This window comes from Semicossyphus pulcher, unplaced genomic scaffold (assembly GCF_022749685.1).
Source record: "Semicossyphus pulcher isolate SPU_LCO1_2020_fin unplaced genomic scaffold, fSemPul1.0.p SCAF_8, whole genome shotgun sequence".
Classification (NCBI taxonomy): Eukaryota; Metazoa; Chordata; class Actinopteri; order Labriformes; family Labridae; genus Semicossyphus; species Semicossyphus pulcher.
The window spans coordinates 16,524,517-17,092,038 of NW_027211759.1; the positions used below are offsets into that span (position 1 = coordinate 16,524,517).

The 567,522-nt window shown below is 42.7% G+C and overlaps 35 protein-coding genes across 48 annotated transcripts in view; 16 read left to right on the forward strand and 19 right to left on the reverse strand.

Moving 5' to 3' along the window:
- Positions 1-916: 916 nt before the first annotated feature.
- ttc23 (tetratricopeptide repeat domain 23) lies at positions 917-11,535 on the forward strand. Its single transcript, XM_069686785.1, has 11 exons — positions 917-1,157; positions 1,514-1,679; positions 2,113-2,236; positions 2,433-2,580; positions 2,678-2,803; positions 7,830-8,001; positions 8,164-8,269; positions 8,589-8,716; positions 8,986-9,135; positions 10,815-10,897; positions 11,079-11,535. Exons 1-11 carry the CDS (start codon positions 1,051-1,053, stop codon positions 11,191-11,193), a joined length of 1,425 nt encoding a protein of 474 aa, XP_069542886.1. The 5' UTR covers positions 917-1,050; the 3' UTR covers positions 11,194-11,535.
- synm (synemin, intermediate filament protein) lies at positions 11,393-19,771 on the reverse strand. The gene is made up of 4 exons (XM_069686784.1): positions 18,892-19,771; positions 17,740-17,864; positions 16,145-16,224; positions 11,393-15,612 (listed from the first exon to the last, which is right to left on the reverse strand). The coding sequence occupies exons 1-4, from the start codon at positions 19,687-19,689 to the stop codon at positions 13,574-13,576; spliced, it is 3,042 nt and encodes a 1,013-aa protein (XP_069542885.1). The 5' UTR covers positions 19,690-19,771; the 3' UTR covers positions 11,393-13,573.
- A 702-nt stretch (positions 19,772-20,473) lies between these two features.
- On the forward strand, positions 20,474-21,856 carry pgpep1l (pyroglutamyl-peptidase I like). Its single transcript, XM_069686072.1, has 5 exons — positions 20,474-20,504; positions 20,589-20,641; positions 20,726-20,842; positions 21,364-21,590; positions 21,661-21,856. The coding sequence occupies exons 1-5, from the start codon at positions 20,474-20,476 to the stop codon at positions 21,854-21,856; spliced, it is 624 nt and encodes a 207-aa protein (XP_069542173.1).
- Positions 21,857-26,846: 4,990 nt separating this feature from the next.
- igf1ra (insulin-like growth factor 1a receptor) lies at positions 26,847-95,950 on the reverse strand. Its single transcript, XM_069685771.1, has 22 exons — positions 95,860-95,950; positions 86,777-87,337; positions 46,558-46,858; positions 45,545-45,681; positions 44,961-45,105; positions 44,133-44,341; positions 43,920-44,046; positions 42,005-42,240; positions 41,741-41,908; positions 41,356-41,563; positions 38,264-38,550; positions 38,013-38,164; positions 37,573-37,732; positions 37,385-37,487; positions 37,077-37,147; positions 36,718-36,947; positions 34,887-34,991; positions 34,478-34,637; positions 34,099-34,228; positions 31,669-31,803; positions 28,152-28,396; positions 26,847-28,019 (listed from the first exon to the last, which is right to left on the reverse strand). Exons 1-22 carry the CDS (start codon positions 95,939-95,941, stop codon positions 27,871-27,873), a joined length of 4,101 nt encoding a protein of 1,366 aa, XP_069541872.1. The 5' UTR covers positions 95,942-95,950; the 3' UTR covers positions 26,847-27,870.
- A 4,679-nt stretch (positions 95,951-100,629) lies between these two features.
- On the reverse strand, positions 100,630-109,093 carry LOC138612883 (high affinity choline transporter 1-like). The gene is made up of 9 exons (XM_069686391.1): positions 109,008-109,093; positions 106,741-106,930; positions 106,526-106,639; positions 103,742-103,897; positions 103,460-103,608; positions 103,141-103,290; positions 102,510-102,663; positions 101,955-102,172; positions 100,630-101,845 (listed from the first exon to the last, which is right to left on the reverse strand). Exons 2-9 carry the CDS (start codon positions 106,922-106,924, stop codon positions 101,330-101,332), a joined length of 1,641 nt encoding a protein of 546 aa, XP_069542492.1. The 5' UTR covers positions 106,925-106,930; positions 109,008-109,093; the 3' UTR covers positions 100,630-101,329.
- Positions 109,094-111,096: 2,003 nt separating this feature from the next.
- cfap161 (cilia and flagella associated protein 161) lies at positions 111,097-114,758 on the reverse strand. Its single transcript, XM_069686095.1, has 8 exons — positions 114,687-114,758; positions 113,473-113,562; positions 113,147-113,364; positions 112,996-113,077; positions 112,434-112,469; positions 112,115-112,237; positions 111,844-111,917; positions 111,097-111,283 (listed from the first exon to the last, which is right to left on the reverse strand). The coding sequence occupies exons 1-8, from the start codon at positions 114,756-114,758 to the stop codon at positions 111,097-111,099; spliced, it is 882 nt and encodes a 293-aa protein (XP_069542196.1).
- A 655-nt stretch (positions 114,759-115,413) lies between these two features.
- On the reverse strand, positions 115,414-118,708 carry cers3b (ceramide synthase 3b). The gene is made up of 10 exons (XM_069686652.1): positions 118,536-118,708; positions 118,258-118,375; positions 117,666-117,784; positions 117,509-117,566; positions 117,242-117,292; positions 117,040-117,132; positions 116,752-116,880; positions 115,899-116,005; positions 115,663-115,816; positions 115,414-115,533 (listed from the first exon to the last, which is right to left on the reverse strand). The coding sequence occupies exons 1-10, from the start codon at positions 118,706-118,708 to the stop codon at positions 115,414-115,416; spliced, it is 1,122 nt and encodes a 373-aa protein (XP_069542753.1).
- Positions 118,709-121,308: 2,600 nt separating this feature from the next.
- On the reverse strand, positions 121,309-139,431 carry ano2a (anoctamin 2a). Its single transcript, XM_069685917.1, has 28 exons — positions 139,405-139,431; positions 135,795-135,964; positions 135,281-135,580; positions 133,725-133,820; positions 133,356-133,528; positions 133,218-133,272; positions 133,069-133,120; positions 132,905-132,960; positions 132,085-132,132; positions 131,657-131,721; positions 130,969-131,103; positions 130,722-130,882; positions 130,419-130,501; positions 130,050-130,061; positions 129,097-129,171; positions 128,947-129,000; positions 128,255-128,329; positions 127,962-128,163; positions 127,283-127,394; positions 127,132-127,189; positions 126,938-127,038; positions 126,674-126,831; positions 126,428-126,580; positions 126,154-126,206; positions 124,354-124,520; positions 124,008-124,113; positions 122,105-122,684; positions 121,309-122,013 (listed from the first exon to the last, which is right to left on the reverse strand). The coding sequence occupies exons 2-28, from the start codon at positions 135,921-135,923 to the stop codon at positions 121,346-121,348; spliced, it is 3,927 nt and encodes a 1,308-aa protein (XP_069542018.1). The 5' UTR covers positions 135,924-135,964; positions 139,405-139,431; the 3' UTR covers positions 121,309-121,345.
- A 610-nt stretch (positions 139,432-140,041) lies between these two features.
- vwf (von Willebrand factor) lies at positions 140,042-162,162 on the reverse strand. The gene is made up of 53 exons (XM_069685732.1): positions 162,028-162,162; positions 161,869-161,920; positions 161,609-161,752; positions 161,225-161,327; positions 160,904-161,112; positions 160,532-160,653; positions 159,055-159,274; positions 158,843-158,965; positions 158,627-158,738; positions 158,506-158,552; positions 158,273-158,409; positions 158,036-158,174; positions 157,621-157,721; positions 157,344-157,539; positions 157,045-157,260; positions 156,530-156,776; positions 156,323-156,417; positions 155,931-156,082; positions 155,729-155,832; positions 155,503-155,641; positions 155,220-155,354; positions 153,838-153,984; positions 153,609-153,749; positions 152,796-152,894; positions 152,566-152,722; positions 152,109-152,276; positions 151,864-151,999; positions 151,470-151,779; positions 150,205-151,363; positions 150,024-150,128; positions 148,727-148,873; positions 148,508-148,651; positions 148,239-148,403; positions 148,037-148,083; positions 147,769-147,946; positions 147,359-147,600; positions 147,081-147,270; positions 146,633-146,974; positions 146,307-146,542; positions 146,026-146,128; positions 145,839-145,910; positions 145,351-145,455; positions 145,010-145,215; positions 144,569-144,718; positions 144,365-144,481; positions 143,706-143,886; positions 143,442-143,482; positions 143,230-143,346; positions 142,819-142,917; positions 140,878-141,006; positions 140,744-140,783; positions 140,559-140,656; positions 140,042-140,374 (listed from the first exon to the last, which is right to left on the reverse strand). Exons 1-53 carry the CDS (start codon positions 162,031-162,033, stop codon positions 140,189-140,191), a joined length of 8,556 nt encoding a protein of 2,851 aa, XP_069541833.1. The 5' UTR covers positions 162,034-162,162; the 3' UTR covers positions 140,042-140,188.
- A 2,185-nt stretch (positions 162,163-164,347) lies between these two features.
- cd9a (CD9 molecule a) lies at positions 164,348-170,742 on the forward strand. 2 transcript variants are annotated; one of them, XM_069686117.1, is made up of 8 exons: positions 164,348-164,523; positions 167,090-167,192; positions 167,298-167,395; positions 167,736-167,810; positions 168,040-168,141; positions 169,178-169,267; positions 169,639-169,722; positions 169,829-170,742. In XM_069686117.1, the coding sequence occupies exons 1-8, from the start codon at positions 164,455-164,457 to the stop codon at positions 169,892-169,894; spliced, it is 687 nt and encodes a 228-aa protein (XP_069542218.1). In that variant the 5' UTR covers positions 164,348-164,454; the 3' UTR covers positions 169,895-170,742. The 2 variants fall into 2 exon arrangements, with proteins under 2 accessions (XP_069542218.1, XP_069542219.1); XM_069686118.1 differs by lacking the exon at positions 164,348-164,523 and adding an exon at positions 166,010-166,163.
- A 904-nt stretch (positions 170,743-171,646) lies between these two features.
- On the reverse strand, positions 171,647-174,027 carry bbs10 (Bardet-Biedl syndrome 10). Its single transcript, XM_069687083.1, has 3 exons — positions 173,837-174,027; positions 172,775-173,746; positions 171,647-172,626 (listed from the first exon to the last, which is right to left on the reverse strand). Exons 1-3 carry the CDS (start codon positions 174,025-174,027, stop codon positions 171,819-171,821), a joined length of 1,971 nt encoding a protein of 656 aa, XP_069543184.1. The 3' UTR covers positions 171,647-171,818.
- Positions 174,028-179,590: 5,563 nt separating this feature from the next.
- Positions 179,591-182,720, forward strand: syt1b (synaptotagmin Ib). The gene is made up of 8 exons (XM_069686150.1): positions 179,591-179,732; positions 180,273-180,460; positions 180,875-180,988; positions 181,130-181,297; positions 181,380-181,547; positions 181,891-182,008; positions 182,245-182,378; positions 182,514-182,720. The coding sequence occupies exons 1-8, from the start codon at positions 179,591-179,593 to the stop codon at positions 182,718-182,720; spliced, it is 1,239 nt and encodes a 412-aa protein (XP_069542251.1).
- A 2,734-nt stretch (positions 182,721-185,454) lies between these two features.
- On the forward strand, positions 185,455-209,502 carry otogl (otogelin-like). The gene is made up of 58 exons (XM_069686379.1): positions 185,455-185,527; positions 185,781-185,823; positions 186,139-186,184; positions 186,433-186,511; positions 186,626-186,718; positions 187,935-188,089; positions 188,349-188,470; positions 188,599-188,804; positions 189,324-189,448; positions 190,203-190,309; positions 190,429-190,535; positions 190,630-190,755; positions 190,833-190,941; positions 191,020-191,066; positions 191,150-191,295; positions 191,387-191,513; positions 191,715-191,892; positions 191,971-192,095; positions 193,346-193,555; positions 193,728-193,896; positions 194,038-194,112; positions 194,325-194,367; positions 194,574-194,740; positions 195,082-195,189; positions 195,331-195,469; positions 196,183-196,317; positions 196,450-196,596; positions 196,672-196,791; positions 197,004-197,120; positions 199,049-199,205; positions 199,400-199,426; positions 199,545-199,724; positions 199,807-200,085; positions 200,182-200,299; positions 200,391-200,470; positions 200,584-201,431; positions 201,574-201,751; positions 201,858-202,000; positions 202,764-202,787; positions 202,912-203,004; positions 203,096-203,285; positions 203,552-203,769; positions 203,917-204,058; positions 204,145-204,330; positions 204,476-204,688; positions 204,866-204,970; positions 205,583-205,690; positions 205,818-205,919; positions 205,997-206,101; positions 206,270-206,310; positions 206,418-206,481; positions 206,602-206,780; positions 206,890-206,994; positions 207,073-207,192; positions 207,341-207,386; positions 208,140-208,211; positions 208,912-208,991; positions 209,082-209,502. Exons 1-58 carry the CDS (start codon positions 185,455-185,457, stop codon positions 209,280-209,282), a joined length of 7,848 nt encoding a protein of 2,615 aa, XP_069542480.1. The 3' UTR covers positions 209,283-209,502.
- A 619-nt stretch (positions 209,503-210,121) lies between these two features.
- On the forward strand, positions 210,122-250,643 carry ptprq (protein tyrosine phosphatase receptor type Q). The gene is made up of 65 exons (XM_069686096.1): positions 210,122-210,151; positions 210,402-210,481; positions 210,964-211,027; positions 211,179-211,304; positions 211,393-211,537; positions 211,639-211,923; positions 212,007-212,224; positions 213,391-213,571; positions 213,751-214,125; positions 214,210-214,521; positions 214,719-215,000; positions 215,130-215,429; positions 216,503-216,633; positions 216,888-217,017; positions 217,087-217,240; positions 217,355-217,461; positions 218,033-218,130; positions 218,578-218,746; positions 218,863-219,123; positions 219,234-219,394; positions 221,590-221,701; positions 222,321-222,429; positions 223,752-223,866; positions 225,482-225,551; positions 225,633-225,832; positions 225,985-226,213; positions 226,305-226,433; positions 226,539-226,685; positions 226,834-226,997; positions 227,421-227,943; positions 228,075-228,236; positions 228,338-228,517; positions 228,609-228,716; positions 229,105-229,386; positions 230,160-230,441; positions 230,868-230,988; positions 231,091-231,195; positions 231,359-231,506; positions 232,793-232,964; positions 234,221-234,541; positions 234,619-234,894; positions 236,028-236,179; positions 236,446-236,587; positions 237,749-238,024; positions 238,129-238,500; positions 238,710-238,819; positions 238,994-239,180; positions 239,262-239,500; positions 239,691-239,760; positions 240,090-240,248; positions 240,455-240,746; positions 240,830-240,903; positions 241,011-241,110; positions 241,273-241,401; positions 243,022-243,066; positions 243,709-243,735; positions 243,888-243,969; positions 245,056-245,146; positions 245,256-245,332; positions 245,587-245,721; positions 245,857-245,982; positions 247,165-247,310; positions 247,474-247,609; positions 250,086-250,209; positions 250,291-250,643. Exons 1-65 carry the CDS (start codon positions 210,122-210,124, stop codon positions 250,326-250,328), a joined length of 10,893 nt encoding a protein of 3,630 aa, XP_069542197.1. The 3' UTR covers positions 250,329-250,643.
- Positions 250,644-251,610: 967 nt separating this feature from the next.
- On the reverse strand, positions 251,611-284,898 carry iqsec3b (IQ motif and Sec7 domain ArfGEF 3b). The gene is made up of 15 exons (XM_069685679.1): positions 284,152-284,898; positions 278,310-278,384; positions 271,056-271,173; positions 269,711-270,112; positions 268,782-269,509; positions 267,905-268,066; positions 265,517-265,639; positions 259,360-259,526; positions 257,473-257,612; positions 257,192-257,323; positions 256,939-257,038; positions 255,897-256,055; positions 255,718-255,801; positions 254,954-255,000; positions 251,611-253,958 (listed from the first exon to the last, which is right to left on the reverse strand). Exons 1-15 carry the CDS (start codon positions 284,676-284,678, stop codon positions 253,539-253,541), a joined length of 3,384 nt encoding a protein of 1,127 aa, XP_069541780.1. The 5' UTR covers positions 284,679-284,898; the 3' UTR covers positions 251,611-253,538.
- Positions 284,899-285,856: 958 nt separating this feature from the next.
- wash1 (WAS protein family homolog 1) lies at positions 285,857-292,827 on the forward strand. The gene is made up of 10 exons (XM_069685683.1): positions 285,857-286,530; positions 287,672-287,783; positions 287,888-288,034; positions 290,468-290,604; positions 290,713-290,848; positions 291,064-291,259; positions 291,340-291,507; positions 291,639-291,797; positions 292,293-292,361; positions 292,444-292,827. Exons 1-10 carry the CDS (start codon positions 286,382-286,384, stop codon positions 292,584-292,586), a joined length of 1,416 nt encoding a protein of 471 aa, XP_069541784.1. The 5' UTR covers positions 285,857-286,381; the 3' UTR covers positions 292,587-292,827.
- A 1-nt stretch (position 292,828) lies between these two features.
- On the reverse strand, positions 292,829-301,277 carry ddx11 (DEAD/H (Asp-Glu-Ala-Asp/His) box helicase 11). Of its 2 annotated transcripts, none has more exons than XM_069685682.1 (27): positions 301,197-301,277; positions 300,891-301,106; positions 300,707-300,793; positions 300,483-300,619; positions 300,315-300,372; positions 300,089-300,196; positions 298,950-299,037; positions 298,624-298,826; positions 298,453-298,527; positions 298,145-298,222; positions 298,009-298,055; positions 297,839-297,918; positions 297,478-297,519; positions 297,321-297,388; positions 297,200-297,238; positions 296,951-297,089; positions 296,486-296,608; positions 296,292-296,404; positions 296,145-296,217; positions 294,803-294,906; positions 294,537-294,686; positions 294,384-294,452; positions 294,169-294,269; positions 293,989-294,073; positions 293,785-293,860; positions 293,536-293,690; positions 292,829-293,460 (listed from the first exon to the last, which is right to left on the reverse strand). In XM_069685682.1, exons 1-27 carry the CDS (start codon positions 301,260-301,262, stop codon positions 293,428-293,430), a joined length of 2,613 nt encoding a protein of 870 aa, XP_069541783.1. In that variant the 5' UTR covers positions 301,263-301,277; the 3' UTR covers positions 292,829-293,427. The 2 variants fall into 2 exon arrangements, with proteins under 2 accessions (XP_069541783.1, XP_069541781.1); XM_069685680.1 differs by having other exon boundaries at positions 296,486-296,620.
- Positions 301,278-302,244: 967 nt separating this feature from the next.
- On the forward strand, positions 302,245-308,863 carry fkbp4 (FKBP prolyl isomerase 4). Its single transcript, XM_069686741.1, has 11 exons — positions 302,245-302,636; positions 303,192-303,336; positions 303,423-303,565; positions 303,654-303,774; positions 305,697-305,853; positions 306,054-306,144; positions 306,269-306,352; positions 306,456-306,641; positions 306,783-306,926; positions 307,406-307,501; positions 307,613-308,863. Exons 1-11 carry the CDS (start codon positions 302,538-302,540, stop codon positions 307,712-307,714), a joined length of 1,368 nt encoding a protein of 455 aa, XP_069542842.1. The 5' UTR covers positions 302,245-302,537; the 3' UTR covers positions 307,715-308,863.
- Positions 308,864-310,305: 1,442 nt separating this feature from the next.
- b4galnt3b (beta-1,4-N-acetyl-galactosaminyl transferase 3b) lies at positions 310,306-330,907 on the forward strand. Of its 2 annotated transcripts, XM_069686710.1 has the most exons (21): positions 310,642-310,742; positions 314,346-314,401; positions 314,502-314,585; positions 316,648-316,681; positions 317,158-317,253; positions 318,611-318,701; positions 318,810-318,910; positions 319,025-319,092; positions 320,666-320,744; positions 320,874-320,940; positions 321,151-321,285; positions 321,417-321,526; positions 323,157-323,257; positions 323,568-323,626; positions 323,728-324,856; positions 325,239-325,498; positions 326,814-326,967; positions 327,052-327,124; positions 327,227-327,380; positions 327,746-327,872; positions 329,198-330,907. In XM_069686710.1, exons 1-21 carry the CDS (start codon positions 310,704-310,706, stop codon positions 329,307-329,309), a joined length of 3,129 nt encoding a protein of 1,042 aa, XP_069542811.1. In that variant the 5' UTR covers positions 310,642-310,703; the 3' UTR covers positions 329,310-330,907. The 2 variants fall into 2 exon arrangements, with proteins under 2 accessions (XP_069542810.1, XP_069542811.1); XM_069686709.1 differs by lacking the exon at positions 316,648-316,681 and having other exon boundaries at positions 310,306-310,742.
- Positions 330,908-333,285: 2,378 nt separating this feature from the next.
- On the reverse strand, positions 333,286-335,021 carry tnni1c (troponin I, skeletal, slow c). Its single transcript, XM_069686098.1, has 7 exons — positions 335,010-335,021; positions 334,850-334,888; positions 334,189-334,230; positions 333,927-334,058; positions 333,727-333,816; positions 333,449-333,631; positions 333,286-333,372 (listed from the first exon to the last, which is right to left on the reverse strand). The coding sequence occupies exons 1-7, from the start codon at positions 335,019-335,021 to the stop codon at positions 333,286-333,288; spliced, it is 585 nt and encodes a 194-aa protein (XP_069542199.1).
- Positions 335,022-338,091: 3,070 nt separating this feature from the next.
- On the forward strand, positions 338,092-363,450 carry c2cd5 (C2 calcium dependent domain containing 5). 5 transcript variants are annotated; one of them, XM_069687209.1, is made up of 30 exons: positions 338,092-338,385; positions 338,856-338,967; positions 339,073-339,159; positions 339,287-339,458; positions 339,553-339,648; positions 339,732-339,887; positions 339,990-340,227; positions 343,332-343,492; positions 346,146-346,234; positions 346,638-346,673; positions 349,441-349,549; positions 353,302-353,416; positions 353,551-353,649; positions 353,759-353,870; positions 353,990-354,069; positions 354,318-354,504; positions 354,596-354,760; positions 355,280-355,324; positions 355,816-355,956; positions 356,038-356,101; positions 356,225-356,286; positions 356,399-356,497; positions 356,645-356,734; positions 357,930-358,008; positions 358,777-358,869; positions 359,308-359,340; positions 359,642-359,773; positions 360,954-361,147; positions 361,243-361,389; positions 361,553-363,450. In XM_069687209.1, the coding sequence occupies exons 2-30, from the start codon at positions 338,878-338,880 to the stop codon at positions 361,676-361,678; spliced, it is 3,297 nt and encodes a 1,098-aa protein (XP_069543310.1). In that variant the 5' UTR covers positions 338,092-338,385; positions 338,856-338,877; the 3' UTR covers positions 361,679-363,450. The 5 variants fall into 5 exon arrangements, with proteins under 5 accessions (XP_069543310.1, XP_069543314.1, XP_069543312.1 ...); XM_069687213.1 differs by lacking the exon at positions 346,638-346,673; XM_069687211.1 differs by lacking the exon at positions 346,638-346,673 and having other exon boundaries at positions 359,642-359,743.
- Positions 363,451-363,748: 298 nt separating this feature from the next.
- lmf2a (lipase maturation factor 2a) lies at positions 363,749-371,016 on the forward strand. The gene is made up of 14 exons (XM_069686401.1): positions 363,749-364,185; positions 364,957-365,210; positions 365,298-365,326; positions 365,607-365,800; positions 365,964-366,142; positions 366,453-366,591; positions 367,275-367,403; positions 367,502-367,607; positions 367,729-367,825; positions 368,059-368,241; positions 368,331-368,499; positions 369,481-369,592; positions 369,697-369,805; positions 369,924-371,016. The coding sequence occupies exons 1-14, from the start codon at positions 364,092-364,094 to the stop codon at positions 370,350-370,352; spliced, it is 2,223 nt and encodes a 740-aa protein (XP_069542502.1). The 5' UTR covers positions 363,749-364,091; the 3' UTR covers positions 370,353-371,016.
- Positions 371,017-371,266: 250 nt separating this feature from the next.
- On the reverse strand, positions 371,267-374,671 carry miox (myo-inositol oxygenase). Its single transcript, XM_069687096.1, has 10 exons — positions 374,654-374,671; positions 374,462-374,542; positions 373,810-373,890; positions 373,037-373,199; positions 372,887-372,954; positions 372,688-372,797; positions 372,074-372,141; positions 371,737-371,786; positions 371,457-371,569; positions 371,267-371,375 (listed from the first exon to the last, which is right to left on the reverse strand). Exons 1-10 carry the CDS (start codon positions 374,669-374,671, stop codon positions 371,267-371,269), a joined length of 861 nt encoding a protein of 286 aa, XP_069543197.1.
- A 17,799-nt stretch (positions 374,672-392,470) lies between these two features.
- LOC138613098 (MOB kinase activator 2) lies at positions 392,471-397,627 on the reverse strand. The gene is made up of 5 exons (XM_069686681.1): positions 397,270-397,627; positions 395,595-395,734; positions 395,400-395,496; positions 393,857-393,981; positions 392,471-393,765 (listed from the first exon to the last, which is right to left on the reverse strand). The coding sequence occupies exons 1-5, from the start codon at positions 397,350-397,352 to the stop codon at positions 393,521-393,523; spliced, it is 690 nt and encodes a 229-aa protein (XP_069542782.1). The 5' UTR covers positions 397,353-397,627; the 3' UTR covers positions 392,471-393,520.
- Positions 397,628-398,244: 617 nt separating this feature from the next.
- ppp6r2b (protein phosphatase 6, regulatory subunit 2b) lies at positions 398,245-413,570 on the reverse strand. 2 transcript variants are annotated; one of them, XM_069685731.1, is made up of 25 exons: positions 413,268-413,570; positions 411,795-411,935; positions 411,539-411,694; positions 411,342-411,440; positions 410,875-411,061; positions 409,783-409,920; positions 409,625-409,690; positions 409,372-409,484; positions 409,164-409,277; positions 408,839-408,959; positions 408,307-408,468; positions 407,984-408,214; positions 407,824-407,888; positions 407,631-407,746; positions 407,427-407,512; positions 407,252-407,329; positions 407,064-407,161; positions 406,923-406,980; positions 406,665-406,786; positions 406,353-406,528; positions 406,098-406,254; positions 405,616-405,695; positions 404,901-405,096; positions 403,659-403,805; positions 398,245-402,062 (listed from the first exon to the last, which is right to left on the reverse strand). In XM_069685731.1, exons 3-25 carry the CDS (start codon positions 411,664-411,666, stop codon positions 402,029-402,031), a joined length of 2,772 nt encoding a protein of 923 aa, XP_069541832.1. In that variant the 5' UTR covers positions 411,667-411,694; positions 411,795-411,935; positions 413,268-413,570; the 3' UTR covers positions 398,245-402,028. The 2 variants fall into 2 exon arrangements, with proteins under 2 accessions (XP_069541832.1, XP_069541831.1); XM_069685730.1 differs by having other exon boundaries at positions 413,127-413,570.
- Positions 413,571-414,972: 1,402 nt separating this feature from the next.
- dnaja2b (DnaJ heat shock protein family (Hsp40) member A2b) lies at positions 414,973-420,470 on the forward strand. Its single transcript, XM_069686883.1, has 9 exons — positions 414,973-415,086; positions 416,612-416,671; positions 417,064-417,290; positions 417,385-417,465; positions 417,603-417,736; positions 417,850-418,046; positions 418,211-418,355; positions 418,567-418,694; positions 418,791-420,470. Exons 1-9 carry the CDS (start codon positions 415,009-415,011, stop codon positions 418,977-418,979), a joined length of 1,239 nt encoding a protein of 412 aa, XP_069542984.1. The 5' UTR covers positions 414,973-415,008; the 3' UTR covers positions 418,980-420,470.
- A 23,497-nt stretch (positions 420,471-443,967) lies between these two features.
- On the reverse strand, positions 443,968-466,024 carry kcp (kielin cysteine rich BMP regulator). The gene is made up of 46 exons (XM_069686563.1): positions 465,922-466,024; positions 464,676-465,208; positions 464,492-464,564; positions 463,897-464,177; positions 463,643-463,811; positions 456,503-456,579; positions 456,317-456,401; positions 455,694-455,776; positions 455,523-455,616; positions 455,371-455,450; positions 455,208-455,293; positions 455,010-455,100; positions 454,261-454,360; positions 454,062-454,147; positions 453,866-453,959; positions 453,646-453,795; positions 453,454-453,560; positions 453,278-453,371; positions 452,995-453,168; positions 452,836-452,918; positions 452,640-452,733; positions 452,053-452,235; positions 451,793-451,963; positions 451,527-451,700; positions 451,357-451,439; positions 451,183-451,273; positions 451,026-451,108; positions 450,771-450,944; positions 450,335-450,514; positions 449,972-450,236; positions 449,783-449,865; positions 449,606-449,699; positions 449,364-449,537; positions 449,152-449,234; positions 448,883-449,003; positions 448,702-448,784; positions 448,377-448,476; positions 448,182-448,270; positions 447,875-447,977; positions 447,631-447,773; positions 447,315-447,487; positions 446,042-446,153; positions 445,856-445,957; positions 445,603-445,767; positions 445,215-445,515; positions 443,968-444,598 (listed from the first exon to the last, which is right to left on the reverse strand). The coding sequence occupies exons 1-46, from the start codon at positions 466,022-466,024 to the stop codon at positions 444,378-444,380; spliced, it is 6,288 nt and encodes a 2,095-aa protein (XP_069542664.1). The 3' UTR covers positions 443,968-444,377.
- Positions 466,025-470,292: 4,268 nt separating this feature from the next.
- On the forward strand, positions 470,293-476,261 carry LOC138613529 (uncharacterized). The gene is made up of 15 exons (XM_069687223.1): positions 470,293-470,383; positions 470,473-470,687; positions 471,818-471,874; positions 471,963-472,055; positions 472,157-472,243; positions 472,332-472,451; positions 472,561-472,734; positions 472,900-472,990; positions 473,080-473,186; positions 473,285-473,485; positions 473,592-473,723; positions 474,155-474,233; positions 474,328-474,518; positions 474,611-474,631; positions 475,132-476,261. The coding sequence occupies exons 1-15, from the start codon at positions 470,293-470,295 to the stop codon at positions 476,164-476,166; spliced, it is 2,694 nt and encodes an 897-aa protein (XP_069543324.1). The 3' UTR covers positions 476,167-476,261.
- Positions 476,262-479,443: 3,182 nt separating this feature from the next.
- On the reverse strand, positions 479,444-483,766 carry calub (calumenin b). Its single transcript, XM_069686142.1, has 7 exons — positions 483,720-483,766; positions 482,502-482,746; positions 482,050-482,243; positions 481,786-481,952; positions 481,624-481,684; positions 481,257-481,456; positions 479,444-480,745 (listed from the first exon to the last, which is right to left on the reverse strand). Exons 2-7 carry the CDS (start codon positions 482,720-482,722, stop codon positions 480,641-480,643), a joined length of 948 nt encoding a protein of 315 aa, XP_069542243.1. The 5' UTR covers positions 482,723-482,746; positions 483,720-483,766; the 3' UTR covers positions 479,444-480,640.
- Positions 483,767-484,038: 272 nt separating this feature from the next.
- gtf3c6 (general transcription factor IIIC, polypeptide 6, alpha) lies at positions 484,039-486,440 on the reverse strand. 2 transcript variants are annotated; one of them, XM_069686792.1, is made up of 6 exons: positions 486,296-486,440; positions 485,832-485,912; positions 485,645-485,708; positions 485,222-485,266; positions 485,010-485,117; positions 484,039-484,845 (listed from the first exon to the last, which is right to left on the reverse strand). In XM_069686792.1, exons 1-6 carry the CDS (start codon positions 486,359-486,361, stop codon positions 484,736-484,738), a joined length of 474 nt encoding a protein of 157 aa, XP_069542893.1. In that variant the 5' UTR covers positions 486,362-486,440; the 3' UTR covers positions 484,039-484,735. The 2 variants fall into 2 exon arrangements, with proteins under 2 accessions (XP_069542893.1, XP_069542894.1); XM_069686793.1 differs by lacking the exon at positions 485,222-485,266.
- Positions 486,441-494,522: 8,082 nt separating this feature from the next.
- On the forward strand, positions 494,523-508,950 carry LOC138612880 (zinc finger homeobox protein 3-like). The gene is made up of 10 exons (XM_069686386.1): positions 494,523-496,194; positions 496,288-496,826; positions 496,944-497,157; positions 497,766-497,861; positions 497,991-498,130; positions 498,294-498,404; positions 499,910-500,063; positions 500,226-505,036; positions 505,159-505,818; positions 505,958-508,950. The coding sequence occupies exons 1-10, from the start codon at positions 494,523-494,525 to the stop codon at positions 506,072-506,074; spliced, it is 8,514 nt and encodes a 2,837-aa protein (XP_069542487.1). The 3' UTR covers positions 506,075-508,950.
- Positions 508,951-520,294: 11,344 nt separating this feature from the next.
- Positions 520,295-523,097, forward strand: LOC138613399 (deoxyribodipyrimidine photo-lyase). Its single transcript, XM_069687065.1, has 7 exons — positions 520,295-520,412; positions 520,538-520,710; positions 520,809-520,893; positions 520,993-521,225; positions 521,365-521,559; positions 521,660-521,885; positions 522,035-523,097. Exons 1-7 carry the CDS (start codon positions 520,349-520,351, stop codon positions 522,577-522,579), a joined length of 1,521 nt encoding a protein of 506 aa, XP_069543166.1. The 5' UTR covers positions 520,295-520,348; the 3' UTR covers positions 522,580-523,097.
- Positions 523,098-523,165: 68 nt separating this feature from the next.
- LOC138613128 (glycine cleavage system H protein, mitochondrial-like) lies at positions 523,166-526,234 on the reverse strand. The gene is made up of 5 exons (XM_069686726.1): positions 526,084-526,234; positions 525,780-525,862; positions 525,588-525,651; positions 524,752-524,883; positions 523,166-523,731 (listed from the first exon to the last, which is right to left on the reverse strand). Exons 1-5 carry the CDS (start codon positions 526,232-526,234, stop codon positions 523,634-523,636), a joined length of 528 nt encoding a protein of 175 aa, XP_069542827.1. The 3' UTR covers positions 523,166-523,633.
- Positions 526,235-527,767: 1,533 nt separating this feature from the next.
- On the reverse strand, positions 527,768-546,188 carry fam107b (family with sequence similarity 107 member B). Of its 5 annotated transcripts, none has more exons than XM_069687116.1 (4): positions 546,018-546,188; positions 532,072-532,243; positions 529,352-529,508; positions 527,768-529,200 (listed from the first exon to the last, which is right to left on the reverse strand). In XM_069687116.1, exons 2-4 carry the CDS (start codon positions 532,197-532,199, stop codon positions 529,081-529,083), a joined length of 405 nt encoding a protein of 134 aa, XP_069543217.1. In that variant the 5' UTR covers positions 532,200-532,243; positions 546,018-546,188; the 3' UTR covers positions 527,768-529,080. The 5 variants fall into 5 exon arrangements, with proteins under 5 accessions (XP_069543217.1, XP_069543213.1, XP_069543216.1 ...); XM_069687112.1 differs by lacking the exon at positions 546,018-546,188 and adding an exon at positions 533,293-533,478 and having other exon boundaries at positions 527,768-529,197; XM_069687115.1 differs by lacking the exon at positions 546,018-546,188 and adding an exon at positions 533,293-533,473 and having other exon boundaries at positions 532,072-532,210.
- Positions 546,189-562,392: 16,204 nt separating this feature from the next.
- Positions 562,393-567,522, forward strand: part of elapor2a (endosome-lysosome associated apoptosis and autophagy regulator family member 2a) — a 13,104-nt gene continuing 7,974 nt past the window's right edge. The window contains exons 1-4 of the mRNA XM_069686770.1: positions 562,393-562,647; positions 564,600-564,720; positions 566,194-566,383; positions 566,465-566,612. Of these exons, the coding sequence (XP_069542871.1) occupies positions 562,549-562,647; positions 564,600-564,720; positions 566,194-566,383; positions 566,465-566,612 (558 nt within the window). The 5' untranslated portion in view covers positions 562,393-562,548. The remainder of the gene's footprint in view (positions 562,648-564,599; positions 564,721-566,193; positions 566,384-566,464; positions 566,613-567,522) is intronic.

Sequence of the window (567,522 nt, forward strand, 5' to 3'; positions counted from 1 at the left end):
TTACATCCCGGACCACAGGTCCCCGGTCCAGATTAAAAACCACGATACTTAGACTTGTCAAATCTGGACTAGATTAACAAGGAGACCCTAGAGATTCATTAAACACAGTTTCCGATTTGTGAAACCTTTGTTCTATTTGCGAAAACTGAAAAAGGGTGATTTCACAGTTTTTTCCCATCCAGACCAGGTCCAGATCAAAATTTAGGATTGTATCAGATAATGACCATTTCTATTTATTCTCATTTCATCTTCCCCCTATTTGTTAGGTTTTTCAGTGCATTTAGTAGTTTGAAAATGACTGAACCACTCTATCTATAGCTGTTATGTCGCTTTTAAGGTGGGCCGGGAAATTCCAATCAGAAGCTGTGAATCGGAAGCCAAATTCAGCCTCGTCGTTTGAAAAAGGGGATCATGCACGACTTACCACTTCAGGAATACAACTTAAAGTTCAAGTTGGCATCATCTCCTGTGCGCCTGTGAACGTGTTTTTCTGTGTTCAACTTACCTGTACACCTGTAGCCACTAACGATGACAACATTGACACGGGAAGACCAATTTGGGGACAGGAGACATATTGCAGAATCACGCCCTGCTATTGTCAGTAACTGTTTAAGCTAGATTTGTGGTGCGTTCATGAACAATATATATTCGTTTTAATAAACAGCTAAAGGGGATTTCCCTTTATAAAAAAACATTCAATAAATTGTTTTAAAAATCTGAACTAAAATACATTTTCTTCCGTATTTTTGACAATGCTTGTCATAAATATTGACAACATTGTCAAAATCCATGATAGACATCTGAGCTAGGTTATTTAACAGCAGCGTAGTTCTTGAATGCAACCTGCTGGCGCTTCCTGCACTGTGTGCTAGTCCTATCCCAATAACGACAGCCATAAAAGAGCCTGTCGTAAAGAGTCTAGTTCAAGTAGTTTCAAGAGTTGAATCCGAGGCACCATACCGATAAAAGTAAGAACGTATTTTAGGCTATTTTTAGTCCAAGCGTTAAATTCTCCACATGAAACATTGAACCGAGCAGCAGCATTTGTTCATGCTAGCTACTGTAGCACGCGCAGTGTTACCACGGAAACAAGCTCGTAAGGAACGCAAACTGCAGATGGCTCGGTTAATGTTGCATTCACAGACGGATAAAAACAGGTAAATCCCATACCTGTCCCAAAGAATTCTTGCCCAAAAAATGGCTGATAGTGCATTGACAAAAACTCGACGCTATTCCTCCGAGTCTCAGGCTGAGTGAGTAATTTCTTCTTACTAACATGTGAAAAGTTAACACAGGATCAGTCAAAGTAAATGTGGATGTTACCATGATTTGGGCTGTTGAACAGAAGACAAGTCCTAAATACTACTAACTGTAGGTTATCACCTCCCGTATTTACTGTGTCCTAACTAATCTTTGTATCTATAAAGTGTACTTTAATGGTTGCAAACACTGGTTCCTTAAATGCAGCATATGTACTTTTTTTATACGTGTTTACATATCTTTTTTTTGACAGCACTGAAAACACCATCAGGAACGGTGATGCATCTCCTCACTGTGACTCAGATATGTTAAGTGCCTCACAAACAGGATATGCCAAAAGAGAGTTTATTATGATGCCACCTGAAGAAAAGCTGAGACACTTTGACAGACGGGCTCAGGCCCATGAAGACAACCAAGAGGTGGGTGAAGTATAGATCAGTGAAAAAATCATACTGCATCCATTGTTTGTATTTTGCAGTTAGTTGTGCTCAGAAAGTAAGCTTTCACAACATGTCCTGCAGACTTTACCGTTGCTAACAGGGCTGATGTCTCTTCCTGAATATCCTGTAAGAACCCCCCTACATTTGCAACTAATAATTATCACTGACTACATTAACATGCATCAGTACATTAGTCATATCCCTATATACAAGATCTTAACGAGATCCGTGTTTCTGATTATCTGTGTGCATATGTATCTTCAATGCTTAACATCTTGGTCACTAATTTGTCTATCAGCATGATCAGAAAGGTGTTTAACATCAGAGTATCCCAGGTAGCATTCATAGAACTTGGTGTACACAGTGGGTTATGATGAGCTGTGAAACCGTGTCAATTTCTTTACCTCCTCAGTTCGATGCTTGCATCCAGGACCTGGTGCGCTGTGTGGCTCTGACGAGGCTGGTGTACGGGGAGGGACATCTGAAAATAGCCCAGGCCCATGTCAGACTGGCTAAAGCGTATTTCCAACTCAAAGGTAATTTTTAAGATAATACAGTGAGTAAATTTTAAATCTGATGATGAAATGAAGACGTGAGAAAGATACACAAACCATTTTGTCTCTGAGGGATAAACCTATAATTAAAATGTACTTTTTATAGTATTTTAAGTGAGATTTGGTGTAGCTTTAGATTCATTAAATGTAATCTAAACAATGGCTCTTCATCCCTCAGGCTGGGGACTGCAGGCCCAGGAGCACTCCGCCTTGGCCAGAGAGCTGCTCCCTTTTTGCTCTTCCATCTCCTCCTGCAAAGGTGAAAAGCTTGAAGTTCTTCTGAGCGTACACCTCACACAGGGAGGCGCTTCCCTGCTTGCAGCCAAATATCCTTCCCATGACTATCTTTTATAATAACAAAAGGGATTGAACAGAAATGTCAACCAGAATAACAAAATGAAAAAATCCTTGACTCCTGTAAACTCTTGAGGAGGCAGAATCCTCTTTCCTGGAGGGGGAACAAGTTCTTGAGGAGCTTCATCAACTTGGAGGCATCAGCCAGGAGGAGAAGATGAAGACTGAGCTGGAAATTTCCTGTGGTCTATCCAGGTTCAGTAGTGAAAACAATGTTTTTATTTCTTTTAGAAAAGTAGCAGATATGTGGTCAAAATAGAAAAGTGGTAAGTAAACGATAGGTTAGAGGCTTTAATGCAGAACTGTCCGGAAATACTAGCAGCTGCTGCTTGGTTGTTAGCATTGCTGGCTGGCAATCAGATGATTTGTTCTATTTATTTCCTGTGACTCTTCTAGTCTCATGTTCACACTGAGCCAAACATCTTGGCACTTTTTCAGATCGCAAAGTAGCAGGTCAGGCTGTGCCAGGGGGTATTTAGAGCGTAGCCTTAATGGTTTTACATTTCAGTAGCTGTTATCATAATAACAACATAATATTTGTTTTTCTCTCCCAATTTGAAATACAGTACCTAAACTTCATATTTGTCCACAAGATGGCGACAGACTACTGCAAATTTACCCTCTGTATAGTTTTAAAGTGGAGGGTTTTTGCTCGCTTGGTAATGCTAGCTAAAAACATTATTTCTTCATTTGCTCAATGACTTAACAAATCCTGATTTCCCCTTCTGCTGTCCAGTCCACTCAGCAGGCAGCGTGGGTGTGTTGTTATGATACTTTCAGGCCTGCATGTCCACTCATACAGTCACTGCTAAGGCAGGGGCACAGATCTGGGAGAAACATGTCTCCTCTTTTTAAAAAGCCTTTCCTTCTTTTCTTCAGATGCTTTTTCATTGTTTCCATCCTGTTTTGACTCCCTACTTAATTATTAATTAATTCTCAGCCACTTTGTTTTCTACACACTACGAGTAGCTTTTTAATGTTTTTGATTTGTGTCTACCATTGTACAGTATGCATTTGTAACCTGATGGTGATATTGACACCAGAGGTCCCCGGGGCAGTTTTGAATGCTGAGGAAAAGATTAGAGACTTTGAGAATCATGGTGGAAACACCAAACTCAGACATCAAGTGTTGGAGAGTCTGATGTTTGTATAGTCTGTAAAAGGAGTGTGTGTGTGGCCCGGCAGCTTTAAAGCTCCTGTGAGGAACTTTCAGTTTGTGTTGATTTTGGCGCCCCCTGTGGACAAAGCCATACTTCTTTTCTCTCTGCTGATTTTGTCCTGTACATGCTTAATTAGGGATTTTAAAAATAACTCTCATCCTGCTTTCTTTAACAGTCATATGTATCACTCACTTTAAACCCTGCAAAATGTAAACAAAGGCAGGGTGCAGTTAATCGCTTCCTATGACACCTACCCCCCACCAGCGGTTTCAGGCTTTAAAAATAACTATAAAGATATAATCAATCTTGTCGCTGATGGTCTGGTTTGCTTTTGTAGCTCTTATGGAGGCATTAATTTCAGTCTATTTCATAACCAACGAAAAACTCCTCACAGGAGCTGTAAATATAGCAGCCAGTTAAAGGTTAGATCACTGTGGGTGAAATTAGAACCAGAACCAGGAAATAAAGTTTAGTTTTACCTGGGCTACCACTGAGGGATTTAAGATCTTTTTCTTTGGCGTTTACCTTTTTTGAATAGGACAGTGGATAGAGTCGGAAATGTGGTAAGAGAGAGTGGGCATGACATGCAGCGCAGGGCCGAGGGTCGCAGTTGAATCCGGGGCTGCTGCATCGAGGACTGAGATTACTGAGCTAAACCGCCGCCCTACCATCACTATGGGATTTATGTTAATTTAGATCCTAATGACACTTTTATGTGAAAGGAAAGGCTGGATTTGTGTGTCTGCATTTTGACTCAATAGTTATTGATTTCAATTAAAATGTTGACATTGTCTTCATGTGGGTGTAATTTCCTCATAAGTGCCTGCATTATCTCAGCCATAAACTTTGTGGCATTGCAGAACCATTAAAACTCATTACAGGCCTGTCTCCATCAAAACATCTGACAGCCTCACAGTGGCTGTCAGGATCGGCAGCCTTATGCACCAGCTGTGTGTACAAAACTTAGCCTAGTTACATAGTAAATTATTAAGTTAATTAAGTTGTGATTTATGCACAATAAAAGTTGCACCATGGAGATACGTCACAACATAACTAGTTATACTGAGCAGTGCCTCACTCTATCATTATTATATTAATTGCCTAATTTTTCAACATAATAAACCAATTAAGACCATGTTTATTTATATAATATTTCAATATAGATCTGTAGCTTACCACTACGTGTTACCATGCTAAGTGGCTCATCGTAACCAGAATGCTAATGTATGCTAACCTTGACAGTGGAACCATATCTTAGATACTTGATTGGCCACTTGCCTTAATGATGAGATCATGTCCAAACTGGTCGGCTTATATTGTATTTATTGTGGTGCAACCCTTTTTAGTAGCTGAATTAGTTACACACAAGCTATTAGTTACTCGGCCTCTAACTAACTTAACTCAAATTGAATGTACACACAGCTGGTGCAACACAGTGCGGCTATATAAAGGTGAACAACATGTTCAGTCTTAAGTATGGAAGCAAAGACTGTAATAGAGTGAAAGTGTTTCGACATCTTAAAGGCAACTTAGGTAGGACCCCGTGTTTTGAGAACCCTGTTGCTAGGTAACGAGCAGCAATACTCTGTCAGCATTTACAGCGAACAAACCATATCAGCAGCAGAGGTGATCCACACTCAGAGGAATTTGTAAATGATTCCATCTTGGTCTGTTTCAAAGAGTCAGAGTTTGTTGACATGATGTGTGTAATTGAAAAAATGTGCAGAGTCTGGCTGGTGTGTAAGCTTACTAAATCTCTTTTGTTAGGTGGTGACTAAGAATTTGGCATGCGTCTAAAGCTCTGTCAGTCAACACTGTTGTGATGAGGGGGAATGTTCCCACCAAAGCCTGGAACAATAAAGTAAGCTCAGCGCCCTTATAGATCCTGGTCCAAATATTCTGCTGGGTTTTAGATTCACCGTCAAGGTGTGCAGCTATGATCAGCCAGGTGGGGAATTTAATGCAAGAAAGGGTTTTTGTTGGGTTTCAATTAGTTTTATGTGTGTGTGAGCTCATATTCTCTGCCTTGGCTACGGCTGCTAAGATAACTTATTTCTTCACTTTATAATTGCTGTTATAAATCTACAATTTAGTGGAAGGTTATTTTTCCCCTCATACTTAACTTAATTATCATCATGCATCTTATTTGTTTGAATTTCCTCTCTGGGAACTATTGGACCCAAGTGTGACAACAGAGTTGTTGGCTCTGTTGCCCTGTCCTTATTCACAAACATAGTGTTAATGCACAGCATCGCTAAAGCACACCAAAATACCAGTGGTCTATCGTGCATGAGATCGAGAGTCTGCTTGTTTTCCTTCCAAAAAGGTAGCTCTTATTCCAAATGGAATATTGTGTCTGATTAGTTGGATGAAATACAAGCAGCAACCCAAGACTGAGAAGGTTTGTATTCACGTCTACCTGAGGCACACAGTAAAGAGCCTCATCAGTCAGAGTGCCATCACTGTGTACATTTGCCGGAGCGAGCCGTTGTGTTTTCATCCCTGTTTCTACTTTAGTTTGGCCTTTCTGTGAGTCAAAGTCCAGAGCAAACCTACGTCAGCCATGTTCTGGAAACGTTTACAAAAGAGCGCTGTGTGGCTTGCTTGGCAACACATCTACAAATCCTTAATTATATAAAACCCCAGCCTTGCGGACTATTAGTAGATTGCAGTGGTTTGAGGCATATTACCCTTCTGGGCAGGAAGTGCGTAAGGATGTGGAGTGAATGAGAGGATAGAGGGGTATTGTCTCTGTGTGTCCATGCAGCAGGCTGGCAGGAGTCAGGCCAGGCAGGAATGTAACCCTGCTTCAATCATCCCTGCTGCCCTAAAAGGACCTGAAGTGCCTGCCCTATGAAAACTAATGGGTGGGGCAGTTACTCCTTCTATCCATCACGTTAGGATATTCATGGGAAAACTTAGCCATCATAATGTTTTTGTAACCTCAGCTGTGAATACCCTGATTCAAGTGGTCCAGGGATGTGAGCATGGCCTGATACTGTCAAGCTTACACGTCTGGTTCCCACACAGACAGCCCCCTGCCAGATCATATGCTCCATGCTCTCTATGCACGTTGAATACAACCCTAGATCAAATGTTCGGCTTGTACGGTGTGGATGTGGGAGGACTGGTTTGTGACGAGGGTTTTCCTGTGGTTCTGTGAGGCAGCGTTGTAGCTAGACACTGTACAGTATTGAGTGCTGTGTGCTTTGAGAAAGGCCGCCCCTTTAACTGGAGAGCGGAATTAAATTTAGAGTCCATTAGATGGTTTGAAGCTGTTAGCTTAGCAGCCTGATGGATCCAGTGTCCTTGAATGGGTTAATGCAGCTCATCCTCTCTCCCTCCACTCTGCCTCTATCGCTGTGTAAAAGCTCCGACATCTCCATAGTACAGTGCGACTGTTTTATTCTGAAGCTTAAGAACTGGGTAGCAACAGCACATGTACACATGGCTGAGAGATTGTTGTAGATGTCAAACTCTTAGCTGCTTTTGTCTCACTTAGATCTTCAGCCTCACTTTGGTGGTTTTCACTGAGACTGCAGGAGCGCATCCCCTCATTCGGACACCTTCGAGTCGGTGTTTAAACACTGCACGAGTTATTTGTCCCAGTCTGAGAGGCTGCAGTTAAAGTCAGGGGTTTAGAAGCAGCTTAACTTTCAGTCCCAGAGGAGACAGTAAAAAGACCCGTGAGAGCATGCAACCAAAAACACTTAAAGGGCAATATGCAAGCTTTTCCTATTATAGTCAGCATCGCAACAGGCTTCTGCGCCGGCCATAAGCCAAAAGCTTTTTACCCCTCTGCTTGGTCTGCGTTTGGCTGGGGTCCAAGCTGATGTTAAACAGGCTCATTGTAATTAAGTAGCAGGCTTATAGGTTCATACTGTACAGCATTAATACTTCAATAAGCAGAGCAAATGTTTTCAAACTGAGGGATGCAGACAAACTTCTTAGGGGGGCCTACTTTAATCATTTCTGTCTTATAAACTGAACTGGTTTGCTATCTGTATGTTTGTGTTTCCATATCTGACAGTGTTTATTTATTTGTCCTTCCTCCTCTATAGGGTCTATAAGAGACAGAACAGGCCAGAGCAGGCCTTAAACCAGTGTGAGAAGTCTCTGCAGTTGCTGAAGGACTGTGGCAAGCCAGAGAAGATGTGCTCCGTCTATAGGGACATGGCCGCCATCGAACAGGACAAAGGTCACTTGGACCGAGCTATAGAGCATCTCTCCAAGGCAAGAGGCATCACACATCAAAACACTACTCTCAAGCACAACATATATAAACATACGAGGCCTTTTTTGAAACGGTGCCAAGCTTCGTTGTTGGGTTATGTTCCCACACCTCTTATTTGGTGATATGTGATCTGTCTTATTTCACGTGGGGGTTTCTGCTAGGCTCATGCCGTCGTTATGAGTCACAGCCCCGAGGAGCTAGAGGGGGCTCAGATCTCCCACAGCCTGGCCCTCACCCTTTCTGCTGCGGCCGAGCCCCGTCACAATGGTGAGTTTATTCGCAGAAACAGGCTGGGCTTCAGCAGCGTGCACAAGGGGTTAATTAGGATTTGAATCACCCATTGTCCTCCTATATGTGGAAATCTTTAAGATGGTGTGTGATGGAAACAAGACCAGATAATAGCCTCATTGAAGACACCCAAGTACATGTCATCCTGATTCCTCCATGTCAGCTATCTCATGGCACATGTTTGCTCCATAGTAACTAAGTATGTATACAGAACATCTGGAAACTAAGACAGGATTCCTGTTATTGCTATAATTTAAATGAACATGCATTATTTGTGTGTTTCCCTGTCCTGGTGCAGACGCAGCTGGTCCCTACTTTGAGCAGAGTCTAAGTGCTTACAAAAACTCTGCAGGTCCACAGGATCCAGCATTTCTTGCTGCCCAGGATGATTTCTGTCATTTCCTCCTCTTCAGTGGCCAGCAAGAGGTTAGACACACACACGCACACACACATCCACATCTGCACAAAAAGTGAGACGATGCCATCACTGTGATTTCCCTCAGGCTGAAGACTTCTTATATATTTTCTTGTGCAATTTTGAAACCCGCAGCAGATTACATAATCCACATGTTTTGTTCAGACAGCATAAGCATGGAAAACATCCTCATAGGGCTCATTTATTCCACCTGCTGAACAGGGTGTGGCGCTCCCCACAGTCGGAAACAGATGGTTTACCTTTTTTTCAACCGTTGCAGAGATGTGTGGAGATACAGAGGGCTTCTCTCTCTACAAAGAGATCCACCTTCGGGGACCTGAGTGCAGAGGTGGCGGACACCCTTCAGCTGATTGGAAGTGTGGAGATGACGGAGGGCAGAATGAAGCAGGCCCACAGGACCATGTCAAAGGTAATCTAAAGTTACAGATCACCTCTAATGTTTATCTTTGTAACAACCTTAAAAGCATATTAGAAATGCTGGCTGAAGTAGGCTGTCGTCCAACATGACATTGAACCTGCCAAAGTATTTGTAGGGCTTTAATAAAAGGCCAGCAGTCGGTGGGTGTGTCCAGCTGCACCAGTGAGGGGCTTGTTCAAAAGATACACACAAAGAGCGCCCGTCATTTTGAGATGAGCTATTTCCACCATCCTCCCTAAAGCTCAGCGCTATCAGAGTCGCATGCTAATCTTGGATGGGAGCAGTGTGCAAAGGCGCCATCCCTGGTGTAAGATATCACACAGAGTGACTTTGTGTTTCCTCAGTCTGGATGGAGCCCGACAGATGGGCAACACAACTCTGGAGCAAGAATGACAGTTTGCTAACTGCTGTCAATTAAAGGGACACTGACCCTAATTAGTGTGGCATGCCATTATGTCCTCTGCAACAAAAGTGACATTCCCGTGTCTTTCAGCACACATGCTTTGAATTAACAGCAGCATCTTACTTAATCTAATACCGCTCCTCCTCTGTAGCTGTTTTCACTTTATTCTTACATAATGTGTTTTTTCACGTACACTATGAGTGCACATGTTTGCTGTATGACATCAGCTCTGCCCCTCAAACATACTAAAATACACCAGCAAATGGGGGTTTCTTCATACTAGTATTGACATGACTGTAAAGGAGCCCAGTTGCTATGTTGGTTTGTTTTGGCATGTATGTGTCAAAGGGGGTCCAAGTCCCCCCTCTGACACTGACAGGGTACATCAGGGCTCACTCTCTCAGCACCGCGTCTAACCGGTAACCTTTCGGAAGTTCCCTGACATAGAACAGAGATATCTCAGGACATTATTCTTCCTGTCATCATGACACCATCTTCTCCCTGATTGTGTAACTTTTGTTTTTCCAAAGATAACCTGCTTCATAGAGTAGATACAGTACATAAGATGTACTAAAATAACAAAGAGAACAATGGCACACACACACAGACATTCACTTGACATTCCCCCTTCCTCTGCAGTGCTGCAGAAAAAAAGGACTTCCATTACATCAACCTTAGCAACGGTGAAAACATCCAAGAGGCCAGATGGATCTGCTCCAGATTACTGAATGTTTTACTTTCCCTGATGACGAGGGGAACTTTTTCCTCCTTTTTTTCCAACTTTTACAAAGTTCTCCTCACATCTTGTTATGATGATTGCCGAAAGGACGCAGGCTTTTATCATGTCTGTTGTAATACATGTGGTTGTAGTTAAAAGTTCCGACTTTTCTGTTTTTGTTTTATTTAAAAAGGCAATATTTCCTGACGTCACAGAGCCAAGCAGTCTCTGCTCTCTCCTCTCATTTGATTGGGCCAAACTAAATGTAGAGTGGAAACTGACTCAGGCTGCGTCTTAAATCTTTTGACTTAACTACCCCAGATTCCCGGGTTGTTGCTTTGGAGTCGACCAGCAGATCCCCCTTGTTGACCTGACACTCCGAGTGGTCAGCACAGGTGTTATATAAACCTTGGAGTGCAACAGTGGTTATTTCGGGATGTTTAGTGCTTTCACATGTTGCTAGGAAGTGTTTTTCATCTCCGAGTATGAGTTGCACCTATCATCTTCCACTGACCACTCTCTGCTGTCTTTATTTTTGTTTTATTATAGTGCCTGGAGATCCAGAGTTTGTTGCACGGTCCTCAGCACAGGAAGACAAAAGCTACACAAAAAGCTGTGGACATGCTGGCCCGGTAAAGCTGCATAAACTATACTTGCCACTAATTAAATGTTACTTAATTTTATTGTAAGACATTTGACGCTCCTGGAGGTAAACTGCCAATGAACTATAGAATAGTATCATTAAGGTCAGAGGAAAGAATGAGCTGAAGGGTCAAACATGTTTCATTAATGCAACCATGTACTGTTTTACAGGGCACCCGAGGTAGCTGAGAGACATCGGAGGCGAGGTAGAGGGAAAACAAAACCTCAAACAGTTTCAGTTGTACCGTCAAGTGGAGATGATGGAAACTCAATGTCAGATTCTTGAAATGTCCTTTTATGATATGAAGATTGACGAAATGATGATTTAAGAAACATGTCTATCTGTTAGATATTCATGCAGCTACCACTGATGAAAAATACTTACACTTGCACTAATCACGTCCACAGGCAATATATGAGTTTGTGTCATTTTGTGCTTTAGATGAAATTGGTTAGCTTTAAAGAAATACTCACACTCAAAAAACTTTCCCACAATGCATTTTAATTGTGTAAGGATATCAATCAGTGTTCAAATATGGCCGGGTAATTTTGTAATCAAAGCAATCATGTCAATAGAAATGATGGATTATCCGTGATGAAAAACACTTATGGACTCATTAAACATTCTTTATACATCAAAAATGTTTCTATATGCTGATGTTGGTTGTTTTTAAAGTTATGAAATGGCACATGGCATCCAGATTACATGGTGTACATATACATAAGGTAACCTAAGAAAGATTCCTTAATATGCTACAATTTAAGTGCACAGATTTATAAGTGTTTATGTTTAAATTACTGCAGTTTTAAGAGGTCTTGTATTGAAATTAGGGATGCACGATATTAGATTTTTTGCCAATATCCGATATGCCTAAACTAATTTAGCTGATTACCGATACCGATATTTTTTTCCTGCACACCTAATTGCAGAGATCATCAACTCTCTTCTGTATTGGAATTAGCGAACAGTATAATGGTGATACTCTTATCACATTTGTTACAACGGTCGGGGTGACGGGTCTTGAGATGGTTAATCAAGTTTGTAGTGTTGAAAGACTTTGCATTGGCTCCTCCTTGCATCACTGCAGCCCTTTATTTTATCGGTTAATTATATCGGCGTGTTGGCCGATATCCGATAGTTCATTTTTAAGCTGATATCGGCCAATACCGATAACGTCCCGATAATATCATTCATCCCTAATTGAAATATGCTGAATCTGGATTTCTTGGATTTAACATTTTCATAACAGCATGCCTTTCACTCCAAGCATTGTAATTCTGCACATGTCTAACAGAATAGTGCCCAAAAAGCTAATTCATAAAGACATTGCTCCATAGTTACAAAGTGTAAGTTTTGCAGCCACTTAGAGAAAACGTGCAAAAATAAAATGTAACCAGACTCTAATGGTAGTGGACTATTTCCTCCTCTGCAACTAATGCACGACACGACAAACCCTAGTGAACAGTAAATGCCACTAAGCTGATAACCCAAAAATATGAACAAACTCTTATGTTAGAACAAAGGTGAATCCTTCAAGCCAACGCTGCGATAGAAAAAAACAAGCGTCTACGAGCAAATGGTGTTCAGACAACACACACTGTACATCAAGAATTTACTATTTACTTTTCAAATTGACATCTCTATTTTTGGAGTTTTAATGATTCAGCATTCTGAAGTAGCAGCTGCCTAAACACATGTTCACATCAAAATGTTCACTGTTGGGAAACGTACGGAACTGACACACACTATTTAACGATACACATTTTACAAACATGCTTTCCATTGTTTACACTGATCGTGTAACCTGGCTTTGGTTATTTTAAAAGAAATTATTTTCTCTTAATAATTAAGTGTGTATGTGCAATTAAGTTTTAATGATACTATTACTTGTAACAAGTGCCTCATTAACTTGCGTTCCCTTAATTTCAGCATTCAAAACTTGCTAAATCCCCTATAACAAACAACCTTCTTCTTCTCCAACCCCTCTATACTGTCCTCAGCTACAAGCTTATCTATATTCTCCACACATCACGAGCTAGTGCTTAAAAAAAACAGTGTTCCAGGATGCAGTACTATAACTATTTCATTTGGCAGCAGTGGCCAAGTCAAAATAAACAATGAAGCTGCAATCTGCAAACAGCAGCACAGCACCTCATAACTCTAAACTGTCTGGCATGGCTGTAAACTGCAGAATGTTTAAGCTGCACAGCGCAGGTTAGTACAAAAATAGAGAAATCTAGATAGAAAAAAACCCTCTTTGAAGATAAACTGCAGGCTATAAAAGGTTAACACATACCAGCGCAGCACTCCAGCAGTATTGACCAAAATAAAGTACAATATTCATATGTTAGAGTTGCTACCTAAACTAGCCTATATTAGCATTCTCAGTATTTTGAATAGCAGTGCTGCCACATTTAATACCATAAAATGTTTTGAGTAATTTTAGCTGAATAACTGTATTTTGCTTCAATCATGAGGCTGTTAGGTACACAAAGAGCACACCAAATTCAATGAGATACATGATGTTTTACTGCAAAAGCCACAGCATTATGTTAGTGTCTGCCAACAGCGTTTACATCATGTGTTAGTGTACTGCTGTATCTCAACAACCTGTGTATATGCATTTTGACAAATTACATTGGCAAGTTCTGACTACATTTCTTTCCTAATCATCTGTAGGACTTTCAAGGTAAAGAGTTGCAACTCTTTTCTCTTGAGAAATATTAACTGGGGTCTCCAAGATTTGCCCTTCCTCCGAGGTCCCCTCAACTTGTCTGCCTTGTACATCCATCTGGAAGGTGAAGGACTTGTCTGACGGCCCGAGCTTAATATGTTTCTCAGCGATTTGAGAAGAAGACTCCCCTTCAATGCCTTCAAAGTCTTCCGTAAATCTGACATCCTCTTCTGTTGAGACTTTGAAGCTGTATCCTTCTCCTGCCCCGCCTTGGAGGACTTTCTCAAGCCCTAGGTTAGACGATCGGAGAGTTTCCAAGATCTGCTCTTCAGATAGATCGTCTCCTGCCTCCAGCAGCCCAGAGTCTTCAAGGGTTTGAGAGACGTTCAGCTCTGCGACTATAGTCATGGTGCCATTGTCACTTGACTGCTGCACTTTCTTGATAGCCACATTCTGTGGACTTTCACTGCTGACTTTTGTGAGGAAGGCCAACTCCTCCCTCAGTGGACCTGACACTGAGCTTTGTATCTTCTCTAGGGCTCCCTTCAGCTGCTCTTTGGGCTCCAAAGAGTCCTCTCTCAGGAACTCAAGCATTGACTCCTGGACTATCGGAGAGACGCGAACCTCCTCTTCGATGATGCACTCTGGGAAACCCTCTTTGACAAACAAGTCACCTGACATCAACTTGTGTTTGTCACTTTGCTCTACAGTCACTCTTTTCATGGGAAGACCTTCATCTTGATAGTACCTCTCATCTGAAAGGTCATCTACCATACCGTAGTGGCCGTATGAGGTAATGCCCACTTCCTCCTCAGGTTCAGAAAGATTTTCATCCGGTGTGGAGACAAAGTACTCGTGAGGCTCTCGGTCGTGGGAGAAATATTCACTCTCTTTAGAAACCTCGTGAACTTGTACAGATCCACCCTTCCGATGATCTGTTTCTGTTGTTGAGGTTTTCATGGCATCACCATCACTTCTCTGAAACTGAGCCTCATGAGGGACATTCTCTAGCTCCTCAATTTGGAAATACGTCGAGGAGGGCTCATAAAAAGTAGATCTGGACTTCTGTTCAACCTCAAACTCTTCATCACTGAGAGCCTCCACTGGTTCCTCAATGATTTCCACATTGACTGACTTATTTTGCAGGTCCTCACTTCCTTGCAGGCCACTTAGCAGGTTCTTGATCATGCTCGCTGTAGCTGTGTCCTTGATGTCCTCCAGTGACACCTTCTTAACTCCTTGGCTCAGTAGTTCGTCCAAGGCTGAATCCTCTGAAATATCCAGCTCTTCTTCCACTTTGGACTCTAGCACTATCTGTGTCTTAGTCGTGCCATCCTCCTGCTCAGTTGTCTCCACATGATACTTTACCTTCGAGTCTCCCGAAGAGAAAACCTTGGATTCCAAACCTGCTGGTTTCATCACTTTCTCTATAATCTCCTCCACAGTCACAGAGTCAAACATCTTTTTCTCACTTGGTCCTAGGGTAGACTCTTTCTTCCCCTTATCTTTGAACTCACCGCCATAAACATATTCTTTCTCTTTTTCGTCAGACACTTGCTTCTGGCTTTCTGCCTCTGTTTTCTTGCTGAACATTGGTGGAGAGACAACTCTCGTTGATCTGGTCTCAGTAGTAGAAGACTTGACTGGACTGACTTGGTTCTCTACCTCAAAGACCTGTTTGATCTTCACTGTTTTATCCTCTGCTCTTGTTTTCTGCACATTTTGGCTCAGTTGGTTCTCACGCTGGCCCGTTTGCTTATCTTTGGCAGCATCGGCCGTGCTGGAAGTAGGGGCAGAAGCGGAAGCCCGAGCTTTGTTAAATGAGATCATGTCCCTTCTGGATGCAGGACTCTGATGCCGATCTCTGCCTGCAACTGAAATAGGAATGACCCTAGAGGGACTTCTGGATCCGGAGGGAATAATAGGGGATCTTCTCAGGTTTGACGTAGGCGGCGAGTACCTGGTATGTTGTCTGGTGGTAGTTAAGGTGGAAGCTCTTTGAGTGTAAGGCTGGGGAGGCACCTTGATATCTAAGGCGGAGAATTAATTAGAATAAGTGATTAGACAGATACTTACAGAAAAATGCCCTATTTGCTTTCTTGAAGGTAGATAAAAGGTTGATATCGCTCTCATAGGTTTAGCATAGCTTTACAAGAGTTTTAAAAAACTAGGAACAAGAAGCACCTCCAAACCTCACCAACTAACAAAGAGTATCTCGTTTGATGAAATAGTATAAAATCTGTACATTTTTAAAAGTTGTGGCGTTAGAGGAGGTTCTGTGCGGGACTATTCCTCAGCTCTAAGCAGTGACTTTTTGGAGTATTGTCATCACTGTGAGGTTGATGGGCAAACAGAGAAGACACCCAGGAAGTCACTGCTTTCAGCCAAAAGAATGTCCAACACAGTCCCAGCAAATCTGCTAATGTTAGGTTAGACACCATAATCAATCTTCTCATCTTGGCAAATGATCATATTTGCAAAATTGTCAAACTATTTCTAAATTAATCTAACAATGTACACTTGCAATTAACATGTAACAACAAATATTTTAAAGTAACATACCTATCACTCTTTCTCTTTGATGTTGAGTCATCCTCCTACGAGGATCTGGGAGACCCAGTCTCTCACCTTCCAGGAGAGCCCTGAACAAAGGAATAAGACAGAAAACATTTAATGGTGAAAGGTAAATGGTCACTGCAAAACACACGTCTTCCTCCTCTTTCTACACTGCACATTATTCCCATATATTGAAAAAAGTTTAAAAAAAATAATTACCTCACAAGACGGTGAACATCATTCAGCTCTGCCATCTCAGCCCTCTAAACGCAAACTAAACGCAACAGGCTTACGAGACGGTACGAGCCCAGGACCAGACCATATAAGGTGGTAATAATCAAAAACACAACAAGCCACTGTCATGTAATAATTTAGCTTTAATAATTAGCATAAACAGCTCACCTTTCCTTGGTCATGCTTCAACAAGTATACAACAAACCGAAGTGTCTCACGGGGAACAACCTCTCCAGAGACTGCCTTCCTAAAGACTGACCTAAAAATAACGGCTACAATGCGGGGCTGTCCACACTTCCCTTTCAATCCCAAAGCAAAAGCTGACTCGTGATACACACAAACACACATGCCACTGCCAATTCTGGGAGCAAACATTCAGCCTATTCTAAAAATTCAAAACAAACCAGATGTACTAGAGGACAATATGCCTTATAGAGACACAGAGTAGACAGTCTTGGCACAGTAGAGATAAACTTCTGGTATCCCTCAACGACTTCTACAACTACAACACTTGATGACCATATACTGTATATATCATGGCATATGAGGTAGGAGGTTAAGATGTTACGACAATAACGAACATAAAAAACCTTCTGGATATTATACCTCCAAACAGGAACAAGCAGTGTGTTTATAAATGCTTTAAAAATAACTTAAGTAAAAATAGTCTAAGTATGTGACCTTGTGTGAATCTGGCTAAGTTAGGAGCATGAGGACTACAAATACCACGCTGTTACAGGATGTGACATGCCAGATATAATTTGTCTCGCTTCATAAACACTTAAAATAGACCACAAGGGAAGTTTTAAAGCCTATTAATTATGCATGAGCAACATGTGAGCTAGTAGTTTTCAGTTAATTTATGATAGTGGTCATAGAGTGCTTGTTGCTAAGACCAGCAGGAAGTAAGCAGCGGATTTCTTTTCATTTGTTTCAGGAAATCACTCATTAAGCTAAGAGTAACTTCACTCAGTGGGGGGGCTGGTTTAACCACTAATCATTTGGATTATAAGAAAAGAGAGCTGAATTTCGCATGTGCTCATACTTCAAAGTATTTTTTATCACCATCACTTCTTATTTAAGCTCGAGTTTGGAGTTAAAAAGCTCATAATTCTTGAACCATTATATCAGCTTTACAGGAAAGGTACTAAAGCTGTTTTTTTCTAGCACAAACCCCGCTTTTAAACACAGTAGGAAAAAAATTTGCTCGCTGAATTTGAATTTAGCTGTTTTAGTTTAGGGGTCCTTAAATCGTGTTTGGCTCACTGCCACGCTGTTATGGTTTACAGGGACACTTAAACCGAACCATCAGGGATTTTATTAGTAAATATCCTTTTGAACAACTGACTAAATACAAAGCTCATCACCTGTAGGCAGACACCTCCATGCCCAGATCCATCTTAACCTGCAGAAGGTGCTGATGCTCTTGCATCTTCTCTGTGATGGTGTTGGCCATCATGTTCCTCTCGTGCTCCAGCTGCTCAATTATCATCTGGAGGAAAAAACAATATATTTTCACTTTGCACATACATTTTTCATGCCCGTGGTCTGTCCATTGGGTACAAAAGATTTATTATATTAATTTTACATTACTTTGTTTTGAGTATCTTATTTTGTTGACTTTAAATGCTGGAAGATGTCAACAATGGCTGAACACTTCCTGATCAAGTCTGATCCCACCATTAGACTGCATTAATCATTTGAACCACTTAACCGCACTGCCTGCCTCTGTAATTTGTACCTTTTCCAATTACACTTACATCCCTTAACAGATGTCAAACTCAATTGTAAAACTGTACAATTAAACTGTAAGAAATGTTTGTTACAATGATGAAGGCGTCCCCGCAGCATATGAACACTGTAGTCATCTGTTAGTCACCAACCTGCTTAGGGCTCCATCTTTAGGAGGCTAATAGGGATTTGTCAGTCTGACAGCTAATTGGTTTAAGTGGCTGGAGTAATCTAGCAGCTATAAAGTCCCGGGGAGGGCAAATGTGGTTTAGCCTTTCTAACTAATCAATCCTTTTATAGTGGGGTCAAATGTTGCACGCAAGATCCAATTCTTTGACAGTTCAGGGTGCACAAACGTGTCAGACACCACTTAATGTTGGAAATGTCATTATATATAAGGGTGGGGGAGAGAGACGTTGATTTCAGAGCCAGCATTTACTGCATGTGTGCAATGACATCATGGTTTGTCCTGCTACAAATTTAAACCCATATCTTGATAATTATCTAGACATTTTCTAGGCTTTGTAATTTGTTTGATCAAATGTTGCTGGCACTGACAGCTGCGGCTGCATCAGCTCCTTTAAGGACTGTGGGTGTGGCTGGTACAAGAGGGAGTAGCCTCTCCCCTCTCTAATGGCTCAATGTGATACAGCAGATTATTCTGTCTGCATTATGAATTATGTATTTTGGGAGTTTTTAAAATATAAATAAATGCCATAACAGCATCCCTTTAAATATAAATCTGGGCTTTCCTTTTTCTACTGTGTCACAATGGATTTTTTTCTCACCTGATATTCACTGAAGTCAACCCGGAATTTTTCCTGCATGTTCATCAGTTGCTCCTCGAGACGTATTTGAACCTGACCCTGCTTTTCCGCCTCTCTGTGTAATTTATCCAACTCTGACACATACTGCATCTTCTCCCTCTGCATGTCACTCAGCCTCGCCTGGTCCGCTTTAATCGACTGCTCCATCTCCTCCACCTTCTCCTGGTACATCTCAAAGGTCTCCATCCATCCCTCGGACAGACTTCTTGCATACTCTTGCACCTCCTCCATGGAAGCCGCCGGAGGCCCGTGGTAAGTTTGCGTGATGATGGGCACCACCCTGGACTCCACCTGACGCTGCAGATGGACCATTTTTTGCCTGTGCGCGTCCTCTAAGCGTTCATACTCGGTCTCTAGTTGTAGTAAACGCTGCTGGAGTTCACTGTTGGTCTTGTGAGCCAGGTGAAGCTCCTTCCCGCGGCCTTTAAGCTCTCCACTGATGTCCCTGCACACCTCGGTCTGCTCGCTGCACAGGGACTGGACCATCTGCAACTCCCGCCATAGCTTCTCCTTCTCCATCTCCGCCTGGGACTTTTCAAACGACAGCTGCCCCACCATTCTCCTCAGCTCCCGCATCTCATCCTTGTACTTCGGCTCCCTTTCCACCGTCCTTACTTGTCGGAGTTTGTTAATTTCAGAAATAAGATGCGCATTTTCGTGCTCTAGTTGCTTCGTCCTGGAAAGATACTGGACAAGTCTGCTGTTGAGCTCCTGCAGCTGGTGTTTCTCGCTGTCAAAAGTTCTCTTGGAAGGCAACATTGTGGCATCTAATAAAAAGTGAGTTTAAAAAATATCCTATCTGTATATTAAATCGGGAGACTGTTTGTCCCGCTGCTATTTGCGTCTGTGAGTACGACTGTGATGTAATTTGCGATCAGTGCCCTTTGACAAGTGCAGGAGGAGGAGGAGGAGGAGGGCGTGTCCTGCCTCACAGGGTTGTCCCAAGCGCGTCCGCTTCCCTGGCAGATGTTGTGTTGCATTTGAGGGCTGCCTGAAATATAAACGCTCTGATCTCCCAGTAATAACCTAATAAAAGCTGTGAGATTGAGCCCTAAAAAACTAAATCTAAATGCCCAAATGTGCAGTAAATATAATTAAAAGGTGTGGGGAAATAACAATAAAAAAATATACAAACTATGTACTAAAGTACAATAAAATGCCCGTAACAGGTAGCCTATGACTGACTTTCCACAGGAAAAATTGCACATCTGATATTGTAGCTGTGTTTACTTCTGACAAGAAATTATTGTAGACTGGTTTAGCCTTATCTTTAAGCATCAAAATCCATGAAGTAAAAATTAAGTAAATGGTAAAAACGAAAGAAAGAAACTTGTATCTTGTTTTACACCTGTGAGAAATCAGAACTTACCAGAGGTAAGTAAATGCACCACTTGCACAAGAGCCTTTCCTTATTTATTTGCCGGAAAGTAGCTCCCTCAGGCGGACAATATGTGAGCTGCAGGTCCTTAAATAAGCAGTTTTGTTTTTCTTGAAATGAAGTGCGCAATAAACTCCTTACTGGCCGTGTAAACTCTGCTGCGTCATGAGTGGAGGCGAGGTTGTGGTCGTCACAGGTAGAGTAATAGTTATTTGCTTATAAATATGCTAACTTTAAAAATACGTCTATTTTGAAGCGCGATGTTGAATCTGTTGTAAAGGTTTTGGACCTTTCAGACAGTTCTTAGTGAACCCTAGCTGGAAGGCGGCACAGGTAATGTTTGAGAAACTACCGTTTTGTGTAAAATTGCCTTTGAGAGCCATAAAGACTAAATATGTCTCAAATGTCATGCTTTAGGGGGTGAAGTCTGTCGGACTGGGAGAGCAGACGGATGTTTACGTCAAGGAGGTACCAGTGAGTTATGTTAAGACTCAGCAAATCATTGCTGAGATTTGGCAAACTCTCAAACCAAAGGTAAAATAATAATTTCAAATTAAGAGTGGGGGTATAGTCTTCTTTTTTAAAATACTGAAGAAATGAGTACGTCTCTCTGTGTTAGAAAATCTGAGGAACATTAAAGGGAACCAAAATAAAGTGTCCAACTACTTATTATTTGGATGCTTCAAAAACATTTAATGTCGTTGAACTGCTCTTTTATATTGAATTAAACTCCATAACATATATCAAAATGTGGTTTCAAAGACACTAACAGGAATGAAATATTGAATCCTATATCTATTAGTTTATTTATTAACTTGAAATGGGGCTTTCTGTTTTATATGTTGTCCATAAACCATAAAAATCAATCTTTCCTTTGTGTTTATTTGTTGAGAATAAACTACAAACAATATGACCTTCATGTCCTCGTCATTGGCTACAGCCATGGACGAGATACAAAGTGTTGAAATAAAACAAATACACATAAATACACACTGATAACTGTATGATAAGCTGAATATTTCACTTTACCCTCTGTGTGTTTGTGTTTGTTTCAGTTTGCCGTCCATCTGGGCGTAGCCAGAGGTTCCAGTGTCGTCATTCTGGAGCAAACAGGGAAGAACTGTGGATACAGAGACAAAGATGTGTGCGGCTTCTGTCCCAAAAGTCACTGCTGTGTGGAAGGAGGAGCAGAGAAACTGGACTCAATCATTAACATGAGGGCTGTCTCCAAAGAGTTTAGACGAGCAGGGATGGATGTCATTTATTCGAGAGATGCCGGCAGGTAGGTATGTGTTGCTGTGATTTGTTGACAGACACTAAAGAGTATGAGATAGTGCTCTCTGTTCTTTCAGGTACCTGTGTGATTTTGCATATTACTGCTCGCTGTATCATGGTCAGAGGAAAGCAGCCCTGATCCACGTGCCCTCCACTGGCAGCCTGAGCTCAGCTGACAGACTGGTACCCCTTCTGCAGACCCTCATGCAGGCCATGCTCGCCCAGCTGGAGGGCCATTCAGACACAGCACGACCAGCAGTCACAGTGAGGTAGATCTTCTTATAAAGATATTTCAACACCACACAAACACTACATAATCATCATAGTTCTCATTCATTTATTTATTCAAAATTTCAGAAAAAAAAAGAAAATACAAGAAATTCTCAGATACACATTTTGGAGATGGCATGTCAAAAATACACCATCTCAGCTAATAGGTGTGAAAAACTTTGAGGCCTCAGATACAGAGCTTGAAAAAAGACAGAGTCTAGTGAAGGTTTTTTTTTTCTTTTGATTATTTCTGTCCCCAATCAGGTAACGAACACAGATAGATTTTGTGAAAGAATTATCATAAAATAATAGAAGTAGTAGAGCAAGGCCCCCTCAGAAGGTATAGGAATGCAAATCATAAAAACAGAGGCGTGACAATGATAAACCTCAAACTTATTATTGCAGTTTGAATGCACTGACGCATCCTCCATGAACCTGAGGTCTGCATAAAGAACATTCTGAAGAATTGAAACGATAAAGATGAATAAGATGAGTGTTTTTTTTTAAGCTGTAGTACTTTTTATTTTGAAATCTGGTAATGCAAGAAAACGTAGCAACTAGTGTGAAGCTGTAAACTTTAGCCTATGACCTAATCATGATGGTTACTCTTTACCATGACTACCCGTAATCTACGCAACATCCCTGTCCTTTATATGTCCACGTGTTTGTTTAAATGCTGCAGTTATGACAGGCTTTGTGATCTAATAAAAACTACTTATTCACCTCACTACAGCTCAATGTAATGCCTAATGCCAGAACTGAATCTGAACTGTATCATTAATGTTTGTATTTTACCATAACATACATCCAAACAGGAAACAGAACAACAAATGCACAGATATGTAAAGTAACTACACAAGCTGATGCTTGCCAGTGGTGATTTGTGTACCGGTGTGATGTTTAGCAGCAATCAGACTGTTTTTCAACCTACAGATTGTTCACTCTTTGACTCTTATTCTCTTAAATCATGCACAGATAAAACGCCATACATTGAGCACCCAGATTTCACATTAAAAGCCTATTCATGATCCTATTTTTTATTGCTTTTGGGTTTTAATTTCAACACAAATTCACTTTAAGCTTCCAACCCAGAACCCTTAGACAGTTAAGGACTTTTATGAGAAGCTTTGAGATGTAAAAGCTCTTTTTTTTTCACTTTTGTTCTCAACGTTTTATTTAAGATGACAATATAAGGTCCACTGAGGTGACTGTTTGAGAGCAGCATTAGTTTTAAGTAGAAACAGGCCAGAGAAGGTATGTTGAGTTGACTTCCACATGAGCCTGAAAATGGCCACTAAGAGATTCACCCTGATGACAGTGGAGCTAGAACGCAATGAAGACAAATGATTAAAGAACACTAGATGAATGATTGAAGCTGCTGCTATCTCTATCGTGTCGAACGTACATAAATGTCCTTGTTACATTCACAGTACCCATCTATATACATGATAAATGTAGGTTTCGCGTGTGTGAATGGCATCTGGATGTTTGGAATAAACCGAAGTAGTGAAATGTGTCGTTGTGCCGTAACCGTGCAGCGCTACAGGCTGCAGGGTGAACGGCAGATACATTTTATTTTCCGGGTGGTCGATAAAACATTTTCCCTTTTTTAAATATTCCACATGATAACTGTTTAGACTTCTATATAGATGCATTTGAGCTGAAAATATGAAAGTTTCTGTCTTGAGGATTTGTGGTTGTGACAATGGGGTTGGAGTGAGGGGAGATGGCATATCTGATGTGGATGTTGTCCGATTATTCGCCTGCTCTCATCCTTATGAAGTCAAATTAAAGTGTGGGTTGATTTTTTCATACTTTCTTTCATAAATATCCAACAGATGTAAACTTATCCTGCAGATACCACACTGTAAAGAGGCTGCTGTTATGTTGTTTGTTATGCTGAAACTTGAAGGGCTGAACTGACAACACCACACAGATACTCCACCTCGTGTCCTGGTCTGCTTTGTGAGGTTTCTTTAGCTCCCTGTGGGTTTTTATCCAGATGATGAGGTTGCTATACAAACTAATGAGAGAGTGAGATGTACTTGTTTTCAATACGCATACATATATTTAAAAAAGAGTGAGGTAGATATAGACTTGAATGAAAAATAAAAGAAAAGGTTTTTTTTAAAGTCCCCCAGTCATGACACCAAAGGAAATACATACAAAAAAATCCAACTTTATACTGAATCATGGGGCATTTATACAGTGATTTAAACTGATATCACAAAAGGAAAATAAAAAAATAAATAAATAACACTCCTACAGAAAAAAAAAACTTTTAAAGAGAGGAGAAGAAATAAAATAATCACCAGGCAACATTTCCAAAAGATGAGGAGAAATCCTTCAAAACACTTTGACCGTTCAGCCTCCGTTTTAAGACCTTTTCCATTCATGACATTGAAATGTGTTCCCTTCCCTGGACTTTAACCCATCCTTTATTTGGTTTTCAGAAGCAGTGATTATGAAGACAAACGATAAGACCTGTTCTCGCTTTGAAGACGTAACACAGCAGAAGGGGCGATGGATTGCGCTTGAGAATTAAAAAAAAACATACGGTAGGGGAAGATCTGATTTGAACGGTTGGGAGATGGTTGGCATATTTAAGGCAAACAAGGAAACCCAATTAGCCCTGTTGAGTCAAGAAGAGGCAGGAAATGGATGGGTTAAAAGACCAGATCTGGTGTAAAGTAAGTATCTCGTATACTGGAACTAATCCTGACTTCAAAAGGAGGCACCGGGAGGGGAAACAGTATGTTTAGAGGCCAGCGGGAAGAGATAGGGCACTACTGATCAGGGGGAGGAAAAGGGGTACAAGCTGAGACAAGTAGAGGACAATCATGAGAATGTGTGGAGAAAGCAAAGCCTTTACTTTGACCTGAGATTGAGACGCACCTAGAGGGCAATGCTAGGCGCAGTGCTAGACAACAAGTACAAAAAGGGTGCAGAAAGTACACACTCACACGTCGAGCTAAGGTGTCCATTCCAAATAATAATATTAATAATAACAATAATAATAATAATATAGACATCCACAAAACAAATACAGGAGGAAAGATTTCATAAAAATAAAAGGCAATGAGCAAAATATAGTGTTACAGAAAACCTTTTGGGGTAACAGAAAAAGAAATTGTCTTATATCTAAATCATCTTATTTTTTGTAGTTTTATTTTTTATTTTAAACAGAGTTTGAAGATATAAGAAATGGACTGTAGTGGAGACCATAAAATACCAAACCTGAAGGATTTCTTTATATATAACATCCAAAAGAGAAAAAGAATAAAATAGCAGCTTTGTTCTGTACAGACATAGAGGCAAACATTTTGAACCGTAAAAAGGTTTTTAAAAAAGTGACAAAACCAATGATGTGTATAAAAACGATCCTGCAGTCTAAAATACAACTGTAAGACCTTTATATGTGTTTGAAATGCAGAGAAACTAACGACTACTCCGGAAGAGACCTGCTGTGGTTTGAAAGTCGTCTCTAGGCTACTAAAATCTGATCCAACACCTTCTCGTTTTTTCCGTCTCAGGTCTTTAGACTCTTTGTTTGTGTTCGGTGACATTTCATGTGAACGGCAGCATCAGAGCCGCTTTAAATGCACACTGAAAACATGTCGGATAAGGTTTGGAGAAATGAAAGTGGAGGCAGAGTCGTATCCCTTGATGGTGAATGTAAGTGATTTTGTTTATATTGTGTTCAAAACAAAACATCAAAGCTTTGTTTATATTGTTAATATATTGTTGTTTATGGTGTTGTTTTAAACAAAGGCAGACCGAGGCTGTGATTCAGAGTTGACCCTTAGATGTACAAAAGATGGAAGGGTTAAAAGTTTACGTTATGCTGAGCTCTGCAACAACCAAACTTGTTTATATGAAGATATAAATTAGACATTATTTTCAGTAACAATTCATCCGCCAATTATTTTCTGATGTCTTCTCAAACATACAGTATTGAAATTAGTATCAAATAAGACAAATAAGCAGCCTGTGAGGAACTTTCAGTTTGTGTTGATTTTGGTGACCCCTGTGGACAAAGCGCTACGTCTTCTCTCTTTGCTGATCTTGTCCTGTACATGTCTAACAAGACTTTTAAAATTCAAACGCATTACTCGCTGTGAATCTTTGCAGTGGAAAATATAGAAAAAAAGACTGATTTGGCAGCGCGAAGTTAATCACCCCACCGGCAGCGGTTACAGGCATTAAAAATATAAAGATAGAATTAATTCCTGTCGCTTATGGTCTGGTTTGCTTTTGCAGGTCATATAGAGGCATCAGTATTAATTTCAGTCTGTTTCATAAACTAGGGATGCACGATATTATCGGCACGTTATCGGTATCGGCCGATATTTGCTTAAAACTGAACTATCGGATATCGGCCAACACGCCGATATCCGCCGATATAACTAACCAATAAAATAATGGGCTGCTGCATACTTGATTAAATGCCCGACCTCAGCGCAATGTCCCCGGCGCGAAGAAGACCTGCGCGGCGCAGCGTGATGACGTCACGTGTGTCTACCTGCAGCATGAGAGAGTTAGAAGCCAAAATGTCCGTGGTGTGGAAGTTTTTCAAAGTGTCCGAAATAGAGAGCAAAACTGCTGTTTGCAATGACTGCTCAGCTTCAGTGATGCGAGGAGGAGCCAAGGCAAAGTCTTTCAACACTACAAACTTGATTAACCATCTCAAGACCCGTCACCCCGACCGTTGTAACAAATGTGATAAGAGTATCACCATTATACTGTACGCTGATTCCAATACAGAAGAGAGTTGATGATCTCTGCAATTAGGTGTGCGGGGAAAAAATATCGGTATTGGTAATCGGCTAAATGAGTTGTAAAATATCGGCATATCGGATATCGGCAAAAAATCCAATATCATGCATCCCTATCTTAAACAGATAAAAACTCCTCACAGGAGCTTTAAGTCAGGACCTAAATTAATCTTTAACTTAAAGAAGTAAACCTGGTAGATTTGTATGTCTAAGAATGTTGTCATCTTTTATTTTATTATCATGTATTTAAGAACCTGGTTGTTCAAGTTATGTTAAAATGAATTGATACTTTGTTCATTTATTCCACTCTTTATGCAAACGCTGCATATTCAGGGAAAACATTGTCTGTTGAGACGGGGTGCTTTCACACCTGCGCTGTATTCTGTCCCGTTACAAACCCACCGCACACACAGCTGCTCCAGGAGCCGTTAGTACTGAAGATAAGCATGTAGCCTAAAAGCCACCTGCCCTTTGTGGTATTATTCTACAGGCACACGTAACTCAACTCTGAACCACAGCCGTAAACAAGAAGGGCGACCTGTTTGAAGTTGGAGTAAAAAGCTGGATTTGGCAACAGTTTGGCAGAAACACATCAGGCCCTCCTCTTCAGTTTGACCTGCTGCTGACGGGATCTACACCCATAGAAATATCAACAGGGAAATGAAAACATTTTTCTCAGTCCAAACGCTCTACTTGAGGCATCCTCACATGACACGAGCCGGTCTGCTCCTGCCAACAAAGTCATTCTGATGGAAAGTCATTTAGAAATGGAACTATACCATATTATAGAGAGAATCATTGTTTGTATAAATACACACTCAGATATCCACGACATCCTCTCTGAAATCATGAGGAAAAAAGTGCTCTTCTGTTGGATTTGCTGGCGGATATGCTAAAAAAAATGATTTTTCTTTAAGTTCATGTCTGAATCTGTAGGTGGGGAAACATGCCTGTGTTGTTTTCCTTCTTGAAGGACTTATGTAACAAAGACTGGAGTACAGGCTGCACAGGAAGGAGTTCCCCAGTGTCGAGTCTGAGCCACCAAACTCCAAACGCGTTAGCAGATTTCTGTGCTATCTTTCAGTTCATGTTTCACCTTAAAGGAGTGGAGAGACAATCTACTGGCACACAGTAGAAGAAAGTCATTGCTTACCTCACCCATCCCTCATTATGAGATGGAGGAGAGGTTTGTGTTACCCTGTGTAAAAGGAGGAGGGGGGGGGGGGGGGGGATGGTCTGATATCAGCAGGCCGACGACTGGGGCAGTGGTAACGCACGTTCGTTCTTTCTGCCCCCGTTCATGTGTGCATAGGGTTGTATCTCGTCAAAGTTGGGCCGCAGCACCACCACAGGCCCATTGGCCGAAACATGTCCTGAGTGCTTGTCCAAGGCTTGGCCTGGAGACGCCAAGCCTGAGGCGACCGGGCCCGGGGAGGAGGGAGACACAGCTCCCAGTAATGGAGTACTCGGGCCTTGCATGGGGGATAACTGCTGGGTATTAGGAGGCGGCGTGCCTCCCGTACACCCCGATAATGGAGCGGCAGCAGAAGAGGGCTGCCTGGTGGATGCAGGGTCCAGTGGAATGTTCTCCATGTTTTCTACCTCCATGTCCAGCTCCTCGGTGTCCGGCGGCTTGTTCTCCTCGCTGTAGAAGAAGCTCATTTCCCTGAAGGGAGGATCCAGTTCATCTTTGATGCTGCTGATGATCTCGAGGAAGGACGGACGCATCTTAGGGTTGTACTGCCAGCACATCCTCATCAGCTCAAACCTGCAAGAAATACAGGTAAGATTAAAGCGTTAGCAACAAAGAGAGGATTCTGCAGTTTCTTTACTAGAAAAAACGTAATCATTGAAGATACCAGCTTATTTTGATTATCTAAGACTACTGATGCCTCTTTTAAGTCTCGTGAGGTCTGAATGAAAAAAAGGATTTTGCCCCCATAACAGTGTAAAACGTCTGAACCGGAGGAGTGATTAAAGCAGCTTAAAACTTTTCCAGTGTGATGTATAGGTTTGGATCGTTTTTTAAATAAAAGGTTAAAAAAAAAAAGAGTATTGTGTTAAAACAGATTTGTAAATATATTTTGGAGAAGAAAGACTTCTTATTTCTCTCCAGCAGGTGGCAGCAGACACTAAAGTGAAAGCCCGTGTCAATACTCTGGCAGTAGAGCTCAGATCACTATATTGAGCCTGGAAAAACACATAATTATAGTACTTTCAAGAAGAGAAATATACTACTACTTTCTAGATTACTACAAGATAGTATCTTATGTTGTTATTCTGGGCCTTTCAGAATCTTAAACAGACGCAAAAAGTCATAAAAGCTGAGCCTGTTGAAGTCAAATTATGTTTAATTTTGTTTTTAAATATCTCAACGTAGGTGGATTGAATGCAATGTACACACCTTAAGTCTAAGCTTATATGCACTAAAAGTGAAATCACCTACATACCTGACTTCAGCTTAAAGATTTAAATCATGTGCATGAGGGAAAGTAGACATTTGGATGTGTTTTATTATTTGTTACATGCATAGTGAGATCCGTGGTGTTGCATGTACTCAGCAGCACAGTAAATCACACCTAAGGTTACTGTGCCAGGCCAGCAGCCGAGCTTTGGGAATGTCAAAACAACATCATAAAAGGGAGAAATATTACACTTTTGTGTGGTGCTACACCACACACCACAGCTTCAATTATACACAAACAAGCTAAGAATACTCTGCACGGCCCGCTGACATAAACACCTCACTCATCTCTCCTTCACTCCTGCTGTTCCCTCTTATGTTTTCTCTCTCTCCGTGGTCTACAGCAGCACTGCAGCTGGGTGCCAGCCTCTCTCCTTATGGGTAGAGCTTTCTTAGGCACGCGGCTAGCTTGGTACTCTGAAGCAGCAGGGGGGGGCCGCTCTGGCTTGTTTATCAATGTCTTAAAGTTGGCGTTCAGATGTCCAAACCCAGGAGCAAAGACCTCCCGCGAAAAGTCGCGCAGCGCTCGGAGCTGCAGGGTAACCCGTGTGCTGAAAACTGTCCCCTCACCATCTGTTGCTGCTCACCAGGCTTGTTGATGCAAATTTAGAAAAAAAACACTGCAGTAAATCCTGACTTCCTGTCAGCATCCTACTAATCATGGCACACACAGGCACATGCTATTGCTATTAAGTCAAATTGACTTATATTTGACCTGTCAGCTGTGAGATTGGCAACATGTAAGAGCTCACATTGATACAAGAGCTCCTTATGCGCCGAAAAACAAGGCATGAAAAGAGCTCCTCAAGGTCAAAAAACAACTTTGACTTTTAATGCCAAGTTTCTTTTTTCTTTCCAGTATGTTTTTGCTTTTTTGGGTCACTTGTGTTTGTTTCTCTGTTAAAGAACATTTAACTCAATTAAAAAACGCTGTATAAAGTTTCACTTAATTTGCTTTAACTTGAAAGCGACCTTTAGACCAAGACGGCACTGTTCGGCCATGTTTCTTTTAAGCTAGATATCTTTGCCCAGGCGTACTTCTGCATTGTCCTGTGAATGCGAATTTGTCCCCTGCACGGTCTTCGAGCTGCCTTCGAGCATACCGAGAGCCACTTGTTTTATCAATATATACCGAGTGGTCCAAGCAAATACCTGGTGTGACAGTTGATCAAGTGGTGCTTTCAAAATAAAATGTGGAGGTTGTCTGGCTTTTATAAAAAGAAGAAGAAAACACTGCACTTCCAGCCAAATTGTCACCAGACAAAGACGTGGGACCTTGAAACAGTCGGATAAAAATATGAAACAGACAAATACAAGTCTCCAAACATCTATGCTAAGTGTGTAATCAACCTGAACAGGAACCTCTTGCTGCAGAACTTCACAAAAAGCAGCATCCTTGGCCCGCTGGAACCTTGATGCTGTAAGTAATACTGCACATTCCACTGTAAATCGTGATCTTTAAAATGATCGCAGAGAGTCTGCTTTTGATTTCTGCCCAACCCCGCAAGAGAGAATGCACTTTTTGTGGAGAGGAAACTCGAGACAGAAACATGGGAAATCCAATCAGTGACCCACAGCTACCTGACCATGGGAAAGACGGAACAAGGAGGAGACGTTCAAAGCTCTCCAAATATGACTCATCCCTCTGCCTGTTATCCAGACCTTCCTCTTCTTCTATCTCTCTGTTCGCTCTTTGTATGGACTTCTGGCTTCACTTCACTTCAGCACTCTTCTGGAAATCTCCATTAAGTCACAGCGGCGGAGGGGACCGGTGGTGAAACCTTGACTTCCCCATGTGTCGAGCAGGAGAATAACCCACCAACCCCACCACCACCTCTGTAACACAATCCACACACTCCTGTAATCAGGACAAAACAGTCAGGCTGCCATAGAAACCCGAGGTTTGTGTCTGCACAACACTGGGCCCTCTTTTTTTGCTGCTCGCACTCTCTTTCTAAGGTGAGGTCAGCCGTGGAGAGTGGGAGGGGAGAGAGAGCAGAATGCCTTCTTATTGAGGTCAGAGAGGGAGAGAGGAGAAATGCATATATGTTGCAGTGCACACTGACAAGCAGGCTGTGCTGTGTTTTCTCTCCTCTAACAGCCAAAATGATTCATTAATGAATTATAAATGAATTCTTCCTCCGTCTCTCCCACTCCCTCTGCTGACAGACTGACACCGTCTCCCCCGTCATGCCCAGACGGAATGAGGGGCATCTTTCACACACGGCCCGTGGCATCCCTTCTATGGGCCGAGGCTGACGGGTGACGGGGCTTCTCCCTGCCAGCTGACGACCGGGGCAATGTCGTCAACGCACCACATTTAACCTGTGACGTTAATGTCAGGCCTCATCTTGGCTCTACCTTAGCACACACATCACATGATATCCTACACACTTCAAACCACGGCTCAGAATAGACGCCAGGCATCATTTTAATGGGACAGAAGACGTATGAGGCGGTGCAAGCAGAGGATAAAACAATACATACTTTAAGGGTGTTGTAACGTAAACCTTGACGGCCTATTAAAAAGAGTGAAATGTGAAGCGGTTATAGATCACAGACACAAGCAGACTTACAGCATGTCAGGGCAGTTGTCAGGTTTGTCCAAGAGTCCTCCCTCCATGACAAAGCGCAGCACTTGTTCGTTGGACATGCCCTGGTAAGGCTGTTCTGCTAAGGTGGCGATCTCCCACAGCACCACACCAAATGACCTGAAAAACAAGACAACAATTTTATAAAACAGTCAGTTTTTTGCCTTTTATTGATGCTAATTCTGCTGCTTACATGTAGTGCAACAAAAGGTAAAAGTTCAGGGCTGCTGTAGAAAAGTTAAGCAAGCACAGAATTTTTTTTTCTTATATTTTAAGAACCAAATCTGTGTACTTGATTTTGCCTTTCCTACAATGGGTCTTTAACAACACAGCATGTAGTTGAGGATCAAGAAATCTTGACTGTAAAGAAGCAGAACAATCACACATGCACATTTATTTGTACAAACTTGTCAAGGACGCAAGACCTTTATCTGGTAAAAATGTATTCAATTATTTATTGAATGGTACCTGCTGAAAAAAATCTTTGTTAAAATGAGTACAAAGTGGACAACAGTCTGCAGAAGAGTTGCAACTTGGAGTGGAGAATTTGAAGCCTAAATGGTATTTGCAGTTATTTCAATTGCAAAAAAAGCATGCAGAATACATCTGATGAAGCATCATAAAACAGTGGTATAGCCCTTTAAAGCTGCACTAAGCAATATTTCTATACAATAACGTGGGGTTCAATAAATATGAGTATTGAGAGACTCTGCAGGACTGATATTTTTAAGGCGATATTATGTCAGAATGGTGTTTAAAGCTTGCTTTGCTTGAGCTTCTTTTGGATTTACGCCACTTACTGGCCAAAAAAACTGTTTAAAGAGGGGGTATTATGCTGTTTCACATTTTAAGACATATGTATAATGTTACAATGTTGGATGTCCAGACCAAACGTGGGTGAAGTTTCAATTCTGTAGATAAAAGTTTGTTGAAGTAATCCCCAGGCTTCTCAGCTCAGTCTGCAGGCTGCTGTGAACGCCAGGTTTCAGACTGTTTTTTTCCTCAGCAGGCTTCAGAGAGCCGGCCAATCAGAAGTAAGCGGGCTTGTAGGGGCGGGGTTTCTCAATAAAGGGACAGAGCTGACTGAGGCGTTTCAGGCAGAGGCTGTATGAGGGCCTGCACAGAGCACCAGTTTTTTTAACTGTAAATCATGCTAAGCTACTCCACAGTTGAAATATGAAGCTCGATATTAGCATAATACCCCCCCTTTAGAACTGCATCACATAATCTACAGTTTAGGTTCCCTGTTTACAAAAATTCATTGCTCATTTACTGAGCAGAGGACGCTGTGGAATGATGGGAGAGAGTCAGCAGATACTTCTGATGTCATCTTTATCATGATAAAGGTCAGACCTGGTATTGGTATGGCCTTAGTATTAAGAATAAAGTAAGTTGTGTATCAGTGAACCAGTCAGTGATCACATTGTTAAAGCAGGAGAAGCCTCAGTATAAAGTATTTACAGCAAATTCCCCTTGGTTTAACCTCAAGCTACCCAGTACTGAGATCACTATCAAACTATTCATGAGAAAACCTGTTAACTTGACAAACAACAACCACAGCATTTGTTCACTCCTGCTAGTCATATTTTCACCACCGGCATGAGTTCTGAGAGTAAACTCGACCGTCTCTAAAACAGCCGAATAACAACACTGAGTCTAACTGGCTGAAACAGAGAGAACCACGTTCAGACAGCTTTTTTTGATCAACAAAATAAAAAAGTCACCAACTTGTGGATTCCTCAGGAGACCAGAAAGGGCTCGTCTTACTCATAAGCTCATCTGTGCGACATCAAAGAGGAAGATATAGTACGCAAATGTGGAGGTGGGTTTGTGCTGGAACTGCAACCTATCATTAGAGAACATCTGGAGCAGTTTAAGCCCACTCTTAGGGACTGACCCGTGGGACATTTTGAGTTGGGAAACAAAAAGTTGCAAGGCAGCTAGTAAACACTTGTGTTTCTCGACAACAATATCGCTCGAGATAGAAAAATGTGGCAGAACTGTAAGCTGAGATTTCACCGCAAGCTGGCATAAAAAAGGTGTCGGTAAAAAAAAAAAAGAAAAGATTCATCTTGTTTTATTCTCTCCTGTCACCGAGAGAGGAATTTCCAGAAAGCCAGCTGGAGACCAAAAAGATTTTGATGGTTTTGGAGGCTTTTATAGCACACAGACAGAGGATAGAGGGCAGGAAATGCATGTTCACACTGTTAAGTAAAGAATGTAGCTAAGAATAAAGGCAGAGAAGAGATCTGTATGTTTTTATAGGTTTGACTCCACAGCATGAACTGCTTTAGCGTATCCACACGCACAAACACACGCAATATGTAGACATTTCTGGAATAGTTTCCATGCCCCCTGGATTAGGGCAGGTTTATACATGTATAATGCAGGCCTGTGAGTGATGTGCTCTCATACCAGACATCAGACATTGTAGTGAACACGCCATCTTTCAGCGACTCCGGAGACATCCAGCGAACGGGCAGCAGGCCCTTCCCTCCTTTTCGGTAGTAATCCGTCTCATAAATATCTCTCGTCATGCCAAAATCTGAGGAGGAAAAAAATGAAATCAGAGTTGGGGGAAGCCACTGAAAATCACTCATTCTGTGTGGGAGAGGAAGCTCCTGAGAGCTCATCCATCCCCTCTCCACCTCCTCCCTCCCTCCGTCCATCTACATTAAGGCTCCGCTGCCTCAGGCACTCACTGAAATCCAAACACTTATTTTCAAGGCTGGCGGAGTGGGTTCAGCATTGAGCAACCACTGGAGGCTGATGGCAGCGTATTAACTTGACTTACCTCCAATCTTCACAGTGAAGTCCTCCGCTACCATGCAGTTCCTGGCAGCCAGATCTCTGTGGACAAATTTGTTGGCATTTAGGTACGACATGCCGTCGGCAATTTCCCCTGCCATCTGGATCATCTTTTTGAGCGGGGGTAAGACCTGGCTGGTGGCGTTCTGGGAGAGGGTGAAGCACACACAAAAAAAGTTAAGCTCTGCAGTCAGTCTTCTTTTTCTGCTCTCCAGGACAGTAGTTACAGATCAGCGTTACAAAGTGAGGGAAGGATGCTTTGTATTTAAACGTGCACAGAGAAAGACGCACACATACTGCTCTCTTACAGTATAGGTGATGTCCTTTCTATCATGTGTGTGTGTGTGTGTGTGTGTGTGTGTGTGTGTGTGTGTGTGTGAGGAAAAGCTGCTTACTTCTTTGCGCAGAGAGCGCAGGTGGCTCTTGAGATCTCCACGGGTCATGAGCTCCATAATCACCAAGGTTGGCTGTCCCTGAGAGACCACGCCCAGCAGCCGCACCTGCACCAATCACAACACAGCAGAGCTGCATCACAAATCCAAACTACACATTAAATTTAAGCTAAATTTGGCTATGTAGTGTGTTCTTAAAGAGGGGGTACTATGCTGTTTCACATTTTAACACATCTATAATGTTACAATGTTGGATGTCCAGACTAAACGTGGGTGAGGTTTCAAGTCTGTAGGTAAAAGTATGTTGGAGTGATCCCATGGCTTCTTAAGTCAGTCTGCAGGCTGCTGTGAACACAGGTTTCAGACCGTTTTTTCTACATGCTGCACTTTTTGACATCACAATCAGGCCAATCAGAAGAAAGTGGGCTTGTAGGGGCGGGGTTTCAGAGCTGACTGAGTCGGTTCAGGCAGAGGCTGAAAAATGTTTTTTAACTGTAACTTAAAACCCTTCCCCACCTAAATTTAGTATGTTGACGCGTGAAGACCCGCTTATAAATGCCGATTGTCTCCATTCCCATTGCCAGTGAAGTACTCTGTTCTGCTGTCTCACCATCTGACCTCACAAACGCACCCGAAACAGGGTTAGTAAACAGTGAAGATCATTAATATATCTATTACTCATTCAGTCTCATCAAACTCGGAGCAGACAAATTAGGAACAATGTTCGAGCGCTGCTCGGACGGAGACGGGCGGAATTTGTAGCTGAGATGACGAGGAGTCGCAGAAGTTACTGGCGGAGATTAGCATCGCCCTGGAAATGGGGCGGAGATTAGTGTGTCGACACAGGTTTTGTGTTCCCATCAATGCCGATAGGAGCCGAGGCGATAATTATCCAGGTCTACCGCAGAGTCACTTGACCTGGGTCTGAATGCCGATTGTAACCTTTCCCACTAAACAAAAAAGCCGGGTGTTAGTGGGTTTTTTGACCAGTGGGAAAGAGCCTTTATGCTACTTACGGTACTCAGAGGTATCACAGAGTGAAATATGAAGCTTGAAATTAGCATAATACCCCCCCTTTAAGAAATCAGAAAGCAGTCAGAAAGCATACTAACAAATAGAATGATTTTTGAGTATGCTGTCAATGGACTCGATCTCCCACAATTCAATTTACAAAAGGGAGAGTAGGAGCTGCTCACAGTTAAAAATGTTAATTAAAGAAGTTCAAAGCGGCTGTCCAAAGTCGTGGTGGATGTAATGCTTGATTTCCTGTTAGAATTAATGATTGTTTTATAACTCCAAAAATAACAAACTACAAAGATCAGCATGGTGGGTTGTCTCGTCTTCCTCCCTCTGAAGCACTCTAATGTTCATTTCTCACGTCTTATACTTATATTAAAAAAATGGTTCCTTTTAAACTTCCTTTGAAGATTGTTAAAAAAAAATCAATTCCTATTAAATAATTCAAATTGACTTTAATAATTAAGTGTTTGGCTTTCTAGCAGACAGACTTGTTAAAAAGGTTGTAACAGCAGCTTTCCAAAAGGGAAAATCTCTAACACATCCGTTTAACGTAGCTAATGAGGCTGCGATCACGCTGATGAGAGAATGTACACAATCTGCGGGAGGCTGAGCCCTGCCTCGGGCTGCAGCTGCCTCGGCGAAGACAACCACAGAGAAGCCGGCACACGTGACCTCCCGACACCTTCTCCTCTACACGTATGCAGATTAACTAGGAAATCATGATAATCACAGGAGTGCTGTCTCGTTTTATCTTCAATCATCTCTGTTTACTCTCACTCAGGTGCCTGATGGTGACGCGTGTAGGCCCTCTTACCACGTGGTGACAGTTGAACTCCTTCATGACCGAGGCTTCGTTCAAGAACTCGATGCGCTCTCTCATGCTCGCAGACTCGTTGACCGTCTTGATGGCCACCCGTGTCTCCGGTTCGTCCTTCACCACTCCCTTAGCGATGCCTTCGTACACCATGCCGAAGGAGCCCTGACCCAGCTCCTTGTGCATCGTGATCTTCTCCCTGGCCACCTCCCACTCATCCGGCACGTACACTGGCAGGTAAAAACACAAAAAGCAGGTCAACAAAACGTACACATCTTAATTTAATTGTTTTGTTGTCTTGGATAGAAGTACAATGACAATATAGTTAAATATATAGTTAAGATCTTCAATATGCTTACTCTCCGCAGCACTGAAGTACTCCGGGTTGACAGACGCATAAAGGACTCCGTTCCCCAATCTGTCGCTGTTCCTGTTGACACAAACACCGCAGCGTTAGTCAGCAGACAGCTCTGATTGTGTATGGCGTGTGTAATTCTCTAAAGGAAGTCTCCTTTTTTACAACAGGGGAATGTTAATGAAAACAACACCTATTAACTCTAATTAACATTACACCAGCCATTAAGTTTCATGAGCACAGCGATGCAGAACAACATCATCTGGAGACTTTGTCTGGCAATGTGGAAAGCATGTTCATGAAGGTACTCGCCTCTTTTTGTTCACGAAGAAGAGAATGGTGGTGAGGCTGGCGATGAAAAGCGTCACTATGATGGGGATTATGATGACCAGGTAGAACGTGACGCCATCGTCTCCTGTAGGAACAAAAAGCGGAAAACAGTCAAATAAAAGTGTCGTTTCCTATCTTCTTTAAAGAAGTCGAGACGAATGTTGCCTCACGTTTTGGCGGAGGCACGTAGAAGAACACGCTCTCCGTCCAGGAGCCGTTCCCTGCCAGCGAAGTCGCGCGCACTCGAGCAGAGTAATTCCCCGAGCCCAGGTTGGTCAGCCGAGCTCCTCTGTGCTCGCGGTAATGCTGCCGCGACACACACTCGTGTTTCTCCGGCTGAAGGGAAACAAACATATTGATTACCATGTGGAAGCCAGCAAATAGTCAAGGGCAACAGTCAGGGTCAGGGTCGGGCCGTAAACCTTCGCTGCAGAATGATTTATGTGCAGAGTGTGATACTTCTGGCCTTTTCAATAATGGAGAAGTACAATTTAACTTTGTTTTGGAAAGTAACGCATCAGCACACATTATTCCAAGCAGCACTCGTGTATTTTTAAGTGTTTTGATAGGTCCTAAAACATGCCTGAGGGGACCTTTAATTACACGCAGCCTGGCTCACCTCGCTCCCCAGACGGAACTTGATCTCATACATCAGGATGACTCCGTTTGGCATGACGGGCTCCGGCCAGTGCAGCACCACGCAACCCTCCACCTTGTCGCTCCTCTCGTGGATCACCTTTCCGGGGATGTCATCTGCTCGGACTGGGAAACACAAACACACACATAACAACAGGAATGCAAACGAGTGGGAGAAAGTGCCACATTTTAAATAATAAATAGCACTTAGGTCGATTTTCTGACCTGCAGGTTTGGTCCTGGAGAAGACGAAGGCTCCGGCGCTGCAGCGGCCCACCTCCTCGTTGCAGGCATGGAGGTCAATATGGTAGACAGTAAAAGGTCGCAGGTTGGGGATCTCTATATGCTCTGATGTGCTCTTGTCCTCTGAGAAGGGGTACTCCCTGATCGGAGGAATTCCATCTGTGGTATTATCCCCCGGGCCGAAGCTGCTGTTCCCCCTCCCGCCGAGCTCGTTCAACAGTGTTGTGTTAGCCACGCCAAAAACATCTCTACGTTTGCGATCCGGAGGTCTGAAATACAGAGGGACAAGCGATGCAACAGATGTAAGAGAGTTGGATGAAGTATGGCGAGGGATGTCATGAAGATAAAAGACAAAAAAGATCCCGGAAATTCTACTGTAACAAATAATGGTAGGTTTATAACTCCCAAAAGCATTTTACACAAAAATCAAGCATCCTCTGAAGCGGGTGGAGTGAGTGTGTGCTTTGTATGTTTGTGTGTGTTTGTGACATGTGTCCAGATGCTGCGTACTGCTCCCTGTGGAGCTGTTGGGAAGGATGAGGTCAGACAGATCATTGCAAAGTGCACAGACAGAGAGAGAGAGAGAGAGAAAAAGCCAGACAGACATTTTTCCACCACAAGAAAAAAAAACTTCCTGTCCGACGAATCTTAATCAACAATATAAAAGTCTACAAGGGAAAAAAAGCTGAAATATAGGCCAGCGAGAAAACATTTGACACCAAGATTCTGATCCAAATTGTTCAACCATATTGACAAATTTTCAGCAGCCAAACTGGGGGCATTGCTGTGAATGGACATGAAGTCTCGCAGTGCGGACGGAGCCGTCTGGAGCAGCAGAGGTGCAGCGGATGCGACAGAACAGGGCATCTCGCCTCCAGTTACCTTACGAAAACCTGCAGCGGGTTGATCGGCAGAGCCAGGCGGACAAAGAGAAGAGTCCTGGCTCTGATTGAGATGGAAAAAGAGAGCTTGTATTTACAGCAGGTGACAGCACAGTATATGGAGCCTTTACAGAGATGTTGCAAGGTGATAGATGTCCAGGCGTTGTTAGGAAATGAGGATGAGGTGGTTTTGGTTTTATGAAACAGCTCGGGCATAACTCAACAAAACAATAATGTCCATCAAAAGTCCAAAACCCAAAGATACCGAATCAACTATCAGACTAGACTCAATTCAGTCGACTAAAACTTGAGAATTTTTGCTGTTTCTGCTTAAATCAATAATATTATGACAAGAAAGCAGCTTTTTAAGCTAGTGCATCTTTTGTGTCGGAGCAGACATACACCCACGGACACAGACAGACCCGTGGGAGAGTCCAGTCGCACTCACTTGTCAACATTCCTCTCTGACAGTTATAACCGCTGCTGTACAATCCTGTTACTCCTGATAATACATGAAAATATCCAAACTGACAGCAGAGTAACGAGTAAATCTTGTCCTATCATGTATATTTAAAGCAATAAAACAAGAAGAAGACAGACAGATGGATGGACCGCACTCCGAGTCCAAGCGAGAGAAATCTGGAGGGATCTCATTTCTGCGTGTGCAACCAGAGTCTCCTCAGCTGACTGAAGCATGACCTTATAACTAGTGAGTTACTACAGTTAGTGTCCTGACCTCACCCGCTAAAAAAAGATCCACCTTTACGCAATGAGGAAAGAGAGAACAACACAATAGTGAAGGATCTCTGGATCGCACAGAGGAGGAGGGAGGGAGTCCACATCAATTCATGGTGAGTTTAAACATCAGGTGATTACGGTGAATAATGCTCCTGAGAGCTGATGACAGGTTTTGGATCGTACCAAGCGGTCTCCTAAACAGACGCTGGCAGCCGACCTCCTCTTCCTCCACTAAATCAGTCTGCCTGCCTTCCTTACTTTCTGTTTGTCTTCGAGCACTGATGGGGCTCTTCCCTCATTCATTTAAATTCCAGATGGATTCACTGTACATTTCCTGGCAGCTGTCTCAGAAAAAAGAAAAAAAAAGTCCCGGACAAAGAAAGCGTGCGAGGAGGAGGAGGAGGAGAGCGGAGTGCCGAGTGGAGGGGGGACAGAATGGAAAACATTTCCTCTTCTTTCTGTTTCTGTTTTCACCCGCCCTCTTTCCTCTCACCCCGGGTCTAAACCCTGAACTTTTGAAAAAACCTCCCCGTTTTTCGAGGCCTTTCCCTGGAGTGGTTTGTAATAATGCTGGCTCTGTTACAGCGGAGAGTCTGTGCATACACAGGCTGAACCCTCCGCTGCAGGCCCGGGACCTGCCACCCGCCTGTTTCCTTGACAGCTATACTATAACAAATCAACACAGACTGAGAGAGCAGCAGGAGGGGCAGATATGTGTTCAATTACAATTGAAAGCTATGTTTTATTGTTCTTCCTCCAAAGGCATATTGATCCAATTCCACAAGAGCATTGCAAATAAAAGGAGGCTGTTTGAATGCAGCTACAAGTACATAAAAGGTCTCCTTACTCAGCCGTGATGGATGTAGGGGATGCATAGGTTGTGTGTGTCTGTCTTGATGAGAATAAAGGAGAAGAACAGACTCTTTGAAACAGTGAAACATCCTCAGCCACGAGCTAAGTTAAATGATAACACAACACAGATGTCAGTCTCTATTGTGCGGAACAAAGGCCTGAGCAGCGACGAGTGTGCAGCCAAACTAGGCCCTTCAGACTCCTTAATCACATCTCTCTCCTGGGTTTGTTTGTGTTGTGCCTAAATTGCTGCCTGCTAGGTCCTAACACCCCCCCCTCCCCTCCCTGTCCCAGCGTTGCCAAGGCAACAGAAAGCCACAAGCGCGCTAAGAAGGCTTTGGATCCGACTCAGCGTGTCTCCTCATCTGCGCCGCTTGACTAAAAAGGCCGGCTCAGCCCCCGCCCGGTCCATCTACGCCCCCATGGCAGGACCCTGTCAGCTCCAAAGAGGAGCCATTACACCCGGGCCGCCACCTCGTTCCTCATTTTGACCCGTCAAGGCAAACAAGCTCAGCCCAGAGTGAAAGAGGGCACCAAGCAGGAGCTGTAAACGGTTTAAGGAGATCATTGCGAACCTCCATGTTGGTGGGTTGTTTGCTTTACCTGGGTAGAAAGATGGCATTGTGGAGGAAGTTCTCGAACACTTTAAAGAAGACGCGGTCGTCTTTCTCGCGGTCCTTCTCCTCAGGCGTCTTCTGGCAAACGCAGCAGGGACCCTTCTCTGCCCCTGCCAGGTCGGACTTGGTGGGCTTGGTGTTGTCTTCCATGTCCGCGAGCCCCGTGGCAGAGACTCGGATCGGAACCTTCAGCTCTGTTTGAGGAGAAACAAGAGTGATTAGGGATGACCAGAGCTGCTGCTTATGATACGTTTCCTGCACAGAGTTGTGTAAAAGAAAGGTTTAGCATTTTAGTTTATACACTTTCCACTTGCCAGAGCGTAAGAGACCTCATTGGTATGTTAGCTCAAAAAACATAAAGGTATTCAGACCTTTGGAGCAGTAGTTGTGTTGGTAGAGCTCCCTGTCTTCTGGCTGACGCTGCCAGCGGATCAGGTAGTAGGTTAGATTGCCGTTTGGAAAAGCTGGAGGCGACCACTTCACCACCAGCTTGGTTGAGGAGTTGGCAAATGCACGGGGCTCTTTGGGCATAGACGGCACTGCAAGAGGTTTAAAAAAAAAAAACAGATGACGTAAAAGACAGCATGAGAAATAACTGCAGCACTTCATGATAAGAGACTGATGCTCAGACTTACATGATGGGCGTGTGCGGATGTAGACTATGTCGCTCTTTGCCCCTGTGATGTGTTTGTCCTCCACCTGCAGGGTGATGGCCTTCACAAATACAGCATACTGGGTCCAGGGCTTGAGGTGCTGCAGACTGACTTTGGGGTCAGTGTTTTTATCCTGAGGGAGATCCACATCCACCATGTGCCAGCTGTTGGAGCCGCAGCCATCCTGGCCGTCAAACTCGGTGATGTTCTGGAAAGGGCTGTCGAAGACAAGAAATGATGTTCATTAACACAAATTAACTCAGGATTCAAACACGTTCTAGTTCCCATTTGCAGATATGATTCATCCTAAAAGTCTCCCGTTGCTTTTGTATATTTCATGCCTGTATTTACAAATGTGTATTTCACACGACTGCCAACTTTTCCCGAATCATAACACACAACTTTTGATTGATTTACTTCCTCCAAGGCAGCCGTTTGTTCACTTTGAAGCCGTTCATTAAGAAAATCTGACAGGTAATCAAAGCCAGACCTGGAACAATAAGCAGACATGGATGTTGTGACTCTGACGTCACCTCTGTTGTTTGTTTTGCTTAGAGGAATTGTTCCACTGGTCATCGGAAATCAGAATGCCTTGAAGGCAGGAAATCAATCCAAGAGCTCAAACCAACAAGTGCAGACAGTTAGTATTGATTAGAATAAAATATACAAAGCCAGATTTAAATGATCATCTAGGATTTTATTCCATTAAATAGCTTTGATTTTGCGAGCAGCCCTGTGTTTGAAACATTAAGGTCAGACTTTCAAGGAACATTTGCAAAGAGAAGTTGTGCTGTAGAGCAGAGGTGGAAGTAACGAATTACAAGCACTCACGTTACTGTCATTGAGTCGCTTTTTCATCTACTTGTTCTTTTTTCAAAGTCAGTCATTTTACTTTTACTTAAGCATGCTTTAAATAACTAAATACATTCGTACATCCATCCGTTACTGAGTAAAATATTCATCTACGGATATTATGAGCTAGAAAGAAAAACTGACTTGGACCAGACGCCAATCAAATGCATCGCCTCAAAACAGGCCAATCAGATTAAAGTGTCATGCATCGCGTCAAAGCAGCGGTTGATTTTCACTGAGTCCGAAGTGAAGAAGGAGAGCTGGGCTGCAACTACCCGGGCCCGAATAACATGAGTGAACCATGAATGGGCCAGAAGATAGTTCGGAGGAAACGTCACCTTTGACACAGACTGAAGGAAGCTTTTTGTTAAACCACAAACAGCCGTTAGATCGCTCTCTTCAAAGCCACCAGACTGCATTGACAAAAACAGTAATTTTACCTCTCAGAACACGGGACTTGCTGGTCTACGGCTGCGTCGTTACAAATCGTAAAACACGTTAGTTCGGAACTGAACTAACCCTTTAAAACACCACACAATAACATGAACAAGCTAACCGATCGAGGCAGCGGTAGACCATCAGCAACTCCTGTGTTCTGCGAGGTAAAATGAGGTATGAATTGATGTTTTTGTCAATGGAGTCTGGTGGGGATGAAGAGAGCGATATAACTGCTGTTTCTGGTTAAACAAAGGATCTTTCTCTTTGACAAAAGGTCCATCTGTCGTTATTTTGACACCAAAACATGTAAACATAGGGCCCAGGTTTAAAAAAAACAGTTTCATTTTATTTTATTTATATGTGTGTGAATGGTAACCTTGGCAACATTAATTTATTATAAAAATCAGCGGGGTGGGAAAGTAACTGAGTAACTTACTTTAAGTACTTTCTAAGTGAGCTACTTTTTACTTTTACTTGAGTACAATTTCAGTCAAATAACAGAACTTCTACTTAGTAGAATATTTCAGTACTTTTTACACCTCTGTTTGGACTTAATTTTATTGCCCTATAATATAGAGCATAACAGGTTTGTCCTCCGAATACTCACGACTCTTTGAAGTAGACGATGAAGCTGATGAGGTCTCCGTAGTCCGGCGGCCGGTAGCGCTCCCACGTCATCCTGATCGTATGGCTCGATGTGATGTTAGACTTGAATTTTAAGACATGACTTTCACCTGTTGAGACAGAGCAGGACCATCGATGAGACGCAGAGTTAAAACGATACATCACGGCAGAACAAAGTTAAGGCAAATACACTCACAGCTGGCTCTTTCCCCGTTGTTCCTGAAATCCCCTTCCTCTGGCTTCACAGTGATGCCCGTCTTATCCCACATGGTGTGGATCTCAGACATGCAGAGTTTGGGGTTCAGACGGAAGAAGAGACGTCCGTTGAGGATAGTCAGGTTGTGCTGGTTCCAGTCCCACAGATACTGCAGGTGCTGGTTGTCGATGGCGGAGAATGCATACATGCTGATGATAGAAGAGGAGGTTACAAACGTCTCATATAGAGGAAGAAAAACTTGTGAGACAGAAGTTTGACAGGAATGTGGTTTTAAAAGTGTGCCACCTGGTGGCAGCGGTAAGCACTAACACAGGTGGACATCTCACGAGCTCAGGTTGGTGCCTGTCTGACAATGAGCTGAGTTTGTACAGAGGAAGACGTGAAACACAAACAGAGCCGTGCTCGCACTCTGAGCTCGTGCAGTCCAAGTAACACAGCAGAACACCTCCAGAGGGAAGCGCATGCCTGCCATCCTTTGCATTCCTCTGAGTGAAACTTAACCCTGGGAGAAACGGCAACAAGGAGGGCGACAGGATTTCCCATGACCCCTTTGGCCATTCCCAAAAAAACCTTTCCCTCTTATCTAAGACTGCTGCTGATATCACGGCGAAGGCGAGGCTGATGGACCTGTTGTCGATCTCTACACACTGTTATATTTAGATCTATGCATTTACATTAACTCACAGATCCACTATCTAAGGCTGTAACTGAGGTTTGCTCATGTCCTCTAACTCCCTCAGCCACCACACACACACACACACATATGCACACATTAGCTGTCAGACAGACAGTGCAGACGAGCCGTACTTGTCGATGAGTTCCTGCCCATTGATGTTACGCAGGCTCTTGAGGAAGGACAGCGAGCCAAGTGCGTGGGAGTGTCGGATCTTCACATAGCCCGTCACTGTCTGGATCAATCCCATGAAGCTCTCCAGCTCAGACGCTATGTTATCTGGGGACAGGAGATAAACACACACACAGGAACACACAACAGCATATTAAAAGCACATTTAGAAATCCACAGGGACGGCCACTTGTACTGTAACACCCCGGCTGTCTCCTAATGCAAATAATCCAATGAGCAGTACATTGTGGGCGATTTATCATATGTGGAGATGTCCTGTCATCCGAGCAAATAAACAGCACTATAACATAATGTGATAATTGGGTTAGAGTGCAGGAAGCAGATGTAATGTTGATTTAGAGGCCCTCGCAGGAGCTTACACAATCAGGCTCTTCACTTTATCTGTTTTCATCAGTCAGGTGCAACACAGCGTTGCAAAGTTTGTTTAGTCTGCTTGCATTGTGTGGACTGTATTTATTGTGCTCTACTTATTTAAACTGGAGATTTTACAGTGTGTACACAGAGATTCAGCGAAGGCTGCACTCACTTCCACGGCGGATGTTGATGTCCAGGTTGCCCTCGATGACGGTGCACTCCTTGAGAAGCTGAGCCGCGTCCACGGAGTCGATGACGAAGGACGTGCAGGGCTTGTCGCACGGGCCGTTGCAGGCGCTGCATAGCATTCTGTGCGCAGCGAAACAATAGGGAAGAGGTTCATGAGAAGAAAGAGATTTAGCATAAAGAACCCGACGTGAACTTTTCAACCTCCCTCTGAATTCATCCGTCCACTCCCATCCCTACCTCCCAAGCATTCCAAAGGATTCAAGCAAATAAATTAACTGAAAGATACAAGGTCACCGCTCAAACTGAGAGTTTAATCTTTTATGGGGCCTCGGCTGAACTCTCTTTCGTGAGAGAGTGACTCACTGTATTGACCTCAGAGACAAAACAGCAGCGGTGAGGCCAAAAAACATACAGCAGCTGAGACACGAAAGCGGAAAGTTTGGGAATCACGGAGAGAAAACAGGGAGGAAAGTTGCAGACAAAAGAAGTCTTGTTAACAGGAGATGTCAGGTGGACCTTTGAGCTGAATCTCTTAAGAATTAATGTGTTAAATCGACTGGTGGTGAGAGATTCACACTCTCTTCACAGTCTGGGGAGGCTTCACTTGAATCTTTATTAGTGCAACATGCTTTTAACCTTCAGCACTTGAGCTTTGAGATCCTCTCTAAGAAAGGAACCTGTGAAGGGCCCGGTCAGGTGAAGTTCAGCTCAAGGATGCTTCATGCAAACTAATTAATTAAGCAGAAATACACAGTGAAAATGAATATCTCAGAATACTGAAGAGAATTAACTCATCTATTCACAGAAACATCTGAACGGACTTAATAGTAAGACCTCTGGCTCTCTCTATGAAACAGAAGCGGTTATGATGAGCCGCACGTTCAAACACAGAACATTAAACAAGTTAAGCCTTGAAGAATCGCAGATATAACGTCACCCTGCGTTGCACTTTCACACCATCAGGACCTGAACCAGAAGCGAGAGCTACGTCTTTACCGATTAGTCTCGTTGCGCGTGAAGCCGGGCGGGCAGTCGGGCATACACTCTCCCCCGTGGATGACGAAGTTGTTGTCGCTGGTCAGGTGCACCTGGGAGCACACGTCCATGGTGATGCACTGCCAGCCCTCGAACTTGTATGTGTCCGTGGGACAGTCGGGGACGCAGCGGCCCCCGTGGTGGTAGTGGAGGCAGGCGGAGCAGGCCATGTCGTTGTTGGGTTCGGTGCAGCTGCCGAGGCACTGGCTGTGGCAGCACTCTCCGAGGTCTGTGCAGGCGAGCTTGCAGTGATCGGGGCAAACTGAAGGAGACAGACACAAAGACAGGAGAGAGGTCAGAACAGATTGAAGACATCAAATTATCTTACTTCATTATTACTCCTTTATCAAGAAAGATAAGACACATTGCATCTCAAACTGAACTCTCACTCCCTCTTAAACTAAAAGCTCTAAAGAGGAGAGACACTACTGTACATCCTTCCAAGCTGTGAGAAAAAAAAGCCACAGTAAAAATGATGGCGTGGGGTGTTTCAAATTAAGCTTGAGCAACATGAATAATAGAAGCTCCTCACTGTTTACCGAGCATCACTGAGAAACCAAAACCCATAACAATGTGTTATCAATAAGCTCCGTAGCTCAGGGCCGATAAATAGTGCGTTTGACAGATTGTGCACCCCGACAGTCTGTCAGATTTATTTAACCGAGCTAAGAAAGGGGACATTAATGCATCAAGCGCAGAGAAATAATAAGTCTTTCCAAAAAAGTTACACAGAAGTATTTTTTAAAGAAATAAGACTCATTTGTTCGGTGCCTTCAGGTTCTTCTGATCAGCTTTACAATGTAATCAACAGAGACACAAGCGGCGAATGGAAAGTGTCTGTTTTTAATGCTCCAAAGCTGTTTTTCACTGTAGCCTATTTATAGAGAAGCACTCTGGAAAAAGCAGATGTAAAGTGAGGAAAGCAGATGATTCCCACTGTTAACTAATGTGGAGACACTGCAGGCACGGCTGTCCTACTTTTAAATGAGTCCACTCCATAGAAAAAGCACCTGGTGTGTGTGTGTGTGCGTGTGTGTGTGGACCTGTGTGAATGATTGTTAAAGGGCCGGTGACAATGATTTTTGCTCCCTGCTTGAGGATAAAGAGCTGCACTAGGAAACACCGAGTCAAGGGTTCGAGTTTCTTCTGGGAAATGTGAAACAGATAAGAAATCTATCAGAGTTTGTTGAGAGAAATCTGCCTTTCCGTGTTTATGAGAAATTGCTCAGGCAGGAAAAACCCTCCTCAACCCCCTCACCCTTGTGTTGTTTGTGTATTAGGGCCTTAAGTGTTTTCTATTTATTGTTATGCTCTTTGTTGCTGCAAAACAAATTCCCCCACAGGGGCAATAAAGCTGAACTGAACTACGCTGAACGGAGCTGAAATAAGAGGCACAGCACTCCTGGTTCCTTAGCAACCGCCTCCTGGTGCAAAGCCAGAGCTGGAAGGAAATGCGCACACACACACACACACACAATCACACATGCTCAGACAAAAGTACACATTTCAGCACTCTCTTTCATGTGTGTGATTACAATCTGCAAGAATGTGACACTAATTTTACTTCATTGTCCTCATCCATCCATCCTAATGAGACTCACTCTAATAGGAGCACACATGATGAAGAATGCATGTGTGTGTGTGACATGTGTGCAAACGCATGTTGGTATGTGAACGTGTCTGCGTGCCAGAGAGAGAGAGGAAAAAGGAGCTCGGCTTGTTTTTGGTTTTTTTTGCTTTTAAATTAAAGGCGGGTGCCGGAGCATCGCTCGGTTTTGTGAATCAGTCAGGAAGAGAATGAAGCCGGCTGCTGAGCTAATCTCTGCATGAATATTTCATGTTGCCTTTACAAAACATCTGTGTAGGGTAGGAACGTGACGGTGCACTACAGCAGTGCTGCAGAGCAAACACACACACACTCCCACGGTGCCAGCTCCAGTTCGGCTTCACAGGGGGAAGGGGAGCGATGATCGTTCCCGCTCCTGACAGTTTCTCAAGTACTCGCCATGCTGTCTCACATTCAGTCACATCTAATCGTACAGAAGAGGTGAAACAGTGTGCTTGGAAACTTCCTGCAGGATTCTGTAACAATAAGAAAATGTCATTCAGTCGACTTGATACAATATCTTTATTGTTTAATTCACTGCAGGAATTCCGAATAATCGCCTCCTGATAAGACAGACCTGGACCAGTTTGTGCATGGCGTGAGAGTATTTAGCTATCTGGCCTTTCCTGCGCTAAGTATAGATCCAAACTACGTACATGTTCTGCCACACAAGGAGCCGACCCGCTCCGTACTACCTCATGAACAGTTTAACTAATCTGGATCGCCTCCAAGGAAAATGGCCAAGTCCTTTTTTTTGCCAACACGCGCGGGTCCTCACATGACAGCTGTGGTTTGATTGGAAATATGATGCAGGCTTTAGTGTGTTTAAAGAAGGCCAACCGGTGTTGCACATATGCAGAGTGAGGTGGGAGGAGAAAAAAAAACAACAAGAGAGGCTACATTTTCTTGGAATCCTACCAAAAGGGGGCAGCCAAAGCAAACTCTAATGAGCCGTATTGGAGGAGGTCCCGTCCTTCCTTCTGCATCATTTTAACAGATTCCTCAATGGAGAGAAATTCCAAACATGCATGCCGTCCTGCAGAAGACAGACGAGGGAGGGAGAGGGGGGCCGCTGCCTTAAATCCATATAAGTCGACCCGGTTTCACTGTGTGACCAAACAACCCGTGGTATCAAGGATACAATCCACTATTTATAGATGCTCCTAATGCAGCCCTATTTCCACGCTGCTGCTCTCTACACATAGCTATGCAGGGCATTGTGGGTTTCCACTACTTCAAAGGAAAGGGACTACCTAACAAGGGGCTCCTCTTCACATAAGACGTCATCATCCTCGTAGCCGCCTGAGTGGATGTTTAATACGAGCAGGAATAAACTAGGGGCATCAGCAGGTTGGTATTTGACCCCATTTCAGCACTCACTGTATTACATAAGCTATGCGCTGCAAAGAAGAAGCTGCAGGAACAAGAACTTTGACAATAAGGCTGCAGAGTCGAAGAAGTCAAACAGCCGGGAGAGGGGGGGTGGGGAGCGTGGTGATGATGATGTTTCTCTCATACAGTAGTTACACAACTCCAGAGCAAACACAGTCGGGTCAGACAGCGTCGCAAACCACCGGCCTGCCTCCGCCGCTCGCCAGAGACCTGGGACACGTGTGAGGGATATTTCACCAATAGTACGTAAATGACACAACAGCAGCTGAGGTGGCGGCGGTGGTGGTGGTGGTGGTGTTTCCCTGCAACCGCCATGAAATGCAGCCGCAGGGAAAGGAAGAGGCATCGCTAATAGGCCCGGAGACAGAGAAGTGCTGTGTGTTTGTTTTTTTGCTCTTAAAGGTATCCGTCAGTCGCTGGACTATGCAAAGAATCTGCAGAATGTTTTCGGCTGCAGAGGATACAAGGGGGGGGGGGGGGATGTTAATTACTTGTTACGTGCAGCAACAACACAATAACAACTTCGGGAATTGCTGCAGAAACTCGAGAGCAGGAGGCTATTTAAGCTACAAACATGATCCTGGAGGTGTAATGTGAAATAAATAACATGCAAGAAAATACGTGAGCATGCGGCAGAGTAAAAGAGAGGGCAAGCTTTAAATGTATTCCTCCGTCAGGCTGGCCTTGCCTTCTTAAAGCAGCATGCAAGGGGGGTTCAGGGTCATGTGACCCAGAGCCCTTCAACCATGCGTTGCCCCTCCCCTTTCCCCCACAGTCTGCATCGACAAAAAAAGCAGCTTCAATCTGAGTGATGGCTAGATTTCAGCACTGTCTGCCTGGCGATGGGTGTGTGTGTGTGTGTGTGTGTGTGTGTGTGTAGGTAGGAGGATCGGTCAGAGAGTTCAAAGTTAGATTATTGAAAAAAAAAGTGCCTTATTGAATAAAAAAACGCCGGTGCACAAGAGGAAGAGGATTGCGGTGCAGCATTCTGCTCATCTGAATGCGAGTCATGTCCCGTTTGCTGGAGAGCACGCTGTGTTAGTCGACTACTACACTGTTTACATTAGGAGGCTGGTGACACGTTTACTGCCAGCAGCCCACTGCCTCCTTTGAAGAGGAAGAAGAAGAAGAAGAAGCATGGTGTGAAAATACAAAGAGTTTGGTTAACTGATAGATTTCTCCCACAGCCAATCTTAAGCGCGAGGCAGAGAAACGATGGAGTGAAAGATGAAATGTTTCACTCTTCATGACATATCAAAGCGCGGTATGTTTTTCCCTGTGTCACTGAAGATAAGTAGGAAGCGTGACAGACAGTTGGGAAATCATTCATTATTCACAGTGGGGCTCGAGGGGAGGAGCCGAGGGGAGGAGGGTGTCGGGAAAGAGGAGGGTGGGGGTTAAACTGGGAGCAACGTGCTCGACCAATGGCAGGTGGGCAGGGGAGGTTCTAATCCCGATGACTGACATGTTATTGAGTCTGGAGCAGAGATGGTAAACAAGTCCTCTCTTGAGCAGGCGTGGGGAGGGAGGGAGGGGGAGTCGGTAACCATAGCGATTAAGCACGGCTTTTCCACTGATTCGGAGGAACCATAAGTTACGGGAGAACCTGAACAGACGTCGCTTACTCAACAACAAGCCTTAGTCACTTTGCTCCTGTAAATACTGCTGACCCTGAAGTGGGAGATAAACAACATGACTGGGCTGTGTGGAAGCAAAGGGGGGAATCAAAGTGAAGGATTCTGCAGGAGATGATACATCTCAATTGTTATATTAAAGACATATTAGTTACATACATAAAGTATAAATCAGTTTAATAATAATCAAATAAAAATGAAAAAAATAAAAATACATATGCATGTTCAGAAAACTAGGGCGTGATGAATACAATGCGACGAGCCAAGTCAATATAAAATAGTGCATGATCCAACATGATGTGCTCATGATGACTGCATGATGCGAGGGTGACTGTTAGCTGCACCGTTAAGTGTCAATCACAGCGCCCGTCCGTGCTCCACAGTATAAACGGGGCCGCAGCTCCATTAGGACGTGATTAAATTTATCTCTACATCACCTCCATTTACTGAAGCATTCACTCTCCTGCACACCACAGTAATCCAGTTCACTGTGGGGAGGTGAATACTCCCACTCTGTGAGGACTGGGAACCAGTGAGCTCAGGTTACCAGAGCTGAGAGCAGGAGGAGACAGTGAGGAGGCTGAAGAGGAGTAAAGGAGCAGACAGTGGTGGTAGAAGAGGAGTACAGTAGTAGACAGTGAGGAAGCAGAAAAGGAGAGCGGGAGCAGACAGTAGGAGAAGAACAGGTATAAAAGGCGCAGACAGTGGTAGTCGAACAGGAGTACAGGAGCAGACAGTAGGAGAAGAACAGGAGACCAGGAGCAGACAGTAGGAGAAGAACAGGAGACCAGGAGCAGACAGTAGGAAAAGAACAGGAGACCAGGAGCAGACAGTAGGAGAAGAACAGGAGTGCAGGAGCAGACAGTAGGAGAAGAACAGGAGACCAGGAGCAGACAGTAGGAAAAGAACAGGAGACCAGGAGCAGACAGTAGGAGAAGAACAGGAGACCAGGAGCAGACAGTAGGAGAAGAACAGGAGTGCAGGAGCAGACAGTAGGAGCAGAACAGGAGTAAAAGGAGCAGACAGTAGGAGAAGAACAGGAGACCAGGAGCAGACAGAAGGAGAAGAACAGGAGTACAGGAGCAGACAGTAGGAGAAGAACAGGAGTAAAAGGAGCAGACAGTAGGAGCAGAACAGGAGTAAAAGGCGCAGACAGTGGTAGTCGAACAGGAGTACAGGAGCAGACAGTAGTAGAAGAACAGGAGTACAGGAGCAGACAGTAGGAGAAGAACAGGAGACCAGGAGCAGACAGTAGGAGAAGAACAGGAGTACAGGAGCAGACAGTAGGAGAAGAACAGGAGACCAGGAGCAGACAGTAGGAGAAGAACAGGAGACCAGGAGCAGACAGTAGGAGAAGAACCAGAGTAAAAGGAGCAGACAGTAGGAGAAGAACAGGAGACCAGGAGCAGACAGTAGGAGAAGAACCAGAGTAAAAGGAGCAGACAGTAGGAGAAGAACAGGAGACCAGGAGCAGACAGTAGGAGAAGAACAGGAGTACAGGAGCAGACAGTAGGAGAAGAACCAGAGTAAAAGGAGCAGACAGTAGGAGAAGAACCAGAGTAAAAGGAGCAGACAGTAGGAGAAGAACAGGAGACCAGGAGCAGACAGTAGGAGAAGAACAGGAGTACAGGAGCAGACAGTAGGAGAAGAACCAGAGTAAAAGGAGCAGACAGTAGGAGAAGAACAGGAGTACAGGAGCAGACAGTAGGAGAAGAACCAGAGTAAAAGGAGCAGACAGTAGGAGAAGAACAGGAGACCAGGAGCAGACAGAAGGAGAAGAACAGGAGTACAGGAGCAGACAGTAGGAGAAGAACCAGAGTAAAAGGAGCAGACAGTAGGAGAAGAACAGGAGTACAGGAGCAGACAGTAGGAGAAGAACCAGAGTAAAAGGAGCAGACAGTAGGAGAAGAACAGGAGACCAGGAGCAGACAGTAGGAGAAGAACAGGAGTACAGGAGCAGACAGTAGGAGAAGAACCAGAGTAAAAGGAGCAGACAGTAGTAGAAGAACAGGAGTACAGGAGCAGACAGTAGGAGAAGAACAGGAGTACAGGAGCAGACAGTAGGAGAAGAACCAGAGTAAAAGGAGCAGACAGTAGGAGAAGAACAGGAGACCAGGAGCAGACAGTAGGAGAAGAACAGGAGTACAGGAGCAGACAGTAGGAGAAGAACCAGAGTAAAAGGAGCAGACAGTAGGAGAAGAACAGGAGTACAGGAGCAGACAGTAGGAGAAGAACAGGAGTACAGGAGCAGACAGTAGGAGAAGAACAGGAGTACAGGAGCAGACAGTAGGAGAAGAACAGGAGTACAGGAGCAGACAGTAGGAGAAGTACAGGAGTACAGGAGCAGACGGCCTATCAGGGGCTGCTGCAGCCTTGGATCTCGGGCCGACCCCCCCAGCTCCCCGAGCTCCATCAGGCCACATCCTCATCCGGCAACCCGATCCTCCCTGGGAGCCCCCAGTGGATCACTCCAGACACTTGTTTAAACCACATCAGCGCAGACGGCCAGAGAGAGGATGCTTCCTCCTCTCACAGCCAAAGTCAAACCGCATCACAGATTCCAGCCCGTCTCGCTGCTGAGAGTCTCAGGAGCCGTGATGGACCGATCTAATCTAAAGTGGTGTTTTTCACATTTTCAGCTGTGCATGTTCTGCTGATCAGAGGGCTTTTTTCAGAGGAGGGGGGGGACACTGCACAGAGTCATGATGTGATTTTCTCATGCAGACAGCTGGCTCAGGAGAGCTCGGCTAAATCTCTGTTCAGTCCTGCTCACAAAGGTGTGTGTGAGCCCCGCTCCTCCCCGTCCCACTGTTCCTGGGTCTCTTCCACTCCCATGCCCACTAAAGACCAGCAATGTGTTTTTCACACAACTATGTGCTGGTCTGTGTGTTCAGGCATGCGTGGCATTTCCCCTCACTCGCATTCAGTCACAACAACACACACACACACACACACTGACACACACAAACAGCCCTTCCTTCTACCCTCAGGCTCAGACCCATCCTGCAGCTGCTGCTGTTTCTGTTGTTGCTTTGTTGTTGATTGCACTCCCTAACAGGACACAGGTATGCAGCACCGTCACATGTGAGAACACTTTGTTTTTATCACGGAGGAGGAAGAGGACGGTCTGAAAGCTATTAAAGAGCATTAAACTGTGGAAAAAGTGAGTAAGAAGATCCACTTTTTCTGGTATTTTCCCAAAACATAAAATGAAAATTAGAATCTACTTTAACATTATTTTGTATTATTTTGATTTTGATTCATTGAAGGTAGTTATTAAATATTAGCCGTCATATGCCTGGTAAACAGAGGTCGTAATACAGCATGACAGGCAGGGATACACTGACATTAACCATGCTGCAGAGGTACTACACACAAATCCTATTGATAAATCCTAGTGATGCTTGAATCTATTCATGCAAAGCTGAAAAGATGTATTGATTGGATGATTGACAGGAAAATAATTGTCTACTTTTCTACTATATTATTTCATAATCTATATTTAGAGGTGTAAATATCTTTATGCTCTGGACTGTTGTTTCTGACTGTAAAGCAGCTTTCCCACTGGTCAAAAAACATCCGGCTTTTTTGCTTAATTGGAAAGGCATTCAGACCCGGGTCAAGTGACTCTGCAGTAGACCTGGATAATTCTCGCCTCGGCTCCGATCTGCATTGGTGGGAACACAAAACCCTTGTTGACACGCTATTGTTCGCCCACTTTCCGGTGCGATGCATTGCTCGGTCGGTAACTTCTGCCACACCTTGTTATCTCATCTACAAATTCCGCCCGTCTCCGTCCGAGCAGCGCTCGGACATCATTCCAAATTTGTTGCCGCCGAGTTTGATAAACAGACTGAATGAGTAATAGATACAATAAAGTCCTAACCAACATAACATCTTCATCGTTTACTAACCCTGTCTCCGGCGCAGCAGAAAAGAGACCTACAGGAGTATACTTCACTGGCATTTATTAGTGGGTATTCCCGGGTCTGGAAAACCCGCGTCAATATAGGAGCGAAAGGGGTATGTCAGGTACTTTTAATCATTTTCTAACACTGTTTTTCTGCAAAACAATGAGTTGAAAATAATCTGCAGATTCATAAATGACAAAAACATATTTTATAAAACTAAAGGGCATTCATAGAGCAAGATGCAAATCTGCAAGCACAACCACTATATGTTATTATTGGATCAAATCCAGATGAGCTGAAAATCGACTTACAACTTCAATGAAAAACAAGTCAGAAGATTTTCTGTGAACCGGTAAGCTATTAGACAAACAGCATCAAGAACCTCCAGAGCTGAGGTAAAAATATAGAAAGACAAAAGTGTTAAAAACTCCCTTTAAAAAAAAGCCCTACTTCACAGGGAATCCAAATGTTCATGTGTAGAACTGACCAGCAGGGTCAGACATGAACCTCTGAGTCCCTGTAGGCCGGACTTCTGGTGAGCCCAGAGTCCCAGAGTCCCTGATCATCCCTCCACTGTCAGTTTTGTACTACAAAGACGGGTCTTTGCGACTGTCTTCCTCATTAAATCCGGCAGCTCTCCAACTCACTCTGAGGACTCACTCAGCGCTGCTGTCATGACTTGGATGGTGTTTAAATAAATGGGCAGTAAGCAATAAAACAGATTTATGGCTCAGAATCATTAGAGCGTTACTTTGAACGATGCGTCTAAATCTTATTTCATCATTCACATGCCTGGTCTGAGACTCTTATTTTGAAATGTGCATCCCCTGCTGCATTTGTGATGCTTTTGTGGGTCATTTTAAGAAACAAAATCAGTGCGACAGTCAGGGGTAAAAATCAAAACGCCGATACTTAAATGTTCATTGACATTCACAGAAATCACCGCGTCAGTCGCAGGCACAGCAGGTGACAGGCTGCATTGCTAAGAACGATGCTAAGATAGGCATTAGTATGGGAAAGGCGACTTGTGGGAGACTCGGGCATGCTTTTTTCACAGATTCTGAGGTGTTTCCTCTCACTAAAAGTGGCTCTAAAAATACCTGACTTCCCAGATCTGCTTCATTAAATGCAGTGTGTTTCCTGGCAGTGCAGCGCTGCGCTGTGCTGGCTGAGGGTTAGTGAGAGCATGTCAAGCCCCTCACATCCCCGCAGCCTCCTACACACTGCGCTCTAATCCCTGTTGGGAGTGTAGAGGAGACACCCATGAAGACAGTCACTAAAGACTCATGCTTAGTTCCCTTAGTATAAATTAAATATTGTACTGATCACACAAACGCTTTTCTATGCTGGAGAGAAACACCACCAGCTGATCGCACCTTACAGCTTGATGCGGCTCAGGTGCTTGGCTGTGTATTGTACCTGTAAAATGTGACCCTGTGCTGTGCTTGATGTAACATTTTACTCTATACCCAAACTTGGTCCAGCCTGTCATCATCAGAGCATCAGAATAGTAGTGCTTCTGAATGCCAGGGCCTATTTCTGTAGATGACCATCTGCAGCTTTGCGGCACACGGTGCCCAGACTTTGTCCTGGCACGCCGTCCGGCATACATTCTCCCTCCTGGCACGGCGTCTGCATTCAAACTGACACATCTTCATTTCAAATTGACTTCAAGGAGGCCGTAATCCTGATTAAGCATAGCAACATTTGCCTTAAGCTGGGGATAAGTTTGCGATCATTGCGGGGGTTCGTACCAGGTTAGAACGGAGTGCTCTGCAAACACTGCAAAGGCCATTAGTCGATTACTGAGCTGATCAGCCAGTGGACTGTAAATCCTACACTTTATGTTTGTGCATACATGGGGGCGGCTATTTAAGGACAGTGTAACCAAACTTAAAATGACATACATTGCAGTCTCTGTATGCGAGTCTGACTGCAGCTTCCTTGTCTTACAGATGACAGTGGCTGTTTTCTGGCACGCGCGCACACACTGCGGTGAAATGTTTCTCCACTGCATCCCCCTCTTCTCTCTCTGGGATATTTACGCCTCAGTGTCTGCCACCTCAGTGGAGCCCGACGTTCTGTACAGTCTTATTAGCCACTTCAAATATGACATCTGGATTTAGGGTTTCCTTTTTCCTCCACTTAATTTCATTTTCACAGTGAGTTTCTTCAGGGTACACACAGTATCCTTTTTGTGAGGCCTCGCTCGTTCTTTAAAAAGGACAAGCTGTGGGTTCAGCAGGGACAGTCGTGCCCAGAGTTAACATCTGTTACGACGGGACACTGAGTCTTTTCTCCCCAGACTTTAGGCTTGTCCTTTCAAGTGTAATAGTCTAATAAGATACCATGTCCCCAGATGGTATCACAGTAAAACAATATTGTATTGATGTAGTGTTTATCGCATACACAGCTTCATTTCACATGAAACAGACCAAAAAGCAAAGGAGTTTGCTTCCCCTTAAAAACGCACAAACCTGGTACTTATTTCCCTGTTTCCTATCTGCTCAGGGAGTTAAAAGCTTACAGCTTCAGGTGCTTCATGGGCAGCTGAACAACACAGAAGAATAAAGGCACTTACTGCCGACTTTGTGCCATGTTTGCGCACTGATAAGGCCAAAGAGGAGCAGTCGTGGAGGCAGCATGCTTCAGAGATGTCTGAATCCTAAAAGTAGGGGCTCCATTACCTTAAACATCTCCTTTAATCCAAGCTGATGATGCTCACAATCAAACACTCACAGTGTGAGTAACCATGTAAATGTAAAGGCGCCAATTACAGTAAAAACAGTGAACTCATAAAAGCATGCCCTCATTAGTAATTGGGTAACAACAGCCCCAAATATGGCCGTCTCACAAAGCCTGCACAGAGGAGTGTAAAAACGTCACTGTTTACAAGTCTCAAATTGGTGGTTACGTCACTTTCAGTAAGTTTCACTCGCAGGCTCAGCACAGACACAGCTCCTCAGTTTCCACCTAAGTTTGGGTGTTAATCAGATTTTACCATGACGCAAGTCTCCCGTTCACTTCTGGCCTCAAACACAGGCGGTACAGTCATGATAGAGGGAAAGCATTGAAGTGGCAGTACCCTATCTAATCTAAACAGGCTGTGCTCAGATTAGGGAGAGGGGCACATCAGCTGCAAGAGCATGGAGACTGGGAGTACAGGACCTGGCTATTTGGGCCCCAAACATGCACATAGGTCAAAGGTCAAAGGTCAGAGGTGAATGCCAGACTATGGATAAAGCCCTCCCTGGCCTTACTGTACCAACAGCAGAAGAGGGCAGGCGATGTGGACGCAGCCGGACAAGCTCAACGGTCCCCGGCCCACACTTCCTATTGGCTGCCAGTGACATCATGCTCCTATCCCCATTTTTCACCTCCTCTTTTCAGGGTGGGCGGAGAGTTCGTTTCTTCCTCCTCCTCCTTCTCTCTTCTCTCTCTCTCTCCATCACACACACTCACACACAGTCAGCTTCATTTGCCCCTTTTAGGGACCTCAGCAGCTTACATGGCCACTCTTGCTCAGGAAGAGAGAAGAGAGAGAGAGAGAGAGAGAGAGAGAGAGAAGGAAGGAGCAGGAAAACAAAAGAAGAACGAAAGAACAGCCATGCGCTCGCACACACACTCGCACACACACACACACACACTGCACATATGCCATAATTTTTTAGAGCTCATGGACGCATTTCTTTATCAACACAAGCCAAATGAGGAGTTTTGATTTGTGCATCATGCTTCATAATATTTTATTGTGAAAGACTCGGCTTGACATTTTCACTACCCGACAGCGCACTAAATAACCAGCTGGGCTGCACTGTGATATGTCTCCAGCTATGAAGTAAAAGCGGGAAAGACACTCAGAAAAGGGCGAACATTGGGAAATAATTGCCTAATATATAAAAGCTGTGCTGGAAGAAAAAGAGAAATCAGAACATCTTTTAATCCAGTGTATTTAAACAGACATGTGGCTGTTTGTGGAGGTCTTAATCGATCCTTGTGCCGGACAGGTGCTCCACGTCCAATAAAGATGGTGGTGACAAGAGTGTGTGTAAGTTAGCCGGTCATCTGCTTCTTACTCTGCCACAGTCAGTGTTGACGTAGTGTTCAGTCCAGGATCACATCCCTCCATGTGAGATTAGCTCTTAGGCGGATTAAGGAGGAGTCAGCACACGTAAGAGAGGTGAAATGTCATCATAGCCCTGCGGGCAGAAGGGGCTGCAGAGGGGTGTAGAGAAGGGGGATGTAGAGGGATCTTCTCTACTCTCCACAAATTAAACCACCTACAGCCAACTGCCTCCCAGCTAGCTCGCCCGACGATGAAGATCATCCAGAAAGTTGCAGCCTCGTCATCTAAACTCCTCTGGTGTGAACATACAGTAACTGGGAGCACTCAAAGGATGACACAGAGGGCAAAGGGGACAGATGCCAGCAGAGAGGCAGGGAAATGGGCACAGAGAACAAGCCTGCCTCCAACCACAGGAAGTGCTAAGCCCCCACCGTGTCAAACACAAGACTTGGAGAAATGATTGAAACAAAATACCCACGCTTTCTACCCCCAAACAAACAATGGCCTTCATTGTGAAGTGCTGTGGCACACTCACAGTCAGGGGGGGAAATAAAGACACAGTTTGAAAACAGTGGGCCACAAGCCCCCTCCTCTCTTTCTCTGCTCTCAAGGCCACAGACAACTTTCTCCTTCAGTTGGGGGGGGCACGCAACACTGCCGCCCACTTTGGAGCCCCCTGCCCAGAAAAATATGCCTTTGTCTTCCTGTCGTTAGAGACCTCACACAACTCAACGGACCGGGCTGCAGCAGTGTAAGAGCACCAACAGGGGGCCTGAGGCACGCTGCACTGCAGACATGCTACACACATGCTCTGAGAATGTAAACACACGTGTGGGGAGCCTTTTTTTTCTCCATGTTATGACCCAAAATCTGTGATACCTCATGAATGGTTGATGAATAATGAATGGGAGTAATGTCACAGCAAAACATAGATTACAATAGAGGATATTCTGAGAGCAGAGCTGTCTTCTGCATGTTTTTCGCCCGTGTTGCACCAAAAAACAGATGCACTTTGTGCCACAAAATGCAACATATATTTTTTTTCTGATAATATCTCAGACTTATTTTCCTTCTTTCAGCTCAGTTGCATTCAGCCTGAAGGTTTCCATAAGTTTCACGCCGGTTTAAAGCGCTCCCTCTGTTCCTATGACATGCGTGCAGGAAGGGAACCTGCAGAAAGAGGACACTGCTCCAACTGCATGCACAGGAGGAGCAGATTCTATATTTACTCGAGGACCGCTGTAACCCTGCTGTTCACAGATGCAGTAATTTGTTGCAGTTATTTCATAAATGTCTTGTTAACTATTATTGGTCTGAAAGCCGCCAAATTGCACATCATAAACTGTAACAAATGGAGGGCCGGAGGCTATATTTACTGTTCCACGGTAGCACGTCTGCGGCTCTGGAACTGGTTCAGAAAAAAAATCCCCTATGCCGGGTAATAGAGGATACTTGTGATTCTAGTATTTACCTGCACAAAAAAGCCATGCAGAGTATGAAACAAAGACCCCTTTGTAGCATGTACATCCTTAATACGTTATAATCTTAACTAAATGTTACATATTGCCGGAGCCAGGGTGCGCTCCGAGTTACACATTATCTCGTCCCTACGTTTGAACAATGAGACAAGTGGCCGGAGCGAGGATGGAGGAGGATCCACACCTGCTAGATGAGTGATTTCCTCCAGAATGCACTTAGACAAACATGAATGTGCACACACTCGCATACTTGTGCGAACAGCCGGTGCCGTGGCCGGCTGGCTGCAGACAGCCAGGGGACGGATATCTGGCTGAGAGAGGGAACGGGAGCACGCTGCTCAATCAATGAGCCATCAATCACACGCACACACACACACATACACGGCGAGACAGAGCAAACACAGGAAACAGGAGACCATATCCTTTAGCTACCACTCAAAAGAAAGCCATCAAAGTGCTGGCTCTGGCTCCAGGCCTTTTTCCAGGGCCAAATTCCCAAGCAATGCTTTGTCTTGTGGTGGTTTGATTAGAGCTACTATTAGTCTGCCCTGACCCCTCTCACAGGAGCTGTGTGTTTCAGTGTGTGTGTGTCCTGTAAAGTCTGCCACACCACAACAGCTATCTGCCTTCCTAACTAGCCCTCTGCTGCAGGGCCTCACCGTACTCTGTCCAGCTCTCAGACAGCAAGGGGCTGCAACAAGGCAGGTAAGGAGGAGGTGGCAATCATGTACAAACACACTTGTTGTCTATTTGGTACCTGAAGGAAGAATGGAGAGGGCGAGAAAATGAGCGAAATACAAGGAATTACTAAGGAATTATCTGTTGATTATTTGGTATTACCTTATTTTACGGGCCCAAATTTTTAATTTGTGCAATGTTGCAATTAATAAGTAGAACCAGGTGTCTTTTAGTCAGAGCGACGGAGTTCAACTGGAAAACGTTTCAAAATAAAAGTAATTCTCATGTAATAAGATCTCTCAGGGCAAACTTACAATTCAACATCTGAAGAACAAAGTGATGAGAAAAAAAAGGACTGACTTAAATAATTGAAGTTGTTGATGATTCTCTTTTAGACAAATAGGTAACCGATTGTTTCAGTCACCGGTGGGAACATCAGCCGTCTAGATCTAAGTAAAGCAACACCATCGCCTCCCGGCCCCATCGTGCCTGCAGGAGCACATTCCTGCTACACGTAGGTAACCCAGGCACACCTGAAGCATGTTATTGCTCCATTGCTCCACAAAACAGGAGTTCACCGAGTTGCCCTGAGCAAGTGATCTCACCCAGCCCTTACACTGTGTTCCCAATGCGTCTTGGCCTCTGAGCATGTGCAACGCATCGTCTCTTTAGGCCGAGCTGCTACCTCTCTGCAGGGAGAGAGGCAGGAAGAGGCAGCCGGCGTCGCGGACAGTATCAGTACAATAATGTACACAGTGAGGAGTAAACAACACCAGAGGACGTCCTTGTGTCCCTGAGCTGCGGTGACAGCGTGTCCTCCTGTCTGCACTGTCACTCTGTGTCAGCTCTCGTTACCTACAGCGCTACATGACCGTCGCTGAATGACTGAGTGACTGACTGGCTAATGGCACCTGCTACCTACTGCTGCATGGACGGGATTACCATGGCTGCACTATCCCTGACCCCGCTCACGGAGGTCGACTGGCTCTTATAAATATTAGCCGTTGATTATTTATTGACATTACATAAGAAACCAATTCAAGGCTTGTCTCTTGATGTGGAGACATAAGGGGATATGCTTTTCACAGCAACAAAACACAGCACGCATAGGATCAAACCTTCAACCTCTCTCTCTGGAAATTCTTGTTTCTGACAAAGGTCCTGCCGGCTCATTCATCAACAACCATAACTTATTAGGATAGCACGACAACGCGAGGGGAAACACAAATGAAAGGGTGGAGCAGGCTTCCAAGACACAAGAAACCCCCCCCTCTCTTTGGTCCCATCATGCATCAAACGCAACTGCATGCCCCCAACTCCCCCCAGAAACCCGAGGATGGCCGAGCCAGCATTGTGTCGGCGGTTTTAAGGGTAGGCCAAAGTTGGGAGCGAGGGATCAATACGTCTTGGAAAACTCGAAGCCTGATGTCTTGAGCATCGATGTGATATACGGCTTCAGAGGAGACGAGCACTCTCTGTGACCTCAAAGACAACGCAAAGTAGGGATGTCACAGAGTTCACTCGAACAAGCTTGGATGTAGTTTAGAAATAACAATGAAGGAGAAACTACAGATAGAAAGAAGGTGTCTCAAACTGTTTTGGAAACTTGGATATTCCAGTTAAGAGGAGAAAAGTGTTGTTTACTTGGAGGCTTCAATGAAATAACAGTGCTAACAACTATCGCACAATTGTCTGGAGAGCTTCCGGGACTCCACTTTAAAATAAAAGTGGGTAGATTTCACGTTGTGACTGGGACAACAGGGGGGCATAAAAATGATGTTTACAGACAACACACACCTCACAGTTAAACAAATGCAACACAAAAAGCAGGAAGCCTCTCTTCACTGGAGCTGCTGAAGACTTCGTAAAGTGTCGAGATGTTCCTGCTACTCCTCATCCTCAGGACTGATCCGCTGTGGCTGCTAAGCGAGCAGCCTCGGGCGGAAGCACAGCCCCAAATTGGGCCTTTGTTGCAGACTGCACAGTGTCTCAACAGAGGCATGAACAAAACACAAACACACAAAGCCTGTGAAGAGGCAGGAGTGTATGTGTGTGGGCCTACCCCAGGCTCCTCCTCAGCCTCACACACACACACATACACACACACACGTAACCAACTCCACCACAAGCGCCTCGGAGCCGCGTCTCACCCACCCACACACATACACAACACACAACCTGACCCGCCTCCCCTCTCCGCTCTCTCCCTCCTTCCTTATTCCTCTCCGTCTCTCGCTCCCTCCTTCCCACCCTCATTCATAAAATGGCCGCTTCACAACTCCAGCTGCTGGCACGGAATTTAAGGATGAGGGGGTCAGGGGCAGCAACGGGCCAGGAGGGGCTTGTTTGTTCTATTTTCCCCCCTCCCTTACATCTCCTCATGTCTGTCTAACCGATTCACCAGCGTTTAGATTCATCCGCCTTATTCTCCTCCTCGCATATGCCAGCCTTCCTCATCACTGTCCCCTTCCTCCTCTTCCTCCTCCTCCTCCTCCTCCTCCTCCTCCCCCTCCCCTCCAAAACAAACCTGATACCCTCATGGCCTGGGAGGGAAACTGAAGCTATGCGTCTGGCAGGAGAAGGCAGGCGCAGAGCAGAGCGGGGGCAGGAGCAAAGCGCTGGTGGCTCCTCCTCAGAGGCCAGCGAGAGGGGAACGGGGACATTCTCAAGTTCCATCCCTGGAACACATCCTCCATGTTTCTGCAGTTTTACCACATCACACGCACACACATGCAGGCTATCCAGGCATGCGTTCAAAGCAACAGGATTGCTATAACGCTTGCTTTTTTTTCTCCCCCTCTGCTCTTTGTAGTCCAGAAATAGGAGGAGACTTTTTTGTCTTTTTATACCCAAACATTTTGCAAGGTGGTATTTGTGCAGGAGGACGGAGGATCTATGTTAGAGGAGCGACACAATGAGGCAGAGCAAATAGATTGTGTCCCTGAGCAGCTCATTCCAGCCTGCCACAGAGTTTTATAAACTGATCAATCAGACGGTGTCTGCACACCAGGCTTCGGCTCAGGAGAGAAAACAAAGACTACAGTGCCAGAACCATTTAGACAACACCACGGGGTGCAATAATAAGTGTCACTGTGTGTGTCTTTGTGCATGTGGAGGAGGTGTGTGCGTCCAGTCCGAGGTGAATGAGTGCATGAGCGCTAATGCATCTGTTCGCCCCACACTACGCCGCTCTGCAGCGTCTTCTGCTGTAAGCACACAAATTAAAACTCACTCAAGCAAGAGCCTTCATGCCACCCCCACCCCCCCCACCACCAAACACACACACATCCATCCATCCCTCCTCCCCTCCCTTTCTACTACTCCCCTCTACCCTCCTGCTGCTGCAGCCACAAGCAGACGAGGGGACAAGGAAGGAAGGAATGATGGAGGGGCCGCAGCGAAGCCGAACAGACCCACCTCTTGCTGGAATGAGTTTTAATTTGTGAGGGTGGGGCGGGCCTGGGCTTCTGTGGTAGGACATGCACATGTGCCACACAAAAGGGGCATGTGTTTCGTCAACGGCATGCACACATACATACAAACAGATACGGCGGACACAGTGACAAGGGTCAGTAGTGGGATAGTGGGACTCTTCCACGCATACAGCTCCTTAAAAATGGTGCCTTGATTCTACATCACACATCTTAAAGACGACTTCACTAGAGGTTATATAATCTGTTCTCGTAAATGGTCTGTTACTATGCATCTCACAAAAGCAGCACATGTAGTTGTTCAGCTACAACCAGGATATTGCATTTCCCCTCCTCAGCCCACAGGCTTCATCCCACGCAGGCCACCTTCAGCCCACCCACCCACCACCCACCCACCACCCACCCTCTGCCTGCCTGTGCTTCAATCCTGGCCCCACTCCACTCAAACTTTCCACAGATTGGCACAGAGTGGTGTGGACGTGCGTTGAGCAGTCAGCATACGTGCGTCAGTCACACCGCAGTGCAGGGATCGGAGGATCGGAGGTGGAGTTGAGGGACAGAGAGGGGACGGGGTACGTGCAACATCATACGACTTATCTGAGCTGGCAGCGTAAGAGAGAGGGACAGCAGCAGCAAATGAACGAAGCAGCATCAAGCCTGCTGCATAGTGTGGTTACGGCTGCATGGCTATTTATATGTGTCCCTGCTTCAGAGGAGGAAGCCGCTCCTATTGGATCCAGATGTGAGAGGAAGGACAGAGTGAAAGGTGGCAGCCTGGACCCAGCGGAGGTTCTGCCGCTGCAGGAGACTTTAGTCCACTTTGACAAGGACAAAGACAAGATGACACTCGCCTTTGAAGTGGAACAAGAGCATAAATATTGGTCTTGGTAAAGAGAGAAATGCTGATTTAAGCAATTTTCTTTCTTTAGATGTTAAAAAGAAGAAACCACATTCACACACAATGGCACACTATCTAAAAATAAAAGACCTGTGGTGGCTGAATGTGGAACTATCTTCAGACATGAATATTTCATCTGACCCGGGTCAAGCTGCGTGGGCGAGTCACGGGATGAAGTGGTTAAGGTAGACGGCATTCTTCTGACAAGCTGAGGTCGCAGCCCCATCAGAGGCTTCAAAGATTAAATCACGCAGCTCTCAGCCAGCCAACTAACATAACTTAACACTGCTCCTCTCCTCCCCCTGCCTGACCGTGGTACTTGAATGACAATGAGTGCTTGTGAGACAGGGCTAAATGTGTTGTGACCCCTGATGATGGATTGCCAGTAGCCGGCCCTCAGTGGGCTCCGCGCCCATAGATCCACCAGAGGATCCAATGACACATCATCAATCCCCGGGCTGAGCTCCCGCAGATGTTGAGGTGGAGACCAGGCGAGGGACGATAGGGAGGCCCTTGATATTTTCCTCAAAGTTCGAATGACGGAGAAACTTCAGTTTACAGACCCTCGCCTCGTCTCCCTACGACCGCTTGTTGTCCCTCTGTTTAAGTAAGGCTCTTACAGCCATTGGACATGACGCAGCAGACAATAGAGGCAGTGGACAGCTGCTAATCTAGTCACATCTGGCTCTCTCACCCCTCACTTATGCCTCCTCTTCCACAGTGAATGGATACAGAGCGGGAAGAGTATTCTCAGAAATGACATACTGATCCCTTGATCCGCTGTTGCATCAGATATGTCTGGCATTAGATAGTTGATGCAAGCACAGACGCAGACGCACACACACGCACACACACACAAGTGCTGTTTGCGGTTGTGGGACATGAGGTCTGAACAGAAGCCATTGTGGACTGCACTAGCAGGCAGCCGCATTGCCTGACTGGGGCCCGTCGCCCCTCTGATATGGCTTGAGTCTGAACACCGACGTCAGCCCACAGGCAGCCGGCGTGACGTCAGCACATGTGTGCTTTGACCAGGCGCCTGAACGCGTCGGTTTCGCACAGAGGGGAGGAGGAGGAGGAGGAGAGGACAGGAGGGAGGGACTGAAATTTAGATCAGCTTTGATTAGAGCAAGCAAAATAAAACAGCAGTATTTCACAGCGAGCATCCCTGTCAGCGTAATGGTATAATTATGTGTCTGCTCTCAAATAACTCTGAGGCATTCCTGGTGGCCACAGTAGGACCAGTGTTCAAATAAAATAGCACTGTCTGGTTGACCAGTGGCTGCTGGCTCGCATTTAAAGAGAAGTGATACAGATGGCAAAGGAGGCAGCAATAAGAGTAAATCATGTCAGGGTCAGGGGAGCATCAGCGACATGTCAGATTGGATAAACAGGTTACTTTGAATTACATTTATCTCAAGTCAATAGTCTCCTCTGTTCTTGTGCTTTTCATATAATACCATGTTTTCTGTTCAGGGTAACAAAGAATTACATTAGCTAATAAATGACATCCTGATGCCGAGGTAACCGACTTGTCTGTTTGGCTGCACTAAAAGTGCTAAGAGGAATTCCTCAAAAGGTCATAAATAAGGTTTCCCCGGTGAATTGAATCTCACAAACAGACAGAAACAGACTCCAGAGCACTTTCGCTTGATCCCTGTGTCGCCACTCGCTGGTACCCGCTCTGCTGGCTTCACGCGCCCAGGCCACCCGCCACGAGGGAAGCGGGTGAACGGTCCGGCATTCCACAGGCCTACGTGCTACACGACACAACCGCACAGCACTCACACAGAGGGGAAGGGCGATGGGGCCCCTACCCTCACAGCACACCCCGTCACTCTCAATCACAACAAAACACACACACACAGACCTGGAAACACTTCGGCACAGGGCAGAACATGACTTTTTTTCTGGTTTCTTTGGAGGATCTGTGGCCCTAAAGCATCCCACAAAGGTTTCAGAGCCTCATAGGGACCAATGAACATGAAGCCTCACAGGTTGTCCCAGCCGTCAAAATAGTTTTTGAACTTGGGGTTGTTGACCAATGACGAGTAAAGAGGGCCTAATGGGCTTAAGTCATAGTCCAGACTGCACACTGCTCTCCTAAGCCTGTTTGACCAGCTGTCTGTCTGCCTAAAGACAGACTACAGCACACCTCTCGCACAATCAACCGCACACTGGAGGGAGGGAGCACCAAACGCACTCCAACCTCCGGTCACCCCTCCCATCTGCTGCACCAACCGCCAAATTCAAATCACAATAACAGCAAAAGAAATCAGTTTGGCTTCCAGAAAAACCCCAGAGGAATCAAAACACAGACATTTACCCTCATCACACATCAACACATCACAGTGTTATTGTGACTGGTATTTTTGGTTTAGTGTCTTGTAGTTACCTAAATAAATGACTGCACATTCGCTTTAACTGATGCACTTGCATGCACTGAACTTGCAATGAGAACTATGTTCATTTATTGTAAATCACTGGTGGCCCACCTGCAGGCCACTGAGATAAGAGTATACGTATAACTACACTGCAGTACTGAGGTGTGACAGACAGGAGCTATCAGTGGGTGTGAGTGCATCTTGCAGTGTGAAGAGGTCTGAGTGAGTTTTCCCTCCACACTCTTGTCATTTGAGGTTGGCATAGAGCAGGTTAACTCGGAGCCCACCCTCATCAGTGCACTATCTCCCCCCCTGCTCTCCCTCTCCTCCCCCGGCCTACATTTCCTCTGGTGTTAACCAGATAGCGCTGCGAGATGAATGACTACATTAATTGTCTTTGATAGCTCAGGGATCTGCCTTGTTCACGGGAGGGAACAGTGTGTGCCGGACGGGGTCATTTTGTCCGACTGTGCAGGTGTTTGTGCCCGTGTGTACATGTGCTCCTGTGCACGTTTACGGAAACAACTCCAAACTGCTAAGTTTGGACCGCGCGTGATGGGCGATTCGTCCCTACGCTCCCACTGTCTCCTGCTCTAAATGAAGCTCATAATGGAACATGGCAGCGGGCTCTTAACCCCACTTTGTCAGATATACACATGGCTGCCTCTGGTCTTGTGCTTTTCCCTCCCTGCAGAGGTGAGCCCCCTGTTAAGCAACCACAACTCTACCTCAGGCTCTCAGATTGCTGCAGCTGTCAGGGAAGACCCAAAGGACTCTGGCTTGTTTCCTCAGCTCACTGAAGAGACACCTAGATCTGTCTTTCTCTCGCTCTCTGTCATACACACCCGTCTCCCCCTCTGTCTTTTTCTCTGGGTGGAAGTAGTCAAACTATGAGACACAAACACACAGGAGGAGAGCATGCAAAGAACACCTGTGCCAAAGCATCCACAGGTGTCCGACGTAAGATACAAAGTCTTGCCCACACATCTGGGAGATCTTAGGATTCTCTGCCGTGCTAAAACATCACCATCAAGACTGTGTGGGAGAGCTACGCAAGCAGGGTCCGCCTGCATGTGTTGTTGTGCAGCACTGCTGTATCATTATGGCACCTTTCTCCAGAGGGTACCTCTAATCCAATTACAGATTTAAACAAGGGAAATGGTTCCAAGGCATCCATCCCACTTATCCCCGGATCACAAGGAGAACAGAACAGCTTCTCGTCAACCCTGCAGGGACTTCAAAGGGTTCAACAGTCCAAACATTTGTAGAAATTTGTGGAATTTAACATTCACTTAATTGCGCCTGACCTGCAAGAAGACCTGAATTCCACCCGGCCCATTAATCAAATCCTGCGATGAAAAAGACACCTGAACCAAGAGTGTCAGGCATGCAAGATATACGGAAATCTACATCTTTAAACTCTTATTTACACCCAGGGAAATTGTGGTAAGGCGGGCAACCTCGCAGTGATTACAAGAGACAGTAAGTAGCCTTGCAGTAGACTGTAGTGGCATGACATCCAAAGATCGTATATCTGGGGGGTTAGGGAAGATTGCTGGCGACCAAGCCAAGAGCAACAACACCAATACAGCTGGACCATTCCCACTGCACGACAACATATAGAAACCATTAACACTCCATATATCTCTGAGCCCGCACACACTATGCCTTACTTGCTGATCAAATTTGCAATCCAAACTTGAGACAAAGCAATGTCCCCCGTGAATATGAGTAAAAGACAGTGTGCCCACACATGATGGGCTGTACCTAACCTGACCTTTGAAGATACAGCTCCATAATACGACCTGAGCAGAGAAAAATAATAGAAGTGTCGTCCACGGCTAATCACTGTTAAGAAGTATAAGAAGGAGTGGAATTTTCTAAAAATACCCAGATTTGTTGGGGTCTTAAAGGCTAAACACTGCATTCTGGAGAAGCTGAGCTGAGTGCAAGTGACGTTTCAGCGGATCGGTTACCGTCATGCATTCTTTATTTGAGCTGTTTCCCTCTTGATTGCTCCTAAGTAACCTCACAAACGCATGCAGAGGAATATTTGGTTGAAGTGGAAACAGGTTTCCAAATGAAGACTTGAAGAAACTCTGTTTTACCTTGGACGCTCTTGCTGGTGTGGTGCTTGGTGCTTAATGCCAAACCTCCACTTTTACAAACCCTCACAAAGCTCTGGTGTCTTTAAGGAAAACTCAACATGATAGCCTTTAAGGACTTATCCCTATTTTCCCCTTGATGGTATACTAGAGAGAAAAGGTCCAAGGAAAAAGTAGTGAGTCACTCAGTACGCTGGCCTACATTGTTTCACCGTACTGATCCCGTAAACGCAACTTACGAGAACAGCTAGACAGTCGAGCTAACACACTATTCTGAAAGAACTGTGAGGTAAGGGATTGAGAAGTTAGAGGACAAGGGTTATGTCTTCTGTCCGTCTGTGACATTACATAAAGGCACCAGGGTTATCCTTTTGTACCAGTGGGAATGAACTGTACTAACATCAAAGACAGTACTCTTTATGTAATCCCTATCCAGACCAAGGCATTTTAACCTGGGTAAGCAGGCCAACAGTGCCCACAGGCTGAGATCTTCCAGCTCAGCAGATGTCAGGGGTAAAGATCAACAGGAGGATGAGGAGCAAGAAGACGCCAGAGGAAGAAAGCATAAAGGAAGGGAGCTGGGTGAGAAAACGGGGAGAGGAGTTTGTGGTGATGGAGTGACGACAGCATAGAGTTGTTCCAGAGTTTATCAGACAAAGCAAGCGATGAGGAAACAATGGGCATTCTTCCAGTTCTCCCTGTGGGGGTCAGACAGTGAAAGGAACAACCCCCCACATGCTGTGCCCTACAAAAGCACTTAAAGCAAAGCAATGTCTGTAACTAAGGCGTATACCGGGCACTATGAACAACAGACAATTTCATGAGGCAGACATGACATCACCAAGGAAATAATACCAACACTGTGACAATATGTAAGACACAGTTAGCCTGACTCAATACCAATTGTCTCCTTTAACAGAATTTGTGCATTGACTGCCCTCTTTGGCGTCCATTATTCCTCATTGTGGTCATATCTCCTGTCCTTATCTTGGTCGTAGACAGAGGAATCTTCAGTATGCAACAAGAATGCCAGTAGGGAGCACGGCCACAAGACTGAACTTAAGTTACCCTGGCTGAGGGGTAAAATGTTACAGAATCGAAAAATACATATATTTGTCGAAGCTCCAGCGATATGTTGCTTCGTTGAAAACAAGCAGTTGAGTTTCCTTATTCAAGATTTGCTTGAGGTTGATTCTGTAAAGGACTAAGAGGTCTAAAGTAACCGGAGATACCTTGGTAGGTCAAAGGTTTGCAGCCACTTGTAACCAGTCTAGACTCTGAATATTCCTCTGGGCAAAGAGAAATCAGCCCAATGAAATCAAGGGAAAGGCTTTTCTTTCCAATAACATCCACACTCTCTTGTTTATTCTTTATCGCGACATTTTCTTCGATGGGTTTAATGGAGTGGCACACTCTTAGAAAACTCAATTAACAGATTTATGGTCCTTCAGCCTGTGGTTACAGGCACACATTACGGCTAGGGATGAGAAAGAAGACCTGTTAACAGCGAGTAAAGGCTGCCTAGATGAGCAATGAAAAGCAGTAGATCCAATATCACAAGGGCCATGCACCTATTACCTCAAGGGGATCAATTCAGAAGTGATAGCAGCAGTGATCACAGATACTTAGATCAGATAAACGCTTTTTTGCCAATATTCAAACACTTACTTTGTGTTATCTGAATTCAAAAATGAGGAGCTATAGTGTTAATCTGAGTCGCCCCACGTGAGATGCTGAGTGTCCGACATTAACAGCAAGAGCAATGAGTGTAGAATCGCCTAATAGAGTCTGTGATTTAACTGACTTGGATAAAGACTCCAAACTAAACTAACAGACCATAAATGGCCGTTTGAAAGAGGCCATTGGCACAAAAAGGCTAATTCATTTCTGCTGAGTAGCGCGGCTCAGTTAGAACAATGACACTGAGCACTGATGAGGGTCTGAGGCCACACTTGAACTAACTTATGATCCTGGCAGTTCATTAAAGCCGTGGGGGCATGTGGATGGAGCGATGAGGATGGCTAAAAATCTGTGGAGAAACTTGAAACAATACAGCACACGTATTTCTCTCGACTGAGATCAGAGATCCACCGCTCCATGTGAAGAGATTACAACACCGGCTTGGGCTTTGTAATTCCAATCTGAAAGCCTTTTACTCTCCGAGGATGCCCACGACAGACCTACGATGGGGAAGGATGCCAAGCAATTAACAGGAAAACTCACTGGTTCAACAGTCACGGTCTGGAAGCGTTTTAATAAGCTGGAAACTATTTCCAAAATGGTTGACGGTTCCGATGCCGACCAGAGACAAAGGCCTGCATTGTAGAGGCAGAGCGTGTATTTTTCTTTGCTGATCAAGTTTACTGCCAAGAAGTCAGGGAACAGGCGACAGACCCAAGAGCAGTCCCCGTTGTTTCTTTAGGCCCGACCTCCCCCCACCCCCTACTCCACCTCCTAACACACAAACACAGCCTTCTCCACCACAAAGACACACATGCGAGACCTCCTCCATCGAGCTATGTCAGAAAAACTGCCACGCCATCCCCGCAGTGGCTTGTGGCCAATATCTTGAATCAATTTGCAGAATGATAACCCTAATTTGGGCCGTTCAGAGGGTAAGAGTTTACATGAGAAACTTGAAGTCAGTCAGTCCACCAGAGATTCCTGGAATGGGTGTGTCAGCGAGTTGACAGAGAGAATGAAAGGAGAGCGAAAGAAATAATGTCACAGACAAACACACTTCCCAGCACAATGCCTCTGCTGCAATTACAGACACACGACAGAGACAGAGCTGCTTTTCATTGGCGTCTCCATGTGTCACCCTCACACAACAGCCCTATTCCACAATCCAGTCAGTCAAACACAAACATACACACAAAACACAACCCACACACACACACAAAAACAAAAACAGCCAACTGAAGGACGGATTTTCAGACGGTTCCGTTTTTTTAAGGGAAGCTTTGCCATTTTTCCTGGTCACAGATCAGAACTGTTGGGGTATTACTGGGACCACAGAGGTGACGGACTTGTTTGATCTTAAATTTGTCTTGTATGGATGTCAGAGTGGATGTGACCTCACTGCTGGGTAGGGATGTGAGAGCCTCCACCTTTTCTCTTTATGTCTCAATCCTTTTTCACTCTTGACTTTTTCCCTCTCCTTCTCTTCCTCCAGTAGCCGGCCTCTCTGGCAGCACATGACCCGCCCAGCTCACACTCACTCCATAAATCAGGAGCCGTGTCTCCGTCATTGCACTTAAAAAGAGGCCGCCGCGCTGCCTTTCTTTGCTTTGCCCCGAGAGGCGCTTCCTCCCACTGCACCCGAGCCAAGAGTTTAAGCACATGCTTGTATGCAGCATTTTCTGACACCCGCAGGCACAAAGTGACACGCCGAATGCAGAGGTGTCTGTCTCCATGGCAGCACCAAAGAGCATGTTGGGCAGAGCGCTAAGAAATCGTACCCTCCCTTTAATATTTACATATACTCCAATCCAATGTGGTTTGAACGGGAACCAATGCTGTAGTAGGAGATCATTCCTTGATTGTAATTAACATTTGCACAGATGACAGCCTCCAAAAAATCCCTACTAGAATAGAACAAATTCCAAGGACTTAAAAAGAGTTATTAAACCTTGAAATCAAGAAGCAGTCACTAGAAATGATCTCAAAAGCATCTCTGGTGGTCTGAAATATTTCCTTTACTTAGGCCATCTTGCTTGTGTAATTACGCCAGCCACTTCAAGCTTTCACCCAATTAAAACACCGGCCAGTGTACCACAAGGTGTAAAAACTTCAAGAGCATTCCAGGTTTGTGATTCTGTCTTGCACCTCGGCCCCTCACCAGGCCGAGGGGGGGGAAGGAGGGTTTGTTTTTATGACCAGGAGGCCTCCAGAAGCACAGAATGCTAATAATACCATGGCTGCAGAGGGTTTAGGCCGGAGTCCAGCATATCTAGCTGTTCCTCTTTGTGCCAGTCATGCCACTGGTGCCAACCCAGTGGCTCACAATCCACACAGTCCGTAGACCCAGGACGCTCCTCGAGCACACGTAGAAGAGTACGGCTTCTGACATCACATGAATCTGCCACACAGAGTTCAGATTTTCGCCCATAATCCATAATGATCCAAAGAAGTGCTCCCATTGAACCCTCCGCTCTCATCGCAGCAGCTTCAAGATGAGTTATGGATTCTCCAGTGCTAATACCGCAATTCACAGACCTTTCCACACCTCAGTGATAAAATGAAGTCTGTCTCACGCTCTCTCCTCTCCCTTCTCTCTCTCTCTGTCTGTTGCTCCCGTGTACGCACAAAGTCGCAGTGTGTCTGTTGATAGAGTCAACCTGGCTGTATGCGCCAATTGAGAGTAAATTTGGCGTGATGTTACAGACGAAATGGTGGAGTTGAAATCAAAAAGAGACATTTAGCTTCAGTCTCTCGAGTATATATGTTATAGGTCATTTTAGATTGATTTTAAGGTCTACTTTTTACCTGCTCCCAGTGTGACTGTGGGTTAATGCATGGAAACAACTTGAGGTGCAAAACATTATATACAGTTTTCCTTCTGACACATGCTTCTAGAGGTTTTACATAAAAATATATTTTTTGGTGTTATGCAAATTGTGTTTATGTCCACACATGCAAGCACATTGGGCCTGTGTGTGGTTGAAACTCATCATAGTTTACAGGGATGTTCCTTGTCTCTTGTTGGAGCAAAGAAAGTGATTGAAGAGGAAAATATTGAATGAACATGTGCTCAACAAAGCAAAGAAAAATGGGTTGAAGTGGGGGTTTTGTTTCATGTTTAATCTAATGATAAACATTTGTTACAATTGCCCATTTGTATGGCACAGCGCAGATGGTCTTTGGGCTTGGACCACTGGCTTGCTGGAGAGCTAATCACACGTTCTCTAATAGCTCTGATGTAAACAAAATTAGCCCCTCATTTGAAATATGTCATGAAGCAGAAGAAAGGGGAAAAAAAGATAGCATACACGCATGAATGTGAGCCTGAGGAAACTGTATTCTGCTGTCCGGATGGATGACTCGTACATACTAACATAGTTCACATCCTTATACAAAAGCTACTTTGTGTCTGAGCACGCTACCAGCATGCAGACACATACGTACAGCACATAGAGAACATGCCGTACACATGCTTAGAGGCTGTGACACGCAACTCTTCTGCTACGCTCCCCCGGCCCCTGCAGCCATTTTCAGGATGACACACATCTGGAGTTGGGTTTTTAATGTATATCAATGTAAACACATACGCTGAGTTTATCGAGTTATTCTCAGGCCTTTATAAGTTTTCCGTGCCATCGTTGTGAAAACTGGCCTTTTGTGTTTGAGCTCTCAAACTGAGTTATGACCTTCAATCCGATTTGGATAAATCTTATAAACACAGAAATGTTAAAAGCATGTCTGGAATGAAAATGTTTCAAAACAAGCTTTCAGACTCAGATTCCACTATTGTATAATCATTAAACAGGAAGTTAAATTGGAGCATTGAATAGGAGACAAAGAAGAAAATAGAACAGTACACACTGTAAAGTAAATATAACTGGTGTGTTATTTTTGTATGTAAAAATACGTGTTTATCTTGTGTTTTCATGCCCAGAAAGAACAATACTCTATTGTAAATATATTCGACCATGCATCCTTTTTACCCTACCACACTATGGGAACAGTCCCAGACCTTGAAAACTGATATTTTCTACATGTTTTCCATACTGTAGCTATGAGCGTAAACAGCAGATAAACAAAAAAGTTTCCGGTCCCTCAATTACCGACTAAAAAAACAACCAAAAAAAGGCTAAGCAGCCCGATAATCCAGGGGTTTTCCTACACCGGAGCATCGGTGTCATTACCCCACGCACAGGCAGAGGAAATAAAGAAAAGGGTTGGAACATAATACCATATATTATGCAGGAAGGTAGGTGGAATGCAAAAACAAGCTTTTTTACAAGCAAGTACATGCCTGGTCTGGAAAATTGCTAACAACACTACATATAGGATGGATCAGAGTCTCTCTGCTGGGAAGGGCTGAGACACGGACCACAACACAGCAAACACACAAGCTCGGACTCCTGTGTTTTTCAAAGGATCATGGTGGGATGATTGAGGATTTTGACTTACTCAGGTCACGGCATTTTCAAGCCACATCACGGTTAAACAAGGAGGTGTAGCGGAACAAAAGCTGGAGTAAGCCGAGTACTGTAGCGTGGGCCCTGCTAGGACAGGCTACGCTGACTAAATGAGTGTGAGTAATAAAATATGAATGGGAATGGGCGGTGTTTACATGGGAGCTGTGGGCTAGTGTCTGTCATGTTTATCAGACAGCAACACAGAGAGAGAGAGAGGGAGAGACGCAAACTCAAGTGCAAACAAGCCCCGCAAGCCTTGTCCCTGTAATTGATGCACTAATGGAGGTGGGTGGTGGGTGGGTGGGGGTTGCGGCGTAGGACGGAGCTGAAGGGGGACGAGTCCAGACTGGGACATCAAAGGCCTGCTGGACGCTTATCAACAAATGTGCTCTCATCAGACACAAGAGGACGGAGCAGATGAAAAGAGCGCTAATGCAACTCCTCCTCCACCCCCGTCAAGCCTGCGTTCTGCTCCATCAGCAGCAGACCTGAGGAGCCGGGCTGCCATACTGAGGATGCACAGTATCGAAAACACACACACACACACACACACACACACACAGCGGGGGTCAATGAGTTCTTTAAGTCAGAAGGCACGCTCATCATTGAACAGCAGAAACCTAACAATATAACGACCATGCAGTAATTCAATTTGATCATATATTATGCTGAGTTGGAACTTATTATTATAATATATTATTTGATATTATGTCATATTATAGTTTTTAAAAATTCTAGTGTCTAAATTAGTGATTCAAAAAAAATAAAATAGCAGGTGAGAAGTTGCTTGGCAAAAACATCAAAAGAAAACACTCCACTTTGAGGATTTTTCTGGCTGATGAAGACCGAGCAATGTGGGTGAGAATGCCACAAAAGCAAATAGTTTTACATTATTTTAAAATTTAACTTTTAGACCAACCCGTCCTAAATGTGTAATGGATGAAATGATAGCAAAGTTTACTTGAATAAAGATTTGAGCGCTTTTTACACTGCGGTTCCGCCTCAGAGCTGTAACGACGTCATGCCACGTTTGCAATTTTCCATTGGACCACGCAACGCCGAGGTAAAGCCGCCTCACTGTTTGTTTTTGAATAGGGTTCCAGCGTTGCGGAAGAAAAACGTGCGCAAGGTGTGAACAAACAGCGCTTGCTTCAAATACACACACACAGAGCTGTTACGCCCTGCTGGCTCCACCATTTACACTGTTACGCCTCTGTTACGATCTCTGATGCCGGCTCAGAGGTGGATCGACTTTGCCCCACCGTTCCACCTCTGTGTGTTTTACACAGAAGACGAAACATAACAGAGGCGTAATAATCCCGCCTTAAACAGGCAGTGTAAAAGGCGCTACGTTATATCAACACGAAAACTCCTTGTAGTATACTTGAAAGTGCAAATGAAGCTAGTAAGGGACCCAAGTCAGGTCATAACTTCATGCTTTAAAAACATATTTTCCAATTCACCACTAGTGGTATTTAGCCAGGCAGATAGCGATGGTTCAAAGTGTCTAGACTGTGACGTATTCCTCTGATGTGTTGCCTCTACTCCAGTAACATGAAGGTGAATAGAGGGGAATTTTGTTTGTGTTGCTCACAGCATTAGAACATAAATCTTACAACTCTATAAAACACATCAAAACAAATCCTAATCAACATCCTGATAGTGATTCAACCACATGGCCCAGCCCTATCCTAAATCTCTGATGATCTAACCATGGCTCAGCACTGTGATGTCACTGTTTTCCTGTGGAGTTGCAGGAAAACAGTGACAAAATTGTCCTGTCACCTTACTCTACCCTCACTGCCACCATGGAGTCACAATAATCTTAAATGTCCTGTGAGCCTAAAGCCAATTTAGCGAGGATGAATGAGGATAGTGGCAGCTCCCAGGTGACGCGGCCTTTCCCTCCATGCAAGCAGCAGGCGGAGATAGAGCTGCAGTGGAAGAGCTCCAGAGACCTCTATATTTATCTGACACAGTAACAAGCCTCTGTCTGACTGCTGCATGCTGCAGTACAGCTGCTTTCTCCTCCACCGGACTCTGCTATGCTGTGGCGAGTGACAGGGGAACCAGGGATGACCTAGCAACATGTCATCACTTTGTATCCGCGTCTACGGGAAGAAGAAATACACACGGTTCTGTCACCGTACGGCTCGTCGGCCAACACACGCCGCTGTATTTCTTGTTGTATTTCAACGTTGAGAGCCATATTTCATCCTGGGCCACCCTGATGCTGACAAAGCACCAACTGGTGATTGCTGTGTTGGAGTGGCCCATTGAGGCGGCCGGCCAAGGAGCTGCCGGTCTGCCAAAGAGAGCCATGCCAGGAGGGCTGGAGAAGGCAGAGGAGCCCCAGCCACCTGTGCCCATTAGGCTGTGTGCTGACAACTGCACTGGGCCCTGGAGATCCCACCCAAACAAGCCGAGGAGAGAGGGGAGGAAGAGGAGGCTCCAGAGAGGGTCAAGGTCATTTTTCAAGCATTGACAGAAGGCAGACTAATGACATCAGACGAGCCAGGCTGCTTTATGGGTTGTTGACACTGAAAGTTATGCTGGGGAAGATTTGTAAAGAGGCGACATGATCAAAAGTTTGTTTGGAGCTTATATAACGTCAATCCTCGCGCTGGCTTACGGTGAAGAAAGAGTAGGAGGGGAAGTGCATGGTTGTTGCAGGCACTTTATTTAGCTGTGTAATTCATGAGATTTCCTTTTGTGATTTTATGATGTCCTTTCATCTCCTCATTGTGCACATGCTCCAAAAGAAGAACAGACGGCAAAACACCACTGGCACGCTGAGGCCTGCTTGATATCTCTTTTATGGATAGTCTACACAGACACACACACACACACACAACACACCCAGTAAGAGTGACTCATCCTGAGCTAAGCAGCTGCAGGATACAATAACTGTTCTTTAGTTCATGCACAATAACTTTTCTTTATTTGATTTAATAAGCGTCTCTATTCAGCCTATTTAGCAGCAAAGCCACTTGATTTCTAAGCTTTACAACGAGACACATCCCACACGGACACACACAGACTTGCCCTCAGGAAATGGCTCTGTTTTCAAAGACAGACACATTTCAGCCATGTGAGGAGGGAAAGGTAAAGGCCGTAGATCAGATCCCTGAACCCAGCCCTCACACACACACACACACACACACACACACACAACAGGGGAAGAAAATAGAGGAGCAGTGTTTCTATGACCTCAGTGAACCTCACTAACTATTCTGGCAAAGGGGGATACACTCCTCTCTCTCCTGCGGTCTGCCCGTGTACATCCTCACCTCCGCAGGAGAGATTTGTCAGCAGGAGTTTTCTTTTTTTTTTTCCACTGTGGAATTAACCCGTGCTCTCAGAGCTTACTCGAAGGCATGGCACATTATCTCCTAGGAAGCACTGCCAAGCCAGCCCTAGCAGCGAGTAAATGACTGGTCTGGCCTACAGGTATGATGGGATAGTGCCGTGGCAGGCAGGCAGGCAGGGAGACAGACAGAGGCACGGCTCAGGCGCCAAGGGCAAGCACAGGCAGCAGGCGTGGGCACTCGTCTCTCTCACCTCTCTGAGAGGCGTCACTAAGAGGCGGAGACAGCCCCTCATCCTTCCTGCCATTTAGAGCGGGACAGAGTGGGGAACCTACCACAGAGCTGAGGGGGGCCCCATGGCTCTGCGAGAGGAAGTTGTAGTATTCACGCAGATTTATGAATGAGTGGTGAGAGCTAAAGGATGAGTCACAGCTTCCGAGCTGCACAGCCAGAAGGCAGCATGCAGCAGCCTATCAGCAGAGGAGCTGGGCGGCTCAAATAAGCATCAAGCAGGCTGGAAACGCACTACACACGCTGGGCTGACACTTACACAAGCACACATACATTCACAAACACACACGTAGATAAACACAGCGGGGACAGCCACACTGGGCACAGGATGAGGAAAATTTGTCAACGAAGAGGGATGGCACGTGAGAGAGGCGAGAGAGTGCATGTGTGTTTGCATAAGTACATGTGTGTTTGGATGTGTGTTCAAGTGTGTCAGTGAGTCTCTTTGGAGCCTGCTAGCATGACACACAAGTCCTATTTTGGTCAATCAAGTCCGTGAGAGGAAACCTTGGAAAAGAGGCCGATCCGTCAGCGCTTTGAGAAGAGTCCTTTGTGGTCCACAGAGGACAGGAGTCGGATAAACTCGAGCGCCTGCCATCATCGGACAATAAGCCCCGCTGTTCATACATGGACAATAACACACTGTACAGCCATGTCATCATGGATGAACTTTGCTTACTCCCAATCAAACAGCAATTATACCGAGAAAGACGCTGCTGTTGACGTTAAAAGTTACCAATTGCCGTCGACACGTGTCTGTGGCTTTCACCACACTCTGCTCAAGCATTGGGGAAAATATTAGATGTTACAATTTTTGCGTTTGGGAGGAACTCAAAACAAATTAAAGCGTGAGGCGAAAAAGAATTCCTTTCTGACCAATCACACTCGCCACTCGTGCTCCAGGCCTCTTACAAGTCCAAAGGCAACTAATAAAACCAATTGAGCAGAAAAACTATTTGTAACCAAACAGAGTTTTTCCCTCTCTGCTTTAAGAGGGCTCAGGTTCTGGGTACTCAGAGAGTAAGTCTCTGTTTGGGGTGAATGTGTTAACATTGGCTGCTAACGGTTCCCAAGAATGACAGTTACGAATGTGACCTAGATGGGAGAAAATGTGGTAAAAACCAGGAGAGGGAAGGAGATATAGATAGAAGGTGAATGAGGCACACATGCACAGTTTATGTATTTTCTGTTTGAATAACAGAAAAGTATTATTAATACAAGATTACACATTTGAAAGAAAGATGAAGAGAAAAACTTACAATTCTAAGTTACACATTTGCTTTTATGATTAACTTGTAGATTAAAACGGTGTGATTTTTAGCTTAAAAACACTTCAATCTCTAACTTTGATGAGTACTTCTGAAAACACTGTGTGTTAATAGTTTTATAATTTTGGAAATACACTAATTCACGGTCTTGCCCAGATTTATTATCCAAATTGACTTGTACTATCATGTTTGTCTGCTATATATTAGGCTACAGCCACCAGCGAGTTAGCGTAGCTTCGCCTAGCATAACAACTGGAAGCAAGGACGCACAGCTAGCCTAGCTCTGTCAAAACGTATCAAAATCTGCCTGCTATAACCTCTCAAGCTGACAAACAGAAAATATATATTTGGTTAATTGTTACAACAACTGAAATGAGAAACATGTCTTACTATTTCTTTTTTAAAAAGCTAGTATTGTTTGCTAATTTAGCTAACATAATCGTTACAACCGGTTGCTAATACAGCTAGCAGAAACCATATTAGCAGTTTAGTTTCTACTTATAGTACAGTTATTTACAGATGTACTAGCTGACTTTAACCTTGATAAAAATGCGTAATAAATATTGTAGCATATCAGATATTGACTAAAAGGTAAGTACTTAATATTCAAAGAGATTTTCCCACTGCGGTACAAACCACAGCGTAAGGAGCAGCAGTAAAGGAATGAGAAGAGAAGATGCCGTGTCCACTCACTCACACACGCACAGAAAATGCTATTTACAGCCGGTTGTTTCTTCTCTTGCCCTTGGACCGCTGTTTTAAAAGACATAAGAGTCTGAGAACAAAAAGGGAACTGCTGTGAAGGGAGCTCTGTCTGCTTTCTCTGATGTATTTATCTGAACGGCACTAAGGAGTAGTTACCCTGTTAATCAATACTCCCTCAGACCTCACACACACAGGGTGTCAGCAGGGCCAGAGTTAACTGAACAGGACGACTGTGTCGCACATCTTGTATGTAAGGAGTTCGCCGTCTACAGTATTGTGTTAAAAAAGCCAGGCAGTTACCAATCACAGGCCCACTTTCTGCTCTCCCAGGACACTGTGGTGACCCAGTGAACGGAAAGAAAATCTAAGCACAGTAGTGGAGAACATGATGGATCAGATTATTCCATTTTTAGTCCGGTGGTTGTGGGAATGAATGAGTCTGATCGACCACAGTGCCATCTCTAACACTGGCACGATGCCTAAGCTTTGTACAAAATGGAGCGAAGCGCGGGCGAGTAGCTCATGCCAGGTGGAAACATCGGATGCATGGGCACTGAGTCATGGCGCTCAGCGTGCCCCCAGGAAAGCACCGGACTATCAAGAGTGGAATCTGAGCCCTTTCCTGCTTCCTGTCCCTACGACCGCAGGACTTTGATAAGCTTCGGAACAGCCATTAAATATTTAAAGGCTTCCTCGAATCGCTTGTAGGATGTTGGTTAAACAGAAGCAACCTCAAAACACAAAATAGACCTCATCTACTTGAATATCATCAACACAGTGAGTGTAGCTACTTCTCACTGCTAACAAATAGCCTCTGTATGACCCTGCACATACAGCCTGAGCTGTGTATATCCCCCTCTTTATCCCCTCACAACTGCAGTGACTAAGCCGGCAGGAATTTCTACCTTATACACTTAAAGGGGCAGACTCATTCCTCCCAACTTAACCTACTGTACATGCCTCACAACTAAAAGTTGCAATAAATATGGGCTTGTGGCTCGGTGCCACAGGCAGTGAAGTGAAGAAAGCATCGAGAGACATATTGTTGGTTTTGGGATTTGTTAACAATAAGAACAAAATGTAGTATTGTGAGCCTTATCCTTTAAGCTCTACCAAAAGATATCACATTGTAAAAGAGGAATAAAAAACACCAGGAGATGTAGAAATCTGCAAACAGTTGCAGCATTAGATTCTGTCTGGCCGTCTGAACCCGCTTACCCTACAGTAACAGCAGCCTCCAAAAGAAACTGTTTTCCCCTGCTGTGAAGTAGGCTCAGGTCAAAGCACTTAGACCAGAGATATCAAGTGGGTCTCTGGCAAGGACGGAGTAAACATGTTATCAAATGCAAAAGTCTCCCGGGCCGGTGGAGAGCTCTCCCAACTGCCAGGGGCTCCAAAATGCTTTAGTTTCTTCTGGGTTCAGTACAAGGACACACAGAGCACAGACTGTCTGTGGCATAACAGGACAGCAGGTCCCCTTACGCCACATTTCATCTTACACCACTGTGGCTCGGACCCTAATATGCAAGCTGACACCGCGACACTTTTAAATAACTCCACCTCAGTTTTGCTTTCTCATAAAAGGTATTTTCAGTATGCGAGTGTTTAAACATACACGGGCAGTCTGATTGAGCTTCTGACATTTCTCTATCGATATATAAAGACAACATTCAGGACATGATGTTCTTTAAAATCAGACAGCGCGAGGAGCTAAGTGTTGAGAAACTAGAGCAGAGTGTCAGCGAGGCTGCTCGTACTGCAAGTTAATATTCTATCACATAAAGGAGACATGTGAGCTATGCGAGGACTAGAGAGTGTGAGAGTGTGTGCCTCCCTGTGGAGCTATGAAGACTAACCTGCCCTGAGAGTGGGCATGGACGCAGCAGCATGCTTGCCTGCTCGTCCGCCTCATTTTAAAAGCCTCTTGTCTATCTGGCTTTGGCTCGGCTCCAGGGGCAGAAGGCAGGCCTGTCTGCAGCAAACACAGAGACCTGAGGAGGGCTATTTGAAACAAGCCAGACACTTTTAAGTCACAAGATCCCACCTAAAACTCAAAGCAAACAGCGTGCCGTGTCAAAGGATCCAAGGCCTTGGCTAAACAGGCCGTTTGGCTGTGACCACTGCAGTGATGAGAGAATGTCTCCGACAAGTAAACAGAGCAGAGATATCTGACAGCCGGAGCTGTTAACAGCCCCTGATAAGCCCTGCAGAAAAGAGAGAGGTGAAAATAGAGGAGGAAACACCAGCGGACCGACTGACAAGGACAATCAGAGATGAGATCCAGGCTGAGGCGAAGCCAAGTGGAGAAAACTAGTGAGGAAGAAACGGACAGAGAGCGTGCAAGAAGAGGGGAAAACAGGGGCAGGGAGGAGAGGGAGGATTTACGAGGAGGAGGGAGGAAAACAAGGGGAGTGACGGGAAATTTTCAACCCTCCGAGCCTGCCGTTGAGCTTGTATACTTGACATTTGTCTGACATTTCCCCTGAGTGCCCCTCCTCCTGCGTGCGGCTCCTCAGTCAGGGCCTCTATACGCATCGCTGCCTGCCACTAAAAAGCATCCAGAACCTCTGCTCCAATCTGCACCACCCTGCACAGTCACTCCCACTCACTTCAAGTACAACATTAACCTGGCTTAGTCTGCCCTGCATTGTTTTTACCTTCCCCAAACTGCTGTGGGAAACAGTATCTGCTAGGTGGGCAAACATGTGGAAAGAGGAGTTTTGTTGTTCCTCAATGAAACACTAAAAGGCCCAGAGGCTAAAGTGGTGTGCAGGGCAGACAGCTCTCCCTCCTCATGTAGTGTAATTAAAGAGGAGACCGGGCCGTATTGACTAGAAAACCGCTGAATGCCCTTGAAGGAACATCTGTACTGGAGAAAAACAAGGCAATTATGCAGAGGGGAGGAGGGAGGAGGGATGAATCTTAAACAGGAAGGAGAGAAAGGTAGAAACATCAAGCCTTTAAAAAAACAAAGGCAGGGTGAGAAACGTTACCTGCTTGAAGCAAGGAATGTTAACACACCTCAATCAGTAACTTTTTTTTCCCAGGTTCCCTGAAGCTTTTGGACCTCAAGGTTTTTTTCTGTTTTATTTATAAAGAAATTCCCATAGAAACACAGCCAACTGTATATGGATCAATCAATCAATAACAACATGCGGGGAGCCCCAGCAGGTCCCAGCATCCGAGAATAAACACAGGCACAACAATAAACACCATAGCTCTCCTATAGAGACAGTCATGGTCACCAGGGAAAATACCCCGAGCTCCATTTCCACTATTTGTTCTGAGGGTCCCCGGGGTGAAGGAGGGTGGTGTTTGAGACTCCCAACTGACCCTGGGAGCTGTACACAGGTCTTCAATAGAAAAGCTCCGGAGGAACATTTTCCCACCGTTATTTCACACAGATGAGAGGGCAGAGAAAAAGGGCATGGAGCAGGAAGTCTGCGTTAAAGTTAAAGATTGACCAAGGAAAAACGTTTATCCATTTGTATTTACTCCATCGAGTTATGCTACATTAACACAAGAGGACAGTCTCTCTAAAAGAAGCTGTGTGTTAATAGTCAATGCGAATAAAAAGCAGCTGCAGCCTTGAAATAACCGTCTGAACAGCACATAAACATCTATAAAAGCAAAGAAGCAAAAAGAAGCAAGGCCAAAACTCTTATATCTTGTTATCATCGTATAAAGGCACAGACTCAATGATATCACGGCCCCCATAATGTACTTGAATACCTTTAAAGATATGTTAATTGAGCTGGAGAATTTCTGTATTTTAAAAGCCTGATATGAATTTTTGTGACTCCCCTTTCAACTGCTGAGATAGGGGACTGTGTGTTATTTTTAAGTGCAGTCTGTGAAGGAATGTGAACTTTTGATACAAATATCAATGGCCCTTTTGTATGTTAGGAATAATGTACGAAAATATTCACAACCCTGCCCTCTGCACTCTTGGAGAAAAGTTGCAAATAAAGCATGGATGGGCTTGAGAGTACAAGGAGCTTTTCTATCTGCAAAATAGCTGCATTAAAAGCAATAATAGCTGAAAAATAGTTGGATTTTTACTTCAGAAAGCAACAGAACAATTCTGACAACAGCCATAAAGGCTGCAGGAGTGTGTCTTGAACCTCCTTGAAGAGTAGTTTTGAAGAGGAATCAGACAGCTGATCTGGTTGTCCCAGTTTCTGATCAAAAAGCACAAGTTGTCCCTCACTCTTAAATGGGAGAAAAAAAAGTCGGGTGACAATATGAGCTGTTACACTCACCTTAAGAGTGGTGCGAATGATTGAGAAACTCTGAACGCGGGAGAAAAATACACCATGACTTATTTAATTGAAACCTGCAGATCAAGAGAAATTGATATATGCTTACAAATGATGTGACCCTCAAATGAACTGCTTTAAAAATCCATGACCCTTCCACGGGGCTGAAGTTAAGCAAGGACGACCCTCCCCCAGATTCTTCAATAAACCCCTTTTAATAATTTGAAAAAAATAGTCCCTAAGGCAAATATTTAACCGACATGGTCCAGACAGGTAGACTAGCTCATTTCTTGGAAGAGCTACTCTAACCTCAACTCAGTATGCCCCTCTAATACCTGGTGCTCTATATTGCAGCCATCCTTCACTCCACAAATAGCCTGATCTGAAGACAAGGTCTCTGTAATGAACAGAGAGGAAATGTTTGCACTGGCCCGTGGACAATCCTGCAGCCTGACGGAAATGAAGGAAAAACACTGCATAGATTCATGGGATTTGTTCGCCGGTGGAAAAATGCAGTATGTTTATGCGAGTGGAAACCACCTACCTAGATCAAAGCTAAGCACTTTTATCGCAAAATATCACACAAACACTGCCGCCATTTTAAAACATTGAATTTAGGTTACCTTTCTGGCACTGGGTGGAGGTCCAGCAGCGGTAGTCGTAGTTGTCTTTAAACGACGTCCTCTTACAAAGAGGGTTATCCTCCATGATACCCGGGCACACATTGTCGCACTCCTTTGCCTTCTTATTCTCATTGATAACGTTGTTGAACTCATCCATAATCAGAGACCAGTCCACAGAGTCCAGGTAGCACAGCTCAGGGTTCTTCTCAATCCGCATGGCCCCGCGGGTGATGTTCCTCAGGTTGTACAGGCCGATGTCCTTCAGGCTCGTCATCTCGTAGATCACCAGGGCGTAGTTGTAGAAGAGATTTCGCCCGCGGATGACACTCAGGTTGGGGAAGAGCATGCTGAGGCTGTCCAGGCCTGAGACGCGAAACAGCAGAAGGTAGTCGGTGATGACGGTCAGCTTCGGGAAGCTGAGGGAGCGGAAGGCTTCCTGGTGGATGTTGTTGGTTTTGTCGTTGATGAGGAGGATCTGCAGGTAGCCCTCCACCACCGTGCAGTTCTCCAGCCGCTTGAACTCGCTGATGTCATTTCGGATGTCGATACTTGGACCACAGACTGAAAGACACACAAAGACACATAAGGATGCATCAAAAACTCATGTACAGAAGTGTTACAGATTCTCCTTTCTAACAGACAGGAAAGTAACAGGAAGTGGTTGGTAGGGAATACAGCAGAGCTACATATAGATTAGAATGAAGATTACTTTTGCCAAAAGATTTTAATTAAAATAATCCTCTTGAAGCATATAATCCTGTTAGTCAAGATGTTAAGGCTGCTACTTTGCAGGCTACATGTGATTCATACAGTTACATACAGAGCTCCTAGAAGAAGTGTGTTCCAGCACGGCTCTACATAAAAGACGTTCATGTTTGTTCTGGGTGTCGTCTCAAACAGACTTTATTTTACTTTAGTCATTCAGGTCAGCTGAGCAGTAAACATTTTAATATAGGTGACTGAGGTGACGGGGGAAACTGTACAAAAACTGCATCTTCTTTTAAATATTGTGTCTGTCACCTCAGATAACCCCGACGTTTGAATAAGAAATTCCACTGTGCTCGGAAAACAACACTTGGACCCACACGCACACTCATACACACACGTGCACACACACACAAACATTAACAGCAAAGATACCATTTATTATTGATGATAATCAACTCTCCTTCTAATCGTGCCTATCAATTACTACACCAGGGAATTCTCTAATGCAGCTGTTACATAAACTTTTATGTCTGACGTCTCCCTCGATCAACACCACCCTTCACGTACCAAATGTGTTTATATCGATTGAATTTAAACTGTATGTTATTTCATACTGTTAATTATATACTAAGTGAATACTTTTATCAAACTTTGATGTTAAGTCTGTTTGGTCATTTAGCCAGAACTTTAAGCTAACTATTTCAGCCATAAAACCTTTACTAGTAACTTTTTTAACATTTAACCAGTATGTTCAGCTAGCAGTTCCAGCCCTTAAGTTATCCACTAAGTTTTTGAACCATTAATTTTAGCTATTTAAACCATTTATCCATTACGTTTAGCTTTTTCACAATCCATTACCTTTAGCGTTAGCTTCTCACCTGTTCTCACTGTCCCTATGTTATTTTTAGACACAGTTTTAACTATTTATTCAATGCTTTAAGCTATTTATTTCAACCAGTTAGCTATCTGCTTACATTATGAACTATTCATCCATTACTTTAGTTAGTTATTGTAACCATTTAGCCTTCTGACTACATTAAGCTTTTTCACAAGCTATTATCTTTAGCGTTAGCTAGGCTACTTCATTCAACTCTTCCAACCTAACATTTAGACACATATCTAACTATTTATTCAATGCTTTAAGCTATCTATTTCAACCAGTTAGCTATCTACTTACACTTTGAACCGTTTATCCTTTACTTTAAGCTATTCCGACCATTTAGGCTAACCTACTTTTAGCATTTTTACCATTAATCGTCTTTTGCGTTTGCTAAGTAATTAAATTGTTTGACCTGTGTCACATTAAAACTTTCATCCAATGATTTTAGATAAATACTCAAATCACTTGTTAGTTTCAGCCAATTTAAGCTGACTTCGTCTGAGCCAACTTGGCTAACTAGGCACTTTTACTGCTTTTACTGTTTTCGTAGTTGAGGTGCTCTAACTGCAAACGTAGACCACCTCCTGGGCTACTTCTCTTTGGGAATCAGTGCTCTAATATAACCGCCTGAAAAGTCCTTCTGTACATTTAAACCCCTAAACTCGTGTTACGTATATTTTTAACAATAAATTATTTATAATAAGATATAATTGTAAAACACAGCAGCTGACAGGTTGCATATTATTGAGCTGTCTAAAAGCAGGTCAGCACAGGAAATGCCTTGACATATGAGCTCCTTGGTTAAACCTGTTAAGTTCTTACAGAGGCTTAAGATTCAGTCGCAGAGAGCGACACTGTCCCTGCGCCTGTCCAACGATACAAACGGGCATGTTTTCAATCAGAGCCTTTGATCCTTGTCAAAACACTAACCATGGCTCAGGGATAAAAGCAAAGAGCTAAATCGTTTTTAGTCCCAAAATAAACTACGGACGACCAGAATGTGTTTCTAAAATGGGAAAATTATTGTAGAAATCATTCAGAAATTACTCTCTTTGGCGTATAATCAATCAGACAATGTTTATGTGCTCTCAAAATGTCACTGCGAGTGAATTAACTCCACTTCAGTAGAGACAAAAAAGGCCATGTTTGATGTTCTTTGTTGAAACCATTCGGCCAAAAATAGAAGCCGCATTGTTTATGGGGATGAATGGGCTATATTTGCTCCTGTCAGGGTGTTTCACTCCTCCAAATTTAGAACGGAAACGATTACTCCAGTAGAAAATAGTATTTGCTTTCTCCAATCAACACCAATGCCCCTGGGCTCCACTTGTGAGCCATCGAGCTGCATGTCTTCTTTGTTTCATTGAGAATTTTCTTCCAGCTTCTCCAGCAGCCGGAGAGGGAGGGAGGAGGGGTGGAGCCACTCAAATACAAAGACTAATTTGTTTGTTAGTAAAGAGAAACTCTAGGCCCCACTTCCTGATGAGGGCATTAATAAAAACGGGGGCGTCTGGCCAGAGAATGAAAAGGGGGGAGCAAAGAGAGATACTGTGTCGAGGGAGAGATAAGGTTTCTGCCAAGCGTAGCTATCGGAGGCTCGTACTGGTGTAAAACCAAGACAGACATACCCCACTAAATGCTCACAATGTATTCCTGGGAATTGTAAATGTCAGTCAGATATTCCTGCCTGTTTCCTCATTAATTGGAATTGATTTACGCTCAGAAAAATTCAAAGAATAGAGAGAAAGGAGTGGCGAATAAAAGAAAAACCCCTCTTTGTGACTCCCTTGTTCTTCTCATTAGGCATGTTAAGTACCAGGAATTCCAATCATTTCCTTGGAAAGGGATTGAGTAGGATGTTGCCTCAAACTAAGCCTCCAGGCTTCTCTCATTCTTTCAGGCAATCCATTTGTTGTGAAGACAACAGCGCTCGAATAAGATTTAGATAGCAAACCCCTGTATTCATTGTTACGTAAACAGGAAGGACAAAAATTAAAGCGCTGACAATAATGACCTGAGAGTGATGTGGATGTTTAAGCGCCTGTGTCCACCACACAGGGGGGATAAGCCTGCATACATGTGTGTGCCTCTCCCCCTCTGCCGCGCTCTCTTCACACTGCTGAGTAAACACACATATCTCCGCGGCGTAATGGGATCCATCGGCTCATGTTTATGATTGATAAACCTTGCCCTGGCCCTGCGTGGAAATGTCATCACACAAACACATAGACACCTGCGCAGGCACACAAACACGACCCTGTGTGCAAGTCTGGCAAATTAAGCCGAGGCTAATGGTCGCCGTTTGTCTCAATCAAACATAAACTCTGATTTAAATTAGGTAAACATGGCCTATTTGTAGATTAACTTCAGTTAAGTTTTGGTTGATGATTTAACACACATTCTCCTTCACTCCTTCATTGTGAGAAGATAAAAAAGACATCAAAATATCCCAATGAGGCCTTCAAATGTTCAGTATTTATACCAAAGAAATGTAACATTTTTAGCACTAAATCTGTGTTAGCTACGATAGCTTAATGTGTTATAGTCTTATTTTGTAGCATTAAGAGACCTCCAACATTTTCTGTGGATTGATCTTTATTTTATCGAACAAATATGCCTGGTTACAGTCATGTTTTGGGGCTTGATCATTTTAATTTGTATTATTATATGTAGAATAAAGGCATCAAACGTTTCATAAAATAATAATACATTTGATAAAACAGTTTTGTTTATATGCAATCAAAAATGTGTTATTATTCATGTGAGATTTAAATAAGATGCTTTCAATCAACAAATATTATACAGTAAATAAATCACCTTCCAAAACTAAGACAAGTAACTGCAGATAGAACTGATTCATTTAACTTTAAATTTTCCACTAAAATCCTGTCTGATTTGAAGCAGCGAGGGAGCTGGTCACCGCGCGGTCATATCCCCTCACACCTGCCACATCAACTGGCCCTAATCCCCGGCATACTGGAAGTCATCTGACCAGCGGTCTGGTGGGCCACTTCCCCTCAGTGGACCTTACTTCAAACGGCGTGGCTCAGATATCAGCAAAACCCCAAACAGTAACACTACCCTGCCCATCATAACAACTCCCACACAAAATAAAAAAGACTCCCCCTCACCCAAAATGAGGGGAAGGAGCAGGGGGGATGACATGCACACTATACAAGCTGAGACACATTTAAAAGTAGAGTTTAATTAGAGTTAAATATGGTTTGGAGACGCTTGATTTTGGTCGTCTTTAACGTCTAAAAAATGTGGTTTGTAATTGGCCCTGACTGGAAATGTACCATCATTTATCACTTCCTTAATAAACTGGTCCAAAACTCATTATCTGAATCATTCAAGTGAAGTCCAACATGTAAACAGTGAATTTAGGTTTTGTGGGTCAATTTAAACCACGATTTCTTTTCCACTCTTGAATATAACTGTGTTTTACCAAGCTCTGCTATGTCCTGCTAGTTTGTTCTCTTGTAACTTATTATGTAATTTTTGCGTATACATTTATTCTGTTTTAATTGTACACTTGATGCACTGAAAATGATGGCATGTCTTCAGTGAATCCTTGCGACTGAAAGAAAGGTTGATTTACTTTTATAAAGAGTTAATCTCTGAAATGATGTGTGGAAGCCAAACAGGAAACCAAATCAAATAAGAGAAGGAAGACAAAGAGTCATTAAAAGTGTTCTTCCCCTCTTTTATTCCTACAGTGTAGCATAATACTCCTTTTTGGTGTCACCCCAAACACATTTTCCTCATTATGAGAAGCAGCTTCACTCCAAGGCCTGTGTGGCATATGTGTATATGAATGACATTGATAAAAAAAAGTTAAGAGAATAATTAAGCACAAATTCAGTTGTTTTTGTGCACCAACTGAAATTCTGCATTCGTCTGAAGCTGTAAACACTGCTGCCTTTTATGTGCACATACAACCTGCAGCTCTGCAGCCTTTAGAGATTCAGTCTTCATTAGAATAATCACAAATAACCGTGAGATGAATGTACAATAAACATGGAACAATGAGAACTTTTGTAGCTACAATCTGGAAACATCTTTAAGAATCATTTGGTTGATGAATTTTCCACTCTGGACAGATCCACACTCACTCCTTGATGAGCAACTTTTTACTAATATGGCGAACGCCGACCATTAGAAGAGCTCACATTTAAAATCATCTCACAAATTGTACGATACTCCACGGGCCATTAAACCGGCAGCCCGTGATGATGTATGTGCGGTTGGCCAGAGCCTGCATTTGAGCAAATCCAATGACGGGCCACTTGAAATAAAGTGTTTAATTAAGCATTGTAAACCTCAGCTGGCAGCCTGCAGGAGCTGCAGGACAGCATTCGACTACACTCTCACACAAACTAGCCCAGTGACACACTTTCACATCCTCACAGAGGGGCACGCCACTGACTCAGGCTGTCACGCTGAGTCCTGCTGCAGCGCGCACACACACACAGAGCTGCACAATAAATTCAAATGCACACACAAACACACTTACTACACTTTCTCGCTGGGGGTGAGACAAGGCATTCCTGCATCCAGCCGAGGCAGGAGTAGCGGGGGAAGGGAAGGCATGGTGGAGGGAGAGGGGGTGTGCGTTTGTAGACATTGTAGCCCCAGTCACAAGATAGGAGTGGGGCACCTTGGAGTAGAGTGACAGCAGTCATATCTAAGCCTCTTGCCCCATCATGACAAAGAGATCTGCACTGCGACTTGCCAGACCTCAAAGGGTAAAGGTAGGAGGAGGCCTGCCTGTCAAACACAATGCTCGTTGACGTTTGATTATTTAAGCCGCCATTCAAGCTTTCTGGAGCAACACGTCCCTTCATAAATAACTGAGCGGGAACACTGGTGTGGCCTCATGGAACGGGACAGAGGGTGCCTGTACTCACACAACCCCTGAGCCAATGTTACTGGTGACAAATCTATTTTTATCTCTAATAGTTGTGATGCCAAGTGATGAAGAAAAGTGCATCAGGCTATACAGGAGAGCTCTCGTCTATGTGAGCTGCGAAAGCCAATAAAACAAGTCCACAAACTCCCGACTCTTCCAATCAACAAAACCAAGTCTGTTTCTCCTGCAAGTGTATTTTTGCACGTTCTATTTCCAAACACCGAGTCTGTATCTCCCTCTTGCTCTCTGTAACTTTTAGAGACTTGTGTGCACCATACTTGGACGCCATGGCGTGGAAAGTTTACTGTGGTGAGACTTGAAAGAGAGAGTAATTACATTTTATTGGTGAGGACGGATTATCAAAAGTTTTCAACCCCTAATGGAGCTCTTAGATATCTGTGATTTTCCACTAAGTGGAGATAGAAGCTGGAAATTCTGACCCTCTCGACAGGCCAGTGAAGTAAACATTATCTCTTGAGTGATAAACTGATGAGACCCATCCCTGTCTTGTTTTTCAGCATCATTGTCTCTGAACTCATTGTTCTGATGTATCATACACCACAGAGCGTCAAGATCTAAGAAACAGCAGCTTGTCTCCCAGCACCCTGCTGCGTTCATGGGTGTCACACTCGCTCAGGAGGGTGCAAAGAAACGCACCCCCTGCTTGGCTGTGGTCGACAACAGGACTGAAAACTATGTTTTTTTCTTCTATTTTAATGCTAATAGAGGTCAGTGTGTGCGTCTCCTTCCCATGTCAAGTTGTGTCCACCTTCATGCATAATACCCTCTCGGACAGGCAAATAAGATTGAACAGAAGGGACGTAACACCCTACGCATACACAAACACAAACAAATCATGCTGTGCCACCCATGTTACGCAGACACACAATCACAACCTCTGTTCTGAAGATGGAAAGATGCAACTGGAGAGGCCAGCCAGACCAGCAGGTAAATGTCTCATAAATGACTCTGACTTATCGTGCAGAATTAATAAAACAAATACACAACCAGAGGAACAAAAAATGTTTTCTGGTAACATAAACCACATTTTTGTCCCGGCTTCAACTAGGAAACGTGAAATAACTTATCACATGATATTTTTATGATGTGTGCTTAATGTAAAATATATTTGTTTAAAGCAAACAAAGTAGTATAGAAGTTCACAGACAGGCCAAGTCATTTTATAATCCAGTTAGCGTGGGCCAAAAGATATTTTCAGATTGATGAGGTATCGTCTTTTAAAGACTCCTCTGACAAGCCTCATACAGCACATCACCACCACAGAAATTAATGGCTGTACATGCTGACCAATAAAAAAAGAAGCACCCCTCATTGACCCTCATTAATTTTTAGTTGTTCTATTTAAGCGGTGGCAAAACGCAGCCTTGATTCTCGCTGCCATATTTAGTGTATTAAGTTTACTTAAGATTTGATGAGGAAACTTAAACATGTGCTTTCATTTATAAGCCAATTTTAAATCTAAAATCACTCAACAAATCACTGAAGCGAACACATAAAGCACCACACAATTAGTGGACACTTCAGACTTTCGACATTAAAAGACAGAAAGTACTACAAAAATGTCATAAGACATTACTAAAATAAGCCTAGTTTTTGGTTGCAGGAGCATACAAACACTCAAAGAAAAGGCTTTAAGAGAATATAAAACTTACACAATTAAAATTAATGATTAACTACACATCTGTGTCTTTTTCAATATTTTATTTTAACATATTTTTTTGGAAGTGTTTAAATGTTTCTTATACAAATAAAAGATATAGCAATACGTTAAGACTGGACTGAAAGCAGCTGTAATTCAGGTGTGTTTAAGGCTAGCATTAAGTAAAACTATGTCAGTATATTTTTTGATTAAAAAAGGGTCTGAAGATACAATAAACAGCCTGTTTTTTTTTCTTTCATGGTGGTTTCTGTGTATGGTTGAACGACATATTTTATATTTACTGTTGATTGTTGATTTTGTGACTGTATGCCCTTTAAAGAAGCAGTGCTCGGTCTGATTTGAGTTGTTCGTGCGCAGCGACGCCTCACCACGAAATGCAAAATGGCCACATGGTCGTAGTAACCTTCAGCTCTGGTCCCTGGATCCATCCTCTGCTTTCTGCGTTTCTAACGTGAACATTAAGGCGACATGTGCCGGGTGTATGTCCCTGTTACCATACAAACTAAAGCACCTCATCACATGAGGTGATTATTGCGCAGAATAAAGCACATTTGCGTAATTGTGTTCAGCCAGTGACGGGCAGCTGTAGCTACCACATGGTCTTCAGCTAATATAGAAGTAAAAGGCACACGTCGGTGATATATGCTGGCTAGGTTTTTCCTCAGTAAGTCCTGGTGTACTATGAAATCCCATGATTGTTTTTTAATTAAGAAATATATTTCATACAATTTCACACATGAATCATCCCACAAGTTAAAAAAAAGACTGCTTTACAAGAGGTTAAACTGGGTTACAGAGAGCACACTATGTACTGAGTAAGGCCTTTCCATATTTAACCAGTATACTTACCAATATATTTAACCTTACACCTACATTATATAAAAAACATAAATAATACTTACTCTCTCCATGTGTGGACCAGATGCAGATGATGGAGACAGACAGCATCAGACCCCAAAACAAGGTCGGTGTGTCAGATCTCATGTTCCTTAACATTATTCGCCTCCCAAAAAAAAAACACCTTAAAGGCAGGGACGAAAGTGTACACACCAGCTCCTAAAAAACACAACCTTATTAGGGGGCTGAAAGAGGAAAACAAATGTGTCTGTAGCCCAGAAAGGCTACTCTGTGGTAGCCTGCAAATGCGTGGTTGCACTGTGTACGATTATGTTCTCCAGAAAAAAATAGGTCTAATTAAATGTGTAGAAACTGTTAGAACAGGGGGATTCCTTTGACGAAAAAAATGCTAAAACAGTCTGCTATTTTTGCCAATCACAGGACACTTTGACGTCGGCTGGTATGGCACACAAGCCAGTGATTTTACTGGATAAATGATGGTAATCCCCATCTTCAGTCTCCATCTCTGGAAAACAGCAGTGCGCGTACAGTGCGAGTAGGCCCGGTATTTACAATAAAAAATATAATGGCTAAATGTTATTATTAGTGGCTTGTATCAGCATTATAAATTAACGCCAGTGTCGCTCGCGTGAATGCCTGTGTATGAGGGGAGGAGTGGGGTAGAAAACACGTCCAGATCCACAGGGGTGGTGGCTGGGAGGCTGAAAATGAATGAAAAACACTTTTTTGCTTATGCCATCCAGCCAGCACAGGCTCTCGATCCCCAGCGGCGAGAAGTCGATTTTTAAACCGATTTTCCAGCTCCTCGGCTCGGACTTATCTGTGCCGTCAGTCGGGATTTGCAGCTGAAAGAAAACACCAGACTTGTGCCACGCAGGAGAATGGGTCTCCAGCTCTCTCCAGCTAGACGACCTCGGCTGGGGTGGGAGGGAGAATAAACCCAAGGAGTTGTCCTTTTTACGAGTGTTTCTTGTTTTGCCTTTATCCTCATAAAAAAGAGAGAGAACAAAAACTCCCGTGGCGTGTATATCCAGAGGCTGAAATCCAAGCGGTTCGCCCTCGGTGGAAGCAGCAGGCTGTGGGTCTCCGCTCCTCCGTGGAATCTCTGCTGTAAACAAGAGTCGGCTTCTCTCACTCAGAAACACATAGTGCTACGGATAAGGTGGCCGGGAGCAGGGCGGAAAAACCGGAGTGGATTCAAGCCCGGGGATTCACAAATCCCACAACACCCCAAACCCAAAGACGCTCAGAGTTGAGTGATAATTGAACCGCGCACATCAGCTGGCTATCTCTTGGTGGTCATAATATAGGGCAATATCGCCTCAAGTTAGGACACTTTCATCTGTTCTTAATTATGCTAGTAAAACATTGATGGTTTCCATATTTGGACAGGGAATGTTAGTAACAGTTAGTACAACAAGTTATTTGATTGGACAAGAGGCATTCCATAAGACTCGATATAGAGTGTAACAGCACTGGGACTTTTAACTATCATGTATCACTCCGCCTCAGGCTATCACTAATTAAAGTTACAGCAATAATGTTCAAGTGGGTAGGCCTACCTGGAAATCTCACATGCCACATGAGCAACAGTCAACAGAATCTTATTAAATGGAAACAGATAAATGTGCAAGATACAAAGTAGCTTCTTCAAAATAACATGTAGACAAACACAAAGTGCAGAGAATGTTTGGGTTATTTGGCACCAGTCAAGGTCTTAACAAGTTGCAGGACTAGTTGTGTTGGCAGAATTAATGATTAGAAAAACAAAAAATAACAATCTGTTGTTGCTAATTACTGTTTAGTTGCCACGTGTTAAAAGCGATATCACACTGTAGGACGTGCTGTTGTACTGAATATTAGCACCTTTTTGATTATCTGCTGATATTCAGCACAACAGCACTCTCCTCTCGTGTAATGTAGCTTAAATATTACATATCAAGAATTGTGTATACTTTAAAAGGTTGCTCATGTATTCAAAATACAGTTTTAATATCATGAATATTTTTGTTTGTATAATGTGTTGCAAATTATTAATAGATTTCTGCTTCTGATCAAAATACTCATCCACCAGTCACTACATGGCAGCTACTTTGCACTGTTTTTCCATCTATGCATATCAACATGTAACATATTATTATAGTATAATATCATACTTTGGTACATAAATGTCTGTATTTTTATTACCTCATCCATACCGTGCAATTATTTCTGTGCAATTACTTCTCATGTGCAACTGTTATTTATTCTGCAACATGTCACTTTACTTATCATCAACCTTATCACCATGATACACATTGTGTATGTTTTTGACTTTGTGCAATTTTTTGGTACGAAAACGTAACCATCCACAATAAGTGAAAGTTGTACATAGTGTATATTTATTATTAATATTTTTGTATTTTATTGTCTTTTTGTCTTGCCTTTTTTATCCATCACTTGTGAGCTGTTGTAACAAGTAAATCTCCCCCAATGGGAGATCAATAAAGTCTATCTTATCTTATCTTATGTTTATTAGTATTCAAACAGAGGAATACAGTTTGTTTCCTGTGCCCCTTTGCATGTAAGTGTTGGGGTTCAGTAGCGCCCTCTAGCCAATTCATCAGCACCTGCTCTTACAAAATGTCCAAACTTTAAAAACTGGGAGGTTTGCTCTCTCTATCTCAGTCTAATATGTGGAGATATTACATTGTTACTTGCAGAAGTCAAGTAAGTCTGGATGCATTGTAACTTTTGTGGTTGCATCAACTGTATTCACACCGTACTGTGAGGGATTCATTTAATCCAAGGCTGTCCACTGTTGACTGAATAACTGTCTACTGTAGATTAAGGATTATTACAATGTTTACAAAGTATGTGAGAGTTTGAGTTGACTTGTTTTCACATACAGTGTTATTCATCATCTTTTCTAAGAAGCCTCTCTGTTTATCCACTTTTTGATTTGGATACAAATGTTTAAAGTCTCATTTACAAGACATAAAAATGCCCAAAAAAGGCTGCGGTGGAATAGAGGTGTTTTATATGACAATATTTCATGTTCATGTGAGACTTACTGTAGATAACATTGTCCATACTTAAAGTAAGGAGGCAGCACAAGGGGTAGAGAATCCTTTGAACAATTGAAAATTATAATAGCACGCCATTTTTTTCTTTATAGTTGCAGAGAGTGTTGTAATAATGATGTTAGAATGATGTTTACTTCTGCTGGTTCTCAGAGGAAAAGCACAGCCTCAGTGTGGTTTGGACAAACTTTAAAGGTAAACCATGGCTTCAAAATCATAGTTAGTAAATTAAACTTTTATTTCATATTCTTGAAAGTTACATTTGTTCCTGAGGCAACATTGATGTTTCACACATGATTTCTGAATAATGCATTCAGCGTTTAATTACTTTTCAAAATAGTATAGTGTTCTTGTTACAAATTATAAGATCTGTTTTGACATAAAATAAACAGGATTTTTTTCTGTAAACTTTGGAACAACACAGTGTTAAATAGAATATATTTGGGCTCATTAGTCAGTCTCCAAATAGATGTGTAACATTATTCAGTTAATATCCTGTTTATAAGTAGAAAAGTATGTGTTAAAATCTAACCGTAAATAACTTTTAATTACTGCAGTATTAAGGAAAAAAATCAATTACACCGAAGACGAGTTTATCAAAGCTGTGTTGTTTTATTCCAAAGAGAAATAACTCCTTTTATCAATATAGAAGAAAGTCGTCCTTCTAATGATTTTATTTTTACTTTTTGGGGGATTATTGGTCTTCTTACCTCTGGTGTGAACAGGACTTCTTTCAAACCTTCTATACCATCATGTCTATTTTGTGCACCGGAGCTGCACCATAGGTTACTCTGCACACCAGCGTCACAGGCATGCGGTAAAACCTGACATGGAGCCTCGCGCAGGAAAGGAAGGCCAGCTCTGCCTTCGTCGTTCATTCATCCCGTACACGCAGCAGTGGCACCACAACACAGCGCGCGGTGGGCGTCGCTGTTCATTGTGAAGGCCGTTTGATCCCGATACGGGTTTATTGTGACACTCAGAGATCACCGGGAGAACGGGTGCGTTTCTAAAGCGGAGTAGACTTACAGTCGATCATTAATAATGTGTTTGTCGGACTACTAAATTGTCACATTACTCTTAAAACATTGGACATTTATTATGTTAAATTTCCCACAATGCTTATCGTAAAATGTTTTTCTAGAGTAATTCAGGGGTATCAAAGGGGTACTAAGATTATGAGATTATAAAAAGAAATGTGAGTTTTATCTGACGTTTCCTAATGATTTATACAAATGTAGGGACTTTCTAACCCAATTGTATAAAAACTGTGAAAATTGTGATGACGGCAGCAGCTTGTGGAATGTGCACGTGAGCTATTTATGTGGTGAAAGAAAAAAATATCTCTTGGGTTAGATAATGCATTAACTGGCTAAGGTTTTTAGTTTTTAGTACTTCAAACTGCCTGCACCATCTCTTGGGATTCAGTGTGGTTGAGGCTGTTATGGTGCTTTTAAGTGTGTAGGTGTCGCCCTCTGCTGCTACAAAAGTGTCATTGCAGGCAGAATTGACCACATGTCAAATAGTACTGAAACATAACGTCCAATATCTTAAGGCAGCAAAAGCAAATACTTTAGGTGTTGCAAACATATCCTGTTTATGTCTTTTAAAGGTAAAATTGGAAAAGTTGTGGCGCTCTACTATTTGTGCTGAGTTTAGGTGCCATTGTTTCTGTCTTTGGCACACAAATACTATTTATTTAAAAGAAAAGGATTTTATCAGATGCAAAGAGACAACGCAGACTTTGTTTCATTTTTTATGAACACTTGCAATCACAAAACATCTAAAAAATAGTAATTATAATAACTCTATATCTTGATGGTCCTTCAACAATGTTCCCTTTTAAACATAAAATAATGGTAAACACTTCATCCAACAGCTTTTTGTTTCTGAGGAATACTCCGCCTCAGCGTCTCAGGTATTGCATTGCTCTGTCCCCTCAGTGCTTAATATATGCAGAGAGGCAAAGGTGCTTCTTAAGAGAGTACAACAATGGCTAATGATTACACAATTAAATAACATCAAGTGGGTTGAGCTTAAGGTACTGAAAAGGTTCGAGTGGATAACACTAGATAAATAAACAATGATAATGTTTTTGTTACCTGTGATTCAGGATTAAGGAGATTGGTTCATTTTGAAAAGGATCAGGACCGTTTGGAAAAATTTAATTCTGACATTAGGATCAGAATCATGAGGTCTTTAATGTGGCCATAATCCTGTTCTGTTAGAAAGAGAGACACACTCAGAGTCTCTACTGCCTCCCTGAATCACTCTTAACATACTGCTGGTCAGAGTTTGGTGCATATAAAGCATATAATTCAGTATTAAACGTGTGGAGGATACAGTACATGTAAGAGTGTGCGTAAATAGTCTGTGCAGAGAAGAAGGTTGGTAAAATTTGCATAAAAAGGAGTTTGTGTATACTTTGGCTGATTTTGTCCTAAAGTTAAGCCTAGAGTTTTGTATTAAGAATAATGTTCTTTTCCTCCAGAGGCACGGGTACCTCGTTCCCCTCTGCCTCTTTTTTCTCGTCAAACACCCCCAGTATATCCCAGGACCGAGGAATTAGCTGGTGACAGAAGGCTAGCCCCATCAGCCAGGACACTGAAACAATACATATCACAGAGGAAACCATGGCCAGAGTCCTGTAGGGGAAATACTGTGTGATAACTCCGTCCTCCTCCCTCCAGCCGGGGTACAGGAGGAGAGGAGGGATCCCAAGCACTGGCTCCCCGCTCAGCCCGCGCAGCAGCAGTCCTATTATGTAGCCACAGATAGCCCCGTAGCTATTAGAGCAGCTGAAGTGCAGCACGCAGACGAGCTGCGGGAGGACCACGCAGTAGAGGAGGTCTCCGCTCAGCAACCACAGAGAGAACACGCTGTCATCACCGAAGGCCAGGCCCGTTCCCGCCAGGCCCACCAGCAGCACGCTAATACGGATCACCCGCTGCAGCTCCCGCTCCGACGCCTGCGGGAAGAGAGAGGACGAGGGCAATGAAAAACGTAGTTACTTTGATTAATGCTGAACTAAACGCACACACTCACACACACACACACTCACACACACACACACACACCTGCTTCCTCAATGTCGTCTTGTATATGTTTTGCGTAAACATGGATGCTGAGGACAGCAGCACAGAGTCCATGGAGGACATAACTGCTGCAGCCACAGAACCAATGCCTAACACTGACAACCAGGTGGGTGTGAGGTTTTGCAGAGCCAGCGGCAAGATCTTCCCTGCCTCCCCTCGTTCAAAAGGAGGGGGTAGACCATACGCTGTCTGGTTCCAGTCTTAGAGGAAAGGAGAGAAAGAGAGAGGAGGAGGTAGAGAGATAGAGAAAGAGACAGACAGGGTCGAGAGGAAAACAAATAATGGGAGGGGAAGAAGCTTTTAAGATTATGGTGATGGCATTAAAATAAATAAATAAATAAATCAAGCATTGGGGAGAAGGAGGCTAGATGTTTGAAAACTGGCAAATGTCCCACCAAATCTGTGCGATATGCTTACCATAACCAGTTCGCACACATACAAATGCAACCATTGCTATAACTGTGAGAACATGTTGGCTAATTGATAATATTAAAGTGTACGGCATGTGCACAGCTGAGTGTTTGCATTCAGTTGTACCTGCAGAGGCAGCCACCGCTCCAATGACAACCGAGGGGATTCCCATTATAAAAACGGTCCCAGCAGCAGCAAAACAGGTGACCTGGGCCTGAGCAGAGGACGCTGCAGAGAGGATCCTCTGGTACAGAGCTTGATAAGCCAGTCCCCCCAGAGCCTGCAAGAGACACATCGATGCACAAAAACACAAGCTTTGTAAATGAGCAACATGGCTATTTATGCAGTTAAACCTAAAAGACAACAGTGAAGTGTACAGCGGGTTCACTATAAAGCGAGATTAATGTTTAAGCAAGCGAAACTTGTTAAACTGTAACAGTACATTAGTAATGCCACAGAACGAAGCCGTGCAGTAACGTATGCATCACACCATGGGAACGTGCATGATGTTTGTGATTGCAGGCTTTAGTTAAATGCAGATGCCACATGAGTGCCTGGAAAACTCTGATTTTCTGAGACATTTTGCTAAAAATTGGTGCAGAAATTTTCATGGCTATAAACCTACAATAATGAATCACTGGTTTTCCAGTCTGCATAACAGCCCTATTTACATGAGTTTAACATTCACCATAGCCAAGATGTGATTCTTCTATCAGTTAACTACAATGCAAACACAGCGAAAAAATACAAATCTTACCAATAGCAGCATTTCATCCGCCCATTTCCCGGCATCTGCCAGCTCCAACTCTCCCACCCAGGAGTTTGCACTGGTCTGGTTGAGCTGGACCTGGCCTAATGAGATGTCACCAACTGCAGGACTTAGAAGTAAAAAAGGAATACAGAGCCACTGAAACAGAGACAAAAAAACTGCTGTTAGGACAAAAACTGAGAGGTGATCATGAATGTATTTATTGATCTTATTCAGGTCTCATTGTTTCTGTTGCCTTCCTCCATCCTCCTCTCTTTTTTGCACTCCCTCTGTATGCCACTTCATATATGCGTCCCATGTTTCTCACCAGGCTGACAAAGATGAAAGAAAGCTGGATGATATCCGTGTACGCAACCGAGTACAGCCCCCCTAAAAATGTGTAGATGATGGAGACGGCTGCCGAGATAATGATGGAGAGGGCAGATGACAGGCCGAGAATTATGCTCATCGTTCCTCCTGGCAATGACAGAAAACATTAAGTCAGACATGGTGATGGTGTCATGCGATGGATGATGTAAGAATTTGTCTGTTTCGATTTGTTTTATGTGAAAGTTGGTTCACGAAGACTAAGGCGCAGCACGTTACTCACCCAGAGCAGCGAGGATGCAGGCCACCCACAAAATATCACTGACCAAAGCAGGAAGCAGAAGTGTTGCGGTGAACATGTTGCCATAGCGATGCTGAAACGGGTCCAACATGGTGACGTAGCGCTTCGACCTCATTGGTTTTGCAAAAAATAATCCTCCTTTGGAAAAAAAAAAGGGAAAATTAGTTGGGAATCCTTCAATGAAAGTAAAGATATTTATTAAAAATACAGATAAAATAATTAGCCAATTAGTCGCCCAGAGGAAACATCAACAGCTTTGATAATCCATGAAAGTCCAAATGAATACTGTCCAATATAATGTTGTGTATTCAAATATGCTTTGCTTATTAGGTGTGGGCTGAAATGACGTCAAATCTCTTCTCTTCACACAGTGGTTCAGTTGTTGCTGTCACCTCACAGCAGAGAGGTCGTGGGTCTGGATGGAAAATGCCTGTGAACAAAACCTCCATTTGCTTCTGTGAGGTTCCTCCCACCATCCACGAAGATGCAGGCTGGATGAAGCGGAAATGCTTTAAATCGTCTGTAAGTGTGGACATGTACGTGTGAATGTCTGTAGGTAATCTGAAAGATGGGAATAATAATAATCTGTCCATTTTGAGCAGATCAGTAGCTCTAAGCAAAATGTATGCCCTACATCTGCGTCTGTGAGTCATTAGTCAGGCTAATGACTAATAGATTGGCAGATCCTGCTGCTAATGCTATGATGACTGTGCGACTGCGAAAACTCGCACAGTCATCGGAGCATTCTCCTCTTTTACATGGCGAACAATGACAATAAAACCTTGAGGGAAATTCATTCAGTAGGAACACTTCCTCACAGTACATGCTGATAATTCATTAGCCGTGCTGGTGTTCTTTCTTGGGCAAGGAAATGTGTTGATTTCCACATAAAAAAAAACTATATCAAAATATATGAGTTCATATTTGGCAGAAATCTACTTCAGCAGTTAAGTATTTTTACCAAAGATGGTCTAAAACAAAGATGATACATTCTAAGCTACATCAATGGCATGAAATGTACCCCCTCTGAGCAGTTAAATAATAATATTTGTATTCTTACATACATTTCAGTTTTAACATTTAATTCCCTGTTTCACATATTAGTCCCTTAATATTACTGTTCATCCGGTTGCAGAGAATTGTTGGCAGCACTCGCCGTTTAGTTAATCTTGCCTTGTTTTGTCTGTCTGAAAAATGCCATTTTGCATATTTTTTAGGAAGACATGCGGCCTGTTAAAAAATGGGTCCAATATTTACTTTGGTTACAAGGAAGCTAAAATAAATAGCTCATAATCTGTAAATCATTGAAGTAAATACAATCAGGACCTTCCACTGGTCTCTCAAAGGGCAGGCATTTAGTTATATACCACTTGACACAAATACCGGATATGACTGTAAGGGGCGAAGTCACAAAAGGATTAGGCAGCTTTTGCGACCGCTAAATCTGCCTGATGGAACAACAATGAACCATCTAATTCCCAAAGCACCCACAGAGAATGAAATATACCCTGCCCTGACCCAACTGTAAGAAACAGCGTGTCAGTGCTCCTGTGCTCTTTGTGTGTATTCACATCAGGTCATATTCATACATTTTGAATGGCAACTATCTATGCAAGTGAGCCTCATTACAAAGAAAAGATTCAATTTAGTTTGAACGAAATGATTTATGTCTTCACAGAGTTGGTGGGAACTAAAGCGCGCAAATTATCAGGGAGCTCAACCCCCGGCACATAGGGGCACTCTTCTCCAGATGTGTGGAGACGGTCTGGAACCGTTACACAAGACGGGGATTTTATCTGGATGAGCTCCTCTTGCGTTCTCACTCCAGGGAGGAAGCACAATAAAACTGGTATCACATCGGTTGAGCCTGCGCTTCACAATAACTGGAAAAATAGCTTTCCCCTCCCCTCCCAGCTCCTCGTCTCTCTTGGGCTGGATTTGAACTCAGTCAGCATGAGAGCTCGGCTCTCGTAGCAGAAAGTGGAGCTGGTCACAGCTCCTCTCCACAATCGGATGCATAACTGGGGCAAATCACACTCAGCAGCAAATCTTTATGGGCATGTTTGCACTGGAATATCATTAGCACAATATCCTGTGTGTATTGGACCTGGAGACGGGGCAGATAGCGGTGGGAAGTGATCCGCATTTCGGAATATCAGCGGGGACAATCAATCCTTTGTGAATTCAACCCTCAGTTCACCATCTCCTTTCTGCCTCTGTCTTTACCCTGCCTGTTGTCCAATGCATGCTGGGATAGATGTAACCCACAAATACACTAAACAAAGACAAGGAGGTAAAATGGTGAATCTCTCTGCTGTGCACAGTTGCGGTATTACCCTTAACACACATTTTTCAGTTTCATTTCAGCGTGTGACCTTGAGCTAGTCAATGCAGCCAGCCAGTGTGGGCACCTTATCATCTCTGTGCAAATCACATGCATATGTAGCAATCCAGGCTTTCTACATTGTTACTGAATGACTTTTTGTGCATTCTTAACTTAACTATTGTTAAAATGTATCCGCATAACGAGTGACGCACACACAGAGAGCACACACGTGAAGAATCACATCCTGACTCCAGCTTGAGTGTGTGAGGTTGAAAATACAACCCCAGGGTGCTACTACACAGCCAACACAAGGAAAAAAAAACACTGTGTAAATATTTTCGTAGTGCTATAATAATCTTGTTCAGGTTTGAAAAATAACCATCATCCCGTCCTCTGCTGTGTGTTATTATACAACAGCTTCATTTGTTGCAGTTACTTACCCAGAAGAAAATTGATAAGATACGCAGGAGGCCCCATAGCCCAGATGAGACCTTGAGAAGGAGAATAAACAGCCTCGGCGGTTCCCATAATGTAGCCTCCACCAACCCATGTTGCTGAAAGGCAAGCACAGAAAACAATCAACTACTGCAGCAAGATATCTAGGGGAAAGAGGCGATGAATGAAATGACACATGGGAACAAAAAGATAGTTCTACCTGTCATGGTGAAAACCCCGACCAGGACATTGATGTTGCGGCCACCCACAATGGTAACCTCGCTCTTGCTGCCGGCACATGTCTTCTCCACTTTCTTGGACTTTCGGGATGCCCAGATCCCGATTACCAAGATGACGATATAAAAAACCACCACAGCCACCAGTCCAGGGACATTCACTGCCATGATTGTCTAGTTACAAAACACAAAGTCAATCCATTACACTACAATAAAAACAACTGTGCAGTTACACATACAAAAAAAGAAGTTGTTATTATTAGTTAAGCTGCAGTCAAATATTTGAGGTTGTGCTACAATCCCCAGTGAGAGTACTTTTTGTCTTTCACCACCTCCAGGAAGCACCACCCAGAAAAAGTGAAAAGCCCTTTTCATCCGTCTACGTTTACCTTGACAGGCTGTGAATAGGGGATGCAAAGTTCTGCCTCACTCTTCCAGTACACAGGGATGCTCCACATAGATAGAGCACATGTAGCGAAGGTCAAGCTACTACCGAGAACCCTGATGACATCTAGTCCTTTGTGTTCTTTCAGGGAATTGCAACCTTGGAGGTATCTAGGTTCTTCAGTTTCGAAATATATTTCTTGCGGCTTTTTCCACTATTATCTGCTTCAGTATTTTTCCACTAGGACACAGTGTTTCTCAACTAGGACGTTTTTCCCCACGCAGAGCAGAGTTTGAAATTCGATGTTTATGTTGGGGGAAAAAAGGCTCTTTCTAAACAGTGTATTTAAAATTACAGGTCATTTACTAGTTAGTTTGTTGTCAGTTTCCTGGAAAGGGCCATGTAATATAAAGCGAATTGAACATAATTAAGTTTAGAGATGGGTATTTTAGTCTGAGTTTACCAGTTGTTTATTCTCAGAAGAGATTTCCTCTGAGAAACTACTCCTACTAAATAAACTTGCAGAAAACATAGTGGAGCAGTTAACTATGGAAAATTGTTGGTTGTTGTAACTCTAGTTAACCTGCTGAGCTCTCTCACTCACGACAAGGACGTGTAGTTAGTCAGTAATATATTCCATGCTTGGTGGCTTGTTTATGATTTGGCATGTGTTCAATGCAATCTCCCTTTGTCCTTGTCATCAGAGTCATGTCAGCTTGACACTGACCATTAACTGTAATCAGGTGTCTAGATTGTAGGTAGATTGATTGGAAGTTGATTGTATTTGTTAGTCTATAAGTGAATTATGATTTCATTTGAGAGAGTGTCTAAACACCAGCATAGTTTGTCATCGTAACATGTGCTTGAAATGAATATTAGATTAATTTTAAAGATCTTCTGTAGGAGCAAAATCAATACCTAGCTCTTTGAGTTATTATCACTATGTAACATCATGGTGCACTTACCACCAGCTAGTTTTATGTATAAATATCATACTATTATTCAGGCTCTTTGCCTAACTAACTGCTAATTTACACATTTTACAGATGCAATAGGCCTACTTTGTAAGCACTAGCAGCATCTCATTTCCGAAGGTGGTGCAGGTGGAGCTGTTTCACTGCTTGAGGTGCTTTCATCTACAACAATACACACATTTTATCACTGAACACTTAATTAGAATGAAACATGTATCGTTTTCCCCCTCAATGTACAGACGTAGTATAAGCTATAATAAGGACGCACATTTTCTTCTGTCGGAAAACGATGTATTTCACGGTTAGGGTCCTCTATATAGCCACCATATTAACGTTTTAATGCCTTCAAAGTCAACCTTCAACGACCCCAAACCCCAAGAGAGTCTTTACAGATGATTTCTCTATCAATAGGATGGATCAGTGAGAACATACGGAATTCATACCATGTCTATTTCTGGTTTTATCTCGCTTTCACTAACAAATAACGTTCCCATTTTAACATGACATTAGCGATTTTTAGAAAGGCCAGGCGCCAAAAATGCGATTAATTGTTCAAGGTAAGACTTCTTACACGGACTTGTATCTATGCTGTTACATACACGTGATTGAATATTGGTTATATTATAATAAACAGGTTCAGATATGAGCGCTCGTTCTCTGTCGGGCTGAAATTAGACCGCAGCTGCATGTCCAGATTCTGCTAGCTTATCGTTTACACCAAATGTTATAAACCGCAGTAAAAATAAGAAAATGCGTAATAATTACACAACCGCGGTAATTTAATATTGTGAATCCTCAGTCTTTCAAATATAAAATGGCTATGGTGCTTCTTTGGCCATAAAACACGAAACACAAAATGGTATATTTTCATCCTATATGATAGCTAACGTACCTTTCAGTAGAGCCGGTGTCCTGTCCGCGCATCTGCTGCCTCCTAAGGTTCTGTATTGTTAAAGCCTCGGCTGCTCAATTCTTCTCTATTGTTGTCTCCCTCTGAAACGTGACACCTGGGGGGGTCGCGTTCAACGCCGTCAAAACGAACAAAAGCGTTTTAAATATAAATGCCGGCGTGTTGAATTTCCAGCTTCAACCGGATAAGAGATGCTACGACGTCTCCGCTAAGTCATATTCGAATCAGTAAGTCGAAAGTGTGCAGGGCTGCAAATGATTCAGACGCGTTTGTGAAACGTTGCGCACAATTGGAATGAAACAGCTGGGGCGAAAGAGTTGCAAACCGATATAGTTACAACGTTTTGTCTTGAACGCAGCCTGGGCCAGAGGCCCCAATAAATCCCAGCGTTATCTCTGATAAAGGACATACACCTGTAACAGGACACACGTGGTTCTCGTTTGAACGTGAAAATGCAGTATCATGTCTAGTCAAAAAGCTCTTCTGTGACATGTTTTACACTGTGTGTTAATTAAGGTGCAGAAACACGATGCTCGAAAGGTGACACTGCCACAGTCCCCAGCGTTGTGCAACCACTCGGAGACCTTTTCCACGATAAAGTGAATAAGGTTTAGTCAACTGCAAAACAGACAGGGACTAACAGTATTTAAACGACATCTTTGATATATTTATATATCATAATAACAACAACATATATAGTAATATTACAGATTAATCACACATTTAGCTACATTTACAAACAATACGCATATAAATCATTTGGACGTTAAAGAACAATGGTTACTGTTAAAACACTGGTCATAGAGGCCAAACATTCATACAGTAAACCAGACTATGGAGATTTACTTTCTTTTTAAATGTATTTTATTTATTTATTGGATTGGTCATAAACACTATCTTAAAACACATCAGTGGGACCCGAAGCAGGAAGCATAAACATGTCTCCTGGTGATGATGTAGTGTGACTGAAGAAGAGTCACACAGTCAGTGTAGTGATTCAGTAATGTCATTTTCACAGCACAATCTATCTACATGTTTGCTAACATTATATACATTATAAGTTAGTGGACATACTAGGCCAATTAAGGCTGTAGCAGCAAAAGGGGTGCATGTTTGTTGTTTATGAATCCTACTACTATTTAATGAGGGGGGTTACATCATTTTTTTCTTCTAAAGAAAAGTTACATAGTCTCACTTTGAACAGTCATTTTGTGATACCACTACTCTAAGGAATCTTGTCTAATGAATCCCACTTCCAACTGCACCACAAAATTAGACAGTGATTCTCCTCCTGGTATACATATGAAAGAAGATGGAGAATAACGTTTTTCAGTGTCATTCAACTAGAAAATATCGGGTCCACACCTGTCAATAAAAGTGTACAGTACAAGTGAAACCTTGATTCCTGAGCACACTTTAACAATCACGATCCATAGCCATTATCTACCCTCCAAGAGACACTTTAAACAAGACCACGCTCCCTGTCATTTTACATAAATGATCATGTATGGTTTAAGTTGAAATATCATTTATGACTCCAACTCTTTCCTTATTGGAAGACGATAAAAGCATTGACCTTTGAAGTGTTTACCCTTTCACGGTTTTGAGTACACTAAAAAGATTAAAGGACTACACTAAACCAGCAGGTAAGAACTGTTTAAATGCCCTTTTCTTGAGGCCATACCTAATCTCTTTTGCTCATCATCTCATTTCAAATATCTTTCAAACTCCAAATGCATGGGAAATGTGTCTGGTCAATCTACAGCCTAACATCACTTTTGGTTTCTTATGCTATTGCTTCACTAGAATAATGAGTCCCCTCCTTTGTTTGAAGAAACATATCAAATGCTTCTTTCTACAGAACCTCCTGGTGGTTTCCTGGCTAATGTGTGTATCATGTAACCTTTACAGCGGGGTTGGAGTCCGGCATGGAATCTCTTTGCAGTAAAGGAAAAAAAGAAATCAGTGACCGAAACAGAAAGAAAAAGCGATTTAATTAAAAAGTGAAGGGGATGTTAATGATGTGGCGTCTGTCCTTTTTGTTAAAGCATGTGAGTGGGTTGTGTTAGATTCATATGCCAGGGTTTGCCTGTGAGAGCTCCTCGTTCTTAGCCGCTGACTGTGGGTGGTTGAGAAGTAAAAGTCCATTACCCGCAGGGTCATGGGTGCACAGTATCCAGTGGTTGCTGTCCTTCTCCGCTTTGTGAGAGTCCAAGAAGGTGTGCGCTGTTACCTCATACTCTTTGCCAAACATGGTCCTGCAAAGAGACAACTGTTACGACAGCGGGCACGCAGGTTTTGTAACGTGACTTTTAGCTGCCATATTAGAGGGCCTAATCTTTTGAACACTGTGAAGGGCAGACTGCAACTTAATATGCAACTGGACCATTTTAACAGAAGTGAATCATGATGGGTTTCTGCCATGTTTTGAAAAGATCCAACAGATTGATTGTGTGGATTAACAAATCTGATTCTTCCGAAGCTTCAACACATACTTTTCTTGTGGATAATTGGAAGTAGACATTTTTTTTTCTGTCAAACAGAGAGGTTTTATATGTAACAGGGACCTAACTCTGAAAAAGGCTTTTCCCTATTACTCACAGCAAGCTGACTTTCATACCTTCACTGACCTTCATTTCTTTCCATTATGTCTCTCTTTATGTATATCATATATTTCGCTGTAACTGCTCCGAATTTTTCAATGGACTTTCAATTTTTAATTAGGCAGCAACACAAATCAAAAGCATTTATACTACGTTTAACATGATTATATTCCCCTAAGGTTGGAGTTATGTTTAGAAGGAAAATGGAAAAATACCAGAGGACTTGATCACCCAGAGCAGCAAGAGCCTGGTTTGTCTTGCAGTGTTTGATCAGCACCTTCACATTAGCCTGTGAAAAAAAAAAAATATATATATATATATATATATATATATAATTGCATGAAAAAGTTCAATGAAATGGAGGTGAAGGAAAGCAAACTACACATAAAGCATTCTGCATTCTGTGTTCAGTTTAAGATGGAACAGAAAATGCTGATGTTGCAGCATGTGGAATAATTAACCATAATAGATACAGTAATGACTTACAGGGGCAGGCTGACCCTCATATTCGAGCCTCTCCTGGGGGTCAAAGTGCACTATCTTCCAACTTGAGAGAAAGGAGCAGCCTTCATCCAAGTTTACTTCTTGTAGGCGAGAGTTCTTTGCACACTTTAAATGAAGTCACAGTAATATGAGACTGACAAAAGAAATTTGAGTGAAACATGGCTGCATTCTCATTTAAATTAAGCTTGAGAGCTTTCTACTTTTCGGCTATGGAAGACATCTCATTACAGTGGGAGGTTGTTAGGTATAATGTATTCTCCTTGATGGTCTTAATAAATAATTCATGTTAAACTTGATCTACCTTTTGAAAAGTTTGCAGGTCACTCGTCAAGTAAAGCTGAGGACAGAAAGGAACAGAAAGCACATGAACGCACAATGCAAAGTGAACAGTTGCTAAGTCAATGCGAAATACTATCACAAAAAAGGACATATCTGTTCACTAAACCAAACGATTAAACCATTAACACTTTATGATATCCGCTATCTCGGCCATGATGAATTGATTGGTAAAAAGTCTCCTGTTGTTATTGAGTATTGAAGGTATATTCCAATATTAGCATTGCACATTCATAAAGTTTGGGGACTCTGGGAGACAGATGGTTAAAATCAAAGATGTCCTGACTTTGACTCCATATCAATAGACCCCCTTCTTTCACACTCCACTCTCCTTTGAAGTCATCCAGCCCAACTGATACTGACTCATCATCTGGGTTATTTTCTTAGACTTTAAAAACACTCCCTTCAGAGACACAGCAGATGTTATACAACTATTTTTACAGGCTGTGTGCCCCTTTAACTTAGCAGTCAGTCGTTGTGTAAAATGCTTAATACGTGCGTGTTCCTGTGTGTGTTGGTTCACTTACACCTCTGGCGAAACCACATGTTGTTTTCAGGGCAAAACTTTGCTCATAAAGCAGAGTCGATCCTTCAGGACTGCCATCTACACTGTAAACACACAGGAAGTGTTATAAGTATGCATCCCACATACATGTTGATGTGTAAGTGTGTGTGTACCTTGTAATGATGAAGGCAGTGCGTGTGCAGGCCTGAATGCACCTTCCTGCACTGACTCCACACGGGGCTTGAATGCCGGGTGAAGGAACCTTGGCCACACTGTTAATGTCTGCGTTGATGCTTACTGCACTGCACTCCCTGTTTTCTCCTCCAGCGTTCACCAACATCACAACATCCCCAAAGTGCAATCGGCTGTCCCTTGTCACAGTGAGATCCACCTACACACAGGAGCAAACACCATCATCATTATCATTACCATCCCTATGATTATCATGATATTATTGTTGTTGTTAATGGTGTTCTTTATTAGCTTCTGCTGATTTTACCGGTCGCAACATGTTCTGTTTGAGGAAGTCTACTTTCTGGAAGACGAGTTCACCTCGTTCTTTTTCCTCCAGATACTCTTTTGTCTCATCCTGGAAAAAAAAATAGCATAACCAATGTGTTTTTTCAATATGTCCCCACAACTGCTTGTTATACACTTTCAGTAAAAATATTACACTATGATAGCAGCCCTTCTTTCTAGCTGTACACCCATTATGTTGACACGTCATTAAAAATGGAAAAATGTGATTCATATTCTCTCTGCCGTATTGATCTTTGTTACAGGATGGCCCCTACAGTGCATTTATGTCCTTTTATTACTGTTTATGGCATGTGTCACTCAACATTTTGCATCATATGTGGGTCACTTCAATCTCATGCTGTGAAGACAACTAACCAACTGTACCAACCTCATTCTGTAAAAAGTCTATGACTCTCATACCATAACTTTATTATGTATTAAAATAGAGACTCTGGGGTTTGTCCGACTGAATTACAGGGAAATGTGTGTTAAATTATGCACATAACATCTAGGAAGGTGCAGCAATGAAAAACATGGAGGTTTTAATATTTCACTCAGGGTTAAATTATATATCTTCAATGAAGAGCTGGAACAATGCAAAAAGTAATGTAAATTATATTGCCAGACAACATTATATGAGATTATATTTCAGCTAATCAAAACCAAAGAGATTAACAATATGATAGTGTCATCACTAGGTCAATATTCCCTACTAATACTCTATTTCTCTAAACTCCTTATACTAGCAGCATGGTGAATTCTGCAATTTGACCTCTTCTTAGTAGGCTGCCACCATGAGAAAACATATTACTTTAATGTTAAATAACTGAAAAATAACCAAGAATGGCCTGTATCTAACCTGTCTTTATAACAGGGAGACTATTTTCATAATTAACATAACACTTTGTTTACTTCCTTAGCATTACTCGGCCTGCTCTTCTTACAAAAGTTAGGTAAACTGAGATGGTTAGCCTCATAATCAATCATCCAAATTGGTTTCCAGTCAAATGGCTGTAAGCATGTCAGCAAACAATTTCATTTGTAAATTAAATTAAATTTGTGTTGACGCCTTATAAAGAGCAGGCTAATAATGTTATTGACTTTGGCTAAGTTAACGCTAGTTGTCAGGTCTCCCATAACGGGCGCCGTTAAACTAGCTAGCTTAAAGTTATGAGCTTTATTTTGAGAACCAACCTCTTTCAAACGCAGGTCCTCGTACCAGTTTCCCGTTTTCACATGTCCACGATAAGCCTTCACATGAGACATTTTGACAATAATGCTGAAATATATTTATGTAGTAATAACGTGAAGGAAAGAAATTAAGCTAATCGTGTTGGATCTGTTAGCGTAGGCATAGTTAGTGTTTGGTTTCCGTGGTAACAAACTAACAAACTGTAGTCTTATCTTCTGTCAGTTCTCGCCGACTGTCGCGAGAGGGCATGCTTCTACAATCCCTGATTTCCAAAGTGTTGAAGCAAGCGACATTTTTTTTATTTCACATCAGCAGGACGAACTCATGAAAAAGAACCTGACAAAAATACCGTTTTAAAAACATAAACAGACAAACAGTAAGTCACAGTCTTAAAACATTCACTTCCGTGTAGTGCTTTCGTTTTGCATCAAACAAACACATGGAAGCACATGTGGTGCTTAAAACTCATCACTGTCATTGTTATTCTCCACAATTTACAAAAATACTTCTACTATTTTTTTAATTAAAAGAAGATTACGACAATAAGTTGTTTAATTCAGAAACCATGCGGCTTGAAATCAGTTTATGTATAATCCTTCAGACTCCCCTTTGAAGAACTGCTCAAGTGTATTTACTACTTTTTTGTATGCAATTAGTTTATAATAACATCAAACCATGTTGAATCTGTCCACGTGTGTCCATTTTCCTTTTTATTTGTCTCTGTCTGTGTCAGTGGCCAGTGGCCCGGCCTCTGGCTCCAGGGCCATTTTTGTGACTCAATTTGTGATTTGTCTCCTTGGGTGAGTCACTGTCATCCTCTTCTTCATCACTCCTGTCGTCGCCTTCCAGCTGCAGGATGGAGGCGAGCCACATAGAGGAGAGGTAGGAAATCAGGGTGAGCCAAAGAAAAGCAAAATGTGAGTTGTAGAATTTACATTGTTTTCCAATACATGAATTAAATAAAACACAGAAACACACCTTGCTGAAGAGACACTTGTAAAGCATGCGTGATATTAAAACAGCCCAGTAGAAGTGAAGTATTTGTAGAACACACAGCATCACATTGAAGAAGTAGTAGCCAAAGAAGGGAGGAAACAGTAACACTGGGAACACCCATGTACAGTGGATTAACCTGTAGAAGACAAGCACGCATAATATTTAAACAGAGATCCTCATCCTGCATCATGCTGCATCTTTTAGTTTCACACACTTACCAGAATGGAAAAATGACAAGTCTTGTCAACATAAAGAGAAATGTGAACACCACAAACATGGCGTTAGCAGTCTTGTGCCACTTTGCGTAGTTTATTACTTTGGCACCCTGTGAGATAAAAACAGGGAAAGAATTAGATTCACATCTTTGGTCTACAGAAATAGTTCACGTCAAGTCACTGCAGGCAATGAATATCTATACATTTAACAGCTATTTAACAACTCTGCAGCTGATGCCATAGCAAAACAGGGTTTAATCTTAGCCAAAACTGCATTTTATGTGTTAATTCAACTTTATGTTAAATGGTCCCCTATGGCATTGATTCTATGATGCAGTCTCAAAGTAATGCAATATTAATAGTGCGATTGCCCTGATATTTTGCGTAAATCTGGGAAGGTTTTCTGTATTTCAGAAGCTAGCATGAAAAACATGTCACAAATATGAGGCAAGGCAACAACCTTCATAATACTTCCAACTTCAAACTCTAATCAGTGATCAGCTAGCAGCAGAAGGAGACGATTATATATATTTTTTCTTTTTTTGTCATCAAGGCTGTTTAAGTCTGCAGCGATTTTAACAATAGATCAGACATCTTGAGTGCAGGTTGAAGCCTTGGCATCAGATACCGAGACGACTACTGAGCCACATTTTTACCCTTAGTGTCATGCTTTTCTTTCAGGATAAAAAAAGACCGCTTTGGAGTCTTGAACAACTTTTCAAGATAGTGAACAACTGTTTCTTTCAGACAGTCTGATGCTGTCGAGCTGTGACGAGGCAAAATCACACTTTTGTCTTTAAAAACCACACCAGGCTACAGCATGACAATAGATGTCACAGATAAAAACAGCTCTGACCTCTAGCAGTATGTCAGCGGAGTCGTGAACTGCCATCACCAGGGTTCCAACACGGATGTAGTTTGAAATCCAGGAGAAAGTCAGAAGTGTCAGTGTGGCTATATGATGAATCACCTGCTCTTTGAAGTCCTACGCACACACACGCGACAGGTAAACGTGCATATGACATCCCCAGTTTTATGCATTGAAATAACATAAAAGGCAAATATAGGTTTTGTTTTACTATTGATATATTGTGGATAATAAATTAATACTAAAGTGCATTACAGATGAACATTGTACGCTCACCTTCCGTTTCACATCAAACGTCAGGCTGAGGAGCAGAGACAGGTAAAAGCCCATTTCCAGGAGGTAATACCAGTACTGAGAAGTCAGCATGGACTGCATGGACACATAACACACTCCTATAGATATTCATCACACCACATACTGTACTATAGTAGACGCTATAATATTAGAAACTGTAAAAAAAACCAAAAAAAAACCGTACCTGTTTAGGGAAGCCGGCCCAAACCTCCTTCAGATTATAAAGCCAAGGTTTCTACAGCCAACAAAAACAAAGAGGGAGTGTGAGAAAAACCCTGAAGCACATACTGTACACAGTGAAATCAGAGCAGTACATCCACAGGGGGAGACAGAGGAAGAGGAAGACAAAATAAAGAGAGAGAGAAGTATCCCACAGCTGCAAGGCAAACACAGTCAAAATGCCCAAAACAAAAGACTTTTATAGAAACAGTTTTGTTATAAAAGTACTCACATCATAGAGAGCAAAGACTCCGTAGACAAAAGCAAAGAAATAAAACACACATCTCCAACTGTTGACGGACAAGAAAAATTATGTCACATATTTAAACGTACACACTCTGTAATGTGCTCTCACGTCATGATATAATCACATGCACAAGCGCACACACCTGGCTTCACCGAACCTCTTGCGGAGCCCTGGGCGTTCCTGGTTCCTCCTCCTCCTGAACCAGACGTGAACTCTCCCCTCAGGCCAACTGGTCTTCTTACACAGAGCGCTCACATCCGCCTGAGACGTAAGGGAAACAATCCAATTATTACACTCTGTCCAAACTCTCTAAATTATCGTAGCAATAAGTCTAATCTCTGATGTGTAATCTCATTGATGTGGAAAAAATATCTAGAACTACTTTCAGCATCAAACACGAAGATTACAATCTGAGTTGACGGAATGTAACTGTTGTGTCCGTAAATATTAACGCTTGCTTATCTTCCTAACTTAATTCATAAAAGGCCTAACAATCTAAATTCAGTCGTGTTTTTATTCGTAAACCTATGATCAGTTTCAAATTTCTACTGCTTAAACTTTATAACACAAAAAATCCCCCGAGAGAAGTCTTCTGAGATCTATTTTTTTTACTTTTGCTGTTTTAAAAATGCTGTGCATGAATGCTACATACCATATTTCAACTTATTATTGAGACGACCTTATACAAACAACAAACCACCTTTGTTTTCACTGAAATGCCCCTTTAAACGTACCTGTGAGGGAACCCGTGCTTTGCTGCAGAAGAAACTTTCAAGTATGGGGTTTTGCTCTGCTCTGAGTCGGACCCTGTCCCTGATTCCCCAAATATTCGCCAGCGGTGTGGCCACGAACCTGCAGCAGCACACAAGCAACGTCAGTGTTTCATATTGTATAACTAAACATGACAGGAGTACCCAATTCATTGCTTCACTCAGATTGTGCAACATAATCCTTGTATTCTGAAAGCAGACGTTGCTAAGCTGGTTGACACACACACGCTGCATATTCTCACCTCTCAAACAGGTATCTGACGAGGAGCAGGCAGAGGGCGCAGGGCACCACAGCGTAAAGATGAGAGCCTTTGGCGTAGACACGACCTTCATTGTCCTCCAGATCGGACCAGGAGAGGTTTCCTGGCAGCCACAGACGCTCCCACCACAGCCAGTCGCTGACTGTCTGCAACATGCTGCTGGAGACACAGGGTACACTTACAACAAGAAACAGTACATGTTATGACCCATGATGCAAATAATAAAGTTTATAGTGAGGTTTTAAAACAGCATTATCTTTTACAACATTTGATAAGCGACTAATCTTACGTAAAGAACCTTAGAGCAGCAGTGAAAGTTGATACTTTTGAGTTTAAAATTCTTTCACTGCTGTTATGCCATCCAACTTACGTATGTCATATTATTAGATATTAGAACTAAAGATATGTTTAATATAAAATATTTGTTGTGTTTTATTTCCAATTATAGCATTAAAACAGAGAACACTGTAAACAGACTGGCATAGATCTGCAGCCAAAAATTGCACCACTTATTTTGTCTTAAATCATGGCTCATTTTAAGTTGTGATTTGCTGCTACCTCCTGCTGGTCTCTTGTCAGTACAACTCAGTGTGCATGCAGTTATGAAGGAAGTAAGTAATTTGGAGATGGAGAACAACAATAGATACCAAAGGGCATGCAAGATAAAGAAGGGTGAGGAGCAAGATTACAGAGAAGTAAAGTCCTTCCTCTTGTGGACTCTGCCCACAACAGCGTGCAGATAAAAGCATTTTACGTCACTACTTAGAAAACTGCTTAAAAATGTGCCCTCAAAGCTGTGTAAACAAACTGATATAGATGCTTAATCTGATGAATATTAGTGTGCCCCTTAAAGTTGAAAAGCCAGCATGGGAAGAGGCGCTTACATACCTGCAGGCAGTGTCCTCTTGACAAGTTCCAACAGAAGAGAGAAGAGCTGAGGCAGAGAGAGAGACAGAGTGTGACAAATGTCCAACGAAACCAAAATGTAGACTTTAAAAATCTCCAGTTTCAATGCCAAAAAAATGGTCGCATATTAAGTCCTTGGCATATGTCAGTTACAAAACACTTTCATTACTGTACACACACACATTTAAACACACACTCACCTTCAGTTTGAATCGAACTGTGTGTTTTCCAGGGACCTGTCTGTTACTAATACACCTCATGTACTGCACTTATCCACATCAGATAACAGCCCTGTTAGATCCTCTGTGCTCGCGCTCTCTGATACTGTAGAGCCATTCTTCAAAGACAGCGTATAAAGTTTGAATAAAAAAAGAAAGCAAATATTGACTCATGAGCTAATGCTTTCCCTAATGTACCTCATTTGTGTGTGAGGCGACAGGCTTCAGTGAGCGTGTTGGTTTTAGAGCGCGTGTGGTCGCTCACCTGGTTAGAGAGAATGGGATCCTTCCCTCCCACTCCGTCTGCTCCTGTGATCACACCCTGTTAGTCGCAGCAGGTCCTTTAAGGAAAGGTTAAGCTCACCACTGGATGGCACTTACATGCTGCTGGAGCATTTTTGTATTTGCGGTTGTAAATGGTAAACAGCAGCAGAAATCAGAGTGTGCGATTGTTTGCATTTACCCTCACCTGCAAGCATTCCCTTGGAATGCTGGGAAGCCCCCACAAAGGCCCCATTCACTGGAGGGGCAGGGGGGGGAGCAGGGGGAGGAGCCTGGGCAGGTTATGGACGGAGGAGAAAAGGGAACTGTTGCACACAGGAGAGAGAGTGAGACATCACTCTGCGTTAATAGCTGCTTCGGTTAATAACAAACACCAACCGAAATCAAGTGACCTTGCTAGCAGTTCACGTTCAATGACAAAATATAGGCTGTTAATTACAGTGAAATGTTACTTTCTTACACCTTTGTCAAGTTTAGATGGATACAAAAGTAAAGTGAAACATCACTAAGCATCCATATTAAACGGGACACTGAATTATCTCATGGTGTTTCTTTTTACACCAGTAGGGGGCAGCAGAGACAACACAATACCTGAATGTTGATGCTGTCACTCTTAATGAGGATTTGCTGGAGACATGTTATGAATGCTGTGTTGTTGTTGTTGTTGTTGTTGGTCTTATGTTTACAACTGTGTTTGGCTTTCCGCCGGAAAGACGCATGTATAATATGTGATTAGCACCTTTTCTGTCACAGATCAAAGCCGCTGTGAGGTAAAAACACCCGGATCAATCTGTAATCTTAAGAATTAATAAATAAAAGCATTAACAGATATCAAAAATATGTCCTTCTTTTATTATCATTTTACATTTTTATATATCAAAACCTCTACAAGCATTTCTGTGGATACTAGCTGTGCTGTACATACTTTCTTTTTTCCCCTGGTCTACAAGGCAGCACTGCTACACGTGTGGGACTAGAAAAAAAATAACAAAGGAGCAGCGGCTAAAGAGCTGTGTCTGCGGGCAATAACAAACCAAGAACAGCAACCCAAAAAAAAAAAGAAGAGTTCAAGTTCCAGTTATGTTTTTTCTTTCGGGCATGGCAGGGAGAGTTTCAGAGCAGTCTGTCTCTGGATTGTTCGGCTCTCCTTTAGTCTCATTCTGCCATAAACCAACAAGTGTTATAAACAACTCGACGATTAAGAGGATGAAAAGGACGTTCGCTTGATCTGGATGGTCTCTCCTCAGACCCCAGGTATTATGTAAGCAGATAGGCAGGACAGATGGAGGGGTGAGGCTCCAGGCACAGACAGGAGAGGCTAATCTGGATAGTCCTCCCCCTCCCTCTGCCACCCGCTGCCCCTTTCCCCTTGCCTTTCAGCTCTCTTCATAACGCTGTGTTGCGCTTCAGTTCACTAGGGGAAGGGGGGATGCGGTCTCCCAGCTTTGTAAAGCTGGTGGAATGGCTAGGCTTTGTGGTGGGCTCCTCTGGACCGGGGGCTCTTTGTCGTGGAGGCAGGGTGGAGCACCGGCCTTTGCCCCTGGAGCGAGGCTGTTGAGGCGGAGGGCCTTTCAGCGCAAATAGTTCACTGGGCGCTTTGGGCTGCTGGGCAGGGGGGGACTGCAGGGGGTGTGAGGATGAAGGTGACACCGGTGTGTGTGGGGGAGAGAATGGGTTGGACGAGGCAGATAATGACGAGCCAAGAGGAACAAGAGGAGTAAGAGAGGCCGTCTGCTGGAACCTTGTGAGGCTGGTGGAGTGGCTGGGCCGGGGCAGGCTGTAACAAGCTTCAGCCCCTCTGTGGCGGGAAGGCAGGGTGGAGCAGCGGGACTTCGCCCTTGAGCCTGGCTCTCTGGGAGGAGGAGGAGCAATTAGTGAGAAGAGCTTGGTGTCGACACTCGATGTTGTAAGTTCTGCCCCGGAGCCCTTCAGACTCTGGGATGAGCCTCTGGTAGATGATGGGTGTGATGGAGGCTCCTGGTCTGTCTGGATTTCCTGTTTGGAGCCTGAGCGGGGGAGCTCTGCTGTGGCTGGGCTCGATGAGGGCTCGTCATCTATGCGACAAGAAACAGACAAAATAATCACAAGAGAGAAAACATGCAGTGCAAATTAAGATAATAAGATAGTTAAGTTTTCTCCTCTCACCTAACAGGCCCAGCTCGCTCATGAGGGAGTCCAGATCGACAGTGAAATTCTCAATTTCTGCCTCCGCTTCAGCCTCCGTTTCCTCTTCCTTTCTTTCCTCTTCTTCCTTTTTTTCTTCTCCCTCCTCTTGCTTCTTATCTTCCTTTCCATCTTCTTCATTTACTTCTCCATCTTCCTCCTTTTGCTCACCCTCTACCTCAACAACCTCCTCCTCTCTTTCACCCCCCAGCTCTTCCTTTTCTTCTCCATTTTCTTCAGCTTCTTCGACTGTCCTCCCGACCTCTGGATCACTGTCACTGCTCCTTGTGGGTACATCCAGAATGATCTCAACCTCTTCTTTCTCCTCCTCCACTTGCTGCTCCTCTTCTTCCTCGGGCGGTGCCTCCACCACAATGTCTATGTGTGTGGGGAAGCAGGGGACGGAGCGTCTCGGAGAGTGTAATTTGGCACGTGCTTCTTGGTCTTGATTCAGCAGGAACTCCATCAGCATCGTGTTCTCTTTCTTCAGCTGCTCCCGCAGAGACCGCGGGACGTCTGGGATCATCCAGGCGACCAACATGCTGAGGAACATGGCGAAGTTCTGCAGGGAAGAAGACAAGGGAATGTTTTTTTCTGCGATTTATAAAGAGTTTGCTTTGAGTTAAAGCTACAATAGGCAACATTGTTTCAAAAGAATTTGGTTAATATATTTCTCTATTAAATTGAAATGATGTTGTTTGCTGATCTGTGACTGTAAGCGCCAACCCCTTTGTATTTAGTTTGTTAAAAAATGTGTCCAGTCTGAATCAAACAACCAATCAGAATTAGCTTTCCATGTAACCAGCCAATCACGCGACATCCGGCTTCCACGTGACTTGTGTCAGCAGCGCTCACACAGAGGTTGCGTCAGTCAGGAGCTATGGCAACGTGCGGTTAATTTTCCTGTACCTCCTTTGCCGGCAAACGGCATGTGCTGCTAAAGAAGCAAAAAGAAGGAAGACCTTGGAGGAGAAAAAAGCAACAAACAGAGCCCTATATAAAAAGAGGGATCAGACGAGTGTAAGGGGCTGAAGATTGAAGTGATGCAGAGGTGGCCGGGTTCCTTCTTGACAGGTTACAATAACAGCTAATTTTAGTAGTATTTGAACATTTTGCCAGCAATAAAGTGCACTTTTTGAAATAAACAGCATCTCTCCTCTCTCTCTCATGGCCTCGGTGCTGCAGGTAGACGCATCGCTCACAGCTGTACAGCACACACCAGTTGCAAAACGTTTTTACCATTAGAACGTTCATGTTGCTTACTGCCACTTTAGCGTTGCTTTAATTACAGTGTTTGTTTCATTATCAACATATCCATTTCTAGCAGCTGAATGGACTTGACAATCCTCCGTGTGACTGATTCACTTCAGTTTTATGGACTCACTTTGTCAATGCCACTTTTAAAGTCACGGTTTCCGTCAGCATATCTGCTTAAAGTAACACTGGGTTTCGGACTTTTAGTGCCATTATAATCCCTGACCTTATTACATAAAAAATAATCCCAATATGTTCCACAGAGTGAGGTATACAGATTTTAAATTTTGGGATAAAGAAAGCGCCGCCGTCAGATCGAGGATGTGTCAGAAGATAATCTTCGCTGACACCTCTCAGATTCAGTAACAGGAGAGGAGAAGGTGACATCAGTGCATCCCTACTTATCTAAAATGATAAATTAATGTACCGGAAATAAAGACAAAGGTGAAGAATGAGTGAAACATTTTGAAAATGCCACTGGTTTTCCTTGTAGAGCCATAAAACTGTGCACACCTGCCTTTAAAGACAGCCTCATATGTAAATGTGTGTTGATGGATTAGAAAAATAAGAATTGCACATTTAATTCAACTATTTACACATTAACATAACATTAAAAATATTATTTTTATACCTGGAAGAATATAACAAAAGCCAGTTTTGCAGCCAGCATGGACCAGTACTGTTTAGAGTAGCTGTAAGGGTCTGGGTCCCACGGCGGGTCTCTGTAGTCCTTATATCTGCAATACACAGACACTAAGAGTATTAGCGGGGGAGGGAGTTTGCACACATGAATGAACATCGCTATAGCACGGTCATTCTTGGAAAGATTAGTAAAATCCCTGCTATAAATGACGCATTTTACAGTTTCTGAAAACTCCAGACAAGTTTTGCATTCAGGTACATTAAGAGTTAAGCTGCAGGGATCAAGGATTTAAAGGAAAATCCAGGTATGTCAAGGTTAAGAGAGTCACTCTGACCTGCACATGGAGATGGTAGCGGAGGGCGCGGTGCCCGGTGGGAAGTTGCTGACATTAAAGTAGGACAGTGAGTGCTCTGTGTAGCCGTCCATGGTGCCGTTGACACTGTACATGTACTGGTAAACTATTCGGGGGACAAACTCTGACGTGAAGGAGATGACAAATGCCTGAGAAGACAAATGAGAGGTGGAAATTATAACACTGCACAATTTAAAAATACATCATCAGGTACCAGGTACTATTGGAAGTTACTGTGTTAAACTCCACAATCTAAAACTTGATACTTGATACAATGATCCATCTATTACAGCTACATTGATCTTAACAATATTTAACCATTTCAACGCATTATTCATCCTCCTGAAACTTTGTAATTGACTTTTGACACATGTAGGAGTTATTTCTTTTACCCCTGAGGAAAAACATTATCGTGCTGAATCTTGCTTAGCTCTTCAGAGATGTAACACAGACTGATTTGGGACAATTTATTTATCAATGTATTTGTTATTCTTAATGATAGCTCACTGTAATTTTAAAGATTGCCCTTTTTACCCATACAACATTGCAAAAAATGGCGCATCCTGTCTCAAAAAGATGCAGAGAAACTAGCAATAGCATTTGTTACTTCTAGGCTCCGCTGTTAAGCCTCTAAAGACTCTACACTAATGTGTACTTACAAGAAACTAGAAAAAGAGATGATACTTCTTCCATATTTGTTTCTCTGCCCTGCCCTGGAAAATCCTTCTTCTTGATGGTCAAACCCCATCATATCTGAAAGAGCTCTTAGCTCCCTATTAGCCATTTAGACCCTCTAAAACTAGCATGGGCAGCAGAGGCTTGCCTTGGACCAGGCCCTAGTAATGCTGCTACAGGCTTAGACTGCCGGGGGAGTTGATACATTAGCCTTCTGTCTCCTCTCTCTCTCAATCTGCATGCATTCAAGTCCCATTGTTTGTGTCATTACATTTTATCTTCCTGGAGTTTTGTACTTTCTCATCTTGCAAATTCTTATGCACCTTTGTTTAAAGCGCCTGCTGTAGACCTGCTTTGACTCCCATTCACATTCATATTATTATTAGTTATTGCTACCATTAGTCATATTTCTAATATTCTATTATTGTCCGTATTGCTTACTCTTATCTGTATTATTATCAAACTTGTAGTTTTACTGATACTATCATATTACCGTTGTTGTTACTGTCTGCCTACCTTAGTTAGTCTCTATCCCGCTCTCTCACAATACAATTGGCCAAGACGAGTTCTGCTCAAGGTTTTCTACCTGATAATCTTTTTAAGCCCTGACGCTGTCCCCAAGTGCTTGTTTATAGTGGATTAAGTTGGGTCTCTGCAACTAACATAATAAAGAGTAAGACCTGCACTTTAGGCAGACAACACTGTAGCCAGAGTCAACGAGGAAGACTCAAAAGGTTCCCTGTGAGATTCTTGACTGCTAGCAGCACTACACAGCAATGTTTGAACAAATAGTCCCCATTTTTGGTGCCATCCTGCCACCGGTTTTGTGCTCATCCACATAGAGTTTGTTAATGTAAGGCGTAAAGAAACAGAAACGAACCAACAAATAGAAGAAGACTGCAAGCTAGCAAACACAAATGTGAAATAATTCATACAAATTATGAAACACTAAAGAGTTTAAAGGTGAGGAAATGCATTCAACAAGTTTGTTTAAGCTCAGTAATACACACAATGTGCTTTTGACAAGGAAATTCACTAATAAATTCTCTGCCAGAGGTCAAAGGTTATGAGCACAGTAGACAGACACATTAGCTCACACACACTTACATTGGTAATGACAGAGAACTTGCTGATTCCACAGAGAATGTTGTACCAAATCCCTGGAGAGAGCATGCGCATGAAAAGAGACAAAGGAGGTGTTTGTGCAGAAGGTGTGCAGGTTTGTGGAAAGGAAAGTGACGGGCAGACAAACGTAGAGACAAACATGGAGGGGCAGAGAGAAGGAAAGGAAAAGACAGTAATTAAAAGTTTCAAGATAGATTATTTCACATTCACGCATACTCATACAGACTGAGCGGGTATTCTCATGTGTGAACTGTACCTATGTCTTTACACCTCACAGCGTCAGGCCGTCGGATCTCTGTGACAAACTTTGCAGCGTCAAGACGAATCTCGATGACGTTGTTGAGCAGGGCGAACGCTGGAGCCAGGGGGAAGGAGGCGACGAACAGAGACACGAACCCATACTGGATTACTGTGAGTATGAAAACACAAGTGGTTAAAAGATGAAAATGTGTGATTTCAATATTAAGTGACTTAGTGAAGCAACAGACTTAAAGAGACTCACTCATTTCCATGTACTCTGGAGTGACGCCTTCATAGGGTTCAAGGATGAAATCTTTGTCAAACTGTTGCTTCGGTCTCTTCTCTTCTTCCGAGTCCTCGTCTGCTTCTCTTTGCTTTCCTTTTTCCTCCTGGATTGTTCTGTACATCTTCTTCAGCTTACTGCAAAAAAAACAGAGGATAGCGTCAGAGTAAACAAAAATGTTTTGTAAGAAATGTTTGCTCTTAAGGTTATCATAAATTAATAAGAAAATATAAATGTGCTTACGGTATGAGAACCTCAAACACATTGTTTTGGATGAGCTGCTTTCCGAGCATGATCATGCTGAGCTGGATGCACAACTCGATGAGGCAGCCTGGTGGAGCACACTGTGAAAAAAAAAAATCTCATGAATCAGATTCACATTTACTATTAACGCAAACACATAAACAACAACAACAAATGTGTGTATCTTAATCTACCTCCTCCATGCGATAGTCTCCAAAGACGTAAACATAATCGCCAGGCCGCCCAGCAAACCTGCAGGACGAGAGGATCAAGCCACATGAGCAGGAACAAAGACACACAAGGGAGAGAAGGGAGTGTAGTAATAGTTTACAAAAAGACACACACCTGCCCTTGAAGAAGGCCACATAGAAAATAGGGGCAAAGGCGTTCATGGATTTGAGAAAGAAAGACTTGAAGATCAGCTTCTCTTCAAACTCCTCCTTTGTCTTCGGAAGTTCTGTTGGAAAGGAGACGCAACGATCGTAAACACATCATGTAATCAGTTAATGACTGACTGTTATTCAAACTCATGCTGCCTTCTGTATCAGTAACATGACCTTTTATGATGACATCATCTGTGTTGTATAGCTTCACAGTATATTTCTTCTTCCTGTTTTATCTTGAAGCCTTATTTTTGTTTCGTTAAGATATTGCTGCAGAGTTTTTCTTTAAAAGAGAATCTAAACAGAATAACACTGGTTTTAAGATTGCTTTCTTCATGAATACTGAAATAGAGATATCTTTTATAATCTGTCTTGCAAACCCCTCTGTGTCTAAAGTATAATGCAATAGTAAAATAATGGATTTTATATATTTTAGCGCCCTTTGCATATTTGTCAAAACATCGTTTATTTAGGTTGGAGAAGTGTAAAAACTTTAAGCTACAGTCTCCCAACCATTAAAAAATATACTGATCAAACTGACACCATTTTTCAAATTCAACCAGGCACAAAACGTTGCTTAACTAACATTGCAATTCATCCGTCTTTGATGCTTTACTTTGTAACAGCAATGACTACAATACCCAGTTCAGTCAGCCACGCAGCGATCGCTCCGTAGACCTCCTCCAGAACCAAAACCACCAGCATGTTCAGGATGATGCCTGTGGTGGTGACGGTCATCCTCACGCTGGCCTTGGCTTCGTGATCGGGGTTCATGGACCACACGGTTAACATGCAGATGCGATAAACTGCCACGCCAAACACCGCCGAGAAGGTTACAAAGACCTAAAGCACACAGACAGTTAGAAGACAAAACTCTGGTGCAGAAGAATAGTTGTTTTCTTTGATAATTTAAACAAAGAAAGAATTGCATTACCAGTAGCAGTAAGGTGGACACATTGATGAGGTAACCTGACAGGTGATCCTCAATATCCAGGGACTCTGGCTCTCGCTGGCAAGACAAATATGCACATTACTTGGGTGCACAGACAAAAAAAAACCCCACACACATTGTTGTGATTTAATGCATGCACAGTATATGATGTGTAGTAATGCTGAGCACATGTTTCGCACACACATTGTGTTTACTGTCTGGCAGGTGTATGTGTGCCACCTGAAAGGACAGCAAACCCCTCCCCTTCTTCCTCTCTCCTCCCATTTCTCTCTCCATCCGTAATCTGGGCTAATCTCAGGCAGGTAAGCAGCTTTGGACTCAACCACCCACTGTAGGTGAGGGGGGGTTTCCTCTTTGTGCACCAACATAAACTCATGCAGACAGACGTTTTTGTATACGGTACAAATATTTGATCATTTTTTCATTTGATTCTTTGGCAGAAATTGTTACTGAAACTTGGCAATAAAAACTGAAGAATTGTGAGTCTGGAATAACTTGCTCGAGATGAATAAAACTTAAAGAGGCTGTAATATTTGTTTGTACATCAACAGTTGTTTCCACTCACTATGTGTAGTGCGAGGGAGGTCCGTCTTAGCATTTGTCAATAAACAAGTTTTAATCCCCCACCCGCCCCTCCGCATAACGTCCAATCAAACAGAGCAGAGCAGTGATACCTGGCAGGCCAGCATCTGGTCGGTTTCTCCATCTAGCCCACTCGCTTGAGTCAACTGCAACAGAATGAAAACACAGAGCGACAAAAGTTTGTTCAACTGTAGGTATGTGAGCTTTTTGTGCTACACGTCATAAAAATGTGACCTTCTTACCTTCTTCTTCGATCGTGCTTTCATCTTAGCTTTTTTCTCCTGAAGAGCTTCTTCATATTCAGGCCTCATCTCCTCCTGAAGCACACACACACACACTTGTTAAAACCCCAATAAAGGTAAGGAACACATCTACCAACACAAAAATGTTTATATTAAACTACTTGTATCATAAATATTCACAGGTTTACGGCTACAGAAACCCCTGCACCAAATCGATCGTTAGTTACAAATTCACGCAGCTCATCTATAATTGCTTGAGAGTTTTGTTGGCTGTTGCGTATTAATTAAGAGCTCTGTCCAAACATATAAAAATTGTACTGCTAAAATAGGGTCCTTTCAAGGACAGTTTAGAATATGCTTCAAGTAAATGTATAACAATATGTGGGGTGAATTTGTGGAACAGTTAGAACATCGATCTCTGTTTAAGCAATTGCACAAAAAAACCTTTTTAATGGGTACAGAGAAAAGGAAAGACTGTGGTAGCTTGTTAAATGTGTTATTTTATGTAGGTATTTTTTGTTTCTACTATTGACACTGGGTGTATATTTGTTGAAAAGTAGATAAGGGGTAGGAAAAAGCTTAAACCGCATCCTACTCCTTTACTGTTTGCTTTGTGTTGAATATAGCAGTCGATGTTGTTGTTTAGGTTTACTGTTGATATTTTCTATTGATTGTCTTGTTTAGTTATTTAACTATTTTTAGTTTATCAACATGTTCAAAATAAAGATGTCAGTCAATAAATCACAGCTTGCATAAAATGCAATAAGCTGTGATCATTTCTAATATTTATTTATTTACCTATTTTGGTCAGCATTAATAGTATTGAATCTTTTTTTTCTTATTATCTGATTTTACACTGCTTATAAGTTTACAAATAAATGGCAATGTTATAAAAGAATACAGCTTCTTAAACCAGATGTGGGTCCATTCAAAGGATATAGAGACTTGCTCACCTGGACTCGCTCCTTCAGGCAGACAGAGATAGAGAGAGAGAGTTGTTTTAGAGAGTGTTTACGTTGCGACCCTGCTGCATCATCTTATCCAGCAAGCCCAGTGCTCTAAGAAAACACCAATCCCATTACGGCCCCTTATGGGCGGCCATCTATATATGTTGTGTGTGTGTTAGGTGGGAGGGACGGTCAGAGACAAACAATAATCTGCAAGAAAACCTTGACCTGTAGCTGTCGTCATGGTTTACAGGGGCTACATGAGGTTAACACTCCCAGCCTAACTGACGTGGCACTTTAACAAACAGCTTTTTTTAAATAAATAGAAAAAACAGTGTTTCAAAGCGATGATATTCTTGAATATTATTTTTGTACCTCCTCATCCTCCAAGCTCGTCAGATCCCAGGTATGTTTCAGACACATCTGTCGTCTCTTCCAGTGCTCAAGGAAACAGGCGGCTACAAGAAGTAATATGTTTCAATCATTAGCATTAAACATGTAAAAAAAAACAGACCAAACCCAGAATAATAATAATAATGATCAACAGTCAGTAAAGACAGACTTTATGTCCACGTTCAGGTTTAGTAAATAAAGATGTCAGTCAGTGTTCAGAGGCTGTTCTATAGAAACAAACCATTTGAAATGTTATCAGGAAAATGAATGAGATTATATAGTTACCCCAAAGTGACATGAAAATGGCAAAGAGGACAGTGGCTCCGTTGTCGAACAGGTATGATGCTCGGGCCAGAGAGCACACGGTACTCAGGTGCCAGTAGTCACACACTCCATCACACAGCGGACACATGGTGATGTTCAGGTTGTCATTACATGTCTCCTGGCTGAAAGATACACAACCCGGAGAATGATATAAACACATTTAATTTGAAAATAGAGGCAAAAGTTTGAAGAGTGTGCGCCCGCCTACCTTGGCACATTGGTGTCCACAGTGAATATGCCGTACAGGAAGACGATGATGCCCAGTACAGAGGGAGGGATGAGCAGCTGAGTGTAAACACCCAGCCAGGCAAAGTACAACCCGATCTGCTCTCCAAAGTACTTCCTGTGAAAATAGAGGCCATAAATCAACTAGATGCCTGGGTTTTGCGATGTGTTTACCCAAATAGTAAACAGTATCCTCTGAGATTCAGCTTATATCATCCTTTTGAAGTCTGGAGAAACAACATGTCAAATAATTTCTTTTATTGGTCCATGATCGTGTCTCCCAAAAGTAGCTTCCCTTCTTTGAAATATGCCGTACGAATTCATAATTGATTAAGCACCGACTTCAACTTACACGTTACACTTTTATACAGGAAATATCTAATAGGCAAGCCACTTTAATGCTCGCCTGAATATATATCCACTCAATTTTAGACACCCTATATGCTTTCATCTTTAAAACACTCAACTGAAGTATCTACACGGTAAGTAAAATTATTAACACATAAGAATTTATGATCTTAATGAAAAGTAGTTCCCTTAGAGATAGAGGTAGATTTGCTAAGCGCTCTTGTGAACCTTTGAAATAATAATGTCGCTATCAGGACAAACTTTACATATTTAACCCCACTCGTACTTCTCTACCAACAGTACAACCATCAGTCAGTCAGTACCTGATAAGGTCCACAGGCTGGTATTTATGCATGACTCCATAGTTAGCCCATTCTTCATGAAGCAGCTGAAGGACAGCCAACACAAGAGTAACAGTGACTTAGTAATGGTAATCATATTATAATTAGATAGATGCTGCATAACAATGTTAGAATTTCTTCCATGCAACGTTTTATTACAAGAAAATACAGCTTTGGACAACTAATATACTGTAGCAACAAGGCCAGTTTACACTTACACCACATAATATAAAATATAGATAAAATCTCATGTCAAAGCGCTAATATTCATATCTGTTTAATCCTACTGAGCAGTTCAGGCTCACACTTTTAATAGTGTTTAGATGTTCCCAGGTGAGGAAAAATTAATGATGCTATCTCTAGTGACTTTTACAAGAACATCAGAACTCATCAGAGGCCACTCAACCCACCTGTCTGTCATTTCTCTGATCTTTTCTTCCTCTTCTTGTGAACGACCCCTAAAGAAAAAAAAGTTACCAGCTTATTATAAGGGATACATTGCCTTATACCCCTTTCCCGCTGAAGTTAACGCGAGTGACGCAGGTATTTCAGACCCGGGAAGACCCACTTATAAATGTCTCTTTTCCCATTGTCAGTGGAGTATCCTCCTGTTTGTCTCTTTTCTGCTGCGTCACCATCTGACGTCACGCACACACCCGAAACATGGTTAGTAAGCAGTGAAGATGTCACGGTGGTTTGGTCTTTATTGTATCTATTACTCCTTCAGTCTGTTTATCAAACTCGGCGGCGACAAATTTGGAACGATATACGAGCGCTGCTCGGACGGAGACGGGTAGAATTTCTAGCTGAGATGACGAGGAGTCGCAGAAGTTACTGACGGAGCATAGCATCGCGCTGGAAAGGGGGCGGAGATTAGCGTGTTGACACAGGTTTTGTGTTCCCATCAATGTATATCGGAGCCGAGGCGATTAATACCCAGGTCTACTGCAGAGTAACTTGACCCGGGTCTAAACGCCGATTGTAACCTTTCCCACTAAGCTAAAAAGTTAGTGTTAGCGGGTGTTAGCAGGTTTTTTGACCAGTGGGAAAGTGGTACAAATAAATGGACTAATCTGTCCAATATTATACATTAAAGTTCCTTTATGTACAGTAAAAGAAACCTAAGAAATGCTTTTTGACATGAAACACATACAGTGTGAAAAAAGTATTTCCAAATGTTGAGCATTTATACCTTCAAATTCTTCAAATTGTCCAAAAAGTTATACTCACATCATGAAGAGGGAAGGCAGATTCGTAGACACCCTGAGCCAACAATGAGTTGATGCCTTACGACACAAAGAGGAAGAGTGACACAGTGTGATGGACATGTTTAGCCTATGGATGCATGTGAACGAAATATGAAAAAGTAAGAATAAAACTAAGTAAGGCCTCACCTGTGGTTTGGCAGGTTTGTCTGCAGGTGATGCGTGAAATAATCTCAGCCACCTGGAGTCAAACATAACAAAGTCCAATTGTTAAGTGAGCTCAGATTAAAACTCTTCCTCATAACAGAAAATGGGAGGATATTTGTTTCTGGACTCACTATTCTGCTGCGTGTTGCATTGTCAAACAGGGTTTCTGTTGACTTGATGTCATAGCTGCAGGAGAGGACAAGGAAGCGGTCACACACCTGATGTTTTCTGATAAATGTGTGTGTGTGTTTGAGAGTCGGGGTACTTACAGGTGGAGCTTGTCTCTGATAAAAGGGTGTTTAAGGGTTTTGAAGTTGGTGCGTGTTTGTGAGTCTCTTTGGGTGTCAAAGTCAGGGACGTCTGGTTGAAACGGCGTGTTGACTTTAGTCACGATGGAATCCCACATCCCAGCAATGCCCATCGGCTTCCGCAACTCACACTTCTGCTCAAGGAAAATAAGGAACTATGTTACATTTACAACACAACATATCTGTCCTATTAATGTTTCAGCTTCTAATCAACTTCCTAGTCTTCGATGGGATTATGATGTGCACCCTATAATTTTTCTGCAAGCAATGTCACATAAAACCACTGTACTAAAGATCAGGGTGTGTAGATGACGGTGCAAAGCTGCTGACCTTTTTCACAGGAACTTTGATCTTCTGCAGCTCGGCTTCTCGACTGAGAATTTGCCATGGGATGTGCAGCCGAAGAAACCGTATGCTGTTTAACCTCTGCACATAAACACACAGATACGAATGAAACATAAAACACACTACCACTATACGCGGCATAACTACACAACCACTGTGAGGGTCGGAGAACAACTGGAAAAATATGTTGCGGGTATTACCGGCGGCCTGAATGGATAGATTATCTGTCAATCTGTCTTCGTCACTCTCTTTGTCTTTGCGTTTAATTGCTCCTGTTACTTGTCCCGAGGCCACCAGATGAGCCTTCTCTAAACCTGTAAGCATGCTTCTTTGTGTTATAATGAGGCTTTTTTGTACGGGATCCCATTATTTCAAGCCTTGAACCTCCCAATCCCCCGGAGTATAGGACACGAGGGCAGATAATTATGACCCGTTGGGAGAGGTGCATGAACGCCACAATAATGTAGGCAATTATCAATTTGGATCATGGGAAAAGTGGCGAGCTATTACCTGGCCTCTGGAGCCCTGAATTACAACATGGTTATGCAATTACTGTAACCACATCAGTTCAGGGCGGATACATCTGTACGTGTCCGGATAACACCTGCTGCACCTCTAATGTTGTGTGATAGCAGCCATTAAGCAGCAATTTCCTAGTTGCAGCATTAAAATCTACAGACTCCGTAGAGCCATTGGACTCTGCATCAGTGTCACGTCACTCTGTCTCTGATCAGAAATCAAAAACTTAAGCCGAAACAAAAATCACAATCACCACCACAAAGATGCAACATATTTAACCACAAGAGGAAGAGTATTTCCACATATTGTAACAAACTGGTGTAAGCTCTTATTTTGTAGCCTTAACATGCCGACGATACAGAACACAGTGACAACATTAAGCGCCATCTTTTTACCCATTCAATGAAAATCGCTTCCCCTCAGATACATTTATGTGCCAGCACGCACACTTCCGAGCAGTGGATCACTCTCTAATAAGGCCCTATAATCTGGCTTTTGGCATCACACTTACGGTCACAGGCTTAATCCTCCGCCAAAACACACAACGCAACAAAATCCCACGTCACCGCATAGACACAGACACACACACCAACATGCATTCGCACAAAAATATAAAGACAACCCAAGCAGATGAAATATTATTGCACACACTGTACAGTACATCATAAAATGCTGCACTTGTTTTTGCTTATATTGTTTGTTTGTCTGTAGTTTTATGTGACAGCCTCTATAAAGTGATGTTAAACATTGTTATTGTTGTGCCCACTATGTTTGTATCAAACAATTATTGACCGCTGATGTTAATAAGTTCTCTCTTTAATTAAAGGGAAGCCATGTTCTCCGGCTTCAGGAGACAGGCTAAGTCTTATCCTTAACCTGTTTGGCAGCCGTCCAATCACAGGCTTTGTGGTCACATCACCTAAGGACGCCATCTGACCCATAATTATCTATTGGAGTGTACACGAGATGAAAAAAATAATCACGTTGAAAGCACTGGTTAAAGCAGACACACACACACACACCTCTTTGTCACGCTCGATCTGCAGTCCAGCTTCCAGGAGACCCGCTTCAAACTCCTCCCTCATTAGAGCCTTCTCCTCCTCCGACAGCTTTGGCTCCTCCACCTCTCCTGTAGGTGCACCTACCTCCCCAGGGTCTAGATCCCATCGGCCGGGTATCGGTATTGGTATACTCCCATTGGATGCTATGGAAAGGCGTGACCTAGATGCTCGCCTTTTTTTGTATTTGTAACAAAGGACGTAGTCCACTTTTCTCTTGCCATCTGCAAAATAAAGCCCCGGGCCTAGATCGATGCCAGACTCCTACAAAAAACACACACAGGTCATTATAATAGATCAGGGTCAAGGGTTACACATCGGAAATTTAGGGAGTACTTCAGTGTAAGAGCATGTTAATTAGGCAAACTTGTGTGTGTCTGCACAGGGAGGGGACACCTAGGATAAAAAGGAGCTTACATATTGCTTCAGGACATTGAAACTACTGGATGTGTGTGTTTGCATTCAGAAGTGACCGTACCGGAAGAGGGGGGTCGTCGTTGCCCGGGAAGTTGATGGTGCCTCCATTAGAGGCATCAAGCCCGAGCCCAGACAGAGATCGGGCCAACGAAACCAGCTTTGCCGAGTGAATGGACGACGTCTCACTCATCTCTGTGGTCACAGGCAGATGATCTTTTCCGTTTCATCCCTCTGTTGGTGCAAGAAAATTAGCATTCAGAAGTTAAGGTGAGGATGGCACAATTACTCCCAGTTGGATTATAATATAGATCTTCAAATAACGATGTGTAATGTTATGTTTTTGTAAATTAAAATACATGTATTAAATACTCTGTATTTGTGGGATTTCTATGTAAATGTTTCAATTTGTTCAACCCCTGGAAACCCGTCAGAATCACCTTGCACAGGGGTCACGACCCCAAGCTTGGGAAGTTTTTTAACATAATATAAACATTCACATTACCATACATACACCAGGTTTTTAAAGTATAAAAGCAAAAGGAGCTGACTATGCCCGCCAAAGATATAAAGTACATTGCAGATCAATTTTAGGTGGATTGCACTTTCAAATATCGTGTTTGAAAATCACACAGTAGCTGTTTTAGACTGACGGATCAACTGTAAGCCAAAGTTAAGCTGTCTCATCTGTTTTTTACCCAAATGAAGCTGTAGGCACAGATTAAGCTCCGGATGCAATCCAAGCGGCACAGTTTACAATCTGCTGGGGTAATTTTGTCACTGGGCGATAAAGAGGAAAGTGTTACGAGTTGTTGAATCTCACACCACTCAAACCACAAGTGCATCCTCAGGCTTGAATCCACAGACATTAAATATGCAACAATTTATGCCTGTGTACGTGCAGGAAATGATTGATGTGAAAATAAATCGATGCTACAGAATGAAAGCTAATCTCCCTGACATTTGCACTTCAGTTTCTCAAAGAAAGCAGAAATAACAATAGCAAACAAAACTGCTGGCAGTATGCGTTTTTATTTTGTAAAGTTAAAAGTAATGAGTCAGGTCTGTGCACTGCTTTTGAGTTTAGCCCCAACAGATGACAACTAAACTTGTACATGGAGAAAAGTATCATCATATAGCCCCCATATCCCGCACCGAATTTGCCGCCTTACAAATGCTGCTAAAAATAAACAGAGACACATCTTTCTCATGTTTATCCATGGCTCTGAGATTACCATTGTTTTAGACCTCACACTTTACAGCTGAGAGATGTAGAAGACAACCATACAGTCAAATCTGACTGATGTTATGTTATTCTTTGACATTTATATTGCCATGTTTGCACATTTCAAACTGAAAAGCTCCTGTACTTCCCTCTGTTAGAAGGTGATTAAATCAAGAAAACATTAATCTATACAGTGGTGTCAATCTTAGAAATGAAGCAGGTTTGAGGCCTTTAACTATATGCAGTTGTTATGTTATTACCTCTACGTATAGGAGGCGTACAGACCGCTCCATCGTTATGTGTCATTGGCGGTGAAAGACAGGCTAAAGCACGGCACCGTTTTAAACAACAGCAGCTTGAGACACAAAGGAAAGCCATGAGACATGTAAACACACCCCAACAGCCAACCAAGCGGCGTGCACGCGGCACATATAGACGACTTCGAGAGTCAATCTCCTTACATATACGCGCTCACACCCGCTGTAATCCCACTTTACCATGTGTTGACAAACTTGGAGCCAAGGCGGAAATGGAGAATATGTCTCTTAGAGTTCAGTGGGTCAGGAAAGGTTATTCAAATGATTTGGATTAATTAGATCAGCGGGGGCCGAACTAATTGCCTTGAGATCCTCTGAAGACAAAGTGATGGCTGTACTTTTGCTTTAACGTCACTTCTTGTAGACTTAAAGTGGATATAAGTTGTGAGCGGTGCAGCCTAAGATTATTGCCTCATCAGACAGCTTGATTGGAGAGATTTCCCAGAGCATAACGAGGTTATCTTAAGGTTTAACCTGGGTCAGACATGATTGATAGATGATACAAGTGTTTTATATAAGCACTGTATACTGTAAGTGCTAATATGGTTGTTTTTGGAGAAACAGAGAGAGCTCTGAGGTTGCTCCATGTGTGTCACATTAGTCATGAAACCTTTTCTGATATTGAATGTGTATACTGCTCTTGCTGATCACTATGCATGCCCCCTTTGAAGGCACTTTAATGAGGCATCTTCTAAGATGTGATGATGATCAAGATGTTATTTTCTAATCACTCTCCTTACAGGAGTAGAACAAAATACAACAATGTATGTTAACAGAGAAACTAAAGACTCTTCTTGGTCATTGGGTTCAGTTCTAATTGTTGGATACTGTCTGTCTACTTTGTAGCATGTGACAGTTGTGTGTTTCTGATGTTTGTATAATGTCTTTATGTTGCTCCTTTGGTCAGCTCTCATGTGAAAAAGATTTATCTCGACCAGAAACCAACATTTCAGCTATTTTCTTTTACTTTTAGTTGAAACATTTTTCACATCAAAAGGAGAAAATGTTTTAGAATAAAAGCACAAAAGCTCTGTTAATGACAGAATCTGCAAGGTCATAATACAAAAGGAAAGGCAACATTGGATACTTTTAGCAGATTATGGCAAGACTCAGATATGGTAAGTTTATGCTGCGAAAACGTCTTTGCACATGGTAGTTTATGTGCTATAAATATGGAAGAATGTGACAAAGTCAAAATACAAGTCTATGAAATCATAGAGCATGTTTTACTGTATTTTCTTGCTATGTTACGTAAGGTTTTTATAGATTCCTTAAGTTCTTATCACTCCTTTTTTGTATTTATTTTACATCCAATTTCATTTTGGCATCCTTCCTTCCTGATCACTATGAAGGCAGGCACAAGAGGAGTGCGCAAATGCGTCCAGTGCGCGTCTCAGCGCGGGGCTTAAAGGCCTGTAAGCTTGCTGACAGCTCAGCAGCAGAGGCAGGAGGGTCAGCTGCACCCTCACACCAACATTAACGGGCCAGAGGGCAGCATGGGAGCGGTCTAATGCCGTCTCTCCTGGAATACAGCAGATTACACATCGCTAATTTTAACAGCTGCTCGCTCCTTTTCTAATGCCATAACAGGAAACATACAACCTAAAAACGAAGGCAGTCGTTTGAAATTCTGGGATGAATCAAATAGCCTTGGAAACTTTCACTTAAACCAGTCCACCTGTCTGCAGGCATTCATTTAAATAAAGCTAATTCAAAAACGATTTATAGCACACTCTTCATCAAACTAACTGATTATCATTTTGACTAATTAATCCCCTGGTAGTTGTCACGATCTGCTTATTACACGATATGCGTTTAATTACACGCTCGTGGGCGCAACAGTTGTGTGCACCCAGATGGTCTAGGAAAAACAGCCCTCAGTATCCTGGCACGCACCATTACAGCAGCTGGGGAGGTTTCAATAATTAAAAAACTGGTTCAGGACAAGCTTTGTTCGAGGAGTACTGTACATACAAGCAGCTAGAGTTCAACCAAGTTAGTGAAAAAGTGCAGATAGACGCAGACAAAGCCGACAGGAAGGGATATAAATGAGACTGTGAGTGATTAAGGTCAAGGTCGCGCCTTTTTTTCTTACACTTCAGGTGGAGGAAAAGTGAAAAAAGTGGACTTACCAGAGCTCGTGGCAGATCCGTTAGTCGCTGCGGAGATGGGTGACAAGACGCGCGAGGTGCACAGCCTGGCAGAGGGGCTGAGATGGTGGACAATCCGCGCGCGTTCCCGGAACCCCTGGCTTAACACGCGCGCGCACAGAGCGGCTAATTCCCTGACTGTTTCATACGGGAAAGACGGTGGGTTGCATATTGCCAATGCAAGAGGTGTGTGTGTTTGTAAGTAGGGAGCGGAGATAGAGCTTACAGGTGACGAGCCTTGAAAGTAACTCTCGCCAGCCCTCTGCAGGCATGAATCTCAGAGTGATGAATTAGTGCAAAAATATAATCTCATTATCTCAAATGTTGCGGCAAACAACACTTTTTTATTATTATTAGGCTAATAATACGACAATATAATGTACATGCAATACCCTGCATTTAAGATGTCACTAAAATATGAGTGCGTGTTTTTTGCTAAATGAAATTAAAGCATCAAAAGTAAAAGAAAATTTAAATACCTCATGTGAGTGCTATATAATTTCGTATTATATATAACTATATTATTATTACTGATACATAAATATGTAAACGTCAATTTCTACAAACTCATACATCTCAGTGGAAAAATTCAGATTTAATAAAACACAGACAACAAAAGTAGTGCTTACAGGAGCTGACAGGTATGTTTTATTTTTATTTGTGCTATTATTGTTTAGATGGGTACATATTTTACTTGTATACACACATACACATACTTTCTCAATGTATAAACTCTCTCTCTCTCTCTCTCTCATTCTCTCTCTCTTTAGGTGCAGTGTTTGGACAGACAGTCGCATGCTGTGACAGACAGGACAGTGTGGTGGCTTCGAGTGCCGTTGGCACACAGTATTGGAACACTGAGAGGCTCGGTCTCCACGGCAGCACAACAGACACACTCCTGCTCCACAGCAGATCTCTCCAGGGAGTACATGGACTTACTGCGACATTTGCCCTGACAGACAGACAGACAGACAGACAGACAGATGGAAGCACCACAGGGGAGACACAAAGGTGGGACGGTGAGGGACAGGGCTGTGATTTCATTGAAGTTTGTAGGCTAAATCTAGGTGGAGGTAAGTATTAATCATCCTTAAAAATGTGTGTGTGTGTGTGTGTGTGTGTGTGCAGTCTCCTACCTCACAGTAGTGCAACTCTATTTGATGCTCTGATTGGCAATCATCCACTTTGACGAATTTAAGCATTCCCACAGTGCTCCGACACGCTGGCTCCGTACCTTCACACATGCACACACACGAAAATCAGAGAGGCCACATTTTTCAAAATAGTCAACCATTCGTACAGAGGACACATCTCTACTTACACATCTCACAGCAGGTTGTTCCAATCTGGCTGACTTTACCCTGAAAACAAATGTGACAAAAAGGTTTAGAAAAAGTGCAGATAAAGAGATGTAGGCGTAGGAATACCGTGACATAGATGGAGCAGTAGTCGTACCCCGGCATCCAGGCAAGCTTGGCGGTCAAAAGGAGGACAAGTGGTCACTCTGGTCTGCAGAACGAGCCCTCCTTTACTGTCTACACCACAGGTATACTGGTAGCAACCGTCCTGGCTAGTGGTGTTCACCTTAAGGGAAAGAGGCATTTACAGTATTAATTTCCATACCTGCTGGTTAAAGAAATAGTTCCTTCTCAATTTTTAAATGTACTAAATTAAATGAATTAAGTAAACAAACTTTATTAGGTCATGTCTTACTTTGTTGGTGACAGTGCGAATAGTAGTCAAGAATATGCATTGTATACAGTATAGTATAACATAATATAGTATGGTATAGTTTAGTACTGTGCACTATAGTATAGCACATAGTACAGCTTAGCATAGTACATTTGTATATTAAATTATTGTATCGTGTAGTATAGTTAAGTTGAGAATAGTATAGTGCACTATAGTACACTAGCATAGTAATATTGTATAGTATAGTTCATTGTTCTATAGTATAGTACAATCAAGCAAAGTATAATAATTGAGTATAATATAGTGAAGGACAGTACTGTACATAGCATTTTATAGTAAAGAGTCATATATAGTTTATTATATTATCGTACTACATATGATAGCATAGTTAAAGGTGTAATCGCAAAGTTTTTTAATGTAAATAAATGTCTGTTAAGTCACTATCTATCACTGAATTATGTAACACAATGGTGATTGAGCCTATGGCCCACTGATGAAAGCCTTTGCATTTGCAGTATATACTATAATTACAAACTGGGTGTCTGTGGCCACATTTGCGGAAAAAATCACAAGCGGCGCCCAGTTAGTGATATGTTTTCCATCACCCAGCAGTGGTTGGTCTGCCAGAGAGGGTAGGCGGAGCTAAGAGGCTGCTTTTCCGGTCTCTGCAAGTGTTGCGAGTAAACAGTAATCTACTATGGCTGAACACACAAAGAAAAGATGGATGACGACAGATACAACTTCAAAAATAAGTGAAAATCCAAAGAGAAAGAAACAAATTCGACGCTCAGATGAAGTCAAACAGTCTGAAAAGGAAAGCGACGCTCAGCGAGTTACAACCGTAACAAAGGGAGCCAACCGTGGACGTCTGGTTATCTTGGACGTATACGCCTACAATTCCCTTTTATCGCCATAAGGTGCCACCAAATAGAACGAAACTGAAAAGTTGAGATTATATCTTTAAGTATTCAATAATATGTATGGTATGGTGTGGTTTAGCATTGTATCTCATAGTAAAAATACTTTTATATGTATACCACAGTTAAAAACAGAGTATACACATTGCCTTGATAGACAAAGCAAAAGCAGGATACTAAGAAGGCAATATAAGAGCAGAAACTCAAATAAGGCCAAACCAAGTATTATCCTCGTATAGTATAGTATACTAAATGCATTATAGACAAGTAATACCATTTAGCACAGTGAAATATAACATTGTATAGTATTGTATAATGTAGAGTACAGTAAAGTTTATTATGGTATAGTAAAGTATAGTAGAATACAGTTTATAATAACATATAATAGCATTGTATGGCTACATATATTATAAAATGGTATAGTATAGTACATTGCACTAAAGTAAACGTGATATTGTGTAGCATAGTATAGTTTATCAAAGTGTTGTATAGCATAGAATAGCAGTAGAACTGTATATTGTTTACTGAGTAACAGTTGCATGAAGCATTGTCTTGTATAGTTTAGTTTTGGTATGTTTGGTAGAGTATAGCATACATTTGCAAATCATTGCAAATAACACTATTTTATTTTATTATAGTATAGCATAAGTTAAAATTTAACTTTATCGTTTTTATGATTATTTCTTGCAACAGTAAATTGAGTATGCATGCTTTGTGTGTGTGTGTGTGTGTGACACAGGGTTCGAGGTTCCCGGGCAAGGCATCATCTTGACTGCAAAGCACCTACCTGCAGGCTGAACAGTTCTCCCTCTGGCTTTTGAATGAAGCAGGCCGTGGCAACACATCGACCACAGCAAGCATCTTCCACTTCCTCCATAGTGTATCCCTGAAAACATTGTGGTTAGTCAGAATGTGTTGGCTCATACAGGAAGAGATCAGGAGGGCGCTGCTGTAAATGCAAAGACATTTATTTGCCTGTGATTAATAATTCACTACCTATCTCTGTGAATACAGCACATCACAGTAAACGATGCGGCCACAATTTAATGATCGGCAGAGAGGAATTGTAGTCAGTGTATTAGAGAGTCTCCCATGAAAATAATGGATGTTTGCATTAATTGGTTAGTCATTTTGATGATAATGATGACAAATGATAATCAATGGTGGTAATGGAAAAATATAAAGGGACGATGGTTACCATGGGGCATGTTGAACAGCTGATTCTCCTGCAGGACAGTTTGTATTTCCTCACAGCACCGTCCTCCACTGTACACTCACAGTGTGTACACACATCCACCATCATCCTCTCCCCGGCCTGTGCAAACACACACACAGATGAAGACGGAGCACTGAAGGCGCAGTTCAAGTGTTCTAATATGAAAGAAGATTGTGCTTTTCTGCATGACTTACTCCAATCACAGTGTGGTTGAGGACGCACGCATCCATCGGAGCTGCAGGGGGACAACACAAGTTATTTCATTACCATTCAGTAAACAGTATATTAACCCCCAAGCTGTGTAAGGTCAGGTCAGGATAACTGGCTGTTGCTCAATATGATAGAGCCATCTGCTGGACAGACACTGCAACTGCAACTTGGAATATATACAGTGAGTGTAAAATATACTGAATATAAAGGGAAAGTTAGTCTTTGTTTTTTCATGTGCGTGCGTTTACCGCAGTGGCAGCGGGGGCAGCAATCCTGGATGTCACAGCGTAACTCTGTTCCCAGCGGGCAGGATGGAGTGTCCATAACAAGGCAGCTGACATTTTTTTCAGAGATGAACACCTCGTCTTTCACTTTCAAGCACTGATTTAACACACATTTCTTATTTGGAGACTGCCAAACCTCTCCCACCTGCACACAGACACAGAGATGAGATGATAATACAGTAAGAGAGAGGTAATAGGAACAACTGCATCCACAGAACACCCTTCATCCATTATCTTCTACTTATCCGGGGCCGGGTCCCGGTGGCAACAGGCTCAGCAAGGTGACCCAGACGTCCCTCTCCCCAGCAACGTTTTTCAGTTGCTTGCTCCTAGGGGATTCCGAGGCGTTCCCAGGCCAGACAGGATATATAATCCCTCCAATGAGCTCTGGGTCTGCCCCGGGGTTTCCTCCCAGTTGGACGTGCCCGGAAAACCTCCAAAGGGAGGCGCCCAGGAGGCATCCTAACCAGATGCCACCTCAACTGGCTACAGTCCACAGAACACATACAGTATATACAGTTTGCCCTGCTTTTGTGCAAACATGCTTGCTACCAATACAATATAGAAACTATGATTTTGTGGCCTACATCATTCAGTAATGCATGATTTCTCTACACTCATACTTGTCTGAATTTTTCCCCAGTCATTGTGTCTCCTCGCATCACTCCCTCCGACTCCACACAGCTGGTTGATGTGCACTTCCCACAGCATTCACCTTTTGACAGAGTATATGTAGAGCCCTGAAACATGAAAATACACAGTAGATTTTAGGCTACAGAAGCATTATGCTAATGTGTATATTTGGTGTTAGTATGCATGTGTCTTACCCGAGGGCAGGTTCGATCACATACAGGCGGAATACACTGAGCAATGTGCAGTGATGTCTCTTTGTCCTTGAGCTGGGTGCAACTGCACTTCTCGCACCCTTCCTGCCATTCACTCCCCACCGGGTGAACCACGCCACCGACAACACACACCTGGAGAACAACACAAAAAGGAGAGTTTAAGGAAGATTTTGATAACTCCTATATCTGTACATTGATTGATTGATACTTTCCAAGGCCACAAATAAAACCTTATAACTTCTAAATCATCTGTTTCATGTCTGTGAATGTACATGAAGAATTTTATAACTTTTTCATATACATGAAAAAGAGCGTTCACTCAACAATTTGTTGTATAAGCTTCTTCGGCTCTATAAATAATATTTGCAACATAAAGAGTGACTGAACAAAATGGAAGCTGTTGCATTGAAAACACATTCTCACCTCGCCTGGCAGGCAGCTGGTTTCCGTGCAGCCGCAGTCGTTTGTAGAGGAGGATGTGATGAAGCCAGCCGGGCAGGTGTGGGTGGAGTTCTTGCAGTTGCACGCACATTCAAACACATCACAACACTTTGTCTTTTTCACCGACTGAAGGCGGTGAGCGGGACAAGCAGGGGGAGCCTGAAGAACACACTCTTCCTTTTTGCAGACTGAAAGGAAAAAAGAGATGAAGAGAAACATGTAGAAAGAGATCGCATGGGTGTAAGCTCTGTTTCATGTCTGTGTGTGTGTGTGGGTGTGTGTGTCAGAGCTGGAACATCACAGGGAATGTGTAAATGTCGTACCACACTCGTGTATAGGCTGACATTCCCCAGGGTTTTTCAGGACCAAAGTTTGACCATCCTCACAGCGGGGAACTTCAGGCAGGTCACAACTCACCAGATCACACACTGAAAAGCCACAGAGGGAGACAGTCTGTTGATGTTGGGGTGAGATATTCACTCTGTGATGCAAGTGCCGGATGAAAAGAAAGCACTGAAAAAATTTAATGGAGGTTTTTCTTTTAATTAACTTATTCTTATTCATAGTCTATAGCAATGTATAAATACTGAGTTTAATTTTGTTGCATTTGGGCGGATGTCTGAGCACATAAATCTCGTGCTCGGCACCAACCTTCAAATATCTCTTCTATGTTTAATTCAGACCTAGTTCCATACACACAATGCTTATATTAACCACCAACAGATCTCTTCTTCCCCTTCTTGTTTCACGAGGCTGCTGTAATATTGAAAGAACAGCAGTCTTAAAATGCCACATAGTTGTTTATACCTACCACACTCATACTGTGGGCAGCACTTAGACTCTCTCTTCTCCTTCAGGATCTCACAGGGTCCACACACCGGAGCTAAACACACACACACACACACACACACAAATAGATAATTCATTATTAAAGTTTGACATCTAACCGCACAATGCAATGCTTCGAATTAACACTATCAGAAGCGGGGAGGGCTTGCCTTTGACGTCATTGCACGGCCGGGCGGTGCAGTTGATGCGCTGTTGGTCTAAACACATGCAGATCAAACATGGGTTCTCATCTGGCACCCAGCTCTGCATATACTGTGAAAACAAATCAAACATGTTCACGTTAATTGCAGTTTTTGGTTATGTTAGGAATAAACACTAGAGGGCGATCGCAGCACATTTTGTCCCCTTTAGCATGTCAATTAGCATAGTTTTTGTAATTAATAAGTTGATTTAGATTTGGATATTTCTCCTGGCCTTTAATGTGTCTCACCGCATACTTGCGTCCATGGTCAACACACTCCCTGCATGCCTCTGGTGATATGCACTGTCCGTGATGCAAAACAGTCCCTCCAGTGCAGAAACAGCCCTCAGTAGGTGTGTCCATACAGGATGACTCGTTACCCCTGGCAACCGACCAGTCGCCTGGCAACGTCTGTAAGCTACCACAGTCATCCACACATCCTGTCCGACATGCATCATACTCCATGGAGCCGGGGCACTGTAACGCTGTACCACAGAGATCAGGAGTTCAGGCTAAAAGTGCTAAAAGCTGCTACTGTCAATTAAAACATATACACACATCAAAAATGGACTTACGGCAGAGGTGGGGGCTCCTCCAGTCCACACACACACCTCTCTGTCTACAGAGGCGTGCGTAGGCAGAAATGAGCTCGCACACGTCTGACTCCTCACACGCCTGCTCCTCACACTTGGCGAGGAACACCTGGACAGGAATGTGCGCGTGGCACGGTTCAAACACTTCGGATCGTAGGGCCTGACATCCCATGGGTGCTCCAGACACACACACTGCCCTCCGCTTCGGCAGACACACGCCACCATCTGCAGCCACGGTCCAGTCCGAAATGAAGGCCTGCTGGTCAGTGGTTGAGTTGCCATTACGGAAAGACAGGACGTTGAAGTTTGCTTCCTCACAGGCACCTGGAAGAGAGACACAGGGGGGGAACAGAGGTTAGAGGAGACAAAAGAAGCAAACATGACTGGCTTATTTCCCAGTTTTGAATAAGAGGGTCTGTATGTGTGTTACCGCAGAGGCCAGCAGTGTGGCTGTCAGTGGTGGAGCTCAGTAGTGTGATGGTAAACTCATTGCTCTGAGGGGTGAAAGTCAGAACGTATCCATGGTCTGATTTAAGCTGCAGCATCACTCCTCCATAACGCACCAGCTCTAGGCCGGCGTGCCGCCACGGCAGTGCCAGTTCTTCCAGATCAATCACTGCCTGCTCAAACAAACACACACACATTAGGAAATAACTCTTTGTACCTAATGTATAACGAACAATCTTAGCATCAGTGCAGGTAACAAACCGTCATATCATCCTTCAGTAGCAGTTTATACGGCCCGTGGATCACCTCCATGGCTTTCATGCAGACCTGATTGTAATTCTCTGAGCTCTGACACGGTCCACTGTGGAGTTTGACCTCTGACCCTTCATTGATTCCTTTTCTGACTGTGAGAAGAGTGTAGGAACACAGACCCTCCCCATCCAGCCTTAGCGCCAAGCCGTCAAACCTCACTACATGATTGGTGGAGCTGCCCATACACATGCCTGTCAACACACACACAAGCATCCAGAGTGATCCATTAACAGTCAGTATAAATAACCTGGAGAGCAAGCCTCACTGTTCAAGTGAGAAACGGTGTGCACTCAGTATAGACATGTTAAAATGTGATGCTAGGAGCCTCAGGAGATACTTGATCCTTCTGATGTACATACATGGGCATTCCCAGTGGCAGCCGCAGGTCTCCTGCACTCTGACAGGTGGCATGTTGTTTCTGCAGGCTGGCGGCTCCAGTCTGTCACAGCTGACTTTGTGGTTCTGTACTGTCACGGCCCCACTGGGGTGACACAGTAGAGAGTGGCAGCCGTCCTCCAGCAGCCATGAGTCACCCGGCTGAATCACATCAACAAAGACATACACAACTCGTTAGAAGTCTTTCTATAACGCTGTAACATGTCTTCAGCCTCAGCAGACATTACTCACCTTTCTCTCATTTCCATTATCATCAACACACAGTCCCGGTGGCCCAGCTGGGAACCAAAGCAAATAAACAATAATATTAATATCATTTAATATAACCTCTTTAAATGTCTTGTATGATTGTTTACTACTTTACCAGCTTTTTTATTATTATTATAGTTTTTACATGTGAAAATCTAAACTGTATGTGTGAGTCAGTAAGCACCTCTGCAGATTCTCTCAGTGTAACTTTTATCCAAAGTCAGCAACATCCGGAGCTGAGCCATGCTGTTCAAATGCAGAGTGTTGTCTTCATTGCCGTGGCGACCAAGCACGCTAAGCTCACTCCTGTCATAGCCTGGTCCAACCCCGATGGGGAACACTGACACACCTGAGGGACGAGACTCTTGTTAGTGCAACTACGCCAGATCTGTTATAAACAAAGATGGAATGGAAGCAACTTAATGTATACCATATCAGTGATGATCTAATTACCTGCTGCCAGGGCCTCATTAGCTCCTTCTTGAATGTCATCAGCTGATTTGTCAGTCACCAGCATCACCACTGCCTTGGCTACACCAACTCGTCCACCGCTGACTGGCGAGATTGCTGTCTGCACAGCGAATTTGAGCGCAGAGCCTGCAGACAGACAGAGCAGTGAGCGTGCGCGTCTGCTTTAATGTTTACACACTCATTAGTTTATGTATCCACTACCTAGCGCGGGGGCTGCAGCAGGGGTCCTGTTTGGTATGCTCCCCACCCGCTTCAGGAGCTGGGATTGGCGCTGTTCATTCTTCCAGGTTAACTCTGCCGTGTTAGTGTCTCCGTACTGAACCACACTCACCTGAGTGCCATTCAGCCCTGCACACAGACACAAGGAGTTAAATCATGTTTGAAATGCAGGTGAGGAAGAGCAACAATCTTGCAGTATTATAAATCACTGTGTAATTTTTTCAAAGAGCAGCTCAAGTCATGTTTTAAGATGTATAAAATGCTCTGCTTGAAATAATTAATTGTGTCTGATATGTTTTTTTACTGCAAAATCCTCCCAAGGCATCTCCTCCTTCTCCCTCTGCATAGTCCCCGCCCACTATGTACTACGTACTGCCGAAAACAAAACACGTCTCTGCCATCGTTTAGTGGCAACTTGTTGAATCTTAGCTAGCTTGAAATGTAGTAATTAGTAGTAGCAACGTTAACGTTAGCAGTCAAGAGTGAGTTTGCAAAAACTACGATGACGGTTACAGCTGGCTAGCCCATCACCGAAGTGGTTGCCATAGGTTGCACATAATGATATGCATAGCGTCACCCCGTCCATTGACGGGATTGGCTCCTGAGGTTTGTGACGTCTCAAACCTGCCAATCTGAAAACGTGTTGTTCAGCCTGTCCTTGGAACACTGCAGTTTAAAAGCAGACAGGCCCAGCCATGGAGATGACTGCTTATGTTGTCCTTGATATGTCTTGTAGCACATGAAGAACACCACATGGAGATGTTTACAAGGTTAAAGACTTGATTCTCACTGGAGGGGGTCTTTAAAAATTCTAATAATATTCTCAAGTGCACACTTTTGCCCCTGCTGAAATGTCTCCTCTACATTCTTTTCGTCACTTATTTCTTATTGTGTAAATTAATGAGTTACTGGGTGAAATAATGGCCGACCTCACAGCACTGTACAATTATCCAAAAGTATGTTAAACTAGTATTTGACCCTAAGTGCTTTATAGTACATACCTCCAGTCCAAGTTCATTACCTCAAAATGTATTATTAAAAAAACAAATTCTAGTAGCAAAAATTATATATATTATATATATATATAATATAAATATATTATAAATATGAATATATAAAGTAGCCTTTTTTTCTATGGCCTATCTGCCCGTACATTTTCATGATAATCTATGTCAAAAGTTTGAAATATAACTGTAACAAATTGGAAACAGGCAGATGAATAATACTACACATCTGTGATACAGAGTGCACATTACATAAGGAGCTGGGTCACACTTACCTATATCAGCATTGTTGACAAAAGCTTTGACAAACGTCTTCATGTCCTGTAACTGCTTTCCAGCCTTCAACAGGAACAACACGTCCACGGGCTTCTTACACGGCACTGTGCAAAGACAGACTCACAAATTAATACAGGCTAAGGACTTTTTGATGTTAATGTAATGAGTGTGTTTCTGTACCTGAGGGCGGCAGGCTGGAGAGTGTTGGACGGACCAGAGGGGGCAGTGTAGGAGAGCGGGGTGTGAGCGTGGTGTGTGTGATGTTGACTACACGCTGGACCAGAGTCGTCAGACGGCTGTAGTCATCAACCATCAGAGGGCGTTGAGGGGAGCTGAATGGAAGCAAGTCAACCTCACGTACTTTTGTTCCTACACCGATGGGATACACATGTGTGTTGGTGCTCGTAGAAGGCGGGCGTGTCACTGTGTCAGTCGGGGGGTTTTCTGTCACAAGGAAGACCAGCTGAGGGGGAGTGGGGCCGCCTAAAGGCTGGACAGTAGTAATTTCTTGTAATGTTGTAGTGACAGCTGTGCCTGTGTTCGTCTTGCTTCCACCTCTCCACCGTATCTCCCGCAGTCGCTTCAGCAGCAGGGTCCTTTGCCTCCTCAGCTCCCATCGTCTGATCTCCACAGTGACCGTCACCGAGTACTGGATCACAGTGATGCGTATTGACTCCTCCTCCTCCGCCAGCCGTGAAATAACTTCCTCCAGGAAGACGAGCGACTTGTTGAAGTTGCTCTCGCCGACTGAATCGGACCCCTCCAGGATGAATGTAACGACTTTGCCTGGAGTTGGGGAAGATGTGGTGATGGGAGACAGGCCAGAGGGTGAGGTGGGTGAAGGGGTGTTGGGGGGTTGCCGCGTGGGGTTCGGCTCCAGACGGGGAGCGGACGTTGTAGTGGTCGTGCCCTGAGTAGGTTTTGCAGGAGTGGTCTTTGGCGCTGGAGGAGCCACCACCTCAGGCTCCATCCCCAATGTGCAGAGGTAATCGCTCACATCTAACAGACGATCAGGCAGCTCAGCTGTGCTGCTGAGCACATAGGCCCGGTTTTCAGGGTTGGCATTGGTAATGTCATTAATCTGCATAATGTTTACCCCAGGACTCAGTGCCACTGTCAGGGTGGTGATGGCCCCCTTGCGGATCATCCTGACAATAGAGCGGACATGGCGAGGGTTTGCACTGGCGGTCAGGATGATGGCAACGCGGCCGGCATGCTCACGCTTGTTCTTGTCATAGATGTTGTACGCAAGATACTTGACAGCCTCATCCAGGAAGGCTGCATCTCCTCCGGTGTAATGCAGCTCACGCACAGTCTTCTTAAACAGCCACTTCTGAACCTAAATAAGGGAGAAAAACAAGACGATTATGAAATGACATTAAGTGCCCATGAGTCAGCAAAGCAGCTTCACAGATTGCTTAATGCAGAAATGCATCTTTACTTACCTGCAGGTCATACGTTTTGACTCCAGAGTGGTAAAGCAGCACTGTGGCTCGAGTGTGAGCTGAGCCCATGCGGAATCGTTCAATCACTCCCAGTATGAACTCTTTGGTGGCCTTAAATTCATCCTCGCTCAGGGCTTCTGAACCGTCCAGCAGGAATGCCAAATCCATGGCGCGGTCACACGTGCCCTCCGGCATCAAGGTAGTGAAGGGCAGGGTCGTGAAGGTTTCATAGGCAGCCGTTGTTGTGGGCGTGGTGGACACGGTGAGGGAGGTACAAACCTCACAGCTCAGGGTGTTGTTGTCACAGTGGCTTCAGAAAAGAAAAATAAAACAGCCACATTACAGTCTTGAATCCAGAATATTCAGATTTGTTGCTTATTTGTTGCAGCGTTACCATATCTTGCAGTGGTCGGGGTCGTCGTGGTTCAGGATGACCTTGTTGCCGTGGGAGATTCTCTGGCCCTCGTGGATACACACCTGACACTTAGAGGGATCAACACAACGCATGGCCACCTCATCCAGGAGTTGCCCTGTTCAAAATAAGGCTGAAGTAAAACTCAAACCAACTTTTTATGTGTTTGTACAAGACAAATATTTTGCATTTGTAAATGTTTTATGTGAAGTGAGTGTTTTTGGCACCTGGGGGACAGTAGGCGTGACAACCTTCCACACACGTGAGCGAACAGTGGAGGGGATCTGGGTGCTGGCAAGTGATGGGACAGGCAGGAGCACAAGTGTTATACCTCCACTGGCACAACTCCTCCCCTACACCTGGACTCCTGGGGTTCAGCTCCTCACAGCTTACAGCTAAGAAAATAAGTCAAATTAAAGGTAATTTTGTTTGGCATAGGTGTTTTTCTTTAGGATAACTATGAGCTGTGACCGCAGCAGATCACAATTCATATCAGTGAGAGTTGAAACAAAGTCCTAATCTTAAAAGAGAGCAGAGCTACACAAGTTTTAACAGTAGATGTAACAGAACAGCTGCCATGTAGGAGAACAACAGCAGTGAAATCAAAAGTAATCACTTTCTTTATCTGTACTTTATTTTGCCAGAATGAAAAAGATGATATTGATAAAAGTTCTTCCCACTCACGGCAAAGATCATTGGACCTCCAGCTGATGGACACACCGCTCTCTGAACAGACCTGAGCGTAAGCCGCGATGACGTCACAGAAGCACGCACAGTCGCCCACTGACGGACAAGAGCATGCTGCCTCCACACACATCTCTACGTATGGCTCTGCATTCACCTGAAGGCACACAGGAGATTAACAATACATACGGTGTCATGGCATATATGTGTGTGTCTGTAACTGCACTCACCTGGCTGTTGCATTCTCTAAACAGAGGGCCAGTGATCACACGACACGACTGCTCCACTGTCACCAACTTGATAATGTTGTCGCTGCAAGGAGCCTTTATCTAAAGACACAAGAACACACACAGACATATTTAGAGTTCATCTCTTTGTCATGTTTTTAGAACATACATTGGAAAATGTGAATACTTTAAGAACCAGTGGTTGTTCTGAAGGTTTGAAATCGACCACAAAATCTAAATCATGCCTTGGAAAATACTTTGCACAGACTTGCCTGAGGTGGATAATCCATCACAGTAAACATGTAGGCCATGGTCCTGGGTTGTTCAGATTTGGCTGGCAGATCTGGACCATGTTTGCTCATTGTATATAGTCAAATCTAAGCCAGTCATATGAACACAGCTGGACCTAAATGGTCTCATAAAGGGCCAGACAAGGTCTGCACTGGCACTGGCTCCAGACCTCAGTCAGCTACATATCAACCACCTTCCCCATGCTGGGCCCTGACTTTACCACGTTAACAGACTGTTTTCGACAACGAACAATGGATCTTACATTTAAGCCTGCAGGACTTCATTCTATAATTGTAAAACTACAGCATAAACAGGTAACCGGACAAAAAACTAAAACTGTTATTTATTATTCAAACACATTTAAAACTTCCAATTGCAATCTCTTAGTTAGAAAGCAGTTTTAATGAGAACTGTTTACAGTGAGGACTGCTGATTATTCATCCGACAAGGACATTTTGTCTGCAAATCTCACAGTTTAATTTATTAGACGAAAAAAAACAAACAAGTAAATAAATATTGAATAACCTGTGTTACATCTGCACAGCTGGGAATAACCTTCCAGGAGTCCCCAAAGTGTGAGGAGTCCACCTCCAGCTGGTTGTTGCTGCTCGTCAGGTCGTTGTTGACGTTCCCATCAAAGTTGCCGCACAGGCCGCACACACGGCCCTGCACACATCAATGACATGTTTAAAAAAATGTTTACTGTAAATAAAAAAATCCACGGATCAGAAGAGGTGTTGTAAGACATCTGTACCCTGTATGCGGCCGAGATGTGAACCAGGAGGCGCGTCCCCTTGTCCCAGCTCAGGGAAATGTGTTTCCCCAGCAGCAGGGTGTAAAACTGACCGGATCGCACGATCTCCACCTGGGAGCCCTGCAGCACCGGCCTCTTCATCTTCACCTGTGAGAGAGACAGAAGGCAACAATGGATGTATATGAGATACTCACATCAAGGTCAGTCTGAAAAGTTTGTTTCTGAGTAGAGCAGAATATCTTCTTCTTCTTGTTTTATGGAGGTTGGCATCCAGCTTATTTTGTGCATTACTGCCAGCACAATATCAATTAAGATTGGGAACAGACCTTCATTTGTTTTTGTTTTTTTAAAGATTATTTTTTTGGCTTTTGCCTTTATTCATAGCTTAAGAGAGACAGGAAATGTGGGGAGGAAAGAGTGTGAGTTAACATGCACCAAATGATCGGCAGACCGGGAGTCAAACCTGCGATCAGTGCGTCGACTGTGGCCTGTACATGGGGCGCCTGCTCTACCAACTGAGCTAGACCAGCACCCCGGACCTTCAGTTTTTACTGATAAAGTTTACTGCTTTACATATGTGCTGTATTTTACTGTTTTCCCCAGCATTAAATTGATAAACCATATTTAACACGTCGCCATTTTAAAGATAGATATGCAAACATGTTCTCATATCTAGACATAAAAGATAGAAATACATGAATTATGAACATTTCATTAAAATAGTAACTGTAACTGTTCTGGCTTGTAGTTGTTATATTTCAGCCTTTTAGTCGTTAGTGTTTTATGATGTTTTTACATCTGTGCATATTTACGAATCTTATTTATTGTACGATTGGCTGCCAGTTTTGGCTTGTTATGTTTGTTTTATGTGCAGACTAGTTGCACTGAGCCGTGTTTTTGCACTCGTGCCAAAGGCAAATTTCCCCTCCGGGACAATAAAGTATATCTAACATAAACTACAGTGTAGAGCATTTTCGTGACTAAGAATTTAAGTAACAGTCAAAGATTTGGTCTCACAATTACGTTCAATACATCACAATGAGCTTTTGAAACAGGCAGGTTTATTGGCCTCCCTGAAGGGAAAAGACGTTTTGCTTTGTGATTTAGTTAAGATTGATTGTTTTCATTGTTTATTGTGTGATCGTTTTGAGGCTCAAACTTTTAACAAATGTTCTTTATTTCTGATGATTCCATCTGGTTTGTAAAAAGAAAGCCTTCTCCTAACCTCGTTACAGCTCTTTTATGTCAAGCTTGGGAAAAGAAACAAAGTTCTTCTTATGTGGTGTGTGTGAGTGTGTGAGTGTGTGGTGTGTGTGAGTGTGGTGTGTGTGTGTGTGTGTGTGTGTGTGTGTGTGTGTGTGTGTGTTTTTCAGGGAGTTTACCTCTCCTTCTTGCATAACAATCAACCCTCCCTGGTAGTAGACTGTGACAGCTTTTGCACAGCGATGTCCCACAATACCACAGGCCTCATTTTCCACAAGCACTCTGAATGAACCTTCCTCTCCGTTACACATATCCTTCACAGAACAGGACAATGAAAGTAAAAGACGACAGATGGAGGGAAAAGCAAGAGAGACGAAATAACATGAATGCAGTTTTCAGTTTTTACACCAGTGTAATGTTAAATCAACACCCAAGCTCTTTTTGGATCTCGTTGTCTCTCACCTGGACCAGGACATACTGGCAGAGGCCAGGGAAAGAATATTTGAGGCCATCAAAACTGATGTAATGCCCCTCCCCCACCGTGCTGCACACGCCGTCGCACACCTTCTCTGTGCAGCGCCACTTCCTGTTCTCACATACGCTGTAAACAAACCCAAAAAAAGCCAGTTAAGAAAGCACAGCGCAGCTATTCCTCTCATAAGCATGCCTGCACAAACTATCACTATACCAGGTGTTGCAGTCCATAGAGATGGTCTGTCCTATTGCATATGGCTTGTTGTTACGGTAACAGGGACACTGTTCCGGTGCAATGCAGTCTCTGCGGTGACGCACCTGAAATCAATATGCTGATCAATCATCTTGTTCCACTTAAGATTGATGGTGCCTTATTAACAAAGCACATACACACACAGAAAGATACAGGAGCATACCGTGCCGGGTGGACAGATGCAGCCAGGGATGCAGGTGAGGCTGATACAGGGCAGATCCAGATTCTGGCAGGTTCTGGCACACTCCAGGCCTTTTTCTCCTGCATCACACTTTGCTTTGACCAGTGGAGGAGGGCACTGGGCTGAGCGGCGCTCTGCATACACAAGAAAATAACACCAATATGTACCTTAATCAAAAGATTCTAACTCATAACGTTGAATTCACTGCCAATTTAATCTAACAGGACTTTTTCGGGATTCTGTTCTGACCCAGTTAATCTCAGCAAACCAGGGCAGCACAGTCTCATGCTGCATACAAATGCACAACATCAAAGATACCATACTTTAAGATGCAAAATACACAGACATAAACAGAGCTCCTGCGCAACACAAACCTCTGGATGGAGCCAGGTTGTCATCATAGAAGAGATCAGACAGTAGAGTGCTCATTTCAGGGGAGCTACAGCGCATGGAGCCATTCTCACAGAAGCTGCAGCCACAAGCACAAAAAAAACACACAAAAAGTGCATCTATGAAACACATTATACCGCATATTAAAGTCATTTAATTATTATAGTGTCTAAATATGCACAGTCACTAACCAGATGCTGTTGTGATCCGCGTAGACATCATTAGGCTGGTACAGCTGTCCGTCATGCAAGCAGGTGCACAAGTCAGCGGTCACACACTCTCCTGAGTCGCTCAGGTACTTTCCAGCGGGACAGAAACAGCCCTCCTCGCACACCCTCTCCCCCTCACAGCCTGCCTCGGCACCGGACAGAGCACGGCAAGTGCGGTCACACACACTCCCACAGGCTTCGTACATCTGGCCTCCAGTGCACTCCAGCTCTGACAAAATGATATCAGGAGAGGGTTAGGGATCCATTTTCAGTTTGCTTTCTCTGCTTTTATCCGTAAAAAGTATGCACCCAACCTGTAATTATGAAATACTAATACAATTTTTTTTCCACCTTCTTAAATTGTGGCTCACCAAGACTATTATTGACTTCTGTATTTGCTCTCATGTGCTGTTTCCTGTCTAAAAACGTATTGAAATGTTTACTAGTGCATGTGCATAGAAATGATCAGCCATGAATTGATTCAGCGTGAGAGTTACCGCAGAGCGAGGGAGACCTCCAGTTCAGCAGCACTCCTCTGGCGGTGCAGGCGGCTGCATACGCAGACAGAGCAGAACAGAGGCACGACTCTTCGTCCAAACAAGCACAAACGTCAAAGCGGCAGAACCGCTGGAACGGAGCCGGGTTCACCAGGAAGTGGCACGCACTGAACACGTCTGCCATCATCACCGAACATGCCTCTTCTGCAAAACGCACTAGAAGGTGAAGGAGGATTAGAGGTCCACTTTTTTTGTCATTTTTGTGCTGATGTGTAGGTGTGGTAAAGTGGTGTGTATACCTCTTTTGGGGTTAATGGCACATGGATCCCTCTCTTGTTTGTGGCTGGATTCGCAGTCTCCGTTTATCCTCCATGACTGGCCGAAAGCCTGAGGTCCCGCCTCCACCAGACCAGATCCAGACAAGAAGTCATCACCTTGGTTTCCATTGTAGTTTCCACAGAGACCACAAGTCCGCCCCGCCCATCGTGGTCCCAGCTGCGGAGGAGGAAAGAAGTCAGTGCAGTCACTTTGCTAATCTTTTCACAGATGTACCAGAATCCGTTAAAAATGTGCTACTTTTAAAAGCACACGGCCACGCCCATCCCAGTCCAGGCGGAGGTCATCTCCAAACTTCACACGGACAGAGGCTTGAACAGATCTCTGGATATGCAGTTGGCCTGGACAGAATCAAACACAAGGAGCTGACTAGCTGAAATCAATACAAAAAATAATAGTCCTTCCAGGTATCGACATTATTTTGCTGATTATAACGATCACAAAAGTGACCAAGAAAGATATCTATTTTAGGACATGAAATTGAATGGATGTTTTTAGGATGCTAACAGCTTTATTGTTGTAGTTTTGCCCTAGGTAGAAGTAATATATATTGAGGCCTTACTGTTTGTATAACACCATCTACAGTAGAACTTGCTTATGGGGACTATAAAATGTAAATCTTCAGCATTATTCTGCTGCTCTATAAGTGGCGTACCATGATGCATTGGAGTCTGGATATCCATGCTGTTGACAGACACAATTCCTCCGTGCTTCAGCTTCACTGTCATGTTTTCCAGAGGGGGCAGGCTGAGCGTCACTGAGCGTGTGCACACAGCATCCTGATCATCTGCGCACTAAAGCACAACAACAACAACCGAGATACTGTAGATGACAAGCAGTGAGTGGCAGGAGAAATATAAAAAACATCTGTTAAGTTAAAAAAAAAAAGTACCTGTACGTTCTCGATAATGACAGAAAACTGGCTGTCTGTGCAGTCTTCTGCGAGCAGATACTGACAGTGACCGGTGAAGGTGAAAAACTTGTTGTCAAAAGTCTTGAAGTGAGACTGGCCCACCACCAAGCACTCGCCTACAGGCAAAAAGCAAAGACAGATCATCAGTAAATGGCAACCCAGGACTTCATGGTCTTAAATGTGCATTGACTACCACTGTGCATCTCTCTCACCAGGGCAGCCTTCGTTGGTGCATTCCCAGGAGCCGTGACGGCACACGCTGCAGGAAAGAGACACAATTTAGTTAAGATGTGTGTATTAATACGTGTCTCTTCATGCATATCGCTCTCTTACCAGGTGTTGCAGTCCTGAGAGATACTGGATCCTGGAGGGAAATGTCGCCCCATGTGCACACAGGAGCACTGAGATACCTCCACACAGCGATTACCGTCCAAAACCTTACCAACTGGGACACAAGTGCACACCATGATTTTAACACTACTAGTAAGAGAGTGAAAGAGAGAGAGAGAGAGAGGGCGAGAGAGAGAGGGAGATATGTGGAGTGGTTACCAGGGCATGTACAGCCATCCACACACTCTTCCTTGCAGACCTCCTGGATGTTGAGACTATGGCAGGTTGTGGAGCAGGACTTGGTGCATTCACTGTACTGCATCCCAATAGGACATTTGGGGACTGAACACACAAACATATATCTTGTTAAAAACAATGTTACTGTTAACTTCATCGATTGCAACTACCTTCCTACATACTGACAAACTTACAGCACTGGCCCTCCGCCTGCCAGCCATGAAGAAGTAGCCCGTGCGCTTGGCATGTGCGGGCGTACTCCAACAGGATTGGACAGTAGCAGTCTTCAGTGTCCCTCTGGGCGCAGTGACACGCCTCCTCCTGACACAGCAACAGGAACGCCTCAGGAGAGACCAAGTGGGCACAGTGCAGAAACACACTGGACGTCTGCAACACGCTGCAGCTTGACAAAATCTGCACAGACACACACACATGCAGAATTAAGTTCAAGTGAGCGATGTGGCTAAATAAAGGTTAATCCCACTATTTTAGGCAAAAGAAAACATGTGTTACATTGTTGTGGATAGTGAAGTTAACTTTTATTAGCTACAGGTTTTTGTAACTGGCAAAAAGAAATAGAAATTTTTAACAAGAGCCCATTTTACGTGACTGATAACGATGTACTAACATGTCTTTTCATTTTATGTAAATTAGGCATAACATGTTCTAAAAATGAGATTTGGTGGGCAGGTTTTAAGAAGGAAAAATATGTTCCTGTAGCAATAAAAGCAACTTGTTTCATCATGAAGGAAACAGGATTTTCATGATTGATGACCATAAAACAAATCTGCCAAACGGAGAGGGATAAAAGTCTAAAGTAACAGTTGAAAAGATAAAACAAATGCTCAGTTACACGCTGAAAGAGCACCCATGTCCTTGGCAGTTGAAAAAGAAACATATCAGGCGTGCAGTTAGCGAAAAAAAAGATGCTGATGACATCCGGTGGTTTCACACTAACGTGTAGTTTTTAGTGTTTTTCACACGTAGGTGTTCATGTGGTACAAAATGTTCCGGCTAAAACTGGCTGATTTCTTATGATCAGCCCACCCACAACGCCTGCAGTGTAGGCTACACATGTACCAAGATAAAACGAAACAAGTTTGGAAAACAATTTCAATTAGTAAATCAAAATTAGAAGACACAAGAAACGCATATTTAGAGATTTGGGGGGGCACTGAATGCCTCAGACAGCTGAAAGGAGGTCAGTTAAACTGCTGTTGATAGTTGGTCGTACTCTATCTTTTAGAATTTCTTTAAGCAAAATCTTGATTTTTTAAGGAAAAATATATTATATTTGGCACAATTTTAGCAACTCTATTACTTTTACATATTACTGCAAGTCCACCGCCTACGTTTGACTAAATCTTTATCCTCGTTGAAGCTTAAAAAATGAAATTATGATACATGAGAAGGAATGAAATGCGTAATGCTGTGAGAAAACAGAGATGCTTGGTTTCTAAGTGTTAGTGAACTGCAGTTCAAGGTTTGCAGTTTCTTTGTGCGGGAAAATAATTGGCTGCTTTTTTTTAAGAAAAGGTTTTAAGAGAATTTTTTGTACAATTTCAGATATTTAAAAAAAATTATAACTGTAATGACATCCTTAAAAAAGTCATGTACGTATGCATGCCCAAAGAGTGAACATACACTGGATATGTGTGTATTATATCTCACCGCTGATGTCCCTTTTGTGCTGTTACAGGATTGGCTGGGATTCGACACACGTCGACATGACTGACCGGCCCCCTTCACAGCCCAGGAATTTGCAAAATCATAACTGTCCTCAGTTTGGAATCCTGAAAACACAGAAAGGTACACAAAAAAAGGTTGAAAGATTTTTCCTTAATCTCATCCTACCACCCCTGTTTCTTTTGCTTTCTTAAACCTTGTTATCTTTTCCTGCACCGAGTTGCTACTCTTCCTGTTGCTGAGTGCTGGTGACTCAAACCATTTCCTAAATTCCAGTAAGTAAGAATGAACTCTCCTTAGTCGCACTCTCCAACATACACATACCCACGTACGCACGCAGTTACAACACATGTTTACCTTCTTGTGCGGTGTATTCGTCAGCTGGTACGGCGTTAAAGTTGCCACAGAGGCCACAGGTGCGGTTGGCATGGTGTTTGGTCAGTGTCAAGGCAATGTTGGCTGCAGTATCAATGGTTACAGTGAAGCCAAACTCCTCACTCCAGAGCTTATAATAGCCGAGCTCTGAGCCCACAAACACAGCGTGCGAGGCATAGGGCAGAGACAGTCTACAAAGATAGACACAAAACAAGATTTTGGAAAAACATAAAACTACTTTTGCAATACGTAAACATCAACACATCACTGATCATTTTTGCATGATAACTTGAGTTACCCAACCTTTTTTCTCCCTGTGAGAGCCGTCCATCTACAGACAGGTGCAGCTCAAAGGCGTCCCCCAGGAACAGAGTGACTCCTGTTCTCTTGCCACCGACAAAATCACCTGTGGATTATTTACCTCTCGTAAACTGCTACATTAAACCTTAGACTTACAAAAACTGTGTACAAAAACAATGATCAACTTTGATATTAACAGGGAGGATAAATGAGTAAGCTATGTCAAACGACTAATACAGAAAATTCCTCCAATACATGTACTGTTTTAGCACACACATCCCAGTAAGTATCAAGCCTATGCACAAGCCACTGAGCTTCACCAGATGAGCATCAGATTAAAATTCATGACAGTTTGTTTCTTTATTGAACCGTCTGAGCGTGACTCACCCAGCAGCGTGAAGGAGCGACGGTTGCAGTCTCCAGCCAGCAGGTAGCTGCAGTCTCCGGGGAACTCATACAAAACTCCATCGAACGTGTGTACGTGGTGTCGTCCGAACAGGCTGCATCTTCCTGTTATACCTGCCACGCAAGCTGCACACATGCAAAAAAAACACCAATATTGAACTGACTGCAAGAAGAACGAGAGGAGGAAATATTTGACATATTACTCTTTAAGAGATTTGGACGTCCTCTGATGTCACACTCACCTGTCAGATGCAGGAGAACACAGATTTCTCGCAAATACCTCCTCATAAACACCTGAAACATATGTAAATATGCTCTATTATGATCCCCTTCACTTGTACCAGCATCATTATAAACCTCTTATGTCTATCACATTACTCTGTGCACTGTTTGTGTCTTACCTCCATAACTCCAGTCTCAGTTATTCCACAGAGTTGCAAAGAAAACCAGTGAGTCCAAATGCTGCACTCTTAGACCCCACACAGTCAAGTCATAATGACACAATGAGACAGTCTGTGTCGAACAAAGGCTAAACTGTAAAGAGAGCACACACAGACACTCAACCCCACTGGAAGCTGCATTTTATAGCAAAGATCGTACCCCAGCCCAGCCGTCATTGGCTTTGTCTGAAAACGCCTCCCCTTGCCAGGTTCTGTCAAAAAGCACAGACTATCATTCTGTCCATAACTCAGTGCAGCCTGCAGACTGACACCATCAAACACATTCAGCAGGACAATAGCAGGATGTGCCCACTGATCGCCTGGCTGAGTGATTAGTCTACTCATACGAATCTGTATCGCCGCCAACCCAAACAATTCTTGTGGAAAACACACTTACTGGAGATATCACACGCAACAGCACTGCTTTGGCAGTGTCACATGCACAAACATATGACTAAGCTACGCCAAAGTTACACACGCAGAGACACAAACACACACTGGGAACGTGTACAGAGCAACGCTCTCAGGTGAAAACTTCACCTATCATCTGGCAAAGAGACAAAGACAGATAACAAACATTCACAATCCACGTCAGATGCCTAAATAGAAACAAGGAAACTTTTTTACCTCTGTAGTCACTCAAACACCTGTATTGTGTGTTAATTATGCATCTGGTGCCGCTGTCAAACAGTGTGCCCTGTTTTCAAACATTTAAAGGCCCAACAGGTGTTTTCATTACAGCTATACTCAAGTTGACGTTGGGTTAAGCTGTGTTGGAAATTCCATAACTTAATACAAACATTCTAACGTTAGAAGATGTCAGGTGACAACAATCCTAGCAAGTAAGTCAGAAAGATGGCAATTAAGCACGGGCTTACTAATTTAAAACACCTGTGGGAGCTAGCAATGGGTGTGCACAGGTGTTACCAATAACACTAACGATCACTCTGCTTAATTTAAGTGTTTGTAAGCTATTACAGTGTAAAGAGAGCACAATGCCAGGACCCTGAAACTGAAGTTGAGTATAACATATATATATTCATTTTTATTTAGATTACCTTCAACCTGACACGACGAGGTCAGAGTAACTGATTGCAGAACCTCTTCAATGTGTGAGTAATAACATTTTTATGCCACTAATTAAGGGTTCTGGGTTTAAAAAAACATAAATTCTGTAATATAGGGTAAGTTATTTATAGTGACTTACTATTAGGCTAAGCCTCGAGCAGATGCCTAAATAAGTCATCTGTTATTAATAAGTCATTAATACAGGCTTTTATCAAGTCTGTAATTTTAAATATTAACAAGTTTAAAAATGGTTTTGATCCAGATGCTTTTCAACCTTTTTCCAGGAATTATAACTTATGTATAAAGTGTTAATAAAGAATTAATTACCCATACTGCCATAAATTACAACTAATTTACCCTTAAGATATGAATCAGAAAGGAAGTACCCAATGTATTTTAAATCTAAAACATAAAGAAGACAATAGTATTTAGCTGATATCAAGTTTCTGTTTTTAATTGTGCGTGTAAAACGTGATGTAGCCGGGATGGTCAAAAAGCTTGATGCAGACAGCCAAACAACAACAACACAAGATCGATGATAGTAATAACAGTCATGGGGTTCTGAAAAATAGGAGGTTGGTCACTTTGTGTTCATTTGTGTGTGTGTGTGTGTGTGTGCTGTTTCAGCCTGGGACATGCTCGTGCACCGTGTTCATTCATGTACAGTATATTCAATCCGCGAACGCGCCTTTCTTATTCTTGGGGAATTACGTCATCGCACTGCCCGGGGTGCTGCAGGAACTTGCGAGCAAAAAAGCCCCCAGCATGCTACTGTTTAGTGCACTGCTGTCCCATCGCATGAGGCAAAGACACAAACTGAGCATGGACTACATTTCCAAACTGTAGTAACCAAAGGAAACTAACGTGAGCTGTGATTTTATTTTGAAGGCACTAAAGATATTTGTATTTGTTCAATAGAAAATGTATTCCTACTGGGTGTGATAAAATAAAATTGCCATATATTATTCAAACATCGATATTTCAAGTCCGACAAAAAAATATTACTTATTGCAGGAATAAGAAAGTATTGATTTTTAAACATTAAAAGCTAAGAAAAAAGAGAAAATAAATAAAGACTAAAGTGACAGTTTGTAAAGAAGAAGAAAAAGCAGCTACAGGAGGCTTTGCCTGTGCAGTCCGTTATCCGTGGGGGCGGACCACTACAGGCGCGCACAGCACGACGCGCGTTTCAGTGCCAGCGCGTCGGCAAATAACCTCATTCTGCATACTGACTGTTATTTAGAAGGTCTACTCTTCTGTCCTACCGTCGGTTTGAATACGTGAACACAGAAGAAGTGTGATCCCAGCTCAAGGACCGTCATGGCTGCGCTATCGGGAGGAGAGATGTGCATCAAATACCTGATGTTTGCCTTCAACCTAGTGTTCTGGGTGAGTTTGAATCGAGAAAATGTATTGTTCTCATAGCAAAATGTACATCCCGTCTGTCGTCTGTGTGTGAACGTGTGTGAGCTTTGCGTGCATGCGCATTCGTGTGTGAGCAGGTTACAAGCCTTTAGTGAATGAAATTATTCGGTGTCCCAGATGCAGAATCGCACCGAGAGCTCGCAGACAGGCTCGGTCAGTTATCATAGTATAGTTAAAGGTGCCCCTCGACATTATTTTTGGTTCTGGACACCATAAACACAAAGTGTCCCAGTGCGTGTGGAGACCGAGTGGACTGGAACAATAATCCCCAGTGGCCAAGTGACCCAGTTCCTCGCGCAGGCTACACTCTGGAGTTTGCGCGCACGGCATTTTAATAATTGCAATGAGGCGGGGGAGGCGCTTTACTGTGGCGGAGAATGTTACTGATACCATAATAATTAAGACTTCTGTTACGTTGCGTGATGTGAAGAGTTGCGCATGTCAGGGAGACTGTGTGTGTGAATGAACCTTGGATATCCCATGTAGGCTATTTGTGTCCTATAATAAGCCTGCAGGGCGTGTCTAGTTGTGTGCGTTTGTTTGTGATCTGTGTGTGAGTGTGGTTTAGGATGGATGTTTGCCCTTTTATGGGCGTTTATAATTTGTGCAGCTATAGATAGAGCCAATGATAGCTACTTATTACAGGGCAGAGAGGGGTTTCCCACTGTGTGTGTGTGTATGTTTGCATGAGAGGGAGGGAGAGAGAAGGAGAGAGAGAGAGAGAGAGAGAGAGATAATTCAGGGACTAAGGCCAAGTTTGGGTTTGAAAAATATTCAAAGTTTATAATATGTAGAAAATCTTCAATGTCGCTGGTAAAAAAAAAAAGCTTTGAGGAACAAACAAGGAGACTGTCTAGTATCACTTTTTATCATCCACAACTTCTAGTCCATCATTTACAGTCAGACAGGAAACTCTGCTCTAATTCAGATGTTCCTAGTTTCATTTGGATTAAGCAGGAACTAAAGATAAGACACATGACACAAATATCTGATCTCAGCTCAGTTAGGGCACAACAAGAGCGTCCACTTTGTGTCGAGAGCAGGGTAAACAAACCTAGCTTTCAATAAAAACAGCTTATATGGGAATGGGAAAGCAGTCAAATTTAAGAGCAGTCATTAACTGTAGTTGCAAACAGCTCAAATAGCAGAGCATGTTTTAAGGCAGGTATTCTACAGAAAGTTTAATGTCAACATGCCTCAACAAGGCCCTCTCTGCTGCCTTCTTATCTCATAAACCCGGTATACCCGCACAACCTGCACATATGCAGCGGCTGGACACAAACTGCTCATGCATGAACATGGAGAAGTCAGAGCAGAGGAAAGAGCAGAGGAATAGCAGGAGCTCATATCAGCCACACAATGGAGGACAGTTTTGCATGCAACACTGCTCTCTTGCCACTCCCTAAACCGTTCAATCAGGTGATCATATAAAGGCGTGGTATTGAGAAGGTTTTCTCTTTCCACCATGCTTCACTTCCTCATTGGAAGTAGTTAGTTATTAAACAGTCATAGAGGTGCATTGTGTAGACTGAATCAGCATGGCTGTCGCTGGGGGAATCAAGATTGTGAAGTACCTCATGTTTGTCTTCAACGTTTTCTTCTGGGTAGGTGTACCTTCATTTTTACTGTCTGTGTGTGTGTGTGTGTGTGTGTGAGAGAGAGGGAGAGAGAGAGAGAGAGAGGGAGGAGTTGAGACGCTTTGTGAAGTAGATTTGCATTTCTGTGGTTATGCCATAATCTGCCATTTTGGTTATACAATGTAACGTATATATATTATACAAGAGAAAGTATACAGATTGAAAATCTGTTGGCAGTAGAACATGCAGAAACATAGACAGACTGATCCTTGCAGCAACCTTTCAGTCAGGCTCTCAAAGTTAAAAATTCACTAACCTGCTGAAGGAGTGCAAGTGCCTGCACACTACACAACATGGCACATGCAGGGGCATCTATAATGTAAAGTACAGACCTCTGTATCATTCTGTTTACATGCTGTGTAAGAAGGGCTGACTGAGACCAGACCAATGTTGTACAAAATAACAAGGTCCATGCAATAATAACATGCAACGTTTTGATGGATTGCAAATGCTACTATGCATCTGTGGTGCTACATTGGTTAGGGATTGTGTGGATATCCAGTGACAGGTATAGAAAGGGTCTTCAATCATTAAATTGTCGCTATAGCCATAATAGGAATTTAGCCCAGTGGAGGGTACTTCCTGGTGTTGGTAAAGATGCCAGAAAACTCCCCCTGAACAGAAATAGAGTTAAGGATGAGACATGGATAAGCAGGTCTGTCACTGGAGATATGAAATACCAACTGAAAGCAGCTGGGAAAGAAGTGTTTTAATTCGGGAAGCAAAAAAATGTTAAATGGTGTGGTGAAATTATAATCAGCTTATTGAGTTGACATTTTACATAAACATAGAGGACATACAGTATGTAAGAAAACTTATTCCTCCTGTCTGAAAATGTAGTTTTGTAACAATTTATTAAAGTACTGTATTTAAAAGTACATGTTGTGCTTCAGCTTGCAGGTACCGGTGTCTTTGCTATCGGCCTGTGGCTCCGATTAGACCCGAAGACCAAAGGCCTGTTTGAAGGACCAGACTCTCCCTATGTGTTTTATACAGGTATGGTGCTCTCAGTCCTTGATCATTTAAGTTTTGGATTACGTGAGCTTTGCAAAACACCAAGCATGCTTGTATGTATTTTTAATATACTGTATATGTGTGTAGGTGTATATATTCTGATAGCGGCTGGAGCGCTGATGATGGTGGTGGGTTTTCTTGGATGTTGTGGGGCCATCCAGGAGTCCCCCTGTATGCTGGGACTGGTAAGTAGCACAGATATATTTTTGCACTTTAGCAGGGGTGGATTGTGGACCGTGCTTGGGCTCACTAAGAAATATCATATGTCTGGCTTGAACATTGTTTACTGAACAGTGTCAAGGCCGGTCTAGATTCCCCTGTACTTGTTGCCACCCTCCCTCCCTCTCTGACCCTAATCTTCTTGCACTAAATCTCTCAGGAGGAGGAGTCTATGTAAATTGGGTTCAGCTACTCTCAAATGACCTTACTTGTCCACACATGCACGCAAGACATGTGCACAAACATGCATGGAGGCACACATTCATCCAGTCATTCGAGTTTAATTTTGTCTACTCGTTTGTGCAGTTCTTCTTCTTCCTGCTCATCATATTTGCCGTTGAGGTGGCAGCTGGCTTCTGGGGATTTTCCAACCAAAGCAAGGTAACGTACAAGTTTTATGTATGGTGCATTGATAACAGTACTTGCATCAATTTTTTAACGTTTCAGGTAGGCTACTTTAAAAAGCACCAGGAAGAATACATGACTGTGGAATAATTGTAAAAAAAATTAAATGTTGTAGTAAAGAAGGCATTATGATAAAATATTATTATCTGATTTATTGACAAACTGTATGTTAAAACCTTCTTCCTGGCTTGCGACTGTGTTGCAGGTGGTGAATGATATCACAGCATTTTACACACAAACCTACAACAACTACAAGACAACAGGAGATGAGCGCCTTAAAGAGACACTGCGGGTGATTCAAACTGGGGTGAGCCATGTCTGACACATTTCTGCTTCATACTAGTTTAGGCTGATTCGGATGTTTTCTGAAAGGAATTTGGCACAGAAGGTGTTTTCAAACAAATGCAATGTGCTCCAATAGAAGATTTTTTGTAGTCTAGCATCACTTTTTAAGTGTTATTCCTGTTGTTTACAACAGCTAGAAGGTTCAGATGAGGCCAATAAGCTGAAAGGAAAAGTTCAGCATCGTAAGAATTAAGCTAATTGACAATTTTTAGGCATATCAGAAGATGTTTATAAAAAATTTGTTGTAACAGTTGTAAAAATGTGAAAAAAAACCCTAAAAAAAATCTGTGAATTACGTGTGGTAAATATTCCTAGAAGGCAACACACAGAAGGCAATCAGAATTGTCTATGCTACTTGTTTCTATGCTATCTTCTGCTGGGCAATATGACAACATATCGATAAAACAATATGAAAATGTATATCGTTTGTGTTTTTCTATATCGTCACTATCGTGACGTCATAAAACCAGCGGCTGAACTGCTTTACGTCAATTTTAACATCATTTTGACAACGCTTTATGTTCTAATATGTAGGAGTGAACCTGGAGCGAACCATAGAGGGAGGCGCTGTTTATTAACATGAACATTAACATGCAGAAAAGGACTCAGGCTGAGCCCAAGTGAAAACGGAAACTCAGAACTTTCTATTTGTCAAGTCTTTAATTCAGACAAGATTATCCAAAAATAGGCTTTACCACGTGGTTATTTCATTTGGATTCGTTATTTGTTAAATTATCAGAAATCATGCTATACCGTGATATATATCGTTATCGAGATATGTAAAATCCTATATTGTGATACAGGATTTTAGCCATATCGCCCAGCCCCACTATCTTCACTGGTCGCCTGCAAGCTGACTGTGATGACAAAACTTCAGAAACTACAAATCTTTAACAAAATGTTCAGCTAGAACACTTGAAGTTAGAGATACTGTATGTGTGTTTTATATTCTGCAAGTCATCTTGATCTCTAAAGAAGTGATTTTTGTGTGTTTACAGCTGAACTGTTGCGGACCAACTGTTAATGCAATAGACACCGACAAAGATACCTGTCCCCCGAAAGGGCCGCTGGAGCAGTTAATCACTAAGGTACAACTACCCTCGATGTGTGTAATGATTGGATACCGGCACAGCCCGGCACTTCAGTGAAGAGACAGAAAATCAAAAAATATTTAAACACTAGGGACAATACAAAACATCTAACAGATTTCTGACAAGCTGCAGCTCTGTGAGAGATGGGGCAATTACTGTAGCTCAAACACTTAATGACGGTGTGACGTGTGTCAAAGGTTTATCAGTCTCTCCTTTCCAGACTTATTCCCTCTGCCTCTTTGCAATGTTACTATGGCAACAATGGTTTACTGGAGCTTGTGTGCTCCCAGGTTGCCTGTAATGTGTACCACAAGGCATGTTGGTGTAGGTATAGAAAAACTTAAAGGAAGCGTGCTTATGTGTTGCAGACCTGTCCTGAAGCCATTGATGAGGTGTTTGACTCCAAGCTACACATCATAGGAGGAGTGGGCATCACCATCGGTATTGTTATGGTGAGTGTTTGATTGGTTTAACTGGAAATCATTACATTTGTCCGCAATAAAATGCTGACATGAGCTATCACAACACACATGTAATGAACGCCTCTCCATCTTACAGGTGTTTGGGATGATCTTTAGCATGCTCCTGTGCTGCGCCATCAGGAAGTCTCGGGAGGTGGTGTGACACCCACTGAAACACCCACAAGTCCTTGTTAATGTTGCATGATGTCATTCCTAGAGTCACATGACTCTCCACTGCCAATATAAACACTGCTTGGTCAAGGGGGACAACCTAAGATGCAGACATTTCTGATTATTACGTTGTATTTAAAATAACTGGGCTGCAGACACTTAGGCCAACCTTCTTGGACTATGTAGATGCAATGTGGTTATTTGGCCCAAATATAGAATGGGTGTCATCTGTGCTTCAGTGACTATGTAGTACAGAAATGTGTAATTTTGTGGTCATTTGAATGAAATTAGTGTTTGTGAACTGCTAATTATCTAAACAAAAGATCATATTATTGTGTACTGGTCACATTTTTGCACCTACTGGCGGGACAAGTACGAGACCGAGCCATGATAAAAGGCCACCACCACCACTACTTCAGCACAATACAGCAGTAGCCAATGAAACTCAACGATTTCCTTTTCTTATGACACAGAAGTCAAAACATGGTGACTAGTAGCCAACTGAATGCTGAGCTGTGAACTGTGTTTTTTTTCCAGCTTGGTGTTAGAGTAGCGTTTCCGTGTCTATATTGTGACATTTGATTTGTTCCTTTAATTTCATTCATCTCCTTACTTGCCCTTTACAAAATCGCCTTTACTTTTGTCACATTTTGTAAATGTATTGTTTTTTTATATGTAAAAATGTATGCACTTAGCTGGTTCTTTGCTACATCGGTTCGATGATGTGTTTTATAATGTCATTTTCATTTTAAAGAGACTGGGTTGATTTATACCATATGCACTATGTTTTACAGAGACGAAAATTAAAGAGAACCAAATAAACCAAACTAATTGAGTCAACTTAGACGTCATTCTATCAAGGCCGACGCTTACGCACACACACAGTTTAGTCGTGTCATCTGCAGTTTTGCCTTTGTTGTATTCTTAGCAGGTCACAGAGAAAAGTGTATCATCAATACAGCAAAATCTCTATTCAATTGACGCAGATGGACTCTGCACTCTGCTTTGCGTGTAACGTTTTACAGTGTAGGGCATGGGAAGCATGTAAGGGTTAGAGGGGCGTAGGTGTTTTGATAAGACTGAAAACAACTTTCAGGTTCTCTTCCAAGTGCGCAGTGGAAAAAAACATTCTGAATACCCCCATCCTCCTCTTTGATATCTGCAAACATCAAGTGTGACTCATGTAGAGTTTGATCCAAGGCAAGAACAAAGCAGAGACCTGTCTTTGTTTACGAATTATCCCATCACAACTAATTTACGGAAAATCTGTCTTCAAAACAACGCAAACACACTGATTACGCTACACGTTTATGTATTGTAGTGAGTCTGGTTAATTTCTAATGACTCACTATTTCCTTGAAAAGAGGTCAATACAGAGTTAGTGTTCCTCCCACAACGGTACGAGGAAGTGAACTTTGATTTGGTTGTTGAAAGCCGGGTGTTTCCCTCTCAGACCCCCCACTCCCCCAATGGAGATAACACTGATTATAAAAAGGAGTGTGTATATTTATTAGACGATGTCTCTATGTTGCTTTGTGTGATTGCCTTTTATATAACAGAATGTGTACTGGCCAACGGAAAAGGATAGGGAATCTGAGATAAGGAAGTAAAATGTCAAAAAAAAAAAAACAGGAACCACGATGAGAACTCGAGAGGAAAATGGCCAACATCAACACTCACACTGTTCCACATTAACATACATTAAATGAACACAAGACTATTTGATAACAACTGCACATTTTGTGCTAAGTGGCTTACTGTTCTCTTTTTATTGTCAAAAGTAAGCTTAATACAGTGGACACACAAAAATTGCTGCAGCTCTCTACATTAAAGAGCCAATTATTTCCTCTATCTCTAAAATGAAATGAGTAAATACTGAGGGAAAATTTTAACTTTCACTGCGGTTCAACACAATCTCATTCCTCAGCCTCGTCCTCTGTGCCCTCCCAGGAAAAGTTTGCAAGTCTGTGCGACCGTGTGTGCGCGACAGTGTGTATGTGCAGCATGGTGTCCACTTGAATAAGACTTGAGAGACATTGCAGCACGGCCAGAAGCAGCTGGTATTTACAGGAAACCGATTCAAGGCCCGAGTCCAACATAGAAACGTTTGATAACATACAACAATGCATGCTTTGTTTACCCTCCTCGCCAGGACTTTCACTTTTACTCCCACCCTGTTTGAAGTTTTTGTCATGCCTGTCTTTGTTTTCAAGGCTAAAAGGTTGGGACTGATTTTCAATTAAAGTCAGGAGCCTGGTTTGAGTCTGCAGGAAACGTCGTGGACTGTGGGAGTAGATCTGTTGGGGCACGCTCAGTAGAGCGTTAGCTAAGAGCTGGGAAACAGCAGGAATATCCATATTTGTGTCAGCAGAAACTGAGCAACTGCGGCCATGTTGTAAGAGGGCATGGTGTAGGAGAAATTCAAACTTCCCACCAGCAGGTACAACCCAGCCTGGCTCAATCACACACTGCTGGAAGGGAGGTGAATTGGGGATCTGGTTGGACAGATATGAAGATGTGCATTTGTTTGACTGTAAGTTCCTCTGTGATGCTTGAGTTGCTGCCATACCCATGGGCTCCCAAGTTGAAAGTAGCATGCGGATGGCATCTTGAAATGCACATACATACTGGTCAGTTTGCCCTTCCCCTGTGCCACAAATAATCAGACTACAGGGTCTGATCATGAGCCTTTTCTCTGAATCATGGAAAGCCACATGGACATACCTGTGGAAGACATAAAGAGTTCAGTTTTACCTCCACAAATCAAACCCGATTAAATAAACACTAGTTATCAAAGACAGGTAATTATTTGTATGCATGTGTAACTTTGTATTGGAGCAGTTTATAAAAAGAAAGAGATACATTTTCATACCTATGAGCTCCGAGCAGTATTGGTCGGCAAAAGGTCAGTGTAACAACGTGGTCCGGTTTAATCATCCAGCAGTCTGTGACACGTGTGGCCCCACTTAGATGGGCAAAGACAGACAGCTCATCTTCACTGACACACTCCACAATGCACATCCCTGCCTGCGTAGCTGAGGCCAGGACAGCAGCAGACTGTTTGAAGGCACACAGGAGCACAGAGACACCCAAACTCTGCAGGTTTGCAATGGCACACTCTAGTGTCCTTTCTGCCCAGGCGCTAAACTGCACAATACTTCTCTCCTTCGTTGAATTCTCCATCTTTTTCTCTCCACATCCAAGCTCTAGCACCTCTCCGGCATTTACCAATTTTGGTTGAAGATAACCAGTGAAAACTATAGCTTTAACTATCTGTTGGTCACTCTGATGGCAGGGCGTAGCAAAGTCCCTGTGAATAACCTGCCCCTCAATCAAACGTGAACAACTAATGGGGAAGCCTGATACAGATGTATGCAATGCAGGCAGGTTGTCATTTATGAACTGAAGTGATACAGAAGGAAGGTCATTTTTTAATTTCCAGTTACTGAGCAGTTCACAGGTGAGGTCACTAATAAAGTCACAGTGCGTTTGACCCAAACGTGAATGAAAGAAAGATGCCAGCAGCATTTGAAGACAGTGATTGCTTGTTTGAGATTGTGTTTTTGCAGTGAAATCTTCTCTCAGGAGACAGCATCCATGTGGGATCACTCCCAAAGCAATGATATCATCCAGGTCCTCCAATGCAAATGCCAGTAGTTTTTTAGCCAAGTGCCTGGCAGTGGAAGCCACTGCTGCTTCCCTTGAGTTGTTAGTGTGAGACACATTCGGCTCCTTGCAGGCGGTTGTATGAATCATCCTTAGTAATGACGCAAGCAGTAGGATAAATGTCTTAGATCCATCGCCTGTTACAGTGCTGTGTTTCAAGACACACTCTACCACCATCCTAAAAGGAAAAACACACAAATTGATAAAAGACCAAATTTGTATTGCAGTGATTGTCATAGAGAATGAGTGTATTGTGTATATGCATTACCTTGCCAGTGGATTCTCCAGTCTTAGGGCTGTTAGAATTCTTGTCCCACTGCGGCTCAACATCGCCTGTCCTGTGTCCCGGGTGAACAGCACTTGTCCTCCCTCAGGGCCAAAACTGCGGAGGACAACTGCCTCCAACACAGACACAGCCTGCAGAACATGTTCCAGGTGAAGATTCTCCACTGGCTGCATCACCAGACCCTGTAAGTTAGGCAGGCTGAGGGTCGAACTATAAATTACAGAAAATAAACAGAAATTAAATTTCAAGCAACAGACCCCCCTCATCAGATGATAGTTAAAGACTCACTTAAATAATGGAGGATCACAGGTGTCCTTAAATTATGTTTTTGGCTCATTGAAACCATTGGACAGTGATGTCCGCAGTGACCTCCATGGACTGTGCACAGCCACATCTATCAATGTATTTATAAATAAAAAAGTTATATTACATACCTGTCCAGGAAAATGATGGAAAATTTCAGGAATCGGTTTCTGATCAAGGTTGACTCTGTTTTTACCCGTGCACTATCACTTTCCCTTTCAGGTTTTTTTGTACTTCAGTGAATTCTCAACTTTTTATCTCTTTGCTGATTTGCTGTTTCTGCGTGTGCAGTGTTCCCATGCTTCCTTGAATGTGCTACGATGATACTATCGGACAAACTTTGCCGCTGAAAAATGTAAACATTCGCTCATCCTGTCAGCATGACAAAAGTTGTTTTGAGCCAAACATGGCAGGCGTTAAGAATAACTATACAGAAATCACTGTTCTTCACACTGATGGTCTGTTTTGCTTTTGTAGGTCATATACAAGTATCAGTGTTATACTGAGACAGTTTCATTAACAGCTTCCTCATAGTAGGTTCAAAGGAATAAATAACATCATTTATGCATCCAGGTTGTACTTTACCAACATTTGTCACATAGCAAATAGCTGGATTTGCCATGTGACAATTAATTTTAATTAATGTGGATTAGTTCTGATAACAGAATGAGCACTGATTTCTCATTAATAATCTAAAGGTAATATCTGTTTACATTCTTATTTATAGCCACTCTATACTAACTAAAGAGTGACGAATAAATGCATCAAGGTGTCATTTCAAATAAATGTTTACGTGCACAAACTGAAATCTCTTAAGTATTTCTGAAAGACCACCCCATCAGATTCTGTAGATGCAGCAAAACATCCATCAACCATGAATAAACGAGCTATACAACAGAAAGCTCCTGACTGTTAAGTCTGTCACAACGGTTTCTATCCAGCGTATGTCACGCTGTTCCTTTCGTTTGTCATTGGACTTATTTAGTTACCACTTTCAGATACTGACAACTCATTTGTGATTACCACAGAAGCTAGCTGGTAACGCTACGTTGGTAGCGTTAGCATCTGCTAGCTCGGTACCGTAGTTAGCTAAACTAACGCAGTGAACTCGCCAGCGGTTTTAATGCGCGTGTAATAGGGACCCTCGTGACAACGTAAAAGCAAACAATTTTCTACCTGCACAAAAAAACAATAAACCATTGATTATTAAGAATGTAATGTCTGAAACTGAGATAACTCACTTGAGCAGGACCGCTTCCTCTGTATCCTAGAGACGAGACTTCTTCTGTGGTTTGTTGCGTACATGTAATTTAGATCAGAGGTGAGTGCTGCCGCCCATCGTTCGGAAGAATGAATTGTTTTTCTTTTTCTAAAACCATCGTCAGTTGTATAAGGTAAAGGTAAAAAATACTGTGCAGGCACTTTTCTCAGCTCTAGATTTTTTAATATGCATGTGTGAAAATATTACAAAACATACATTAATGATTATTATGATGTGAATATGAACTTATTGCATCTGGGAGAGATATTTGACTGTAAATGCCACGATTTACATGAACAATTAGTGGACACTATGTTTCCTTTTAATTTAGCTTATTTTGTTGTGGAAATTGGTGAAACAATTTTTAATGTTATCAGTAACACCTGTGCTTTTACTACAACAACAAATCAAAATGCCTGCTTTGGTGCACAGTTTGTAACTTGTCACAAAGCACTGCTATGTTGTTTTTTACTAAGTAAGAATCCTTGTCTTTTCTGTAAACTTCAATATTTTCTAACATTAACATCCTTGGTTGAGTTTAGAGCTAATAGCCACAATGCGGTTTGTAATAACAGTTTAAAATTGAGTGCCTGCGTGTGTGATAACTGCTTTGTCATTTATTCTCTGGTCTTACTTGTGAAAGAGATGTTTCTCATGTTCTTAGTTGAGGCTCCGCAATAAATAAACAAAGCCTAAATTGCCATTGTCATTTTAGCTTAAGATTCAAACATGGGCATGAGTCAGAGGGCCTCCCAACTGTGTCACAAAAATACATAGAATTAGTACCTTGAAGTTGTATGCCTCCACCAACCCATCAAATTTGTGGTAGTCACTGCATCTCCCTAAGTCCAGCCAACTTTACACCTAAAAAGGGGAGGATAGAGGATTGTTGTTTTCTGTAGAGATTGGGAAAATCATTAAGGCAAGTTTGTTAAGCTTGCAAATTAAGCTTGACTTTTTAAACCTTTGTTGATCTTTTTCTGCTGTATGTCTATGAGTGTGTAAATTCATTGAAAGAAACGTACAATTCTTTATTTTTTGCCAATAAAGCTGATTCTTATTAAATATAAGTTATTATAATGACAGTACACAATGTTTAAAATATTGACGTTGCTGAAAGGGAGCTGCAAATTCCAACACCTGGATGCTTCTCACGCATCTTCAGCCCTGAAGCTCAGAGGATCTACACAATCATCACCGTTTCTATGTGGACACTCAGGATTAGCTTCATCAATTCAGGATGCAACAAAATGTGAAATTTGGTTTCAATTTCACCTTCCGTTTATGAGTAATGAGTTTGAAAAGTGGCAAGAAAAGGTTACATGATAGACATCAGAAAACAGACCCCATCATCTCAGTGGATCTTTGTTGGACACAAGTAAGTCCATCAAAATGTCAATATATTTTAGCACTGTTTGGTTGAAGATATATTTCATGTTAACTTTGTAAGGTCAATTTGAGAATTTATCGCCAGTCAGTTAAAGCCATCCTTTGTTTTCATCTCCCTTTGACAAAAGGGACCATCCAATGTTTTAAGGGAGTCCTGCAGAAGGGTTGTTTTTGCAGATTGTGATGACCTTTAACTTTTTGCATACAAAATATCACCATTTCATCATTTCTTCATCTTTGTTGTCCATAAATATAATAAGCAAATCTCTTCTTTTCTAATCTTTTTTTCAGGTCACATTGACCTTGACCTTTGATCACCAAATTTCAGTTTTCTTTCAATTTTTGGGGGGAAATTTGTGCCAAATTTGAGATATTGCATTCACAAGAAAGGGCCGGGCAGACAGATGGACAGAATGAAAACATGCCAATCACCAGCGTAGACGCATAATAAAATATTACACTTTAAGGAGTGAATTTGTTTCCATAAGCAAAAAAAAAAAAAGTGTATACTTCTATGTGTCACAGACAGAGGTTATATCGAGCCCTCTCTGTTCCCTGCCTATCCCCCCACCCCCTCTGTCCCATCCCTCCTTCTGTACAGTGTCTCTGTGCATCTCTGGTACCTCAAGGTGAACGGGGCGGGGCCGGAACTTGATCTCTGTGTTGCTGCAGAAACCACATCCTAAGTTTCTAAATCAGGCAACATCATCTATACATAGACAATATGAGACAGTTCTGCAGCCAGAGGCACGCACACCAATACACACACATAGAGAGCTGTCCAGGCTGAATGTAAATGTCCTCTATTGCTGAACCCTCACTATGCTAACGAGCCTTTAAAAAGCCATGTCACTACACTAATGAATATGCATCAGAGGCCCAGTGAGGGTGACCTGTAGGGATGGGACAGAGGTCACAAGAGGTGGGGCGTCAGAAAGAGCACTGGTGCTCCCGGGAGAGCCGAATTGACAGAAAAGAACGTATTCACCCCAACACATAACACACACACACACACACACACACACACACACACACACACACACACACAGACGCAACACAAGGCGGCCGAGCTACGATTCCACCAATGCAAACTCCAATACTATCTTGTCCTACCCTCCCTCGCTCTTCCTCTCTCTCCCCATCCAGCTTTCACACACCTGCACTCTTCTTCTTGTATGTCTAAGTGCTGGTGAGACACAAAACCTGTCATACCTCACTATCTTCCTCCGCCTCTCCTGCCCTCTCTGGTCCTTTCTTTTTCTTCTCCTCCACCGCCTCTCTATAAGAAAAGGAGTATCTGTGAGTCTAAACATTGCTGTTGGGGCGACTGCTTACAGGTATGTCTTTTTTTCTCATTTATCAAAAGTACTTTGATTTATTTCTCTACTGTCAGTGCTTAATGATAAGTAAATGTGTGTAACTGCATGAATGCATGAAAGATAAGTAATATTTATCAGGTCATTCTGTCCTGTCCCCGTTCATCACGGGTAATCTATAACTGTTAGAAACTCCAGCGTCAGTTTCTTTCACTTCTACTTAAAGAATCGCTTCTTCTGACGATAAATTCCGTCTTAAAACAAAGCTGATTTTTGCATTAAACTGGCCATTTATTTTTGAGACAGATAGCTTCATCTTGCCAAGACACTATATTTCATATACTGTAATGAACCTTTGCAACCTTGCCAGATCAGGTGTGAGAAGCAGCAGCTGCTTTGGGAGCATATGGTGCAAACACTGAGTCATTCATTATCACCTCTGCAGCAAAAATTTAACAAAGATGACAATTTATCCATTTACTAATACATGCATGACAAATATTACACCACAATAATGATCTTTTTTAAAACTCAGTGCCTTGTGCTACATTTATGTTTCATATGGGCGTATGAAATTAAAAAGCTGTACGAGAAGCACTTCCATAAAAGAACACCAGAATCAAGAATTGCTTCAAAACAGTGTTAAAAAAATATATAATAGATAATAACATGATCAGTATGAGAGATCTGTAACATACAAGACATGCTCTGTTTGCAGCTCCTTTTGATACCTTGAGTTCTTCTGTTTGTTCCCGCAGCTGTTATTGTTTCAGTGGCAGCTTCTGTCTGAGCGTCTGTCTTTTGATTAATCCTGAAAAGACAAAACCTGAGATCAGTGTTTGCTTGGGTGTGAGATCACATCTGCTGACTCAACCGCAGATACTCAATACCTGTAATGTCTGCAGAATAGAAAAAAAAGAAACAACAAATCAAAACATTTTTGCTCCAGGGAGACAAATCTTGGCAGCGAGACTTTTCCCTTACGTACTTTGATTATTTGCACTGAGCACTGACCTTGGCTCATGATTCTCACCTCTGACAGCTCGCTGTGAAACAGCAGCGGTCCACGCGTGACGCTTCAACTTCACTTCTCCCCTCCATGTCAGCAGGTTTGGCAGAGACAGCGGGTTGCATATCCTGTGTTAAAGTGTTAGTGCCAGGCCAGCAGAAACAGGAGAAGTCATTTGACACTGACGGTCATGCAGCATCTAAAAGCAGATTATTGCTTCATATTCACCTGATCAATAGGATTTATGGACACCTCGTTCTTGTGTGTGTTTTTGATGGTTTCTCAGACTAGATTTTTGCACATTTTGAGGCCATTTACAGATGCACATATTTCTGTCCTGATAATGTATAATGTCACACATATTTAACAAGTGCTATTCTATTATAGCTGTGAAATCTTTTCCTGTATCCTTGTGTCTCTGCCAGTGTTATTCTGCATCGACTGTCATTCCTCAAAGAATGACCGGGAACCATCGGGCTGCCCCGGGTGCACAGGGCACCCCCGCTCCCACAACCTTAATGCCAAATGCAACATCCAACCCCGGCCAAAAACAGTCCCACAATGCCAACAAATTCATGAGTGACCTGCGCAGAACCCACAGTGAGTTAGACGCCTTCACTCATACTTCACTCATCACCATGCACGTTTAAGTGGGTGTTACATAAATGGATAGAATCGTGCCAATGTGCTGTTAAAAATTTAGTCCAAACAAAAGCAGGATAAGATAAAGGTACGGTTAGGAAAGACCTAGAGTAGGGGGGAGAAAGGTTGTTCCATAGTCGAGGCATCCTGATTGCAAAAGCTCGGACACTCTTCGATTTTAGCCACAACTTCTAAGCGGCCAGCAGAATCTAAGGCTGCGACCTGCATAATCAAAATTGATATATTAAAAAATTGCATCTAGTATTTGAATATGTCACTTGATATTCACGTCATGTACTGCCTCATCAATGCTTTACAACAAGCAGAATACATAAGAGATGGATATCGGTTAAATTTGTTCACTTCCTGTGCATTTGATTAAACTGTTTACAGACAGTGCAAAAAAACTTAATTAAAGGCCAAAATTTTGTGCAACGTATTTAACTAAAAGATATAAATCAATTATGTGTCCCGTTTCTGTTTCGTGTGGATTTGCAGTGCCGTCGTGGGCCGTCGCTGCCCTCTGCATGGTGAGTTTGTGTGTGGTGCTGTCCTGCGCTGTGTGTGTGTGGAAAAAGTGCCTGAAGAAGAAGGACAAGGACAAAGACAAAGAAAAGGACAAGAAAAAGGGAAAAGAGAAGAGCCAGGGAGACTTCGACACTGAAATGAATGGAGGTTACACCAAGGTAGGCTACACACACACACACACACACGGTCTCCTCCTGTAGATGTATTGTCCTTGCAATGTATCACTGTCCTGACATCGGGGTCAGGCAGGACTACTAAAGCTGTCAGTGTGTGTTAGGACTAATGGATGTTTTGCTCATGCTGTAGTAAAGGTTGAGGTCTGAGATGAGTTGTGTTGCGGGTCACATATAAACACACTACAATGCTGTAAAACGTCCCCTTTAAGCAGTAAATAAACTTAAGACGGTAACATTATCGCTGTTTAACTGCCCCTGGCTGTGTAATGCTACACAACATACTGTAGGAACACAGCACAAACGGCTGCTCCACAAGTTGACAGAAGGTCTTCATTGATTACTTGTAAAGCTAATATATTTCACCTGCATGTGATGCGTGTCTCTGTTTGTGTGCAGCCGCTGAAAGATGAAGGTAAAAAAGAAACAGAGCTGTCAGATAATGAGCCCAAAGAGGAGGAGAAGCTGGGCAGGCTACATTTCACATTAGACTACAACTTCACAGATAATACGGTGAGAAGCTGCTATTCACTGACACGTTTTTGCCCGCCATCTGCCAACTGTAAAATGTCACATCTGAATTCTTTTCATCTCTCTGTCAATTAGCCAGAGTCTCATTTCTCAGTATTTCTCTCCTCTGCTTTCACATTCTAGCTGGTTGTAGGCATCCTGCAGGCTGCTGAACTTCCCGCGATGGATGTGGGAGGTAGTTCTGACCCTTACGTTAAACTCTACCTGCTCCCGGATAAGAAGAAAAAGTTTGAAACCAAAGTTCATAGGAAGACGCTCGAACCCAACTTCAATGAGACTTTCACATTTAAGGTAAAATTTCATCTCGAAGATGAAAACAAATTAACCCTAATTATCCCGACTCACGATATGTTTCAAAATGCATCTTCTGTAGGTACCGTACACGGAGCTGGGTGGGAAGACGCTGGTGATGACGGTGTACGACTTCGACCGTTTCTCAAAACACGATGCCATTGGAGATGTGAAGATACCGATGAGCGGTGTGGACTTCAGCCAGTCTCTGCAGGAGTGGAGGGATCTGCAGAAGGCAGAGAAGGAGGAGGTGGGAGCAAACTGTGAGAGGGGGAGAGGAGATGAACTTGAAAAATGGATACACAAGCATAGGATGAAACAAATTGTTGGTTAGTTGAAAGCAGAGTTTTAAAAATGTGTTCCCTTTTATTCTTTTACTGAACAAGGTTACGTTAATTATAAATAAAATCTTATACGTAATTTATGCTTTTGATTTTTGGACAGCCGGAAGAACTTCACAGAATTTTCACCCTCCCTTCTTACTCTGAAGAAAACTGCTGATCCGTGTGTTTTTTGTTATTTTGGCTTTAATATTCTTTCAACGTAATCATGAAGACAAGTCTCCAACGACATACTCCCTTTCTTTGTATTAGAGTGAGCGGCTGGGGGACGTATGTTTGTCCTTGAGGTACGTGCCTACTGCAGGGAAGCTGACGGTGGTGATTTTGGAGGCCAAAAACTTGAAGAAAATGGATGTGGGTGGATTATCAGGTCAGCAACAGTTTAAGCATTTAAATACTTCAAATAAAACAGTATATAAATATGTCTCTGTAGGCCTTATAGCTACTTTTTTAGTGATGTGTCTACTTTGAGGCAGTTTCTATTCTAGGGGGAAATATTTGGAGCAGCCACAATAGATGTTGTGTTTCACTGATGGAGTAATTGCGTCAGAGCCAGTCTGTTGGTCCGTTGCTCTGCCATGAACACCCCTCTTTTCTCTCCATCAGACCCCTATGTGAAGATCCACTTAATGCAAAATGGGAAAAGACTCAAGAAAAAGAAAACAACGATAAAGAAGAACACTTTGAACCCTTACTACAACGAGTCTTTCAGCTTCGAAGTGCCATGTGAACAGATAGAGGTACACATATTTGGAAGCACACACACACAAACACACACACACACACACACACACACACACACACACACACACACACACACACATCTAATTCATCCAAAACTCATTAAACTTATGTGTGTGTATTTCTATTTATAGAAGGTGCAGATAGCAGTGACTGTGCTGGACTATGATAAGATTGGGAAGAATGACGCCATCGGGAAGGTGCTGCTGGGCGGGAACAGCACTGGGAAAGAGCAATGCCACTGGGCAGACATGCTGGCTAACCCGAGGAGGCCAATAGCCCAATGGCATAGCCTCCAACCGGAGGATGAAGTCAACGCACTTCTTTCCAACAAGAAATGAAACTGTGACACCAAAGAGCAGTGAAACCTTGCAGCATTAACCTCTCCTACTCCCTATTTATGTTCATGTCTCCCTCTCATTTCCCTAAAAACCTCTTTAATGTACTTAACTGAGTAAATCTAAACAATAATAACCTATTTTACCCTTGACAATATCCAAGTCACTGTTGTGGACTTTAAGCCTCCTGCTCCTACCTAAACTGCAACGAGGAGTTTTAAACAAACATGTATCACTATGTACAGTGCTATTAAACCAGATTAGATTTTTTAAACCTTCGTGTGTTCTTCTTTCGCTCCGTTCACCAACATGCACCTGATATAAACATGATTCACCTGCAGAGGGAGACAATCCAAAGAGTATGAAATAAGATCCTCATATCCTCATTTCAAGTATTTCACAGTATTCTATGTTGCCTTTTGATTATTAATTGATTGATTGATAATTTGGTTGTTTTATCTCTAACCCAGAGTCAATTAGCATAAGAAGCTAACAAAAAACATGGACTGCAAAGATGAAGTATTTATTGAGTCAGCACCACGTATAAGGTAATATCATTATCAACAATAAGAATTTCTTGTTTTAAAAATTTTGAGTTAATATAAAGTCGAGCTGAAACGGCATTTCGAGAGTATCTAGCTTCCGTATCGTGACGTATCTCCGAGTGAAACAGGACGTGCAGGCGGGACATATATATTGAGGGATTTGATTTGATCGTTGAGAAGTGGGCGTAGACAGACGTTCTCCACAGAGCAGTAGCTAGCTAACTGACCGAGCGTTCTTGGTGCTCTGCGGCTAAATGTTGCAGATTGATTGGTTGAAATTGTTTAGTGCTAACTTACGTAAGCACGAGTGAAATGTAGTTCTACCGGAAGAAAAAATGATTGGATTTTGATATAAGAATACAAAGAAAAGGATTTTCTGTATTTTTTTTGGCCTATATTGTCAAATAGATGCACAATATTACCGGGGAAGGATTAAAATGACATTTTTCATTTCACCACAACTTTATTTGAAAAAAAAGAAACAAACATATAAACTATTTGTTTTTATATTAAAGCAAAAACATAATTTAGCATGCCATAGCATACCTAAACAACCTGGCTAGCATTACTCAAGGGTCCTGTGTGTAAATTGGGGAATTATTATTTTTTTTGCATAAATTGCTTACAAAATTCACAAAAAGTTTGTTTTCATCAGTGTATAATTACATTACATAAAAATCATTCTATTTTTCCATTCTGTGGAGTGAGCTAGAGGTAGCAGGTCTCGCTTTCACAATGTTGGGTTTTTAAGGAAACAGTTGTGACCTTACTTGGATGATAGAATGGACCAAGACAGAAATTGGGGTTAGCAGGTGCCAAGTTAGCTAGGTTTGGGTAAAGTGTTGTAACTATTGCATTAATTGGCATGCTAATTGTGGTTCGTGAAAAACTTAAAATAGCTTAAAACAAACTGTACTTACCTTTTTCAGGAAGAAGTTGGGTTTTTTTCTCATTTACCAATCAAACTTTTTGTTGCATCTAGTGGAGTCATCCCCTGCTGGCAATTGAAAGAATGCATCTTTTACTTTTTTTTTTCACTTCCGCATTGGTTCACGTCATAGTCCTGGAGGCCACGTTCACTTTACAGGATCCAACAGTAACTTTCCACCGCTTCTGCCACAGAGCACATTAACTTACATAGCCAGACACTGGCGGAGGACCGAAACAACGAAAAATGTTGGGGAGAGAAGCACGGGTGTTGTTATCGCAGTGGTTATCCACCCAGCTTTCTCTTCCGCTTTTCTGCAACATGCTAACTACCTTTAGCTCGTGGAAGACACCGGTCACGCGCAATCAGTGCACGGACGAAGTGCGCGCCGTTAGGCAGGCAGCGCGGCAGGTTGGACTTCTTTTACTTACGTGCTTGCGACAGCCAAAGATAACGTAAGAATTGAAACAAAAAATGCTCTAAAATATATTGGCAACAATTTCTTAAATTCTAGCATTATGGTTGAAAAGAAGATAAAAATGGCAGACGTTGGATATTTAAAATATTTTAAAATTTGAAGTGAGGGTTATGTTGGCAATTAAGTTGTAGTAAGCTAGTAAGCTAGCTTCATTTCAAAGCAAAGCCAATTCCTAAATGTTAAAGGAATTAAGTTGTTTTCCGCTAGGAAGGAAATGTCTAAGTTGTTACTAACTATTCCTGCAAAGTGTTTATGGCCTCTTTACAAGTTCAGAGTTTTGACAACAGACACCACATGGATTTTAGGTTAATGTAAGTTTTAGTCCGTTGAAAGACCTTTTCCAAACTTAAACAAGTGTTATTTGCGATTTGAGTTTAATTCCCTTCCCTCAATGGCCGTTTTCCTCCGCTTGTCTGGCTTTACGTCAAAAGTGTCCCACCCAGGTTATTTGTCAGCTTATCATTTATCAGTCACTTAAGAGGGGAGAAAAAACCCCTCTGTGATTGCTCGACGAAGCTGCGGGCTCGCGCACACAGACCACAGAGGTGAAGACCAAAGCCTGTCAGCTGGCTAAGGATGTTGGTGTGACGGAGAGCAGTGCAGGCTTACCTGCCCACACAGGTGTAGGCTACTCGTCACCTGCTCAGGGGGCTGTCGCCACCAGGTAGGTTTTACAGGTACGACCGAGCATCGTCCCGGTGCTACAAGACATCCTAAATCCTTTCCTCCCGGGACCAGTGAGATGCACCGTTAACGTTTCTGCGGGACTTTCTTTCGGACTCTGAGATGAACTTAAAGTGGACAGGGAAACGATTTCTTCTTGTGTCGTTTTCAATTTCCTACTTGCTGTTTCTTGAGGGTGAGTCTGACAATTTTACTTGTCCATAAGGTTATAGCCTTTAATTTAATAAAGTTTGCTTCACATATATCATAGTAGGGGATATTAAAAGGCCTATCAATAAAGATTCTTTAAATTATTGAGTAATACATTCTTTCAGAATATGATTGGAGTAAGCTTTCTGTTTATTTATATTATCTGTCAGAGACCTTTTGCTTTTATAAAAGATCAAAAGACAAATAACTGATATCTGTTTAATGTTTATCTTGTCTAGGAGCTCAGAGTCGACTTTCAGTGGCAGAAGGAAGATTACAGAGGTACGTAAAGGAGATTGAATACGTTATTGCCTGTCATTAATAATGTGGCCAAAAAAGAAATAACTGTAAAACAAAATGTCCCTGTTATTTTATTTTTCTCACACATGTTTATAGTCTGACTGTGATCATTTTATTCACATTTCATTTCTGTCACTGGTATCTAAAAGAGACAGCATATGAGTGTGTGTGTATGTGTGCTTGTGAGGATTCAGTAAGGAATAGTATGGTGTCTGGATTCAAGTGGTGTAAAGTGCACTTAAAAGTCTCCCCTCTGACTGTTTCTTCCCACTAATGTGCATGTTTGTGTGTGTGCAGAAGGGCTAATGCACTTCGGAGGAAACGGGATCTCCTCGGGGAGGAGGTGGGTACACTACACCTAAGAGAACCAGAGGAGGTCAGGGCACCCTCATGCGCACAACACCCTAACGGGCACAAAGCTGTCTTTGTAAAGAATGAGACACACTCACTAACACATACACTTTCTCCCACTCAACCTGACGCAACTTTCAACTTAAGAGGACACCAACGGTACCTCACTGTGTCACTGATGCTGTTAAAGCTGAAGAATTGTTTAAGGAACTAAGTTTGTGTTGTTTGTTGTTTTCCAAGACATACAGACCACTGCTGTCGGAAAGCACTCTGTCACGCAGCATTTTGCACAACTACACAGCCAGAGATGCCTCCTCAGGTAAACATGCTGCTCATGAGGCGGCCCTACATTTATTCAGTGAAGCTTGAAGCTATAATCACCCAGACTGGCTGGGGTGAATTAACTTAACTGGTTTATTCGTGTCTTTCCCAGAATACTGTGGCTGCCTCAATGGTGGCTGGTGTCAAGAGGGTGGTGTGTGTGACTGTGCTCAGTTCCAAGCACTGGGAGATCGCTGCCAGATCAGTGAGTAATACACACACACACACCTGAATGTCTTCCTTTGGTGTCAGCTCAGATTCGTCAGATGTCATCCACACGGCATCCTTATTGTTTTTCGACAAGCACAATTCCTGGAATGCGACAGACGGCCAAGTTAGCGTGCGTGCAACTTTTTAATAACAGTATAGAGTTACACAGAAATGATTGTGCGTATCAGATTGTTGGAGTGTGCTCATTGGACTCTCAAATCATTCAACAAGTGTTAATTATCTGTGCTCACTCACTCTCGTATTAATTATACAATTTCCCATTTTTTCCTCCCTTTATATCTTTTTGTAAATACCAATCCACGACTGTACGATCAATCCACATCCCCCACAGAGACGAACACACACACATATAGACTTTACTCCCTACAGCAGCAGATATACAATCACTTGCACTAAGGCAATAGTGTGACTGCTGAGTGATGGAGTTTCTGGTTTCTATATTCTGAACAGACTCCTTATACAGTATATCTGGAGATCTGAGGTCACAGTTATTGTAAAGACATTTTTCATTTTAACTACCTAATTTGCTGTTGACACACATGTTCAGAACAATACATCTACTGAGCTCCTGTAATTGACCTGAGGATTTAAATAAAATCCTAAAACAGACAATTTACATGAAGATTGTTCTTTTTTTATCACAATCAAGGCAACAAATATCGCATGAAAGTTAGCAATAACAACAAAGCTTTCAAATTAAAAAAAAGTCATAAAAGCTCCATTAAAGTAAATGACATCAAGCATCCCTCTTTTGCAATGCAAAATTCAATGATCAAGGTAACAGAGATGTTGCTTTCCAAACATGTTCTAAAATAAAAATGGGGGATTTTCTTATTATAAACATAATCTACCACTTCAAATTTACATGAGCATGACCAGCCTCTCTCTGATAAGATTAGAAGATGTGACTCACTGTCACCAGCTCCCCTCGCTCAGATTTTGTGGAGCGTCTTAGGCAACATCTTGGCATAGCAAGCGATGGGGATTTCCCGCAACAAAGGCCTTTTTAGTAAATTCAGGTATTCATTTTCCACTGATAAGTTCAAATAAAACATGATGAAGGATTGATGAAGATTATAATAAGAGATAAGATGTATGACTAACTTTTGATGAAATTAAATTGTGCCACCACATGAAACTTCATCATTACGAAAGTCTAGTCTAAATTAATTGCTCCTTATTCCTCTCAGTACCTAACCTGGGCCAGGATAGAGACGGCATCTGTAGGTCGTGGGGTCAGCACCACTACGAAACATTTGACGGGATCTACTTCTACTTCCCTGGAACCTGCTCATATGTTCTGGCCCAGGACTGCCACTCAGCTACACCTCAATACACGGTGTGGGTAAGAGCCGACAGAACAAATTACCCAATGAATTTTCCAAACAGTGTCTGTAAAGGAGAGTTGGTAAATTTAATTGTTGCAGAAATTCAGTGCACATACTCTTAAGGCTGTTGATGTCATTACATTGAAAGACAGTGGACTTTGTTTTTTAAACTGCTAGCTCAGGTTGAAGACTGTGACTAAACCTGGTTTGTAAATTCCCATCATTTCCCTTTTTGATCCTTTAGTTTATTCACTTCAATGTTTCTTGTCTTTTCAGGTCCACAACAGCAGAATTTGTGACAGGAGTGTTTATTTATGCCCAAGAGCTCTCAGTCTCTTCTTCCCAAATGAAGACGAGATCCACATCTCTGGATATCAGGTCCATCAGGGAGGCCGCAGGTGTGTGTGTGTGTGTGTGTGTGTGTGTGTTGAAAGAAGAAGAGGTTTAAAGAGTCCTCAGTTGAAACATCTCGCTTGATTGATGATTTCCCGCCTTCTCTGTTGCTCTCTTTTCTCTCAATTGTCAGGTTAAGTCTGCCTCAGACTGTAGGTGGTGTTTTTATTGAGCGACTGGCGGATTACCTGCTGGTTAAGAGTGTGTTTGGCTTCTCTTTGGCCTGGGACGGAGGCTCGGGTGTCTACCTGAAGATGAGCGAGGAGCACCAGGGTGCCCCCTGTGGCCTGTGTGGGAACTTCAACCACATAGCTGGCGATGACCTCACCACTTCCCGTGGTAAGACCGGCCTGACCGGCCCCTCATCCTCTTAGCGCGTCTCTCAGCACCCACTCACCTCAATTATGATTATTATACACTCAACACAAATTCTGGCCAATTACAGCAGCAGTGGAACCTGAAAAGACCAGACTGAGCGGATGGGGGAGAAATGATAGTTTGAATTGAATAGCTGGAAGGAGCAACCGTCCTTCCTCAGATGACCAGTAATATGAACTGTGGTTCCCTCCTTGTTTAGCAGAGGGCTGTCCAGTAAAGTGAGCTCAGAGAAACAGAGTAAACAAGTGCAAAGGCGCTGACTGTAAAAGAACTTTGAACAAGCTGCATTTACAATCACAGTTTTAATCAGTTTTCTTCTTAATACTAGATTTTATCACTCTTTGATTTTATGTTGTTAGATGACAGTTAGGAAACAGAAATTATTGTGTGGCTGTTTGAATGGTACTTCACCTGCGCAGCATCTCTACTCTGCATATGTATATGCGCTGGGTGTACTGACTGCTTTTTGTTTTTTCTCAGGTCTTCGGACGGACGAGCCTGTAGTGTTTGCTAACAGCTGGGCTGTGAACCTGCCTCATGAGAGAGTCTGTCCTTCAGTAGATCTTGACTTCAGTGGGCCCTGCCAGTCTGAGTCAGACATGGATGTAAGGATCACAGAGACTTTCTTTCTGCTCCATATTTGGCTGCCTTTTTACCGCTCGCTAGACAATAAAAAGTACAAAGTCAAAGATGTAATCCTGAAGTTCTCAGTTTCGTTGTATTTGGCGGCACATAATGCCGATAAAAGGCAATTGTGTTGCATACATCCCAGATAACCAGACGTGTATGGTTGGCTCCCTTTGTAACTTTTAATTTTCCTCGCTGACGGTCGCTTTCCTTTTTCGACTGTTTGCCTTCATCTGAGCGTCGAATTTGTTTCTTTTTCTTTGGATTTTCACTTATTTCTGAAGTTGTATCTGAAGTCATCGATCTTTTCTTTGTTTGTTCAGCCATAGTAGATTACTGTTTACTCGCAACACTTGCAGAGACCGGAAAAGCAGCCTCTTAGCTCCGCCTACCCTCTCTGGCAGACCAACCACTGCTGGGTGATGGAAAACGCGTCACCAACTGGTCACCGCTTGTGATTTTATCACTGAATGTCGCCACAGACTCCCAGTCCGTAATAATACTTTATACAAATGCAAAGGCTTTCATCAGTGGGCCATAGGCTCGATCACCATTGTGTTACCTCATTCGGCGATAGATAGTGACATTTATTTAAATGAAAAAGTTCAAGATCATTACTTTAACTTTTTGTTGATCAAATCTTAAGAGTTGAAAAAGTCCTTGTAGGTAAAATGACTGATCTGCACCAGTGTTCGTTTATCCTTTACTCTCTGTTATTGTGCCTGTTTGCAGGATGCCATAGAGAAATGCAGTGCACTTCTCTTCTTTCCATTTCTGTCCTGTCATGAAAACATTGACCCGAATCCCTTTGTGGCCAGCTGCGTGTCTGACCTCTGCCTGTAAGTCGAAACACTTGCATTGGTTATGGATGCATTTAACCCTTTCTTCACCTTCTGTTCTCTGTTTTGTAAGTCGTGTGGGCTTCAGTCTCTGGATATTTTTTCCCCGCTTTCTTCAGATCTGATGAAGAGGAGACGTTTTGTCGAGCCTTGGTCGAGTACACTCGAGCCTGCTCACATGTCGGATATCCAGTAAGAGAGTGGAGAGACAGTTTCCCTTCTTGTTGTAAGTCAGCACTATAGCACTCAGTGAATACAGACATTTGTTTTGTAACCTGCCTTAGTGAGAAACTCAAGTGCATGTGTGTGTGTGTGTTTAGATGATGGCTGTGAGGAGAGTTTTGTCTACAGAGACTGTATAAGTTGCTGTCCACCCACCTGTACCTTTGAAAAAGAGTGCCTGGGGACCAACCTGCATTGTCTGGATGGCTGCTACTGCCCTGATGGTATTTAATTATCCTCCTTATTCCTTGTTAATTATGTCGAGCTGATTGACCACTTAATTTGCTCCTCTTTCCCACAGGTCTTATCCTACAAAACGGAACATGTATCGCTGTTTCTCAATGTCCATGTGTTTACCACGGTACTTCATACGTACAAGGACATGTGCTTCGACAAGGGTGTAGTGTGTGGTGAGTGTGGTAATCATTAGTTAACATATGTTGTCGCTTTGCCAATGTGCTGTTTAACTACTGCGTGTTCTTTTTTAGTGTGTGCGTTGGAGGTGTCTGGAACTGCACTGAGAACAACTGCACAGGTGATTAAACACATTAAGAAAAGATGGAAAGAAGAGGAAATTGTGAATACAGACTAATTACCAAACCCCTTGTCTCTTCTTAGCCGAGTGTTCAGTGGTAGGCGATGTGTTTGTGACGACATTTGACGGCAGGATGTTTCTCCAGCCGAGGGCGTGTCAGTACGTCCTGGCAAAGAGCCGCAGCGGCAGCAGATTTACCGTCACGTTGCAGTATACGACCTGTGCAGAGGTAGCGTGCATGATGACCTCTATACACTCTCGAAAACACTCACCAACCCGTACAGTATTCCTTCTATATAGATGTAACTGTGTGTCCACAGCAGCAGGTGTGTATTCAGTCAGTGACGGTGGTGTTGGATGAAGATGTGAGTCGGCAGATCACTTTGACCAGGGAGGGGGAGGTGATCATTGGTGTGAACCCGGGGCCTGTCCTGCCCTATGTTGATGGTAGGATTCACTACATGTAAACATACAAATCACTTAAGGCCTTTGATCCACCACAGGTTTATATTATATGTCAAATAAACACAGATCACCCTGAAATAGTTTCCCTTTTTACTATAATCAAATAAATCCGACACCTGCACCCTTTTAACTTATTCCAGTTTTAATCTTTTGTTTCGATGTTTTTCTCTCGTTATACTGTAGATGCAGTGGAGGTGCGGAAGCTGACCTCTGTGTTTACACAGCTGAAGGCAGGGATCGGGTTGAGGCTGCTTTATAATGGTCAAGGGGGACGGGTCTACCTGCAGCTGGACAGCCAGTGGCGTGGACAGACTCTGGGTCTTTGTGGTACCTTCAATGGAAATCTACGAGATGACTTCCTGTGAGCGAGTACTTTCCACTTTAAGATCAATGATGAGAAAGTCACTTTACCTGACTGTGTGGGTGTGTGTGTGTGTAGGTCTCCAGCTGGCATGATAGAGGGCACTCCCCAGCTTCATGCCAATGCTTGGAAGGTTTCATCTGCTTGTGTTGCTCCAGTCAACCTGCCCATCATAGACCCGTGTGAGATGAACCAGCGCAATGGTAATAATGGCTTCATTTGTTTTTATCACAGTTTTTCTCAGTTGCTTTAGCTCAATTCTGAAATGACAGCTGAAGTTTTCAAAACAACTTGTTAAATTCTTTATAGCATTTTGCTACTTGTCAATCTCAGAACCCATCGTCTGATGATAATATAGCCTCTGGGAGGGACGGCTACCTTGGGGGTTTAGCCATCAGTTAGCAATAAAGGACTTCAGCCTTCCTGGTGCTGCATTGTTTACAGTCCGACTAGCAACTTTAAAAACGCACTGGAGTTTAAGAAAGGATTGTTGCACTTTCCTGCACGTCTGTTTATAGAGATGAATGAAAAGCGAAATTGTCGCCAGATTATTGCCAACGGGAGCTGGGATGCTGTTACAGCAGATTACCTTTCAGTACCTTTGCTTTCCAAACGACTATTTTTCCTGCATGCATCCAAAGGCTGCTACAAATGCACTGCAAACGAAAACAGTCCTGATGCCAGTCCCGCGCCAACACATACAACACATAACTTGTGCACAACAGAGTTAAATAGTTTTACTCCCCTTAATATGTTAGTATTCTTATATTTGGTAAGTCATCACATGCAGATTATTTCATCTTATTGTCAAAATCTGCCAACGTGCTGTTTGCCTTCACTAAAATGAGGATAGTGAAACCTTGAACTCTTGAAACCAGCATCTGAAGTGTTTTCACTTACACAGTAGCCATCAGTTAGCTTTAGGAAAACATGGTGGTACATGAGGCATTCATTACCGGTAGAAAAATATGTAGGGCAAAACGGTAAGGGTATAAGTGGATGAAAACCACTTCCTGAGTCCACGGTCATTCTGTCAAAACATCTACAATTTCAGACAACCCTGGTTTTAAACTACTTCAAAGGATCGCGTAAATGACTTGTTCACTGACAAAACTACATCCTTTTGCAGGTTAAGTGTAATATTGTTCATGTGCATATGAGCCTTTTTAGGAAATCTTCTTTGGTGCTGCAAACTTAAAAAATGTTTTGCGAATAGTGCCGGAGCAGTAGAGAAAAATGTCTTGAAATCAAGCTGAAGAATGCAACACAAAGAGGACAAACTTCAATGGCTTTAATGCCAGCAGCTCTTTAGACAGCGCTGTACCTCCCAACACCCTGAATTGTTCCTGGGTGGCACTGTGATGTGTAAAGCCTTAAGTTGCACAGCGTAATAATTTGTTCAGAGTAGATTTTAAAATGTATAAATTCTGTTTGTTGTGTGTTTATCTTCTAGTATTCTATGCGTCCCAGTGTGAGGTGCTTTTGGGGAGTGTGTTTGCACCGTGTCATGGCTACATCAGTCCAAACATCTACCAGCAGCAGTGCCGCTACCAGGCCTGTCGTTGTGGGAGTAGCTGTTTGTGCACAGCGCTGGCTCACTACGCTTACCTCTGCTCCAAACACGGAGTCAACATTGATTTCAGATCACAAGTCTCTGAATGCGGTGAGTGCTCGGCTTCTGGGTTGCTATTACCCACACTGTGTCGTGTTTACTTATACCACAGTATATGTTAGATTGGGTTTTTATGTTTGTTTCAAAATCAGAAAAACTTTGTTGTCCATCAGTAAAAACATTTGAGGAAAATGAATTGGCTAATGTGTGTGTGTGTCTACAGGAGTTGTGTGTCTTGGAGGCATGCTGTACCACTCATGTGTGTCGTCTTGTGGGCGATCCTGTCGTGCTCTATCAAGCACGGAGACGTGTAACCCTGACGACTGTGCCGAGGGGTGTGGCTGTTCAGACGGCAGTTACCATGACGATATCCGCCAGCGCTGTGTGCAACTGTAAGACTTCATATCTCATATATCATCCTAATGATGGTCATCAATTGCTAGTTGGCAGAAGTGCACACACTGGCCAACGCACCAACACGGAGAACAGCATCATCAGTTCATGTTAAAATAATCCCATGAGTTTCTTCTCAGGTCTCAGTGTCACTGTTACTCCATGGGTGGTGTGTCACAGCCAGGGGAGGTGACTTTCAGTGCTTCTGGTCCCTGGTGAGTCACAGCAGGCCTTGACCTGCACTGGAAAAAGAAAAGTCCCATTGGCTGCTTTCCTAAGTGCATGCGGTCCTTACACTCACAGTAGTTTGAAAGCAATAAAAGCTTGAGTGATTGTCAAATGAGACGTAGAGCACTTGTGTTTAATAACATCACTCTCTTTTCTAAACACTCACCCTTTTTCTCTCCCTTCCTGTCTCCTCAATCAGCCTGTGCAGAAATGGGAAGATGGAGTGTGTGCCAGAGGAAAAAGGTAACATGTCTGCACTTCCCCCTCCCTTCGGTTCCTGCTCTCCTTCGTTCCAACAACAAAGTGCCGTTTCAGGCTGTGTCCCTCTTGCTGAAATCAAGAGCCTTATGTCTCTGGTTGTACCCTGTTTCCCATGACTGCCTGTTGCAGTTGATTTTTAAGACGACTTGGGCATCGATTTTCTGAGTGTGTGTGTGTGTTTGTTGTTGAGCCAGATAGTGTGGAGGTCGGGGAGTGTCCAGAGGGGAAAGTGTACCACAGCTGCACTGAGCAGAGAGGAGGCGTGGCCTGTGCACCGACCTGCCGCAACCTGATGTTGAACCTCACCTGTGCTCCCAGCACACCATGCATCCCCGGCTGTGTCTGTCCTCCTGGGTAAAATAAGCACCCGCTTCCCTCCAATATTGTTGTATGTTTGTGTTTTTAAAAGACAATGTAAGTCTTCTGTTTTTTTCCGGATCACTTGGTTGAAGCAATTGTTACGGAGGGCAATTAGGCGCTGCCAACATCGGAGCAATTTATCACTCTCCATTGGCTTTATATTGCGTGAAGGTGCCTCCTCATCACTTTTGCCTGCTAACAAATGACAAAATAGTTTCTAAAAAGCTGTTAAGAGGTGGGATGCACTACCAACAAGGTAGAGAACTCTGAAGTAAGTTTTTGTGAGCATCCAAACCGACAGACTGAGACAGTCTAATTTTGTTTTATCAATGAAGGCTGGTGCTGCACCATGGGGAGTGTTACTATCCAGAGAACTGCCCCTGTGCCTGGCTGGGCCTTGAATACCTACCTGGAGAAACTGTGGAAACATCATGTTACAAATGGTACAGCTTTACTCGGATTTACCAAATATAACATTAGACTACCTTTTTTCTGCATTTAGTAGGTGTAATTTATGAAATTAGTCCCACCTATGTTTTGTCTTAACTGTTACTGATGTGCAATCCTCCTGTCCGTCTCCTTAGTGTGTGTCACCGTGGCTATTTTAACTGCAGCTACTCACCATGTCCAGCTGTGTGTACTGTCTACAGCGACAGACATTACCACACCTTTGATGGCCTAGAGTATGACTACCACTCTGACTGTCAAGTCTACCTGCTTAAAGTGAGTTCAGAGTGTGTTTGTGTGCGCATTCTGGCGTGCCTAATTAGGTGTCACATGTACAATAAAGACAAAAAAACCCCATTATGTAATACACTGAGTTTGGGCACTGAAATGTTAATCAGCTGGTGTCATAGAAGTGTTTGTGAGAGATGGAGCAGCAAAAGACAAACATCCTCCAAATTTCCCGGCCAAAACTGATTTGGATCTTGGAAAGAAGATCGAAGCTCATTTCTAATCTTGGAAGAGAAAGTGTTTTTTAATTAGAGCAGATTAGGTGTGTATGTGTGTGTGTGTGTGTGTGTGTGTGTGTGGTGGTGCTGGTGGGGGGGGGTTGCACCATGGTAATGCTAGCAGAGCTGTAGCGACACAAAGAGAGCAGTGTTTACTTCAAACCCCAGGGCTCCTGCGCTCCCAGGGATATAGAATTAGAATTAGCAGAACAGACATTGCAATTCAGACAGACTGCTGGCCAGCGCGCAGACCTGAAAAGAACGGGGAAGCAGGTTGTAGATGAGTTCTAATAGCCCGTAGCTGTTTCCTTTTCCTGTCACCTATTGTATATGCAGAATTACACTGTGTTATCCTGAAATCTGTCTGATAGCCATGAAGGAAAATTGTGAACCAACACAGAGTTGTTAGTAGGACAGAGCTCATTTGACTTCCTCCTGAATCGAATAGTCGTCAACTAATATTCTGTCTTCCCCTCTCACCAGAGTGCAGGAGAAACCGAGGTCTCCATTGTCGCCCAAAACAAGGACTGCTATGAGAGCGGCATTGTGTGCATGAAAGTACTGGTCATTCACGTGGGACTTACTAAGATCTACTTCACTGACAACTCTGGCAACCCTGTAAGGACAATACACTCACAGTCACACCCTCTCTTTGCCAATCAAGCTATCTATCTGTGTCTGTTCCTTTAAGGAATAAATTACACATAATAATAGAAATTCAGTCATTTCCACCTGTTTGTTCTGTCTCAGAGCCCGTCCACTGTTGTAGGTCGAGGGTCAGAGTTTGAGCTGTGGAAAGCAGGCTACTACACCGTGGTCCACTTCTCTAATCAAGACCTGACGATCCTTTGGGACCGCAAGACAACTGTACACATCAGAGTGGGACCTCAGTGGAAGGCAAGTGATTAAGTTTTAGAGAGCTCAGATGTAAGGATTCCTAAAACCTACCTTGTGTCTGCACTTTTTCTTTAGGGCCTTCTCAGTGGGCTGTGTGGAAACTTTGACAGTGTGACAGTGAACGATATGACCACCTCCAGCCACATGGAAGTCAATAACGCGCAGACCTTTGGAGATAGCTGGGCCCTGGGACAGGTATGACTCAGCTCCGCTCCTCTCCCTCATTTATTCTGCCTTTACCCTCTTTCCTTTTGCTGCCTTTGTTTATCACTCTTTCACTTCTCTCTAGCTCACTGTTGTTACTGTAATTTATCTGTGCCAGGGTCCCTCGAGTCCACTGTGATATTTAAGAGTAATCAGACACTCGATCACCCTCTGTGTGTGTGGATTTTTTTTATGTGATTTAGTGTGAAAGTGACTACGTAGTCGAGCGACCGTGTGAAGGGGACTTAGGCAGACAGCCGTACGCCAAGAGGGAGTGTGCTCTCCTCTACAGTGATGTCTTTGCACCTTGTCACAACGTGGTGAGTGCTATTGAACTGATGCACACACACACACACACACACAGAAAAAACACACATGCACAGTGTGGATGCAGCTGTAAAAAACAGGGAAATAGGGATTTGTGAGGGTTTGTGGGAACAACTCATAACAGATCCTTACAAATGCACTTTTCCTCAGAGATATAAACCAAATACCACAACAGACGCAGGGCCACACACACACACACACACACACACACACACACACATGCCCTTACCTAAATGTTTTATTACAGTATAGTATTTCTCTGTGGCCAGCAGGTGGAGCCATGTATGTATGCAAAGAGTTTACACTGTTAGGATTTCTGTGGTTTGGCAGTACTCCCCTTCTTAAGTGAGTCCTTAAATGCCTCCTGTTTGAGGATTAGTTCAGTGGCACATGAAAACATTCTTTATTTGCACCTTGTTAGTAAAGTAAATCAGATTAAGTGAATGCTGTAGTTTCTTTGCATTCAGGTTTATAACTTGATGATAATTTGTCATATAAAATAGTTAAAGTTTAAGACATCCAATCAACCAGATTTGAGCTATTTCAAGTAGTTCTTAACCCTTTACTAGTATGTTATTATTTCTGCACCCTTTCATAAGTCCAAAATCATTTCTGGAGGGTACTAAACTAAATGTATTGACATGTTTGTTTATAAAGCCCCTTTCCCACTGGTAAAAAACCCCGGGTTTTTCACTTAGTGGGAAAGGCTACAATCGGCATTCAGACCCGGTCAAATGTCTCAGCAGTAGACCCGGGTAATTACTAATTATTGCCTCGGCTCCAATCGGCATTGATGGGAACACAAAACCTGTGTCGACACACTAATCTCCGCCCCCTTTCCGGCGCAATGCTATGCTCCGTCGGTAACTTCTTCGACTCCTTGTCTCAGCTACAAATTCCTCCCGTCTCTGTCCGAGCAGCGCTCGAACATCGTTCCAAATTTGTCGGGCACCGAGTTTGATAAACAGACTGAATGAGTGATAGATACAATAAGGACCTAACCACCGTAACGTCTTCACGGTTTACTGACCCTGTTGGCTCCTTTGTGACGTCAGACGGTGACGCAGCAGAAAAGAGACAGGAGTATACTTCACTGGCAATGGGAAAAGAGACTCATTAGCGCTCTGAAAAACGTGCTAATTTTGGTGGGAAAGGGGTTTAATGTAATGACAAAAACATGGCCCGCACGGTAACTGCACTAAAGCTTTTTACCAGACAGAGTTTGGTTCTCTGCTTGGGTCATTTTATAAAATACAGTTTCACACAAAAGAATAGATTTTAAGTGAAGTTATTGTTCTGAAGATTGTGTCTATAATGTCATGGTTAGATGACAGATCCAGGGTTTTTCCATTTGCATTCAGACAAGAGAAGTGACTATCATAATAACTCTAGCTGTTCAGTGTTCATACATCTCTTCGAAAACATCAGTGAGAGAGATAATGGTACACAACTCTGGAAAAGTTGAGTTTTGCCTCAATTTTAGTGACTTTACTGGATTCTAAAGCTTCTAAAGCTCCAAGGTTTTACTCCTTACTGTGCAAGTCACTTTCAGTTTGCTTGGTTTGTTTTATTATCTGCATAAAAAAGACAGTACAGCTTTGGAAGCCAGTGTTTTTGCTCAAACCCAGAGAAGAGCGAGTCTCATGGGATGGATTTGTACTGTACTACAGGCATTTTGTCTTTCTCTGTCATTGAGCTCATCTGATCCCTTCTGCACCAGAGGTTGACCCACATTCCTTTAGTCCTGATATCATCACTCCTTCCCTGTCTGAATTATTGAAAACTACTCACCCTCTAAACAAGACCTCCCCTAGTTTCCCCCAGTGAGATTTGGCCTGGTTCACATTGTGATTGTGTGTGTTTGTGTCTGCGTGTGTGCATATGTGTGTGATAATGTATACATGCTGTGGGTACTGTCCAGGTCGATGTGGCCTGGTTCTATAGGAACTGCCTGACAGACACCTGCAATTGTAACCGCGGGGGTGACTGTGAGTGTCTCTGTACGTCCATCGCTGCATATGCACACAAATGCTGTCAACAGGGGATCACGATACACTGGAGATCGCCCTCTGTCTGTCGTGAGTACACACACACACACAAAGACATAGTACGTTGATCTACTCTGTGTGGGTCAGGGATGTGACCCCTGCTGACCTCTGTGACCCATTTTAACAAGTCCCTCTTTGCATCAGCTAATATAATACTTCATCTCAGCTATGTATTACCCCAGAGCTATTGAAGTAGAGGTTCTAACCTTCTTGCTCTCTTTCAGCCTATGATTGTGAATACTATAATCAAGGTATGTATGAGTGAGTCATATGAGTGAGTCATTTCATAGAGCTATTTTCCAAACCTTACACATGCTCTGTTTCTCTGCTGCCTGCATGTACATTTACTCTCTTTCTCGTTTCCCACAGAGTTAGGCGATGGCCCATTTTCCCTGGTGGGTGCTGTTTTTAATGACACCATGTTTGGAGTAAATCGCACCAGCAGCTCAGTGTTTCCTCTGGTGAGAGAGAGATCAGGGCAGTTGCCTGCCCCAGGCCTACTGTTCAACTTCATGATCACAGCAGGCCTGCAGAAAGACAGAACATCACGTGAGTGTCCACTTTCACACAAGGACACAATACAAGTCTTTGTCTTTGTGGTAAAGTAATCCACATTCACTTATTTTTCCAGGTGTCCCTGTGGTGTCGCTGGAGTCTGCAGAGAGACCAAACTATTTCCTTGTTGTGTCAGGCCGCAGCCGTCTGCAGTTGGAGCGCTGGAGTCGAGGCACAGAGTTTAGTCGCAGGGCGACATTTATCCAGCACCAGGGGTTGTTTCTGCCGGGTCACAGCTCATTCGAGCACGCAGGCCAACCCGGAATCTTCCTGACGCTAACACGCACTGCTGCACGAGCGCAAAGATACGACACCTCAGAGGGCTTCAAAGCCAGCAGCAGTTTCACACTGGAGGGTCTGAAACACACGCATGTACCCAAAACACATACACATATGCACTCCCATACATGCAAAAATTAACCAATCTTTTTTTTCCCCTCTCCTCTGGCAGAGAGCAGCTTTATAATACCTTACCGTATGATGTGCGAGTGGCGCTACCAGGCCTGTGCGAGCCCTTGTGTCCACACATGCATTGACCCAGATGCCACACGCTGCCACTTCCTGCCCCCGTAATAAGCTTGGCTAACTAAAATCTCTCTTGAAAACAACATAATTAATGCTTAGCTAGAGGGTTGAATTAAATTCTGTATAATGTTGCAGTGTGGAGGGCTGCTTCCCACGTTGTCCCAAGAACATGGTCCTTGATGAAGTCACTAGAAGATGTGTCTACACAGAGGACTGTAAGTGCAACGGTTTAGTGTTTTGTCTTTAAAATGTTGTGGTTTTCACATGCAAGACATTTTTTTTTACTAAATAGAAACTACAAACTTACAATATTAATTGTCCCCATTAGGTATCACCCTTTCCCCAACTCCAACGCCCTTTGCATATGTGACACGGTCCAACAGAACTACTACAGCACCAACAACAACTTCAACTACAACTACTACTACTACCACAAGGGCAACAACCACAACCACACCTACCACTACTACCACCACCAGGGCAACAACTACCTCATCTACTACTGTCAGGCCCACAACAACCACTACTCCTACTACAACATCTGCCACTGAGCGTATCACAACTCCACTCATTACAACTCCATCTGCAGCTCCTCCCACCACTCTTGTTCCTACGACTCTCTTTTCCACAACCCCATCAGAGACGACCACTATCAGTACGACTGAAGTGACCCCCACACAAACCACAGGGGTCACCACAACCATCAGCACAACAACACCCTCCATTGAGGCTACAACAGTCCCCTCAACTACTTCTTCACTATCACCTACTACTCTGGCTTCCACTTCCTCGCCCTCCACTCCTACCTCCACCACACTGCCAACACCACCTCCAACATCCCCAGAAACCACCACCCCAGCTCCTCTAACCTCCCCCTCCCCACAGCCACCACCCATCCCAGCCACCACAACTACCCCCTCCCCTACCACTTCTGTCCCTGAAACCACCACTGAAACCAGTACTGCTCCTCTACCTGCACCAGCAGATACAACCATAGAGACCACCACCTCAGTGGAGACATCAACAGTTGTAACAACCACAGCACCATCTCCTACAACCATGGAGACCACTACTGAAGCGCTAACCACAGAAATAATCACAAGCCGGTATACTTCTCCTATAACAGAGGAAGCATCAACCACCCATCCTTTCGTCTTGCCTACGACTCCCTGCACAGTAAGTGTTGCTATTATAGTCATGAAACAGATAAATACATGTATAAAAATGCAAATGTTTGTGTTCACTGATGCTAACAAGTCTGCAGAGGGCTATGTAGGAGTGTTGTGTCATTCAACAAACAATGTCTTTGTCTCCTCAGGCTCCGTACTCTTACCGTATCGATGACTGTGCTGAGCTGTTCTGTTTCAATGGAGAGCTGCTGCTTCACAACTCCTCCCTACACTGTCGCTACAACACCACTCCACCCCAGTGCAGCCTGCTGGGCCTGCCCGTCATCATCAACACAGACCCCTGCTGTCCACAGTGGCAGTGCCCCTGTAAGTTATTTTCTGCGCTATAAAATATGCTTCTGTTGAAGAGGCAGGCCCTTGTTTACTGAGATGATTTGTGTTTTATTTTATTCATACAATCCTCTTCTTCCAGGCCGCTGCACTGTGATGTCAGACCTGCGTGTTATCACATTTGATGGTAACAACGTGGCCTTGTACGATAACGGCTCCTACATCCTGGTTAACCTGCCCAGAGAGACGATTATTGGCACAGTCGAGAAATGTCCCACCAGCCAGGTAAAAAACCATACCTCTTATCGCTCTGCAGATTTTGTCCTGTATAAGCTTAAGTGGTGATTTTTTTTAAAATATCTCATCCTGCTTTCTTTAACAGTCATATGTATCACTCACTTTAAATGTTTGCCCTGGAAAAATGTAAACAAAGGCAACGTGCAGTTAATCGCTTCACCTGACACCTTCCCCCCCACCAGCAGTTTCAGGCATTAAAAATAACCATATAGAAATAATCAATCTTGTCGCTGATGGTCTGGTTTGCTTTTGTAGCTCATATAGAGTCATCACAATTAATTTCAGTCTGTTTCATAACCGGTGAAAAACTCCTCACAGGAGCTTCAAGGCTGAAAAGTGCATTCTGCAGAATATTAACAGAAAGTTCTAGCTTCTCAACAGCAAGCTGTTACAGTGTCAGCAGAACAATACAAAATAGCGTCATCAGCATAAAGATGGGAATTACAGTCAGTTATAAAAGAAACAATGTTATCAATATAAATTGTGAATAAAACAGGACCTAGAACTCATCCTTGTGGAACACCTTTTTTTAACGTTCAAAACTGCATATTTCAACACACTGAAATCTATCAGAAAGGTAACTCTGAAAACATTTGCATGCAACAGAATCAAACCCAATATTACAGTGTCTGAATGAGAAGAGCATGATCAACTGTACCAAAAGCTTTTGATTCAAAGACTGAAACATGAACGACGTCACAAAATGTGGATGATCAATTTTTTTGGTTATAATTATTTGTTCTATTTGTAGAGCGTCAACTCCATCAGACGGACTGTGAGTAATTACCATTCTCTTTCCCTTCATTCCATACAATTATTTAACTTTTACTTTTACTTAATAATTTTTTTAAAATAAAGTCATCTTGTTTAATCAAATTTTCTTATTCCCTCTCTGACAGAGCCCTACAGGTGGAACATCTGGTCTGTGTTTTAAGAAGCTGAACATCACAACCTCCTCCTACAGAATTATTATCCATCGACTGGATCGAAAGGTTGAGCTCTGAGTGTGACTTACTGCAAATACTTCAGCTTATCACAACAAATGCGTGGTTCTTATATGGTCGTGTGTCCATCCGTCTCTAGGTGACAGTAAACTACAGACCTGCCAGACTGCCATTCTCCCGCCACGCTCTTTACGTGGAAGACACAGGCAGCATGTACCTGATCCACACGCCTGGTGGGGTCAACATACAGTGGTACCACAGCACAGGCATCATGGTGTTGCAGTACATCACTTCTCATAATGCGTCTGTGCCGACTCGAGGCCTGTGTGGTGAGTCCACACAAACGCACACACATTCCTACACACCAGCTTTGACTGCTGGTCAGCCCCGTTTAACCAATCGCCGCCTATCAGCACTCGCAGGGTAATTGTCCAGACAACAGCATCAATTTGACATGTATCATAATGGGAAGTGACAACTTGAGATGTTGAGGGCCATTTGGTTTAATTAGGCCGTTTGACCCGCATTATTTCACCTCAGCAAAATCACTCTTTTACTCACAGTCACCAAAACCTCTGTCTGCTCGTTATCCCAGGTTGTTGTGATGGTAACCCAGAGGATGACCTGAAGCTCCCCAATGGCACAGTGGTCAGGGAGGTGGGAGACATGATGCTCTTTCTGCAGGCTTGGAGAGTCTACACCAGTGATGAAACTGAACACACACGCAGGGTTGGAGACAACTGCACTATAGGGGACTGCTCCATCTGTCTCTCCATGCTCCGTCAGAGAGCCTTCACCCCGTGCCACAGCAAGGTACGACATCACTGTTTTCACACGGCATTTAACAGGCTTCATCCTAAAATGTTTGGTTCATTTGCTGGGACTTCGGTACCAGAGGATGAATAGATTCACTGATCAGTTGATGAAGAGAAAATGTGGGTCCTGGTTGTGTGTTCACAGGTTCCTCCGGAGCAGTTCTGCGACATAATGTGGGCGGGAGACCTGCACTACAAGGATCACCAGTGTGACTTTCTGGCGGCATACGTGGCCGTCTGCTACACACATCAAGTCTGCATCAGCTGGAGACGACACAACTTCTGCCGTAAGGAGACTCAGGCTAAGACATGACACACACAAACACATGTTTCTCATTTGCTCATGCATTGCTAAGTGCCTCTCATCCTGTAGCATTGCGGTGTCCCCCTGGTAAGGAGTACCAGCCATGTGTGAGCACCTGCACCAGCCGCACCTGTCTGAACAGAGAGTACTACGAGGAGACAACCTGCTCCTTCATCAGAGAGGAGTGTGTGTGTCGCAGTGGAACCATCCTGCACCGCGCCGACTCCCCTTACTGTGTAACTGAGGATCGATGCGGTGAGTGACAGAGTAATTACCTGCCTTCGTGATGAAAACTGCACTGTCAGTGAATCTGAATAAGTTTTGGACTGTGCTTTATATTACTCCTACCCTCGCATACAGCTGTATCATCACTGTATTTACTTGTCCCTGATGTATCCAGTGTGTACAGATAATGAGGGTAACCCTCGGGCCCCAGGTGAGGTGTGGAATGGCTCTGCGCGCAGCTGCTGTCTGTACAAGTGTATGGAGAATGGCTCTGTCGTGGCTGTCGAGCCAGACTGCCACTCTGTCCCTACACCGCTGTGTGAGCGGGAGGGAGAGTATGTACTGGATGTGCTTGAAGAAGGAGCCTGCTGTCCAAAGAAGATCTGCGGTGAGTTTTGAAATTTCAGCCATCTTTGCTAAGCAGAGAATCTGATCCAAAGGTAACACTGCAGGTACAAGATTAATAATAAATAAGAACATTTCAGTAAACATATAATTATGAACACATATACCCTATACATGATCTTACCTCCCCTTGTCTTTTTCTTCTTTCACTAACTGTCAGAGTGTAACATGACCATCTGTGACAGCGACGCTCCACCTTGTGATAATGGCAACAGGCTTGTGATTGGTTACAGCGCTCTGTCCTGCTGCCCAGAGTACAGATGTGGTGAGAACAATCTTTCAATTGTACAATAAAACATGCAAAAAAACTTCTTGTTTAATAGATATAATCTGAAAGATTTTCATTTAAATAAATGTCAAATGTGACACAATGGTGATTGAGCCTATGGCCCACTGATGAAAGCCTTTGCATTTGCAGTATATAGTATTATTATGGACTGGGTGTCACAAATCCCAAGCGGCGCCCAGTTATTGACGTGTTTTCCATCACCCAGCAGTGGTTGGTCTGCCAGAGAGGGTAGGTGGAGCTAAGCGGCTGCTTTTCCGGTCTCTGCAAGTATTGCGAGTAAACAGTAATCTACTATGGCTGAACAAACGATGACTACAGATACAACTTCAAATATAAGTGAAAACCCAAAGAAAAAGAAACAAATTTGACGCTAGGATGAAGGTAAACAGTCTAAAAAGGAAAGCGACAGTGAGGAAAATCAAGAGTTACAACCGGAGCCAACCGTAGACGTCTGGTTATTGACGTTACAATTGTTTTTCAAGGTGCCACCAAATAGAATGAAACTTAGATGTTCGAGATTATATCTTTTAATGTGACACCTCAACTTTAACCTTCACTGAACACTTTGCTGTGACTGCTCTTTCCCAGAGTGTGACCCCATGGCGTGCCCTCCCGTGTACGCCCCCAACTGCAGGGAAGATCAGTTCCTAGTGGAGGTCAGGGGGGAGAAGTCCTGCTGCTACTCTTACCTGTGTGGTAAGTTGTAATTGTGGTTCATCTAAATGGAAATGGGAAGTCTTTGCTACGAGCTTGGCCATCTTTGACACCTCCATTATTCCATCGAGAAAACTGAATGAGTTGTTTGTGTTTTCTGTCTGAGCAGTGTGTGAGTCATGTATTGAACCCATTCCAACTTGTTCACATGGAGAGATTCTGGCTGTGGATCTTAACACGACCAACAGCTGCTGTCCACAGTACCATTGTGGTAAGTGTGCATGTGCTGCTCTGTATGAGTGTCTGTGACTTCAAAGTCAAGTTAAATCTTGGTCCCATCTGTTACAGTGTGTGATGTCAACCTGTGCCCTGAAACCTTCGTGAGCTGTGCACCTGGTCTCTCTTTGGTTCAAACTACTGTCCCTGGGCATTGCTGCCCGCAGCACCACTGCGGTACACACTGAAAAACACTCACACACACCACCTACATAAACAACTGTCCTCTTTATTTCTGTGTATGTTGAGTTGACGTCGGATTACCTCAGAAGTTATTATGCCTCTCACGTACTTGCTTAAACTCCACTTTATCTGTGTCTGTAACTTTCCCTCTTTCCCTCTCAGAATGCCAGTGCGAGGACAGCTCTCACCCGATCTGTCAGGTGGTAAGTCAGCAAAAAGCTGCATCACAAGTCACTGTCTAATCAGGTCTCGGCTGGAAGGAAGAAAAAGTGAGCAAATTCAGTTAAGTCAGCACTCTGTTTTGTCTCAGGGGGAGATGCTCGTCGAGGCTTCCGACAGCAGCACCGACTGTGGCTGTCCTCAGCATACATGCCGTATGTCTAACATTAGCATCAAGCCTTGCACACACGCCCCTGATGCTCTCATATTTACCATAAAAAAAACTTTGCTTGTCGCTTGAAGTCTAAATATTTACCCTGTGTTTATGTGTCCAGAAAAGGCAGAGGTGTGTCTTTTCCAAGGGGTAACAGTGCTGGGCCCAGGGCAGTCTCTGGTTCAGTACCTTGAGGGAGAGATGTGTTACACTGTCCACTGCCTGCATCACAGAGATCCAGACTCTGGCTTCTACGCCATGGAAATTACCTCTGTCAACTGCACCCAAAAATGTGGACCAGTATGTATCCTACACATTTCATACTCTCATCTGTAGCTTTTTTTACCATGCCTTTTCCCTCTGCATCTTGAAATCATCCTTCACTTCTCCATGTGCCTCCTCTCTTCAGCACCAGGTGTATGTGACATCCACGGACCCTCAGGTGTGCTGTGGCTCCTGTAAAAATGTCTCCTGTACTTTCACCAATGAAAATGGGACAACAGAGCTTTTTGCTGTAAGAACAAAGACACCCACATGTGCTCGATGCCTCCCTTTCTTTGCAGTACTGTACTGATTTAGATTGTGTGTTCAGGCAGGGAGTTCCTGGGTGGAGAACTGTACACGTTACGACTGTATGGAAACAGCCGTGGGAGCGGTGATACTTGGCTCTGGGGTGGTTTGCCCGCCTTTTAATGACACTGAATGTATTCAGGTCAGAACCTCCAAACACACTACATGTCTGAATTTAAGCTCTTAAAACGTTTAAATTAGGTGCTCATACTATGGATTGATATGCTTTGGAGTTGTTTAAACAGTGTTTCCTTTTAGCTTTGTTTTGTTCTCCTCCCCTCCTCTTGCAGAATGGCGGCGTTGTTCAGAGCTACGTGGACGGTTGCTGCAGGACATGTGAGTCTCCAGATTTTTAAGGGTGCTTTTTGTTAATGCTTTGAGCTGTTCAGACGGGTGAGCGCTTTGTTGCCTGGCAGTGGATGGGCTTATTGGCTGAATGGTTGGGGGTGTGGCCTTATTGTAGAGGGTGGAGTTAAAGTCTATTGTCGGCCTATCACTGTATTTTCAGAACCTTTGGCTTTCCAAATCTTCTGATGTAATGTTCAAGGGGCCTGCGCAGCTCAGACTGAGGTAACAAGTGAAGTAATATGACTGCACTCATTACTAAGTCACTACATGTTTTCCTGGGCCTGTGCTTTCTAGATGATGACCTGTGAGCTCCTTTTTGTGCCTACTTAATAAAACAATGTTAATATTTCCAAGTTGTGTGGATAAAACGCTGTGGTGACATTTTTCGGCTTTGCAGCCTCGCCCGCTTGCCTGCTTCAGCAGCGACGTTGCAGTTTGGCCAATCAGGGTGCTCCACAGTGAGGTTTTCATCAATGAGGATGCAAGATGTTTCAGGGTTTAGGGTTTGCCTGTGCTGAGCTGCTGTTTGTAGTGCATCAAATGGCTGAGTTCCTTGGCTGGCTGCCCGGTGAGTCCCCCAAAAAAACAAGTCAAATCCATGTGCATGCCAGCTGCACTGATCCCCTTCTCTGTGTGTCTGTGTGTGGTGCTGAACTGTGCTTTCTGAACCAAACGTAACCTTGTGTGTGTTCTCATGATATTCTTTGAACTGGATGGCTGCGGTCCTGATGATGTTCCCAGGTTCGGGAGTGGGTGTTTTACCATTTACCGTTAATCCTGTAACCCCCACTGGTAATACTAACTGTGACACAGGTACCACCTTCATTCACTGTTCCCTTTTAAAATGATTGTGTGGCATCCTGACTCAGTGACTCATTCTCTTACCTTTTTAAGCTCTATATAAATGTGTGCAGTCTATTTTTGTGTCTGTGCGTCTTGTCTTTTTATATTCTTCCTCTCACTGGTAACTCCTCAAAACACAGTCTCTCTCTACGTATCAAACCATCCATCAGACAGTATTCAATGTTCAATATTTTATCAACTCTAACTGTGAGACAAAATAAGCTCCGTCCCTTAAGGAAGAAAAGCTGGAGATCATCTCATTTTTCATACATTCCAGCTCCACACAGAATCCCTTTGACCAGCTTTGATTGGCTCAAAAGTAAGGTTAAGTTAAGGTCAGTAGCCAATAGGAGAGCTGGAGCTCTGCTGTGAGAACTGTGCCCCCCTGAAGCCCGACTGTCACTCAAAGAAAGCTCCTACTGTTAGGCAACAAAGAGCCCAGCTCAATAGACCTTTCATGGTTGCGTAAATGACAGGTCTCAGATGATGAGGTGATCAAAGGGTGTGTTTGTGTGTGAGGCATGTTTACTAGTGTATGTTTTTTTGCTGTTTAATGTTATGTTGTGATAGCGTTGTGTTTATATGAGTTAGCTCTGAAAGTACTGTGTGTCTGAAGTTACTTCTGAGCGTTGTGTGCATGCATCTTATTTCCGTGTGAACATGTGTGTAGGTAAAGAGGACGGTAAGACATGCAAACGCGTGGCTATTCGGACTACGATTAGAAAAGATGACTGCAGGAGCAATGCACCGGTAAGACTAGAGAGACATGTTAACATGAAATAAGGAGGCTAAAGCTATCATGATTAACGTATGCCTCAACCTGTCCCCTTCCTCTTACAGGTGACTGTCTATTCATGTGATGGGAAATGTCCGTCTGCCACCATATTCAACTTTAACATCAACAGCCACGCCCGCTTCTGTAAGTGCTGCCGCGAGAGTGGACTACAAACCCGGTCTGTCACGCTCTACTGCTCTCGCAACGCCACAGTGGTGGAGTACAACTTCCAGGAGCCTCTGGACTGTTCCTGCCAGTGGAACTAAAAAAAACTATTTCTAGATATGAATATGAATGAGAGCATAACAAATGAATGTATGAGTAGAGGGATACACGGGGGAGGGAATGAGACTGTTACATAACTGATGAAGAAGCATTTAAACCAGCCATGTTTGATTTTGTTTGTCGTTATATTTCACATTACAACGCTGACCTTGAGTCGTAGTTGTAATCAAAAGATATTGAAATGTTCTAATATAAGTGGGAGATTGTTTTAAAAGTAGTTTTTAATGCACATTAGTCTTTATTTTCTTGTAGACTCTGCTCTGCTCTGCAGTCAGCTTTGTAGTGCTTTCAAGTGATGGCACAATGCTGTTAGCCTCTTATCCTGGTGTATATTAACAATTGATATCATGTTGACACAGCAGTTGTTGCATTTTTTATGACTGTGGTTGGGTTCAAACACTGTATATGCTTTTTGGTTTTCTAGGAGGATAAAAATAGCTTTTGTACAAATGAAAGGTTACGCGATGCTTTGTTTTCTTAGAATCTTGATCTTTGTTCTCTTTGTACTTCCTTTATTTTGAAGTAAAGTAGGTGAAACAAAAGATTTAACAGTGTCTTTGTCTAAATTATTCCAACCCTGACTCTTCTTGTGACCTTCACTTTGGCCTTTCGCACACACCCACACAGTTTGTCATTATCGAACCCTCATTACCAGCACATACTCATCCTGATTCAGCGTTTGCAGTGCTGACATGTGTTTGTTTTGCACCTCAGAGCGGTTATTGATGTGTGGGAGTAACCTCTTCATAACAGAACCCCTCAGTGGATTCAGCTCCCTGTCTGTCAATCATTTCTCTCTTTCACATTCCTGTCATTCCACATGAGCCAGTACTTCCACCACACCCTGAGTGTGAGCCAAACCAAGCTCACCACTGCACTGAGGAACAATTTGCAGAAAAATCTTATTTTAGAGATTCCAAGAACTCATGAAAACAAGACCAGTCTGATGTGAAGGACTGTCGGCCATACAGAGCCTGAAAAAGTGGTGGCATTGTCTGCTTAGCACATCTCAATTTCCCTTAAATCCCCACCTCATGTCCCATCCCTTTCCTCCTACCCTCAGTCTGCCCCTTATCCTCAGCCTCCCCTCCTCTCCTCAGGAGCCCCGGCTCTGCTCTGAGGTGGCCGTGTGCCCTGTGGTTACCATGGTGAACTGCTCTTATCCCAACAAAGAGCTAGAGCAAATTGGGTTGAACTCATACATGCACAATCTCTCTCTCTCTCTCTCTCTCTCTCTCCCTCTCTCTCCCTCCCTCCTGACACATAAGGGGTTTCTTCTCAGGGGAAGCAGCCATTGAACGCTGACTGAGTACGCGCTAAATTCAAAGTCCAGGCTCTGCGTCAATTCGTATCACTGAAATGCAAACGACTAGCAATTTCCCCAAGTTTCAAAGTAGTTTCTTTTTACATGTGGCTTTTTAAAAACCTTTCAGCCTTAAAAGGATTGTTAAAAAGTTACAAACTTTTTTGACTCGCAGCAGTGCGTCAGCGACATAAATAGTTTGGGACTTTCCACAACCGATGTTTACGCACAGCTGTCTTAGTTTTATTTATGAGCGTACGATGGCTGAAAGCAAAAGCCGGGATCTGTTGTTTTTCGCCATGGAAGTAGCTTTGACTGTGGTAATGTGGATCAGTGACTGATGGAAGGTGTGCCTTAAGAGATGGACTGATGGCTCCAATGGGGAGAACAGAGCGTCTGTGGTTACTTGCTAGTTTATGTCAGGTAAGATAAAGGCCTAACATTTTATATTCTCTGTAAAGCAGTTTTTGGCAATGCATATTAATCTTATTTATCTTCCCATGTGTATTGTGATTATATTTAAGGTTTATATGTTGTTTTTTTGCTTGTGACTTGTGACTCTGCTCTTCCTCAGGTGGTCTTGCTGACCTGTGAGCAGCATTTAAACCCTGTTGAGGTTCAAGTTGTATTTCAGTCCTTCCCTTCCACTAAGGATACAGACACCTACACAGTGACCTGCAGGACTGCAAGTAACCATCTGGTAAGAACAATTTATGGGTGATAATAGCAAATATGCTCTGGTTCAGTTTCAGTAGTGTGAGAATTGAATTGTCACAATGTTTCTGCAGGTGCACGTGGAGCCCATCGATCATTCAGCGTGCCCCCCTGACTGCAAAATGACACTGCGACTGGTTGATGACCAGAGAGGATATAACATCACACTGCGAGCCAGCAGAAATGATACCACTCTTGAGACAAAGACTTTTCATTTAAGTGAGTTTCTGTGAACCTTAATAGCACCGCCTTGATGGAGAAATATTAATGAATGCTTCTTCATGTTGTCTTTTCTCCTTCTCTTCTGTATTTGTCTCCAGTTCCAGTCTCCCTGTCCTCTCTTCACGTATACACCACGACTACGACTGCTCTCCTGACATGGAAACTTCACACACAACACAGCCTCTCCACCCTGAGTCTCTACAACACTCACGCACAATCTGTCACACACATCTTCAGCATCAACCTGTCAGTGACAAAGTCCCAGTACGTGGTGAAAGGTCTCCAGCCGGGCACAGGCTACAAGTTCAAAATTGTGGTAACTACATTCCTCAAACACCTTAATTTGACCGTGAAGCAGACACTCAACATCAGCATGGAAACAGGTAATAATTGGTCTTTAACCCCTTAACATTCACTGAAGGCTGTGTGGCATCTGCCTGAATTACCAATGTATTTCTATCTCCAGCTCAGTGCCCGCCTGGCTGGTTGGCCAATGAGAGAAGCTGCTTTACTGTGAGAAGGACAGGTCTGACCTGGAGGGATGCCCAGCACAGCTGCAGAGACCTTGCAGCTGGAAGTCACCTGGCTGACCTGAAGAACCAAGAAGATCTGCTTTTTATATTCTCTCACCTGCTGAGCCGCAACAACCTGCTGCTGCTGTGGACTGGACTCAACGACCAGCAGGTAGATTCATCACTGAAACATATATTTTAAGGTGTGAGACTAGGGAGTAATAGATTGTCTTTTCATCCAATCAGTAACAATCAGAGTAATCAGAGGAGCCACTATTGCAGTTTTTACTTTGTTTAGACCTCCATGAAAATATGTGATAAAGACTTAAGTTTGGAAATCATGTAGACATCCATAGAATCTTTGTCCCATTAACTGGATCAGATGCATGCTAAGGTTTCTTTAAGAACGTGCATATTGACCCTCTCTCCCAGTGGATCACATGTGAGAACTTTCATAAAAATCTAATCAATGTTCATTAAGTTCTTGTAAGGCCATTTAGTAATTTAAAAGAGGGACTAGTCAAGTAAACATTTTGATTAATGTTTATCAAGCAGTAAATGCTGAATAATGTAGGACTTCATTCTGTCCTTAATTCTGTCAAATATCAGAAGTTGCTCCTGCAGGACATTCAAATAATTTCTGCATCATGTTTAGTAGGACACCAGCCAGATCTTTCATGAACACCTCTGCACTTAATGATATTGATGCTAGTGATGATGATGATATTGACCTTGTTGATGTTGATGTTGCTGATGATGATGAAAAAAACCGACCTCCTTACGCCTTGTACACTTCCTGTCAACACCAGTGTCCGATAGCACTTGAAGCTGTTTGTTGGCACTTACTGACTTCGTTCCCTCCTGTCTTGATCGTTGCTTGTGTTGCATTAACTCTCAGATGTACGTCGCTTTGGACAAAAGCGTCTGCTAAATGAAATTGTAAGGACTTTTTGTGTAGTGTGTAAGTGTAAGTGTAACTATTTTCTATACTTTTCATGTAGGAAGGGAAGAAAGGTACCATCATGAAAGAAATAAAAGATGTTTTGCTCTAAAGAATTATGATTACATGTTTGAGAAAATGGTCCAAACTGTTTTTTATTTACTGTGAATGAACCCCTAACCTGAAGAGCCTTCAGTGGTATCTTCAGATATTATGGAGTCCTCTGTTGAGAGGTAGTTTATTTACCAAACAGTGAAATCCCTGTTGCAGCAGTTCCTCCTTAAACAGGAGTTTTGTTTTGAATACTTTAATGACAGTGAGCTGCGGATGTCTCTTACGTGTATGAACTACAGTGCATAATGTCCGTCTCTTCTCTGTCTCTGTCCATGTCTCCACAGGTCGAGGGGCGACCTCTCTGGTCTGATGGCTCAGCCTATAACCTGACGAGCGCTATGATGTCATCACTGCCAGCCAGTGAGACAGACTGTTTTGCCCTGCAGAGAAATGCCACCGGACAAGGATACTTTCTCACCCCGTTCTTCTGTCACATCCCCTTACCCTCCATCTGCCAGTACCAGAGTAAATAACTTAATATTACCTTAATCAACAAGAGCATTTGTGAATTTGTTATTTGACTCTTCTGAAGATATCACTTGTAAAATGTTTAATGCACTTTATCACTTTATGACAAAATGTATGCAAAATAGATTTCCTCCTCAAGTTTCTATAATGTTACTCTGCTTCTCCCTCTTTCTCAGCCCCTCTGGTCCCTGCACTGTTCTCATTTGACCTGGCCCAGGTGACAGAGCGTCAGGTAGAGCTTCGCTGGAGTGACCTTTTACCCCTGAACTCACTTAATCTTGCATCTTTTGGGATAACCCTCCAGTATCAGGAGGAGGCAAATGAAGAGTCGGGCCAAGTTAGAAAAGATGAAAGTATAAAGTCAAAGGACAAAAAGGGGACACAGAGCCAGAGCAGTGTTAAAAAAATCGTCAGGGTCCCCATTTCCCTCTCCTCCAGAGGGGTGACTGTGGCAGGTTTGTCTCCAGGGAGCGTCTACTCCTTCACTCTACGAGCCTCTCACCCTGCAGGCCCCACCTGGAGCTTGGCACGAACACGGACTGCGTTCACAAGTGAGTCTGCAGACAACCTCTTCCAAAAGCAACATACAATACCAACATATGTAACTTTAAATATTTCTGCCCTCTCTCTTACAGGACCTCTTCCTCCTCTAAATATCACTGTCGGCTCGGTTACTGTCAGTCAGATTAGCGTCCGCTGGATGCTGTCAGATGCACAGTTTAGGATTGGATGGACGTTTGTTGTGCGCTACGTGGACTTGTCTTCAAGGCAAGAGAGCATAGTTGGAATGAGCGACATATCCATGTTATTTGACACTGCTGGATTGCGGTCATACACTGCTGTGATTGGAGGGCTGAAGTCTTACAGGAAGTACACGGTTGAAGTTTACACGGTCACCCAGCACGGGATAGAGAGCTGTGGACAGTCTCCTGTGATTGTACAGACTGGTAAGCGGATCCTTGGCCTATGTAAGCATGTTGTTTCAATTCATAATGTTGCTTTTAAAGGAGTTACTGAAACTATGTTTTAAAGTTGCGCACATGTAGTGAATGTTTATCATTGTGTTACTGGGAACCTGACAAGTGTATCAAGGAGAACTAATTCAGCACTACCGTCAATAATATTCTCCTCTTGTTCTTCTTAGAGGTGGAGGCTCCCCACGGTCTGGTGGTGTCGAACAGAACAGGAAATCTGACAGTCTGCTGGACCGGTCCACCTGACGACCCACCAGAGGGTTATATTATCACATCCCAACCTTCACTGTCTTCACTGTGGATAAATGAGTCCAGTCCTGCTGCACACTGGGTCAATGAGTCTGTGTGTATTAACTTGGGCACGTTTACTCCAGGTCAGACTTATGAAGTCGGAGTGGTCTCATTGAGAGGAAAGGACAGGAGCAAGAGGACCAGCATTATACACACCACAAGTAAGAGAAATGAAAATACTGCCTCTAAAGGATGGGTTCAAAGTTTTAAATCTAATGTATATGTATGTATATACTTACATACTCGTCGTTCTGTAAACTTATTTTGTCTCTTCTTCTCTGTCCGCGTAGATCCACCGCCAGTTCAGGTAGCAGTCCCTCTCTCAGTTGGCACAAACTCTGCCCAGCTGTACATCCAGCGTCCACAGCAGGGTCTGATTGATGGGGTCAAAGTGTGTGTGTGTCCAGGGGTTTGTAACACTACCTGTGAGGGATTGTGTGGCTCTGAATGTGACTGGTACTCCCTCCCTGCTGGTGTTCATATCATAACTGTCAGTAACCTCAACCCTGGATCACAGTTTCAGCTCAGGGTGTACAGCACCAGCAGAGAGCAGATGGGACCGCCTTACGACACACGCCCTGTTAGAACAGGTGAGATTGTCTGTTAATGCTATCACATACGCACATCAGATTCATTCTTTAACTTGAAGGTTTCAAAGTATAAGACTCATATGGACTTTAATGATCTCCCAACAATGAGTCCATTTATAAACTCATGTTCATTTTATTCATCTTTCATCCAGCGTTTTTTCTCTTTCACACAATTAATGACATAAATTTCACCTGAAACATAATAAAACTACATAAATTTAGTACTACGGTCATACATGCAATCCATTTTGTAACCACTGATTGTAGTTATATTGCCAACAAGTCATAATTTTACTATTGTAATTAGAAGAACCGAGCCAGCTTGTCGTGTAGTGTTAAGGAATCCCACGTAATACCCCACCTTTATTATGTTTTGAATCAAAATGAGACAGATGGATTGGAGAGCTCAGATTTATAGAATTTAATTTAAGTTTTTAACACAAAATTATGCCGTCGTTTCTCCCTTTGTTTTTTTATAGAGTTTATTATGACTTTTTTTTTTGTCAAATATTTTTATTGATTTTTTTTCCATTTATGGGATGGGTACAGAGGAGACAAGGACAATAGATGCACAACCAAGGTCATCTCTCAGTGTGTTAAGCTTGTCACCGTTGAAAATAAAAATAATAATAATGTCTCTTTAAAAACCAAGGTGCATTAGAGAGTAAGTACACCTTCCCTATCCGAACAACACATTCAATCACACTCATTCACACCACAGGTAACAGAACAGACAAGACAATCAACTGTTAGAAGTATCCACAAGTGGAGAAATAATATAGCGGAGAGAAAAAAATAAAAAATGTTATGAAAGGAAGAGAAGGCGAAATAAAATAAATAATAAACAGAACCAGCAACTCAGTAGTTCATTGGTTTTCAGCTTCGTTTATTATGACTTTTATCGAGTATAATGTTTGCACTTTAATTATAACTGTATTCATTTATTTGACAAATTACACATCATGATCCTCAGGTTTTTATAGCATCCCCATCCAAAACAAATGAGTATTTTAAGTATGTAAGAGGAATAATTGAAGTATGTTGTAGTTAAGGCCGATGGTTTGTGATTTCAGGTCTGGCTACTCCTATCAGAGTGAGGGAGGGAGTGGTGACGGAGTCGACCATAGAGCTGCTTTGGGATCCAGCAGAAGGACAGGTGCACAGCTATGAGGTCCTCTGCATAAACTGTGATCATTCACACATGGTAAAGGAATATGTGTATGTTCTTACCTGTACTTCAGACAAATATTTGATTACCTAGATTACCTGTAGAAGTCTGGATGAATAATTACATGAGAAGTTTTCATCAGAATGACTCATGAAATGCTTGCTCAAGCACTAATCAGAAGTTTCTTTAGGAGATTTATGTTGACCTGCAATAAGCATGATTTTTTACATCAAATATTACCGACTGTAAGAATTATAATAAGACTTATGTTCATCTTCTTTGTGCAGCAGGTGCAGAAAGTGTTCAATCAGAGTGCAACGTTTTCTACTCTGACTCCAGGCAGACTCTACCACTTTGCAGTACGCACAGAGAAGGAGTCCTTCGCAGACAGTTCACCTGTCACCATAAACATCACGGCAGGTAAACACATACACACACATCTTTTCTGCTCGAGCTACCTTGTGTAACGTGTCTCTTATACTCTTCCAGCTCCCAGCTCAGCCGAGCTGTCGCCTGTCAATAAAACCACATCATCCTTGTGCATTTGTTGGAGTATGATCAGGGGAGTGGTGAGCGGACTCATCCTGTCAATCAAAAACACAACGTTCATTCAAGAGCTGATCGTTGCTCATCAGGAGCCCAGGTAAGTCCCACATTTGTCAACCATGTAAAAAATTATATGACACTTTTATGAGACTTGGATTACTTGAAGTGTCGGCTTAAAAACACTGACTGCTAGAGGTTTGTGTGTCCACAGATCTCACTGCTTTAAAGGCCTCGCTCCTGGATGCCAATATACAGTTGAAGTAATTAGCACCAGCGGGGACAGGAGGAGTAAACCTGCTACTTTGATGCTCCATACCAGTAAGTTCAAGAGTTTAAGACACATGCCCTTCAAACATGTGTTCAGTGTGTGTGCCAACACGTGCAGAGTGTAGGAGGGGGAAAGAAAAATAATTGATTTGGATTACATTATTAATGTAGCGGGGAGGAAAACAGTCAGATAGTAGCAATATGCAAATACAACTTAAAGAATAAACAGTATTTTCACTTAAAAATTAACATTATAAAGAACATACAGATTGTTCTAAAGAGTTTAGCTCCTGTGTGAACAATGAGGGACAAAAATAGACATTTTGTTTGTGTTTGGTTTCCATCACTTGCTGATCTCGCTTTATTACAATATCGTGTCAGTGTATGATTGCGGTTTTAAATAAATCACTGCCACAAAAGACATTAGAGCACAAGCTATGCAGCATAAAGAAACCAGCTAAAAGTATGTTTGGATCTCTGGACTTATTTCCCTCCAGTGTCTCCCTCATCTGGTCCAGAGTGAACTTATGTAAGAAGTTTTTCACGTGTGTATTAACCAGAGTAGATAACGACAATATTGCATCTACATGATGTCACATGCTAATGTGAATCTTGTCTTCAGTCCCGGAGGTGCCGCAGGAAGTGGCTCTTTCAGAGCAGGCAGTGACGTCAGTGTTTGTCACCTGGAGACCACCCACAGGACAGGTGGAGGGGTACAAGGTGAGTATACTACTGCATCAGTCCTGTTCCATGTTAGAATCACAGACACAGGCACTATAGGTTATTAGACCACAGTAACTTCCGGACAGATGTGCATAATGATCCTTTGTCTTATACAAACACTATTGATATTTGTGGTTTTCAAATAGAAAAGAGGCCATTGAAGACAGGTTTTGTGCTCACCTGTTGGTTACTTAGCAGCCGTTGTCGTCACACTACGGATTGGATTACAAACCCTTTAAAGATGTATGACCTCCGTAGAGCCACAGCCAGGAGGAATGACCAAGCACATTACAGGCACGCACAGTACAAAACCACATCAACTGAATTAAGTGACAGACACTGGTAGTAATACAGGATTGTTGTTGAGTAAAATGTGTCCTGGATTGATCGGTTGTTATTGAAACACCCCCAAAAAAGAGTCTGAAGATGTCTTGTTTTTCTCAGCTCCTTTCTGGCCTGCTCTCTGTGGACACGAAGTCTTGGATTGAGGTGCTGGTCCGTGGCACAAGTCATGAGATCCGGAAATTGATCCCAGGGTCGGACTACGGTGTCAGCATCCAAAGTCTGCTGGGCTCAGACGCCAGTGAGGCGGTGCACAGAGAGTTCAGCACACGTAAGAGACACTCATATATAAACACACAGGCCTGATTTCTGAACAGGATTTCACTGCACTGGTCTGTCAGGATAGAGTTTGAGCTACAATATAAAAGTGCAAATGTTGTTTTCCAGGCCCGGCAGGATTATGTACCCTTCATTTAGGCAGCGTGAACTCGTCCTCTGTGTCTGTGAGCTGGGAGCGTGCACTTGGAGAGTTTGACTTCCACAGAGTCACTGTGTCCAACACCTCAGCCACAAACACACTCACCGTACCCAAGGAGGAGCGGGTTGCTGTGGTTACAGGGCTGGTCGGCGGCTGCAGCTACAACGTGAGCGCTGAGAGAGTGAGAGGAGGGACGGCGGGGAAGGCTGCCTTTCTAACTGTAACCACAGGTAGACCATATCACGAGGGCTGCAATCTTCAATTCCCCAGTGCAATCACCTGCTCTGATCAGTTCATTAAATTACTTTCTCCACCTCTCTGACTCTGTTTCTCTCATGAGTGCCGGCCCGTGTACGAGGACTGCGAGTCGTGGATGTGTCGGCACGTGGGTTCTCGCTGCGTTGGGAGCAGGCAGTGGGGTGTGTGGATAATTATCAAGTGAACCTGCTGCCAAACCAGGGAGAGGTCAAAGTGCACCCGGCACGTGACGGATACATTCAGGTACGAAAACAGTCATAAAGGCAGTTCTGAATTTAAATGGAAAAAGAGGTTCACCTAAATATCATCAACGCAGGTATGACATTGCAGACTTTCAGCTGATCTATGATACACACAAACATACACGCATTATCTCCCCTCCCATTTAACCAAGTCCTTCCCCGTACTGGCTCTTCCCGGCTGCCAGGTGTCAGTTACCCCCCAAAATGTAACCTTACACAGCCTGCACACACAGAGCACAGAGTTGAGTAATAGATCTCATTATTTATTAAGTTAGCCTTATGAGCTCAACCCTGAATCATTCATTTGCTTAAGCAGCTTTCCCTAGAGGGAGAGAGAGAGAGAGAGAGAGAGAGCAGAGGGAGAACGTTAGCCTTGTGCTAATGAAAGGACCCACTGCCCTCCCTGGCCAGAAACTAAAAAATTTGGAATACCTCAAGCTTAGACCTGTTAATATCCAAGGCCTGGACCACTAACCCTGCAACCTTTACTCATGCAACTAACCGGCCTCTAGACCTGGAGTTTTTCCTGCTCTGCTCAGTGGATTACCTGTAGACCCCTGTTAACAACTGATCACTAACTCTGCTGGATGCTGCTCTTCGGGCGAGGCCTCTAACCTGCTGTGTCTAAACTAAAGCTAACTCTGCCGCCCAGCATGGCCTTTTCCTCCATCATCCTGCTGCTCACACTCTGCTTGGGGCAGACAGACTCACAGGTAAGACTTCAACACTCATGATCTTCCTCTTCTCATGTCCACATACTTTTACTTCCAGCACAGATAAAAAAATATGCTTCATCATATAACCAGGAGGTAACATAAGGTAAAACCGAGGCACATTGCCATCTAACACTCTGATCTCGTAGGTGCTAATGTTTGTTGCAACACATTCTAAGGACTGCAACACTGGCAACATTTAGAGGCACAAACAAGTGAAGGAACAAACAGTCATCTGTTCACAGCCTCCCATCTTCACATTGAAACAGATTGCTGAGAATTCGATGTTCAAAATAGAGTTGTGGTGTTTCATTATGCTGCTGGTGCTGCTATGCTACATGATATAACAACACAAGGCTGAGTGAGGGTTATAGCAGGTTTGAAATGAATCAGATTTATTCTTCTATCTGTGGATAATTTACTTACTTTTTCACTACTATATTCTACAGCAGTTAAATCCAGGGGAATGTGTGCCTGATGGGAAAAGCTATAGAAATGCTATGCTATTGTTTCTTAGGAGGAAAACAAATACCCCAACTAGGTCTTATTTATTGTATTAATTTTTGCTACATAAATACATTGTATTTTTCAAAAACTTGAAAAAACATGCCAGTGTTTCTTGAACATATGCATGTTTTTCTGTACAGAAACAGAGCCGGTTTGGACTGGTCACTAAAATCAGCAACAACAAATACTTTAATCCTGTTACATTTTATAAAATAATCAATCAAAACAAGCGAGCTAAAGGGTTTTTTGCTTCTATTGTAACAGTTAAAGCTCCTGTGAGGAACTTTTGGTTTGTGTTGATTTTGGCGCCCCCTGTGGACAAAGCCGTACCTCTCATCTCTTTGCTGATTTTGTCCTGTTCATGCTTAAGTGGTGGTTTTTAACACTGCCCTGGAAAATGTAAACAAAGGCAGCATGCAGTTAATCACCTCGTCTGACACCTACCCCCCGCCAGCAGTTTCAGGCATTAAAAATTGAATTAAAAATAACCATATAGAAATAATCAGTCTTGTTGCTGATGGTCTGGTTTGCTTTTGTAGGTCATATAGAGTAATCAGAACTAATTTCAGTCAGTTTCGTAACCAATGAAAAACTCCTCACAGGAACAATGATTTACAGAAACCCAACTTCACAGAGACCTTGCCAAAACAACCTAACCACATACTGCCACTGTGAGAGCAAGAAAAGTTGTTAGTAAGTGAGCAGAGAAATTAAACACTGAGTTAAAAATAAAGGATAAGTGAGCACATATAGGCTCTGCAGACATAAATTTGACCAAACCTACCAAAAAACAAAAACACCAAGATGATGTTCTTTTAAAAACATATTTTACCAATATACATTTTTTAATAATACATTGAACAAAAAGACGTGTGGGTATATTAAACAAAAAAGATACCACATATCTACAGTAAATTGCTGACAATATAATGTGTGCATGTTGTGACCGCGTGTGTGTGTTTTACTCTTTTCACAGGCTGATGTAGTGAACGTCAGTCCAGGGACACAATACACTGCAACAGTCACCGCATCCTCCTCCTCCAACATCAGCCCTGGAATCAGCCGCATGATCAACACTAATGAGAGCGGTGAGACGCAGAGCTCATGCACACACCCGCTTGTTGTTGTTTGTTGTTTTTGGGCGTCAAAGTGTCAACAGGTTCTCTTCTGCCCTCTGCTGTTTAACTCTGTCCCTGTACAAAGACATGACCACACACTGGGGGAGAGGAATTAGTACAGTAGATGTTGGTGTGTGTGCGTGTGTTCGTGCGTGTGTGTGTGTGTATGGGTATTCTCCCTTCCCTGTTTAATTCCTCTTCGGTAACTTAAGCCAAGGCTTTTGAACCGCAGGATGAATGGCTCTGCAGTGAATGTCAGTGAAATGCCACTGCTGTGTGAGGCCTTATTCATCAGAGTTCGGTGTAAAACACACTCATGCAGTCACACACACACACATGCACACACACACACACATGCACAAGCTTGGAGGATCACTCACCAAAGACAACAACAGTATTCTTCAGATAATTCTGGTTTTATTGAGTGTCTATATACAGAAGTTATTTATCACATCTTTTGTATTACATATTTATTATATTGGACTTCTGCTGTGTTCATGAAAAAAGTCGATAGAAAAGATTGGATGTGGAAATACCCTCTTCCTTCTCCTTCTCTTCCTCCTCACTCGTGTCCCTCCTGTCCCTCCAGTTCCTGGTCCACCTTTAAGTCTAGAAGGAGAGGCCGTGGGCTCTAACGGTATCCTGCTCTCCTGGACGATGCCAACTGATGCAAACAATATTGACGGATATGTCATCAGGTAATTCTTTGGTGACTTGGAAAATTCAAGTTTTGTTTTGGTCTATTAGCGCCGGGCCACACGGTTAGCTGTTGTATTGCTGAAACTTGAGTCAGGTGCAGGGGAATGACTCCAGTGATGATCAATTTTTCAAGGGTGGAAAAAGTATTCAGATCTTTGAGTTTACCGAGTAAAAGTGGCAATACTATGATTTAAAATAGCCCATTGCAGTCCTGCATCTTACTTAAAGCTACTTTGAGGAACTTTCAAGTTGTGTTGATCTTGGCGATCTGTAGATGTGTAAGTTGTGTTTTCTTTTAACTCCCGAACGTTTCACTCTCTGTAAATGTTGTTGAAAATGTAAAACTTCTGGTCTGCGTGCCGTAACTTGCTTTGTCTGACTCTGTCCCGGTGGTAGCAGTTCCGATCAAAATCGAAACATTTTTTCTTCCAGTAAAACTAAACTTCACGCGTGCTTACGTAAGTTAGCACCAAACAATTTCAACCAATCAATCTGCAACATTTAGCCGCAGAGCACCAAGAACGCTCGGTCAGTTAGCTAGCTACTGCGCTGTGGAGAACGTCTGTCTACGGCCACTTCTCAACGATCAAATCAAATCCCTCTAATGATATGTCCCGCCTGCACGTCCTGTTTCACTCGGATCACGATACGGAAGCTAGATACTCTCGAAATGCCGTTTCACCTCGACTTTAAATACCTGTATAGAAATTGTCAATCTTCTAGTTGATGGTCTGCTTTGCTTTTGTGGGTCATGTAACGGCATTAGTATTAATTTCAGTCTGTTTCCTGACCTGATAAAACTCCTCACAGTAAGCTTAAGGTACAGAAGAATTATCAGCAAAATGTAAATAGTGAAAGCAACAAAAGGAAAGCGCTCTAAATTGCAAAAGGCCCCTTTCAATGTGTCAGCAGGATTTTTGTTGTAGTGGATCTAGGTGGAGATTTTAGTTTTCGATCCTATTAACTGTTGGGAAGATTAATTTGCAAAAACATTCTTTTTATCGAAGAATTGCAGTACTGGCAGCTTTTCCAATCCTCATTAATAAGAAAGGGCTAAATATATCGTCTAAAATGACCTTATAGGTTAGAGTTTTAATCCACATGAGAATGCATTAGGGAGAAGAGGCGAATATTACAATGAAAAAGGGAGCAAATATGCCAAAAGTAAAACATTTGGCGCTATAATATAGTGGAGTAGAGCTATAAGAAAATGGAGATACTCAGATGTAGTGACATTTCCTGAATACACTTGTAAAATATTCAGCCCAAAACTCTTCATAAATATAAAATGTGAGATCCTAAAATCTGTTTCCTCTTCTAGGTACAAGGAGGTGTGTCCCTACCCCGATCCCACCTTCACACAGGTGACCAAGTACCTGGACATACCAGAGACCCTGCTCACTGACTTCACCTCAGGTTCAACGTATCACATTGAGGTAAGATCTGTTTCAAAACTTCATTTTTAAATTCAAATGACGGAAAACAAACAAAGACAACTTGCTTCCATAAAGGGATACTAAACCGACAGGACCAAATGGATATCCTTAGATATTACTGGACGTAGGTGTATGCGTTTGTTGGATATTATAATAAGTAGATACACACCAAAGCACCAACAGTTTCCTGGAAACTGCCCTGTGTTATCGCGTAGATGAGGCTCGCTATCTCAGACCCAACATGACGAGACTATTCTCTTGATCTGGCTGAATGCTGGTAATTGATCCTGATTGCATTATTAATCAGGTAAACAGATCTATGGATCAGCCTTGGCTCTTTCCACTGTCTGTTGTCACTGAGCTTGAATGTGATCGTGCTTATTAGTTTTCAGAATTCATTAACCCACACGACCTTCATACAAATGGACTCTGAGGGACGGACACACATTGTGATTATACCCGCACATTTTGTGCTTTGTGTCTGTGTGTGTGGATCATATTACTGCATCTCACCTATGCGTGTGATAGCCTGCTTAAGCATGCACAAAGCCGACATGATTAACTTCTTAATCATGTCATTATAAGTTATTGTCATGTCATTATAGGCTTACCAGTAAAAATCTCACACAGTAAGCTGCAACAAATCTTTATCTTAATGCATCAGTTTGTCTGTTATTGATTACTTTTTTCCCCAATGAATAGAAATGAAATTCACAGCAGATTAGTGAAGTACTTCAGGTTTTTGCTACCCAAATCATAATTCAATCACGTAGCCTTCAATAGGGTTTCAGAATAGGGTTTAATGAATTAAATCTAGAAAATAAAATAAAAATATTTTTTTGTTTTAAGTATCAACACCTGTAAGATTTGTAAGAAGTAAAAATTCAGGCTTTGTCAGGTCTGTCCTCAAGAGGAGAAGAAAAATTTTAAAATGCTCGTTTCTTGAACGGAGTTTGGATCGATCTGATGCATTCGAGGAAGTCAGGAAATCTGAACGCTGAACGGCTTTCGTGACACAGCGTCAAGGGAATTCATCTCAAGTTAAATTTTAGATCTTAGAGCAGATTGTTAGCTAAACTTACATGTAGATGTCTGTTTATAGAGATTAATAAGAAGGTAAATCGTCGTCAGATGAACGCTGATGGGAGCCGGGATGTCATTACATTCTACATTTCTATGTAGAATCTGTAAATAGAGATTATTAGAACCGTTACGTTGTGGGCTGCACACACCCCACACAACCTCACAGCCAGAAGGTTTCTAGCTCGAACCGTGGTTCGGACAACGTGGGCCTTTCTGTGTGGAGTTTGCATGTTCTCCCCGTGCATGTGTGGGGTTCCCTCCGGGTACTCCAGCTTCCTCCCACGGACATGCTTGTCAGATTAATTGGTGACTCTAAATTGCGCGTAGGTGTGAATGTGAGCGTGAAAGATTGTCTGTGTCTGTGTGTCAGCCCTGTGATTGACTGTATTGTCAGAGGGTTGAGATCCGTTTAAATACTAGTAAAATACCTAATATATAATGTTGTGTTATTGTCGTGTCATGTGTTGGTAGAATCACTTAACATTGCATGAGTTAAGCATCTCTCTGTTTGTATCTCTCTCTCCTCCTTTAGGTAGCAGCCATATCTTCAGCTGGAATAGGAGCCTTCAGCAAGTCTCTATACATAAAAACCGCTGAATCCCGTGGGTATAAACGCACATGCATAAACATTTCCACGATGATCTCAAGACAGAGCGACTTTTTAAATGTGTGCCTTTCCGCAGCCCCGGGCCTGGTGACCAACTTGACAGCGTTTGCTCAGAACCACACCTTCGTCATGGTGACCTGGTTTCTGCCGCACCGCATCAACGGCCTCATCACAAAGTTTGCTGTCAAGGCTAAACACGCTCGTACTGGACAGACTGTGCGCACGCTGGAGGTCAATGCAGAGGACATCATGACCGGAGCGCTTCCTCACTGCAATGTACTGCATTATACAGTCACCCTCTGTCGTAATACCTGAACTGTTATTATGAAATCTTATAAAGTGTTTTTCTGACAGGATTATGATGCAACCAAGGAAAACAGAACATTTTCACTTCTATCCTTTCTCTGTGTATGATTTTCCATGTCTAGGATGCAGCTGATATCCTGTCCCGTGCGACTCTCAGTCCTTTTGAGATAACAGCATCAGCACCACCCGTCACCCTCTCCGCCGTACCCCCAGCAGCCTCCTGGAGTGTGCCCATATCAGTCGGAGTTGATCAGCTACGGCCTTACACCGCCTATCTATTCGAAGTGTCTGCCTTCACCTCTGATGGAGAGGGACAGATAGCCTCCACTATGGTCCGCATGCCAGAATCAGGTATGGAAAAAGAAGCAAAACAGCGCTGGTTTAACTGTGAAGTGTGACCCATGTAATGAAATCTTTCTTTCTGTGTGTTTGCGTGTGGCAGCCCCAGAAGACCCGCCGCAAAACTTTGATATCCTGAATATGACGTCCAGATCAATCTCTGTGTCGTGGAGCTCTCCCAGCATTATTACAGGGAAATTCAGCTACGTGCTCTACCTTTATGGACCTACAGGTAATTCATTACTAACTCTTACACCTCACATGCATGCATAAACAGACTCTTACTCTAAATTATTTTAAATACACACATTTTTTTAATCTTTCTTCTCCACACCAGGATATTTGTACGAGAACAGCACAGGAGACACGCGGTTTTCTCTTACTGGTTTGACCCCCTACACGAGGTACACAGTCGCAGTCCGAGCCAAAGCTGCTGGAGAAGTTGGCCCAGCAGCTCAGGAGGTTGTTATTACACCTGCTGAAGGTGAGACCATTCATAGAGTATATTACTTGATTTTTGTCATGTCGATTAAAGATCAGAAACTAGCAAAACTTCAGTGTGTGTTTGCTTCCTTATACGTATATGTTTGTCTAACTCCCGTCTGCCTCTATTTGTGTGTTTGTGTGTGTAGCACCCAGTGCAGTGCAGGACTTGATAGCAGAAGCTGAGGATTCAGTTTCCATCCGTGTGAGTTGGAAAATCCCCGCCCAGCCCAACGGTATGATCACCCAGTACAGATTGCAGGTTCTGGTTGACGAGGTTCTTCTGCAGGACATAACCCTCACAGCAGAAATGGTAAGCCATATGTCACAGGAATTAAATTATAGCCACCATAATTTCATCCCATCAATCAATCATTTTTTATTTATAAAGCACCGAATCATAACTAAAGTTATCTCAAGACACTTTACAAAAAGAGAAGGTCTAGAGCGTACTCTTTGTTATATTATTTAGAGAGAGACCCAACATGAATTCCCCATGAGCACCACTTAGCAACATTTGGCAAGGAAAGACTTCAGAAAGCATGTTGAAGCCCATGTTGCTCATGTTGAACAGCCATCTGCTTCAACTGGATTGGCAGAAAAACGGGATAGAGGGAGATACAAGATAGAGGCAGGCAAAGACAGCAAGAGCAACAACCACAAAAGATAATACAGACTTATGGTTACATGAATCAAAAGCTTCAGTCAGAATATAAAATGTTTTTTCTTCCTCCAGAATACAACTGGTATGTATGAAGAAGAGACTCTTCCTCCTGATGCCCCGAACAATCCAGGACGACGTAAGAGGAGTGCCGAGCTCAGTGAGATCACATCACCGCCGACTTTCACAGCCACTGTATCTGATCGCACATTGCCCACCGCAGTGACTGCTTCCAGGGTCACACGTTTAAGACTAAGAAGCGTCGACCACATCACAGCACACAACGCCGACTCTCAACCAACTGTTGACTCTATGGTCACTAAAGAGTCCAGCACCAGTCACACTTCTGCTTTACCCGCTAACAACGACAGTACTGGAGCTACTGACTCGACTGTCTTTGGGACCGCTGCATTTTCTCTTACTTCTTTGCAACCTGCTTCGCTTCCACCCTGGCTGACTAAGCAACCAAATGCTCGGGATGTGAACTCTGACGCTTCTGCCTTGGCCCTGACACAAGGCCAGCACCGCATATCCACACGTGATGCATCAATTACGGGACACTTTTCAACACGCATTTCAGCAGCTTCTGGCACTACAGGTGGGAGAACACTTAAACGCAGCCTCTCTTAACTCCCTGCAGCAATTGATTGACACATTTTTATACCTTATAATTCCTGTGTGTGTGTATGCGGTCTTGCGTATCAACCCATGTCTGCGTGTGTGCTGCAGGTGTGACAGTGAAAGAGGAGATGATGGACGTTTTGTCTGAGGATCTGTCTTACCTGGTGTCAGATCTGAATCCTTTCACCGAGTACACGTTCAGGGTCACTGCTTCCACCACTGTGGGAGAGGGTCCTGCGAGAGACATCACAGAGAAGACCAGGGAGCAGGGTGGGTGGTCACATGTCACCAGAAACACAAACAATAAAACTATGATAAGCCCTTTTGAACCAATGTATCTAACAATGGCTTGTATTGTATGTGTTGTTTAGTCCCCAGCTCAGTGCTGGAAGTGTCCTATCAAAACATCAGCTCCACCTCCATACTAGTGAGCTGGGTCCCACCTCTCAACCCCAATGGACGGATCACACATTACACCGTGTATGGCCTCAACCTGCACACTAATCAGGCCATGAAATGGATTAACAACGCTACCAGCATATTGATAGAAGGTATATACATTTCCTGCACAGTTCTATCCAGTCATTACAATCACAATACAGATACAGTTCTGTTGCTTAACATATCTCTTATGATGGATAGATTTGGACAAATACACTGGTTATAAGCTACGTGTAGCAGCATCTACAGCGGTGGGAGAGAGTTCGCTGTCCGAGGAAGATGACATCTTTGTTTACACCTTAGAGGATGGTATGTGCTGAACACAAACTGCAAACATTAACAAATACAAGTGTCAAAACATGGCTTTAAAAATGATTGGTGGAAGACGAAGATAGATAGTTAATTTGATAAACACCATTTAATCTGTCAGGGATGAAATTTGTCAAACTGCGGAATAGCTACAACGTGTTTGAGAAGCTGTTTCACCTTGTTTAATCATTGTGGGGGCCCAGTATGTGGCATATAAACTACCTTGCAATGGGCCCCAACAGCAATTAAATTTCTGTGAATGATTGTCAAAATATTATTAAATAATAATGATTACAGTTAGTTCATTACATTTATAAAGTAGTTCTTGAATTAGCAATATTTTAATGTGAAATATAACTGAAGTTTTTCCTGTCCATCCCGTCCTCAGAGCCCGACTCCCCCCCTGTGAACCTCATGGTGGACGACACCAGCCCCTCCACCGCCACACTGACCTGGTCCGCACCAGAGAAAGCCAATGGAGTGATCCAATATTATGAGATCATGTACGAGAACGAATCCTACTCTGCGTTGATGAACGCCTCCTCGAACAGCGTCACTCTGATGAACCTGAAGCCCTACTCCTTCTACAACGTGTCTGTGAAGGCGTACACGCGTTACGGCCACGGCAACCAAACGTCAGACGTTTTGTTCCTGCTGTCTGGAGAGGACGGTGTGTTGATGGATGCACCCACACAGGCGAATACACACAAAAAACATTTAGTAATGAATCAATTCACAAAGGCCATTTTCCTCTCACGTCATGCTGGGTGGCAATAGTGTTGTAGGCTACTGCTGAAAAATTGTCGTGCTATATTGCAGGCTAATACAACACATTCGATAACTAGCTACTAACAGATAAGTCCCAACAGCTAAGTTAGCATTCCATCGACTTAGCTGAAAATACTAGCTAAAAACTAGCTGACATTTCAGTTAGCTAGGAATTAACGTCTTTTCTTGTGCATTAGATAATACTCTCAAAAGATCATGTTTACCAGGGAGTGGTTGTATGCTAAAGTTAGCCGTTCTCCTATGTTGTTTTAACTTAAAGGTAAATATACGAAGGGACATTTGGCCATATTTTTCGACCACACCAGCTATCATGACGATTGATAGAGTAACAGGACACGATAGGAAAGTAAAAATTTCTAGCTAACGTACAGTACTGTATGCTAGGGTTTGATTGAATGCTAAAGTTGAGACTTAAGCTAACTGTTGGTCACTGATAAGTCATCAAATATGTTTCTTTACCTTAAAATATTTTTTTTCATTTTCTTTTTTAGTTACTGATCACACAAGACAGGGTTAATAAGGGATACAGATACCAATTTGTAAGATTTACAATGTTCATTCGACTTGTAATGAGTGTAACATCAGTTTAAAATGGCCGACTGTTAATATGGTGAATTGTTCAGACTTTAGTATCTTCTTGTGTTCTCTCTCCAGTGCCAGGCAGCCCTCCATACGTTGTGTCTTATGAGTCGGTCAGTCCCAGTGAGGTGAACGTCACCTGGCAGCCTCCTATGATGCCAAACGGAGTCATTACCCACTACAGCCTGGAGCTTTGGAATTCCACTCACTACTTGAACCTCACCTCTCCAACCAACTACATCCACATCACGCATCTGAGGAAATATGCACACTACCGCCTCATTGTGCAAGCGCACACACGCGTCGGGCCCGGAAACTACAGCAGCGAGCCGCTCAACATCACCACACTGGAGGATGGTGAGAGGGGCGGGTGGGGGAAGAGGAGAGGGGAGGGTTTGTTTTCTGTTCCAGCACGCTGCACGGTTACATCACGGCTGAGTTCAAAGGGCGTCTGATTAAATCTGACTTTCCTGTTCTCGTTTCCTCCTCGCTTACATCTCTCTGTTTCAGCTCATGCTAACTGTGTTACATAACAGGTATTTCGCGTGACTCTTGTGTCGCCCATCAGGACCGAGCAGCAAAACAACAGAGTCATTACAACTAACCAGTTTTTTATTTCAGGGCAGCTTTCCCTCTGGCTTTTACCTGAAAGGCCGACTGAGGCTCATATTTGCTTGGTGCAAATATATATTTAAAAGACCTCTCATCAGTTCAGCTTCTGTATTTGAAGGTCAGACTTCTGTTTGCTTTATGTTACTGGAAAGTCTTTCTCCTGCATCTCAGCTCCAGACTCACCTCCTCAGTTCCTCCACGCGAGGAAGTTGTCAGACTATGAGGTAGAGTTGTCATGGCAGCCGCCACTTGAGGCCAATTCAAAAGTACTCTACTACATTGTCAGAGTTTGGTGAGTATCATCATCCGCCTCTCTCAGTCTGTCAGTCAGTTTGACAGTCTGTTGGGAAAAACAGGAGCACACTGCAACATAAGTGGTTTCTCTCTCTGCCAGGAATGAAACGACTGAGCTGTGGCAGAATGTAACTACGACGTCAGTGGTCATTAATGTGGACTCACAGAGCCGCTACAACGCCTCTGTCTCCAGCTGGACCAGGCTGGGAGACGGGGGAGTGCTGATCTACATCAGCTTCACCACCACTGACGCAGGTGCTGGATGATAGTTTGACACATAACTTCTTCACCCTCTCCTACAAATAAGAGTTTTTCTCACGTTCTGAATATTGTTCATGTCTCCTCTGTGTCTTTGCTCGCTGGCTTGCAGAACCATTCGATCCCCCGCAGAATGTGACTTTTGCAAATGTGACCGCCTCCTCTGTCACCTTGCTGTGGCACCCACCCACTGAACCCAATGGAATCATAGTGCACTACACTATTTACTACTCTGATAACAACACTGTGGCTCAACAGGTGAGTAGTTAGTTAGTTAGTTTGAATTAAACATAAGATACTGCACTAATGATAAGGATAAGCATTGCCAACTTCAACAGACCCAGACTCCGTTCATGTGAGCTCCAGGTATTGACAACGCTGATACTACCTCCTCTACCACATGGCTTCTACTGGCCCCCACATTTGAATTAAACGCACAAGATAGAGAGAAGGGTTTGTAGAGAGAGGTGTTTTAGAAAGAAGACGGGGAAGGCAGAGCCAGGGTGAGGTGCCCTGTCTGGGGCTGGCACTCACCCCCGCCAGGCTAGGCTGTATGTATATTAATTTAAAGAGAAAGATCCAATTGAGAAGCTACATCTCTTCTGCCTGGGAGTCTTGGTCAAAGTGGGCCACTAAAATAGAAAATAAATGAATGAAATAGATTTAATTCTAATATACAAACAGAGACATATAACATGACAAAACATGAAAACAACGCAAACAGACATAAAGCATTCAGCGCTTTTTACTCATTGTTTTGGTTTTATGGCCTGCACCTTTCCCTCAGTGCTGTAATTAACCCAGTTTCCAACAAATCACTGTACGCCACCTGCACATAAACAAAACAGACAGTGACCATTGAAAATAGTGGAGCAATTAGTAGCTACCCTAACCCTAACCCAAACAGAGCTAAACAAGGAAGAATATTAGACTTCAAGATTCAAGATGTTTATCATATGTTATACAAGTATAACTGAGTAAAATGCTTTAGCTTGGATGCTCCATTTAAACGGGTAATAAATATAAAGACATAAAATATAAAAAAATATAATAGATAACAAAATAAAAGAAGCAGTACTTTTTTGTCCTCCCTATTTACACACATGAGGGGGCCAGAGTATTAGGAACACCTCTGAATATAATGCAGCTCAGTACAGCCCCACCACCAATTATGGAGGTTTGATTGCACTCTGTGTTTATTTATTTAAGAGTCTTAAGGCCTGGTGGAAAAATTTGTCAGGTGGATGCAAAACAATACTCACAAATTAATGTTAATGTTGCTTTGTGTGTCCTGGATTTATAAAAATGTGCGAGTTAATAAAAGCTAATTGCTAACACATTCACCAAATCAGCTTCATCGTTGGATATTTTGTTCAAGTGGCCAAAAAGTAATACTGAATATATATGGGATGACTGATGGTTTCTGGTGGACCAACTCCTGCTTTGGTTTTTCTTTCAGTTGTCAGCCGTCTGTATAAAGCCTAAATGTTGCTCCTTTTTTTCAGTGTCAAAGTAGCGTTAAGGCTCTTCTTTTTCTTCCATAGAGAGTTCCCATGTCAGCCTTACCTGCCCCTACCCCTCCTGATTCCGCCCTCTCCTACACTCTGACTCGGCTGATTGGGGGCACAAACTACACCCTGTGGATGACCTCCAGCACAGTGGCGGGGGACGGAGGGGTCCAGAGCGAGCCGCTAACCCTCTTCTTACCAGAGGACGGTCAGTCAGACACACACAAATGAACACAATCCTACATATAGTATCATAATTAAGTTAAAAGAATAGATATAAACATTAATTGCTGCACATAACTACACAGAGGATTATTGCATACTGTGATGCAGAGTCTCACAGGTCTCAAGTCTGCACACTTTTTTCAAAACTCTTCAACTTCAAACAAAAAATTGCATAAAAACGCTGCGACTGAAGATGAAACTTTCAGCCTGTTAGTAAAAGGAGATAACAGTCTGTCTGGCAAACTGGCTCTATTTTTGTCCGCCTGTGACGCTCTGCCTTGAAGACAGCCAGTTTGTGTTTCCTTTAACTAAGCACGAAGAAAGTTGTGAGGGATTTAAAAAAACAGAGAGACAAAGAGAAAGAGAGGGAAGACCGTTTTACATGATGACACAGAACACTAAAGTGTACATAAAGCTGATCCTTTTGTTTTTATGTGATTTTGGGAAAAATGGTGCAGACAGCTGCCGCAGACTTTGTCACACATTTGTACATTGATTTAGTTTCTCTTGTTGACATTTTGCTTGTGATGTATTCTCTGTCTCTGAATGATTACTGCTCATACTGACTCCGTATCTCTGCCTGTGCTCTAGCTAGCTGCTCCACTCTCAGCCAAGTACCGGAGCTCCAGGACACCTTGTCTCTCCCGTACTGCCAAGCCCAGCGGGGGCTCACTCCCCTGGGCTCAGACCCCCACACACACCCGGCCCCTCACATCCACTCATTCGTCAGTTTTACCTCCCTTTCCCCTTCGTCTCCCCTTTCTTTAACCTTGTGTACCATGTGTTATTTTTGGAGGGGCCTAAATGATGAACAGGATGAGTATTTTCTCTTCAACTTCTTTCTTCCCTCCTGAATACTCTGTCTTTAAAGAGGTTGTTTACTTTATTGTTGTTTCTGTGTCTGTTTACTGTTTTACTTTGCTGTGTTTCTTTGTACCTAAAGTAATGCCATACCATATTTTTCTACTTGATGTGCTGTTGTTTTTGTTTTGTTAATCACGACCGTGCTGCCAGCGATTATGACAGTGCTTGTGACAGACGATGATAATAATGATGATGATGTTGATGACTGGTGTGCTGTTCATTTTCCCTCAAGTGTCAAGAGTGTGTATAGTTGATTGATGCTCTAATTTACATCCCCGTAGTAAACCCACTCACTTCAGAAGCTCAAAGCTTTCAAATCCTGTTGTCACTGGGAGTTAATAATAGTAACACCATTCTACTTGTGTCTCTCTTCAGTGCCGAGTGACTCGGTCAAAAACCTGACGGCTCAGATCTTCAGCTCCACAGCGATCATCGTGAGCTGGGACCCTCCCCTTGAGCCGAACGGCCGTCCCTACTACCTGCTTACCTTACAAGAAGCAGGCATCCTCGCAAACATGTCCAACCAAGGGACCCCGGCTGTCAACAAGACCATCAAGCACACCACGACTGACAATGTCTTCCTGTTCACCAGACTCAGGAAGTTTTTCCCTTATGTGTTCACTGTCACTCCGGCAACTGGTGCTGGCCCTGCCTACAACCATACCAGCACCATGTACCTGAGAACAGATGATGACAGTGAGTTTATCCGCACAGACATTCACCTATTAAGCATGTGTTTATTGTGACACTTACATGTGTGTGTGTCCCTTCAGTTCCCAGTTCTGCTCCGTTGCTGGTGAACACCATGAATCTCTCGTCCTCGTCCATCAAAGTGGTGTGGAAGCGCCCTCTGGAGGCCAACGGGGAGATAACAGAGTACACCCTCACTCTTCTCGGCCCAGGAGGATCCAATTCGACACAGACCTCCAGCACCTGGTTCATCCTCACCAACCTACTTCCTTACACAGCGTATAACCTCACCATTACGGCTGCGACTCGTAAAGGCTCGGGGCCCAATCTGCTGCTGCAGCTGCACACTGACGAAGGAGGTTAGTTTGGAAGAGGGCTAACATTTTTCTGTGATCCTGCTGGGATCGTGTAATTTAAGGGCTGTCAAGCGATAAAAAATAATCAATGTAATTAGTTACAGACTATGCGATTAATTTATCAAATTTAGTGAAGCATTGCATCACAGGTGGACTTCCACAGTCGGCATTAGCCTGTTTCTAGCTGGTTATTCCCTATTTCATCATTCTAACTGAGCTTTATTCTTAACCTAATTTAAGCGTTTAGTCACAAACTACTTTAATCTGTTTAACTGTCTGCCCTTCAGTTCATTTTACATGCACACACCTACAACTAAAATCTAATTAGAAAATGTGTTAAAAGTTTAAATGCTCATGGCACTTAAAATAGTACGAAAATATGATTATGGTAAGGTGCCGCCGTGGGCTTTAGAAGTCAGTCTGGAGTTTTGTTACAGAGAAGGTAACTGCTGTAGAAACCTCTTATTGCATTGCTGTTTTTTGTGATAGTCAAGTGAGTTTATTGCATTATTTTCTTGTTGTATAAAGTATTTTTCCTGTGTTTTTTTTTTCACATATTCCACTTTTTTTTTTGTAAATCCTCACTGCACTTTGGGAGGTCGAATTGTTCGACTATGCCTGTGTTAATCCCAATTGTTGGGAGGAGTTTGAAAGGGAACCCCGCTACATCTGCAACTTGCCCCGCCTCTCTCTGTTCCTGTACGTGTCTGCTCTGTTGACTTTCTTCATCAGCAATTTGTTCTAAAAAAAAGCTGTCCAAAAACTCTCCTTTTTTCACCTGTCATTCTGTTTTCAGAGCAGCAGGTGACAGCGTGGAGGCTTTTGTTAATGACATAGCGTATTGACTTCAGCACCGCTTATAAGCTTTTAAAACAGCTGCATAAGTAGGTCTATATTAAACAGACGAGGGCGTACCTGCAGAATCGATAGCAGTGCTGTGGACGTTTGTATGCTCAGGGGGGCATCATGAAGTGCAATTAATCTGCCTTTTTTTCTACTATTATTTTTTCTATAATAAATTAATCAAAATGAAAGCTTTATTTTGACAGCCCTAATAATTTAAGAAAGTATGGGTGTATATCAATTGTCTGTTTCAGTCGACCTTCTTCTTAATCTGTCTTTACTTTATGTTCCAGGCCCCATGTCCCCTCCCCGTAACCTCACCATATACAACCACACGGCCGTCTCCGTGTGGCTCAGCTGGGACCCGCCTCTGGAGCCCAATGGAGTGGTGATACAGTACGGCTTCAGGATCCGAGACCTCATCACACACACCGTCACACACAGGGTAACGTTAATTTCACACACGGAAAGCTACTCTGTAATAATAACAACACACACACTTGCACACACACACACTCCAGAGACCCACACAGTATAAGTACACACTGTCACACGGACGGTAGCTCTAATTTCACACCTCGGATACCTCTCAGCTGTAATATTTTATATACACGTGTGCTGATACAATGAGATGTTATCCATTTCAGAAATCAGTTGGATGAATTAATCTCCTATGTGTCACTTTGTGTGTCTGTGTGTGCACAAATGTAGAATTCATCTGGTCCGTCGACCACAGAGTATCTCTCAGGCTTCAGGCCTCATAGCTCCTATGAGATCAGTGTTTACAGTTACACCAGAGTGGGCCACGGGAATCAGTTCAGCAGCCCTGTGACCTTCACCACTAACGAGTCAGGTAAAGTACACACTGTCTACTGTACACGCAAGAGATGTTGGACAGGTTACCGCTCACACTTTGTGGTTCAAAATCGATCGTTTTATAAACTAAGATTTGTAAATTATGTTGAATCCAATTCATAAAATTGGCTCAAACATTTAATACACATGGATCCAAAAATAGAAAACAAGACAGAGTAAGAATTTTGAAGGAAATAAGAAGTTCAATTAAACTAGCGTTAAAGGCCGTGTCACATTGTGATGAATGAAGTTCTTTCTTATCTTATCTTCTCTTATCGTATTCAAAAGGAAACTGGACTTGGTTGAAAGTCTTAAAGACATTTGGCTTCTTCAGTTCAGTTCTTCTTCTTCTACCATGACCTGGATGACACAAACCTTCACACACATCTTCTTTCTTATCTAATTATAGCTGACCAGCAGTGTCCATTACCTCCTGGCCTGTAATGTCACACAGTTAAACGCATTCATCAATTTGTACACAGAACAAACTCGTCTTTGTCTTTAATCTCAGCTCTTATATTAAATGTTATGTCTACAGAGATTTCGTCAATCTGCTTTAAACACAGGCAGCCTGTTATATATTCCCTGATGCATCTGCATTAAGTAGCTGTAAAGTGTAGTGGGCGTAGAGGGTGTTGGGTCACACCGAATCCCACATTACTTTGGTTAACAAGACTCCCAACTAAAAAAGGATGCAAACTAATAAGTAAATGAAAAGTTCAAAAATGTCTGATTTAAAAGAAAAATAAATAATTGCTGTAAAGCTTCAGAGACGTTACGTTTGCGTAGGCAGTGGAGACACTACTGAGTCATCTTCACGAGCACATCTGTATGTGATTGTTAAAAAGGCTCACCAGCATAACTCAGTGTGATCTCAGGAACAGGGGCTCATAACAGCAGAGTTTCTGGCTGTTAATTATAGATGTGGTAGCTGTTGTTATTAAAAAATAGAATAAGTTTAAGTATGATTACAAATCTGTAAAGTGTGTCTCCAGTCTGCTCATTTGCTTGTGCAAAGACAATTTGTGTCAGCCATGAAATAACCAACGGCACTGGATACTGAAGTGTAATTTTCTCTTCTGAAATGGACAGTAAGAAAATGCTGAATAAAGCTAATGCACGTATAATTACTGTCCCTGTCTCACCTCTCCCTCTGCAGTGTCTGACGCCGTGGGGAACCTGTCTTGCTCTGGAGTCAGCTGGGATTCACTTCAGCTGTCTTGGGAACTTCCAGCCAACCCAAATGGGCAGATCCTTTTTTATGAGATTATGTTGGAGGTAGACTCGCATTCCTACACTCACCAGGCTCACACACCTGAGTACACAGTGACTGGGCTTTTGCCAGACCAGGGGTATGCACTCACTGTGGCTGCGGTGAACTCTGCGGGACCTGGAGACAGTGTGAACTGCACTGCTGCCACTCTTTCTGAATCAGGTAGTCTGTCTTATAGAGTTTGCAGCATTTCGGCTTCTACTTGCTACAAAACAGTAATGAATAATGAAAATACTGATATCGACTGTCTTTGTCTACCTTTACAGCCCCAGCCGCCCCTCGCTTCCTCACCATCTCTCAGGTCACAACTAACAATGTGACTCTTCAGTGGGCACCACCGCTCTCTATTCCGGGCCTGCTGAAAGAGTACCACATCATTGCACAGCTGCTTTCGACTGTTTGTGAACCAAACATGCTGACTACTGCACAGCCGGGCCCAGAGGACGAGCTGACCCCAGACTGTGTGAACTCCAATGCCACGCTGTCGGTGAATGCTTCGGATGGAAATGAAGGGAGCCTCAGCGTCACATTCCAGTCACTGGCTAAGTACAGATACTACCGCTTCAAAGTGGCCGCTGTGACCAACGCTGGAGTTGGAGAATATACCAACTGGAACTACGCACGCACGCTGGCTGGAAGTAAGAGCATGGCAGTTTTGATTTGACCTTTTTGTGCTGCCAGGGGAGGAGTGCCAGTTAGTCGTACTGTATCTGACCTCTCTGGTGGCACACGTGCATGCGGAGAAGACCTTTCCATGTTAAATCAGTATTTTGAAAGTCATTAGGTAGACACAGATGTATTTTAAGCCATCATAAGCTTTCTGTTTTTATCTTAACTCCTCCTTCAGACCCCGATGCCCCGCCCCGTGACCTGAAAGTGACCCGCACTGCCAACAGCCTTCGCATAGCCTGGGACACTCCGGCTGTACTCTCTGGACCGACTTCATATCTTGTGCAGGTTAACTCTTTTGGTTTTATATTTACACAAACATAAACATGAACAGTAAAGGTGTAAAAGATGATAAAATGTTCTCAGAATAGATTAAAAAAACGTTGGTTAGAGCTTTTTAACAAAACAAACAACATAAAAATACTCCAACTCTCATCCAGCATTAAATCTTGAACTCTGCAGGTCCACGGTCCTGATTTGAACATCTCAACAGTCCGAGCTCCAGGAGAGCTGATGACTGTCGTCGTTACCAACTTGACGGCTTTCACTTGTTACTTTGTGACTATCACCGCCTTCACTGGTCCTCTGGAGCTCGCTGCAGCTGATGGGAAGGCCATCGGGCCTATTGAGTTTCAAACACTAGAGGAGGGTAAATATCTTAGTTGTAGCACCTCAAACAGCTGCTGCCCGAGTGTAACAACATGACCAAAATCTTCTACTCTGTCCGCAGAACCCAAAGACCCTCCCAAGAATGTGATCCTATCAGTTATCCCAGAGGAGGTGAACCGTGTGAAGGTGACTTTTACCCCTCCAGAGGAGCCCAATGGAAACATAACTGCCTACTATGTGTATATATATGAAAAGGACCAGCTGGTCAAAAACGTCAGCCTTAATATCACACAAAGAGACCAAAACATGCTGACCGGTGTCATAGAGGGCCTAAAGGGAGGACACAGCTACAGTATACAGGTAAAGAGCACTTACATAATACAGACAGACACAGGCATGCACATTCAGGTGTACCCTCTGGGTGCACTGTGGAGCCGCAGACTAAAAACCCTGCAACTTTGCCGTTGTTTAAATTAGCTTTTTTCCTTAACTCACTTCTGTGCTCTCGTTCTGCTGCCTTCCTTCATTTCTTCTCTGTGCCTGTGTGTAGATTTCAGCGAAGAACGGGGCTGGTAGGAGCCCTCCGAGCCCACATGTACTGATCACCACAGGGATCAAAGGTAAAAGTCTTCCTTTTGTGTACTCCACTCTGCTCCACATTGCTTGTCTTATTCTTGATGCAGCAGTTCTCCATAGTAGATGTGAGGCAGAGAGTCCCCACAGAACAGTAGTATCAGTGCATCCTGCTCTGACACAGCAAATGTAACTCAGCGATACCCAGATGTGTCTTACTCTGACTGTTCAGAGCGGGTCTGTTTGTCATGTTTTATATGTGAATGCAACAGACCAATACATCTTCACACATACCGTGCTCACGCAACAACCTCTGCGTGCTCCAGTGTGTGTGTGTGTGTGCGCTCCTCTGTGTTCACACGTGCGTGTTTTCTAGCCCCGGCCAAGCCAACCCAGAGACCCCAGGCAGTGATGGGCCATGGAGGGGTTGCCATGGTAACCCACAGGAGTATCGCCATCTACATGCCTGCCTGTTTCTATAGTGACGACAATGGACCAATCACAAAAATCCAGGTCATCGTAGCCGAGTCAGGGGGTATGACTCTTCAAAAACATTGACAGCCATCACTTTTAGATGAATACACTTGGGTATCAGTTGTGTGTGTGTGTGTGTGTGTGTGTGTGTGTGTGTGTGCGCCTAGTATCTTTTCTTACAAAATGTACGCAAAAGCCAAAGGGCTAAACATCAGTTGAAATTTAACTCACGACCCCCTTCCCTCCTTTTCATTCCTCCCATCACAGTGAAGGACATCCTGAACCTGACCGACTGGAAGAATGCCTTCTTTCATCGTCCTGCCCCCTACCTGACTGACAAGGGGTTCCCCAACCCGCCGTGTGTTCCGCGGGACGGGGCGCCACGCATGGACACACACGTCAGAGGTGGTCGCAGAGTGTCCAGAGACGTCCAGCCCGTGGTGAGATACAATCACACGGCGGCGGGAACGTACGTGATCGGACGGGAAAACGACTGCATGAAGGAAAACGGCACAGAAAACCTGTGCAATGGACCTCTGAAGGCAAACACAGTCTATGTGTGAGTGCTCCACACGCACAACAACTCTAAAACTCTTATATGTACATGTGATAATATAATAACACTGGACTGTTGTTTACCAGGTTTAAGTTCAGAGCCACAAACATCAATGGCCAATCCACTGATTCTGAGTACTCGGAGCACATCAAAACTTCAGGTATTACATTCATACCTGTCTACATCAAAACACAGCCTGTATACCTGTGTAACCCTTTGTTTTATGTGCATTGTTGTCTATTCTGTCTCCTCTTCCTCTCTCTGTAGTGGATGGGGTGCTGACCAGAGATGAGCAGATCATACTGGGTGTTCTGCTCTCCTTCTTCTTGTCTGTGTTACTCATCATGATCATCTGTGGCTCAGTCAAGTAAGATCAGGCGTTCATTCATTTTCCATCATACATTTACCAAGTCGCTGCATCAAATGCAACTAAGTATGGAGTATGAATTAGAAATTAATCACCTTCTTTTTCTATTCTTATTCTGTATGAGCCGTGTTATTTAATCAGTTTGTTTGATTGACGTGTCAGGATACATCAGCGCAAGAAGGAGGGCGGGACTTACTCGCCCAGAGACGCAGAGCTCACAGACAGCAAGACTAAACTGGATCAGCTGATCGCCGTGGCAGACCTGGAGCTGAAACAAGAAAAACTCAACCGGTGTGTGTTGGGCTTTAATCAAATGGTGTGACTTTAACAAATATAAGGCGCACAGTTTTGGCAGCCAAAAAACTGTGAGCAACCGACATTGATTTCGCCTCTCCAGACGGATCTAATTCACCTAGAAAGAAATCTCTTTGCTGCAGCCAACTTCCTGTGCACGCCTGTCAACACAAAATCTTCTGTAGTTGTGGAGTTTGTGCAGAAAATAGAAGCAGCAGCACTATAGAACAATACAGCATCATCACGGCTTTATAGTTTACCTTCAGTTCTGCGCAGAACAGACAACCCCTCCTGTCTACATCTCTCCAACCGTGCTCTCATATAAATTCAGTGTCACATATTTTTGTTCTTTTTTTTGGCATAAGCAAGTGCACAGAGAATAAGGGCTGCAGGATGTTGAGAAACAAAGACAAATTAAACAATAGTTTTGGTGTTAAGGTCCCTGATGGATAGGATTAGGTGAGAAACTACAGGAAAGAAAATCTTTCAATATGAATGTTGAATTGTATTTTTATTTCCCAATATAGTAAATAATATAACATGAATACTGATATGATGGATCAACCAGTAAGCTTTGTGATAACCTTCCTTCCATCACATCTGTAGACCACCAGCATAAAAAGAGAGAGCAAAAATAGAGGGCTTATGTGGCCGCCTTCAAGTGTATAAGAATAAATGGTACCATAAAAACATAAAACCCATAAGAGAGACTCATGAGATGATAAACAGAATGAAAGTGCTTCCACTTGTCAGATAAGTCACCACCCCTTATCTCTTATGTGTAAAAGTAATACGCCTGCCCGACTGGAGCAAATATTTGCCTGCTTTATTACACTGTGCGCTGCTTCACTCGCTTCTTTGAGAAAAGATTGTCGGTTTTTGACAGCAGCATGTTGTACTCACCTTAAAGCTACATCACCTGTCTTTTAAGTTCAAAATACACTTTTATAAGCACAGTGTATGTTAAAGTTGTAATCTCGAAGTTCTCAGTTTCGTTCTATTTGGCGGCACTTAATGGCGAATACTTTACATCCCAGATAACCAGACGTCCTCGGTTGGCTCTGGTTGTAACTCTTGGCTTTCCTCGCTGACGGTCGCTTTCCTTTTTCGTCAAATTTGTTTCTTTTTCTTTGGATTTTCACTTATTTTTGAAGTTGTATCTGTAGTCATCGATCTTTTCTGTGTTTGTTCAGCCATAGTAGATTACTGTTTACTCGCAACACTTGCAGAGACCGGAGAAGCAGCCGCTTAGCTCCGCCTACCCTCTCTGGCAGACCAACCACTGCTGGGGGATGGAAACGCGTCACTAACTTGTCGCCACTTGGGATTTTTTTGTCGCCACAGACACCCAGTCTATAATAATACTCTATACTGTAAATGCAAAGGCTTTCATCAGTGGGCCATAGGCTCAATCACCATTGTGTTACCTCATTCAGTGATAGATAGTGACTTAACAGACATTTATTGACATGAAAATCTTCGAGATTATATCTTTAAAATAACACATTATTCTGTTACATGCCACATGCATGGCACAAATAACTTCTCCTGCATAAGTATCTTGCATTGACTCGCCTTGGCTTTGTTTTTTCTCACTGAGCGCTTTTCTCTCACCAGGTACTCTTCCTTCTTCTTTAGACGGAAAGAGATTTATGTGATCCAGTAAGTTGAGCTGTCGGCCTCTGTGTGACACATTTTCTGCTTTGTTTGCATGTTTTTCTCCACCTTTCATTCGTCACTGTGTGTGAGACAACATCACGTTAACCATTTGGCCTTAAATCATCCATCTTTGTTGTTTATTAAAACCGCGGTTGCTGTTGACAGTTAAATGAATCAATGACATCAGTATTTTGCCTTCAGCCTGCTCCTCTTCCTCCATCACCGGCAGAGATGGCGGAGGTGTGCTCACACTCCCCTGCTTGAGACCATTTTGATTTGTTTACTCACTCGCTATCTTGAAATTGCTTGCGAGGCTCAGCTATCTTAGGGGGCACAAATGGCAAGCTTTATCGATAGCTTCGAATCTACGCAGCTACAAGTCGTCAGTAATGCAAAGAAAATAGTCAGGGGAGGAAAACCATATGCATCATTTAAGTTCACTGACGTTAACACATTCCTTTAGAATGAAACATCAAAGTCAGAGTCGGCGTTTAATCTAAGTGGGTTTGATTAAACGTACAATGCCACACACTCATCGCTGGAGAATCCGTCCAGCTGTCATGGACAGAAATACCACAGTGTGGGATGTGATTATTGAGTTAATTTGTTTATTTTTGTTGATGTTTTCTGTCTATTTATGTTCAGGCTGCTCAGCTACAGGAAATCACTCAAGTAAGTCATCCTACATAAATAACGTGAATATGCAAACACACAGTAGCTGCAGCGTGTGCTCTTTTACATGTTGTAACCTAGAAAAGAAGAAAATAGCATATTGTTGTTGAGTTTTCCATCTGCGTCTCACATTCTGTGTATCTCTCCGTCAGGCCTGTCAACAAGAAGTCTTTCCTGCAGCACGTAGAGGATCTGTGTAACAACGACAATTCAAAGTTCCAGGAGGAGTTTGCTGTAAGTGTTTCCTTATAACCTGTTTATCAAAATATCAGAATAGGCATAATAAAGAAGAAAAATCTCCTGTTATTGACAAAAAGCATGAAAAGGTCTGCTGTTGGTAGACGAGGCGCATCACAAAATACAGATAAGAATTCAGAGCAGACGGTGAAAATAGAGGGAAAGTCATTGCAAACAAAATCCATCCATGTTTTTTTGCACCCTTTAAAAATGCCAAACAAGAGAGATAACATGATAATAAAGTCATAATCTCCGTGATTGAGCCTATGGCCCACTGACAAAAGCCTTTGCATTTGCAGTATATAGTATTATTATGGATGACTGGGTGTCACAAATCTCAAGCGGCGCCCAGTTAGTGACGCATTTTCCATCACCCAGCAGTGGTTGGTCTGCCGGAGAGGGTAGGCGGAGCTAAGCGGCTGCTTTTCCAGTCTCTGCAAGTGTTGCGAGTAAACAGTAATCTACTATGGCTGAACAGACAAAAAAAAAGATGGATGACTACAGATACAACTTCAAAAACAAGTGAAAATACAAAGAAAAAGAAACAAATTCGATGCTCAGATGAAGGCAAACAGTCTAAAAAGGAAAGCAAAAGTCCGATAGGAAAATCAAGAGTTATAACCGTAAAAACCGTGGACGTCACACATGCAACACTGTCTGGATATCTGGGAAGTGTGCTCCTGCAATTACCGCTTATCGCTATAGGTGTCACCAAAAAGAAGGAAACTGAGATGTTCGAGATTACCACTTTAAAAAGCTTTTGAAGATAAAACCTTACAAAACACAGTAGCAACAAATAGTAAGCTCAACATACCCTATTCTTAATAAATTACATGTAATCATTACAAGAACACGCCAACATGCCAGAGGATGCATGCTCTTAGCTGTAACTTAGTGACGTCTGGTGCTGTCTTGGATTTAACAGTATTTTTAAAGCTAAAAAAAATCTGCCATATAAATATGTTATGTTTGAATTTCTCAATTGCTTTTGCACATTTTCTGTAAATCCAAAATTTAAGAAATGCAAGCCCGACCTTTAACCTCCTCTGTTTATGTAAACGCTGATGTGTTAAATCTTCCCAGGAGCTTCCAAAACTGCTGCAGGACTTGGCCACCACAGACGCTGACCTGCCCTGGAACAAATCCAAGAACCGCTTCCCCAACATCAAACCTTGTAAGTGGTCAGGCTGAGTATGAGCTCTCAAGTGTTATGATACAGTATACCAACATTATCTCTGTGTATGAGCTGTTATGCTATGCCTTTCTCTCTACACTGTGTCTAGACAATAACAACCGAGTGAAACTGCTGTCAGATCCGGGCACTGCGGGCTCCGACTACATCAATGCCAGCTTTGTCTCAGTGAGTACCTGGAGGGCCGCTTCCACTTGGGTCATTATCAGGTTGTGAGAGTTGTTATTCAGGCATGAGATGTATTGTGGCAATTAGAGGAGTTTGTGCAAGATATTTCCCTGTCTCTCTTTCTGGTTCTGTAAGATAAATAGACAGACAGACTGATAGATAGAAAGACAGACGGATTTTACAGAAGATAATTTCAGCATGCTGCTTGTTGCGATTATAAACCCCTCTCTCTCTCTCTCTCGTTCTGTTTCCAGGGCTACCTTTGTCCAAATGAGTTCATCGCCACCCAGGGTCCCCTTCCTGGCACGGTGGCTGACTTCTGGAGGATGATCTGGGAAACGGGAACTCGCACCATCGCCATGCTCACGCAGTGTTACGAAAAAGGCAGAGTGCGTCATGAGACATGTGTCACTGTTATGAAATAGCATTCAGAGAAAAAAGGCTGGGCTCCAGTACACCAGGAGGGGTGTATCTGCTATGAAAATCTAATGTGTGTGTGTGTGTGTGTGTGTGTGACATTTCAGATTCGGTGTCACAAGTACTGGCCAGAGGACAATAAGCCAATGTCCGTGTTTAGTGACATTCTCATCTCCAAAGTGTCAGAGGAAGTCCTTCCTGACTGGACTGTCAGAACCCTCAAAGTAGAAAAGGTAACGAACACGTGCAAACTGTGGAACACCAAAAAACTGTCACCATTTTTGCTAATTCGCCACTTTTCCATCTAACTGGATAATGATAAACAAATGAAGAGTGATTCACTGAAGGCTTTTGCTATGAAAAGTAAACGGGCTACCAGAGTGATTTACAGGCAGACTACTTACAAGAACATTTGAACAGTTTCAGAAACTTTCTTGCTTACGTTAGATGAGAATTAGAAGATTGATACCACTCTCATGGCTGCGGGTAAATAAAACGCTGTTTCCAGTCTTTATGCTAATCTAAGCTGAGCTAACACTCTCCTGGCTGCAGCTTCATGATTTGATCTTCTTATTTAAGTCACTGAAAGCTTGTCCCAAAATGTTGAACTATTCCTTTAATGGGGCCGTATCTTTTGAATGGATATTCTCATATTTTCACATTTTTGGGTTTTTATTGTTCACAGTGAAAAAATGAAAACTGCATAATTCTGTTTTTTTCATTACATTTTTAAAAAGGTCGCCTCTGAAATGGGCCGTTCAGAACAGCTGCAGGTTTCTACATAGAACCTTGCTTTCGCTGATATCGACCAGTCGATCATTCACCGTCATTCACCTCAGGCTGCCTTCTCGCACTAGCTTGTAGTCAAGTTGTTGTCAAGATTTCAACTTACAATTCCAGGCAATTCTGGCTCATACATATAAGGCCGAATAACCAACCCTAAAGCAGCCATGTTTTTCTACAACTTTGGAGTGACAGCGCAGCGGCCGCTCCCCCATGTGGGATCGCACACGTGAGGGAGGGGCTATGCGATCACTCCAAATACTGTCAGCCAATCGTAGCTGAGGTCTGACCTTTGAATGGCAAAACAGCTTGTTAGTTTCAGGAGGAAGGAAAATAAAATTACAATATGTATACAATTTTAAAAGCGAAACAAACTTTAGCAACTTGATTCATAAACATGAATAATAGATAATTGATTGCAGAGCTAAAATATGTCCCCTTTAAGACATGTTGTGTTATGCCGCTAACGTTAAACCCCTTAAAATGTATCAAAATTATCATCATCTATTGCGTGAGTACATAAAAGTAATGTTATTACAACTATAGTTGCATTTTTAGTTTGTGAACAGTTGAGAAAGTAAACTCAAGCACTGAAAATACTTTTTATTACTTGTATGAATTCCTGTGTGCAGCACGGGAACTACCTTATGGTCCGCCACTTTAACTACACATCGTGGCCTGAGCACGGAGTCCCAGAGTCCTGCAGCACGCTCATCAAGTTTGTCAAAGCAGTCCGAGGCCACAGACACGACAACACTACTATAGTGGTCCACTGCAGGTACTGTGGCACGTCAGGGGTACTGGTACAAAGTGTGCTCATTATTTATTCTGTTATTATTCAAAGGTTGATCCAAAAATGCCTTTGATTTGATAACCTCCTCTTTACCTTGAGCAGAGCAGCAGACAGTACAGTAGTGTGTTCTTCTCTTTCTGTTTCTCAGTGCTGGAGTGGGAAGAACAGGTGTGTTCGTTGCCCTCGACCACCTCATTCAGCACATCAGAGATCACGACTTTGTGGATATTTATGGCCTTGTGGCTGAACTGCGCAGTGAGAGGATGTGTATGGTTCAGAATCTGGTGAGTTCACTTCATATAAGACAAATTTCACAACCCGGAGAGGATGAATAAGAGACAAAAAGGGGTTTCATACAGTATTTTGTCTTAAGTTGTTCCAGTAAAAGTGGCAGTGTAGTTGTCCTACTTTTTGCTTCTTGCCCTGCTGTGATCCCGTCCCCAGGAGGAAACATTTGGAAAAGTCTTGTTTTGACGAAGGAAATCTGGCAGCAGATAAAAGGCCGACACTGAGCAGGATTCCCCCTCTTGAAGCAGCAGGAATCTATCCTAAAATTACCTTAATCAGTCTTTCAGTATATTCAGTGACACTGCAGGGACCCTCAGCCTGGTGCCTGTGCTTCTTTCCAAGTATTATTGTTTTATTATTTCTGCTTGTTCTGTACATTTCTTGGTGTCCACATTTTGGCACGGAGATATGAGCCCGCAGTGGCTGCAGCTTCAAGAGCGGCTTGCAACCCGTGAGGGCATGATTCTTTGTGACAGCAGTGATCAGTGTGCCAAGCAGCTCACTGTTAGCATAGCAGTCCAATTATATTTGAACAAGAGCAGCTCAGCTTTAAGAGGCCATCATTCAGATCTGTTATAAACTCGCAAATGTCATTATTGAAGTACTTGAGCCCGGTAACAGCTTTAACCGAGCCCAGTGTAACCCTGTCATCAGAAACACTCATGTGGAAGTGAACCAGATCTTGCAGAGGTCCAATTAGTTCCACTTTCATACTCTATTCTTGTTCTCCTACATGTTGTAGTGATAAAATGACAGTTTTAACTACCATCTCAGGTGTTGTCGCTTATGTTTGAAATTTCCTAGATAATTAAAGGGCAAGTTCGATGATTTTCAACCTCAGTCCTATCGCGCTATTATGGGGAGCTAACGCCATCATGGTAGAAAAGAAATGCAATTTCGCTCCGTGCCTTTGGAGGACGCTATCCGCTTCTCCAATGGGCGCAGGAAAACCAGGGAGCTCGCTAAACTACACTTCCTCAATCTAGGACACCCGCCTCCGATGTCATGTCTCATTCAAAATCGTCAGGTTTGAAATGTAGATTGCAGACCTGAAGATTTTTGAGACGATCCACCGGTATTTTCTTGTCGTATTTCGGATTCTGTACCACTCTGAGCCATCGCCTGCAGCGAAAACAGTCGTATTTCACTCCAGCGTCTCTCGCTGGCGATCCTTTCAGAGGGAGCGGCGCAATGCACTCTGGGTGTTGTAGGAATGTAGAATGGGCGAAACCACGAGCTGTTTGTACAACTCTCCACAGCTACGCTGCCAATTTCAAATATTATTGCTTCTATAGATTACAGAGAACACCAGCTTTGACTGACAGCTGCTTTTTCCAGTGGCGAACTGCTCCTACTCCTCCTAAATTTGGTTAGGGATATATTAAAACCTGAGTAGCAGCCTGACAGCTCATGTTGCTTGCCTGCTGTATTGATCTTCAAAAATAATCTGCACTAAACTGAACTGAATAAATCAATGATGGATAATCTAATGAAGTCAAGAGGCGTGTTATATAACAACATACATTTGAATTGTGTTCAAAGTTAGAAGGTTCAGTTTGACAGATGTCACAGCACAGGTAGTTGTTAAATAATTTGTGTAAGGTCTGGATGATTTAATTATGGTGCAGCCTGGTGGCTACTGACCACTGTTGCATAATAAATGCCTTGTTTTCAACACTAGAACGGTTGTAGGCGACATCTTTCTGCTGTCGCTCCTCTCCTTCCCTGCAGTAACGCTCGCTCAGCTGCGTCGGCCGGGTCGGCTCAGTCAGATCCTCTTCCCGTGCCAACAGACGTCCGCTGAGCTCCACGTCGGTTTCAGTTCATTTAGGTTAACAAATAGACACGGACAGACACCAAACAAGAATCCTTCAGGGATGAAGGTTATTATTCGCAAAAGAATTGTTTGGTGCCTTTATTGGAAGCATGCCACTCTCAAGTGTCCGTATCTCTCCACTCAGCCAGAGAAGGAGTCTAATGAGCAGCTTTATGGGCCAAAAAATGCTTTTGTGCCCAGTGAGCTGCTTTGATTTGCATTCATGGGATGTTATCTTGAAACAGGGTATCCAGTCCTGTCACACATCCAAGGCTCTGGCGGCTGCAGCATTAAGGGAAAAGGCAGTTTTTATTATCACAATTTAGTCTAACTGTGAGTCTGCTAATGTTTCCTTTGCTTAGGAAAGTAGGGATAAAACTTCAAATCGGCTCTGATAGGTTTGTCACAAAAAAGCGCAGAAAGAAATGATGAAATCTTGATGTGTATGCGAGCAATCTGAAATCTAAAATTCAGTTATTTTTCTGCTAAGTTGTAAAATGTTGTCATTATTTTATGCATTTTTCCTGTTTTCCATCATCAGATAGTAAAGCGCTTACAAACAAGGTCCCCCGCTCAGCATCGGGCACCACGACAGTCCAAAGAATAACTCGTTTTAAGGCTGAACATGTGCTGTGTTTCTGTCTTGTGTGCGTCAGGCTCAGTACATCTTCCTGCACCAAAGCACGCTGGAACTTCTCAACAACAAAGGCAACAGCCAGTCCATCTGGTTTGTCAGCTACTCTGCTCTGGAGAAGATGGACTCGCTGGACGCCATGGAAGGTAAACGACAACATGTAAACACACAATCCTTACGCTCCTTACAGCACGGTGCTCACTCCACACGTCCTTACTGGTCTGCAGGTGACGTGGAACTGGAATGGGAAGAGACCACGATGTGAGGAATGCCGCGGCCTGAAGGAGGGTGACATTTGTATGACTTTGAGGTCACTTGGATGTGACAACGTTAGAGGGAGCTGGAGACGAACAGCACAGTCTGAACTGAACAGCCTGTCAGTCGACCAAGACTTCAGAAACACTTCTCAGTGCAGTCCTCCCTTTACTGAACCTCCTGTCCACTTGTTTTCAAAGAGAGAGAGAGAGAGAAAAACAGAGGAGACAGTGACAAACCAGAAACGTCGAGGAGAAAATAGTGAAACGGTGAGCTGGCTGCGAAAGCTCTATGACATCTGTACGCCTACAGGTACTTTGCACAAATAGATTCCACTGTAATTACCGTTTAATGTTGATATCATCTATGTTTTTGTAATATAATTTATTCAGCCAAAATGGTATTTTTTTTGTTTCAATCTCTTTGTCATTCTGCCTGCGTCGGAGCTTTGACAGCATTTCTGTTTTGTTTATCCTTCCTCAAGAGTGATTTGCAAAAATAAAAGCTGCTTGTATTTTTTCTGGCCTTGATGCTCACTGAAACACTCGAGAGCATTTCCGCGAGACTCTCCTGCGTCAAATGTAGCCGATTTGACACGGCGATATGAAATTACCAATTTGCTGCTTTTATTGCGTAGAGGACGGACTCGGCACCTTTGGATAAATTATGTACTCCTCCGAATCACACGGACAAATACACAAACATGCAGAGTCACTACGACACACACACACACACAACTCCACATCTCACAAGTACAAGTCGGATTCAATATTGCTTTGACCTCATTCATTACTGAGAGAGATCAGACCCGGGAGCACTGATTTCCCATAAGCTCCTTCATTCCGCCGTCCTTCCTGGGCACACCTGGACCTGCCGCAAAATCATTCATTAGAGCGGCAGACACTGTGGAGATGATACTGTTATGACGCAGACAGACGGACAGACAGGCGGGCGAGAGTAAAAACTACTTTATTCTTTCATTCTCTTCAAACAGAAAAAATTAGAAATATTCCATTAGTAAACATGTTGATCTTTAAGAAATCTCCTTTTTAGAAATATCGTGAGGGTGCAAAGATTAATGACAGTGCTCCACAGTGAGGATGCAGATCGGTGCGTCTCCATGGAGAAGTTGAGGGGGAGGATGGGGTAAGAGGAGGAAGGGAGGAAGTAGAGAGAGAGAGAGAGGAGGGGGGAGAAAATGACATCAATCAACCCAACATGCCCTGACAATAATGATACAAACATGTAATCAAACTCCCCCCCCCCCCCCCCACCCCCCACCCACCCCCGTGTGCTGTAAATGAAAAAACGTAAGATCTCATGCTGTATAGTACAAGTCAGTCAGAGTTTACAGGAAACGACGCGGGGCTGCTGACTCGGGAAATCAAGCCGTTTCTAAGATGGATCTAAGCTGGAGTTGTTGTTGCTTTGGCAGCTATGTGCATGTTTGTGTACGTCAGTGTGTTCGGCTGTGTATGCACCTGTGTGTATATATATATATATCTGTGTGTGTGCGTGAACTGAAGTGTGAGTCACTGTACGTAATCACCAAGCACAGCATAGCCCTTTACACACCTGAACAGGTGACACAGCCATCTCTTAATAATCCTATAATAATATGACAGTAATTTAACGATGAATGCAGATCTGTAATAATATCAGTGTGTATTCTATAAAAGCTGCCTGTCTCTGGTAGCAGTAGGATTTAGGACACCCCCTGATATTAAATGTGAATAATAATAATATCTATAATAACTATAATATCCTTTTTTCTTTTAAACTAGATCTTCTCTGTACAAATACATACGTAGATACACACACTGGGCAAACCAACCACTTTTTCAGAATAAATCTATATCATCTATTTACAATATATCCAATATATTCTGTGGTGCAAAAGGTACAAGACGTGTTCGGTGTGTCTCAGTTGGATGATTTTGTGATCTGCTGTACAAACCGGCTCGAGCCGTCGACACCGGACAGACGACACATTGATGAAATCGTTAATTATTCCATGGACATCTTCAGTTTTTCTCCCCTGATAAACATTCAGTATAAGAATGCATCTCAGCTTTATAACATTTCCAGTGCGCAAGAAAAATATAATACTAATATTTTCTGTGAGGTGACATTGTTCTACCCTGTGTGGAGCGACTTTCATTCTTATTTTTAAACTAAATCTAAGAGATTTCAGGGCAGATATATCGCCTCGATCCAAAAGTAACAACATTATTCACACTGGGAAACCCATTAGGAGTAAATGTACAGGAAGGGGAAAGGCTTCGTCTGGCTGTTTTAGCCTTGTTTTGGATGAATTGCCAGCCCTGCTCTCTGCTGCGCATGAGTAAGCAGAATGAAGACACGGCACACGGGCTCGCTGCTCTCGGTGCGACTCAGGAGGTGCAGATATTACAAAGTTACAGTGAAATCCTTTTCCTGAGCTCTGTGAGAGCAAAAAACGCCACAGGATCAGGGGAGTCGCACGCTACTGAGGAGATATCTGCTCACACGAGTTCAGCGAAACGCACAATGAAGCACAGAAAAATATGATTGTCGTCAGGATATGGTTTTGGGTTCGTTTGGTGAGTAGCAACATCCTCGCTTAATACACAACACCGCACATGACAAGGTAGACATGTCAGAGCCTCTTTCGTACCTTCTTCCTCCCACACACTGATTATCTGTTCCCTAGAAAATGAGGGAAACAAATAAGCTGGTTCTCCTGTTTCTTCACATTATGCCGAGATGAAAAACCAAAGATAACAGTGAGGAGGAGCTAGATAAGCTCTGCTGAAACCGTTTCTCAATTATGCTGAAATCCCAAACAAAGGAAAATGAACACAGGTTTTTCCTTCATATGTAAAGCGATCCTTTGTCCTTTCAGGGCTGCCATCCCTTCGTTTCGCAGTCAGAGCTCACAAATATGTTTGTTGGAAAGGTGACAGTTAAAAATGCAAAGTCACAAGATCTCGAAAGAGTGTGAAATCTAGATGGACAACACCATCAGCTACTGGGTGACAAAAGAAAGAAGAAAAGTCTCTCAGGAACCACGCCTTGTTCATACGTCATCGCTCCTTCGTCCTTTTGTTTGACTCGTACAGTATTTTGTTTTGCTTTTATCTCACTGTTCAGAGTGAGTCGACGCGTGCTACAGCATGTCTGTTGTGTGTGAATGTGAGGGTCTCATCTGGCCCTTGGGGTTCGTAGAGCAACGGACGACTCAGACGATGCTGCGGGAGCCGCTGGAGTTGCGCCTGCGGGTGAGAGGCATGGTGTGGTGGAAGGGCATGGGTGAGTCAGGGGGACAGAACTGGTGCGGGTGGTTGTAAGGTGGAGGAGGGGGCGGCAGAGGGGGCTGAGGGCCGTCTCCTTCTCTGACGCGCACAGGTGTGGACAGGGCCGACTGGATGAGCTGATGCGCGGCAGGGCCTTGGCTGAGGAAGGCCTCCATCCGCCCCCGCCCGCTCTGGTCCACCACGATCACCTTGACGATCTGCTGGCATTGGATGAGTGTTTCTGGACGGAGCTCTCCGGCTTGGACGGGGCTGAGCAGGGCGGGTGGTGCAGCCAGGGCCAGAGGCGTGGACTCAATGCTGGGCTGGCTCAGTTGATAGGTCTGCAGCCTGTTGTGAATTGACACCTAGTTTAGGAACAGTCAGAGAACGCATGAGGAGTTACCAGCCTGAACGCAGCCTCTACGCAGCCCTCTGGTGTGTTACGCACATGGGCATGCAGGCATGCAGGTAGGTAGTATGCAGAGCGAGCGCATGCAAAATACACAACCCACCCCTCTTGTTCTCTTAATCATGTCTTTACATGATTTAGACTTTGTCTCAATCACACGTCTTTCACAAACACCAGCCCAGACAGAGAAAAGGATGTGGGGTAAGGAGAGATTTTAGTCAGAGATCATGGCGGGACGTTTTGGATTTAATGCGTGTGTGTGTGTGTGCGAACATGATCAATGAGAGATAGAACAAGAAGCTAAAAGAGGGAGTGTCAGGAGAGGAGAGAGGTGACACCGAGGGCGTGGTGTCTCCCTAACACACTTATTTACAGCTCTAAAGGACTGACTGAGAGGCAGGAGAGAGAGGAGAGCATGGATAAAGGAGTAAAGCTGGAGAGCTGGGCTTCTGTCACTTTGCTTAGTTAAAGGAATGGCTGGTTTTTTAACACTCACACACCCACCCACCGACCCACACACCCGACAGACTGTTAACGGTATCAAGCTTATGTGGCTTTGTAGATGGTATTCTAGGAGCCAGCCAGGCTTATGGTGGCTTGCAAAGGCTTATACAGTAAGGCTGTCAAGCGGCAGCTGATGAAAGAAGAGATGTTTCATAGCGAACAGAGTGGCTGCTGATCCACTCACGAGGCACAGAAAGAGACCGTTTGTAGCGCCACTACAGCCGGCTCCTCTCGGCGGCCTTTGTATCCTTGGCTGCATAGTGGAGATGCGCCTGAGGCGGTGCTCTTTTAAAAGCAAAGCATAAAGCAGACTCTCTTTTCAGGATGAGGCACGGTCCCCGTATAACAGCACACACACACACTCACCCTCTCACATACGAAACCACACCCACAGAGCCGGAGTGCAGGCACTTACCTGGGGGAGACAAGACAGGCGTTCAAACTTACCTCGACTGTGTTGTTGTTGCCGGTTTTATCGTACGGATCCTGTTGGCCTGTGGGGGAAAACGGCTTCATTTGTAAGTCGACATGCAGATTTTATTTTTTATTTACAGGATGTTAAAAAGTGAAAACACATCCGCATACAGAGCGCTGAAAAATAATACTCTCATTTGTTTTATTCCTAAGAGTAAGACTGTAAAATCAATGCAGCTGTCATGCGTGTTTAAAGACAGAAGAAAACAGGGAAAAAGCTGCCATGCAAAATGTACACCACCATCTCTTAAACTGATCATCTGTATCTAGCTGTTTTTAAAGGAAAAGTTTTTGGGAGGGGAATGGTTTGCTTACTTGTTAAGAGAAAGATGAGAAAATCAATATCCCTCTCATCGCTCATGTAAATATGTAGCTAGAGCAAGCAGCTTATGATAGCATAAAGACTAGAAACAAGGGGAACCAGCTCGCCCGGGTCTGTCCAAAGGTTTCATATCATTCTATAGTGCCAGCACCTCCGGATAAAGTTCATTATTCACATTTATTTTTTCCTAATTAATCCAAAAACCTTTGCTAACGCTAAGTGAGCCCTGCACCTGTGCAGAAAGATGACATTTTAAGCCTCTGACCATCACCCGCTCTCATTATTTTCTTTTAGTGTGGTGTTTTCATGCATGATGCTTTTCAATTTTTTACATTGCCTTGAGTAATGTATGCATTGTTATGTGTAATGAATGCATTGTTATGAGTAATGTGCGCTGCATGAGAATAGCCGGTACCTGAGGGAGAGCCTGTGTGCGTGTCCACTTGCCCGCCATTGGTGTGTATGCCGTGTTGGATGCCTTGCTGCCTCTCCAATTCCCCTACAGCACAAGAATGAGAGATTGCAACCAACCACGTGTATGACGGCTTATTTTGTTTGCATTTGCATACGTGAGGTGTGTGTTTGCATCCTTACACTGGATGTGTATCTGCTCCATCTCGTTGACCTCTGTGATCGCCTCTCGGAGCTCCTCTGCAAACTTCCTCAGCTCTTCTCCGCTCGGGGAGCAGAAACTCACCAGCTGCTTCTTCTCTGAGGTAAACGGGCTGAGCATGGTGATGCCATGGGCGTAGACTGAAAAGACACAACAACAAAGTGAAAAAGCTTTCAACATAACTTTGATCCTTAAAAAACAGGACGCAGTGTTTGAGGATCTTTCAAAAAGTGCGTTGGTTTCTTCTTTACAAAAGTTTGCTGCTAAGAATACAAACAAAAACCCTTTGTGGTTAATAACTAATGTGTTTCTGTTGAGCGCCCTCTTCTACAACATCACAACTACAGGTTTGCTGAAATCTGAGGAATACAACATGTCGTTTCTTTTTTTCTAGTCACTCAGACAATTTAAGCCAGTAATAAATATCGCCGCTAAATGTCTGAAATTGCTCTAAAGCTTGCTGCCATCTCTATGAGAGAGTGTGTGTAGGGCACTTTGGGTAAAATATATATAAATGCAGCAATTTATCATTAGCACGCTAACACGCTAACAAAGACGGTGAACAATTACCTTAAAAACAAAGCAATAGCATTGCTACTCTAAGCCTCCTAGCAGGCTGATGTTAGCATTTAGCTTAACCCTCTATCACTCTGGTTGAGTACTGATTTAAAGAAACACCTTGGTGGCATAAAACATAAACCTGGATGGGCAACTGAAAAATAGCATTCATAATTTTTACTAAAATGTGGTGCATGTTCAGTTAATTTAAATTGTCATTTACCAAAGTCAATATACAATACTGAATTTATGATCTTTCCTTAAACGGTAATACCAAAATAAAGCATGCAAGCACTTATGTTCTATTTGTGACCTCATAGAAATTCATTAAAATTCTGGGCAGTGTCCCACACTTGACAGACAGCGATGCTGTTGATGGCTCTAACAGCTGGCTCAGCATTTTTCCAGCACCAGGGCTGAACTGTACTGAGAGTAAAACTGCTTTAGAGTAAAACTGCATCTTACATTCGTTGCTGAAGAGGTGAAACTGCATTCCCAGAAGACCCATAGCTTTACAGAAGGTGTATGAGGCCGAGCTCTTCTTCTTGGGACACAGCTTCAGGATCTGCAGAGGTGTTACAAAACACAACACAAACGCACAACATGGCTGAATTAATATAAATCTGATTATATCTGGAAGTTAAATTTGTTGTATTTTGCTATATTGATATGTGGTTTCAGGTGCATCATAGTGAGTCATTGAATCGAGGTTCCTTACCAGCAGCAGGTCATTGAACAGGAAGACCTCTCTCTGCAGCTGGGACAGCTTCTGTTTGTGAGGCTTGTTGGCATCAGGCACCTCAAAGAGACGACAGCAGCACACCAGACGTCTGTGGGGCACGGCGAGGATCTGCAGAGGTGAGGTTAAAGAGATGGAGATGACAGACTGCAGCGAAATAATACATGACACCAGAGAAAAGAGGCAGAACAAACAAGTACAGACAGCTCACTGAAACGAGGAAAAGGAGGAAAGACATGCAACAAACAACTTTCACGCACAGTTTTCAGGCCCAGGATGGACTGCTCCACACGGCTCACGTAGGTCACATGGTCTTCGTTGGAGCGGAGCTCTCTTTGTTGAATCCTTTCATAAATGCCGGCGACCATCTCTCTGGGGATGTCCGCTCCATCGTCCACACCTGGGGGAACAATGGTCCATAAAGTGTAGGAGTGGTCAGGTAAGAGCTAGTCTATTTATCTTGAGCCCCACGCCCTGTTGTTACCTGCTAGCTAAGCTTTCCATTTTGACGCAGCACATTTGCATTTTACACTGATAATGCTGGCAGATTTATCAACGGGATGTTTTAGTATTTCTTTAAACAATGTATTCTTTATTTCAAACAGTTACTGTCGATTTTGTTGGCTGAAAAACAACCGTCACTGGCTAACGAGCTACGGATAGCAATTTAAGCTAACACTAGCTCATAGATTCGGTTAAAAACTCCTTTCTGGCTGACTTTAAATGTTTTCAGCTCTCTTTTTCTTAACTTTTAGTAGATTTAAGATGGATATTTAACAGACATTCACTTCAGCAGCCTGTTTTATTCAGTTTGACCCACTGACTGTAGGTTTCAATGGAAGGAGGAGGACGATTAGCTAACCTCCCGACCCTCTCCCTTAACTACTTGGGTTTGACTTAGGGCCAAATTAAATTGAATTAGATTCAATTAAATTACTGTTTTAATGGTAAAAATGCCTTTGTTTCTTTTAATATCTTCATGTTGAATTGCCAGTGAAATGAAATTGGCCGCATGTCTCTCACTTAATTCTATTATGTATAAAACACAATTCCTTTTCCAATAGCTTCCAGTGTGACCCAGTTTCTCCAAATCAATATACAAATGTTAAAACAAACATTTAATATATCTTGTGGATTTTTTCACAGGTGTTGATTATGAATCAAAACGTTTCTTTTTCTGAGAACAGCCACACTGAGGTTCTATGCAAAACTACACACTTCATAATCTTTGAGTGAATCTGAGACTGACTGTGTGGGCTCGTATCATTTTTGTCTGAGAGACTGCCGACAAATTAGTTTTATTTCATAGCAGGATTTGCTGCTGTGAATCATAAAGTGTGCCTTTAATCACAGTATGTGCACATTGTGTCCTGCCAGTTTTTCTATTATCACTTTGTAGTAGCACACAGGCATCCTCACTAAAGTCTGCCACTCTCTGCTGTTCATCTCCAAAAGTAAAACTAAGTTCTGCATTATTATAAGGAAGATATTTCTAATGGTGGATTTTCCGTAAGCTGGAGGTTCAAATAAAAGTCAAAGTGCTCTTCTTTAAGCACTGATGGCAGTAAATGTATGTATGAATTCAACTGCTGAAGAGAGACGGCGTTGAGAGCCGCAGGAAGTGCAGGTGATGAGATGCTTCCGTAAACCTGAGCCCATATCGTTAAATCTAACGTTAAGTGAGCCTCAATTAAATGGGTCGAAGCCGCGGTCTCTGGGGCAGAGATGTGAGTCAAGGATATCAGAAATCTCCTCCTGCACAGCTGATGGTTTTTCTTGATGGTAGCGAGCGGAGGCAGGCGCCCGCCGCCTCTTTGAGTAATTTACTTCACTCCAAGAGGCTGTCACTCAAAAGCCTGATAGTGAGGTTGATAAGGGAGTGCTTGGTGTAAAACTTTGACTTTCCCTGCCCTCTGCTCTCTTTTTTTCCTCTACCTTATCATTCTTATTTTCCACATCCTTCTGATTTATCTTCTCATGATCGGGGTTTGAAATGCGCATGTACTATAAATAACCAATTTTCAAACTCATTGAATCACTCGCCAGAAATGCTGAAACATTATCCGACCTCTATCCACGTCATACAGCCTCCTTACAAGTACATATAAATATACACGTCCTTCTGTGCTGCATTTGGACACACTCACCTCTTAGGTTGCGTATGAAGTCATCGAGGCCCATTTTGCGCTGTGGTTTGATGTTGGGCGAGTACATGTCGGTGTTGAGGAGGACCACAGCGAAGGCCAGGATGAAGATGGTGTCAGGGTTGTGGAATTGCTGCACCACATCAGGATTACACATACAGTACCGCTGGCTGTGGAGGAGAAACAGGAAAACAGTTATAATACGTAATATCAAATATACATATTTCAGCTTCACCTCTTAAATCGTATTTGCTATGCATTTCTGTGCTTAACAACAAATTATGTAAATTATTATTGGGCTAAATATCCTACCTAAATACTGGTGAATAAGCTGACGCTAGCTCTTTATGGCTATGTCAATAGAGAGAGATAATGTCTCTTATTCGAAGAAATTATTATGATAATACTTTTTTTAATTTCTATATTTTAAACTAATTATTAAAGGGACCTGACTGAGGCCGTTTAAGAGCCTGATTTGGCCCACAGGCGGCCAGTTGAAGAGAGTGTTATGTATTATGTATTATACATTAAGTATTTTGTGCAGGTTACCACAAGTTTATTGTGTAATAGCAACAAAACACTGCTAATAACTTTTCAATGATAGATTGAATGCCGTCAGGACAAATCCCAATGTTTGGCTCTGTCTGCCCACTGTCCTGTAACAACGTTCACCTTAATACCTTGTGCATTGTGTTACCACATCATGACAACCACCAATCTGACCAGATCATTAGGTTAGGTAAGATCCCTGTTCAGTACATACAGATATGCATGAAGCTATTGAAGCGACTGTCAAGCACATAGACTGTAAAAAGATGGACAACATGACAGCTCCCTAAAAGTGAAGCCAAACCCTCTCTATCGCCCCCTGCTGACTGGCTGCAGTATAGGTCATAAAGCCCACCTCCTCCATGTTAACAGATGGGACATGAGTCAAACTATAAAATCAAAATACACGCCAAATACATTTTTTCTCAAACATGGTTTCTGTCATTATAGTTAGTTCTTATCATGCTTATCAAGTGTTCATTTTTCTGACAAGTTTAGTTTTAATTAGTTATTTGATGCTGTAAAAAGGATGATTGACAGCTCTGTTGCAGCCGATCTGTTCCTGATTAGCATAGTAGAGGAGGAACGGCGAGAGGAGACGTAACTAAAACAATCACTGCAGTCACTGAAGTTTACATATCTGTGAACGTCTGCTTCAGACCAACACAAAGAAGCTGTTCTGCTGTAATACACGCCGACGTGCGTGATCCTTGCTGTTTTACCCGTTAAGTTAAGTGTGTGTTTCGGTTAGTGGCTTCAAATGACATCACCAGCGCAAGATGGCGACGCCTATCACGGGGGCTATTTCGGTGAGTGTAGGATTTTACTGCAGGACTGATGCCAAATCACGCTCAGTCAATCAAGCTCACCCAGCTCAAACTAATGCAGGCTCATAATCATAAAACAGGCCGTACATTCATGAAGGTTTTCATATAACATTTTTTAAAACAGCTTTAGAGAAACATTAACTCAACTTTATGGCCATTTTGGAGAATGCTGTTTGTGCTCCTGATAAATTATATTGGTTCATAAGAGGTTTTTCAAATATTTCCACCAATTACAATCAATGAGGAACGACTGAATGTTAAAAACATCGTTCAGGCTCACTGAGCCTAAACTTAATGATGCACTTCCTGACTTTGATAATGTTCCCAAAAGCACGCTCAAAGCCTGATATTACCTCTGAGCTCCAATGGTATTATGTTTCAAAATATCAGCAGTGAGCTGGGAGGGAAATCTTTGGATTGCAGTCGTGAACAAACAGACTGTTGAAGTTTTAAGGATAACATCCAGGCTGGCCTTTTAAAAGATTACTGCTGTCAGATGGAGGCACTGAGACTGATTTTAGGGCCGATATCTCACCATGCAAGATGCACAAATGTGTAATCTTATCTAGTAGATTGAGATATCTGAGGCAGACAGGACACAGGAGACATCTAATGGTCCAAAATAGATCCATCCTCGATAAGGTAACGCTGCCCAGTCTGCTTTAAAAACCGCCGATGCTGCATTTGGACCTGCTTTGCTCCAGCCCTGCCCACAGGCTTCACAAACTCTCACTTCCACCCCTCCTCCTTCCACAGCTCCCTCCCTATCTTTCTTACTGTCACTTACACTTACACAGTGGGCCGTTTCAGCAGTGGGAGGCTTTTATCTCTGCAGCCAGGCAGGATGCAGACATGGAGAGGGCTGCTCTGCTCCAGAGGACTACGCACTTGTCAGAGCATATGCAAGCGAGAGGCCACATCTGAGACCTGGGCAATCAGAAAGCCTTTTCCCAGACTGCACACGACATCTAAGGCCACAGAGAACTTGCAGGGAATCAGTCGACAACAGCCCAGATCAGCAGCAACGCTTTTGTTTGAGGGAGAATAGATCCCGCTCTGCACAAACGCTGCTGCAGATATAATATGCACATCCACATACGTACTGGAGACACACAGAGGCACACACAGGCACAAATGAGCCTCCTGATTTGCCAACTTGATGTAATTCTGCGGCAAATTCATCAAAGAGTGAATGCAAGGCATGATCCACTGTATGTGTGCGAGTATGCAAATGGACTTGTGAGCGCATATATGTGAATGTTTGATGCACTGGATGAGCAAACAGTTGAGTGAATATATAAAGCTCTGGCTGTGTGTATGTTTGTGTGTGTGTGTGTGTGTGCTTCATTCACACATTTTCATGCGCGGATCTCCGTCTTATGTAACCACTTTATTTAAACACCATCTCCCGCTCTCTTATCTTCATATCTGCATATGTAACATGCATGCCAGCTGGCACAAACACCGCTTCATATAAAAGAACTACTCACGGCAAAAGTACAACATGCTTCAAAAAGATGACATAACTGCTGTTACGTAACAGACGTGGCATCGGATGTCTGGCTGTCCCGATAAAGCCGGCTTCTTTTCTGACCTACACTCACAGCCACGGCGGCAGAGAGTGTGGTCTGGGATCGCTGCTGAATTTGTAATCTGCACCCAGGGGCTCAGCACGTATGATTGAGTGTGATGAGATTAACTGATGGCCACGGTGGGTGTTCTGATTGGCCCTCAAATCAGAGGCGGAGAAGGGGAAGTGTCCTGACTGCTCTTCTCCTCTCTTCCCACACCACTTCTGGCTTTGAGTAAGAACCAATTTCCTTAATGGACACGACAAATGATAGTCTATATTTTCTCTCATATTGTCCTCAATAAAAAGAGCAGACACAACAATGAATTGGCCCTTCTAACAAGTGCAACCCCTGTGTCCACAGCCTGCTGCTGCTCTTACACACAATAATGAGCCTCTGAGTGACATGCTCCTTTAATATGATGAGTTTATTTTTAATCACACATACGTAAATACATCAATGCTCAATAATGAACCAAATACATATTAATCCACGTCTGAAAATAGTCCCCAACATATGTGCTATTCCTGTCAGGGTGAGGTTTTCCTAAAAACCCAGCTCCAATGTTAGGGTTTCAAAATTAAACAATATATAAGTGACTTGTTTTTAGCCAGCAGCTAAGCTAGCTCGTGGCTCTAGCTGGGGCAGTGTTGGTCTGATTCACACAATCATCAGAATGATTTGTATAATCATTGTAATTATCCAATACTTGGGTTGATGATTAAACACATGCAACACTAATGACATTTCTATCAGCCATATCTGTACTTGGCTGTTGGTGTTTTGGGCTAATTAGTCAATGTTAGCACACTTACAGGTGAAGCCAAGATGTAAACAAATAAATCGTAATTTCATTGTTATGACAATCTGAGCATTCACAACAAACACATCGCCAAAGTCTTAATCTACATTATTAATAACAATTACTTCATGTCTCACTGCATCAGCTGGAGCCGTGGGTGTAATGGCCATGCTTCCACACCATTATGATGTGATCAGATGAAGCCCAAGCAGCTACCCTACAGATTAATTGGTGTCAATTTAGTGGTGAAAAAACAGTTTTTTAGATTTATTCTGGATTAAGGAACAACATGTCGCAAACACAGACACTGTGTTTGCGACACGTTGTAAGAGTTATAGCTAACATGCAGTCTTTAATATTTGTTTATTTATCGCACCCCATATCGTCATGGCAATATTGAACAATGAAACTGCCCAACGCAGAGTTTTCTCATATCGTGAAGGACCACCATAGCTCTATGTAGGGGATTTTGCCATTTTGCTGTGCTGTCCAAACGTTTGGTGAAAATACTCAAAGTATCCCACAATGCATTGTAAAAAGCACTGTACAACCAATGGTCACTAGCCCACTAGAATATACCATCATGCATTGCACTGAAAATAAAAAACAGCTGTGACATAAATAACAGTGCAGAGAAAATGAGCCAAGTGTTTTATCCACAAGTTCACTACATGGTCCGCTACACTGAGCTCCCTTTAATGGAGTAGACAATAAGTGAAGGATTTGGGACACAATATCAAATGTCATATAAGCACTTTAGCATGCTGCTATAAGCAACCCGCTAGTATGACTACAGTTAAAGCATTCAGTCCTCAGTAGGAAACATTGGGCTTACAGTTACAAGGCCACAAAGAGGGCACAACAGTTTAAGCATGCACTAGCTTATAGCACATTTTTCAAAGATTATTTTCCTGGCTTTTGCCTCCATTTACAGAACAGCTGAAGAGAGACAGGAAATGCCGGGAGGAGAGAGCGGGGGTTGACATGCAAAAGGATCAGCAGAACGGGGGTCGAGGTCGGTAGCCTCTGTACCAAACCAGCGCCCCCCTATACAGTATATACAAACTTTTCCCATTGAAATTGTTGATCGATAAAAATAGAATAATGTCAGGATTATATCGAAGTTTTTCAATTTTAAGACCACAAAAATACAACATCACCAAGTCAGCAGCTCTGACAAACAAGGATCAGCGTCATGAGTGCAGAAAGGTGTCTGCAGTCAGTTAACATGCAGTCCATTTTCCACTGTGATCCCACTCTAACATTGAATTACACGAGCAGTGCAGAGTAATTCAGAGGGACAGCTTGGTTAATGACTTCAAACGGGCAGTGGCTGAACTCATGTCCTGGTGGTGACATTGTTGGTAATCCTGAGGGAAAGAGCAGCACATGGGCAGAGGGAGATTAAATGTACACTACGATTCAACCAATTACTCTGAAATAGAAAACAATGATGGCCGTTTTTATTGCATTTTCAGCCCTGGGAGCAATCTTTCGATATTACCAGGGACATTTCAAGGGCAGTGCCAGCCGGGGGAAAACGCACCACTGCAGCTCCTGTTTGCCCGGTCACTTTCTCCTCAAATAATTCTCGTTCAGAGGGTCAAATAGCGCCATAAAATCCTGTTTCCGTCCAGGCAAAGCTAGACAGGCTACAAGTAGAGTGTGTAAGCTATGGTGGGTCTCTCAATGCCCTTCTGGTATTTAAATGAGTCTTCTCCGGCAGATATGCTCATAAATTTTACTGGCCGGAGGGCAGGAGTCAGCACTGACAAAATGAGCAGAAAACCAACTCAGGCTAAAACCTCATGAGTAACAAACATGCACTTTTACATATTAATGTGTGACTCTGGGTGGAAGTGGACACGCACATGCAAACAGCCAACGTAGCCTGGAGATTTGGACAGAAAGTGTCATCCAGGGGAGAACGTTATTAAATAGTGCATCTATTTTCATCCTGGTGGAACGTACACTGATTGCCTGCAGCTCAGATCTCCGCTCTGATTGGCTGACAATCAAACGCCGCTGAGTTTAGTCAAAGGTTACAGGCAATCAGTGTAATTTGTTAATGATACAAGGCTTCGGTTTCATCAGAGGCTGCCGCAGTGAGCTAGCAGAACCAGTTAAACACTCTGTCTATACAGTCCCCTTATTAGTATGCTATTCTGGTTACGTCTGTTACCACAAGGCTGCAAGAGGAGATGAGAAAAACGTTTTTATTTTGCAAAATATGTGAGCCTATTTTTTTCTTTTTTTTGCATAGGTGGCTACAGGCAAAAGGTCTATTCATTTGAAAAGTTCAGCCCTGCTCAGTCATGTGATGGACTGTTGCTGTGCTGAAGTGTGGTGAAAAGGGAAGCCAGAGCTTGTTTGTCAGCGCCACCCGGTTGTGAGCGAGCTGACAGTCTCACCTAAAGGCTTCGATGAGTCTCTCCACTTTCTGTGCTTCTCCCTGAACCCGAACATGAGCCTGGAACTTTCTGAGGGCTTCGTCGAGCTCCATGCCTGAGAAATCCATCTCGTCCACGACGCAGCTATAAAGGGACAGACAGAGAGGCAATAAAGGAAGGGTGAGTGAGATTGGGTTGAGTCGTGGAGTGTCACTCTAATGAGAAGGTGAGTGTGTTTCTGTGCGTGTGCGACAGACTACTGAGTACCGATGTGCTGATGGCAAATCTTCCTCTTACAGTCATACTTCAATTACAGAAGCACTGACCTGGAAGACGCACATAGAGACGACATGTTTGCACGCGCACGCACACTTTGTGCGAACATCAATGGAGAGGACAAGGTCTGACGGCAGTTGAAGGCAAGAGGGAAGGAAGAAGAGGGATGAGAGGGCCAAATGATGATATGCAAAGTGTGTGTGTGTGAGAGAGTGAGAGGTAGATGAAAGGCTGAGGACTGGCTGTAGCAATGGGAGAAGTACATACGCAAGATTGTGCGTCCACGTTTAATGTGCATGTGCGTATTTGTGTCTGTGTGTCTGATTGCAAGAAAGTGAGGGTGTGTGCTTGTGTGTGTTCAGTGCAGTGACCTATTTCTACAGTCTCTGCAACAACCTCAGCAAAAAGCCTCTCTATCCTGGATCTCTGTCTACGCTGGATGGATGCAAAAAGGGTGAGTGTGGAAGCATTAAGTAAATGCATGTTTTCACGGTTGTGTTGCATTTATGCATGCGAGTGGTGCATGCCAAGTGACTTTGCGTCTGTGTGTGTGTGTGTGTGTGTTTGTAACACATGTATAAATCACAGGTTAGGTGCTCTTTGCAAGTTCTATGTTAGCCTCTATTCATGAAGTCAGAGTCTAACAAATGTCTTCTTTATCTCCTCTCTTTTTAGGTGTTATGAGAAACACAGGTGCATGAACACACGGCAAACAGAAGAGTTGAAAGCTCCAGTGGGAAATAAGCAAACTCAATTTGCCTATGAGGACCATGTGATATGTTGGAAGCTTCCAGAACAGCTACTTAATGGACCTGGAGGTGAGACAGTTGTAGCAGATCCAGTGAGTCATTTAGCTAAAGTTTCTCTCTTTTTAATGGAACAAATCTTCAATTATAAAAGTTAATAAGTCATAAATAGTGCTATAACACAAATGTTAAATACCCCCTCAAGTGGTGTTTAACCTTATAAACATCTCCATGTGGTGTTCTTCATGTGCTACAAGACATATCCGGGACAACATAAGCAGTCATCTCCATGGCTGGGCCTGTCTGCCTTTAAACTGCAGTGTACCAAGGACAGGCTGAACAACACTTTTTCAGATTGGGTTTGTGATGTCACAAACCTAAGGAGCCAATCCCGTTAATGGACGGGGTGACGCTATGCATATCATTATGTGTAACCTATGGCAACCACTTCGGAGATACGGGAGCCAGCTGTAACCGCCATCGTAATTTTTGCAAACTCACTACTGACTACAAAGGTTAACGTTACTACTGCTAATTACTACATTTCAAGCTAGCTACGTTTCAACAAGTTGCCACTAAACGATGGCAGAGACGTGTTTTGTTTTCGGCTGTAATTTTACAAAAGGAGAAACATAGCACATAGTGGGCGGGGACTGTGCAGATTGGGGAATATTTAATGAAGGAGAAGGAGGATTTTTAAGGTAATTAAACGTATTTTGTAGAAAAAAACATATCAGAGACCATTTATTATTTCAAGCAGAGCATTTTATACGTCTTAAAACATGACTGGAGCTGCTCTTTAATATGATGTTAATGAATACATTTTGGTAAATATATTTTACGGCCTTTTTTCCACAAGCTAGTTGATCAAATGTTCACTTGAAGCTCTCTTCATGATGAGCTAGAGGGTTTGCTAAAAGACAACTCAAGTGCCACCAATGGGGCCGATTTTTTTTCTCACAATCTGACATCTCAAAAGTTGTTCTTATTAAAGGGACACTCCACCAATTTTATTAATTAAGGTCAAATCACTTGTCATGAGGACTACCACTCAGACTGTGGAGAGTGAGTGTCTCCTGTGGCTTTGGAGGAGCTGTCTAAAACCCAACACCCAGGTGATGACATCATCTTTTGTCTCTTATCGGGGCTTTGAAACTGTGCATTTATAATAGCAAGATAGAAGAGTTTGAAAGATGTAGGTGTTCACCAGCAATTAAAGATGATGACGATGAGATGCATTTAAAGGAGAAGCTTGCGTTAAGATTTCAAAGGTATTCTAATTAAACAACTGGATTAATTGCTGGCCTTCAGCAATCAAAACCTGAACATATGTACAAATCTGTGTGTGAAACATACACGACTTCATACATAATTAACAAGGACTCACTCAAGAACATCCCTGTTGAACTGCAGCTTGCTGTTCCCCAAGAACTCCCCGATCATCTGCCTGCTCAGGCCCTTCCTCTGCAGCAGGAAGTGAGCCACTCCGATGGCCGTGTCGGGGACGAAGCCACGAGTGATCAGGAAGTGGATGCCCCTCTCTGGGTTCCTGCCCCGCCGATGGTCGAGAGCAGAAAAGCAGAAAGTGTTAGGAGTTAAGCAGCGAGCGTGTGTGTAATGTCACTGTGCGTTGAAGCGGATAGGTGTGTGGGCCTGAGTGAGAAAGAAAATGCGTAACACCGTGTATAAGAGAACTGGCGCTTAATGCGAGGAGGAGTAAATGTAAGAGGAAGCACAGAGAGACAGGAAGGGTGCATTCATGCGCAAAAGCTGTTAGCCCTGGACTTCTGGATCCGACCCGCTGTCACTGATGCATGTGAGTTAATTTACTTTAATTTGTATTAACGAATAATAAGTGCAGTCCAGCCGTGGAGGCTATTTATAGAAGCTGAGGCTCTTTGTTCATGACCTCCTTGACTGCCTCTTCTCTTCAGCTGCGAATTCCCTCTTTTCTACCTCGCTCGCTCTTCCTTTCTTCGTCCCTCCGCCCCCCACTCTTTCTTTTTTTTTTTTCATTGACATCACAACATCACAAGATGGCACTGAAGAGACAGCTCCTCCCAACAATTACAAACACTAATGAGCAGCTGCTTAGAGCACTTTTGCCGGCCTGTCGGAGATTTGTCAGACACAAACAGTAATAAGTGTACTTTGAACCCTGAGCCAGAGGGGCAGAAATATTTGTGATTTTCTCTGCGTGCCAGCATGTGTGTGTGTGTTTGCGTGTGTGTGTGTGTGTGTGTGTGTGTTGAAGGCCCACTCACACATTGAAGAGGTTGAGTCCTATGCGGTACAGGCGTTTGCGGTGTGTGTCCGTGGACAGGGTGGGCGACCTGCAGGAGGCTGGATCCTGGCACCGGTCCCTGGGCAGAGAGACGACCAGAGCCTGCAGGGCCTCAGGGCTCGGCCCCCCGGGGATCTGCTGAGGGTGAGTGTAGTGGTACTGCTGGTACTGGGTGTAGATCTGAGCAGGCTGCTGGTTAGACTGGGCTGAGGTGGAGATGGAGGCGGAGGTAGAAGTAGACGTGGAAGTGGAGCCCAGCCTGTCTGAGCCGATGTCCCCCTCAAATCCTCCCACTCCTCCTGGAGCCGGCACAGCTGAGCCCCTCCTGGATCCCGGATCGGCCATTTCCAGCTCCTCGCTGGGCGGAGGTGCGGGAAACTCCGGCTCCTCTGCTGAGAAGCTGCCCCCTCCTCCAGCCATCCCGCTCATAGAAGTCTTCCTGCTGCCGGGCTGTCCCCCGCCTGAGTTGCCCAGCGAGGTGGTGGTCGTGGTGGTGGCGGAGGAGATGGTGTAGGAGCTGTTGCTGTCGATGTGAACGGTGACGTCCCTGAAGGCCATGAGCAGCGAGCTGGCGCTGCGTGGCAGACAGGCGCTCTCAGCGGCTGCACGAAGAGCTCCGGGATCCATTAGCAGCCCCTTCCCCTCTCCGCTCTCAGACAAGCTCCAACCACGGAGAGCATCATCAATCGACTGGGCCAAGGAGTGAAGCTGGAAATGTAATGATTAAAAAACACTTTAAAAGACATGATTTCATCAGGTCAAAAAGCACGAAGCATCTGATACCAGAGGGGATGTTAATTAATGGCTATCTGCAGGAATAGACAGATTAGATAAACAGTGATTGTGCCTGCCTGCATCCCTACTTATATCAAGCTGATGAGAGCTGTTACATGATAGAAACAGGCTCACTTGTTCAGAGAAGCAGTCCTCCAGCTGTGTGAGTGTCTGTCCGGGGGTCTGAGGTTGAGCCGGGCCTGGAGCAGGAGTGGGAGCAGCTGTGGGAGCAGAAGCAGGAGAAGGAGGCAGAGAGGTGGAGCGACAGGGAGGCGGAGGAGGAGTTTTGGAGCGTAACGGTATCTGCCCACCTCCGGGATGCAGACTGTAACTGTGTCTCTGCGCTGCGTTCCGGTTTCGTCCTGAGGGGCTGGGGTGGCGCAGGGAGATCCTGCGGGGCAGCTTGCTCTCCGACAGAGAGTTACGGATCTTCTGGAAGTTTTTGCTGAGCTGGTACTGTCGGAAGGCCGTCTGGATCCGACGGGCTGCCCTCCGCGCTATGAGATGGCCTCCGTACTTCTGCTCCAGCTCTTCTATCTGGGGACAGGAAGAGAGTGAGGGGGAGTGAGTTTAAATATCAAACGTGTTTACAGGGCTCTGAGACTTACTGATGACACTGCGAGAGCGATATTGCAAAGCACACAGCAGCCACGGAAAATATTTATTCATCCATCAGCAGGCAAACATCATATTGCAATTTTGTGCCTATAAAATACATACTTGCATCCTTATTTTTAGTTGTATTTTTCTTACTTTTATGTCCATTTATTTAAAACCGGTGAGGGTTTATGGTTTAGGAGGCAAAGTAAACATCATCTATCATCATTCAAAGGCTAATGCTGTCTGAAGGGCCATGGGGAGGAAGGATGGATGAGCTGTGACAAAGGTGCCGTTGAGAAAATGAACCGAAAAAGAAAACACCTGCACGAGCATGTTTCTGGTGCGTTTACTGACCCAAAATCTCCTCCTGAATTTTACCCTCTGATATCTCCAGCAAGAAGGGAAGACAGAGGAGGAGGAGGAGGAGTGGGAGGTAAGGGAAGAAGAGACAGAGAGGGAGAGAAAGGAGGACAGCCACACATGTCCGTGCTTGCGCGAGCACACACACACACCCTCAAACACACAGAGAGACACACTCACACTCGCACTGCAGCAGCAAAAGCAGCAGCAACCGCAGACCCTTCAGCAGTTTGGTTTGAGAAATAAAGACATCTCCAGCCGCCAGAAGCAGTTATTAGCTGTTACCATGACAACCTAGCATCCTTTCGTGTTCCTGTCGCCGTGGCAGTGGAATCGCTGGTGTGCTTTTTCATGTCAACACGGACAGAAATAGATCTGAATGGTTTTTTTTGTCACGCAAGACGCAATGTCAAATGATCCTTCAAACACCTCCTCATGTTAGAACAGGTGGAGGAGTCAGTGTAGTTCCATCGCAGCATATGCTCACAGACCCACACACACACTTAAAATGAGAGCATACCTGTTTGTTTTTATTCTCCAGGCTGATCTCGTACTCGCTGGGTCCCTCTCTCTTGGTCACCTCCGCTTCCTGTCCGCTTCCGGAGGACGGCCCATCCTCCAGGCTCAGCATCTGTCCGCTGCCAGGGGAGGAATAAAAAAAACACAAAGCTATCAGTCCTCCAATACTGACCTTCATAGTTCCATCGTTATCACAGTGGCAGGTCATCAACAATGAGGAGTGTGAAGAGGTTCAGGAGGGAAGCAGCAGGTGGGCAGTGATGTGTGGCCGTGGTGGCTCGGGGCCGGGATGACTGAGTTTAAGTGTCCGGTCCTGTTTGGTCAGATTTGTGGCTCCGCTGCAGGTTACAGGAGGAGAACTGAGGACATGTGACCGGGATAAAAATACCTTTTTATAGACTTGTTTTGTGCCCAAATCATTCCCTCTTTCACGTATTTAACACAGTATTTCCTACTGATTAAAACTAGTTACATCCAAATACCTGAGATGTGGACTTGAGACTTGGTGACTTGGACTCGAGTCGACTAAAGTCACTGTTTTGATGACTTGCGACTTGACTTGACAAAAAATAAATGACTTGAGACTTGACTTGACTTGAGGCATGATGATTCGGATGACTTGCGTGTGTTCATAAGTTTTAATGTTAGCTGTTAAATATATAAAATTATATAATTCAATGTTGTCAAGTTTCTGTCTAACTGTCAAGTAGCGCAAACTGGGAATCATGATTGGACGACTCAAAAAGCTCCCCGGTATGTGATTGTCATGATTGATGACTGGCTGTCAGTTAAACTCCTCACTATGGCAACACGCAACATCAAAGGACCCCAAAGAGAAGCCTCATCAGTCGTACTCATTACTACTCAATAAGGTCTCAGAGCAGAGCATCATCATGGCTGCGTCTGTGCCGAGATAATACAGATACAATTCGTTGTCATTCTTTTTGAACAGGTTATATAAATTGGCCAATAATATAATTATTAGACGGGCTGCTAACACCTTGTCTTTTCTCTTTATAAAGACCGGATACTACAGGTAAGAGGGCTGTATATCGGGTGGAAAAAAAGTGACTTGACTTGGGATTTGACTTGACTTAACTAAGGACTCGATGTGACTTGACATAACCTGTGACTCGACTTGACTTGCCCAAGAAAAAATGACTCAAGACTTGCTTGAGACTTGGACCAAATGACTTGAGACTTACTTGGGACTTGAGCAAAGATGACTTGAAGAGAGTAAATATTAAGCATGCCTTCATTAATAAATAAACTAAATGATTTACAAAATACTTGATGATTTATGTCCTATCAATCAATTGATCAAGTGTTTTTTTGCCTCCCGTCCCAGGTTGCATAAGTTGTCAGTCATCTTCTCAATCAGATATACTTTTTGATTTTTAAACCCCTGTAAATGTCAAACTGTGCGGTATTTCACAAAAAAGATTGAAGAAAAGTCTAAAAAATAAGCACGGTTATGTGTTGCAGAGGGCTGCACGGTGGTTTGAATCCCGGTTCAGACACAGGGGGCCTTTCTGTGTGGAGTTTGCATGTTCTCCCCGTGCATGCGTGGGTTCCTGCCGGGTACTCCGGCTTCCTCCCACAGTCCAAAGGCATGCTCGTTCGGTTCATTGGTGACTTTGAAATTGCCCGTAGGTGTGAACATGAGAGTGAAAGGTTGTCTGTCTCTGTGTGTCAGCCCTGTGATTGACTGGCGATCAGTCCAGGGTGTCCCACGCCTTTTACCCAGTGACAGCTGGGACAGGATGCAGCTCCCCTGCGACCCTGAACGGGATAAGCGGTATAGATAAAGTATGGATTGTGTTGCAGTATTTCTTTTTCTACCTTGATGATCCACTTCCGATCATTTAGATTAATCCTCTGGCCCGCAGGTTTGCAACCAATGAGCTGACCTTTTTTACAACTAATCATTACAGCCTCACTTCAGTGAGCAGTGAAGATTTCTGACATTTATAATAGATCAGCAGTTTGCGCCTCGCTGACTGAGGTGTATTGTCGCATAAATGACGCATTGTGTTAATTCAGGAGGAAACAGAAGTCAGATTGTACTCCCATATCCCACACACGCTCAACTCATCTAAGTCCAGGATTTGTCTCCCAAGTTTGCATTCAATAACGCTAAACTCTGCCTTTCCGAGTGCTACACGAGTGCATTTAGCAGTGTAAGGAATTACATGTTTCTTTTTATCGGTTAGTTCCGACCAAGTATTCTGATTGGATAAGAGGCATTCCACGAGTGTTGATATAGAGAACAACGTCACCGGGACTTCATTCTGTATATCACTCCGCCTCAGCCAGGTGTTCTGAATACTGTTATAAACATTAGAGCAGACTGTGTATGTCTACATCGATCAAGCTAGTACCTCTGAATCACTCAGCAGACTCTTATTTCACTGGTTGATGATAATTAAAACAAACAGATACATGTATGTGATGACAGCTGATCTGTGGTGACCTGTAGACACAGAGTGCAGGAGAATGTTTGGGTTGCTTGGCAACAAAAGTCCAGTTTCAGTCAAGTTGTGGAACTAGTCGAGTTGGTGGAGCAAAAAATAATCAGTTGTTGATTATTGCTGTTTACTTATATTTGCTGCTTGTATAACTGGTGTATAAAAGGTCTTGTAAAGGTCATGCTGTTGTACTGAATATCATCATGGCTGTGATTCGGTTGTAGGTTGCCGCAGATAATCATGTGATATTGCTTAAACAATGTGTGTCTCAGACTGGCAGGAAGGTTTACAGGACAGTCTGTGTTAAGCTTGCTCAGATTTTTCCAATAAATGGTTAAAACTTTGGAAGTGTTACATCTGATGGAAAGTTTTTTTCCCATCACGGTAATCTGTAATTTACAGTGCATATGTTTTACACTCACCCAACAAAATTAATTCACAGATTCATAGAGCGACGTTTAATTATAAAGGAGGTTGGAGGAGGAGACTTCATTAGATACTGCATACACTGCTGCACTGCTGCACAACACTGCTTGATACTTTTAATTATAAGTATCATTAAAACAACTGAACGCATATCCAGTGCACTAGGAAGAAAACACAGTGGGGTGTTTGGACACAGTAATGGAGTCATTCACATTTTGATTTGCAATCTTGAACTGTCTGACACAACATCAATGTCCCACTGCTGATTTTGTGCATGCGTTTCAATGGCAACGACACCATTTGGATGAATATCTCAGAGGGAGTTTTGATGAAACTTTCTCCTAGAGTGAATAGAAATGACTGTTTCATAAATTTCTGCAGCTAGAATTACAGTAGAAGAGGAGACACAGGCCTTCAAACCACTGTAAGCACTGCACAGATAATCACAGAATCAAAGATGACCTGCAGAAAAAGTAGCCGACACTGAATCCACAGAAATGAAATTAATCACATTTCTGTTATGCAGCCGGAAGCAAAACAAAAAGCATTTATTAAATCCAGCTTGAATCTCACTCAGAACTCGACTAAGTGGACTATAAAGGCTGTCTCTGCTGGCAGAGGGGCCCATCCTCCCTCCTCCTTATAATCCCAGGTCCTGTCGACAGATGGAACAATGTTCTTTTATATGACAGCATCATTGAAATCGTGTTACCAAAGCAAAACACAGCAGCAAAAAAATGTGTTATATTTTTAGATAACTTAATCTTTGTTAATTCTGGTTAGAGGAGAACGTCTCTGTCATCGCAGCAGCTCTAAAAGAAACTAACATTCAGCACCTTTTATATCACCAGGCTGGACTGATGCAAGCACAGAGGTATGATCACACCCTAAGAGCTTTTATAATGGGGTGCAATTATGAGTGTGTGTGCAATCTTTCTTCCACCCAGATAATGCTTACTCTAATAATTTTTACACGAAGTGGACCAGCGCTTAACAGGACTGGGGATTATAAAAAGCCTGCTCATGGTTAAATAATGAGAGCATCACTAAAGTTCCTCTTTGTTTTCTTTGATTGCTGTGAAAGCAAATATAGTGCGTCCCCGGCTCAAAGTCGGAGATAGGCCCTGGTCGTATCTTTAAAAGGAGATAACGTGCGAGAAAATACAGAGAGAGACGCGTGAAACCAGAGGAAATACTGCGATAAAAACCAGGGAGAGGAAACAGGAAGATTATGGTGGTGTGTGCATGCTGGAGGCTGTCTCTATCAAAAACTCGATTAAAACACTGCCATGCCACCGCGCTGCATCAGAATACATTAGAGTACATTAGAATACATTAGAGGATTTAAAAGTAAGAGTTGAGCTATTAATGCATCTGGACAGCAAAAGCCTCCATAATGATATGGGCGCTATACACAGTCTCTCTCTCTCTCTCTCTCTTTGGCTCGCTCTCTCACCCCCCACACATGCTCGCATTTGCAGCAACAAACACACCAAGCTCGCGCTCGCCGCTCCGCCTGCTGGAGTGACGTCATGTGAGGAAGAGAAATGAGCATCTGTCAAATCGTATCTCTCAAGGTCCCAAAGAGAGTTACAGTACTGCACAGCCAGGGGAGACACACACACACACACACACACACACACACACACACACACTGAAGCTGAGTGTAGAAAAGGCACGGCAGGTTAGGCTGGAGGCGGATCCCATGACATCTCCGGGGAGGTGAGGTTTGTGTGTGCTTGGATGCATCGGGACAGTTAGCGTGCAGAGGTGGTGCAGGTTTGCAGCCACCAGGCACACACGGCTCCATGTGATGGTAATAATGAGCCTCGGCTGTGTCACACCGCTGCTCTACATCTCATCATCTCAGGTGGCTGTCCGCCGCCGCTACTGCTGCTGCTGCTGATGCTGTGCCATTAGCCCGTCCAATCAGGGCGACGTGGGTGTGAATGATAAGTCATCAGATCAGAGAGAAGAGAGGGATTACGCGCAGACAGATGGGGATATTAATAAAAACAGAACGAGGGAGAGAGACATGATAGGGAGGGATGAAGTGAGAAATAATTGTAGAGAGTTGATTAGAGCAGGCAGACGGATGAATAATGAGGAGAGATGCACACAGATGTAAACAACACAAGAGAGAAAGTAGATCTAACGGGGAAAGTCTGGATTCCAACAGAGTCTGGAGGATTAAAAGATGGATGACACTCTGGAGGAGGGAGGTTAGATAGTAATCAATGAGAAACTAAACCATCTTTTCAAACTTTTACAACACAGCTCCGCTCAGTCAAACATCAACAAGTGAGACGTCACGCATTCACACGCCCCCAAGAAAAGATACGAACAAACTTGTGTGACAAACAGACATCTTCCCACGCAGGCACAGACGGCTAAAGTGGCTCCAGCAGCATCTTCAAAGTTAGATTCACTGGTTACTATGGCACTGGTAGCAGCTCAAACGTCATTACTGGGTTGCCATGGGTAATTTTATAGAGGCAATATCATCACAAGCCCCCTTTCTCCCCCGCCCCATAACGCCCCAACCCCCCTTTCTCTCCCTCTGTGTCTGTATATGTGAGCAGCCCTGGAGGCTGCAGGAGCTATATGTTTGTCACGGAGCATTTAACCCCCTCACTGGAACTCCAGGCTCCTCACGTGCATACATACACAAACTCACACGCTGTGAACAGCACGATCAAAACACACAGTGTGGACGTGACTCAGTACGCTGACGCACATGTACAGATTTTGTGTGCTCATACAGAGACAGAAATTCACTCTGTTAGAAGAAACATGTTACACTATAGGCCTGAAATACACACATGTACAAACAGGATTCTATGGACATGCATTAATGGAGAGGGTGAGGGGGCTGCACATGGACATGCGCACCGAGTAGTTAGGGGACAACTTGACAGAGCCCAGGAAAGGAACTGGCACCTCTCCAGCTACCAGCCCCAATCTCCATGCTTGGTCCGTACCGGGACTTGACCCGGCCATCCTCCGGCTCCCAAGCCAAGTCACTACAGACTGAGCTACCGTGAACTAAACTAAATGTTTATATGCGACTGCGAGGACCTCCAAACTCTACAATGTAAAAGTGTTTTAGTTCAGAGGCTCCTCTTTATTTTCCTCTTCTGTGGTACTTTCAAATGCCTCGGGCCCTCACCCTGCTCCCCTTTTGTACGATTCCCTCATGGGAGAGGTGTGTGTCATGTATTAAATGTTTGTTTGTATCGGGACGAGTATGAAGCATGTAAACCAATGCCACGCACAGTTTACGCAGCATTTATAGCCTAAGTTAATTTGCAATGACCCTGCCTAGGTGGGTTTCATAACCAGCGAAAAAACTCCTCGCAGGAGCTTTAAGTATAAGGAGTTAAGAAGTGATTGAACTTAAGGGAAGGCAGCAGTAAATAAAAGTGTTTTAAGAGCTGCTTTAAAAGAGGTACCAGATTCAGAGAGCCTTAGGGACTCCGGTAGCTTCTTCCACAGTTGAGGAGCAAAGTACCCTCACCCTGTTTGGTTCTGATCCTGGGAACAATGATTAAACCTGTCTTGGAGGACCTGAGGGATCTGAATGCCTCATAACAAACTAGCAGGTCTGATAGGTTTTTTGGCCCAAGAACATTTGGGGCTTTATATACTTGGAGTAGGATTTTAAAATCTATCAGGAGCCAGTGTGGGGATCTGAGGACTGGTGTTCTACTTTACATAAAGCAAGTCTCGACTGTACTTATTGAAATAAAAGTAGACCCAACATTTATCCACCAATGAGCAAGCATCTGGCAGCAGTAGCGAGAAAAACTTTGACAGGCAGAAACTCAAGCAGAACTTATTGTTGAGAAACCATCTGCAGTGACAACATGAATTTAAAAAAGGAGTTGATTTAAGAGTGATAACACAGAGGTTTTGTTTCACTGTGTGTTTATCAGAATAAACACAACACAGAGCGTAACACGGCCCTCTGTGTTACGCTGGTAAACTGAGTAAAACTGGGTTGTCGTAGTGTTAACTATCTACTTTATAAACTTTCATACTTTATGCCTTTGGGATGTCTTGGTACACCTTTAATGTCCGCCTCGACAGTAGGAAAACTGAACACTCACAACTGTGATTCATAACTTCATTGTCTCTCCGCCAAGCTTAATATTCAGTAACCTTAAAGGCAGAGTGCACCTTGTTAACTAGTACTCTGTTACATTATGAAATAATACAATAAAAATATATAATAGTGGTTTTCATTAAACTACGCGAATAAGGAAATCTTCTAAATAAATCTCATCTTACAAGAGCACACTGAAAAAGCAACAGTAGCCGAAACCTTCAGAGACGAACATGGAAAAGCGTCTGCGTCTTACCCGGATGAGCCGGAGTTGTCGGCCTCTGGGTGTTCAGGGGCGGGGCAGCAAAACTGATGCAGCACGGTCTCGCTCCTGCAGAAGGACAAACGACAGAGGAGAGGTAAGCAAAAAGGGGGGGAGGAAGGAGGAGAGGAGGACAGAGTGGGAAGGACAGCGTGTCATTCAGTTGTTATTGGCCGCTGCTGGTTGTGTTTGCCTTGTAACCATATTCCTCCTTATGCTCATTCTTAGTCCAACGTCCCAGAAGATCCTGAAGAGCCTCTCATTAGACCCGTCTGGATTATTTCCACAGCTTCTGTTTACAATTTGGCACTGATCCCGGTGGTAAATACCCTATGTAGGTCAACTCCATGCTGAGAACACTTAGACGGAGTAAGTGTGAGTATTTATACGTTTGTGTGTCCGGATGTTTACGCCTCCTCCCTTCAGATTCATCAGATTTGTGGTGATTTAGCAGAACCCAATCTGGACAGATGGTTACTCAAGCTCTGCTTTTTCCCCTTTTAAGTCCACCACGCTTGTTTCTCTCTCATACATTTTACATCGACATTCATATTTTATTTTTGCTGGTGTTCAAATCCAGAGGAATTTAGGAGAGAAAAGAACAAAGAAACAACAACAAGCTGCATCAAGTTTAATTTGCTGCATAGGTTGACCTTTGACCTTCTGCGTGCAGGACACCTCCTACAACCAGACGTTTAAAAGAGTGTGAATGTGACTAAAGAACATCTGTGAGGTTTTTCTTTAAGAGACGTGGGCGTAGGTCACCTCAGGTCCTTCGACAAAGAGCCGAGAGCAGTCAGTTGACAGTAAATTTCTTGGCTACGCTACAGTTAGTCTTCCGACTCGGGCTCAGCATATTGCTCGTGACAAAGACCCACAGTGACAGGCAGTCAGAGTCAGTGCAGGACTCGGCGTGACAGTGCGAGCTATAAAAAGCTACCTTTTCACAGCAACTTCCACAGACTTTAAATGACAATGATTCTTTTTTTTAAAGCATCTCTGATCCACACTTCTCACTGTCGGTTTCTATGAATAACATGCCGCAATCTGTAATAACACCTACCCCTCACGCACACACGCTGACATACTGTACATACTGGAGCACAGTGCCCACGCTGCATTTATGGTCCGCATTTATTTAATTCATTTACATGCTTTGCATTGATTCTGTCAGGCGTCTTTTAACGGCTCCCAGGGGTTTCAGAAATCCCTTAATTAACGATGTTACAAGAAAAACTAATGTTTTCAGCACAATTATTTTCTTTGTTGTGTTTTATTCCCCAGTGATTCAAACACTCACTACAGTGAACTGGATAACAAATAAAGTTAAATACACCACTTTTAATCAATCACTTTACTCAACATCAATCAGGGAGACTCTCACGCTGATCCTTTTGAAGCGTCCTTGTCAAAGTACTTTAAATTAAATGGTTTAGAATACACACACACACACATCATTCCCTGAATTTCTGCATAAAAGTTTCTTGTAAGAAAAGAGTAAATGTCCATTGACATATACAGTAAAACTCTTTTAATCTGATCTCTTCTTTATAATATTCAATAACTTTCTATAATTGAACACCCATAAATTAGTGCAGTAAGTGCAGGAGTTCGCCCACTATAGCTGTGTCTCAGTTCAGGTTCTGCATCGAAGGAGGCGGTCTATACAGGACGGGTCATTCATAGCCTGCATCGCTAAGGCCGAACTGACAAGAGACGGTCTAATCTATGGAGGATTTCCTGTTTGCGTCACCAGCTGTTCCCACCCTTAACCTTGCGTCACCAAAGGCAGCTAATGTCACCTAGCAACAGGTAGCTAGCGGGCTAACTAACGTCACGTAACTTAACCTATTATTTTTATTTGTTTCAAGGACCATTTCGGTTTTTTAAACATTTGTATCGCTAGCTATTCGATTGAAATGAAACCAAAAATGTTTACATTTTAAAGTGTATTCCTTGGGCATTGAGAGTCCGCTATCTTATTTGTATTGGCGCGCAATGAATCTCGGGATATGTTGGGCCATGTAGGATGCACCCGATGGATCCTTCGTAGCCCGGGAAAAGGATGATGCATCTGGAGAAATGGGACAGCCTCCGACGCCACAATCGGCCTTTGAATACGTCCTTCAAAGGATGCAGCCCCTGAATTGGGACACAGCTTATTTGTTGAAGGTTTTGGGGGTCAAAAGGTCAAAAATGAGTGTCATTTAATACACTGGAAGAAAACTCTTTAGAGCAGTTGTCTCTAGCAGTTTAGAGACACAATGTTTCTGTCATGGACCTTTGTCAGGCATTAAATTCACAACCTGAAACGATAACATACGGATACTAAAGCCACAGGCTGTGATAGACCTTTAAAGGGACTCAAATGTCAAACACCTGAGACAATTACCACATCAATAATTAATAAGCAGATCTTTAAAGGAATAGTTTGACCTTTTAATTCATAGTTTTGCTGAGGGTTAGAGGAATGGATCGCTCTCAGGTCTGTATAGTAAATATGAAGCTCCCACCAGCAGCCAGTTGTCTTTTTTATTATAACAACAAGTGTAAAAACGACAAGGTGTAGTATTATGGAGCTGTTATATGAAGTAGTACTATTTGTCTTATTCTAGTTGGCAGTAAACCAGTTAAGACTCCAGGAAGTTGCTGGTCCAAGCCAAGAAATACTCAGACACTTCCACTTCTACTGAACACTAATCTACACAAAGGGCCGAGGGGTCTGGCTGCAGCTACATTTAAAAGACAGATTGGAGACGGGCGTCCATCTTCGCTTGTGATGCTTGGCAAGAAAGCGAATGAGCGTATTTCAGTAACGTCAAACTCCTGAATTAAAATGAGTTAAAGCGCGTATGTGAAAATGCTCGGAATAGAAATTAAAAATAGCAGAAAGGAAGTGGGGGGAAAAAACGTCGAGCAGATTAGATGAGCGTGACAAATCATCTTTTCAAAGTTGAAAACAGCTCAGCTCATTAAAACATCCCTTAGTGAAACATGCAGTCACACACATCCCCACGCACGCGAAAAAATATGAACAAACTCATAGAAATTAAAGTTCAAACAGAGGTGAGGGGAGGGAGATCACACAATGAAACATTTTAAGCCGGCAAAGCCAATTAGATCAGTATATGAGCTGAGTTACTCTGCCAGGTTGATACAAAACAGCTCAGCCCCGAGGAAGAGGCCAGACACACATACACACACTCATACTCATACACACAAAAGCCCACAGTCAGCAGGTCCATCCATCTGTCTGTACAAGACGCACACATAACGGCCGTCCGCCTTCAACGACGCTTACAAAGAGAACAGGTGAATATTTTAACAGGACATGACTCCTTCTGTCGGCACATGTTCTCTCTCTCTCGCTTTGCCCCATCCTCTCTCACACCATCCCTCCCCTCGCCTTCCCTCCCCTCCGTCCTGTTTTGTAAGAGTACTTTAAACGCAATGCTTTTCATCAGCCGGTACCCAGCAGAGAGTGTAAGGAAAGAAGAGGGCTGACATGCAACAAGAGCAGCACCATTTGGATTCAAAACGTTGCCAGTACATTGTGTGCACCTTCCACTGCGACACAGCATGCCACAGCTTGTCCCTCTGTTGTCCAATCTCTTTTTTTTGTATCCGCCAAGAGCTCGGATAAACTGAGGAGACAGCTACCCTAAATGCACCCTTTTCTCCCTTCCCTGTTTTGCTCTGTACCTGTCTCACTCTCCCATCTCCTATTCTCTCCTCGCCACTTCCTCAGTTTTTTCCCTCCCTCCCTCTTTTTCTCTCTGGTCCACTCCAATGTCAGCCTAAAGCTCCTTCCTCTAGACGACACCTCCAAGGGATCCATCAAAGACAACGACTGAGCGTGCATCTCTCTCTTTTTTTTCCCCTTTTCTCGCTCTCTCTCTGCCTTTCTCTACTCTCTCCTGAGAATGGCTGATTACTGTTCGCTCCATGGGCTAAGTGGGGCAGATAGGAGCCTCAGCTGGAGAGAGAGACAGTGAATAAGCGGAGGAGAGGATCCTGTCGACCCCCACCCCTCCCCCCGAAGGCATATCCACGTGCATCAGGAACGCTAACAACAACACAAAGCACACAAACACACTCCAAGCCAACCCTAACACATGTCGCTTATCCGCAGGGCAAAGAACAGAGCTCTTTAAAAACCTTCAGATAAAAGATGTGGGAAAGAAAGCAAGGATGCTAACACATATTCCTACATGAATAGGCCCCCAAACAGCCTACACATACGGAAAGTTTTTAAGCTGACACACATGACTAAGTCATGACAGCAGGAAAAAGTACATATCTCCATCAAAGTCGGGAAGGTGAACCTCTAAAAATGCAAGAGTAAGCAGTATCCCATTCCCCTCACCTGCCTGCACTGCAAGCAGCTCAACTAGAAATGAGGTGTTAAGCTGCTGGTCTTACCCAGAATGGCCTAGAATCAATAGGCAGGTAGGGATGTAAGGTTGCATTCAAGGACGCACGTCAGCTACTGCGGGAACAAGAAGGCCGAGTAATAAACCACTAGACACTATTTCCTTTGCCTGATCACCTGTTGGGTGACTCTGCTATTTTCAACCCCCCAGCTTTCTTTAACAACAATTAATTTACAGTAATTTCTTCTTTACAAGCAGTACAATTTAATTAAGGTTTCAGCGGCGTTACACTGATCAAATTATAGCAATCGCTAAGGAGCAAAAGTCAGGTTTGAGGCAAGAGAGCAACAGTCATTGCAAACACACATGCAAAGAGCAGGAAAAGCAAGGTGTGGCTCTATTAATATCTACAACTCCCTTTTAAAAAAAATATTCATGTTTCCCTGTCTGCACTCCTCTGCTCCTCAACTGCTCCTTTGCTCTGTGTTGCTCCTCTCAGTGGGGGAGGAGTCCCAGAGAGACCAATCAGGACTCCTGTTGGGATACAACTTATGAACACAGCAAACACACACACAAGCAGAGACAGATTAGGAGAAGAAGAGAGAAAGATGGGGTTTCTCTCATTACTGTAGGTGATGTGATGATGTACTATGAGGCTGTGGTGCCAAGGAAGAGGATGGAGGAGTGTGTCTTCATGTGTGTGTTTGTGTGTGTGCACGCGCGCGTGTGTGCATGTGTGCAAGAGTGTCTCTTCTAACGCAGCAACATCAGAGGCCCAGAGGTCCCGTGAGAGTTCCCAGATCCCGCGCGGTAATTAATAGAGAAACCAGAAGGACCGCGCGGACAGCGACTCATCATCGCACGTGAAGCTGCCCCTGTCTCGAGCTGACACTGACCGCTGCTGTGCTGAGTATATGCTTTCAGACACACACACACACACACACACACACAGCGCGTACAGGCCTACAGCTGTTTGTTATGTAATGATCCAGTGATCGTGATCCAGTTTCTCATTTAAATAATCCACCTCTTCCTCTTCTGGCTCAGTCCTTAGCCGACACACACACACGCACGCGCGCACACACACACACACACACACACACACACACACACACACACACACACACACACACACACACACACACACAGCTGTAAATTGGAAATTTGCAAGCTCCTTCTTCACTAATTAAACGCCTCTCAATCTGCAGGACACGTACACGCGCGCGTGCACTCTCCAAATTAGAGTCTACAGTTTCAGACGGATGCTACAAAGATAATGCTAAGGATTCAAAACAGGCGACGTAACCAAGGTTTTTAGGCAGTAAGTCAATACTGCAGAAAATCCAAAACCACAAGGTTTTAAAAATGTATAAATAGCCCTGCATAGAAACCTTCAGAATAGCCTATGGACTATTTCAGGACACACACACACATCGGCAAACAACCATATATCATCTACTCACTCGGATTTCCTGGCCAGGGCCAAAGATCGACAAAGGGTTGTGGGGGTCATCGGAACCAAAGAGCGACAGCTGAGGGAACTTCCTCCGTTTTCTGGGTCACTTTCAATCGGGGAAACCGCAGACGGGTCTGCCGGGACAAGCTGCATGTCGCCCGGGTCCATCGGCTGAGGAGGCGACGGCAGGACCACCGGAGCCGCCTCGACCTGTGCTGGTGCAGCTGCATGGTCCGAAAGAGAACCCGCACTCGTCTTGAGCTGGGGGTCCTGAGGAAGGTGGTGATGAGGAAGGCAGCTGGGGTCGGGGTGGTGGTGATGGTGATGGAGGTGATGGTAAGGATGCTGCTGTTGAACCCTGACGTCTCGCAGGTGCCTGTTCTCGCCGATGAGCTCGTCCACCCGCCGGTCCAGCTCCTCTATCCGGGAGCGCTGCGTCTGGATGAGACTCTGCTGGTTCTGGACGATGGTGGTGAGCTCCCGCAGGTACAGAATCGCCTGCACCGGGTTTTCCAACAGGCTGGAGCTCATCATACTCAAGACTAGAGAAGGGAAGAGAGAGGGAGAAGAAAAACAGAAGCTGGGCTGAGGGATGGAGGAAGGAGGAGATGCCAAATATCCGTGAGTGCGGATGAGAAGGTGAGATGTCCTTCCGCTCTCTACTCCTTGATTGTGCCAGGTTGTGGATGAGGCTGCACACACCGAGCTAGCCTCCGCTTCTCCGGTCGTTTCCCTCCCTCCCTCTCTCTCTCTGTCTCTCTCCCACTGCGCTGAGTGGTGCTGATGAGAGGAGCCAGATCCAGATGTGACAGGAGGGAGGAGGGGAGGAGAGGAAGAGAGGCGCTGGAGGATGGATGCGTCATTACGCACATGCACGAGAAGACTACAGAGCAAGCACGCACCCTATGGGCAGTAAACGAAGATTTAACATCTGAACCATTTTCTTGTGCCTTGTTGACTGCACATGGTCCTGCAGTCTGAAAATGCAGTGAAAAAAATCTGAAATTATAGTTTTTTCGTTATAAAGCTTTCATATTTCTGTGATACATTATTTTAGGCAGTAATTATGTTTTATTAATTATTTATTAATTATGTCTATAGTCAGACTACTGAATTGACATAAATAACAACTGACTTGACGTTTAATAATTCAGGGTCAAGTTGGTAACTCTTTTGACAGAATTTGTAAATACGCATTTAAAGAATAGACCAAAAGGAACATTTTAAGAATCTTAATGTTATTGAGTCATACTGTTGGTGTGTTGTTTAATGATATTCTTAAAAGAAAGTGCGCTTCACAAGTCTTATAGATTAGCCTACCTTTAACGTTAGCCAATTTCGCGCATCAATTACAATATAAAGTCAGAAAGGAAGTACAAGCCGTATAAGTCGAAAACCCAAAATGATGAAAATAAGGTAAAAGAAAAAGATTTTAATATTTATAATTGTCTTTTATCTTCCGCTATTTTTCCAAATAACCTCAGTTCATTTCAGCGTTCGGTTGTAGAAAGCAGATATTTCTGAGGGACCATGAAGGCAACATTTAAATATGTCGTGGTCACGTGCCTCAGGGATGCGGAAGTAAGGAACCGTTGTTTTGCTAATCAGTAGCCCGGATGCTAGCAACGAGAGCGGTGCCCCTTCTTTAATATATTTATTCTTTAACTGTGACAAGTAAACAACACCCATGGTCAGGTAAGACATATATTCTCAAAGCCTTCGTATCCCAGTACAACAGATAATTACACTATTTTGATGTAGTTTAAGGCGATGCTTTAGTTACAATGTATATAGTTTATTTCTTCGGAATATTTCTGCTATGAAACAGAATCATTGGGGCTACAACGTTGTAACGTTAGCTGACAGCTATTGACATCAGTCATTTACATCTACCTGGATAACGCCTAGTCAATTTACACACTGAAACAAAAACAAAAACAGCTAACGTTGTAGTTACTAGTTGGTGCAAGTATATACCAGCATAGTCATGTGACAGTCAGATGAGGTGGGAAATGGTCAGGGGGGTAGGGGTTTAGCTGACCATACTGCCTAAACATGTTGTTATAGCTGTTTTATGGTGTTGGATCTTACAAGTAGCATCACTGTGAACAAGTTTTTTCACATTACGAACAGATTAAAGTTTGGTTTATTGTATGAATATCATATTCATTCCAAGTTAAAGAATGAACCTCCATGCTCAAGATCAAAGTGTGGGTAAGTAACACACAGCCTTGTATATGTTTAGGATGACCCAGAAGCACTGCCTGGAGGGCCAGGTGTACTCAGTGCCTCTCATCCAGCCAGACCTGAGGAGAGAGGAGGCTGTCCATCAGATAGCAGATGCATTACTCTACTTGGAGACCATCTCTACAGATATTTTCAAAAGGCAAGACCAGAATCACACACACACACACACACACACACACACACACACACACAGACACACAGACAGACATTAAGGCACATTGAAGCCTAAGGCTATATAGCTCATATCAATAGAATTTGTGTGTCACGACTCTGCCTTCATGTGCAAATAACTGCAGCACTTGCTTTAGAGGATGTCATTTAAAAGGAATGTATGATATCATGTTAACATTGCATACATCCTGCAACAGTAGTGCTGATTAATCAATAATTCAAGCAAAAAACCTCAATCAAATAATCCATTATTGTGATATCCAGTTATAGAACCAGTTTAAACATCTTTAAATTTAGTATATCTTTGTGATCTCTGTTTGTCTGTGTTATAAGTACTGTCTTATCGGTGCAATAATTGCTATTGTTTTGACTAAATAAATTCCAAAATATTTATCAGGGGTAAATCACTTCATTTTTTCCATTCATCCATTTTCTAGATCACGTATTCTCCTGATCAGGGTTGCACAGGTTTTGTTTGGGGATGAACTAATTTAGTTTTTAGTTTAAAAAGTTGAAGCTTTTAATGTGATAGAGAAAATGTTTTCTTTACGTCTTGTAGGATGTGTTTCTCATAAGCTTATTCAGTCAACAAAAAATGTGTCAACCGCAGAACAGCAATCAAGGAGGTTTCTGACAGAACAGCATCTGCTACAAGTATTTCTGTATATTATAAAACACCTCGTCGCATACAGTGTGTCTAATTAATATGGAGCTGACATAACTGGCAGAGAGGCTGGTATCTGAATTCTAAGTCACTTTTTATGCAAGAGCAGTTGTGTAGGAGCAGATGGTCCTGTCTGAAAACTGAGTTAGTGTCTACTGTAAGTACTAAAAGAGTGACATTTATGAACAGAATAGTTTTGTGAATATACCCCTTTGTAAGATGATGTGTTTGTAATTAGACTAATGGTATCAAACGATCAATAAAAAGCTGAGTAATGCTTGTGATTTGGCACCCTGCAGAGAGTGTAAAAAGAAGGACAAGTTGATTTACCTGTTCACACTTCTCTCTTAATCTGAGATCAATAAAGTCTTAGATATACTGTATTTTCCTCTGTTTGTGTTTGTGTGTGTATTCATGTCGGTGTGTATGCGTGTGTTTCTTCCAGGGTGTCTGACAGTGTAGAAAAGAACCGCCGGCAGCTGCAGAGCGTCACTGACCGGATCAGACTAGCTCAGGCCCGTGTAGACAAGATCAAAGGCAGCAAGAAGGCCACCAAGGTAACACAACACCTTCACATCGCCCATTAGTCACTATACAGACACAATAAGGTGATAAGATCAATGGAAACACCTTAAGATCAATGAAAACACTGTGTGCGCAGGTTTTCTCCAGTGCCAAATACCCGGCCCCGGATCGACTACAGGATTACTCATCCATCTTCACTGAGGCTGCAGACCCTTCCTCACAAACCCGCCCCCGACTCAGGATCCAGAATAAACTTCGACCCTTTGATGAAAAGGCCTTACAGGTAAGATAAGATACATTCAAATGCTGTTTACATGAGGATTTTTTTAAAAGCATGCCTGCAACTGCGCAACAAAATGAAATTGGAGTTCTTGAGAAGCGAGCGCTCTGCTACTTGTGTCTTGAAGGCCACAAGTCATAGCGCTCATAACTCATATAAAAGAGAAGAAAATATGTGTCAATTTAATGGTGTTAAACTTCCTTATACAGCTGACACTGCTAAAACTGCAGGGACAAAACAGGGATAAAAAGAGGCATGATGAATTTCCATTCTCAAGGCTATTATCTGACTGCTGGGTGTTATGGCACAGCTCTGAAAGTGGCTTACAAAGACAGAAGGGCTTCACGCTGAAGTCTAGACAAGGCATATTGCTGGGGCAAACTCTCATGACCCTACCAGTATTTATGCAGGTGTTAAGAGCTGAACCACTGTACTCCTCGAAGGTCTTCTTTTCAGCACTCTGCATTATATATTTATATATATATATATATATACACACACTACACAGTCACCTTTTTTATATGTATAAGTGGGAAGCACCACCTTTTAGACACTGTTTCTATCATCCACTGTCATGGCAGCCTACACAGAGATGTGGGTATGAAACGTTAGCTGACTCACTCAACTGTATGTCCGCAGTGTTACTTTGTGATCCTGAGCTCTGAGTGACGACGGAGGCAATCCGATTTCTTATCAAAGTAGCCTCAATGACTCCCGCTGAAAGTTTTACCGGCAGGGTGAAAATCTCAGGTATCCAGATGAGCTGGAAGTGTTTCTCCTTCACGTTTGAAAGGAGCCAATTAAGGTGATGGGAGCATCTGGTGTCTCCTGGATGCCTCCCCGTGGAAATATTACAGACCCTGTTTAACCTGGAATCACCTCAGGATCAGGAAGAGCCATTATGATTCAGACCCGGAACTGCTAAACATATCCCTCCGTAGTATCTCTTTAACTCCACGTAATTCGCACTTTGAGGGCCAGATAGATTTGTTTACATGTCGTGACAATGACACTGAGCCAGATTCTTATGATCAGATAATGTTTGAATATTAAAAACACTGCTCTCTGAATGTCAAAACACACCTACTGACTCAAATCATTTGTGTCACTATCTGCACTGTGCTGCAGATATACTGCTATTTGTTGATATGCTAACTAAGTATTTGTCACATAAACAGCTGTTTGCTTGCGATTAGCAGCATGCATATTATAGAGCAGCTCCAGTCATGTTTTAAGACATATAAAATGCTCTGCTGGAAATGATAAATCGTGTCTGATATGTTTGTTTTGCAAAATACGTTTAATTAGCTTGTAAAAATCCAGGCTTCTCCTCCTTCTCCCTCATTAAAAATTCCTGCATAGTCCCCGCCCACGGTGTGCTACGTTTCTCCTTAACACGTCTCTGCCATCGTTTAGTGGCAACTTGTTGAAACTAAGCTTGCTTGAAATTTAGTAATTAGTAGTAGTAATGTTAACGTTACGAAGTTGTTGCCATAGGTTGCATATAATGATATGCATAGCCTCACCCCGTCCATTAACAGGATTGGCTCCTTAGCTTTGTGACGTCTCAAACCTGCCAATCTGAAGACGTGTTGTTCAGCCTGTCCTTGGTACACTGCAGATTAAAAGCAGACAGGCCCAGCCATGGAGATGACTGCTTATGTTGTCCCTGATATGTCTCTTAGCACATGAAGAACACCACATGGAGATGTTTACAGGGTTAAACACTGGATTTTCACTGGAGGGGTCTTTATGTAAAACATTGATCAGTCATCTGTAATTAAAAAGCTTTTATCCATGTCTGCACACTTCTGTGCTAAGTAACAAACTGGAATCCATTAACGAAATGTTACATGTGTTATAATGGGCGCCATGGTGTTAGTGCTGAATGTTTCACCCTTTCATGGGGCCATGGCAGCTTATTTTACAGGTGTGGTAGGGCAGAGCGTCAAGTTGATTCTTGATTAGGAGGTCAAAAGGAGATGAAAACAACAGACGTGTAAAAAATTACAGCGTCTGATGGTGTTTTTTTAAAGTGGTTTTGTATGTATGTGTGTGTGCTCGGCTCAGCACGAGCACTTGCATCATTTAAAGTGAACACTGATTTTTTGTTACCATCTTAGCAAACTAAAATATATATATATAGTTTCTGCTTCCCGTGCTTGAAAGTGTCTTGTTTTGTGGGTGTGTGTGTGTTTGTCAGAGAGGAAGGAAAAATGAAAACTGCTGGCAATTTTCTCTGGTGCTGAAATGCATTATTCAATATCTCTCCGGAAGCAGCCTCCCTGACCATTTAATTCGTTGTTGCAGTGTTTGTGCGCAGCTGCGTCTGTGTTCGGGAGCACTTTGGTGGCATTTGTGATTTGATTCATTCAAGATTCAGTTGACATTTCAAAGATTTCCTACTCACTCTACGTCTGCTTGTCTTCCTTCCAGGAGAAGTTGATGTATTTTCCCGTGTGTGTGAGCAATAAGAAGAAGTCTGAGGATGAGACAGAGGAAGGGCTGGGCAGCCTGCCACGCAACATCTCATCTGTCAGCTCCCTGCTGCTCTTTAATACTACAGAGAACCTGTGAGTCGACACAAACACGCAAACAGACACAGATGCTTACTGTAAACACTGATTAGATTTAAATCTGTTTTTCACATCTTTTGATTTATGTGGGGTTTTTTTTTAAAGATATAAGAAGTATGTGTTCCTGGATCCTCTGGCTGGAGCGGTGACAAAAACACACACAACACTAGAGACAGAAAAAGAAGAGAAGCCATTTGATGCACCGTTGTCCATAACGAAGAGAGAGCAACTGGAGAGACAGGTACATCGATCACCCTGTGCCAACCAGAACACAAGTTTGAATACTTCGTAACTGTACTGAGGTGCATTTTCAGGTATCTGTACGAGTTTAATAGTCTCCCGAAAAGGATGTGAGCTTCAGTTAGCTTTGCAGAGTGTGTACTTTTGCCACCTCTGTAGGCGGTGTAATGAAACATTTAATGACTACCATTCAGGATCATCTTTTCTCCCTAACAGACGGCAGAGTCTTACTTCTACGTGCCAGATCTGGGCCAGGTGCCTGAGATAGACGTGCCATCCTACCTGCCTGACCTGCCGGGCATCGCAGACGACCTGTCCTACAGCGCGGACCTCGGGCCTGGCTTCGCCCCATCAGGACCCACACAGAACATCCCTGAGCTGCCCTCCTTCTCCGAGGAGAGCCATGTACCTGGTACGCCCCTGCACACACCATCTTATCGTGTGATACAGTGAATTTAAGCTGCTGATGACCTTTTATCTCTTTGATTTCAGGACCTCAGCCCCAACCTAATGTCCCACCTCCTCCACCACCCCCTCCTCCCCCTCCACCGCCTGAGCCTGGCCTCGCTCCTGCAATTCCTGCTGGAGCTCCGCCTCCTCCTCCACCTCCTCCGCCGCCTCCTCCTCCTGTCGACATCCCCACAGCAGCCTCTGGTTCAGGTTCGTCTCATGAATGCAAATCAGAAGTGACACAAAACAGCCACTGCACTCATCATTCACACACTGAGAAACCCTATTTAACCCAATTAACATTATGGATTAATGGTTAACTCTTCCTCCTCCGCCTGCAGGCCCCGTCTCTGGTGCTCCGAACGAGGTGGTCCAGCCGTCAGACGGCCGCGCCAGTCTCCTAGAGTCCATCCGCAACGCCGGAGGCATCGGCAAGGCCAACTTACGCAACATTAAAGAGCGCAAGATGGAGAAGAAGAAACAGAAGGAGCAAGAGCAAGGTGTCATATTGTTTTAGTATGCATGTGCTGCTGCTCATGTTTTATTGACTGCTACACGATGCTGCTTTAACGACGACGAGAAAGTCGTGCAATCAAAGCAGAGCCAGTTAGCGTTCACCCATGAGTGGGTAGAATGCGTCACACGGCATGACCGGATGTGAGCGTGCATATGTTTATCATCACAGTTCACTGGTTTGTGACCTTCATGTTATTAATGCCAACCTCATTAGAAGGTTGACTTGGTTAAAGTCGGATTTGCAATAATCAGGCAGCACGTTTGTCTTTCTGTGTGGTTGGACGGCCAGGTCATGACCTAACGTTACATTTTTCAAGAGAGCTTCTTATTCCTGCTAATAAAACCAAACATTTGTCTGTTATGATGTGCTCCACTTTAAGTGCAGCACTGGGGAATTACTGAAACCGCTCCAATTACTCATTTAAGAAAACTATTGATGCATGATATTTTAGTCACTGACCGTCTCTGTCTCTCAGCAGTGGGAGCTGCATCCAGCGGTGGAGACTTCATGTCTGATCTCTTCAATAAACTTGCAATGCGAAGGAAAGGTGAGGATCCCTTTTATGTCACACATTAATGCAGATGGTTGGTGGAGGTGCATACAGTAAATAATGTGTGTCCCCTCCTCAGGTATATCTGGTAAGGGTCCTGCAGGCGGGGAGACAGGTGAAGCTCCCGCTGGTACGGGCGGTGCATTTGCCAGGATGTCGGACGTCATCCCGCCGCTTCCTGCCCCACAGGCGGCAACAGACGATGACGACTGGGAAGCATAACATGATGGACAATTAAAGCATTCGACAGTTTGACGATGTTGTGCACTAAAGACTTTAATTCTTCAATCATTTAACAAAAAAATGGGAAATAATTAGTCCAACCAGTTAAAGGAAACGCACTGAAACTTCATTAATAAACAATTTATTGATAATCATTGTAAAACATATTTTCATAACATTAATAAACCAATATTATGAGAACTCATAAAACCCTTTCACTAACATCTCTATTAAATAAAAGTAATTTTTGCATTATATAACAGCTTGCATTGAGTTCTTTAAATATTTAATATCACCTTCAAGGGTAAATCAGTTACATCTCTCCCTGAGCCTGTGCTCAGCCTGATATCTTTGTAGAAGATGCTTTAGTAATTCATTTTAACTTTCGGATTTCACTATAAAAATAATAGCAAAGAGTACCTTTAACTTTAGGCTGAATTTACACCCCAGTCAGTCTGATGAATTCCTCTTTGTTTGGCCCTTAAATACCTTCAAATTATGCACTATACTCGTATTTTCACTTCTTATTACCAGAGATATAAGCAGGCCAAAGTGAAACACAAGTTACAGACAAGTTTTCAAAGCTGAAATCTAAAATGAAGCAAGAATGATGTAATGAAAACAGAATCAACTGCCTCCCCTGGATGACCCTTGAGCTTCTCCTGGCCTCAAAATGTTCAAATATGTCAACATAAAGCAGCATCAAAGGGCTGCTGCAATCTTGTAACGAAGCCTCTAATTACGTTTCTTTATTTTTTATTCAGATCAGATCACATTTCATTTCTTGGGTGGTAAAATTGCGGCTGCTTCCTTTGAAGTTCTTCATTATCTCGGTTGTTATCTACACCTGCTTCTGCTTCTTCTCCAGGAAAAACTAAAAAAGAAAGAAACAACATGAGGTTACGTGTTAGCCGTGCTGCAGCGGTTTTGAGTGAAGAGTACTTCTCACCTTTCGTAAGGCGGCGAAAGCGGAGCCGAACGTGTTGTGCGTGCTGGTGCGCTCTTTGATCCACGTGGGAAGTTTGGAGAGCGTCGCGGGCCGAGAGTAACGTCTGTCACACAGCACCACGGAGGAATAGTCGCCACGGTGACGGATAGCTCTTCCTATCAGATGAATGAGTTGGATACATATGAATGATGATACTTTACCTTTAATTACAGAAAGATTTGTCTGTTGTCACGGATACTGCATCATTACCTATGGATTGATTGACAGCCTTCATGCAGAGGTTCTCTATTAGTGCTTGTCCAGGGCTCCTCCCGCCACTGTGAGGCTTAAACGAAGAAAAACAAAGCTGTGATGAGACTAATGATGAGCTGCGTCAGAGTGCTTCTGTGACCAGAGCTACTTTTGCCAGGTTTTATGGATTGGTGAAGATTTTTTGACAGCAAAGAGATTCACCAGATGTTTGTCCAGATAGGACATCTTCTCCTGCAGCTCTGGAGATTTGATGTTGGGATATGGCATTCCCACCATCACCACACACCTGTCAGGGACGCAAACAGAAAAGAACGTTTAATATAATATACGTAAGACATTATAAAGCAGCTGGCTGTTGATGCGCTCATGAACATCACACACCTGCCCAGGTCATCGGAGAAATTGATGCCCTCGCTCATCTTTCCTCCGACCACGGAGAACAGCAACGCTCCTGTGAGCCCGCTGCAGTCCAGTGCACACCTCTAACAAAAGCAAAAGAGACATAAGAAATAAAGTCTGTGAGTCTCAGCTGTAGAGGAAATCCCTCAGTGCTGGGTGTGTGATGAAGCCTGATGTTTAATCAGTGACAGTTCTACCTGGATGCAGCGGGAGAACTCGCTCAGCACCTGCTCCACCTGGTTGGCTTTCTTAGGCTCCTGGAAGATCTGAGAAAGTAATTGCAATAGCTTAGAGACACTTATAATTAACTTTCCTTAACATCCAATGAAGAAATCATGTAAATCATGAACCTTCTTTTTGTTAGCCAAACGAGTCAGTGCTCCGCTGGCCTCCCAGTGAGAAATGATCCGCCTCGAGTACTCGTAAGAGGGGAAGAAGCACACGACCCCGCCTGGGACCACGTTACAAATGTTGGAGAGGATGCGCCCCGTCTCATCCATCTGTCAGCAAACGGGCACAGATTTGCAGCAGCTATAGTGAGAACAATGCTGCTGCATTCAAAGATATTACAGCAAGAACTTCAGAGAATAAAGAAAAGTTAATGTGTGTGTGTTACCATGCGCGGAGAGTCTCTGTTTTGGAAAGTAAAATCCAGCTCCTGACCGGACGGACCGCTACATAAGACGAGAGGAAGGATGTTCTCGGGAGGAATCACATGACCTACAGACAAAGTTACAGCATAAAAATAACGTTATTTTATTGATTTAGATGTAAAAATATACAATACTTGTACATGATCAAATAAAAATGTTGTAGGAGCCATGAATCAATTATATATTGTTGTTGTCATTTAAGGTAAAGGTGTGTATGATGGTTTATATTTTGGTGCTGTTTATTTTTGTTCATGATATTTATTGGAGATGGCGTGTCACATGGATATGGACAGGGATATTGAACTGATATAGTCACCTGTCCACCTGTTGTGTTCAGTTGGAGAGAGGGGATGAGCTGGCTCGCTGTATTTTTTGTTGACCACAATTTTTCTTTGATCACTGATTACTTTAATTATGAGTTTGTGCATGTTATCAAATTAAATGTTAAACGTTTTTTTTGGGATCTCAGTGATTCTCTTGTTAAGCGCTTCAGACAAGTACTTTGCCCCGACCTCTGCCTCTCAGCGACTTATTAGTGCTGTGAAGTAGCTACAAATGTAAGCTCATATAGTTCTGTCAGGACATAACATAAAAGCTACTTATAACGAAGACTTTATTGTCTGTACATGTAAAATAGTTACTTAGAGTTACTTATGTTCACACGGATCAGTAAGTCTAAGGAAATGGTAAAAGCGTTGTTCAGGTGTTGTTCATTTGGATCATGATACACAAACTTCCTAGTCCAATATGCTAACTGTGTAATCGATCCATCCATTATCTATAGCGCTTATCCTGTTCAGGATCGCCGAGGGGCTGGAGCCAATCCCAGCTGTAATTCGGGGGAGAGGCAGGGTACATCCTGGACTGATCGCCAGTCAGTCATGCTCTCATTCACACCTACGGGCAATATTTTAGAGTCACTGATGAACCTAACAAGCATGTCCCACGACGTCCAAACTGAGATTCGAAGATGTAACCTTCTAACTGTGAGGCAACAGCGCTAATCTCTGCACCACCATACAGCCCAAACTGTGTATAGATATGCAGAAAAATCCTGTTTAAATGATGCTTCATAGTGGGACGACTGTCATTTGTAGCATTTTTATCATCTCCTCCTGATACGCGATATCACCTTTAAACCAGGTGTGAGTTCACGACCTCATACAAATGTTTCAATTGTTTTTGTCGAGCATTTCATTATTTATACAGCAGGAAGTTTAATAAACACACAGCTGAGAATTACTGCATTATGAACATCACAAAGAGGAACTCAAAGTACTTGGTGTGATAAAGTGGGCCACTCACCACAGGAAAACTCGGTTATGCGCTCGACTCCAACTCCGGCAGAAAACAGCAGCTCTTGTTTGAAGTCTGAAACCTACATAAAACATCTTTTAGAAGGATGAAACCTTTACAGCTAAAGTTTTAGTTCATTTTGATTAATTAACTCACCGGCTGCATGGTTCCTCCTGCGATGATGACTGCTCTGCACTCCTTCAGCACCTGGGCGAAGTGGACCGCTGGATTCAACAGCAGGAACTTGACACTGCTCTCTGACAAAGCACCTGGACGTAAAACAAATGTTTAAATTATGACCCTTTTATTTCATTCCTCCTTTATTTCTTTGAAGTGTTTATAAATGGTACCTTGTTTGTGCACCACCACTCTGCCGTCTGTGTTGCTGTTGGTGAGAGCCATGAAGAACCCCTCCACCTGCATCATGGGAGACGCAGACAGCACTTTCTCCGCCTCTACTGACCCCTGCTGGTCTGCTGAAGCACCTGCACACAAGGGAGCACCGAGGCGATAAATCATAATGAACAACAGCAGGAAGGCTACATTGATCACTGTCTGGTGACTGCTAAATGATACATTCATTCTTATTCATTCTTTAGGACATATTGGACATTCAATTTTGGGTACTGTGTGCAAAAGTGCTGAGCTTTGCAAAGTTAAAATGTCTACTCAGAGGAAAGTGAATTCCAGCACATCTCAAAATAAAGTTTCATGACACCTAAATAGGTTGTTTTTAGATGAAATATCTGCAGTGAGGATATCCATCTCCGGAGTTAGTTTTTAACACATAGGGACATAAATATCAGCCCTCTGACCTGGAGCAGTGCTCTGGTTGCTTTGTAGTGTCTGCAGGTAGCGGTTTAATCCCTCTGTGCGCCGGTTCTCCTTGTTGGAGCTGCTCTGCGCGTGCAGAATCACTCCCGATCCTGCGTACTTCTCCACAAAGCTACCGAGCTGCAGAGAGATAGCACGCGTGGTTTATTTTACAGTGGATTTCGCTCAGAACTAAGCTGTATTTGAGGCATAGTATCTATACAGATATGCAGTGTATATTAAGCTCTTACTTTTCTGCTGACCATGCTCTTCTCAAAGTATCTCTGTAACTAAATAGAGAATAACAGCGACATTAAAAGGAATCATAATGTGATAATTCGATGTCTAAAAGGCAAGACTTTTAACAGCTACCTTAAACAAGTTGATGTTATCGATTTGGGCCTTGAAGAGGAAGTTGTTGATGGTGAGCATTTCAGTTCCTAGAAGGCAAAGAAACAGCGGGTTAGCTATGCTAGCTCACACGTCTATTAGCATTTGTGTTTATGAGGCGCGTACATTATTTACTGACCTGTTTGGGTCGTCTGATTTTGGGGATTTTGGCCAACCTTTCCTGCAAGGATAACATTTACATTAGGGTTATTCATCAACCATGGCCATAAAAGTGTACTATATGGCCACCAGTTATTACATGTAGATAGCCCTCTGTGGCCACCAAGTTTTATTCCTTATGCCACGAGCCTTAAACAACAAAAAAGCTAAGCTAAAAATGAAGGCGGTGTTACGTTGTGTTACGTTGCCCATCAAATACAATGCAAGTACTTAAAAATGTCATTAGCATCTATCCGTCCATCATAATGTCCCGTCCTCCTCATGTTGCAGAGCTGTATTAATCAATCATCAAAAACCGATTTGAATCAGCACAGACTCACCTCCCAGCCCCCTGACGAGGCCCTCAATCACAAACAGAATCTGCTTGATGTACATCAGGTTCTTCGCTTTCAGTCTGCTCCTGAAGTTGTAGAAACATCAACAGTCAAAAAGGTAATGCAATATTCAATCTGTATTTAAGTGTATTGTGAGAGTCTGTGTGAATACTCACTTAAAGCGCTCAGCATACTGCGTGAGCTGAGAGTGGGCTCGGCAAAGCTGTAGAAGATTCAGATTTTAGCACATAACCGTGAGCAGGCTTTATTTTAAACCTAAGTCTTGTATATGTCGTGTATGACGGTGTTTACCTGTGCTCCAGTGAGCTCTGCACTGTGTATACAAGACAGTGTGTCACTGAGGTTGTGAGCTTCATCTATGATCACCACCTGTAAAAACATCTCAGTAAAACACTACATCGATTCCACTTTAGGTTGTAGAAACTGATGGAAGTATGTCAGAATTAACAGTTTCAAGCTATATATTGGTCATATTTTAATGCTTACAGTGGCAGCGCTTATGAGAAAAAGTGCCATCATAACATTTTAAACTTTATATGTTTTTTTTTAGACACAAAAAAACAAATGATTAAATCAGAAGTGAAAAAATCTATTCATACCTGTCCCTTCAGCTGGACCCCTGCTGCCTTTCTCGTAGCTTCATGAAGTAGCATCTGATAGGGCAACACCACCAACTATGCAGAAACAATAAACAAAGAAAATACAGATTAACACCTTAAATCAAATCTCTAATACTATGACAAACAGGGATGGATGAGGTGCAGTGTTACCTGTGCGGAGGGGACAGCGAGGCGTGTGGAGTAGTACGGGCATGAGTGTATTTCTCTGCCCAGCTTCAGCAGCTGCTCAATGTCGTGGACTGTCCCCTGGAGGTCATCCCTCATCTGCTGCATCGCTGAAGCTTTGTAAAAGGGACACACGCTCTTAGCAGGGCCTCGCTTACGTTTTGCACCCTCTTCATGCTGCTGCTTCTCTACAAAATGGAAGTTAAAAAGAAGGTTATATACCGTATAATTCTGAATAATTGCAAAACTGATACAAGCAGATGGAAATGTTCTATTGTAAGATCAGAAATTCTGGAGTGAGGGACTCTCACCATGTTTGTTTTTCTGCATCTCCATGCAGCGGTCATTAATGCGCTGGATGCTGCCCAGGCGACGAACCTCCTCGTTGATACACAGATTCTGGAGAGTACACAGTTTAAGGTTAACTGCACAAATACCATCAGATGTTTTGGTTAACAGTCGCAGTTAAGTAGTCATTTCTGTTCAATGCCAAATATGATTATTTAAAATTCAAGAAAGTTATGAGTCGCTTCAGAAATGTAAGTATTTTTGCATGGAAAATAACTAGACTTTAACGGCTTCCAAGTTGTAGATTTTTAGAAACGTAACACACAACACACTACAAATGAGTCTTATGGATATTAACTAGTTATTATGTAATTTTTGGTTCCTCTTGTTATTATTTTCTCATTTAAATGATGTAACTTTTCATGAAATAACAAACCGATTTTCAGAGCCAAAGCTAGCGTCTATAAGTGTCTTATTTTGTCCGTTCCAATACTTTATATCTTGGCACTGCTGCTCATGAAAACCTACTATTAGTAAATTATTCTGTAGTTGCTCATTGATTTTCCAATGTTCAACTGATCAATTAGTTAACTATTCCTTTGTAAACACAACTGCTCTCCAATAAAGAAAGCTTTATTACCCAAAAATGTTCAGCCATCCTGCATTAATCAAAATAAAACAGGATCCTTAGAAACTTAAAATCTGAAAACTTAATATGTTCTAAAGAGTTTAGTTTTTCACTGTTGCACTTCTTACTTAGCAGCCCTGAGAAGCAGCTCATGTCAGTTTATAACAGAGATGAATTAACAGGGCTATAGCCAGAAATCTTTAAAATGTTTAGATAACAAAAGAAACATAATCCAGACGATAGAACTCTTAATAATAAACGGAGACAAGATTTCCTTCAAGAAAAATAAAGTATTACAAGTGTTTCCAAATGATGCCTGATATAATTCATCACGATTAATCAACATGAACATTTCTCAGTTCAATCACGTCCTGCTGGATTTCCTTTAATACTTTCCATCTGAAAATATTGAATATGGATGAGGTTAAACCAAATAAACTAAAATGTTACTCTTTCTAACCTTTTAATGACTGTGTTTGTGTGTGTGTGTGTGTGTGTGTGTGTGTGTGTGTGTGTGTGTGTTTGTATACAGACCTGCCGTGAGCCCAGTGTGACCAGACTGATGTCCTTGCTGAAGGGGCTTTTTTGAACCTCATGGACAAACTGGGCCAGCTGGGAGTGAGTGCGGCTGCAGTAGTAGATCTAATGCACACATGTAGATAAACTCACTTTAGGGTAATGTGTTACACTCATTATCTTTGTGCTTTATACCGATGGGACTCAAATTCTTAGAATTATTAAGTAAATGTCTCTCACACACCTTTGCCACATGTTCTTCAAGCAGTTCATCGTCCTTGTCATCCTCAGCACCTTTAAATCTGAGCATAAAAGCAAACACACCCTCCTGTCACTGTCTGCTTATTTTAATTTCTCAGTGTGGCGTAATGTTTGACACAATTGGGGACTGATTGATGGATCTCCTCCTCACCTGCTCCTTGTCTTTGATTCATCATCGCTCTCATATTCTGCTATGATAAGCTCCGCATCCTCTCGATCTCCTTCGGTCTCTGTTTGCTCTTCTTTGCTGAGCTCCAGCAACTTAAAAGCCTCATCATCTTCGAAGCTCTACAGACAAAAACCAAGAAAAACATTTATTAAGAAGACATGTTTGGGTAAAGTTTCAAAAAGTTTTGAAACCTTGAGACCACTTACTTTTCTTTTCATTGCATACTTGAGCTGAACGTTGTTTCTGATCAATTCTAATCGTTCTTCCCTCTTCTTTCTTTTCAGTTCTTCCTCCTGATGCACAAAAACATCCGAGGGAAGTCGAAAGATAAGCAGGTAAAAAGACAGAATTCCCCGAGATCCATGTCAAGGTCTCATGTGACATTCTTACCTTCAACTTTGACACCAAATCACGTTCTGCCTTTTTTTGAACAAAATCAGTGATCCAGTCGGGCTCTGCTGAGGAGCTGGTTGTGGAGGATTCGGCAGTAGAAGTGGAAAGAGCTGCTTCTCCTTCCTTTAATAGTGCAGCCGCCTCCTTTTTCCTCTTCTCCTCATAGTCTGTGAGCCAGCTCAGCGCTCCACATATCAGACTCAGAGACTTGCCCTGGGTTTAAGTACATACACGTTTAATACACAAAGTTGTCATTAAAATCAGATGACACTGTAGAGAAATCCCTTTTGTACACATACACACCGTTCCAGTTGGACTTTCAAAGATGCCAACTTTTCCCTGGTCCAGCACACTGTATAGGGCTTGCATGAACTGCTGCTGGATGTCATAGGGCTGGTAGGGAAATGGAAATTGGTCCCTGCCAGACTCCATGCTTGGGAACCTGCCGGGCAGATGACATCAGGGTTTAGTAGATCAAAACATATCGCTTCAGAAATGGCCAAGGAAAGAAAAATCAACCCATGGCTGGCTGCTCACGTACACGACATGTGTTTAGACTAAAACACAAGTCTAAACTCCTGATAGTAATGTTATGTCTTACATTAAGCACACCGTGCATGCGCCAAATACTGCTGTGGGATCCTGCTTTTATGCAGATTAATTCATCTGTTTTATGATGATCCTGATGAATATGATGAACTTTACCACAATACTCCGATTTACCTCAACGTAGTAAATCATTACTCAGCAAAAGATCGGTTACGTTCAGCTGCATGTTACGTCAAGCAGCTAACATTTGATATTAAAGGCTGTTATAATGGCTAGCTTGCGAACAGACCCAAGTCCATGTATTAGCAGACGTCTTTACTATATCTACTGCTGATCAAAATCTTTACACAAATCTATGCCATATACATACCCGCAGATAATCAAGAAGAAGAGCTTTTACTTTGTTTATATAATCTGAACTCCCGGATATTCAACATGCGCGCCAACAGACAGCAGTGGGCACTGAATCTAACCAATAAGACGCAAGACAAAACTATGGGTGCGTGTTTTACTGTACTATACTCTTTGCGTGGGCGGAGCTAAGCATGTCGATGGGCTATATTTGTCTATAACAGGGTACTATGTGGTTATTATAGAATATATGAACAAATTTAACAATTAACTATTTCAGTGATGGCATACTATATCGGTAAATGATGCATTTGCTATGTTTTTTGTTTGTGTACCGCCTTTCCGGGAGGTACATGTAAAGTACAAGTAACGCCACTGACGGGGTTTCATCCTCCTGGTTCCTCCTAGACTGTCTGGAAAGTTCTATGCCCTTCTTAAAGCGCTTGTCAGATGTTAGACTGCAAGACAACGTGGACCCGTAGCTAGACAAGCTGAAGCACATATTCTGCTTCAATGCAAGCGTGACTGGTACAAAAGGATAGCGACTGTAACGTGAATTGTATTTAACGCATTTACAAGTAGTTAAGCCTGGCAGTGAGCGAGTTAGCTAGCTAGCTGTCGTTGACGTTAATCAGGTTGTTGCAGCTGCACTCGGCGTGTGAAGTAGTTAGCTAGCTTTAGCCGCCACAACTATTAGCCAGTGAACTGTAGTACAGGTCAGAGTAGGAGGGAGGAATCCGCTTCATGACAATGACTGCAGAGGAGCAGACAAGTGAAGGACAACACACCATCCCAATGGAGGGAGAGGATATCACACTGAAGAAGGATGGAGGTGTTTTGAAGGTAAATGATTGTGTTTTGGAACTGTATATTGGTCCCGCTAGCTGAGTGCATAGTTGGCTGCTAGTTGTTTACTCATTCGTTAAGGCTAGCTGTTGTTAGCTATGCTATCGCGTGCACTGTCAATAAAACCGCTAATGCAAGCCAATTACAATGTTGACAACACCATGACGCTGTTTCGGCTGTTTCCTGTCACAATTTTCATTGCTTACAATTTTTGCCAGGGTGTCATAAACATCGAAAATTATCCAATGTAACGATCATCATTTCTAGACGTGGAGAAATATAAAATGCTATAGCTAATTGATTTATTAGGCATTTAATATTCAATCAAACAAGATTTAAATGACAAGTTACAACTCACATGTATTCACTATGAAGGATTTGGTAGCTTTAATTTATCTCTTGCAATGCAAAGTACCAGACTGCAGGAGGTGTGTTAAGGACACAAACCGGTGGTGCTGGCTGTTCCTGTGTTTCAAAGACGACTTGTATTTATTATTTATAAATCTCCACTTGCTTGTTAATCAATGATTTTCTTTCTGTCTATTTTTCCAGCTGGTGAAAAGGGAAGGCACAGGCACAGAGCTGCCAATGACTGGTGACAAAGTGTTTGTACATTATGTGGGCACACTTCTGGATGGTACTCATTTTGACTCGAGCAGAGACAGAGGAGACAAGTTTTCCTTTGAGTTGGGCAAAGGTTGGTTTCATATCTAGCTGAGATATGACTACTCCACTGGCATGGTTGCACAGCCAGGGTTTATAACCAATCTTCTTTCTGTATAGGTCAAGTAATAAAGGCTTGGGACATCGGTGTAGCCACCATGAAAATAGGAGAGTTGTGCCAGCTCATATGTAAGCCAGAATATGCTTATGGATCTGCAGGCAGCCCACCCAAGATCCCCCCCAATGCCACTCTTGTTTTTGAGGTAACCATCAGTAATGAGTGTAATACTTTATATCTTGATCCTTTTGTTTTTGTGAAAAGATATTAAATTCCTTTCCTGCAACTTTTAGGTTGAACTGTTTGAATTTCGAGGTGAGGACCTAACTGAAGATGAGGATGGAGGGATCATCCGTCGCATTATCACTAAAGGGCAGGGATACTCCAAGCCTAATGAAGGAGCTTCTGTAGAAGGTAATGCATCAGACACAGGATGTTCTTTGCTCGCAGTAATGAAGAAAGCAATTGATCTGCTTTTACTAGGCTGCATGTTTTAAAAGTAACAACACAAGAAATCAATGACTTGAAATGTAAAAGTGCTTACCATATTTAATTTAGTTTTGAAAGAGCTGAGTGGATTATATTGGAAGTGGATATTTCAAGTGGAGAGTATCTTGAGGCATTTCTGCTGTCCACCCTAGGACACTTCATGGAGTCTCTATGTAATAATGTAACAATAATAATGACTAACATTGCAATAACAACCATGATTGCTTACTTTCTCTATTAGGCTTCAGCCAAAAACTCAGACCATACCCTTTAGACATTTAAGGATGTATTTGCACAGAGGTTTTTGTCTCTTCAAATCATTGATTGGATTTTTAAGCCATACAGAGACTTTAAGGATAAACTTCCAGAAACAAGTTTAAGATTGATTAAAGATTAAGGAAGTGCTGAGCAACACATGGATTGATCAAGAAATGCATCCTTCTTTAAACTTTTTTATATTAATGGTCATGTGACACACTCCCAATTAGGTACGATATTATCGGCACGTTATCGGTATCGGCCGATATTGGCTTAAAAATGAACTATTGGATATCGGCCAACACGCCGATATAATTAACCGATAAAATAATGAGCTGCTGCATACTTGATTAAATGCCCGACCTCGGCGCAATGTCCCCGGCGCGAAGAAGACCTGCGCGGCGCAGCGTGATGACGTCACGCGTGTCTACCTGCAGCATGAGAGAGTTAGATGCCAAAATGTCCGTGGTGTGGAAGTTTTTCAAAGTGTCCAAAACAGAAAGCAAAACTGCTATTTGCAACGACTGCTCAGCTTCGGTGATGCGAGGAGTCTTTCAACACTACAAACGTGATTAACCATCTCAAGACCCGTCACCCCGACCGTTGTAACAAATGTGATAAGAGTATCACTATTATACTGTATGCTAATTCCAATACAGAAAAGAGTTGATGATCTCTGCAATTAGGTGTGCAGGAAAAAGTATCGGTAATCGGCTAAATGAGTTGTAAAATATCGGCATATCGGATATCGGCAAAAAATCCAATATTGTGCATCCCTAGATGAATCTTAAAATTTATATTTAGAGTTACATTTACAATAAAATTCCAATGTTTTGCATTTTTAGCACCACTTACAATGTTTATACTTGTTTCACATCATTGTTTACTTCCAAGCATTGAAACAGAAAACACTTTCACTTTTATTTTGACCTTTCCTTGTTAAAATTAGCAAAAACTGCTCCAGTGCCTTCAAACTGGACTTTCTCCTTATTTCACCTCCTTCACCCATCTCTGTGGTACTTGTAGGAACACGCCCACGCTAACATAACTCCTTATTTTGGTTTGGGCAAAACAATGCAACGCTCATAAATTAGACAAGGTTGTATGTGAGGACTGAGGCTTTAATTTTGTGTTACAGTAATTCAAATTGGTGAGAAATTGGTGTTTAAAGCACATGGTTATACTGATGGAGACTGGAGAAGTGGAAGTGGATTATTTGAGGATATTTGCTTCTTTTTCAATACTGTTTTATAGTCTTTCATGGCCGCCTTTACACTTAAAATGGATGTATACATTAATTTTATAAAATGCTTTTGTGTTGGATTCGAAAAATCTTGTATCAAGTTGTAAACAAATGGACTCCCTTTCACTGCAGAGAAAATATTGACTACTTTTGTGTTATGTATGCCAGCTCGTGGAATGTATCTACAGTGCATGCACTACTATTTATTTAATTACATAGATCTATAACAAAGCACCAGATTTGATTGACAGTTTGGAAATTGCATCTGTCATCTTCAGCTGCAACTTCCCCGCAGCTGTCAATCAACATGTTAACAAGTTTGTTGCTATTTTTCCGCTCCTTTCAGTTACTGTCGAGGGTTCCTGCGAGGACCGAGTATTTGACGAGAGAGAATTGAAGTTTGAGATTGGAGATGGAGAGAGTCTCGGCTTGCCAGTTGGAGTGGAAAAAGCTATCATGGCTATGGAGCAGGGGGAGGAGGCACTCTTCATTATGAAGCCCAAGTATGAGCTCAAGACAAGTACTTGATGTTTAGCTGTAGTGGTTTGTTGTTGTCTGTGTTTTTATTTTAACTGGGATTTCAGCTATGCCATTATTCAATCTACCCTTACACTGAAATACTGTGAAGTTAGACTGCTTCAGGTAAAACAACATTTATACACCAAGGTTGAGATTACTAATTATAAGTGTTTGTAATTTGTAGGTATGGCTTTGGGAATGCTGGAAATGCAAAGAATAACATTCCTGATGGAGCAACACTGCATTACAAAATCAAGCTGACAGCCTTTGAGAAGGTAAAAACATCTTGGCACTTTGTTGCAAACACACCTTGGCTTCAGTTGGCCAATTACATGTCAGTTGTGTACGCCGACATTTCCCTGCTAAAAAGTGATTCATGTCTGTTTTTCTTTCCTTTAGGCTAAGGAATCATGGGAGATGAACACAGTAGAAAAGCTAGAACAGAGCAGCATTGTCAAAGAGAAGGGAACACAGTATTTCAAGGTGTGCTCGGGGAGCATCTTCAAAGCACTCGTGTAAAGAGAATTTGTAAGACGGCTACAGATGAATACTTTGTTTTTTAATGCACTCATTTTATATGCTTCAGGAAGGAAAATACAAGAAGGCATCAGTGCAGTACAAAAGGATTGTGTCATGGCTGGAACATGAATCTGGTTTGTCAGAAGAGGACGAGAAGAAAGCGAAAGCACTGCGACTGGCTGCACATCTGAACTTGGCCATGTGCTTCCTTAAACTACGGGAGCCGAACCAAGCTCTGGAAAGCTGTGACAAGGTGTCTGATGTTCATTTATTTCTACAATAAACCCACATTTTTTTGTTGAGTATATTTGGCAAAAATGTCCATTATCTGGTTTTACTATGATGGGTGGTTGAATTGGGTTAACATTTTATTATACTCTGTTAATGATTATAGGCTCTGGAGTTGGATGCATCCAATGAGAAGGCTTTGTTCCGAAGGGGAGAGGCACTGTTTGGTATGAAGGAGTTTGATAGGGCAAGAGATGACTTTCAACAGGTTATTCAACTGTATCCTGCCAACAAGGCTGCCAAGAGTCAGGTACAAAGCCATGCTGCTTAAAGCAACGTTCAAATATCTTTAACCTGAGTCTTGTTTTCCCAGATCAAGTTTGTTTTCCAATCCCAAAAAATGAGAGAGAAAAATTAATGTGTCCCTATGTTGTTTTTATACAGACACGACTTATTTTGCTTTGGGCTCCTTACATATTTATTGTGCTATCATCCAAAATGAAACACTCGTGGATGTTTTATTTACCTGGCATGAGTCAATTTGGCCAAATAAACATATGCTGCTGCATTCATTTGATGGTGGAGAAGACTACCAGTAGTGATGCCAAAGTAGGATAGAAGAAAACAGTCTGACAAAGCCAAAGTTGACACTACAATGTTCAAATAATATCTGGTCAAGTGCAGAATCAATCTGAGGACATTCATAGTATATATCTGGATGCTGTTGCTGTACATTTGGCATATTTGAAAATGTGGCTGTCTGACCTTTCTTTTATTGCATCCCGACAGGTGGTTCTTTGTCAGAAGCGCATCAAGGAGCAGCATGAGAAGGACAAACGCATCTACGCAAACATGTTCCAGAAATTTGCAGAGAGGGATTCAAAGGTAAAGGGTTGTGATTCCTACGACAGCCACAAGAGGGTGGAACGAGCATGATTTTAGATTGACTAAAAAAGGAAGATTTTAATTAGTTTTGTTTTTTTCACTCACGAACAGAAAGAAGCAGAGAGGGAGAAGCCTGTGAGCAAGGAGAACGGCGATGAAGAGATGGAGGTTGAGAACGGAGAGAAGGAGGTTGCGAGCGAAACAAAAGTGTAGATGAGGATGTGGCTGTTATGGTTCATCTGTACTTCAGACTTTTGTAACTTCAGCCATTTGTGGTAAAGATGTGTGTATGTGAAGAGTGTGTGTGTGTGTGTGTGTGTGAGTACGAGCATGTCAACGCGAGCACTGACTTTGGGCGCGTCTTCTCCGGCTTTCTTTGTGTCCGAGCTTTTTGCTGTGGCTTCTGGCCGGGCGGGTGGGGCTTCCCTGGCTGATGTCACTGTGGGAAGGGGGTTTTGATAAACAAATTGTGCCCCACCACCACCACCACCACCATCCCCCTCGCGAAACCTTTCCAACTCACAGCTTTTAACTGTGCATGTGTTTTCACAGCGTTTTTGGGTAGGAAAAAAGTGCATCTAAGTGTCAAGTGCATAATTTCAAACCCTCACCCGTCAAGGGCTAGACCATTTACCTTGCACTACCCTCTGTCCTATCCCCCTCCTCACAATTTTATGCTCTCCATCCAACCCTCCTCTTATGGGCCTACTGATCAATTCCTGGAGTTGTGATGGTTGTGTGCATAGATGTGACGTGTTTGAATGTTAGAGTGCCTGTGTCCCAAAGTACGTATGTAGCAGCACTGTGGATAGGCGGAGTAATAAGACATAGCCTGGACTAGCTAGTCGGACTTAAAGCTTCTTGTCTCAATCTAAAGATGGAGCTCCCCTATAGCCCCTGGAGTACAGGACTGTTCACCTTTGCTTTGGAAATATTGACTTTGTACTTTTATTTTTTCCATTGTTGTGCTTGTGATTTCTGTACTGTTCTCAAAATGATGACTTCAACCAATTACATAACTGGAATATGTGCATTTTAAAGCAGCTAGAAAGGATGTGAATAGGGTCCTCCTAGAAAAAAAACTCAAGTAATACACAGTTAGATCTTAGTCTTAATTTACTGTAAAAATGTTTGAAAATGTGCATATACGGCTCATCAGATTCAGGCTGCAAAGACGGTACACCATAGGAAGATGGGAGCCTTGTTTATTTGAGTTAACAGCACCTGTGGAGGGGGGCAGAAACTGAACGAGGGGGCTAATTTAAAACAGGGCTGTGTTAAGTTAATCTTTTTTTCTGTTTGAAGGGTCACTGCTTGTTCTGCCCTGACAGAAGGATATAATAAACAATAGCTACAACTTGACTCTGTGTGTTAGTCTTTACTGTTACATTTTTTCCTCACAGTTTCTAGTTACAATGCAACACTTACTTTCTCTCCTGTCCTGTCTTGTCCTGTACTTACAAAATAACCAGTTTGAAATGTGTTTTTGCCGAATCCATTCATTTCTCATTTGAAGTACCATGATGGACTCATTATGTACCTGCAATAAAGAGGTCAGAGTCTTCTTTTCCCGAGGACGAACAGGATCTGATCTGATCCTCCTGCTCTCTCACAAGGACACCGGTGTCTGTTTACGGACACGATCTCTCCCAGGACCACTTGCTCTCTACAGGTGGATGATAAAGTAAACGCAATGTTAAGAAGGAGCAACTAATTATTGCTTTACTGCATTTGTATTTTTGTTTCGGTGGTTCTTTGTTTTGTTTGGTAACATGCAGTGTTCACTCTAAAGTTATATATAGAAAGGCCTGTGAGGGTCTATATTTTTCTTTCCACAGCAGGAGCTCTGATCTCATTGTTCTTTGTTTGCTTGCTTGATAATTAAACAAATAAACCACAAGAAAGTTTGCTGGTAATAGAATCTATTTCAGGTCCATCAACAAAAGCATTATTAGATACACAATGACTTCTATTGAGGCACCCAACAGGTTTGTAAAACAAAGTACAATTGTGGGGAAACTCTTGTGTTTTTCTTTATCTTTTAATATTAAGCATATTAACTATACTGATAGCTTTTATTGCCTAATAACCCCTGACAGAATTTTGATAAAGGCTAGGCAATGTTAGTACTGGTAGCCTATTTGTAATTGTATCTGAATACTAATACGGAGGTTTCGTTACAATGACTTTGTAAAGTGAATTTAAAAAATAGTTTATCTTTTTTGTTACTTCACAGAGTTAGTATACCCCTGTGGACATAGTGCAAACAAATGGAATGAAATTTGAAATTAATTGAAATGGAAACATTAAACGTAAGCCTACATGTATATAAAATACGTTTAATGAGTGGGGGTTCATCACAAAAGGGAGTATCGGTAAATGTCGCCGGTACCTGTTACAGGTAAATGTCAAATAAAGAGGGAGTGCAGCTGCCCATGTTCACTCCTCCCTCCAATCTCAGAGTCAGGCTGGTCAGACCAGCTACAAATAAATGGTGTTTCCGGTGTGAGGTTTCAAAATAAAACACCCAGAGACAAACATATTGGCAAGCACACTGGGGTTTATAAAAAATATAAACAGCTTTAAATATGTTATTGGAAAATATGGGGTAAATTTGAATTTTTTGTTATCAGGACTATTCCAGCGATGTACATTTTTTCTCAGTTTGACACTCATGCTTTAACTTTGAAGGTAGAGCTGACTGTGTTCCCACATGTTTCTGGCACCCTCTGTGTGTCTTCACGAAGTTGTGAGTTGTAAATCTGGTGTGAGATTTCACTACTCACTCTGTTGTTGGTGCGTTGCCGTACACGGAGCCTCATGCTGAATTAATAACCGGAGCAGAGGTCTGGAGGTCTTCAGCATTAGGAAACCGACTTTAAAGTTGTACATGATCGAGAGTGCTCAGTGTGGAGCACCGGCCACCCCGGGTCATGGTGGGATTTTTCGCGGGATGAGAGCCACCAGGGGCCGTGCGCACCGGGGATATCCAGGGCGCCGGTAGTGCGCACCCACTGGGAGCAGCGGTGGGCGGACGGGCTCACTGTGGGGTCGGTCCCCTGCCGATGACAAATTGGGTGACCCGGCCGATGAGCTTCAGTCAAGATGATCGTAGCGTTTTTCCCTTTGAAGAAGCTGCGGCGCAACGGGGGACGTCTTCTGTTCGGGGCAATCCTGCTGGTCGGAGTTTTGGCCGTCTACCATGAGATGGTTGCTGCAAAAGCATGGAGCAGTGACACCGGTACGTTCAGTTTCCAGTCCGGGCACTAACTGCAGGTCTTACTCAACAAGTGTTTGTCTTTTTTAAAAGTTTTGTAAAAGTAGTGCTTAATTATCACCTCACACGACTACCTGTGACTGAGAGCCTCGCCATAGTAAATGATCTTAGGTAATAAATAACAAATGAACTTGCAGGACAACAGTAAAACTTAAAGCAGCTACAGATTAAACAAGTGCAACATATATATGAGTAATTTGTGAAGCTGCTGTGCGTTTAAGGTGGGTTTGAATAAGACCGCACTATTATCAGAGTGTTATTTATACATAGGTAGAATAGCACAATAAAAAAAATGCAGGTAATTACCACACAGCAAAGTGCAGCTTCATTTCACATATTAACCACAGAGCTTAATCATCACCTCGTGCTTCCTGTGGTGCTGACAATAAAGTTTAAACTTTCTGACTAAACTAACTAATCAAAATGACTCCAAGTACTAGGCCTATACACTGTAAATTTTTATTACGTTATAAAGGTTAAGAGTATCTTAGGCAACTGTCAGTGTAATATAAAGGGATCACAGATGTTAACTGATAGTCTCTATGTGATCATTAACAGAAATGTAGTTTACATCCACTTTTACATCTGTTTTCCATGAATGATGCTGAATGCGTTTGTACAGGAAACACGAGCCCACAGCAGGTGAAACAACAGGTCGATTTAAAGAGATGGAGCAGTGTGTGCGCGCGTCCGTGTGTGTGTGTGTGTGTGTTTTAGAGTGAGGAGAAACAGTGCAAGGGGGGAAGGGGAGGTCAGATTGCAGTTTTACACTCAGAAGGAAGTCTCGTCTCACACTGGGTAACCAAACTTCCTGCCCTTTACCTTATTTACACCTCAGCTTACCATCTGTTGCATTGCACTCACGCCAGAGTTTCACATCAGGGTGTCACCACACTGGTGGGAAAAGAGATGAAAACGCTGAAAAAGTCAGGTAGGTGTCTAACCACAAGAAAGTAATAACAAAACATGACACACACACACACATACACACACACTTTGAACAGAGGCTGACATGTAAACACATGCCTCAGACCTACATTAAAGGCCTTGCTGTTTTACACATTCCTGGGCTGCAGACCCCTCGTCACAGTGGGATTTCTCTCAGGAAAAGGGCTCCAAAGAGAGCTCAAAGACTAGTCTGAGGATCTGAACATGTAATAGAAGAATCTCAGGTGGGGTTTCACACATTAGAATAGGCTGTCGACATTGTTTCAGGTGTTTATGGTGACAAAAGGGACTTCTAAACGTGTCATCAGAAGTGTTAATTTATTGGGACACGCGGGATAAACAAAAGTGTTAGACACACAAATGAAGTGCAGGTAACAGCAGTTATTTCTCATTTTCATTCAGTCAGTTATAACCGTTCATAGGAGGTTTTAGTATAGATTTTTTTTGGTATATAAAAGCAGACAGTTTTGACTTTTATTAAAGCTTTGAGACGTTTAAAGGTGCTACAGGGATGTATGGTTGTATCAGCAGGATTAAGGGAAAAATACTGGCTTGATTTTCAAAAATGTTGCATTGGATCTGTGTCCGACTCACGATCAAGCTATTAATATTTTGACAGAATTCGTGTAATATTTTAGATAAATCTGTAAATACATTTGCAGATTTGCATCTTATAGAAGATTTGTATCTTGGCCTCTGTGTATGTCTGTGCTCTCTGACTGCCCTAGCTTTTATAGTAAATAGTATAGTAATATAAGTGAGCTTTGTAAAAATGCCGGATTGCATTTAAAATCACTTGACTTTTTGATCAGAATGTAGTGCTCAAGTTATTCTTTATGGGGTTTTTTGCTTTCTACAGCAGCAGTTTTAAAAATCGTCTCACCTTAAAACACCACATAAGAACAATAAACACGTCTGAGTTACAAATTAATTATTCTGCAGAACATTCTCAAGACATTTAAAAGATTAATTAAATATTCACACAGTATTTGAATATTGGCTCCTGATGAAGCTCCAACTGTTCAAACCAAACAATGTTTTCATCACTGGTCGAACTTAAATAGGTCTCATCTTGGTCTCCTCTATTTAATGCACATGTGTAGTATCAGTTCATGTTAACATAATAAAACTACACAATCAACCAGGTTACTACAGGACGAGTGCTTGTAGGCGGGGCTCTGCGGCTGGGTTGTTTTTCCCACATGTAGGTCACACAGGCACTTAAGAACATGGATCACATATAAAGTGCTGCAGTTAATGTTAATAATTGTAGTTGATTTGAATATCCTATTTGCTTTCTGTGAAAAAGTCTCTAGGATTACACTGCCTGAACTGTGCTACTTCTGCATTACTGTTAGCTTTATTTTTGACTATACACTCCCATAAACCAATAAACTCTATGCACAAGTGCAACAGCGTTTCCTTCTTACTCAAACATATGTTGCAGTTTTGCAGCGTCTGGAAACTTGCTGTGCCAAACCTGGGCTAAAGTCTCCCAAATAAACAGGAGGAAACCAAACTTTGATGCCATTTCTGTTCCCTGTTTGGGATGAAAGTCTGTTAAGCCCTGCTGTAAATTTATTTTTATCAGCTTAAACATTTCAACATTTAATTTCTCCAAGCACAGCTCTGACAGTCATTTAAAAATGTTTGGATTTGATGCTGCTGTGTTGAATAGTGTGACAAAAAGGCGACAGGGGAAGTGTTACTAGGAAGACTGCATGAGTGCAGATGTAGATAAAAATATTCCCCTCTTGCTCCAACACTCTAGAATTACTCGTGGCTCCAAAATTGGCCCCCATGTCTCAAGGGTGTGTGCTCGGAGATCTCCACCCTGGTGATAATGACAGACTCTGACTCCATGAGCACCGCAACCCCAATTCACTCACTTACACCACAAGCTCATAAAATACCGAGGTCCTCCTTTTAAAATACACACCACTCTATAATTTGAAAGATGAGGGAAGAGGTTTGAAGGAATAATATTTCTGCATCTGCTCCGCTTCAGCGCCAGAGATATATGCCAACACAAGGAGTGTGGTAGGAGCTCTCTGAGGGCTGAGTTTAGTTACATTCGGTGGTCATCAGCATGAGCAGGAACAGGGTGGGACACAGGGCGTCTTTGTTCATGCAACATAAGAGCACAGGAAATGGATGAAGAAGCAAGTTGCATGCAAAAGACTGGGAATTTTGTAACACCTTTAATACATGAGCTACTATCAAGCATCAGCTAGTTAGATTTATGATACTGGATGTGATGGTGGCCTACATAGTTTTGAGTCTTTGCAGGACGGGTTTTTTTTTGTGGTTGCAGCAGAGCGTTGTCTGTGCAACATTTCCAGCACCTCTTTCTGAGTACATATGCATGTTGCCTTCTTACAGCTAAATCTGGAGGTTAACAGATTTTCTTTTATGCAACCAAAACGCAAATCAAGCTGCATTTTATCTTGAAACCAGAGCACATTTTGTTTGGATGCAAAGAACCTGTCTCACCTCCTGGGAAAATCACAGATCTCTGAGTCGATCAGCTGAAGAGTGTGGGCCTCACAGTGTTATTTTGAGCACATTTTCCACATGTTTTCCTCCTAGCCCTGATTGTTCCTCCCTCTTCCTCCTCAGGTACTAACTTTGACGATGGCAGCAGCAGCTGGAGGAGAGCCATGTTTGACGAAAGGGTAAGGACGATGCATCGAAAACAAGTGGTAGTGATGCAATATGGGGCGTGTGTTTGTTAGAGGAGGGGTGGAGTAAACTTTTAACATGTGTGCTTTCCAGGTCAAAAAAGACCACCAACCGGTCTCTGTGGAGGATTCTGCTGCCTGGAGATCCAGCTACACTCCACAAACCTGGAAACCAGAGGTGTGTGTATACAGTATGTGTGTGTCTCTACGGTGTTCGTAAGCCTAAACATTGCGTCTCACCTCTTCTGAACTCTGTATAACCTGCTCAGGCCTGCCTGATCCCCTCCTACCTCGGTGCGTTAGTGTACAGTGTATTTCCTGCAGCAGAGTCTGCCTCTGCAGCTTCTGTCACTCTGTATCAGGGTCATCATATTTCCACTATATTAAGCAGAGCTGTGCTCTGTCCAGTTGCTTGCACCTCATGTTTCATGTTTGGGGGAAGCTGTTGCAGCGTTATTGGTTGGCTGTTGTTTAGACTCTTAAAATCTCTTGATCAAAGCGCTACACCCACACGGAGTTGATCTCGTGACTATCTAGAAAATTTATGAGCTGCTTTTTTTTGTACCATTCATTCCCAGAAAGAGACCCTGTTATGTCTCAATATTGAATTTACTTCTTTGCATCAATATGATAAAATTACCTATTTTAGTATAGTACATATTTTTGCATGGGTTTCACATGTTTGGGTGTTTATTGTTCACAGTGAAAAAGTGAAAACTGCATTATTCTGTGTTTTTCCAGAATTATATTTTTAAAAAGGTCGCCTCTGAAATGGGCCGTTCAGAACAGCTGCAGGTTTCTACGTAGAACCTTGCTTTAGCTGAAATCGACCAAATCGTCATTCACCGTCATTCACCTCAGGCTGCCTTCTCACGCTAGCTTGTAGTCGTTGTCAATATTTCAACTAACCATTCTGATACCTCCTGGCGATTCTGGCTCTTACATATAAGGCCGAATAACCGATCCTAGAGCAGCCATGTTTTCTGCAACTTGTGAGCAACAGTGCAGTGCGGCCGCTCCAACACGTGGCATCGCACACCTGAGGGAGGGGCTACACAGTCACTCCTAATACTGTCAGCCAATCGTGGCTAAGGTCTGACCTTTGAATGGCAAAATGACTTGTTCGAAAAAAAAAAATGTAATTAAAATATGTATACAATTTTGAAAACGAAACAAACTTTACCAGCGTGATTCAAAAACACATTCGATTAATAGAAAATTTATTGCAGAGCTAAAAAATGTCCCCTTTAAAAAGCATTACCAGTTATTACTCATGTTTTTAGGGATGCATTGTTTTCATTATTGATCGAACTGCCAAAATTTTAAGTAACCGATTCATTCTTTGGTATTGAAAATGTCAAATAGCTGTGTAAAAAATAAAAATAAAAAATACCCATCACAATTTCCCCAAGTCAGAGGATTCATCTTGAAATTTCTTTCCCAAAGAGATTCAATTTACAACAACATTAGTAAAAGAAAAGCAGAACTCCAGGATGTTTGACTCTTTTGTTTTATGACGTGGTATGCTTATTGACAGCTAGTCGTGGCTCTACATTATTAGTATGTTGAGTCAGAGTGTTTGAGAGGTTTGTTTACATGAATAATACAATGAAAATGAAAACATAAGTTATGTTATGAAGCACAAAAAGTTAACACTTAATGTTTTGTCCAAAACAGAAAATATGACTTTAAACAGCTGAAGTGCAGCTGAAGGCTCACATCATGCTGAAAATATAGAAGTACATTAAATATTGCAACTTCCTCAGATTAAACATCCAGTGATTGGTGGGGGAGAAAAGAGAAACAGCAGAACAGTGGTTGGAAAAAACAAGAGCTCAAAATGAGCTCCTCAGACTCCATGTTAAGTGGCCTTTGATCACGGACATGGACAATGGACGTAAAGAGGCTTGTTAGATGTTTCAAGCACCTCAGGGCATTTAAGGCTCTGTGAGTCATTACTTTACTGCCCTTTGCCTTTACCTCAGTGCCCGTTCATGCTAACATTTAACTAACAGTGCTGATGACAGCAGGGAGTTTAACTTAAGCACTAATGAAATCTGATGAACTACTGGACTTGTAATACAGAGGCTTTGACTCCTGCCTGCCTTATTCTGCTGCTGTGCTGCAGTCAGCACACACAGATCAGATAACATGGCCTCTTTGGCAGATGTCACACAGGTGTTTGTTTACAGGACATCTGGGCCTCTGCGTCTTCAATTACATGTATTTGTGTCTTCCAGGGTTTCCTACAGACTTTCATTGATACCATTACAGGTGGGAAAGAGAAATTCAACGGCGGTTTCTATTGTTACCCTATTCCTGTGATCCACCCCTCTACTTGTGTATGAATAAAGCTTACGTAAAGGTTTAGCTTTCCCAAATCACAATGAAAACATAATTACCTTCTTGTGGTATTCAGCCATTCAAGTTGTTTTGACTTTATTATACAGTGTTTTGGTGGTCAAAAATTACATTTTTTCTTTTTTTAGAAAAAAACAACGCTATCTGCTCAAAACAACTAAAGATAAGGGAGAAATGTGTTGTGTGATAATGTGAGTGTAGTGACATGTCTGTACAATGGAAGAGGTGGATAAAAGGAGTCGGGTGACAGTTGAAACCAGTAGTCCTGTCATTGTATTGTCAAGTGGTATCTAAGGAAGTCTATGTTTGTTGGTTTTAGTTTGCTAAGTACTGAGGCCAGATGGTTAATTGTCAGCACAAACAGCCGAATGTCTCTCTTCTTCCTGCAGTACAAGGGACAGGCCAATCTGCATGTCTTTGAGGACTGGTGTGGCAGCTCTACAGCTGACCTCTCCAAGAACCTGCACTACCCGCTGTATCCCCACGTGAGTCACACCCTCATCTCCTGAGCTCACTCAGTTTTTCTACATGTGCTCTCAGGTGATAATGTCAGTCGTCCACCACTATTTTTCGGACAGTAAGATCTCAGTTACTATGGAAAGGACTGCTTAGACATTTCTCACATACAAAGACAAACATTCACCATATTTACATGGCGGGTATACTCAGGGTGGGAAGCTCAAACACTGGTAAAATGTTGTTCAGCTAATCTTAATTAACCACCTCTAGCAAACAATACTGTTAGCTAGCAAACGGTAATGTTACCTAGCTAACAGTATTTAGCTAGCAGACGCTAACGTTAGCTAGCTAACAGTAATGTAGGCTACCAGCGAGTTAAAATAATATGACCACCATTATCCTCATCCAAGTATTAAAATGCTAACACAAACTTTTGTTTGTTTTGGAGCTAATTAGCAAGTGATGAGTGTGAACATCATTGCTGCTGAATTTTAAAAATGTTAGCATTGGCATTAGCTTTGTTACAAATCCATGCTACACAGTACACTAATTCTAATATGTACTACATATTTATCATCATAGTCTACAGTTTTCCAGTAAATGACATTTGAGCGCTCCTCCCCTTGAGCTGTTTCATTTCTGCCTCTAACTGCTGAACTGTCCAGTAAAAGCATAAATACCTCAAAAATAATCTTAAAAATTGTAAAAAAATAATAATCCACTGTGTATACTATGCATTTGAGCAGATAATATATAACTTTCCAGTGTGAACACACTGCATACTATTGATTATCTTGGTCTGTAGAGAAGAGTCAGGTTAAGGTGATAGTAAGCATGTGAGCATGCTAATGTAACGTTAGCTTTAGCGGCTAACAGGCAGCTGACTCTTAATGTTGGTAGTTCCCCAAGTCCCAAACATTTCACAGTATGTGTTCATATGATGTTTCTTAGACTTATTTCAAAGTTTTCAATGTGTATTTACGAGTATGAATATGTAAATATGGTGATGTACTCAAACCTTTAGCTGAAACCACTGATATCGTTCACACTCAAGAGATGGTGATAGATTGTGGGAACTTTTTCTTCTTCAACCGGAGGACAAAACCATCAAAAATATGCTGTCACATCTTTTATCACCTTGAATTTATCGTTCATATACACACATAACGCTGTGGTTGTTCAGCTGCCTGAAATGAACCCTAGTGTGTGAAGTTGCAAAGAAATCCCTGCACATAAGCCTAAGCAAACACACGCACAGTTTTTTCACACAGAGGTACATTCTACATCTAAATGCTAAATCCTCATGTGGACCGAAGATGTTGTCTGACTTTGAGTAAACATCAAGGCTGATCCTATGTGTTTCCCCTCTCCTCTCTCTTTCAGTCCAGGATCACAGTAACGAAGCTGGCTGTCTCTCCTCAGTGGACCAACTACGGCCTCAGGATATTTGGTTATATACACCCATACAGTGACGGTACATGTACTCTTTCATCTACTTCCTGTCTTACCGCACTGCATGTGTGCAACACTCTCCCCAGATCTGTCCCTTTATCTCTTTGTCTTTTTTTCCTCCGTCTCTCAGGGGAATTTGTGTTTGCCTTGAGTTCTGAGGACAACTCTGAATTTTGGCTCAGCCAGGATGACTCTCCCTTAAACTCGCAGTTGCTGGCATGTGTTGGAAAGGTGTGTACGTCTGTAATCTTTTCAACCAGCAGAGTGACATTTAATCATATTTGACTTATGTATTTTGATGTGATTTATATGTCATTATCATGCGTGTGGGTTTTCATTTCATAGACTGGAAAAGAGTGGACGGCCCCTGGCGAGTTTGAGAAGTACGCCAGTCAAACATCCAGACCGGTTTGGTGAGTTGACACCAGACCACATTTTACTGTCAAATCAGCGCACCACTGTGTGTCCAGTAATTAACCCTGTTCAGACTGTCTCTTTGCATGACTGCAAAACACGGTTGTAAATCTTAACTATTTTTCTATAACATGAAAAATGTAGGACATAATATTATGTATAAGCAGCACAGAAACAATGTTATTTGTCAGTTTCACACTCACAAAACAGCTTATCTGCTTTCTCAGGACTGTGTGGGTGGGGTGTGTGTCACGATTTGATTCACAAAGGCATCTCCCACAGGCAACAACTGTCATCAGAATCACTTAAAAACTGTTGAAATACTGGTTGGGGCACAGATATTTGCTCCCCCTTTTTCCAGCTGAGTTTCGTCCACTTCAAACCCATGACAATAGAATATTTACTCAACTCAACTCAACTCAACTCAACTGTATATATATAGCACCTTACTTACAACACAGTTGATCCAAAGTGCTTCACATTTAAAAACAGGGGAAAAACAAAAACAGAACAGACAGAAAAAAAACAACCCAAACTAGTGTCTCGTTGTCAGGATCACCTGTGCGAAATACCTTACAATTTTTATACTTTTGCTTTGAATGGGAAATGCCATATGCAGTAATGGTGTGATCTGGTGTTCTCTGCTATCTTCCTGCACCACAAGATGATATGATGATGTAAGTTAGTTTATAAGTTAAGAGAGGAAATTTCCCAACTTTGGCGTCCTTTATTTATTTATTTTGTCCTTTATTTAAGTCCTCTTTCCTTTCATAGAAGTGCAAAATGAGATTGCAAGACTACCCCTTTAACCTCTTAAAACCAGTGCCTAACGATAAGCACCTCTTATCTGTGAAACTAAGCATAAGAGTTTCTATATGAGCGTGTATCTCCCCTTCTGAGAATTCCACCTATTTTTGTCCATGTGGTAAAACTCTACATTAGAGGTTTGTCATAAGTGGAAAAATAATTTTAAAAAAAAATTTTTGCTAGCACACTGGAAAGCTTTGTGACACTGTGTGGGTGGGTTTGAATGATGCGTGACAGGAAATTTTGTAGGTTACAGAATCTAGACCAGTTTGGCAAGTTATTCTTACCTAATAGCCATGTTTTTGTTTCTTCTGTATTTAAAAAATGTGTGTCTAAATAGTGAGACACGTTACAGTTAATCCACAAGGGTGTAAATGTTTATTCAAAACATCTGAATAAAGATTCTCCAGGAGGACAAATCAGACAAATGCCTCAGAAGCACTGAGCATTTTGATGAGCCAAAGTTTGCAGGAATATATTCAGAGGAAACAAAGACTGCAGTAGATAGTTTTTAAATGTGATCAGTACCCAAAATAAACTTAATTAATTGTGATGAAAGCATTTGTGTGTGTGTGTATTATCTCCCTGTTAAGCTTCATGGAACCCAAGAGGAAAGAGACTGATGCACAGATTTCTATCTTTCTCAGGGTGCTGCTGCAGCCTTTATGTAGGGCGACTAAGCCAAACAGGATAGAGTACACAAGTCCTGCACTTAAAGCACATTACAATAATGTCGTACTCAATGTGAACTTTACTGTCTGATAGGTTGTCCGCTCAGAAGAGGTACTTTTTTGAAGTCATCCACAAGCAAAACGACAGAGGGACTGACCATGTGGAGGTGGCTGTAAGTAGTTAGACTTATCAGTCTCTCCTTCCTTCTCTATCTGTCAGATATGTGCTCTTTTTCATGTGAGTAATGTGAGTAATAAAGTGGAAGATGCATGCGGTTGTTTGTGTTTTGTTTTTCACACAGTGGCAGCTCTTGGACCAAGACATAAGATTTATGGTTATTGACTCTCGCTACATCTCCCTCTATGTTGGTAAGTAAACAAAAACCCACGAATCATCACCCAAGACATCGCTCAATAAATCTGTTTAAGTCTATGGCTCTGGAAAAATTTCATCACATTCATTCATTACTTTATCATTCTGCAAGGATGCTCAAAATCTGAAAGTCAAGTCAGTGGTTTTTGTTGCACAATAAATACTCATCACTTCTTGTACTTAAACCCTGTGGCTTCATCTCGCAGATGAGTCAGCATTGTTGATGAGTGACGTCGCACACATACCACAGACTGCTGCGAGCCACCAGCGCACCCCCACAGAACAGCACAGTATCGCAGCAGACATGCTGAGAGAAGACCTGCGAGACACTTTCTTCAAAGGTGAGAGAGGTCGCTCTCTTTCTAGATGAATCACTCGTCCATTCCAGCATCCCAGAAACAGTTTTGAGTGCTCATTTCCTCCACCTGCATGCACAAAGTTATCAAATGTGCCTTTTGTGGTTTTTTTGCAGTGCCTCTGATAAACAACGAGTTCCTACAAGGTGTTCTGCCTGACTGCTCGTACAAACCCAGCTACATAATCAAAGACTTTCCTCTGCTCCGCTACCAAGGACTGCAGTTTGTATGTATTCATTTAGTTTGTTTTCATCTACATTTACGCTGGCTGAGGCCGAGATCACATCTTTCACAATAAAGCTCTTAAAGTAATAATCTGAAAGAATTTCATTTAAATAAATGTCTGTTAAGTCACTATCTATCCCTGAATGAGGCAACACAATAGTGACTGAGCCTATAGCCCACTGATGGAAGCCACTGCATTCGCAGTATTACAGACTGAGTGTCTGTGGCAACATTTGTGGAAAAAATCACCAGTTAGTGACGTGTTTTCCATCACCCAGCAGTGGTTGGTCTGCCAGAGAGGCTAGGAGGAGCTAAGAGGCTGCTTTTCCGCTCTCTGCAAGTGTTGCGAGTAAACAGTAATCTACTATGGCTGAACAAACAAAGAAAAGATCCATGACTACAGATACAACTTCAACAAGAAGTGAAAATCCAAAGAAATAGAAACAAATTCGACGCTCAGATGAAGGCAAACAGTCTAACAAGGAAAGCGACCGTCAGCGAGGAAAATTAAAAGTTTCACATGCAACACTGTCTGGATATCTGGCAAGCGTGCTCCCACAATTAACGTTTATCGCCATAGGTGCCGCCAAAGAGAACAAAACTGACATCTTATATCATTAAATGGAAGAATATTCTGGCAAAAGAATGGTTAAAGAGGAAACTATTGTTCTTGTTTGTGTTTCCTGTGAGTGATAAAGGAAGCTTTTTCTATCTTTTATTGCACTTACTTGTTTTGTTTTTAAATGCGTTTGCTCAGCAGCGTAGTTTATTATCAATTGATGTCAATCAAGACATCCTGCATCCATTAGAGAGACATTTAGTGGCCCGGCCTCTGTTTTCTCTCCGTTTATTCAACAACCTACAGTATACTATATGTCTACAGTCTCATTATGTGTCACTTCACCATGATTTCCTGCGTCGCTTGTGGTTGCTTGGCAGCTTCACAGAGATGCCTTGATCTCTGGCCTCTGGCTTTTGTACCAGATACTTCTTATTTAAAAGAGGGGGAATTATCAACATATGAGACAATTTCTCTCAAATAAGGGATTATGGATTATGTATTTTTCTAGTTATTTAAATATGGAACTTACATCAAATAATTGAGGTAATTGCAGGTGTGTTTCCAGAGAGTGCCCTTGCATCAAATGTGTTTCTTTGTCTTTGGTTTTACACTTGTTTTTGAATTGCATCATCTATTGTCATCCACATTTTCTTTGTCTATGAGGTTATTATAACCGTTTGCTCGTAACCCAGCAGACAAAACTGTACACCAATTCCGCCTACTCTGTCTGGAGGACAAAGTAGGCAGCGCTGGGTGATAGATGCTGCTGCAAACTGTTTGTGTGATACCAACGATTACTGCTGAAACAAAGGCTTTCATCATCATTCATCAAGAGATTGTGAATTAACAGAAATGTATTTAACTGAATATGTTCGAGATTTTAACTTTAAATCACATATCTGATCTACAGCCAAAAACTCACGTTTTGTTCTGTTCTTACCTAACCTTTGCACACACCTGTTTGATCCCAGTAGACGGAGGTTGGATAACCTTTATTATACAAGCCCTCCTGATTCATCAGTAAGCTCTCACAGCTCTAACAGCATGTCTATTCATTTCATCTCCCCAGGTCCACATGTCCTACATCTACCCCAATGACTACACCCGGCTCACACACATGGAGAACGAGAACAGCTGCTTCTACCCCGAGAGCCCCTACTACATGAAGAAGTGAGACCTCTGCGCATAACCATGACCGTGAATAACAGATGCATGTGTAGTAAGACTTATTGTGACATTTAGCACTAAATGAAGATGCATGCAGTCGTGCAGAGCGGACTTTAAAGTAGGCTTACAGCGTAACCAATAGAGGGTGATGTAACCCTGAATCCACTGAGAATCTTTTACACGGCAGAGGGTGAAGGTGTTTTTGTTTCTTATGAGATAGAGAGTCCCATCTTAAAACTAATCTGTGATTTTGCATTAACATCAGGCCCATTAACTCTTAAAATAATTGTGTTTTTTGTACTCTTGTGGTCAGGTTTGGTTTTTCGAGGTACATGAGACTAGACCGTCCTGAAAAGGAAAACTTTGGCATGGGTAAATTGCACTTACCTTTTCTTTCTAAAATATAAAGTTGCTTGTATCCAGATGTATCTATCACACTCTCCTTTTTTGTCTCTGCTTGTGGTGAATGTTAGATTTTGCTTTCCAGCGAAGGAAATCAGTGCAAGACGAGGAGGACGCGTTTGACATGGAAGCCTTTGAAAGAGAAAAGGAAGCCATGCTAGACAACCCACATAATGCCCTGTCTCTTGACTATGGTGATGATTTTGATGACTATGTCCAGAAACGCAGGCGCAAACTTTTCAGCTTAATCAAGCGAGAAACTAACAACACGCTTAGGAACACCTCTGACACAAGACTGGGCATAAATGATTTGCAGAACAAGCAAGGGGGAGAAGGCATCCCAAAGCCCCAGCTGGCGATTTTAAAAACAGCCGTGCCTGTGCATGACGTACCAACGCAAGCCTCAAAACAACGCCAGGACCTGCAACAGAACCGAACAGAGTTCAGACTGGAGGGCCGGGATGAAAAAGTAGAAAAGGTAACGCTGAAAAGACATCTTAAAGCAGCTAAAAAACGGAAGCTTAAATCAGTGAAGAAATCTGCGAGACAGAGAAATGAAATAAAACCGGAGGACAGAGAGCAGCTTAAAGCAAAGGAACCAAAAGGACTCCTGTCAGATCAGCTCAATCCTAAACAGCTTCAGATACGGAAGTCACATAAAGCTAACCATACCCAAATCCAGAGTATCAAAGACTCAATGCTTCAACCCATAAAGAAAGATTCTTCTCTGGCTGGAAAAGCCCCACTGGCAAAGAAGAGGGACCGCCCTTTAGTAAGGCTCAATCAGAGGGACGCAGACAGCAGAACACAGCTCAGAAATCGAGAAAATAGCATCCACAGAGCAAAGTTGATCCCTAGAGACAGAAAAGACACAAAGCGGTCGCTTACTACAGGAGGGAAGGACCAAATGGGTGAGGAAGAGTTTCACAACCGGGCTGTGAGCCAAAAACAAGACTCCCTGTGGGGACCAGTAGGAGACTTTGAAGGGACAGATGACGAGGACCTCACCCCTGCACCGGTGTTTGATGATGAGGTGAAATGGAACCAGACCTTTCAGGTCAACCACCTGGACCTTCAGGCAAAGCGATCGGATTGGATCGACCTGCGCTGCAACGTCTCTGGAAACCTGCTGCTCCACGCCAGTGACGCGCTGCCCATGGCCGAATCTTTCATGGAGCAACTCAACAAAAAGCACCGTGGGTAAGTGTTTGTATATGCATCAGTGCCTGTGGAACACTTGGATCTTTCTCTTTTTCTTGTGATGACTAAAATTTAAGATATATCCTCCTGCAACCTTTGTGACAAGCTTGCAGGCTTTTTCTTCTTTTGTGATAGTAACCTGAATATCCTGGACTATTGACAAAGGAGTTGATAAAACAAGACCTTTTAAAACATAGAGATTAATTGCAGCCCTGCATGTATGTCTGCAGGTTGTGAAGTGGCCTTCTTTCGTTGCTCAATATGAACAATTTTTAAGGTCTAAAGAGATGAAACTATCCAGTATTTGCAAAGATAAGTTATCCGAAATACAATGCTGTGCAAAGATTTCACCATGTATCTTTGATTGTCTCTGACCTTGTAGGCGGTTCAAACTGGTTCGTGTGATCAACGTGGTAAAGCGGGTGGACGGGGTCCAGGGCAGCCGTTACCTTCTGGAGTTGGAGCTGAAAGATGTGAATGGCCAGCGCCTGCGACTGTCGCACTACATCTATGCTCTGATTCGCCACAGCCAGCGGCGCAGAAATGACTTCAATTTCCAGCGGCCCAAACATCAGCTGGTGCTGTGCAACCCGGTCGGCTTTCGCTGGAATCCTGTCGCTACCGTCCACTTTATAGTACCAGGTACGTCAGCCTTTAAACACTCCAAACACCACGCCATTACTCTCACCAACTCTTTTTTACTTTTGCTATTTAGATGAACATTTTCCAGCAAGGTGCGCTTGATTGATCTTGGTTTATAAGTTCAGCAACATTATGTTTCACCAAAAATATTCAAGTCCTAAAAACAACAATTCTTGTCAATAGTCACAAAATCAGAGACAGTAAAGCCTTTTTTGTGTGACAGTGTTATATTGAAGTTATATTAGGGCTCAGATCTCACTGAACCTTGTTGAAAAAAACTTTTTTTGTGATCTAAAGCAGCCAGTCTGTTCATTGTGCGGAATAATGGCAGTCTCACTAGATTGAGATCTTAAAAGTAAAATGTTCTAATTAACGTCCTAGCTGGCACCTTGCAGAGCACATCATCTAACAGCAGCGCTGTTGAGATCAATCAGATACAATATTGACACTGAGGCAAAGATCAGCAAAGAGATGCGCTCTGTTTTGTCCACAGTCTTTGTTTGTTCAGCCACAGTAGATTACTGTTTACTCGCAACCCTCGCGGAGACCAGAAAAGCCGCCGCTTAGCTCCGCCTCCCCTCTCTGGCAGATCAATCACTGCTGGGTGATGGAAAACGCATCACTAACTAGGCGACGCTTGTGAAAGTTAACATCAACACCCAGAAATACTGCAAATGTAAAGGCTTTCATCAGTGGGCCATAGGCTCAATCACCATTGTGTTACCACATTTGGCGATAGATAGTGACTTAACAGACATTTATTTAACCATAAATGTTCAAGATTATGCCTTTTTAATATTGAAATATTGGCTCTAGATTAAAATGTTAAATAGTTCCTTTTCTCTACTGAAAGAGACGAGATATATGCTACTTTTGCCGGGGCGGCTGTGGCTCAGTGGTAGAGTCGGTCGTCTTTCAATCGGAAGGTCGGAGGTTCGATCCCCAGCTCCCTCAGGCTACATGTCGAAGTGTCCTTGGGCAGGACACTGAACCCCAAAATTGCTCCCGGTGGCATAGCCAACGGGTATGAATGTGTTATCTGATTGACAGTTGGGCACTTTACGTAGCAGCCTCTGCCATCAGTGTGTGAATGTGTGCGTGAATGGGTGAATGTGATATGTAGTGTAAAAGCAGCTTTGAGTGGTCGCAAAGACTAGAAAAGCGCTATATAAGTACAGTCCATTATAATCATACTCGTACAAACATGTTGTCACTAGGCTGTGCATACTCTCTAAAACAAACACAGACGGGAACAGATTGTTCCTGCAGTGCACAGGCCTCTTTTAATTTATGCATCACCATACGTTTCTCTCAGTGAAAAATCAGGCTCGCTGGGTGCAGCAGCTGATATCTGACATGGAGCAGCTGTTCAGAGAAACTGGAGACACCAACTTCAATCTCATCATCGCAGACTATGAGAGCACCGACATGGACGTGAGAACGGCTCTACAGAATTCCAAACTCCACAGGTGTGTGTATGTTTGCTTTATTTTAAACTGAACTTGTGAAGCTTGTTAAACAGGATACTTGTGTAACTATACTTGTGGGTTTAGGTACCAGTATGTGAAGCTGAGTGGAAACTTTGAGCGCTCTGCAGGTCTGCAAGCAGGTATCAACCTAATACATGTGAGCATCACTACATCACTCAGCAATGAAGCATTAAGATGAACTGATAGTTGTGTCATTAGACAGTTATAATAAACACTTTCCATCCTCCTTTCCCCTCAGGATAACCACAGCATTGTGTTTCTTTGTGACCTCCACATCTACTTCCCTCCCTCCATTATCGACACTATCAGGAAGCACTGTGTGGAGGGATTCATGGCCTTTGCTCCCATCGTCCAGAGACTAGACTGCGGGTCCACGCCATCCGAGGCCAGAGGTAGATGCACTTTCACTCCTTTGATTGAAGGGAATCTGTCTTCATCTCGAATTCTTGAGACACGTACAAATGAACGCTGCTGATTACACCTGTTCTAGCTTTTTGTGGCATCAGGTCATGCCAGGTTGCAACCTGCGGCAGGTGCAGATGAATAATGACACATTAATATGAGGTTGTTACACAAAGACTGTGGTCATGGTAGGACATGCCTTGTGTGACTCAGTTGGTCTATGAGTCATCAGCCTGCAGCTTAAAGAGCAGAAGAAGAAAAAACTGTGAAAAGCTTTAAATGAATGTAGCCAGTAAAATACAAAATGTGTTATTTGGAGAAATGTGGGCCTAAATGTGCTGTGTTTGTGATGAAGGTTACTGGGAGGTCAACGGCTTTGGCTTGCTGGGGATCTATAAATCCGATCTGGACGCAGTGGGAGGAATGAACACCAAGGAATTCACAAACCGATGGGGAGGAGAGGACTGGGAGCTCCTTGACAGGTGTGTCCTTTGCTTTTGAAATGTCACTTGATTTTTTTTTTTCTCTTAGTTTTGTTTAATTTGCAAATTTTTGTTGACATTTAACATCACTAAAGTATTTAAACAAGACTAGATCAAAACCTAGTATGTGGCTGACCAAATCAGATCAATGTGCACTTTTGTGGGCAACACTGGAAGCGTGGTGTGTGCGTGACGGCTGTGGGACGTGTTCATTTTCATTTTAAATGCATGAAAACAGATGAGAGTCCTCACAATGCTGGTGTGGCACGTGCCGAAAATGTCGAGAATAGGAGGCCCTATTTTTCCTGCGAGCCGCACGCGGTTCTCGGCCAAAATACATGGTGAATATGTATTGTGATAAGTCCTATTGATCTCTGACAGCAATATAAACATCTCTTCCTGTCGTAAAAGTCACAGGCATGGAGAGTAATGTAGGTCAACACTTCCGGTATGCTTTTAAAAAGTAAAAGCCCTATCTGGAATTCTGACTCCCCTCAGGAGGAGGAGCAGCCCCACCTACGTCCTGAAAAAAGTATCCAGAGCAATATAGAGAGAGTCGCGTCAGTGGAGGTCCAATATGCTCCATGATCAGCCATTGCGATGTCGCAACTCCCTCTCTCTCTATGTCTCTGAAAGTACTGTCACTCACTCGCTCATTCACTCACTCATTCAGTCAGTAACACACTGACCCATGTGTAGGGCTGACCCCCGTGGTCAGCCAAAAAAACTTCAACTCTGTTGGACAATATCTGTTCTCTGGTCGCTGTTGTTCTGGTGCTTTCAGTTTCACTGTGAAAATGTTGTTGACTTGCATGAACACACTGTTACAAGTTCCTGCATTGTTATAAAGATGATAAAATAAGGTTAACACACCCAAGATGCATTAAGATCGATCACTCAGGTTCCATTCAGAGGTGGTCTGGGCTACATTTGGACACATTGTCCTTGGCCACACTGAAGAACCCTGTTCGTATCTCTCTTTATGCAGGACTAAGAGATATCATTGTGAAGATGTAGTTTATAAATGATGGTGGGCTGTGTGCTGAAAAAATACAGGACAAATCGCGCCCTGTATTGATTTAGTAAAGGAAGCTGAGACAGTGTCTGGACACTTGCAGGGATGCAACCCTTGAGCAGTTAATCATAGTTTATAATAATATTACAGCGCAGTGAGGATACAGATGTTTTATATGGAGATGAGGGTACATAAACCATGATCCCCTACAAGTTCATAGCATAAAGATCTCCCCCAAATTTAACATATTTCTTTGCTTGTTTAGCGACGTAGGTTGTGTTTATTTACTCTCCTCTGTTCTCGCCTCCAGGATTCTCCAGGGAGGACTGGAAGTGGAGAGGATCTTCTTGAGGAACTTCTTCCACCACTTTCACTCCAAACGAGGCATGTGGAACCGGCAGATGATTCCCAACCCCAGGTGACCCTGCCTCACTATGACGAGGGTCGCCATGGTCACGACCAAGGCCACCAGAGCACTTTAACGGCTTAAGCTGCATTAAGCTGAGGGTAGATGCTAAGGAGATACTTCTGACATGCTCAGAGTTTATTTCACTGGATGTACTGTTGACTACTAAGAGGGCACTGGTCGATGACTTCCACTGACTAGGAGATATTACATATGAAGATACTGCTGTGCACCATGTTGCTTACTGACACCATGACAATCTGCACTACTGGCTGCAAAACACTGTCCTGATCCAAAGACAGAGCATGAATTAAAGAACCGTGCACACTCCAAGGATTCAAACACACAAGTGTCCTACACCATGAGTACAACTCTTGCACATGAGTCTTAACTGGAGGAAGAATTGTTTTATTTGACTGCCAACTCTGTATTTGGTAAACACAGCCTTATTTGTCTCGTTGTAAATTATAAAAAAAAAATACTATATTTATTTTATCAATGTTAGTAGGATTTTTTTTTTTACCTCAGTTTACGTGTCAAGTGCCCTCTTCTGATTGTTGGCATTAATATTAATTGTGCCTTCTGTTTTTACTGTTATTCAGGTACTGGGGCCACATAAGTCTGTTTTTGCACACGAGTCAGGCAAAGCCTTAAACTGGAGAATATTTTAAGATATTAAGATTTTGTTATGATCGTCAGTTTGAACTCAAAATAGTATGTTGGTGTGTGTGTGTTGCCCAATACACATAACAGACATATAAAACATCATACCGAATCGAATACCTGCGTTGTTATGAGGAATTTGAATTTCTTGCCTATTTCTCTTATATTGCAACTTACCAAAGATTTAAATTGAAAGATAAGTAGAAAACGTTCTACTTCTGGTGCAGAAAAGACTATTGAAAATCTACCTGCTGAATTTAGACAGTTTTCGAAACTGTTTAAATTAATTTCCAATGTTTTTTCCAGTCTATGAAGCTCACTTTTCTAACATAAGGAAATATTGTTTTTCATGTCGACACAGTCAGGAAACGTAGTTGCTGAAACATGATCTTGTGTATTTATATTGTTTGATTGTTATTTAAAACAATACTGATAGCGGCATTTTCTCACGGGTCACATTCCGGTTTAACAGTTTCACTTGTCATTTAGGGAAATGAAACGAAACACAATCCTGGTCTTCTTCCAAGAGTTGTGTGGTGTTTTTTTTCTTATCTTATAGAATGTGTTCCTGGTTTATCAAGGATGTTGGTTGTTTTTCTTGTTCGTCCTTTTGTACTCTCTTTTCTTTTTCTCTTGTTTTTAGATATACCTCATCTCTCTGTTAGTGCTGGGAATTAACCTGTTTGTACACTTCTGGAGTCTCTTCACTCAGGGACAGTTTTTATTTCCATTTTAAACTGCTTGACAAATTTGGGGAATAAAACTCTCTTTACCTATAATTCCATTATATCATGTGTGCTTTTTAATACTTTAATGCTTTGTGAAAATGAGACAATAGTCCAACAGATATTACAGATATTACAAAACCGAGTGATTCCGTCTATTAATATAACATCTTACGGCTTTAAATAACAAAACAGACACTTGCTTATATGATTATCTTCTATGCATATATCTATTTCCAAAGTTAAATTTAAATCTTATATTTTGTTCTTTTTTTTACTTTAATTGATTAATCACTTTGAAGTCTGTGGGATTTATTAAACCCTTTTCAAGCTGTTAATAGAAGCTCCAAAGACATTGATGATGATTTTTTTCTCTTTTTACCTGGGATAGGTCCGTGGAGAAGTTGTCAATATAACACTGATGAAGACGTGTGGTGTTGTAATATGAAGTAAACACTGCTTCACAATCTTCTTAATCCCCAACACACCTTAGGAATACACAGGTACCACACCCCAGCTGTCAAATTGCAGTTGAAGGTGTACTGATTATATCCTCATATTCATATACACACAGCTCGGCATTTAATAATGCTGTAATAATGTGCTCCAGGTTCAAATAAAATGTTCAAATAAAAATATAGGAAATCTGACAAATTGTTGTTATTTTATCACTTCTCGATTCATCAGCAACTTAACAGACCATAAACAATAAATATCTAGAGCAACATCATGATATTTCAAGGTTAAACCACATATCTGATGACCCAATAGCTTTAGACAACAGCTAAAGTTTGCATTTAACTACTTTTGAGCTAACACTACCATTAGCTAGAAACTGCAGACAACAACTAAACTTAGCATTTAACTATTTTTGAGCTAACACTACCATCAGCTAAAAACACCAGCATAAGATAGCATTTAACTATTATCTAGCTTACCCTACCGTTAGCTAAAATTGTACTCTTTTTACACAGCGGCCATTTTTTTCTCTGGCATCGCACTCAGGGTGAGAAGTTCAAACGCTTATATTGTTGCACTGTTGTGTTCAAGGTTGTAAGTCAAATTAAAATACAGGAAATCTGATAAACTGTTATCATTTCACTACTTCTTGTTTCATCAGTAATTGACAATAGACAGTAAAACATCTGGAGTAAAATCAGGACATATTTCAAGATTAAACAGCATATCTGATAACCCAATAGCTACCAATAGACAAAGGCTAAATTCAGCATCATGTACTTTTGAACTAACACTACAATTAGCTAGAAATTTACCAATTTCACACAGCAGCCATTTTTAGCTAGAAATTAATTTCTTTCAGTTTGTATGTATTATATTACATATATCAAACCGTAACACTAGCTAACTTCATCTAGGTCGAGCTGAATGCTAACATTAGCAGCTGGCTGATGGCTAACAAATATGTAGTTTTATCTTTAAATATGGCACGATCACCCTTCAGGTATCCACTATGCACTTTCTTTTCAGTCGCTGATCAACAAGAAAGTCTTACAATGACAAAGATTTGTCAAATCCAATACATTTCTAATGGGTTCTATATATACAGTCATTGATGGAGACGCGTTGTCCATCTATATATAGTCATTGGTTCTAACAGTTTGGCTAGTCTTGCGACTAGATGCTGCAGCTCTTCCATGAATGTCAATCTAGACTGTCAATGATTTCAGCGCTCAGACAGAGATGATATCTGATCAGAGGCGTTTTAAATAGCATCCTACACGACACTGTAAGAGAAAAAAACAAGTCTAAAAGATAAACCATAACTGTGGTGCACAAGTTTCCATTTTAAGCTGAAGTCTGACTGTACATTGGCACAAACTATATTTGCACAGATGCTCATAAGCACTCATAAATTCCTCTAAGGCGGCTGACTCTGTCGTGTCACCCTCCATCATTCAACCTCCATCTTACTGCCACTCCTTGATGTCAGTCCAAGGACGTCTGCCAGTGTGTCTGAAGGTGTTTACTGTTTAATATTGGAGAGGAATTCATTCCAGTCAAGAGGAAAGGCTAAGTATATCCTGCCTCTGACAGAAAATATCTCTGTTGCTTTGTGTCTGTAGGTCAATGGCATAGCTTAGCGGGGACACTGTACATGAAAAACAGCTAGAATACCCTTTAATAACTTTGAAGAAGGACAATGTCAAGAGCAAAGTAAATTCAATATCTAGCTTACATTATTTACTTTAGATATATTGTGAAAATGTTAAGGTAAAACAAAGGACAAACACTATGTACAAATTTATTGTATCTTTTTTTACATTACAGCATTATCAGGCAGTAATATATTGTGTATTCACAATGTTATTTCACAAATGACCCTCTTGTGAACAAAAAAAAATAGGGTGATTTGAATGTCATGTGTATTTTTACACTACACTACACTACTGCCAAGACTACAGTAGCTTCTAAACAGAAACAAAGATTAAGTACAGTGCGGGAAATCTGTTGTGCCATAAACTACATTAAAAGCTCTTTATAATTCACAGCTGAGCTTCATCAATCGGGTACCTCAAGGGCAAGTATTTCTTCTCTTTAATTAATATTCTATACCTATTTCACTTTTGGTACAAACTTCCTAACCTATGCATCGAACATCTTCTTCCTGCCCTTCATATCAGACATGGCCTCCACGTTCTTACGCCAGTCACCCACCTCCATGGTCAGCTCCTAAAAAAACACAGACATAGATTGCAGTTTCTTTTTTCTTCAAATGTTTTGGATATGTCTGCTTGAGGAGCTGTACCTTCTCTTGTTTGATGTCCTCTTTCTTTACAGACTTGAGGTTTGCCCTCAGGTCCATGGACTCCTTGGTTCTGGAGCCAAAGAGAGCTCTCATCATCTCATCTGCCGACACCCTCACCTTCCTCAAAGCTGGCTTCTTGAACTTCCCTCCGAGGTCTGCCACTTTCAAATTCAATTCATTGATCTAGGATAAAAAAACTGGGTTGGTTGGTTTGTTATAGTTATCTCTTTCTATGAATATTTTTCATTTAAATGTGGTTTGCTAGGGGCATAACATACATCTCTGTAGTTCTTGATGACTTTGGCCTCAAAGTCGTACCGCTCCTCGTCCACCACATCAATCTGTGAATGCATGTCCTTACAGAGTCCCTAACAAACGACAGCAAACACAAAAACCCACACTAAGTACAAGACCCAGAAACTGGATTTTCACATAAACAATCCTGTATTGGTCTAACAGTTTTTGTTGTGACTCTCACCTGCAGTTCATCCATGTTTAAGCCTGTGAGCTGCAGCGGGGGAAGCTTTTCTCCCAGGTAGCGAACCTTCTCTTCCTCTCTTGCAGCCTTCTCTGCCTCCAGCTCCTCCGTCGCACGAGCCAGCAAGAGGATCTAAAGGGGTCAAAGTTAACATGGAGAAAAGTATGTGCAGTGTTGGTGCATAATCAGTGCTTAAAATTGTCTGTTTATAATACATTTTTGTACAGTGTATAAGGTAATACGTTTTTTAAGAAGTGGTTACCTTCAACGATAGCTTGCGGGAGGCAGAAATCTTGCATTTGGGCTGAAATAATACAACATGTGATAAATTAAACAGTTTTAGTCCAAGGCAACTTTTTTGTACTTTTTTATCAAATCATTAACCTTTAACTGCTAAAATAAGTTCCCGATTTGAAACAATTACTGATATCTCCTTTTGGAATAGTTGCTCACACTTTTGACAGTTTGACTTTGACTTACTTGCTATGAATTAAAATAGTCTGCACCTGCACTTACAGGCACTTTAAGTGCTTCACACTACATGTCTTAACACACAAACACATTCATGCACCAATGGTAATTCCTTCAGAGGCATTTTGGTCTCAGTAATTTGCCCAAGGACACTTTGAAATACAGACTTCAACACCTGGGCTCAAAGGCCTATCTACCGATTAGTGGGCAACCTGCTTTAACTCTTGGGCCACAGCCACGATATGTTAGCAATGTACAAAGCATCTTACGGCACAACAGCAGTTTATAATGTTCTTTAACAGAAAACCTTAAATTTACATCTTATTTACAGTATTAAACCTTATGCAACTGAGTAAAAAGATTCAGTCATTCAAACATGCAAACACTTGACATGTTAGCACAATGAGACTTTTATACATAAACACATTGTCAGTTCAAATGAGTTTGATTACCTTTGCTTCTGCCTTGGGGCCCAGAGGTGGTGGTGCGTACTGAGGAGAAAGGAATAAATACAAGGAATTTAGGCTACATTGAATTTGAAACTCTAATTTATTTTTCCAATTATTCAGATGAGATAGCATGATGAGACATGCAGACTGTGACTTACATCACTGTCATGGCCATGTTGAATTTGTTGGACCAGAGAAATCAAAGTTACACAAGCCAACAAAAGACACTGGAATTATTCTGAGACAATAAAATTTCACAGGCCAATAAACACTCTGGAAAATTGAGCATTAGACTGTGCAATGACAGAACTTACTCATCAGACATGGTTGAGCCTTTGAGAAAGAAACACTTGTGAAAAAATAGTCCAGTGATAAACAGAAAATGACACCTCCAGAGCCAGAATATGGATCAGTGTACAAGAGTAAGAAATTAAACAGTAGCAATCAGTAGTTGGCATTTATATGTCAGACTTGTCCATCAAATATCGTCTACTGAGAAGATGAATCACTCCTCTAAATCTTGTGTAAGTGTAAAAAGTTTAAGATGACCTACTCTCCCTCATGTGACAGGTCTCTGGTCAGTAGTTGTCGGGATGACATCTGTACGGTACCTTGAAATCAGGATGTAGTGAGACATCTCGTCTTTTTCAGGCTTCTCTAATAGCTGGACTTCTGACTCCGCCCACCTCTCAGTGAAAAATTATTGGTCGGTCACCGGGATTTATGGCCAAAGCTCCGCTCGTTAACTCAACAAGTCTGGACTGACTGCTCAGATTATCACCCCTGTTGGAAAGAATTGATCCCAGTCCAAACAAAAAGAAAGCACAAGCCCATTATACTTTATACATTGGCTGATATTTTACTTTCTACTTGAAAAAAGACAGCTGCTAACATCCCTGTGAAGCTGTGTTTTATTCTAAATGCATCCATTAAACTGAAGGTCTGTGGCGCTCTCAGCTAACTGCTAACTTTGGTATGCTAACCTCCTTACAATTTAATGCTAGCATACTGATGTTAAGCAGGTAATATGTTAACAATTTCACATGCTAACATTTGCTAATAAGCTTCTTATATGTGATTAGTTTATATGTTTTCACACAAAAACAAAATAAATGTTGACCTGATTATAGCCCTAGAAGAAAAGTAATAAATAAACTAACTTTAATTAGCTCTCATTTATCAGAGAAAGACATGAGTGTACCTAATTACATGGCAATCCATCCAATGAAAAACACTTCCTAGTTTTGCTGGATTGAAGAGTAAGGGGATCACTCAAGTGTGTGAAGTTCGCCCACAGGGAACCAAGAAAGTGAATATGAATGACAACTTTAGCTGTGTTACATCTGCTAAAATAATGCACAAAAACCTGTAGGCCTATGCTCACTGATGTTAATGGAGCATTATCAAAAAGTATGATTGATTCATGGAACTTGAACATGAATAAAGATATTAAAATATATCTGTGAACATATATTTCTGGGAGATGTGCACCAGCTCCGCAAAGACATGAACAACATCAAAGGGTTTTTGGACTGAGGAAACAAACACACAAACACCACAGCTGAGATTCAAACCAAGGACACCTCTTTGATGTGAGGTGACAGTGCTAAACGCAAAGCTAATATTTCTTACAGGATGTTTACAGGTTTATGTGGGAAGACTGGGGAAGCATGTTGTTGTTGACTGCTCTGTCATCACTGTCATGATGGATGAGTTTAGGAAGCATATGTTTGTCCCCTTCCCTCTCTGTTTGAACTGGAAATGGAAAATATTTGCATATGGCTAGGACCATATCATGTGCATGCTTTGTGGCGTAATTTGAATATTATGATGTCAAAAGTAAATATTGGTTTGATGTTTATTTGATCTCTTTCTTCTTTATGGCACATTTCAGTTACCATCCTTTGTAGCTTGGAAAATGTTGACCTTGATGGTGTCAATGTCCTCTGACAAGGTTCCTTTCTTTGAGAGTGATGATATGTTTTGTGTTGTTGCAGGAATAAGAGCATGTTGTGATTTATATACAGGCAGGTTCAGTGTGCTCTCCAACTGCACGAGACCACATGCAGCACAAGATCTATTTTAGGATCAACAACTCCCTTATCTCATGTATTGCATTGAAGAAGGCGCTAGAAGTGTTTATGGAAATATGTAACCTTTAGAATGGCCCCAGGTAAGAAGAAGTCATTTTATTAAGATCATGGTCATACATTTGTAACTTAATCTTAAGGAATGACATCCACTTCATATAAAAAGGGATGGCACAGACATTTGACTTCATGGATACCTACAGGCCGAAAATACCAGCCTATAGTCTGACTTCTCCTCTGGGGTTTAAAAGCTGCAGACTCTGATTTAATTCAGACAAATACACAAGTATTTCATGAGAAATAGATCTTAGTCAGCACCTCTTCAAGAAACACTGAATCCCTATAATTGTCAACATTGAGGTATCAAGAGAATATAAACACTTATCCATGTCTGTATCAGTGTAAATAAATAAATAAATAAATAAAACACACATACACAGAAGCAAAACAGAAACCCCACCGAAACACACATTGACACAAAATACATATACTTTTGATTGTTTCAATGTTTGCATGTTGTATTTTTGTATATTTATATTTTCTAATATTTCAGTTGTCATATATTTTTCAAATAGTTGATCGTTTAGTGCTTCAGCAAAATCGATCCTCGAACTTGCATGCCAATAAAGGCTTTGAAGTTAATTAACATGAATTGGAAAAAAACCCCAGTAAAATCTAACAAAAGCTAAACCATAACATGAATGGCCAATAAAACTTTGAAACATGACATGTAGGCGTCACATTAATCACAAAAGGTGAGTCCTTCTTGCTTCCTCTACCTAGGTGCTACCAGTGGCACCTGCATAAACTGTACACGATGAAGCGCGACAAAGTTGTTAAGTTGCGCATGTCCAAGTCAAACCCCAATGCTGCCTCCAGGTGACTTCAGAATACGGTGTACATCTGAAAATGTAGCTACGCAAAATAAGGTGAAACGGACTAAAATCTGATTTCATTAGTTATTATGTTTATAGGTATTTATTTTAATGCTCTCTAATATGATTACTTTTCAAATGTTTATTTTTTCATTTATTCTGCCCGGAGGAACCAAATACAGCCGATGTGAGAAACATTAACATGGAGTTTCAAATGGGAATTACAATTTTACCAGGTGTACTTGAAGGCAGCACACACAAACCCGTGAAAACTCATTCATCATGGGCTGTATTCATTTCCAGCTAGCGTTAGCCGTTGGCCTCACGCGCTAAACGGCAGCATGTGTAATAATGATTCTACAAGTCGCTCATTCGTGTAACCGCATCTATTAAACCGTTATATCAGCTAATAATTATACCTAACTTGACCGACACTTTCCTGCTTGGTGTACGGGGAACTTACGTCTCGTGTTATGGGAGAGACACGGAGGTCAGATGAGCGGTGGGCTGTCAACACTAATGTCCGAGTAAAACGAGCCTGCTTTAACAGTTACCTGTTTATTTTGTAGCACTGGTAAGCATTGTACTTTTTGTTATGGTAGTAGCAAGATAATATTGTTGTTACATAGGTGTTGCTTTTGCAGCGTGATTGTAAAAACATGGCCGATCAGGTAGAGCTAAGGAGATTCTGACTGCAATGCAGTTAACGTAAGTGGCTTTTCATGCTAGCCTTTGCTAACATAATCTAGCTAACTGACAGTTGCTGCCGTGTACAGAAGCACTAGTTCAACAGCTAATTACAAACCGAGTCGATGAGCTATTTTGAGACATGCCAGAAGCGTTAAATTCATGATTCGCTTGGGGAAGCTAGTTTATTAGCTAGCTAGTGAGCATGATAATAGAGGAAGGGGCTCTCAACACTGTCAACAACATATGCCTGTGTAATAAAGAGGCCCACTTGTCAGTCACAGCGTGCATTAGAGCAGGGGTCACTTAAAAGCCAGCTGTAAATTAATTGTTGTTACTGATATAATTTGTTCACAGAAAAACTTATAACTCATGAACCATGCCTGGGAAATTAAAGGCCAAAATTGTGGCAGGGCGCCACTTGCCTGTGATGGACAGAGCCAGTGACCTGACTGATGCTTTTGTAGAGGTGAGGGAAGCATAAAGAGCAGTATTTGTTTTTTTCTCTCAATGAAAGCATTCACATCAGTAACAACATATGTTTTACGTGTGTCTTATGCCTTTTATTTCTCAGGTTAAGTTTGGAAACACAACTTTTAAAACTGATGTCTGTCCTAAATCTCTGAACCCACAATGGAACTCAGAATGGTTCAAGTTTGAGGTAAGACACCTGTGAGCTTTTCTTTAAACATGGCAGGCAGTGGTATTATTTATAAGCATTATATTTCAGAATTTGTAACACTTTTATCCCTGCTTCCTTTCGTCTTGTGTCCCTCTTCTTCTCTTAGGTTGATGACGAGGACTTGCAGGATGAGCCATTACAGGTCACAGTGTTGGACCATGACACTTACAGTGCTAATGATGCCATAGGGAAAGTTTACATTGATATTGACCCGCTGCTGTGCAATGAGGCTGCTTCTGTCATCTCTGGCTGGTTTCCAATCTATGATACCATCCACGGTACAAGAATAAAATAATCTCACAGTGAGAACTGCATAGTGTTTTTATGTGCTATTCCCTATTATAATGCATTTCTCTTAATCATTTGTTTCAGGTATTAGAGGGGAGATCAATGTCCTGGTCAAAGTGGAGCTTTTCAATGATTTGAACCGCTTCAGACAGTCCTCCTGTGGGGTCAAATTCTTCTGCAGTACGTCTGAACTGACTTTTGGGCAAATTTTATTTTACTGTAAAATCCATTCACTCTGTTAAATGTCTTATTTTGTGTGGTAGCCACATCTATTCCAAGGTGCTATCGGGCAGCGATGCTGCACGGGTTTGTAGAGGAACTTGTCGTAAATGAAGATCCAGAGTACCAGTGGATCGATCGTATTAGAACTCCCCGAGCTTCAAATGAGGCCCGTCAGAGGCTCATCTCTCTTATGTCTGGTAAGAAAATTCTCAGTCGTTCTTTTTTCATGTTAGTGTGGCGGCAGAAGGGCTAATTTCCACTCCTCTTGCTAATGCCTCTTTGTTTTACCCCTTATTTAGGAGAGCTGCAGAGAAAAATAGGGCTTAAGGTGCTGGAGATGGGCGGGAATGCAGTGGTGGGCTACCTGCAGTGTTTTGACCTGGAGGGAGAGTCTGGGCTGGTGGTCCGGGCCATAGGTACAGCCTGCACGCTGGACAAACTCAGCTCAGGAAGTGCCCCCAACTCCAACACACATACACACCCAAACACAGCCCCTGCTTCTAATGCCTGTAATTCTCCTTCAAAGGACGGAAAGGAGTGAGTATAAACCAGCAACACATGCATGGATCCTGCTTCCTTTAATGTGCAAGATACACTGCTAATGTAGTTTGTGAGACTGGGTACAGATGATGGGTGTGTGCATGAGAGGGAGAGCGTGTGGGCCTGTATGTTCTGTAGGTTTTGCCTGTGGAAAGTTTAGCTTGCAGTAACTCCTGTGTGTGTCTCAGTATCTTTGATTACCCTTTGATGTGTGTGTGTCTGTCACGTGTACTATTGCATCACAAAAATAACAGCACACAACATATCCTGAGACACACACATGTACAGTACACACACAGCCATCCTCAACCATTACCTTCCTTGTTTGCTGATATTAACGGCTCTTGCATGGCTTTCTGCTCTGCATGTTCTAGTGCAGCGTCTTTTAGTATTTAGCTCGCATATGTTCTACTCTGCCTCTAACTTTGTGCTACATGACTTTGTTCTGTTTACCTCACCTGGCTAATGAGTGGTTAGCTTGTGACTTCATCCTGTACAACTATAGTTTAGTGCATGTGTGCCTCTTCTTTACATTCATACTGTACGTTTGTGAGTCAGCCTGTGTGAAAGTGTGTGTATCAGGGATGTAAACACAGTTAGGTGATGAGGATGATGAGGATGATGATAGATTGGATGGGGCCTGAAGAAATCGTTCATGAAATGACACCACTAATGTGTAGGCCTAATGCTTTTACATGTTCATAGTTTATTTTAACTAACTGAATTTTCCCTGACTCTACATTTTATAGCAACATTAACTTGATACAGTAGTGCGTTTTTTAAAAATTAATTAAAAATAGGCTTAAAAATGTATTTAAAACTTGTCTTGTTGACAGTGTTCAGGTTAAAGAAAGAAATTCAGTAAATAATACACTTTTATTCCTTATTAAAATTTAAGAAGCTTCTTCTTCTTCTAACTGAAAATTAATTTCTTTACTCCCTACTGTAAAATTTACTGACTATTAAACTATTTCTTAATTTATCAATTGATTTTTATCTAAAATTAATACACATTTTTTATGGTATGGTTTCATAAAGTAATAATCTTGAAGATTTTCATTTAAATAAATGTCTGTTAAGTCACTATCTATCGCTGAATGAGGTAACACAATGGTGATTGAGCCTATGGCCCACTGATGAAAGCCTTTACATTTTCAGTATATAGTGTTATTATGGACTGGGTGTCTGGCGACTCATTGAAAAAATCACAGTTAGTGAAGCGTTTTCCATCACCCAGCAATGGTTGGTCTGTCAGAGAGGGTAGGCGGAGCTAAGCGGCTGCTTTTCCGGTCTCTGCAAGTGTTGCGAGTAAACAGTAATCTACTATGGCTGAACAAACAAAGAAAAGATCGATGACTACAGATACAACTTCAACAATAAGTGAAAATCCAAAGAAAAAGAAACAAACTGGACGCTCAGATGAAGGCAAACAGTCTAAAAAGGAAAGCGACCGTCAGCAAGGAAAATCAAGAGTTACAACCGGAGCCGACTGTAGACGTCACACATGCAACACTGTTTGGCTATCTGGGAAGTGTGCGAGATTATTATGTCAAGATTATAACTTTAATATTCTGTTCAAACCTTTTGGCCTTATTTTCAGTATTTTCACCTATTTTGATATGGTTTCTTCTGGTGGGTAATTCACTTTAACTAGAAAGAAAAGACATGGACAAAATCATTAAATAAATGTCCAAGAGTGGTGACACATGCTGTCATTACTCATTATGTCCCAGAGTCTAAACTGAGGTCTGAGCAACATTTGTAAGACATAAGATTTGACATTTTACTATAATATGTAACTAAGTTAAGCAGCTGATTCTTATTTAGGAAGTTTTAAAAGACCAATTTTTGAGAATTTACCTTTAACTATCAGTTATTAAAGATGTTTTCAGTTTTCTGTCTAATCATTCTTTTGGTCTTTTTTTTTTTTTTTTTTTTAATAAAATCTAGCTAGTTTGTCCCTGTGCCTGTTTGGGCCTTTTTCTATGGTGTTTGCATCCCTGCTGTGTGACATCTTTTATGCATGAGCTTCCTGCTGCTTTCACATGGCTTTAAATGGAGAAATATGGGCAAAGACAAGGAGTAAAAACAAACTTCTTTTTCCTTTTTGTCTCCTTTTTCACTCTGTTGCAATGTTGTGGTCTTGGTTCTTGTGTGCGTGTCTTTCTTTCTCCCCGGCTACATTCGGATTGGGACGTTTCTTGCTGCTTGTGTTCCAAATCGGTCCTCTTGTCTTCCTCTCTCTCTCTGCGTGCTGATTGGCCCAGGTCTCCCCTTGCCCACGGATGCCGCTCCACCCACAACAGCCCCGTGCATTCAGCCTGCAGCTCCCAGAGACTGTCCCAGAACTTCTCTGTCTCTGTTCCCACTCTCATCTTCACCGGTACGCAGAGGCAGGGAAGAATTATAGACACAGAAGAAAGAAATAGGAGTATAATAGGAGAAGTAGATGGTGATATTTGGAAAAGAGAAAGGCAAATATGTTTTTGCTGGAGTCTGGTAGGGTTACAAGCCAAGGAGACAGAGGCATCGAGACAAAGAAGAAAGGCAGCCCCTTATTTAACTTATATCTTTTGTCAGAGAGACTCCCCACCTGTCACGTCTTTTTCCAGTGATAAAGGTCGGGCAGTCCGGTTCTCTGCTGCATCATCCTGCATTTCTATTTGCGGTTAGCAGCAAAAATGTTTATGGTGTTGCTTCGGCCTGAAAGAAGGGCCTGTGACCCTTCCACAGTCACCTGACTTTTTCTTCCCTCTTCTGGGACACATGCTTCAGCTCGTCATCCTCTGTTGAGTCTGACCTCCTTGTGTTTTGCCATGTTGCTTTCTTTAGTATCCCGTGTGTGTTTGTGTTGTGTTTCTTTGTGTTTATGTAATCTTTGCTTTCCCAGCCTGCTTTTTTTTTTCTTTTCTTTTTTCAGCCATCCGTAGCACCTCAAACACACCTCACCCAAGACAAACAGAAAAAACCCACATTAAACAGTCAACGACCCACTTAATGGCAGCACTGACTCACTCCCATATACTTACACGCACACGCTCAGAGGGTGAGGTGATGACTGACGTGTGTGTGTGTGTGTGTGTGTCATGTTCTCCTGGCAGGCCGGTATTTGTGGAGGACCTGCTCTCGTCCTCCGGCCCGCCAACCCCTTTCAGAGCCCTCCCCACCTCCTCTTCCTCTCCTCCCCCCTTCTCTCCCTCCAAGCCATGCAGCCGCCAGTCCTCATCATCAGACACAGACCTCAGTTTGACGCCCAAGACGGGTAAGAGCACGCGCCCCCTCCCGCCCCTCTCTCCCATTCTCATCCCTCCCTTCTCTTTCACTTCATTGTGGTGCTACTCCAGTGGTGGTTTTTTATATTTCTTTTTAATATATTTAATTTATTTATCACTATTTAACATGTTTTATGGTTATGTTTAACATTGTTTTATAGATATTTATTTAGCTCAGTCCCATCCTCCATCTTGTCCTCAGTGGCCTGGTGTGTCTTCTTTTACTCACTGTTAAAAATAGACACTCTGCATAGCGTTTGATAAAATGTGCTTCATTGTGGGAAGGCACACCAGATCTCTGTTTTAGTTTTGTCCCCTTGTTGTTGTGTTCTTCAGTAGAAGCACTGTGTCTCATGAGGGGCTGTTGTTGATTGAAGGTCACTTCTTCATTAGCAGCAGTTTTGGTTAATCATTTGGTTAAAGGTAAGTGTAGTCAAACTCTACCCCCAAGACATCCCGAGGACACATATGAATGCATGGTCGGCTTGTCCCATATGAGCTATCTTACCTTACAAACATTTTGAGCAGAGCCGCTCCCTTGACCCTGAGGAGAGGACTAGAAACCCCCAAACTGACTTCCATAGCCTTCCTCTTCCTCTTTCTCTTTCTCCTTCTCTGCTTTTTTCCCCTCTCATCTATTTCTCATATTCTCTCCCTTCAACATGTCCCTCTTTTATTCCTTTATTCTCCTTCTATCACTCATTTGTGTTAAATTACCTTTCCTTATCTTTTGCATCCCTAATATTTGTAGCTTTGCAGACCTCTGAATAATAACACATCTCTCAACCACTCAGAGCTTAGGCTTTCATTACACGGCTGTGTTAAATACTTGATTCTGGTTGGTTAATTACAGCATTTCGAGGTCTGCTATTTCGCAATAACAGACTGTCGCTATGAAGAATAGACCGTTAGGGATGCAGCTCTAATCATACAATCCGGAGGACTAACTGTAATCATATCAATCCGCCGTAAAGAAGTCTGGTAAATTTGATGTCGGTCTGTTTATAGAGGGAGTGTAAGCTATGTTAGCTTATTGTAAGAAGGCTAGAGAATTACTGTAAAATCCAGAATACAGGACACAGTCTGTTTTTGGAGGTATCCCAGAGGGAAAAATGTTTTCTCTAGCTATATATTAATAAAAGCGTGTATATAAGTAATTTCAACCCCTATTTCAATTTATTTTCATTTAAAACACATTCAAAACACACACAAATTACAGCCCCCCCCATCTATTTACACCATGTCGAGTTTGCAGTCCTGCTAGCTACCATTGCTGCAGCTAGCGGTAGCTCTCAGCCTCCGGTAATGTTGATTGCTGTGAGGGCGGCGGCGGCTGCAATGGCGATCATAACGGTGCATGTAGAAGCGTTACAACAATCAAGTTAGTTACACTGAAAAAAACAGCGAGGAAAACACAAAACAACACTGCAGCATATTGTAAATACAGACATATACCACCTGCTCACTGTACATTATCCCTTACATAGCTTGCTAGCTACAGCCATGGAAATAGCAACAAGCCTGGATGGTTGAAGTAATTGTGCAGATTGTAACAGAAATAAGGACTCATGATTCTAAAATGTCTTAATTTGTCCTGAAAAACATGAAGCTGACTGCTCTTACAGCCTCCACCATAGCTACCAGGCAGACCTAAAATTAAGTTAGCTGGACGGATATGTCACTTTCTACAGAGCAGTTAGAGCTGATCAGATGAGTTAGGGGTTAGAGAAAAACATAATGGCCCCAAAATGTCCATGAAGATGTACATAATGTCAGGCTGGGTATATCATGAATCATAATGGCAGTTCAATCTTATTATCAGGCTTTTCTTTCTCTATGCTAGTGTTGCCCATCTCTCTTTCCTCCCTCTCAGATATTGTGCTTCTGACATCTCATTGCTCTGCCTTTCCATTCTCAGTACATCTGTTTTTTTTTCTCTGTGCTCCCTCCTTCTGTTTTTCTGCTGGATAGAGGTTTTCCAGCCCATGAGACGCAGGCCTGGGATCTTCCTCTGCCCTAGCTCCCCCTCCCTCTCCACAGGCACAGGCACAGACACTTTAACCCTTCCTGGTTCTGGCTCTGGCCCCAGAGCCACCACCCCGCCCCCTCCCTCCACCGTCCGCTCTGACTCGGCCTTACTGAGAAAGAGCGTGTCCTTCACCGAGGACCTGCTGCTGGCAGCCTCCGGTATAGTAGGACTGCTGTGTGTCATCAAGTAACAGAACCTTAAAACAGTGTTGCATTGGCCCTCTTGAAAATTGGGTCAACAGAACAGCTAGATTGACTTGACTTGCGTCCTCAGAAACAATTAGTCAACATGCATGGTGTGACTACCTCCAGCTCACCGTGAAACAACATTACCCAGGATTCTCAGCATGTGATTTGAAGTGTCAGGGGTACCCAAAACTTAATGCCTGAATGAAAATGTTAAGAGTAGGCCAGGATGATCATGAAGCAGGTTTTACAACATTTCTGAATCTAAGTTATCGCGTGCAGCTCCAGCTGTTGCTTTCTCGTGATTTGTCATAATAACACTAATACTGCATTGTAATAATGAATTAACAGTTTGCCTGGCTTTCTAGTCCATTGACCTGTGTGTGTTGGACGTGACGAAACTTAAGCCAGACTCTCCTCTGTGATCAGGAATGGGCAGTGGGGGCAGCGGAGGGAAGGAGGCGGGGCCTCTGAAGACGCTGCTCAGACAACAGACGCAGACGGCTCTTGAGCAGAGGGTACGATGACACTCGACAATCACACATGCTCACACTTGTATTGACAGACTCTCTCTATGTGCAGACATGAAAGGTTTAAAAATGCAGTGCAAAAGTAAGTGTCAGTTAATGTTACAATTTCAGATTGGAACCTTTTATTTTGAGCCCAAAATCAAGGCATCAAGCTGGGAGTTGCACATTTGAAGGCTTTCGCTCTGCCCTGCAGTTTGCATCACATTTCATCCTCAAAAGTCTGTACATAGAGTCAGACATTTACTCATTGTCACAAACTACTTTTCACACAGCTGCATTCTTTGTGTAAGATCACTAATTTACACTGGGGAGGTGTTTAAAGGGGAGTGGGTTTGTGTAAGAGCAAGTAATGTTCCCTTTCTCTGTCCCCTTGACCACTTATGCCACTCAGGGAGCGTCCTCCTCTGGGTTATTGTTAAACGCCGGGGTATGTCCCATCAGTGTCACTCTCTACCTTTCCCCTAACACCCTGACCAACTGATGGCCACCACCAAGTCTGAATCAACTCCTAACCCCGCCCCTCCTCTGCTGTTTGTAGATCTCAGAGGGGCAGGCTGGGTTGAGCAACATGGCACTGGGTTTTTGTGTGTTTGCTTTGCACCCTCTGTTCTGTTAAAGACTCACAGACATGTCAGGTGGAGGGCTGGAGGCTAGGAGTTGTGTTCCCTTCAGATGTGAAGGGACGTGCGATTGTGTGTGTGTTTGCCTTCTGGACACTCGTGTCAATCACCTCCCTCTTTTCTGACTGCTTTTCCTGAGTCTGATTTGGCTACTTGTGTGTCAACAATGGGAATGAGCCTGCTCATCTCATCTCATCAGTCTTGCCTCTTTGCTCCGATTAAGAGGAGCTGTCAGTCAAATTAGTCTCTATCTTCCTTCCTGGTGACCTGGACAAGAAGGAAACTAATGGTCGCCCCACCTGATTTCTTCTCATCACATATACCTGCATGGTTGGAAATCCCAACGCCCCTCATCTACAATTTATACCAGGATGCTAACAGGCAGTTCCAATTTTCCAGCTCCTCGTGTCAGTGACTGCATGAATTTGCATCACATTGTTTTACTGCCAAAAGAGCACCGGCTGTCCTGTTTGTTGACAGAGGGAAGCATGTTAAACAGAGTCCTGATCCTTAGCCAGGACCGTGTGTGAACGTATTCTTCACTATCAAATCTAATGAATGCATTTATATAGATTTGAAAGGATTGAATGAATCAGCAAAACATCCAGGTGATATTGAACATATCCTCAATCACTTCCAGATCTATGTGAAATGCTCTAGAGTTTGTGCCTACAAGTGTAGGCTGGATTGTATTGAGTGAGGGGTAAATCTTGCATGAAGGGGGGACACACACCATCACAATCAATCCTTGCTGCATGTTGGCACTAACACACGTTTACACACAGTTTAAGATAGGGTTGTTAAATTACCAGAATTTTGAACTTTGATACGATACCAGTAAAAAGAAACGATACTCGATACCTGTTTTGATACCACAGCAACAATAAAAGAACCATTGGTTGCCAAAATTCTGTCATCTGTGCTCACAGTGCTGCTATGAAAAAAGTCACTGAACGCAAAACCAGCTCATCCAGTTTACAGTTTGTTGATTGTCAACCTCAGTCCTATCATGCTATTATAAATAATGCCATTATGGTAGGAAAAAAAAATCGCTCTGCGCTCTGGAGGACGCTATCCGCTTCTCCAGTGGGCCCTGGAAAACCTCCACCAGACTACGTAAAATGGGTCATCTGGCGGAGGTCAGGGAGCTCGCTAAACTACTATTCCTCAATCTAGGACACCCGCCTCCGGTGTCATGTCTCGTTCGAAATTGTCAGATTTGAATATAGACAGAAGATGATCCAACAGTATATTCTCGTTGTATTTCCGATTCTGTACTGCTCCGACCCATTGCTTGCAGCGAAACGATAGTATTTCACTCCAGCGTCTTTCGCTGGGCGTTTCCTTTCAGAGGGAGGGGCACAATGCACGCTGGGTCTTGTAGGAATGTAGAATGGGCGAAACCACGAGCTGTTTGTACTACTTTCTCCACAGCTATGGCGCCAATTTGAAATATTATTGCTTCTATCGATTACAGAGAACACCAGCTTTGGCTTTTTCCAAGGGCGAATTGCTCCTTCAAGACCAATATTAAAATATAGCCTACCCTCTCAATTATCAATCATAAACATAAGAACAAGTATTAGTTGTGTCTGTATCTGCAGAGAATCTGTCCTTTATCTGTATTTTCTCGTTTTAATTCTGCTGTGTTTGCTCAATTATGGACACGCAGAAATGTCCCAGTTGTGTTTAGCCCACAGCCAACAGTCCGCAGGTCGGGACTAAATGAAAACGTAGAAACCAGGTGACAGCGCTGTCTCTCTCCTCTGCTCTCTGTCTGTCTGTCAGATGCTAACATAACTTGTTTGTCTTTTACAAGACGCCAAAATGACTTTACGAAACGTATTTGCTGACCTGTGAATGAGCAGTCTTCTGTGTCGTTGCTGTATAAAAGCTGCAGGTGCCAGAGGGCGGAGCAGAGACACACACAGTTGGTTAGTTTGTTGTTTTGAGTGTAAACGCTGTGAAACAATCAGAAAATAATCTCTTATTTCTCCGTTTTACTGCTTTATTTACGGCTCTCGCGCTCTTTACTTCCTGTCTATGGTGCTTGACTACAGCTACTCTCCTTTTGCTCGTGGCAGATTTGGGTTGAAAACTGATTGTAGATGTGTGTTTTTCAAAGCTTTGTTACCTTTTGGTACTATCGAAGATAAAAATAATAGAGATAGTATCGCGTAAACATGTGGTATCGAAAAAGTATCGAAGTACCGAAAATGTTGACAGCCTAAGTTAAAGATACAGTACACCGTGTTTGAAACAGGTGTATTTAAACAATCAGCTTCTTTATATTACCTGACAGGCGACATACGTTCTCCTCATGTGTGTTAACTTTTAAACAAATATCTGAAAATCATAATCTTGTTTCAGTTCACTGAGCCAAATTAGAACATGGGACATTTTTAACATTCAACAAAAATAAACATTCTGACTCAGACACTATGAAATTACAGCCCTTAAGCCAGAAAAGATACCACAAAATCTGATAGCATTCACTAAATAAGATTAGAAAATATACATAGGAAACGTGTGTTTTCCCCTTCTCTAAGTGATGGGGCTGTTTTCTATCTACAGGAGTTCCCCTTCTTCACCTTGACGTCTTTCCCACCTGGTTTCCTGGTTCATGTTGGCGGAGTCGTCAGCGCTCGCTCTGTCAAACTACTGGACCGTATACACAACCCCGGTGAGTTCAGTGTACACAAACACACAATGTGCTAATGTAGCTCGTCCATTGTCCTATGAAATGATGTGAGCGAGCTCCTCCGCTGATGAACACTGTTGTGTGAGTGTCTGGTCTTGTTGCAAGTGGCTGTTAGTTAATGCTGCCCATTATCCTCTTGTGTTGATTGAGCAGTTTTCCTGTGTATGGTCCTAGTCTGTTTGATTGTTTGGAGGAATTATGTCAAAAGACTTTAGAGTCCTAAAGCAGGTGAAAGATGTTCCTGGTCACACTTACAGCCTGCAGCTTTGTAGCATTTATAATTGATAAAGTTAGGACAGTGTCAAAAGTTTCATGGATAGGGGCACTTTCACCTTGTGGTTTGACTGACTGGCTTTGTGTGATGTCTAGTCTGTGCCGGTCATGTGATGGCTGTCAGAATGTGTGTGTGTGTGTGTGTGTGTGTGTGTGTGTGTGTATGTGTGCTCTGGTCACTGTGTTGTGTGCTGTGGTGCTGCCCCCTGGAGGTGAGGCTGCAAAAGTGGTGCATGGCTCCAGTCTGTTGCCTGCTGCTTCTGTTGTGTGTTGTTGTCCTGCAGGTGGCGCTGTGGTGCATTTCTGTGGTGTCGTATAAATGCTCTCTCTCTGAGTTTGCAAAAAGACTTCTTATTTCTGCATCAGAATCCTTGTGTTTGAGTGTGTTATGTAGTCTTTTTATCCCTTTGTGTCAGCAACCGCTGTGGCTAGAGGTGTTTTGGGGTTGTCAGTCTGTCTGTTCGTACGTCCCCTTCTGTTGACCATCAAGACAAAATAGCTTCAAATACGGTGCAAACGTCCAAACGGACTCAAGGATGAACTGATTTGGTGATCCAAGTTCAAGGTCATTGTGGTTTATTTAGAAATAATTTTTGCCCATCAAAAAACTCAAGAATTTATGTCAAAGTTTCCCACAAATGTGTAAAAGAAAAAAGCTATTAAGTTATGACATTTTTAAACAAAAAGGTTAAAGGTCAGCTTGGCTGTGACATCATAATGTGATGTTTTGTTTTTAGCTTATTGTCTTCTTTTTCTTCTTTGAAATAGTTTGACTATACAAATATTAGTCCTCTGTCAAGGCCACAGTTACACTGTCATGCTGTGGAAAGCAGGCTCACAAATGTAAGGCAATCAGAGATACGATACGATACGATGTGATACACTTTATAGGCCCAGTAGGGAAATTTGTCTTGGACATGATCTTATAAAGCCTGTATTTGCCTGTTATATGTGCTGGGCTATCTTAGTCCACTTGGCAGCCTCAGTAATGTCGCCCTTCTCTCAGTTAAACAGTCTTTTACCACTTTGAGTCCGGGATATCTGAGAATTCAGGGACAGAGGTGTGCTGGTGAATGTTTGCTAGGATGAACAGGGTTCTTTTCAGAGGGGGGCAAACAAACACCTGCAATGATTCAACCAACAGTTTTCTCATCAAAACTAGTGTACATATGATAGTTTTCAGAGAGTTTAACAAATTGCAAGTTTATGTTGAAATAATTCTGAAAAGAGCCCCGTTCACTGTTGCTGTGCCAACCACAGAGCAACATTAAAGGTGCCATGTTGAGTTTTTGCACAAGTAGCTCGATGGAGAAACACAGTTCTGCTACATTGTCTGTTGGCAGCAAAAAGCAGCAATAATTAGAATTTTTAACAGCCATAGAAATGTAAAGATATGAAAAGAAAAAGAAAAAACTCCACATTGCACCTTTTTAGGTTTAGCAATAACACAGTAGTTAGACTGCTACTGCATGCTTCTGTTTGTAATATACAGCTTATCTTCTCCTTACGGTTTTGGCAAGGCCTGGTGCTTTTACTCATCTCTATTCTCCTCTTCTCCCTGTCAGTGTTTCTTGTCCAGATTGTTTTGTAGGCCTGAAACTAGTTTGTCTTTGCATAGTGACTGTGAAGTGCTGTCTGTCTTTGCATAGTACATGTGGAGTGCTGCTGTTGTGCTTGTTTGTTAGACTGTCTCTTCTTTTCTTTTTCTCTCTTTTCTATACTAACGGTGTGTTCTGGCCCAGCCTTGGGTAACACGCGCTCATACAAACTGCTAGACTGGAATAGTGTCACTGCAGGTATTTCCCCCCTTTTTCTGCTCTCACCCAAAGGAGTGGTGGCAGCTCAGTGAAGAGACCAACACTGACATTAAGCAGACGTAGACCAGACAACCTAAATAAAATCTATTAAGATTTAACTGGCTAGTGTATCATTAAAAACTGATGAATTCACTGAGCTGCCATCCTCCCTTCTCTAATCTGTGTGAGTGTATGCTGAGCTGAGTTAAGCATGCGCTTCGTCCCAACCCCATCCAGCCCGGCCTGGCTCCCCTGCCCCCCACCCAGCTCACCCTGCTGCACAGAAGAGCTGCAGCCCTTTCCTAATGTCGTCCCTGCGCTGTTCTAACGCTTCCTCAATCGGCATCGAGGTCAAACCTGTCTAGACCAGAGGAGGTTTAGGAGGTTTACTCTGTGACACAGAGCCACTGATCGGGCATGTGCATCCCTTACTCACTGGGCCGTATTCATACTGAGAGAGAGAGAGAGAGAGAGAGAAGGAGGGATGGATGGATGCATGGAAAGCAGGTTGATTGGATGGGTGGCAGTTGAGGGAAATTTTAAACATGGTTTGGGAAGGAAGGAAAGGAGGAAGTATGATTGCACTCAGTATTCTCCAACTTCAACACTAGGCTAGATTTGATGGACTCTGGTGAATGAATATGGCCCTTCTCTGCCCATGAGCACATGGTCATGAGCGTGCACGTTGGTGAGCCTGTGCCTGTGTGACATGCTGCTTCTGGTTTAAAGGAACCCACTCTGTGGGTCCTGATGCCTGACCATCAATCATTATTCTCCATCCCTTCAGTTGATCTCCCATTCAGTTCCCTAAATTCATTCCTCCCTGTTTTTTCCACCGTCAGCAGCTGAGTGTATCTCTCTTTTAGGGCTCTGTTAGCATGTGGCCCTCTCAGGGAGTCATGGGGTGCAGGTCAATACTCTAATGTAGCTTCCTTCCTGTGTTCTTTGCCCAGCGATCCAGAACTACCAAACGAGTGAGACTAAGTTCACAACTGGCAACGGCTAGGCTCTTCTGAACAACGTTAATAAAACAGAGGTGGTATTGGAGCCTCATGAGACTATTGAAACACACCCATGGTTTAGCCTAAGTATGATGAAGGCTCAATCCATTTGATTTAAAACCTTAGTCACCATGATAGGAAACAGATTTTTTATGATAGAGCTTTTTATAGTTTGTCAGATTTTCAGACCGACACAGAATATATTCATTTATTTACTGGCCTGTGGCTGTCTCTCTCACCTCTGTCCTTTCTGTTAGTGCGCCTGACTGAAAGGACATACACAGAAGAGAGAGACGATATGTTTTTTTTTGTAATTAAGGAATGCCAGTGAGAACGCACACGACTAACCAAACCATCGACTTTGCCTTCATCATCATCCTCAAACCCTCATCATGATTCTCATTCTCACTTTGTTTCACAAACTGAAAGGTGGTTTCTGCTTGCTTTGATTCACCGTTTTCCCATAACTCATCAAAAAAAAACTTTTTGCTGTCTGTTTATTTCCTGGTAAGTCACAGCAGTGAGATTAGATACAAAGATAGATACAGATTTCCTGTCAGCGTGTGTCTAATTTTAGTACTGTGCTATTCAGTGAGGGTTTGATAGATCATTTAGCCAATCATTTTTTTTCTGAAAGCTGATTTAAGAAGTTTGTGTTTTGCAGATGAGCCAGAGACTCGTGATGCCTGGTGGGAGGAGATTCGCCAGGAGATTAAATCTCATGCCAGAGCTCTTGGTTGCCATGCTGTTGTGGGGTACAGCGAGAGCACTAGCATCTGGTGTGTAATACTAAATACATACACGGAAATATGCTATAATGTTTTGCCTATTGTATAAAACCAGTTTTCTATTCATCTGTCCTCACCCTCTTCCTCTCTGTTCTCTTCCAATCTGCCGTTTCCCCTCCACACAGTGAGGAGGTGTGCATCCTGTCAGCCTCGGGCACAGCTGCCATCCTGAACCCTCGGTATATGCGTGAAGGCTGTCTAGACATCGGGCTCACAGATCACAGGTTGTTACGAGTCAGAGACTGAGCAAACTGATTGTCAATCCCTGTGTGTCAGCACAGGTTGGTTTGAGTTTATCTAGGCTGATACCAGATGGTGTGTGTTGTTTGCCAGGTTTGAGGAGCCGTCTCCCCCGAACTGTGGCTTCTGTCACATCCCGTATGATGAGCTTAACATGCCCTTCCCCGCTCAGCTCACCTACTGTTACCACTGCAGACGACAAAAGGTCTTACTTTTTTGTTTTTGCCATTATCAGAAACTTGTTGACGAGATCTTATATTGGCTAGTGTATAACTGCAGTGAAATAAAGCATGTATTAATTATAATATTATATTTTTTTTCAAGGTTCCTGATGTGCTGTTCACAACAATCGACTTGCCAGCCGAAGCATCCGTCACAGGGAAAGGCTGCCTTATCCAGGCCAGGTAAATCACCTTAAAGTTAAATTTCTTTCCTTATAAAATAATGTTACACTGAGAAACACACAGAATCAAATTAATTCAAACCTACATGATCTCTATTACCATACTATTACTTACCATACTCCCTCAAATGTTTGCCAGTAGTCAAACAAATGTGTAATAATGGCAAGGGGCGTCATCAAAATGAACAAATCCAGACCCACACCCTAAACCAAGTCACTGACTGAGTTAATGCTATTGTTGTCTTCTAGACTGTGTCGTCTAAAAAAGAAGGCCCAGGGGGAAGTGAACGCGACGGCCATCTCCAACCTGCTGCCTTTCATGGAATACGAGCTGCACACACAGCTGATGAACAAACTGAAACTGCGGAGCATGAACGCTCTGTTTGGCTTACACATACAGATCAGTGTCGGAGAGAACATGCTCCTGGGTCTGGCTGTAGGTTGACAGACATTTAAGGTTAACAGCTTAATAAGTTATACAAGTGTTTGCTGCAAGACGGTCATTAAAATATGTGGCTGTGTTCCAGTCTGCTACAGGAGTCTACCTGACAGCCCTGCCTGCACCAGGGAACATCCAGATTGCGGGGAAGACTCCAGGTGACCTGAGCAACGAGCACCACATCCTCACCATCCAGAAACGGATCAATGACACCATCGCCAAGAACAAAGAGCTCTATCAAATAAACCCTCCGGTGAGACACACAACGCACTCTGCAGGGACTGTAACTGGGTTTCTGCAGTGTTTCTTTTCAACACTGCAGTAGACAGGGTGTCACGTGGGCAAATTGTGACCCCCATTATCCCAAAACACAAAGTCAATGTGACACCCTGAAATACAACAGTAGAAGTGAGGTAGGATTTTACCTTATATAAATGTTGTAATTTTATTAATTTACCTGTATGTAGGTAGTTGGAACTATATTTATATAAAATGTGTTTTTAGGGTGTGAGCTCCCAAAGTATTATAATGACTAAACATTTGTGCCTCTGTGTCATACCCAGTTTTATTTCATGTAAATTAGGTTTTATTTTACACAAAGAATATTTTACGCAGACAAATTTGAAACAGTTCCATTACTTTGGTAATAATTGTCTGTTTGAAAATTATATTTAAAATCATGTAATCATACAATTTTAAATATATATATCTAGTCTGTTTTTTTGTGAATCGTAATAAACTTACCCCTCTTGTCTCTCTTTGGTCATTAAAGAAATTATTTGCCCTGGACCCTGAGGTGTTCTGCGGCATAAACATGGTACTGAGCACGGCGACTTTTAGCTGTGAGACACAGCAAAGCATGACAAATATTTCACTATATTAATCGCAATACTACACCACTTTGACTATAACTGAATAACAGCTCTTAACTGGGATGAAGGGACGATTTGTAACCCACTCCAGAGTCACCTCTCGAGGGCAACCCACTGTAGACTCTATCTATGTTCATATATTTGTATTACGGCCATCTCCCCTGCCCATTCACACTCTCACCTGTGTATGTGTGTGCGTGTTTGCACCACTTCTTACTCTTCCAGATCCATATTCAAATTAACACCAGCCATGTGTGTGTGTAATGGTGCAGCTGACTGGTTACCTGAGTGAGTGTGAGCATGTGGTGTGTTTATATTAACATAGTCTTTCTACTAGCGGGACAGATGTGAGATGCAGATGTGGGCTGCTGCTGTGGTGTTCTGGTGCTCGCTGTGACATCCCGTCTGATCAGGCCTTATGTCCCTTTGCTTTCAGGAGCTGACAGAGGAAGTGGTGGGTTCCCCGATTCCTGAGCCAAGGCAACGATCCAGACTCTTCCGCTCCCACTCGGAAAGCTCAGACGAACTGTCAGAACTGGACCTCTCCCACGGCAAGAAGGACGCCTTTGTCCTGGAGGTGTGTGCGATTAAAATACACATAAATTGAAACCTAACTATTTCCAGGGACAAGAGCAATCATGTGCTTTTATTTGCATAGATTGATGACACTGATGCTGTGGAGGACATCCACTCTCTCCTCATTGATGCCCCCCCTCCCACGGGTATGCTCCATCTACTCACTCCACATCACACACTGCACATGCTCAGTGAGTTGTTAGCCACTAACAGATTAAATTATTTCTCTGCTTTTCATTCTTGTCTCCGTTTGCATTCTTTATCTTCAGGTTTCTACAGCTGCAACACTGAGATCATGCCTGGGATTAACAACTGGACTTCAGGAGTTCAGGTTACTTCATAATACAGTGTTAATTCCATCACAAACTACTGCAAACCTTCAGTTATCTTGGTTAACCTCTTTATGAGTATTCACGTTGTGTGTTTCTATTACTATCTTCCAGATGTTTTCATCTGTCAGGGTCTTTAGGTTGAGTAATGTGAATCTTACCAACCAAGGCTTGAACAAGATCTTCACTGACCTTTGTGAGAATCTGCTAAAGGTTAGAAACCCCTTCTGATCAGTTACACCATATGTGGTGCCATGTGTATCTTTTGTAACGTTTCACAGTCACACTGTCTATAATGGTTCTTGCAGTTTTTGTATTTTGAATGAGGAGTTACAAGTTATTTGATTATGTTCACTGCAGAGTTTCTACTTCAAGTTGCGTTCGATGATTCCCTGCTGCCTTTGTCATCTCAACTTTACCGTAGCAGTGCCAGAAGAAGAACTCATACAGGTGAGAAACAACAGGCTGTACCTGATTTGTGAATTTGCATAAAGAGTTGAATACTGGGACGCTGGTTTAGCTCAGTTGGTAGAGCAGCCGCACTGATCGCAGTTTCCACTACCGCACTGATCGTTTGGTGCATGTCATCCCCCACTCTGTACTACCCACGCTTCCTGTCTCTCTTCAGCTATCCTATACAATAAAGGCAAAAAGCCCCAAAATAATAATCTAAAAAAAGAGTTTAATACTCTATATAGTAAATATATTATTATTTATACCGTGAATTCTCAAATTACAGCCGGTAGTCAAATAAAAGCCGGCTCTCTATAAATAGCCGGGGGGCGTGGTCGGCAAAAACAAATAAAGGCCGGCCCCAAACACAGGCCGGGGAAAAAAAGTTTTAAAAAAGTCAAATCAAATAATTTATAAATGTATTTTTGAATTATTTATGAGTGATGAATTTTATCTTTCTTTTTATTTACAAATGTGGGCCAATTATCATACAATCATGTTTGAAACCAACACTTTGTTGTTGTGAATTACTCATCAAAGTGTTAGTGTACTGTTTTAGTCACTGCGAGTGCAATCTAACCGGAGCGGTTAGCGATAAACGACTTCCAGTCAAGACTTTCTGTTCTGCATGCTGCATTGTTACAGAAAAAGAAACTGTTTTTCTTGTGATTTACTTTAATTAACGGGTCTTACCTTAGCTGGAATTTCAACATCATGATGCAGATTAGTAAAAAGCAAAAATGAAGTTTTGTCAGGTCTGTCCTCAAGAGGAGAAGAAACAACCTTTACAATGCTTGTTTGTTGAACGGAGGTTGAATCGATCTGATGCATTTGAGGAAGTCGGGAAATCTAAACGCTGAACAGCTTTCGTGAAAAAGTGTCAAGGGAATTTATCTCAAGTTGAATTTTAGATGTAGCTTAGAGCTTTAACATTGATCCGATAAGAATCAGGTACTGGAAAAAACAGCGCAAACAGAGCGGATCATAGAACAATGTGGCTTCATACTAAAATATGACCACATGTACAGAGGGAATTAGAAATAACGGCCTGTCTCTAACATAAGCCTGCTTCATATAAAAGCCTGGTACCCTCTGCAGCTGAATTTAATAAAGGCCCGACCGACTATTTTAGAATTTAAAGTAGTAAATTCCTAAATTTACTACTGCACCTCTGTTTGTCTGTCTTTCCCAGGTCGCAGTGACAGCAGTTGCAATGACGTTTGACAAAGACCAGACTCAGGAGAAGCCGCCAGACAAGCCCATCACCAAAGGTCTGTCCTTGTTTGATTTTATTTGTACTTTCAGGGACATTTATGTTTTGTTTTGTACCTGAAAACAACAGTTATTAATACAGTTTACAAAAGCTTTGCTCGCTTTCTGGAATTTATGCATAATTTGAAGCTTTGCTGAAAGGTAGGCAACCAGATCTCTGAGAGCAGTTTAATTGATTGTACTAATTAGTCTATTGTGAACAGCTTTATTTAAGCAACATTTCCCTTGCACCATATTATGAAACATTTGCAGATATTTACATAGCCGATCATATTCATCCATCCTGTGAGATGGAAATCTCATTTCCGAGGTAGACCTAACAACACGCCACACCGCTTACCGTTTAAATAGGAATTAAAAAACAGCAAAAAGAGAGCACAGAAATTAAGCACACAATGAGAATAGGACATCTAACAGGGCTCATATTTTAAGGGTATAATGTATTTTTCTTTGTCGCTAGTAAAACAGTCTATGTATCTTTTTAACTACAAAGCTGTATCTCTGAGTGGAACTGCTACTTACTCCAGAAGTCAAAGATAGATTGAGCTAAGATAGGTTGCTACCAATATTCAACAAACCTTGACAGTGCGTACAGAAACACAAAAAGGCTTTTAAGAGTTTGTCTCAGCAGTAGTGGTGTAGGGAAACAGAACTATCCTTTTAAGACCAAACTATTCTAAACAGTGTAACCCATTTAAGGAATGGTCCTTCACTTGTGTTTGAAATCTGGCTAAAGCCCCTCTGCGATTCTTGGTGCATCTTCTCAGGATCTGGTGAGACCGAAGAGCAGCTGCAGTTTCCCCTGGAGTTGTGCGCAGACTCGTCCCTCGCCAACACGCAGCCATCATCTAAAATCTCAGGTATCCTTTAACCATTTCTTTTTATTTCTCCCTGACCTCCTCCTCCACCCTGCCTCACTAACAGGCATTGCCCATCTCCTCCACTAACACTTTAGGTACAGTCTCTTTATTCACTCCAGCTGCAAAACTCTGCCACAATCAGCTGGTTATGGTTCATTTGGAAGGTAAATAAATAGTGGTGTATCATAGCCCTTAATTGACAGTGTGATGTTGATTAGATGAGACGTCATGCTCCCAACGCAGCGTAGCTTACTCCCCGTTCACATGAACAATAACAAGAGCACCCTAGTACTCACTATAGATGGAGCATTTTGATGTACGAAACTTTTAGACTTAGAGGAAGCAGAAAACTTGCTGTGGACGAGCAAAGGGTTGACCTTGAATTATGAACGCTCTCTGTGTAAAGATAGACTTTGATGTTTTGTGTGTGTGTAACAGGTGTGCCAGAGAGTTCAAACGTCTCATCTAGAGGTAAGCCCGCTTCTCCTCAACCATCTCCCCACACCCCACCTCCCTGCTACCAGAACTACTGTTTTGTTGCCCTGTTTTGACTTTTCATCCTTTAGTCTCGGACAGTTATCCTGCACTGCTCCCAAACCTCATCCACTTTTGTTCTTTTCTGTTCGTTTTATTGTGTCCTGTTTTTTTTATTTTGTTTTTTTTGTTTTTGTTTTCTCTTGTTGTCGTTGTTGCGTTTGTCGTATGTCCGGGTGTGGGCCACGTGTTTGTGCGTGTTTGTGCGTGTGCGTGTGCGTGTGTGTGTTCTCTCCAGCTGCCTCCGTTGATTACGGTTCCTTTGCAGACAGATGCAGCACCTGGCTAGAGCTGCTTAGGCTGAAAGCTCACACCATAAGACGAGGATCAGTTAAGACAAGTAGGAGGACACAGTCTCTAGCACACTCTGGTGACCAAACCCACAAATGCAGAACACAGTTTTACAAGCAATCCCACACACACACACACATACACACACACACACATGCTCGCATATGCTCAAACACCCCTCCATGCATGCCGCTGGGGGGCGGAGCATCGTAAATCAAGCCCCAGCTATTAAGCTGGAGTGTGAAAGTTGAAGCCCCGCCCCCTCAGAGGGATCAACAAATCAGCAGCTTGGCTTTGAAATGCCTATAGCCATGGTAACAATGATGACAGTTAATAGGAAGGTTTTTAATTTGCTTTCAGCGTGCTTGTTCTTCCCTTGATCTGTAAGCACTTTGATCACATTTACAAGAGGAATGATTTTTATCTGCATTTGCATCCGTTTATTTATTTCAGCTGAGAAGAAGACATTACATGAGTTAAGATATAACGTGCACGAACAAATCTGAATGTGGTCGAGATCACAGTAGAGCGGGGGGGTGGCAATGCTTGTGTGCATTCTGGTATGACAGTCAGTCGTCTGTAAATGAACTACAATCTAATGTTGGCTCTGAAGGTTCCTGGTTTGATGGATTTAAGCCACATCAGGTAAATTTCCAGTAAGACAATGGAGCATCTTTCACACTCTGGCTCGTGTATATGTGCCCAGCTCAGCTCACAGTTGTCTCTGTCCGTCTCCATTTCTCAAACCCTCTTTCACAAATGCAAACAGATAAATATTCTCTCATGTACTGTACTTCCCTGTACCGCAAAAAGACTGTATTCACACATGTAAACGTACACAGCTGTGCCCAGGTCTGTCTGTCTGTCTGCAGACACTGTAACTGTCTCGTCTATTTGCTTCAACTGCATGACATGCATGGCAGCGCACGCTTTCCAACTGATTGTCTCGGCACCCACACATCCACACCACTGCATGTCAAGTCACACATGCACCTAACACACACGGACAACTGACCTACTCACATGGAAGCGTAAACTCGTGTGTTGCTCCTGCTCTGCAAACGCTAACAGGATTGCATTTTTGCACGCACATTTTACATTCACATTCCTTTGTGCTTCACACTTCATATATGCTTTTGATTTTTCAACCATTTTTGAGTTGTTTCTGGTGTCTCCATTGTCTCTTGTCGTCTTCTCTCTTCCCTCTTGTTTCTTTTTCACTTTTCCCTCTTTTGGACCTGCTCTCCGTCAATTTACAGTCTCGTCATTGGAGCGCTCCAGTCCGCTGCCTGAGGGACGTTCCCGCTCGCTGCGCTCCACGCGCTCATTTGGAAGCACTTCAGTTACAGTAGTGAAGATGACGCCGCTCTCATTCCTCCCTGGGACACGCATCATTAAATACCTCGGGATCATCAACATGTTTTTTATCAGAGAGACGACATCTTTACGAGAGGTACGACCTCATTGACAGGTCACATGCAGACGTGCCAGGATCAGTTTATGCCAAATGTTGACATACGTGTGTGTGTGTGTTTTTGTCCCCTGCAGGAAGGTGGTGTCAGTGGCTTCCTCCACTCGTTCATAGCAGAGGTGTTTGCAATGGTTCGAGCTCATGTAGCAGCTCTGGGTGGGAATGCAGTGGTGTCCTACAGCATGAAAGAGTGTGTGTTTATGGAAAATCCAAACAAGAACCAGGTACTCATGCACACTCCTACACATTAACACATCCGTTCAGATCAGTTACAATCCATTTAAAGTAAAAGAAGAAGTAAAAGAAGAACTTTCTCTTTGTTTCCTCAAACCTCAGAGTAAAGAGAGCTCTGATGATGTCATCTTCCTGTCTTTGTTCCTCCTGCAGGCTCAGTGTCTCATCAACGTAAGCGGTGATGCAGTCATCTGTGTCAGAGACACAGACCAGGAGCCCCTTTCCTCTATGACAAACGTCGGACAGAGCTGCACGAGTGGAACAGACGGGGCTACATGACACTGATATGCAAAGCCTAACTTTGTCTGCGGGACACAATCCGAGCGAACACACAGTCTAGCCGTCCAAATATGAGTCATTTATGTCTGCCTTAAAACTGTGTAAATGATCCAAAGGTTTGGACACAGGTAATAAAGAAAAAGTATACGCACACACTTAAAAACATGCAGTCTGTGTTGATATAGGAGGAGAGGATGTTCCTGTTCATGTGTAAAAGAGCATTTGTGCAGGAGAAGGTGATGTAGCTCTGTAGCCTGAAAGTGTTTTTGGGGTAAAAACAACAGCCAAAGCATCCCCCCTGTGTATTAACAACCGTCCACTCTGGTGTCACTCAAAGCTACAGTATGTTGGCCATCCCTGTGTGCAGCACATGTGATGCTTAAGGCAGCTATGACTTACATGTCCGTCCACAGTTCGCAGTAGGAGTAATTTAACGGACATGCCAAAAGGGACGCAGTTGTATAACATCACATAATGTAAGACGGACAGATTTTAAGTTGCGGGTTAAAGGCCCATCTGTTCATTTTTACTGGTCACGTGGTAGCTGTCATGTAAGGCATGTACTGTATATAAAATTGTCTTTCTCAGAAGACAAGGTTCACCCTAAAACTGGAATCAACCTGCACAAACGTAATCACATTTTGTTTTAATTATCTAATAGTTTTTTGGTGTCTCATTCTAAGGTCTAAATTAGATTTCATATAGATTTTGATGATTCCTAAATGTCACAATTACTTGACAGTATTGCTCACACAGACAGATAATCAGAGTTCTCAATAAAGTGTCAAATTATGATTTCACAGATTACAGTTTTTTTGAGTGACTCAAGGTAAATAACGGTCAGGCTAACAGAAGACTGAACCTTTTTTTTTCAGGACAAGAATTTTCTTTTAGAACAGCCAGAACTTTGTATTCCAGCGACTATTTTATAGATCAAAACTATTGGATTTATATTTGTTTTTCTGAAAAAGGCATAAAGTCAGTGGGCAAAGGGTGATGGGTAAAATGTTGGAGGGATATAGTTACAGACATGCAATCTTAGTCATGATATGTGACCCTTTGGGGTATGGTACCAGGGATAATTCATAGTATAACGTCTTTTTGAGGTTGTTCTGGCTGATTTAATCTTTAATCTGTGTTTATGTGGGCCACTCTTGCAGCTCCAGGATCAGTCCCTCTTCTTAATGGTTCTTGCTGTCCGTGTCAAATTTCACACTACTTTGTCAAGCCTCAACACTGTCTCATATGAAATCATGTTTTGAGTAATAGTCCTGCTACTGATAAGTGTGACATTTATGTTAAATAAGGAAAGAAGAAAAAAAAAAAAAAAAGCATCTGGTGCTGGTGCCACCTGAAAATATACCATGTAAATGTTCTCTGAAATCAGATTTTAGTATTTTTGTAACATAACATGTATGAGACCTACTGCTCATTTTGCCTGTGCAATGAATTCCTGATGTTTTGAATCGCTGTGTCAGAGAATTAGTGGTACTCAAATCTGTTTGTGTGATCAGTTTCCTATATTTGTGTCTAAAACTTGAATGTACATACTTAGATGCTTTTGCTTTCGGACTAGCAGCATGCAGACATAATTTTTATTGCCATAAATCTGTATGCTTGCTCCCCTGGTAAGTCTTGCACAATAAACTCAGACAAACCAAGATGCATCCGTTTGATCATCACCTTTGATTAGAAACTGATGTTTATATAATATGTCCATGACTTGGCCATATAAAAATTAGGATAAAAAAATACAACTGAATTAGGTAGATTTTGCCCACTTATTTTGAAAGCTTAAATGTTATTCAATTAATTTATATATATATATATATATATATATATATATATTTTATTTATTTTTTTAAATAAAGAATAAGGCCTTTTTGCCAATACCTTTGATATCATGTGACCTAATGGCTCAACATCAAGAGAAATTAATACTTACTGGGAGAAATAGGACACACCTCTTTATGTTGGATTTATCGCTTTTTTCTAAAAAAAAAAAAAAGTTTTTCGATAAAAATATTTATATAAAATAAAAAAGCAAAGAAAATCCAATGTAATCAGGTGTGTCCTATTTGTCCAAATGAGTATTAAATAATAAAATAAAAATCAAATATCCAAAACTAACTTCACTGCGGTTGTAACGTGTAGCTTTCGTTTAAAATATCGACTCAAATAAAACTGGACGCGTGGGAATGTTGACAGCGACGATCAGAAACCATTTCATTCGATACTACTTGAATGCAGCATAACCTCAAAATCCTGTAGCGACATATAGAGGCCGTCGAGTGAAATTACCATCAACCGTTCATCGCTACGTGTCCCCCGGCTACTTTAAATCCAACTCCCTGCTTCCCGTCCTATCACAGGAGCAGGCGGCGGAGGTCCAGTCCAGCGCCTCGGTTCAGACATGGGGGAAATAATCCTGCCACGGCGCATGTTCCTCTGGTGCATGTCGGTCATATATCTGACTGCTTTTGTTTCCCTCTATGTGCAGATACCAGGTGAGACAACAAACTCTGCTGAAGCTAGCTCACTTAACCGTACTGCTGGTGGTTGTTAGCTTGTTAGCTGAGCACTTGGCGCTCTGTCTTCCTGCCCTAGGCTGTCAAAAATGGAGAAGAGGCGCCTGGAAGTTTCTGTGGGCTGCAGAAAGAGGTGTCGCTGCTTTAATTTTGCAAGCTAGCAGCTGCTTCGAGAGACACAACCTGTTGTAAATACGCACACATGATGTCAATGTATAGTACTACAGTACCCATAAACCCTTTGTTTTTGCCATTTAAGGGCGCTTTATCTTAGGATTCCAGAAGACCTCGCCCACGCCCATGTGTTGAAGGAAATATGCTGGCAATACTGTATCTTATATTTTTTCACGCACTGCCCGAATTCACTTTCCACTGCATGTTTGTCTTTTGTGTTATGCTTTCTCAGTTTATTTTAAGTCCATTTGTTTATGCATTTCAAATATGTATATACTATTTTGCCAATGCAGCAAAACATTTTTATTTATAAGGCACTTCTTAAAAATACAGTTACAAAGTGCTTAACTTGCTCTAAAGACAACAAAGCAATGGACAACGTGAAGAAAAGTGTTGTTGCAGGGATTTCACATGATGAATTTAAAAAACAATACAATAAATATAGACAAAGACAAAGTACACAAGGTAAATAAATACATTACAATATGTAAGACTGGTGTTCATCCCGTCACTCCACTTGTAGTTGTTTCTTATCATATGTTTTCTTCAATATTTTATTTATTTATCTATTTGTAGGTCTCTATGGTAATGATGGGCTCTTGCCTGCTCGTTGGCAGCTGCGATACAGTGGTAAACCTCTCATGGAGCAGCTGCTGTCCTCTCCCACCCTGCTGTGGCTGGGACCTCGGCTCGGCTTGGACACGCACACCGCCATGGAGCTGCTGTGTCTTATAGGTGCTGCACTGAGCTTTGCCGCCACTCTCGTGGAGTCTCTCCGAGACAGCGTGGTGTTTTTCTGCCTCTGGGCCTTGTACCTGTCCATGTACCAGGTGAGGATGAATCATACCCAGTTTTTCTTTCACAGTTTCTGTCATTTTGTTTCTTCTCTCACTGCTAGTTTTTGTCTCTCGTTTCAGGTGGGGCAGGTGTTCCTCTACTTCCAGTGGTGAGTGACCATTTGTGGATGTTTATGATTTATTTTATGTAATTAACACATTAGTGCTCTAAGTGGCAGCTTGTTAAAGGATCCAAGGATAGGTGTGGTAGCTTTCTGATGTCATCGTCAGTCCACTATTTTTGTAACATTGTCGTAATGTTTGTCTCTGCTGCCGTGCAACAAAACTGTAAACATCACCAAACAACAATGACAACCCCTGTTCTCATAATAGCCACTCTTTCCATCAATTTGATTGCCTCTTGTTCCTCTTGTACTTCTTACTGTCCAGGGACAACTTGCTTCTGGAGACAGGCTTCCTCTGTATCCTGGTTGCTCCTCTGACATTAATCAGAGGATCACGAGGGGTCAAAGAGCACGATCGTGTGACTTTCTGGCTGATCCGCTGGTTGCTCTTCAGGCTCATGTTTGCCTCTGGTGTGGTGAAACTCACGTCACGTTGTCCAACGTGGTGGGGCCTTACAGGTTGGTATGAGGGTCTGTTTGAACACAAGAAATTTCAGTGACACAAGACATTTCACCAGTTTTTTCACCACCTGTCATATTTCTTTCAAAGCAGCCGACGATCAGGATCTCATCTTTTTTTCTTTATCTTTTGATCAATTTATTTTTCTATTGTGTTAAACAGCTCTGACCTATCACTACGAAACTCAGTGTATTCCCACACCGGCGGCCTGGTTTGCCCAACAGTTACCGGTGTGGTGGCAGAAGTTAAGTGTGATGGGGACCTTCGTCATAGAGATCGCTGCACCTTTTCTTTTCTTCAGCCCGCTGCGCAGACTCCGGCTGGGTGCTTTTTACCTGCAGGTTGGTAGAAATTCAAGTGCTGCTTTAAGATTTATATTATCTGAATCTTCTGTTTAGTTAGCTCAGTGACTGGGTTGTCTTTTGAGTTAGGTCAGTTTATGTTTCATTATGCAGGTTTCACTTCACAGTTGTACAGCTATAAATTCTCTGATAAAAAGCCCAAAAAATTATCCAAAAACTGTCTATGAAAGCTACAAGTACAATTTTGCATGTAAACCATTGTGCCTAGTAAAAAAAATCTTTCACCTCTCTCTAACAAATGTCTGTAGCAGGAGAAATTATTGGTTTGTTTGTTTGTTTTCTAATGTAGGTGCTACTTCAAGTTCTCATCATTTTTACTGGCAACTACAATTTCTTCAACCTGCTGACTTTGGCCCTCTGTCTGTCGCTTCTGGACGACCAGCATGTAAACTTCTGGCTACGAAAGACGGACAAGACCAGTAACAACGGTAGGAGAAGCAGAACCGCTGTATACAGACTAAACACATTTGTAATTTGTAAAAAAATAAAAATAAAAAAGGAAAATCAGTATAACTTTTCACAGGTCAGGTTTTGCTTAAACATACAGTGAATGGGAAAAGTTACATTCAATCTGGGCCCCTCCTCCTGGGCTCTTTCATCACCAGAAGCTCACTCTCACTCTCTCGTGCTAGAACACGCTCCCACCCCGCCGAGCTAACACCGACAGCATGACGGTTACCTTTGCGCTAGCATGCTAACCGCCGATTAGCTTTGCGCTAGCCTGTCCTACCCGGTTTGAGGCATCTAGCTGTCCAACAGAAAGAAGGCCAAACTCTGCGTCGCTCTTTCGCCATGTTCGCCGGTCTGAATGGGGCCCAGTTGCTAATCGCTAACCGCTCCCACACTCACCTGTACGCTGTGATTGGCTCAGGGAACCAGAACAGCTCCCCACCTGAAAACGTCCGTGCAAAACAAAACAACAGAATAGATGCAGAGGGAAGGGTCTCACAAGGGTCTGCACACACTCACCAACACACATATATAGAGGCCTATAAGTGATTATTTATATTATATTATATTTGTAAAAGTCTATATTTAATTTTTCTAGGAAAATCCTACTTATTAAACCTTTAACTAACAAAAGCATCATCATGCTCTGTGCTCTGATCAGACTCCAGGCTGTGGATGTGGCTGTGTTACCTGCTTGAGCTGGCAGTCTGGGCTCTCATGGTCTTTGGAACAATTGTGAGCTTTGACCTGCAGCTGGGTACAGCCAAGAATGTCATCTCCTCCAGGACAGGTGTGTGTGTATACATGTGTATAAATAGTAATAATGTAAATAATAAATGTTTCTATTTACAGTATTCAGTTTTTATATCCACATTTGTGTCCTCGCAGCATTCACATACCATCAGTTTAACCAGTTTCTGAAGACTGTCACCATCCCCTGCATATGGATTGGTGTCCTCTCTCTCACCTGGGAGATAATCACTGCCATGTTCAGGTACGACTCTTTTTGTGTGGGTGCTTAATTACTTGGTTTGTTGCATTTTCTTTATTGCATGAGGTACCTTTTCTATAAAGAAGTATTATTGTACAACTTGTACAAATATATATTTTCCTAGGTGTGCTTGTATCTCTGGTTTCCTGAAGAGGTTTTGTGGAACTGTCCAGTGGACTCTGTTTGCTGCTGCCACCGTTGCCATGTTCACTGTTAGTCTGGTGGGTACTGTTGGAAATACAATAATGCTATAATTTTATTTCATGAAGTTAATATGTCACTTGGTTGAAGCTCATCACTGATCAGCAATTTTACTCTAAATGTTTGTCGAAATATTAATTTTTACCAGCTCTGACCATCTCTTTGTCCAGTGTAATCATTTCTCATTTCTTGCTGCAATTTCACCAGAATAATTTTTCTCATATGAACCCTTTCTGACCTTCTTCGGTTCCAGTTGCCGTTCACATATATAGAGCATGACTCGAATGCAAGGTTGTGGCCGGCAGTGCGTCAGACCTATGACCTGGTGGATCGCTACCAGCTGGTCAACTCGTACGGTCTGTTCAGGAGGATGACCGGAGTCGGCGGGCGACCGGAGGTCGTCATCGAGGGAAGCAGCGATGGAGTCAAGTGGACGGTGAGAATAATCCTAGTCATGGTCCTGAGTTTAAACAGTATCTAATAATGCCCCTTATTTACATCGGTGTGTTTCTTTTTTTTCTTTAGGAGATTGAGTTTATGTATAAGCCAGGCAACCTCAGTGCTCCTCCTCCTGTGGTGACTCCTCATCAGCCCAGGTTGGACTGGCAAATGTGGTTTGCTGCCCTTGGGAGTAATACGCAGTCCCCATGGTTCACCAGCCTCATGTACAGACTGCTGCAGGGCAAAACAGATGGTATGCACCGTCAGAGTGACAAGAGACACTGTAAAATGTAAACTGTAGCTCTCCTTTATCTCCCTAAAAGGTAATTCATTTTAGGTACTGTCTTCCCTCATTTGGTGGGGTGTGTTTACCCATTAGCGAGTTGTATATAATTCCAACTGCATATAAAGAGGTAGTGCACTTGTGCAACTTGCAACAAACACGACAGGGTTTTTAACGCACCACCGATAAACGCTATATTTTAGCCATTTTCTACTTATTGACGAGTGCTCCTTTTGAAATCAATAATTACGTTATGATAACAAGTGAAACCAGCTCTCAAGCATTGCATCAGTGCAGCTGTGCTCGTACTAGTGTCACGTCAGAAGCAGTTATATTGCTGTTCACCTTAAACCCTCCAGTTTTGTAATTTGGAAACTGGTCTCTGCTGCCCCCTAGTGGTATAATAAAGATACAAAATGTTGCTGGCACCAATGCTGCTGCACAGCCCTTACTTTGATTATAGAAGAAGACCTGGTTAAAGGTATCATTAATAATTATTAACATAGTTTTCCAATTAAAAATTATATTATGGGGCGCTGATTTAGCTCAGTTGGTAGAGCGGGCACCCCATATACAGAGGCCACAGTCCTCGTCGCACTGATCGCAGCCTCGACTCCCGGTCTGCCGATTATTTGGTGCATGTCATCCCCCACTCTCTCCTCCCAGCATTTCCTGTCTATCTTCAGCTGTCCTATCAATTAAAGGCAAAAAATAATCTTAAAAAATTATATTTTCACTGAGACACAACCTTGGATCAAGGCTACGAGTACTTAAAAGTTTCATCATACAGATCAGATTGATAGCTTCCAGCCCAGTTACAACTCAAAACTAGCCCAGTCCAGTAGAAACCAGATCCAAATCATAACCTTGCCAGAAACCCGTGTAAAACCAGTACCTATGCAATAGAAAACAGATTCAGTATATCTGAAAGCTTTGTCTTGTGTTCTGCAGTGATAGAGTTGATCCAGAGCGATGTATCTCAGTATCCATTCCACCAGCAACCTCCTGCCTACCTCCGAGCCCACCGCTACAGATACTGGTTTACTGAACCAAAGGCTGACGGGTCAGTGCTCTCTTTTCTCCCTCTGTCTCTGTGTGTCTTAATCCACTGTAGACATCTGATTCTTTTACCTCACACACACTGTTTTGCTGATCGTTTTTTGGTAGGTCTTACCCACAGCGTTGGTGGAGGAGGGTCTATGATGAGGAATTCTACCCCACAGTGCACCTGGGCAACACCTACCTGGAGAGCATGCTCAACCAGTATGGACTCAAGGTGAATTTATCTTAAAATGAGCCATTATAGAAGATGTTTTCCTTCTGGACCCTTTCCACAAAGCATGTGGGTAGAAATAGTCTGGTATTGATTGATATTCATTTTTATTAATTTTTAGGACAAATCACCTCCACGTTTGTCCAACACCCCAGTTGCCCAGGCTGTGAGGTGGGTACGTTCCCAGGTCAGAGGTGTTCCTGCCCACACACTAATCTGGAGCCTCATTGTCTGCAGCGCGACTCTCTGTCTGCTCCGAGGGTTGCAAAACAGGAACAAGTGCACCGAAAGGTCCGATGCGGCTGTGAGCGATCGCAAAGAAAATGTACCTGACGGATGCTCTGACCACCGTGGGGAGTCGTATGAACCGCAGGAAGAGGCGGAGGAGCGGGAGGAGGAAGATGGAGAGGAACGTGAAGATGAGGTGGAGGACGGCGAGGGAGAGGAGGAAGAACAGCAGGATGAGGAGGAAGAACAGCAGGATGAGGAGGAAGAACAACAGGATGAAGAGGAGGAGGAAGAAAAAGATCTCAGAAAGAAAAGGTTTTGAGAAGGATGCAGGTAATCCTGTCGTAGACTGTTCTCACCTCCTGCCTTCATAATATACTGAAATGACCAAAGACCTGTGTATATTTGTTACTGATCAGCCAATTATGGAATAATATGTATATCTGCCTTCTCCCAGCTCCACCTCACTGCTGTGCATCACTTTGTCCCTAAATTCAGCAGGTGTTTAAAGATATTTAAACTCCCCTGGTTGCATCTGCCTCATGGTAAACACTTTAAAATAATATCAGCAGATCAAACATGTAGAGAAATATCAAGTTTATTATGTAAGGTGGGTTTTCTTTGACCCATCAAGAGTGTAAATCTGTGTTGTTACTCCTCCTCTCCTGTTCGTGGTGTGTTGTTGTTGCACCTGTATGTGAATACAGGTGTGTGTGTGTGTGTGTGTGTGTGCGTGTGTGCGTGTGTGCGTGTGTGCGTGTGTGCGTGTGTGCGTGTGTGTGTTTGTGTGTGCGTGTGTTAGGGTATTATATTTTTGTTACTGTGGTCTTCTGCCTCTTGCTGTATAGAACTTAAACAACTCTGCACTTCTTCCTTTTTTTTCCACACAAATGTGTCTTTTGTTTCTGTCAGTATTGAAGGAAATGAAACATCACACACTGATGTGTTATTTTTTTAAAAAGGTTTTTATATCACATTAAAGTACAGTAAAATAGATTCTCTCTTCTGGAAGACTTTATTTTAAAACTAACTAACAATCTGCTTCATACATGTATTTGTGTTTATATGATTATAATAGCTTGAATTGTCTTATAATCTGGGTAGCTTGAAACACGATAAAAATATACACAGTGCATAGTGCACAGTGGTTATTTAATGTAAAGCACCGACACATCTAATCATCCTCTTACTGAACACATGTTCTCAGCCTCTGTATAAACGAACTCTGTTGACTGTTCACCACTTCAGTATCCCAGGACAGTACTTGTCGATCAGAGACTGATAATACGGCTTCAGCTTGTCGACGTCGGGCAGGTCGGTGGTCTTTGTGTACAAGTCAAATTTGCTGTAGAGAGAACCGAAGATGCAGCTGCAGGTTAGAGGCAGCGAGTAAGAAGAGATGTGTCTGAGAGAGGAGGATACTCACTTGAACTCTTGGACCCAGGGCAGCATGCGCAGGTCTTTGTCATCACACAGGTGCATGTAGTCTCCATGGGAGTGCCAGGGGTAGAATGAATGGAAGCGGATCATGTACAAGCCCTGAAGAGAGGCAGAAGTACAACAGGTGAGGAAAGGAATATTTATATTCTTTATATATAAAATCAGAAGAAAATTTGACAGGCTTTAAGCAACTTTCACTCCAATTTGTGTGTCAACTGTGATGATTATCGGCCAAACAAAATTACTTAATGTAATGATTGACTCACCTCCTCTGGGATGGTGCAGTTGTTGAACTTCAGAACTCTGTAGAGATACTCTGAAGAAAACAAGGCACGAGTTCAGTCACAGATAAACAGAATACAATAGGATAAAATGTCATTGTTGCTGTGCATCTCCTAACACAAAATGTACCATGTGCCCATATGCATTCAACCACACATAGAAATATTTAATAGTAATTAAAAAGATACATTAAAAAGTACTAAAACAAAAAACTACTTTAAATAGTGCCGTCTCGTGTAGTATATCTTTTTCAACCGCATATTCTTGTAAAGTTGCTTTTTTGTCTATAAAGTGTAACATTTTCATGTTTATGTCTCTTACCATCGTGGCCCCAGGACATATGTATTTTGTTGAGCCCGCAGTTTGGTTCATAGATCCCATATTCAGTACTAAAGAGAGAAAACACAAAAACTCAAAGGGGAGAACCGTAATGTAGAGCTGAAATAAACAGGGATCACAGAGAAGAGTGATGTTTGAGACGTTGCATACAAATAAAAAACGCAATTCTTTTTTGTTCCATTCATTAAAATAGTTTGATAATGGAACAAAGACAAAGAGGAGATAACTTTTTCTAACTTATTTTTAGATTACCATATTTTTATTTATTTATTTATTTATTATTATTATATTTATTTTTACCTTTATTCATAGGACGGCCGAAGAGACACAGGAAATGTGGGGAGCAGAGAGTGAGGGATGACATACACCAAATCGATCAGCAGACCAGGAGTCGAACCTGAGATCAGTGCGATGAGGACTGTAGCCTCTATACATGGGGCGCCTGCTCTACCAACAGAGCCAAACCAGCGCCCCTAGATAACCATATTGAGTGCCCTTAACAGGAGGAGGCTGTCTGTCATAGTTGGCATATTAAAAGTCACCAAGTAGACCGGACATTCATTCAGACTTATATATTGTAACTTGATAATTCTTACTTGTATTCGGGATTTTTGTCATCAGGGTTGTCCAGGAAGGTGCTGTCTCTGAACACAATTGAGTTTTGAAACTTGCATCCCACTGGGAAGGTGTCGCCTACGACAGCCCACTGAAGAGCGCACACACAGGCTGCTGTTAGATTCAGTTAGATCTACACGTAATGATGATATTCAGTTTGAGGAAAAGTGTGCCTGCTACCTGCGGTTCATCCCAGAGAGCCATCATCTTCCCGAGGTCGTGGATCAAACCCACCAACTGGAACCAGTCTGCAGAGCGACAGTGAATAATGATGATCACCAAACTTTTATGTCTGTGTGTGTGTTTCTGTCTCTCCCTGTTTTGATTTACCTTTGTCCGGGTGTGCCTCGCGGATGCCCTCTGCAGTCTGAAAGGCATGGAAGGAGTTGGGGAAGTCCACATCAGGATCTGACTCGTCCACCAGCTGGTCCAGAGAAATGACGGCGTCCATCACCCCCATCTGAGTGTGGGTGCAGGCGGTCCATTCAGAGTGCTGCAGGAAGGTAAAAGTCTCAGCAATAAACACACATGGAAAAACGTTGAATTTTCAGGGAAAGAGGGAGCAGGCCTGTAAATACTTTGACAATCAGTTCATATGCTATGAAAAGCTTTTGCTTTATTTAGACGAGGCTCCGCTGTTGTATGCTTCTGTACAAGTAATCCATGAAAACATAAAGCAGTGGCATTTTTCTGCCGACAAATTAAAATATTCTACATGATATTTAAACTGAAGGGCACCACCACATTTAACATAAACTATCTTCTATATGCAACAACATTTAGAAAAAAGCCACGGCGTATGCAAGCATGAAAGAGTCAAGCAGCGTGTCCTTGTGTAACCTCTGGGAGATATGAAGAGAAGGTTAATCAAACAACATGTAGGGCAGACGTAACAACTATTGGCTCTTTGTTTTTCACTGCAGAGGGCTGTTTGCTCAGTCCGGCAGGATCACTGTGTCATTTCACAAGTTACATAAGTTACATAAAACGGCATCACACATATTTGAAACACATTTTTGATCCACTGTCTTTTTTAAATGTATAAATCTGATGTGTTTTTATCTCAGTAAAGAGGCTCTTCGTGATACTGCTGATTTACTCACCTTTTTATTTACAAAATCCAGTGTCTGGTTGGTGTGCATCAACTTGTACGTGTTGAACACCCGGTCAATGAGACTTCCACTCTGTAACACACGCAACACAACAACAGATTAACATCATCTCAGGTTTATAACTCTTGGCAATGACCTCTACAGTTTTAAGTCTTACTACAGCCATATTGTGTCTTACCTAACTAGTACATTACAACAAAAGTAGTTGTTTAATTCATGTAGCCTTTACACACCTATGTAGCCCGTCTTGGTAATGTTTAGTTGCTGAATGTGTTGTTTTTAACTACCCACCATCACAAAAAGGGCACTATACACATTGATACAATTAATGAAAAGGATGTTGTGTTTAACATTCTATCACTATAAACTATGAAATTCATATGATCTATTATACGAATGAAGTGATTCATTGATTACAAGTTCCTGTGGCAGCCCAAATTACTGGTGTTTGGCAATTTATGCATTACTCCAAAGAACTACAGAGACGGATCTTTTTTAAAACATGCAATTTTATAATTCTGTGTAATTCTAAATGTCTTTTAGTGTCTTTGTACATATGCAAACAGTATCGCTGAATGATTGTAATACCAGCATTTTTCACCCCTGAAGTGTTCTCTAGTGAAGAAGAGCTTTAAATGTTTACCTCAAAGTTTCTGTAATCTTCCTTCTCTTTGGTTTCCTTCTTCTCCAAATCTGGCCGATAAGCCAGAGAGGGGTCCGGACCCTGCGTTTTCAGGTTTTGCGAAGATAAATAACCCATATAATATATATAAAGATAGATAAAGAAGTACAAACGATATTATAGACTCAGTTTTTGTATTGAATCCATACATACCACGCTGATGACACGCATGGCTGACAGTTGAAGTCTGTGTTGTGGTGTGTTAGTCCTCTGGAACTGATTGCACCGCGACACTGCTTATATATATCCTGACTGTTTACACTGCAATGCTTTCGACCTGCTCTGCATGCCTACATCATCTCCTGTCACACTTTAACCAAACCTCTACTGACGGGGTGAACCTTGGCCTTGTATACTTGTGTGTCTAGAGTTTTTGTTAAGACTTGATGGAGTCTGGACCCAAATGCACGACTCAAACAACAGGTTTAAACAGTAAATAACAAGTGTAAGGGGGAGGGGTGGTGCGTGGTCCCAGGATCCGACGTGGTTCGTGAAGTCACCAGTGAAGGTGAAGGTGAGAGTGTCTCGGTGTGGCGTCTGCCACGGGGTAATGGTGGCGCTGCGGCACAGCGCAGTGAAGTCCATCTCTTGAGTGTACTCACTCAGAGGGGGAAACACAGGAGAGCAGGCAACAGGCAGGCAGGTCCACAGACAGGCAGGGCAGAAGCAAACAGGAGATCAGGAGGCGAGCACAGCAATCTGCGGCGAGGTGGAAAGAACACAGAGGTGTTAGCTGCACAAGCTAACAACAGGAACAAAGGCAAAAACACAGAGGAGCCAGGATGCAAACACCCAAGTAGACTGAAGTAACAAACTGGCGACAAGCAGGAGGGAATCCAGAGGCTTTATTGACTACTGGAGTGGACTCACCTGGCACTGCCTGTGGAAGGAGACCACGCCCACCTGTACGCGCACACAGAACAGACAGGGGGAGAGACATTGTACTGGTGGAGACAGGTTTTAACTGGGAAACATGGAAGGTAGGGTGGATCTTCAAAGACGCAGGGAGCCTGAGGCGAACAGCAGCGGGATTCACAATGGTCTCTACTTCAAATGGACCAATGAACCTGGGAGAGAGTTTCTTTGAAGCCACACTGAGGGGGATTGTCCTTCGCATTCAGCCAAACCTTTTGTCCCGGTTTGTAATCTGGGGCAGGAGTACGCCGCCAGTCAGCCAACCTCCGGTTCTGGTCCTGGGTGCGCAGGAGAGCCGCTCTGGTCTCCCTCCAGATTCTGCGGATCCTGCGAAGGTTGAGCTGGACCAATGGTCCGGCGATCTCCTGCTCCTGGGAAGGGAACAGAGGTGGTAAGTAGCCTACCGAGGCACCAGTAGCTGCTGACGTTAGGGAGTTGTGTGAGTACTCAACCCAGGCGAGGTGAGTACTCCATGAGGCTCGGTTCTGAGCACATATGCAGCGAAGAGCAGTCTCCAGATCTTGGTTGGCTCTCTCCGTTTGGCCGTTGGACTGAGGGTGGTACCCCGATGATAAGCTCACCGTAGCACCCAGTGCCCGGCAAAACTCCTTCCACACCTTTGACGTAAACTGGGGGCCTCTGTCTGTCACGATGTCTGCTGGGATCCCATGGATCAGGAACACGTGATTCACCAACAATTCTGCAGTTTCAGCAGCAGAGGGCAGTTTAGGAAGGGCCACAAAATGTACAGCTTTGGAGAAATTATCCACAATAGTTAGTATAGTGTCTTTACCTTGGGATGGTGGCAATCCAGTCACGAAATCTAAGGCAATGTGGGACTATGGACGGCCGGGCACTGGGAGCGGACGGAGGAGACCAGCAGGTGGCCGATGGGTCACCTTCCCTCGGGCACACACAGTACAGGCCTTGACATACTCACGGGTGTCCGATGACATAGTTGGCCACCAGAAGTGGCGCTGTAGCAGAGTCAAGGTGCGGGAAGTACCAGGATGGCAGGCGAACCGGGATGTGTGACCCCACTGGAGGACCTGAGGGCGGACAGAGACAGGCACAAACATATGACCCTGGGGACCACCACCAGGATCTGGGTTAGCACGCAGAGCTGTCCTTACCAAGGACTCAATCTCCCAAGTCAGGGAGCCGATAATACAAGATGGAGGGAGGATGGGGTCTGGCACAGGTGGACTGTCCCTGTCATTGTGAAACTGTCTGGATAAGGCATCAGGCTTAACATTCTTGCTCCCTGGCCGGTAAGTAAGGTTAAACTTGAACCGGCCAAAGAACAAAGCCCACCGGGCTTGGCAAGAGTTCAACCGTTTAGCACTTTGAATGTAAGCCAAATTTTTATGATCAGTCCATACCGTGAAAGGTGAGTCCGCCCCCTCCAGCCAGTGTCTCCACTCCTCAAGCGCCAACTTTACAGCAAGCAGTTCCCGGTCTCCCACATCGTAGTGCCGCTCCGCAAGTGACAGTTTCTTGGAAAAGAATGCACAGGGATGTAGCTTGTTGTCACCTGCGGCTCTTTGGGACAGCACTGCGCCAACACCAATATCTGATGCGTCGACCTTGACCACAAACTGGCGGGCAGGATCTGGCTGAACCAGGACGGGGGCCGAGGAGAAGCATCTTTTCAGGTCCATGAAAGCCTCCTCAGCCGCAGGAGACCATACAAAAGGCACAGAAAGAGATGTGAGTTGGGTTAACGGGGCAACTACCTGGCTGTACTTTCTGATGAAACGCCGGTAGAAATTTGCGAAGCCAAGGAACCTCTGGAGCTGTTTGCGTGACTCGGGTTGAGGCCAGTTTGTCACCGCCTGGACCTTAGCAGGATCTGTCCTCACCTGCCCGCTCTACGGAATGTATGCCAGGAAGGAGACAGAAGAGACATGAAAATGAAACTCACATTTTTCCCCTTTTACAAACAATTTATTCTCCCACAACCTCTGCAGAACCTGTCGCACATGCACAATGTGCTCTTCGAGGTTGTAGGAGAAAATCAAAATGTCGTCAAGATATACGAACACAGAATGGTTTAGAAAGTCTCCCAACACATCGTTAACCATAGCTTGGAATATGGCCGGTGCATTCGTTAATCCAAACGGCATAACAAGGTACTCGAAATGTCCCAGAGGTGTGTTGAATGCCGTCTTCCACTCATCTCCTTCTCTTATGCGCACCAGGTGGTAGACGTTACGCAGGTCCAGCTTGGTGAAAATTGTAGCGCCATGGAGGGGTTAATGAGGGGTAATGGATATTTATTTTTAACTGTGATATTGTTCAAACCCCGAAAGTCAATGCAGGGTCTTATCTTTCTTGCCCACAAAAAAGAACCCGGCACCAAGAGGAGAAGAGGAAGGGCGTATGATACCTGAGTTCAGGGAGTCCGTTATGTAGGTCTCCATGCTTTCTCGCTCAGGAGCGGAGAGGTTGTAGAGCCTGCTGGTGGGAAGCTGGGCTCCAGGCAGTAGCTCAATGGCGCAGTCGTAAGGTCTGTGAGGTGGTAAAGATTGGGCCCGCCGCTTGCTGAACACCTCCGCTAGGTCGTGATACACAGGTGGTACAGAGGAGATATCAGGGGGTTCTGGTGGAGCAGCACTGGGTTTACTTGAACATGGGGGAAGAGCAGACTTGAGACATGAGGAATGACAGAAAGAACTCCAACTAGTGATTCTACCAGCTGCCCAATCGATGACCGGATTATGTTTCTGGAGCCAGGGTAACCCGATTACTAGAGGGGCGTGAGAAGATGACATGACATGAAAGGATATCTGTTCACGGTGATTACCAGCTAGCAACAGTGACAGTGTCTCAGTTTGATGTGTGATGTGAGCCAATAAATCACCATTTAAAGCGTTTACCACAAGGGGTGTATCAATGTTGAAGGATTTAAACTGGGAATCTAGCAGGTTGGAGTCAGAGCCAGAATCGACTGGAGCCCCTAGTCTAAAGGTTTTACCATTTAGCAAAATCCCAGCATCAATGTTGATGCGTTTACGGGGTAACAAGGGAACCAAAGTACTACTCACCAGAACCCCTACTGCGACTGGTGAGGCCTTGGGTTTAAACATTGTGGGCAGGTGGCGACTTGATGTCCAGGTTGTCCACAGTAGATACACAGTCCTTCCTTGAAGCGCCGTCTGCGCTCTGCTGGTGTTAGCTGGTTCCGACCCAACTGCATGGGTTCCTCTTGTCTTGGGGAAGCAGCAGACTGGTTATTGTTTGTGGTTCGGGTTTCCGATGGCCCATGTGGAGCAGTAGATGAAGCAGCAGTACCAGGGGAATATACAACCTGTGCTCTCTCTCTGTGTCGCTCTCTTAGCCTATTGTCCACTTTAATGGCTCATGCAATTAGCTCCTGCAAACTGTCAGTCTCTGCCCTACCCACTAGACAGTCTTTCACAGCTTCATTCAGACCTTTCAGAAAAATACTCTGAAGTGCTCCGTCGTCCCAACCTAGTTCAGCCGCTAGGGTACGGAACTCGACTGAGTAATTGGCCGCACTTAGAGAGCCCTGGCGCAATAATAATAATTTTTTTTAAAAACCCCACCATTATTAAGAATGATAATAATAATACATGTTATAATCGCCTGTTTTTTGCTGGTACAATCATGACAATAAAAACAATAATAATAGTCACCATAATAGTATATTTACAGTGCAGTTTTAAAAGGTTGGGGGGGGGGGGGGGGTGTTTGAAGTGTGTATGTAATTATTTGTGAGGATGAATGATGGTGTGCATGTCTAATGTGGATGGTGGATTTTTTTTTTTTTTTTTGGTATTTATTTTTGTTGTTATGGTCACTCCTGCTGTAAAATGCTTGCAAATGATAATTATCCCGACATGAAACTCAAACTTTTTTTTTTTTTTCTCTTTCCTCTTTCACCTTGTAAAGTATATTGTTAGAATACTTTTTTTTATCAATAGGTGCGTTTCTATTATTATTTTTATTATTACTATTATTATTACCACCATTATTATTATTATTATTATCATTTTTTTTGTGTTCTCTCCTCCAAATCTCCCTCTAATCTACCGGTGAATTATTATTATTATTATAATTACTATCATTAGTATTATTATTGTCATTATGTATAACTTCATGGGTGGTGTTATTACCACAAACATAATCATAATCAACACTATCATCATTACCATTTAATTTGATTACTATTATTATTTTGATCACTGTTTATCGGTGATGAGGATCATGACAGTTTTTCAATAATCAGCAGTTTAAAAGTTTGGACTGACGCAGGATGACTCAGTGCTTCTCTGTTGCACATTTTAGTTTTATCATTTTGTTTATATTAAATATATGATGAATTAGATATTTAAAAAGAAACACATTTACTCAGATTTACAGGAAAACGTACAGTTTATAGAGCTCCTCTGTCCTCTATACCTGCGTGCCTGCACACATAAAGTTAAACTCATACACACAAACACAAACACACAAAAACCCTCCAAATGTAACAAGCTTTCATGGTTGGATCTTTATTTGTGGACATTGGCCCCATTACGTAGACTGGTGATTTTGCAGTATCAAATGCTCTGGTTTACTCTTATTTGAAACACAAACACGCACACAGTGTGCACAGATTGACTGCCACTGATTAGTCAGCTCTGTTTGTTGATCCAAAGTGTTCAAACAAGCCTCAGACAATGACCCAGTATTCATGATGTATTAATTCCCACCAGTCGTTTGCTGAACGAGTGAATATTGTTCAGATATCTGCTCTAATGCAAAGAGCAAGTGCACACTAGATTTTAATGTGATGAGATATTTGATGTGTAGGATTTGAGATTTTTTTTTAAACTTTTTTAAAAATCTTACCATTTGTATTAGACATCAGTTCCCATGCACAGCAGCAAATATCTTAATTGGTTGAGTTTTTCTGTCATTATTTCTTTGTTTGCGTTATTTAACATGTCAGAAAACTAATATCTGACACAGCTGCTGTATCCACCCACATGTCAAACGCTATTTGTTTTGCAAATAGTCGGCAATGCTCCAAAATGTTCCACCTGTTTTACTTTTGTTTACCTACCTTAGCCTGGGGTTGGTGGAGACTGGGACCAACCCTGAAATCTGATTGGCTGTCTAAGAAGCCTTGAACAGCGTTTAATGAGGCTAAAGGCTACTTCAGCACATCTAAATCTGACCCTGACCTCTTAACCGTGAAGTTGCGTAGAGCAATGAAGCTGCCAGGTTTTGATAAGGAAGGTGTATGTGTGGAAAGCAAAAGAAGTTCTCTATCCTACTGAGACTATCTCTCCGCCCAGCTACATATTCTTATGTACATACTCCTTATCTGTCCCCACCTGACAGATGACGTGGATAATTGTTTAAGACAGACCACTAGCATTGGCAGGCCCAGGTATAAGGCACAGGTGTACGTGATCACACAGATCTTTTGATCTCCACCGAGCAGTCTCAGACAGGGTCTGTGTAGACCAGGGGTCCCCTACCCTGCTCCTGGAGAGCTACCTTCCTGCATGATTTAGGTGTATCTGTGCTCTAACACACCTGATTAAAATATTTTGCTTGTTATAAATCCCCTGAGACGCTTCAGTTGGTCGATAAAGAGCGGATCATTCAAACCAGGCATGTTTGAGTACAGAGAAACCTAAAACATGCAGCAAGGTAGCTCTCCAGGAGCAGGGTTGGAGACCCCTGGTGTAGATGTACAGAGAGAATAGGTATGATAGGAGATAAGGATCTACTTACGAGATGGACAGACATTCATCAGCTGCCCTGTGCAGACAAGAGCTAGCGTTTCGTTCCTCGAAGGATGCTGTCACTTATCTTGTTTGTGGGGTCAGATATAAGGGCTTAAGGCAGATATCAAGCGCACCTGAGCCGTATTGCGTGGTGATATATTGCATCAGCACCAATGTTTTTTAACATCTCCTTAACTACATTGAGCTTCTGGTAGCTACCAGAGCTAATGATAGTTTCTCTTCCGTCTCTCAACTTCCGTATCTCTCAACTTCCAGCCATTAGTTTCTTCTTGAATCAGTTTTCCTGGTAATGCCATAAATGAACTCTTATACTGTGTGTCTCTAATCATTTTGAGCAGTTCAGCTGCCCTTCATTTGAAATCTCAAAATGCCTTGGACATTTTTAACCACTTGCTTGGCTCCTGGCTTTTAGGTTAATGAAGGAGCATTAGCTGTACAATTTGGTTTACAAAGGAAGGAGCAATGTTGTGTTAACACTGAAGGCAAATTTGTTTCCAGAATAGTGTGGACAATGCCATTAAAGTTTGGTATCTCTTACATGTAATGTCATCATGAACTTGATTTGGACTTGTACTGCGTGTTTGTGTGTAGTATCCCAGATTAATCGTCAAACTGGGTATTCACATTAAAAAGTAAACACACAGTACACATGTAGGTTTTACAGGTGTTTTATTACACAACACAATGGAAGCATCACAAACAGCTTACAAAGGACACTTGTACCTTGAAGGAGCGTTCACAACCATGAAGATTTAGCAAAGTGATATTTACAGCAAGTTTTCTCATTAGTTTTAAGTTAAATAGAACATTACATTCAAGTTTAACTCTCACATGTACATCGCTTTGGACAAAAGCGTCTGTTAAATGAAATTGTAACATTGAAACATTGTAAGTTATACAGTATGAAAATAACAATAAAGTGCTTTCATGCATTCCTAATAACATCCGACCTGTTAGACTGCAGATATACTGACGATGAAAAGCTTTAAAATATCACTTTAGTACAAAATATTGACTGTGATGCTAAATTTGGAGAGGTAAAAGGCAAAACATTATAAGGCCTTACAAACAATTAAACCAATTAAGGCTCAAAAAAAGACTTTACAGTGACCTAAAATCAATTCAGTGCATCATAGGTTTACAGTTTGCAGGTTAAAAGCACTCCACAGCGTAGTTTGCCTAATTTGTTAAGGGACGAGATATCTGTTAAGAAGCATTCAGACAGGTCATGGATTAGGGTTAGTGGTTATTCTGGCTAATTGTGCGCACTGTGAGGTTAAAGCTACTGGCTCACAGAGGGAGATGAAGCTGCTTTTGAGGGACACAGTGGATTAACTCTGAGCTCAGGTTATTTCAGAACAGCAGGATAACAAACGATGACGATAGTAGACGTTAGTCAGGAAGGCCCCTCAGACAGAAGTTTCTCTGGTTCACAGTTTTACTCATTTACACACACATTCTGAATGGTTCTTATTGTATTAATGCACCTAACACCTAGGACTCTAGTTTCACTGCAGTGTACTGGCGGTAAAGGATGATAATGCCACTGTCTTTAGAGGATACTCCTAGAGGCTGTAATGTCTAACAACATGGACATTCTGTCTGACCCTCCTAAAGGTTATGATAATGTTTTACTCAACAGAATAATTGCTTGGACCTAGGGAAGTGGTAATATCACTACATCACTGGCTGAGTGGGCAAGAAACTCAATGTTTTTTCTCACTCAACTTTAGCCAGTTTATCTAAACCACTCCATTTGGAGTTTAAACCAAAACTGAGCACACCTGAAATGTTGCCGACAATAAGTGAACCAGGACTTTGGTCCGTAAACCCCGGGGAGACTGTTGAGGCACTGATATGAGGCGTGTGTCTGTTTTTGGTTTCTACCAACTCCTAGGGGGAAATATCTTGCTCTTAAGTTGCTAAAAGCTCTCCTTTGTTCATCAGCGTCCTCTAACTGAGTCGATTTTGTACTGAGCAGGTAGAGTGCCATGTCTGCTCGTAGTGAAAACCGCATTATTAAGGTTTTATGGTTCGGTTTGGCACTGGCGGCATTCGCTTAAGGTTAAGGAAAGATGATCAGGAAGTGGTCTGGTTTCAAATGAAAACTATAGGCAGTGACTTGAGTTAATTCATCGACCGCCTTTCTCTTGCCTTGCCAGATACGGGAGTCGGACTGCAAACTGTGAAAGTCCTTTGCTTTGAATGCCCGCCGTCCATCCTGACCACCGGGTGTCACTCCGTTGCTGCCCTAAACCGTTTCCTCTGAATGCGATCCAGCCAGGTTTTACTCACAATACGATAAGGAAAATAATTTATTTTGACATCAAAGGCCTACTTTCGTCTCACAGTGCCTCACTGCTGCAACCTGCCAATGTTTATTGGTAAAGGCGCTTGCTAGCTTCCATGTTGGTCTTAGCCGTAGCTGTGAGGACTGCGAGGGTTAATGGGGGAGGAGTCTTCCCTCCCGCTCTGTCCAATCAGCTGGTAGAGACGGTGGCTGAGGTTCTGAACCTGACAGGTGCCCAGGACACATCCCACCCTCATCAGGTGGCCGTGGCCCCTTGTGCCACCTATGTTGGCGTGACGGCGACCCCGTGACCCTCGCCGACTGACTGGCGCTTCCGGTAACACACTGTCGCTTTCATAAAGAAACGGGTCGGACAACTTGGATGGGGGCTCTTTGTGCAGCAGGGCCCTCCAGGTGATATGTCTGTCTCCCTGGGTGAAGTGGTTTTCGAAGGCAATGGAGGGATCAGTCGCAGTCGGCATGATGGCAGTGAGTGAAGACTTCTGGTAATTAGAGGTTCTGGGTAAATGCAACCTGAGAAAAAACAGAGGAGAGGGAAAATATTTAGATGTAATGCTAAAACAGTAAAGAACAATTACAGTCTGTTCAAATACAATTCTGTGGGGTCGTGTGCATGCCGCCTGCTTGGGTGTCTGGGTGAAACTGAATCACTACGACAAAATGAAATGCCTCACAGGAAGTCAGGCTTGTACTGCAGGAATGTCCACTGTCCTCTGGTCTCTTTTTTTTTCAAGGAGAAAACGGAGAGAGTGAAGTTATAACCGAAAGTGAGAAGGAACGATAGACAGAGGGAGGTGAGCAGGTGGGAGTCCATTTCTTGTAATTAACATGTCGTTCATTATATTATGCCAGCTTGCATTTCACTTAAAATGAATGTGTGATTGATCGGGGACAAATTCTACAGTCTTTGTTCTGTGCAAAAATGTATTCCAAATAATGAGGTTAATTTGGGACTTTAAGAAACTTAGTTCAACAAATCAACTGGATTTCTTTCACAATTAGGGTACTGTCCACAGACTACAAAATTAAATTCCCTTGTTTGGTTCCTTCAAAATGCTCTCCGTCTGTTTTTCAGATTTAAAAAAAGCTCTGACAATCCACAGTATCTGTCCAGCTCCGAACAGGGGATAAATTTAGTTAACCGACCAGCTAATGAACATGGTGGAGCATTTAGCAGCTAAAGTGTCTGATGTTTTCCTCCAGGTGCTGGTAGAGGCCAAAGAAAGAGGTAAAAGAGAGTGAATATTGGACAGAAACATGACTCAAAATCAATGTTGCTAAATAACTGCTGGGTTTCTAAAAATGTGCCTCTTTGCTAACAAGTTCAACTTAAAATGAGATGTGTCCGTATTGTGTTCACAACTTGTTTCTATCTTCCCCAAGTGGACCAAAATCATCAAATTAAACACCTGTTACATATGTTTAGTCCGTATAGTCCATGTTGCAGTCAAAAGACGGGATTGTGGAGTGCCACCATTGTTCAAGGCTACTCACTAACATTTTGGTTTGGTGTTCCCACCAATGCCGATCGGAGCCGAGGCGATAATTACCCAGGTCTACTGCAGAGTCATTTGACCTGGGTCTGAATGGTGATTGCAACCTTTCCCATCAAGCAAAAAAGCCGGTTGTTAGCGGTTGTCTGCGTCTGGTCTGAGTCTGGGTAAAACAGCAAGCAAGCACATCTTAAATTGTTCCTTCAAATACTTCGGACCCTAAGTGCTGCTTAGTCATCTTGTCAGTTAAAAAGTGATGAGCTGTGTCTTTAACATGTCTCTTAGTAAATCATTTACATTTTAGACCAGAAGTATAAAATGCTCGCTAGCGACCCCTAAAGGTTCCTCTGCTTCCGGCATTTTTCTGGACCAAAGCAGTTTAAACCACCTGAGACAATAAATATTTATCAGTGACATCCGCTCTGTTACCAGCACAGCTAAAAAATATAATATTTCCAGTTAATCAACAACAGAATCTGAGCTGACAAATCTTACAACAGGGAAGGAGAAAGCAGGAGAGCGACAACAACAGAGCACAATGACGGAGGTAAGAGGCTCCTCCGCCAACACTCCTGTTGAGTGTTTGCTAAGTACATTTTCTGGCAGCTCCCCGCTGGTGGGCCTTACTTTTTCTCACATCGTCACAATACTATTTTTCTTTTTCATTCATCCCTACTCTTTCTCAATTGTTGACGAGTGAGCCACTAGAGTGAATAGGCCTTTCTGGACATGTGACAAAAATTATGCAATGGTTAGTACAGATGATGTAAAGTAGTAGAGGACATGGTGCTCCACTTGCTTACCTCATGTTTATTTCTAATCAGGCTGGATACAACTTTAGCACGCACTAATTAAGCTTAATTGAATTAATGCTTTTTGAATTGGTTAATCCGTCCACAACGAAAATATTTTCCCTCGTCTTTCTAACTACCTAACCTTCTGCCCTTTGCTAATCAACACAGGTTTAATAATTTGCTATGTTTACTGACTTTTTTGCAAGTGTCTCCAGTGCTCGCCTACCTCACCAACAACAGGATGAACAACTGTCCTACAAAAGAAGATCACTTTGTATGAGTGCACCTTGTAGTGTGTAGTGTGCACACGCTTCTCCATTCACAAGGTTCGGCTACTCATGAGGTGAGACACAAAGGAGCGAGATAATGTTTGTGTTTGTTTGGGGTGGAAAGTGGGCCAGAATACCATATGACCTTTATCCTGAAGCTAATCCTGACTGGTATTCCGATCAGTCCTCTGGCTGGACACCTTGGGCTCTCACTGCCAGCACACAAACACACGCACACACTCACACACTCATTCATTCACTATTGTGAGTTTCAACAGGAAGCTTGTGTGATTGCCCAACTCTATTAGCCTTGAATTGTTCTAAATTGAATTCTGCAGTTCTGGATAAAGTTCACACAGGAACAAACAAACACACACACACACACGCGCGCAATGTTGGTGGTGCATTAGTTGGCAAACGTGCAACTGACATGTGACTGCCTGGCAACATACATCTCAAAGACATGCACATGAAAACAATTTCCTTCTATGTGCCTTATGTGTGCATGCTCATGTGCACTTTTCCACTTTAAAACCTCTCCTACGCACACACACACACACACACACACACACACACATGGTTAAAAGGCCACCTGGGGTGAGGTTAAAAACACAGTTGTCTCTGGAGGGAAAAGCACTTGGCTCTGAGCTGCCTCCAAGTTTAAGGAAATGTAGGCCACTGAACTACTTTCCAGTGTAACACAATTAACACAGGTAGAAATATCTGTACCAACAAACAACTAAATAAAAGTGTACATCTGCGTCAAGAGCCACCTGAGCAGCTCTGTAAAGCTGTACTCCTTTAACATGCAATAGTTGTTACATAACTCAAAAGAAAAATGTCATATGTTGACACAAGAGGAAAAGTCAGACAATCAGCAAAGTCATCAGGCTTTATCTGCAGGGGACCATTCGTATGTGTGTGCAAAAATGTGTGCCTATCCATCTGATAGTTGTTGAGATATTATTGAACAAAACTGACTTACTGGCTAACGCTAGCAGCATCAGAGCCAGACATGCTAGCATCTTCTTCTTTCTATACTTTTCTATCTGTACTTTCTTTTAGGACCTATGTCTCACACACTTTCCCTCTCTTGTGTGTGTGCGTGCGCGCATGTGCGTCTGTGTGTACGAAGGTCCTGGTTGTGAACCTGTGGAGAGTCTGAGACCAAGTGTAGCTTCTCCAACATTCCTCTAAAGTTAGAGCGCAGCATGGGGTTCTTCACCGAGAAACTACTCACACACACTCCTGTCGTAACTCCTCAAAAACTACTTTGTGCAAAGAAAACTTTTGCCCCTGTCAGATCCCTGCTGTTTGACTTATTGTCACCGGGTCTATTCATTCCTTTCTCCTCCTCTTTTTTCTGTTCATCTTTTCTTAATTACAACAGGAGCCTTATAATTTTATTTCCTTCGTGGCATTTTTTAAATGCCAGTGGCAGTATTGTGGTGTATCTATCAGTGTTGAATCTCTGTTTTCTCTTTAGCCATGTGATCTTTTTGACCTTTATGAAGTTTTTTTTGTACGTAAAAACATAAAACAAAAATTAATAACAGCAAAATAAAAAGATTAACCTAATAATGTGCTCAGACATAAATGCAGTGTGGTTATTGTTCCAATGCCTAATCAATATGTTAAGGATACATGTGGTGCTTCTCTGACCCCATTATGCCAATATCCAAATTAACATGATATTATCTTCGCACTTAAAGTAATTTGCAATAATATGGTTAGAATATGAACTAAACAACGAACTGTTACACAAGACCTGACATCACTCCTCTCTCGCACGCACAAAGTCATACAGCATGTTATCTTGTCAGACCACAGAGGAAGTTGGATAATAAAGTGATGCTGCATGAGTCTGCATGTGACAGAGCCTGCAGAGCTCACTCACAAGATGCACTAATATCTTAATTATCACAGCCTGCATACTGTCTGTGGAAAATGTTGTTTCAGTCTACCTTCCTCTGGCTGGTTTGGCGCTCGGTCCCTCGGTATGTGCACGTATCCTCGTCCTAAATCACCCTCACCTCTGTCTCGCCTCCTGCTGCTGAGAGGAATTACCTCATTCTGCTGTTGGACCTTTTCTCACATTAATGACTGCCAGAAGCAGAGACACACACTTTAATGTTCTTGCACTGCTGCCCTTCACCTCTGTTAGGTCTGCAACTAATGATTATTTTAATTTATTATGAAGCTGTTTATTATTCTTCTCTTTGTGACACAAAATCATCATAAATGTAATCATCTGGAGATGTTTCATGTAATTTATTCGGTCAAATGACCAGTTGATTAATCACATGATTATTTCAGCAGTGACGTGATTTTCTTGAACAAAATGTCACATTTAATTTTATTACCAACAAATATTGAATCCATAATATTTAACAGCAATCATACAATTAATGGCCTGTTACACTGATATGAATGCGTTACCAGTGCGGGGCAATAAAGTACAGACATGTAATAGTAAAACAAACTTACAATTACTTATTCGTATTTAGTGACATATATTCACAAGTTCTTAAATTGTTAAAATATAAATATCTTGCTATTTTGTTGGGAATATTTTGATTTATGGGAAATATAATGACTTAGGACATTTCTACTATAGAAATTGAACTTGAACATCAAGCTGTGTTACAAAAGTCAGTATTGTCATTTTCCATCTTCAACTACAACATTACTCAAACTTTGTGTGTGTAAATGTGCAGTGAAGCGACGGTACCTGTGTCTGTGAGTGAGGCTGTGCAGAGTAAAAGCCCGGGACTGGATCTCCAGAGGTAGGAGGCCGAGCAGCAGCCACAGCCACGCCGGCAGCAGCGCACTCATGGCAGGACAGAGGAGACGCACTGTTCGGGAGGAAGAGGCGGATCTCAGACGACAAAAGTATAATAAATATATATTTATTTGAAAGCGTTAAAATCCAGTAAAAAAAAATGGAGTTGACGAGTTTCGTGCAATGTCTAAGTAGTGAGTTGTCCTGTACAGATGAGTGACATTGAACGCATCATCTGTGTCTGCAGCATCCTCTCTGCTCAACTTCTCCGTTTTATTAAGAAAATCCGCGATTAAAAAAAACACACGTGGAAACTTAAACGCTCATTGGGGCTCTCTGTGGGAGCAACTGGAGTCCCGAGCTCCCTCATTTATAAAGCCTTGTTGAGGGAGGAGGTAGAGGAGGGAGGGAGGAGGACGAAGGCTTATTGTCTGCCCTGCTCATCAAGCTAACCTCTAATGAACGCCACAACCTAATTAAAGCTCAGTTACTCCTCCTCGTGTAATCCTGCTCATTGAGGTAAAGTGCCTTCGCCATATTTGTTGATTTTGGCGTCATGTTGGCCTCATAAGTGTCCTTGTAGATCTTTTTTTAATGGATTTAGCTGCTTTTAACACACTTGTATTTGGAGCCAGAGTGAGCTTGACCCACGTAGACATGAACTGCTGAACCCCACATTAACACGGTGAGGTCATACTAAAACCCTCTAAATACACTGAGCATGTGTTATTTACTTTTATACATGTAGAGACAAACTCTAGCTTCATTTATGACTGTAGTTGTTCACACATTTCAAAAACGATGTACACTTTTCAGTGATTTGCTGGCATAGATAAACTTTCTACAAAAAACACAACTTGTCAGAATAAAATCACTTGATGTGAAAAGACTAAATAGTTGTATTTCTGTATTGTTGTAGCTGTTATACTGTAGTATTTTGAGTGATAATGACTAAGGATGTGCAATTTTGGCTCCTGGCAGCTTTATACTTTTTTCTAAATTAACAGGTCAGGAGGTCATACTGTTTTATGAGTTTATACTGAAAATAAGACTTCATTCATGTGGGGTAAGGACACTTTAAAAAGTGCTGGACCCCCCAAAAAAGTTGCATTTAGAAAACATGATTGTAAGAGAAGCAAAAAGGTGTCAAATTAAAGCTGCAGGTCTACTGACTGGATAATCAATAGTTTAAATCAAGAGGTAAAGTTTTGCTTTAAAGTTCTAAGAAGGGAACATATCATGTATCTGAAAGCTGTACAGTCGTGTCAGTCCACTTGACCTTTTTAAAAGCTCTGCCTCTGGAGCAGAACAGGTTCTTCTGACATTTGTAAAATTAACTGCAAAAACTGACATTTATCTTTACAACCAGCACAAGACCCAATCTCAATAAAACCAAACACACAAAAGGGATCACACTGTTTTTTGATATGTGTTTTACATGGATGTCACTGTAGAAACCGAGACCTACGAGTTCCCAGCCTGCAGGCTGAGGTCCTTCAATGACACTAGATTATCCGTAGAGTTGTGACCTATCTATTAAGAAAGGGGAACACACTTTTTTTAGGGATATTTGTCTTATCTCTCCTTTCTTCTTGTGAAATACTGATGTATAGTTGAACTTTTTCAGGCCTCTAAATATTCAAATTTAAGGTGAAATTTTGATCACAAACTAATAGTAATATAGTAATTTATTATGTCAAAAGAAGCAACGGGAAATATACAGAGAGGTCGTCTGAACCCAAATGCTCCCGCTCTCTTCATTACCTTGTATAACACCAACTTTTTTTGTGTGTGAAGGAGGACACAGACGAGAAGCTCAGAGCCTGAACCTGATTAAAAGAATGCTCTGTATGTGGAGGTGGCTTCAGGCCTTAATTAAAGCGTGTGTGTGACTCAGCAGTTTGCAGTATTACCTTCTAAGCTCAGTTTCCAACACTGTGAGCCTCGTCTCAGTCCAGCATGTGCATTAACACGTCTCCTATCTGTCCTCAGAACAAACCTTTGTGTGTGTGTATGTGTGTGTGTTTGTGTCCACTCTATCCAGACTCATTCCTTCTCCCTCTGATCTCCTACCAGGTAAAGATGCTTTGGCTCTGCATCGAGGGGCCGAGTTTCAGCCTCAGTCTTAACTAGACGACACCTCAGGCTGAAAGTAGAGAGGAAACCAGACGTCTGGCGACATTCACAGTCTGTAAGTATAATCTGAGCAACTTTCAGCTGTATTCTCTCCTCCCATGAATCAAAGAATGAAAAGCACAGCTTGAGAAGATCATAATCTGAGGTTCAATTGGAAGAGTCCAGTTTTAGATGTGAACCTGATGTTTACAAGTACAAGGGATCATCACAGGGTTCAGTGAGTGCAGCAGACATAGAATTGGCAGTTGCTTTTTGTATGTTCATAAAAGTTTAATGTCAGGTATCCCCCTTGATCCTACAGGTATGGACAGTTTATTCCTATTAAAATATTTCAATTTTAATGGAATTACTTTTTATCCCTTTTAGACTGGTCGGGTTAATGCATGCAATTCTAATAATACAATATCTCAATTATAAATATCTTATAGACTTAGACTTATTTTCCATTCTGATGTGGTGGTATTTTGATGCCCCTGTGTGGTGAAATATGGGACTACATGCTTCACAATCATGATCATATTACACCCTTTACATTGTTTCATAGTGAGCGGTTGGGGAAACCTGTCCTTGCCCCCCTGTAATATTTAAACACAAACATGTCCTTTTGTTACACTCACCCGCTCCTGCACACGGGCCTGCCCTGCAATGCATCTACAGTGTGCTGCTCTGCTCACAGTCAAACTGAGGCTCAGCTGAGAGTGACTTCATGCTCTCGGTTTCTGTTCACTTTCAGCTCCTGGATATTCTTTTTGCTGTCTTGATTGACAACAGAAAAGCAGACAAAAGCAGCATGTATTCTCTTGTCAAATCGCCTACAGGGCTGTCTCTTGATACTTAGATGTTATGTGGTAGCTCTGCAGCTCCAGGTCATGTCTCTTGATTACATCAGAAAAGCAGCTTTGCACTCAGAATTACCCCTCCGGAAATACACACAAGGACTGGGCTGTGAATTACATTTTAAGTTGTCTTGGAGCTCCAGTAAATGATTGAATAATGCTATCAATAGTGGATTTTGACACTTGTATTACTGTTTTTCTTCTTACCTCTACTTTAAAAGATCATGCAAATTTAAGCTACCATTAATTTGGGTGGCTTTGGGATGTAAACAGGAGGGAAAGTAACATGGAGCCAGTGAGTCAGCTGGGGGCTACATCAGCACAGTTTCTGACTTATATTTGTTAGATTATTGCAAACTGGCGCCATTAAGAGAATGCTGAATTAGCTATCTGCAAATATTGTTTACAATGAACCTCTGTATGTGCACACAGCCAACACCGGATTACTCTAAAACAGAAGAAACATAAAAACGTGATAATCCTCAGGCCGGCTCTGTGTTCACAAGGGCCGTCTTTTTAGGCTGATTTATGGACACTTATTTGCGATGCAGCTCCATCTGCTGACCGTGTTGATAAGCAGGCCAAATATTTATTTCTGTTAAGATCTACAGTTTAAACTCTTAGTATTTGAACAGTTGCATATTTTTTATTCTTTTGGCTTCACTCCGAGACACTGAATCTGAATTTTAACGATGACAAAGGTTTACAGTAAGTGCTGACTTTCCAGCTCTGCGGGTACAGGAGGACGTTCATGCAGCTGATAAATAGTGTAGGACTCGTAGCCCTTTGATACATAGTCCTGTTACTTTTTACTACACCTTCACGTGAAAGCTGAAACTCAGCACTTTACTCTCATCGTCGTTGTTTTATTTCAGATCCGATGTGCTGCAGCCAACCAATCAAACATTTACACACTGCAGTGGACTGTGGCTGACAGTGAAGGTTAAATGTGATTCATGCAGGGCTTCTGTGCCGGCAGCAGGTGGCGCTGCTGCTCTCAAATAAAGACCTGGAGACACTGATACTAAAGCACGACATTAGTAAATACACACACGGTAGATGCAGGATACAGAACAGAGCGAGACTGATAAATGGGTTGAATAGATCATGAATAGATCAGTGATAAAGCATGCAATCTTTTTCTTTACTCTACCTTCATAAATGTTTATTACAGAGTACAGATCATACATAAAGATGCAGAGGTAAGCCGTTTCATGCAGCTGCAGTCATAAGAATGAAATCACATTTGCACAAACACACCACTCTTAGGGTTTTTTTGCAAATGTTCTAAATGTAAGAATGGCACATTTCTTCATCTTAACTCTGAACTCTCAGTTTCAGCTGACGTCTCAGAAAGAGACACCAGACTACACGACCCTGAGGATCTTGACCTTTTAAAAAAATATAATAATGCCAGGTATGCTGGAATACACAAACATGCAGTACTATAGTTTCACACAGTATCACAATATCTGATACAGCAGGAGCTTGATGCTACTCGTGTTGTCTGATTTGATTGACAGCTTTTTAAAGCAGAAAAGACTCCGTCATTCTCAAAAACTGTTCATCTTTCCTATTTTACAACTTCCAGACCTTACAAAACAAACTCCATACTATGAAGTAAGTTTACCTTTGGCCCACAGCGGTGACAGACATGTAACAAGTGAATAAGAGTAAGAAAATGTGAGAGTACGATGTGTGTGTGTGTGTGTCTGCTCTTTAGGACCAGCCTTGCTGTCCCAGAGCCGTGATGAGGTCCTGCATCGGCTCAGTGTCCTCCGGGTCCAGCAGGGCGTGCTGCTGGCAGAAGAGTGTGAGGTGTGTGAAGAGTGTGTTGAGGTGTGGGTGCAGGCCCAGCGCGAGGGTCTCTCTATAATGAGACCAGTAAATGTGAGCAAGAGTCCTGAAAAACAGCAAAAACACCTTCTGGACGAGAAAAACGAAGCCCGTCGGAAACACTGAACCTGGAAAAGAAAGAGGGAGGAGAGACTAGCTTTAAAGTGGCGCTAGGACGTGATGTATAAACAAATGCAGCATTTAAAAACTTCCTCTTACCTGCTTTTGTGGGAAACACCTCTTCATCTGTCAGTAGCTCCTGAATGTACGACATGGCATAGTCAAAGTAAAGTGGGGCGGAGCACTTGAGCTTCCTGCCGTGGTCATCAGTCCAAAAATAAACCCTGAATACAACAAAAACACGTCAGTAATAAACAACATGCTGTGTGGTCGGCCTCATACAGGAAATAACTGAATCTGTGTTTTAATATTATGATGTCACTCTAGGACAGACACAGTTAAAAACTCTCTTCAAGGCAGCAAGGGTTTTTATGGTAAAAAAGTTAACTTTAACAATCATGACTCATGTTCATGAACAAACATCACACGGGTGCAACGTAAGCACTTATGCTCTATCTTAAATGTTCAGTTCAACAAAGCCGCAAAAACAACACAAAATATATGCAGCAGAACCAAAGATATCTTTTATATTTATTGCAGTCTTCTTCTGTGTCAAAGCGCCTACATTACCCATGATGCAATCTCGGATCCCATCGGAAAACGAAACCGTTTTCCTTGTGATTTCCTTTAATTAACGGGTCTTAAGTTTGCCGAAATGTCAGCATCAGGATGCAGATTAGTAAAAAGTAAAAAGTCAAGCTTTGTCAGGTCTGTCCTCAAGAGGAGAAGAAAACTACTTTTAAAATGCTCGTTTGTTGAACGGAGTGTCGTATCGATCTGATGCATTCAAGGAAGTCGGGATATCTGAACGTTAAACGGCTTTCATAACACAGCGTCAAGGGAATTTGTCTCGAGTTCACTTTTAGATCTAGAACAGATTGTTAGCTGAACTTGCTGCAGATGTCTGTTTATAGAGATTAATAAGAAGGTAAATCGTCGTCAGATCACTCTGATGGGAGCCATGGTGTCATTACGTGCCGCCTGCTTTTGCTTTCCACGCGGACTGTTTTTTTTTTTTTTTTTATGCATACGCCGCAGCCTGCTGATACGTGATTGGTTAATGCAATTGGACAAGCGTACTACAAATGGAAACCAGAACACTTGCCATCCCTAAAATCCACGTCCCTGCCTACAGATTATACATTTCTATGTAGAATCTGTAAATAGAGTTTACCCAAGATGCTACTTGACTGCTAGCAGATCAGTCAGAAAACTGGCTGTGTAATGCCTTTAGTGGCTAGTGAACCTGCAAGCTGCTAGCCTCAAGTGGGCTTCTGAGATGTGGTGACCTCTTGTCTGTCTAAATCCTCTTTTTCTTTTTCTATTTTGGAACTAGATGCTGACTCAAGTGACATCACCTGAGGCAACTTAGCAAATATCACACCACAAGAGAAACCTATACAAGTTTTCTTTCCTGTAATGCAGTAGTCTTGTGTAAAAGAGGCAATGAACTACATATATATTGTGAAAGTTCATATTATGGTGAATACTGTATGATCTAATCTGTGCTGCCCAAATCATCAAATACTGACATTAGAGAAATTCAGAAACAGAAAGTATCTGCATGACAAAATACGACTATAAAAGTGGGTTTTGGAGAATGACCCTTTAAGCTTGTGCAGTATGATGCTCAGTAACTTACGTGTTGTCTGGTCCACAAGCAGTCGGGCAGGTGCTGGGAGTGCAGAACTCAGAGAGTGCACTAGAGAACAGGTTTATATGCTTGAAAAACGCCACCGCTGTAAGATATCAATGAGAAGGAAATTACATTCATAGGACATGGAGCAGGAAAATAAGAGGGTACAATAATTCAGAAATCTGATGAGGTCTAACTCACTGTTACTGGCGAGCCACTCTGCCTGGTCGACGCCAGGTGGCAGCGCTGTGAGGGCGACCATGTCTGTGTGCGTGATCTGCTGGCTCACATGCTGCTCCTGCAGATATGGACGCTCCTCGAGATTATTGTTATTAATTCCCCTTGGGAAGACAGTGCAGAGTTAATGAGGCAGAGACAGAAAGAGAAAGGCAGAGAGGTGGTGTAAAAACTATCGATAGGTCAGTGGATTAATTTCTCCAGCTGCAACCAGCAGATAACACATTTTACACCCTGTGACCCACTCTCGTCTGTCTTTCCCTCAGTGGCTGGCACACACACATGCAAACACATGCAAACACTGCTGTAACTGCAGACGGGAACGTCCAATAAACCAGCAGTTAATGTAATGAAGGCAGTCAATTCAGAGGCGGAGTAATTACTGTTAATGAAGCTCAGTGCTGCAGCGGTCAGAGCTGCTAAACAAATAACTAAAGGAGTCCAAGTTGTTCAAGATAAAGGTAGAGAGCTGAGGCCTGCTGATACCTGCTGATAAGATACAGGTAGAGCTTTTTATAATCACCAACACAGCGCTGGCAGCTCAGGAACTTGTGATAACTACAGAGTGTGAGAGCTGGAATGATGTTTGTGAATGCCAACGTGTACTGGAAAGTCAAACTTGGCAGCATGATTTGACTTTATGCAAATAGGGAGGCCTCTTTGACGCAGGTAGGGTGTTATGATGATGATGATGATGAGTGATCTCTCTCTCTCTCTGATAGCTCGACTTTAAGACGGCGCTTTGGATTAAAGTGAATATTTCAGAGTGTAGTGGAGTCAGGCAGCTGCTGCGCTCAGTTTTTAGATGTCTGCTCTCACAGCAGCTGAGAGTTTATTCAGTGTGACCTTGCATACTGTGATAAGGGAAACACAGTGCTCTCTATGGGGGTTTAACTCACCGTGTGTGTGTGTGTGTGTGTGTGTGTGGGCTGAGCTGGGAGAAGTAGTTTTTGGGTGTATTAGCTCTTTGTCAAAGTTAAGGTCAGGAGAGGTAGAGAGGGAGGGAAGAATGTAAACATTAGCTTTCCAAAGGTACAGTAGTTCAAATCCGCATCATGACAGACTTCCCTAATGTCCACAGGAACTTCTTTTGTTAACATCCTGTTCTGCTCCAGCTCCATGGCATTAACTCAATTACCGCCAGTTGCTGTCAGCACACAAACACAATGAACCCGGAGCTACTTGTAATGTTGTGTTTGTGTGTAAACACTCCTCTGTGAATGAGCCCGCTCTCCTGCTCCCGGCCGTCTGTTTTCCTTCACCTCTGCCGAGCCGTGTGGGGGGAAATAAACAGCCCTCTTCAGCGCAGCCAGCTGCCCCGAAAGGAGAAAATATTTGCTTGTACACATAAAATCCTTCCTCCACTTGGTTCGGACTCACATGTGTTCACGCTGTTAAAGGAATCCACCTTCACTGATGCCATCAGACAAATATGTAACCCACACACACTCTTATCTGGAGAACATTCCTCAGTGAACCATGTGCAGCCAGCTTTCTACTCATGTTTCTTCTCTCTGTGCATTTATTCACACCCTTTCAGAATAAAAGCGTATACAGTGCGTAACACTAAACGTACTCCCAGACAGGAAGCGAGCGTATAAAGCTGATGAAAAAAAGTTAAGGACAAAATGCAACTTACAGTTTTTCATCGCTGATGTCAGAGGGCTGAAGAGTCTTGCTGTCTGCCTTCTTAGCCGAGGGGTAACTATGGCAACCCCCCATGGCATAAAGCTAAGAGCAGAGCTGTTGCTTGTGCCAGCCCCACTTTTCCATCCCACACATACTAACCCACACTCAGGCAGCATATGGCAACAACTGCTCCGACACAAACATCTCTCAGCTCACAGATGAATCCATACAGCTGACAAACACACACAGACAAACTTTTCCAAACCACACACGCACTTAAAAAAAAGTAGTCCTGGAGTTGAGGATTTTCTCCCGTGTGGATAAAAAGTGAAGCTCCCCAGCTGTCTGCCTCCCCTTTCGCTCCAGTGATCCAGTGTCAGTGTGTATATATCTCCTTTGTCTGGAGTCCCACACCCCACAGGCTCCTCCTCTCTCTGCTCCGAGCGGACAGGCAGGTTTCTCCACAACCCTATAAAGTGCAAAACACAACTCCGCCTTCTCCTTCTTCCTCTTTTCCTCCCACTGCTTACACACTCTCCCTCTCTGCATGTGTGCCCTCTCTGCAGGGAGAGCAGGCAGGTGCAGATGACAAAGTAAAGGTGGTGGTCACTCTGAGGAAAGGAGATATTTCGCTCATATCTTAAACTTTAGAGGAATGTGATGATGAAACTGAGCCAAGGAATAACATACACCCGCAGTGAAGGGAGATGATGTATAGATGGTGTTGTGAATCCGCTCCTCCCCCCGCTGCTGTAACACAAACTCATTTCACCTCTGCCTGCAGCACAGTAAGATGTATGTGACAGGCGTGTTCATGTTTGCACTTGGGGAGACGTAGCCTTAATTGTTAGTGTGCGAAACATACAGTAAAGACCGGGAAGCTGACCTGCCCCTAAGGTAAACATATTTGTGTCACCAAAGATCTGCTCTGTGTGTTTGTGCTTCACAAGCAGGATTTAAACGGGAGACAAACTCAGACTCAGGCTTCTTCTTGGTCAGACATATTTATTAGGTTCATATCTGAATTTACAAGCTAAATTGACAACAGGTAACAGACACATTACTCTCTAAATGAAAAGAAAAAAAAAACACCAGCATCAGTCCACTTTACAAAAAAGGCATTTTTACAACACGGCTTTCTTTAACACAACTCCCCCCTAAACACACACACACACACATACACACACGCACTTGCACACAAATATGATAAGCTAATATGCGATAAACATTTCAACTTTGCAATTTACTCAGTGTAAGTAACAGACAATGGGATCAAGTAACAATTTAACTCCCACTGTCTCAAAATTGAAGTTTTGGGCACAGACAGTGTAGTCAGAGTTGTTCCAATACAGATACCAGTATCAGCCTACGATACTGCTGCAGCCCCCCCAAAAATAAACTTGCTCTGGGTTATCCTGTGACATAAACACAACCCCCTTTTACGCTGCGGTTCCGCCTCAGCGCCGTAACAAAGCGCCGCTGTCATTCCACCTTTGCCATTTTACACTGGACCAAGCATCGCCGGCTTAAAGCCGCCCAAGTGTGAGTTTTTACACAGCGCTCTGGCGTTAATGAAGCAAAACAGTGCATGCGTCAAATACACACACACGACTCTGTTACGCTCTGCCGGCTCTGCTGTTAACACTGACTCCATTTCGCTTCTGTTACTACCTTCGAAGACGGAACGTAACAGAGACGTAATAATCCCGCCTTGAACTGACAGTGTAAAAGGGGTTATAAACTGTGCGGTGCTAGCAAAGAGTTTAATTGTAGTCAGAGCTAACCAAATCTCAATCAGTGTTTTTCCACTAATATTATGAAAGTAATTAATTGCACTAGTATCAAAGAGATACTCAGTATCGGCCAATACTCAAGTCTAGGTATCAGAAAGGAAACATGGTATTAGAAGATCTCCAAGTACAATACAGCTCGTACCCAATGAGATGAATGACGCTCATGTGCAAACTTAATGGCACTTAAAGATGACCGTATAGTGCCTTCATGTCATTATGCATATAATCACATCATACTCGTAGCTACACTGCATACACCCACACAACTCTCATGCTGAAGGAAACCCACACACACATTCTCACACATGCCAAAAACAGTTAAGGGTCAGACGCAGTGCTTGCTGAGGTTTAGCGAAAGACGGGATGATATATTCTGACCCTGTACACTCCCTGACGAGAAACAGCCCTGTTTGTCTCCTCTTACCCTGACTTTAACCAACGCTCGCTCTCTGCGCAGTTTCACTTCAAACAGCTGAACGGATAAAACACAAAAATGTCTGTGATCTTAGATGAATCTGTCTTTGATGCGTGGCATCCTCTCCTACCGCTGATAACTCCGTCACATGACTTTAAAACAAGCATGAAAGAAGGATCAAACAAAGACTGCTTTAGATAAATCTAGACCTTTGCAAGACAGGAGGCTACTTCACAGATATGAGACCCAGTTGTACACCGGTGGGAAGACACACTTTGGCAGAAAGCATTGAAGATAAAACTATTGTAAAGTATCTACATGATTCACTCATTCAAGTCAAACATTCCCACCTCTTAGAGCAGGGAATAATGTGGTGACACTTCTCACCACCAAATACAAACCAAAAGTGCTTCTCGAAAAAGTGCTTTCAAAATAAATTACAACAATCTATGTAAATCGTTCCGTAGGCATATATGCAATTAAAGTCAACTCCTGCCCTGAGAAAGAGAGAGACGAGGAGAAAGAGAAAGTAAAGCATGACTGTCTGGCTCACATATACTTAAAAGATAATTCTGGTTTATATAAAGCCTGGGTCTGTTTTTGTTGTTATTCACCATGATATCTTCAGTTAAGAGTTGATTGTACTCAATTTAAACATAAATGACGGGAAGTCTGAGGGGGCGAGGAGGAGGGCGGCAACCAAACCAGCTTGAAGCATGCTTAGTGAGTTTATATGGTCTATAAACTGATATGGTCTATCAGGAAAATGTGACAAATACACAGTACATGTTTTTTAAAGGCCAAAGGGATGAAATTGTTTATTTTTTAGAAGATTGATTAGACAAAGAAAAGCTGAAATTAGGTAATATTTGGAGCTTTTGCCTGAAAATAAAAAGATGGCTTATATTTTCCTGCTAATCAAACATGATTATAGAGAAAATCTCTACACACGATATGGGAAGGTTGAAGCAGGATAAGAGGCTTAATGTTATTCACTTGTGTTATGTTTTCTCTTCCCTGGCTGACATGTTTTTTTGCTTTAAACTGCTGAATAAAAAAATAGACCCAAGGTCCAATAAACCACAATTATCTATTAAGTAAATAACATGGAGGACACGCTGCAGACTACTGACTCACATTCGCACACGCACGCACACGCACACTACCAAACCTCCACGTAGGAAGCATTTAGCAGAGGAACAGGAACTGATGCTGGGCTATTAACCGAAACACAGACATCATTATTGCCTCATTTCAACAGTACAACACACACATACAATATACACACGTTGCAACCTGCAAACAACCGCCTTTCCATACGTTGGATTTATTCCAAAAATAGATATAATGTTTATATATACTGTTTACATTTATATTACGTTTACATGTTACCAAGAATAGCCACAACCTAATACAGGTTCAAATTTCACAATATTACATTTAAACAGCTCTGAGGGTGAGATGAAGTAATATGTGCACTTTACTGTGTCCTGGGGGTGTTTTTTGTTTCTTTTTTTGCACGTGTGTAGAGATTTGGTTGTGTACACGTGTGCGTGTGTGTGTGTGTGTGTGTGTGTGTATTACACAGGTGTGCTTTCTTTGTACCTGCATACCTCTCCTTTGACCTGAGAATGCACTCTGTAGCTTTGACAGAGCTCACACACAAACACACACACACACACACACACACACACATTACACGCGACTCTAAATTACATGAATCAGTCACAGGTTTGTGGAAAAGTGACACATGATGCTCCAAATGAACAAAAAGAGAGTCTTTATGTTCTACTTGATCAAAGCAAAGTAATCTTACTTGGACTGAGATATGATGAAGGTTGCATGTATGAATGCACAAAGCCAAATTATTATCACTCTCACATAAATTGCACTGATAAATGTCCGCCTGGCATGTGCATGAAATGCTAAGGAGAAAATGGCAGCTAGCTTTGCAAGTATCTTGGCTTTTGTGATCTTGGCTGATTAATTGAGTACAGTCTTTTACTAAAGTGTAAACAGTCAAATGCTCGGATAGAAAAATTCTCTGGGCTGTGATTTAATGCCCAGAGCGCCGACATGCTCAAACAATCCGACACTCTGATGCTGAATTAAATAAAAATGGTCTATTTTCAGACTCATATTGGTTTCCTTTGATTAAAGTGCCACTGCTGGCACACTGAGTGTAGACTCTGCTCATCATAACAGGGTTGAGTGTTTTCACAAAGTTCAATGGGAAATCATATTTTGAAATAGTTCACAAATGTAACACAATTTGGCTTTGGGGGTCTGGCATACCGCTTGCCATTCCTCTTTGAAGCGGTTCAGTTTTAATTACGTCATGAAGGTGCAGGAGAGATCAGGGTTACTTGTGTGTAGATTTGCGTAATCCAGCATACATACTGTGAAGGGCCGTCAGACCTCAACAGTGAGGATCTCCCTTTCTTCTTCAGACACAAAAAGGAGGTGTTGGGAGAGCTGCTAACAGGAAGCAAAGGTGGCATGGTTGCGTGTTGCATGAAGGGTGTGAAGCATGTGTGTGAGTGCGTGCCTGTGCTGCATCATTAGGCCGGTCCATTAGCAGAGGGCTGCGTCTCTCTGGAAGGTAAAAGAAAGATAACAAAAAAACATGACAACATTAGTAAGAAGTCAGGAAAATTCTGTTTAGTCTGCCAAAGGTTTCAAATGCCTGCCACTGAGACTTCGTGAGCATTGGAATGATTAATCACAGTTGTATAATTCAGTAACATCCTTAAAGAGAGAAAAAAGGACGTGTTACTGTTGATAGACTACTTGTGATGTGTGCACATGTGGCATGTAGATGTATTACAGGTTAAAGCAGCTTTGAAAGGGGTCTTAAGGAGTGTTGTCCTCGGACTTGTCCTTCAAAGATACCTCATGGGAGGCCTTTAAAGCAGCGATGTTACATCTACGATATCAAGTAAGATAACCGGCTCACTATACATTATCCCGCTTATTACTTACAAAATCAATTATTCGACACAAAATGTTGATTTGGAAATGATTTTATTACTTAAAAAATGATTATGTTTTCCGTTTAAATAAGACAAGGTCAAAACCTAGTACAAGGCTGACCGCATCAGGTCAATGTGCGCTTTTGTGGGCAATGTGTTACAAGGACTGTCCTTATGAGGCCGATGACAACGTGTTTGAAAGCAGGTGTGCGCTGCGGATGTAGGTGAGAACAGCGGAGGAGCAGCCCCGCCTACTCCCCGAACAAAGTATCCAGATCTGTACAGATAGTCACGTCAGTGGAGGTCCAACATACTCCATGATCCGTTACACTCACATCGAAGGCTGCATCTGTAGCAACGGTTAACTCTGTAGCCTTCTTAAAATGGAGCTGATATTACTCACATTAAAATGAGCTAAGCTAGCTGTTATTACTCCCATTAAATGGAAACATTTCCACTGATGGTGAAGTAAAACAAGTTGACATTTTCTTTTCCATTCACCATCTTTAAACACCGTCGTATCCCGTACTGTGTTCCGTTTAATGTTTACTTCCTGTGCCGTCTTCAGTTTGGAGATCTCTCTGTCGTAGCCTTCAGTTTTTGCATTGTTTAACCTTTATTGCTTTCTCTCGCTGTTTGCAGCTCTTTTCTTTTTTTCCTCCGTAAACAAGCTGACGTCAAATTTACCACACTGCTTTTGGCGGATTGATATGATTAAAGTTAGTCCCCCAGATTGTGTGACTAGAGCTACATCCTTAGCAACGGTCTGTTCTTCATAGCGACAGTCTGTTATCGAGAAATAGCAGACCTCGGAATTAACCAATCAGAATCAAGTTTTTACCACAGCTGTGTAATAACTTCTTATAAAGGACTTTTTGGGTGAACTCATTTCAGATTCATTTCAAAATCAATTTTGAAGACATCAGCAATTAATTTGGTAGGTAGAACTTTTTTAAAACAAGATTACTAAAACAAAAAATTAGGTCCAGGTCAAAATCCTGTTTAACATTAACACTTACACACGTTAGCTCATTTGGGGTTGTCAAAAATACAAAAGTAGAGCATTTGATTTTAAACACTTTTTTAACACTGCTCACTGTTTACATCACTGATACATTTTAAGATGGCCCATGGGCAGGAAAAGCACAGGGGAAACTATTGACATTTACATTCGCATCACTCCTTCCAGGTGTGCCAGCACACAGAGATGCACGCTTACTGTGTGGAGGCAGCCGACTGGGTAGTTGAACTGGCCGTAGTTTGGCTGGGACAGTCTCCATGTTTCTTTCCTGTTTCACTCTCTTTCTCATTGGCTTTCCCTTTCTCTTTGAGGGAGAGTCCCTCTACTGGCACCTTATCTGCATCACTGCAAAAAAAAAAACATCAGACACGCATCGTAAAGAACAAACTGCAGATGCTTGTTTCTGCTACTGGCTGCATTTCACCACAGTTATCTGCTTCTTAGCTGTCCACACTGGTCATTAGCATGCCCAGCACGTACAGCAACCCTTGCATCCACTCTCCTGACATCAGCTGTCTGTAAGTGTCCCAAATCAGAGGGAGTCAGGCACAGTCTTGAAGGTTTGTGAGAAGGTTGTTACTTTAAAAATCCAACTGGGATTTATTTAATAGTTACATGCTTGTAGGAGCACCGCTTGTTAGTAACTAGCTAATGTAAGGACTTGTTAGAATGTTTATATGTTGGTTTGGTTGCAACTTCTTTTCACAGCATGCTATCTGACATACTGTTAGTAGTGAGGGTGCTCTGAAAGACACAACAAATCTTACAAAGTAGGGTCTTATAAGTGGTATTACTAACACTGAATTATTTGTATAATTTAAGCACAGTTGTCAAACACTGCTCTCATCTTTTGGCAAAATAAAACAAGTAAGAAAACAGACACTGGAGTTCTAAAATGCTGAGTGGACTGTTTCATGCCAAGGGGAGACCAGGGGTGTCGTGTTATGAATAAAAGATTAGCCTAGCATAAGAATGAAGGTCCGGTAGGTTCTGTAGAAGTCAACAGTTGTGGGTTAGTATATTTCTGGGATGAATTAGGCTCGTCCTGGATTATGGCATAAGTAATAGTTACATCATATCCTGTTAGAGGCAACAAGCAAACAAAAACGTGGCACATCTGTGCTGATGATGGCCTTTTAAATCCTTCATATAACGTCAGGAAAACATTCCACACTCCAGAGCAGAGGACCTCAAGCACAACATACCGTCTGACTGCTGGTTTGAACACTCTGGAGTCAAGGGAAGGTGAGAAAGAAGGGAACAGACAGGAGGAGGGCAACATCAGGAGAAAAACAGACAAGATGGAGGTAAAACTGTGGCGGAAACGTTTGGAAGGAAAAGGAAAAAGAGCTCTATAAAGCACGTGAAAGTACAGTAGGAGCGGGGTGACACACTGAGCTAATCAAGACAGAGCAGCAGTGCATCATTTAGTGTGTGTACCTGCTGAAGACTGCCCTCTCGTTTTTGGTGTCCACGGTGAGCCGAATGGTCTCCTTGCCAGCCCCCGTGGTGATGGTCTCACTGGTCGTAGACTCCGTCTTGCTCTCATCTTCATCGCTGTCTGAGCTGCTGGAGGAGGAGGAGTCTGATGCCACCAGTGGAGCTTTCCTTGCCACACAGACACTCCACACACACGCTGCAGAGAGTGAAGGAGACACATCATGTGAATTTAACATCAGTTAAAGCCAGGGGCAAATCTACAAAGAACTGAGTATTGAACTGATTGGCCCATTTTTATGAAAATGAGCCTAATTGCAAAAATATTTTCAATAAATGCAAACTGCACTGGAGCACTGGGACACTTTTTCCTTGGCAGTGGATTTAGGGATATATTTCACCCTCTGTGGGCACTTTAAGACTGACACAGTTTCTATTTACCTCATTTAAAGTTTAACAGCCACAAAAGCTGCACAATCCTTTAATTTGCCCTCAAATTCGCTGCAGAAGTAAACTCATCACAGGAGTGAGGCAGGTTTTAAGAGCTGCCAACTGCATCTAAGTCTGGTCGTATGAATCTATGGTCTTACTGCTACTTAACTTTATTTAAATTTAATACGAACAAATTATCATATGATAGAAATTCAATCAAGGGCATTCGGGAATCTCTTACGTTTTTATCTTACTCAAAAAGCCTAAGCATAATCAAGAAACTTACGGTTCTGGTTTGGTTTGGTGTTGTCTGATCCACTGAGCTCAGAGTCCACAGGAGAGCTGCACCTGGGGCCTGTTTCAGAGCTGGAACAGAAGTCACACAGATAAGAAAACTTAGATTACTCAGTGCAGCTAATAAATCAAATGCTTGTGTGTTGAATGGAGGTCGGATTGATCATTCCTGGTGCATTTGAGGAAGTTGGGAAATCTAAACACTGAACAGGGTGAAGCGAATTTGTCACAAGATCTGGAACGGATTGTTAGCTGAACTTGCTGCAGATGTCGGTTTATAGAGATTAATAAGAAGGTAAATCATTGTCTGATGTCAGATGTCATTACGGTGGATTACGTTCTGCCTGCTTTTGCTCTCCACATGGACTGTTTTTCCTGCATACACCAAAGCCTGCTGATACATGATTGGTCAATGCTACTCGGACCACAAGTGTACCACAAACGGCATCATATTGAGACCACAGCCGGACTCACCAACAGAAAGGCTGGAAGTCGGTAAACTTGGCCCATCCTTTCTCCTCGGCCTCTGTGGCAGCTGGTTGGGAGTCTGGAGTGTCCCAGGCTGAGAAGCCCGTTCCTGCTGCAGGAGCCTGGGAGTTCACCTCTCCAAAGTCAGCTATCCAGCCAGTGCCTGGATGTTAAATGCAACACAAATACACTCTTTTTGAGCTACCTTATTCTACACATAAAAAAGGAAAACACATTACTATACAATAAAATATTTCTCACTCTTTGATGCCTCTGTGTGGGCCAGGCTTGAGAAAGGATCCAGATCATCTTTAGGCTCCTCTTCCTCCTCGGAGTCAGAGTCTGGTGCTCTGTCAGAGGCCTCTGTGCCAGGAGCTGCTGTCCTATCAGAAGCTTTACTGGCTGCTTGGCTCTGGGATGATCGTGACCCACCAAACCTTGAATCAAACAAAACATTCAAGTGATTTAGCAAGGACAATTAATCCACATTTACTGAGCAACTTTAAGAATGAGGCTTAAATAAATCCTAAAACATAACATTGAGAGCATCTATATATACTGTGGTGTGTCTACCTGTTACGGGACTTGGCTTGTGTGGCAAAGTTGATCTCTTTCTCCTCCCAAATGTCCTCTTCATCATCATCAAAGGGCTGAATCCTCTCCTTGGAGCAGGCCTCAAACACAGCTGTATTAGCCTGCAAAAGACGGGAGGACGAATCAAATGTGTAGTTTAATCAGTGAAGATCAAAATTCATAATTCTGCTAATACAACTTCATAGAGCAAATCTAAATGTAAAATTACATTTGTATAAAAAATCAAAATAAACTCACACTTTCCTGTCCTGCATCAATGTTGATATTGATCTCTGCAATTCGATCGAATGTTGCCCTGCAATAACAGTAGAAATCACTTCATTGAAACACAATTGCACATTTTCAAAGTAATACAGACAAGACTGTCAGTTAACTTACCCAATGCTGTCATCATGATCGGTAAACTCCTCATCATTGAACCCAAACTGATCAACAAAGTTAGCCGTCATCTGCTGGATCTGGTAGTCCGAAAAGGCCTAAAAAACACAAACAAACAACTTGAATTAGATTAACATCCCTGGTAACAGAAGGCATTATACGCGTGTTCTTATGTTCAGTATGTGTACCTGCTGTAGTGTCAGTTCTTTTGGGAATGGGCTCTCCATATCATCCTCTGAGGAAGGGCGTGGGTTTCCAGTGCCAATCTGGACATGAAAAAACCAAACAGAAGCCAAATTTGAAATGTAAGTGTGTGTAAAACAGCTATTACTGTGATTTAGATGAGCATATGCATGTGCTTACCAGGTCTATAGTGTTCTTCCTGTTGGTCTCTGACAGGGTCTGGTCCACAAAGGTTTCCCAGCGCCCTCTGTAGTCCTCTGGCAGCTCTACATCCAAACATCCACATTTACAAAATGAAGAATGAAATGTTCCTGTTATAATCACTTACTTTCAAATAGGAAAGTAAGTAAACATCTTTGTTTTTATACTCTTTTAAACACAAACCTGTGATTAGGCTACTAATCTGCGTGTGAACCGGGCCCTTCTCCAGGTTATGAACCACTGTGTTGGCAATCCTGGTCAGATGTCCCATGTAACCTCTTCTCATCCCACCTTCTGACCTGAACACAGGAAGTTCCACACTTGAGCAATCACGTTTGCAAAATCAACCTCGTGTCATTATTTCAAAGTTACTTACTGTGTTTTATCATTCTCTTCCCAGGCCTCCAGAATCCTCTGGACAAGGTGGCAGTGCTGAAACAACTTGTAAAAGAAAAAGAGACATTCAATTGCTTTGATTCATTAAGATCCATCACACTAGCTGTTTCAGCTAACTTCAGCAAAGCGCAGAAACCTACATGTGTCACCATTAGGTTATGTGCAGTGTTCTCAGGGGTGATTGGAGGTTCAGATGTGATTTCAGATGCAGCCTGCTCCTGTGAAGCTTCCTGCTGAGGCTTAAATTTTTCCTGGGATCCCAAGCCAGGCTGAAGTCTCATTTCATGTGCACAGGGCCGGAGGATGGCAGCAACACAAAGCTCCACTTGGAGGTGCAGGAAGTTGTTCCATGTATACTTGAAGAACAAGTTCTAAAAAAGCATAGATTTTCCAAAAGTACCTTTAATATCTGCCCCATTCTCAACATTGTACTCTGAAAACGCAGCATGTTTGCTCATCTCACCAGAAGCAGGTCCATTGTATTGAGACGACAGAGTTCCTGTGCTACGACCGCGTGGCTCGCAGAGCTGGTGTACAGCAGAGACGCCACCAGCCGGGCTACATGCAGACGTGTGTTCCCTAATGGTTCCTCCAGCACACCCAGAGAAGTCAGCATGGGATTTCGCTGAAAGCACACAGGTAGAGGGAAAAGCTGAACACACTGTGTCACAAAGTTTATCTTAATGGCAGATAATCAAATATAAGTTATGAAAAAAGTGGTTGCAACACTGCTAAAATAAGAAGATAGACAGAATAAAATATTTAAGGACTGTCTTACACTTTGCAATTGAATGAGCTTGTCCTTGTGAGTAAGCCTTCTGCATTTTTAATGCTCTTCATAATACCTGCGACTAGACTCCGGATGAATTATACTGCTGAGGAGGGGACCTCTGATTGTTTTATTTATAGCTATTAATACAGGTCTTTAGCGTGTTATCTCATACTACAACAACTGATAATAAGGACTAACGACGATCATATCTTTTTTCATCTACCTTGGGTGGCTCCAGAAGCAGTTGGTGGAAGTGTATCAGGTGTGGTTGGATGGCCAACAAAATGCTGCTGTTAACAGTGTAACTTCTCTCAAATCCCTGAGCATCCATTACACCATCCACCCTGTTGTGAACACAGGCCAAATGCAGATCAGCAACAGGAAACAGATTAAAACCATGACTAATAATTGGTTACACACATGATTAACTTCATCTGGAGATAAATTGAAAATTAAAAGGCCCTGGGTCAATTAAAAACGGCATTAGCAACCCTTCTAAGTGAAAACAGACAGTATTCAGGCACAGTTTCAAATTGTGTCACACTCACACAGGCCTCCTGATTTCCAGTAATGTGAGAAGAACTTGAATCCCGTTGACGATACAGCTCTCAGTTCGCTCTCCTGAGAACATATTCTGCAACAACTGCTCCACACACTCCTGCCTGTAAAAACACAATGGATTTGGACAACGCCTTCACCTCCTGTTATGAGAATGCAAACGTGTTTTTTATGTGTGCGCGTGTCTGTCTGACTTACGACTCCAGCACAGTAAGCAAAGGATCGGGCTGTGAAATCTCTTGCAGCTGATTGGCCTGGTCCCTGCTCAGTCGAATGATGTCGCACAAAGTCTGAGATGCATTAGACTGTCTCTGCGGGAAAAAACATAAAACACAAACAGATGTGAAGTGCAGTAAACTGTCTACTCAAGAGGCTTTGAGTGCTAGTGATAGACATTTAATCATCGAAATGAGTCAGTGATTGATCGTAAAATACTTAAATGTCCTTCTACCTCTTCGTCTCTCTCAGGGTGAATGAGCTCTATGAGTCTCTGCGCCAGCTTCTCCTCATTCAGCCACTGTTGAGGAAAAAGAATCATATCATCATAACAGCAAACAGTATCAGTGTGTGATGTGTAAAATTATGATTGTGGGTCTATTTTTCTCATACAGTAAGTGTCTCCAGCCGAAGTGGGGGTGGCTCCACACAGCTGATAAGTCTCAGGAGCACATCCATCATGGCTGATGTATCAATATGCTTCAGGACAAGGGAGAGGAATCCCTCCTTCCGTCGCAGGAAACTAATCACCTGAACAAAACAGAGAGCAGAATCCAACCTCAAAGTAAAAACAGAGCATGTGACCTCCTTGACAAAAGTGCAGAGACTATTTCTTAGTCAGGACAAAAATAGCACCATCTTTAACTGGGTTATTGTTTGTGAAATTACATGATTTTAAGTGACTTGAGCCGTATAAAATTAAATTCCAATCACTTTCATCTGATATTTCAAAGAAGCTCATGTTTCAAAACATCTGCTTATGCTGTGTAAGTACAAATATATCAGAATGCTCTTTATAGTTTTTCCTGTTAGATTCTATGCATATCACAGCCCTGTGATACACCTTCCTCGGTGTGTCATTCTCAATAATCAAGTGGCTGCTTCTGGTAACTCAGCTGTCCTTTAATTCGCTTTGCTGGAAGTCTCAGGCAGATATTTTGCAACAATTAGTTTGAGAAGTGCACTAACTAAACCCAAGTAAACACACATAATCAGACTATAGATAATGCAAACATCACAACTCCTATCCACACACAAGGTTACATGTAATGGAAGAAAGTGATCAAGGTCATGGGGTCACCTGTTTCATTTCAATCATCCCTTCTGGAATGTAAAATACACATTGCAAATGTCAGCCCTTTACACAGATTTCAAGGTGTGTTTCTCCAGAACAACAAGCTGATCTAATGGACAGCCTAACTGACCTTTCAATTCTCCGCCCATCACCACCAACATGTTCAAACCTGAACTTTAAACACTGCTGTGTCTGTTGGAACATCTGTGTGTTGGCATTTCAAAAGAACTTAAACTTCACAGATATATTTGTGTGAGCATTTCCCAATAAAAGCCGTTTCAATTATATTGCTCTAAGCACCTGTCAGACTTTGTAAAATTAAATCAGGAAAACACAAAAACAAAGCTGTCATCGGCTCTGAGTATGCCGTTTGATTTAGCTGTGTGAGTGAGAGTTTGTGTGTGTGTTACCTGCTCAGTCTTCCGTGTGATGAGGTTCCCAATTGTCTTGCTAAAGAAAGATGCCAGGAGGGGGTTAAGTGGGGACGGCTGCTCCAGGAAGGCATACAGAGTTTCCAGCAGAGGCTCCTCATTACCAAGCTTATCATTGATCACTCCCACATCACACGTCAACAGCTCACATGCTATATTTGAAAATCTGCAATAAATAAAAAGAACACAGCTGGCAGTAAAACTAAAACAACATCAAAAGTAAACTGAAAAAAGGACTGATAATTAATTTTACTTCATGTTTTGAATGTAATATCAATTGTTTGATTTATTAGCTGATTTAATAACCCTGTTTTTACAGATCTGAACCTACTTAAGCACTCATCTTTACGACAAAATAGCAGGTAAGAGATATGATGTATTGCAGAACCACACTTTATTTCCTGGATACAGTACACTACATCAGCACTTTCTACACAGCCACCTACTTGAAGCGCTTTGTCTCTTCTACACCAGCAGGGGGCTCTGTAGTAATCAGGCGGACCAGCTCCTGCATGCACTGGTCCTGGCACAAGAACAGGAGAAGTCTACAAACACATAAGTAGCTGCAGTTAGCACAAGCAGGAATTACAGAATACTGAAATGTTACCTAATGATTTAAAAATAAAGCTAACAATACACAGACCTCCTGTTCTGGGCCTTGCACTCCTGCAGCACATCCTCCTCATCCATGAGCTCAGCGAGCGTGACATCCTCCTTGTCCAGTAAAGCCTCCAGGTGGGAAGATGTGTGTAGGTCAAACTTCCAAAACATGGCTGACGTCACAGTCGCACACACTAAGCTGTTGAGCAAGAGAGGATGTGGGATGGTATCATGACCGTGGAGCAAACATTGACATATTTATGACACAATATTTAACTGAAACATCTTCATGATCTTACGTTTGGACAAGGATTTGTATCCTCACTCAGATCTTGCTAAACAGCCATTTGCCTCATTGACATTGCTTGGCCTGGACTTCAGTCAGCATCAGCAAATTCCCGCAATGTAGACACATAAACCCAGGAGAGACCGGCTGCAACCTGGTAATAAGAAAATAGGACAACAAATGTTGAAGAATCATATCCAGGAAGATCTGCTCTGTCTTTCCTAATGCCAGAAGAAAGATGAAAGTCAGCGCAAGTGCAGAAACAGGCTTTGCACTCCTCTGTGAAAAGAGGAGGAAGCAATGCATCCGTAATTGAGTTAGTGCTGAACATCTGCGTTACTGAGGCTTTGAGAAAGGCCTCACGCATACAGTCACATCAGCAGCTAATGAATGGAGTAGGACTAATGAACAAAACAAACCCTCATGCAGAGAGACTCTTAGATTTAAGGTTCAATATTAATACCTCTGTTTCAGAAAAATAAATGTGAGTGAGAATTACTTAGTCTTTAGTTTGGTGATAATGACAATTAAATACTGTATGAGAGACCAGTCACTGGCCAGTGGCTTTATAGTCTTTATGATTTATGATCTTCAGTTTATACATTAATCAGATCACATACACAGTAAAAGATCAATGCTAAAAGATCAAACTATGGTTCAGTCCATCAGCCATTAAATCAAACATGATGTTTTCCTCCGTGGGCATGCAACACATCCAGCATCTTTGCCTAAATTGCAGGAAAATGCTCTCGGACACCGCAAAGTCAGCTGCCACACACTAAAGCACGTGGACAATATACATCGTTTAATAATATATAATGAGAGTTGAACACATCTTGATCGTTTCTATTGCAAAGCATTAACCATCAATGCTCCCTTACTGTAACTGTTACCACATCCCTTCGATAAACATGTCGAGGCTAAACAAACAGGTGTTTTGGAGTTAAAAAATATGAATTTAATATGGATATTAAATTTCAAACAGACGCACAACCACAGTCAGCTTTCAGTAAGACAGGCCTTGATGCGTGCTGGGATCAGCTGGTAACGGTTGCTGTTCGCAGTCAACGGACATTAGTTCTAACAGAGTAACGGTCAGAGTAACGGTCATATCAGCGTGAATTGATGTTAGCATTAATTAGCTTACAGTTGTCGTAACTTCACGTTAAGTTAGCTAGCTTGTCTACTGATACCAGTCTATGTCAGTGTGTTTCCTCTGCTTTCCTTCACTTACCTTGCGTGCAGATAAAAAAAATACCCAACCCGCTAGCAGTGTCTCAATCATGTTGCTAACGTTGTTTCAATGAGGTACAGTTAGTAAACGTCGGTTAGATCAGAAGCTCACCTTGTCAGTTGTTTATAACGGCTGCGTGGCTAACGTTCGAAGGGACGATGTCACACTGATTCAGACCAAACGTTACCGTCCTCCGACAGCGAGACAGCTCACATATGATTACATATTTTCCTCATTACAAGCGTATGTTACCTTTTATCCATCATTTTATCAGTCGTCATCTGCAAGCTTAGCGGCAACTTAGCGTCTTCGGCTGTCAGGTCACCCAGAGGCCCATAGCTGACTATTCAACACTGCGTTGTTAGCTTGAAGATACTACTACCCTTTCCCGGTTGCAATGTCATTTACGCTGCCGTTACACGGCGGTTGGCCTGCTGGGCGGCTGTGTTGACACTGTTCAAATTATACTTAAGCAGGCAGGCAACAAAATATCTGTCAGATTTAGAAATCAAAATGGCGGATACCTAAAACGTAATCAAAAGTTCGGCTGTCCATCAACTGTGTAAACACCAGACCAACTATGTTATTTGCTGTCACCCTGAAAAACTGCTGTCAGGAGCAGCATCAAGTACTGCAGTGAAATGTACGTGATGTTTCAAACGCTCGCACACAACCGCGTTCAATAGAAAAAAGAAACAACCCTAATGCAATGCACACTAAATATAAACTTTATTATTCCGCTATAACAAATGAATGGATATTATTGTTATCTCTCTGACCAAAGTTCTTTTTAACTATAGATATTTTATTCATGACACAAATATGGCAGGTATACAAAACATTGCTACTACAACATGAATTTATTGAACTGTTATTCTAGACAAAGGAAAAATAGAAATTATGTCAATTCTATTTACTGGTGTAAAACTGCCCTCCTTCTTGCAGCTGAACAGAACTTGTTAAGGTGTCAGGTGAAGTCAGAACATTCATTATTTTACAATATTTACATCTGCAGCAGCACTGTGGATCTCCATCACCTGGCAAAACATACAACATATGTTGGGAAAATACAGCATGTAGCATATTAGCTGTACCCAGAATAATCCATGCCAAGTAAAAACTAAAGCAGAGTCCAGGTACTCTGTCTCTCTATGCCAGTTCTGGAAGAAGTATGCTATGCACACTGTTTTTTTTTTTTTACTGTAAATACTGTAAAATCTACATCACGTAAATTAACCCATCTGTTACATAATGACATATATTTTTAAATAATATTCAGTATCATTGCACTCCTCATATTTGCACTATTGTCTTTCATAGGCTTGTATGTACTAGTTTGATATTTAACGTTTATGTGTACAAAGAGAGCAAAGTTAAACCGGAGTCAAATTCCTATTATGTGTGCATACCTAGCCAATAAAGCTGATTCTGATTCTTAAGTATTTACATAATTTAATACTGTAGTAGTAGGCTACTTTAAGGCTACTTAAATTTCACAGATAATTGCTGTTCTTCAACACATTTAAAGATTTGGTGATACATTTTATAAGACAAATTTACGAATAGACAGTAAAGTCCCACAAACACTACCCCATGCCAACTGCACATTAATTCTATTTCTGATGAACAATAATTTGCATAAAATATTGAAAAGGTGTTTTTTTTTTCTTCATTCACTGTGAAGTCAAAGTAAAAAAACAGCCATATCAATCACATATAACTATAGAGCTTGTGGACTTATTCACATACAGCTTTAATATCAGTATTTAAATTAATAAAATGTCTTTCTCAATGCTTAAAAAAGATAATGACACATTCATTACATTTTCCCTTTGACATATTTTGAAAGAATATGGTTTCTGCGTGTTTTGCCATCTGTTTCCGAGTGGGTGTTTGTGTCTGTCGTAGTATCTGGCAGCCCTGTTTAGTCCCAACCGGCTCCTCTCTCAGCTGAACCTCCGCAGAAGCTCTCTCTGTATAGCCGGTTAGCATCATGGCGAACGTTGTGGATACTAAGCTGTACGACATCCTCGGAGTTTCACCGTCTGCCTCTGAGAATGAACTAAAAAAGGTACGTATCCTTTGAATGAAAAAGAAATGTGTCAGAGTAAGAACTGAATAAGCAAAACGGGAAGAGGACAGCAATGAAATGTGGCCTTTATCGTGAGCTAGCTAGTTTACTGAACGCTACTGCAGTTGAGCTAGCCAGGAAGCTAGGCTAACGTTAGCTAGAAAACTGTTACCCCCTTCAAGGATGGACGTTTTTGAAGACAACTAGAGCTACTTTCTGGTGTTGGTAAAACACTGGTAAAGACTGGCGTTCTTATCGTACCTATAATATGTAGAAGGATGGAGGTTACCTGCCGAAACCAAGAAAAACACCGGTGACCACGAGTGTGTTAGCTCGCCGGCTAACAGCGTTAGATGATAACCACATTTCAGCAAATAGCCTCCTCCACATCGAGCTGTGAGAGCGCAGGTAACGTTAGCAACACAGCTCACCTAGCTAAAAGCACAAACTGCTTGTAATGTTATACAGCTTTTGTGTTCAAGGCCTTGGCGTAAAATGTAGTAGGTTAGCGCTAAACCTGCCGTGAATTTTATCATGAGTTCACGTTTGTAGATAAACTTGTCTGTTACTAGCTCACGATAATCTAACCATTCGTGTATGTATTGTATACTTAGCCTTGTTAGCCAACATGCACTTTTTTGTGTACCACCAACTTCATCCAAATATAAGGCAGCTACAATTTTTATAGTCCATAAACCTAAGGCCCGTGCGAAATATAATTTGAGGCAGTTAACATGTGTTTGAGGTCTGGTTACGCCTGTCCCATCTTTTAACAGTTAAATATAAGATGCATATAAATGATTTTAAACTAATGGAAGACAATCTGCTCGTATCTCAACTGTCTTTCTTACAAAAATTCAATATGCTGTGTGGTAGCGAATAGCCACGGTGGAATTGACTCCCAAAACCATCTTTAAAGTCAGTATAAGTGCTTTTATCAGAATCAAATTTATTGCAAAGCAGGTTTTACACATACAAGGAATTTGACTTGGTATATAGGTGTGGAACAATAAACACTGAAGTCGAATGAAAATAAGTTAAAAAAGCTATTTAACAGTAGTACTCCTACTGTCAAAAAATAGACTACAAGAATAAGATATAAAGAAGCTATAAAATATATACACCAGGTATAATTAAAGAGCTGTACAGATGTGCAGGTTTTAGTTTTATTGTAGTGGATTCTAAAGTAACCAGAAAGACACGCCAGTTGAAACCACCTGGACACCTCTGCTTGTAAAGCAGGTGAATTAACAAGATGCAGATTTTTGCTTGTTTTTTCTTTTTTTAAACATCTTCAACATCTCAAGCTCTGAAGTGCTTAAAGTGTGCGAGGTGTCAAAGGCAGCGATGCTCTTGCCGGTGTCCTGATGTTTTTGACAGCAGGCCCACAAGCCAAGCCCTCGGCTAGTAAGGCTGGTACAGACAGTTAACGTTAATACACTTAGTGATTTGCTTGCAGAGCGATTAAGCACAGTCAGCACCTCACACTGCTTTGTTCACCTTGTTTTTTTTTCATTTATTACAGGCCTACCGAAAATTGGCCAAGGAGTACCATCCTGACAAGAACCCTGATGCTGGAGACAAGGTACGTTGCACCAAAGCAAGTCATTCTAACAGAAGCAACAGTACTTACAACAGTTAAGTTGCTCAACAATTGGGACTGATAAATGATTGTTTAGTTTGCCATGGTCACAGCCTAACTCTTTGAGGATTAACTCAGACACAGATCAGAGCACAGCACATTAAACAGCTTTTCCCAGGAGAGAAGTGCATCAGTTTTTGAATTTTACTGCCCTATGACTTTGTTCCTCTGATCCTGCTAGAACGTGACACAAGAGACGAGACAGTCTTTTTCATTTCTTTTTACTCTGCAAGAGAGGCTCATCAAAAGCTAAACTACTTGTTCTTTTTTATTTTTTTTGCAGTCCTCACTCTGTAGAGCTGTTTGATTGTTGTTTTGTTTTTTTCATTTCCCAGTTTAAAGAGATCAGTTTTGCTTACGAGGTACTGACAAACCCAGAAAAGAAGGAGCTTTATGATCGCTATGGAGAACAGGGTCTACGGGAGGGAGGAGGCGGAGGGCCTGGCATGGACGATATCTTCTCTCATATTTTTGGCGGAGGACTGTTCGGGTTCATGGGGGGCCAGGGCAGAGGACGCAATGGAGGCAAGAGGAGAGGAGAGGATATGGTTCACCCTCTGAAGTAAGTATCTAGCTGAAATGCTGTGTGGGTGCTTTGGTTGGTGGTTCAAATATAATGTGTTGTTGCTCATATCACATGGCTCTTTTCCACTCAGAGTTTCTCTTGAAGACCTCTACAATGGCAAAACCACCAAACTGCAGCTCAGTAAAAATGTGCTGTGTGGTGCTTGTAATGGGTGAGTCTACTTGAAAATGTTATGCTTAAAAACAGCATGTTGATCATAGCTTCAAAGCCCTGAGAGAAGATAGTTTACTGCAGTAATTTTGTCTGATAGAAACTCATGTTGACACGGTTGATTTGTTTGTCTTTCAGTCAGGGGGGTAAGGCAGGAGCAGTGCAGAAGTGTGTAGCATGCAGAGGACGAGGTATGAGGATCATGATTAGACAGCTTGCCCCTGGGATGGTCCAACAGATGCAGTCAGTCTGCACAGACTGCAATGGAGAAGGTAATATGAACAGTCAGTGTGTGGGTGATTATGGACAAAGACATAGATGATCTACAATAATGAGCACAGCGGCTCTCTTAAATTGTCCAATCATTGTTTGTGTGCTTGTGCAGGTGAGGTGATAAATGAGAAGGACCGCTGCAGAAAGTGTGAGGGTCATAAGGTGTGTAAGGAGACCAAGCTTCTGGAGGTGCATGTGGACAAAGGCATGAGACACGGACAGAAGATCACGTTCTCTGGGGAAGCTGACCAAGCGCCAGGCGTCGAACCAGGAGATATAGTCCTGGTGCTGCAAGAGAAAGAACATGAGGTAAGAACAATTGACTCCTGGCATTGATTGTTTAGCTGCATTATTTAGTTACATATCATGGATAAATAGATAATCCTTGTTATGAAGGGTGTTTTTCTGAATTTATCAGACACATTTGTTATAACAAACCGAACAAACAAATTTATAATTTGAATTTTGATCAGGATTTCCGCCGTGAGGGCAGTGACCTTCACATGGTCCAACGTATTGGCCTGGTTGAGGCTCTGTGTGGCTTCCAGATGACTGTCACACACCTTGATGGACGTCAGTTGCTTGTCAAATACCCTCCTGGCAAGGTCATTGAGCCAGGTGAGCATCTCTTCATAACCACATAAATTAACAATTTATGACTTTGTCTTTCGTGACATTCCTGCTATATTATGTTCTGGTAAAAGAAAGGTGATGTACATATTTAAACTTAAAATAGACTTCTTTGCTGCTGTGTGCTACTAAAAGCTGAGTCAAAGTGAATACAGAAGCCATGTTGTCATACTATGTCGATTGTTTTGGTTTTTGGCAGGCGCAATTCGAATGGTGAAGGGAGAGGGAATGCCTCAGTACAGAAACCCATTTGAGAAGGGAGACCTCTATGTCAAGTTTGATGTCCAGTTCCCTGAAAACAACTGGATTAGCCCCGAAAAACTGAACGTAAGTTACTATTGTTAAACGTCCTGATTTGCACAATTTTAACTCCACATGTTTTGATGTCATGTCATTTTGTTTAATCCAACCAATTTCTTTCAGGAACTTGAGTGCTTGCTGCCTGCTCGTGCAGAAAATCCTGTGATTGCTGCAGATGCAGAAGAAGTTGACCTGACAGATTTTGACAGGAGTCAAGGGTCGGGAGGTGGAGCCAGGAGAGAGGCCTACAATGATAGTTCTGATGAGGAAGGGGGCCATCATGGCCCAGGGGTGCAGTGCGCACACCAATAGAAAGACTCATACATGAAGACATGCACACACATAACATCCCTCGAGTCCCATTGCTAACACCATTCAAGACTTGATGCTCATACATTTACACTTCTCTCCTTTCATGATCCCCATGAAAAAGAAGAGATCCACACAAATACACATACACGTATATCAGCCCTCCTCAGTTCCATGGTGCCCATAAGTCAAAGATATGCTGGATGTGTGATGACCATTTTGTGTTTATGGACAGTAGTGCTCATCAAAGCCTCCAGCAGGAAGGTGGTTTCATTCTCAGAGGTTCACTGACTGAACTTGACTTGGACCTCTCATATTTCATCCCAGGCTTTTACCTTCCACTGTGGGAAACACCAGTCTAGTGTATAAAATGCAAATATTGTTGACTATTGTATAAGGTGTAGTTTAGTCTGTCACACACAAGCGCATGCTGCTTTCTTGCTGAAGATCTTGCACATGTAGATCCAGCGCCTGGACACAAAACAGAGAAATCTAACACCACACCTGTTTGAATTTTAGTGTGTCACTGCTCTCAAAGTGCCCTGCTATCATAAGAGTGAACCTGACTACAGCCCTAAAAGTGTGTCCTCTGCACAGCCTGCTGAGATCCGCACATGTTAAACCCACCTCATCCTCAAAAATGAACTGTCATACTTTCAAAATGGGGCTGATTCCTGGTCCCCAGCTGTCATATTGCTAAAATATTAAAGGTCTGCGTATAGCACCAGTCAGGCACCATGTTTTCTTAGTTTGAAATTAAAGCTTGTTTGTCTTTGTTGGTTTGAATGCTAGTTTGTTCAAGACCACAGAACTTGAACCTAAGTTGTATACACGTTGTTTGAGGACACACTCATGTACTTTGTATGTATGTGCGTAATGCAGTGGCTCAGCGTGTGTGAGCTGCTGTGGAATGTTCTGGCTTATTAGAGCGATAGGTATTCCTGCTTTGTGTTGGACTGCAGTGTGAGTGGGGTCAGTTAAAGAGGTAAAAACAGAATGTTTATTTGAGTATCTCTCCCATGTAGACATTTCCCCTCTACTCACCAGGACAGAGAGATCCTCCTCTCTTGCAGGAAAACCACTGGGCCCACACCAACCCTCTGTATTATACATATCTCCCCATTGTAGAGTTGTTAGCCAAACATACATCCTTTGACATGTTACAATATTCCCATCCCCATAAACCTGTAAATAAATACAACCATAGTCCATAGGTGCAGTCAAAGTCTACAGCAGTGTCCTTGTCTAGTCACATTATTTCTTACGCAAGCGAGTAATGGCCGACAGTGCCAATATTAATGTTACGTTCACATGAAGAGAAGTTAATGGAACCTCTGTAGACTGTTAACATGCACCTCTGCGACTCATTGTGTATGTAATTTAGGCCACAGGGGGATAATGTGTACACAACTAAAGGGGGGTCATTGATAAATGACATTATTGTTGATGCTTATGTTTGTCAAGATGATAATTAAACTGTCTAATAAACAGTCACAAGTTTGGGATGTTTTTTTTAATAATCACAACCTTTTTCATAAGACCAGCACTGATACAAATCTGCAACAATACACTCAAATATGCCATAATATACGAAAAACAATGTGTCTTAATAGGTTTATGTTGGAAAATAAATATCTGTTGTGGTATTTAGTGATTGAAATTTGCTTGTCACACAGTAGTTCTCAGTCTGCTCCATCATCTGCTTCTCTGCTGCGGAGGGCTACTGGACCCAGGAGTTCCTTAAATCCTGCAGTATTTCTAAAGGATTAAAACAGGAATAGAGGGCATGGAGGTCATCATTGATTTGGTATTCTTGTTGAATTTAAAGGAGTGACCCTCACCTCTCTCGTTTGGACTGCATGACGTAGGAGCGCTCTCTCCTCAGCTGCTCCAGTCGCTCTCTGACAACTGTCTTCTGCTGGTTCTTATCCTCCTAGAACACAATAGGTATGTTGTTAAAATGAAATTAAAACAAAATCCTACAGCCCGATTCCCTCAATACACAGTATGTTACCTGTGGTAGATCTTGTGTGAGGTGCTTCAGTCTTTCTGTGTGTTTCAGGCCAAGCAGGTCTTCCTCTGCCTTCCTGTTCTGGATGATGGACAGACGCTCCTGAACCTGAAAGACAAACCATGTTAGAGTGACGGCCTCATTCTTCGAATGATCTGTGTGCTCTTTCAGTGCCCTTTAGTCCACCTTTCCCTTGCAGGTGAAGTTTCCTTCGACACCTTTTTTTCTTACCCTTAGCAGTTGTCTCTCTCTGTCTCTTTGCTGCCTCTGTTCGACCTTTCTCTGCGTGTCCACCAGGTTGCGCATTGTCCTCTCTCGCTCCATTGCCGAGATTGGTTCTCTTGCTCTCTCACTCTCCATCAGTAAGGATTCCCTCATTGCCTCTCTCACTGCAGGGCTACTGTCAACCTTTATCACAGGAAGCAGCAGATGAGTTGTGCTTTATACATTAGGAAATTTTCAGCACAAATCTTGAGGACTGGTTGCACAAATTCGGAACAGCAGACTCACTGTGGCTTGTGATTCATATTTCTGGTCTTCAGCATTAGGGGGTTCAGGCCCTGCCAGGTCCCACAGTTCTGACTCTGTTTCAGTGGGACACATTTCCTCCTCAACCTCTGCTCTGTTCACATTAGCTGTCTCATTGCTCAGTCCACAGCAGAGGTCACCAGTAAGCTGTTCGATCATATCAGGGTCAACTAAGAGATGAGCTTGCAAGTCAGAGTGATATACAGCTTCTCCAATCTCTGGTTGATCAATTAATGCTCTCTTCTTCAAGTGCAACTAATGAGAATATAGAGGGAGAAAAAAGTCAGATAATAATTCAATGTTTAATGGATACACTAATGGAGTACCTGTGCGTCAGGATGACTGGCAGAATCAGCCTGGATCACTGTGGGTTTCAGCTCTTCTCTGTCTCTCTCTCCTGAAGTCTCAAACCGTGATGTGTGTTCAACTGTGTTGCCAATGTTGTTCTGCTGGACTTGGGTCTTCAAACTGCCCTCAGCGTCATCACTCTGTCCTGTGTCTCTGTCGTCAATATCTGCCTCATAGTCGGTGTCATCCTCTGGTGGTTTGCTCCAAGCGAGGGTAATCAGTGATCCCTGTTTCTCAAAGCTCCGAGGGCTCTTCGTTGCCCTGCCGTCTTCTTCTTCCTGGGCTCCTCCCTCTGCTGCGAGACTCTGATGAGGATTACTTGTTGCATCTGATACACACAAGATCTCCAAGTAGGGCAGGTCTTCCATGACCGCTCCACAACCTGAGGGAATGCAAAGTATTGTTACAGCAGCCTTGAGTGAATGGTAATCTATTGTAAGCTGCGTTTCCACCACAGGAACTTTCCCCAGGGACTTAGATGGTACTCTGCGTTACTACTGCAGGGACCAGGCTCTGAAATTGTCCCGGGGACTTTATATAACCCCCCAAAAGGTCCCTGCTAGGAGGGTAGTACTTTCTGAAAGTACAGGGACTTTTGGATGGAACTTGCAGAACATTTCTGACTGGTTGAGTACTCGCAGTATTCAGATGACTCTTTCACACATCAGCAGACTAGTTAGTAACTCTTACAGGTCTCTAGACTTAGGTGAAAACGCAGACAAATATAGGCAAGAGGAACCATCTAATCCCTTGAAAAGTAGTTCCTTGGATACTAAGTCCTTTCTACTTTTAGTGGAAACGCAGCTTTTGTCTGTGTGTGCCATACCTGTACAGACATCCTGGTTGTCAGTCTCATCTGCAGCTTGCACACCATCGAGTTCTCTGCTGCCTCTTCTGATTGAATCAACCATCTGAGCTTCAGCTGGTCCACCGCTGCTGTTTTGAGCATCGACTGGTCCACTGCTGCAGGACTGAGCTGGGATTCGCTCGTTGGTTAAATTTTGATCAGGACAAAGCACAGGGCCGGAACTCTGAGGGGCATCTGAGAGCAGGAGTTGGAGGTTGTAGGGCTGTGCTTCAAGTCCAAATTCATACTCGTCTTGAAGAGCTTGGACATGCTGTGCACTCTAAAAAAACACAGCATTATTTTAACAGTCTGTTCTTTGTTATTGTGAAATCTTTGGATTGGACGTTGGGACTGACTCACCTTGTCCATCAGTGCTGGCAGCAGTGCAGATGTTTGGACCTCCTGGAACTCCACCGCTTGGGTCAAGAGGAGCAGAAAACAATCCTCCAGCTGATGTTGGGTCCACATTGCCGGTTTGCTGCTCATGTCGGCCTGCATGTGGAGTTCAGGCTGGAGTTGTGGCTGTTGGTTTGTTTGCTTTGAGGGTGTCTCATGTCGTGCCTGAAGGTCGGCATGGATCTGACTCAGCCTTTTTATACAGCTGTTTCTGAAAGGAGGTTGCTCGTGACTTTCTGCAGAGGAAACAGAACAAGAAAGAGATTTTGGAAGAAACCAACTTTTTTTGCAGCAGAATGAAAGAAGATATTGATTTACCTTCTTTTTGAGACACTGTGTAACCTGGCTCTTGCAAATCCACAAGGGAGACCCCGTGTAACAACTTGATCAGGTGCTTCCTCTCCTGCTCCTGAGTCAGCACCAGCAGCTGCAGCACTGCCTGCTGGGACAGGGTCCAAGTCTTTTGTTTAGCAGCTGATAAAACTACTGTAGTGTTTGATCCTTTTAGCAATAAATTGAGAAAAACCTTGCCCCACAAAATAACCTGATTGAAGAATAATGTTACGGCATGATACACTGCGTATTGCTCGGAATCAGTTGCCCATAATCAGATTTACAAAACCTGTTGCGGTGATGCCGAGATGAAGTCTTTCTTTTGCTCCTCCACTTCACCGTGTAGCCAGAGGGCTGCCCGCTCTGCTGTACATGGACACTTCACATGTGGCCTGACAAGATACATGACATGGCAGTGTAAATGTAGTCCTGACTTGTTGAAGTTTTACTTTGACTATTTACGTTTGTCCTCTCACCATGCCTCCCAGGACTGTCGAGCTGCCAGAAGAGCGTTGTAGGACATATTTTCTCTCTGAGCCCTGACAGCGGCCAACCTGAGGTACAGACACATCAGTCTCAGATCGTCCCTGTCAAGCCTGGAGGACAATGAGTAATAAATCAGCTCATTACTGACCTCACATATGAGAACATGTGTCAATCTGGATAAAAATATAACGTGCAAAATGTCCTTGCATGGTCTTAATCTGACAAAATCACACAAAACAATTTATATTATTTTGATGTGTAGACCTTCCAGCAGCTCACTCGTAACAGGTAGTTAAATTTGTTCAAACTGCACCTATTGTGTTTCAAAAGTATTCACCTCTCGCCCAGGACTGTTAGTGTGTCCTTTTCTTGTTGACGAAATGCGTGTAACTCATACAGGAGCGAAACTGCAGACCAAGACTCCTCCCTGGACTCAGAATTGTTTCCAAAAGATGGTCCCAGGAAAGCCCTGCAGGAGAGTCATTTTTAATATAATGTTGCTGTTTGATTTCCATGTTGAGGAAAAATTGCAGGTGGTGTGTGCACACAATATGCGTTTTAATACATTAATGAAGCGGATTGTCCTAGTTGGAAACATAACAGAAACTTCTCCACAGTATGTACTCTATTTTTACTTCTGGGATGTTACTTTTGGAAACAAAAAGTATTGTGGTGTCGTTTTGGTTCTGTTTCTGTTTTCTTTATAATTTAAGACATAATTTGTTAATTTCCTCTTAAAATGACTCTAACAACCTCTAACCCACCTGTATGTCCTGAATGCTCCTGGTAGCTCAGCCAAACCGAGCATGTCACCTGACTCCAGAGCCTCCTCTGCGAGATACTCCAGCTCCTCCTCTTCCTTGTGTTGTTCCCATGGCAGAAGGTTCTCCCAGGTTTTCAGAGCTGTGGTATCACCAAAACAACAACAAGAACAAACAGGAACATGAAGCACCTGGACCAGGCTCCATGATGCAGAGTAAGTTGTACCTCATGGTATTGTTCTCTGGTATGTTGTGATCCTTACTGTAGTGCTCCTGGAGCATCTCTGTATAAAGCAGGTGCGTCACCACGTCAAACTTCACTTCCACCAAGAGGAGGACATCTGACAGGGAGACACAGCCCCAGGCCTGAGATCTAACCCCAATGTTTTCACCTGGCATGGAGGAGGGCAATATACTTTGCACACCATCTGACGCCAATCTTAAAAGATAGACAAAAAACATCAACTTATTATACATAATTATAGGAAAGAAGCATTTCCATCCATAGGTGGTGGTTTGTATTATAAAATACACGTCGTAATTGTGTCTAGTGATATATGAAATCCTTCATTTTCAGTCAGAGGAGCAAAAGTGCAATTTTGTAAATATTCACCTAAAGTGATACTATGTTACTTTTGGACGTAGTTTTTGCACTTAGGGCTTTTGGTGCTACAGTTTTGTGTTTATGTTACAGTTTTTATGGCTTATGTAAGCTGATGTAAGCGGTCTTGGGCAGCTGGGTTTATAAATAACAGCCATTACAGACTTAGTTCTCTGAATCTAGAAGTATTGATTATAATGTATTTTAAAATTGGAAGCAAAAGTTGTGCAGGCTTGCCTTAAGTTTAATGTCAGAATGTATTTAAATGGAAGAGAAGGTATTAGGACAGGGCAATAATGTAGCAAAAGTAAATGTACTTATTATATGCCCCCCGGAAATCATTGCCTTATTACACGTGCAGGATTGTAATTCTGTGGGTAGACAATGTGGTTGTAAGTGCATCATATTTAGAGCTCATCTCGCTGTTAGTTTTGCAAGTACAATCTCAATCAGAAAGGAAAAAACATAAAGTATGGAAGTAAAAATAAAAAGTACCTTCTGTACACTAGTAGAGTTAAAGTGTCAAACTGTATTATGAAAAGAAAAACTAAAGTTAAGTGCCTTTATGTTTGAATATTATTTAAATTTCCTTAAGCTCACCTTGCCCAGCACTGCCTGGCTGCCTTCTTCAGCCTCTTCACAGCCCTCATGCTCCCATGCAGCTCTTTATTCCCCTCTAATCTCTCCCTCTGTGTGTGTGGAAAGTAAATGTAATGATGAGTAGAGCGACTGCCTCCAGGCAGGATACAAACTTCCACACTGCATCACATACCTGTAGACCACCTGTGTGAAAGTTGCCTCGTAGGAAAGATCCTGGCTCTGATTGGTTGTGAGCTTTTCTAAAAGTATATGGCTCTATACTTTGGTGCAAGGGATTTATTATATGAGGTTCAATGAAAAGAGGGTCATCCGTCACACAGAGGGTGTTGAGATTTCCAACATTTAGCAGTTGGAGGTCCCAGTAGAGCTGGAAGTAAGGATATTGGCTCTTAGAAGAGAGGGCACAGAATATTTAAGTTTCATTAGACATATTAAAACCTACCTTTTCCTTCTTTTTCCTCTCCATTTCCATTTGAAGGAGAACATCCAACACATTTTCACCAACACAACACCAACTATTGTCACCTCCTGCCATCTGAAACACACAGGTACATAACAATACTCCATCACAAAAAATTAAGTCGTGATCAAACCATAGCTGCTTTTAGTATGACGTTTGATGTTTAAACTGCATATTTTACCTTCTCCATTGCCACACGGGCCTCATCAGTGTTGGAACAAACATGAAACACCTTGCTGAATAGGAGACTCACATCTTCAGAGGAAAACTCTGCTCCGACAGACAAACCCAGAGACCGGTACAGACCAGCGATACAATCCTGAGGAAACATACAAGGACATAAAGGTATAGTTGATGTAGAAACATTGGAAAACAAATACAGCTTTCAAGCTGACATCAAAACATCCTACCTGCTCCATGTTTTCACCAGTGTGGGGGCATGAATTATACAAACTATCACTATGGTTACAGACGTCAGCTTGGTCAGGTTACGAAGCTACAAAAGTGAGAGTGTTTCTGTCAGAGGAGACAGAGGAATGAAATGTGATACATGACCAAGTGACACGTTACACCGGCGTGAAAAGTATTATGCAACATTGAACTAGTGAAAGTTAATGGATCCAAACTTGTAAATCCTATATTATTATTGTTAATTTTGTTATTATTGTCATTATCAATCTGATTTAAAAAAAACATGGAAAACACTAAATTTTACAGGTCTGTAATTGTTTTACGTTTTTCTTAAGAGGAACCATGAAATTGGTGGTAATTATAAAGAAAATTAAACATACCTGAGCCTGTTCCATTAGTTTAGATTTTAATAGTTGAGTTTGTTGACTGAGATGAATTTCTCTGCAGAAAGACTTCTCTGCTAAATTACATCCCAAATAATATTAATCCTGTATTCATTTATTATTGTTAACATTATTATCTCTATATGTGGAATTGTATAGTTTCACTTGGTTATGTATATTTGGCACTTGAAGTTAAACAAGTAAATAATTTGATTAATTATCAACATAGTGATTCAACACATAGTCTCTACATTTTACCTACTGTGTAATAGTACCACATTAAATATCTCTATCAATCATCCTATGAATGAATTAGGATATTGCAGACCCAGAAAATAAAACTCTATGATCCAGGGGGTTGGTCATGCTAATTTAGAGGGGCCATGTCTCATTGTGATTATAAAGGTCTATGTCCCTAGTGTTGGAAAATGTATGATAGCATTGCAGCAATGGTTTTCTATGTGCTATCACTCCTTTTTTCATCCCTCCATCATTACAATATTTTTTATATATTTTTTTGCCATTTTTGCCATAGAGTCAATATAAAAAAGGTTAACATACACAGAATATCATGAAGTCGTATCAATGTAAAGCTTAGAATTTATTCTATCTACCAGTCACATTTTCATGACACTGAGGACAACAGAATTTTACCTTTGACCTCTTACACTGTATATGGCAAATTCTGCATGCCTCTGCAAATGTCCAACTACCTTCATATTGATCTAATGTGTGTATGGATAGCTCCATCATAAAGAGCACAAAAAGAGCTTTAAAATGATATATTGCATGAATAACAACAATTACAACATTTCTTATCAGAATAAACTTAACCTTTGTTTCTGATACAATGTTCAGAATTTTGCACTGGATTCTGTTATTGGGGCAGCTGTAAATGGTTCTGTAAGCAACAGAAACACATATTAATACAAAAACTCAAAACCTTTCCGAAGAAATTCTTCAAATAATAACACGAGAAAAGAAAATATACTTTTTTAAATATATATTGTATGATATCATATTTACTCTGTCTAAACATTTCATGTTGGTTTGCAGTACGGTAAAATTCAGTGTATAAGACACACTTTTGATGCATTTTTTTCATCTAAAAAGTGGGCTGCGTCCTATATACCAGTGCGACCAATATACCAGTATAAAATGCAAAAAAGAGGTGTGTTGTTACAGTATTTTACCCAGACGATGGCGCTATCCGGTTGTTAAGTGGTGACGTCATCCCCGCATTTAACTGTTTCCTGGTCCAAGCCACTACAACATCTCCTATTTTCAATTTGCACAGTGCTGTTTTGTGTTTTTGTCGCTGTTTAAACGTAGAAAATGACATTGATTATAGCTACCACTATTGCAAATTCCACTTAAGGAGCCACTTATATCAGATAGCAGATAGTTCAATTGATAGAGCACCTGACCCTTGAATCAAAGGGTATGTTCAGACCTGGTTTCTAATCTGACCTCTGCAAATATTTCCAATTCCATCACAGTCATTTAACATTTGTGGATTTTCGACGTCAAGTCCGGACCTGTTTCGATGTTCGTTTTTGAGGTTGACTTTTTTACCTTGATTTTTGACGTCCGTTTTTGACCTCTATTTTCAACGTCAGGTTCAGACCTGTTTGGATGTCACATTTTGAGGTTGATTTTTGGCATCACTTTTTGATTTTTCACAACAGGGCGGGGTGGTTCTCGATGACACATTTTGACAAAGATTTTTGAATTCAGTTTTTTTTACTTCAGTTTTTGACGACAGGGAGGGTGGTTACTGAAATTCAGATTTCAGGTCGATTTTTGGTCATTTTCTGACATTAGTTTTTTACCCCGATTTTTCACGACAGGGGGGGTGGTTACTCAAATTCAGATTTCAGGTCGATTTCTGACTTCAGTTTTTGACCCCGATTTTTCACAACAGGGCCGGGGTGGTTCTCAAATACAGATTTCAGGTCGATTTTTGGTCATTTTCTGACTTCAGTTTTTGACCTTGTTTTTTGACGCCAGGGGGGGTGGTTACTGAAATTCAGATTTCAGGTCGATTTCTGACTTCAGTTTTTGACCTTGTTTTTTGACGCCGGGGGGGTGGTTACTGAAATTCAGATTTCAGGTCGATTTCTGACGTGAGTTTTTGACCCCGATTTTTCACGACAGGGCCGGGGTGTTTCTCACGTTCAGATTTCAGGTCGATTTTTGGTCATTTTCTGACTTCAGTTTTTGTCCTTGTTTTTTGACGACAGGGGGGGTGGTTACTGAAATTCAGATTTCAGGTCGATTTCTGACTCCAGTTTTTGACCCCAATTTTTCACGACAGGGCCGGGGTGGTTCTCAAATACAGATTTCAGGTCGATTTTTGGTCGATTTCAGACTTCAGTTTTTGACCTTGTTTTTTGACGCCGGGGGGGTGGTTACTGAAATTCAGATTTCAGGTCGATTTCTGACTTCAGTTTTTGACCCTGTTTTTTGACGACAGGGCCGGGGTGTTTCTCACGTTCAGATTTCAGGTCGATTTTTGGTCATTTTCTGACTTCAGTTTTTGACCTTGTTTTTTGACGACGGGGGGGGTGGTTACTCAAATTCAGATTTCAGGTCGATTTCTGACGTCAGTTTTTGACCCCAATTTTTCACGACAGGGCCGGGGTGGTTCTCAAATACAGATTTCAGGTCGATTTTTGGTCATTTTCTGACTTCAGCTTTTGATCTTGTTTTTTTGACGCCGGGGGGGTGGTTACTCAAATTCAGATTTCAGGTCGATTTCTGACTCCAGTTTTTGACCCCAATTTTTCACGACAGGGCCGGGGTGGTTCTCAAATACAGATTTCAGGTCGATTTTTGGTCATTTTCTGACTTCAGCTTTTGATCTTGTTTTTTTGACGCCGGGGGGGTGGTTACTCAAATTCAGATTTCAGGTCGATTTCTGACTTGAGTTTTTGACCCCGGTTTTTCACGACAGGGGGGATGGTTACTGAAATTCAGAATTCAGGTCGAATTTTGACTTCAGTTTTTTACCCCGATTTTTCACGACAGGGCCGAGGTGGTTCTCAAATACAGATTTCAGGTCGATTTTTGGACATTTTCTGACTTGAGTTTTTGACCTTGTTTTTTGACGACAGGGGGGGTGGTTACTGAAATTCAGATTTCAGGTCGATTTCTGACGTCAGTTTTTGACCCCGATTTTTCACGACAGGGCCGGGGTGTTTCTCACGTTCAGATTTCAGGTCGATTTTTGGTCATTTTCTGACTTCAGTTTTTGTCCTTGTTTTTTGACGACAGGGGGGGTGGTTACTGAAATTCAGATTTCAGGTCGATTTCTGACTCCAGTTTTTGACCCCAATTTTTCACGACAGGGCCGGGGTGGTTCTCAAATACAGATTTCAGGTCGATTTTTGGTCGATTTCAGACTTCAGTTTTTGACCTTGTTTTTTGACGCCAGGGGGGTGGTTACTGAAATTCAGATTTCAGGTCGATTTCTGACTTGAGTTTTTTACCCCGATTTTTCACGACAGGGCCGGGGTGGTTCTCAAATACAGATTTCAGGTCGATTTTTGGTCGATTTCAGACTTCAGTTTTTGACCTTGTTTTTTGACGCCAGGGGGGTGGTTACTGAAATTCAGATTTCAGGTCGATTTCTGACGTCAGTTTTTTACCCCGATTTTTCACGACAGGGCCGGGGTGGTTCTCAAATACAGATTTCAGGTCGATTTTTGGTCGATTTCAGACTTCAGTTTTTGACCCCAATTTTTCACGACAGGGCCGGGGTGTTTCTCACGTTCAGATTTCAGGTCGATTTCTGACTTCAGTTTTTGACCCTGTTTTTTGACGACAGGGGGGATGGTTACTGAAATTCAGAATTCAGGTCGAATTTTGACTTCAGTTTTTTACCCCGATTTTTCACGACAGGGCCGAGGTGGTTCTCAAATACAGATTTCAGGTGGATTTTTGGACATTTTCTGACTTGAGTTTTTGACCTTGTTTTTTTTACACCGGGGGGGTGGTTACTGAAATTCAGATTTCAGGTCGATTTCTGACTTGAGTTTTTGACCCCGATTTTTCACGACAGGGCCGGGGTGGTTCTCAAATACAGATTTCAGGTCGATTTTTGGTCATTTTCTGACTTCAGTTTTTGACCCTGTTTTTTGACGACAGGGGGGATGGTTACTGAAATTCAGAATTCAGGTCGATTTCTGACGTCAGTTTTTTACCCCGATTTTTCACGACAGGGCCGGGGTGGTTCTCAAATACAGATTTCAGGTCGACTTTTGGACATTTTCTGACTTCAGTTCTTGACCTTGTTTTTTGAGGACAGGGGGGATGGTTACTGAAATTCAGAATTCAGGTCGATTTCTGACTTCAGTTTTTTACCCTGATTTTTCACGACAGGGCCGGGGTGGTTCTCCAATACAGATTTCAGGTCGATTTTTGGTCATTTTCTGACTTCAGTTTTTGACCTTGTTTTTTGACGCCAGGGGGGGTGGTGACTGAAATTCAGATTTCAGGTCGATTTCAGACTTCAGTTTTTGACCCCAATTTTTCACGACAGGGCCGGGGTGGTTCTCAAATACAGATTTCAGGTCGATTTTTGGTCGAATTCAGACTTCAGTTTTTGACCTTGTTTTTTGACGACAGGGGGGGTGGTTACTGAAATACAGATTTCAGGTCGATTTTTGGTCAATTTCGGACTTCAGTTTTTGACCTTGTTTTTTGACGCCAGGGGGAGTGGTTACTGAAATACAGATTTCAGGTCGATTTTTGGTCGAATTCAGACTTCAGTTTTTGACCCCAATTTTTCACGACAAGGCCAGGGTGGTTCTCAAATTCAGATTTCAGGTCGATTTCTGACTTCAGTTTTTTAACCCGATTTTTCACGACAGGGCCGGGGTGTTTCTCACGTTCAGATTTCAGGTCGATTTTTGGTCATTTTCTGACTTCAGTTTTTGACCCTGTTTTTTGACGACAGGGAGGATGGTTACTGAAATTCAGAATTCAGGTCGATTTCTGACTTCAGTTTTTGATTCCGATTTTTCACGACAGGGCCGGGGTGGTTCTCAAATACAAATTTCAGGTCGATTTTTGGTCATTTTCTGACTTCAGTTTTTGACCTTGTTTTTTGACGACAGGGGGGGGTGGTTACTGAAATTCAGATTTCAGGTCGATTTCAGACTTCAGTTTTTGACCCCAATTTTTCACGACAGGGCCGGGGTGGTTCTCAAATACAGATTTCAGGTCGATTTTTGGTCATTTTCTGACTTCAGTTCTTGACCTTGTTTTTTGACGCCGGGGGGGTGGTTACTCAAATTCAGATTTCAGGTCGATTTCAGACTTCAGTTTTTGACCCCAATTTTTCACGACAGGGCCGGGGTGGTTCTCAAATACAGATTTCAGGTCGATTTTTGGTCATTTTCAGACTTCAGTTTTTGACCCCAATTTTTCACGACAGGGCCGGGGTGTTTCTCACGTTCAGATTTCAGGTCGATTTCTGACTTCAGTTTTTTACCCTGATTTTTCACGACAGGGCCGGGGTGTTTCTCACGTTCAGATTTCAGGTCGATTTCTGACTTCAGTTTTTGACCCTGTTTTTTGACGACAGGGGGGATGGTTACTGAAATTCAGAATTCAGGTCGAATTTTGACTTCAGTTTTTTACCCCGATTTTTCACGACAGGGCCGAGGTGGTTCTCAAATACAGATTTCAGGTGGATTTTTGGACATTTTCTGACTTGAGTTTTTGACCTTGTTTTTTTTACACCGGGGGGGTGGTTACTGAAATTCAGATTTCAGGTCGATTTCTGACTTGAGTTTTTGACCCCGATTTTTCACGACAGGGCCGGGGTCGTTCTCAAATAAAGATTTCAGGTCGATTTTTGGTCATTTTCTGACTTCAGTTTTTGACCCTGTTTTTTGACGACAGGGGGGATGGTTACTGAAATTCAGAATTCAGGTCGATTTCTGACTTCAGTTTTTTACCCCGATTTTTCACGACAGGGCCTGGGTGGTTCTCAAATACAGATTTCAGGTCGACTTTTGGACATTTTCTGACTTCAGTTCTTGACCTTGTTTTTTGAGGACAGGGGGGGTGGTTACTGAAATTCAGAATTCAGGTCGATTTCTGACTTCAGTTTTTTACCCTGATTTTTCACGACAGGGCCGGGGTGGTTCTCAAATACAGATTTCAGGTCAATTTTTGGTCGAATTCAGACTTCAGTTTTTGACCCCAATTTTTCACGACAGGGCCGGGGTGGTTCTCCAATACAGATTTCAGGTCGATTTTTGGTCATTTTCTGACTTCAGTTTTTGACCTTGTTTTTTGACGCCAGGGGGGGTGGTTACTGAAATTCAGATTTCAGGTCGATTTCAGACTTCAGTTTTTGACCCCAATTTTTCACGACAGGGCCGGGGTGGTTCTCAAATACAGATTTCAGGTCGATTTTTGGTCGAATTCAGACTTCAGTTTTTTACCCTGATTTTTCACGACAGGGCAGGGGTGTTTCTCAAATACAGATTTCAGGTCGATTTTTGGTCATTTTCTGACTTCAGTTTTTGACCTTGTTTTTTGACGCCAGGGGGGGTGGTTACTGAAATTCAGATTTCAGGTCGATTTCTGACTTCAGTTTTTTACCCTGATTTTTCACGACAGGGCCTGGGTGTTTCTCACGTTCAGATTTCAGGTCGATTTTTGGTCATTTTCTGACTTCAGTTTTTGACCTTGTTTTTTGACGACAGGGGGGGTGGTTACTGAAATACAGATTTCAGGTCGATTTTTGGTCAATTTCGGACTTCAGTTTTTGACCTTGTTTTTTGACGCCAGGGGGAGTGGTTACTGAAATACAGATTTCAGGTCGATTTTTGGTCGAATTCAGACTTCAGTTTTTGACCCCAATTTTTCACGACAGGGCCAGGGTGGTTCTCAAATTCAGATTTCAGGTCGATTTCTGACTTCAGTTTTTGACCCTGATTTTTCATGACAGGGGGGTGGTTACTGAAATTCAGATTTCAGGTCGATTTCTGACTTCAGTTTTTGACCCTGTTTTTTGACGACAGGGCCGGGGTGTTTCTCACGTTCAGATTTCAGGTCGATTTTTGGTCATTTTCTGACTTCAGTTTTTGACCTTGTTTTTTGACGACGGGGGGGGTGGTTACTCAAATTCAGATTTCAGGTCGATTTCTGACTCCAGTTTTTGACCCCAATTTTTCACGACAGGGCCGGGGTGGTTCTCAAATACAGATTTCAGGTCGATTTTTGGTCATTTTCTGACTTCAGCTTTTGATCTTGTTTTTTTGACGCCGGGGGGGTGGTTACTCAAATTCAGATTTCAGGTCGATTTCTGACTTGAGTTTTTGACCCCGGTTTTTCACGACAGGGCCGGGGTGGTTCTCAAATACAGATTTCAGGTCGATTTCTGACTTCATCGTTTTACCCCGATTTTTCACGACAGGGCCGGGGTGTTTCTCACGTTCAGATTTCAGGTCGATTTCTGACTTCAGTTTTTGACCCTGTTTTTTGACGACAGGGGGGGTGGTTACTGAAATTCAGATTTCAGGTCGATTTCTGACTCCAGTTTTTGACCCCAATTTTTCACGACAGGGCCGGGGTGGTTCTCAAATACAGATTTCAGGTCGATTTTTGGTCGATTTCAGACTTCAGTTTTTGACCTTGTTTTTTGACGCCAGGGGGGTGGTTACTGAAATTCAGATTTCAGGTCGATTTCTGACTTCAGTTTTTGACCCTGATTTTTCATGACAGGGGGGATGGTTACTGAAATTCAGATTTCAGGTCGATTTCTGACGTCAGTTTTTTACCCCGATTTTTCACGACAGGGCCGGGGTGTTTCTCACGTTCAGATTTCAGGTCGATTTTTGGTCATTTTCTGACTTCAGTTTTTGACCTTGTTTTTTGACGACGGGGGGGGTGGTTACTCAAATTCAGATTTCAGGTCGATTTCTGACTCCAGTTTTTGACCCCAATTTTTCACGACAGGGCCGGGGTGGTTCTCAAATACAGATTTCAGGTCGATTTTTGGTCATTTTCTGACTTCAGCTTTTGATCTTATTTTTTTGACGCCAGGGGGGGTGGTTACTCAAATTCAGATTTCAGGTCGATTTCTGACTTGAGTTTTTGACCCCGGTTTTTCACGACAGGGCCGGGGTGGTTCTCAAATACAGATTTCAGGTCGATTTTTGGTCGATTTCAGACTTCAGTTTTTGACCCCAATTTTTCACGACAGGGCCGGGGTGTTTCTCACGTTCAGATTTCAGGTCGATTTCTGACTTCAGTTTTTGACCCTGTTTTTTGACGACAGGGGGGATGGTTACTGAAATTCAGAATTCAGGTCGAATTTTGACTTCAGTTTTTTACCCCGATTTTTCACGACAGGGCCGAGGTGGTTCTCAAATACAGATTTCAGGTGGATTTTTGGTCATTTTCTGACTTCAGTTTTTGACCTTGTTTTTTTTACACCGGGGGGGTGGTTACTGAAATTCAGATTTCAGGTTGATTTCTGACTTGAGTTTTTGACCCCGATTTTTCACGACAGGGCCGGGGTGGTTCTCAAATACAGATTTCAGGTCGATTTTTGGTCATTTTCTGACTTCAGTTTTTGACCCTGTTTTTTGACGACAGGGGGGATGGTTACTGAAATTCAGAATTCAGGTCGATTTCTGACGTCAGTTTTTTACCCCGATTTTTCACGACAGGGCCGGGGTGGTTCTCAAATACAGATTTCAGGTCGACTTTTGGACATTTTCTGACTTCAGTTCTTGACCTTGTTTTTTGAGGACAGGGGGGATGGTTACTGAAATTCAGAATTCAGGTCGATTTCTGACTTCAGTTTTTTACCCTGATTTTTCACGACAGGGCCGGGGTGGTTCTCCAATACAGATTTCAGGTCGATTTTTGGTCATTTTCTGACTTCAGTTTTTGACCTTGTTTTTTGACGCCAGGGGGGGTGGTTACTGAAATTCAGAATTCAGGTCGATTTCAGACTTCAGTTTTTGACCCCAATTTTTCACGACAGGGCCGGGGTGGTTCTCAAATACAGATTTCAGGTCGATTTTTGGTCGAATTCAGACTTCAGTTTTTGACCTTGTTTTTTGACGACAGGGGGGGTGGTTACTGAAATACAGATTTCAGGTCGATTTTTGGTCAATTTCGGACTTCAGTTTTTGACCTTGTTTTTTGACGCCAGGGGGAGTGGTTACTGAAATACAGATTTCAGGTCGATTTTTGGTCGAACTCAGACTTCAGTTTTTGACCCCAATTTTTCACGACAGGGCCAGGGTGGTTCTCAAATTCAGAATTCAGGTCGATTTCTGACTTCAGTTTTTGATTCCGATTTTTCACGACAGGGCCGGGGTGGTTCTCAAATACAAATTTCACGTCGATTTTTGGTCATTTTCTGACTTCAGTTTTTGACCTTGTTTTTTGACGACAGGGGGGGGTGGTTACTGAAATTCAGATTTCAGGTCGATTTCAGACTTCAGTTTTTGACCCCAATTTTTCACGACAGGGCCGGGGTGGTTCTCAAATACAGATTTCAGGTCAATTTTTGGTCGAATTCAGACTTCAGTTTTTGACCCCAATTTTTCACGACAGGGCCGGGGTGGTTCTCCAATACAGATTTCAGGTCGATTTTTGGTCATTTTCTGACTTCAGTTTTTGACCTTGTTTTTTGACGCCAGGGGGGGTGGTTACTGAAATTCAGATTTCAGGTCGATTTCTGACTTCAGTTTTTTACCCCGATTTTTCACGACAGGGCCTGGGTGTTTCTCACGTTCAGATTTCAGGTCGATTTTTGGTCATTTTCTGACTTCAGTTTTTGACCTTGTTTTTTGACGACAGGGGGGGTGGTTACTGAAATACAGATTTCAGGTCGATTTTTGGTCAATTTCGGACTTCAGTTTTTGACCTTGTTTTTTGACGCCAGGGGGAGTGGTTACTGAAATACAGATTTCAGGTCGATTTTTGGTCGAATTCAGACTTCAGTTTTTGACCCCAATTTTTCACGACAGGGCCAGGGTGGTTCTCAAATTCAGATTTCAGGTCGATTTCTGACTTCAGTTTTTGACCCTGATTTTTCATGACAGGGGGGATGGTTACTGAAATTCAGAATTCAGATCGATTTCTGACTTCAGTTTTTGACCCTGATTTTTGACGCCGGGGGGGTGGTTACTGAAATTCAGATTTCAGGTCGATTTCTGACTTCAGTTTTTGACCCTGTTTTTTGACGACAGGGCCGGGGTGTTTCTCACGTTCAGATTTCAGGTCGATTTTTGGTCATTTTCTGACTTCAGTTTTTGTCCTTGTTTTTTGACGACAGGGGGGGTGGTTACTGAAATTCAGATTTCAGGTCGATTTCTGACTTCAGTTTTTGACCCTGATTTTTCACGACAGGGGGGGTGGTTACTGAAATTCAGAATTCAGGTCGATTTCTGACGTCAGTTTTTTACCCCGATTTTTCACGACAGGGCCGGGGTGGTTCTCAAATTCAGATTTCAGGTCGATTTTTGGTCATTTTCTGACTTCAGTTTTTGACCTTGTTTTTTGACGCCAGGGGGGGTGGTTACTGAAATTCAGATTTCAGGTCGATTTCAGACTTCAGTTTTTGACCCCAATTTTTCACGACAGGGCCGGGGTGGTTCTCAAATACAGATTTCAGGTCGATTTTTGGTCGAATTCAGACTTCAGTTTTTGACCTTGTTTTTTGACGACAGGGGGGGTGGTTACTGAAATACAGATTTCAGGTCGATTTTTGGTCAATTTCGGACTTCAGTTTTTGACCTTGTTTTTTGACGCCAGGGGGAGTGGTTACTGAAATACAGATTTCAGGTCGATTTTTGGTCGAATTCAGACTTCAGTTTTTGACCCCAATTTTTCACGACAGGGCCAGGGTGGTTCTCAAATTCAGATTTCAGGTCGATTTCTGACTTCAGTTTTTTAACCCGATTTTTCACGACAGGGCCAGGGTGTTTCTCACGTTCAGATTTCAGGTCGATTTTTGGTCATTTTCTGACTTCAGTTTTTGACCCTGTTTTTTGACGACAGGGAGGATGGTTACTGAAATTCAGAATTCAGGTCGATTTCTGACTTCAGTTTTTGACCCCAATTTTTCACGACAGGGCCGGGGTGGTTCTCAAATACAGATTTCAGGTCGATTTTTGGTCGAATTCAGACTTCAGTTTTTGACCTTGTTTTTTGACGACAGGGGGGGTGGTTACTGAAATACAGATTTCAGGTCGATTTTTGGTCAATTTCGGACTTCAGTTTTTGACCTTGTTTTTTGACGCCAGGGGGAGTGGTTACTGAAATACAGATTTCAGGTCGATTTTTGGTCGAATTCAGACTTCAGTTTTTGACCCCAATTTTTCACGACAGGGCCAGGGTGGTTCTCAAATTCAGATTTCAGGTCGATTTCTGACTTCAGTTTTTTAACCCGATTTTTCACGACAGGGCCGGGGTGTTTCTCACGTTCAGATTTCAGGTCGATTTTTGGTCATTTTCTGACTTCAGTTTTTGACCCTGTTTTTTGACGACAGGGAGGATGGTTACTGAAATTCAGAATTCAGGTCGATTTCTGACTTCAGTTTTTGATTCCGATTTTTCACGACAGGGCCGGGGTGGTTCTCAAATACAAATTTCACGTCGATTTTTGGTCATTTTCTGACTTCAGTTTTTGACCTTGTTTTTTGACGACAGGGGGGGGTGGTTACTGAAATTCAGATTTCAGGTCGATTTCAGACTTCAGTTTTTGACCCCAATTTTTCACGACAGGGCCTGGGTGGTTCTCAAATACAGATTTCAGGTCGACTTTTGGACATTTTCTGACTTCAGTTCTTGACCTTGTTTTTTGAGGACAGGGGGGATGGTTACTGAAATTCAGAATTCAGGTCGATTTCTGACTTCAGTTTTTTACCCTGATTTTTCACGACAGGGCCGGGGTGGTTCTCAAATACAGATTTCAGGTCAATTTTTGGTCGAATTCAGACTTCAGTTTTTGACCCCAATTTTTCACGACAGGGCCGGGGTGGTTCTCCAATACAGATTTCAGGTCGATTTTTGGTCATTTTCTGACTTCAGTTTTTGACCTTGTTTTTTGACGCCAGGGGGGGTGGTTACTGAAATTCAGATTTCAGGTCGATTTCAGACTTCAGTTTTTGACCCCAATTTTTCACGACAGGGCCGGGGTGGTTCTCAAATACAGATTTCAGGTCGATTTTTGGTCGAATTCAGACTTCAGTTTTTGACCCCGATTTTTCACAACAGGGGGGGTGGTTACTGAAATTCAGATTTCAGGTCGATTTCTGACTTCAGTTTTTTACCCCGATTTTTCACGACAGGGCCTGGGTGTTTCTCACGTTCAGATTTCAGGTCGATTTTTGGTCATTTTCTGACTTCAGTTTTTGACCTTGTTTTTTGACGACAGGGGGGGTGGTTACTGAAATACAGATTTCAGGTCGATTTTTGGTCAATTTCGGACTTCAGTTTTTGACCTTGTTTTTTGACGCCAGGGGGAGTGGTTACTGAAATACAGATTTCAGGTCGATTTTTGGTCGAATTCAGACTTCAGTTTTTGACCCCAATTTTTCACGACAGGGCCAGGGTGGTTCTCAAATTCAGATTTCAGGTCGATTTCTGACTTCAGTTTTTTAACCCGATTTTTCACGACAGGGCCGGGGTGGTTCTCACGTTCAGATTTCAGGTCGATTTTTGGTCATTTTCTGACTTCAGTTTTTGACCCTGTTTTTTGACGACAGGGAGGATGGTTACTGAAATTCAGAATTCAGGTCGATTTCTGACTTCAGTTTTTGATTCCGATTTTTCACGACAGGGCCGGGGTGGTTCTCAAATACAAATTTCACGTCGATTTTTGGTCATTTTCTGACTTCAGTTTTTGACCTTGTTTTTTGACGACAGGGGGGGGTGGTTACTGAAATTCAGATTTCAGGTCGATTTCAGACTTCAGTTTTTGACCCCAATTTTTCACGACAGGGCCGGGGTGGTTCTCAAATACAGATTTCAGGTCGATTTTTGGTCATTTTCTGACTTGAGTTTTTGACCTTGTTTTTTGACGCCAGGGGGGGTGGTTACTGAAATTCAGATTTCAGGTCGATTTCAGACTTCAGTTTTTGACCCCAATTTTTCACGACAGGGCAGGGGTGGTTCTCAAATACAGATTTCAGGTCGATTTTTGGTCATTTTCTGACTTCAGTTTTTGACCTTGTTTTTTGACGCCGGGGGGGTGGTTACTGAAATTCAGATTTCAGGTCGATTTCTGACGTCAGTTTTTTACCCCGATTTTTCACGACAGGGCCTGGGTGTTTCTCACGTTCAGATTTCAGGTCGATTTTTGGTCATTTTCTGACTTCAGTTTTTGACCTTGTTTTTTGACGACAGGGGGGGTGGTTACTGAAATACAGATTTCAGGTCGATTTTTGGTCAATTTCGGACTTCAGTTTTTGACCTTGTTTTTTGACGCCAGGGGGAGTGGTTACTGAAATACAGATTTCAGGTCGATTTTTGGTCGAATTCAGACTTCAGTTTTTGACCCCAATTTTTCACGACAGGGCCAGGGTGGTTCTCAAATTCAGATTTCAGGTCGATTTCTGACTTCAGTTTTTTAACCTGATTTTTCACGACAGGGCCGGGGTGGTTCTCAAATACAGATTTCAGGTCGATTTTTGGTCAAATTCAGACTTCAGCTTTTGACCCCAATTTTTCACGACAGGGCCGGGGTGTTTCTCACGTTCAGATTTCAGGTCGATTTTTGGTCATTTTCTGACTTCAGTTTTTGACCTTGTTTTTTGACGACAGGGCCGGGGTGGTTCTCAAATACAGATTTCAGGTCGATTTTTGGACATTTTCTGACTTCAATTCTTTACCTTGTTTATTGACACCAGGGGGGGTGGTTACTCAAATTCAGATTTCAGGTCGATTTCTGACTTCAGTTTTTGACCCCGATTTTTGACGACAGGGCCGGGGTGTTTCTCAAATTCAGATTTCAGGTCGATTTTTGGTCGATTTCAGACTTCAGTTTTTGACCTCCATTTTTCACGACAGGGCCGGGGTGGTTCTCAAATACAGATTTCAGGTCGATTTCTGACTTGAGTTTTTGACCCCGATTTTTCACGACAGGGTTACTCACATTCAGATTTCAGGTCGATTTCTGACTTCAGTTTTTTACCCCAATTTTTCACGACAGGGCAGGGGTGGTTCTCAAATACAGATTTCAGGTCGATTTTTGGTCATTTTCTGACTTCAGTTTTTGACCTTGTTTTTTGACGCCGGGGGGGTGGTTACTGAAATTCAGATTTCAGGTCGATTTCTGACGTCAGTTTTTTACCCCGATTTTTCACGACAGGGCCTGGGTGTTTCTCACGTTCAGATTTCAGGTCGATTTTTGGTCATTTTCTGACTTCAGTTTTTGACCTTGTTTTTTGACGACAGGGGGGGTGGTTACTGAAATACAGATTTCAGGTCGATTTTTGGTCAATTTCGGACTTCAGTTTTTGACCTTGTTTTTTGACGCCAGGGGGAGTGGTTACTGAAATACAGATTTCAGGTCGATTTTTGGTCGAATTCAGACTTCAGTTTTTGACCCCAATTTTTCACGACAGGGCCAGGGTGGTTCTCAAATTCAGATTTCAGGTCGATTTCTGACTTCAGTTTTTTAACCTGATTTTTCACGACAGGGCCGGGGTGGTTCTCAAATACAGATTTCAGGTCGATTTTTGGTCAAATTCAGACTTCAGCTTTTGACCCCAATTTTTCACGACAGGGCCGGGGTGTTTCTCACGTTCAGATTTCAGGTCGATTTTTGGTCATTTTCTGACTTCAGTTTTTGACCTTGTTTTTTGACGACAGGGCCGGGGTGGTTCTCAAATACAGATTTCAGGTCGATTTTTGGACATTTTCTGACTTCAATTCTTTACCTTGTTTATTGACACCAGGGGGGGTGGTTACTCAAATTCAGATTTCAGGTCGATTTCTGACTTCAGTTTTTGACCCCGATTTTTGACGACAGGGCCGGGGTGTTTCTCAAATTCAGATTTCAGGTCGATTTTTGGTCGATTTCAGACTTCAGTTTTTGACCTCCATTTTTCACGACAGGGCCGGGGTGGTTCTCAAATACAGATTTCAGGTCGATTTCTGACTTGAGTTTTTGACCCCGATTTTTCACGACAGGGTTACTCACATTCAGATTTCAGGTCGATTTCTGACTTCAGTTTTTTACCCCGATTTTTCACGACAGGGCCGAGGTGGTTCTCAAATACAGATTTCAGGTGGATTTTTGGACATTTTCTGACTTCAGCTTTTGACCTTGTTCTTTTTACACTGGGGGGGTGGTTACTCAAATTCAGATTTCAGGTCGATTTCTGACTTCAGTGTTTGACCCCAATTTTTCACGACAGGGCCGGGGTGTTTCTCACATTCAGATTTCAGGTCGATTTTTGGTCATTTTCTGACTTCAGTTTTTGACCTTGTTTTTTGACGACAGGGGGGGTGGTTACTGAAATTCAGAATTCAGGTCGATTTCTGACTTCAGTTTTTTACCCCAATATTTCACGACAGGGCCGGGGTGGTTCTCAAATTCAGATTTCACGTCGATTTTTGGTCGATTTCTGACTTCAGTTTTTGACCCCAATTTTTAACGACAGGGCCGGGGTGGTTCTCAAATTCAGATTTGTGGTCGATTTCTGACTTCAGTTTTTGACCCCGATTTTTCATGACAGGGCCGGAGTGGTTCTCAAATTCAGATTTCAGGTCGATTTTTGGACATTTTCTGACTTCAGTTTTTGACCTCCATTTTTCACGTCACTAGTAATTTAATTAATTACTTTTGTTCAAGTAAATTATAGTTATTCGAGTTTAGGTTCAAATCCGACCTCTGCCAACATTACCAATTCCACCAGTCATTTAACAACAGAATTGTGCACAACTGAAATGATTTCAAAACTCAAAATCAACCTGCTATGGCAGGACAAGCAGATAGCTCAGTGGATAGAGTGCATGACCCTTAAATCAAAGGGCACGTTCAGACCTGAGTTCAAATCTGACCTCTGCCAATATTTCCAATTCCACCAGTTTTAAAATCATGCAAAACTCCATCCCACTAAATGCAAGTAAGAAGAAAATACACAAAGCGAAAAATTCTGAACATTCTATCACAAACAAATTGCACAAGGCAAAGTTTATTCTGATAAGAAATAAGTCAGTAATTGTTGTTAATCATGCCATGTATCATTTTATAGCTCTTTTTGTGCTCTTTGTGATGGAGCTATCCATACACACGTTAGATCAATATGAAGGTAGTTATAAGGACATTTGCGGAGGCATTTGGAATTTTTCCTATTCCAGGGTTAGAGGTCAAAGGTCAAATTCTTTTGTCCTCAGTGTCATGAAAATGTGACTGGTAGATAGAACATAATCTAAGCTTTACAATGACATATGACTTCATGATATTCTGTGTATGATAACCTCTTTTATATTGGCTCTATGTCAAAAAACATGAAATCTTGATGGAGGGATGAAAAAAGGAGTGATGGCACTTAGAAAGCTACCATTGCTGCAATGCTATTGTACATTTTCCAACTCTAGGGACATAGACCTTTATAAAAATCACTATGAGACACTATGGTCCCTCCAAATTGGCACGATGGCCAAATTCTGGAGGTCTGGCTCATGGACTATAACACATTAACAAAATCATACTCAAGGTCGATTTCGATAGGTAAAGAATGTAATCTTTTCACAGAAAATAAGATACCACAAGTATTAATGAATTATTTATGTATTTGTTTGATGGAGAACAAAGACAACAAAGAGAACCTGAGGATAATGTGGCTCACTGTAAATACAGTCAGACATCACACAGTGCTGAAATAGACCTGTACAGTAAATAATGCTCTTTTGATTGTACACAATACCATTAATATATGGACAATATCTTATAAATGTGTAAAACAAAACAGAAATGAAAACAACAAACCCTTGTATAGTATAAATATTCAGTGCTACATACAGTATAACAGTATTAATAGAAACAGTAAAATGCAGTATTTCACTTCAGTCAGTTAAATCCACGTTTCATGGAGGTTCATCTATTGGGATACTTTTCCATCTTGTGTATACAGTAACAGAAGACTTAGGAAGTTCTTGAGTGGCTTGAAGATCATAGTGTGTGTGTGTGTGTGTGTGTGTGTGTGTGTGTGTGTGTGTGTGTGTGTGTGTTCTTGCTCAAGCTTTATGAAGGCTTATCATGTATGATCTTAGGACACTTCTCCGGCTGTATACAGTAGTTATTGTGTAGGACCAGACCAGCAGGACACTGGCAGCCTGGTACACACGGCTTGAAGCAGTGGCTCTCTATCACCCCCAGTGGTACGTCCACGTTAAAGCAGGTTACAGGACAAGGAGGTCCACACTCGTCAAACACAAAGCCCCTCTCCAACGGACAGCCCACAGCTGTGGAAGACAACAAGAAGAAGCTTTTAACATAGAGCCGATGATGGCTTCACTTTAAGTAGTGACCAGTAGGAATTAGCAGGTGTGTCACAACAATAACAGCATGTTTATTAGAGACTAAATTGGGGCACTCGGCTTGTTGGTGAGTTTTGAGGGTTTTTTTATATGGTCCAGAGGAATTCTTACTTTTCACTCCTTTTCTTTGATATCATTTCACAGTCAGAGAGTCGATAATTAATGCCCTGAAAACATGGTTATAAATCTTGTATTTTTCATGGGAACATCACATATCCCAGAATTAATAGGAAACATCTACCATAATTCGTTTGGAGGAAAAATAACATTATTTATTGAGCATTTAACACTCCATATCTCAGGGACTGTCTATGTATTCTTTATTACTGTCTAAATATGCACCTCTGTTACCAGTCATAACCTCTCAAATTGAAACGCAACATACATAAAATGATCACTAAGGCAAAGACCACAAAGCCTGACAAACTAAAGCAACATTAAAAGATGAGGCATAAGATGATGGAGTAGTGCAACAATGCTCATTGTAAGCAGCTGATAGAGAAAATATGTTCCTGGGGCCTGTAAGTGTCGTATCACTCACCACACAGTGATGGGCTCCTCCACTGCAGTTTGACTCCCGCTTCCCTGCACTGACTGGCGTAGGCCTCCAGAGTGTCACACAGACACTCGTCAGTGTTTGCCCCGCAGGCACAGAGGTCATACACACAGGCTCCGTACCAGGGCTCAGGCGGCACCACGCGATGGCAGGGCTTAAAGACGGCAGACTTCAGCACTTTACAGCGAGCGTTAGCGCCTTTCTTGGCCTGGTAGCCTGCGTCTTTACAAGGGTCTACGTCCTTGCCTGGACGACAGGATGAAAGGGCGTGGCTTCCATTTGTGACCTAGGATGACAAAGAGATGTTTGATTTTCATGCAGTTAAATTAGAGTGTAGCTTCTATTCTTTTCCCCCCCTGTGTGTTTACTTTACCCTCCAGCTATTGCCAAACTGGGACTCTGACAGGCTGAGTCGTCCGCTGGGCATTCGGAGGTCGTCCTGGTGGTAGTTGTTGAAGTTTCCACAAAGGCCGCAGGTGTGTCCCTTATAGGAGCCGGGAACACTCACTTCCAGATGTGAACGACCGCTCCACAGCAACTAAAGGTGGACCAGAGGGTGTCATACCAACAGACTGCCTTTTTACAGATATATTATTCAAAAAGACAATGAGAGTAACCGACTGTACCTTCAGACCGATGTTAGTGTTGAGTAAGATGGTGTTGGTTTGTCGTTCTACGTAGATGTACGGTTCTTTCAGGAACGGCAAAGTCACGACCTCATCGTTAACCTGAAGAGTAAAAAAAAATCTGAATGGATGCAAACCAGTAACAAGAATATATGAAAATCATTTGCTGTATTTGCACACACAAACCTTTACAACCCAGTCCTGGAGGAGCTGCACGGTGATGTCTCCTATAAACACAGTCACCTCTTTAGTCCAGGACACTCCTTTACGCCCTCGATCCTCATTGGTGGCGTGAATACTGTAGAGACAGAGAGTCATTGAGCAGAGCATAAAGGGTGCAGTGATTACACAGTAAATATAACATTATAAACTAGATTATCATTTATAAGAAAATACTTATTTATTTGCTTGCCCTGTTTGGTGCTCGACAGGCAAATACATGTATGTACAATAAATGCAACTAAATGTATTTTCTGCAAGTTGGACAGTGAGCAGGAGTTTACTTGCAATTTTGATGGATTTTTTCCTCTCCTACACACCGGTCTTATGAAACAGAGGTGCAAAGTTTTTCTCTATTTTGAATATTTATAAGAAAAATTCTGTAAAAACATCAGTTTCCTATGAAACTGAAAGGTGACACGAAATGGAACATTGTTTTTCTTTTGTTTGCATTTTTTGTTGACAACAACTTGAATTCAAAAGCTGTTGCTTCCTGTTAAATGTGTAAATTCAAGATTTTTATTTGGAGTATTTTTTCAACAGAAAGTTAAAAAAGCAAAGCATATTGCAAAGTGCATGTTTTTGTGTACTGAAGGACACAACCAATACATTTTGCTGCTGCTAAAGACTTTATTTTACGTAGAAAAGTAGCTCCGGAACTTTTCTTCCTAGTGACCTCTTTAGGCCTTGGAAAAAACATCATCAAGTGTATATCCTTAGTTAATATTTTCAGTGTTTAACACTCAAAAACTCTGCTATTTTGCTATGTAAGTTTGGTTTTATCCCATTTGATACATGGCTGTGTTGTAACAAAAGCAAAAAACTCCTCTGCTGGACTTGATTCAAATATTGCTGGTGTGTTATTGGTGCTTGTATGTATGAGACATCAACTTTTCCCTGCTAAGTCTAGCCCACTTCTAACCAATGAAGCACGCTTAAACAAAAAACACAAATACAGAAATAATCCAGATGGAAAATTTTTATGTAGAAATGTGTAGTATTCCATATTTCTGACCCTGTCACAGGTCATGACCTCAGCAAAGACATCATTTTTAGTAGTACAACCAAAGCGGTACTTTTCCTCTTAAGATTCCTTTTTTCATTTGAATGATTTTTGGCGGCTTGAAAAGGTGAAAGTATCCAAGTCATCCAAGAACAAAGCAACAATTAAAAAAGAGAAAAAAAACATGTTATTGCTACCATACAGCACCTGCATCTGTAACTATGGTGACCCTCTCACCTGAAGTCTCCATCCTCACAGTCCTGTGCGAGGACGTACGTGCACGCTCCCTGAAAGTGCAGCATGCGGCCATCGAAGGTGTGATAGTGAGGGTCGCCGAAGGCAATGCAGGTGGCAGGACGAGGGAGGCAGTGAGGACAACACAAACCAGGGACGATGGCTGGCATCTCGTCCTGAGAGAACACACACACACACAAGAAATGATAGATATTTAAGTCACTCTACAAGACTGAAGACTGATGCATCATGGGAACATTTGAGACGATGATGAAACGCTGTGAAAGAGTGTGCCTGTGTGTGTGCTTGTTGCACTGACTGTTGCACAGGTGAGGGGAGGGCAGCGTTCACTGTGACAGTGCACGTCTCCAGACACACACGTGCAGCTGGTGCACTCATCCAGCTCCCACTGTTCGTTAGAGTGATACACTGTTCCCTGGTGCAAACATGATGACCCAGAGTCTGCAACACAAACAGAAAAAACACTCAAACACAAACCACGCTAATCAATACTCTGATTAAACACTACAATGTTAGCGCTCTGTATCTGCTGGCAGTGATACCTTGGCACTCATAGCAGCATTTCCCAGGAATCTTAACTTGTTTCTGGCCAGTCAGACAAATCGCAGGTAGACACTCCTCAATGCTGCACTCGATGTAACCCAACTGAGGAGGAAACACAGAGAGAAGCAGCCCACACCCCTCTTTGAGTGTCTTCCTAAAATCACTTTTTAAAGCTCATCTAGTTTAGGTTGTTTCTTACTCTTTTACCTGTGTTATCATTTGCTCTCGCCGTATCGTCTTGTATTGGAAAACTGTTGTAAAAAATGGTGCCTAAATGTTAAATGTAAGTATCAGCTTAAGACTCACATTACAGGTACATGTGACACAGTCGTCATCGCTGTCTGTCCATCTGCTGCCGTTGGCCACACGTTTGTTCTGGCCCTCAATCACACAATCTGTATGAAACACAGCGAAGCCATAACAAATGATATCGACAACAGTTACTTAAATTTTAAAAGACAGAGGGAACCGACAAAGGGCAGAAAGGTGGTGTTATCTCACCTTTACAAACAGGGCAGCATGAGTCTGGAGGAGTTAACTGTTCGTTATGAGGGCAGGTGAGTGGGGGGCAGATTTTGTGTAAGCAGGTCCACGTCAGGTCCTGAATCACAGACACAGACCCTAGTTAGCAATTTACAAGATGCCATTATTTTAAACTAAAGACTTCCCATTATATTTCGAGCCAATGAAATGGCAAAAGAACATTTTACATGATTTCTGACGAATTAGCTGACTTATTTTTTCTACTTTAAAACGTTGATGTTGAGAAAAAGTCAAACATGACTTAATCCTTGATACAAAAAGACACACATCATCCCAGCAGTACCTGGCACTGACAGGAAAAACAAGGATCATCCGTCGCTAAAACCTCGTTGCCGATCAGTGCGGCGGTGCAGTTACTGAGAGGCTCTAAAAATACACACACACATAGAAATGTTGAACTAAAGAGTTAGGCCACAGTTCAGAGATAATATAGAGTGGATTACAAAATGCAGTTCAGTACTGACGTGCACAGACGGGACAGCAGGAGTCGGGTCCAGAGAACAGGATGTTGCTCTTGGGACAGTCGACCAGACTCGGACACTGCTTCCTATAACACCTCAGGTGTTGCTCTCCGTCCGGCGTCACCTGTGAAGTGAGACACAGAGGCTGGATTACAGTAGTTACTATTACTACTACTACTTCTGTTACCAATATAACCTCTGGATCTTCTGTATCTATAAGAAAGATTAGTGCTTTTTCCTTTTTCAAGTACTCATGTGTTAGTGTATCGTACCTCACAGGTGCAGATCTGGCAGGGGTCACCGGCTGGATTGAAACTATCACCTGGACCGTACACTCTGCCCTCGAATACACAGTCTACCACAAACAATCATATAAGATTACCGATGATCATTTATTTTATTATTAAGCACCAAAAAGCCTGGAAAAAATCCTGTTATGTAAATAAAATAGAAGCTAACATGCTTAGGATCCCTGTTTGCTCACCAGCGCACACAGGGCAGCACTCCCCGGGCACGTTGATGAAGTTCATGCAGGGAGAGAGACAGCGCACCTCAGAGCAGGTGGTCACACTGTCCACACACATGCAGGTCATACAGGGGGTGGAGTCTGCGAACCAGCTGCTGCCCTCAGTATGCTCCTCTCCTCCATACATACAACCTGAGAGGGTAAAACCAGTCAGTGGTGGATCTATTTGCTTCTATTTCCATGACTTTTCAGTTATTTACCTCTGCAGCGAGGACAGCAGGCTCCTGGATCCGTCACCTGATGCATACAGGGCAGCTTGGGACACTGAGGAGACGCACACTGCACCTCACCTGCCTGTAAGAGGTCAAGAGTTTTAGCACTTAAACATAAGGAAAGGTGCTAATATGAGGGTAAAGGAAGAGATGGAGGAGTCAGACCTGGCATACACAGGTGGAGCAGTGGTTTGAAGTCAGGGTCCACGTCTGCCCGTCATTGTACTGTTGTCCATCGAGTGTACACACTGAGACAAAGACAGACATGAGGCAAAAAGAGATGACTATTACATACAGATACAGTCAGTATTAACGTACCTTTACATAACATACACACAAACAGTGTAGAAGTACCTGAGCACTCGGGACAGCACTGTCCTGGCTTGGTAACTGGGCGTGTGCAGGGTGTTGGAGGGCAGACCAGAGGCACACAAGTGACGGTGCCTCTGACACAGGTGCAGCGCTGGCAGGGGTTGGAGGACGGTGTGAAAGTGTGACTGTGAGAGTGGACGACACCCTCGTACAGGCAGGAGTCACAGACGGGGCAGCAGGAATCTGAAGGGACCGGATGGGAGCACTGGACTGGACAAGGCCTCCTCTGACAGTTCACCACCTCGTTCTGTCCAGAGGAGGGGACGAAGAGAGCAAAATTTTAAGAAGTGGAATAAATCAGATTTAAATTTAGATTCTTTATATTGTCATTCTTATCAGACTGACCAGACAGGAGCAAGACGAGCAGGGATCAGGGGGCGAAGTGAAGGACGAGCCGGACTGATACTCTTTCCCCCGATGATGACAAATCCCTGTGCAGACAGGGCAGCACTCTCCAGGAGGAGTGACCGGACGCACACAGGAAACACTGGGACAAGAGACACGGCTACACACCACACCACCATTCTAGACACAGAAGCACACACACACACTCACTTGGCAATGTTTCCTTTTATATATTCAAATGTAGTTCTTGTACAACAGATGATAAACAGATGACACACAGGGGCTTTGATGTGTTCTGTTCTTTATCTCTAACACCAGCAAAATACTCACCGCTGAGGTAGACAACATTCCTTGTTAGGGTTTCCAGTAATCTTGTTATTTTTTTCAGGATTAGATCTAAAGTGTTTTACAAATTAAAATATGTGCGTGATAGTACCAGACAGGAGCAGAGCTGACAGTGGTCTGTCGGGTGTGGGAACCTCTCTCCGTTGAAGCATCCTCGTCCGTTAAAGTTGCATCCATCACAAACTCCGCATGCGCAGCCATCCAGGGCAGGGTGCGGGCATGAAACAGCAGGACATCTCCGCTTTGAACACACCACTTCACCCCTCTGTGGAAAAAAGAGAGATGTAGCTGTTAGGCTGCAGCAGGTTAGTGACCCTTAACTTAATGTAGCTCCTCTCCCTCTCACTGAGCATGTGCAGTCCTGACATCCACTCTCTCCTCCTGGGATGGTCTGTCCGTCAACATAATTCACACCTTGGAATTGACAACCTGCACACAGAGTGAAACGTCAATGTTTTATTTAGTCCTCTAACATGATTTGTGATACGTTCAAAGCTGGTTACCTTCACAGACAGAGCAGCCACACGGGGTGGTGATAGGGTGAGGACAGAGGGGTGCTGGACACGACCTCTTCCTGCATCGCACTGAGCCGCTCTGTCAGGGAATAAGCAGGGCATGATGTTTAAAGAGATCAATCAGCAGGGACATGTGTGTGAATGTGTGTGTGCTGATGCTACCTGGCAGGTACATTCAGAGCAGAGGTTTCCTGGATCAGGGACCGACTGTCCATTTATGAGGACTGCGTTGTTATAGAAGCAGCCTATTGAATAAAGACATGTTTTTTTAGTCAGTGGTGAACAAACCAAAACTGAGAATGTGTGCAGACTTTAATTTGGACTGCACTTACGTTCACATTCTCCACAGCACTGTCCAGGCGGTTTGTAGGGATGGCTGCAGTCCCCATAACAAGGCATCTTTGTGCAGACGACCTCCCCTCCATAACAGTAACACACGCTACAGGGGTCTTTGTCATCACCAAACTCAGTCCCATCAGGATATTCTTTACTATGAAACATGCAGCCTGCAGGGGGAAAATAGAGATATTGTTGATGCACGTCGGAAAATATTCCCAAAGAAAACTAATAGTAACTGAAAGTGTCTTTGATCCCTCACCATCGCAGGACATGCAGCACTGTCTCTGAACGGGGTGTTTACAGTTGGAGGGTGGACAGCGCTTCCTCTCACACCGGACAGAGCCCTCAAGGCAAGCACACACCGCACACGGGTCTGATGGGTCATCCCATGTCTCCCCGTTAGCTCGCTCTCGAGCCTCATACAGGCAGCCTGCAAAGGGAAATGAAACATGTAGAAAACTCTATATGCAGCCTCATATGTGACATAAAATTCTCTCTGCAGGACTAAAGGAACTGTACCTTCGCAGGTCCGGCAGCACTCCTGCGTGATGGGGTGAGAACATGCAGCGAAAGCACAGGGCTTGCGTTGACAGTGAACGCTCCCGTCGGTGCAGACACATGATCGACAGCTGTCAGTCGGGTGGTAGAAACGCTCAGTGTGTCTGTAGGGTCGTTGTTCATACGCACAGTCGGACGGAGGAGCTGAAGGAATACCAGGGAAAACGATGCCGGCATTATATAACTTCATAATATACGTTGTACCATCATGAGCCAGGAAGCAAATCATTTCACATCTTAACATTACGTAAACCACAGGCCTGTAGTACTTCTGTTATGATGACTGGATGTGCAGTGCATTTGCTGTTAGTGCATTTGTTTTGGCTTTTTGTGCAGCGTTTCTTTAATTTGCATTTGTTTTGGACTTTTCATGTCTTTTTAAATTTGCATTGTTTCTGAAAATGTAGAAATCATTTTGACCATTGCAGTGTGTTTGCACTTGTCAGCCACCGTAGATTTGACTCAAGGAAAGAGACTGACATTCAGGCAATCTTGCACTAATGATTTTAACTATCCTTATTGCATTTGTGTCACTCTTGCAGTCTTACCCGGACACTGGGGGCAGCAGTCTCCAGGCAGCACATTGGGGCTAGAGCAAGGCAGCGGTGGACACCTCTTCATCAGACACTGGACATTCCCATTCTGTGACAAGCACAACACTAATTGAAAGAAAAACCTGCTTCAAGAAGGCCCTAGATAATCAGGACAGCAGGGTCAGACACACTTTGATGCTTTTATTCTTACTATGCAGCTGCATGTTCTGCACGCGTCAGTGGGATGTGGAAACTCCTGTCCATTGGGATACTCTTTCCCTGCGTAGCTGCAGCCTAACACAGAGGGATATATTGTAAGATTTTTCATATTTATAGATAGAAAATAGGTTGACAATGTATACTTCCTCACCATTGCAGTTGTTCTGACAGCATTTTCCAGGTAGAGGTGCGTTACAGTGAGGATGAGGACATTGTGTTTGGTGACAGTCAATAGTGCCACTCACACACTTACACTCCTCACACGCGCTCACAGGGTTCAGGAAAGCTTCTCCGTCCACAAACACACGGTTTTCATAGGAGCAGTCTGGGAAAGATGCAAAGACATAGAAGTTAAACTGAACTGAAGAAGGAAAACAAGGGGAATTAAAAAAGCATATTCTTCTTGATTCATGACCATATCTGTTTGTGAGCACCTGGGCATTTGGGGCAGCACTCTCCAGACGGTGTGTACGAGTTGGAGCAGTTGAGAGGAGGACAGGGTCTTCTCTCACAATCCACACTACCATACTGAGGAGAAGGAGAGGCTGCAATAGAATGTTTGAAAGCTAACAGTACTGTTTAGTGTGGGAGTAAATACAGCCATGCTTACCTGACAGGTGCAGATGTGACAGGGCTGATCAGGGGTCGTAAACCTCTGGCCGTTGCTATAGATACGGTGGTTATAGGTGCAGCTTTCACACACGGCACAACAGGAGTCTAAGGGAAGGAATGAGACGGACTGAACTGCAGGACACACAGTCAACTGTTTGAACACAAAGCCCAGACACACACACAGTCTTACCAGTGGTCTTGGTGGGATGCAGGCACTCAGTGGCGGGGCAGTGTGTGTGTGTGCACACAGTCTCTCCGTTCACACAGGTGCATCTGGAGCAGGGACCCTCAGGGTGCCAGTTGGAGCCTTCCTCATACTCCACCCCCTCCAGCACACAAACTACAATACAAAAAGGAGTTGTCATACATTAAACTATGAGCTGTGTGTGTGTTTATGTGTGAGTTATTACCTTTGCAGATTGGACAGCAGAGCTGTGGGTCTATAATGGGGTTGGAGCACTGGACGGGAGGGCACTTCTCCTCACGGCAAATAACACTCCCTCCCTATACCAGAAAGACAGTTTGAAACATTATTCCTGTTTCAGTTTGAAAGAGCTTTTAAAATCCTCAAAGTTTCATCACTTTCTTCTCACTGTACAGACTTGCCTTACACCTGCACTGCAGGCAGGGTCCACTTCCAGCAGGAGTGAACGCTTTTCCATCAGGATACACCCTCCTGTCATACTCACACTCTGGGGGAACAAATACAAACGCTGAATATGTTTTCTTGAGTAAGAAAAGTACAACGCAAGAAAAAAAACTTGGGGAGACTGTATATTTTTGAGGAATGTACAGATAAACTAACCATCACACGTGGGACAACACTCCCCTTTACGTTTGGCTGGATGGCTGCAGCGCATTGTGGGACAGGACGAATCAAAACGCTCACAAGCCACTTCGCCTGCCTAACAGGTAGACATAAACAATCGGTTAAATTTGGCATTTTAACAGAGCTGTTGTCAAAACTACAAAGCTTAAACCTATAAACTAAAGCTAGACTAATAAGTCTGAGAGACCAATATATGAACTGATATTAGGTAAATGTAGATGTATTTATATTTGTGTTTATGTCGGCTAAGTAACTTGCAGAACTCGCAGAAGAGAAACGCAAAAAGCTACTTTTTCAAATGTTAAATGTTCAGCTCAGTGTGTACAATGGTCCCGGTTCTAAGGGATCTGGATCAAAATCAAGAATCCACTGTCTGGCCATACAATAAACAACATTTTCAGACTCAAAATAGCTTTATTTGTTCACTTACAGATGTACCAAATACTGACTTCAGAGAGGGACTTTTTTAGTGAGTTTAGCTGCCACCAAGAGTTCCCCGTTGCTTAGAAGGTGGGATGGGGGTAACTGTTGTCAGTTGGTTACAATCTGCACCCTCTCCACTAGATGTCACTAAATCTTACACACTGGTCCTTCAATCCCATTTTTCAAATGAGATCAAAAGTTGTTCTGAAAGCTTTGTTTTCTCTCAGCCCTTGAGTTAGTAAAACTTTCCTAAACATCTTGGTTTCAGCCCCATGAACATCACAAAACCAGAGTGAACTCACAGAGCAGCGGCAGTGGAGGCAGGGGTCTCTACTGGAGGCGAACTTCTGTCCATCCACATACACATTGGACTCATGTTCACACTGCTCACACCTACATTTAAACATGTTGGCAAATGTTTAGTTGTCTTTACCTGCACATTCAAATTAAGAGATGAATAGATGCAGGCTTGAAAATTATATAGACGGGGTAATGGTTACCGTGGGCAGCAGTCTCCAGCACGATGCACGGGGTTTCGACAAGGCAAGGCCGGACAGGGAAGAGGTGAGCAAACTATATTTCCATTCTGAAAGAGAAAGATAAGACTGAGATAAAAAAGAATACAATTTCTAATGATTTACATAATGATGATGAATATCATACCACACATGTACACTCTTGACAACGGTCTCCAGTTGGGATCAACGCTCCGTTAGGGAAGTCATGACCGTTCACGCCGCAGCCTAAAAGACAGAAACTCAGTATGTCTGCCTGTCACTGAACACACACATGCAGCTACACTCAAAAAAACCCACCTTGACAAACTGGACAGCACGTGTTGGGTGAAGGAGCAGCTGGGTTTTTACACAGGGTGTTACAACGCTCCCTCTCACAGCGAACATGACCCTCCTGGTATGAGTAGAGAACAATATCAAAGCCAGTGACGTTGATGGAAAAGTCAAACAATCAGTCAGTATCAGACCCACCAGACAGTGGCAGACATCACAGGGACTCTCCAGTGGCCTCCAATTTGCTCCATGTTCGTACCGGACACCGGAGTGGATGCAGCCTAAAAACACATTTAAAATCATGTTGCTTATTACCGGTGGTAAGTGGTAAAATTTGAATCGCATCGATCAGCTTGGATGAATTAGGTGCTAACATCACTCCTTAACTTTGGTAGAACATTTAATCTTCTTTATTAGATTTCTTTATTAAAGGTGTATTTGTACTTTGTGATGTCACAAAGTGCAGCGTGTAGAAAAAACAGTCTGAAACCTGGCGTTCACAGCAGCCTGCAGACTGAGCTGAGAAGCCTGGGGATTACTCCAACATACTTTTTCCTGCAGATTTGAAACTTCACCCACCTTTATGGACATCCAATACTGTAACATTATATACATATGTCTTAAAGTGTGAAACAGCATAATACCCGTTTTTTTTTAGGTTATTTTAGTGGATAGAGTTGGAAATATGGGAAGAGAGAGTGGGGATGACAGGCAGCGAGGAGTCAAAGGTCAGAGTTGAACCCGGGGCTGCTGCGTCAAGCACTGAACCTCTGTACCACTGAGTTAAACCAGCACACCTGTATACAGATGTTTATCCTTACCTCTGCATTGCTGGCAGCAGTCTCCAGGTACATTCTCGCAGTCCAGTGAAGAGCAGGGGAGGGGAGAGCATTCCCTGTTGCCTCCCTGATGATGAGGAAGAGACACGGAGGAGAAAGAAAATGGTGAACATTGGACAACCACAGCAAATATGTTTGTGTTAATGCAAGCGCAAGTCAAATACTCACCTTACACGTACATGTCTGACAGCCATCCAGAGTGCTGTAGGACACATTATGAACTGTACCATCCAGCACCTCACACCCTGAAGATGAGACAGAGGTTAAGGGGAAACACGTTTTTAAGCTTGTGCTTATGTTGTTGATGAATGTGAAAACAGGACAGAACAGCTGGTTCTTCTGTGTCTCTCAGGTTGTCTTCACCTTTTTTCTACTCTAGGTCACCGGGGGAACATCTGGCTCTGCTCTCTCTCCAGTAATGACAGAACAGCATGGTTCTGATGCTGTATACACATGCTTGCTCTTTCTCACACACACTAAGTTTTATGGACCGTAACTATAACCACAAGTGCCTGCAGCCTTCCAGCCATTCAGGAGTACAACTGGTAGAGTCTGTTAACACTGGAGGAGATTTATTGCAGGACGAGAGAGCAGTTTTCTGGAGGATTCCCTACAGAACAGATCAGGTCACTGCAACATAACAACTTTATTCTGTGTCTGTTTAAGTTTTGCTGAAAAGAAAGTTGTTTAGAGCTTAGGAGATACGCAATCAAAGGCTGTCTGAGAGCTCATCAAATATTAGTTCTGCTTAGTCTGGACATTTCAGCAGATAATTATTTTAATGACGACCCTCCAAAGGACAGAGACAATGTGTTTGTGGGTGAGAGAGGGCAATAATCACAGAGTGCGAGAGAGGCTAGTGAGGCTGCCTACTGTGCCAGCAGCCAACAGGCATTTCCTCTAGCAAGCCAAGCATGCATGAGATCAAAGTGTGTGTGGAAGTGTGAGTCTGCGAGTGTGTGTCATCTGGAGTACTCTGGCCTACATACAGAAACAATTAAGAGGAAGATGAGAGAAAAGGCACAGACAGTGACAGAGAGAGCAGTCAAAGGGGGGTGAGAAAGGACAGTGGGCTGTCTTTGTGCATATGTGTATTACACTGATGGCGAACCAAACAATTATCAGAAGAGAACAAAGTTTACATAACTCTGTGGGAGTGGGGAGGAAATTTAGGAAGATAAAGACTAAATGGGGACAGTCTAACTCTTAGACTGCGTCTAAGAAGTGGACGTAGCATCTGGGTCTGATAAGGGAAGCCAATGTTGAAGTGCCTTAAATCTGCATTCCTTCTAATGGCCATCAGGGGGCGACTCTACTGGGCTATGAAAAAATGGCCCTACTTCCTACTTGATTTATTACCTCAGTTAACATTTTAACAGTTAGCTTATGTCATAATTGTTAGTTTCAAGTCTTAGTACTCTGTGACTCCAGTTATACCCTTTAATCAGGATAACAATGAATATTCACATTCTCGTCCAAACATGGTTGCTTCTCCAAAAGCCAATGGTGGTGACGGCCAAACACTTCAAAACAGTTGTCCACAAACCAAAGGGTGATGTCACAGTGGCTGCACTCCCTTCTTTTGTACAGTCTAAGGTCCAACCTTAAGTCTCATTGAGAAGTGGCTTACAACTACAATATCCAGCATTATATATTTGAATGCTGTTTTCCCACAGCTGGAAACAGGCGTGTTGAGGGCAGGGGCATAGCATAACATTCTGGGCCCTGTTAATAGGCATTCTGTATAGACCCCTACTCGCATCCAAGGCCTTTCATGCTAGTTTCTTTTTGGGCCCTTCCCATATTAGGGCCCCGTGTGCTCAGTCCCTCTTTCCACGAAAGCCTTGGATGAGGTTGGTAAGCGTGAAACTAAATCGTAAAGTTACAGGATGTAAAACCAAATAACAGGCTGAAAGAGGCTAAAACGCACCATAGAGCTGAGTGTCATCATCATCATTAATCATCATTAATTTAGACATATTGATACTTTTTAATCTACAGATCTCATTGACACAGTTTGAATTGAACTTACTTGTAATTTTCTTTCTTTCAAGTGTATAACAGTTCAAATGACCTCCAACCAACACAGGATAACTGAGACTAATAGAGTTACTAATTGTGACTAATTGTTACTAAAAATCTATTAACTTTTGTAATGATCTAAATCCAGTCATTGTAGGCAGAAAATAACAAGTCTTCATATCTCCATAAGATAACCATGGGAACATGAAATTATAAATAATTGGATAAAAAAAGCCATAAGTATCGCCACTGCTAGATACCACAAAAGGTAAGTGAGAAGATGGAAATGTTTTGAGACTGTATATAGAGGAGATACGGTAGACCCGACATAGTTTATGACAGAATGTAAATATGATGGTACAATGTATCAACAAGGTGAAAATATTGAGATTTGAACAGGGTAATGAAGTCTTTGCCCGGTTGTATTCCAGTATCTGTGTTTTCAGCAATCATCCACATCATGTATTCCTTTCTGTTCCTCTGAGCTCAGAGAGATGGAGTAGGTACAACAGTACCAACTGACTGTCCAATCTCTTATCGCTGCATGGAAAAAAGAACTTTATTCCTGTTTTTCTGGAAAACAACCCAGTGTTTACCAGTCATGGCATATGACATGGTTTCCAGTAGCTGGATCCCGCCACTCTGTGAAACAGGAACCACAATTGTGCACATGGCAGACAGCGTCTGGGTACTCATGGCAGCGGGCCTGATGGCAGAGGTCAGGACAGGTGATGGGCGCAGAGCCAAGGGGACAGCTGCTGAACCAGTGAAGCTTGAAACAAAACCTAAAGACAGTGTTTCAAGGGAAAGGGGATCACAACATTGGTTGAGATGCTAAAAAAATGAGAAAACATTCTACTTACAATTCACAATATGGCTTTTGGTGCAATAGCCTTGTAAGACCAGTTGCTATATCTCAAGTTCAATTTCTCCACTTGTATTTGCCTGGTAGTTAGGTGCTAAAACTTTGGAGAGAGGTATAGATGATCTTGTGATTCACTGACTCAACTTGAGAACATGCCGTTGTAGGTGTTAAATAACTATGGATTTGCAACTGCCGAAACCAATATTGATTGATAGAAATTGAAAATTGAGCAACGATAACCAAGAAAGATGTATCTCTGTGTGATCAGGGGTAGAGTGGGCTTGTTTTGTTGTGTGAGTTAAATAAGGTACTTGCCATGAATCAATTGTGCAACCCATTTCAAATGACACCTCTCTCAAGCAAATACCTTCTGAACAAATTGTAGGCTGGCTTTGCAAGGCTATTGTCACTCTCTCCTTGTAATGCTGCTACCTGTGATCTGGTGTGATTGGAAGCCATATGTTGCTTGTGTTTTGAGGAGCTGCCAGGACAGTACCATCCCTTTCTGCTTTAACTTGTCCCGTCCACTCCTGCTCTAGAAGACCATTCAGAGCACTTCTTTTATCCGGTTCAAAAGTCATCCAGTCCTGCCTGGTCCAGTACATGGGTAAGGAGGTGATTGGAGGGCAGGTACGCCTAATGCGTTTTAAAGTATGGTCAGTGGAAGACAACAACTGTTGCTGTATGTGAAAGTAGAACCGCAGGTAGTGTGGCCCATTGAAGAACCAGTTGCACCTGTCCTTGTCGTAACCGTCTGCTCGGAAGCCGAATGCATCAAACCCACCGCGATCCAAACCAAATGGATCAAACCCATAGATACTGTAGCCTCTGTCACTAAAGAGCTCCGACATTATCTTGTCCCTGTGTGTTGTATTATAACTTGTCTCATTTTCATCCATCTCTTCATTCTCCTTCTTCTTCCCATTTTCAAAAACCCCATCCTTACCCATGCCAAACCAGGTGACATTAGAGCGGTTGAACCCATAGCGATTAAAACCAGATGCGTCATATCCATCCCTATCAATAAAGTCCTGGTTAAAGCCATCTTTGCCAAAGCCCCACCTGTCCCAACCGCTCCGGTCATAGCCATCACGATCATATCCATGTTGGTCGAAACCACTGCTGCCAAAGCTCCAACTTGCAAAGCCATTGTGATGGGAGTCCTCTTTGTTGAATCTACTCTCGTGATATTTTGGACTTCCTTGTGGGTGTGTTTGTAATGATGTAATATTACATGGTGCACCAATGGTTATAGGCACATATACATAACACATCTGCTGCTTGAAAGAAACCACATCATGGGGTGTAACATCAAAAGGTTTCATCTTTACATGCCTGTGTCGAGAGGGGTAAAGAATGTCGCTACGAACTTGATCATCTCTAGAGGGTTGTCCTTTTGATCCATGTTTCTCTTGCCACTGTGTCCACAGCTTATCCATGAATGCCATGTGTGACAGGTATAAAGGGTCATAAGCAGCCAGAGGTGAAGCCATGTGACCCCCTACCCAAAGCCTAAAGAGGCCAGAAAGGGTCTGCAGAGACTGGGAGAATACTTGGAAGTCTGCCTGGTTTAAAATCCTCTGCAGGTTCACTGCATCTGGCAGCCACACCTAAAGGGATCAATGGAAAACAATTAGACAAACCTGGCAACAGTTATACAGCTCCAAACACTGCAACGTATAGAAAGTACAGTAAGTTGGGCCTTTAAAATGAATAAAAGCTCCGGGACAAACCGAGAAGTTGAAACTCCGTCTGAGACAAGGGGACCAGAAGAAGCGGGATGTCAAGCCCTGAAATGGGTGATGTTGGACGCAGTGGTAACCCGGCTGACCGTCTCCTCCAAACAGTCCAGCCTGCCAGGCAGCTGAGAACTTCATTGACCCAGAGTCCACTGTCCACTCAAAATATGGAAGTGCCAGTTTGCATGATGACACTGATTGCAGCTCACGCTCCACTAATCGCAAGAAGTAGCGGTGCCAAGGAAGGAAGAAGACGTGGTCACCGGCCAGAGGGGAGAACTCAGCTCTTAGAAGTGCATAACCCTTCCACAAAGCTGAATTCACATGCGCACACAGACACAAATAAACCCATCATCAGGATACAAAGGTGCACCTTGAATTTTTAAGAAGTGAAGTGACTAAAAGGTTTAGATTTCTGGTCTTACCTGGCCTGGTGTAAAGTTTCCTGATAGCCCGTTGGTACAACCTCCTCTCCCTCAGTGTGAGGTCTCTAATTTCTTTACGCTGAGTCAGGTGTCTGCACACACAGTCAACTCTGCCACTGTGTGTACATATGCACTCCTCACAGCCTTGCCTGAACCTTTCCCCATATCTCCAGAGCTTGCGGTGAAAGAAGCATCCACAACCACCACCACATCTCACGTCAGAGCATTTCACTCCAGGAGAAAAGCTAATTACTTGTGCTCCTCCAGCTTGGTCCTTCACCAAAGCTTGGCACTGACTTAGGGTGAGGTAATCACAATTAAAAGTGAACTCTGGATCCTTGTGGCATTCTTCCCTTGTAAGATTTCCTTTAAGATCTTCTCGCTCAGTATGGTTGAAGTCTATAATGTTGTACAAAATGTCAACGTCAAATGTATGCTGGCTGTCAGCCCAGAGGGTCCTGTTCACAGAGGAAATGTCAAATCCATGCTGAATGGCAGTGGGAAGATCCCAGCTTGGTTTGCGGAGGCAGCAAGCACCCAGCATGCACTGGTCCCTACAGGCATTAAAGGAAGGGAAGTTGTTTCTGCTGTTTCCAGTGCAATAGAGGAAGTCCTCGCAGAGGCCAGAGGTAGGATTAAAAGCCCAGCGCTGTTGAAAAGGCCGTACCCCTTCACAGCAGTTCTCTGGTTTGGGTACCCAACATGCCTAGAAGTAGGGAAGGGGGACACAGGGCCTCTTACCCAGCCTTAAACCCCACAGAAATGTAGTAAAGTAAAAGACCAATGACACAAAACACTGCTATATGGCTCATCCAATGAAGCAGGCCAAGCAGTGTTCTACTGCTAATTCATGAACAAATAGACAACAAGAGTTATCTAAAAACTATGTCAGTTACATAACGGACTACATTGTCATTTTGATAAAAACAGGAATTGTTCGCATTCCTGTCAAGAGTTAAAGGACAAGATTGATACCATTTTCATATCTGTCTGTTAATTATGAAGCTACAGCTGCAAATTGTTAGCAAATTGTTAACTAATTGTTAACTTAGCTTAGCCAAAGACTGGAAAAAAGGGGGGAACAGCTAGCCTCACGCAAAAAAGTTGGTATCGATCTTCTACCTCACTCTTGAAGTATTTCTCAAAATGCACATTTTTTTCAGCCTTTTAAAATGTTACAAAGTAGGGGGGCATACAAACCAAGTGATGCTACAAGAAGATGCTAAAACTAGAGGATACTACAAGAAAACTAGAGGTACAAGACACTTAGCAGAAAGGGTTTTCAAACCTTTGTTTTCATTTTTGATTGTGACCCACCTCAAGCTTTTGAAAAGCTCTGGAAACCTGCCGGGTAACCAAACATAAAATCTTCAGAACTGAAACAATTAAATACCTATAGTAGAGAAATGTACAACAGACACAGATAAAGAAAATACAGCTATGCTACTAGCTACAGGTGGCTGCACAGAAGTGCTTTGAGCTAAATGAAAATAATAACATTAGCATGCTAACAGGCTCACATTTACAATGCTAGCACTCTTTGGGTATAACATTTACTAAGTTCGCCAACTCAGGTGAGCAGGTTACCATGCTAACATCTGATGATTAGCACTAAAAACAAAGTACAACTGGTACAAAAGGTAATGTTTTTGGTTTAGCAAGAATTTAGGCAAAAAACCCATGTAGAACAAGTATTGACCTGGTGCTAGTGCAAGATAAGAGGCTGCTCAAGGGAGCACCAGAGTTTTTACAATTCTTTCTCTGGGGACCAAGAATATCTGCACATTTCTATGTCAATCCAGTCAAAAGGTGACATCGAAAAAACAGCCTGCAACTAATACACACGGTACATTTTCACCATTGGGAAAGAAAGGTTTGACAACATTTTGTTTCGTAACACTCTAAGAATCTACTCTACTCTGCTAGTCCTATCACAAAAATACCTGTCTCTGCTGTCTGTGACACACTGGTCCCTTGGTGTTTGGGGGACAGGAGCAGAGAAACCCAGCGGGGTCAGAGTTTAAGACGAAACAAACGCCTCCATTTTGACAGGGGTTAGACAGACAAGGGTCGGCCATCTGTAAACTAGCTACTAAAGACGAGTTAAATGTGCGTTAGTGTTAGGTTCTTGAACGTGCACCAAAATGATAAGTAGGTTTGAAAAAGAGAAATAATGTGTTATTTTTAATATGTGTTGAAAAAGATCAAAAGAGTAAGAAAATGAGAAAGAGAAGTGACAGAAGCTGATCAGAGTTACCTTTGATGTTAGCTTTGCATGTGACCTTTCCAGACGAGCATGTACACACAGTGTTGAGGTCAATCTGCCAGCTCTGGCCATCCTCCACTTCACGCCCCTCCCACTCACATCGATGCCTCACGCAATCACATCCCTCCAGGTACTGCACACGGGACTCTAGATCTGCGTTCTGTAAATCAGATATTGAAACAAAATCCACATGTTACATCTGTGATTTTGTCATGAAGAGTCATATTTAACGCATATTGCAATACCTGAGTTTTGACCATGTCCAGCATGAGAGCCAGCTCCTCCAGCCTCTTCTCCAGCTGCTTCAGCCTCTCATCTTTCTGTGCATGAGATGACTTAATCCCGTGAGGAGATCCTGGAGGCCCCAGTACCACTCCTCTCTGCAGCTGGTCACTCTGGATGTCATGGAGATAAAGGCTGGTTTGAAGGGTTGACCTGTGGTTTGTTTGAGGTTTACTGGGAGTGCTGCTGTCAGTCCGAGAACCTGAGCTATAAGCGTCTGCATTTTGAGATGGAGGGAGAGGATCTGTAAGGAGAGAGCAGCAGCCAGTGGGAGAAGAGATTCAATCAACTAGAGAACAAATTTGGAGCTTAGACAAACATCCTGGGTAAATGCCGTCAAAATTAAGACCAACGCAGAGGAATAATAAACAAACTGTTTTGGGGTGAATTTCTGCCCGAGGGCCAGAAGATATGATCTAATGCAGACCAACCAAGGTGGTCCAGCTACTGAGTTTTAATTATGGGAATTTCTATTCATAAGTACACTTTATTTCTTTTTCTTTGACCCTCCAAATATAGAATGTTATTAACATTCAGGTTCATATAGATAATCTTTACCTGTTATGTTGTCACAGAGCCATGGACGCCTTAGATATGCTCTCACTGAAATCTCTGCCGTCTTCAAATATCCCTGCAGGAAACAAAAGATCTCATATTCAATACTTTGGTTAAAAGGCTACTTAAAATGTTGTTCTATAGTATGTGAGTATGCTTAGGTATGTTGTATGTGCAAGAAACTTACACTAAATTTGCTGTCCTTCTTTCCTGGGGTGCTGGCAAGAGTGACAACAACATCTTGAGGCAGTTCCAGGTTGATTTTCTCTTCACTTTTTATAGGTACAACCACAGCTTCTTGACAGTCTACGAAAAATGTCAGCCTGTCAGTCTCCACACTCACAGCAAACTGTACCCACTCATCCCTGGAGAAGGGGTTTCTCCCTGGGAAGTAAATGCTTGTGATGCCCTGAGCTCCTCCTCCAGCCTGGTAGTCCAAATGTAGAGACTTATTTTGTGTGGAGGAGATGATTTGAAGAATTGGTGAGGTCGCAGAGGAGAGAGAAAAAAGAGTAGCACTGGAGCCCGATGCCTGATGCACCACTAGATGCACGCCCATGCTTCCCTGAATGTTGGAGTACAGGAAGTTGGAGTGTTCACGTGGGAGAGTCAGGTGAGGGGCTCTGGGACGTAATCTGTGAGCCACACTGCCGGGACTCTGCAGCTTAGACACACCACTGATGTGGTGAGACATGTTCAGAGCCACTAGAAGGTCAATCACTACAAAAGAGACAAAACAGAGAGGCAGACTTGTGACACTAACTCATCCATACTGCAAGAGGTCATGATCTGTCTGATGGAGGATGGCACTGTGGTTTCTGGGATGTGATGAGAGGGAATAAGAATGAAACCATTCATTCAAGCGGTCACACATTGACCTCAAACACAACACCAGCAGACCAAAACGATAGTCAGTGATCTGTCTGCCTCTTGATTAATGTCACGGATCATCAAATAGAACTTTTTAAATCTGGAGGTATCTCTTCTCTGGTTGAATTGAAAGTAGCTCAGTAAATGTGCACAAGTTAAGTCCATGAATACAGTTAATATTGGGTTATTTGTCAGCTATGCCTACTTAGATTGCATCAAAAACATGTATTCAACTCATTAAATGTGATGCATTGTTATAGATGAAACTGCAACATTATGTCCAATTGTTGATATAACTCAATACTTTACTATATAATAATATATAACACTGATCCGCTCAATGACCCCTTAAAATCGAACTGACACTTACTGGAAACAAACTAAGTTGCATTTCTTAAATATACTTTCACATTGTTCTGTTGCTGCTACTTTTTTCAAAATAAAAGCTCCTCTACATGCCGGTAAGCTACTTTTCCCACAACCGGTGTCCTCATTATAATGACTGTTGTTCTCAAATGTAATCCCTCAAACAACTACAAAAAAAACTAGGAAACAGAACTCACCATTCTCGTGGTTTGGACTAGATTGACCCTGCACAGACAGCGCGAGCCCCCACAGCAAATGTATCTCCAGCAGCACGAGCGTCCTCAGTTTGCCGCTCTCCATTCTTAAGATGCAAAAAACAGACAGCCAGGATTAAAATACAAACACTTTACGCAAAAGGCATTGTGTTCCGCGTCCTTTTAACCCTTTGTGGTGACATGCACGTTCAAGATTTCCCCGTTCCTCTGCGAGCGGACCTCTCCAAAGAGCGCGCGGGGGAAACATGAAACATCTGGATGCAGGCAGGGCGTCACTTTTCTGCCGTCAGTAACACACACACATACACACAAAAGCCTGGGGCCATCTATCTCTACAACACACTTTCACTCTATGATGACAAAGGCGGATGGTGAGTAATTACTGATTATTACTTTTCTTTCTCCATGTCTGTTATTTCTGATGAGAGAGAAAGAAAAAGACACGCATGCAGAAAAGTTCAGGTGTGCAGTGCGCGTGAGGTCACTCTGTCTCGTGCAGTTTACAGTCCCTGGCGTCTTTTCTTCCCCTCTTTTACCCTCATTTTGTCAGTGGAAAAAAAAAACACTCTCTCCACCCAGCACTGCTCATTGCCGTTGATTCCCAAAGACCCCCGTCTTGGTAATCAGCTAAAACCTGGGCTGGAGACTGGAGGGGAGCCAGGCTGGAGCAGAAATATGTGTGTATGTGTGTGTGTCTACAGAGAGAGGGAGCGAGGGGTAAACACAAGTAGTCATGTTTCACTGCTTTAGAAAAAGTCTGCACAGTGCTAAACCCCCCCCACCCGTCTGTCTTCCCAACTCTTGGCTGTTCCCTCATGTTGTTCTTCTTCTCATCTCTGCTCTGTTTATTATCTCAGAGTAGGACACCCTTATAGGAAACAGCCCTGAGACTTGCTGCACAGGAAGACTAACTTATGCCACTATGTTTCGTCGAAGTGTTTTTTGGTGTGATGACAGGACTCCCAGGTGTTTTCTGACGGATGTGCCAGACTTGAGAGCAGACTGTTTTCTGTACAATAAGAGCTCATATCTGTTGAAGCAGATCCACAATGATTGGATAAAGATGTAACCAACATCTTGCCACATACCAAACAAAACCTCAACCATGACTCATGCCGGTTAGTCTGTAATACTCACAATTAAAAAAGCTTCCCCACAGGACTTGCTCTCTTTGCTTTGTTTGTTTTTCAACATAAACTCAATCCCTCTGGATGGCATGGAGCTTCCAGGCCGAGAGGGCTGCTTGACGACTGTGATAAAGCAGCAGAAACTAGAAGAATGCAGGATGGCTTTGCTCAGGGATTTAGGTTTTAAAGTTGCATCAGGCTTTATGAGGACGGTAGTTTACTGAAAATTCTTCCAAACTCAGAAATGCATCCCACTGAAACACCAACAAGAACTAAATGTTGCTCTCACACCCAAGTGTACCCAGCGGGCCTTTCGCTTGTTTGGGAAGAAGTAGATTGGTGTTACACCCAGTCACAGTGGGTCGATGTGCAGGATACAATCTGCAACTCAGAAAAGGTCAAAGAGTCTACAGTCATAAAAGTGGCTCTACAAGGCTGCTGGCACATCAATACATGGGGCTTAATGCTAGCATAAACATGCTAACCTGCTCAAAATGACAATGTGTATATTGTTTACCATAAATAGAAAGTTAGTTTGGTGTGTGAGCATCCTAAAAATTGCTCATTACTGAACACATTAAATACTAAGTACAGATAAGGCTTGGTTTTGTATGCTGTCATAAATTAAAGTATTGGCAGAAATTCACATTTGGAGCCGATGGTGGCGTCCCACAAGAAGTCTGAGGATCAGTTCACTTATTACAATCCATCCTGAGGGACTCATAAATGTCTGCACTGAATTTCATGACAATCCGTCCTGAAGTGTTTGAGACAAATCACTCAAAACCACAAATGTGAAACTCATGGTGGCTCTTCAAGAAAAAGTCAGAGGATCACCAAAGTCAGAAGGATTCATCCTTTGGGTGTCGTGAATGTCGGTGCAAAAATTCAGCTTCATCAATCAAATTGTTTTTTGGGATACTTCAGTCCGGACCAAAGTCGGAGAAGGAACGAACAACCGTGATTAGAGCCATGTCACCAAGCTTTACAATGTCTCATAAGACAACATGCAACATTTGTTATTGCATTGTGTCAATTTTAATTTAATCATTTGGTATTGATTTATTTGAGATGTCATGCAAATTATGGCTTGAAATATTATTATTCCCTCAAACAATGGTCACAAATGGCTCTGAAAAATGCATGTTTTGCATTTCTTATAGATGAAGTTTGAGGGTTTATAAAAGTACACAAATTATATGTATTAGTATGTAATTATAAAGAGCAAAGTTTGAGTTACCCTCCAAACAGCTTCTGCTCTTGAATCAGCTGTCCTTGACGAATGTTCTGCACAGTTTTTAATGGTCTCAGGTGAAACCAATAACAAAACACATTCTGGAAAACAGATGTTCGGATGATGAAGTTGTCACAATCTACTGTAAAAAACACATCTCACATTACTTCATCCTATTTACCCTCACCTCTGCTGACATCCAGTGGCCGTCTCCGGTCACAGCATAAATACAGACTCAACAGGTTTGTTTTTTATGTTCTTCTATTCAGCCGCAGTTGACTGTAGCTTCTGTTGAGGACACAATAACAAAACAAAAAAGGTTATTTAATGTTCTGCTACAAATATAATGTTGAGAGACAAAACTGTGATCCTCTGCATTCTCTCTCAGGGACACACACTGCGCAGGCTTCAACCTCTCCCTGAGGCAAACAACACTCGTCTTCCCCCTGCACCTCTCTAACAATGGAAACCACTGGCATACCTGCGCTACCCAAAACATTTCTTGTGGAGCCAGACGACAGCTTTCATCACAGGAGCCCTAAAGATATGTGCAGACGCACTCCTGTCTGTGTGTGTTTGTGTGCGTATATGCATGCTGGGACAAGTGTGAAAAAGGATGTGGGTTAATCTTCAGAAGGGGAACTGCCATGTTTGATAGCTAATCCCATGTCAGGACCCATTAGGTAATGAACAAATCCAGCAGGCACAGACTGCGTTACACAATTACAACACTTCTAACCAATACAATGAAGTGTCATTTATTTATGCATACATCAAAGAGTGACACAAGCTTCGAAGACCTAATTTACTAAAGAAAACTACATTTCCTGTCAGGCTTTGTGATAAAGAAACTACAGCTGACTGGGCACTGACAGTTGCTCTTCGAACTGTTTATAAAGTCCAGATCTCTTTGTGCCAGACAAATCTCCTAAATTCACTTGTAACCCCGGTCTCTGACATCACTGATGATCTAATCTGATTGGTTCAGTCTCTGCCCCTGACCAGGTAAGCCCCGCCCTCAGGCTTTAGCCTCACATTTATCCCAGGATACACACCATAAGCTGCCGTCTGTTTGTTAAATATATGTAAGCAGGGGGTCAGTGTGTATGTTAGTGTGTGTGTGAATGAGTGTGTGTGTATGTGTGGTATATACTTTGATTTGTCCTGAAAGCCTCAGTCTGTCTATCTAGGAGGTGTTCAGGGGCTTTTCAGGGTTTTGTGAATCAGAGATGTTGCTTCCATCACAGGTCAGGATGATATGGAGACTGACAGACGAGCTGCGGAGGATTTGACAACAACAGGTCAGTCATTCTGGCGACAGACAACATAGACGGTCTGTGTTTGTATCTGTGATTACTGAATGTGGGTGTAGGGAAAGCTTATATGTGTTTATTTACCTTTAATTCAGCAGTGTCGTTCTATTAATAGGATTTAAGACCAGATTATAATACGTAAGAGTGATGAATACAAGGATCACAGACTTGTCGCTTAGTTTTTGTTGCCTCTGACCCCGTACCTTTTAAGTGTAGATGAAGAAAGGAACCTTAAGAAAGCGACAGATATAAGAAGATTATAGTTGTATGTTTTTGATAGTGACAGGTGAACAGATTACAGTCAGTCAGGGCCTGTTTGTGGATATGGACAACGAAGGGTAAGAGGAGGAATTATGCCACAGTATCATGAAGATAGCAGGTCTACTATCCTGCTGGTCTGCTCTGTCAGACTGGCAGGAAAACCCACTTAAAGGGGATTTGTTGGACTTATACGGCAGGTCAGGAGAGTGTGTGTGCTACTGATTGTACATTAGGAGAGGGTCTTAGCCTAATGGTGACTCTAAAGACATGTTGGCATCAGGGCGCAGACTTAAGCTAGGTCCAATCCACTCATTCACACAGTTAAAGGTGAAAGGATGAGCATGTTTAGTTACCTGAGTTTGCTTTCTGTCTCTTCACTTAGAAAGATCTGGATCCTGAGGCCTGGCCGAGCCAGGGAATGGCTCTCACTCAACTGAGATGGAGTTCGTTTCAGGCCAAGGCTGTAGTCTGCTCACTGCTGGTGCTCTTGTGTCTGCACACAGCCACAGGTTCGGCTACGTCACCTCATTAGAGTTCAGTTGTGGGCCAGAATAAAATGCGTTTCTTACACTCTGCTTATGTGTTTGTATTGACACAGGAATGTCGGGGTGGGGTGGATGTCTGGACGGTCAGGATGTATTTGCAACAGTCAGAGAAAACAGCCTTTGGGGAGAGGTTGTGACTGAGCTCATGACCGACACCAGGATGGAGGGGGTTCACTGGAAGCTGGATGGAAAGGATGCTGATTGGTTCTTCTTGGATGAAAGATATATCCGGCTCAACACATCAGCTGACAAGATCCTGGATAGAGAGGTAATTGAGACAACTAAAAGGCTGACCTGAAGTGCCGGGGATTTCTTGCTATCAGACAGCCGTGAATACAATGCAAGGATTACGGATTGAAAGCCCATTATGTGTAGGTAGAAGAATGCTTGTAATAGTGTAGAGGCGCAATAAAGAAAATGTGTCTAAATTTAGAGCAAACTATCAGAGATTGAACTATCGCAACTGCGTTCTTGGACTGGACACAATCTCTTTCCGTCATCCTCTTCCCTGCCAGCTGTCTTACATCATGGCAGCTGTTACAGGGTCAACAAGATTACAAGTGTCTCTCCTTCTCTGAGTGTCTCCTCTTCTGTCTCTCTATCCTTAAAATGGAAACATTTCAAGACATCAAGCATCCTCTGCAGCTACTTTAACTTTCAGTACTACACTTAGCATGTAACTAACAGGGTTCATAAGTAGCATTCACCTCATTCAACACATGTTTGAAAGCATAAAGTCAGCGTGCGGTCGCCTCCCAATAGAAATGTCCCAACACGCTTTATAATAGATCTCCTTGTTGTAAATGAAAATGGAAAATATGTCATTATTAATAATAGAAAAGGGAATATAGAACGTATTTATCTTTTTGTGCACAGGCAATCTTGCAAAAGGAACAGAAAGTATCAGGATATGTAACAATGTCATATTTTCTACACTTTTGGACAAAAACTTTTGGAAGGCAAATGAAAGTCAAACATATACCACATGAAGAGAAGTCAAATATAAGAGTGCACGACAAATACAAAAGAACTACAAGGGGCGCCTGGTGTAGCTCAGCGATTAAGGCGCGTCCTATGTATAGAGGGAAAGTCCTCAACGCAGCGGCCCCAGGTTCAACTCTGACCCTCGACCCTTTGCTGCATGTCAGCCCCACTCTCTCCTCCCATGTTTCGATCCACTGTCCTACTGAATAAAGGCAGAAAAATATATACTATAAAAAAAGAGCTATAAAACCTGGTTTATTTTTTTTAATGCCTGAGTTTTTCTTCTTCAATGTCTTGTGAGTAGTCTGATACAAAGTTACTGTTTTGGTTGCCTCAGTTTAAAGCATGTGATTGCAGTTTTTGTCTTACAACATCCTGATGTGTTTTTTGTCTCTTTGTTGCCCCATCTCTCAGGTCCAGGGTCCTTTTCTAACAGCTGAGTTGTCGTGTTATGAGGAGGACATATTTCAGGTAAACATGGTCCCCTCATCTTACGCACAACTCTTCAATCTGTCCTGCTGAATTCAAAGCAGTGTGGTTTTCTTTGTTGCTGTTGCAGAGTGTGTACAGGATCATGGTGGAGGTCCTCAATGAGAACGATAATTCCCCTGTGTTCAGAACAGACACTGTACACTCTCTTAGTATCAGTGAGGTATGAAACAATCACAAACACGTGCACACAAATCTGTATATGCATACACAAAATGTACATGATAAAAGTTAAAAATGTTTCTCTGCCATCTTTGTTTCCAGCTGACTCAGGTGAACACTGTGGTCTTCACTGTGCAGGCCACAGACGCAGATAACGACAGGATCTTTTACTCCATCGACCAGACATCAGTGAGTTTTATTCTTCTACGCTGGAAAAAATTTTTTTTAACTCTAAAACACAAAATAATGCATCCTGTGCTTGTGTCTTGTTTTGCAGCCAGATGCAGAGTACTTCAAGGTCGTTCTCCCCAACAGCGGAGAGGTGATCCTGTCCAAGCCTTTAGACTATGAGACCAAAACCTCGCTCTCTGTCACAATCCACGCTTCGGTAAGCCAAGTACGACAAATTCTTTTGAATTATATCCGCACATTCTCAATTTTCAATACTTGTCTGTACTTCAACCATGCTTGACCACTGTAATGTTCCTTAAACAATCTCAACTCAGGAAATGACCACTGCAGAGCGCTTCAATACCAGCACCAACATCACCATCTTCGTCCTGGACGGAGACGACCAGTACCCACAGTTCCTGCCCTGCATGCTTCTTCTCTACAATGAGACCATGAGTCGGATCTGCACCAGCCCCATGTACATCGTCAATGTCACAGAGGGGGATGAGGTCAGTTGCTAAGCTACACACAGATAATTAAAATATGACGACATATCATCTGGACCATTGACCATTCCTTATTTCAGTCCAAACTTCAGAGTTCTTCGTTGGGTTTCTACGATAGATGTCTTGAGGATCTAATTTGTAAAGCAACAAATGCATGTTGTGTTGCAGGACATCGTGTTGGACTTTTCTCCTGGTCCCATTCATGCAGTGGACGGAGACAGAGGACTCAACTCTCCCGTCAGCTATGCTATTGTCTCAGGTAACATACGTACTGATGCAAGTTGGTATTTAAAATGTGTTGGGCTTGAATACATGAGTACATGAGTACTGTGTTTGTGTTCATGCTAGGAGACGATGAGGGGCGTTTACAGATGGACAGAGAGACAGGAGAAATGAAACTGCTTCATGGGGTGAGAGACAGACTCGTGACTCCATTGCTGCATCTACAGGTCATGGTAAGACTCACACACTGCGCTGGCGGTCAGTTTGGAGGATTTATCCACTGTGTCAAATGTTAATCTCCCTGTTCTGATTCTGTGTCTCTTGCCCCCAGGCTTATCAGGACGACGACCCCAGGAAGTATTCTGTTGCTACAGTGTTGGTCCGATTTGTGGCTGTGAACCAGTTTTATCCTGAGTTTGAGATGACTGAATATCAAGGCTTTGTAACTGCAGGAAACAGCCCTGTCTCTCTTGTCAATACCTACGGCAACAGAGCGTTGATGTTACATGTTCAAGATGAAGACTTCAACCATGTATGCTCTTCACAAACACAAACACATACACACCCATGGAGCAAAATGCTGAATGCATTTATGTAATTAATAAATGTTGTTACCAATCACTTCTCCACATTGACAGGGTTATAATCCCATGATGTACTACACCTTCAGTCCAACATCCAACCACACAGACATCTACAGAATCACACAGGAGGGTCTTCTGATCGCCTGGACCGACCATCTCCGACCACAACAGAAACATGTTTTAGAGGTGAGCTGGGTTGAAAACCACCTGTTAGCATTTGATTTAATTGAAAAGTCTATATGGGATTTTTAAAAAAAACTATTAAGGCCAGTAACTACACACTGTGGACACTTTACATTATGTCAAAGTGTTTAGATGGATTTCCCATTGCGTGGAAACTAATTTATAAGCGCTGCCGAGTTAATTTCAGTGTCTGTCCAATTTAAAGTTGAAGGTTGGTAACAAAGAAATCAAATTCAAATAATTGAGCATGTCCCTGCGGTGAAAAATTAATTGATATTCAATGAACATGTCCTCTTGCATAAAGTAAGATCACGTCACTGAATATTTCTACACAGAGCATACTATTTTTCAGTGAAGCCAGATTGCCATGTTTCCATATTAACACCTTCCAACAAATAAATAATGATATAATACAAAGTCAAACTACCTTGCAGGTAATGGCTATAGACCAGGAATCAGGGGATGCCATCTTCGCCACTGTAGTGGTGAAGGTGTTATCTGAAGGACAACCAAGTAAGAACAAACACTTACTGTACACGATGACTACTGATTGCTGATAATGTCAGACTTACAACAACATCTGTATTTCTGTCTGTCTACACTGCAGTCCCTTATGGTGCACTGGTTGAAGAGCAAATGACAGGCTGCACTGTGGGTAAAGCGTTTCTTCTGAGCATGGTGTTCATAACTATAATCGGATGTGTCCTGTATATGGTGGTTTGGTTGAGGAAGAGACACAAGGGACAGATGGACCCACTGGAGAGAGGTTGTGTGGCTCAGGGGAAACACCCAAACGTGGTAAGATCCTCGATCTCTATAATCTAGATACTTATTCAATAAGATTCATTGGTGAGTGTCTGAAGTACTCTCTACTGCATATCATCCAACAGAGTCTACGCTGGTTCCAACTGGTAAGTTTTCCATTCACTTCTGAGGCTAATATCCATCCGTCCTATATTTCCAGCCCCTTCCCTTAATAAACTGGTTTTATCATTCTAAAAGTATTCTAAATACAAAGTCCAACTTACTCAGTGTTTCTAAGACTTTCATCTAAATATCAGGCCTACCTCAGTGGACTAAGATTCTCAATTGTCATGGAGATTATTTAGTTCCTGGTATGTGCCCTAAGTATGAAATATCACTGACAGCAACTAAACCATCCATCTGACAACTGTGTGGCTCCTTCCACTAATAAAGTGCCACAAGAAGTACTCAAAACATTCAAAGGCAACAAGAAAGTTGGACCTTGTATTGTAATTAATGGTTAGACAAGTCTTGTAGTCTTGTAGTTGAAGTGCCTGGAAGTTTCTACACAGCACGCTTAACCAAGATCATCCACTTGCCTCCTCCTGACAATTAGGTTTTGTTGTCTTCTGTAAATGTTTAACTCATGACTGTGTTTGCTCTACAGCTGAGTCACCGTAGCTCCATGCAGCAAATGGAGGAAGAACCCTACAACAATGAAGAGTTTGGAACCTGCAATCCGTCCTTCAGCTTCCCAGACAATCCTGGCATCTACACTCATCAAGACCCCCCTTCCTGCCGAGGACCTGCTTCAACCAGAACTACCTCTGCACCTGATGTCAGCTTCATCCCCATTGAACCTGTGCAAAGCCCTGTGATCTTCAATAATAGTACACCTACTCCGACCAAAAGCTCCTGCAGTTCACCCACCTTTCACCTAGGAATTGTGGATGTGAGCCCCATTCTTATGACTCGAGATGTGGCTCCATCCAAAGAAAACCTTGTGTCAGCTACAGATACATCCCCTGAACCTACTGAGGAGCTACCAAACACCAGACCTAGCTCTGTAATCCATGAAGCCCCTAGCATTCTACCGTTGACCTTTCCTGAGTCACAAACAATACAAACAACCCCCAACGACGACCCCTCTGACCCTGTAACCAGCCCTTCCTCTCAATCCAGCGTTCCTTACAGTCATGCCCGAATTGCTTCAGCAGAAATAGACAAACCCATCCGCAAACCTCGTGTAAAGACACCACCATACTCACCTTTGCTATCCTCACCTCTCTCCGAGCAGACAAGCAACCCCCCACCTACCCCAGAGCTTGTGCCTGTAAAAGCCAAGCTGGTACATGTAGACAACTCTCCCCTTCAGACACCTCCAGAAACCCCAGAGAGAACAAATATAAAGCAAAGCACAGACGTAAACGAACCCTGCACATCACTGGACACCCCAGAACTCCATAGTGGGGCTGAAAACACCGGAAGTCCATCTCAGGAAAGAAGGCCCTCTATTAATTCAGGAAACACACAGGAGAGCCCCCAGGCGAGGAAGGAGGAGGATGATGGTTTTCTGGGAGACGAAGATGCAGGCAAGAACAGTGAGGTTGAGGACGATGACGATGAGTTAGAATCAGACGAGGAAGAGCTGCTAAGAGTGATGGCTCGTTGTAATCCAGTTTTTATCACATTTAATAAGTGATGTCACCATGATATCGCAGGCAATGACAGTGACAGGGTGGATGGCACAGAATGGAGGCGGTTTGGTGAAGACGGATGACATTGGCAGCAGACACAACAAGAGCGAAACACCAATGGTTCCTCTGTGCTGTAGGTACTTCTGAGACAAGTCAGAGGACAGAGAATGTACACGAGATATGCAGCACATGGACTACAGAAAAGAAGACATGCATTTGTTCAACTACGTATAAATTATATGTAAACATAAACATTTAACAACACACATTATAAGGTGTAATGGTTCTCTACTAATAACAAATAGTAAGCCTAGAGGAGAAGAATGAGTAATGAATACTTTTTTCAAGGTAAGAGCACACTCATCCATCGCAAGGTTGGCACAAGTATAACTGCCTGAAAGAATGAGTTATGAATCAGATGTATTGTCTGCAAATTTTATGCTGCCTCTGTTTTTCTTTGAAAATTAAAGTTATTGTCTTTAACAATGAGCTAAGACCAGTTATTAAAGGAAGAGTATAAATCACAGCAGGCAGGGGCACTGTGATTGGTCTGCGAAAGCACAGGGATGGGTTTAGTAATACTGCTTGTACATGATGTTCAAGTGTGTCTCTAAGGGTCAGGATAAGAGCTGATTGGGGTTTAGAAACAGTTTGAGGTGGTTATGGTTGACATAATAAACTGGACAGGAACTCATTGTCTTCCAAAAATATGGACCCCTAACATAACATACCCTCCATCCATTCTCTTCCGCTCATCCTGGGCCGGGTCACTTAATGGGGACATTGAATCTGAGTGGGCCATGTTCAAAGCATCCATTGCAGAAGCAGCAGCTAGGTGTTGTGGTCAGAAGGCTGTTGATGTCTGTTGTGTTGGACACCCAAGAACCGGCAGTGAAGGATCCGGTTCAAGAAGGAGGCTTAATTGGAGATGGTTAGCCCAGGGATCTTCAGAATCAACAGACAGGGTACCAGGTGGCTAGAAAGGTCGTGGCTTCTGTGATTGCAGAGGCAAAAAAACAGATATGGGAGGAGTTTGGAGAGGCTATTGGGACTGATTTTCGGGTGGTCTCAAGGAAGTCCTTGCAAACCATTAGACGACTTAGGAGGGGAAAGCACGGCTTGGCTCAGACTGGCCTCAGCAGGGGAGGAGAACTGCTTTCCCAGACTGGGGATCTCGATGATTGGTGGAAGAACACTTTAATGGACCCTACCAAAATGTCCTCTGATGGGGAGGCAGAGTTCAAAGACTCAGGGGAAGCCTTACTTATATCCTTGGCAGAGCTGTACCTGTATCCTCGGCACAAAGTCAGGGTTGTCCCTTATCACCTATTCTGTTGTTCATTAAACTGCTTCATTCAAGGGTTACCTCCAGCAGGCACTGGGGCTGTTTGCAGCTAAATGTGAAGCGGTTGGGATGAGAGTCAGCACCTTCAAGTTTGAGACCATAGTTCTCGAGCGAAGGAGAGTATTTCTGGATCTTGTTACTGAATTAGGGTGAAATGGATCATGAGATTAAGAGACGAGAAGGTGCACTGTAGCAGTAAAGCAGTCTTTGTAGTGGTGGTGAAGATAGAGCTGACCCGGAAGGCAAAGCTTAAGATTTAACTGTCAATTTATGTTCCAGCCTTCACCTATGGTCATAAGCTTTGAGTAGTGACCGAAAACTAAGATCGCGGATACAAGTGGCCCAAGTGAGTTTCCTTGAAGGGTGGCTAGGTTCAGCCTTAGAGATAGGGCAAGGAGCTCAGACATGCAGATGGAGCTTGGAGTAGAGCCACTACTCCTCTGCATGGAAAGGAGCCAGTTGAGGTTGTTCAGGGATCTGATCAGGAAGCCTCCTCTGCGCCTCCCTTTGGAAGTTTTCAGGCTTGGTCAACTGGTCAACTGGGTTGCGGGGTAGCTGGGTATCCCAGAGCTCACTGGAGGGATTATTTATCCCATCTGGTCAAGGAATACCTCGGATTCCCCCAGGAGGAGAAAATGTTGCCAATAAAGGGTCTCTTGCACTGCTGTCTACACTGCAAGTTATATACTAAGAAATACCAGGAGATGTTTGAAAAACCTCTTTTTGGCAATTCCTTTCTAAATGTTAAAATGTTTACAGTGTTAACCAACTCTTAGTTAACTCTGTTAGCATGCTTACATTAAACACCAAGTAAAACTTAGAGAAGAAATGAGAGATGAGAAGAGTTTGCCAAAGTTAGAACAGTTCATCCTGAAAGCTGGTAAGCTAACAAGTAAAAAACAAGAGAAACCGAACCTCATAGTTTGACAACTGTAGGCCTATGGGTCATAGCATACCTTTCTTAGATGAAATACATTTGTGAAACAGTTGCAATTCTGTTGGCTTTACAAAAAGATCATGGTTTGGGCTAAAATTATTTGTCGATTTTGACTTTTGGTTTTACTAAACAAACAGCGGTCTACTGGATGGAAGAGAAAGAGCTGGCAGAAAGGCCAGAAGACAAACTTCTCTCATGTGCACATGCAGCACAGAACAGCATGGGCACCACGTACATGTGATTGTCCAATTAGCAATCTGTCATCTTCATTAGGTCTATTAAATTAATCAAATTAAGACTTTTCACCTCCTGGAGATTAACCGACATCTTCCAACACCTTTGTACACGTACACACAATGTCAACACAAGAGAAACGGTATGTGTCGGTAACACATTTTAGGTTGAGTAACTGAAACAGAGATAGGAAGGCTTTTTCTCAGATGATCAAAGGCTTATTAGGGCAGAGTTAGCTTAGGCCCGAAACTGCTTACATCAAGACTAGTTGAAAAAAAGCATACATGCTCTTAAAAGCTTAGAAGGTTAAATCATAGGTATGATATGTCTGACACCAATGAAAAGGGTGAGAAAGGTTGCTTGATGATTGGGATAGCAGTGACAAACCGAGAAGATAGACCACAAGCAATAACGATGTATTTAGTTTTCATGCTTTGGTATCTTAACATTGAAATTTCCCACTCTTGATTTATTATGGGAAGATGAGGAGGCTAATCATTCTTCCAAAAGGGATGGTGAGAGTAAAATGGCCTGAGACAAGAGTTCAGCGGGTCAGTGGCCTGGAGGAAAGCAGGAAACAGAGCATTTCCTGAGGAGAGAGAAAGCTGTGCAAAATTGGGATCTTTTTAAGGAATTCCAATGCAACACAGACATTTTAACTATGTGAGGTCCCTTTTAAAAGTGGTTATTAGGAATTATAAAGTGTGCTTATTTTAATACTTAACAAATACTGATTCAAGCCAAAAGAATACAGTAGACTAAAAGCTCCAATTGTATTTGTTTTTATTGAGACATTCTCAATCACAAAAACTGGACCTGATTGTTAGCGTGCTCAGTTTGCAGACCAACCACTTATTTACAGTAAAGTCACTGGTGAAAGGGTGGTCGCTGCAGTGAGCCTGTAAAAAAAACATTATCATATTCTTTATAGTATACCGTAAAAAGTATTAACAGTGGTTATAAATGGTGGAGGTGATAATACAAGAATAACAAACAAATTTAGGAGGGAAAAGTGTTCGAAGGGAAAAGGGTCTTTTTTTTTCAAACTGCTGATTAAACAGGACAAATGTTTTTGCTTGGCACACAAATTATAGTTAGTTCAGCTGAATCAAACAAAACTCAAAACATAACATCCAAAAAGGCAAAACCACTCAAGTCATATATATACACACACACACAGATTCACACACACATGCGCGCTATTGAGGTGATAAGTAAGAAAAAAGGAGGCAGCTTCAAGGACATAGCATTCATCAGTTTCTAAATTCATCTCGATTCCTTCAACTTACACATAGTGCAATCCACCCTTACGTGTTAGCATGGATGCTTCTGGATCAGGAAAGGAAACAGTGTGGTCCCACTGATGAAACTGTATTGCACTAGTCTAAATGGTCTTCATTGTCACTGGACTTTACTCCTCGTTCCACATATGATAAAAAAAAGACATGAAAACAAAGTACAAGTGAATCAGCAACTAGTGTTTTTGTTTGGATCCAATTACATGATTAGACAGAGAAGGGCAAATTCTAATGGCGAGAAATCAGTTTACTCTTTGCAGTCCAGTGCATTACATAAACAAATGTGATGATAAACTACTCTGCATACTGCGCGCCCAAAGTTGTTCTATGACGATTTTGTAACAAAACATGGCTATTTCATATAGTGCTCCTTTCAAAAAAGAATATCTAACTCTGTTTATCCTTCTTCTTACCTGGAAAAGACAAGTTTAGTGTGTGGAAGCAGAGCAAAGGCCGGCGATGTGTCCCACTCTTATGTACATGAGCATCAGGGCACATTGATAATGCTATATCGTGTACAACGGGACACATTCAAGAAATCAAATAAATTATTGTCCGTGGCGTTGGATTAGGGGAGCTCATCTCATTTGAAGTACTCCATCCACTGTCAGAGCAGTAAGGTGGTACACAAGACAAGCACAGAGTCTTTGGAGGCAGGTGGTAGCTTAGAACTCATCGTGTCGAGTCAGAGCCTCTCCAAAGTCGGTCGCCTGGCTGCCCACGAAGAGGTCGTATTTCTCCACGATTTCTGCCTTGGTCAGGCGGCCATCCTGAGGGAGGGAGAATAACATTATAAGGCTTGTATTTGTATCATAGAGGTAACATTTTACGCGGAACTCTAGGTTTGGGATGTCTGGTATGATTTGTGCTTGTGTTACTTAAATTAGGCATATCAAAGCTCTGTGAGAGCTGTATGTAAGTCAGATCCTTCTTTGCAATGTCTAAACTGACTGTTGGCTACAAACACCTTGTTTATATTACTGGGACAGAACAAAGTTAAGTGTCAATGTGAAGGCAGTCACATTGGCATGTAACAGAAGAGCAGAAACAGACCTTTAAAAGGGGTCGCTAAAAGCAAACTCATTATTTAATAAACATTTGTTTTAATATTGTGTATACATGTATTATTTCATAACCCTGCAGTATGATAAGCTTATGTGTATGTACTGTATAAACACCTTTAATCATTATTTCATTTGTGTTTACACAAGCAGAAAGCTTCCCCGTAATAAAATGACAACTTGTTTCTGTTGAAATTTTAAATCATTTTAGACTCCTTACTTTGTCTGCATCTGACTCATAGACCAGATGTTTGGCCTCTGCATCAGCATGGTCGTAGTCACTGGGCAGGATCCAGTCTCTGGTTTCCTCCTTGTCCATCTTCCCGTCTTTGTTTTTGTCTCTGAATTCAGTGAACTGTTCCCTCTCCGTCTTCACCCACTCAGGTTCTGTGGCATCTCCCTCCTGGTTGTACATGTCACCTAGTGGACAGAAAGACATGAACGGATGCGTGATGCAATGCTTCTCTTTATAGTATTTGAAGTGTCAAAACACATTGCCAACACATTCTATACTCTCAATCTGTTTGGCTTACTACAAATAACACCCCAAAATGATGCTTATATGACATATGTCTGTAAGAACTCACCTATATACTCGTCTAAATCAATTAAACCATCTCCATTCTTGTCAATGTCTTCCATAGTTTCCTAAAGGAAGAAAAGAGAACACAAGACTCGTGTGAATGGAAGTTAAAGGTAAAGTTTTACTGCCGTCGTTAAACACCTGTTTGAGTATGTTTGTGACCTACCAGCACAACAATGTCTTTCATGTGATCGTACTCCTCGGGGTGAAGGAAGGCTGTGAACTCCTCCTTGTTTGCTTTCAAGTCACTGTCTTCGTCTGCCATTTTGAATCTCCTCTCATCGCGAGCCATCATCTGCCTGTAGCTGAAGCCATCATCGGGGTCGGGGTCGTCTGCAAGTCATAGTATGGCAATTAGTGTCCATTAGAGATAAAGGAAACATTTCAGAGATACGACAAATGTTTATAATAAGTTTGTCTGAAGCGGTACCAAGAATGTATCCGTATGTGGCGTTCTTGTACTCCTCCCAGGACACCATATTATCCCCATTGAGGTCATGACTCTTCCACTGTCGATCCACATCATCATAGATCCACCTCTTCTGAGCGTGCTTGATCCACTTCTTCATCTCCTCAACTGTCACATAGCCGTCTTTATCGTCATCTATACGTTCAACCAACATGCTGTAGAGAAATGACACAAATTTAGAAAACATTCAGCTAATTCCCCCGAATTATCTGGTGGTGTGTCACCTCAGATAACCTTTACAGCCCCCTGAGGTGAACTAGGTCATTACAGCAGCAACACAAAAACAGCATACAGCTATAGAAGTCTATTACCACCATGGCTGTAGAAGCATTTACAAAATGAGTGCTATTGATTTCACATATTCCTCATATATCAAAGACAGATTCACACAATCTACCTGACACGAAGCTTACCCGAGTCTCTCTTTGCTCTCCTCTGGTGTAAGCTGGTCGAATGTCTTGGCCTCATCTTGACCCAGAAAAGCTTCATGGTCATAGTCAAAATTATCTGCATCGTCATGCTCTCTGTTGCTGAGTGGTTCATCATGGTGAATACGTTCCTTTTTCTCTGTCGGTTTGCTGGTGGCGTAAACCACGCAGAGCGCAAAGCACATGACAAGTGGACGCAGCTCCATTCTGCGTTTAGATACGAACGCTTTCTAGGAGAGGGATACAAAGAAGAAAGCAACGGTTATTACTCAAATAGTGGATTATGAAAAATCCAAGTTTACAGCGCAATTTTCTGTCAGCATTGGTCATCACTGCTTTGGGCTATTCAACTCTGTACATGCCAAAGTATGACTCACAGTGCAAGCAAATACTAAGACTATTTGAAGAGAATTGCCAAGCTAATCTGTTCCAGCTGACACATTCTCTATTTGGTTTTACTTTTTCTTTGACAAACATTAAACATATCATACTAAATTCTACTGATAAACCATAACCTCAATCACCAGTAGTCTACATTGGGTACTCCTAGCTAAAACTAATATAACAGCACACTCAAAGTATAATGTTATGGTTATGTTAAAGCTATTTCAGAGAGGTTTTGAATAAAATGTGTCCACTTTGAAACCAGACTCTCTTTCCTTTGCTAATTTGTAAAACAAATTAGTCTATCCTCAGTGATGCAAATAGGGAGGGCAAAAGCTAAAGTATTCATAAATCACAAGCCAGCAACCTCGTTTTTAATAAAGAGAATGTTAAGTTTCTGTCATCAGAAAAACGGGGCTTATACTGCAGCTGTGAGAGGAAAATGATTGTTGTATCATCTTGTTTCTAAACGCTGTTTTAGTTTGACATGTCACGCTGCCTCTGCTCTCACTTTTGCATCACTCGACACTTAAAATGTTTATATCAACGTTGTATTAAGATACAGCAGAATTAGTATGCAAATGTTATGTTACTGTTAAGTACAGTTCCCATCCTAAACCAAGGTTAGGGTCCAACATCAGTCTTGCTAACCTAGCGTACCGTTAGTTTTACTGGCTAACTTGCAATTTCAATCGTCCAATACAGATACATAAGCCACTTTATAATTGCCTACATTGCGTCAATTAATAACTACCTATAGCAGAAAGACATTACCGATATTTTTTGTATTCTAAAATAAAATGTATCAAGAGAACTCACCGGCGTCTTCAGGGAAGTTATTCGATGTAGTTTAAAACCCTCCCCTCGGAAACACACCCATGCACTTCCTGTGCCAGAATACCAACTGACCAATCAGGCACTGCGAAAGCAAGTGCGATGTCGCTCGCTCATTGGTCCACTTCAAGAGAACATCGATGATTGGATTGGCCGAGAACCGCCACGTCCTCAAAGTCAACAAAATCTGGTTCATTCACAAAACTATTTCCTCAGTAAGGTAAGGACAGGTAAGATTCCCAAGAGCAACTTCGAATCTGTCATTTTTGATTATTCAAGTCCAAAAATACGAACACCATTTCCTGCAGTATAAATGCTGTTTATTTATAATATTCACAGCTGTTGAAAACCTGCTAGGGATTTTGCATGACAGTCGTGCTTTGTAACCAAAGGCAAAAACAACACACACCTTCTGATGGAGACATTTCACAAAATAAAAATAATAATACACTCAAAATAAACGGTTTTGATAAAGAGGTTTTCAGTGCTGATGAAAAAAACTCATCACAAATCAGATAAATGGGAATGTAATATTTTAAGTCAAATAATATTTTCATTTCTTCTAATGTATAAGCTGAACATTCTACAATCAGCAAATCTCAACTATATCTCTGCACTTGTGTGATTTTTGTAACAGTTGCTTGTTAAATATTCATCACCATCAGTGGAAACTAAATTGATTACATCAGAGAAATACAATGCCAGGTTGCTCATATTTGGATCCGGAGGGAATAGATTTAGGCCATGATTTGTAAAAGCCTGTTCTTCGTGTAGATGTCATTTTGCATAATGTTAAAATCAATGATTTAAAGGGTTAATTAAGAAGAGGCATAAGATGGTTCACAGAAAGGATTGTAAGTTTTGTGCAAGCCCTACAGTAATACAGAAACATTTATTATTGCTGAAGTTTATAAATCCAACTGTTATTGGATTGGATGTCTCTAACAGCCTCACAAAAGCTGTTATCTCTTCACCTCATAATTCAGACAAAGCTCCATATCTCAGCCAACTGCCTTGTCTCCCAAATCTGTATTTTCCATATCCTCATCTGTCTGTCCATGTTGGTTGGCATGTTCTTTTTGACAGGCTGCATCCTCCTTGTCACCGCTTCCTGATGGGACACAGCAAAACAGTTTTTAAAAAATATTGTTGAAAGTTCATTTTATGTAAAGCTGTATAATTTAAAATGACGTAAAGGAGCTACAAGAGCTACAAGCTACAAGAAAGCGAATAAATAGATTGTACACCATGAGGATTCTAGCTGTTCTGGCTGACCTGTGCTGGTTTCACCCTCTTTCTTCTCTGTGAGGAAGATACGTTGCATCATCAGTTTCTTTACAGTGTGGCACATGTACTTGAGCTCTGGACCACTGTCTGCTTTTCCTGTAGATGGATGGATGGAAAATTGAAAATAAAGCAAACAAAATAAAGAACTCAAGTGTAACTGAAACACAACAATAAACATTTAGTACATAGACAGGCCTCACCTTTCTGTGTTCCCTCCTCGAACAGAACGCAAGTTCCCAAAGCGTCTTTGAAAAGTGAAGGACAAGTGTTACAATTTCTGTTAAATATTTTCTAAATAATTAAATCTATAATTAGGATTTCATGGTGGCTGCAGTACTATCACCATGCCTCCATTTCCATACTTTCTGTTGCAAAACTAAGTATTAGTTATGCTGTTGATGCTTTGAATATCAGACTTCTAAAAGTGTATTTTGTGCTATTTGTCATTTCTTCAATTGCAATTGGAAATCACTAGCAGTGGTGACAGTGTTTCATGTTAGAAAATGTGTCTTTGGATGTGATGTTCAGTGACATGTTTACAACATAACTACTTGTTTTAAGAAGGGGGAAAGGAAGAACGCGCAGCAACTGGATGGGCTGTATGCTTTTACTTGAGTTCATACCTTCATATTCCCCTGCAAACACATACTGTCCAACCTGCATCATTGGCTTCTCGCTGTCAATATCCTGAAACACATGGACAGAAGTGATTATACAGCTAAGAAATAGAATGACTTAAGATATAGATAGTGAATGCTGTACTGAGCCAAACTTCATCTCTGCTGTTACCACAAAGCATCACATACTCACCAGTATCTTGCACGTGCCCCGACACTTCGTCAGAAAGTCATTGTTGATTATACCAGAGAGCTCCACCACAACAAGCTGCTCCTAAACACGCCAAAACACAGTGTTTTTTTCCTTTTCTTTTTAAGAGTGTACACAAAGCCTGGTCAATGAAGAAATAATATGGAATTGAACCGTCAAACGAGCATAGACGAGCGGAAAAGTAAAATAAAATCATTAAAATGTGGGCAACTGTTTACATTGCACGGGGGATTATACAATATTATAATCAGAAAATGAATGAAATATCTCGAGATTTCCCACATACGTTCACGTCAAGGAAACAATATTAATACACATAAACATGTTCACTTTGTCACATCATATCAAGCACCCTGGGGCTAAACATGCTATCCACACGCAGCTAATAATAGTAGCCTACCGCTTTGCTATTTATGCTATGACGTTACGCTGATGGTATTTCGTACCTCCTCTTCCCATTCATCGTCCATAATGATAGTCCTGGAATAAAGAGGGATGTTAACAATTATCATTCATATTCTCTTCTTCTAGTTTTAACTATTGGTATCCCAGGACTTTAAACTAAACAATCATTTGACAACTTCCGCGAATGTACGGTGCCCGAGAAGCCTTCTGTGTTTATGCTGCCTCTCGTGTTTTTAGTTACGAGCACCGACCATTTAGGGGCGCTGTTGTTCAGTTTTACTTTCATTATTTGCAGCAAACCGTTTAATGTGAAATGGAAGTAGACTGAATATCAATTCGCCCTCCCTCCATCTATTTATCTGTCTATCTGTCTATCTGTTCAGCCTACTTATAGTCGAAGATGACTGGATCTAAATATTAGCTACCTGTAAGCACTCATCAACATTTAACATTAAAGGTACAGTATTAATGTTCTCCAGCAGCAGGCCATATCTAAAGTGATGATATGAGATGAGATGAGATGAAATGAGACGACTTTATTGATCCCAAAGGGGAAATTTATCTGTCAAAGGCAGCTGCAACAAAAACAGAAACAAGCGCACACATCAAACATATCCGAAACAAAAAGGAAACAGTCACACAAACAGGAGGCCAGAAGAGAGACTCGACTAAATCAGAATCAAAGCACACGAAGAGAAAAAAAATATTAGACATAAAACTAAATCATGTAACTGTAGGTGAGGTTTTAGCTTTTAGTTTTGCTTTGCCAGTTTTGTATTGAAGTGAGTTTGTAGGTTGCTGTAACAAGGCATGTAGGTCTGTCTGTCTGTCCCTGAACAAACCTATTGTGATACACACATCAAAGCAAAAACGCACCTCAAAGTCTGTCTATGCAAAATTATTTCTATCCTTAAGGTAGCAAGTATAATGTGAAATAATTAAAAATTAAATTTTATGAACATACATTTATAAGATTTAAGATTAAGATTTGGTGATTCATCAAAGAGGTTTTATGAGTTCCATTAAGAAGTGGGAAATTGTATGGTGTTAAATTTGTTTAAACCATTCAATTTTGGTGAACAACACATTTGTATTTTAAATAATACAAATGTTTTATTTTTCTTTCTGTAAAACAAAGCTTTAAAGCCGGGTATTCTTCACCAGTAGAATAAAGCCTGAATGGTGAAATGTTCCTTTTTTTTTTTTTTTTTTACATTTGTCATTCAGTTATATCGATTTATTTTCTATTTTTGGCCTCACTTGACTGGACGTAATGTACATCATTCCATTAAGGTATTAAATGTTTATTAGAAATATACACATGTACATTGAAAGATAATCTGTGTATGATAGTCCTGATTGAAATGGTACTCATTGATCCTGATAGTAAATTTCTCTTTTTGTTTGCTACCTCCTGCACAGGGGTCAAAGGTCAGGGTCAGTGGAGGGGCAGCACCCCGCGATCTGGTGGAGATTCATCATGTCGCTCAGGACTTCTGAAGTGACGATGGTTCTTCCCACGGAGTCCTTCACATCCGACTGGCCAGTTATGAAAAACAGGACAACTAGAATAAATAGAAGATAAACAAGTGAGATGAATTGAAATGTGCAAATTTACCAGGTTAACTATCAGGTATTGCTAGTGCTGGTCATTTTATTCAGTATATGATCTGGCAAATTAACATTTTTGCATTTGTTTGGGAGGGATCTGTGAATTCTCTTCCACACACAGAAAGTTTAAAAGATTGATGGAGTAAATTAGTCATATATTTTGTTTAAATTCAGCATGACAAAGTTAATAAAGTGGTTCTGTTACAATTATAGAACTGTCCTTAGAGTTAGTGAATGGAGTCTTTAAAAGAAGGGGTTTAATGTATAGATATCTTTGAGATCCTCTCAAATCTACATTTCTTTGTAATGAATTTTTCAAAATTTGTTTTTTTTTTAATCTGAAAAATGATACAGTGTTAAAACAAACAGGTTTCCTGCACTCAACATTTATTTATTTATACATTTATTTGATATTGAAGAAAATAACTGTTGTTCACCAGCCTAGATACCAAAATTGCACTGCAATTTATTCTTTCAAATTTTTACTGCAATTTTTTAAGTCTTAATGGAAGTGTAGAAATAATGTCACAAAATAGATTCTCCATCCAGGTGCCACAGAGGGAGGCCGGTAGTTTACAGCAGTTGCTTGGAGGCCGACATTATTGGTGAATACCTGTATAAATGTAAAGCAGGTTGATCCTGAACGCACCTCAACCTCAGAAAGCGTGAAAAAAACCCTGTTTTGAATCAGAATCAGGCAAACCAAATTAAAGGGGGTGCAAATCCCCCATGCGCCGTCTCCCTCCCCATCTCTGGCCTATCATCTATCTCTGGACCATGGTGGGGTTGTCATGTCGACCAGCCCACAAGTTACTATGACAACGGCTCAAGGGGAAGCACTTGCTGGGGAGGTTATTGCCTCCTTGGGGATGTGAGGAGGACAGGGGGTATGTGAGCAAAGACAGAGGGACTTATGGAGTCCAAAAAGGCTTCAATGGAGGGAGAGGTCAAGTTGGAGAGTGCTAGCTTGTAGTGTGTGTGTGTGTGTTTGTGTGTGGCGCACTTTAAAGGCCATTTACAATGCAAAAGTGTGTAAATCAGAGTTGCCCTATCGACGCTTTGGATACTGGGTACAAAGTTTTTTCCCTCCTGGACAGGGCAGGGCCTCTCCTGTACATGATATATTACACTTCCTGCTCAGTGCCATACCCCGGGGCAGAAAGGGGCGGGGGCAAGGGTGGGAGTGACATTAAGGACCCTCCAAGGTGTCAGATGGGTCCCCAGCTTCCCCCCACATTTTGTCATATAAATGTCATAAAGACAAGTTTGGAGTTGGGGAGCTTTTGGCTCTCCTTCTGCCTGGGGGGTATCGCTGTGGTTAATTGCCCCATTAACACTGACAGGGTAAATTGGTGGAAGGGCTAACTATATATTACAGTGAAAACAACAACCCCTGGCATACACCTGAGGGCATGGAGAGCATTTTGCGCTTTACAGTGCGGCCTGTGCATGTCTGAGTGTGTGTGTGAGTGTAAATGTAAATGTGCCCTCACATGAGCGCTTTAATATTGAGAAAATATTACACTTCTATATTTATCACTACGGAAATGAACTCACAGTTCCAGTAAGGGAGAGCATCTCATATCTTATTGAACTTTCTCAGGGTTCAGATATTAACACGTCAGGAGAATGATTCTTCTCTTTTCTGTAAATATGTGCCTTCATTCGAGGACTGCTTTTTAAAGGGATGTAAAATCTGTGTAATATAATAAGTGTGAACATCTTATAAACCATTCCTTTCACACTGACAGCGACATCAAATGTGGGTGTTCGCCTGCCTTTAATATTTGAGCCAATATAAAAGGCAACTGCAAATTTTGTAAATGCAAATGGGAATTTACATCAACCGAAAAGTGATGCAAATACTATTAAGGATCATTTAAAGGCATTTTATTATTGTGTCGGAGCACCACAGTGTGTTTATGACATATAAATAGGATGCATACTGTTTAAAAATGTAAACTAAATTATTAGAGCTAAATCTCTTTTTCATGTTTTTTCCCTGACATCACAAACGTTTGCAGATTTTTCTGTTACATGTATCTAACAGCAGATTCCCATATTGCCTTAGCGTCAAGTACCATTTTTACATTTTCCTTATTATTCAAACCAATAAACACATAGACAGCACCTACACACACACACACACACACACACACACACACACACTACAAGCAGTGACATTAAAATTCTATCACCACTCACTGTCATTGTCTTTGGCCCATAAAATGACATTAAATTGTCCCCGCTGTATCTGCAGCCCCAACAACAACAGAAAATATCCACGTTTGCATAAAGAAAAGAGATCAGCTCTGATTTATGTCTGTGATAACATGCAGCCTTTGCTTGGTGACATGTGCCAGACAGACTGATCACTTTTAGCGTTTTCACATCATAAAATAATTATTGAATGTGCTACAAATGAAGGGCACATCATCATCATCATTAATTGACCAATGCATATAGTGTAGTGTTTACATATTTATGGTTGAATAAAAGAAAGAAAAGATTCTCACCATACCAAATTCAAAATGTGTGTGCATTCAAAACCAACATAACGTAATATCATTAATATTCATGCACTATTGCGATAAGGCCTTATAGTGCGGTTGTTTCACGCAACAGTGAGCGTATAGTAACCTTTCTGCAGTAAATGCTAAAGCCTTTTTCTCCTGTCTTAATACAATAATATTCCTATAATATCTCTATTAGGACTTTTTGCCGTAACATTGCAGCCTTTCACACCTTTCTTTATTTGTATTTACACACTCCTATTAATAAGGACGAGGTCAGCTTTGACAATCAGGATCTAATAAAGTAAAAAGCTACCATTTGATTTTACAAATGAATGCAGCGTTCACCTTCTTTAATATGGACGATGGACAGATTGCACATCCAGCGTGAAATTCACAATAGTATTATCATAACAATAGAGCCGAGTGGCGAGGATGGGACGGCCGGAGAAGAAAAAAAAAACCTAAAGGTCCTCTGTGATGAGGAATGGACACGTCAATTTAGGCTTAAATATTTTTTGTTTTCCAAAACTGAGGAAATTAAACACCAAACAATTGTCTGAAACCCACACCTGCAACCAAAGTCCATAATACAATCAGAGGTGTTATGTCTCGTTTTACATGTATTTTTTTCCTTTTGTTTTATGCATTAGTGTTAGGATCTCTTTGTTAGACGTTTATATTTCTCTGCCGAAACCTTGCGATAACAGGCTTCAACTTTTCCAAGGCAGATGAGCTATTTCAAAGAAATTATATATATATTTCATGGAAATAACAGGATTGGATTCTCGCACATAACGCCTACATTTGAGCGTCTAAAAATGCTTGGTCTGAAACAAAAAGTCAACGTAATATTCGTAAAATAAGCCTTCAGGGCCTTGTAGTATGTGTTTAGTCATAAATAGTGAATCACGGTGTAAGTGTCGCATTTTGTGGTCGATTTTCTGTCATCATAATTTTCGTCTAGAAAGCCTGTTGGGATTAAATCCGTCTGTATTTGGTCAATATTTACTTTAACATTGTTTTTTGTGGTATTTAATTTGTGAATTTTTGGTGTTTTTTTCCACTCAACATTTTTTTCGATTAGCTTGGATTTGGTTAAATGTACATTTTAATTTTATTATAGGAATTTTTAGCCATGGTATTCTGTTTGTAATTCAAATTTACCGTTCAGGTGTTATTTCTCGCACTTTTAAAAATATTTTATCATCTCGTTGTCTTCTCTTTGCGTCCGCTGTAGCCTCTCCCCCTTCATCCCTCCCTCCCTCTCTCTCTTTCTCTCTCTCGCGGAATCCTATTGATCCAAACGGGCTAATTAGCGGTGTCTGCGCAATTACGCACATGCGCACTGGGCGTAATCTCAGCCATTTTTTGAAGGAAACTAATTAGCAGGAATAAAGAGCCAAGTGTTTTTCCCCCCACAGTGATCAGAACTCATTCTACCTCTGGAGCTCGCACAAACCCCTCCGTCCCCCATCTTCTGTTTACTACAGCCTATATGTAGCTTTAATTACTCTGTTGTTTGGTAACAACTTGGACCCCGCTGCTCTCTCTCCCTCTCCCCTTTTTTCCTCCTGGCTCCGTAAAAACGCAGAGGATCATTCATAAGGAATGAGTGGGCTCTCTATACGATTGTTTTCTGGACTACTACACATTCAGCGTACGGAGCTTTGTACCAGAGCCGCTGCAGAAATGTAAGTCCACCATTTGTTTACGATATTAAAGGGACCTGTGAGGAAGCAACCCGGCGGTGGGGAGGAGGGGGTGTTTGGTCAGTGCAGCTTGTAAATCGCAAAAAATCATGCTTTTGTTGATCTGCTTGAGCATTGAGTCACCTGTTACTGGATACTGAACGCGATCGCTCTCGGTTTAGCTGGATCGGAGTGTGGTACGCTGCGGTCCATTGTAAACAAAGGCTGAAGTAGAGTGCAGGCTGAATGTTGGTCAGTGGCTTGACAACACAGACACAGACGGGGAGTTAACTTCGAGTTGCTGCCCGTCCGGTATGCTCTAACAGCACGCTCCAAGAATAAGACAGCAAAATACAGCTTAGGGCTTTTACCTGCAGACTGGTGTAGGCTCTATGTGGTCCAGTGGGTCCTCACGCGTCCAAAACAATGTTTATCCACGTCCAACTGTGTTTATCCAGGTCCTATAATGACAATAACAATGTATTTCCTAATGTATAACCACACAAGTCTCCTGTCTGTCTCTTTCTCTCTCCCCTTCACTCCCCTGTCTCCCCATTCTCTCTATTCTTAATACACACGCACACACACACTCACACAGACACAGACAGAAGGACAGACACACACACCTAAGATACAGATTCACAGAACACACTTTTTGTTGGTAATTCTACATAATTTTATGTTGCAAAATCTCTTGTATGCACACTTATTGACAAAGATTTATCACGTGTTTTGAACAGTATTAATATGCATGTTCAATTTCAGGTGTCGTGTGTGTGCTTGATTGACATTATCTGAATCAGTTTGCATTGCACAACAGGATGTACACACATTAACACACACAGATGCACACACACAGGCGTTGTTAAATGATGGTTTCCCGCACTTGTGATCGATAGAGAGCCAGGAATGTTTGTATAAATAGTTACATTGCCGATAGACCCAGGTTATTGATTGCAGTGTAAATGAAAATCTTTATCAGATTAGAGACTGTTCTCAGCTGCTGGCAGGCAGGCTCAGCCCCTCAGTGCTACCCGACGGGACAGTGGACAGCTGCAGTGGGCAAGGGTCTGTGGCCTGTGACATAAACACAGTACATTAAAGCACTATCAGAGTGCCGATATGAGCCATATATCTTTAAGGTGCAGAGAGGGGAGAGGGGGTGGCTGCAGGAGAGAGGGTGTTTAAGGAGGAGGAGGGGGTTGGTTAGTTGAAGGAGAAGGTGAAAGGGTACATTAAGGTCTCTCCTTGATTAAAAAAGGTCAGTAATGAGATTGTGGGACGCACACAGAGTAAGAGAGATGTATCTGTCTCATCAGGCATCCATCTGTCAGTCAGAGGCAGACGAGGAGGAGAGGCCCGTTTATTTTTTTTAGGAGGTCTTTGTCGTGATGCATGAATGTGCTGGTGATTCAGAGTCTATGTGAAATCACATTGTGTATTTTGTTCATACATTTGAATTATTAGCTTGAATATTTATGGAGATTCATCACTGATAATGTCATAACCCTTTGCTTGTTTAATTTGAATTATTTCATAAGCAGAGAAAATCCAGTCTTGATATTAAAGATTTTAATCTTCAATTTAATTTTTTCTTTTTTATTCACTCCAACTTTATTGACCATGATCGCATTACGCACAAAGTTTTATTTAATTACAAAATGTGATTAGTTATTTATGGGTGTGTTGGACTTACAAAGAGTGGAAACAAAATGATACACATACAATGATGAGAAGTCAAAATAAAATACAATGCACTGCAACACTGAAATCCATTGATTCAAAAAGATACCAAAGATTTTAACAGCCATCTAAAGTCCAAACATAAATAGTATAAGCCTTACATAAGTATTTGTTGTATTCTGGACTCAGTTTGATTACACAGGTGTTTATTATATTGTGGTAACTGCCTGTGTTTGCGTTATGAGTGGTTAAATGTCTCCTGCTAAACAGAAATCCCCTTTCACTCACATGTTATCTCAGTACTAATGAACTGCAAAAGATGTAGAAACGGATACACTGGCTTTAAAAATTGTTCTTTTATCCGCTTTTATCTAAGTGTGGCAATTTAGTGGAAGCCCTTTAGCTCACAAGCGTTCAGTTCTTTATTTAATCCTATCCCCTGAGGAATATTATAGACCTCCTGCGTAGCCTTTACCCGCATTCCTCTACCTAGTTTAGCGCTCATGCTATTGATTTTCCCATTAAGGGCTAACGCTAACCCCTGAGTAACCAGCCTCTGTATTGCGCACTGTGAAAGCAGTATTGAACAGATGCTATCCAGGGACTGTAATCAATGGCCTCCACTGTTATGCAATATTATTTACATGACTCATGTATTGCCTTTTCTCCTCTCTTTTCTCCCTTTACCTTTCTCCTGCTGTCTTCTCCTCTTCCTCTCTATCTGAAACACACAGGTGGGGTCGTAATGCGCGGCAGCTGTAGCCTCTGGTATGGACAGCGGTGAGGGAGGAGGAGGGGATGGAGGGGGAGGAGAGGAGAGAGATGCTGACCTCAGTCCCCAGGCTTTATCTCTTCCTCTCCTGACCCTGGCGGTCAGTCCTGAGCAGGGGTCATCCTCTCATACCTCAGCCACGGCCCCTGCCAAAGAGCCCCTGACCCTGCCTCAGCAGCAGGAGGAGGGGGGCGCAGAGGGGTCCCAGGCTAGAGAAGAGACCCAGGGAGGTGAGCAGAAAGAAGGAGGCCGACATTCGCAGGAGAATGGAGCGTGTCAAAAGCAGGGGATGGAGGAAGACTTTGGGGAGGGATATTTGTCAGGGCAAAGGAAGGAAGAAGGGGGGAAGCATGTAGGTGTGGGAGAGGCGTCAGTTACAGGGGGCCTCCCAGCAGCCCTCAGCAGCGGAGGCGGAGAGGAGGAAAAGGAAGAGGAGGAGGCCATCTCAAACCAAAGCCAAACCAAATCCAAATGTTCTTTATTACCTCAACAGAGCCAGCACAGCTCTTCTTCCAGCACTGCAAAGGCCAGTGGCACACTCGACAGCAAAACAGCCGCCTCTCCAAAGCCCTCCCCCACTCCTTCCACCTCTCCAAAGCCCTCCCCTTTTCTTTCCACCTCTCCAAAGCACTTCACTTGTCCGTCCTCCTCTCCTGCCCTGCTGAGCGAGACAGAGGTAAAAGACATTAAGGGAGATCAGGGCTGGATTTCTGGGTTTCCTCAGAGCTTTAAATCCCAGCAGTCTACTCTGGCTTTTCCACTGGCAGGGACGGAGCCTGCCAGTTCACCTGCTGAGGATGATGGGCCGGCAGGGGTTCCTCACTCTTCCATTTCCAATGGAGATGGTGCCAAAGCTCCAGAACCAAATGACAGCCAGCTAGACACTGATGGGGATGACGAGAGAGACAAAGAGGGAGAACAGAAAGATGCTGTCCTTAAAAACCTCAACCAAGACCTCTCTCCTAATTCACTGACCAGTCACATGACCATAATGCACTCACGCAATTCCTGCAAAACGCTGAAATGCCCCAAGTGTAACTGGCACTATAAGTCTCAGCATACACTGCAAGTCCACATGAAGGAGAAACATCCAGAGACGGGAGGCCAGTGTGTGTGTGGCGCCTCCGGGGGAAAGTGTGTGTGTGGAGGTGCAACACGAGATGTGTGCGGATATTGTAGTTCGGGGAAACCTCATCCTCGCCTGGCCCGCGGTGAAACCTACGCCTGTGGCTACAAGCCCTACCGCTGTGAGGTGTGTGACTACGCTACCTCATCGAAAGGCAACCTCAGCATACACATGCAGTCAGATAAACACCTTAATAACGTTCAAAATGGGGGACACTCGAATGGTCACATGCCCACCTCTCACATTACCAACAATAGCAGCTCCTCCAATGGTCACGCAGTCGAAGAACCTGCATACAAGCTCCCACTCTCTATTTCCACGCCTACAACCCAGCCTGCTAAGCTCACACCACCTGCACACTCTCACTCTCATGGTAAGCGGTGGCGGTGTGATGTGTGCGACTATGAGACCAGCATTGCCCGCAACCTGCGCATACACACCACCAGCGAGAAACACACACACAACATGCTCCGGCTACAGAGAGGTTACTATCTGTCTCACTGCAGAAGCCTTGCCCCACAGCTTAAACACCTACAAAACACAGGTGAGTCATGAATCACATCTCTCAATCAATGTAATGCAAATATAAAATTTGGAAATTGTGTCAATTCTTACAAGATTTCTCTCTGTGTTTTAGGCGCCGAGCTCTCCTTGAACATGCGCCTGACCAGTCAACAAGTTGCAGAACAGCCAGTCACCCTTGGGTCCACACTAACTCCTTCCCCTTCTCCCTCTCCCTCACCCCCTCCAGCCCCATCTCTGTCCCCAACTGGACCCCTCTCCCCTGGAGTGTTTCAATGCCTTGTCTGCTCCTGTTTTTCGTCCGACAGCTTAGAGTCTGTGGACCAGCACCTGAATGCCCCTCGCTCTCTGCCACAGTCTGAGTGGTGCTCCCTGGTTGCCGGTGGCTGTCACTGCAGGCTGTGTGGCTACACCACCCCGCTGAGGGCTAACTTCTCCTTGCACTGCCAGACTGACAGACACCGCACCCGCTACCAGCTTGCTGCTCACCTTCAGGAGGGCGCAGACCGGGGTCAGGAGGGGGCTGCCCTTATTGCTAAGGGCAACCCTGTCCAGCTGAGGTGCAACCTATGTGACTACGTGACTAGCAGTTTGGAGAAGCTACGAGGACATTCCCTCGGTTCACACCACGAGGCCAGCGTTCGGGTTTACAGAGTCAGTACACGAGTCTAAATCTGTATCTAGCAATTCATGATAATTACACTTGATTTATAAACTGTCCAAATATAATAAATGATGTGCCGTCTCCTCTTTCTCCCTCATTATCTTTAGTTCCTGCAGCAGTATGATGGCGAGGTTGATGGTGGTTCGTGGCTGTTCCATTGTCTCCTATGCAACCACTCCTCCTCTTCTAAACTCCAAGTACTTAAACACAGTCAAACCCCGACCCATCAGCAGAGGGAAGGGCTACTACAGCTGCAGCCTATGGGCGGAGAGGAGCTGGCAGCCATTTTTACCATCAGGAAAAGCCCTGATGGTGACACAGGTGAGAATAAGAGCTGTGTGGGTGTATTTGATTTCATGTGCTGGCAGCGTCAGACAGCAGACGGGGGATTAAGATGAAAAGAGTGAGAAAATGACTAATGGCTGTTGCGGGGATATTGATCAAGTAAATTGATTAGTCAATACACATCCTTGTTATATCCCCAATAACCCCTGACAACAGCTAACTAGCACCTGCTAATCAATGGACCAATACGAATGCCCTGGACAAGAATGGGGTGGAGGTGGAGGCTCGGGGATGTCTGCTGTGTGTTTAAGATGAAACATGGAATTGACATGTTTGGAGCACTAGCCCTAAAATGAGTAGTTAAACACTTGAGTTGTGAATTCAGTGTGCCCTGTGATTTTTCTATGTGCTGATTAAGACTTATTGAGGTGAACTGATGTGTTGTAAGTCCATATTACGTCTTCTCCACCTCTGAGGAGAATCTAATGGAGAATCAATGATTGATCAATAGTGTATGGAGGCACAAAAGAAAAACAAAGTGTGGCCCAAAGACATTGGTCTTTTTGAAAGATGCTATCTAGAGAATAATATAAACTACAATTAGCCCGACAATGTTTGTATAACAATTATTTTTCTCGTCCCAGGAGAGTTCAGTGAGGATATGGAAACTTCCGGTGAAACCAACACTGGTCCTTTGGACACAACCAAAGACAAATGTAACTTGATTTCCGAGGAGACAGGTATGGCTGCTTCTATTTGAAAAATCATTCAACACACATATAATTGAACTCGAATGATAGCATGATGAATTATAGCATACAGAGTAAATAATAATCTATTAACATTTGTTCGTATCCATTTTTTACTAGAAGAGGAAAATAGGGAGGAGGAAAGAGAAAAGAGGGAGTCATTGCCCTCAGTCAAGCGCGCATCCCCTGGATACGAGGAATTGGAAATCTCCATCTCAACCAAACGCCCCAGAATACACCAGCAAAATGAGAACCAGCAGGTACGCGGCTGACAACCATTTAAATGATTTGAGTTTGTCCATGTGAATATAAAACGTAACAATGGACACGTATGTATTCCCCAAACCCATGTCAAGATATGCTCTCTTGCAGCCTTTTAAATTAACTTCTTGGTTTTCTCTTCTTTTCTGTTTTCTCTTTAAGACTGTCCAGTGCCCTTTGTGCCAGGTTAAAGTCCCATACACACACCTTCAACAGCATCTCACACATGTGCACAGTGTGGCCCAGGACTGTGTAGACAAGCTCATCAGCACAGTAAGTGTATGCAAGTGTGTATTTGTTGTATTTGCGTTTGTCGGGAAGCAAAAGAAAATGAGAAGGCAAAGCGATGGGGGATGGGGAAGAGTGAAATGTAGGGAGACAATTCCATTAAGAAGGCACCAGAGAGAAAGGCAGCGCTTTTTTTAATGCATGTTTAAGTAGCTCCCCGCTATCATCTTTGATGCAGCCGTGCATTCTGTGTGTATGTGTATGTGTCTTTTAGAGTGGAGGAGAGGGTTTGACTGAGTGAGTGAGGGAAAAGCCAGTCTTTCTATAATGCATGTTTAAGTAGCCCTCTATTACCAGAAGTGCAGTCAAGCTAAAAAGGGGCCCCCATGCTTTTTACTGTGTCTCTCCAACTAACAAAGACTGGTCATCTATCCACATCACCATCCTCCATCTCCCTGGCCCGTATGCTAAGTGGCCTTTGTCTCTTGCGCTCTTCGCCTCCACTTGACTGACTGCTTTTCACCCTTTCCTCCCTCTGCTGTCCCTTTCTCCCCCCTCCAGCTACTCCTATCATTCCTATTCAGCAATCTCTGCTCCTGCCCCTCCCTTTCTGTCTCTCCCAAGCTCTCTCTCAATTTCTTATGCGTTACCCCTCCCTTACTCACTCTCTCTGTCTCCAAAGCAGTTTTTTGTTCATTGCCCCATACTTCCTCCCTCCCTCTCCCTGCTCGCTCTCTTTTTCATATTCTACAACCCTTACCCCCCTCCCAATCATCGTCCTCCCTCCTTCCCCTCCAACCCCTCCCTCACTCTCTCTGATAGTAATTGAGGTTCATTAATTCAGACTGAGGTGATGATGGCCATTATGTACCTTGCTTTCCAATTACGCTCTCTAGATTAAGCCTGACCTTCAGTTTTCTCTGCAGTGTGTGTGTGTGTGTGGTTGTTCTTCTCTTTCTCTCTTATGAAGCTGTTACGCAGAGAAAACTCTTGTCATGTAAATCTCATCTTTAGCTGTCCGTCCTTTCCTTAGGGTAGCTAGCTGTTCGAATAGATATAGTATTTGCTCTCAGAGCTTGAAGCTGTGGAGATGGAGGTTTTCTATATGAAGAATGATTTTGAATAAATTCATTATTCAGCTCAGTAAAGTTTTATTAAACCCTTGGGGCATGTACGAGGATGTCGTAGGAGCTGAAGGGCAGACCCACATATCTCAACCATATACACTTATTACCAAATTGACGTGTCCTGCCGTCTAATCTGCTGCGCAGGCAGGTGCAAGATTTAAAGATACACTCAAAAATTCACACTTGAATGTTTAATGACATTAGGAGATGGTGTGCAAGAACTCCATGTTTATATATCTTGATGTTTGCTCGCTATTATGCAGTACAATTAAACATGTTTTATTCATGATGTTGTATTAAGAGAATGTGGTTATAGCCCATATTTCATTTAGTGTGAATTGGTAGAACACCACTGACACCACAGTGTAATTAGCAATAAAAAACAAAAATAACTGACAGACCGTCAATTTCTTTCCTTTCCAGGTCACACTATCCATGGAACAACCTCCGCCTCAGCTGCAGACAGAAACACAGCCTGAGTTGTGCACAGATGATAGTCAGAAAAATAAAACCCCCAAGAATAACAATGAAAATTGTTCCCATACTGCTGATACCACTGCCTCACAGAAAGATAAAGGTTGGTTAAAAATACATGATAAAGCTGCCCATAATTTAGTGTATTTATTAAGGAATTGTAAAGAACAACAATGTTATTCATTTTAAACACATTGTATTGTTAGCCTGATGTTATTGTAAAGTAATTTTGAATTAACAATCACTATGTTTATGCATTTTTCAGGCATTTTTGTTGAAAACACTGAGGGAGAAGTAGCCGCACCCAAAGATGTCACAGCTCTACTCACCCCACCCCTGGAAGACACCACAACTCACCCTTCCAATGGGAGACTGGCTCCTCAGTCCCCAACTCAGATCCCCCCCTCTTCTCCGCCCACCTCCCCAGCCAGCGACCCCCCTCCCCTTTCTGATCGCCATGGTTACCGGTTTCGTTGCAGCAGGTGCAGCCTGGCGTTCCCCACTCAGGAGAAGCTCCAGCTGCACTGGCAGTACCATGCCATGAGGGCGGCGACAGAGTGCCCCCTCTGTTCAAGACAATGCCGCAGTCAGGAGGCACTGCAGAGACACATGCAGAACACACACTCACAGCTTGACAACATACAGGGGCAAAATACACCCCTACCACCTCATACTCCGCAATACATGGAGCTTAACAAGAGTTCATTTCAACCAGATTTAAGTTTATCACCTCAAGTGGGTCAAGAAGCAGGAGAGGCTGAAGATGAGGGGATAGAGGAAGAAGAAGCACTTGGCATGGATGGAAAGGAGGAAACAAATGAGGAAGTTAAATTTAAAGACAAGGACGCGGTTGGAGAAATTGATGAAAGTGAGGAGGATTTACCTGAGCCAGAGAAAGGGCAAAATGAGGAGATCATATCAGAACCTACTTCCAGCTCACTTGTCAAAAAGAGCTCTAACCCCACAATGGACCGCTATCTGGATCCAACCAGGCCCTATAAATGCACAATATGTTCTGAATCTTTTACCCAAAAAACCATTCTTCTGGTCCACTATAACTCTGTGTCCCATCTTCATCGAGCCAGACGAGCCATGCAGGACTCTGGCACAGGTGTTGCTGCACCTGAGGCTCCCCGTGGCCCAGATCCTAGGCCCTACCGCTGTCGATTGTGTGGAGTCGGCTACAGCCAGAGTTCCACTCTGGACATTCATCTTCGCTCTGTCCTCCATCAAACCCGAGCTCGTGCTGCCCAGAACTCAGCTCCACAGACCCCAGCATCTAGTGTAGCTGCTCCTGTGTCAGTCCCCCCTACTGCTACTCAGGCTGCTACCCCAAGAGAAGACAAAACATCCAAGAGTTTGCCTTTAAGCAAGAGGCCAGATGTAGGAAGCTGTTCAACCTCTTCGCTTTTAATTCCAGGCTTAACAACCGAGGCCCAGCCAACCCTCTCCAACCCCAGTGAAAACAAGCAGGCTAAAAAGAGAGTGGCAGAGCTTCTAGCATCAAGAAACCAGCTAATGCTTATACAACAGCAGCAGTTAGCTCAGGCTCAGGCTCAGGCCCAAGCTCAGTTACAACAACACACAGCCCTCCTCCAGTCCCAATTATTGCAGCATCTGCCTTTAGGAACAGAGAATCTCCTTAAACAACACTTTACCCTGGCACCAGACAACTTGCTCGCTCTGCAGCAGCAACTTCTTCTTCCTTTTTACTTGTCAGGAGACATGAAGCTTAACCAAGAGTTAGTTGTTAAGAGCCCAGAGCATAGTCAGTTTGTGTCTGACAACTCCATCCTAAAAGAACAAGTTAAGGCAGAGGGTAAAAGGGAATCTCAACCTAAGATAAAGGAGAAACAAATACAGAAACAAAATTTAAACGCATCTTTAAGTCAACCAAAGGATCATGTGCATGAAGCCTATGCTGAAGCAGGCTGTAGTGGATCCTCCATCAACCAGACAGAAAGGCAACACAGAAATCCAAGGCTTGAGGAAGAAAAAGAATTGCCTGTTACAGTTTTTAAAAATGAGACTCAGAAGGAAACAGATTCCTCATCATCTCGTAATCTCCTTGGACTGCAGTGTCCTCCTCCTAGAGTGCCCTATGCCGCTGTGAATGGGGAACCTCTTAGAGCCCTGCTGCAGAGTTATGGCTTTGAGTTAGCACTGCAATATATACAAAGTAGACACAGGCACCAGCAGCAGATATCAACTCATATGATACCATATAAACAAGAGTGCTCTGATGACACCAAGATGGAGTTGTGCTTAGTGGAGGAAAGAGACAAGTTTAGTGGATTACAGGATGTGGAGATGGAAGGCTGTAACAATGATAATAACAGAGTAGAAGGCAGCGGAGGGATAGAATGCTTTCCACAAGAGAAAAAACACAACAAAGATGAGAAAGCTGCAAAAACAGAGAAAGCATGCTGTGGAAGAGGAGAGAAGTGTAGAGACTGTGGCAAGTTTTTTTCAGATTCCTTGATTTTAAAAAGCCACCAGGAGTACATTCACAGGATGCTTTTTCCCACTGCTACATTGGAGAGGTTTTCCAGAGAATACAGGCTGCAGTATGACCAGATGTACCCACTAACACAGCCTAAATCTGGGGAGGATTTAACTGCTTGCCCCCAAGATGTAGTTGCTCAATCTGCAGAAGCAGAACCACCAGAGGAACTAGTTAAGCCTCAAATTAAAGGCCTTGCAACGTCACCTGCACCCTCACCCATACCCTCAGTTTCAGAACCCATATCCAAAACATGCACACCAGATCCAGACTTTTCAAGAACTAGCCCTCCACCTTCTTCTCCTTTACCTTCAAAACCTCAAGATTTTTCACAAGAGGCACACATCCCAAGCACATCTGCTACAGCTACTTCTCATTCCACATCCCAAAGTACTTCCATATCTCTTCCCTTACCTATGCTTCCTCTTACCTTGCCTCAGCTTTCAATGCCTTCACTGACTTTACCTAAACTCCCCCTACCCCCTATTCCTTTTCCCATGGAGCTTCCTCTCCTCTCTCCAGTTGTAATGCAGTCAGTAGCTCTCCAGTCCCAGCCTTGGTTAGACTCAAATCTAAACCCAGAGTTGGCAAAACTCTACCAAGCTCAACTCAACCCAGCACTGCTAGGGCAACAGCCGCAGCTTAGTCCAGCTTTGCTAGCCCAGCAACCTCAGCTCAGCCCAGCTTTGCAAAGTCAGTCCCCACAGCTTAATCCTGTGCTACTGGGTCAACCATCACAACCCAGCCCTATCCAAACAGGACAACAACCCCAAGTCAGCCCAACAGTACTTGAACAACAGGGTAAGAGAACCCGAACCCGAATCTCTGAGGAGCAACTGACTGTTCTGAGGAAACATTTTGATATTAACAGCCTCCCCAGTGATGAAGAGATCAACAAGATGTCTGCTCTGTCTGGTCTTCCTCATAAAGTCATCAAACACTGGTTCCGTAACACCCTATTTAAAGAGCGCCAGCGAGACAAGGATTCCCCTTACAACTTTAATAACCCCCCAACCATAGCCCTGGAGGAGTCCAGTAAGGAGGTGGCACAAAACCAGCCTCTGACACTTTCCCCATGTTCACCTTCCCCAAGCCTTCCAGCCAACAACTCCCCACAGCCCCATACAACAGACCTCCAGAGAGGAGAGCCCCATAGAGGCCGACGCTCATCCCGAACCCGCTTCACAGAGCAACAGCTGGAGACCCTGCAGAGTATGTTTGAGGCCACTCCCTACCCCAGAGAGGAAGAATATGACAGGTTGTCTGCTCTCTTGTCTCTTCCTAACAGAGTCATAGTTGTATGGTTCCAAAATGCCAGACAGAGAGCCCGCAAAAATCAAGACCGGGGGACTGATGACGGGTTAGAGGGGAACAACCAGCATGACAACATTCATGGACAGAGAAGTGGTTGCCACAAGAATGATGATTATGATGATAATGATGGCATCAGCTATGGGGCCGAGGGACAAAGTGAATCTCAGAATGAAAACTCCATGGATCTGACATATGAGTATTACACCCACCCTGATTCCCCTTTTCCCGAGTCTTCTTCTCCTTGCACAGAGAGTGAGCATCCAATGGCCAAAGGTGAACATACACCTGTGAGTAAAAAACAAGAAGATAAAACAGTCTCACCTCTGGCAAACAAGAGCACAGCTCTTGTTCGAACTCGAAGCGGAATTTCAGATGCAGACAGCCAGAGTAAGGACACTGTTCTAGCTATGAAAACTGGGCTCTTTCCAAAACCTGAGCCCAATCTGCAGCCAGAAAGTACTCCAGAAATGCCCCATCCTAGCTCTTCCTCCTCTTCACAAAAAATAGAACCCACCATCCTGTCCTCGACTCATTCCAGCCTGGGGCATACACAGCCCTCCTCTTCTGATCAACCTGTTGAAAAGCCGGCTGATACTTTACCCAGCCTCCCTACAGCTCCAGAGCCTGAAACAAGTCACCTTCAGCTGCCTGATGCTAATTCTAGCTTATCCATGGAAACCCAGCCAAGAAAACAGCTCAAACCCCAAACCCAGGCTCAGTTCCAGTGTAGTCTTTGTCCAGTGTCATTGCCATCTTTCCAGCTGTGGCAGGAACATCAGACAAGGCACCTCCTGGCAGCTCAGTCGCAGGTCCAATTTCTTCACTCTGGCTTTACAGACCGAACCATGCCTTACATGATGCTCCACCCGAACCACACCCTGATGGCCAGCCAAATGCTTTCAGGTGCTATGTCTCAAATGCACCCCAATTCAACACACCCAATGATTTCACACTTAAACAGCATACAAATGAAGAACACACTCTCTGATCACTCAAGTACCACCCTCAACAGTCTCTCCCAAAGTTCCCTAACAACCATGAAGCAGAATTCAAAACTTATTTCAGAGAGCAGTTTTGAAGCCCAAAGGAGCAGCAGAGAAGTGGAGGAAGAACACCGAAGGGATAAGCGCCAGAGGACCACCATCACCCCAGAACAGCTTGAAGTGTTGTATCAGCGCTACAGTATGGACTCTAACCCCACCAGAGGTGTCCTGGAGAGCATTGCACGCGATGTAGGCCTAACAAGACGTGTGGTTCAGGTACATTATGAATTTTTATTGTGTTCAAAAATATTTGAATGTTGAATGAAAAAGAGCATTGCATGAAAAAAAGAGCTAATGCTTTTGTGTAGTTTTAAAACATACTGGTGTTTCCTTTACAGGTTTGGTTTCAGAATACACGAGCCAGAGAGAGAAAGGGACAGTTCCGTTCACTGGGGCCAGGATCCAGTTTCAGCTTGGGTTTCAACCACCTGCGCTGCCCCTTCTGCAGGGCTCTCTTTAAGGTTAAAAGTGCTCTTGATGCCCATATGAGGTCACGCCACTGGGCAGAGGCTGAAAGAGCAGGCTATAACTTAGCGATGAGTAATGGATCCAGTGGGCAGATTGGGATGGCTATGTCGTCTATCATGGACAGACCCGGCCCATCTATCTCCTCCAACCCAAACCATGGCTATGTCATCAGCAACAAAGAATTAACAGTGAAACCAACCATGACCTCTCTTTCTTCGACCATTGATCTAAACAACCAGGAAGAGGATGATGATTATGAGGAAGATGAAGAAGAGTACCCATGTGAGGAGGGTTCCAGTTTGGCTGAACAAGGTTCTCCTAGTCCTGAGGGATCTGGGGGTCCAGGCACAGATTGGGGCGAGACACAAACTCTGCAGCAGCAGCACCATCAGCAGCAGCGCCAAAGGACACAGATGAGCCACTACCAAGTACTGCAGCTTAGAGACTTCTACAGGAGCCACCGTACCCCCAACCGACATGAGTGTGAGGCACTGGGCCAGGAGCTGGGACTACCTCACCGTGTGGTGCAGGTAAATGTTCTAGATATTCATAGTAAAAAGAAAAAAAAAGTTGGATCTGCAATTATTTTTGATTGAAAACAATAATTTCCAAACAACTGGATCTTTTATGTGTAATGACTTCCTAATTCCTTAATATCTTTTTTTGAAGGTGTGGTTCCAGAATGCCAGAGCCAAGGAGAAGAGGGCAAGGAGCCTGAGCTCTGAAGCTGCAGAGAGGGAGCAGGCCGAGCTGTCCGCAGGGGTGGGGGAGAGAGACAGAGCTTAGAGAGGCAGACTACAGTCCCATTGCTTCCATCTACAACACTCTCCCTAAAACCCCTCCTGCACCTGTTGTCAACCTCTGAACATATACCCTGTCCACTTTGCTGCCAAACCTGTAACCTGAACACCCCAAAGATGCAGAGCCAAAATGGCCCAAAGAGAAACTCTCTCGAGTAGGAGAGTGCCCAAACCAAGCCCTCTCTACAGCTTTCCTCTTTTCATATTGTTCAAAAACTCTTTCCTGGTCTGTGCTTTCTTGTCGAAAAGAGCTCCTCTCCCTTCCCTGTCAGACACCTTACTACAACCAAACACCACCTTGATTAAACCAACCAGATGCCACAGAGGCCAAAGAGCATTCTCCAAGTATGTGACCTCACTGCCCAGCTAGACCTGCAGTCTACCTCTCAGTCTGCATGACAGACTCACAGTGGGCCCTCCAACAGACAGTGCTAGATGAATAGCTGTGTAGCATGTAGTGCCAGTCTTTAACAGGCTGGAAAAAATTGTCAAAGAGATTTAGTGTAAATAGAGAGCTCCAAAAGATAAACTTGAAGAAAAACAAAGCAGTTACCAGTGGAAGAATGACAAAAAAAAAAGAAAAATATCCTTGAAATAGATGGAGGTATTCGCATAGAGCTTTTGTAAAGACTGACTCAGATTCCAAAGCTCGTAACCAAAATTTTACATGTCTGTGGATTTAGTTTCAACATGTTTGTTTTCAACGACAAACTGCAGAGCTGACGTCTGTACGGTGAATGGGTGAGATCTGCAGCTGGCATAGGTAAGCCGAGTATCAATGGACTGATACGGTGCTCGAATGCAGCTTCACCCTCCACAAGCCAATGATGAGTCTTCTGTTGTACATGTACACCTTCTATGTTCCTTTAGCGGATAACAGCCCAAATAGCACAGAACGAAAAAGGCCAGTTTGTCCTGAAAGGGGTAAACTATTTTTTATAGCACTCAACCATTATACTGTATATGAAAACTTTAACCAAACTCAAATTTACATTGTGTGTGTTTAGTAATAGTTTCTTAATATAAATCTTATGGATTGAGATGAACTGTCTTGCTTCGATATAATAGTGTCATGATTATGAAAAGATTATGACAGCTTTGATATGTTCAGGCAAGGTGACTTACTGCCTTTCCGTTCTATTTGAATATACCAATGGCTGACCAATGTTATGTGATTATTGTAAAGCTTTCTATGCTCAGGTCAACAGCTCAACATGGCTCCACTTCAAATGTGATCTTAATACTGAGCTTTTCTGTTTTTAAAACAGAAGAGTCGGGGTTTAACCTTGGACTAAGTATTGAAAGATATCTACAAAAACATCTCTGTATTTCAAAGATCTGAGCTTTTCACCTCTGAGTAATAGATTGTTACAAAAACCTTATTGAAACTAAAGTGTTTAATAGTGTGAGGGGTAAATGTACAGTATTTAGCTTTTGTATGGTTGACTCAAGACTTCATTGGATGATTGAGACATAGCTCCCTTTCCCACTTACAGATAGGGAGCTACTGCGCAAAGCTGAGAAAAACTTTGGATGTTATTGATGTTATTTTTGTACACTTAATTTATTTTCCCTCTTTCTTCCTCCCACCCTGCTTCCTTTTTCGTCTCTACCTTTCTTCCTGTGTTACTTTACAACCAGTCCTTATTCTTACTGTAATAATAATATAACAATAATAGCTAAACAATAATTAATGCTTTAAGACAAAAATCCAAAGACGTGATAATACTTTAACCATATGACCTACAAAAATAAGCGCTACTGTTTACTTGACGATGTATTGCTGTTTTTAAAGAAGGAAGGAGTCCCTATATCTAAGCTACTGTTTTCTGCCTCTCATAAGCACACTGGAGACTGTAACCAAAACCCCAAACTAGAGCCATGGCAGTCTGTAATATAGCGGTTAAAGAGTTTTACTTCTCTTAAGAAATGTTGCAGTTTATTTTTCTTTCTTTTTTTACCATAGTGTTGAACTCCAGCCCTTAAGGATGTCCAGTTTGCTGCTAATGTACTGTAGTTTCTAACGATACTGTAGAAAGATGCATGCTCTGATCGCTTTACCACTAGGCTTTAATGACTACAAACTGTAATGATACCTGTGATGCTGTTGATTAACTGCTCCTTTGTTATTCTGTTGAAAACAAGTGGATATGTGGGGCTCAATTTCATCAGGTTTGTTTTTCAGTATTCCATTAAATATTATCAGAAATGACAAAAAAAATTAAACATTGTTTTCACACTTCCAGAGAAACCTGCTCGGGGCGTTAACTTCTAAATATTTATGGAGATACTGCATAGCTATTTGACGGAGTTAAGACCCCATAACTTCCACTAGTATGTTGCCAGTCTTTTCCGTGTTGCAATGTCTCTAGTCCATCTATCCAGCGAACCGACACCATAACCAACTTTCCAAAGGATGTGGACTGACTAACTCCATTAAGTTTTGTTCTTAAACTAACCAATGTTTACGACAATACCAATGAGCTTTCTTCTGTACAGAAATGTGCATTCCAAATACCACAAGGCAGTTTTTTTGTATACTGATTACTTTAAATTTCATTTCTCTTGTATTCTCTTGATCTTAGTGACTGTAAGATGTACATATTGAGGTCCTCTATGGTGAAGGGACTCTGTTATCTTTACTGTAGGTAAAACTATTCTTTTTCTTTTTTTTTTCTGGATATATTGTTGCCATAGTGATGACCAAAAAGATACCTGTGATGTGCACCTGTCCTTATGTCCTGCTCCAGTGGTTTAGTGTGTCTCTATATCTCCCTTCCCCAGTTCTCCCCTCCTGGTGTGTGTTTCTCTTCCTTGCCCTTCCCATACTCCACTGAGCTAAATAAAGTCTGCTTTGGTGCATGTTTTGGTCTCATCCCTTTGGTCTAACTGAGAGAAGCCATTTTGTGAATGTTGTGGTATGTGAGGGTGTTTGCACATTCCGGGTTGAAGGTGCGAAGGTGGTTTTGTCTGGCTGGAAGGCTTTTGATGTATAACCGAGTGTGTGTGTGTGTGTGTGTGTGTGTGTATGTGTAACACAGCAATGTGTGTAAGGCGTTTGGTGAATGGAGCCATGACCTCTGGGGTCACTTCATTAATTACATCTCTGACATTCAGCCAGATGAGTTTCCTTTGTGACTAAATGATATGATGAATATTAACGACCTCGGATGAATTACACTGCTGCTTCTGCTGCTGCTCCCGATGATAATGTGTTTTACGACTCTAGGAGAGAGGGGAGCAAAATTGCACACTACAGCACATTTAGGATGCACAGATTTCCATATGCAACATTCGGAAGACCACAACGTAGGTGTGTGAAGCAGATTTTATTTTGTTCTTTTTTACAATTAAAACTTTCAAGCGGTTGATGAAACTTGCCAGAGAGGAAAAACTACAGAACAAAAATGTGTTGCTCATTTAGAGTCTAAAGCGCAAACTGGTATCTGCTGCTTGCTCTCCAGCAGCAAGCCGTCCAGATAACCGTTACACACAACGCAACAACAGAGGAAACATATCTATGAAACTGCTCTGATTGGGGTTGCAGGACACAGAGAAACAGATACATGGTGGGGAACAATAGCAAAGTAAACACAGACGCTGCTTGAGATAGCCTCGTAGCTGATGATAGCCATCTTAGAAAGTCATCCTGATAAAGTGATCCCCCACCATTTCTCCTTCTCCCTGTCCTCCCCCTCTTAATCAAATGAGTACTGTGCAGCTGGTGGGGTTGCGGCAAAAAGGGGTACGAGTGTGTGTGCAGTGGAGGTGGAGGGGGGGCTTTGAGGGATGGCGTGAAATTATTGCCTGCTGGTGTATATGTGTCGCTGGGGGTAGTAGGGTAGAGTAGGGGGTTGGGTTGGGGTGGGGGGGTGTAATGTCATTGCCTGCTGGTGTATCTGTAGTGGGGGCTCATTTAGATTTAGATTGGTTATGTGAGGAGAGAGCTGAAAGGCCAGCTCATGTTTATGCATGAATCCCAAAGCATGCTGCTGTGGTGGAGCCCCGAGTTAAAGAGACAGAGCTGAAATACATTCGCACCTTTAGACACAGCTCTGCTTCTTTGGATGAAGCTTCAGTGGATGTAACGCTGTGCTATCAGATACATTTCAATCAGCGTGTGCAGGTGTAGGTCTGTTTGCGGCATCGTCTGTACGCAGACAGATTACAAAACCGTCCAAATGGATATCACACTGCCTTTTTTAATCCAAAATTATTGATCTAATTTTAGTTTTAAAAACACGAAAAGCACCACCCTTTGCCTCACTGTGTCCTGCATCCTCCACAGCTGATGCAGACCTACAAAAAGTACATGGGTGCTTCCCACATTACACTCACTCGCTCGCAGAGAGTAATCAGTAAATGTCTTTGAAGGAGAGTTTGTTCAGCACTTCATCAGGTATAAAGTGGTTTTTATTTGGAAATGTGGTCCCTATCCATCTTTTAAATGACTTTTTAATGGTCGTCACACCATCCTAATCAATCATTTGGCAGAGCTCGCCTGCAAGCGCAAATACACTCTATTTATAATTCCTACACTCTGCCGCAAAAGCTGACACTCTGCCTTTTTACTACTGTACGAGAACTGTAATGTTGTCTTTCTGAATTTGTGGAAAGACTTCCTATACGCATCTCCAGCATCCAGGATGTGCTGCATGTCTTTATAATATATGTGCTCTCAGTATGTTTCTGTAGAGAGGGTGAATAGAATAACTTTTAAAAATATGGTTATTTTTGGTCATTCTTCTGCGTCCCGAGATTCAGGCCTAGACTTTTTTTGTGACCCCTCACCATCCCCCACCCACACGGGCAACCCCCCATCGGCCCCCCGACAGTACTTTACATCTATAATGAGATACAAATACGCATCAGCAGGACAGTGTCTACGCCACGCGTCACTGTGTGAATATTACTCACACTTATTAGCTGGATTATGTTAATCTTTACACTCTCTGCTCACAGACAACAGACTCCCCATGATATGGGGGTGGTCACGGCAGTAAGCGTGTGTTATCGTGTGTGTGTGTGTATGTGTGTATGGCTGTACGTGTGTGTTGGAGTGATTGCCATGTTGTCAAACTGATCTGCATGTGAAAGGGCGGTCTAATTACATCACTTATGCAAATGAGATTTGCACATATGCATGCACATACATACACACCACTGACAGCTTACTACTAAGGTCAAAAAGACAGTGTGAGCTATCCTCTTATTGACTAACATGGGCTGGCATCACCACCTGTCAGAGATAGACATGTCTTGACACAACACATAGAATGTTTTGATACACTCCTTCACATAAATTAGAAAGAAAGGAGAGGATGGGTCAAGCTCACAGTAGACTAAAGCACTTAGACTGTTATTGGAAAATGTCCGACCACATATCCACTGATTAGTCTTTTTTCAGACTGAAACATTGATAGTATCCCTGTTCGAATGATTGATTGAGTCTGACACATTTTAATTACGCCCAAATTAAATGAATCGGCTGGCGGACTATAAAACATTGCTGTTTAATAACGAGTCCCTCCATTTGCCTTTTTTTCCCCCTTCCTTCATCCAATCCCATTTTGGCCGCCCGCACCAAATAACCTCTCTCCGTTTAATGATATGCAAATGAATTTTCATGAACCCCATGATCCCATGCGATGATTAAACTGAGATGACATTAGCTGCCATGCTGCTGCCACTGTCAGTGTTTCTGTCTGCCTCCTTTCTCTCTCCCTATCTCTACCATCTTTCTTCATATCCACAACGGCCAACTGGTGATATTAAGGGGTTTATTGTCACCGTTCCCTTATGAATTTGCTTTGTGAGAGACGACATTCTGCGCATCCAGTGTTATTTCACAGAAGTTTTCCAATGGCAACAGAGATGAAGCGTCACAGCGAAGATGTTGGTTCCCAGTCCTCATGTGGTACTGTTACACCAAGCGCATACATGTTACAACAATATAGAATTACTGTAACGCAATAACGTCATATAGGCGATTTGGTAACCTTCCACATATCTTCATTTTCCACTTCCAGTTCTCCCCTCCCACCGTTCCGTTTCAGTCTGGATCCCGCTCCACCTCTGCTGTCGTTTATTGTACTCCATTTGCATAATGAAGCCCAGGCTTAATTAAGATCCCACTGGAGTCTGGAGCCAAGGATGAAGGAAAGAAGGACGAGGAGGAGGGGAGGGGGATCCAGCGTTCCTTAGCTTATCCGCACGTGTCCAAATAGGAGGCACAATTTAAGGGGGGAGAAAAGCGTTGACGAGCGATTAAATCGCTAATTATGATCGGCTGTTAGAATTAGTGTGTGGCTGTTAATTAGCTGCAGATGAGATGCCCAGACAGTTGCCCGCCCCTGACGACTGCAGCACCCTCCTTGACTGGCAATAGAGAAACACAGCTTGACACCCCGGTGATGATGCCAACACTTCCCTCCCTTTGAGGGGATATCCCTTTAAGAACATCCCAGGTGTGCATGTGCAGGAAAGAGGCTCTTCATCATCCTTGTCCACCCACTCCCACTGTTCTTCGTTAAGCACAAAATTCCCCCTTTTTTCTTTTCTATATTCTTCATTCGTTTTGTTCTTTCTTCCTCTTCTCTTCCTCTCCATAATGAAATGGTACGATCCCTTCTCTGAGTTTTTTATAATGGTCAGCAGCTTCCTTCCAGTGCAGCAGTTAGCATCGAGTGGAGTTGGCATTGAGGAAATGGTTTTTATGCCAAACTCCTACCACAGCTGCATTTTTTGGTTCAGTTTCCAACCTTCTGCTTTACTATTTGGTGTCCGCATTTACTACGCTTTTGTAGAGTCCAAGGTTGGCGCTGTGAACGCCTCCCTGTTTGCGTTTGGCATGATGCCATCTCTGTTCCTGGTGTCTCCCTTGAGGGGACAACATCGCCAAAACATTTAAGGCATCCAAAATCTTCTGCTCACCGTATGGAGGTTTCTGTTTGGTAATGTGTGTGTTATGTTGGCTTGGCAGCGTGCCATCTTTCTTCCCGTGCCCTTGCCGCCCCCGAAAAGATGCCATCACAGAATCGCTGGCAACCGTTGCCTTGGCACCTCTTTTTGGCTTTGTCCAAGCAAACAAACAGTGATTAGCGGCAAATCCTCAGAGGTGAGTCTCCTTGTCTTTAACTAAGACAGTTCTCCGCCGACCGCTTTGATTGCTCCGGGTATGCCACGACTGCGGGCTGGCATGGTGCCCGCCGGCTGGCACGCAGTGGCTGGCACAGAGAGAAAGAAAAGTCGGAAAAAGGATAGATTGGGAATTTTCCGCCGCCAATTGTTCTTCGTATGATCAATGATCATTTCGGAATCACAACTTAGGGTTTTGCTGTATTATCCATTTCGCTCTGCAACATCCTGCTATGCTTCTCTTCATCCATTTACATCTGAGTCATCCTCTGTCTGCTGGATCTTTCTCTCTTCTTTGCATAGCTGTCCTCTGATATTTCCTATATCTTCCTTTCCTCTGCCCGTTCCGTTTGTTTCGCCCCATTGTGCCCATGCCAAGGTGGCACCATGGTAGTAGCATGGAGGTCTGTTTCTCTCCCTCTTCCATTCTTATTCTCTTCGCCCCTTCGCTTATGCCCATGCCCGCCCCCGCTCAAGTCCTGACTGGATGGCACTGTGCCAACCTGCCACCGCCATCGCTCTCATTTGTAGCTCATCCCTCGGTTGCCCTTCCCCCTGTCTCTAGATTTCCATTCCTCTCTCTTTCCCTCATTTCATTCATCGACTTTCTGAATCATTTACCGCCTCTGTGTGTATGAAATGCTGCGTTTGTATGTACACAACACACTCGATCGTCTCATATACAACTTTTCATTTCTTAAATGTGCGCTGCAAATCGTCGCTCTTTGTTGTCATGTGGGAGACTTTTTTGGCACCTGAAGGAGTGACTGCCCTGAAGGTAATTACAGCAGCAGTTACTTATTCCACCGAGACAAGAGGAGAAAGACGAAGCGAGCGCGGAGTTTAGAGAAAGCTTGTTTTGTTTTAATTAACTTTTACCAACCCCCCATCATGTGTGCTTCGTTTCACATATCCAAGAAGCTTGTGCAGCCTCCGCTTGTTCACACACACATACAGCAAAGCAATTGATCCGATCATCAGTAAAACCAACTGAGTACCATTGACCTCACCCACTTTACTAGCATGACCCTTGCTCCCTGGTTTTTTGCTTTTTTCCCCTGCTCTTTAAAAATCTCTCATGCCAAACAAAAGCTGCCAGTGACGGTGGAGGTATTAAGCAAATACTCTCATTAGTACACAAAACATAATGAATATGTAAATGATGTGTGTAATTTATGCATGGGCTGTGAGACTTGTTCTCTTTTTAGTCCTCCATTGTATTCACTCTATTTTTATCCCCTTTTCTTAAAACTTCACACCCTTAACGCCAATTTTCCTCTTTTCTATTGAAACATCCTGTGGATGAACATATAGTGGACTTTTTGGGCTTTTACTTTTAATTTTATTCTTATAATTTTTACACATTTTCCCATGCTTTTAAACATGGTTTGTAGTGTAATAGTCTCTCAGAGTCTCTCTCGTTTCCTCTGTTTGCTTCCTTCTACTCACAGCCCATTCTCTCCAAAAACAAACCCTGCAGTGACGCATTAAACCAACAACTGAGTGTTTGATCAAGGTCTTTCTTCCAGGAATATGAATACTGAATAATCCATCCCCTAAATCACATCCACACTTCACTGTGTTGAATGCTGTGTTTTCCTTTTGTCCCTCTGTGACTGTGTCGATCTTAATGTGTGGTCCAAGCAGTGTGGTAAATTGAAGCATGTCCTGATAGACGGTGAGTAGCCTTGCTCCTGTCTAGGATAAACACCTATAATACTCTGGCTCCCTTGGCAATCACCATAGCAACAAACCATGGTACCCACGTGAGTTGCATAATAAGATGTTCCCCAAGACCACGGACCATAAAGCGGCGACAAACTAGATACCCGCAGCAATGAATGTGAATCAGAAAAAGATCCCATTCAAATGTCAGCCTCACCTCTGACTCATTCCAGAACAATCTTTTCTATTTATCAATAGGCACACTCTCAGACACACATGCACCTTCTCTCTGTCTCTCCAGACCTTAACAGGTGCTGATGAGCCGCAGTCAATGATTGTAATGAGCTATCGATCACCGTGGGAAAACAGAGGGACAGAGAGGGGTGAGGAAGGCAGGGGGAACCAGAGGACACACACACACACAAGCAGAAGGAGCTGGATTGCCAGGAAAAAAAGAAAACTTCAGACGAACTAAATGGAGACAAGCTAGCCAAGACAGAGTATCAATACTTGCTTTAATCAAGTCCTTATCTCCTATTGTTCTGCTTAAAATTGAATTCATGGGAAAGCCAGTGCAGGCTGAAGGGAACTGTTGGACACCGAGCAGCTTCTGGACCACCTGATCTGCTCAGGATGACCATGCAGACATGCTTGTCATGACCGAGTCCAGATGCCAGCGAATGGCACTGACGCAGTATCTCTATTTTCCTCTCTTTTGTGCTGTGTGCATGGAGTGGAGGCAGACAGCTTTAGGGAAGGGGGAGGTGCGTTTGTGTGTGTCGTATGTGTTGGCTGGCGTTTCGGATAATGAAATGCAGCAGGGAACAAAGAGCTGGGGGCCCCTATTCTCTGTGCTGCAGCTTCATTTTCACTCCCGTCAGTCTATGATTCTTCCATACCCTCTTTCTTGTGTACGTGTGTGTGTTTATGTTTGTATGAGCGGTTTGTTGTGTGTACCTGTGTCCCCCTCCTCCTCCTCCTGTTAGTATTCTGCATGGCAGATCCCCCTAATGTAATAACTGTGTCTGCATGTCTAATTTACAGCAGGAGAGAGTAAATAGCCTGTGGTTAATTACAGTACGTGTATGTGTGTGTATGTGTGTGTGTTTCTATGCATGTGTCTACATGCGCGTGGGTGTGTCAGAATGATTTATGAGTTGCAAATAGCTACACCAGTGGCCCGTTTCTCCTCACTTAGTTTTTAATCTGTCTTTCCATTAATTTTCCTGCAGACGTTATTATGGTTTTATAAGAGTGTGCACGAGGATGCACATGTGAGTGCACGCGTGTGTTAATGAGACAGAGGTGTGGACATTTTGTGAAAATCGAGGGTTACTTGGACACCTAAGCTGCACTTTGCTTTTCCCTCTTTTAACTTCTCCATTTCCCTTCCTTCCTGTACTGTCTTCGCTTGTCCAGCGCTTCATTCACTCTCTTCATTGAGAGCCACAATGAACACAGATCTTTATTGACAGTACATGGTAGAACATGGAAACAGCAGGTCAATCCGTTTAGCCCAAGGGCCGATACACCAATTCACCAATTTGTCAGTGTTAGTTTGAGAGAGAAAAGCAGCTAATCTCTCCTCTCTGCTCTCTATTGATCACACACTTAGACTCCACTTCTCTGTCTAAACACTATTGATTCTCTCTCTCTCTCAATCTCTTTCTCTCTCTCTCCCTCGCTTTCTGTCCTGCTCTCGCTACATACCACAGCTCTCAACACATCTTCCCCTCATACACTACGGCTACTTCTCAGACAAAAGCCTGAATGACTGAGACTCTATGTCGTTGTAACTGAAGTCACGTTTAACAAGAATATTCAGGCATGAACAAAAGACGAATTTTAGTAATATCAGTCATACAGTTTTAAAAGTGCAGCTTATGAACTACACAAAGCATTTTGGAGTTGGGTCCACAAGTGTCACAAATTATTGTTCCCTGCTGCGTACATTAAAAAGCTTATGCATGGCCTCATTAAAAAAATCAATTACTTAGCAACCCCTCTACAGCGTGAATACAGACCATGATTAAAAATTCACTGCTGGGTACACAGTCTCCTGGCTTTGTTTTTCAGTCTCCACATCACAGGCTGCACTTGAAAAGGACTACATTCCTGTCAAGATGAAGGCTGTGTAAAAAAATTAAAGAATGATTATCTTAAGGAAGATGTCCCCCCAGCATTTTAACATCAATCCAAATTCTGCCATGGATCTCCGTTTGATTGGATTTTGCTAGTGGGGACCCCTGTCATGACGAATTGTATTTGAGATGTATGATAGAAAGGGAGTGATTGATTGTAGGCGAATGGATGAAACAGAGAGTGAGAGAGAGTAAAACCTGTGATAAAAACAGACACTGCTACAACATTTATAATATATTTATATAGGCTATCTTTCTATGTCAAATTCTTTCCACAAAAACAGGGAATCCCAACTGTTACTTACGTGTGTTTAAAAGGCCAGGAACCCATGGGTCTCCGCCTTATGTGGTCCCTCTTATTTATTAGACTGGTACACCCTCTACTGGTGATATTAACCCATTACAACCCTTCAGCTCAGCAGGTTACAAAACACCAGCACATGGCTTGTGTAACTCAAACATCAGCTGTTTGGTAACCAGTACTGAGTGTAGCTTCAGGACGTGAAGCTCATTATTACGTGTGCACTATGTACTAGACAAATCGTACCTTTAAGGCAGTTTTATAGCATTTTATAGCTTTCTTTTGTCGTCACCTTTCACTTGAAGATGCCTCCTTCAGTGGGTTCTGCCGAGGACAGTAAAGCCTTGGTGAGAAAGGTGTTACGGGAAGTTCTGGTGGGTCGAGAGGATCCAGAGGGGTTCTTTGCGATGTGTGTGTCCGCACTGGGGCACCTGGAGACCCGGTCACAGTTTCTGTCCATCATCCAGCCCTTGTCCACGGCCAACAGCTCCCTGCACTCCAGATTCACCTCCATCTACAAGGAGTACTTCATTAAGGTTAGTCAAATGTCTGCTGAAAAGTTGTAACGATATCATAGTAGCATTTTTACCGGTTTAACTGGTAAGTGGTTTTAAGTTAAGGTACACATTAAAGAACATAGGCTATCTAGCTAAAAGTGAAGAAAACATTTCAAACATGAGCGAAACCCTGTTTAAGAAACAAGCAAACGTGTTTAAAAATCTAATTTAAAAAATGCACAGCAAGTGCAAAGTACATTTTAAAAATACTTTTTTTGATATTTAGTTGGTCTGTTGTGTCTTACTTGCGTTCATCAAGTGTCTCTTTGCATCAACAAGCTGCACAACTACTCCAAATATGCAAACGTTTTGAGGGAAGTTGTCCTAACTATACGCGTGTTAGCAAAAAAACACAAGCATTGACACAAGCAATTATATGCCAGCATGGGCATATTTGTTACCAAATAGTATACTAAAGTGACCGCGGTGAGTTGTAAGTTGGATATTGGACAGACATTCAATCGAGAGCATGCGACGCTTTCTTACTCGGCTTCCCCCAGAGTTGGTAGAGGGACAAGGGTTAGCTGAACTCCGAGCCCTCGCGCCCAACAGGTTGAGCCCTATTTAGGGACCATCAATAAATTGCTGTTAAACTGAGGTTTTTAATAATACGTCCATAACTTGTCCATATTTACAAAAATACAACTGAATTGGGCTCATGTTACCCACTAATTTTAAATGTGTGTGTTTAAAGTGTTATTCATTTATTTTCTATAAATGTTTTTATAAAGAATAAGGGCTTTCCCCCCCCCCCAATATCTTCCTATTGAAAGCTATTGAAAAAAATTTTTTTCCAGAAAATATTAAAATACAATATCCAACTTAAAACTAACTTCACGGTATCAAAGTGCCACTGCAACTTACACTGGCATTTTAGCTCTTTTTAAGCCACCCTCTGGGAAAAAATAGCTGACTAGGCTTTGAAAGATGTCTACCCAGGTCACATTCTTACTGAACCTGTTTCCCTGATCTTAAATTGTTGTTAGGTATGCTTGCTAGTTAGCTTTTTATTGGTTGAGTTAGAGTTAAGCGCTATCTCGGGGAAAATACCCTAAACAAAAAATACTTATAAAATAAAGTGCAATAAGAATGCAGTAAAAATGATACATAATTAATATAAGTAAGTTAAAGAGACATGTAAAGGCTGCATGGCGGCATTAACACTTGCTAGCTTTTCATTTTCTCCAACAATTGCTAATATTTGTATAGTCCATAATAAGAGATAAGGTGATCATAAAACATTGTACAAAACACCATTCCTGGTGTTTAATAGTACAGTGTATACTTTTTAACAGTTTCAGCAACTTACTCTCATGCTCTTTTTAATAATGTTAATCTCTGCAAGTGTAGTTGCAAACATTGCACATTAAATTGCTCATCTTACCCTAACTATCAGCAGTTATTTTAACAGTGATGTGTATAATGTGTTGCCCTAATTTAATTGTAGAATGAAGATGATGAACTGGAACTTGCATTGGCTCTCTCTCTTCTGGAAATGAAAGACAACCAGCTGTCAACCACCAGCCAAGAGCCCCAACTTCAGCAACCTCATGACAGACTGAACCAGAGAAGCTCTGTTCAGCTAAACTCAGCATCTCAGCCTCAGGGAAACAGCCACACTCGGCTAGCAGATGTAGTTGGCAGGAGAGGAAACACCAACTCGCCACAAACTGGAGCCTGGGTCAAGGTGAATCCACCAAAGACAACAACAGAGAATGAGCCACGGACAAGTCAGACAGTGTGTGCCTCTAAAGTTCCTGGCTCATTTTCCAAGCAAGACACGCTTGAAGGAGATGACCAAATGACGCATGTGGGAGATTTGAACCAAGCGGAGAAACCAAAACGCTCCAAAAACAGGCGACAGCGGCGTAAAGGCGCTTGCCAGCATGTTGTAGGTTTGCCCGTATCGCCATCAGCACAACCACCTGTACTGCTGTGGTTCCGGAGGGACTTGCGACTATGTGACAACCCTGCTCTTAATGCCTCTTTGGAGGTTTGTGCACCTGTCATCCCTGTCTTCATCTGGAGCCCTGAAGAAGAGGAGGGACCTGGGGTTACAGTGGCTATGGGGGGAGCCTGTAAGTTGGCTGTGTAATTATTTATTATGGCAATCTTTGTAACAATGCATCTCCACCCAGTGGCTGTGCTTGTGATAAAACATTAAATTTGCCCCTGACTGTTATCCAATCACACATTTTGTTTTTCCAACAGGTAAATACTGGCTTCATCAAGCTTTGTCTTGTTTCTGTTCATCCCTGGAGCGCATTGGCAGCCATCTAATCTTTCTCAAAGCAAGTGGAGAGGGGAGTGAGGTTGGATCATCTCTGCGTAGCCTCAAGGAGCTACTTAAAGAGACAGGGGCGAGAACAGTCTTTGCTAATGCCCTCTATGAGCCCTGGCTGAAGGAGAGGGATGATGCGGTGGTGTCAGCCCTTCAGAAAGACGGCGTTGAATTCAGGATGTTCCACTCATACTGTCTCAGAGACCCTTACTCTGTCAGCACGGAGGGCGTGGGACTCAGAGGTTAGTCACAAAATATATTGACATAAAATGAGTTTGGTGTCCTGAGCTTGCTTAAATATTTGCAGATATATGAAGGATGGCCAATAAGTAGATTTGTATGGTGAACTCTTGTGGTCTTGTTTTAGGTATAGGTTCAGTGTCTCACTTCATGAGTTGCTGTAAACAGAACCCAGGATCTGCATTAGGGGTTCCCCTGGACCCTCCTGTATCTCTACCCAAACCTGCCCACTGGCCTCAGGGTGTGTCTTTGGATGCTCTAGGCTTGGCACGCATGCCCCGCAGGAAGGATGGCACCACGGTCAGTAACTACAGCAGATAAGTCACGCAGGGCAGAGAGACAGGAAAGATTAGATCGTAAAGTCCTCAATGTTTTCCTGTCTTCATTTTTGCTTTCAGATTGACTGGGCAGCTAACATCCGCAAATCCTGGGATTTCAGTGAAGAAGGAGCACACGCACGACTAGAGGCCTTTCTTCAAGATGGTGGGACATTGTACACATGTCATACTCTGTGTTTGGGGCACTGTTATGAAGTCAGGCTTTGATCTAACCGTAGGTTATGATTCTCCTCATGTGTCTCAGGTGTGTATAGGTATGAAAAAGAGTCAGGCAGGGCAGATGCCCCAAACACCAGCTGTCTCTCTCCATACCTTCACTTTGGTCAGCTCAGCCCACGCTGGCTACTGTGGGATGCAAAAGGGGCATGCTGCCGACCCCCAAAATTCCAACGGAAACTGGCATGGAGGGATTTGGCTTACTGGCAGCTAATGCTGTTTCCTGACCTCCCCTGGGAATCCCTCAGACCTCCATACAAGGTAGATATTGGCTACAGACTTCTGTTACACATAAATGCAAAGACAGAAACATATATAGTTGAACTACACCTCACTTTTTTAGTCCTACTATGAAGAACTACAGTTTAACAAAGCAATATTCATCCTCTGCTACTTGTAGGCTCTGCGTTGGAGCAGTGATCGTGGTCACCTGAAGGCCTGGCAGCGAGGTCAGACAGGTTACCCTCTGGTGGACGCAGCCATGAGGCAGCTGTGGCTGACAGGCTGGATGAACAACTACATGAGACACGTGGTGGCATCTTTTCTCATCGCATATCTCTACCTGCCCTGGCAAGAAGGCTATCGCTGGTTCCAGGTGAGACGTGCACGTATACAGACTCAAAGTGCACTCAGAAAGATATCATGTACAGCAAGACACAGTAAGTAACACTTGCTTATTGTATCCAACATTTTAGGACACCCTAGTAGATGCAGACGTTGCCATAGATGCTATGATGTGGCAGAACGGGGGCATGTGTGGTCTGGATCACTGGAACTTTGTCATGCATCCTGTCGATGCAGCGATGACCTGTGACCCCTACGGCAGCTATGTTAGGAAATGGTGCCCAGAACTTGCAGACCTGCCTGACGAGCTTATTCACAAACCATGGAAATGTCCTGCGTCCATGCTGCGACGTGCTGGTGAGATAATTGTCACAAGGCTGTGTGGTCAGCTGTTGGCTTATTTTCTCATTTTAAAATTAGTTGTTCAGTCCAACTTTTTCATTGAAACATGCTACCTACAGTATACAGTTCCATACCTTACCTTACAAATCATCTTTTTCGTCTAGGTGTGGTCTTTGGCCAGTCGTATCCAGAGCGAATAGTCACAGACCTGGAGGAGCGGAGGAATCAGTCTCTGCAAGACGTAGCCCTGGTGCGGAAGGAGTTTAGCCAGTATGTTGACAAGCGCTCTGGCTGTGATTTGGTGCCTCTGCCTCCACGTCTGGTCTCCGAGGCTCTGGGGTTCTCGCAAGGGGATAGGGGTGTATTGAGAGAAGGGAAGCAGTTCCTGTTGCCTGTCATCACCCGCATGGAATTCAAACACCAGCTAGAAGATCCAGATGCAGATGCTGCCTCAAATCCCTACAATGCTGTTCTAAAAGGATATGTAAGTCGCAAGAGGGATGAGACCATCGCCTTCCTTAATGAGAAAGACTTTACTGCCAGTGTGATGTACGAGGGGACACAGAGAAGGGAGAGGCTAGAGAGTGATTATCGGAGAATGGAGGGACTCCCTCGGCCTCCTGCACCTCGGGGCAGAGCCAGACGAACTCCAACAGCCAAGGACAGGTTTTCTATTGTACCTGGTGGGGCAGTAACCTCACTCAGGTGACCCACAGACCCAGAGTGAATGTGTTCTGGTTCTAAGTGACCAGAGAGTTACCAGCCAATAATAACTAAAAGGGAAAAGGGGGTTGGTAAATGTGCTTTACATTCTCAGGTACTGAGCAATAGTATCATATCAGCCGAGGCAACTTCTGTTGACTAGGCATTGTATTTTGAGGTTGTAATTAAAATAATGGCTGTCTGCAGCCTTATTAACAGTGTTGAGGAACTGATGTAAACAGCATCAGAAAAAATGAGATTTAGTCATCAGTGCATGTCTCAACATACCAGTTGGAGGTTTTACTAAGTTACATATTTGTGTTATTTGGGTTGTGGGGCTACCTTTTGGAATACATCTAAATAATGGGGTTTAACTTATTGCGTGGAATGTTCAATTTGTGTGTGTGTGTGTGTGTGTCATGTGGTTGACTGTAGCAGTTTTTATTTTGAGGGATACCAATGACTTTCTATGCAAATAGTATTTAAATTGTGTGACGCTTTGAGATAGTCACTTTTTTATTTTATTTCTGCCCATGTTTATAATACAAACTCTTAACTCTGAGAAATAAAGAAAACAAAATGTTTCAGGAAATGTTTATTCATTAATATACAGGTCCCATACCCACAGTGTAACTGTCCTACATGCAGTGTAGACCAATATTATTAATACCATGAAGTAAAAAGTGCTTTTTTTTTTTAAAGTCTAACATTGTTCTACAACAGATATTCAAGTTTTATTTTGACTGAAATGCTTGGAAACTTCTACTGACTGAGTCTCAGTCTCCTCTGTTTGGGGATTTGAGGCTGCAACAACTCTACATTTGATGTTTAGTCCGTGCAGATTGACAGGTTCCCTAAAGTCAGTCTTTAACAGTAAATAAAGGATTCCTAATGTTCACAGCTCTACAACACTGGCAGATCAGCAGTCTGGAGCTACTGAGATCCACTGTTGGATGTTATGCATTGTGCTGTAACTGACACAGGCACAACTAGTGGATTTCCCTGCCAGTGGTGTTTGTAAAGGAGAGAGGAAGCATAAGAGCTTAAAAGGAGGTGTTCGGTTAGTCCTCAATGGAGCGGATGTATCTCTCATAGGCTGTTTCGTCCATTAGAGCATCCAGCTCTGCAGGGTTGGAAATGGTCATCTTCATCAGCCATCCTGTATTCAATAGGTAAAAATCACGGGTGGGTCGGTATTGTCACTGTTATACAAACAACGAAGGCAGTTTAGCAGCTCTTGGGTATAGACAAAACGAAGCAATGGGTATGTCCAACACTGATATGTCACTTTGCTAAGCCTTTTTTTTATCAGTTGGTTTGACTTTCAACCTCCGTGACTTCGGTAATCGATCACAATGAACACCATTTTTGCCTTTATTGTTGTCAAAGTTTCATTATTGTAACAAAGTAAATCTGTTACGAATGGAAATCAACATAGGAATCTTGCACAAGAAAATTACAGAAGGTACGAGATATTAAATTGCCAAAACTGCCTTTATCTCCTGTCAGATACTGTAACTGCATTCTATGTGATGTTACGTTACTGCCATCTAGTGTTCAAAATACAATGATGCACCAAAGCATTTTCCTGAAACCTCAGATCAGGGTTCTCCAACTCTGCTCTTGGAGAACTACCTTCCTGCATGTTTTAGGTTTCTCCGTACTCCAACACACCTGATTCGAATGTTTTACGCTTCAGTTGGTTGATAACGAACAGATCATTCAAATCATGTGAGTTAGAGTACGGAGAGACCTAAAACATGCAGGAAGGTAGCTCTCCAGGAGCAGGGTTGGAGACCCCTGCCTTAGATCATTACTGTGGATTAATATAGTAAGAAATTAAGTATACAAGTATTAACTTTTCAATCACTGGCAATCAATTTAATGTTTGTAACATGTACAGTCAACTTGTTTATCTGTAAGAAATTAAGTTGCATAAATTCTATTGTTGTTTGACATTGCACAGACTCAAAACAAGGAGTGAACAAAATCTACTGTTAATGCACAAACTGTAGAAATTACCTCAGACATCAGAGGACAGTCAAAGATCCTCCAACAACTTTGATCATGTTTAAGGTCTCACAATGACTTTCTTTCTTCTTTCCCTTTCCAAAGCCGTCTCCAAATAACAGTTTGCTCTATATGGTCACAGGGTGAGTCATTCTATGTGTGCACTTACCATCTTTGTAGCAAGATTTGTTGACCAGACCAGGTTTGTCTGCCAGCAGTTCGTTGACCTCTACAACTTCTCCAGTTAATGGCGAATAGAGCTCACTGGCTGCCTTCACACTTTCCAGAGCTCCAAACTCATCTGAGAGAGAAACAAAATACATTACATCAAAACAGGCACGGGCAAATGTGACTTAGTTATGTTGACTTTAATTAAAATATTTAGTAGGAATTTAAGCATCTGTGCCTGGGCAAAAATATGTGGTTGTTGACAATTAATTTTCTACAACCAAATGCATTTATCTTTTACTTTGGAAGTAGCTAAGCTGTGCTTGCTTACAAACAAGGCTGAGGGGGAAAGAGTTTTTATCTCTTATTTTACAATTGAGAACTGTTTAAGTAGCAAATTAGGTCGATGGCCTTTATTTACAAGGTTGGTTGGGTTGGAAATAAAAAAATATCTATTCACAAAGTGTACACATAGAAAAGTAGAGATTTTTTTACTTATTCTCTGAGACAAACCGCATCTTATTCTGTATGTAATTTTGTAATGTCCTTGTGTTGAGCCAAGAGTAACCTAATATTGGCGGTGATGTTGACAAAACCAGACAATTATTAAGCATGTTAGATGACTCATAGTTGAGTCAGATTAGTTGTAGACAGCAAGGCAATGGGAAAACAATGTGGTGATATTAAGTCAATACTACAATCAGGAAAAATAGCACATCTCAAAAATAATGTAAAATGATCATTCATAGAGCCTCAACAGTTTTGTCACATTAGAATTTTCCAAGTGGGAATTATTATTTCCTTTAAGCCTGAATCACACTCTCCTGAACTTCATACCTTGCTGAGCCAGCTGTGTTCCCACCTCTGGCAGTCCACAGTAAACTACATCTCCCAGAGCCTCCTACAAGTGGCAGAACGCAAGGTCAAAGGTCGTGGTAAAAATATTTGCAAAGGTGTGTGCTGGTATATATAATGTTACATATTAGTGAAATTGTGCGTGTAGAAGTTGGCGCGCGGCCAAGCACTTACTTGCGCAAAGTTGCTGATACCGACAGTCCCAATTCCGTCGTCTTCTACTCGAATCCATTCGTGTTTGTCTGTGAATTTAAGTGCTGCAAAATAACAGAACAAACTCAGAACACAAAAGGGTTGCCTTCTGGGGGACTTTCATGTATTTTGCAATCCCTGACTAGCCTTGCTAGCAGGAGAAAAACAGACAAGCAGCAGCGTCGTCATTTCTCGTGTCCTTTTCTCTATGTTAGCTAATGTTACCCTCTAGCTACCGAAAATCTTAGCTAACATGCTACAATACGACAAAGTTATAGCGGAATACCTGCTGATAATCGGCTAGAAGAGGCTAACGTTCTTCCACAATAAGGTTTACATGCCAGCCGCAACGGGCAAAGTGGTGCCGAGCGGGTAAGTGAAGGCAAAACTGTCAAAAAGTTGGAAGACAAGGAGCGGAATAGCCCACAGGCGGCCATATTTGTCGCTTATTGATGAGAGCGCAGGTCGAATTCTTCTTTGTGGATATTAAATGCAGCAGTGTGCGCTCTACTGCCCTCCAGTGAAGAAGAGAGAATAACACTTTCACAACAAATACTGCGTTTGCTCATATCCTCAATATTTTTGGGTCATGTTTTGAGTTAAAATGATAGATCTCATAGAAGTAGTTTTATAGCTATTTACCGATGTCATGGGAAGCTCAATTTTAATGAATAAATACAAATGAACTGATAAATAATGGACACATAAATGCACACACAAACATAAATAAAGATTACTTTTACACTGAAATGAAAACACATTCGTCCTTATAATCAATAAGAAAGTATTTGTTTTGAGTTGTGGTCTTACTTTGTCAAATTTATATTGACCAAAAAGAAGAATTTTAACTTAGTGCCTAAACTTCTTAACATCCATATATCCATTTTCTATACTGCTTATCCTGTTCAGGGTCGCAGGGGGGCTGGAGCCAATCCCAGCTGTCATTGGGCGAGAGGTGGGATACACCTGTGATTGATCGTAGTCAATCATAGGGCTGACACATAGAGACAGATAACTTTTCATGCACACATTCACACTTACGGGGAATTTAGAGTCACCAATAAACAATTGACGAGCATGTCTTTGGACTGTGGGAGGTGGCCAGAGTACCCGGAGAGAACCCATGCATGCACAGAACCGGGGTTCAAACTAGGCACCTTCTAGCTGTGAGGCAACAGCGCTAATCACTGCACCAACATACAGCCCAACCTCTTACCAGCTCCGGATTATTAAAATTCCTTGAACTGAACCTTATTTATTTTTCAATCACATCTTCCTTTTTTGTTTGCTTGTATTAACCATCTTGCAATCCTGAGCTATTTTTAAGCATAGGCCACTGTGGTATTATTCCTTATAAAGCCACAAATACTTTAAAGGCCTTGGCCTTTAGCTGCGTTTATTCATTTTGGCTTCAACCCTAGAGTGACTCAGGACCCATATTGTTAGTAGAAATTCCAATTTCCCCCTTCAACATAAAAAACACCTCATTTATGGTAATAGGGCAAGCTTTTGCTGCGCTAGTATTAAAAACAATACAGCAGCACAAACCAGGTTAAAATAATGTTAAATCCTGCTGCCAACATTTGCAATAAAAATACAATGACTCTTTTTCTATTGTAGTATGTGCGATGGCTTTGCTGGCCTCCCAGTTGTGCCTCATGTAGTACAACCTCTGATTTGCTATTTTCGATTACTTCTCTGATAACCGTGTGTAGAATAACAGAGACCCTGATTCTGGTCCAAATACTGCAACCCTGCGTCTAGACATCTGAATGCTGCAGTCTGTGAGCAAAATCAACAGCAGCTTCAGACTAAATAGACAGAGCTTATCACAGAGATTGACTCTGTTTGATCAGCGTACTGCTTTGCTGTTATTTTTTGCATCACGTTGCATTAGAAAATAAAGTTTGCTCTTAGTTGGGTAACAAATCCACAGACTCCAGCAGCACACAAAATAAAGGGAAAATAAATGAAACATGTTAAAATTATGTTTATTTAAAAGAAGATTCTGGAGAAAAACACAGGGGTATGCTGTTGTAAAACGGCTTCTAACCATGAGAATATTTCTTATCTCTTTGAGACCCAGAATTTAAGACCAATGTTATCACTGTGTGTGATGTTTAAATAACATCTAAATGTGCCCTTTATGTTACCACAGTTTCTCACACTGTGTAACCATTTGTCACTTTAATTCAGATTTACTGATTTAAATTACCTGCCTGCATATACATGGCTCCAAAGAGGAAATACTGAAGTCATAAAATTCCATGAAGAAATGTTTCAGAAGCCATGCAGATATCCCGAGAACTACCATCAATTATATATTTTAGACAGGCATAGTCTACACCAAGTCCTTTGTTCATTGAAGCACACAGAGGATCAGACAGGGCTTATTCTTATTGACCAACCTAACAAAATCTTAAATTATTTATTAAGTAACACTTTTATTTATACAAAACAACAGAATATATAAAGAAAAAAGGTCACTCTCATGCCTGGGAGTTCCACTATTGCTCAACAATGCGTTAGCTGAGGAAATGGCATGTTTAGGATTTAAAAAAATAATAATAAAGCAAATGTTGAGTGTTTCACACAATCATACACTCCCTTTGTCCTGTTCTGGCTTCATAAACTATGCTGTGAGACAAACTAAAATACAGAACGACTAAAAGTGTCCTCCACTAAACCTGGGCTAAAAGCTACAAACATAAATAACAAAAGCACATTTGTTTGGCTTTTACATTACACAGCTTCAAGAGTCCATCCAGTGTCCACTTTTCCTTATTTGATTCTGAAGATGAGACAAAAAATAAACAACAACAATAACAACATCGATAACAGTAAAGAGAAACGACAGCTTTCTGTGGAGAGAGGAGTGAAAACAGAGGGGACAAAATTCCTGCGCGCGTGTGTTTGGTTGTGTCTCCATCAGAGCTCATTGGAAGCTTGATCGCCCTCGTTGAAAGGCGTGTAACATGTCTGTGTTCAGGTCCCTCCTGCAGGGGGGTGCTGTGTGCCGCTGGAAGGGTGTAGAGGAGCAGAGGTGAGTACTGGCGGTCCGTGGCAGGCAGACAGAGGGGGGGTCTTTAGTCTGTAAAGTCTCTCTCCTCACTGCAGGGAGGAACAGCTAGGATGGGAAAGCCAGGAAGTTCATCTCGCACCACGGTTAGGTAACCACCACCCGCACACTCGCGCTCTCTCTCTTTTGTACACACACTCGTGACATCTCCGTGCTCACAAACACGCGCACAAATCAGCCAGACCCAGACACCCCTGCTGGTTTTTAGGTGGTTCGTTCCTCCCCGTCGGTCTCCTGCTTGGTTCTGCGAAGGTTGCTCTTCATCTTCACAAACTCGGGGGTGTTCTCCTGTTCCTCCTCGTTCTTCTGTTGTTCCAGCTCCTGCTGCAGGAACACAGGCATTCAGATTAGATAAACTACATGGGTGATAATCTGCTGATAGTGAACTCTATAAACTGCATTTTCTTGTGTCAAAACCTTGCATTTATGAGCTTTATCAGGCGACCGCTTTACATTTACTCTTTCAATCATTTACCTGCTCTAGTTTCTGTTGCCTCTTCATGAGCTCTATCTCCAGGTCGCTCCTCTTCTTGTGGGCTTCCTGCTCCTCCTTCTGAGCCTTGAGAACTTGCTCCCTCTTTCTCTTCTCCAGAACCTTCTGGAGCTCTGGTTTGTTCTGAGGAGCCAGACCCCTGTGCGGAAACAATCAGTGACGCAGCATGTTAGTAATATAAAGCTTAACGAACGACCCGCTGTAACGTCAGTCAGAGGGAGATTATCGTTCACATTCATGCGTAACAGATGATGACCTCGTTCTAGTTCGACATGCAGATCTGTATTAGGCGTTCTGGCCTGGTCGTTTTTCACAGATTGTTCCACATTGATCAGTTTGAATAGATGGCGTTTGCCAGCATTGGAATCAACTTTGAAAAAGAGAGTTGCACTATTCTTTGGGAAACAAGAGGGACTGTTACACAACTGACTGGGCTCATGCAAAAACACTATAAAAAAAGAGAGGACAGGGACATCTTAGTAATGTGTGAGTGTGTCTCAAGTGTTATGTAATGCTCCAAACTCCTCCAAATTACACGAGAGAAGGGTGGGGGCAGAGGATGAGTAAGGATGTCTGAGACGGAGAGGAACACAGATGGGTTGGGGGCAGCTAGGAAATGCAAAAAGCCAATAAACAGTAAAGCCTACAAAGGATTAGGAGGCACAATAAAGTGCTACACGAGCAAAAAAAGAACAGCAAACGGACAGAGGCCAGCCGAGGGTCATAAATCAAATGTTCAGAAATTAATTTAAAACCAAATTATCAGGATTATTCTCCTCCCATGGAAGCCTGACTCGGCACTGGCTGCTCGCTTCTTCTTCTACTTCATTAAAAAATAAAACCCAAAAAACAGCGCGCCCACCTGACTGCAGTTTAGCAGCAACATTGCTTTAATTAAATGTATTATTTAATCTTGAAGATTACATAACCAAGTCCTTGATGTTGCAAGAAGCAGTGGGAGTTAATTAACAACAAGGCTCTACTTTATCTAAAGTCACTCGTGTTGTTCCCGACAGAGAGGGGTCTTATGAAAGCACTCAACGGGCCGAAGCAGACAACAGAGCGAAGGAGGTGATTGGGTCAGGCCGTGCGCGAGCGCCTCATACAGGAAAGGGAGGAGGGTCAAGGTCACTGAAAGCAATAAGACAGACTGTAAAGATGCTTACGCCACTCTCCTTTCACCGTGGGCAACGTTTACATAATCACGACCCCCCTCCCGTGAGTGCACGCCCTCTAAGCAGACTGGGAAGAATGCGTGTTCACAATCCCACACATCGATACCTCCATCTGCTCAAATGCTTTCACAGTCCTGGTGGCTGGAATATCTGGCATTCTTCTGTATATGTGTGTGTATGTGTGTGTGTGGGAGGGGTCATCACAGCTAAGGTAGCATAGGCAGAGAAAGGCCCTCGGCCAGAAATTGTTTTGTAATCTTGATTACATAACACTTTTTTTTTTTCTCTTCGTGCAGCCATCCATCCATGCATCCATCCACCCTCCTCCCACCCCTCCCCACTCTCCTCCGCGTGACTAATCCACCATGCAGGCGAGCTTTCTATACTTTCAGAGCGCGATAGAGCCCAATCATAACAAGCTCATCCCCACAGAAGCCCACTAGGATTTGTCTCTCAGACTTCTCCTGATGCTCCAGGACTTCCTCGTCTAGACGACTGCAAACATTTTCCTGCAGCAAAACATTTTTTCCTATAACTCCAATTTTCCTCCATGTCCTCCTCATCCTTCCCATCCTTGCCTCTTCCCCATCATTCATTAATGTCCTGCCTGCATCTCTATCGCAGCACCTCGCTGTTTGACCTGTATGAGACAGAGCACCGCTGCTGTGATGTAACAGCTGTCAACAGCATGTGTGTTTACACAGCTATTTATAGCTCATGCACAAAGCTGCCGGCACTGTTTGGTGAGACAAAATAATAACATTAAGTGTCAAAAGCGTGATCCGAGGCCCCTGTGTGCATGTTTGTTTATTCATGGGTGCACATGCAGACTGTTAGCAATCCTGTGTTGTATGATCTAGTGTTTATATCAGCAGCCAGCGCAGCTTCATCCTGTCCGGCGTGTCCGTGTGACCTTTACATAACTGATTTTTGACACACTAATGCACTTGAATGAAACTTTTATACTCTGAGCTTTACATAATACGGCTGCTGGAGGTTGGAGGGACCTGTGAAGTAAACTAAAGTGACACACTGCAGTCTGCAAGGATGCTATAAGGCCAATTACAAGAAAGTTGCAACGTTATTGCATTAACTCCTCCCGCGTTATAGAGGCTAAACTAATTTATCCAGGATCTGGACACCATGCTATTCTTCTTTGTTTGCCCTGATCTGTTCTGGATCTGGGTAAACTTCATACTGTTGCTATAAACAAACAAGCGGATATTGACCCAGAAACAATCAAGTTTTACTAACCAATAAAAGAATAAAACCGGCATCTATCCAATCACGTGCTTTACGTGTATATCTCTCTATACAAGCTTTATTATTGTTCCAATCACACGCTTGGAATTGAGCCATCTTGGTTGCACACTGATCTGGTCTTGTTTTTGTGCACTAAACCACGATAAGACTTTGTTTTATAGTTGTAAAATAACAATCGCTTCCTGAAAAGTAGCACGTGTGTGAACCAGGTAACAAATACAAACTACATTAAGTGGAAAAAGTGGTATTTTAGTGTCTGCTGACCTCTTCTGGTTCATGAGCAGCTCTCGGTGCAGGTCCTGGTGGTTCCGGGAGTTCTTGACCGGGTTGATCAGCTTCTTGGGTTTGATGAGCTCATCACAGTCTCCGTCCAGGTAGTCGGGCTCCGCCATGACACTCCTCCCTGCTGACAGCGACAGACCAGGGTCACAGGGATCTGAATGAACAGATACAAAGTGAACAGGACGTTTATTTAACCATCGCAGTGATGTGGGTTAAGAAGCTCTAATCGAGCGGTGGCAGGAAATCAAATCTGTATCACAGGGGCAAACATTTCAGGGATCTAGCATTTCTGAGAAATGACACTCCTATTAAACCCTGAGCATCTGCCTCATCCTCTCACATAAGCTCAGAGTTTTTGGATGGTCTCCATGGTGACACAGAGACTCAGGGCTGGAATTACATAATTGTTCCACAGTGAAGATGAACATCGCTGCTGTCAGAATCCATACACAGAGTAATGAATGGACAAAACAGGACGGCACAGTTAATGCGCTTCAGGCGCAGTTATGTAAATACTCCAGAAAGTATTATCCAAAGAATTGATCCACTGCTTTCCATTGCTTAACAGAACTTTGCCTACTTTTGTAGATGATTATTGTAATGTTGTTTTTCTTTTAGGCACCGTCTCTTTTGCATTAACCCATACACTTTATATTTTCACTTATATTTGAGTTGTTGGATGAAGAAAGTTCTATCTTATCTTATCAAAGTGATTTCCATTCATGTACACAAATGTATAACCACTGTTTTAATCCATTATAGTTAATTATTAATAAAACAAATATTAGTTTTTTTAAACTTACTGTTTATACAGATTTTCTAACCAGGTGATGAGTGGGAATGCTACTATTTCTGGACCATTAGGGGTTATAATAAAGCTATGGCATACCTGAAATACAGCAAGTTAGACCAATGCCTCCTGTTAGTCACAGACTACATACAATAACACCACACTAAAGAACTTCTGTGGCAGCAAAGTGACACTTTTCCCTGACTCTGCTCTGGTCAATGAAAATATCCACTCTCACATCAGACCGATGGTACACATGCTGGGAATATCAAACAATCTGAATAGTTTTAAATGAACACATCAGAAGATGAACCTTACAACATTTTCACCACACGTAAGACCAAACAGCAAAGTGCTTATTTTTCTTATCTACGGTTACGAATATGCACATAATTCAGTCATGATTAACTCACCCTGCAGATGAGGAAACACCGGGTATCTGAACATCGTCGCCATCTCTGCTATTTTTAAATCTGAACGTATTTTCCAGGAAATCTATTAAAAACCTGCTGTCCTGTTTATCAGCGCGTTGCAGAGCCTCACACGGGTGACGTGCTTTGTTCTGTACAGCTGTCTGCTACTGAGCTGGTTGGAGTTCAAAGTCTGTTTTATAGCTGCGCTCACACACAGACACACACACTGTCACTATCTCCCTCTCTCTCTCTCCCTCCCTCCCTCCCTCTCTCTCTCTCTCTACTCCCTCCTACTCACTTTCAACGTGCATCTATAAGCAAAGACCCGTCTGTATCCAATTTTCCCCCAAAGAGACACATTTTTAATGATTGTCGAGTATCATCACTGTCAATTCTTTTATGGAACTTTAAGGTCATTTTATTTGATAAAATTGTCCTACACAGCTGCCACCAAGACGACATTGTAACATACAGGCTTATAATAGTCCACCAAAAAAACAGCACATTCTTTTTACTTCAGAGTCACGTGCATGTCTTCTCCCACATTCTGAGATATGACTCATTTATTAACAATCACGCTGTCAAACGCCTGTGAGTGAATCCCGCCTGTCTGCGCCTGATAAGGACTGACTCATAGAGGCTGAAAAAAATAGAGAGGTTCTGCAACTTTAAGCCAGCCAATCACGTCTCTCAGCTGCTTCAAAGATGCATTTAACTGCACGTGTTTCACACAGAGGTGGGGTTGCGTGTCCTCAAAACCAAAACATTCATATAGCTGGTGTAATGAGGCGGAGACGCCACTAGAGGTCGACATTCTTGCACCCCAGAATTTGAACACTTGCAGTTACATAACAAAGAAGCCAAAGATAAACATGCTGTGTGCACGCTGCAGAACAAAGGCAGAGATACAGCACGTGATAATTATGCTTGATGTATGAAGTGGATAACGTTGACATGAAAATGCTGCTTTTTCCAGTTGGCTGTGATCTATAGTGATAGCGGGGGGTAATCCCTTCTAATCTTGGATTAGTAACCTTTTAAAAAATGCATTTACGCGCTTATGCAAACACAAATCTTAAATATGTAAAATCTTGCGTTTAAGGTCAAGATTGTGAAGATAATATTTATAAATCTGTCCCTTTTACTATGTTATACAAGTATGTTCATCTACATACTACAACATTGGCTTTAATCTTGTTAGAAACATGCCAGTCACAGTTCATTTGGCGACATAGTAACAGTGTTTGTGTGTGTGAGATGGCAGAGGTGCAGGGCTGCATGTGAGCGCACGCTGCCTGTGTACATCAAAGGCGGTGTGTGTTACTGCTGGCAGTAGGGGGTAGAGGAACTTACAGACTGGCAGTGTTGTCAAAGTGTCCGTTAGCTTAACACATCTGCTCCCACTTCCTGTGTGCCCCGAGGGAGAGGGGAAGTGACATGGGGAGTTCAAAAGGGACCTGCAACCTCAAATTGGAGCCCTGCTAGAATTCGGCCTCATCCCTAGTAGCCCTGCATGTTATAATAAAAGTCTCTTGTGGGTTTACTTAAAAGCTAAAGATAACATGTTTTACTAGTAGTTAAAGTCCAACATGTAAAGAGATGATCCATGCAATGTTGGGCAGGTAAGACCGGCTTTTAATGCGCAGTTGTGCTGTAAGATCTGTACTTTAACGAGGGTCTTACTATGTGTCGTTTCAGAATTACGCAATCCCGCAACAAACAGCTACTTAAGCACATACAGTACATGTATCAATGTCTGCAAGAGATCTGTAAAACAAAAGGTATAAAAGCAGGCCTGAAGCGCGTCAGTGCGTCGATCACGACACACAGTTCTTAGGACAACATGTTCTACTGTTCCAGGAATCCCGTTAAAACTAAACACACCCTAACAGCACAGGCAACACACACACACACACACAGATAATGAGACTCCAAAGACCTGAATCTCCAGGAGAAAGGGTGCAGCTTTTAGAGTGTTTAAAACATCCCAGACTGCAGGAACGAAAAATGAGACGAAAGTCGGTGGAAACAATGGAAAGGAAAGGAGAGAAAAGTGGGTCAGTGGAGAGTCTGGGAGAAAAGAGGGAGTCAGACAGAAAGTGCTTTCCTTTGTTTACTTCACTCAACTTCACCCTGTTGTCCTCATGACCCGTGTGTAACCGCGATCTAATATAAACTGGGGAAAGTCATATTTCATAATCAGCCATCTTCAGGAAATATCGGATCAATCATGAAGGAAAAATACCAAAAGTAGTGCAGAAAGTTAAATCCACGAAGAAGCAGAGACTTTTCTTATCTCTGTATAAAGGTGAAAATAAAAGGTGAGTTAAGGAGCTTTTTTTAACTTTAAAAACAGAAAGTAACAGGACGAATGTGTTTGCACCAGTGACTGCGACAGTGTACCTCACAGCGGCAGGTTTGCATTAGAGCTGATAGAATGACTTATCTTTGCAGGATAAAGTGCCTGCACGCTGCCAAGTGATTGCATCAGCGCCGCCAGCTCTGCTATATGAGTTCACGCGCACAAAGACTGGCATTCATAATACGGGGGCTCATTTCTCAATTTCCCCTCTCAACTGTCATTGTCTCCGAGTTGCCATGGTAACCTGCTGTCGCACATACACTTTGGTTAGTGACACAGGAAAGAGTTACTGTCAAAGTACAACCACACCTTCAAGTTTCAAGACTTTGAAGTGGCAGTTAATTTGAGCGCGACGGAGGTTTAACACGTCTTCTTTAGGCTCTGGCACCTTTTTTTAGCACAAAAAACCTCAGATAAACCCACTGTATGCTGGATGCTGAGCGCCAAACAGTTAGCAAAGTTAGCAGCTAACGAGCCAGATATTTGTCTCCTATGTTTTGGTAAGCTGACAAGCAGAGCTAACAGGACCGTGAATATTGGACTCACATGGACAACTTCCAATGAGCAAATATTGCTTTGTGTTTGCTCTTTGTGAAAATCCGAAACTAACAAGTTAAAAGGAGGTATTGTTGGGTTCAAAGGTTATTTTAGTTAGATGATGGCCGATGGGTTCTGAGATTGATTGAAAGATCTAACGCCTGTGTTCTCTCTGGGAGTGACGCCCAAGTTTTCGTGACTTTCCCTGAAGGCAGCGACCAGTTTTATAAGTGATAAAACATCCGGACTTCCTTTTCTGTGCGCTGGTCTTTGTTAAAAATCTGACCTGCAACCTGAGACAGAAGAATCGTGTTGGAGTAGAGAGACGACGTCTACGACAAAATTGTTTTCTGTAAGGAGATTCACTGGTGTTGGTTTAAAGAAGTAAACAGAAAAAGCTTGATCATCATACATGTAGCTGATGGGTTCCAGGATTGCATTAAAGCGGAATGCCGTGCCTCTTTTGCTCTTGAACAACCAAAGCCTGCTGGAACGTGATTGGACAATACTACTTAGACTACAAACCAAAGATCTTGTCCCTTGCCTACATAATTTTCAGGTGCATATATCTGTTAAGTAGGGCTGGGACAAAATATTGATACGGCATTACATCATCGCCCTGACTCTTGGAATACAATTATCGTTAGGCTGGCACCACGTCAATACTTTATGACTCCTCGTGGTGGCGCTGACATGAATGAGGGTAACGGGAACGGAAATAAATTGGCCGAAGAAGACGTTGACAGCAGGATAAAAGAAGAAGAAGAAGACAGTGGGATAATATCTGACAGCGGTGAAGAAAGTTTAGAGATGCACCAGCCTAATTTGTTTAACAGTTGCTCTTTAGTTCTGTAAATTTAACTGACAAACTGAGATGAAACCGTGTTCGCGTGTTTTCAGTCTGTGTCAAATTCTGTGAAACTGACAACAAATTGCAGTGAATAAATACATTAATGCTGCACTTTACCTTTTAATGGACATATTCTTGGGTGAATCAGATATCGTGATGGATCATTTTATGATTGTCTTGCAATATATCAATTATCGCAGAATCACTGTATAGTGATATTATCGTTATCGTGGGCCACGTATCACGAGTTACCCTGTGATTCCAAACCCTACTGTTAATATAAATTAAGTAAAAAACTGTCATTGTTGGTTCAAAAAGTCTTTACACTTAGCTTGTACGCAAATAAAAAAAGCATATGTCCAGTTAACAAAAAGTCTATGCATTAAAGATTTCCTCTTGGTCTAACCCAGCAGAGCAGACCACAAACGTGCAGAGCGAGCGATGAAGGACGGGAAGAAGAACCTAAATTGGCCATTACCAGAGCTTTTACTTAGCTTCACTGCCAGGAAGAAGACAAATAATACTACAGTAAAGCCAATCAATTATAAAACGTGGACTGATACAAGCATGGAAAAGAAGAGAGGATAAAAAGAGGTTGATAACTCGATGTCGGGACGAGGGCCAAGTTGGACAGACGGGTTAGAAGACATAAAAATGACGTGGTCTGGCCCTCTTGAGACAACAGAGAACCTTCTTCCTGCTGCAGCCTCAGGAGTCAGAGCAAAGGACGGGGAGGAGAGCAGCTGGTGGCCTGCTACACCATGTGACCCTCCTGTCCTCCACCAGGATGCAGACACACAGAGCAGACCATCCAGAGCGCTGCGCAGGGTGGGGCCGGACTGTCAGCTGTCATTGGTTGTGAACACATGGCTGACCACGCCCACTCCATAATCAGCCAGGATTTATTTATTTAACAGCATCCTGCTTGAAGATATTCAGAGGTATTCAGGTTTATAATATAGGACTGATCAGTATTATAGCATCCTGATTTACTGTTAATGCACTGTTTGGGAAAGCAAAGTAAATTCATTTATTTACTCATTGTTGAGTAAGATTAAAACTTAATTTTCTCTCTTGTCCTGATATCTCCGAGCTGTCCCATATAGTTCCTCTCGTTCAGTCTCCTTTATCGTTCTTTGGCCCTGTCTCTTCCTCTCACAGATGGGAGGTCCTCCCCTCAGGGGAAATTGCATCATCAAAAACCCCTAAAGCAACCCCCACACCCCTTTCTTTCTCTCTCTCTCTCTCCCTCACACACCCAATCCCCCCTTGCTGTGTGAACAAACCGGACATATCAGAGTGTGCGCCTCGTAGCCTCTCCGTTAATGAAGCGGCCATTCAGCCATAAATAAGGGAGGCCCTAATTAAACACACACACAGATAGATGAGCTTTTAACTGACAGCTGGGGGGGGGGGGGGGGGGGGGAGAGCAGGGGTGTGAGTGTGTCTGGGAGAAAGTGACAGAATAAGTGAAGGAGCTGAGAGTGCCTAATAGTGACAATGAGCTCACTTCCCGGACAGGCCCTGCGTACGTACACGCTCATTTACAAGCTCTCCCTGTGCAGACACATAAATCATGATGGGCAGCGGAGTGACGTACATGCGCGCTCAGAATCAAACACATTGTTCTTTCACCATCACGCATATTCAATGAAGCAGTGTGAACTATAAAAAAAAGAGAAACAGCCAACATATGCACAGCGTTTGTATCAGCGTAGTCCTGTATGTGCGTGTGTAAGCAAAATAACGTGACACTCGAGTTCCCCCTCAGGAAAAAAGTGTCCTGCGTGTTCATGCCAGAGACAGAGGCAGCCGTTGAGATAAGAGAACTCATGAACACGATGAACTAGTCTGGAGCACGAACATGTTCCTGTGTGCACACAATGCCAACGCAAAGTTCAGCTGCTGTAACTGCTATCAAGAAATTGAGCTTGGATTGAGTAAGCGCTCAGAGTTATAGTTACAACCAGGCCTCGGAGGACGTCTGGTATGCGGTGAATGAAGATGTGATCGTTATTAAAGTATACTCAGACTGTAAATACATCTAATACATAAAAAAGTGTGTGATGAAATTAAAGAGGTCTGAATCATGAGAAGACATGAGGTAGAAACAACCAAAGACGGAGAGTACAAGGAGAGCGGTTCCTCCAAAGTATGCTCGGGGGTTCGAGATCTGTTTCGTATTTCCTGCCTTGGCGTTGGATCGGAGTGGGGGTCTGCAGCAGAGGAGGAGAGGGGCTGGGGGAACGCAGAGGGCCTCATCATGTTCTGACCTACGAAAGCATCCACCCTGCTTCCCACAATACGATGATGTCACTAGGGAGACGAGGGGGTACTGGAATTTACAATCAGGGTTTTAGGGTTCATAAAGCACAGATGCGCATCCATGCACAAACACCCACACAGAGCGGGGATGAAGTAACACACAGTGCATCATGAGAGGGAGGCATGAGCTTTAGCCACACAGTAATATATATGATGTCATTAAGGGAATTCTAGGCGGCCCTTCAGACTGTCATGATGAAAAGTAAACACCCAAACTAATCACTACGCCTGACAGGCAGGACTAATAGAGAAAAACATCTGACCAATGCTCTCTCCCTCCAACTAAGTGATGTCATCCCTCTGATTACCCAACATTTGCTGTAAAAACATGTTCCTTCTTGTCAACTCTCCTGAGTCGAACTGAGGCCTGTACTAAGAAGCCAAACTGGCAGTTAGCGACGTAGCCTCAGGGTGATCTCTGGGTTTTCAGGGCTACACTGGCGGTTCACTTTATATTCAGGTTTATCGCCATGACAACTCCCGCTAAAAACATAACCTGCTTTGTTCATGATAAGAAATAAACACTGATAAAAGCACCACCTTCTGATCTATTCTCTTGCTCATGTAGCTTAGGAAGCTAAAAGGAAGCTTAAAGTCAGAGACTGCCAAAACACTGGAGATATACTTGCTTTTAACTATGCGCTCATGTGCGCATGATGGCTGCAGCACGTTCCCTTCATCTGTTTGAAGCGTCAGTTGTGCTATACTCAAAAATTAACACTACACATTTGTGAGATGTAGTGTGCACATGAACGGTAGGGGCAGTGTAGAGGGGATGTGACAGGGTCAACACAGCAGGAACAACAATGGCAGAAAGTTCTGAAGACAAGCTGATAAACCAAGTCTGCAATATCCACATCTGTACGGTGTGTCATTACCACTGCACAGTGACAAACATGCCGGTTAAAACAGCTGGCGACAGATAAGTTCCAATTAAGACGTCGATGTGGAAACCTGCAAAACTAAATGGAAACAAGTCTGTGAGCGTTACGTCCGTGCACGGAGGAAAATGTCGGAGAAATGCAGCAGGGACGGTGCCGACGGCGTGTTCTGTCCACAAATTACACAAAAGCCGTCGCTTTTTCTGCCGTGATCTCAGAATGAACATGACAGTAACCTCCTCCACTGTCTGTTGTTTACATCCCGCACATACGGTAGTTGCATACAGCCTGAGCTCTCTGGTGTGCCCTCTAGAGGTATCCTCCAGTAACCCACGTAGTGCGTGCACAAGTTTGTGAACAATTACATTCATGACGCAGACGGTTGTGTACGCGAACACAAGGTTAAAAAGCAAGTTTATCTCCGGCCTTAGTCTTTCCTTCCCAGTTTTAACATGAGATGTATTCATTGCTCTTTAGTATATTGATATCTTTCTATTAGAGAAACTCATCGAAACCAAAAAGCCTTGTTGTACTTGTCTGTTATGTAAGTAAGCGTACTTCACGCTTTGCTTTATGTTTTTAATTATGTTTTCTGCTCAAAAGTCTGACACCTCTGGGGTTGCAACTGCAAGAATAACGCTCAAACTGTCGGACACGCCTTTAGAATAAAATTCAAGCAACGCATTCATTAAATAAAAATACTCTTAAGTACTCTTAAGCAAACTTTAACGGGTATAGATAAAGCTTTTCTATCACATTTTCTCATGATGTCTGTGCATTTAAAGGGGTAAAGCTCTTCAGGAATCAGGACATTAAAAAGGAACTGAAGCTGAGGGAGAGAGAAACAAAAGGAAGTTAAAACTATCCCTGCACATAAAGGCCTTTGTTATTGATCGCACAATGTCATTTTGCATAACATGCAGAAATAGCGGAAACTTTAAAACTCTTCCTCTCAGATGTTCTGCACGAGATAGTTCTTGTTCTCCATTTAAAATGTGATGAAACAAAACAAAACAGTAGCTTCATTACTTTGGCAGTCATCGTTTGTGCTATGTTAATGCGGTTCTGGTCTTGGAAATAGCTTTCTCTTGTGGCTGTAGCTCTTCAAATCTGTTTGTGTGTTACTTTCCATCCCTCTGTGTCTTGCATCTTTCAGATAACCGCAGTGGCTGCATTTGGTCTTGTCTGATAAGAATGCGGGTTTGACTGCGTCCATATCTCGCTTTTAGAGTCGACTGCAACATGAGCTTGTATCTGAGAGATCTTTCAACACATTCAACAAGTCCAACTGTCATCTTTTAATGTTAGGATGATGAGTGCAAACGGATCATGTTTGGCTGTGATCTCTGGCTGTACTTTGTGTTCAGACATGACTGAAGTTGTACAACGCGGTGCTTCGGGCACGGTCCTGTTTCCGCACGTTGTGAGCCCCGGGCTGAGGCAGATTACAGAGTGAATGGGATGGATTGAAAAGGCACAGACACCACTTTGAGTCACACTGTAGGAATGTGATGAACCTGCAAAGTGATTATTGCTTCGAGCACACAACAGCATTTACATGTAGCGGCGCGCAAACACACACCAAGTGACCTGTGTTCACACAGTGACATCTTTGAGTGACAGAAACACTTGGATCCTCGCTTTAAAAGGTTAAAATCAAAGTGCTTACTCGCACCAAAATCCGAACACATGTCCTGAATTATCGGCGAGGGGGGGGTCACACCTGTCAGTCATACACAAAAGGCTGGTCTATACTCTCTCACAGCTGACCGACACATGCTCCTGTATGTATACGTATAGGCCTGAGGAGAACAGGTGGACGTCGACATATGCGCAACACACGCACAGATCAGACTTCATAGACGCTCCCAAAGTAAAGAGGGCAAACATGTGTGTCTTTTATGTGGCTCCTCCTCCCTGAGATGTAAACATGTGCTCATTTACTACTACTACAAACATCACCCTTTTAACAGCAGCTCCAATATCTGCCTCTTTAGAGGTGTAAAAGCCGTATAGTAAAAAAGCCGCAGCCGTTTCGTCTGCCTCGGTGTTGCGAAGTACCGTTCGCTCATAAAGGAAGAGTCTTTGTTATGGCTCTGCTGTCTGTTCCTGCTCCAGATTCAAAGCTTTGTGCTTTACTCCTGTTTTTGCCTCATGGAGCAGAGTCCCGCCCCCTCCTCTCCGTCTACTGGCTGAGCCCAGCTGGGAGCTCTAATCTGATTGGCTGGGGGGCACACCGGGGAGGATTTAGGAGGTTCTCCTTTGTTTACATGCTGGTAGAGAAACCCCCCAATAACAACTGTTACCTTGGGCAACCAGACAATGTACAGTTAGCCAGACAGACAGACACACAGGGGTGCACAGCAGATTTATAATGAGGTAAGCAGGTGTCCACAAACAGGACAAATGAGGAGTCTTTGTTCTCTGTGCTTTATGCTCGATATGACACAAAATATAAGGAGCATATTTTTAGTGCGGACAGTCACGTGGTTTCATTGTCTGGAGAAACTTTCCAAAGCCCGTATGGATATAAACAGAACTGTTGGCTTCAGGCTGCACCAGAAATAGTGGCTCCGCTCTTTCATGGGCGTATGTTCCTGTTTGTGTTTGTAATAATAAGACAGCATCATATATCTTGACTTACAAAAGGGCTTAATCCAATTCATGCAGCTCCGACTCCCAATCCCTCTATACTTCAACCTAACAAGCAGCGAGGAGGAAGGCATTTACAGTCTGTGTGCGTGCATGCGTGTGTGTCATCCATTCTCCAAGACTCTACGCAAAGTGGTCAGCACAGTAATGGTGCTTTATTGTGATTGAAGCTGCAGCATAACAGCAGGAAAATCAATGGGAATGTTTGAGAAGCCGAGGCTCTGTAGGTGTGTTTCACTCGAGAGGGAACATCTTATCTCTATGTTCTGAGTAAATCAGAATGCAGTCCTGATCCTGTTCAACTCAGAGCAACCTCTGCCACACGTGCACAAACACACTCCATCCCACACCAGCTCTCTATTAGGAAACTCAATACCTGAATCATGACATTATAATCTAAAACCATGGCAACATAACTACAGCAGAGTGTAAACAGATCGGTGATTGCATCACTCGTGTTTTGCACAATCCAGGCTCATGCAGGGCTGCAGTACCCACTTAAATGTGTATCAAAAAACAGCATCAATTGTTCGCATCTGATGTTCTCACGGTGTCCTATCAGGAAATTATTTAGCTGAGGTGGCAAACTACCCTAATATATCATGTGTTGAGATAAATTTAGGCTGTAAATGACAACAGCCCCTCAATAATTCTCCATCACTGTTTGCTCTCTCTCCCCAAAGGTTTGTTTCATGTCATAGAAGTGTTCTCATGATGTTCGATAAATGGAGATGTTTTACATAATGATGGGTTACAAAGTGTGTTTTCAGTTGCAAACTAAAATGTGCTTGTGAAGTTTAAGGATAAGTAACTATAACAAGTTGTTAGACAACCTTCAAACCTTCTCCATGTACTTCAGGAAGTTATGTAGCAGAGGTGGCACAACATCCAGACGTCTAATGATCCTTTTCGTTGGAAGATTGCGGTCTAAACAGTTGCTCCACACCTTTTCTCCGAAGGTTAATATTCTACTTCGTAGAAAATGTTTTAAAGTACGTCAGTTAATGTTGCAGTTGTTTCAGGTTACAACTTTTTCAAGGTTACATGGTTTGAAGTTGGGAAAAGGGTTGCTTGTCTTGTCAATTTGTGTTACAACATTGCTGCTTTTCTAAAGGAAGGCGCTTGAAACAAAGTATTGTTTGGCACCAGTTTCGAGACACGCGTTCTGCACCGACAAATTTATACAATCTTAAACAATTCACAGTCAAGGAAACAAACCACGGCACAAATCAAAAAGTCTCCTCGCAGACTGGACCTGGACAGAGTGGAGACGTGTTTGCTAAAACCATGACGACTCCACTCTCATTACAGAGAGCCTCTGAAACCTCAGTCTTTGTTTACATGGCTCATTACAGGGGGACAGACTTTAAAGCATCGCCACCAGCGAACAAAATGTCTGTGATAAACCCTGTAACAGAGCCTGGTCATGAAACACACACACACTGTAACACTTTGTCTCATGCAGTGTGGGTCTTAAGGATCAGCGCGTTCTGCTGAGTAATGAAGATTTTGTGCCCACAGACAGACCAGCAGCACTGTCGGAGATAATACTGTCGACACACATGCGGTTGCCGGTTACCCCTCGTGGACACACACCCAATTCCTGACCCAAATACCTGGATATTTGAGGTCAGGTTGAGCCCTTGACATGGGCTCAGATTTGATAATGATACATCTTAAAAATGACCCACAACCACTAATGGACACATGCTGTTATAGGATGGAAACTCATCTTATTCACATATTTTAATTCCTTTGAGTGCAGTAATAATGGAGGAGAGGGCATTCTAGTTGCAAAACACACACACATACACACATGTACGGTGACAGCATCAGCCCTTACGGGAAACAGAAGACAGCAAGAGAGGCCGAGTAAGAGAAACAGGAGAGAGGAGGGAAGGAGGGGGTTCAAAGATCAGAAAACAGATGTAAATCGTTTAGCAAACTCCCCCTCCAAATGACTAACACATGTGCGAGAAAGTTTCCCCTCCTTGCGCACACGCATCCACACTCAACGAAAGCTCTGCACTTAGACAGGAACGCTCATACCACCTGCTTTGAACACGTCTACTGACCCAAAGTTAAACTACCTCACATGTTAAACTGCCTGGTTGTATATTTGACAGGCTGCTATTGCGCCTCCACCCTTCAAACACACACACACACAGTCCACCCTCTATCTGGACCCTGTTTGTTTAACGTCCTGTTAAAGTTTGAAAGCAGCTCTCCCAGACTTAAGAACAGTAACATCCACTGTGAAGTAGAAACGCCATGAGTTTGTACTTTCAGACCTGTTGCCACATGATATCACAAACACAAACCTCTTCACATGACAGTTGGCTTCATGACAGAGAAGGCCAGTGTGTCAGCTCTGACTGAAGCCATGTGCTCTGACACACACAGCAGCAGCAGTCATTGCTGTGCTATTACTCACACATGATGATTTCAGATACAGCTCATTCATAAAATATGGTCCCTTTTTTAAGCTGTTTGTCTCAAAAGCAGGCATCATTTCAAGATCTGACATTACATTATTGTTTGCATGCTATTATAAAAAATAAGTTGAAAACAGCAAGCCTTCTAAGACAAATCTATACATTGGAATTGATGGAACTTCTTTATTTTAGGAGAATTGTGTAAAAATATTACAAAATGTAATATAAATGTGTGAGCACAAGTCCCAATAACATCTTCTCTGAACACCACAGACAAACTAGGATTAAAAAACGCTGTTATTTTTCTCCCACTATTCTTCTCCCTGAACACAAAGCATCAATTGCCAATAACAGGCTACAATCTGTTCCTTCAAAGTAAATGTAACAAGCCTGTACGTGCTGTACAACCCCAACGTGTTGTTCCCCACTGTCCCGTCCGCTACAGTCATGCGCTGCAACAAAAGGAGACAATGAAACAAGAGTTTGTGTTTTGCAATCTCATTCTCTCTCTCCACACTCTTTTTTTCCTCCTTTAAACTGTCCAGTTTTTAACCCAAACATGCTGCTTTTGTCGGTGGGATGAAACAGACTGTTAAAAACGTGCCGCTTTTGTTGGTGCGCTCGTGAAACAACCCCACAGAAAAAAAAGCACGAGCGCCAGACACAAACACATACACACCTACCTCAAAGTCGACCCCGACGCGACTTCTCCAAGTCAAGTTGTTTAATATTTCAAACGACAAAGTGGTTCAGGTCACATCAGCGCGTCCCCGGATCACTTCTTGGGGCTTGAGGTGTGTCCGCGCGACTCTGCTTTAGTAAACTGTTCAATAGCTCCCGCACGCAGACACACACACATTCTCAGTCAGGACCCATAGAAAATGTAAATTTAAGCTGAGTGGGAGGGATACGTTGACGTCACGGAAGGGCTCCTCCTCCTCTTTCTTCATATGAAGTAGATAAGTGGGGACTCCTCGAGTTCAGGGCGGGGCAATGGATGGAGCTCGCGCGCACGCTCACAAACATACACGCGCACATAAATGAACGCTGGGGATTCATCACTTACTGAGTGTTAAAAGCCTGTGATAAAGCTGATTCTGATGCTGATAAATGACGCTGTGGATGCATTTTTATTTCTGCAGAGAGACTTTTGTCTGTTGTATTCGAAATGTCATAGTAAATACTTTTTTTGGTGTATTTTATAAATTATTTCCAGTGTAAAAAATATTACAATTGATTAGAGCCAAAACAAATCATTCTATCACCATTCATTGTTCTTTATATTAAAAGTGTTTCTAGAGTTTTGACCTCTTAAGTGAAATATTTTTGACATGTGGTTTAAGCTAAAATAACACATTAAATACTTCTTTAACCCCTAAACAAACTTACCACCTTTTCTTTCCATTAAAGTTCACTATTAATGCTCTGTTTGAGTCTGTGAATACTCTCTGAGCAGAAACCCAGAGATAGATGGCCCACAGCTGCGCTCTCGTGTTTTTAGCATCGTTCTGCTTGTGTTTGTTTTTTTATGGCTTGCACTTTTGCTGTTTAGGTTCACTCTCATGGCCCCCGTGACCTTGTTTCAAGCTGCACCTGTCAATCAAACAACTCTGAAACACATTGTCAAACTGAGCCACTACCTGGTTGAACATTCAAAGAACAGCTAAAGAAAAGCTCTTTTCCTTTGGAGTCGGTGGAGACCAAAACAGAAGAGTGAATTCTAGATTTGATTTGATTCTATGGTCAGAAGCAAATAAACTTTATTGTTGTTCTGTGTCTGCTGGATCTGTTTACAGCTTATTGTTCCATCCCTTGGTTGCAAAGAATAATGCTAATTTCAACAATCTATTTAAACTATGCTGATAAACTGGATGAAATATTTAAACCAAAACCTTTGATTTTATGGTTGCAACATTTTAAAAATGCAGATATGTATTGTGCATTTCTTTATGCACATTTCTCCAAAATTTAGCCTGGCTATGAATATCCAAAGAAGTTCGTGTTCTCCACAGTAAGAATGTAATCTGTGGGTTTTAATAATGTTTGGCTGGGCGTACAACATATGTAACTTCTTAGTGTCCTTCAAAAATAATGATCTAGAACTTAAGGGTCGAGTTTTAATCATTTTCTTCAGGTCTCTGTCATTCCTTACTTTGATTACAGCAGATCAGTCTGCTGTCTGTTATTGTTGCAGACTGAATCCTGAGCATTCTTTGTGATAAAGAGTAATCTGCTTACTGATGGAGGGTCAGTGGGTCTGCTTATCCACCACCCTTCTGTTAAATCCGCTCACCAAAACCGCTAGTTTAATTGTGATCTGTCGGTTTGCATTGCTGTGTGTATTCCAGAGGGTGTGTATCCTTCCTGACTGTTTCTCCGCTGGATAAACGACTAAGTTGCTGCATAACTACCAGAGCAGGCTTACTGGAAATGACCAAAAGAACAGAAAACAGCCCAAAGTTCGGGGATTGTAATCTAAACTGTGGGAGCTGGGGGGGCGTCATAAAAGTAAAACATTCCTTAAGACCTTCTCATAATTTAGGAGAGGGGTGAGTAAGAGCGCTGATCTGAACAATAGGATGAGTCATGAGAGGGGTCACCTCTGACAGGGAGGACACACCCCAAAGAGACCACTACCCTCAGAGCTCCCACCATGCAGGAAACAGATGTGTATGCAGAGTCTCCCGAATGAGTATGAGCATGCATGCAGCGGCGTTAAAAAGAGAGAAAAGCTGTAAGAGAAGCCAAAACTGTGAGCAACAACGGTCACAAAAGTTGTATAAGCCAGCCTCCTCATGTTATGTCTATTCCTTAAAGCTATTGTTCCTATAGCTCTCTTATGTCCGTGCCCAGAGCCAACAGCTAGCTAGCTTAGCATAAAGATGAGAATCAGGTAGAAACACCTAGCCCGGCTGTGTCATAAATACTTGCACTTCTAAGCTAAGCTAAACTAACTTAAGAGTTGCTAAAGTTAGCTTTAGAGGTGCTAGTTGTTGTGTTGTTATATTTTTCCTTCTTTAAACTAGGACCCAAGTACCTGATTTTGTTCCCTTTCATGTGCAACCATGTTCTGGAATGAATGAATGAACTTATTAACATGGAAAATCTTGTTTGTTTCTTCCTTACAGAAACCTTGATGTAGAAATGACAGTTTAGCCGTTTTACGGATGGTTGTGTTTTCACTATTTTTTGGTGAGGACCCGTGTCTAGGCAACCAATGAAGACACCAGGAAGTTACTCTTCTCAGCAATGGAAAAGTTTGACACATAATGAGAATAAGAGTCGTTGACAGGGAAATGAATGACTGTATTTCCAAAAATGACTACTTTTCTTATGTATTTATGATTGACAGGCTATATCCATATTATACTGCAGTAAATTATATAATTATTAATATTATTAATGTTGCAGTTATTAATATATAGTATATTCTATTGTAGTATTCTACACACATACTGAATATTATATTATAGAATATTATTGCAAATTTACTTTTATATTACATTTTTACTAATCATTTACTATTCCATACACTACATTATATACATGTACATACTGTAATATACCATACTATACAATAACATAGTACATTTAATATTCTGTTTTAATGCTGTACTCACTCTCTATTATATATTGCACCCTATATTATACTATATCTTATACTTTATACCTCATATCATACTGTATCATGTCATACTGTTCAAATGTGACTGCTGTCACTTTAGCTGGTCACATGTCACTAACAGTTGTATATACCTGGTATTTGATTTGATTTATTGTTTTCCCCTCTGGGTACCAATGAAGGACTATTTTATCTGAAACTGAAGTCCTGTGAGAGTCAAACCGCAGCGCCTGTAGGAAGAAAGTACATACATCCTCGCTGCTATCGCAACTGATGTGTTTAAATGAAGAAACTCCTCCAGTGATCAGCAGAGAAATTGCATCTGTCAGTGGTTTCCGTTGCAGGTGGTTTCAGAGAAGTAGTTGTTCCTCTAAACCACAAGTCAGATGAAGAGATTTAGCAGGACAGTCGTGTTGCTAGGACACGCCCAAATATTGGTTTGACGAGAAACCCCCCTTCACACTGCCCTAGAAAAGACTCAAAATGTTTTTTGTTATGCGTGTAAACAACATTATGAAAGCTCAAAAGGTCAACAAGTCCCTCGACTGACCAGTGTTTACACATTTAAACATGTAGGCACAGTCCACGGTGCTGATTGGATGACGAGGACAGGTCATGATGTTGCCTCTTCCTGTCCGTAAACAGGGGGTTTCCTCACCCAATATCTCTGCCTGGAAGTGAGCGACTACCCACTCATCTCTATCTCTTGTCTAATTTCTGGGACAGATGTTTATGTTATCTTCTCAGAGTTTCCCACAGTTCTTGGGTTTGTGTGTGCACATGTGTGTATGTCGGTTAGCATGTGAGGCCCCTTGTTTTTTCTCCAACGGGCCTCCAAGGGCCTCCACTTTAAACAGGATATAGCAGTTATCCGAACACCATGGTGACAGAGAGGTCTTCCTGTAAGTGAGGGAAGCTGTTCAATCTGGAAATAGCGCATCTCTTTTTGCAAAGGGATATTCTTGTTGCTTATGTTTTGGTTATTAATGGGATAAACCGACTCAAAATAAATACTGCAAGATTTAGAAATGCAGAAGAACCAGCTGTTCTGAGCCGAGGAGAGCCAACCTTATCATCGCACAAGTGCAGGAAAGGAGTAGATGATAAATAATTACATGTAATTGTAGTGTACATAAACACAGCCCCCATGAGTGTGACCTACTTCTGAGCGACTGGGGGTTTAAACCAGCAGTACAACAACCATATGCTCAACTGGTGTACGTAGAGCCTTTAGTTTAATCGGAGATACTTGTTGAAATCATTCGCCTTTCTCTTTTAACATCACGCCACTATTTTCCTCTCCTTCTCGCACGTCCCAATCAGACTTAATGCATTCTTTCCACTCTGTTTTGTCTGACCCAGCAACAGTTTAGGGCAATTTAACCACAGCTCACTGGTGGAGAAACCACCGGACAAAAATCTGCACCGAAGCAATAATCCACGTTTATGACATGAGTTTTGAGAAGAAGTTGCCAATTAGGTCAGTGTGAGCGACTCTGTGGGCTGTATTTATCTCCGCGTACATGCATGTGTGTGCAGAACAAAGAGGGCGTGTGCGTGCTGTTTGTGCAGCTTTAATAAAGCTGGCTGGTTTTATAATGAAGTTTGCTCGACACTCCCACTGTCAGCCTGTCTGTCTCGGAGATTTGTTCTTTTGGTAACGTAATGCATTCAGCCTTTCTCTCTTTCCCCCTGTGAGTGTTCAGCCAAAGTTCAGCTAATTCAATCACTACTGGATGACTCACACCACAGTGTCCCTTTCTGCACAGATGCACACGCGCACAGGCAGGCATAGGAGCACATACACACATATACGCATGTGTAGCATGGTGGCAGAATGGAGGAGGTTTGTGAGGTCAGTGCTGCGTCAGCCTCTCAGCACACTTGTGAAATGATCTCTCTGTTCCATGGCTCAAACCCTCCCTGTGTCTGTTTTTTATCAGCTGATGCACTGTCATGCTTTGTCACTCACTGCTTGATGTCTGTCTGATACCAGCTGAGACATGAGACCAGCAAAGTGACATAAAATACAATCTGGAGTAACAATAAATCATGAAACAAATACATTTTTTTATCTGTTGTACATTGTTCTTTACTTAATCAGAGAAGACATTAGGAAGGTTTTTGCTGTAAATTTGACTCTTACTTAAAGGGGCCACACCTGTTAAATGGATATATTCTCATATTTTGATGGGCTTCACATTTTTGGGTGTTTATTGTTCACAGTGAAAAAGTGCTTAATTCCGTGTTTTTCCAGAATTACATGTTTAAAAAGGTCGCCTCTGAAATGTGCCGTTCAGAACAGCTGCAGGTTTCCACGTAGAACCTTGCTCTCGCTGAAATCGACCAATCGATCATTCACCGTCATTCGCCTCAGGCTGCCTTCTCAGACTAGCTTGTAGTCAAGATTTCAACTCACCATTCCGATACCTCCTGGCGATTCTGGCTCGTACATATGAGGCCGAATAACCGATCCTAGAGCAGCCATGTTTTCTACAACTTTGGAGTGACAGTGCAGTGCGGCCGCTCCAACATGTGGGCAAGGAGGAAATACTGTCAGCCAATCCTGGCTAAGGTCTGACCTTTGAATAGCAGAATAGTTTGTTTCAGGAGGAAGGAGAAGCTCTGAAAAATAATTTAATATTTAATAATTAATATTATTAAATATAAAAATATGTATAATTTTTAAAACAAAATAAACTTTACCAACATGATACAAAAATAGAATAATAGAGAATTGATTGCATGGCTAAAATATGTCCCCTTTAACGTGTATTACAGTTTTCCCCCTTCTTTTCCGTCTGTAACCGCACAGTCCTGTCAGTCATTAAAGGCAAATTTGACCACGCATTTATCCTATTGAACTGAAACAGGCTTCACTCAAGTGAAAAAGATTACCTATGCGTACCATTGCATGTGCATTTGAATGGCTGCGTATGTCTCTGTGTTTGCATGTATGAATGTCACGCATATGAGCACATGCAGAAAAAAAAGGTCAGAACATACGAATACAGTCATTTATAACTGCAGTCCTTGGATATTGTCGCTGAGGCTGTTATTACCGGCCGAGCCACCGAGATTTATTGAGCCTTACTGTACAGAGCCTTTCCACTTAGCCTAATGACTGCCAACAGCAATGAGAGCAGATGGCTCTGTTACAGTACACTCAGGGTGAAATATCCACAGAGTCAGACAAATGTGCCCGCTACTTACCACGTCCGTGTTTGTGTGTGTCTGGGTTATAAATGCTCGCTGGACACTGAAGAAGTGATTCACTAACATAATTCACTACACATGTGTTTGAACGATTAGGGACAGTTACTTTTTCTTGGATACACCAATGTGGTAATTTATCCCTCTCTGTGCTATTTCTAAATACGTGGCTCCGTGAATGGCATTAGTTAATCATAAAAAGTGCAGAAACAAATCAAAGGCCAAGAAATAGATCCAGCGTAGGAGGTGAGCTGGTCTGAATAGAGGCCCGCGTATCTGTCCGGCCACTCGTCTGTCTGTTTGTGTGAATACGCTGAATAAGCAGGATTTCCAACACAGAGAGCAGGAAGGCCCTTCCAACAACACGCGCACACACCGGGACCACAGGAAATGAAGGTCAGTGTCACAATTGTGTTCATGTACGTGTGCGTGTCAGGGAGAGACAGAGGAGGTTCTGTGCTTACATTACCCCCTGGTGCATCATAATCTCCCGTTTAGAGTAAAGCAGGAGGAGGGGGACAGAAACGAGCTTGTATTGTTTAAATTTCTCTCCCTGGAATAAAGAGACGTCAGTAACAGGCCTACAGAGGCCTTTGTGTTTGTATATCAACTGTTGGATAACCTCATGTAGACCACAGATGTTCTCTTGTTGCCTCTTTAGTGTGTGTGGCACAGAGGCACGGTTAAACACGGTAATCCTTTAAAAGCATCTCAAACACTGGGCCTGGTTAGTAAAAGCATTAATGGCATGATGGGTTAACCTACTAAGACTGTTGTTGCTCCAGGTATTGAAAGCAGTTCCTCCCTTGAATCCCTTAAATTCATGTGATATCAACCTCATAAAAAGCACGTTATGGTGTTTAATCAAATAATATGAGTCACTTTTGTGAGACTTTCAAAATAAGACTTTTATTTTGTAGGATTCGCTCTTATGGCAATGATTGAGGCCGTAGTTGATGATGTTTTTGCACTTGTTTTCATCTCCCAACCCCCACCCTTAAAAAAATCCACTCTTTGTAATGTTATCAGAGAGGGTTAAACAACAAAAGACAGACTGACTCAGTTGGTCCATGCCAAGGCTTTGTTACCTATCCTGTAGGTCCACTGGCACACACCACTACCCTCGAATTCACACATACACGTAGACAAGGTTACACACTTAATCACGTTAATAATCAGCCACTCAACTCAATCCTTTTACCCGTTTGAAGCCCTCCACTCCCCTCCCAGTGCTTTGCCCCAAGACTCATCCCCAAGGTAACCGCCAGCACTCAGCACCTCCCAGACATCCTGGCAAGGTGAGGGAACTCACACTACAGCCGCACACGAACACACACACACATTCACACAGAGTCATACACCAAGAATGTCCTTCCTTTCCTCTGGATCACTATTAACTACAGACAGCCTCCCTAATCCAATCACAATATAAGTCTTTTCACAAATATGTTCTTTTCCACATAAAAATAAAAGTTTTTCTTCCATCGGCCAGAACTTTTTCCATTTTTAAATCTGTGCCCCGACAACTCCGGCGTGGAGGAGGACAAGGAAGCAGAGCGAGAAGAAGAGGAAGCTGGTGTTGTTTTCCATACCTGATAACCCTCCATCCTCCGTCTCTCTGCTGTCCGACCTGTCAGATGCTGTTTCCTGGAATTCTGGTTCCTGAGGGGAGTGTGTGGGAAGGGAGCACAAAGGGATACTGTCAGTCACTGTAAGGTCATCACTGAATAACAAGCACATTAATCTAATGGACAGGGTCAGTCACACATCAATATGTAAAAGCCTGCAGGAGGCTAAATATGGGGCAAAAAAAGTTGAGCTTATAGATGTTAGTACAATGGCTAACATCTGGAAAACAATAGGCATGTTCAATAAGATTGTGATTTTAGATGCTATTATGTCTATAGCATATAGATCTATACAAAGGCCTACAGCCACAGATACACTATAGCCACTTTCACACATCCACTCCTGCAATTCTGCCCCTGAAATTTTCCAGGGTTGGCGTTTCACACATGTCCCTCACAGCGGGAGATATTCCACTTTCAGACCAGACTGTATAAGAAGATGGACGACATGACAGCTTCCAAAAAGGGAAGTCAAACCCTTTCTATCGCCCCCTGCTGACTGGCTGCAGTGTAGGTCATAAAGCCCGCCTCCTCCATGTTATCAGATGGGACATGAGTCAAACTATAAAATCAAAATACACGCCAAATACATTTTTCTCAAACATGGTTTCTGTCATTATAGTTAGTTCTTATCATGCGTGTGTTCATTTTTCTGACAAGTTTACTTAATTATTTGATGCTGTAAAAAGGATGATTGACAGCTCTGTTGACGGCTCCTGCAGCCGATCCGTTCCGGATTAGCAGAGTAGAGGACGAACAGCGAAAGGAAACGTAACAAAAACAATCACTAGTTTTCATATCTGTGAACGTCTGCTTCAGACCAACACAAGAAGCTCTTCTGCTGTTAAATACGCCGACGTGCGGGATCCTTGCCGTGGAAGTGGCTACGGCAGCTCCACCCGTCAATCTCTACTGCGCAGCTCTGGCTCCAAATGACATCACCAGCGCAAGATCTCTTGGCTTAAATTTTGTACAATGAGAGCAGATGGAGATGCCACTTCCATGTTTATATGTAGTCATTGTTTCAGGGAGGGAGGTGGGCCAGGTCTCATTAGGCAGGACATGACATGAAAAGTACGCTGTGGTCCACGCAAGTGGTAAACAATTTCGGCCTCGGCCCTCACAGCCAGAAGGTCCCGGATCTCTTTGTCACTTCATATTGCAGACATCTTTGCTATTGTCATCTTGTAAATGATCCTAACCTCGAATGTTTTTAATCATCCTGTTATGTGTCGCTCTGTTGGTTTCGCAGTTGCATTATATAAAATGTCATCACCCCACCCGCAACAGCACACCCGGACACTTACTCGGACACTTACAGACAACTCGGAGGCTAGCAGGAAAAAGTCTGCATAAAGTCGGGGTGAAAAATGTGGTCGTTTGCGTTCACACAAGCAGCCCACCAGGACAATGTGTCTGTGAAAGAGGCTCATGTTTGGTTTGTTTCTAATTAGTGAATCATCACAAATCCTTCTTTTACAAATGAAAAAACATAGACACAAAATGACTTTTCACGTACCCAACAAAAGGACGATAAAATGACAAAGTGATGGATGAAGCATAACAAGTTATTCTCAGATATTACTGCATGTACAAGTTGAGATCAGATGGCCGTCAGTGATTGTTCTTTATGGAAATGCTCATTCTTTGTTCTCTGTCCTGTTCCAACCAACCCCTTCATTTGCCTAATAACAGTGTTCAGTAACCTCTACTTCTGCGTGTGGCCCCGGTGTGTGTGTGTGTGTGTGAGAGAGCGGCGCAAAAGGATGTATTGATTGTTTATAGTGGGAACCGTATAATCATTGTTGCTGTGTGGGTGTGGGTGTGTACTGTGCTGAACACTCAGATATGACAGCAGCTCTTGCTCATGATAAAGGAAGAGTCTCATAAACATGTCGAGGGAGGGGTCAGAGATAATGTTATGACACACACTCACACACATAGATAAAGGCTTAGTGGCCCAGGAGATCAAAGCTAAATAAGACACGTATGATTAAGTCAGAAGAATTGCTCACAGTGGAGTGACGCATACTTAAAAGCCACCTTCTGTTGGAGCGCATGCTTACACACTTCAGTCCCTCTCTGGACACACTGAACAGTCTTTCACATCATGCCTGTCATTTATGGCTGGTGTGTTCACAGTCACTCCCCTGAGCGCAACAACAGAGGGGACATTAATTTGCGCCTGGAGGGCAGGAATCACTCTTTTGGCTGTGATTTGTGAGCGGACAGCTGATAAGGAGGAGGGGCGCTACAAGGGTTAACGTGCACATGCTCAGATCATGCTTGGAGGATCAATCAGCCTTATTTTTTGATCCTGCTGACAAGATCACATCTCTTTAAGGAAGGAAGCAACTGGGGGTGTTTCACGTGAAGGATATTTGCTTTGCATAGTAAAAATTGTGAAACTCTATTTCCTGTTTCCACTGATAGTGAGAAACACAAACTGTTTTGTAACTCACCCTGACACAGCAGTAATGGTTATGTTGGGGGAGGGCACGATTGTATAGATTCAACCCCAGGAGGTGTCAACTACACATGTGCTATAGTGTCGGCCAATGAGCGGCTGTGTAGTGCCTTTATTAGGAGGCTGCTACAAGGTAGTTAAAGGTGCTTTAACATAACTCTTTGAATAATGGTTACGCTTGGCTCCATCTTTCAGTCACATTTTCATAAAGAGCTTGTTTCCCGAGCGTCACAATAAATCACCCATGTGTTTCATACGTCCACAGCGCATGTCTCATCTTAGGCCGAGTCAAATGTGACAATCCTCCGGCCTAAAACGATCATCCCGACAGATGTCTAAACATCTGCTGATGAGACGCCTCCCTGTTGGATAAAGTAATCAACTGTGTAAATTCCAGGATTCCCATTAAACCCGCCCCTCCCCCTCCTGTTCCTCAGCAGATTCCACTGCTGATCAGCATTATTGATCAGAGCCTGAGGACACCGGCTTACACGATGAGTCCTCCTTTTCTTGGAGGGAGGAGGATCATCTTATACAGAAAGACTGTGTTGGGCCAGTTTATGTGACCTACTGGCAGCAATACTCACACATATAGACACACACACACACACACACACACACACACACACAGCCACACAAGTGTGTTAAGAGGGATCAGGAGACACAGATCATGTTGAACAAGAGCTCAGGACACATTTCACTGACATCCAATCTACGGACACTGAACACTCTGACCGCAGTGTGTGTGTGTGTGTGTGTGTGTGTGTGTGTAGACTCAGCTTTACACCGCATTGATAAGAAGATTTTAAAGTGCTATAATGAGAAATTAATGAATGAAACTATTAAAGAGGGAGATGAGTGTCTTCTTACACCCTCAGTGTTTAAATAACTTAGGTTGGGTTGTATAGCCCCCTTGTGGTGACATACTGCATTACATTAAATCTACAACTGACTGCAAGAGCTGCGTTTTACACAAATATGTAAAAAAAAAACAACCCCCAAAAACTCAACTTGAATAATTACATTTTTTTTTTACTCCATGATGATTTTCTTTCTGTCAAAATGTTTGCTGTCCGTTTAAATAACTGTATTGATTATTATTGTTAATATCTACTGATAACCATTAATAGGAGAAGCATTTAAATGTAAGTTAAGTAGAAATATTACATCACAAAAATACTGTAATGCAGATAAAACAGTCCTTAGAAGACTTAGAAAGAATAAAGAATGTATCATTCCACAATGCATTGATGTATTTATATGTTATTGGTGCTCTGTAGTTGGCTTGGCTATAAGCTTATTATAAGTCCTTCATAGTTCTGGGTACTTTAAACTGTGAAAATACATCACACATGCACCGATCATAGGTTTTATTAAATAAGATTAGTGGAAAAAAGTAAATTTTCCCCGAAAAGTGTGACGTTCGCGAACGATCCGATTCTTTTGAACGGCTCTTTAGTGTGAACGACGGGAACCGAGTCGCAGGTGAGAGACGTTCTTCTTATAGTTGATCCTAGATCCACTCCTCTTTATGCTGAATTACCACAGGTAGCTTTTTCAACTGCAACTTCGCTATACCACATGCAGCAGAATCATGTCGCCACAACATAGTGCCGACGGTGAGCAACATTATAACCCTCCACAAAGTTTGTTGCTTTTTTGTTGACATCTCTGTAGTCATACAGAGCGGTATCATAAATGTTGGCAAATCAATGATGTTGATTAATTGTTCCTACGTTATTCTGCTGTTTCCTTTTAAATTTTAACCCTAAACCTAGTAACATAAGCCCCCTGAAAAAAACAACAACAACAACAAACAAACGATGAGCTGTTCTTTTGAACGGCTCTTGGAAAGGAACGGACTCATAAGATCCGGCTCCCTTCAAAGAGCCGCAATTCCCAACACTAGTCTACGAATATCAAGTATAAAACGGAAAACTTAAAGCTCCTGTGAGGAGTTTTTCCACTGGTAATAAAAAGACAGAAATTAACTCTGATTACTCTATATGACCTACAAAAGCAAACCAGATCACCGGCGACAAGACTGATTATTTCTATATAGTTATTCTTAATGCCTGAAATTGCTGGCTGGCTAGGTGTCAGATGAAGCGATTAACTGCACGCTGCCTTTGTTTACATTTTCCAGGGCAAACATTTAAAGTGAGTGATACATATGACTGTTAAAGAAAGCAGGAGGAGATTGTTTGTTAAAAACCACCACTTAAGCTTATACAGGACAAAATCAGCAAAGAGATAAGAGGTACGGCTTTGTCCACAGGGGGCGCCAAAATCAACACAAACACAAAGTTCCTCACAGGAGCTTTAAGTGAATTTGAAATACCTCAATTTCAGCGTAACTGCAAATATTGTTCACTTCCCACCACTGTTGGTAACAAAACAAACTGAGGACAGCTGTCTTACCTTGGGCTGTCTGATGATGATGGAGGGTCTGGGGATTTGAGGATATTTCAGCTCCAGCTCGGGGCTGCAGTCAAACTCCAGCTCCTCATCCTCCGAGCTCTGGGAGAGGCTACGGCAGGGCGGAGGGGACTCAAAGCACGGGTCCTCATCTGCGTCCTGCTGGTGGCAGACGGAGATGGAGTTGGTACCGTTGACTTTACTGGTTCTGGTGGAGTGTTTTGAGATGCAGCTGATGGTCTTCTGAGCTCTTATGTGCTCTTGCGGACAGCCTGGTAGAGCTTCTGGCTGGGTTATAACAGGCTCTCCCGCAGGAAGTCCGTGGTTATTTCTGCTTCGCCTGGAGCTGCTTGACTCCTCCTGAGCAGGTGCTGGATCAGTGTTGACATCAGATGGATTACCGAAGCAGTGGCCCAGAGAGGAACACGGTAGCCCGTGCATGCTGGGGGATTCAAAGATGACCCAAAGAGAGAGTAAAATAAACCTTAAATGCACCCACATTTGGCGCATCAGGGGTTTCCCTGTGCGGGGGGCAACTTTAGGCAGTCCATCTAGAGTATCTTCTGGTACATTATCACAGACTTGAGCAGAGTATGAAAGATAAGCAGTAAGGAATACACATATTTGTCATTTTAGTAGGATAAAAGCACCACTATTCACACACCTGTGAAGTAACATGCACTAAAAACATCTCCTCATCCAGGGAAGACATTCAGGTTGCCAACAGATGTCCTCAAAAGATGTCCTACATTTCAGCATGTCCTCCATAGCAGAAGTTGTTGTCCTCTTGTACAGCAGAAGCTCTATCTTTAGGTTCTTCTGGACCATAAAAGCCCGGACTCTGTGGGTCGTCTCTCGGTCAGCAGGCCGATCTGTCAGCACGTCAATGTCTCTTTCTCTCACAGGAAATAGTTCCCCAGCTATGTTGCTCCTTTACAGAGGGTCACTCTTTCTTTAGCCATTCATAGTCCCTTGTCTGCATCCCTGACAACCTTTGTGTGTGTGTTCTAGAAAGTCTCAGGCTCTGTGTGTGTGTGTCAATGCAGGGTGTCTTGTTTCTTGAACCAGGTAGTCCCTGGTGTGTCGTGAGTTTGGAGGCTGGGTTTGGGCCACACGGACTCTGGTTACCATCTGATCCGGGGTCAGTTACTAATACATTCACCCTACACTTCCATACTATTAATTAATGAACTCATCTGATCACAGAGCAGTGGCCCAGAGTGTAAAAGGTTACTGGAGTGTTACAGATGGTTGAATATGAGAGTTCAAGTTACAGGCAAACACCGTAAGTGATAGGCCGCTGATGAGAAAGAGAAAGGAGGGGAGACAGACAGAGAGAGAGAGACAGGCACACGCACAAACACACACACACACAAACACACCTGGCATTTCACAGGAGAAACCCAGCTGCCCTTGGGTGCCGCCTTCTTAAATATTCATACAATCACATAAAGCAGACTTGCATCAATAGTTTATCCGGGCTGGTCTGCTGCTGTGTTTTTAAATGAAACATCAAGCGTAGCGTTATGACAAAAATACAGAGCATCTTATTGGTTGTTAGGTAGTTTTCGGCAGCTTTCCTAGATTTTGAGTGATTATTAAACATGTACAGCAGATAACAGTTTAAAGGTACAAACATTTGTCGGCTAAAATGTTTATAGACGTGTATATATATCAGTTAAACACAGCTGATATATGGAAGACGAATGAGGAAAGTCCAAATGTTGGATGATTAGCATACATTCTGTTGATTCTGCGAAGAGATGACCGAACAACCACGTTTCCTACAATAAAACCAGTGTCTCAAAAAGCAACTTCTATCAAACTGCATCCCATCATCTAAAGAGCCCTGCCTGTGTTCATGTCAGCAAAAGAAGGTGACATCTTTTGCAACCCTTGCAGTCCAAGGACCAGCACACTGGACAGAGGCTGTGACACACTTTGATGCAGCAGGACATAAATTATCCACGAGAGCGCCGCTGGAAAGCAGGTGATGATTTGAGGATATTTCAGCACCAGCTGCAGTCAAATTACTCATCATCCTCTGACAGTTAAACTTATGTTGTTTTTGTGATTCTTTATTCTGTTGTGCTTGCATTTTAAACTATTGAGTGTATAGTTTGTCCATATTGCCCACTCTAATCCATAACACAACATGCTTTGTTCTTCATGTGACTGTCTGGCACACCAAGCGTCCTCTCCTGCACACAGATCTCCTCCTGATACATGGAGAGATTGTGGTTCTCTCATTCAAGTCAGATAGTTGTCGGACTCAGTCTTGTAGTTATGGGTGTGCAGTTCGGAGACACACCAGATGCAACAACATCGCATTAGATGAAACTAAAAATATAGGTTGACGTCTGTATGCAAGTTAATTGGATATGATTAAAACCTATTCTTAAAGACATTTATTTATGAAAGACTAAACATTACTTTGGTGATAGTAATAAGCCCACATGTTGTGTTTTTCCTCTCTCATCATAAGGAACACACAGTGTCGTTTAGTCCAGCTTAATGTTGTGACTAACACACCTTGACTGACTAATTGAACCAGCGTTTGATTATAAAACATGCATGAGCTCTATTGTCTAAGATGTACACAGAGATATAGATGGACCTACTATTTAGAAACTAAGAGGGACCACATGAGAGTGTGTGATTAAAAGTTACTTTCTGTAATTCTACATTGATACATTATCTGCATGTAAATTCTAGTAGAATACTTAGAGGCACATATGAGAATGACGAATGAACCTTGTTTGAAAGTGAAAGCCTATTTATGCTCTATTTTAGTATGATAAACTAAGCCATGTTTGCAAGCTTTGAGTTAATTTTAACCAACTACTAACACTCTTATGTCATATTAAAGTGACGTCTCCTACACGACAGGTTTCCCTTCTTTAAAACAGACAGTAAAACCAGGTCCTAGATTTTAGACCTGAGAAAAATGCTACTCGCTATCACAGCTATATTAATTTAAATGGCCAATTATATCTGTCCATGCAAGTAATCCCATTTTGGCACAAAAATACAAAATCCCTTCTGTTGAAGAGCGTGGCCTCCCTCTGGCGGTCAGAGATATGAACTACATTTAAAGGCTACTACATCAAACCGAGGCTGGTTTGAAAAAGGGACACAATGCAGCTTTGGTATTTTTAAACTGTCTGTTCTCAAACAAATCCATCCCTCAACAAATCTGCAACAATGACCTCCACCGTGACATTGTCTTAGTGCTTAATTTTACTATATTTCACGTAAGCTAAATATGTATAGTTTGTAATTTATTATTTATTTTCTTTTTTTTTTTCTTTTGTCACGACAGCTACAACCGAACAACGTTTTTTCCCTTAGCAACGTCACAGGAGCGTCACAGCCGGTGGTTAAAGGCACACACATAACTGCGTCAAGTTAGCACATAGCGCCAGAAAGATACTACATGTGTAACCTCTTTGCCTTCAAAGTAAAGTGCCACATGATCAATTTTAAGAAAAAAGACGTATTATTTTACAATATGCGTACCGGTGTCCATATGAATAAAATCGAACCACAATTATTTGAAAAACAATCGTGAAAAAACGCACTGGTACGACGACCATCTCGTCATCTAGGCGTCGCACGTTTTACTTTTAAAACCTTAACCGGAAGTACTCCTGTATTCTGCCGAGCATGATTGTGATGAGCTAGCACTGGAGCGCACAGTCTGAGGATAATCGCAGGTGGTTAAGGGTTACAATCTGACGACGAGAGGCGAACGGAGCAGGTGTCGATTTGTGTTTGACCGAGCATTCATCTGACGCACGTTTATGAGACAATTTTCACTCCTGGATCGAGGTTGTCGTGTTTTTTCTCTCCCTCGATGATCCACAATGCGGTCCTCGGCTCGGTTCGTCGCCAGTTGCGCTCTCATCATCCTCTTTACGCTCGGGCTGATTGACGGGGCTAAAGGACAGCGGCAGTGTAGTGAGGTGAGAGAAGCCACAGCCGATCAATAAGATTTCCTCCCCATTCCTCTTTCTGTGCTTTTATTGTGAAAGCCTTCTGCATGCAATGCCAATTAGGAAAACGCACTGATTGGGATCCTGCACTGACAGTGTTGTTAATCCAATTATCAAAACAAATACGATTAAAATTTGATGACATATTTCCGGCCGATTTGAGGTATGATGTCCAAAATTAAAGCCTCATCATCAGTTGCAGCAGTTTGTTCTGTCTGTTGAGAGTTAGTGTAAACAATATGGAGGAGCATGAATCTCTGATTAGGTCTGGTGTGTGTTGAACTTCACTACTCAGTGCTGGTCAGGCTGTTATCAGTTTCCTGCATGGTCTGGCTTTTCCTTCCCTTTGCTCTGGCTCTGCTCAACACCTCCTCAACCTCGGCTGGCAACAGACTCAAACACTGACCGTCTCTAAGTAGAAGAGAAACATTCCTCAATTATTGGCTCAATCTCTGTTTTCACCTTGGCACAGAGATGAATGTAGCGCCCAGGGTAATGCATATACAGCTCTTGTTTACTTTATAATAAACTCTTCTGGGATGACAATAGAGGACATTACAGCTGATCCGATGCCTTGCACAAGTAACAGACTTACAATGCATGCATTGCATTCCTTATTATATCCCTCCCACACTTCAAAATGATACACTATTTTGTATGCACCTATGACATACAACCCAATAAAAACTTTTTAAATTTGCAGTTGTAACATGACGCATGACACAGTTCAGGTGAGGTAAACATTTATATAAGGCAGTTTATCTGGGTTTAAAATGAATGAACAGAGTTGTTCCGATAACAATATACCGTTACCAGCCTATGATACTGCCTTAAATGTGGTATTGGTTATGGACAAGGTTGCAATGCACCAATCAGATATTACAACCATTACCTCTTAAAAAAACTCTGGCGCTGACATGACGATAACAAATAACAGAGAATGTTAGTCAAAGCAATCAGTGTTTCCCACCATTATTATGTTTATCTTTTATAAATCTCAGTCGTATAGGAGTGGTACCCTGTACCAGCCAATACGCAGAATTTGTTTCTGGAAGGAAAAAACGGCATCAGAACATCTCTCTCCAGAAGTAGAAGCTCTTAAGCTTAATTATAGTGTGAAATCTGCCATATCAGTGATTGGCCACAGCTCTGGTAAGAGTCACAAGAGATAATGAGGGTTTAGTGCAACAGAGTTCAAAACACTTTCCTTCTCTTAGTAGATTCCTCTTGTTTGAATCACTGCAGCTATGATGTTAAAACGTTTAATTTATTCTCCTCTCAGCCTCTTTTCACTTGTCGTTTATAATCACTGTGACTGTGCTTTATCACAGACCCACATACAGCAGCGTAAATCATTCCACACACAACAGCCTGCATGCAACGTGGTGTCAAAATCTGCTTTGGCTCAAGGAACAACATTATGTAAACTGTCAGAAATGAGGCCACCTTCTCTGTACACAGAAAGATGTGCAGAAGCTCTAAGGAGGCGAGAAACATCAAGCTAACGGCTCTCAATCCAGGCCATGGATTAAAACATGACGACGTGTTATAAACTGGTCAAACAGTCGTTCTAAAAAAAGGTGCCAGCAAAAAGCCTCTGTCACCGTCCCATCACCCCCTGCTCCCATCGCCGTGGAGATGGTATGTTGTGTATCCCGGGGAAACAAGAGTGGCTGCTGCTTGAGAGATAACAGCGTAACAGGCGGTCATGCTTTCAGCAGCTGGAAAAGGGAGTTAATTTCAGCCTCTGTTGCTAATGCAGTCCCTGCATCCATTTAGTCGGCTCTGATTTGCAACCAGAACGACATGACGCACACTCTGATAGGGTGGAGGCCTCTTGTGGTGTGAGGTTTACTGACCTGCCTGTTTGGGTCCAAGACAGTTGTGGGGACTGATTTCTTATGTGTGTGTGTTATTGGCAGACGGACTACTACTACGAGTACACAGAGTGTGACAGCACAGGATCTCGCTGGAGAGTGGCCATCCCGCAGAGCCCCGGGGCCTGCACTGGACTACCAGAGCCAGTGCGCGGCACTGAGTGCAGTAAGTATAAGTGTGTGCAAGAGAGTGATAGTTGATGTGTCTTATCTGTAGCCTGGAATTTCCAGCACAACAACCTGCATGACCCTGTTTGGAGATCCGCCGGCCAATAATCTCAGAGCAAAACACTGTCACATAATTGTCCTCGGCTGCCATAAGCTATATCACCAAAGGGCCATGTTGTCTTATTTTATCTATAAGGTGTAGTTCATGCAGACAACTCCAACATCTGTGCCTGTGAGAAAAAGAGTCCTAATAGAGTTTATAAGCTATGAACAAAAGGGGGATACACTCAGCTAGAGGCCCATGTAGCTATGGATTACAGTACAAGTCAGCGGTAATGCTTTGCCAAGGAAACCACTCTGCCAAGGAGATTGAAAGTCATAGGTATTGTTAATTTTTTTGTTGCCAGGGAGGTACTCAAGATACATACCACTGGTGGTGCCAAGTTCCTTATCACAATGGAGCCATGAAGACTTTTAATGTGTAAAAACAACCGTATAATGCGTATAAGGTGACCATACATGTTCATTATCTAACCTCCTGAGAACAGGTTCGCTCTGAGCTGCAACACGACTTCACTAATGGCTGAAGTGAATTTAGGTTTTGATCTCAGAATTTTAACAAATCTAACAAAAAATGACACCTAAAAAACAACCTGTCCTACCTTTAGGGTAATCAGGAGTGAAATCTGAGTGTGAGCTTGTGTTCTTACCTCAGTGTTTTGCATTGTATAAGCTCCATTAAAAGGACGCTTTCCTCATTTCCGTCCACATTGTTCGTAGCCGTTAGCAGATCATGTTGCATTCCTCTGCGAACATCTTTTGTTTTTTAGACATTTTTTGTTTCCTTCTTCCTCTTCAGAGTCCTTCGAATTTCTCTGGAAGAACAACATACTTTTTTTTTTACCCCACAGCACATGACAAACTCGTACAAAGATAAGATCATTAAATTTACTGCACCATGATTTGCACTTAATCAGGTTAAAAGTTCCTTGTTACATTGCCAACAAACTGTTCTTAAATCACATCATATCTTTAAGTAATTCCTGTTTCCTGCATTAAGACATACTGCTCACCCTCCGATAGAGTCTACTTCACAAACTGAATACCCACACACGTTTTTCTGTATGCAGTGTTTGCTTTCAAGCGTTAAGAGGCACAACATTAGCATTTGACCAGGTCAGGTATGAGGAAAAGCTGACGCTGTCCGAACACTTCCGGGTGCAGAAGACGCGATGGCTCGGTCGATAAAGAGCACAGAGAAAGACACAGTGTGTAACAGGATGTATGGATTAAGTTCCCTCATCACTGAGGCTGCATTATACTGACTGCAGCAGTGATTTGCACAATCATTTCTCCCTCACCTTCAGGCTGTGATTTCGATATTCTTTGTACAGTTTTTCAGCAGAATGTAAAATCCTTTATCTTATTTTTGCATATCTCTGTGTTTGTTTCTTCCCTCTGTGTCCTCCAGCCTTCTCATGCAAAGCCGGGGAGTTCCTGGAGATGTCGGCTCAGGAGTGCACTCAGTGTGCAGCAGGAAGCTACTCCCTCGGCAGCGGCGTGCGCTTCGACCAGTGGGATTCCATGCCGGCTGGATTCAGTAGCCTGGCAACCTCCCTGGAAGTCAGTCCCCACGGAGATGACAGGCTCTCCTGCAACAGGTTTGGAAATAGTATGCATTAATAATTGACACTCGCATTGTTGGTGCAAAATGAATTTACGTACATATATTTTTCTCGTAGTTCTTCCTGGGTGCCTCAAGGAAACTACCTGGAGTCCAACAGGGACGAGTGCACGGTCTCCCTCATCTACGCTGTCCACCTGAAGAAACAGGGCTCAGTCAGCTTTGAGTACCAGTATCCAGACAACAACCTGCTCTTTGAGTTCTTTGTGAGTTTGTTTTCATCATTTTTCTTTTATCTCTTTACTTCTGGGAAATTATATCGATCTATATGTTTAAGTGGATTCTGAGTGAGTGCAGGCAGTGTGTTTGTGTATAAACCGCAAGTAAAATGCTCTGTAAAGCCTCGGGAGGACTGTGGAGGAGTTTACTTCGCAGCAAGTTCAACATACGCAGGCTTTCTTTGAGTTAGCCGGCTCAAACCTAAAACCCCTGTCAGAGATAATCAGTGTAGTGGTAGTATATATCATCTTCTTTTGTTAACCCAGGTGGCAGGGTCTTCTTCAAAAATAAGGGGCACTCACTCAACTCACAAATTTTCTCTTCCCACCCTGATGGTGCCACACACAAAAATGCCACACTACGTGTAACTTGTTGTGTTCAAACACATTATCTCTCGAAGGAGCCACAAATTCAATATGTGTTTTCAAGATAAAACCTTAAGTTGGATTAGATCAGTGGTTTCATGACTGGCATCCAGAAAGATTTCCAGTGTGTATGAGCCTCACTTCTGTATTTTTAGTTTTACATTTTTTAGGGCTACTATAATACTGATTTTAAAGGTAACATTTCAACCAGTCAACATATGGAGGTAGATTAAGTACATTTCTGAGCCCTAATTGAAAAAAATAGACCTTTCATTAAGGATAGGTTTTTGCTTTTGCACTAGCATGTTTCAACAAAAGGTATTTAGAGGTGTTTTGCTTATTGACCTCAACACCAGAGTAGTGCCAAAATTGTACTACTTTAACTTTCCAGTTCCCAAAGTTCCCAAACCTGCAGAAACACCCCAAATCTAGTTTCCTGGTAAATTAATAAATATTGCAAGGAGTAGCTGAGTAGCCTAGTTTTGAGAATGTGTCTATTTTTTATTGATACTAATGTGCTCCTTTCCTACAT

Coding starts and splice junctions, on each gene's coding strand:
- ttc23 (XM_069686785.1), top strand. CDS start 1,051: ATGCTAGCTACTGTAGCACGCGCAGTGTTACCACGGAAACAAGCTCGT. Junction 1,680..2,112: donor CCCATGAAGACAACCAAGAG/GTGGGTGAAGTA, acceptor TTACCTCCTCAG/TTCGATGCTTGCATCCAGGA. Junction 2,804..7,829: donor ATTTCCTGTGGTCTATCCAG/GTTCAGTAGTGA, acceptor CCTCCTCTATAG/GGTCTATAAGAGACAGAACA.
- synm (XM_069686784.1), bottom strand. CDS start 19,689: ATGTTGCCTTCCAAGAGAACTTTTGACAGCGAGAAACACCAGCTGCAG. Junction 17,865..18,891: donor TTGACTTCAGTGAATATCAG/GTGAGAAAAAAA, acceptor TTTTTCCTCCAG/ATGATAATTGAGCAGCTGGA. Junction 16,225..17,739: donor ATGGAGGTGTCTGCCTACAG/GTGATGAGCTTT, acceptor TCCTTTGTTCAG/GGCTCTCCTGGAAGGTGAGA.
- pgpep1l (XM_069686072.1), top strand. CDS start 20,474: ATGAGTGGAGGCGAGGTTGTGGTCGTCACAG. Junction 20,505..20,588: donor CGAGGTTGTGGTCGTCACAG/GTAGAGTAATAG, acceptor TCTGTTGTAAAG/GTTTTGGACCTTTCAGACAG. Junction 21,591..21,660: donor TATTCGAGAGATGCCGGCAG/GTAGGTATGTGT, acceptor CTGTTCTTTCAG/GTACCTGTGTGATTTTGCAT.
- igf1ra (XM_069685771.1), bottom strand. CDS start 95,941: ATGAGATCTGACACACCGACCTTGTTTTGGGGTCTGATGCTGTCTGTC. Junction 38,551..41,355: donor AATGCCATCTTTCTACCCAG/GTAAAGCAAACA, acceptor TCTGTATTTCAG/ACCTCCGGATCGCAAACGTA. Junction 37,733..38,012: donor TGGGGAGCGAGGTGAGCCAG/GCTGCGTGTAAT, acceptor CTTCAGCCGGAG/AAACACGAGTGTGTGTCGCG.
- LOC138612883 (XM_069686391.1), bottom strand. CDS start 106,924: ATGGCAGTGAATGTCCCTGGACTGGTGGCTGTGGTGGTTTTTTATATC. Junction 102,664..103,140: donor CGGATGAAATGCTGCTATTG/GTAAGATTTGTA, acceptor TGTCTCTTGCAG/GCTCTGGGGGGACTGGCTTA. Junction 101,846..101,954: donor AGACGACATTGAGGAAGCAG/GTGTGTGTGTGT, acceptor CTCTTCCCGCAG/GCGTCGGAGCGGGAGCTGCA.
- cfap161 (XM_069686095.1), bottom strand. CDS start 114,758: ATGTCTCATGTGAAGGCTTATCGTGGACATGTGAAAACGGGAAACTGG. Junction 113,365..113,472: donor AACAGAACATGTTGCGACCG/GTAAAATCAGCA, acceptor TCCTGTGTGTAG/GTGGATCTCACTGTGACAAG. Junction 112,238..112,433: donor ACCTGCAAACTTTTCAAAAG/GTAGATCAAGTT, acceptor CTTCATTTAAAG/TGTGCAAAGAACTCTCGCCT.
- cers3b (XM_069686652.1), bottom strand. CDS start 118,708: ATGTTGCAGACAGTCAGCGACTGGCTGTGGTGGGAGCGTCTGTGGCTG. Junction 116,006..116,751: donor CCGCTGACATACTGCTAGAG/GTCAGAGCTGTT, acceptor TTTATCTCACAG/GGTGCCAAAGTAATAAACTA. Junction 115,817..115,898: donor CTTGTCATTTTTCCATTCTG/GTAAGTGTGTGA, acceptor TGTCTTCTACAG/GTTAATCCACTGTACATGGG.
- ano2a (XM_069685917.1), bottom strand. CDS start 135,923: ATGAGTGAGACGTCGTCCATTCACTCGGCAAAGCTGGTTTCGTTGGCC. Junction 132,961..133,068: donor ACAAACCTGCCAAACCACAG/GTGAGGCCTTAC, acceptor TTGTGTCGTAAG/GCATCAACTCATTGTTGGCT. Junction 126,207..126,427: donor TGTGAGGTGTAAAGACATAG/GTACAGTTCACA, acceptor TGCTCTCTCCAG/GGATTTGGTACAACATTCTC.
- vwf (XM_069685732.1), bottom strand. Junction 153,985..155,219: donor TTGTTATGCAAGAAGGAGAG/GTAAACTCCCTG, acceptor TCTCTCTCACAG/GTGAAGATGAAGAGGCCGGT. Junction 141,007..142,818: donor GAGAACTGTTCAGCCTGCAG/GTAGGTGCTTTG, acceptor CTTTCCCTTAAG/GTGAACACCACTAGCCAGGA.
- cd9a (XM_069686117.1), top strand. CDS start 164,455: ATGGCTGCGCTATCGGGAGGAGAGATGTGCATCAAATACCTGATGTTT. Junction 167,193..167,297: donor TCCCTATGTGTTTTATACAG/GTATGGTGCTCT, acceptor ATATGTGTGTAG/GTGTATATATTCTGATAGCG. Junction 168,142..169,177: donor TGCGGGTGATTCAAACTGGG/GTGAGCCATGTC, acceptor GTGTGTTTACAG/CTGAACTGTTGCGGACCAAC.
- bbs10 (XM_069687083.1), bottom strand. CDS start 174,027: ATGCAGCCAGTGGAGAATCTTCACCTGGAACATGTTCTGCAGGCTGTG. Junction 173,747..173,836: donor CTGGAGAATCCACTGGCAAG/GTAATGCATATA, acceptor TTTTCCTTTTAG/GATGGTGGTAGAGTGTGTCT. Junction 172,627..172,774: donor ATACTGCTCGGAGCTCATAG/GTATGAAAATGT, acceptor TGTCTTCCACAG/GTATGTCCATGTGGCTTTCC.
- syt1b (XM_069686150.1), top strand. CDS start 179,591: ATGACCGGGAACCATCGGGCTGCCCCGGGTGCACAGGGCACCCCCGCT. Junction 181,548..181,890: donor AGAAGGCAGAGAAGGAGGAG/GTGGGAGCAAAC, acceptor TCTTTGTATTAG/AGTGAGCGGCTGGGGGACGT. Junction 182,009..182,244: donor GGATGTGGGTGGATTATCAG/GTCAGCAACAGT, acceptor TCTCTCCATCAG/ACCCCTATGTGAAGATCCAC.
- otogl (XM_069686379.1), top strand. CDS start 185,455: ATGAACTTAAAGTGGACAGGGAAACGATTTCTTCTTGTGTCGTTTTCA. Junction 193,556..193,727: donor ATCACAAGTCTCTGAATGCG/GTGAGTGCTCGG, acceptor GTGTGTCTACAG/GAGTTGTGTGTCTTGGAGGC. Junction 194,113..194,324: donor TTCAGTGCTTCTGGTCCCTG/GTGAGTCACAGC, acceptor CTCCTCAATCAG/CCTGTGCAGAAATGGGAAGA.
- ptprq (XM_069686096.1), top strand. CDS start 210,122: ATGAGCCAGTACTTCCACCACACCCTGAGT. Junction 218,747..218,862: donor GCACAGAGAGTTCAGCACAC/GTAAGAGACACT, acceptor GTTGTTTTCCAG/GCCCGGCAGGATTATGTACC. Junction 241,402..243,021: donor AAACAAGAAAAACTCAACCG/GTGTGTGTTGGG, acceptor TTCTCTCACCAG/GTACTCTTCCTTCTTCTTTA.
- iqsec3b (XM_069685679.1), bottom strand. CDS start 284,678: ATGATGAGCTCCAGCCTGTTGGAAAACCCGGTGCAGGCGATTCTGTAC. Junction 270,113..271,055: donor TGGAGAATAAAAACAAACAG/GTATGCTCTCAT, acceptor TCCTGTCCCCAG/ATAGAAGAGCTGGAGCAGAA. Junction 257,324..257,472: donor CCATCCTGGGCCTGAAAACT/GTGCGTGAAAGT, acceptor TCACCTCTGCAG/ATCCTCGCCGTGCCCCACAG.
- wash1 (XM_069685683.1), top strand. CDS start 286,382: ATGTTTAGGATGACCCAGAAGCACTGCCTGGAGGGCCAGGTGTACTCA. Junction 287,784..287,887: donor GCAGCAAGAAGGCCACCAAG/GTAACACAACAC, acceptor CTGTGTGCGCAG/GTTTTCTCCAGTGCCAAATA. Junction 290,605..290,712: donor TTTAATACTACAGAGAACCT/GTGAGTCGACAC, acceptor TTTTTTTTAAAG/ATATAAGAAGTATGTGTTCC.
- ddx11 (XM_069685680.1), bottom strand. CDS start 301,262: ATGCAAGCCCTATACAGTGTGCTGGACCAGGGAAAAGTTGGCATCTTT. Junction 299,038..300,088: donor TCACACTGGGCTCACGGCAG/GTCTGTATACAA, acceptor TGTACTCTCCAG/AATCTGTGTATCAACGAGGA. Junction 297,389..297,477: donor AAATCAGACGACCCAAACAG/GTCAGTAAATAA, acceptor TTTGCCTTCTAG/GAACTGAAATGCTCACCATC.
- fkbp4 (XM_069686741.1), top strand. CDS start 302,538: ATGACAATGACTGCAGAGGAGCAGACAAGTGAAGGACAACACACCATC. Junction 306,927..307,405: donor ACAAGGCTGCCAAGAGTCAG/GTACAAAGCCAT, acceptor GCATCCCGACAG/GTGGTTCTTTGTCAGAAGCG. Junction 307,502..307,612: donor TTGCAGAGAGGGATTCAAAG/GTAAAGGGTTGT, acceptor ACTCACGAACAG/AAAGAAGCAGAGAGGGAGAA.
- b4galnt3b (XM_069686709.1), top strand. CDS start 310,607: ATGATCGTAGCGTTTTTCCCTTTGAAGAAGCTGCGGCGCAACGGGGGA. Junction 317,254..318,610: donor ACTACCCGCTGTATCCCCAC/GTGAGTCACACC, acceptor TCTCTCTTTCAG/TCCAGGATCACAGTAACGAA. Junction 318,702..318,809: donor TATACACCCATACAGTGACG/GTACATGTACTC, acceptor TCCGTCTCTCAG/GGGAATTTGTGTTTGCCTTG.
- tnni1c (XM_069686098.1), bottom strand. Junction 333,632..333,726: donor TCATCAAGAACTACAGAGAT/GTATGTTATGCC, acceptor TTTTTATCCTAG/ATCAATGAATTGAATTTGAA. Junction 333,373..333,448: donor AGGACATCAAACAAGAGAAG/GTACAGCTCCTC, acceptor GTGTTTTTTTAG/GAGCTGACCATGGAGGTGGG.
- c2cd5 (XM_069687209.1), top strand. CDS start 338,878: ATGCCTGGGAAATTAAAGGCCAAAATTGTGGCAGGGCGCCACTTGCCT. Junction 346,674..349,440: donor GGTTATTGTTAAACGCCGGG/GTATGTCCCATC, acceptor TTCTATCTACAG/GAGTTCCCCTTCTTCACCTT. Junction 353,871..353,989: donor ACCACTGCAGACGACAAAAG/GTCTTACTTTTT, acceptor TTTTTTTTCAAG/GTTCCTGATGTGCTGTTCAC.
- lmf2a (XM_069686401.1), top strand. CDS start 364,092: ATGGGGGAAATAATCCTGCCACGGCGCATGTTCCTCTGGTGCATGTCG. Junction 365,327..365,606: donor GTGTTCCTCTACTTCCAGTG/GTGAGTGACCAT, acceptor CTTACTGTCCAG/GGACAACTTGCTTCTGGAGA. Junction 368,500..369,480: donor GCTGCAGGGCAAAACAGATG/GTATGCACCGTC, acceptor TGTGTTCTGCAG/TGATAGAGTTGATCCAGAGC.
- miox (XM_069687096.1), bottom strand. Junction 373,891..374,461: donor AAGATTACAGAAACTTTGAG/GTAAACATTTAA, acceptor CGTGTGTTACAG/AGTGGAAGTCTCATTGACCG. Junction 371,787..372,073: donor TATGTCCTGGGGCCACGATG/GTAAGAGACATA, acceptor TGTTTTCTTCAG/AGTATCTCTACAGAGTTCTG.
- LOC138613098 (XM_069686681.1), bottom strand. CDS start 397,352: ATGGGGGGTTGCCATAGTTACCCCTCGGCTAAGAAGGCAGACAGCAAG. Junction 395,735..397,269: donor GACATCAGCGATGAAAAACT/GTAAGTTGCATT, acceptor TGTCTTCCCAAG/GGGAATTAATAACAATAATC. Junction 393,982..395,399: donor GCTTGTGGACCAGACAACAC/GTAAGTTACTGA, acceptor TGTTGTATTCAG/GGTTTATTTTTGGACTGATG.
- ppp6r2b (XM_069685731.1), bottom strand. CDS start 411,666: ATGTTTTGGAAGTTTGACCTACACACATCTTCCCACCTGGAGGCTTTA. Junction 409,921..410,874: donor TCACACGGAAGACTGAGCAG/GTAACACACACA, acceptor TGTTTTGTTCAG/GTGATTAGTTTCCTGCGACG. Junction 407,747..407,823: donor GAAGAGAATGATAAAACACA/GTAAGTAACTTT, acceptor TCCTGTGTTCAG/GTCAGAAGGTGGGATGAGAA.
- dnaja2b (XM_069686883.1), top strand. CDS start 415,009: ATGGCGAACGTTGTGGATACTAAGCTGTACGACATCCTCGGAGTTTCA. Junction 417,291..417,384: donor GATATGGTTCACCCTCTGAA/GTAAGTATCTAG, acceptor TTTTCCACTCAG/AGTTTCTCTTGAAGACCTCT. Junction 418,047..418,210: donor TGCAAGAGAAAGAACATGAG/GTAAGAACAATT, acceptor AATTTTGATCAG/GATTTCCGCCGTGAGGGCAG.
- kcp (XM_069686563.1), bottom strand. CDS start 466,024: ATGGAGAGCGGCAAACTGAGGACGCTCGTGCTGCTGGAGATACATTTG. Junction 455,294..455,370: donor GTCAAGAGTGTACATGTGTG/GTATGATATTCA, acceptor TTTCTCTTTCAG/AATGGAAATATAGTTTGCTC. Junction 451,964..452,052: donor GTGCTGCCGGACCTGCGAAG/GTACAGTTCCTT, acceptor TTCCCTTTGCAG/GCTGCCTGTATGAGGCTCGA.
- LOC138613529 (XM_069687223.1), top strand. CDS start 470,293: ATGGCTCTCACTCAACTGAGATGGAGTTCGTTTCAGGCCAAGGCTGTA. Junction 471,875..471,962: donor ATGAGGAGGACATATTTCAG/GTAAACATGGTC, acceptor TTGCTGTTGCAG/AGTGTGTACAGGATCATGGT. Junction 474,234..474,327: donor GTTATCTGAAGGACAACCAA/GTAAGAACAAAC, acceptor TCTACACTGCAG/TCCCTTATGGTGCACTGGTT.
- calub (XM_069686142.1), bottom strand. CDS start 482,722: ATGGAGCTGCGTCCACTTGTCATGTGCTTTGCGCTCTGCGTGGTTTAC. Junction 481,953..482,049: donor CACATACGGATACATTCTTG/GTACCGCTTCAG, acceptor TATGACTTGCAG/ACGACCCCGACCCCGATGAT. Junction 481,685..481,785: donor TGAAAGACATTGTTGTGCTG/GTAGGTCACAAA, acceptor TTCTTCCTTTAG/GAAACTATGGAAGACATTGA.
- gtf3c6 (XM_069686792.1), bottom strand. CDS start 486,361: ATGATAATTGTTAACATCCCTCTTTATTCCAGGACTATCATTATGGAC. Junction 485,267..485,644: donor GTTTGCAGGGGAATATGAAG/GTATGAACTCAA, acceptor CACTTTTCAAAG/ACGCTTTGGGAACTTGCGTT. Junction 484,846..485,009: donor AGAGGGTGAAACCAGCACAG/GTCAGCCAGAAC, acceptor GTGTCCCATCAG/GAAGCGGTGACAAGGAGGAT.
- LOC138612880 (XM_069686386.1), top strand. CDS start 494,523: ATGGACAGCGGTGAGGGAGGAGGAGGGGATGGAGGGGGAGGAGAGGAG. Junction 498,405..499,909: donor TAGACAAGCTCATCAGCACA/GTAAGTGTATGC, acceptor TTTCCTTTCCAG/GTCACACTATCCATGGAACA. Junction 500,064..500,225: donor TGCCTCACAGAAAGATAAAG/GTTGGTTAAAAA, acceptor TGCATTTTTCAG/GCATTTTTGTTGAAAACACT.
- LOC138613399 (XM_069687065.1), top strand. CDS start 520,349: ATGTTCCACTCATACTGTCTCAGAGACCCTTACTCTGTCAGCACGGAG. Junction 520,413..520,537: donor GGAGGGCGTGGGACTCAGAG/GTTAGTCACAAA, acceptor GTCTTGTTTTAG/GTATAGGTTCAGTGTCTCAC. Junction 521,226..521,364: donor CCCTCAGACCTCCATACAAG/GTAGATATTGGC, acceptor TGCTACTTGTAG/GCTCTGCGTTGGAGCAGTGA.
- LOC138613128 (XM_069686726.1), bottom strand. CDS start 526,234: ATGGCCGCCTGTGGGCTATTCCGCTCCTTGTCTTCCAACTTTTTGACA. Junction 524,884..525,587: donor AACACAGCTGGCTCAGCAAG/GTATGAAGTTCA, acceptor TTTCTCTCTCAG/ATGAGTTTGGAGCTCTGGAA. Junction 523,732..524,751: donor CAAATCTTGCTACAAAGATG/GTAAGTGCACAC, acceptor TATTGAATACAG/GATGGCTGATGAAGATGACC.
- fam107b (XM_069687111.1), bottom strand. CDS start 533,335: ATGGCGACGATGTTCAGATACCCGGTGTTTCCTCATCTGCAGG. Junction 529,509..532,071: donor CTGCTCATGAACCAGAAGAG/GTCAGCAGACAC, acceptor GTTTCCGCACAG/GGGTCTGGCTCCTCAGAACA. Junction 529,201..529,351: donor GGCAACAGAAACTAGAGCAG/GTAAATGATTGA, acceptor GTGTTCCTGCAG/CAGGAGCTGGAACAACAGAA.